At 38.9% G+C, this 510,970-nt stretch overlaps 3 protein-coding genes across 6 annotated transcripts; 1 reads left to right on the top strand and 2 right to left on the bottom strand.

Annotated features, from left to right (window-relative positions):
• The first annotated feature begins 26,088 nt into the window (after positions 1–26,088).
• LOC134537644 (probable aconitate hydratase, mitochondrial) lies at positions 26,089–54,105 on the top strand. The gene is made up of 15 exons (XM_063378310.1): positions 26,089–26,349; positions 33,037–33,191; positions 35,195–35,420; positions 37,153–37,278; positions 37,982–38,140; positions 38,968–39,118; positions 40,722–40,897; positions 41,392–41,521; positions 42,035–42,192; positions 44,283–44,541; positions 47,201–47,406; positions 48,940–49,037; positions 49,729–49,865; positions 50,427–50,638; positions 53,015–54,105. Exons 1-15 carry the CDS (start codon positions 26,317–26,319, stop codon positions 53,156–53,158), a joined length of 2,370 nt encoding a protein of 789 aa, XP_063234380.1. The 5' UTR covers positions 26,089–26,316; the 3' UTR covers positions 53,159–54,105.
• Positions 54,106–65,339: 11,234 nt separating this feature from the next.
• On the bottom strand, positions 65,340–85,451 carry LOC134537645 (N-acetylglucosaminyl-phosphatidylinositol de-N-acetylase). 4 transcript variants are annotated; one of them, XM_063378312.1, is made up of 3 exons: positions 85,382–85,451; positions 83,498–83,678; positions 65,340–75,788 (listed from the first exon to the last, which is right to left on the bottom strand). In XM_063378312.1, the coding sequence occupies exon 3, from the start codon at positions 75,752–75,754 to the stop codon at positions 74,876–74,878; it is 879 nt and encodes a 292-aa protein (XP_063234382.1). In that variant the 5' UTR covers positions 75,755–75,788; positions 83,498–83,678; positions 85,382–85,451; the 3' UTR covers positions 65,340–74,875. The 4 variants fall into 4 exon arrangements, with proteins under 4 accessions (XP_063234382.1, XP_063234383.1, XP_063234384.1 ...); XM_063378313.1 differs by having other exon boundaries at positions 85,377–85,438; XM_063378314.1 differs by lacking the exon at positions 85,382–85,451 and adding an exon at positions 85,327–85,348.
• A 12,232-nt stretch (positions 85,452–97,683) lies between these two features.
• On the bottom strand, positions 97,684–406,810 carry LOC134537643 (tyrosine-protein kinase transmembrane receptor Ror-like). Its single transcript, XM_063378309.1, has 17 exons — positions 406,472–406,810; positions 170,341–170,455; positions 124,873–124,916; positions 123,027–123,205; positions 122,034–122,175; positions 120,519–120,591; positions 116,663–116,867; positions 115,365–115,489; positions 114,056–114,339; positions 112,666–112,896; positions 111,762–111,907; positions 108,139–108,319; positions 105,038–105,249; positions 104,386–104,503; positions 102,762–102,897; positions 102,267–102,399; positions 97,684–101,989 (listed from the first exon to the last, which is right to left on the bottom strand). The coding sequence occupies exons 1-17, from the start codon at positions 406,575–406,577 to the stop codon at positions 101,642–101,644; spliced, it is 2,778 nt and encodes a 925-aa protein (XP_063234379.1). The 5' UTR covers positions 406,578–406,810; the 3' UTR covers positions 97,684–101,641.
• Between the last annotated feature and the right edge of the window lie 104,160 nt (positions 406,811–510,970).

Raw genomic sequence — 510,970 nt, 5'->3', positions numbered from 1 at the left:
TTTATACCTGATACTTAAAGAATCAAATAAATATGAATCATAGTGGTAGAACAAATTGATAAATAGTGATTAGCACAAATTTAAAGTAAAATCTTCACGGAGTAAATTCAATCCAATAATTGCAATAGTAAAATATTTAATTAGAGGTGTTTCTATTAAATATTATTGCAGGCATTGTACACTATTTAATACTTAAAACATTACAAATGTGAAATCTTTTAATCAAAATTCACACAGAAAGTTTGATGCGAAATATCTAATTTCTTTTTTATTTACATAAATGACACAACATTTACAAAATGTATAACTTTTAACATCTTAAAACATGGCTTTGTTTTGTGTTCACATACCGCACCGCCAATCAAGTTGGTTCTTAAAAAATTCATTGATAGTCACCCAAAATAATATCCTGCCTTTGCTGAGATATCGCATAGAGCTTACTTTTAATTTAAATATATCTAACACAGTTGTTTTAATTACTGTGATTTTTTAAGTCTTTATAACTATGTAGAAGAAACTGTTAAATAATTAATTATGTTTAGGTTGATAGTATGAGAATCAGCTGTTGTTTACCGTATAACTTGCTAACTGTTTGTTATTTTGAGTAGGCGGTTTACCACAAATTTTTAATGAATATATTATAGTTTTTATTGATGTTCGGTAAGTATATTGTAATATTTAAACCTTAAATTTGTGTCACATTGATAATTTTCATAGCAATGTTTAGGAAAACTTGCATTTGTTGTACTTACAGATGGGGACAGTGTTAAATTAGAACATTTCGAAGTTGGAATGGAATGTCGTTTCTGACTACCTGTATAACAATGCCTTCAAAATATTTCTGCAGAGTTACCGAACAACCTGTGCATGAATAATAACACTGTCAAAAGCACAGCACCACCTCAACATCGTATATATTTTTTTATATAAAACTCATTTTAAAATGCATTGGTCTATTAAAAGTATCGTGTAACCCCGCACCCCTATATTCCCGGCCATTGTTGTGCAGACGCGTCGCGTGAGCCAGAGCTGCGCATCACGTCAGGCTGTTTACACGCCGCGGCTCTGAAGAGGTAAACAACATTATGGGTGGCACGCGGTAACTTTCCAGCAGCCTGTCCTGGCTGCGTACGTTTGTCGCGAGAAGCGACAAGAGGCGTTGGCTGGCAACGCGGACCCGCCTATTTTTACCCGCTGGCCGTGCTCCAGGCATCTCCGATCCCCAACACGGCACGATGCACCGTGAGGATAAGGCAAGAAACCCAAGGCACATACCCTTATATTGACTGTGCAAGACGCAAAAATAAACGCAACGGAAGCATCGGCCCACTTTCAACTTCTTGTTTTTTTTTTGTTTGCATTTCCGCCTCCCATACTTGAAGAGAAATATTCCGAAAACTTGTAAAAACACAGACTTTATGTGCATAGAAGACCTACATACATAATGTGTTCACCCGATGTACTTTCACACTGTGAAAGTAAAGGGCATTTTAAAGTCAAAATATTGACTGACGTATTTTTGTTTTCACGATAAATATGAATCATCAAAATAATACCGGCGGAAGATATTTGTTTTTCAAATGTTTTATGAATTTATGTTATAGGATTGATGACGTCTTGCAGCTTGCGTGCTTTATGAACGATTGTGAGTTTTTTTGTTGCGTTGTTTAGTTCTATACGACGTGTTATCTTACGATTCAACGTGCTTCCCCGACAGCTTACCGTGAAGCACCTTATACTGACACTTTGCGCTCTGCATCTGATGGCCTTGAAGTCTTGAAGAGAAGTTGCTGTTGCTAGCGCACGCTAGCTATGATGTCACGAGGCAATTAGAGGCGGTAAAACACAACTAGGTACTACGTAGTGGTGGGCAGTGAAATCCATACCTGTTACTTTTTCACCGATATCAAAATTTCACGGGTATACCTGCGACCAGTTTCTACAAGTATCAGTGAAATTCGGTGAAATTGATTACCTACAGTAATACGACCACTAGCTTTTAGTGTCCACATAATCGTTGAATTAAGTTTCTGACGTTTTCAGTCTTAGTACAATCATTTTTTTATGTATATATTTTGAAGTAAAACTGTATGTGGAGTATACGAATTGCATACTTGTAATAATTACAGTAAAAAAAAAATCACCGTTCACCGAATGAAAGCCTAGCAGAATATCACGGAAGATAATGAATTCTCATAAATGTTTTAAAATTAATATGTGTTCGTTATATTATTGAACTGAAAGGACAGGGATATAAATATGGAATGAATATTATTAAAAATATTTTAAAAATAATTATTATGTAGTATTTTTCAATTTTAACTCGAAATAAACTCAAAACAAAATGAAAGGTTTCTGTGAAAAACATTGCATTTATTTAATTTCATCATTCACCGAGAGGCAGTGATTTCACTTATCCCCTTTATTTCACCATTTTTCGGTGCGAGGAAGCAGTTTACAATTACGAGCATTACTAGAGAGAGATTTCACCGTTCACCGTTTAATTTCACAGGAACCTAAATTTCACTGGAACCGATTTCACTGATACTCAAAAGTAAACAGGTATGCCCACCACTAGGTACTAGTACATCAAGGATTAGTGGTGAAAGAATTGACCCAGCATTTCATGGAGTAATTTCGGGGGGGGGGGGGGGGGGGAAAGAAAGTGAAACGGCTGGATCGGAGTTCATGAAATACGAGTCCAATATCCACCTCCGTGACTCTCTCTTCGTTCCATGAAACGGCACTCATTACAGGGCCTATTTTTTTTTACCTCTATAATTTTAACAACATAAAAATAAACTATTAAGTTACATAAACCTCGCCTATGTACGATAATCAGCACACACAGTAAGTACACTATTTTTATTTAATTTTTTTAATTACGAAGATAAGTAACTCAATTGATTATGCATTTGATTTTTTATCCATATCCCAGAACTCCAGCAGTTTGTAAGGGGTCTACGGAATGAAATGAATAAATAAATAAAAATAAATAAATAAATACACCAGTTAAGCTTTTTGATTTAAATTTTACTGAACTCCGTTGTTTTTTTTTTTTTTTTTTTTTACTTTTTGAACAGATTTAATTAATATCCTATTAGGTTTTGTTATTCACATTGCTTTGCTTTTAATAACTGGTTAAATATCTCATCTCCCAAATCAATAATTTTTGCTAGTTTGCTATATACTTTAATTCATTTGTACAAGATGATTGTGTTAAGAATTTTCTGGAATTGAATTCAAAACGGCTGATTTCAAAATGGCAGCTACTAATAAATAAGTTATTTAAATATTTAGTTTTCAGATAAAAATATAACACATTTTACCCGAGATGTCCAATTTCAGTCGGGGTTAGGGTTACCAGACGTCCGGCAAAAGGAGGACATGTCCTCCTTTTTATGTATTTTTTTTTGCCTCCGGCCGGATTTTCCTTAATGCTCCAAAATGTCCGCCTTTTTTATAAAGTGAGATAATTCCTGCAGTTACACTCTAAGTAAAGCGCGCGGTGCGCGCTAATGCGCTGTCCGCAGTGTCACCCCACTAGTAAGTAGTTCTATGACAGCTTGACAGGTAGCAGCACATGCAGAAGCACGTGTTTTTAATATGCTGTATATGCGTAGTTTGTTTGATTCTTTATACTGAAACTGTATTAAATGCCAAAACATTGTAAAATATCGTACTCCATTGTAATTAATTCACGGCTTTTTAAAAATATATATTGTCCTCCTTTTTAGTGAAATGTCCTCCTTTTGCGATGTGAATGTCCTCCTTTTTTGTTATCAGTGTCTGGTAACCCTAGTCGGGGTACCGTATTCCTAGGCTAGAGTTCAAGACGTAGGGCCTTTTATCGACTCGCTCCCTGTTCCCCAGCCTGAAAACTTCACCTTCGTTAAAAAATAAATAAAAGCTCATCCTTACGTCATAGACTTTGGAGTACTCGGAAACCATCCAGTAGAAAAAAAATATTATAAAAAGAACTTTTAAGAAATGGTCTTCGGGGTACTCGTTTCGAACCCATGGCACTCTGTTAGTGACTTTTTTGCATTAGCAACTATCCCAGTACACCGAAGATACAGTGGGGAAAAAACGCATGTGTTAGCAAAAAAAAAAGTGAATAAATCGGAGCCTTTGAGTTTGTACAATAAGCTCCGGGTAATTTCTTTGGAGCTCATAATTTATTAGTCATCCCGGACTACTGGCGAGGCACGTTCGTCTCGCCACGGCTGCAGTATGCGGCATCGCATTCAACAACGTGGAACTTCTACCCGGGGAATAAATCGCGCCTCTTCTCTTCTTTTCGCTTCGCGCCAGTGTGCGCATCAAACTGTTCACGATGCGCGCTCCTCTGCTCTCCTCGTTTCGCTTCGCCACGCCCATGCCTGCAGCGGACGTACAAGTATCCAGCAACATGGAACTTATACCCGCGCGGATTAAGTCGCAGGGCAGTCGAGAACAATGAAGGACCCGGGAGCAAATAATTTTGTCAGGCCCCCTCCCTATTACTTAACACGCAACTCTTCAAACACTCCACTATTAAAAAAAAAAAAAAAAATCAAAACATAGCAAAACTTTAAGAGATTAAAATGTTGTTTTAATAGAATAACAAAGTGATTTTTAATAGCTTTAAAAAAATTAAAATTTTCTCTCAAAACATCATTTTCAGCTGATTATACTTTGTACAAAAAAAATTGCAAAAATTTCCTTTTTAAAAAATTAACAATTTACGTAATGCTGAAAAACTTAAGTTATATCATACTTGAAATGTGTCTAATTTATTTACTTTTTCACGCTTTCATATCAGTGAACGTTTCTATAATAGAATTAATATTCAATGTCCTCTCAAGTCTTGATCCTAGAGTAAGTCTTAGTTGCCCCATTGTTATGTCTCAGCCAATTATTTATTCTGCTAAGCACACTGAAAGATCTTTCTGCTAGACCAATAAAAACAGGAAGTACGCAGAAAATGCGCGTAGCAATACACACATATTCGGGATTAAATTAACAATATTAAGTTCTGTTATCAATTTGTATAGGGATGTCACTAACACGGCCGTACTCGAGCTAGCATCTCAATTGTTTAATTTTGTTTAGACATGAGGTTTGTTTTACTTCTGCCAAAATCAGTTTGTGACTGGTCGTTATACTCATCAAGTCACGATATTTTCAGAGCAATCAGGTCATGCTCTCGATACTTCTCTTCCCTCGAAGAAGATGTGTTATCGCGCGATAGTCTACTTGTGTATTGTTGGTAATGTTCAGTGTAGTGTGATGTTTTAGGACAATGAATAACTTATCACATAACAATGATGATTGTGTACTGTTATCTTATGCTAGGAAAGGAAATAACACAGATCAGTAGTACTTCACTAGGCCGTTCAGCCATCTTGTTTATTTAGTGGCTTTCCCGCCTTTACATCCTTCCTCTCAAGCAGTCCCTTATATGACACAATACTCTTTACAATTAACCTGATACATTACTTAGCTTTACATCCTTCCTCTCAAGCAGTCCCTTATATGAGACAATACTCTTTACAATTAACCTGATACATTACTTGTCTGTCCAGACTGTTCTCTCCTTTCCAATGATTTTTACTCAAACAACTGGGTGGCTTCCTCTGTCTTTTTGATGTCCTTGCATCCATCTCCCTTAACTCTATCCCTCCATAATTATCCTCTAATAACCCCCTTGCATGATACTGTGAATTTCTGGGTGGCTCATATTTCTCATCCTGTAGCCCCTGCAAGTCATCCTCCCCAAATCCTCTAAACTCCTCTTCTCCTTCCCTCTCGTCCCTCCTGCTGGAGTTATCTTGCTCTTGTACTACGTCCCTATGATTTTCCTTGAACTCTATGTTCGACCCCCCTTCTCGTCCCTCTTGCTCTTGTACTACTTCCCTATGATTTTCCTTGAACTCTATGTTCGGCCCCTGATTTTCCTTTGAACTCTATGTTCGGCCCCTGATTAACCTTGCACTCTATGTTCGTCCCCCCTTCTCGTCCCTTCTCTGCCTGTGTAATTTTCCCTGGGAATGGTGCTGGCACTAAAAACCTTCTGTTTCTCCTATACTTTCGCTGGCCTAATTTCACTATGTAAGACCTGGGTTCCTGCCCCACTGCTTCAATTTCCCCATACTCTCTGCGATCCAAAACCCAAACCCTCTCTCCTACTACTAGGTCCGGTAATTTTCTAGCCTTGTGCCTGTGGTTATAACTGTCCGCCTGTTGGATTTGTCTCTGTTTTTGCTTCTGTACCACCTGCTCATGGTTGATCTGCCTAGATAGCTTAGATGGCATCATCGGAAGGGTAGATCGCAAGCGCCGTCCCATGAGTAATTCGCCTGGGCTGAATCCATTAGCTAATGGCGTTGTACGGTACGCCAACAGTGCCAAAGTAAGATCCTCATTCTTCTTGGCCACTTTCACCGCCGACTCCACTTCCCCATTAGACTGGTGATAGTGTGGAGATTATGTGATGATACTAAAGTTATATGAGGAGTTGAATTTTCTGAATTTCTCTGAGAGAAACTGTGATCCACTGTCCGCTCTAACGACGTTCGGGATACCAAACCTTGCAAAGACTTCCGCGAGACTCTTGATGACCAATTCATCCCCCAATGAAGACATAGGTATGATTTCAAAGTAACGCGAGTAGTAGTCAGTAACTATCATGTACCATTGCTGCTGCTTAAAGAAGTCAATCCCCACTTTCTCCCATGCCCTGGACGGAAACTGCTCCTGCAATAATGGTTCCCTTTGGTTCACCCTTTCCTCTATGCATCTAGGGCAACTTCTTATCAGTTCATCTAGCTGCGTGGACCATCCTATCCACCACACCGACATTTTGGCCCTTTCCAGACATTTTGTTATTCCCTGATGTCCTGCATGTATGAATTGTAAACATTTCTGCTGAAGAGGGAGTGGTATAACCAGACAGGTAACTTTCACTAATAACTCCTCTTCTACCGTAATCTCGTGCCTGAACTGATAATATGACCTCATTTCTTCCGATACTTCCCTCTTCTCCGGCCATCCTGTCTCAGCATATTGCCGTAGTTTTCTACAGGTGGGGTCCCGTCCCTGTTCTTGTCTGATAACCTGCAAAAATTCGACCTTTACCGGACACGCCTCTATCATGTACCTTACAAAAGCCTCTACCTCATGTGTCAGTTCTTGCTCTTGCTCCCTCTGGGATGAATTCCTCGGATTACGGGATAGGGAGTCAGCTACCAGTAATTTTTTTCCTGGCACATACTGGACTGTGTAGTCATACCGCATTAAGCGGATCCGAAAACGCTGCAATCTAAGTGACAACTCATCTAAGGGTTCCGTATGCAAGATTTGTAATAACGGCTTGTGGTCAGTTTCCAAAATAATGGGTATGCTTGTCAGGTACTGCCTGAACTTTCCCGCCCCCCAAGTGAAAGCTAGAGCCTCCTTTTCTATCTGCGAGTACCGTTTTTCTGTTGCTGTGAGTGTACGCGAACCACACTCTATAACCTGGCGTAAATCTCCCGATTGCTGAAGAACACAGCACCCCAGCCCAAAAGAGCTAGCATCTGCGCTCAAGATGATCTGCATGTTGAGATTAAAAAAGGCCAAGATGGGTGCATTGGAAAGCATTTGCTTGATTTTGCTAAATGACGTTTTCTGGGCTTCTTCCCACACAAAATCCACATCTTTTTTTAGAAGTACGAACAATGGCTCTAACACCTGCGATTTGTTTGAAAGAAACTGCGCTGAAAAATTTACTAGCCCTAAAAACTGCTGAAGTTCGCTCTTTGTAGTAGGTTGAGGGAAGTTACTTATGCCCTCGACTCTTTCCGAGTCTATTTGAATACCCTCTGCCGACAACAAAAATCCTAAATACTTTACCTTAGTGACCCCGAAACAACTCTTGCTGGTATTTAGCGTGATTCCTTCTGTCTCCAGCCTCCCCAAAACCTGTCTCAAAATGTTATCGTGTTCCCTTATAGTTGCCGCAAATACCAATATGTCGTCCATGTGAAAGACCACCCCAGCTATACCCTCTAACACCTGAGCAACTTTTAGAGAAAAGTTTTCCGGTGCACTTGTAAGCCCGAATGGGAGCCTCTTGAACATATACCTTCCGAATGGCGTGATGAAAGTTGTTAAAGGCTGACTTGCTTTGTCTAGCACCATTTGGTATAACCCGGAGTTGCAATCAATTTTTGAGAAAAACCTTGCCCCTTTGAGTTGTGCTAGCTTGATTTCTACCCCTGTTATTGGAAAATGAGGACGACTGACATATTTATTTAATTCTGAATAATCACTGCAAATGCGCACTGAGTCACCCTTGGGAACTACCACAATAGGAGCCACCCAATCAGTTGGCTCAGTTACTTGTTCTATGATGTCTAATTTAATCAGTCTGTCCAGCTCCTTTTTGAGTTTATCAAATAGGGGCAAAGCCACCACCCTTGGTAGTGACTGTACAAAAGGTTGAACATTCTTTTTTACTGCTAACTTCACTTCCCCCTTCATTTTCCCCAGTCCCTTGATCACTCCCGGAAACTCCCTAGACACCCGTATTTCAGTGTATACTGCTTTATCGGGTGCCGATATTTGTGATAACATGCATTGCTCACCCATGAACTGAACAATTTCAAGACTTATCAAAGACCTTCTTCCTAAGATAGGTGTTTTTAACCCCTCTATTACGTAAACCTCTGACATACATTTTTTACTGCTACATTGTAGTTCCAGAACCAACCACCCCAGAACCGACAACATACTGCCATCCGGTCCTGAAAGAGTTTTCGTGCACTGTTTCAGCCGTTTTCTGAACTCTTCTGGAACTGTTTCTGGAGGAACACGGGTTATGTCTTCCCCCATGTCAATTAGGAATTCTACTGTGGACTTAAAATTAGTGATGCTAACCGAGGCAGTCCACTTGTTGGTGCCCCCAGACCCAAGTACTAAACTACCCAAGAAACATTCTTTCTCCATTTCCGGTACTGTGCCTGTCTCTGACACCAGACACACTTGAGAACTGCCACCTGGCTTGCTTGCTTTACATACCACCGCCCAGTGACCGCCTTTATCACACTTAAAGCACTTGACATTTCTTGCTGGACACTTAGAACGCTCGTGGTCTTTCAAACCGAAAAACTGGCACTGACCTGAGGGCCGGATCTCACCCCTGGCTGTTGACTGACGCTTAAAGGAAATGAGCTGTTGATGTCTCTTGTCCACTTGGTGATGTCTATTGTCCACTTGAACTCGGTGAACCTCCCCACGACGATTCTGCTGTTCCTTGTATATCACCGCAGAATGGCTACTCTGCAGTTCCGCTTGCTTTGCTGCTAGAATCGCTTGCTCCAGTGTTAAATCTGGCCTCAGCTGTAACTGCTTACTTGTTTTGGTATCCGCCATACCCACGACTATTCTGTCCCTTATTAATTCTGGTTTCAAATGGCCATAGTTACAATTGTCTGCCAACTTGTGTAATGCGGTGATGAAATTTGCTACTGTCTCTCCTGGCATTTGTGACGTCGAATTGAACCGAAAACGCTCAAAGATAATGTTTCTCCGGGGATTAAAATACATTTCAAATGCCTTTAACACCTGATCATATGTTGTAGGTTGAGGTTGGAACTGCGCCCATATTTCCTCTGCTCGGTCACCCATGATGTAAAGCAACAGATCAATTTTTTCGTCATCCTTTTTTTTGACTATGGCCTGTCACCGACATGTATCTAGAAAATCTTCTCTCCCAAGCTTCCCACGCCGCAGGCACTGCAAAATCCAACGCTGGGGGTGGATGGAGGTTAGGCGTTCGCCCAGCCTGCTGGTCTCCCCCTTCTCTTTCCATTCTTTAAGGGTTCTCCACGATTCTGGTTGCTACAACGACGTGTTTCTTACTCGTCTTTAGGTCCGAAGAACTACCGCTGCCACCATGTACTGTTATCTTATGCTAGGAAAGGAAATAACACAGATCAGTAGTACTTCACTAGGCCGTTCAGCCATCTTGTTTATTTAGTGGCTTTCCCGCCTTTACATCCTTCCTCTCAAGCAGTCCCTTATATGACACAATACTCTTTACAATTAACCTGATACATTACTTAGCTTTACAGATTGTATGTTTATATATGACAATTTTTAATAGTGTATTTTTGTTATAATTTATTTAATTATTACAGATTATGTGAAGTATATAATAAATTTCGGTTTTTATAGAAAATCAAACTTAACAACCTAGTTTCTTGGACACAGTGTGGTCTCCGACAGGGTGGTGCAGAGACATAGCGGATGACTCTCGGGAGCATCGTTCTTAATTGCTGTTGCCTGGCACTGCCTCTCTCAGTAAGAGTACCCTCTCACAGGTAGTTGAGTTGTGGCCCTTTCAGCTCATGTAGCATACCAATAGATATCACCCATGCTGGAGAAACAATGCTATGCAGAATATCCTGAACCCTCACTGACCTAAGCATCGCAGGCCCATGGGTATGGCCTTAGATAGGCTAAACACTCTGTGGACACTCACTGGACAGGATCAAGCAGGGATGATCGGGGGTAAAAAGTACTCACACATCAGGTAATAGCCATGTCCGACTTTAATGCAGCAACCATGTGTACTTACAAGTACAGCTGCATAGTACTCCACAATCTCCTGATAAAATGGTAAGTTATATATTCATGATTCTACTTGCTCCGAGTTCCAAACATTGAGGCCTGCATGTGTCCATGTTGGTGAATTACTTTAAAGTACATACCGGAGTCGGCTGGTCCCATGTGCATGGTGCCTGCCCGCATGCCCTACAGTGCACGGTGTTGAGCTAAGGGAGGGAGGGGATTATACACCCTGGCTTAAAAAGCACACAGGAGCTCCAGAAATAATAAAATAGGTAAAAAATAATACTTAAGAACTTTGGTGTTTACTAATCACTTAAAGAAAGACAGTGACAGGAGCTTCGTGAAACTAGGACTAACCCCGCCAGTGGTTCACACAGCAATGGAGTAAGGGTTACAAGGATACGGCTTCTGCTCCGCGGGAGCAGCAGTTGCATCAATAATATCATTAAATTAAAGCTGAGATGCAGCCAGTTTGCATCTGGGTGGCTTTAAAAGCTATTTCAAAATTAACTTGTAATTGTATTCGAAAAAATCGTTCCTGCATACCAAATTTTCCGAGAATGGTCTCGTGTGCATTTCACCATTCTAGTCTGCCAAAACCAGGGCTTGGCAATCTAAACCAGGGTTGGACCTAAAGAAGTTACTAGTATTGAATTGCTGGAATTTTCTGGGAGGATGCCAGGCCAGCTCGAAGACTAATCGAATGCTTTTTCGCATGAATCAATGCCCCCCGAATGTCACAAGCCTCAAAGACTCAGGATTTAACTAATTACAGATGCCCAGTCCCTGACCAGCATAATGTTTTGATTTATGACTACTCTTAATTTGCCGTCGTCCGGGGTCTCGGGCTCGAGTCCCGGTGTGGCTCCTAGTGGGAAAAGGCGGTTCTTGCTACATATTGTCCGGGTGGGCGCCAGACTAGCTCGGTTCTAGTCGTGAGTTTGGGGTCGTGGATGTATGTGCCCCTGCGTGGCCCACTAGGGCCGGCGGCGGTGTTGCGTGAGATGATTTTAAATAAGAGACGTGGAGTTGAGGTGGTGGTGTCGTACCTTTTATTCATAGGAACGAGTCGTACACAATACAACACTCTACAGAGGTCCCCGGGGGGAGGGTTTACTCGTTATTCCGTAGCGCCGTATTGTTTGTGTTCCGCATTACGTGGCCTCGGACGCTGTTACGTCTCAGACGTCTCACTGAGTACGCAGGTAACGTAAGTTAGCAATACAAAGTACGGGACACAAAAGTACACTGAATTAAGGGGGTGCGCACAAGTTACGTGGCACTCGTTACTCGGGTAACGTAAGTTAGCAATACAAAATACGGGATACAAAAATACACTGAATTAAGGGGGCGGACGATTGGAGACGGCCAATCCCGTATGCAAATGTCTCGGCGCGGGTGTTGTGCCCACTGTGGTGAAACACGCACCACAATTAAGTTTGTCCAAGTTCCCTTGCGGGTTTGTGGTCAGCGCCGTGCGCGTGACCTTAAATATAGTTCTGTAAGTTGCGGGAGGCAGCCCGTGCCGTATACTGAAGAGCAGCCCCACTGACCAAGTGTGGTGCGGGTTGTCTTTAAATTGACGCGGCCGGATTAGGTCCTGGACCGAAAAGGGACCGGGTACTCACGGAGAGGTTAAGTAATAAAAGGGGTTCTGTTAATTAGTGACTATATTTACCGGACGTTACTTTCGATGTAGACAAAGGATGTTGCCTCTCCGTGGGACGTAGGCCTCTCTCGCGCCAGGCGTGACCTCATTACGCTAGACTCCAAACGGGTGTGTCTGGAAGAGATTTTATTGTCGCTAAAATCCTAATTTAATGTTTCAGGAGGAATGGGTACGGTTCTTTTCTTGTCTACTCAGGTTTCCGCGGTTTTGCCTTTAATTGCTGTTCGGCTCGCCTGACTCGGGTGGGCCATGGCCAGGGGTGTGTTCCGTTAGCGGGAGCGTATACTGGCGGGTGCAGGTCGGGCTCTGGGGTGGTCGTCGGCCAGACGACGTCAAATTAAGACTTGTAAATGACAGTAAAGGGTTTTTGATATATGCAGATTTATTGACATGTAATTTGCACTCTGAAAATGTGGCCCGTGCCAACAAGTTTTGTTTTTCTTTAAGAGACATTATATAATACACTAATTTTTGGTCCTAATGGCAGACTTAATAGGTGATCGATTGGAGATGGCCAACCCTCTAAGTTCAAATTTTAAATATGGATCGGGTTTGGATGTCAGAGCCATTAATAGTTATTTGCCTTTACTGATGCTGGCAGATATAAGCATGACTTGTTAATTAAAGCAGCTCTCAGGAGTTAACCAGTCCTGTAAACTGCTAATCTCACTGTGTGTTCACATGGCGAAGTCAAATTAACAAAGATCGGGTTAGGCCCCGTACGGTACTGCAAAATGACTCGGGGTCGTATGGGAAGTGATCAATAAAGATGGTTGGTGGATTCATTTAAAATATATTTACAAGAATTAAGTAAACAATGAACAAAGTTTAATGCACCCCATGGTAGAGTGCATCCTCACCCAGGTCACGACCTGATGAATTCTGCCGAAAGATAATGTCGTTAGGTAAGGGATACTGTCACCTCGGACCAAAATATACCCAAAAATAGTAAATAGAAACATCTCATATTGATGTCATACCTCCTATGATAGTGAATCCAGGTTTCCATTCCGCTATAGTACCAGTCTCCACTGGTGGAACACACAACCTTGCATTACGTTCGCTCGAGTCAAATTAGTGATTGTGTCCGCAACTAAGTATGCGCACCAGTTTATTTAATTCCCGCAAGAATTTATTTTAAGCCATAATATTCACAAAATAAAGTGTGTCTTTAAGTATGCGTGTGACCCCTTAAGAGTACTTGGTTTGCCGTCGTCCGGGGTCTCGGGCTCGAGTCCCGGTGTGGCTCCTAGTGGGAAAAGGCGGTTCTTGCTACGTATTGTCCGGGTGGGCGCCAGACTAGCTCGGTTCTAGTCGTGAGTTTGGGGGTCGTGGATGTATGTGCCCCTGCGTGGCCCACTAGGGCCGGCGGCGGTGTTGCGTGAGATGATTTTAAATAAGAGGCGTGGAGTTAAGGTGGTGGTGTCGTACCTTTTATTCATAGGAACGAGTCGTACACAATACAACACTCTACAGAGGTCCCCGGGGGGGGTTTACTCGTTATTCCGTGGCGCCGTATGGTTTGTGTTCCGCGTTACGTGGCCTCGGACGCTGCTACGTCTCATACGTCTCACTGGTTACACGGGTAACGTAATTTCGTAACACAAAGGCGGGACACAAAATACACTGAATTAAGGGGGTGCGCACAAGTTACGTGGCACTCGTTACTCGGGTAACGTAAGTTAGCAATACAAAGTACGGGACACAAAAATACACTGAATTAAGGGGGCGCGCACAAATTACGTGGCACTCGTTACTCGGGTAACGTAAGTTAGCAATACAAAGTACGAGACACAAAAATACACTGAATTAAGGGGGCGCGCACAAGTTACGTGGCACTCGTTACTCGGGTAACGTAAGTTAGCAATACAAAATACGGGATACAAAAATACACTGAATTAAGGGGGTGGACGATTGGAGACGGCCAATCCCGTATGCAAATGTCTCGGCGCGGGTGTTGTGCCCACTGTGGTGAAACACGCACCGCAATTAAGTTTGTCCAAGTTCCCTTGCGGGTTTGTGGTCAGCGCCGTGCGCGTGACCTTAAATAAAGTTCTGTAAGTTGCGGGAGGCGGCCCGTGCCGTATACTGAAGAGCAGCCCCGCTGACCAAGTGTGGTGCGGGGTGTCTTTAAATTGATGCGGCCGGATTAGGTCCTGGACCGAAAAAAGGGACCGGGTACTCACGGAGAGGTTAAGTAATAAAAGGGGTTCTGTTAATTAGTGACTATATTTACCGGACGTTACTTTCGATGTAGACAAAGGATGTTGCCTCTCCGTGGGACGTAGGTCCGCCCCGGTCCGTGAGCTGCGCTGAACTGCCGAACTGGCATGGCGTCCGAGGGAGGCTCGGCCTCTCTCGCGCCAGGCGTGACCTCATTACGCTAGACTCCAAACGGGTGTGTCTGGAAGAGATTTTATTGTCGCTAAAATCCTAATTTAATGTTTTAGGAGGAATGGGTACGGTTCTTCTCTTGTCTACTCAGGTTTCCGCGGCTTTGTCTTTGATTGCTGTTCGGGTCGCCTGACTCGGGTGGGCCATGGCCAGGGGTGTGTTCCGTTAGCGGGAGCGTATACTGGCGGGTGCAGGTCGGGCTCTGGGGTGGTCGTCGGCCAGACGACGTCAAACGCCCCCCCCCTGTGAAGCCCGACCTTGCGCCGCTTATGGTCCCGCTAACATGGGGCCACCCCTAGCTCCGGCCACTCCATCCCGGCGTGGTTCGCGGCTCAGCAGCTGGTTGGCTCCGCGTACTGGACCTGGTGATCAAGGCCGACTGGGCCAGCGTGCGCGCCGCCCCGGTTGCCGTCGTGGCAGGCGTGCCGGGGGCGGCGTCGTGGCGCCTGGGCGGGGTCAGCGGCTGATAGGGTCAGCGCACTGGACCTGGTGATTGTGGCCGACTGGGCCAACGTGCGCGCCGCCCCGGTTGCCGTCGTGGCAGGCGTGCCGGGGGCGGCGTCGTGGCGCCTGGGTGGGGTCAGCGGCTGATAGGGTCAGCGCACTGGACCTGGTGATTGTGGCCGACTGGGCCAACGTGCGCGCCGCCCCGGTTGCCGTCGTGGCAGGCGTGCCGGGGGCGGCGTCGTGGCGCCTGGGCGGGGTCAGCGGCTGATAGGGTCAGCGCACTGGACCTGGTGATTGTGGCCGACTGGGCCAACGTGCGCGCCGCTCCGGTTGCCGTCGTGGCAGGCGTGCCGGGGGCGGCGTCGTGGCGCCTGGGCGGGGTCAGCGGCTGATAGGGTCAGCGCACTGGACCTGGTGATTGTGGCCGACTGGGCCAACGTGCGCGCCGCCCCGGTTGCCGTCGTGGCAGGCGTGCCGGGGGCGGCGTCGTGGCGCCTGGGTGGGGTCAGCGGCTGATAGGGTCAGCGCACTGGACCTGGTGATTGTGGCCGACTGGGCCAACGTGCGCGCCGCCCCGGTTGCCGTCGTGGCAGGCGTGCCGGGGGCGGCGTCGTGGCGCCTGGGTGGGGTCAGCGGCTGATAGGGTCAGCGCACTGGACCTGGTGATTGTGGCCGACTGGGCCAACGTGCGCGCCGCTCCGGTTGCCGTCGTGGCAGGCGTGCCGGGGGCGGCGTCGTGGCGCCTGGGCGGGGTCAGCGGCTGATAGGGTCAGCGCACTGGACCTGGTGAACGTGGCCGACTGGGCCAGCGTGCGCGCCGCCCCGGTTGCCGTCGTGGCAGGCGTGCCGGGGGCGGCGTCGTGGCGCCTCCTAGCTCCGGCAACAGCTCCACCCGGGTGGCGCTCTCGGTGGCCGCAGTTGGTAGGGCCCGAGCACCTGTCCCGGGTCGTCCCACGCCGAACATCCGGGGGTCGACTCGTCGAGGTGGCCTTGCGGCTGACAGGCTCTGCGCCTCGTTCCCAGGTCGTAGTCGGCCAGGCGAACTGGAGGTCTGTGGGCCCGTCGGGGTCGTTCCGCGGGCTCGCTGGCGGGTTCGCTTGTCCCCAGTCGATGTCCCGGTCCGCGGAGGTCCTCCTTCGGCGGCGGTTGACAGTTCGTGGACTGGTACGGAGTCCGTTCCCGTTCGGGTATGGCGGCTGATGCTGAGGCGGCGATCTCCGGGTCGGTCTCTCCGGGTTGCGTGACGATCGGCGTTGGCCCGTCGTCGTTGCCCGCATCGGATTGACCTATGCTGTGCGACAGCTCGGCGATCTCCACGGCCTCTGCTTCATCGCCCCGTGGGTAGCATTGCGGTGGGGGGCTCTCGTACACCCCGCTTCCCTCCCAGGGTACCACTGCCGTCTCCGGTGCGTTCTCGTGGACTTCTTCTGGTTCGTCTGGCACGTCGTGGGCGGGGTCGCCCCCGGTGTCCCCCGTGGCCATGCTAAGGGCATAATCGTCGAGGTACGTGGGCGGGCGCCGCCACCGCCGTGGTCGTGGCCTCGCCTCGTCGTCTGACGCGGCCTCTGCGGGTGATGTCCCGGGCGTGTATGCGAGTTCGTCGCGGGGCCTGTTGGACGTGGTGTTCGTGAACACTAGGGTGCGGTATGGGCGCGGTTCGGGTCGGCTCCTAGCGGGGGTCGCTTCTGGCGAGTTGTCCTCTTCCTGGACGGCGTCGCTCTCCGGCGTACGGCGTCCGTTGTCGTCCGGAGTGGGGGGTCCTGCGTCCCCGTCTGGGTTCCTCTCCCCAGGCAGGGCGGTGAGCCGGATGTCGTCCCTGTGCACCTTTTTCAGGCGCCGTCCCTCCGTGCGGACTAAGTACGTCGTCCTGCCTAGTCGTCGCCGTACCGTGTATGGCCCGCCCCAGCGCGGGGCCAGGCCCGCGCAATAGTTGCGGGGTGCGGCTGAAAGTGGGTGTAGTCGCGCGAACACCTGATCGCCGACCTGCACGGCGGGTGGAGGGTGATCTGTGATTGGGGTGATCCGGTTGGCGTACCTCTCCTGCCTACGTCTTGCCTCGTCGTGCAGAGTCACCCGTCGTTCGTCGCGTTCCTCCGTCGTCTCGTCGGGGTGTGGAGCGCCGTGTGTGGCCCATTCTCCCGGTAAGGGCAGGTTGTGGCCCTGTATCATTTCGGCCGGTGTGCGGCCGGTTGCGGCGTTGGTGCGGCGTCGTACACAGAAGAGGGCGTCAGCCACGTGTAGGTCCCACTGCGTGTGGTCTGCCCCCAGCCGGATCCGGAGCTGTGCCTTCAGTTCCTGGTTCCGGCGCTCTGTCGGGTTCGCTCTCGGGTGGTAGGCGGGCGTCGTGTGGTGCTCGATCTGGTGTTCGTCGCACCAGCCCTTCCAATGTCGCCCCAGGAACTGACTGGCGTTGTCCGTCAACACCGACTGGGGGTATCCCCAACGGGACAGGAATTCCCTGGTCAGCAGGCTGATGATGGTAGGTGTGCGCACGTTCCCGCATGGATACGCCTCCGTCCACCGCGTGAAGAGGTCCGTCACGACGAGGAGGAAGCGTTTGCCGCGCGGCGTGCGGGGGTAGGGGCCCATTACGTCTAAGGCTATCGTTTGGAAGGCGGTGGTGGGTTCCCTGGGTCGCTGTTGCTCCTCGCCGTCACGCCGCCTCGCCTTCCTCGCCTGACAGACCTCGCATTCGCGCACGTACGTACGTACGTCGTACGTGACGCGGGGCCAGTGGTAGTGCCGGGTGACTTCTCGTCGTGTCTGATCGGTCCCCGGGTGTCCAGCGAGGTCGTGGTCGTGGAAGAACCGAAGGACCGCTTCTCGGGCTTCCGTCGGGACGTAGGTCCTCCAGTCTTCCTGGTGTCCGGGTGTGTGAGTCTGAATCAGGCCGTCTTGCATGCGCCACGCCTCGTGTCCGGCGGTCGCTTGCTGGCGGCGTCTTGCCGCGTCTATTGACGTTTCCTGTGCTCGACGTACCCGGTCCTGGACGTCGGCCACGGTGTTGGGTGGGTCTTCGTCCCCGTCCGCGTCGGCCGTGATTCGTGTGCATGCTGAGTCGTGCGATGCGTGTCCGTGTGGTGTGTCCGGGGGTAGAATCTCCTCCCAGTCGTCCTCGTCCGTCAGCTCTGTTCGGTCGTCGGGTTCCCGCGACAGTAAGTCGGGGAGCTGGTTCTCCGTGCCGGGAACGTGCTCGACGTCGAAGTCGAACGACTGGAGGAATAGCGCCCATCGTATGAGTTTGCCTTTCCGCCCCTGCATCGTACGCAGCCAGGTGAGGCAGCTGTTGTCCGTCCTCAGTGTGAAGCACTTCCCCTCCAGGTGGGGCCGGTACTTTTTCATGGCCCAGACTACGGCTAGGCACTCTTGCTCGTTGCTGTGATACCGGCGTTCGGCTGGTCCGAGCTTCGCGCTAGCGTAGTCGATGACCTCGCGGACCCCGTTCGGGTCCGTGTGAAAAAGCACCGCGCCCACACCGAGTGCGCTGGCGTCGGTCTGAAGGTAGAGGCGGCGTCCGGGGTCTACTCGTGTGAGGGTGTGACAGCGAGTGAAGGCGGCTTTTATTTCTTCGAAGGCGCGTTGCGCGGGTTCGCCCCAATGGTACCGTGCCCGTGGTGACAGGAGGTCGGTCAGTGGTGCGATGGTACGGGAGAAGTCGGGGATGTACCCCCTGAGCCAGTTCACCAGGCCGATAAACCGTTGGAGTTGCTTCCTCGTCCGCGGTGGTGCCGCTTCAGCGATCTTGCGCAAGTGAACGGGTTGGGGTCGGTTGCCAGCCGCGCTTACTAGGTGGCCCAGGAATTCGACCTCCTGGGTCCCGATATGACACTTGTGGTGTGCGGCCGTGAGATGGTGTGTGGCCAAGCGTTCTAGGACCAGCGCCAGGTGTCTGGCGTGGTCCTCCCACGTCTCGGAGAAGACGATCACGTCGTCGAGGTACGCGATCGCAAACTGGCCCAGGTACCCCTCCAACACTCGGGTCATCATTCCCTGGAACGTGGCCGGTGCGCACTTTAGCCCAAAAGGCATGGCGCGAAATTGAAACTTCCGCCCGTCTGGTATCGTGAACGCGGTTTTCCCCCTGTCTTCCGCCCGTATGGGCACTTGCCAGTACCCAGCCTTCAGGTCGAGCGTACTGAAGACTTTCGCGCGGCCGAGTCCGGCTACGGCGGCGTCGACGCTGATTTGAGGTGGGGGTGAGCTAATCGTGATCGCGTTTAGCGGCCGAAAATCGACGCAGAAGCGTAGCGAACCGTCTTTCTTTGGGGCTAATACGACGCAAGCATTGTAATGACTGTTGGACGGCTCGACTACCCCGTCGCGAAGCATGTCCGCCACTTGCTCCCGGATGGCCCTCTGTTCCCGGAACCCGTAGCCTCTCGGGGCCTCGTGTACTGGGTTGTCGTGGGTGGTCGGGATGTGGTGTTCGGTGATGGTGGTGCGTTTCAGTGGGTCGGCTACCGCGAAGACGTCCTGCCTTTCTGCCAACACGCGTTCCACTGCTGCTCGGTACTCGTGGGGGACGTTGTGGCGGAACTGGTCTAAGGTTACTTTCTCCCCCTGACTCTCGGGGGTAGTGCCTATGGCGTACACCGTGAGCCGCTCGCGGGTGCCAATGTAAACTCGTCTGGGTTTCATTTCGATCACCGCATCTTGTCTCGCTAACCATGGTTGGCCTAGTACTATCCCTTCGTGTAAGTCCTCCACCACTAGGGCGGTTACCGTGGTGACGTCGTCCCGAATGCGTACCTCGAGTTCGGCTTGCCCTACTGTCCTTCCCGGTTGCGTGCTGGTTGCTAACCGTAACTCGGCTTGGTGGGGCTGCAGCGCGCCGGGGGGTACCAGGTGGGGGGCCACGAACACGTGGCTCGCGCCCGTGTCTACCAGGGCCGCCGTGGGTTGCCCGTTGACTTCCACTGGGATACGGAGTAGGCCGTCGCGAGGGCGGACTAGCTGGTTTATCTGCGGTGTGGTTGCTTCCGCGGCGGGTGTGGGTTGGCTCGGGTTACTCGGAGGCGCGGGTTTTACCGCCGTGCCCCCGGATGGGCGTTTCCCGACGTGTTGGTGAAGGGTGGTGTTTGCCGGCGTGGGCAGTCGACATGCCAGTGGCGGGTACCTGCGGGGCAGCCCAACTGGCATCGCGGTAGTGGGGGTTCCTGCTGTGTCGATGACCCATCGGGCCTACCAGGTGGTGGTGCGTCCTCGATGGCTCGTCGCGGGCGGTCGGGTGGGTAGCCCCCTGCTTCCCTGTTCTGGACGCTGGCTATTCTCTGACCCATTGGGCGTCTGGCCAGGTCCCGGCCGGTGTTCGGGGGGTCGTAGTGTCGCAGTCCCCGGATGTTCCGTTCCGTGTCTATGGCTTGTCGGACGTAATCCTCGACTTCCTCTGCGCGGTGACACCGCATGAACGGTTGCAGTTCATTGTGTAGGAGGGTGGTAATGGTTGCGAGCGCGGTGGCTGGCGCGGCGCCGGGTGCTACTCGATTGAACAGTTGCATTTTCTTGGCCAGAAACTGCTCGACGGGTTCGCCGTCGCGTTGGCGTTCGCCATAGAACTGTGTCGTGCATTGGACCAGTGCGTGTTCCGTGTCAAATCGGCGGTTGAATGACGTGGCAAACTCCTCCCAGGGCATGCCGAAGCGTCCCCAGATGTTCCACCATTGGCGGGCGGTCCCCTTCAGCTGTTCGCTCGCTCGCCCCGACCATTCATCGGTCGGTATTCCGGACCGTGCCAGTCTAACCTCGCAGTGTGTTAGGAAGTCTCTGGGTACTTCGTGCCCTATTCCGCTGAACTCGGGTAGTGCTAACTTCCCTGTGTAGCACGGGTTGCGTGTATGCATCCCCATGTTTGGTCCGGTGATTGCGCTTGGTGGTGGGATGTATTTGGGTGCCAGATTGGTCCGGGCACTCGTGAGGCCCATAGTCGGTAGTATGCCTCCCAGTGTGACGTTAGCTTGTGCCTCCGTCTTAAGCGGTGCCCATGACCACGGTAATTGGGTGTGCGGCTCGCCGAGTAACGTCTCGCTCCAGGGCTTGCCCCAGGTCTGTTCGGTGACGTTGTCCCGGGTGTTCGCGCATTGGCATGTCCTGTACCACGGCAGTGATCCCGTCAATAGGTCTATTTCCCTTGGTAATAGGCAACGCGTGCACACGAGGTCTGTAGGTGGTGCCTGCATGTTGAGCTGTATGTTGTACGTTCAAGTTCGCCGTCTGTGACGGGCTGTTCGTAGTCTGGGCGCGTGTTGTAGCGCGCGGGTTTTAGATCGGCGGCGGGCAGGTGCCCGGACAGCCGCACAAAGAGGAGGCGAAAACGGTCCGCGTGGAGTGGGGGTATCGGGATGGTTGCCCGAAGCGGAGAGCGTGGAGCGGAGTGACGAGGTGGGGGTAGGTGCCCGGACAGCCGCACAAAGAGGAGGCGAAAACGGTCCGCGCGGAGTGGGGGTGGTGACGTCGCTCCGTTGCTCGCCTCGCCGTGATGACGTGCGGGGGTGGGGGTGGTTGGAATGTCCTTTGTCCGCTCGCCTCGTCGCGCCGGTCTGTCTGGCCTTCGACCCTTCCTGTGTCCAAAATGGCCGTTTCGTGTCTCCGCTGTCGCCTGTTGGTGAATTTATTTCGAAAATGTCCAGAAGTGAGAAAAAAAAATTTTTCACGTTATTTTCTGCCCCACGCAGCGGGCGCCAAATGCCGTCGTCCGGGGTCTCGGGCTCGAGTCCCGGTGTGGCTCCTAGTGGGAAAAGGCGGTTCTTGCTACGTATTGTCCGGGTGGGCGCCAGACTAGCTCGGTTCTAGTCGTGAGTTTGGGGGTCGTGGATGTATGTGCCCCTGCGTGGCCCACTAGGGCCGGCGGCGGTGTTGCGTGAGATGATTTTAAATAAGAGGCGTGGAGTTAAGGTGGTGGTGTCGTACCTTTTATTCATAGGAACGAGTCGTACACAATACAACACTCTACAGAGGTCCCCGGGGGGGGTTTACTCGTTATTCCGTGGCGCCGTATGGTTTGTGTTCCGCGTTACGTGGCCTCGGACGCTGCTACGTCTCATACGTCTCACTGGTTACACGGGTAACGTAATTTCGTAACACAAAGGCGGGACACAAAATACACTGAATTAAGGGGGTGCGCACAAGTTACGTGGCACTCGTTACTCGGGTAACGTAAGTTAGCAATACAAAGTACGGGACACAAAAATACACTGAATTAAGGGGGCGCGCACAAATTACGTGGCACTCGTTACTCGGGTAACGTAAGTTAGCAATACAAAGTACGAGACACAAAAATACACTGAATTAAGGGGGCGCGCACAAGTTACGTGGCACTCGTTACTCGGGTAACGTAAGTTAGCAATACAAAATACGGGATACAAAAATACACTGAATTAAGGGGGTGGACGATTGGAGACGGCCAATCCCGTATGCAAATGTCTCGGCGCGGGTGTTGTGCCCACTGTGGTGAAACACGCACCGCAATTAAGTTTGTCCAAGTTCCCTTGCGGGTTTGTGGTCAGCGCCGTGCGCGTGACCTTAAATAAAGTTCTGTAAGTTGCGGGAGGCGGCCCGTGCCGTATACTGAAGAGCAGCCCCGCTGACCAAGTGTGGTGCGGGGTGTCTTTAAATTGATGCGGCCGGATTAGGTCCTGGACCGAAAAAAGGGACCGGGTACTCACGGAGAGGTTAAGTAATAAAAGGGGTTCTGTTAATTAGTGACTATATTTACCGGACGTTACTTTCGATGTAGACAAAGGATGTTGCCTCTCCGTGGGACGTAGGTCCGCCCCGGTCCGTGAGCTGCGCTGAACTGCCGAACTGGCATGGCGTCCGAGGGAGGCTCGGCCTCTCTCGCGCCAGGCGTGACCTCATTACGCTAGACTCCAAACGGGTGTGTCTGGAAGAGATTTTATTGTCGCTAAAATCCTAATTTAATGTTTTAGGAGGAATGGGTACGGTTCTTCTCTTGTCTACTCAGGTTTCCGCGGCTTTGTCTTTGATTGCTGTTCGGGTCGCCTGACTCGGGTGGGCCATGGCCAGGGGTGTGTTCCGTTAGCGGGAGCGTATACTGGCGGGTGCAGGTCGGGCTCTGGGGTGGTCGTCGGCCAGACGACGTCAGGTTTGACGAATGATTTAATATCTATTGCGGCCCCAAGCCAGGTTTAATTCGTAGTGCTCACTGACTGTATTTAATAATGTATAAAAGTAGTCTGGCCCCAGGTAACGGAGTAGCCCACAAGCGACGAACAGTCTCTGGTTTTACTGGTGTTTTTCAAATAAAAAATTACGTACAGATAATATGCACATGTTTTGACCTTCGCTCAGTCGTTTCCCACATGGGTAATTTAACTTAGTAAATTTTAAGATGATTAGATGATAAGTGTTGACTTCGTACCGACCATGGCCGTTAAGCCCGTGCTCCGCACCGCCAGTATCGTATCCTGTTTTCGGAGCGCGCCCCTTGCTCAGCCGGAATGAGTCAGGCGAGCGCCTCGGGGGTGACCCCAATAGACGTAATGAACCTTAATGGTACGGAACCCCGGAGGCTCGAACCCATAATTCAATTAAGCGAAAAGCCATTAGTACGAAATTACTAATTACCCGACATGTAATAAGTGCATCGTAGCTACTCCGGGCGAGTACACCACGTACAGTGGCAGATCCAAAATTTTGGTTTGGGAGGGGCTTGACCCAGCTGAGGCTAGGTTTTATCAAGGCAAACACTAAAACAATAGTGGACCCAGATGCTTTTGGAGGGGGCTTCAGCCCCTTAGCCCCCCCTCTGGATCCGCTACTGACCACGTACGGAGCAGACAACAAACCTCATTAACAGTCACTGCGGCCACTGGCCTTAATTAAAATGCCCGTGACTATGATCAAGTCAGACTAGGAGAATCCCTCTAAAACAATTCGCAGTGGGACGATATGTTAGTAAATTTACAGTCGCCAACTTGATGTCACAATTTGAATAATTAAATAAATTAAAACCATTGTTAAGCCTTAAGCACCCAATTACCAGGTGCTACATTTTAATCAAGCACCTGGAGCATGTTTTTTACCCATAATGTAACCAATTAAATTATTATAAGTTTTTGGTGCCGACTCACAAAGAAGAGAAAGTTTCTCTTCCTTGCGAGGCGGCCATGTTCGGCAGTCTCAAACCACTCCGCGCCGGGAACAGACGTGTGTCCGTGGGCAGCATTCAAGTTTGTTTCATCGATTATTTTTATTCTGTACTACATTTTCAAATTTTAAATCCTTTTATTAATTCACCGCTGCCCACGTCGACTCGGCCCGTATTTTGCGGAACCGGGCCTATCCCGACTGTCTTCATCGTGATACCGCGCTGCGTATCGTATCACTAACTTAAGTGTTTCGCCGAACTTAGGAGCCCACTCATCGAGCCCCCCCTGCACCCGTTAACTTTCGGCACTGGCCGTCTCCAGCGAGCATCGACCCACGTCCCGCGAGACTGCCGCGGTAACCATTTCAGTGTCACGTAGTGTTGTGTTTTTTCTTGTTAATTGTGTAACCGCTAGACGTCGCCAAGTGTTGGTGAAAATTTTATTAGCGGGACTGAACCGTGGAGCGGACTCGTAGAGCGTACCGTGTACCCACGTGGACCCCCGGTGAAACCCCTAAATTAAATATATTCTCACCAACTCGTATACAATCATTTTCCGTAACCTCCCGTCCTCCACACGGCCGAGCGGCCTTCACAACCAAGGGAGAACCATTCAGGTTACATTCAAGCCGTGTACCTGCCGGGGCACGCGGGGGCAGAGTACCCACGACCCAACATCAACGGCCTAGCAGCCCACTAGCCTGGCGCTCCTCCGGACAGCAAGAGCATCGCGACGCCCGTAGCGCCCGTCAGGTACCTCCCGGACCTTTCACAGAGGTCGGGTGACGGCAGTGTTACGTAAAGTTGTCCCTCCCCTCTCCCACCTCTACCCTCTTGCGGTGGTCTTCAGGAGTTCGCGGTACAGGGTGGACGTGACAGTCACATGTGGAATCTGCAACACTTGCATTACTGAGTTCTGCGTGCTGGTAAATGTTATTAATCAACTGAAACCTTCGATACTTAATTCACCACGAATACCTTAACCAGTTTGTGGTGCAGATCGTGACCACGCCCTCCAAAACATTTGTTTTATTCGTTATTTCGCCGTCCTACCTACTTATGAATCAACTAACTATGCGAAGAAGGGAGCGCTCACGGATGTTGTTAGTTAGTAGGACCTTTATCAACGGTTGCAGCACTGGTGCCGGCGACCCACACCAACCCTTGGGTCAGAAGTGCGGGTTAACCTGGCATCCTCCTGAACCAATCTCTTATTTAAATTATTGTAAACTTCTACTGGTTCTCAGTCATGGGACCGCCGGTCGGTGGCAATATTAATATAATATTATATATCACACAATATTATATAAACATTGTTAAACTACATAATGGCTTTCAGCTCTTTACAATATTACTTTAAATAATTATTGTCATAAAGATTAAAAACAAACTTGTGTCATGCTCTAGATTTTTCCTCATAATTGGGTGGTTGCTGTTTTGGCGACTACAGGTGGACAGCAGGTGCATTTCTAGTAATGAGGCTGGCTACTACTGGGGTCAAAATCGGGCTTCCTGCACTATCAGGAGGTACAACATTAAGTTAATTGATAAAAACCATGTGTTTCAAACACAGGGTTCTAAATATGGAACATGTGATAGCAAAAGTGATTCCAAAAAACTGGATTATTACCGACAAACCAACTGGGATTATCTGTTTCTAATTTGGTGCTCATAGGAGCTTTGAAATGCTCTAGTAGGAACAAAAAATTATTTTAATTTAGGTGTAATAGTTGATGCCTCCTCTATTATTGGCTTAACTCCTGCATATTATAATCCTATTAATTGCTCCTCCAGAACTTATTTTTTTGTGTCAACTTTTTCTGGTGGTTTCCGAAAATAATATCCGTTACTTGTACTGACAGTATTTGAATTATTTAAATTACTTTTTTTTAACGAATTTTAATTAGATGTGTTTTTATAATGATAAACTGAATTTTGATTACTTATTAAAAATTAATAAAAACTAAAGTTTGGTAATGTATTTATTAGTATGTTTGGTTTATACAGCACTAGATAGCAGCAGATGGTCACTGGAACGGTATGTGATAAGATATGCTATGGATTTTAATGTGGAAACTGCTCGTCTCTCGGCCAGTTCGTAGCCATGGCGTACTGTATGCGAGTTTTGCATCGCCAGGTTAGTTATTTTTTTTCGCATGTAATTTACGGATACTATGCTTTAATATATCATTATGCTGTGATAAGCGTATTTTCGGTTATATATTACATATGCTTCTTGTTTGGTATAGTTATAAGTTATAATGATTATTAATTCTTGTGTGGTTGACCTATTTAAATCAAATAGAGGTCATTTATAATGGTTATTTTATTTTAAATCTAGATTTTAAATTTGATTTTCTTATGTTGTTGGGTAAGAGTCGAAATCCTCGGTCAGGTACCATATTTTCAGTAATGGTCTGTAACTACGCCGTACCGAATGTAAGTCCGAATGTGGGGGGCTTTAGTTTTTGAACTACAGAATTTTTTATTTTATCTTTAATTTTCTTGTGTATTCATCTTGCACCTTTTAGATCACTCTTTTCTGTGTTATTTACTGGGACACTAAATTGCTAAAATTATTCAAAGTTTTTAAAACTACTGATAATAAATAACTCGTCGGAAATATTTTAATATTTTGGTCTTAAGTAACCTAGCGTTTGTTCTGACAGTTTTGATGGTTAAGTCACACAGTTGGTAAGTTCATTGCATCTAGTAAATTCTTGAAGTTAAAATCGTAGGAAGGGAATTTTTGTTTACAATAGTTTTTCTGTTTTATATTAAATCTAGATTTCATATTTGATTTTCTTATGTTTCTGGGTAAGAGCCGAATTCTTCGGCCAGGTAGTGAAGATTTTCTCATGGGAAAAAAATTCTCATAAAATTGTTTTTCTAAGTTATGGTTTACCATGATATCTATAAACTGGTCACAGAACGGTAATATGTTTACATTTCGGTACCTGTCTGCCGATTCCTTAGTGCACTGAAACGTAACAAATGGCAACCAATGATATGGAGTTTATTGGTTACAAAAAATTATTTTATGGCGGGCAAATTGTAAGAGTAGTGACTTTTTGGCATGACAAATAATATAAATCCAAAGATTGGCTTTTTGAACTCTATGGATGTTTCTCTATTTACGGTCAAAACAGCATTTGAAAATTTCTACGGGATTCTGAGAAATTACCAAGTTCAATTGGGCAGCCTTTGCAATGACATGGCCACTGTGTTGTGCTTTAATAAAAGACAGCTTTATAATGTATGTTTTTAATGGCCTGGTTCAAACCTGTTGTTCACCCTAATTGTTTTACACCCTAGCTAATTTGTTTTATATTTCAAGTGAATATTGAAGAATATTATAAAATGTTCACTTGAAACAGATAACAAATTTTGTTGGAAAGTCTACTAGGGTGGAAATCAGTCGGTCCCAGCTGTAATGCACTGACATAAAAAATCAAGTTTTTTTTTTTACACTCGCAGCTACACTACACCCAGCAGCCACGTCACTGCACAGGCTACGTAATTGAACCAATAAACAGTAGTAAAAAGAGGAAGGTCTGGAGTGTTGAAAAACATTACTTTCGGAACTCTTATTTGTTTTGTATGGATAATTCATGTCTCTTTCTTATATAATAAAAGTATATCTCAAGTAATGAAAGAACACTTGATATTCTTGTGCTGGAAACAATTTTTAACAATTTTAAAATGTAAACAAACATGGCTAGCACTATGGCTCTGCTTCTATTGGTCACACGGAATCTGTACGGGTTCCCGTCCACATGTGTGTCCTTGTAAATACTTAAATGTCATTGTAGAATGGGCCTAAGGATTATTGTTGATAAGAGTAGCTTTTGTGTGTGTGTGGAGGGGGGGGGGAAATAGTATTTTTTGTGCTTTTGAGTTCTCATACGGTGCAGAAGTTAAAAAAAAGTATATGTGAACAAAGCTGAAACTGAGTAGAAAATTAAAATAACTATTACAGAAGTTGTGAGATTTAGTTTAAAAAAATATGTATAGTTTTTTTTTGCCAAAATTAAAGTATGCACATGTAAAAAATACTTAAAGTACTTTAAAAAGAAATATTGCAATCCTTATTTGAAATCTATTATGTTTAAAATAAATGCATTTAAATATTAGTACTAGTTTGGCTACATTTCATACAATCACAGGTCAGAAGTGCATTTTTGCAACTGCAGTTCACTTGTAAATCACCTGCAGTAACCTTAAATTGCATTTGCAAAGAAACATGGCAGGTGTTAGAGAGGGTGTTTTCTCTCTGTGCTTTCGTACTTGCGTGCTGTCTCCAATGAATTGAGGCAGGCGGAGGACAGAGTTTGTGTTAAGTTCATAAAAGTAACTCCCAATAAAGTCACAAATCTTTGAAGATGTCTGGAAACCTCTTTAAAAAAAGGGTCTACGCTACATTTATTTAAATCGAACTTTACATGAAAGTAAATGAAGCCGGTTAGTGTTGTGAAAGGGAAGTAAAGAAAGCTACCTTGCAATGCATTCTCTCGTCTCGCTCGAGTGTCTAGCTGAAAAGTAGTTTTTGTGCCATGGGTTCAGGTGAGTTCAGAGTGTGTGTTTAGCAAGCCCCAGGGATGGTTGTTTTTGGGCCGATACTAGGCCAGTAATTAGTACGTTCATTAAATTATGCATGCATTGGAAAATTTTGATTTAATTCAGTTTTTTGAACATTGCACTGTCGTCGTGTGGTCCGTAATACTTGTTTAGTTTCGTCATTGGTTCCGTTTGTACAACAGATGATTCAATCTTGTTTTCTGTGAATTTTTATTTTAATTTTTTTTTTACAAAATTTTTTCATGACAAACGGTGTAAAACTGCAATGGCTTATGCCAAAAAAAAAAACATTAAATCAGTAATTAGTAGTTAGGCATAGATAATGTTTTGTCACTAGGAGACCAGCAGGCGTAGAGTCCAGCATACCACGAGCCTCACCTATTCATGCGCCGGGTTGTAGGTACTCGTGACCGAGGTCCTGTGTTCGAATCTCTTGTCAGAGTAGTAGCACCCAGCGACCCGTCCATACACAGGGCAGAGCAGTGTTAAGATAATAAACTTCATTACTCAAATGACAAGTGCGAGAATCATGAACTCAGCCCAATCCAATCCGGAACCCCTCCCCTTCCAAATCCCAACTCCTACCCTAGTCCTTTCTTTCCAGTGGAAACATTGGTGGTGTCAGATAACGAAGAATGGCCCCGTTGCATTTGGTGCCATGATTCATGGTTATTGCACTCACATTCCAGAAGGTGTGGTGCAGATTTGCCTCTCGGTGTAATCGCCATGGTTTCCCTTTGGGGCTGTATTTAACTTTTAAGGGCTTTCCCTTTTTCATCACCTCAATGAACAATTAAGCCAAGTGTGATTTATACTTAGGACGAAGTATCTTAGTTCTTTACAATGCTAAGTTGTATTTAATGTTTCATTTGTGTAATTAAGTGCATGACTGTTGCAGAGTAAAAATGTGTCTTGCAGTCATTACCATGGTACGAGTTAAGGTAAATGTTGACCTTGTTTTATGGTCATTCATCCCTAAAACCAATGCCAACTAAAAAATTTATTTATATACACCAGGAATTTTATAAAAATAAATTTAATCTTTTTTTTTATTGATAAACTTATTACAAACAGGAAAATTCAAAGTCTTAAAGTAAAATAGCTCTGCTACTTTTCCATATTAGTAGCCACAGACTATTTTTTTTTTTTTTTTTTCAATGAAATTAATTTCAAGTAACCTTCGTGATAAAAATCATTGCCCAGCGATTTCTTGAGCAGAGGAAGTTCTTAACAGCCTGTTGCATCTATTTTGAAACACTAGTTAATTGTGCCCATTCATAGCACCCGACAGCACACATTTCCATTTGTGACCACATTTCCAGCACACAATATTTGAACCTCTTGAAATATTTGAGAATGTACAGGGTGTTTTATACATGAAGTTTCTTGAATGTTAAAAGAAAAAATAACCTTGTTCTACCTGGACATTTAGTAGGCTGAGTCAAAAGGTATACTTATAATACTGATTGTTCTCATGACCATAGTTCTTTTGAATTGAAACAGTTAATCCAGAGGTTGTACAAATGTTTTGGAAATCATCTAGCTTGGGATTAAAATCCTGCAAGAAATCTTACAAAAAAAAAAGACATGATGCATGTTAGATGAGAGTATGGGATTTTTTTTATTTTCACAATATTATTATTTTTAACACTTTTAGTAAAGTTGGCTTTAGAACATTTCAATTTTTGCTGTTATGTTAAAAAAAAGTGTTCTTTTTAAATTGGGAAACAATAAATTCAGATTTTTAAACATTGGCATTTTCTTTTAAATTTATTGTGGACATTACTTAGATTTGGAGCGATTGCTCCTCTGCAGAAATTAAGAACTACTCATAAGTGTCAAAGTTTTGTAGTTTGTGTTCACATAGTTCGGGAGATTACCTATTTCTCATTGTAGGTGGTAGCGAGATTGTACGTTAACCTTGAACACTGACCCTCACTTGTGAAACACTTGTCCCACGTAATCTTTTAAGTTCATATTACAAAAGGTAATAGTTACAGAATCTTTACTATTCCTTGATAAGATAATTTTAAAATAGCAAGTAATTCCTAACATTATAAACCATTTGCAAAGTGTAATGTGGAACAAACCTATAAATGTTAATCAGCCCATTTCATTTAAGTACAATTTCTTTTGACAGTTCTAGGAAAGTAATGCAACTACTACACACATATCCATTATAGATTTCCTGTCAACCTAAAAACCTTTGTAAAAGCTCTGTGTGTGGTTTTTTTTTCCACACACACAGGTTTGTAGCACATTTGTGTACACCTAAATAATACTTCCATCTTTGGTTAGATCAGATGTATTTTTATATTTTATTTTTAGATCAAATCTCATCTTTGATTTACAATTGAAAATTTGTGTTTTCAAAACTAAGTATTAATCTAATTTGTAAGTCTAAGCTTAGCTGTAAAAACCTAAGGCTGTGTAAGGGTGTGATTCACTTACTTCAGACAATTATGCCCATAAATGACTGGTTATACTAAGAAAGCAACATTATTAGGCAATATTTTTGTTGATAAAGAGGTAATGTGCGATTGTTTGAATATGTGCTACAATATCTACATACATCTTATTTTATTACAAAAGCAATATTTTTCATTAGTCTCTAGCCATACCTGTCAGTCCCTAGATGCCTAAATTTACAAAATCTTAAATTTTCTCATAAAAACTACATAAAGTGACTGGCCCGTTTAACTAAATGTAACAAATGTATCACCTATTATATACACTAATGGGGAAATCCAGTAGCATCTAAAATATAGTTAAGACAAATTATTTCCATATAAGTTACCCTAGTTTAATGGAATTACACATATATTATTATAATACAGACATGTTCATGTGTATATATATAAATTCAAACACATGCACACACACCAAGTTTTGAAATTATGGTTTTGGAGCCTATTAACATTGAAAATGGAAAGAAAAAATGAAGAAACATCCTTTAAGTCGTACCATAGTAACCATTACAATAGATCAGTCTTTGTTCAAAATCTATTTATTTAGGGATATGCTGGTCAGATTCTTAAACCCTCGGATATTATTGAATCTCTAGTATTTGGGTGATTTTAGATTGGAGAAACATTATTGAAGGAAAGGTAATGTAAGTTAAACAGAAAACTCATAAGTTTACTAGGCCTTTGTTGTTTTCTTTGTACCTATCCTATTACTTTTTCCAAGATATTGTACTTTTAACACACATTAATGTAAATATAATTATAATATTGAAAGATTATGGAAATTTAATTATTGAAGCAAAAAATGGTCCCACACCATAATATTTTTTTAAATTTCTTATACATTATTTTTGACCCTTTTGACCAGACCAGTACAAAATCTCTGAAAGTTTAGGGGCCAGGCACAATTTATAGAAGCCAATGATTAAGAATAAAAAAACTTCTTTGGGCAGTTCTACTCTAGATTTTATTTTAACATTGAAGTAACAAAATGTACCTATACACCAACTTGATGCGATATCAGTAATTGTTTTATCATCACAATTTAAATACTGTTACGGTTTCTCGGATGCAGACATTTCTGTTCTGCAAGTTTCTGTAACAACAAAATTGGCTGAGGTTTTCAAAACCATTGTATAGTTATATATATTGGTATTTTGGCTGAAGTTAAGTTACCAGCAAGGAAAAGCCAGGCCTATGAGTGACATGACACGCGGGATTTATAGAGCTGTGCTTTAGACCTATAATTGTATTCAAGAGGTGTATTTCAGTTGGTTCAAGATTCAGATACAAGAAAAATTGGGATTTGACCCATCGGCAAAAAAAAAAAAATTGGTTATCTGTAAAGTTGGTTTATGGACGATAGTTTAACGTGACGTCATAACAAAACATTTGATGAAATGATTGCATACTTTTATGAAATGATTGCATACTTTTATGAATAAAATTGAATCATTTTTATTTTAATAATAAAAGAATAAATACTTGAAATTATACTAGTAATCAGATTCATTTTCTTATGTACATTTGACGTAGAAATTATTTCATATTACACATTTATAAACAAAGTTTTAAGTTTTCACTTTTCACTTCTGTCGGTGCGGTGCAAGCGTACAATGAGTGTAACGTGACACAGCGTAATGGGACACAGCATAACGGAACAATGTGCGCAACGGGACACTTTCGTGCGTGCAGCCGGCGTTCATCGATTTATTAGACGTCACGTCAAAAAATGTGCATTATGAATGATTGTTGGACCGGAAGTGTTTGCTTGTGGGCAGGGCTCCTGGTTGCTGGCATGGGAGGTGCAGCAGAGGTGCTTCCATGTGTCGCCGCTCGCGGCCGCCGCCAGCAAGGTGGCGATGAGCAAGTTCGACTCCGCGGCGTACCTGCCCTACGAGAAGCTCCAGGGCAACCTGCAGGTCGTCAAGAAGAGGTGCGTGGATCGTCGGGTCGAGTCGCCGGAAGGGCTTTGCACCCGTGTACTTCAGGACGGCTAGGAACTGGGGAAACCTGGGAACATAGTTGGCAGATTTTCGGCACCAGGGATAAATCAGGACAATTTTTTAGGTGGTCGGGGAATTTTTTTAATAATGAGGGTACTGAAAATATAAGTTATTGTAGAGAATTTTTATTTGTACCGGTTCCCCATATATTTTCGTTCTGTCTTTACGATTTGTTACTTTGTAAGTCCTTTTTTTTTTGCTCATTATTATATCAGAACTCCAACCATGTGCATTGGCTTCGGTGCTATGGACAGCGGTGCGATAAAATAATTGATGGTTGCCTGTTGCAAAAGTGATGTGTGGCTATGCGTATGAGACATGATTTTGAATTTGAATTTGTGATAGTTATTTGTTACTAACTAGTGTTAGTAGTAAGGGAAAATTTTTTTCCCAAGCCTAGAAAAGTCGGGGAATTTTTGATCACAGATTTGTTAGCCGTCTGATGTAGCGCGGAGCCAAACTCCTTGGGAACTGGTCTTCATAGTTCGATGGAAACACTTTACTTGGAACAAACCAAATGGCAGGTGCAGCCCTATGGAACCAATTGTTGCATGTATATACGTATCACTCTATAAGCCCTACATGGTTAATGTATTTTTAACGGGTGTAGCTGTGAAGTAAAACTACTGTGCCCAAGGAGATTTATCAGCCTCATTGGCCACATCTCACAGATGTGTATTCCCTTCGTCTACTTTTCCTTTCATCCCATTTATGCTTACCTCTGGGCTGAGAGCTTGTATGTTGTGGAAAATTTCGCTAATTATGTAGAGGAACTCTTCACCATTCACTTGGGCTGGCTGAACGTAGTTCAGGGTTTCAAACTTCTTATTGAAAGATTTTTTTTTGTACAGGGTTTCAATGAAATAATTTCTTTCTGACGTATGTCCATTAGAGAAAGTGTACTTACACAATATCAACAACTTTGTTTATAAATTCTTCCCAGTTTTATTTGATTTGCTTGTTGATGCAGTTTGTAAATGAAGCTGTGTTTATGCTAATAAGACATGTTAGATTTTATTTTAATTGAACTATCTATCTACTCTTTTTAGTGCAAAGAAAGTAGGTAGATACTTTATTATGGTATAACAGTCTGTAACCTACAATTTTATTGAGATCTTTCATGGTGGTTAGTGGCAAGATATTATGGTGATTTGCAAATTTGCAAATGTTTTTCATTCACCATATAGCGATGAAATGCTGATTAATTAATGAAATATAACAATTCCGTAAAATTTTACTTAAATCGATTTAAATGCTTTCTTTCTTTAACATCCAAAATTGTGTCTTTTAACTAAGCTTGTATTTTATAAAATATTCTGACCAAGTGGATTCTTTAAAATTGATAGTTTATCTTTTGTACCTTTAGTTTTACCTTGAAATTTCTGGTATGTTCTATAAATTGAAACATAGTTTGGCCAATTAATATATTGTGCTAAATAAAATGTCTCTTAATCTATTATCATTTCAATTTTTTTTTTCCTGTATTGAGTAACATTTAAACATATTGTATGTTTAATATTGCACCAATTTCATAAAATAAAATTAAGCTGAATATAAAACCATAATCTTGTCTCTGGTGGCAGGGGCGCAACAACTAAATTTCCAAGGGGGGGGGGGGGGGCAATACACCTTTTTATAAAGAATCATCGATCCCCCCTAATGAAGCGGGGGGGTCCGGGGGTCCTCCCCTGGGAAAATTTGTATTTCAAGGTGGAAAATGGTGCTGTTTAAGCAGTTTTATTATCTAAAAATTGATTACACAGCACTTTCTTTGCCCCCGATTGCCTTCACGTCAAGGTTTCAGAGGAGGGGGGGGGGGGGCAAAATACCCTTCCACCCCCCCCCCCCCCCTTGTTGTTGCACCCCTGTCTGGCGGTGGTATCACAGCGCCATTGTAGCATCAGTCTCACAGTTGAGTCGTTCCCTCTCGCAGGTTGAATCGGCCCCTGACCTTGTCGGAGAAGATCCTGTACTCGCACATAGACGACCCAGCGAGGCAGGAGGTTGAAAGGGGCACGAGCTACCTGAGGCTGCGACCCGACCGGGTGGCCATGCAGGACGCCACCGCGCAGATGGCCATGCTGCAGTTCATCTCATCAGGTTTGCCACGTGTAGCAGTGCCTTCAACCATCCACTGTGACCATCTCATTGAAGCTCAGGTAGAGGACCTCCGCCACGCTTGGGAGCCACACCCAGTGTCTAGGAGCCTGTGTTCAAACCAAGCTAGTTAACCCTAATTTAGTTAACTTGAAATTAAAATGAATGTTACAATATTTTTTTTTAACCTTAATATTTGTGGACTAAATAAAAACATACTATTTCTAACTCATTAATTCATAACACTATACATGATGTCTTCAGGTCACAATTCGCAAAAAGTAACAAAATTGAACTAATCAAAGTCATGTAAAAGCCTCTAAGTAAACAGTAGTGGTGATAGAAAAAAAAAATAATTTGTAGCAGCTTTTTGTTGACTTGGTTTTTTTTTATGCCTCACTTCAAATTATCCCTGAAAATGTTTTAGCTCAATAATTGCAAAAAAAAATCATATTTTTGCAAATAGTATATCTTGGGCTCTATGCCTTCATAAATTACATACAAATACAGTATTGTATTTTCTGAGGAAACACTCATACTTATTCTTTTTTAACCCCATTCCCGATAACCTGGCATTTTCACAAACTCAGCCACCCTTCGGTCCACATTAGGCTGAGTTTTTGGGACTCTACAGTATTAACACATGTATAAAATTAATACTTAATTTTATAAAATATATAAATTTTAATTAATAAAGAAAATCAATAAATATTCTAAATGATTATTCTAATTTATTAATAGTAATTTATTAAATATTAATTTATAATGCATATAAATTATATACTGGAACATAACCTCACAGACACTCCCATGAAAACTGCCAGATGACTAAATGTTCCACAGACACTCCCTGCCAGCAACAATAGAAGCTTACAAGCAACCTGACATTGTTTTTCATACAGCAACATAACCTCACTTATATAAATATACTAGAAAAAGTTTATAAACACAATTTAATCACTAATTTCACAATAAATTAATGTTTTTAATTATATGGACCAGTATTCAATATAAATCACTAAAGTATATGATTTAAAAGCACTTACATATAATTTGTATTTGTAAGTTGTCTTTTTTCGTTCCCATAATTTTTTTATAACACACCTAAAGAAGTAAAACCTAACTTTACATAAATGCTCTTGAGAAATTTTATAAACATATTTTTTTTTACTAATATAAACAATAATTAAATCTTTTTATTTTTATGGACCAGTATTCAATATCAAACACTAAAGTATAAGATTTAAAAGAATGTATAAAATTTATATTTAGCATTTTTTTTTATGCTGGTGGAAATTGCGAGAACTTAGGTGTTTAGGTTTTTACACTCTTTATCAAATTAACAAAATAATAATTCATGCATGTTTATCTAGTTCATTGCTACTTTAATCTGTATGGTTGTTTTGTTCATTGCATGAATATATTTTAGTGTAATTTTCTGAATGTTCTTTGCAGCAACTGTCAAAAAAAAATTATCTTAAACAGTGTGTACTAACGTTTTAGATGTACTTACATGTCAAGTGAATTAAATAGTTTTTATGTTAAGTATTATTGATGCATGTATTATTTCTGTGGCTCAAAAACAAGTCCGTTAGAGACCCGAGGAATTCTTGTGTGTTTGTTTTTTTATTTGTATATTTTGCAGTTAATGAATGAATTGAAGGGGAATAACGAATCACAATGCATGTTAAAACATGTGTCTTCAGGTGATCTCAGTCATTGTTGTTGAATCCTAAAGGAGATGGTGGGGTACAGTGTGAGAACCGCAGCTGACAGACGTGGGGTTGTTGGCAGGTCGGCGGTGAAAAAGACTTGGCCCGGGCCAAGAGCATTAACGAGGAGGTGTACAAATTTCTGAGTTCTGCCGGTGCCAAGTATGGAGTCGGGTTCTGGAAGCCAGGATCTGGTATCATCCACCAAGTGAGTACCAATTTCATTAACCTTTTTTTTTTTTTTTAAGTTATCTTATAAATAGCGAAATTCTTTAAAATGGAAATTAAATTCTTGGGACAACAGCAGTGCTTTATTTTAGTGAAGTGCTGTCTCAACAACTAGGATCGACACCAGTGACTGAATAGCAGCATTAGACATTTTCGTAAACCTAAATAATTGGCTGTATAGATGCAAATGTGCATCCATGATATCTGTTCAATATTGCTCTATTGATAAATTGTAATGCTATAGCAAAACATTTGTGTGAAATGAAATTCATATTAAATTATTAAATTATCTTAATGTCAGAACTAAAATAAAAAAAAACTGAGCTTGTAACAACCCAGATTACAGCCTTCCCCATGCCATCCAGCAATAATAATTTGTTATAATTTGTTTTGGTCATATTTCAGGTTAGATTTAAAGCTGCTTGCGTTGAGATGTTTTTGGGTTCCTCTCCCCCCCTCCTCCCATAGTTTTTTACTGTCTGTTTCAATTTCAGTACATTTTCATATTTGGTTTTTCCTTTAAAACTGTATCAACATTTAGTGTGAAAACTTAAGCTGACAGACGTGGGGTCGTTGGCAGGTTGGCGGTGGAAAAAAAAGACTTGGCATGATGGTCCCGGATTTCGGAGACCTTTTCGCTGTGGCAGTGTACTATCAGCATCCGCACTGTTTGCCTTGTGCAGATCATCCTGGAGAACTACGCGTTCCCTGGCCTGCTGATGATCGGCACGGACTCGCACACGCCCAACGGCGGAGGGCTGGGCGGCCTCTGCATCGGGGTGGGCGGAGCCGACGCCGTGGACGTCATGGCGGACATTCCGTGGGAGCTCAAGTGCCCCAAGGCGAGCAGTTCGTTACTAGAGACCCGGAAAATTCGCGGGTTCATTTCGTGTTACGCTAAAATTCAAATAATTATACTACCTTAGTGCTGCTTCTGCCATCGGTTCACTGTTAATCTTGGAGGACTGAGGGCCAATTAGAGACCCATCACTCATAGAAGTGTCGAATCCCGGGGCCACCCAGTCAAGACCACTCGCAGGTCAGCAGCCAGTGAACAGTTGGCTTTTGCCCGAGTGTGTAGAGGATATTGGAGTCTATCCTGGAGGTCATTGAACCCGCAAATTTTCTGGGTCTCTATTTATTACTCAACCCAAAATACTTTTTTTTTTTTTTTTAAATTACGCTCAAACTTTTTTCTCAGCATTTTAAAATTCACGTGCATGAAAAATTAATTTTTCTGGTTGGATCATGGGCCTCTCACATATGAATTCTTGTTTATAAATTATTACTGTCCGAAGTGAATACAGGTGTGTACATTAAACACTTATTTAATTTTTTTTTGTGAAATAAATATTATAATATTAAATCCTCTTATCTGTTTTAAATTTACTCTTTTTTTTATTTTAATTTTAAATTTCATTAAAGTAATATGCAGCTACCAAAAATTGATAAATATTAAATTAATTTTGTAATACATGTTGAATAAAGCAGTGCAGAAATTAAAAACATTCAGCATATGCCTAATACTCTGAAAGTTATTGATAGACTAAAAATTTTGTTAATTTTTGGGTAATATGCTAGATTTTCATTACTTTGCTAATTTCTGTTTTGAAAAGTTGAGCAAGTTCAACACAATTCGAAGAAGAAATGAATTGATTGTGGTGATTAGGTGACTGGTGTGAAGCTGACTGGTGAGCTGAAAGGATGGACCTCGCCCAAGGACATCATCCTCAAGGTGGCTGGCATCCTCACCGTCAAGGGAGGCACGGGTGCCATTGTGGAGTACTTCGGCCCAGGCGTGGATTCCATTTCTTGCACAGGTACAGGGTTCACTGTTTCATCTTATACACACTTTTCTACATTTCTGGAAGTATTATTCTGATATACTAATTGTTTTAGTGTCGGTATTGGCCGATATTCTTAATTTTTCTGTAATGCCTTAAAATCGTTAATAGCGTTTCTTTAATTGGCTTGTTCAGTTACACAATTAGTAATTGCTTGAAAGTTTTGTTTGTCAAAGCCAGAATGCACAGATCACTTTTTTTTTGTCATCTACCTAGAAATTATTTTAAGTATGGAATCAGTTTTGTATTGGTATACAGACATGTTTAAAAAAAAAATTTATCGTAATTGGTTCACTACCAGTTTATATCAGATTGCCCATCACTGTAATGAATGTTACGCTCATAACCACTGGTTAAAGGGGGAATTTTTTCAATTGCTAGTTTTTCACTACTCGACTCGACTCAACATTAAAATATGCTACTCATACACCCCTATTTCTAGATTTCGAACAAGTACTGTAATGAAAAATAAAAAGAGGTGATGATTAAGATAAATTTTTTAACATATTGTTTTGTTGTTAATAGATTTAAACACCTACCTTTACTGTATTTATCCAAATAAAGGCCAACGTTTAGCCTAGCCGACATTGTGTGTCTTTACTCTGTAAAGGCACGCTGTTATTCTACATATTTCTCGCTAAAACTATCATGTTTTCACGGAATATTATCTTATTTTCGTTTACATGTTTAATGTGCTGACCAGCAGCTTCACACACATCATTTACCAGCTTAGGAGATTCTACACCTTCACCAGCAGGGAAGATGAAAAACTATTGTGAAACTACCCCAAGCAGAGGCAGCTAAAATCACACAAACTCGTGAATGCAAGCCAGGTAACATCTTGGTTTTATTACAGCTACTTTAACTACCTAAACATCACAAGAAATCACAGCCAGTCCCACGTTGTTTGTTAGAATCAGCCTTTTTTTTTTACAAGTGCATTAGACACACACACTCACACACACACAATGCCAGAGAAACCATATTTGTCATTTTCGGGTGATTCCACTTGGCAGACCAACTCAGGAGAGGTACTACAAAAGCATGTTGCGCTATATTAAGATTCCGGCTAATTTTGTTTCCCACTTCGTAGTCTATAACTGTGGCTTGAAAATAAAATAAAAACATTGGTCCGATCATCAAAACAAGATTGAATAAAGTGTTGCAAAATTGTCTGGTTAGTGATATTATAGCATTTTATAGTCAGTGTGTTCATAGCAATTATTCATGACTACATCGTTTAAATGATTTTCCATTATCTCTAAATGATTATAGTCATCCACACCATCTCTCTTTTGCACTAATTTTTTCTCTTTGTGCCTCATTCTCCCTTGCTCTCTTTCTCTCTTTCCCCCCCCCCCCCCCCCCCCCCCCCCCGCCCCCTTAAATGATAAAAGTCAGTTTTTTTTTAAACTGGCGTGATGTTTTACAAAAGGCTTTGTTAGTCACTCAAACTTATGAAAACAGCACCTGAAAAGCTCGCGTCAATACTGAATGGATCGGCTATGACTTTTACAGTCAAATTGGCAGTGGACTACAAAACCTAAGTTTCACTAATTTTTAGTTTGGTTTACCATAGGCATGGCGACAATTTGCAACATGGGTGCGGAAATTGGTGCAACCACGTCGGTTTTCCCTTACAATTCTCGTATGAAGAGCTACTTGAAAGTCACTGGGAGGGAAGATGTTGCAAATGCAGCTGACAAGTACAAAGATAGCTTGCTTACTGCAGATTCTGATGCGCCTTATGATCAGGTAAGCATTGTTTTTGCAATATTAGAATAAATTGAGAAGGAAATGTTTTTCTACAGCACAAAAAAATTTTATACTCATTGTTTACAAACTTAAAGTGTATGTAATAGGAGAATTTTATAGCTGTAATATGTGTCTACAGGTCATGAAAGTCACAAAACAGTAATGAAACTGAAGGACTGGTGACAAAAATGTGGGAGTCTCAAAACTTTATCTATGCCTCACTTTAGTTTATAGTTGCACATTAAATATAGATAAATAGTTGGAGACTGCCTTTTATCATAAACAATTGCACTGAGAAAATTAAGAAGAAAAGGTTTAGGTTCTGAATGAGTTTAGAAATCTGTTTACCAAAAATTTGTAGACAGCCTTTATAGTCTCTGGAGAGAACGCTTGTTGAACAGCTGAGTATTTATGGTACATGCAGTGACATTACATTACTATGCTTCAGTGGAATAACTGCAACATGGTAAAGTGGAGTGTTTTTTTTCCTGCAGGTGATAGAACTTGACCTGAGCACGTTAGAGCCTCACGTGAATGGCCCGTTCACCCCGGACCTGGCAAATCCCATTTCTAAATTGGGTCAGATCGCACGGGAAAAGGGATGGCCTCTTGACATCAAAGTTGGTGAGTTTCCACGTCTTCATTTTGTCACTAGTTTCTGTAAAAAAATTACTGATGTATCAAAAACATTTTACAACTTTAATATTTTTATCAACTATCTTACAATTTGTGCAGTGTTGTTAAATCTCACATAGTTTTGTTTCATCATTTTTTTATAATAATATTCACTCTTATTTACTAATACCAGTTATGATGCCTTCTTTTCAGTGGATGTTACTCCTACTAAAGGAGTGTCCCTAAAAATTTGAATTAATTAAAATGGAACTTCTGTCAGTTTGGTTAAAACAGTAATACTGCACATTATAGTCAACTCCCGATTATCAATGGTAATGAAAGAAATGGCAGAGGGCGCTGATTATTCAAAACAGTAAATAATAAATATATATTCTACTGTTACATGGGTTATGTGCAGTTTTAATGGATTACAGATGCTGTCATCGACTCCGTGAAAACTGATAGTTGAATGTAAAATTTTTAGCATAGTAATTACATTCTTAAGGTGTAATTCTTGAACAGGTCTTATTGGGAGCTGTACCAATTCAAGTTACGAGGATATGGGGCGGTGTGCGAGCATTGCGAAGCAGGCTTTGAAGCACGGCGTCAAGTCAAAGATAACATTCAATGTCACCCCGGGTTCGGAGCAAGTTCGCGCAACGATAGAAAGGGATGGCATTGTGAGTATACTCCACAAATTGCATTAATATATGTCTAAATTTTTGCATGTATGTATCTCAAAAAACAATCATGTTTAACATTAGTAGTTGCATTACAGAAGTGACCAGATGTTAGGAGTGTGCTATTCAACAATTTTGAATTTGAAAAAGTTTTTACTGGGCACAGCTTAAAATTTTAGTTCACTGTTGTGAACTTTTATTGTAGTAAAAGAAACTACATTTTGTATTGCTATATAGTAGTTTCATACCATACCTCCATTATTGTTGGTTTGGAATGTCTTGAAATTTGTGTTTAAAATTCTGTAAATTCAATGCTTTTATATTCCCTGTCAACAATTTTATAATCATACGTAGGGACCCTGAAAAATGGTAAATAAAAACTACCAATAGCGGTGCAAAAAAACTAGTGAAAGCGGTGTAAAAACCCCTGGTAAGAGCGGTATAAAAAAACCAGTAGAAGCTGTGTAAAAAGTCAAAATTTTTAATAAAGCGGTAAATAAAATTTGTTTCGCTTAACACGTAGTACATTTATGTAAGGGGGGGGGGGGGGGGGGAGGAGAGAATACAGGAAAAGTGAAAATAACTTAACTGTTAAATTTTAACTTTCATTATGAGATAATATTGAAAACATCTTGCTATTTTAAACACTTGAACATTTACACATTTAAAATTGTAATATTAATATAAACCCTTGTTGGGAAGTTGCAAAATTTGCACATCAATATTTGATTCTTTGCATCAAATACATAAAATCCGTCAGTTGCAAATTGATACAATTTTCGGCATGATTTAAATGCTTGTAACACGTTTAGATATGGCGAATTGCAATTGTATAACTGTTGTTTAAATTACATGCTTCATTCGAGGGCAAAGTACTAGCTAAATTACTGTTTCAGATAAATGTATGAATATATAAATTCAAGAGTAACACTTAAATCCACTTTTCAATCAAAAAAAATATATAAAAAGTGTGTATTCAACAATAAGCAGCATCAAAACAAACAAGCCCGGAGTTTCTGAGCCAAAGATAAATGTTTCTCCGAACGTCTCAGAGAAGACGAGATAAAGTGTGTAAGTTTTCTTCACAATACATGAAGGACGTCATTTTGTATGGAAGGATGCCATGTTGGTAAAATTATTGTTTTTTTTTTTTTTTTTTTTTTTTGTAAATTACCGTAATTCGGTATTGACTTCAGATATATTGTGAATGTTCTAGAAAATTAAGACTTTTTTCCGTATAAATGGGGTTTGAAAGAAAAAAGTAAAGATTCACAGCGAAAAATTAAAAAATTCAACATGGCGTTGCAATGATAAAGTGTTTATGTAATTTCTTTTCTATGGCTTGTTATGGCCGTTAGGAAACCCGTTGGCCAACGAAAAAAAACAAAACAGTTGTGTTATTGTTTGGTTAATAAACGTATTAAACCCGTTTCTTGAACCCGAGGGCGTTAAAATATGAAGTTACTTATATTATCAAATTATAAAGTGAAAAAATGATTTGCCTAGGCGTCGTTCTGTAAAATATTTTTGTGTAGTGTGGAGTTTTATCTTTGACTTGTAAACATATTCTTGCGCAAATCTTAAAAATAGTGATTTTAAATGGACTATTTCGTGCGAAATTTCGTGAAATAGAGGAATTTAGCCCTATTTCGCGCAAAGCGAGAAAAATGGCAAATTTCGTGAAATTTCGCTGAATTTCGCGACGCATAAACGGTTTGTAACACAATAAAAATAACATAAATTGTTGGTATGTTGACCCTATATGCTTGTATAAAAATTTCGTGAATAAACCATTCGCGAAATAAAAGGGTCCCTAATCATACGTGACCATTGTATTTAGGTATTTTAGAAGGTAGCTTTTAGATTAGTGTGTAACACTTGCAGATATTCGTAGTGTGTTAAAACATCTGACTTAAGATGTCTCTGAACAATTTATGTATTAATATATACATGCTCTTCAGTTGTTTGTATGGAGATTTTTTTGCAGAGTTTAGCTGAGGTTTGTGAATAAATTATTTTAAATATAATTTTTTTATAGCGTGTGGAAACCATAACTGAGCACCTGTATGCATATTTAATTTATTTGACAGGCTCAGACACTGCGCGAGTTCGGAGGAACTGTTTTAGCGAATGCCTGTGGGCCGTGCATCGGACAGTGGGACCGCAAAGACGTGAAGAAAGGGGAAAAGAATACGATCGTAACGTCGTACAACCGCAACTTCACAGGCCGCAACGACGCTAACCCGGCCACGCACTGCTTCGTGACCTCGCCTGAGCTGGTGACCGCATTATCCCTTGCAGGGTCCCTCGACTTTGATCCTTTGAAAGACAAGCTGAAGGGGTCTGATGGTGAGTGACTTAGGCATGTGCTTTGAGGTGTTTGTACTATTCTAAGTGATTTGATTGTGTAAGGATTGCTACAAGTGAAAAACCTCAATTTGTTCCTTTTTTTTTTCTGTTATCGTTTCAAAGCTTTAATACCCATACCATTGATAATTGTTTTTAAGCCAGTATCATGTACTGAGAAAGAAAATGCAGTAAGTGTAGATCAATTTTTACCAGCATTATTAATCACGTGTGGATGGGGAAAATCTGGAAAACTCAGGGGATTTAAAAGTTGTCTTAAAAACCTGGAAACACTGGGGAAATGGCACACTGGAAGCTGAAAAAAATTTAGTAATTTTTAATACTAGTGTAATCTAATGTCTTATAAATTTATCAGTGTTAATTATAAAGTTGTGTGTAGTTGAAAGCCTTCCTGTTTTCATAATTAATAAAATGTAAGAGAAGCATTCGGTGAATTCTGTATTGATTTAGGCTGATTAATTTAATTAAATGGACACAATTGATAATGTAAAAATTAGTGATGGGCCGAGACTCGAAAATTCGAGTCGAGTCGAGCGAGTAGCATCAGCTCGGCTCGGCTCGGCATTCGAGTTTATTTTACTCGACGGGGCGAAACTCGAAAGGAAATTGGATAAAACTCGATGATAAAATATAATAAAATTGAATTACAATTCTTAATATCTCCTTACGTGACTTCAGCCGACACTAAAAATACGTACGTAAGACCGAAACACGTACTTAAAAACAATGACGACAATCGGCCATATTATTTATATTTTAGTTTTACATATTGCCAACTTAACAGGTGTGACCACATAGCAAAGAAGACGAACACATTTTTAATAAACAAAACACAAATTAAATTTTATAATCTTAATATCGGCCCAAATATTACTTTTTTTTTAGTAAATCCGTGCTACAATCGTCGCAACGTTACAATAATAAATTAACGGTAGCGTTATATTTGTGTTACAGAGCGCATGTTTGCGACTGATACGCCACCAATCACGAAATGGCAGTTAAAAAAAACAACTGTGCTCCACTAATTTTAGGAAGTGTAGGGTGGCGAACATGAATTTTTTTTCCGTGTTTGTTTACACTATTACGTTCGGCGAGAGTGCATTTTGTATAATTGTTTGCTATCCAAATTAAGTGGCAAGTTAAAATTAATTATGAAGTATAAAGTATTTTATAAAGTGTAACTATTTAATACAAATACAAAAGCATGGATTGGTTGGAAGTGCCAGCTTGCGATTGGCCGGCAACGTAACGGCGTTAGTGTTGTAGCAATAATCTTTAAATGTATTATATTTGTTATGGGAACGTTTATTGTAATGTTGCGTTAATTGTAGCACGGCCTTACACTTCCCATAAGTGAAAGTTTTCAAAAATGTTCTAATGATTGTGTGAAACGTAACCTAACCTTCGCGCCAACAAGCCTAAATTATATTCATTTTTTTATTGACTCGTGAATGCTGCAGGCCGCAGCTAACTCGTTCGGTCCAAAATAAGGTAAATATGTAGTTGAGCGGTATTTGCGAAAAAAAATGTTAAAAACTTAAAATACTTTAATTATATGCTCTTTAAATTCCTCTTTTCATTAAAGCCGGCAGATATAAGAAATTCCAAATACTTTATGAGATATCGAATTTTTTAATTTTCATAGTTGGGCGATATTTGTTAAATAAAATTTAAAAATTCTGAAAATACTTTAATTATATGCTCTTTAAATTCCTCTTTTCATTAAAGCCGGCAGATATAAGAAATTCCAAATACTTAATGAGATATCGAATTTTTTAATTTTCATAGTTGGGCGATATTTGTTAAATAAAATTTAAAAATTCTGAAAATACTTTAATTATATGCTCTTAAAATTCCTCTTTTCATTAAAGCCGGCAGATATAAGAAATTCCAAATACTTTAGGAGATATCAAACTTTTTTAATTTTCATAGTTGGGCAATATTTGTTAAATAAAATTTAAAAATTCAAAAAATACTTTTTTCTATGCTCTATACCTCAATTATTGAATTGTATTATATCAGTTAAGAATTTATTCTAAATGAATTATTTGTATTAATACTTGTATTTTAAATATATTTGATTACGTGGGCCAGTCTAAGGACTCTTAGCAGTAAAGTGCAAATATTCAAGCTCAACTTAAGTGTCAAAAATTCAAATAAAAATTCAGACTCGAATCGACTCGACTTGAATTTATGATCTACAAACTCGACTCGAATCGACTCGAACTAATTATTGTATAATTCGACTCGACTCGACTTAAAAATTTGCAGGTTCGTACATCTCTAGTAAAAATAAGTTGCACAAATATTTCTAATCTAATTAGTTACATACATTTTGGTACTAATTCCATGCTACATAATTTTCATTCATTGAATTTAATGTATTAAAAGATAATGTTTTTGTAATTTAAGTTGAGTTTGATCAAATATGCCAATTCATTTCAATTTTTTGTTGCATTGCAGTGCTTTATGGTGTATTAACTTGCATTTCGGTGTTTATGGTATATTGTCATCCTCTTCGGTGTTTCAGTTTTATCGCAATTCACCATATAATCTTGTCTCTACTCATTAATTATCATTTACAAATGATCATTAAAAGTGAAAGTTTGCCAGTTAATCAGTCAGGTTTTATGTTTTCCAGGCAAGGAGTTTCTTCTCGATGACCCGTTCGGTGCTGAGCTGCCGGCCAAGGGGTTTGACCCCGGTGAAGACACGTACGAGGCTCCGCCCTCAGACGGCAGTAGCCTGAGTGTGGTTGTGGACCCCAACAGCCAGAGGCTACAGCTGCTCAAGCCGTTCGACCCCTGGGACGGCAAGGACCTCATTGACATGACCATCCTGATCAAGGTATCGTTACTGCCTCGGGAAACAGAGGGTACATAATATTTTTTTTCTTTTTAAAATAAAAATTAAAAAAAAAAGGCCTGCAAGTTTCAGAAATACAGTAAAACCCTCTTAATAAAAATTTTTAGGTAGTGACTTGGTAAAAAAAATTTTCAGGGATATTTCCTTAAGAGGGAAATGAGAAAAGTCAACTAAGGTCTTAAAAGAATGTGACACGCACTCAAAATTTAAGACCTCATTTGTAGCAAATGAAGGGATATGTCTGTTTAGTTTTCATTGTTATTCAAAACATCAAAACCTATTCATACAAAATTTATTTGGTGTAATTGTGGTTGAGTGGTTAGAACACTTGCCTCCCACCAAGGCAACCAGAGTTCGATTTTTGATGGGTTCAGACCCGGATTTTTGTGAGTGGGATAATGGTTGATGTAGCCATGGCCTGTGGGTTTTCTTGGGCTACTCAAGTTTTCTCACTTATTCATTCCGTCGCTGCTCCACGCCCCACCTCACCTCACACACACTCCAGGCTGACCAGAACGATAGATCTGTCCCTCAGGTAGGGCAGCTGGCTCCTGTGAATATCAGCCCCGTTCCATCCATGTAGAGCCTGCCTCAGGCGGGACACTACCTACATTTCGATTTTAATTTTTATCAATTTGAGTTCTTAACTAAGATTGATATTGCAATTATTTTTTCCCACGTTCATTTTGGATTTAAAAAAAGGTGGTAACAGCATAGAGATTTCCCATAAAACTTTTAGACTGCCTGCTGCATAAACTGAAGCAGAACTTAGTTTACAAACATCTGTCCCATGACTGCACATACTGAAGGCAGCACTACCATTACAAAAGGTTGAAAGATCTTTGTTAACAATAGATTGTCCCTTAGTTCAAGATATCGGCATACCTATGGCACTAGTAGATAGCAGCCATAATGACTGTGCATTTCAGACTTTTACACGGAAAATGTTGGTGCTTTGTAAACTTATAAGCAAGCGTATGTGGCCATATGGTGAAATTGAAGGGAGTGAAAAATATAATATTATAACGCTGTAAAATGTATAGTGCTAGATTTTCTTAGACTGTATTTACTTTAATGGAATTTTTTTTTTTTTTTTTGTGATCTAAGTATTGGTTATAATCACTGATATTTTACAAAGTTCTCAAATAACAAGCTCTAATAAATTTAATTTTTTCAAAAATATAGTTTTATATTTATTTTAACACTTAGAAAATATATGTTTAAAAACTGTAGCCTCCTGACAAGTTAATGTGGAATGTCTTTCAGGTAAATTAAAAAAGTTTTAATGTAACGTTTTATAAGCTCCCGCAGATGAATATTCATACTTCAATGAAATTAGTAGTAAACAACGAAGGAAAATGTAGGCTGTTGTACATTTTGTTCCTTGTAACCGTTTAAAGGTTAAAAAGAGGAAGGCAACTTCATACTAATGAATGTTTTTACTGGTAATTATGATATTGTCATGGTTTTTATTAACTTAGCAAAGTTTCTCATGTTTGTTTGCTGTGGTTTCAGGTGAAAGGAAAGTGCACCACCGACCACATTTCGGCCGCTGGTCCATGGCTTAAATACAGAGGTCATCTGGACAATATCTCAAATAATATGTTCATTGGGTAAGTGCCTGTACGTGGTATACAATATTTAATGTTGGACTCATAATTGTGGAATCAAAGGGGCTGAGTTATTCGTCTATAGCAAAACCTCTTAATTTTATGGAAACAGTTCTACCATTTTAAAGTATAATAATAATAATCAGTAGATTCAAAACTCATGAGCAGTCGAAAACATGATCTATGTACAGTATTCACCGAATGCAAGACAAGTATTTTTTCAAGCTTGCAACATGTAAATTCAAATTTGTCCGGCATTGGGGTTTAAAGACTAGATTTGTATTGTTAATATTTTTTTCCTGCTTGCACTTGAATTAATGCTAAGCTAAACTTTAACATAGGTTTGAAAACAATTAAATAAATGGTCATGGAATAGTAACAATACACCAATCCTGTATCAGCTGCAATGTTTGTTTTATCAAATTCCCATAGTTTATACCTTTCAAAATTATTTTCTTCTGAGAGTAAAATGTGTGCCTTGTTTTGTATTCAGGTCATCTTGCATTCAGGTAAATACGTATGGCATTTGAAACATACAACAAATAATCACTACTGCCTCATGAAACGGTACTGGGGTGGGTTATTGAAAAAATATATTGTTTATTTTCATGACCGTGAACTAAATATTTATGCTAGAAGTGAATCCATAAGTATCACTGGCGAGCGGTAACTCTGATGTAACTCTGTTTTGCAGTGCTGTAAATGAAGAAAATGGCGAGATGAACAAAGTGAAGAACCAGCTGACAGGAGAATGGGGACCTGTTCCTGATGTTGCTCGATCTTTGAAAGCAAAAGGTGTACAATGGTGTGTGGTTGGAGATGAAAACTATGGTGAGTCGGAAGAATTGTTAATTTAAGGCAAAATCTGTTTTTAAAAAAGTGCATTATTCACCATTTGGTTGTATTTTCAACAGTTGACATTGTAAAATGTTAAAAATTTCTCTTTGATGTTACGAGCATACTGGAGATTAAAGGAATTGACATAAACAATAGACGGGGAAAGGAAACAAGGGTATGGAAATAGTATTCTTTTGTTAGATAATGCTTAGGTGCAGAGGGTGAGTGGGGGGAGCCATAAAGGATGGAGAGGGGAAAGTCAACGGAAAGTCCATATCAGTGCAAGGGTACACATCAGAGCTGTGTTTCTTGCACGACAATAAGCTGAGACATGGTCCATAAAGACTTCACTTGTAGAAGATATAGTATGGTGCTATCCATGATCAAGGTCGAACCTTACAGCGAAAATGTTAGATTTTTTGGCCAAAATTATAGGTGCGACCCGTATGCAGGGAAGACTACTGCGGGTAAATACAGTATGTTGTGACTATTTCACTGCACTTTTAAATTATGTGTACTCAATGTGTTTTATTTGTGGGGTGTTTTCCCTTGCAGGTGAAGGAAGCAGTCGCGAGCACGCAGCGTTGGAGCCAAGGCACTTGGGCGGACGTGCGATCATCGTCAAATCATTCGCGCGCATTCACGAGACGAACTTGAAGAAGCAGGGACTCCTGCCACTCACATTCGCCAATCCCTCAGACTACGACAAGATCAAGCCTTCCGACAGAATATCGTTACTGGGACTGAAAAACCTTGCACCAGGAAAGGTGACCACTTACATACCTTAGTTTCCCCATTTATGATGTATCAATCACTTTACTAAAAGACACTAAAGTCCTAGACCAAGGTAGTGCAGTGTTGAGATGGATGGGCTAGGCAGCCAAAGTCTCATTCAGAGCTTTGAATGTTAATGCACCATTTACAAACTGCTCCTGATTTATTAAAGGTATCTCTTGACAAATAGCATTTAAGAGTCATTAGTCTTGCCTATACTAATTTTATTTTTAACATGTAAATTTTGAGCAACGAAAAAGGCACAAATGGGTATTTTCAGAGAGGTTGTCGAAGTGAAGGCTGCACACCTGTTTTGTGCCTTATGTAGAGGTTATAAGGCATGTGCTGTGCAGAAAATTATAGTTCTTATTGTTCATTTTGAACAATGTTAGCCCAGAGTTGCTAACCATTTACCTATTTCATCAGTAGTAGTACTTCAAAACAAAAATAAGTACAGTAGAACCCTGTTATAACGAATCTTAAGGGAGTAGTTTATATGTTCACTATAGAGGGGAAACTTTATATCTGGGAAAACTTTTATATTGGCAATACATACTCAAAAGCAAAATCTTAACTACACATAGGCCTAAGCCATGAAAAGAACGAATGAAAATACTCAAAACAACAGTTTTATGAGCAAATGCAGATAATATTTTTAATGAACTACACTTTCTATTACCTAATGGTTCTTGGAAATCGGCGTATTATCCTTTTTTCGGGCATTTAATACTCTGTGACGTTATCGCAGCTTGAGAAAGAAGATTGTTCAGCTTGTTTAATATTGTACTTAATGTGGATGTTGCAATTCCCAGTTCCTTTGCTATTAACACGTGCGGGACAGTGGGGTTGGAGTCTCCCTTTTCAATAATGTCCAGTTTATCTCGCACAGATAATGCCTTACGTTTTTTAACGCGTTTTTCACCGTTTTTATGTACGTATTTCTTATTGAAGCACATTTGCAGCTTAATAACACGTAATTATTTTTACCGTCAAAAGTAAATAAACGAAAAATAACGAGTCTGGTGCATCAAAGATTACAACGTATCATTTAGTATCGCAGTTGCTAAAGCTGGAACGAAATTTTCTCACTTTCTATGGAAAAATTTTGTCCACAGAGTTCTATCTAGTGGTAGTATTACGAACTTTACCCGATCAAAATGTCCGAAACGTGAACGATAAAAATGAGACGTTAAAATATTGAATTGGCTGCTATAATGTACATACGTATTTGTGTGGCGGTAATTTATTTATAATTTTGATAACATAATAAATGTACACGTGTTCGCCCATTCTTTAACTATTCAGGGAAAACTATTTTTTATTTTCACCAAACTGATCACCATTTTTGGCTACACGTAGTCTACCGAGGCCACTCGAATACAACTTGTTTATAATATGAACAGTGGACAATCGAGTAGCGTATTGCTGAGAAAAACTTCAATGTCATCCAGAAGAGACGTTTTTTGAAAAAACTTTTAATTATATGAAAATATTTGAGATAAATGTGCATTATGTCGGCAAAATTTGTTCGTGGTACACGGGAAAACGTATCAACATTGACAAAAGTTGTGCGCTATATCCAATAAATTAATACATAACCTCAAATCATTTTGACGGGACTGAGACGGAAATTCACAATAAACGGGAATTCATTATAGGCGGGTTCACTATAAACGGGTTCTACTGTATTTTTCAAAAAGTTTTAGTAGTGATAAAAATAAATTGCATTTTGCAACTTTAACTCAATAACTTAACAATACTATTTAATAAAATACTTCCTTCAATACTTCTAAAAAACACTAAATCCAGGTTTATTTAAAATTTACACTATTTTCACATATTTTCCTCTCATAAATACTGAATATGTCTACGTGAAAACAAGTAAATAGACTTTCAGCAAGTTGTTTGCAGTCATCTTTCCTGTCATGTTGAATACTAAAATTACAATTATGTACTTTACAATAGACTTAATTCTCAGACAGACTAACACTGTTGAGGCTTTTCCACAACTGAATATTCTTGTCAATGTTGCTTTAGAGTTCATTTCAAATGCTATCATGTGCTATTTAAAACCTACTCGTAACACAACAAATAATTCACAAGCAACTGAATTATTAACACAAATAGCAATGATCTACGATAATCTGTATAAACTACGGAAAATTCGTAGTGCTTGGCATCTTTGCTAGCAATTTCTTTCTGGAGGACTCTGGTTCAAATCTCTGTCATACCATTTTCATATTTTTGTTTTCTGTGCAAGTGCTGGGATAGTTTATTTTCTTGTACATTACTGCACGTGTTCTTAAAAGCGTCATCTCTTGTTTGAAATGAACGTGGAATGGAATACAGTTGATGTTGGTTTGTTGCAGCCTGTCGAAGCTAAAATCAAGCACGCGGATGGCTCCACAGAGACGGTACATCTCAACCACACGCTGAACGAGCAGCAGATTGAGTGGTTCAAGGCGGGTTCCGCTCTCAACAGAATGAAGCAGCTCGCGGCGGGTGGCAAGTAACCATCTGAAGGATTTGCATCAAGTGGAGAGTAGCTTTCCCAAAGAGGTATTGCCAGCATCAGCCCAGGACGAGAGCAGCTTATCACTTTCATAGAGATCTAGTCATCATCGAGGATAACATGTCTTTACATAGCGTTCATTTAAACTGTAATGTTTGAGAGTATCAGCTTAAATATGCTACCTGTGGTGTGTGCTACAAGTACAAAAAATGTGGAACTATGAAAATTGAATTAGCCTGTACAGTACATAGATGCTTTACACTTATTTTTTAGAATAATTACTGTTATATACCTTAGCCAAAACTGTTATGAATGATGCTAAGTATGTGAAGTAGATGTGGACATTTGGACTTGTATGTGCAGCTGTAAACATAGCATCGGGGTCCAGTGGGCTTTAAGACTGAATGTTATCGTCATTTTAGAAGAGTAAAAAAAATCACATTTTTAGTATTATATTCATGTTTTGTGTAAGTACTTATACTCACTCTTATCCATGCATTTGGACAGTTTACAGTATTATTTGGAAAAAGAAACAATAGTTGCTGAACTAGTTGAAATGTATCTTTGATCAGGATTTTGTTTTTGTAGAGTGCTTTTGTGATTTCTGACATTCTGTTTCAGTATTTGTACTGTGAATGGCGATAATATGCATGATATTTAATTGCTTCAATTATATTTGAGAGTTTTGAAATTTATTTGTTGTTAATAGGTTTTCAATTCCTTGCAAAATATTTACAATGGATTATTTTGCAGAGTATAAAGTGGACAAGTGATTACAGCTGCTGTACTGTGACTTATTTCAAATTTCTTCCCTTCAGACAGGGTTGGCTCATTTAAACCACAATGGTTAACACCATGGTTTAAATCAATTGGCTTTTATATTAAAATACAATTTTTTAAATGTATTTTTAAATAGAATATCTTAATAAATTTTAATGAAAGGTCTAATTCCACTCTAATAACACTATTTTCCTCATTAAGGTTTCTTGTGGTTTACGAGAACAAAAAATTATACAGTAATCAAGCTCTTATCATTTAAATTATCTTAATAAGTTGTAAATATACCCAGCTAAAATTAAATTCATTAGTGGCTTGTAGTCAAAAGTGTGAAAAGAGGAAACAAATAAATTTATTATTTAACCAAAATTGTGGGATATCCCAGGCTGCACTGTAAATCCCCCTTTCTGTGGCAAGCACCCATTCTCTGGAGAATCACCTTGTTTGTTTTTGCAACCCTGCCTTCAGATAAGATCTGTTTTGCATAATGCAAAGCTTAAGTTTAGCTGTTGACAGTTTAACACACATTATAGTTCGTATTTGTACCTTCAAGGATCCAGTCGGAACAAAAGTGTTACATGAGAATAATTTGTTATTGATCTAACCAGTTGGTTTGGGGAGTATTATTATTTCCTGAGGGGAGGAAGAAACATTGGTTATCTAAAGGATTTTTACATATGCTTATTTGTGTTTCTTAAATAGTTGAGTTAGCCGGTTGGTTAACTTCATCCACATGTCAAGATTTTATTTTAATGGGTAGTTTGTTATGTTTTGCTGTTAATCTTTCTCTTTATAGTTATTGGCCAATAGTGCTGTGGTGAAAGGTTTAGATTGGAGCTGGGCAGAACAACTGGGAACATGTCTTTCCCGAAACGTTGTTCAGGAAATTACTTTTTCTCAAATATTATTTTTTGTTAGTTAATGTATCCATAAGCCAAGCTTGTATACAAACTATTTTCAAAGAAAGCACTGCATTCTAACCTGATTCAATACATGCACATAATTGAAAATACAGTTCTAACTCAAACTATTAACGATGGCATATGTTCCGTGACTACGGAAGTTAAAGAATTCACCCGAAAATTGGTGAATTCTAGTAGCGCCCAGCACCAACTTGTGTCTAGGCGGCCATCTTAATTTTTACTGTCCTTTGTTGGACACACAAGCAAGGAGAAAGTTTTGTCCGCATCCAACCAACAACAAAAAGAAAAACACTGTTACATGTTCATGCTCCGAGAACAAGCAAATGAGAAATATATACAAATGGTCCTTTTTTAAAGTCACTGAACAGCATAAAAAATATTTAGAAGAACGATTGTGGAAATTCATTGAAAATAAAATATGTTTGTAATTTTGCTGAATAGATGACATGGTTGTCATACATAACTATAACGAGTGAAAAGTTAAGTGTAAATATGAGCTGCTGAATTGTCACTATTTTGCCAATTAGGCATCCTTTGAAATGTGAAAATATTTGAAATTTGTAACCTCATATAATTACCGATCCCATCTCATCTCTCGTGAGAAATGTTTTTTCCAAGCCAAAATTTTCTGTCCCGCCCAGCTCTACTCTACTCTAGTTTAAATTCTCTGATTTCTTTGTCTTTGTTGACCACTGTGTGTGTGGTTTTTTTTTTTTATTATTTGTTTAAATGATAGAGGTGGTGTTCACGTATCTAGTTTTTCGATACGATCTTTGGGTGATCATCATATCCAGGAAAGGTGGTTTTTCTTCTTTTATTCAAATTCCACAGAATGTTACACAGATACATAAATGTTTTTCTATCACCGTCCTGCACAAAAGGAAACCGTTGTAGCTACACTTGTCAAAAAAAATGAAAGAAATAGGTGAAGAGTCAAAATTAAGCTAAATACTTTTCAACATCTCCCTACAACACTACTGTTCAATGAATATATATACAGCAAGCCATAAGCCAATCCCACTACAAATTACAAAAAACTGATATTATAAATCTCTTGGCAGTCACATATTCAATTTGAAACCAAAATTACATACAAAATGAATGTGTGGTATTAACACAATACCGTATTTACTCGCATAATCGTCGCAGCAATTTTACCAAATTTTATGGGAAAAAAGTGAGGTGGGACCAATACGTCAGGAAAAATTAAAAAAAAAAAAAAAATTTGAAGTAAATTTTTTTAGTAAATCGCTTGCAAATGCTAAATTAAAGAAGTTAATATCTACGCACATGGTACCTATACGTAATATTTATTTACAATACACGCAAAATAAACAAAACGTTTGGTTACAAGAAGTTTGGCAAAATAAAAATATAGTATAAACACAAAATTGCGAAAAAAAATCAATTAAAATACATTTTTAAAACACATTCAGTCTCAACACTCACCAAAGTTTATCTATTCATTGTCTGAACTAGATTCTGATGCATCAGATTCATTTGCCGGGACGTCAACGTCATCTTAGTCGCCGCTGTCGTCACGTGTTATTCAAGTTGTCTTTTTTTTCGCCAGTCATGAACAAGTTTTTCACTTACTGAAAATTCTCTTTTCGCGGCCTGATTTCCGTGCTCTTCTGCAAATGCGATTACGCGCAACTTGAAAGTGGCAGTATACGAATTGTATTTACCCATATTTTTACCAAATGAACTTTCTCAAACTCTGCAATTACCGGTACTTTCCACTCCAATGCAAACGAGATAAAACAATGGCATCACAGCATCTTATCTTCTACACACAAATTCCTTCCTCCCACACGGCCAATTAGGACATGCCGCTCAAGGTTGGACCAATGATAAGCGCCACACACCACGTGAAAGAAGGCTGTTCCATTGTGTTTACGGCTGTTCCGATCACGCCACACGCCACATGCCACATGAAAGCAGGCTGTTCCTTTTTGTTTACGGCTGTTCCATTCGCGCGTTGTGCCTCGCGCCTCAGTCGCCGTCAATAAATAAGGGTGCGGCGAATATGAGGAGAATCTTAAATAACAAATTCATTACCTCAGACAATAGGTGTGACGATTAAGCGCTGGCGACTATTATTCGAGTAAATACAGTATTTAGAAAAATCCAAGCTGTGCTTATGCTTCTTTTATTCTTCTCTATTATTATTTCTAAATACAGTGAACTCTCGATATCTCGCACTTCGATATCCCGGACATCGGATAACTCGGACATCTGCAAAAGTGGGGTGAGCATCATGTGGTTATTTGCTAGCACAAGGTGCGAGAGACTTGGCAACAGTGCGTGGTGGGCGGATTGGGAGACGTGGTAACGGTGCGCGGCGCGCCGAGGTGGCTATTGTTATTGGGCACGAGCCTGTCACGCCGGCAGTTATTGATGCATTTGAGAACTAATGGGTAGTTGGAAAAAATAAATCGATACGTAGCAGTATCTTTTTTGTTTATGTTCAGTTAATTCTTAGCACATTATAATGGCGCCTAAACTAAAATGTGTATCTTTAATTATAGTGCAAAAGTTAAAATTTATTGAAAGGCTAGAATCTGGCGCGTCTGTGGCTAGTTTGTGCGTAGAATTTGGGATTGCTAAACAAACTGTTTCAGTTATAAATTGACATTACATACGCTCATAAAAACCTTTATCGGTATGTATTTTTTATCGGTACATATTTTGTATTATTATCTCCCATGTTTATTACCGCCGCCCCCTCCATTCCGTAAGAGACGTTGAGAAACAAACAACACGGGTCTCTGCAGCAGGCAATCAATGGATTCATTATTCAGCATATAGCACAGGCTTATCTTATCACCACGTCCCTTACGTTTTTTGTATTTAAGATGCGCAATGTAATACCACATCCAACCGTAGCCCTGATATAACTTGCTGTGTTGCCACTTCCCTCTTGCCATTTGTACTAACAGTACAGTATGTCCAGTTAGTTAAAACATATGGCTGTCTTATCACCCTTTATTTCCCTTCGGTATCTCGGACAAACGATAACTCGGACCACCTCTCACCCCTTTTAGTCCGAGATATCGAGAGTTCACTGTACTTACAATGCTATTAAAGTGTTTACTGTGCTATGTAGGAGTATTCCACAAATAATTAAATTTTTCATTGCCAATACATACTCGTGGCATGATAATTCACAAAACATAAAAAATAATAAAAATATGTATATGAAGCAGAAAAAGGTTTTTACAGGTGACAAATCTGTAGTTATTACAAATTATTTTAAAAATACCAATTTCTATTGAAATAAATTTCAGACTTAGAATTTTTTTTATGTAAATTCAGTGCCAGATAGGTTAATATTTGGCACTTCTTGGACTATTATGGTTCCACATATAGGTCATTTTATTTTTGCATAAATGTTTTTCAAACTTCTAAGTGTAGCACAAAATGTTTCACTGTATGATTTGGTTATTAGTTTGTGCATACCCTTGTCACTGCTGACCCATGAAGGTATTTGGTGTGGCAGCCATTAGGTTTTGGTTTTAAATTGCAGAAACTAGCCTAAAAATTCCAGAATGATCAGGATCTTCCAAAAGGTATGATATTATAAAATCCTCAAGAATGTTGAAAACCCAAAACATAAATACGGATTCTTCTGTAACATTCTTGAATCTGTTAATCCCGCTTACTTTGTTAAAAAGAAACTTTTGTAGAATTTTCAGGATTGTTAATGTAAAAAATATTCCAGAACTTTATAGAAAGTTTTAGAATTTTACAGAAGGTTTGAAAATATTCAAGAAAATGTTGGAATTTAAGCTATATTCTAAAATTATATTAAAATTGGTGAATGTATGATAAATTCACAGACTTGTTATAGAATTTTATGAAAACAATTTCATGAATATTCTAGAAAGTATGAGAATATTATAGAATGTTTTAAAAATTACATTAAAAAAAATTTGTGAATGTTCTAGAAAGTTAAAAAATATTATAGAATGTTCTAGAATTTTATGAAAAAATTGTGAATATTATAGAAAGTTCTAGAATTTTATTAATAAATGAGAAATATCTACAAACTTCATGAATATTATAGAATTTTATAAAAAAAAAATCGTGAATTTTTATGGGGAAAAAATCTTGAAAGTTCTAGATATTTATAAAACAAATTGAGAATGATCTATGAAGTTCAAGAATGTTATAGAAAGTTCTAGAATTTTATAAAAAAATCGAGTATGTTCTAGAAAGTTCAAGAATATAATAGAATGTTCTAGAATTTTATAAAAAAAATCGAGTATGTTCTAGAAAGTTCAAGAATATAATAGAATGTTCTAGAATTTTATAAAAAAAATTGAGAATGTTCTAGAAAGTTCAAGAATATTATAGAAAGTTCGAGAATTTTATTAAAAAAAATTGAGAATGTTCTAGAAAGTTCAAGAATATTATAGAAAGTTCTAGAATTTTATTAAAAAAAATTGAAAATGTTCTAGAAAGTATAAGAATATTATAGAAAGTTCTAGAATTTTATTAAAATTGAGAATGTTCTAGAAAGTTCAAGAATATTATAGAAAGTTCTAGAATTTTATAAAAAAAATGAGAATGTTCTAGAAAGTTCAAGAATATTATAGAAAGTTCTAGAATTTTTTAAAAAAATTGAGAATGTTCTAGAAAGTTCAAGAATATTATAGAAAGTTCCAGAATTTTATAAAAAAATGAGAAAGTTCAAGAATATTATAGAAAGTTCTAGAATTTTATTAAAAAATGAGAATGTTCTAGAAAGTTCAAGAATATTACAGAAAGTTCTAGAATTTTATAAAAAAATGAGAATGTTCTAGAAAGTTCGAGAATATGATAGAATGTTCTAGAATTTTATAAAAAAAATCGAGAACATTCTAGAAAGGTCGTGAATTTTATCAAAATTCGAGAATGTTCTAGAATGTTAAAGAATTTTTTTAAGTTCTCATTTTATAGGACTCTATGTTAGGATTTTACATAAAATCTAAAATGTAAGTACAGAATCTTCTGGGAAATTTTTGAATGATCATTTATCCATTTATGATTCTTTAGAAAATTGTTTAAAATTACACCAATTACTGATAATGGTAGAATAACCTGGAGATTGCCTGAGCAAAGCCACAGGTTATTAACCAGTACTCATTATAAATTTGTAATTTTGATCAAAATTAAAAAATATATATATACAGGGCTAGATTTTAAGGAATATTTTAACCTGCCCAACGGACAGGTGTAATCGAAAATTTGCCTGTCTGCCATCCAATTTGCCTGTCCACTGTTTTACCCAAATAAAAAAAATTTCAGAAGTCGCTGAAAAAGTGAGAAAAAAAGGATTTTTGCTATATTTTGCACCTATTTTTATCACACACTTAACATCCTTATTTAATCATAATTTTCAAACGAGTCACTGTCTGAGTCACTGCACGAATTACTTGGCTGATTCTGTCTTGAACATCTTCGATAAGGAGGCTGAAAGGGTCGACGTTTTCTCTGAACATTATGGTACCAGAGATTTATTGCTGGTGCTGGATCAAACTCACTTTCAGAAGGTGACTATTTGAACACGCATGAGGGCAGACAGTGTATTATCATTTAGACAGTTTCGCCATTTAACATTATATTCTGACTTGTCCTCGTCCGTTTTTCTTTTCTGGTAGTTTTGAAGCACCAGTAATGAATTTCCACATTGTGTAACGCAGTTAATTAAATACTTAAACAATCGCCGTGACAAGATAAACTGTAAAAGATTACCGTGTCCTCTGTAAACAAGTAATGTTTAATTTTTGATGCAACATTTGACAGGCGAATTATCAAGCAGTCGCAGTCACTGCGGCCACTGTCAGCTGCATCTGGAGTACGCCGTGAAATTATAACCACGCGAAAACGCTTTTCTGTTAACAAACTATGTTAAAGTAGAGCAAGGAATTAGTAAAGTCGCGATTTATAAAGACAATAAATTAAAAAAATTATATTTAACAGTAAATTACGTAATTGTTGGCTGCACTGCAACAAAATTAATTAAAAACATGGCTACAAAAACAAACATCATCGGTGTGAGACGTTTTGCATCTCTAGCATACGAATACGACTATGTTACGTGAATCATGACGTGAACGTAAGTTTTTAAGAATTATGATTCAGAAGATTTCAGCACGTTTTGTACATAACCTACTTTTTTTCCTGCGGTGTACAATAGCCAGAGTCGTCCGTCACAAAAGAGCAGCCATTATTGTTTATTTATAGATATTGTCAAAGACGTTTTATTTGCGGTCGTGGTCGCATAAATGTTATTAATCACTTCTGCTGCATTAGTGCGTGCAAATAACCTCGGCATCACAAGTTGCACCTGTCCACCGGACAGTTGCCTTTTTCATTTTGCCTGCCCGGACGAGATTTTGCCTGTCCCGGGCAGGCGGACAGGCGCTAAAATCGAGCCCTGTATATATATAATAAGTTCAGTGCTATGGCTGAGCAATTTCTTTCGTAGTTTATACCTGTAAAATGTTTTAATTAACAAGTGTAGATGTTGCACTTGATTGCAGAACTTAATACATACCTAGATAGATCACAGTGCTAACAAGATATATAACTTACTGAACAACTAGTTACAATATGCTGAAGGAAAAACAAAACTCTAAAACAAATTGAGCTGAAAACAAACTAATTTAAGTACATTATTGTAATATGAAGACTGGAGGAGATAAATTCTAAAGGCAAGCAGAACATCTGATGTATATAGGGGCGGGTGGGTGGGTGGGTGGGTGTGTGTGTGTGTGTGTATGTATAGATAGATAGATATATATATATATATATATCTCAGCCCCTTCTATAGTAAATCCTGCTAGGAACCACAAAAAAAAAAAAGTGAACCCCAACATTTATTTTTAATATACGTAGTTATTCACAAAATTTTAAACTCTTCGTAGAAAAACAAATTTCGGCACAAAATACAGCCGTTTCCACTAGTTGCTAAATGCAGTAACAAAGTATTTTGCTATATTGAAAATAGTAATTTTTCCTACTACATCACCAATCTATATTATTCATAATTTCATGCCATTTACAGTACTTTTAATATTTTAATGTATCTAACCTAACCACACATTATAAAAGTAAACTACCTTAAGTATCAAAATTCAGTCCTATAATTTATTTATGGGGGGGGGGGGGGGGGGGGCTAAATTAAAAAAAAATTAATATATCAAATATTACAATAATCTCCCAGCCATAGCATACCACTAAAGCAATGGGAAAAGTACCAACCCTTTATAAGTATTTAGAAATACAGCCACAGATTAATCAGGCTCATTATAAATAATAAAAAATACTTGGCAAGATTTTTGGTATTAGTCAGAGATTTACATCATCTAACCTTGGTATCAAGAAAATTCATACAAAAATACTAAACTGACAAAATTTAATGTAGAATGCTTTAAAATAAGGCCAAGCATGATAAGTATACACAAATTATGTTTTCAACAGACATAACCTCATATTTGAGACCAATAAGATGATGCTGGTAAATACAAAGTACTATTTTCTGATTACCTGGTTTACAGAAGACACAGGATGAAGGGTAACTACAAGAATACAGTAAACCCCTCTTAAGAAAATATCACTTTAGTAAATTTCCTGCATTGTAAGTTTGAACAATTTAGCACTTGACATAATATGAATAAAATATTATATAAATATTACTCTTTTATTTGGTTTTCCCTGTAAAAATGTATTTCTAAGTCCCTTTAGAGATTTCTTAATGGGGATTTACTGTATACAATCTGAATTATAATACCACAAACAGTGCACATTTCAAAAAATTTGAAACTAAAGCCAAAGGATATTTGCAGGGACAGGCTTCAGAGAAACTACAGAAACATTTTAACACACAAACCTCATCAATAGAAGATGGCTATAAGCCAAGTAAAACATGGGTAGGTACCACTTATGAAAAACAAAAATTGAAAACCAACAGAAAGCAAAAGAGAAGCCATATGGGGGTCTAACGTGAAACAGTTATCATTTGCGTAAATTGATACCAGACTATAAATAGTTAAGATATTGGTTTAACCATTATAGCTTGGAGTATAAAAATCACTACATTCTTAAAATCAATGCACTAGCCAACAGAAGTTAAGCATTGGCCAGCACATACTGCCACAATTTAAACCATTTGGACTCTTCAACTTAATTGCATCAAGCTTGAGCCACTTGGTTGCATGTTAGACTTGTTAAAAAATGGATAAAATTAGCCATCTTACTGCAATTACTATGTCCATATGTTTCAGGAATCAAATGGTTTACAGCTTAGTCCTAGCTCACCTTTTTAGAATAAAATTAAAAAAAAAAAAACTTTACATTTAGGTAATATGTAGTTACCAATATTGGCTTACTGCAGGACTAATTCACAACTGAGGCTTATACTCCTCATAATGAATAGCAGAACTGACTGAAATTTTACATCAAAAATGTAATTGATAGAAAGCTTACTAACATATTGCACTGAAAAAAATAAACTGCAATAGGAACTTTTTCTAAACTCAACTTTTTAGGAATTTACAAATAAGAAATCAATTTAACATTAAAGTTTCTTTGGATGAAAAATATTTTCTACCATATTTGCTAGGGGTGCACCAACCTGAATCTGCTAATATGGCCTTAGTTCGTGAATAATCAAACTAAAAAATACAGTTCCCCTTATAACTTTACAATTCATATTAAATCTACATGTTCAGAACAAATTGTAAAATACAACATTTTGAGCTTTCAATTCAAGCTAAACATGGTAAGATCCTAGTTCTTAAATAAGCAAGTAACTTTTCAAGTTCTATATAGTTCAACTTTAATTTGTTAACAGGTAAAAAAAAGGTACTGTACAATCAATAGCTGCATCCTGTAAATGGTATATTTTTATAACTCAAAATTTATATTTACTAGTACCTACCTATTTACTCAAAAGCTGACAGGATTTTCACTAAAACTAGTGTGCTTGTTTTTACCAGCCAATCGTGTTCTATTTCCACTTGCTATAACAGTATAATAGTATAATGTATAAGGTGGAAAAAAAAAATCAAGCATCACTTTGTGCATGGATTAAGCAATCATGGGCTAGCATCCTGCAGGCAAGTCACAGAAGCAGAGCGGGGGTTGAAGGTGGAGCAACAATCCAGCTCTTTTTTCCTCGACAAGGTCGAAGACATGTCCGCAGCAATGATTATTCCGCACAAGGGGAGTGCAATTTCAGTGCAGACATTGTGCGGCAGTACGGCTTATGCGAGCGAGTACTGTACTCCACTTGTTTTTGGATTCATTATAACAAGAACATGTTAGAAATGATACCAAACAAAGTGGATTATTCCTAAACTGTATTGCACATTTCCCCTTATGGAAACCAACATTTTTTGATCATTTGCACAAATCTCGCTGACAATATCACATACAAAACTTTATAAACAGCAATTAGCTTAAGCAAACAAAACCAAATTTTCTTGTAAAGCCTTTTAAAGAAAAATGTTTATGAATTTAATCAGAAAAAAAAAACTATCAATCACACAAAACCTGCATTAATTTTAAGTGGACAAACAACTTAAAAACTGATTCATACATTACATAGCTAGGATTGTGTGAATATTCAATAGTGCAATCACTATCAAAACTTTCAATTTAAATTAGAAATTCTGTTCAATGAATGGCAATGAACCAAAAGATTTCTGAGTGCTTAACAAATGGTATTAAGTTTAAATTTATTTATTGACCAAGTTTGGAGTGGAGTATTTTATTTTTCAATGGGAAAACATTTAAACCATCAATTGTTTTTTTTTTTTTTTTTTTTAAATCATATCTGTTCAGTCATACAGGATACCCTCAAATATAAGGCAATCTTGATTATTAAATGACTTTGAATGTAAAAAAACTGAGAAATTTTGATTGTATGATCAAATATAAAAGGTTAAATTAAATATAAGACATTTGAAAACTACTTCAAAATTAGCCAAAAAATAAATGAAAACTCATTTATGAAGTATTGTTCACTTTTAATTTCAATCTAGTTAATTTTCATATTTTATTTTTTTCATCCAACTCTTCATTATAAAGAAACATTCTATTTACTTAATAACTTGGTATAGTAAATTTCTTTAAGTCTTCGATTATTTCAACAAGTAAAATGGAATCTCAAGGTACCTGAAAAACCCATGGTCTTGGTACTTAATAATGAAAATACATACTTAGTCTTTACATATTAACAAAGTTTCTTTTTTTGTTTTGTTTTTGTCAAGGTTTTTATCCTTTGTTTCATTCTCATTTCACTAAAGAATTTCCATCAGTATCCACACAACCCTATGAATTACATTACAAAGTATTGTAGTCTCCTACAAAGAATGTCCAGGATCATTGCTCTGAACATCAACCCATTAACAAGAACACTGTATTTGCACGCAAATTCTAATTTTTTTCAAAACTTATCAAAAATTAATATGAAATATTGAAAAGTCATTATTTATTTTTAATTATTTTTTTTTTACAAATGGTACTGACAATCATGATACAACAAACTGTTTACTTTGAATAAATTCTTAATAGAGAAAGCTAGTACGTACAAATATTAACTAATACTTAGCATACTTACAACAGAAACTTGTAATAACTGTCCTACTCTCAGGCTCTTATACATGTCTGACATAATCAACTGATATGATGTAGATATTAAAGAATTCAGGTGATGCATTGTAGTTAGAAGACCCCAACACTGAAATACTCTGTGGCCAACATAATAAGTTTTTAAAGACAAGATTTTTTACATAGATGTTTTTGGAAGATTTTGATTAGCTACATAAATTAGCTACTCTAATTAGCTAAATAAACTTCCCAATAATAATCATGACATGCCACCCGACAAATTAAATTACATACATTTGAACCTTGTAATCTCAAATGTTCCAAACCTTTAACTAAATTCCAAATTGTCACTACTACGAAACACAATCAGTGCTGTGCCAACTGATTTTCATGAAATTAACCGGAATTTGCTAGCAGATATTGTACATACCTGGTACTGATAAAACTAGGTGTAAAATACCCAGCAATTTCAATGATTAATTTATATTAAGGCAGTACACTACGTATCAATAAACAAGCATAATGGTAAAACACATATGTTTACAGGCATTAATGAACATATGAAATGGCAATGCCCCATTTAACTTGAGAGTAAATTTATTTATATATTTACCAGTTCCTACCTATTTAAAAATATATATTTTTAAAAAGCTAAACATTCCAGAAGGCTTAGATCTAGTTTTCTTATACATGAAACAGTTTCTCTTCACCTGTAACATTGATTTTGCCCAAAACAAACTTTTTTTTAATTTTTGATATCAGTCTTAACTTACCCTATTAAGTATGTATTATCACATAAGCATCTTTGTACATTCTTTTCGAGTTAATATTTATTTTTCGAAGGTGAGCATTCGGGATCACAAGGTTCCTCTGCAAGATCACAAGCATATGTTTTTAGCTTTAGACACAGAAGTTACTGCACCACTTTGTGGCAAACTCAAGAACAAGAGAAACCGGGATAAAAAAAATTGTACATAAACATGGAGTTTACCAAAGTAAAGGGATTTCTGTGCATTTGAAAAACCACCTATTTCAATTTAACCAAACTCGAGCATTTCCAAGCACACACAAGATTGGTGAATACTGCTCACGAGTAAAAAAAAATTACCAAACTAATTCTTGAAACACTTGCATACAGCTCATACCAGTAATTACCGTACTGGTTATCACATACAGTACACACCATATACCCTGTAAAAAAAGTAGCAACATAGCAATGAAAATTTTGTCACTTTGGTAAAAATTGAAAGGTAGAGTTTAAAGCTGGAAAACTAGCTGGCCCACAATGCCAAAATTCACTATAGGTATAACTGCAAATGTTGAAAAAATGCTTTTACAGTACAGGCCAAATGTTTTGTGAGTTGTCAGCAAAATAGACTAACATACAATGAACTAAATTTTATCAGACATACTTTTAATAGATCCATTAATGTTGAAAGGAAACAGCTACTAAGTAAGCACACTGCATGTTTCACCAGCTTGATCTTCAAGAGAGAAATGTAACTGAGTTTGAATCAAATTATTTCACTAGTGAAAGTAAAAAAAAAACTTTTCCCTTGAGTGCAAGCATGACCTGACTTTCAAGTTATTGGTTTTAGTAAACATGTTTGATTAAAATATTTGTGGCCTAGTATTTGATCAAAACCTAAGGTAAAATGGGGTAAATTAAAAAAAATTTCATAAGTTACTTAAATTAATTTAAAATATCCCAAATGATGCTTATGCATATGGCAACTTTTTAACCAATTATTAATAATTACAAATTTAGAAATGTAAATTTCAATTATTTTTATCTGTAAAACATTTTGTTGTCTTAAATCTTTTTTTAGTGAAATTTTGCTTATATCAAGTTTTTAGTTGTTTAAGCATCAATTTCCACCAAACATTTAGAAATTAATCAAAATAAGGTTACAGCCATACCTCAAAGTTACCGCACTTGGCGTATATTGGAGGTCATTTTTATTTTAATCAATTTTTATTATTAAAACTAAAAAAAAGTAGATACTTTAGTGGACTCCCGTAGTATAAATATTTTTATAACAGGAAAAATCTCAATAGCACAAGCTAGATTTTTAAAAAAATTTTTGAATTTTCCACCAACTTACCCCATCTTATCATATAATATAGCCATTTTGACAGCAAAGTAAACATAGAAAACTGCTTCCACCAATATTTCTTTGCTATCCGGTAAATGTTTTAATACATATTTCACAATCAATAATCCAGTAGTAAAAAACTAAAAAAGTCTTCCAAAGAATATTTATAAAGTATATTACATATAAAAGTAACACATCCAACTATGATAGAACCAAATATTCATTATGTGGTTCAATATACGTAATATCAAGTATCACTTTCTATCACCTAATATCTGTAGTATAATTAAATTGATCAAACATAAAAATGTAACTAACACAAAATATTTGAGGAATTTGTGACATACACAGATACACAGAAAAATATAAGGTTTCATCATCAATATTAAAAAAATTTTCACACCATTGAGTTTACTTAAACAACAAAACATTGGATACACATTATTAAGAGCATTCTTAAGTTTCATTATAAAACCGTGTATAAGAAAACATTCTTTCCAAAACATTTTTATGTTTAAAAAAACATTCTTAAAACAATAATAAAAATATGTAAAATAGGTATACCAAACATTAAAAGTAAGAGTTTCAACTTAAAATCATATTTAAATAATTTTATACAAATTTGTCAGTGTAAAAGTTTATAACATATGTATGTATTTACCACATCTATGCACCAAAATAGCACTACACAAAATACTAATTAAATTATTTTCACAGCCCTGCGAATTAATAGTTTGTAACTAAAACAAATCTGTACAACATTTTTTTTTATTATTAGGTACAAATGCGACTCAAGTGATGCATGTAACAATATTTTAATATAGGAAGACAAGGGGCCATATCAACCAGATTATGTTTCAACCAAATGATCACACACATTGTTTGAACAAATTTACTCTTCATATTCACAACTATATCATTAAGACATTTTATGTTGATTTATATGACAAAAATGGACTCCCTTGTAACATCATCCGAGTGTAGGGTTGGACTTCAATTTACAGAACGTCAAAAATACTTTGTCCAATCAGATGTTTTACACTGAATAGGGGCATATATTTTTCAGGGGGGAAAAAAACCTAAAAACTCATTAGACTGAAACAAAGTATGCCGTGCCACTGATTTCTTCGTTATTGACCTTTGCCTGAAAGACAAGCCACAGTCTTATTTGATTGGGACGTTAAGGGAGTTTGCTTCTGTACAGAATTGCTGTGATTTGTGTGCCGACAGTGGACATGCTCCAGAAAGAAACTCAATCACGAAACACAGACGACTGTACAGTGTTTAAACACACAACTGGTATCAAAATCTTTTCCAGAAATATACATGGTGTTTAAAAAAAAATAGTTTTACCTGAATCACCATTGCATTTAGATTTAAATGAAGTTTTTGTCTTTGTCGAACATGAGTCTAAATAACAAGCAAGAGAGGGGGAAAAAAACAAAAAAAAAAAAACACATTTTTTCATGTAGGATGCAAACTTATGAATAAACAGAAAATGTAGCAATTATAATACCAACACAAAAAAATTGTGAACACCCTAAGTATATCTACAGCATGCAAGGTCCAGATCTATAAAACCCAATTAAAATTAAATGTGACAAAATTACTCCCAAAGTAATTACAAAAAAAAAAATCAACACTAAATAATACAAGCATAAAAAAATTAAAACTAAAGTGGAAGAAAATATTTTTGGGTCAATTTATAATTCTAAACTGTGCTGCTGTTTTTACGTTTTGTTTCACAGCTGAACAAATGAAATAGCTCTATGCCTGTTCAGTCAGGAATTAATTAATGCTTAACGTCAACTTAACATCAAGGTCACTAGAGACAATGAAAATGTGTTGAGATGATAATGGAGCACTGACAGAACGAATGGAGAAAACAGGAGTACCCAGAGAAAACCCACTAGCTCACCACAATGTTTGCCACAATTTTCACTATAAAAAAATCCAGGTTTGATCCTGCTGGAAATCGAACCACCTCTGTGAGGCAAGTGATCCGACCATTGACCAGTGGCGTAGCGTGCCATCTCGGCGCCTGGGGCGGGAAACCCATTTTGCCGCCCCCATTCTATAGGTGCTTAATTAAAATTAAATTTCACATGCAATGAGGTACCTTTTATTGAAGTTAAAATAGGATGAGCGGTTTTACAAGCGGATTCTACGGGCCTTATGAGCAGCGAAGTCAGAAATAACTTTGTCAAAATCAATATTAGCAGCCAATTCTTGTTCAATCGACAATATAGTCAAGTTTGATAGTCTAGCGGAGTTATGTTCTTATATATTTTTAATGCCTTTTTGGTAATTATATTTAATTTACGGAGCTCCGAAGTATATGATCAAATTATAATTTTTCGGGGGAATTGTTAAAGTATTTTTTTAGTATTATTATATAGCTATTTTTTATAAGTAGTAATAGGGTATGTATTTTATGATGGATGCACCGATTTGTGATGAAACGATTTTATGATATATATATATATATTAAATGTTGTCATATAAATTTTGCATCTTTTTAACTTGCTGCCTCCTCTCACTGTTCGCAACCTTATTAGTATTTTTTAAGCCTGCTATTAGTTTGGGTTTTAATATTTTTTTGGGTTTACCTGCGCTCGCGGTACGGGGCAATATATGAGTTTTACTGTGTCCCGGTTTGCGGAAGTTGTTTGGTTTGCCCTGGGTTAAGGTCAAACTTTACAGTACAATGCGTAGTACTAAGTTCAATGAGTGCGAAAGAGAGGCATCGACACGGGCCGACGCGTTAAACAAAATATTTTGTATGAGTAATTAACATAATAAGGAGTGCCGCTCAACTCGGCTCGCGCGCGCCGGGCGGCGCGGCGTGATGCGATGTTGCCGTTCCTATGTAAACAAACGTTATAAAGAGCTCTGTCAGTGATTTCGCAGTTTTTCTTTTAAATAAATATTAAAAAATAGTTGGTGCGCAAAATTTTAGATAAAAATGGAACATTATAGTGTGTCTGACACATGTAATGAATGAATCATAGATCAGATCTCAACCCGTTTCACCGGCGACCCGCCCCCGCGGGCTGCCGCCCGGGGCGGGCCGCCCCCTCCGCCCCACCCACGCTACGCCACTGCCATTGACTGCTAGGTTTTTCATTCATCCTCAGCAATGTAGAATGTTTATATCCTGATTTAAAACATTTTCCTAGACATACACCACTGCTGGTTTGTACTGTATGAGAGAAACCACAAGAATGGACTAGTAAAATAAACACACTAACACAAGGGAAAAACAAGCCTGAATCAGCTTATGTCAAATTTTAAATGCACAGACAGCATGGCGAATTCTGTGGAAGGAATTAGTCAGAATAAATATCACAGCACAGATGAACACAGTGGGCTGACAAAAATGAGAGTTACAAAAAGAATAGCAAATACATACAGAACCTTGGACAACACAATGTCAAACATTCTAATCCAACGATGATACAAAGCAGATAAATGCATTGACGACAACACAGTGACGCTAAGGCGAACCCAGCTACGAAACTAAACAGGTATTCTAGACAACACAAGACACAGACCTACACAGAAAGCTTCCTTAAAATAAAAAATAAAAATAAAAATAAAAAAAGGGTGTGACGTTTCGGGAAATGGCATCCATTCCCATCATCAGGCACAAACGGACTGTTAATATCTGTCCAGATTATCTGTTTTATTGTTTGTATTTTCTGATCTTGTTACAACTGTCTCGTTATTGCCAGCCCACTGTGTTTGTCTGTGCAGTGATACTTTTTTCCGACTTATTCCCTCCACGGAATTCTGTGTGCTGTCTATACATTTAACATTGGCTGGTATTGGCTTGATTTTCCTTTGTGTTTGTGTGTTCCTTTTTATTTTCCATCTTGTGGTTTCTCCTTGAGAAACAGTGAAAACCAGCAAAGATCTATGTCCATAAAAATGTTTTATATAAATTTTCTCCATTGCATAAATCATTCAAAGAACATTTTTTATCAGCCATTTGTTACAGTTACTCGTGTGTAGCAATGTAAAAATTAATTAAAATTTAAATTATAATTAAACTTCATCAATGACATTAAACTATCTTAACTGCCATAACACATTTCTGCGTATTCCTATGGTAACATTTGACAGATACAGCTTATTCAAAGAAGGAGGAAATAGTATTGTCAGCTGTGTTACACACATGCAAGATCCTATGTATTTGTGGCAAGAACACATGTCTTGTCAAGCACGTACTAGGGATGGGTCGGTACCGGTTCTCGGTTCTCAGCATTTTAACCGGCACCGAGAACCGCAGCTAAAATGTCGGTGCCGGTGCCGGTGCCGGTACCGGCAGTATAGCAAAACCCTTTACGAAAATAGTCCTTCACTACAACTTAACTGCAGCATGAAATGGCTCAACTCACGTCCAATCCACATATGAATTATATTTTTGGACTTCTGTGGAATAATATTCATCTCTAACTATAAAATAAATTACACGTGAAAATTTTTAATGTTCTCGTCACATCTGTAAACATAGTCCGTTATACAGTCAAAACATAACAGTTGAAGGTGCCATAGATATATGTAGTTCATAGATGTGTACAACTGTATAACGTGTCTCACCAGAGATGTAAAAACAGAAAGACGCCATGTTTGTTTCAATTTATTTTTAAAAATAGGTAGTTAATTTAGGGCCGGTCTTACCATCCCTTGGCAAGGTCCGGGTAAAATTTATCTCCTTGGCAAATGACAAAATGTGTCTTACCACCTATGAGTAGGCGTACCCGGTAGATAAATAATTGTCGATTTTACCGGGAGGTTGAAGCTCTGGGTAAATCGCTACCAGGCGGATAACTATATACTAATCTGTGCGCCACATCGTGGCATGTTTATTGCAATGTGTTGAATTGTGTTCATTTGACAAAACGTGGTGCATGGACTGTGATTTTCTTCCCTCGTTTATCTAATTGGCCGAAGCAGGGTTCGTCGATGTCGTCAATAATGTTGGTGAGATTTTTGGAGACGATGACGACGATGAAGAGATCATTGAAGTAATCAATGCTTTTGCAAGAGGTCCACGTATTTTTAGAGAAAGACCAGACCATTTGAACCAATGGAACAATAAAGAGTTTTCAGCGAGATTCAGGCTAAGTAAAGATACAGTTCTGCACTTGGAAGAGCTTGAACCACTGATTAGATCGCGAAGAGACAGGTGATTGCTTTTACCAAAAAAATGCATTTGTTTTTACATTACAAATGTATGCTTATGCTATATATTCTGTAAAATTGAATGAAACTGATAGGTTTATAGGTTATATCGGACCATAACTTGTGCATAATGTTTACATTGTCAACATTGTTTCAATAAAATACTCCTGCTTTTATTTTGTAAATTACATTCAGAATGTGCTTTATTTTGGCTGTTCTGAATTCTCAGAGTGCCTTTTTGTATTCCTACCCCAGTGTCCTAACCTACATGTAAACAACAGTTTGTCATCTTGTTGCTTTTATTTCCCCCAGAAATCATGCAGTCTCGCCACTGAACAAAGTGTTGCTGACACTGCTGTTTTATGCCCTGGGAACAATGCTATCCAGTGTTGGAGATTTTGTAGGTGTCAGTAAAGCAACAGCTTGTAGAATAATTAAACAAGTGACATTTGGAATTGCTTCATTGAGATCTGCATATATTAGGATGCCATCGACTGAGCAAGAAATAAGAAATGCTCAGACAAATTTATACGAAATGGCCCAGTTTCCAAAAGTAATTGGTGCTATTGATTGCACACATGTAAGACTTAAGACCCCAGGTGGGTATTTTTTAAAAATCATGTTTCATCACTATAATAGGGCATAAGTTTGCGTATACATGAGCTTTAGTTTTCTGCATGTTTTGCTGCCCCCCTTTGTTGCACTTGGTAAACAGAAACTATGGTCACAGTGTGAGTTACAGCTGTAGCCTTATTTGACAAGAATTGTTTTAAAGAGAAAGGAAATTCTAATTAAAACTATTGTAACCTCTTCTCCTTGACAAGTGTTTATTTATATTCCCAAATTACCGGGCGAATTTTCATCACAATGTAAATACACTAAGCCTTCGGTACTCTAATGTTTAGCAAGATAAAATAAAAAATCTGAGGGCCAATCACAATCATCGTTTCTTCAATATCTCTGTCAAAATTATACCAACCTAACACACATCCTCGCTATCCACAGGGCAAGTTCCAGTTAGCTACACGGAGGTGTAAATTGGATGGTAAGACAGGACCATCGGATAAAGGGTCCGGGTAGCTTATCCGCAGGGTAGCTACCTGGAAGTTTGCCCAGAAGATGGTAAGACCGGCCCTTAGTCATTGACACGTAAGTAAGGGTGTATAAAGAACAATTAAAAGTGCAAAATTCCACAGAATATTTGTTTAATAGAATTAATGATTGATTTAAAATTTCCGGATTAATTTTCAGCATTCTAAAATTTTATGCTTTTTGTGCAGTGCTTGTACTGTAAGTTCACTGCATCTGCAGCCATCTAGCATATTGGCTAGTAACTTTCTCTTGTAGGTAAATGGGATTGCTTTGAAGGGGGAAGGTTTTTTTATTATTATTATTTGTAAAGTGGTGTATGGATGTGTGCATGTATTTTACTATTGGCTGTTCACACAAAATGCTTGTGGACACTTCTAAAGTATAATTATTCTGGCCAAATAGAGCAAATTGTGTAAGAAATGGCATCAGAAGTGTGGCAGTAATTTACTGTTGACTGTGCAAACAAACTGAATTCAATGTAGGCAATAAGTTTGATGGACAATTTAATATTTTAATACTTTGAAAGTTCACCATCATTGTATTTATTTCCATTATTGTAACATTTTCTTTTCATTCCTATATTTTAAAGTAAGGTGTATGTAGATTTCTTGAGGTAATTACTAGATTGATATAGTAAATTTTAGTTTTATTAAGTGTTCTTTATATTATTTCGAATTAATTTTTTTATTAATACATATTACATTTTTAATAGGTTGTGTGTTTACAGTAGCTTGAAACAATGCTTTTTTGGTAGCCGAAGTAATAAATAGTTTATTACTTAAAACACCTCATAAATAATGTGTGAATAATATTTATGTTATTGTTTAAGTCAGAACCGAAAACCGATTTTTAAGAACCGGTACCGAACCGAGAACCGGGGAAAAAACAGGAATTGACTCATCACTAGTACGTACTAATTTACTTTGCTCATAAATTTATGAGAACAATAGTAACAAACTTTGTGATTCTACAACCATTCTAAAAACACTTCAACAACTACTTCACCCCCAAGTATGCAAAAACCAAAAGTACATACCAGCTTTAGTCATCCAGTTCTAGATCCAACTCCAGGTCGACACACTCTATTTCCCTGAGAGTGTTGACAAACGTGTAGCGTGAGAAGATCATGTACAGTTTCCTGAACCACACGTACTGCGAGCGGTGCGCGGCCATCGCTGCCTTGATGCTGGCCCGCTCGCGCAGGCTGTCCACGAACCAGAACGAGGACATGAGGAAGCTGATGGGGACGTCGAGCGGTCCGGAGTACTTCCTGAGGACGTTGATGGTCTCCAGGGTGTAGGCCTTGCAGTGGGACGGCAGCTTCTTCTCCATGCACAGGTACGCCACGGCGTAGAACACGGACGAGTGGTTCGAGTGCCGGCTGACCCCCAGCTTGTCGAAGGTCACGATGGTGTCCACGCCGAGCGACTCCGCGTGGTCCAGGATGAGCGCGGCGGCGACGTCCTCCCGCCACCGGACCCCCGGGTCGTCCGGGAGGTAGTCGTTGATGCAGAGCGTCACGTGGCTGTCCGGGATGCCCAGCACCTTGCAGCTGGCCCACAGCTCGCGACGCCTCTGCCGACCCAGGTTCCTGTAGTCCCCCTGGGACAGGCACAGCAGGAACAGCTGGCACTCCGCCCTCCGCGCTAGCTTCACGATCGTCGGCCCGAAGAACATGCACTCGTCGTCCGGGTGGGCGGTCACCAGCAGCACGCGCTTCACCGCCTTCAGGTGGCCGTACGCGGCCAGCGCTTTCAGGTAGGCGGTGGTGAAGTAGGCGGCCACGCACAAGGACAGGTAGATGCACGCTGCCACCAGCAGGTGCGAGCCTGTGTCTCTGGCGTAGTTCAGACTCTCCTCGACGAGCATGCTGCTCAGGATCTTCAGCTTCTCACAGTACACGGGGAACAGCTCGCACATGTTCGGAACAGCTGCCGCAATGCATCACTTTCACCTGGAAGAAGCACCACAAACTGACACCCTTCTTCAAGGACTGTAAAAAACAATACGTGGGTAAAATGAATAAAGTCACCAATAAATGGTTCAATCCATCCTTATAGATCCAAAATATAAACTTTCCTATCAGATGAATTTTTCCACACAACGTACTTTTCTCAGTTATTGAAAATTTTGTAATTTAGCCAAAAGAATAAACACTGACTTCCAAAATGAAAAGCACTTTTGGTAAATAGATTTCATCCGCATCCAAGTGTTACATGTTACCAATCTCGAACGTGAAATTAGCATAAAATGTACCTCAATATCCATTAAACTGAACACAAAGTACTACTTATACACTTCCTATTAATGTATCCATCTGTTTACAAGAAAGATTATCCAAGAATAAACCTACGATATTAAAATATTTTCTAGTCACTTGACTTTTTACCTTCATTTTAGAGCTAAGTGATATCTCAAATCTAAGCATAACAACCACATAATATTTGTTCGGGAGCCAAAACCTTTTATATTGTAAAACTAGCTGAAGTACCCACCATTGCTCAGGCAAAAAACAGGGTGAACAGGATTTTAAACAAAAATACATGTAAACAGTAATTGTGTTCTTTATTTTAACGTCAAGTGTGTAAAAATCCATCAAGAATCGCCCAATTTCTGATTCAAGGGGTAGAAAAAGGGAAAAGGGAGGGGGGAGGAGCCGGAGGATAGTATTATACCAAAATTTCATGTATTCAATTAAATTTTAGTTAAAATCAGATGCACGTCAAGTGTGCAAAATTTTATTCTGAAGGAAAATGGGTCTTTTTTTCCTTCATAATTTCATATTTTCAGTGAACTTTTTTTATTAGATCATGATGATAAATTCTTTTTTTATACCTGAACTGTTCAAAATTTCACCAAGAAGACACAAAAATCTGCTTTACGGGATAGAAAAGTGGAATGGGTTGTTATTTCTAAACTTCATATTTTCAGGAAAGGGTAGGTTTAACAATAGTTTTATTTTTATTTTTAACATTACATGTATTCAAATTTTTTTTTTATGGAAATTGGAAAGACCAGGGTTCGTACCCTCTTGGGCAATCAAAAATTAAGGTGTTTTTAAGGACCCTTTTAAGAATTTTAAGGATTTAAGATATACTTGAATACCTAAAAATATAATAAGTAAAATAAGGCATAATTTTTCAAGTCTCTAGTACATACCATACAAGTAAAATTACGAATTGCAATTTTAGGACCACAAAATCTCATATAAATAATTTGATGGGGGTAAATTTTAATTAAATGTAGATATTTTTTTTTTTACTTGAACATTGAATTTGCAAAATTTAATCAAGAAGTACCATAATACTCCTTTAAGAGGTAGTAAGAGGAATTAGGGGTAATTTCAGAAATCTTGTGTAGATAAGGGGATAGGAGAATTTATTTTAAATCAGACATAGTTATCTGTTGAACATAATTTTCTTATTTTGAATGTCATGAGTGCAAATTATCATCAAGTACCAAATTTCTTCTTTAAAGGGTGGGAAAGAGAGATGGGGTGGTTTCCCAACATTCCCTTTCTTTCTGAATCAGTTTAAGACAGTAATTTCCCCATTAATTTAAATGCAAAGTGTGCTAACTTTCATCACAAAATTTAAAAAAAAAAAAAAAAATCTTTTTTAGGAAAAAAAAATGGGGGGATGGGGTGTTTTTATTATTTAATGTAGACAGCGACCCAAATCTATTGTAGAAATCAATTATAGACAGTAATTTTCCCCTTACTTTGAATCCAATAGTACAAAATTGCATCTAGTAGTGTTAAAATTCTGTTTTAAGGAGTGGGAACAAGAAATAAGGATTTTTTTTTTTTCAAAATCTCACCAACACAGTGACTTCCCTCGTGTTTCAAAGGTCAAGGGTGCAAAATTTCATCAAGATCGGATGAATGGTTTAGAACGCATATTCGACAAACAAACAGTATTAAAATATTAACATCTTCTAAATATATAAAAATAAATGTTTTGTTTGTTTTTCCTGTAAGTGCTCCTGAACCATTCATCAGATTGAGAACATTAACAGATGCTTAAAACTAACTAGGAAAACTAAAACAAAACCATTTCTGGAATTTTTTTCTCTGAAGAGTAGCTACTCTGGAAAATGGCCTCCTATTTGTAATGTTTTAGCTTCCAACCCAAAACAGATAATTGATGCATGAATGTTAACCTAGTCACAAACAATTTTATTGCACTGCAAATGATATCAATTATTTTGTGAGTTTTCTCAACCACAGCTACTCTCTACACTCTTTACTAATATACATTGCATGCAATTTAAGTTTTTCATTTTAAAGTTTACAAGTATTTTTATAGGTCTTAAAAATTCACAATTACAAATTTTCAATGCAGTCCTTATGGGGTTAGAAATCTGTATGGAGCAAGGAGAAATTATTTTATACTACGTGGTATATTAATTTTTTTATTTAAATAATTTTTTTCTGCTTTTGTCTTGTGTGTGCATTGTCATCGTTTTCTGAACTATGTTTAAAGTCTCTAGCTTTTCGGGAAGTTAGTTTAAAATTGATTGAAAAATTTACCAAACAGACAAACAAACAGACAAACAAGAATGCAAGTTGATAAATTGTCGTAAAATAGTGTTCATGAACACTATTATTATACTTGTAATCATACTAAATTTAAAAAAAAATTTAATATTAAACTCAAATTATTATTTCACAGGAAAAACTATTTGTACTAGTCTGTAACCATTAAAAATCCCTTTCGAGAAAGCCTACAGGCGTAGGTAAATTTCAAAGTTCCTATTTTTTTTGGAAATATTTTGTAAACTTCTATAGACTCCTGGAACATTTTAAGAACTTAATGTAGCTGACATAACATCCTATATGTTCATCAATATTCAAAAATCATCAATCTAACATTTTCTCATATTCCATGCAGTGAAAATATTTTGAACAATTTTTAACTTAAGCTGGACTCCCAATCATCCGTTTCATCCGTCCGTCACCCGTCCGTCCGTCAATCACGTGACCTGCAGCTAATCAGATGGCCCGAAAAATTCCATCTGTACGTCCGTCAAAACCTTGCCAAGCTTTAGCTTTTGACGGACCAACGGATGGTCCACCGCCTTGTTAAGTTGATCGTCTTCAATACGACTTTCTGAAAACCGTGTTCGATTTTTTTAATTTCCAATATATAGAAGGCTGTGTCGTATTGACCTATTATTATTGTCATAATAACGGTAAAGATTGCTTATGAGAATGAGCTTTTCGGAAGAAATGCTAATAAATTACGTCCGGGAAAGGGAGCATTTGTATAATATATATAGCAAAGACTATCGGGATAAGCAACTGAGGGAAAAAGCCTGCATAAAAATAGCTTATTTCTGTTTCCTTTGACACAGTAATAAAAGAAGCATAATTTTGTTTATTGCTGGCATGACTAATGTTATTTTTAAGACGACACCCGTTTAATCCACTTGTTAAAGCACGGTTTCCGCCTGTCAACTTATTATCACATTCATAAAAACAAATTTAATTATCCCAAGTAAATTATTTTCACCAAAAGTTTACCTACAATTGAGAAAGTATGTGGCGGAAAGTTGTTGTACTGATATTTTAGAATAGTGACGGACGGACGGATGGCGGATGGTTGAGAGTCGGTAATAATTGCCGAGAGAAATAACGGACCGAAATTGACGGACGGACGGGTGACGGACAGATGAAATGGATGATTGGGAGTCCAGCTTTAATGCAACCAGCATTGAATGTCTTAACAAATTTCATAATATGCCTAGTAAGGTAGGCATGCAATTATTTTTGATCTTCAAACACTATTTTTCATCCCTTGACTAATATGTGGTAGTATAAATTTTTTTCAACAAAGCTTTAAGGTAATATTAAGATATTTATTAATAAATTCTGATGGATTTGATACTAAAAAAGTTACATTATTTTTTTTTTTAATTTCAACTCCTGAATTTTTCTAGCCAAAGGTTTTAGATAAAGGTTAGATGTTCTACATTAAATGATAATGGAAATTAAAGTAAATCTTAAAAAGAAAAAAGAATGACATTTTGTTTTTCTACCCTTGTTATTTTCACCCCTTGCAGTAATGGTTTGTATTATCAAAAAATGTTTCAGTCAAAAGTTTTAGTTAAAAATTATAAGATTAATACACAATCTGTACGAATTCGATGTTGTCTCTTCGAAAGAAGATATTTTTTTTTTTTGTCCTCCAACACTTGTTCATTCTACCCCTTGCAGTAATGGTTGGTCCTATAAAAAATTATTTTAGATGAAAGTTGTAGATAATAATTTAATGTTTTACAGTAAAAAAGAATGGATTTAACAGTGTACGTGCTAAGTAAATTACAACTTTTTTTAAATTCTACCGGTCTATTTTTTCAACTCCCTACAACAATGGTTTGTCTTATCAAAAATTGTTTCAAACAAAAGTTTTCGATAAAAATTATAAGATTTACAAATAATTTGAATCTATTTGTTAGTGTACCTACTAAGGGATTTAAGAATTTTTTAAATTCTACCCTCTATTTTTTTAACCCCTTGCAGCAATGGTTTGTCTAATCAAAAATTGTTTCAGACAAACATTATAATAAAAATTATAAGATTAATACACAACCTGTACAATTTTTTACTTTTTTGCATACAAAGGGAGTTATGATTTTTTTTCCAGCCAACCCTTGTTTTTTTAACCCCTTGCAGTAATGATTGGTCGTATCAAAAACCTATTCAGACAAAAGATTTTCGCATTACTCCTACAAGCTATAAAACATTCAAATGGATGTGATATTTTCCATATTACGAGAGTTAGAACAATTTTTCTGGTTTTTAAAAACATTCCCCATTTCCACTCCTTTGGTTGGATATTGTCCATTAATGAACTCAACCGAGAATTTTCACTATTAAATTTTATGTATTAGTTTGGAAGTGATTTGAGAAAAATTGCGACAGTTATCGTGTCCACAAAATTGTGATATATATATGTATAGATATATAGATATATAATTAGCCTATATATGTATAAACTTTTGAGTTGATGATGGTTTTGGGGTATATGAACCATGAAACGAAAAACTATGTAAAAATTTCCGGAATTTGCACCATGGTAACGGCTACAATAGGTAGTATTTCTTTGAAATCTATGTATCAACAAGGTAATCCATTAAATTATGTGCAATGCTTAAACAGACCCAACATTTTTAATATTAAATGATATAAAAATATATGTTGACTAACATGGTTGAATATGAAGGCATCTTTCAGTTACTTCTCCTCAGAAGTAAAAATTAAAAGTTTTCATATGATGCTCTTGAAGAAATACAAGAAAATTTATTTCCAAAATTCTCATTCCAAATATTCCTTCACAAATACAATGTTCCACATATATTTTTTTAAAAATTTTCATTATATTATAAAGTTGTATCTAAAACTTTTGTGCTCTACGGCATATATCTGGCAACCCAGCAAACCGAAACAAGGACAGCGCTAATGAAAAAAATTGTGCATTGAAAATTGTGCACTAAAACATTTTAAGAAATCGGAAAGGGTACCTTTCCAGTTTATTTTCTGCTGTGTCATTGTACAGAAAATCCTGAAAGGTACCCTTTCCGAGGGTATACCTTTCCAGTGCATATTTGCATTAAAACCGAAACATTTTAAAAAATCTGAAAGTGTACCTTTCCAGTTCCTACCCAGCTACACTACCGCCACCATAAGTCTGAAAGGTACCCTTTCCAAGGGGATACAATTCAGTCCCCCCCATAGGTTGGAAAGAGAGCGTAGATGTCCATTAAAATGCACACTGCAAACTCAGGATGAGACATACTATAACACTAGGACCAAGCAGTTATGAAATGTTAAGGCTGTTTGTCATTTTTATCAAATGTATTTCAAAATACCACTTTTTAGTTTCTACCATTCACAAACCATGTTACTACACTGCATTTACAAGATCTGCGGGAAACATTTCTTAGCTGCAATTATTTTTAAATACAAACAAGTAGATTGTGACTTCCCTGTCACATTTGTACGTTTTTCTGGATTTCTGATATCTTTTAATTTAAATTGAAAAATTTTAGGACCATAATTTTATTTCTGTAGGTCAAAAATTTTGTTATTGTTTCAGAGACTTTAAAATTAAGTAACTACGTTTGTTAATGACAGTTTGTAAATGACAAAAGTTTAAAGTTAGGGAGATTAATGTTGTTTCTGTTAATATTTTTGGTTTGTATAAAAGCAAATGTAATTTAAAATTTATTTGAGGTTTCATTTAAGTTTGCTATGAACTCTTGGCAATTTCGTAACGAAACTGAGTATGTACTTACACTTCTAGACTCGGTGGTGTGCCGAGTGTTTTCGCCAGAGCAGCAACAGTGGTGTAGAGATGTGTGGATGAACTAGCGCAGCCGCGACCAGAAAAGAATGTAGTAAGAGTCACCGCATCACGCAGATATGAGTGTGTGTGCCGGCACAAGATGCGGGAGTGGGCAGTCACCCTGCTTCGTTCGGATTGCAAACTGCAAAGTTTCCTGAGGCATGCTGGAGTGCAGAAGACATCGTTTCTTACATAAATTACGAAATTTTTTTATGGTTTACTTGACTTCCCAGTTCCACGGCAGAAGGAAGCAGCTTCACCGACAGTGGGTATAAAAGTAGTTTATGTGTAAATGGGTGCCGAGAGGGAATAGCCCCTGACATTTAGCGAGCTGGGTAGAAGAGGTGCTTGAAGGTATTTGTATTCATACACGAGGCCAACACAGCGATGAACAGCGATGCAGCTGCCCCTTTTGACTGTTGACTGCAGTGGTGAGCTGGGCAGTGCTAGCTGCGGGTAACGTGTGTACACCCCGTCCCAAGAAGCGATGTGTTCTCGTAATTTGGTTTACTAGTTTGATGAAACAGCCTTCGGACACACTACGATTATCACTGAAGTTGTTTAAGAAGTAAATTATTGCTCATTGATGATCCAGTATGTACAGAAGCTTCTACTAAAGGGTGTGCACAAGCAAGGCCAGTTGTACGCATGAGGATCAGATCATTAGGACATATAGTTTTATTTTCCCCTATAAAATTTCGTTGGTCGAGGAGGGAAATGACGAACAAGTTGCTATGAGTGTGTAACGAGCAAAGGGTGGATTTTCAGAAGTAGCTTTGTCAATTCAAGTAGGATTACTCGCAGTAAGTACCTACATTTTGGCAAGCGGAAACGAGCTCACTGTAGGGAGGAATAATTAAGGGGGAGATCTGGCGAGAATTATAAGACTATATTTGTAATTTAATGTTTTTATTACAGCCAGTTCAGTTTTTTTGCAAAAAAGCTACATTGGTCACAAAATAACCGGGGTAGCCTTTTATTGTGTTAGCAAGTTTTATAGTATTATTTATTCGATAATAATTGTACCAATAGCAAATACTTTTGCAATATTTGAGGAGTAGAAATAAATATTACTCTTTTGCACAAAGTTTATTATTTGTGGGCTGCGAGTTGGTAACAACCTATGTTATAGTTTGAGTTTAGTTGGAATGGACATCCTGCAAGACAAGATTTGTGGTTTAGTTTAACTCTTTTGATGTTGAGTTTAATTTTGGTAGGTTTAGTCTGGTTTACTATTGGCGGTGTGTCCGGATTGCATTTACTCATCTTGAGTAAGGTGAGGCATAGCAAGATAAGAACTAAGAGTGCTGCTTACCGGAGCCAAATCATCAATATAATTTATAATCAAACTGCTGGAAAAGAGAAGTTAAAGTAATGCTGTCTGCACATCAGCTGGCTACACATCAGCTGGCTTGTTTCAATCTTTTGCTTCTGCAGTTTGGGCATTTTACAGCTTCTTGCAGACTCCAAAATAACTCCAGTGCATTGCCATAAACCTGTAAAATGAGCACCACAATTTTAATGTCAAAATATACACAAACTGTTAGCTGTTAGGTATGTTAGGGCCACGATTATAGGTTAATTACGATAAAACCAAAATAACACCGAAATGCATGTCAATTGCACCAAATAACACCGAAATGCAAATTAATACACCATAAAGAACCCAAAAATAAATAAAATCATTAAATTAATCAGTATTTTAGCAAAACATAACTAAAATTACAATAGTTTAAATTCAATGAAATCAAATTCAATGAAAGTAATTTTTTCAACATGAAGTTTGTACCAAAATGTATCTAAATATACCTAGTATAAAAATATATTTTACTTTGTTTGAACTTGCATTTCTTATCAGTTATCATTTTTACATTTCTGATGTATTTTAACCACACACTTCAGATTTTATTTTATTCCGATTAGTTTTGCCTGAGACATACATATTACAAATTATTTTATTGTACAAATTATATCAGTTATGAATAAAATGAATTTATAAAAATAAAAACAGTAACACCAAAATATCATGTTTTAAAAAGAAATTGCCTTAATTATAAAACCATAAACTGCCTACCAGCCTCTCCATTACTTTCCCTATACAGGATGTTAGGCTGACTGGTCTGTTGTTCGCCGGGTTAGTCATATCCCTACCTACCTTGTAAATTGGTAACACTACCGCTTCTTTCCATAAATTTGGCAACTTCCCCTTCTCAAGGGATTGTTTGAACATCACCTTCTCACCCCCCAACATAAGGTAACTGTTCCCTATCCCGTCCAGCCCAGGTGCCTTCCTCCCCTTCAAACCACTAACCCCCTTCCTCAACTCTTCCAAACTTATCTCTAAAACTGTGTATTATACTGTGTTTTATACTTTCCAATACTCCCATACCTCTCCTCTTACAAACACAGATAGGTACTGTTCCTGAAGCAAATTTGCTCTGTACATTCTTGCCCCTCTCTTCCCCTGAGCACCGCTATTCCTTCCTCTTCCTTCACCCTTTGCAAATAGCTGTAAGTCTCCCCCCTTTCCTTTCCCCTTTTCTCCCATTAGCTTTTCCACGTATACATCCCTTGCCTCCCTTGTTTTCCTCCCCAGCTCCTTTCCCAACTCATTCTCTGCCTTTATTTCTCCCCCTCCTTTACTCCTGGCCCTTGCATGTAGCCTCCTACATTTTCTCTTTTAGGCCCTTATCTCCCTCCCATAGTAGGATCACCCCCTTTCCATACCTTCCTTCCAGGCACAATATGCTCCACCAAATAAACAAAACAGGTAAAAACAAATATAAATTGCTTATGCGCCATAAAACAAGAGAATCATCACGAACACTTAAAAAGCATGAAACAATGTATACTATGATCATACAACAGACTGCCCAAATTGGAAAAAGAAAATAATAAGCACTATTAACCATAAACAAAACTTTTTACTGAATTACACTACTCAATTAAATGTGCAATGTAAAACTGTTCAACCGATTATATTTCTAAATTCTCGGAAATAATTCACTCTCAAATTAAAACGCGGGGTTCTGTAAAAGAATACTTTTTTTAATGCAGCAGTTACAAATAGGGCTACCAGAAATTGTATCATTTACGAGTATATTCACAACTACTAAATTTAATAAATATAACCGTCCGACATACAATATGGAAACATTAAAATCACAACGGGGTAAAAAAAAAAAGGTACAAACATAACCTAAAGTTAGAGAGGTCCTTTCCTACGCCATCTTTCACGATACACATTGCTTGCAACGTTGCAACCAATAAACAGTCTACCAACTGAAAAATAATTTCATTCTTTAGGTTTTTTTTTTAAATCAGTCTGTGTTCCATTAACTTATCATTTACAGCTATACTGGGTCAATATTAATCCTTCCAGATGGGAATACAAGTTAACAAACTCTAAAATATAAGAAATTTGTTTCCGTTACGTTGATAATTCTTGCTCAAATTTAAGTTTGCAGTATTTTGACCGAAATAAAATAATAATAGGATTAAGGCCCGTCTACAATAGCAATGTCCTAAACTGTGTCCGGACACTCGTCGCTGATTGGTTCACGTGATCCTCTGACGTCATGCGTCAAGTGGGCGAAGGTCCGAACCTACCTTGTCCGAAGATATTCGTCAATTTGAACTTTTTGTCCCAACCTGTGTACTTCGGACACAGAAAATGAACAACACTCACGATATTTGAATTTTTCGGTTCCCGTTTGAAAACGTGGTGTTTGTTTTTGTTATTGAAGGAAATACTCCCACAACTTTCATAAGTTCAATCTCAAACTACAAAGCATCAAAACAATAAACAAAAACATTTGGTTTGGTACATTTACTGCGCTCTGGTAACAACTTTAGAAATCAATACATTCGGACATCGGACATCGCAATTGTGGACAGGGCAATTTTCGGTGAGACAATGTGACGTCACTCACATTCGGATAAGGACACGGACCACGCACAGGTTCGGACTATTGTAGACGGGCTCTTATACTTAGATTATGTTATGCTCATTTCGTTTAAAACGATTAAATCTTTGGTAAGTCTTTTGTAAAAGTACACACATCATCTAACTTAGACGTTACTAGTCTGCTCGTCATAATTTACTGCAGTTAATATGGGCACATATAATTTGCAAATGTTTTTTCGAATTACATAGAACTTAAAGCCTAATATTGGTAAACATGTAGTTGGGCGGTATTTGCGAGAAAAAAAAATGTTAAAAATCTGAAAATACTTTTATTCTATGCTCTTTAACTTCCTCTTTTCATTAAAAGCGGCGGAGGTTAGAAATTCCAAATACTTTAGGAGATATCGAATTTTTAAATTTCATCATATGTAGTTGAGCGGTATTTGCGAAAAAAAAAAAATGTTAAAAATCCGAAAATACCTTTAGCAGATGCTCTTCAACTTCCTCTTTTCATTAAAAGCGGCGGAGATAAAAAAATTCCAAATACTTAGGAGATATCGAATTTTTAAATTTCATCACAATTATACCAGTGCATTCATGTGGGTTTCCGCATTGTTTCTTGTTTACGAGTATCTATTTTTTTTATTGGATAATGATGTCACGTGATTGATCGTGATAGGCCAGAATTCAAATGAACCAATACGTGATTATTTAGTTAATTTATTGTTTTAAAACGGTGTTTAATTACCGCTTCCAACTTAGGCGAATTTTTAACGTTTCTAATTTTAAAGTCTTATTTTTTATTGTTGTGCAAGTAATAAGTAACAAAAAAATTTTACGTGAGTTGTTACTGTTCATCCTTTGTCCCGGTTTGTTAGGTCAGGTCAGTTACATTATAAATACTTTAAAACTAAAGAACCATTGAAATAATTTCATATTATTTTTAATGTTTAGTTTCAAAGTATTTATAATGTAACTGACCTGACCTAATCGACCATTTTCATTAATTAGGCATTCACAAACACACGGCAAAATAAAAAAAAATGGCGACGGTCGAATGAAAAACACAGGTCTTGTATGCAAAATAAGAACGGCGATATCTCCTAAAGTATTTGGAATTACTTATCTCCGCCGCTTTTAATGAAAAGAGGAAGTTGAAGAGCGTCTAATAAAGGTATTTTCGGATTTTTAATATTTTTTTTTTTTTCGCAAATACAGCTCAACCAAATACAGTAAATAGGAATACCGGACACTCGGTAGCCATATTGGAAACAACTGCGATCAGCGCTCCTATCGGGCAGTGTTGTGTGTAACGTTGTTAGCCCATTTTTTTACGTGTTTTGACGGTGATTATTTTGTGGTAAATAATTTATAACGCTCAATTGAGATGCTAGTATTAAGTGTTTTGTTAAAGTAGTAAATGAAAGTCACATAATTAAAGCAAAGAAGAAGCAAAACATGAAAGCCAAGAAAATAATGCACAAGTAATATTCAGGTCACACACTTTCCTGTAAGGAATACCACAGTATATTAGTTATGTTTTATTGTGTTATGTTAGGTCTCTGTAACATAGGAAATAGGCAATTTTAAACTAAAATCATCATCAGTCATCCTATACTGTTTCCAGCCTGTCTACGGGTCAGCTAAGTACAATGCCTCCATCATCCTCTGTCTTTCCACAATTCCTCATCCTTCAATTTATTCCAGTCTTCTCCTCTATCCTGCACTGCATTTAAAATATCTTTAAAGCAAAAGAGACACATCAGTTAGGCTAAGTAAAAAAATTATTATAAAAATTATAAGCTGGTTTATTTAAAGATCATCAACAAAGCCAAATTACTGAGGAATAACAAAATTATTAGTAATGCTTAAAATAAAAGTAAAGGTATATGGAATGTTGTAAATAGTACTATTGGTAAACTTGATGAAGGATTTGAAAATATAAACATAAATATAAACATAAAGATTTTTCCTGACTTATTCAGATGATGCCCATGAGCACTGTAAAGCTCCTTACCAAATTTACTAGTGTCAACAACAGTGACATTATAGTAATTTTTTACAGAGCATGCTTATTTTACTTTTTGTTGCTTCTACTTCTTTGTTGACACATGACCTTTACTACCAGCTGTTATTACAGCATTCTTTGAGCTAAAAATTATAGTTAGGTTAAGGTAGGTTGAATCACCTTCAGTAAAGTATTTTTACACTTTTATACTACTGATTTAACTGTTTTTACCCCAAAATTTTAATGATCTCATCAGCCCTCCCCACTATGACGAGTTCTGCTCTTGGAGTGCATAATTACAATACTGTTTGAGACAAACACTGTGTTTCTACTCGCTCATAAAGCACTCTCTTGCCCACTCTTGATGTCGCAGAAAGTCCTTTCTCCAGTCCCAGCTAAGAGAGAGTGCAATCCTGGTTTTTAACGAGAGTTTACACACTCTTGAAAGCTGCGACACGGCCAGGCCAAAGAACAGTCTATATAGGCCTACATACACATAAGTAAACAAAAATTTGGAAACAGAATAAACTTACTGCAAGCATATTTAATGTTAAGTAGCTTACAAAATACCTTTACGAAAATGTATAAAAAAAATATTTTAATGCATGTTTAGTCTGTTTTTATAACATCATGTTCACCCTAACCTAATTGGTACACAAATATGTCTTCATCACTTGGTTCTCTTTTAATTCGTTCCGAGGTCATGTTCGTTTCCATTTCTGTCCTCCAGCACTAGCAAGAGAGTACATAATAATTTCCAATATTTTCGCCTGTTCAGATCATGTCACAACAAAGATTATTTCTGCTTTTCCAATGACAACAAACATTTAGGACAGTATGTTCAATATTTGCCACAATGTCATCGCGTCAAATTTGTTTATTATGCACAACCAATATTACGCATTTCAATCTGACAGTTATTTTAACCAAACCACTGAAAAAATGACTGTAACGTTTGTAACAAACTCGTGTATGTCATTAGAAATACATTCATTTTTGAATTCCCGCCACTAGCATACAACACCTCACGCAAGAAAGCGCTAGCGTCGGTGGTTGCCAGGCTTTCCCATGTTAAACGACAGGAGTGTCCGGTATTCCTATTTACTGTATTTGGCTCAACTACATATTTACCGTTTCCAGACATTGTATTTTTTAAATAAATATTTTATTCAGAATAGTATTTTACTTTGGCTCGTGTAGTTATGTGTATGTATTTTTTACACTATCTTCTTGGGACCCAATACTGTGCGCTGTGCGCTATAATAAAAGAACTCGTCGACACACAAAACATGCTGTTTTAGAAGCGTTGCTAGGTTTAGAAGCGCTGGTAGGACCGCTTTCAGCAGGAAGGCTGCCGCAGTAGTTTCCTTTAGGAAGGGGGGTGGCATGGTACAAAGGTTCGAGGAGGGGATTGGCTGTAAAAATATGTGGTAGAAGCTACGAAGGTAACGCTTTCTTGCCAAACTGAAGCGTACATGGCCGAAGCAGACGGTGGAATTCTTCCGCCGACTGCTTCGGCTATGTCCGCTACAGTTCGGCACAGCAGGTGGCGAGGTGGCGTTCCAGGAATGGAATGATTGACGTGCCAGTTTCTTGGTACACGTACCAGTTAACAGAGTTTCTGATCACGTATGAAGATAATTTCTTTTGTGTTGGTACGATAAATACCAAGATTTAATTTTTGCTATTCTAGTACATTTTTATGAGGTTCTTCTCTTTATTTTAAGTACTTACTTTGCCATGTGTTGTCTGTTTATATATTTTGTACCAGATATAGATGATACTACACACCCACTTAGTATATAAATAATGTAGAGTAGGTATTTTATTATCAGAATAATGTAAGTAAAATTTATTATTTTTCAAAAATAATTTATAATTTAAAAAAATGTCAATTTTTCTACCTGTGGAATAGAATGTTCAGATAGCACCCTTTTGTACCTTGAAATCCATATTTTTCTAGGGGAGGGCCCCCGGCCCCCCCCCCCCCCACTCCCCCGGGCCATGTTTTGGGGTGAACGGAGTTGTTGCTTCCCCTCATATAAACCTCACGCCTCGCCACTGCACTCATACCTCAAATTCCATAAGGAATTGCCTTAAATATTTCACTTAATCATATTAGACAATATAATTTATCTGCCGTTGTGCGGGATGCTGTAAATGTGCTAAAACCATTGATTAATTGTAGACAAAACTTTCACATTGCCTTTATCGATGCCGTCCTTTCACATTCTTAAGTTCTTAACTTAAGTCATTTAAAATTTACGTTATTTCAAAAGCTGCTCTCTGATTGGCTGGCTGGTGCTGACAAACATTTACCAGGCGAAGCAGACCAGAAATCAAACATAAATATTAAATTACAAAAATCCTGAAAATAATTAATTTAAAAATAAATTTATTTGAAATTACAATAAGTAGTCGGTATTAAAGAGTTCGTTGTTGGAATAGTAACATTATCTCATTGACTCTCAGAGGTTAGACATTTGGATTGCTACAGAAGATTTGGAGTCATAGAGTTTGTAGTATCAAAGATATGTACACAATCTCGAAACTTAATAATGTAAGAATAAGTTATCAATATTTATGAAAACAAAATCAGTTTGGACGAGACAACTGTGTCGATTCAGCACAGTCTCGTCCATGAACGACAAAAAACCCCAATGAAGATTATGATCGAGTTCATTAAAGTTAACGAGCATTGATGGAATTAATGGGTGAGAACAATCCCCAACACAACACAATCCACATTTCCGGCGATCCTAGCTTGAACTCACTGAGAATCAAACCTGGGTCGCCACGTTGGCAGGCAAGTTGCCTGACCACTCAACGAACCATATAACATGATTTTAATCTATACCCCTCATCGGGGCATTATTTTAAGTCACTGTTCTTGTACCATCCACTGCATGCTGCAGCAGTCGAGCATGCTCCGTGACATCATTGCCAAATACATTTAATTTTATTTATTAACGTTATTTAATGTTTATGTTTAACATAGTAACACTTGTAGACTATTTTAGTAGCCGAACTTCAAAAATTCCCACCCATTCAATGTTCATTGTCTTTAATGACCTTGATCATCATCTTCATTGGTGTTTTTGTCATTATTGGATGAGACTGTCTTGTCCAAACTGTTCTCGTTTAAACATCTAAGATTTAGTAACACGCAAGCTCATGTGTTCTAATTTTGTTCATGTAGCAAATAAATTTATAATATAAAACCCAGAAACAAAATTTAACTTAGAATTCTTTAAAATAATGCTGAGTGTGATAAATAAACTTAAATAAAATAGTCGCTTTTGAAACACCGAAATTTCTGGATGCAATCACACATATACTTCCTGCGCCAAACGCTAGAATTCGCTGCCCGTCGTAAAATTTGCTTGCCACCATTAGACAGATATAGCAATTAGCAGCACAAAAAATATGGAACTCTTAAACTATTAGAAACAGCTTCAAAATAACACCAACTTTGTATCTGATTTTCTACAAGGAATTTTATTAAAATATTGCCTATCTTGTTAAAAATCACTAAACAGTTACCATAGTACTACGTATAAAGTTTCTGCACATGTTACAGTTTATACTTCTATGGCACTACTAAAATATTAACCTGAAACATTTTAAAACATATAACACTAAAAAAAGTTTGTATATTTGGGTTTGCTTAAATCACTTAAATCAGTCGGCAAATACTCCCTACAAACAAAACTTACCCTTTTTACTGATTCAAATTTATTATTATATTAGAAAAAATAAAAAAAAAATTCCGGTGATGAGATTTGAGCCTCAACCCTTGAGGTTACCAAGGTTACCCAGCATGCACTCTGACTGCTGTGTTATAGAGTTTGTAGAAATTTCCTGGGAAAATGTGTGTTATAATCATTGTAATGCTAGTTTTTTAGGCATTTTAAAACTTGTGATTACTCTTTACTATGACTATTTTAGTTTACCAAATATTTTCCAAGGTATTTTGAATGTCATAAAGTTTAATTTGGCACTCCAATACATTTGGTATGTTTATTAAAGTGACTATGCGCAGTTTTATGTTGCTAAACGTGGGTTTGCCATCTTTATGATATGTTTCCGTTCATTGACTTCCGTTCCATTTTCACAAAATTACTCCTACCAAGTGCAGTATACCGAGACACAAGATGTTTACACATAAAAAAATAGTAAATATATGTTAAGGGATTAAACACATTATATATCAAAATATTTTTTTTTTTTTTTTTTGCAAAATAACAGTAGCACCACACCAAACCAAAAGCAAGTTCTGTATTTTAACTGGTGTGAATGTAACCTTCAAGTTAACAAAGGTCTGTTAAAAGAGGGTACACACATTATTTTTGGTTGAGTTAAAAGTGATGTAGGTCTGCATGAGTAGTGGAAAACAATAAATCACGGTAGCTTAATTTAATTTAAGATTTTGAACAGTACATATATTGAGCCTGTGGTATTTATTCTCAGGTCTTCTTTTAGTTAAAATGATTATCCGTGTATCCTAGTGGAAAGAGGGACAAGAGAGTCACGATCTCGGCACAAATAACTCTTTGTGTGTGTTAGACACAACCTGCCGATGGGGCATAGTGGTCTCTTTCCTAATGAAGCTGAAATGGAAGTTAGAAAGAGTGTGCGCATGGGTTGCCCAAAATGTTCATCCCCTTAAAACAGCTTTTTTTATGGTGTTTTACACAGGAAGTCTATTTTATTTTCACAGCTGAAAGGTATGTTAAGATTTCTGTAGTACCATGGTACAGGGATTTTGTTTACAGTTCTTGATATTGGTTGATTTTCAGAGAATCAGCTATGAAACCGAGACTAACCCATCAATAATTTTTTTTTTCTTATCCAATATTAAGAACTGAAATGATTTTCACTTTAAGGACCATAGTTTTCAACAATTATGTCAGAACTTAGCATTACCCAGTAAAAAATATGTACAACCACTCTAATCTACCACAAATATTTCTCATCTGATGAAAGTTATTGATCTGTCTGTACACAGATACCTATTTAGCTGAAGTTTTGTAGGTTAATTTTCAATAACAAGAGGTTTGTTTATAAATACAACTATTTATTCATGTTTGCATACAATAATAGTTTGGTCTTAAATAGTACACTTTTCTCTTGTTTACATATGTTACATAAATTGTATTACATACAGCAATGCAAAAGAATCATTTGTACAACATAAAAATATACATCATTCATTACTTTGTGCTTGTAAATATAAACAGTAAACACACAGTCATTTTAAAAAGTATATAAAATGCTACTAACAAATTTTACATGGTTTATAAATTAATATTTCTTATATCAACACAGCATTTCTTCCTTGATGTGTATGTGCAACAGTTCCAGGATGTGCCCAACTGTGCAAAAGTTCACACACCAACTAACTTTGGTTCATAAAATATTCTCTTTCAGGATCAGTCATTATTCACAACACATCACTAAGCATAGCAAACTAGTAAACCTCTATCTGGAATAAACTAACTTTGGAAATACAAAATTTTTCCAACAGAATTTTTTTTCCATATATCTTGCATTTACATAAATATAGTAAGACTTCCAATAAAAGTTAAAGCATATATTTAAATTTCTTTTGTTTTAAAGGAAATAAATATTTACCCACTGCAGTGAAATGTCGTTAATCCCACATGTTCAATGCTGGATAAAACATTCTGCCGGATTATTAGTTGACCATTTATTTCGAACAGGAATACCAGTGAAAATGTGAAATTGAACTAGGCCTATGCAAAGCTTCGAACAAGTAAAACAGAAGCTCTTTTCAATATCCGTTTATTAACTTTGCCAGGAAATTTTCTATTTGTTTTATTTGAAGCTTTAGTTATAATGCAAAGCATCACATCTGATGTGAAGCTTTGACTTTAAGCTTAAAACATTGAAAGCCTAAGATTCGCCCATGAAATTTATTAGTTTTTTTGTGTTGTATATGTTTTGCTTGAATAAAGATGATTACGTACTTTGATTTTTTTTTTACTTCAGTCCTGAATTTTGTAAAGTAAGTGTAATACAGCTGTGCCGAAAACAGCATTCGCAATGAGATTCGACTTCGCGAACATTTTAAACATTCGTTTTGATATTCGCTTCACACCAAAATCTAGCCTAAATGGAACTTGCTAAAAAGAGGGACATGCTGTACTGAAATGAAAACGGACTGTAACTATAAACTCAGAGCGAACTATAAACGCAGGGAGTGTAGTAATGGGACCTGGCGGCCAATTTAAAGTCGGAATACACCCGGAAAAATCTGAGAGTGAGCAGCTCGATTGGTGACGGATCGCAGAATGAGCTCAACCCTAGAAGTGCAGACTAAACCTTTCACTGTAATAATACTTGTTATTGGCAGGAACAAGATTTTATGGTTTTATTTTTAGGATTCTAGGACAATTTCATTTTTAAAACAGGATATTTCAATGTTATTATTTTAATTTAATATATTTCTTAATACTTATTTTACCAGAATAGTCTCATTTTGATTGACACCTAATGCACTTATACAGTAAAATCGTTAATAATAACAACCATGTCTAGAACAGAACTACTCAGAAAAATTTTAAAAATCAGTGTTACGTGTTACTAATGTAAGACATGCAAATCAAACAATATAATCTTAATTTTTTTACAATCCAGTAAGGTCATACATTTTAGTACGAAATTAATGCTAACTAAATTACATTCAATGATATTACCATGATAAACCATAAAATTGTTGTAATTTGAGTTATTTTTTTTCAAAAGGCTGATAGATTTAATGTTTTTAGTTCAGTTTTGGTGCTAAATGGTATATTAACTTGCATTTCGGTGTTATATGTATGTTGTATCGAAATGCTTTGCGGTTTTATTTTGGTTTAATCAAAATTCACCACATACTCTTGTCCCTAGTTATAGTTACTGAAAAAAAAAATGACAAATTTTGTGTCAAATGGTCTTCCAGGTAGCAGCAATTGAGAAAATAATTTCCATAATTCATTAATGGCAAACTGTATTTGTGATTCAGTGGAGTAAGGGAAAATAATAAATAATATGCAAGATTAAATTTTTGAGGCCATATCATCGGAAAAAAAAATGTTTTTCATTAAATAGTGTTGAAAATATTTTTTATAAACTTCTGAATTTTTTTTTAAATACAGGTCCACTAAACATATTGCACCATAAAAATCAGTGTCCCATGCAATATTAGCAAATCCTTCAAATTTATTTTATGCATGACCAAATACACATTTGTGCACTAAATTATCGAATGCCATCAACAAATTATCTTACAATGAGAATACCTGTCTTTATTTACAAAAAATGCTTGCCTAGCTTTCAATTCAAATTTAATTCTTACGCATGGTTTTTCTTGCAACAAAATACACTTATAAGAACGGAATTAAAAATTTTCGGAGAGAAAAATATGAATAACTGAATATTCAGAATAACTCAAAGAAATTTCTTCAGGTAGAAAATAACACACACATTAAAATATTGTTCCGGGAATATAGAGTATACATCGGCTGACCACAATACTTAAGTAAATATTCTAGCTGCCATTAGTATATTAAATACATCAGTCAGTGAAAAACAAAATATGATTGGCGTTTTGAAGTCACTACTTAAAAATAATCAAAAACAGAAAGGCAATGACATGAATAATGGTGGTTTCAAACTTGCACACATCACAACTGCTCTACATTACCAGTTTTCCTCCGCTCCCCTTCATCTGCGTCAGCTGTCTATCGTAAGTATGTTTGCAGCTCAAATGCACTTCAAGGTAACCAAGCCCTATTTCACACGTTTGGTTTTGTAGGTCCGTCACATTGTTCCATTAGCAGTCGCACACAACTTGTAATATTTTTTTTTGGAATTTCTGTAAGTGATGCATTGTCCCACAACACGAAAACTAAACTAATGGACCAACAAACAGATTGTTTTGATATCAAAACTTATCTTTGATAGACACTACAATATTTTTAACTTTTTCCAGTTCCAAAACATGCCAACTTTACAAGTATTACAACACAACACAAGTTGAAACTTAACGGTAACTGGATGCTTTCCGTTGCCCGAAATGAGTCAAACATACAAGAAAAAAAATTACAAGCCAATTAAAAATGAATAAATAACCCACATGACAAAACAAACAACACAGATTTAGGAACTCAGAATCTAGCAGTCAAATAGTCATTGAAGAAAAGGCAGAGACAAACCGTTTTTGCCATTTGAGATTTTTGTTGACTCATGTTAGGCGATGGAAAACAAAAATTTTAATTCACACAGCAACAATATAAAAAAATGTAACAGTTTTGAACCAACCACTGTTAAACAATTGCTGTGAAGCTAGCAGGTAGACTGAAGAATGCTTTGGCGCAAGCATAAGAGGTTTGTGGAGAGAGAGAAATGGCAGCTGAAAGCTCAAATTGTGGCACGAAGTTTGAAGTCGCAAAATATATATATATATATATATATATATATATATATATATATATATATATATATATATATATATATGCATATATATGCCAGCAATTAATTTGTTTTCAAATTATTCAGAGAAGTTTCTGAAAGTTTCATATAAATGAAAATCCAGATAGTATTCAACATGTTTGGCTGTCATTGTTATCTAGGAAGAGGGTGCTTTCATTTCCAACAAATCCGGATAATGGATGTTAATAAAAAAAAACTAAAAAAAAAACACAACGTAATTACTACTACACTATGGCTGATAACAAGACTCTCATAAAAACCGCCTACTCAAATAAGGAATTATTGCAGCAAAAAAAAAAAAAAACAATGCCAAATTTATACTTAAATTTGACCTTATAAAGATTAGGTAGATACTTAACATCAAAATGAAAAGAAAAAACTTTGTTAACAATTAAAAATAAATTTCTCAACTGCTGTTTCAGTTTGTTAAATGCTATTTCAGTCATAGCACAGTTTTTAATTTTGTTATTGTATATGTACTACAATGACATTAAAATTTTGGCACTACTTTTTATTTTAGGCAGAAAGAAACTAAATTTTAAAACAGATTTTTGACAGTCAAATTTATTTTGAACCTGTTACAAATATCAAAATCATAGTATGGTATTTTTTGTGAATAAAATTTTCTTTAATATCACTAGACCATAATAACAAACACAAGCAATAAACAACTGACCACTGTACACTACTAACATTATTTTTTATAATTTTTATGTTCATAGAGATATACATTTTTTTGGGCATTCAAACAAATATTACCATCAAAATCAGTAACATTTACGACTAAACCTTTACCTTAACCATGTGGATGCACAGGTATCTTTCACAACTGTGTTCCACATCCTCAACACGTCATCACATTAGCAGTTATTTCCGATTCTAGGAACAAGACTTGTAAGCTACTCAATTATATCTGATGGCTGATATCTGATATCTGATATCTGATATGTCATGAATGGCACCATCACAAGCTATTTTATCCATGGTCATTGCACGTACCTACTTACAGTTTACCTTAAAGATATAAGTTTTAGTTTGAGATCTGATGATAGCTGATAGCCTTTTTGTAAACATAAGGAACACGCTTTACTTTTTCTTTTTTAAGTGATGTACTAAGACAAATTAATAATTTGAAAATCAATTAAATCTAAGAAATTTTTTTTGTAGGGTGCTTTCATAGAAAAATATTTTATGTTACAATTTTTTTCTGCACTAAAGAAATTTTTAGTTTGAATCTCGTAGATATTTCTTTTGACAAATTGTGAACCATTTACTTAATGTCCTTCGAAATGCAATGTAAGCATACAAAATGTTTTTGGTACAGTAGCAAAAGCACAATTTTTTTCCAACTCTGTTGGACCAGGTTTTGCTTGAATGTTTACAAAGCTGGTAAATAAAATGTTAAAAACCATTCAATGACTATTTTAAAATAAAATAAACAGTAATAATAAGTTTTTAAAAATTTTACCAGTATGGCATCCAGACTTATGTGTTATGCTGTACCCCATTCTTTTTAAATATGTATTTTTCAAGGCGATAATGTTTAAAATTAATTTTTACTGTATAAGTACTTCTTGGGAACACAAAGAACAGGTGTTAGATGACAAGTTTTTAAAGCATGGTTATTCTGTATAAACTATCTTATATTACTAACCTATATGAGAACATATATTTTGTTGCCAAAAATATCCTAATCATGGATGCAATGTGATAGCAAACCTTTTTTAAACATTAAACAATCAAGTGTATATATTTTTTTTGTATTCTCATTAAAATTATACTTACATTCAATAATCCGGTAAAATCACTAAACTGGAAAGGATGTGCTCATAAACGTGTCAGGTTAATGAGCCATTACTGTACTACTAATACCTAATCAATAAAAACAATAGCATTTGCATGCTTATTATGTAAACAATATTCTCGAGAGATTACAGAAAGTCTACAAATACACGGTAAACCAATTTCAGGACATTTTTCAGGAAAATTTAAAAAAAAATTTTAATTCAAGTTTAAAGTTATTTTTGGTTATACAACCAATATTAAAGCTGAGTAAATATAATACAAAATTGTCTTCTATTTGCAGGAACATACTAAATTTTTAAGTTAGAAAGCTAAAACCTTTTCACAGATAATTTAAACATGACTAAATAGACAGTCTCCAACTATTTATAATTAAAGTTTGACCATAAAATGAAGCGAGGTGTCAAATATCAAAATGCGAGTCAGCAAAAGGCAGCTGGAAATTAAGTTTCGTAACTTAAACCATCATTGTTGTTCATTTAGGGACATTTCCATGATTTTCTTGACAAGCTCTTAAGTTTCCTTACTTTTCCATAACTTTCCCAACATGCAGATACCTTGGATCAAGCAATTCCTGTGTTCAGTAGAAAATTTGCTAACCTGGACCTCTTTAACTCAGATGTCCGGATAAACTGGACCAATTTCGGGAAAAAAAAGTTATACAGACGATGAATTGCATTCTAAGTAGCTACATTACTCTAATTCACTTGCCAGAGGGCTAGTTCATTGCACTCATCACACCTGCCGTTGCTACGCAGCAAACTGGTGACCCAACCCTCCCCTGCCACGCACTTGACATTGACCTAAGACAACATTCCTCAGTTGAGCTGCAATCTCAGTAGTGTTTGCCAATCCTAAAATCCCACTCTCAGTTGGGAATAAAAAACCAAAAACCTCCCAGTCCAGCATACAAACTAGTAATAAAAACGAACTGTATATTTTTCCTGGCAACTGCATGGATATTAATGAAATTAATTTAATTTTTTTAATTCAGCCAGAGTGAAAACTCATTTCAATGTATCTGTAAAAAAAAAATTCATTTGGAATTTTAATGTGAGAAATTCTTTGAAGTGAGGTACTCTGTGGTGATTTCTCCATACTTATTTTTAATCTGACAAGCTATGCTCAGTCGGATACCAGCATGGATGCAGTTCAAAGAGCTTTCAAGAAGACTGCGAGTACTAGGAATAACTGAGAATTCAAGACACAAGAAATACTTACACAACTAAAACACACTTAGACAATGATTTAAAAAAAAAATACACATTTTGTATGCCTACAAAAAGCCATTAAGACAATACACTGATAATTTGACCAATGGGGAACATGCAAAATTTATTTTATTATGTTCAATTCTACTAGACTTGTTTGTTACTGATAATAATTATTTTCAAATTTTTAAGCTTGCAAATAAGTATTAAAAAAGAAAAACTTTTCTTTGAAATCCCAGCTATTACGCCTCACCTCAACACGGTGGCACTGCAACGTCACCAGAAGAAAGATGGCGCCTTCCTCTACCAGTATCGTCAGGTAGCCACGACAAGTGTGACAAAAAGCACAAGTCACAGTACAAAAAAAAAAAAAACTCAGCATCATTTATTAAAGCTATCTCGCAAAAGCCTTTAAAGTAATTTTTTTTTCCAGACAGCAATGCTGCAAAGTTTAGAAATCAGTGGGTGTACGAGTCAAAAGTGTATTTTCACAATGGTCAGGACATTATTGCTGTAAGTTAATACGTAGTTTGATTTAAGAATTTTGACAAAATTTGGCTGTTATTTCAAAATAAAAACTCTTAAACTGTGAAAATAAGAATATAATATCAAAGTGATCATCAGTAGGCTTAGGGCCTTTGATAAATCGGGCGGTACAGGCCTGGTCCTGACGACTATTAAGCCCTTGGAACACCTGCCAATGATCAGACCTGCAAGGTTAGCTCACCTTTGATTAAATATCATGCAAGTTTATAGACTATATATAAATCCCATGCAGTAAATATTCTGCAATTGAGATAGGAGCAAACACAAACAGTATATGTATTTTCCCCAAAAAAAAAAAAAAAAAAAAAAAAAAATTAGCTAGTGTCTGTGAAAATGGTTAAGTTGATTCCCAAATAATAAGAACCACGTTAGACTTTCAAAATTATTTCTTGCATAATATTTAAAGACTATAAATTAAAATAATTGCTAGGCAATAAAAGTATTTTCAAATACAAAAATCTTTTGGCCCCAGTTGAGGTTATCTATGATAGTATCCCAAGTTCAACATCTGCATTTCTAACCATTGTATGTAGTAACTGTTTAACAAACTATGCCATAAATGACTATGGAACATGCATACCTTTGCACATAGTTCTATGGCTTTAATAAACAGACTTGACACAGTAAGCGAAACCAATGCTCTGCGAGTGACTTTTGCCATTCGAAATCAAGCCTATCACAAAGAGTTCTAAGCCCGTTTGAAATTTCCAAAATCTTTAACAGGTATTTTTTTTGTAAAGACAAATATTAGGTCTCTGTGACATACACATATTTAAATGAACCCTATAATCGTAAATCATCATAGTGCTTTTAATTAAATACCTAACACATGCATGTTCCCCATGGTTTAATATTAAATAAATATAAATAAGGTAACAACAATATCAACAGTAGGGATCTTTCATTAATATTCAAATTTTACATCTCCTGCATAGAATCAGTTTTAAGTACCTAATAACACATTTACCAAACTTCCTCTCTCTCTCTCTTTTTTTTTTACTTTATAGCTGAAAATGCTTACCTTTATTTGATATATTTTTTACACAAAATGGTACAAAATTAAACTCCAGAAAGTCTTGAAAAAAACAAATTACTTTCTGCCGGTGCTTATACGTATTTCACTAACACACAATTTTTCCTCTCTACATACGTATAACGAATATCATAATCTAGCCACGGAAACATTAACAGAACATGTCGTCATCACCGTTGAACAGTTGTGAAGTGAACTTCTTGCAGTTCTGAAATCATCACTTGCAAACAGAGTAAAACCAGATAGCTGCAGAACGCACCGGAAATTAAAAAAAACACGACAAGCGAGATTACAACATGGACGATTTAAAAAAAATGACCGGGACGTCAGATACAAAAGAAGGATGTCCGCACCGCACATCACCGCGAGGGTGGCCCGACGACAAAGACGCTGGGCAACCGCCCGACGCGGTCCCACGGGGACACGCACAGGGCCCGGGCGGGCCGCCACTACGGTCACATGCCGGATATGGTGGTCTCGACGGCGGCGGAGGAGCCGTGGTAGGGCGGGGGCAGCCTCACGACCAGCTGGGCCGGCTGGCGGCCCGCCGAGTGCTGGCTCACCTGGGTCGACGCCGTGCGGTTGCTGTGCGAGCCCGTGCTGTGGCTGGCCGAGTCGGGCGGCGCGCCCAGCTGCCGCAGCCGGGGCACCATCTCGGGGAAGGGCGGGCGGCGCGAGGGCACCTGGGCCCAGCACTCCACCATCAGGGTGTACACCTGCGAGGGGCAGTCCTCGGGGCAGGGCAGCAGCTGCCGCCCCCGGATCATGTCGATCACCTCCTGGTTGCTGTAGCCGTAGTACGGCTGCAACCAAGGGGAGCAACACCTCTTACAACTTTACCCTCAAGAATTGTAAATCTAATCTGAAAATAACATAAACATCTAAACAAAAGATATTCTAACTTAAAACCTAAAGTTAGTTATTGGGCAGGAGTCAATTTTAACTTTTAAGGAATAACCTCTGCTGATCAACGAAGGTAGAATTTGACATGTATCTATTTATAAAAAAGAAAAAAAAATGCCAATTTTTAATAGACAAGCTTGAGAAAAAAATGCATACACTTCTATCAAAAATAATTACCTGCAGTCCATAGCTGTATATTTCCCACAAAACTACCCCGTAACTCCACACGTCAGAGTCTGTGGTGAACTTTCCGTAGAGAATCGACTCGGGAGGCATCCATCGCACTGGCAGTAGACTCTTTGATTGTACCCTGTAAGAAACAGCAATGCATGTGTAACACATTTCTTCACGATTTCAAACAAGGGGTGTACGATAACAAAAATTTTTTTTATTAATAATGCAGTTATGTTGATTAATTCATCCATGTTGATTGGTTTACGTATTAACATATCACTTTTAGGAAGATCCTGATTTCCAGAAGATTTGGAATTCAGTTTTTTTTTGTTGGAGATCTAAACATGTTCAGAAATCAAAGCCACTCCATTGAACTACCACAGCAGTGTAAAGCCAATATGGTTTTCTACCCCATCCCGATGCTCCAGATACATGTATACAGACAGTGAAATCTGATAAGTACTAAACAAATGTTTGTACAAAACCCAGTAAACAAACCTGTAATAGTCAGAAGAATAGACGTCTCTGGACAAGCCAAAGTCGGATATTTTGACAGTGAGGTTGTCCCCAACCAAACAGTTTCGAGCAGCCAAGTCCCGATGTACGTAATGATGGCCAGCCAGATATTCCATACCTAAGGATAAAAATTCCAGTTTATGGAGCTGAAAATTTTAATAGAACTACATAGCTGAAAGTAAAAATGCATGTCTTCATTTTCTATTTTTAAAAAAATTTGGCAGTCACACAAGATAACTTACTGTCCGAAATACATTCACAAATAATACCATTTTTACTAAACTCTAAAAAGTAATCAATTCTAAAAAGCATTTCTTTTACGATGCGTAGTTCGTAAACAAGAAAATGTTTACCTTCAAAAAAATTATACAATCCAATTAAAAATACAAATAAAGATATTTGAAATAGTTCAAAACACTTGAGCACTATTTTTTTTTTTGTATTTTAGTAGCCCTACAATGTTTACCAACAGGTTACGTGCATAGACTGTACATTTAGACCTAGCACTCGCTTGACTGCTTTGATATTAAGTAATGATGGGTTATTCTTCGTCAAGTAAAGTGATCTGCGTCTTTCTGAAATACACAGAAGCATCGCTTACACAGTGTTAAACCCGTGATTATTAGCATTTTACTTTCATGTAAAAGTTGATTAGCCACACTATTACTTGCGTCACTTACTGAATAACCATCTTAGTAAATAAACAGCTCTTGACAACAATGTTGTATGTGTTTGCAAAAGTATTAAGTCATCGATATTTTGAGCCGCACTTCATTTTTCTAATTCCAAAAACTCCAGATTTAGAACATAAATAATTCAGCAAATGTAAGATTCCAATGATTATAACACACATACACAACATTTTCTGAAATTAAAAAAGACAAATAAAATGTGTCTTAAAATCGAGTAAATTCAGTACATTAATCAATTTGGGAGTTATTGCTTAAGGGTGTATGTCCCATTCCAGGTCATTATTTAATTTTTGTTTGACACTGGTAAACTTATAGACTTTTTGAGATGTTGACTATCAACAAAATGAAAAAAATATAGGTACAGTGCATACTTTTTGCATAATTAGCTGGCAAAGTTGAATTTTTTAACATTTTTGTGCAGTATGGAGTAGAAGAATCAAATTACATAAATAAATAACTGAAAATTTTAGGTTTAAAGGAATGCTGTTGATTATCACGTAGTATAATAATAATAATTTTTTTTTTAAATTATTTAATTTTATTTTGTCTTTTAATCATAACAATTCAGATGATTTTAAAAGGCCACAAAATCAAATAATTTTTTTCTGGAATTAAAGCATATCACATTGCAGCCAGTAAAATTAACTTGAAACCTAAAAAGTTCTAGTTTTATATTTCAATTCATTCTCCTTATCAATACTGCACAAAAATGTTAAAAATGCAACTCTGTCAGCTAATTATGCAAAATATATGCAGTACATATTTTTCATTTTGTAAACATTCAGCCACTCAAAAATTGGCAATGAATTTGACCCATTACTAGTTTATAGCAATTTCTTTCTTTTTGAAATCTGTCATTCGACAAGATCGCTATTAGCGCAAAGCATCAGCTAGCAGCGAGTGCTGGTACTCACCTGTGGCAATTTGAAGGGCGATGTGTAGGAATTCTTGTTGCTCCAACACTTGCATGCTGGAGTCATCGTTGCACGCAGAGCGAGGCGAGTGAGTCATGAGGAACTCGTGCAAATCTCCCTGGCAACATCATCAAATATAATCATTAGCAACACAAACACTCATTCCTGTGTCTTTTTACACACTTTAATCTGATCAAAATTGTTCTACATTGTTCAGCAGAATAGCTTATACATAGGGCCATGCATATTTCGCGAAAAGATTCCGAGACTAGCTGAAAGTTAAAACACTGTAGCATCGTCTGTGTTTCGTAATTGGGTGAGTTTCTTTAAGGTACACGTCGGTTGTTACAACACCAATCACAGTAATTCCGTGCGGAAACAAACGGGTCCTGAGTGGCTGGTTCAAATAACGCAACGACTTCTCTCGCAGACGGCCGCCAGTCACAAGGAACAAACCGCTGGTGCGAGTATACCTGGTTGGAGTCTAATAGGCGCTCAGATTTATTCGCGAAAAATGCCTGCCCCTACTTATACAAAACAGTTCAATGCTAATGTATAAGGATAAAATATACGGTATTAAATTTTTTTTGCTAAATCCAATTTTTCAATAAGTTAAAATATTTCTGCAATTGAATATGTCCCGTGGAGGTACCTGCGTCATGTACTCGAACAGCATGCAGAGGGGCTCCCCCTTCATGACGACGCCAATCAGGCAGACGATGTTCGGGTGCCTGAGGTCCGTCATGAGCTCCACCTCGCGCCGGAAGTCCGCCTGCGTTTTGGGCGTGGCGTTCTCCTTCAAGGCCTTGATGGCCACCAGCATGGGACCCTCCGTGGTGTTCACCTGCCCCTTGTACACCTTGCCTGCGCGCGCACACAGCGTGAGTCACGGTTGTAATCCATTACATGAGACATGCAACCCTTTCAAATTAATACACAAGTACACAGTGCTTCCCAACGCAAAGGCAGAAAATTTTACTGTACAAAACAATCCACTTCAATTTCCCATCAGCAAGGCCGGTGTTTATGAACTACGCAAGACACAAAATGTTCAGCAACCACCTTATAATAGAGTACTGGTTTATAAACTACGAAAGGGGGGGATAATGAAATGCAAGTATTGTTCAACATCAAACTTTTTTTTTTGCATTTGGCCTTGTTTTTGACAGCCATATTTAAAAAGGAATGTTCCAAATACTTTTGAAGAGTCAGATGCCATGTGCGTATAAGGTCACAATGTGTTTTTTTTATATAATCATGTTTACACTTGTTTAACTTTCGAACAGTGACAAAAAAATAACACTTTTATATAAATTTTTTGACAAATTATTTGTTTTCAAGATAATGATAAATATGAATTAACAAAAGAAGCCCAGGGCAGCAATTGTTTTCTTAATGTTTTACAATTTTAAGTTACAGGGTTGGTGACATATTACGACTTACATACTTTATAAACGATTGAGATAAAAATCTCAATCGTTTATAAAATACGCATGTTGTGAAGATGCATTCCTTGCTGAGTTCATAAATCTGGTCTCAAGCACCAGCTGTAAAAGCGCGGGGGCGTTAATGACAACACTGGCTCATGCAACATAATCCTTATCGATTCTGCATGAAAGGCACCGAACCAACGTGCAGTCTTTGCACTTATAGTAAACCTGCATGGGACTTTTGAGCAATGACCCTTGAATTTTATTCTGCAATTTTAAGATACCTAAAAGGCTCATTGCACATACTTATCCTACTTAAAATACTTTTCACCAAACTTTTCGTACCTAAAACTGCAGATAAAAATAAAAAATCAGTCTTCCAAAAAAAAAAATCATATAATAAAATATGAAACCACGAAACAAAACCACTATAGAAAAGGGCAATGGCTCATAAATGCTATTCATGGTCAAGTCACCTTTAAATGTCAAATTAAAACCCGGAGCTTTGGATGCCAAATGGCCCAGCAAGGTATCCACTTTAAATGTTATTTAGCCCTAAGGCTCGTATAAGCCTAGTCAGGCACCTGTATTGATGCATCAGTCTTCCAGCAACACTGAAAACTAATAAAGTTCGAGTTGTGGGAATACTGCTAAAATAAAATGAGACAAAGAATTTTCATAAAAATGAAACAAATCATAAATTATTTATTGAAATTTGTCTCTCAATAAAAAATTCTCCTGATAAATATGAAGTATTTGTAATTTATTGTTTCTTTCATTTAAAGTGTGAAAAGACTAATTCTGTATGACAATTTTGAAAAATGTCAAAATGTATGTAGCAATTATGTGGCAGTTTATAAAGGATTTTTTTTTTACAAATATATAGCAATTTAAATTGGGAAAAAAATTTTTTTTAGAAAATTTACTAAAATAGCATTTGCTGGAAATTTGCAAAAAAAAAAAGCATCTAAAGTGTAAATTAGCATAAAATAGTATCTACAGCATGATCCTAATTTTTACAGATAATTTTAACATTAAAATAAGATTTCCTAGTTGATAGTTCTACATTTAAAGGTACCGTATTGGTCCGAAAATAGGCCGACCTTTTTTGCCAGTTTTGTCAACCTTGAAATCTAGAGTCGGCCTATAATGGGGCACTAGGCAAAATAGTATAATTAAACACATACATTTCAAGGAGAATCACTTATGGCATAAAAATGTTATCAGATATACAATTCATTGACCTAAAATTACGCAGTACTTACATGGAATTAGTAATTTTTCCAACTTAGAAATTTAGTATACACACTTAACTCCAATAACGTATCATATTTTAAGTTAAGTACACAGATGTGGTCAATTGTAGCACATAGCTTTTAAAAGCTCGGTCTGGTTATTTTTGAACTGTATTTAACAGGCTGCTGTAATTTTATTTGCTTGTAAAAAAACAGCAATTTTGCCGTAAGGTTATTTACCGTAGTATGCTTTATTTACTCTTCTACCACAGGAAAATCAAAATAGCTAAATGGCACCAGTGTTGGCAACTTGTAGTTGTGACACGAATAAACAAATACCGGTACATACCAACAGTAAAAAGAACAATAAAACCTATTTGCAATATTGGCTGTTTTATGGTTGATTCATACATGTTTTACATGAAACCATTTTGGGTTTTTTTACGTCAAAATTAAACGTACCGGTAAATGTTTTTACGTCACAATTTCTATGAACTTAGAAAATGTAGCCATTGCCGTATAAAATGTTGGCACCACTACAAAAGAAAGTGAAGATAAATGGAAACACAGCTCTGGATCCAGCTCTTTGAACATTGTGTAATTTGTAATTTCTATATTTTAATAATAGGCATATGCCTATGTAAATATGAACTCTCAAATATTTTGGTAAGTAAGAATAACACATTTTGTCAGTTCAATAAATACTAACTTAGTTGAAGTGTTACTGAGGTAATATACTGCTGATAATCATTTTAGTTATTTAAAATTTATTTTTCCCTGATTTTGAGTGTACTGTAGACAGGGTTGGCCTATTTTCGAGGTCGACCTATTTTCAGACCAATACGGTACTTAGAGAAATTTCCAAATAGGGTTTCTAAAGAAAGATAAATTTCTAAAATGAGACCATTTTAAGGCTCTGTCACACACATCTTTTTTTTTTCTTTTTTTTTTTTTTCGTTTTCTTGTCACTGCAAACTATTTGATGAAAATTTATTCTGATAACTACCTATCTCGCATTTTATTTCTCGTCAACATCTTCAACACCCGACAATAAGTACAAGAGAGTGAGCCTGGCAGGCGAGACTGACCGAAGGCGCCCTCGCCCAGCTCCTGCAGGAAGCGGACGGAGGCGAGGGGGAACTCCTGGGCCCGCACTGCGCCCCGCTCGCCCTTGAGGGGGCCGGAGCCGGGCAGCAGCGCGCTCATCTCCAGGTGCTGCGGCACTCCCTTGCAGGGAGACGCCGTGCGGGCGACCTTGAAGCCCGGCACCTGCGCAGCCAGACAGCCCTCCTCCGCCTCGGCCCACCTCGCAATAATCCACTTATAACTACAAAACAAAAACCATGATGGAACGGGGCCAACACTCATAAGCAGCCGGCTGCCCTACCAGAAGACGTAGCAGCCGGCTGCCCTACCAGAAGACGTAGCAGCCGGCTGCCCTACCAGAAGACGTAGCAGCCGGCTGCCCTACCAGAAGACGTAGCAGCCGGCTGCCCTACCAGAAGACATAGCAGCCGGCTACCCTACCAAAAGACGTAGTATCCGGCTGCCCTACCAGAAGACATAGCAGCCGGCTACCCTACCAAAAGACGTAGCATCCGGCTGCTCTACCAGAAGACGTAGCAGCCGGCTGCCCTACCAAAAGACGTAGCAGCCGACTGCCCTACCAAAAGACGTAGCATCCGGCTGCCCTACCAAAAGACGTAGCAGCCGACTGCCCTACCAAAAGACGTAGCATCCGGCTGCCCTACCAGAAGACGTAGCAGCCGGCTACCCTACCACAAGACATAGCAGCCGGCTGCCCTACCAGAAGAATAGACTTCTTGTTAAATGATTTAAACCCTACTATTTCCCTTAATAACAATTCTAAAGGAAAGTATCTGTTCTGTAAAAATTCAAAAATTTCTTTTTCAAGTTTTCTAATTATACTCATAAGAGGGCATTGCGATACTTCAAGCAGTTTATACTGATTTCACAGAGTAGCTAAACTAATCCACCCAGATGCATTAAATGTAGTTGTAAAATCACGAGAAAAGCAGGAACGTATACAGAATATCATTTCAGTGGAGGGGGGTGGAGGGGGAGGGTTCAGAACCACTTTGCCTGCCGTTTGCTTTCGAATTCTTTCCATTTAATATTAGTTTTTTTTTATTATTATTTTGGTGAAAATAGGGCAGGAAGGGGAGGAAGTGAAGAAATATACCACCCCCACTTCTTACCCTCTGCTGTGTAGGCCCCTACTGAAAGTTAAAAAAAGTTCCACATTTTAACACACTTTTAAACATTTAAAATAACGCTTTTTTCTTATTATAGTAGAGCTGGGCCGATGCCGATCCCCGATCGTAGTAATCGGCCGATTTTGTTATTTTGCCGATCATAATGATCGGCAAAACGTAGCCGATTATTTGAGCCGATCATTTGTCTCCTACTGCAAACTTATAACATTGAATAATTACCTATACCTAACAACTTTCCATGTTTGTTTACGGTACTTTTCGGGAAGAAAATTTGATTATTCATTGAAAAATAATAGGATTTAATAATTTAAAACTAACCACACACGAAAAAAAATATACCAATAAAGTAAACAAATACCGTAAGTTTTATAAACATTGAACAGTTACATACCTAAGTATCAATTTCCACGTATATTTACGGTACTTTCGGTAAAATAATTTTCCATTATACTATTTGCAAAGTTATTTATCATTTACGAACCGAAAACTATGTATTTGTTTACCATTTACGGTTAATATTACCGGAATGGCGAATGGCGACTGTTGTTTAGGTTGGTTATGTGACGCCAGAGATTAGAGTTACGTGCGTCGCGCGACGGAATTAGTACGGATTAATGGCGCTAGTAGTCTCAACAACTACTCTTCGGGAATTCATCTATTTAGTTTTTTCTCGCTAAATATGGCCTATTGAAAGTTTTGTTTAGAGAAATTAATATTCTTATCCTGTTTAGCGGGAAATAGAGCTTAACTTTCTTTTGTATAAAAACCTGGTTGATGAAAAGTTTTGTTTCCCACAGTAGAACATCGTTAATCCGTGACGCGCTAATACGGGAATCGGATAATACGGGAATCGGATAATCCGGGACGATTTAAAAGTGCAGAAAAAAAAGAGAAGCAAAATTGTCAGCGCTTAAAATTAACGTCACGCGGGCCGGGCCGGCAAACACTGCAACGCTGTTTGTACCGACCCTTTGTGTCGCCCCCCTTTCAGCTGTCACATTTGTCACTCTTTAAACGTGAGGGGGATGTCCTGACTTCTGCTTCCCGTTTTCCGTTTGTTTGAATGTTGTTTCACGTGCTGCAGAGTTACTTTCCGCCCGCCAACGCACGGCAGGCGCCTGGCTGGCATTCGGTTGATCGAAGGGGAGGAGGGGGGTGGGGAGCTACCCAAAATTTATGTGTACAAGGTCAGCACGATCTTATCTTTCTCTCTTCGGCTGTTGTAAATGACCGTGAACTAATGGCTAGGCAGTGCCGTATTTTTTTAAGCCGAGACAACAATTCGAAGGCGGCCCTTACCGTTAACCAATTATCCGGGTTTATTATTTTTTTTTTTACAGAATTTCAATTATCCGGGCATCGGCGGGTCCCAATGAACACATATAATTGGGAGTTTACTATTTTTATCCATCTGCTGCGAAGGCGCAGTAAGCCTCGGGAGATGTTACGTCACATGACCTTGGCCTTAACCCAGCTGCACGCTGGTGTCTGAGAAGCTTGACAAGACCTTCCGGGCTTACCTGTATAATCGCTAGTCCGTGAAATTTATGATGTGATTTTTAAGTAATCATGTCAATGAAAAGTAGTTTTGTCTGGGAATATTTCACCGTTTATAGTGATCAGTCAAAAGCAACATGTAATCAGAGGTACTTGAAAGGCTCTAATCGACTCAGAAGATCGGCAAGATCGGCAGCAGATGATCGGCATCGGCATCGGCATGATCGGCAAAATAGGTGATCGGCCCAGCTCTATATTATAGTGCTGTTAAGATTAGGAGTTAATATTCTAAGAATTAAAATCTCAAGGTAAATGATCATTAAAGTCGACACGCCCACACCAAGGTTAGTTTTGGCGTTCCTCCGGAGGCTACGCGACGAGCTAGGCCCCAGGAACCAAAACAAACCAAACTGGTGCCACACTCAAGACCCTGTGCGTATTTATATATAAAATTTGGAATGCGCTTCTCACGCAGAACACACAAGAAACATTAGCAACACCTGAAAACACCATTTGCGGAAAATTTATTTTCCATTTTGTTTTGGTAAAGCATGTATGTAAACGTCATCAGGGGTGTGCCTAAGGGGGGGGGGGGGGGGGTACGAGCGTGACCTGACCCCCCTCCCCCCCAGGGCTAAAAATATTTTAATATTAAATTAATAAAATGAAAAAAAAAATATTTAGTATGATATTAAAAAAAAATTCAATGACACAAGCATAAATGTTTAATTAAACAGTATTTTAAGATAGCCTAAATCAGCAATATTGAAAACGTATTTTTCAAAATTTTCCCGGGGGAGGACCCCCCGACCCCCCCTCCCCAACCAAGCTGGGGGGTATTCCATATCCCCCTGACCCCCCCCCCCCCCCCCCCGAGCAAAATCCTGGCATGCCACTGAACGTAACAACTACCATTTAGATATGAACGCAGATAAATCTGATGATTGATTTACAGTGACACAGACACGGTGGCGTACCTTGGCGCCGGCACCGTTGAGCTGGTGGGAGCGGGGACTGTCCCGGTTCTTGCGACGCCGAGCGCAGAACCAGCAGGTGAGGAGCACGAGCAGCAGCAGTCCCGCCGCCGCCGCGCACGCCGTCGTGTACAGCCACATGTTGTCCACTGGAACATGGTGCCGTGCACCTGCCATTCCGGCACCTCCGGGAGAACACCCACTGCACGCTGCTCGAGGGGCCAACCCGAGTTTCGCGACTCACAAGGCACCATTTCAGCATTACTTAGGGACTTTTTCCGTGGAGAGCTTTAGCCTGGCCTAGTCAGCCCGTCACGCCATCCTCACTCCCCCGTGCCGATGGCTGGGGGTACAATCCAGCGTCTGTGATAATCACCCCCGTTTGTCATCAATACTGACACAACCATTATAAAAAAAAACAGGGATGGAAAAATTCAAATTCTCAAATACCATCAAATCTTCAGTATAAGAAAAAATGTGATATTCAAGGAAAAAGCTTCAAAGAACGATATTTTGCGGAAGGGGAAATTCAGAAATTCAAACACTAGTACCCGTGCAGTTGTCAAAAACTACATTATTTAATCCTACAGAAGCTACCAAAATAAATGCTTTTCTCTGCCACCAATTACAATGCTCTGGGAATGTATATTTAAGACTTCAGGGAATATTTTTGAGGTGAAAAGTAATGGTTTATAGTTTATACTTGACATTGTAATTTTTTTTCTTTAAATTTTAAAAACCAAATTTTAATGGTTTTAATATTTCTTCCAAAAGACTGATATCTGTATTTTTCGCATATATTATTTTATTCCTGACCCTCGAAATTTTAATTTGGATTTGGATTTGAGGTACTCTTGTAAGAAGGATTAGAGAAAAAGTGGACTCAGCCCTAAACGTAAAGTCTCACCACACTGAGGGATCTCGCACAGCTCCTTCTCGCCACGCTTGTTGAAGCACCACGGCTTGGGGTCCGTCCCTCCCGGGTTCCTGCAGTAGTTGTGCCCTCCGCCGAGCTCCGGGTACTCGGAGGACTTGAAGCTGAACACCTTGTGGATCCACTGGTCGCACTCCTCGCCCGACACCGTCTTGTGCGCCGTGCCGCGGTAGCGCTCCCCGCGACCCCAGTAGCACACGTCGTCTGAGACAATGCGGCGGCCAATCAGCTTCGTGTCGCGACAACAATCGCTGCTCAAAACAAGCAAGGTTCTTACAGACATTCTAATATCGACATGAGTTAGGATTAAGAGTCAATCTTTCACACCATTGAGATATCTTGCTTGATACCTAGAGACAAGATTTTACGGTTTAATTTTTAATCAAATTTCATTTCCTTACAACAGGGAATATTTTCCCATTAAAATTCTTGGTGCTTTAATTTTGCAAAGCATTTTTTTTTAAAGCTCTGTTATTTTACTTGCTATATGATACCTACCTGACTGAATGCATAACCATACACATTTGATAAATGTAAACAATCTGTAGCCAGTATTTGTTTGGAGGATGGAGAAGGAGGGGGGGGGGGGGGGGGGAGAAATGGAGTGTGGAGAAGGTGGCTGCACTGGCTTGGGCTACAGTTTGGCAAAGTTCAGTCTTCCCCCTTATAAGCTATGAGATTAAATTTAGGTTTTAATTGTTTCACCATGACAAAAGATACACATGAAATATCACTAGTGGTGGATATATGAATATGAAGGCTACACATATAAGCTAACTATGTTTATGCCAATGTCAAACAGAACTGGTGACTTCTCCCCTTCCTATCCTTAACCGATGGATGGATACGCTGCAAACAGTACCTGATGTTTCGACACTGACGCACAGCTGCAAGGTTTTCGACACTAAGGGACAATAACGTAAATCACATATTCACGTTTAAGTTTATCCCTTGATTCTGATAGCATAATCTTGTATACATTTATCCCGTGCTGCACTAAGCTCGCTGTTTTAATTTAGTACACATAAAAATATCCTGGAAAAAAACCAAAACTTGTGGTATAACAATGAATTACAATTGCAAGTTAAATTCGAAAGAAAACATTTCCACAAGACCTGACATAATATGTTTTCATTGTGTTATTCCTAGTTTTTTTTTTTTTGGAATTTTTTAACGTACTGAATTAAAACAACAAGAATTATACACGACAAGATCATGCCATCAGGATCAAAAGATAAAATTGGATACGTTATGCGAAACATGTAACGTTATGAAACAGCGCTTACAGAACCGTCAAAAAACCGCTTGTGTTAGAACTTGACCAGACGAAATGCCACAGTTCGAAGCCCGCGGGCCGGCGCACCTGGCTGGACGAGCTCGAGGCGCGGGATGCCCAGCCGGATGCAGCCCAGGCTCTCGGGCGAGCCGACGGCGGGCAGCTCGCTGCAGTTGGGCAGCGCCAATTGCTGGCCGATGAGCGGGTGCCGGCGCGCTATGGCGTACTCCATGCGGCACATCTCGTTCTCCAGCGCCTCGCAGTCCTCGCGGCAGATGCGGCGCGGCCGGTCCGCGCCCGCCTGGCACAGCTGCAGCGTGGAGTAGCACAGCGACGGCACCGCGAAGCTCTCGCAGCTCTTCGACAGGTCCCTGCCGCGCACACACGCGATATTCATCGTTTGGCATGGCAACTGACACGGCATATGGGTTGTAGTTAGCCTGACACTGAAAAAAAGTAGGCCTAATCAATAAATAGGGAAACAATTTTATGGTTTTATTTTTAGGCGAATTTATATTTTACAACATGTGATTTCAGTGTTTTTTTTATAATTATGTTTATTCATAAAGAAATTTATGACACAAAGTTCAATTTTACTTATTTCAAAGGACAGTTTTGTTTTCACAGATGCACGATACACATTTTTACACTAATACAATTTTTAATGAGCATGTCTAACCACTCAGAAAAATAAAAATAAATTGGCAAATATTTTTAGGTTTGAAAAATGCAACAAAACAATAATTTAAAAATGAGTTACTAATTTAGTTACAAACTTCCTGCTAAATAAATTACATTAATTGAATTTACTACCTTTAAAAATATACATTTTATTTTTGATTTTAGTTATTTTTTATTTAACATGCTGATTATAATTTCATAATTTTGGTTGCACTTTGGTGCTGTATGGTATATTAACTTGCATTTGATGTTACATGGTGCATTGACACTCTTTTCTGTCTTATCTCAGTTGTAACACAATTAACCATATATAATTGTCCCTATTAATAAATTAACTTTGTTTCGTCACAGTTTGAAGAAATTCTATTCAAAATTCTTACAATAAGTAAAGCAATTTTTTTAAAAGTATATGCTTGTCCAAAATAAAAAATCGCAAAGAGAAAAAATTGTCTTTCTCCATCCTTTGCTTTGAAATATTTTTTTATCCCTAAAATTTTGTTACAATATATATATATATATATATATATATATATATATATATATATATATATATATATATATATATATATATGCACACGGAATAAAATTTTACAAAACACCAAACCAGGTGGATTTTAAAAACAATTTGAAATTTTTAAACTCAAACATAACGTGGTAAGACAACACGCCCCAGAAGTGACTGGAGAAACACAGTACAGTATGCTACGATACCAACTCCGAATGTGCGACGACCGTAAGAGCTGCTGTCAGTTTCTCTTCCAGCTGGCGTTGCGTCTGGGGCGGAGGGATGTAGACATTCTTATTGCCAATGAATTTGCTGCAAATGGATCCACGATACACCTGGAACCAATAAACTGTTAAGATTATACCCCACATTATTTCCGGCCATGCTTCTCCTATCCAGTTAAGAGTCTTCCATACTGTCTGCCATTATTTTACTTAAACATGAAATTAATTGGAGCATACAAAGTGAAAAATTTCTGAAATACTATTAGAAACATATTTAAATCAAGACATAGGTAATACCTTCATAAAACTTTATAAAGAAGCAGCCTGTTAGAAAAGCATACAACTGGGTGCATGTGGTGTAATATCTTAAGGGGTAGAAAAATATAGACACAGTAAAAAATAAAACTTTAACAAAAGCCAAAGTGGATGAGATTTGTAGGCAGAGTTAAACTGCTATTAAATGCTTAGTTATTTGCATTTAAAAGCACACACACTTAAGGAATAAAATTAAATATACCATGTATCAAAAGCAATACCCTAGAAAAATTAATCACTTTAAAGCTGCTAGATGAAACCAACATTAATAAGTATTTGCTATTACTATAACTCAAAGGGATTTTGTATTATTTCCCACTTACATAATGAAATAAAGGTATGCCTTCTAGTTGACTTAATAAACATAATTAGGTCGACCAGATATGCAAATCCAAAGCTACTATTTTATTTACCAGTAATGAGATCTTTGCATTGAAAAATCTGATTGTGTTTTAGACCAAAACACCGTGTTCAAGTTTACGAAAAATCTTTTTTCCAAAGGTAGGCTATGTACACCAATAGCTCATTCCACACTCGATTGGGCAGTAAGGAATGTGGTTTTGCTTCTCTAACGCTGAACATTGGTGTTTCATCTGGAAATAACCTATGTCAACATCAGCAGTATTCCGCCAACCAGAGGAGAAAGACGTTACGGTGTCTTCAAAATCAAAAATAATTGTGAACTACAACTGTCTCAACTAATCAGTAACAAGCTACAAATTAAATGTTGGTCATATGCTTTAGTGCACATAGTTTTTATCAACGTCTTAACTTTTGGGTTAAGACCGCATTTAAGGTAAAAATGATGAGACAGGTGTTGCAGCAATCTTCAAAGGCGATGAACAACTGAAGAAGGCTGTAACATGGCAAGCCGAAACATCGTCCTCGGACGTGGTCTTAACCCAAGAAGTTGCAACAAATAAGAGGTGCTGTTTTGCTCGGAGTATGTCGGGGAAGTTCCCCACTTGCCTGGCAGACGCCTTCCAATTCCGTGCCCTCGAACGGATCCCCCGCCAGCGAGGTGGACGAAGCCGGGTCTGTGGACGAGAGACCCGGCACTCCGGAGAGGTTCGGCTGGAAGGTGTGAGGCCCCACGGGCGGAGAGAGCACGGGCCCCAGCCCCCCGGTGCCCACGTGGGCGGGCGGGATCGGGACCCCCTTCCCTGGACCAACGCTGCAAGGACGGGACATGGGCAAAATTCCACGTTAAGATTGGTCCCACCACTCAGAAGGCTGTTCAATGACTACCTACGCATCATTAAAGTGCATTCCAGCTAACATGAACATGTCTGAATTCCTGTTTAGCATTTCATTTCAATTAATCAGGAATTTAATTAAACAACTTCTAGTGTACTGACAGTTGGAACAAATGGAGCGCAGGCTATGTTCAAGTTGAATTTGATGCAGTTGTCAGAAATGAATGAATGTCGGAAGTTCATTACAAAACGTTCAGATCAGCTAAAATGCACTAGAAGAGAGTGTGTACTATGCCCAAGATAACTCACAAGCTCAGTGGTTGTTGGAATTGATCTCCAAACAAGACCAAGTGTGGATTAGCCTACTACTTTACTATACATTAGTAAAATACAAGACAGTTCCCTCTATTTCTGCTAAATATACTGATCAAACATTCACCAACTCACACGTAACCTGAACTTACGTTACCTACACTCTAACAATAGAAAATACTTTTTGCCTGCCCACGTTTTAATATTAATTATTTAAATAATTATAAGTTATAATTTAATATAGAAAGTATTTTCAACATTTTTAATGAAACATAACTTACTGAAATTATTTCATAGTATTTTAAAATATTTAAAACTGAGCAATATTATTTTTTAATATTGGCAATATGCATTACTGAAGATGATATATGTAACCTGCCACAAATTTGAGTTCCCAAAAGTCATACCAATGGTCTGTGTATCCTTTCACTGTTGTTCTGTCAAAAGGCAGTGTTTGTAAAAAAACTTCATATGATTGTGAAAGTTCATAAACACTGAACACATCAAAGAAATGGGTACCACTGGTATTAATTTTGACAACTGTCAATTTTCAGAAAAGTTACATGGCACAGATTTTAGTGAAGTTACCCATAGGGCTTATAAGAAATCAAAATCTGGAAATTTTGATAAATGTTTAGCAAATGTTAATTTAAGTACATAATGTTTTCAATTACAGACCTCCATATGCAGCTTGCATTATTATAGGTAAGATTGAAAGTGATTTTGTGAATGAAACTAGGTTAATTTTGATGGGTTAGCACAATACAGAATAATTTCTGTCCACACCCTCCAAGTTAAATTAATAAGGGCATGTAAGAATATTTGGCAAACAGTTCTTGTAGAACAAGAATTCAAAATTTACACCCTCGCAACAACTGGTATAGGCCTACTTATACACCAGTATCACTAAAACTGTTTCCACAAAATTGCATATAATAAGAATACAAACCATTAAATGGCAAACTCATACCCAATAAATACATGAAGAGTAACAACTAATCAAAAATTGTTTCATATCCTTAAATTTGTGAAACCTGCAGTGAATGCAAAATTTACATTCCTTTTATCAAAAGTAAATAATTCAGCCAAAACCAGCTAAACCTTTAAAAAAATACACGGAAGAAGTCCGTGCAAATTAGATTAAGAAAAAAAAAAAACTACTGTGTAATTTAAAAGACAGGAAACCCATGCATGATTAACATCCAACAGCTCTATGTCGAAAAGACATTTTGTTAGTGTGAGATTTATTTGGACAACTACATTACTTGAAATACTTCCATCCTTCCTCGACACCCCTCTATAACCCTTCACAACAAATAATAAGTCTGTCTTATTTTATCAGTCATATCGTAGGCCTTCAATGTATTTTAGGTTATGTGTGTTTTCATTTCGACAATAAAATAAATAGGTTGGCGTATCGGAAGTGCTACCCTACTTAATTAACCTTAACAAAATTGCAATCGACCATTTTGAAGTCAGGTAAAGGCCCGATAATTTAATTTACCTGCTTGTTTCATTCACGTCCGTTTCCTGTCCGCGAATAAGTGACATTCGGAAAACGATCTGCAACACCACGACGAAATAAAGATGATTTGACATTTGGTCAATCCATTATTCAGCGGTATTTCTATTCACCACCCCGCCCACTCACACACACTAATTCACTTTATTTACGAATATTGACAACTCATTCGCGAGAAGCAACCACCCGAATCCATGGCGCGAACGGTGGACGGTAAAAGCCCCGAGAGCCTAGGCTGTATGGTGCTGCCGCCACACGAAGCGCAGCCTAACTATCTGTACGGCGGGTCCGGTGCATTCTCCGAACGCAACCGCGCGCAAAACTGTTTCCCAATGCACGTCTCCACAACAATAACTGCAGGCGCGTTAAATGTAAGGTGAAAGAAGCTGACACGAATCACAGAACTAAAGAATAAACATTTCAAACTACACCACTACAGAATAATACTGCTTCCGTAAGGATCTGAACCCAAAAATTTTAATCTCGCTCATTAAATTGCATTATTGACTCGCGAAACATAGTTACAGTCCTTTCAACGCATATATTTCTAATTACCTTAAATATAATTTAAATCTCAGATTTCTAACCACAATCGAAACTTAATCTCTTATGTCACATTCTGAGGCACCATCACAAGATGGAATTCGGCTTCGCATGTCATAAAATACGACTATGCTCCAAACTACTTGATACAACAGGCAACAGCATCACAACAATAGCCAAAACCACAAACGATAAACACGCCACATTTAACGGCGTTATCGATAAAGGCCTAGCATGTATGAAAACATTTCATTTCCCTGACCTTATCTACATAAGTTTTTTGAATGATTTTTAAATGGGGAAGCTTGATTTAAAATATTTTCATGAACATACGCCACTGCTGGTTTTAACTGTATGTCATTGAGAAATAATATGAATGAACAATAAGTATGAATACACAAACACACATAAAACCAGCCGAAATCAGTTTATGTCAACTGTTAAACACATAGAGATTTCCGTTGAAGGAATTAGTCGGGAAAAATATCACAGCACAGACACACAGTAGGCTGTCAACAATGATACAGTTGCAAAAAGAACGAAAAATACAAACTATCTTGGACAACCCAAGAACAAACAGGTGAACCCAGCGATGATAGAAAAAAATATATATAAATAACTTGCGATGAAACTAGTACTTTGGACAACCCAAAGATGATTGCACAGACAAATACAGTAGGTTTCCTAAGACAAACAACAAACTGATAAGTCTGTTTGTGCCAGAAACGTCGCAACTGTTTGTTCGTTTGTGCCGTCGTCGTTGTGTTTTCCAGAATATTGTTTAGTTTCATCGCTTTGTTATCCAGATTATCTGTCTTGTATCATCGTTGGTTTCGTCTGTTGTCGTTGTGTTCTCCAAGATTGTTGTTGGTCTGTATTTTTTTTTTGTTCTTGTTAAAACTGTTTCGTTTGCAGTCAGCCCACTGTTTGTCTGTGCTGTGATATATTTTTTTTTCGACTAATTCCTTCAACGGAATTCTATCTGAGCTGCCCGTGTTTTCAACATTTGACAACGGAAGATTTCGGCTGGTTTTGTGTGTGTTAATACGTTCATTCTCCTTGTTCATTCGTATGGTTTCTCTATGAGATACAGTTAGAACCAGGTATATGGCACATGTCCATGAAAATATTTTCAATCTAACCTATAGCCTATATTCGTAGATGTTATTCCAGGATCCCCCCGTTCCGACAGGCTACAACGACGTTCCCAAAGGGCCTCGCACTCCAAGTGTCAGTGGGGGCGGCGACTCACCCGTCCAACAAGCCGGGGAAGTTCGGGAATACCGGGGCGAAGCCTGGGATGTCCGCCGGCGCGCCGACACGACCTGGAGAAACCAAGTACAGAATGTCTCATAACTAGGGACCGGAAAAATTCGCGGGTTCAATGACCTGCAGGATTAACTCCATAGTTCTACGTACACTCGGTCAAATGTCACCCACTCATTGGCTGCTGTCTTGTGAGACGTTTCAACGTAGCAGCCTGTGATTCGATAAAGCTTTTGGTCGGGCGTTTCTAATTGGCCCAGAGTCATCCAGGTGAGTTGTGAGCCAATGGCAGAGGCAGCACTGAGGTATAACTATTTGTATTTTAGCCCATCGCGAAATGAATTCGCGAATTTTCCCGGTCTCTAGTCATAACTCGTCTCATACTTGACACCAGGACTTACTTTACACGCTATAGTAGAAAACCATTTAGGCCAACTCATATCTTACGCTAGGATAAATTATAACAAGAAAGTATTTTCAGCATTTGAAATTAAACCTGACTAAAGTTGTTTATAATACGCGTATTTGAACATAGTGATAACTGATCAATTAATTTTTTTTTAAATATTGGTAATATGCTACGCTGAAGAATATTGTCTCAAATTCTCAAAAGTATCTGCCAATGATGTGCGTATTCTACCGCTGATGTTCTGTCAACAGCGTTTGTAAATAACTTCAGGTGAATGTCAGTGGACGTCACCCAACAGCATATGTTGTTTTGGAATCGGGGGGGAAATGGCTTCCAAAGAACATGAAACACATTCGTACGGTGTATCAGTGACAAACATCTGTTGTTTTCTAGTAAGTATTTAAGTGGGGTTAAACATAACGTCATGCAGCGTCGTGGAGCAGTGGTTAAGACACTGGATTCTGATGCCAGAGGACACAGATTCGAATCCTGGTCCGGCTATTCTGATTTCTGTTTTCGCTGGTTTCACGAGATCACTTTCTATCCGGCTGTTATTATCGTCTCTGATGACCTAGTAGCTATCGACGAGACAAAAATTAATTACGTGCTATAATATTCACTATAGTCTGTCTCACATAAAGAACACATGGCGAACACTGTTGCCAGATTGAGACTACCTGGCATGTTAACATTAAAAGTACTATTTTATGTATCATCGTTAATCATAATGAGTTTTAAAATATATATATTATTTTTAAGCATGCAACTTCTCTAATTTATAAGCCCTTAAAATAGTGTCTACTGATAGTATTATTACAGTTGTAGTCAATCTGACAAAAAATAAACTAACGCTAAACATGAATTATTATTTTAAAGTCACTGTTAACAACAAGGCATGTATGTCATAAAAGTATGTGCTATGCTTAAAAGAGCCAAAAAAAAAATGTAAACAAATTGTTACCAAAAACTGTTGAAACCAAGATGGCGTCTTTCAATTACGTTCTCTTAGAAATAAAAAATATATATATCAGATGCTGCTCCTGATGTAATACATTAAGTTGAGGCCGAGGGACGGACTGTAGCTCGACTCACCCCAGCGGCTCATCTTGACCATGAGCACGGCGGAGGTCTCCGCCCTGTGCTGGCCGTTGCTGGCCTCGCACTTGTAGAAGCCCGTGTCGTGCGTGTCGAGGCGGCTCATGCGCAGTCGCGACCCCAGCACGCCCGGCTGGTCCTGCCACACGCATCCACTCACTACAGCAACTGTTCATTTCGCCACTTTTCCGGCGACTTCCGTGACAAGTCCTTCAGTTTCACTGCATATTTTTCGTAGGTGGTGCTGGTGGTTGGGGTGGGGGGGTAGTGGCAGTAGCGTAGCCAGGATTTGTGTATGGGGAGAGGGGGGTGGTGGTTAAGAAGCATGGGTCCCCCCCCCTATTAAAGCGGGGGGTCCGGGGATCCTTCCCCGGAAAAATTTGGATTTTAAGGTGTAAAATAGTGCTATTTGAGCAGTTTTCGGTACTTAACTTTAAATATTGTAATGGTAAAAATATTATTAATTTTTTAATAAAAAACTGTTTGAGTGATGAAGTAAGAAATTAATTAAAGATATTTTAATCAATCCAAGTGCCTTGTCCACGTCCACTCAAAATCATAAATCATGCTCGAAGCTCGACAGTACAAAAAAAAAACAATAAAAATGGTTGGGTTTCGGCAGAACTGGCCTATTCCTGAAAACAATTAGCTTTAGCTTGAAGAGGTACCCAGTCACCACCTGCTTATAATTACCGCGCTGGTTAAATACAACAGGTGTAAGATATTTGAAAGCTTGGGACCCGTCACGGCGTCACAACCTTATAGCTTCTGCTCGTGACAGGGGTAGGGTAAGGGAAGGAGAATCGGTAAGGGCTCGCTTACTCTTCCCCATCCAGTGCAGTGGCCGGTGGATAGCAGTAAGACACCCAGGCTTTCAGCTAACCTGCTTTCAGATAAGAAAAATAATGGTGGCTAAGGGGGGGGGGGTTAGAACCCCTAACCTCCCCCCCTGGCTACGCCCCTGGGTAGTGGTGCTTAGCGGTGATGTACCTGCGGCGTGTAGCGGCGCACTGCCAGCCGGCCGCGCTCCTCCTGCAAGGGCGCCTCGTTCTTGTACCAGCGCAGCCTGGTGGGCGGCGGGGAGCCCGCCACCTCGCAGCGCATCTTCACCGAGTCGCCCGCCTCCTTGGTCACGTTCTGCAGCGGCCGCACCCAGCGCAGCGCCGACCCTGCGGGCGTCTCGCGGGCTCAGCGCTGGTCCACATGGAGGGGGACGCACCACAACGCCGAAATGCCAAATTGACCACAACCGCCGACAGCTAGAAAACTGCTGTGTACCACAACGCCGATATACACAAACGCCGAAAAATGTCATTGCACGACTGCCACAAAGGCTAGGTTAGGTTAGACTAGGTTAGGTTAGGCTAGGATGGGATAGGATAGGTTAAGTTAGGTTATGTTATATTACGCTAGGTTAGGTTAGGTTAGGTTAGGTAAGGTTAGGTTCGATTGTGGTATTTCGGCGTTAAGGTACATTTAAGAAACACACACAAATTCATTCAGTTGTTATTTCAGGCGTTGTGGTACACATCAGTTTTCTAGCTGTCGGCGTTGTGGTCAATTTCGACATCCGGCGTTATGGTATTTCGGCGTTGTGGTAACGACCCCAGATGGACCAGGGGATCTCGCAAGGGCTCGAGGGCCATGGTTGTGGGTCACACTTCACGTAAAATTATGAAAATAGAACAGAGGTACCGGTGTGAAGTAATTTCCATAGTCTAGTTGAAATAAAGGTCTATTTCATTGCTAGGATTGCGGAGATTTTTTTTTATTTTTCGAAAATCTTTTTTCGGGCCGCAATAAGGTTCATTGCTGGACACCCATGACCTAGTCGTAGGCTTAAGGTGACGAGAGTTAATAACTACTTTACTTCTCGGCTTCAGGTTTTAAGCCCTTGAAGGTGTCTGCAGAAATTCACGCCGTAACGTCGGGCAATCAATCGCCAATGTGCCATACTCCACCGTCCTACTAATAAATTAATAATTCTTCCCCCCTCCATAAAATTCACGAAAACTGATTAAGATTTATACAGGAGTCCTCGCAAAATTTCCGGGAACTGAGTTCATCTGCACAAGAATAAAACCTTCATTATTTGAAATAATGCCGAGAATAATAAATATACGAAAATTGTGTTGTCAACTACATTTATTGACGCGAATCACACGTAGTTTACACACCCGCCGCTAGAATACGCTGCCAGAGCAGCTATGTCGACTATCGAATCATTCCATTTTAAACGATATAATTAAACGGTTCTAATAAAAGCGAAAAAGACTTGGAAAAAAAATACTAAACTCTGGCTTTGGATCTGTTTTTAGTCCAAGAATTTCATTAAAAATACTGTCAATCTTGTTAAAAATTCATCAAACAGTTAATACTATAAAGTTCCCCTTCGGATTTGTGAACTTTGGTTCGCGCTACGCGCCACAGATGGCAGCACCGTGGTTACACATTTCCGTTCCATGCGACTTCCGTCGCATTCACGAAATTACTCCTGCCAAATGCCGTACACTAAGATCTAAGATGTTATACATCAGAAATGGGTCCAATAGCCAGTGGAAAAACTGCTACCAAACGTATTTCGCCTCGTACTTGAGAAAGCTGTAAGCAGAAACGACTCCCGCTGAAATTTTGGTCGCGGGCCGCGGATGACTGAAGGCTAGAGGGCTGTGGACTGAGTTGTCGAGACAAAAGTCGTCTGTTTTTAGACAGACGTGAATGTTTTATGCTAAACGACGTTTTGTGTGTGTAGCGCAACACATTAAATATTAATTTTTTGGACAACAAAAACCAACACAAACGAAAATAAATCAAGCTTGAAGCACAATGTACCCACCTGCCTTGTCTGGCGAGAGCGTGGTAGCAGCATCTGTCTCCGTCCTGCCAACACACGAAACAAAAAATAAAAATAAATAAAGCACGTGCCCTAAGAACGTTTGAACATGTATTACAAAAAAAGAGGGGTGGGGGGAATGTCCTTTTTAAAGTTACACACAACCATGCGGTATTGTTCAGGGGTGACCATCTATGCATTTTTACTACGCAGACAGTGTGAAGCTTCCTTTTTGCCCAGTTGACGGTAGGGACTCCCAAAAATGGGGTGAAATGTATTGTTTCCTTTGTGGTAACAGGTTCAAAGGACTTGTATTTTATAGTAGCCACTGCACAAGAAAGATTATCTGTACTTTTACAAAATAAATCTTTTGGAAATCAGTTGCCAAGAAATAGTGTGTAATGCTACAAGAAATATATTGTAACTTTGTACAACGCATGCCTATGGTTATTTTTGCATAGGTATATGGACTACGTTTTTCGAGAAAATACTCAGAATTTCTAACGAAAATTGGCGCATAATTTTTAAACCACGGAAAAGATAATCGAATATTTAACAATGCGACACTATTTTATTTTAACATACATATTTATGTGAGCAGTTAATAGTGGAAACCTATTCAGGAAACGTTTTAAAAATAACAGTAAAAGCAGACAGACAAGAAAACCTAGACAACGCAGCAAATAAACGAAAACAAAGATGAAGATAAACATATATATATTATGGACAATACAACGACAAACCAACGAACACCATTTTTTTTTTTAAATCTAAATTCCTTCCACGGAATTCTGAGGGAGCTGAATTGTTGCCCCTTGGATGGGTAGCCCTTCAGGATTTTTCTGACAGTGGTTAGTTTAGGTTTAGGTTAGGTTAGGTTAGGTTAGGTTAGGTAAGGTTAGGTTAGGTTAGGTCACTTTACAAACTAACCACTGTCAGAAAAATCCTGAAGGGCTGCCCATCCAAGGGGCAACAATTCAGTCAAGCTTTCAAAAACACTACTGTTAGAAAAATCCTGATGGGCTGCCCATCCAAGGGGCAAGTTTTCAGGATTATTTAAACTCTTAAAGGAGCGTGTTTTCAGAAATTGGATGGGCTGCCCTTCCAGTCTCTGTACAAATAAACCACTGTCAGAAAAATCCTGAAGGGTTGCACTTCCAATGGGCAACAATTCAGTCGCCCCGGAATTCTTGTACTGCCTGATATTAAAGTTTGAATGTTTTCGTTTGTGCTGTCGTCGTTGTGTTGTCCACAATACCTGTTAGGTTCATTTTGAGTTTATCTGTTTGACATCAGCTGATTTAGGCTTGGTTTCTGTTGATTTACGTTTTAATTTTTATTTATTATTTTGCATTTATGAATTTTTCCACGACAAACAGTGCAAAACGGCAATGGCGTATGTCCAAGAAACTGTATTAAATCAAAATTTCCCATTGTATGAATCTTTTAAAGAACTAGAATGGGAACCGGCAGTTTTGGTTCCATTACCATGCTTGTAGCCCGCAGTGCTTTGCAGGATGCATAACCGTTTACATATGCGTGTTGCCCGCTGAAAGTTTTTATAAAGTTATTTATAATCTCAAACACTTAAAAAAAAAAACTTCACTTCCCAACCACGTCGTGCTACACTGTAATTTTTCTTGTTAATGGAACTGAAATTAACATGTAAAATGACAGATATTTGTAAATTTGTCATTTACATGTATCGCTACACGAAATGTTCGCATTCTATTGGGTTCGGATTCATGCCCGGGAATAGGGGCTTTATTTGTGTTGTCCCAGTCACTTCATTAGTTAAAGTTATTTGTAAACCGTTCCCTGAATAGCTTTGCAATATTAACTGCACACGTTCACAAACATAATGAAAAAAAATGTCAATTGTTGAATATTTGATTATCTTTCCCATGATAAAGAAAAGAACGCGTGTATCTTAATACACATGATGGACGTGAAACTTCTTGGAATTTCAAACCTCGACTATATAGTATCTCTTTGGCCAAGTATCTATTCCCTGTCCTTTTTCGCGACAGAATTGTTTCACAACATTGTTTCAACGAAAACGTTGGATTAAAATTCAGCCTCGAAATTTTACTCCCATCCCGACCAAAGAAGTCACTTCAAAAATTAGATTGAATTAAACATATTTAACCATTTTCGTTCGCGCGACATAACCATTCAGTATTGTTTTTTTAAAAAAAAAAAAGTGTTTCAAATATGTAAAACTAGCCACAGCAGTATGTTGTAAAAATTCAACAGTAGTTTTCTTGTAGTATTACAAATTATTTCTTGGCAACTGGTTTCCAAAAGGAATTGTTTGTTAAAGTAAAAAAAAAAAAATGTTTTCTGTGTAATATACTCTTGTGTCCTACAGCGCGCGGTTCGCTGTTTCCCCGAAAGACGAGTTGAAACAAAAGATAATAAACATGAAACTGCCGCTGCGGCGGTCGGTGAAACGCAGCACAGCGCGTCACAAACGTTGCCATGGAAACTATCCCCCGGGGCTGACGAGTGTTCCCCCGCGGGTTTTTAAGTGAAACTTATTTCCCACAGCGAGGAGCGTTTGGTCCAGGCGATGACTCGTCGCAGCGTATCGAAAAGTGCAAAGGTCAGGATCGGGACGCTGGAAGGCCCATGTTCAGGGCCGGATTTAGAGGTCTGGAGGCCTCGGGGCAACAGAGGAGCGGAGGCCCCCTGGCCTCAAATTATTTTCCAAATAAAATGAACAATTTTTTTTCAGTCGAGTTTTCCAATAAATAGTTTATCGTCAAATCAAGTAGATTCTCTTAGTATTTAAAAAAAAAAAATACATAAATATAATCGGAGACAAGAATTATATGAAATTAAATTTTAGTGTTAATGAATATTTCTGTTAATATTTAACAATAATATAATCATGTATGTACAAAGTACTGTAGGTAAAGGTAAAACAGCGAAAAAAGAATATCAAAGGATTTGTGGGGGCCCTCCGTTTGTGGAGGCCCCGGGGCTTTCGCCCCGGTTGCCCTCCCCTAAATCCCATGTTCGTATCATTACCATTCAAACTGTTGCAGAAATTCCACGAACATACAATAGAAAACATGCGAAACATATCGTCATCATTGTGAGATGATTTAGCTATCTTTTCGGAATATTGGCGTGCTTTTGCAAGTATTTAAAGTTTCCGTGGTGTTGCAGAATTTCCCGGGAGGTCCAGAAGTGTCCAGAATATTCCAAACCGAACACGAACTTCGAAATAAACCTGCTCCTGTTGGCTGAGCTGAAAAATGTTTTGAAATGAAACTTATTTTACAGTCAGTAGGTTTAAGTCTAGACGATGACATCACAGCGTGACGAAAAATGCAACGCTTTTGTTTTTGCGTTTTTCTGCTAAATTACCCTATTACTCAACTTACTTGTAATAAAAATATTAATTTTAGCAATAAAATGTCTTTTTATATTGTAAAAACCAATTTTCTAATTAATTTCTTTATAAATGTCAACTTTATGCAATTTTATTGAGGGATTAAGATACCGGGAAAAAAAAAACTGGAACTGGAATCGTTTTACTTCTTCTATTCTACTGCCAACCTAATTAAGAACCACAAATGTTTTTTGCTATATATGTAACTTTAAATATACCAAAATTGTATTAGGAAATCAACAAATCACACACCCTCCTCCCCCCCGAACCCTAATTCTGCATCCAACCTTGCCCCCTCCTATGATTCTTTGGGGGAGGGGGCAAGTCTTTGTAACTATCATCACTTGTGCGACTTTTTACATCCAAGATATTACGCTAAGCGAATGTGTGTTGAAAATATTTGTGGCAGAACAACAAAGTGATGTATACAGTTAAAAATGCTACAAAATAATCCTTAAAATAGTGATGCCAAAAAAAAAGATCAACATGGCGTGTGAACCGAGCTTTAAGAAGTAACTTGGCACAAAACACCACTATTTTCTCTACGAACAACAGAAGATTAAAAAAAAAAAAAAGTGTAGACATATTGTGGGGAAGTACTACTGTGTTCTTCATGCCAACGGATGCTGCCCCGTTTCGTGGGAGAAGCTGTAAACCTCCCTCCTCTTTGCCGATTCCACGTGCTGCTCCCACCCCCTTCACCCTTCTCCAACCCCCCCCCCCCTTCCTGTAGAAACCCCAACGCCCCTCCACTTCATGTCGGTCTTTTCCACTTTCTTTTGTGTCCGCTGCAGATATTCACAGTCCGGTGGAGCGGCATGCCGACCTCGTGCGAAGCTCCCCCTCCAACCCCCCCTGCCAACCCTCCCCACAGGCGCCGGACGGACGGAACTCCTGACCGGAAAGAGGGCAGGTTGGTCTGTCGAGCTCCGACGTGCTCACTTCCGGTTTGAACTATCGCAACACAGTGACATCTTTGAATGTATATATATATACTGTATAGAAGTCGCCAGCCCAAGTTAAAATTTCTAATACGGTTTGAGGTAGTTGGTTAATTCACCGCCGCAATCGCCACCATCTCTAGGGCATCGACTTGTGGTGGTCCCTAGCGGACAAGTGTCGAACTCTACAAACACCCCTTCCCCCTCCCGCTGAACGACCTTGAGCTGCAGTGAATGATGGATGGGGGGTGCGGGGAATGACAGCGGGCGACAGTGCTGCGCTCTAACGTGTAAATAACAACTAAGACGATACAGGATGTTACGGCAGCGCACTGCAGCGGTGAAGTTCCCAAGCTACTCACCATACGCTTCTGAAAAACGTAGAGTAAATCCTATCCACTCGCGACTTCTATACAGTATATATATTCAAAGGTGACATTCAACCTCTATATGCAAACATCTTAGCTCTCGGAGTGTGGCATCTGGTAGGAGAAATTTATTTCGTGAATGGAACGGTAGTCAAGTCGAATGAACGGAAACGTGTAAGCGCGGTGCCGAAGTCGTCAAGATGGCAGACCCACGTGCGGCAGCATAGAAACCCGTATATTGTCGCTTTCGTGAACATTAAGGGGAACACACCAAAAATGCATTGGTGTGCCAAATTAAACTTTATGATAGAGAAACTACTCTGGAATATATCTGGTAAACTAAAATAATCATAGTAATAAGTAGGGACCGGAAAAATTCGCGGGTTCAATGTCCTGTAGGATGAACTCCATAGTTATACGTACACTCGGTCAAATGTCACCCGCTCATTGGCTGCTGTTTTGTGAGACGTCCCAACGTAGCGGCCTGTGATTCGATAAAGCTTTGGTTGGGTGTTTCTCATTGGCCCAGAGTCATCCAGGTGAGTTGTGATCCAATAGCAGAGGCAGCACTGAGGTATAACTATTTGTATTTTAGCCTATCGCGAAATGAATTCGCGAATTTTTCCGGTCTCTAGTAATAAGTATTTAAAAATGTTTTAAAATACGTTCGAAAACTGGCATTACAGTGATTATAAATTGAAAAATCTCAACAGGCTCGGTAGCACAGCGATAGAGCGCGCGTTTTTAAACTCATCAATTTTTTTACGCGGTTCAAATCTTGTACTGGAAAAAAAATAATAACATAATAATATTAAGTAATAATAATTTTAAATCAGCTAAAAAAAGGTAAAAGTTTGTTTGTAGGAAGTATTTACACTCTGATTTAAGTCGTGTAAGCAAAAAAATATATACCTATACAAACATAAATGTTTCAGGTTATTATTTTAGTAATACCATAGAAGTATAACTTCTAACCTGTGCGGAAAGTTTATATGTATAGTTAACGGTTTAGTGAATTTTAATAAGATGGGCATTATTTTAATAAAATTCCTAATAGTAAATCAGGTCCAAAGCCGGGGTTTATGATTTTTTCATGTCTGTTTCGCTTTTATCGAAACCGTTTATAATAGTGTAAAATGTCCATATGTTTCATGCTGCTGTCTGCGCGTGATGGTGGCAAGAAACGTTTACGATTCAGTCAGCGGTTTTTAGTAGCGGGCGCATAATTTATGAATTTACTGATTTATGAAAGTGAGCAGTCACCTTCTTTTTTTTTTTTTTGCTCGCTAGTTCGCCATATTTCCGACGGAGCAAATATATCTCGGAAGTCGGAACAAAGCGTGGTTTGGTACGGGTTACCTGTAACTGCGAGGGACTCTTCGTTTGAGGTGCATTTTCCGTTGAACAGTCCGTACATTCGCAATGGAAATTATTGATATTTTGACCGACTGACTTTCATCAAATAATAAATTCGTTAAGTTGGTTAAGAGGAAATTATTTATGGCACCAAGGAAGAAAAAAAAAACGCTAACCATACAGATGTATAGCCATGGCACAGAGGAAGGCGGCACGGCAGTAGACCGAAATTCGTTTGAACGACATGCACTAGACCGAAAGTTATTTGGCCAAAACGTCGTTTGTACGACATTCACTATACTGAAAGTTATTTTGCCGAAAATTCATTTGAACGACAGGCACTAGGCCGAAAGTTATTTTGCCGAAAAGTCACTTGGCCGACTCGCTCAGCAGACTTCCCGGAACACTGACTGCTGCCCAGCGAGGACTGTGTCTCGACTGCACTCTGAGCTCGAGGAGGAGGACGCAGCCTTCGTCGCGAGCGCCGAGAACGCGGGAGTGAGTTACCGGCGGGCCCTGGGAGCGGATGTCGCTCGCGTCCCGAACAATTCACAGCCGCCGGAAAAAGAGTCCAGGGAGAGAATGCAGACGCGCCGGGAATGAGAGAACTCGAAACACAGAAAGAGAAAGAGAAAGAGAGAAAGAGAGAGAGAGAGGTCGGAACAAAACAGGCGGGGCGTTAAAAACAAAAGGACGGCGGCGCTTACACCGACTCAGTTGGGGGGACAGGCCTGCAGTAATCCGACCCAGGACCCGAGAGAGAGGCAGGTTTATTTCACGAAGAGGAGCTTCACCGCCCTTACAGCGACGTGCTTAGAATAATTCTATCTTGGTGAGGAGGGGCACGCTCACGCTCTGAAAATGAATCGGCGATTTAAATCAGTTAAATCATAGAATTTACAGAATTTAGGGGTAGGGGGGGGGATAGCAGATACATGAAAACAGAACGCGTACACCCAAAATAACACCTCCACAAATAAAAAAATTTTTATCAAATAATGTCAAATAACCAAATAATTATTTTAATATCTCAAAGTTTTCAGTTACGTTGTGAAAACAACGCATAGAGTTAAATTTCGTATAAAATCCATTGTTGTTTGATATGAGGCACTATTGTATTTTTTAAAAGTGCTACAGAACAACAATGCCGCATTATGCATTAAGGATCTATCACGCACGTCTGTCGGCAATAGCACGGTTGTTCGTCAACCCAAGACTGCCACATAGAGAAATGTTGCAGTTTTACATGGTTTAAAATGTTTCACAACATGCCACATCTACATGTGCCACATATTTATTTGTGGCCGTTTTACACTCTGACGATGATTTTATTGCATGCCACAATTTATGCTATTGTGGTTTTGCATTTGAATTGTTATGTATTCAACTCCCACAACAATGAAATCACAGCTTTCAACAACAAGCAAAAAAAAAAATAAAAATGTTGTCTGTACTTTAACGTGATACAAAAATATGCACAAGTACACAAAGTTTCAAGTTCTTACACTAAAAAAAAGTACTTCTAACTAGAAACTGGAATTTTCAAATGCCTTCATCTCAAAGCTAAGCTTTTGACTTGTGGCAGCATTGATTTAGGTGTGAGTACTGTGTTCGCTGAGAAACCTTTGCCCTCCTTGAATGTTTGGATGATTGTTACTCAATCAAGTTTTTTTTAAAATTATGAACGGATTTTGATGAGGTTTTTAACCGAGGAAGCCATTATTATATTGGATTACACATAGGCTACATAATATAGTAACACTGTTTTATCACTTGCTGTTTCCTCCATTTAAATGTGTTACATATATATTTTTTTTATTTAAAAAAAAATGTTACCCATGAACTTAGATATTGGCGAACTTTCATTTGAAATTTCACAAAATGAAATCTGGTATTCAAAATTTGTAATTCCCGCTCATCCGCGCCTATACTGCACCTATACAGCTGTAGCTGGTGCAGGTGTGGCAACCAGGCGCAGGTGCAGAAGATGCAGTTGCACCCGCCAGTAGAGCGATTAAGTTGCAGTTGCTCGCTGTACATCATCAGACGTCACAAAGGACATGGAATCATCGTACTTTTGTGACGTTGTGGAAGCAAAAATATGGAATCCGCATAATCGAGCCACTTTGCAGGCTTATCGCAAGAAAGCAGTTGGAACAAATTCTCTATTTCCGGTGGTTTTAGATTCTCTGGACATTACCAACCCCAAAATACACAAATTAAAGTAAACTTTTATATATTTATTTTTTTGGACCAGAGATATCAGTCAATTGCCCCGCTGTGTTAGACGCAGCGGCCGAGATTCAAGAATCATGTCAGCTCCCTCGCTCATTCCCCAGACGAAGAAGACCCGGCTAAGGAATGATCGTGACTACCAACTATGGCGATTGCCGAGACGGAGACTTAGTTTTTTGAGGTACATTCAGGCCCACCCGCTAGATAGAAGCAAATATTATATATAAGCACAGATACATTGATTGTGAGAAGTAATTCATCAGCTAACATCACGCAAAAACAAAACCAGTGAAAATTAATTTACGTTATTTTTGTAGCCACATATTTTGTGATGTGGCTGGCATACCTGAAATTTGGCATCTTCTTCTCATTTGTACAGAACATACTTTTTTATTTTATTTTACAGAACAGCAGTAAGTTTTTTTTTGTTTTTTATTTTATTTTATTTTTTTAAACTCCTGCCCGCGTGGCTTTTGCTAGTAGTTCATGGGCCCAACCTACAGATACCGTCACACGTCGCGCAAAACAATGGTTCCAGTTTCCACTGTTAAGAGTCGCACTTCTGTCTCCCTCCTTTTTCTATGCCACCTATCGTCGTCTATCGTCCGCGTCGTGATTCTTCCTCGTCGGCCTTGCCATCGGTCTCGCGTGAGTGATCGCGGGGGGGGGGGGGGGGGGGGTAATCCCCGACCGAACCACTGGGCGCAGTGTGTTCTTCCGCCGCACAAATTAGTCAGCCCTTCATTTTTTTTCTTCTTTCTTTCGCCGCGCCCACACCCCTCCACCAAACGACTCATCCTCATTTAACACCCTTCTCTGGCGGCCGCTTCTTGTGGCTCGAGTCTTAGAATCGGGAGGGGGTGTCGGGAGAGACACAGAGGGAGGGGGGAAGGGGGAATTTTATCTCGTCAGGGAGATAACATCTGCGGCTCTCCCCTCCGTGACGACGACTCTTCCAGAGACGTTTGAAGTCCCTGTCTGTGTTTTTTTTTTCCAGGACCACAGCCCTGGAACGCGCCAGTGATAAAATATTTAAAAAACACTTTCTGTGTGTGTGGGGGGGGGGGGGCAACTTTTAAAATCGTCGGAATGGCAAAAACGTCGCGCGGGAAGGGAATCTGACCAGTGGCGTACCCGGTAACCGTTCGAGGAAGGGGGCACAACAAAATTTTATTGCAGACACATCCTCCTTGACGATCACTGAGCTATAAGTAGAGACCCGGAAAATTCACGGATTCGTCTGACCTCAGGGTAGAATTCAAAATCATATATATATATATATATATCTTCAACCCATTTTTTTTCTTTCCCATTGGTTGATTTATTAGCGAGAACATGTTTATCCTTGTTAATTGGCACTACCTTGTTCGCTTACTTCCCTCCTAGCTAGGCGTCATTGGCTCACGGTCGTAGAAGGGCGTGTCCGAATAACTGCGGTCCAATCATGGACACTGTACGAGAGTGCGAAAGTTTGCATTCTAACGTCCGACTTAATGAAAGCGCGAAATTTCCGTATCATTAGCTATAAGTAGATGTTTCAAGCCTAAAACAGTCTGCAATTCATTGAATCTTCATCTAACTCTTAGTACTGGTATATACGTGGTGCATTATTTATATAACCCTTACTTTCTTCACCATTAAGCTACAAAACGCGAAGTGTTTCTTCTACAAAATAAATTATTTTGCAGCAATTGAAAGAAGAAACTTTATTTTTACGTTATGGTAAACTTTTTTTTTTTTTTTGCTTTCCAACCAATCACGCTCGACACATCGGTGAGGTCAGCGCGACAGCATTCGCCGGCTTTCCGATTCGAAAGATTTTCTATTTCAATTGCGTCGCGAGCCCAACTCTACTGAAACGAACGTTAGAATTTGGTTTCGAAATGATAATTGGACTGGTGGATTGGTAACACTGTAATTATTCCTGTATATTTTAAAGGTTTCGTTTACTTAATTTGCCCTGCGAAAATTAAATAAACATAGTACTCATCCCAAACATGTCGATTATAAAAAAAACGTTAACATTGAATCCTGTAGTAGGTTTGTTGCGTATGTATTAACAAAAAAAATGTATACATGCTTTTTTTTTTTTGCTTGGTTGAAAACCGCACGTTCACCATATCGCGATATTTTTTTCTGCCGGGTCGCGTACTTCGCGTTCACTCGCGTCGCGCTATAAATATTCCAGCATCGCGCTAATAATTAATTGGCTTTAAGTAGTGGCAGGCATTTTTAGCTATAGAAAAAAATTGAATGCACGTTATATTTGGCCGTCTATATATATATATATGTATATATATATATATATATATATATATATATATATATATATATATATATAGAGAGAGAGAGAGAGAGAGAGAGAGAGAGAGCCGTTGCGTTATTTGACCGAGCCACTCAGGACGCGTTTGCTTCCTCACTGAATTACTGTAATTAGTAGGGACCGTAAAAATTCGCGGTTTCAATGAACTCTAGGATGAACTTTATAGTTCTACGTACACTCGGTCAAATGTCACCCTCTCATTGGCTGCTGTCTTGTGAAGGTGTCCCAATGTAGCGGCCTGTGATTCGACACAGCTTCGGTTGAGAGTTTCTCACTGGCCCAGAGTCATCCAGGTGAGTTGTGAGCCAATAGCAGAGGCAGCACTGAGGTATAACTATATGAATTTTAGGCTGTCGTGAAATGAAACCCGCAAATTTTTCCGGTCTCTAGTAATTAATGTTCTGACAGATGAGACAAAGACGATGCTACAACCTTTGAACTTTCAGCTGATCTCTGAACCTTTTGGCGAATTATGCATGGCCCTGGCTAACGTAACCTAAGGATAGCACGCAACGCCAACCAACTTGGTCGAACGAATGAAATTATTCACTTTGAAAAAAATTATAATCTGCCTGCCCCACGATAACGTAATTATGCACCGGAAATATTACGTGTAATTTAATAGCAAATACATAGATATTTGAAGTATTTATTTAAGTCTGTGCCTATCCAAAAACACCTGTTTAATAAAAAAAATAGAAACGTCGACAGCTGAATTTATAGACTCGTGAGGTCTGTATGTGGTGTCAAAAGTTGTCTTGATTTTGTAACCAGTTACGGAAGATTTATTTATGAGCTTATTGACGAGGGACGGAAAGCGTTAAACAGTTAAACAGTTTTACAGTCATAACAATTGTTATTCGTTTACTATTTGAAATTTCCCTTCGTTAAGGCAGGGATCACATATTACAAGATGTTATGAGGTCAGTGTCTATTGAAAGAATTATTACTAGGGAAACAATTTTATGGTTTTAATTTTAGGAAAATTTCGTTTTTAAAACAGTATGTATCGGTGATAGGGTTTTTAATTTTACATATTGTCTTTATTCATAAAAAAAAAGTGTATTATTCAAGAAATATGGAACTAAAATATTTCTTTTACGTATTTCACAAAAAATAGTCTAAATTTGATTGATACTTGATGCATATATACAGTAAAGTCTTTAGTAATAATAATAATACTCATGTCTAGAACTTAATTACTCGGAAAAATAAAAAATAAAAATCGGCAAATTTTTGTGTTTGAAACATGTGCTGTCATTACTGAAAAAAGTTTTGCTAAAGTAAGTAAGAGATGAAAGATGAAAAATACAATGTTAATTTCTGTCCAATCAATTTTGTCATACAATCTGGTACACAATTCATGTTACGTAAATTACATTCAATGAATTAACCATGATGAAAAATTATTTTTGTTTTTGTAATTTGAGTTAAGTTTTCTCAAGTTGCTACTAGTTTCATGTTTTTAGTTACACTTCTGTGCTAATTAAACACTAAACAGCAATGACTTCAAATGAGAAATAATATGGAGCAGCCAGTCACTGATAATTAAAATATGCACTATGCTAATTATTATGACATAAAAACAGTTGAAACCAAGACGCCTGTCTTCGGTTACCATATCTCCCCTTAAAACGGATGATTTACGCTCGAAAAAAGTGAATGAACGATTTACAGAAGAAAAAACGAAGCAGCCAGAAACATGTTTTATGGCTAGGAACGAAGTCTTTTGTTGTAGTAATACTCGTGTTTACTGGAAGGTTTTTTTTCTTTTAGAGCTCTATTTATAGACCTCGGCTGTGGGCAGACAGCGCGATAACAACGGAACCTAAAAATATGCCGTGCTTGGGGGGGAGGGGGGGGGGGGGGGAAGAAGCGAAAGAAGACACTAAGACGGATTATGAACTGAATAATGAACAGACAAAACATCGCGAGTGAATCGCCGGCTCATGCACGATAAGAAATATAACAATGGTTTCACGCAACACTTCATAACTTCCGAAACGCCCCCAAGAAACAGAGCAGAATGAAAAGTGGAGGTTCGTGAACGAATGAGAGGATTAGGAATCACATTCAAATCATAAATATACAATTTTCTCCCGGAACCCAAATTTTCCGTTGTGAAAATGCAGCAAACACGCGAGCATGTTCCATGTCCTTGGGACCAACTTTTAAACTTGATTTACGAACATTTGATACACTTCTCGTGTTCTTATTATTACTTAAAATAAATTCGAAATTCAGGTCATATTGTTAGCTTTGCAAGGCATATTTTCATTAGATGACACTCCACTTAGGTTGCGTAGTTTTTGATTCATTGAGTTATTGTGTAGTACAAAAGATGAAAACTAAACAATTTTAAACTAAAACTTGGTGGATTTATAATATAATGTAGGTACATATCTTGCTATTGCAAACTTTAAAAATATTTTCCTGTTAACTGTAATTACATTAAATATACTAACATGTACAAAAAGCATTTCAATATTGTAATCAACAAACCTTTTCTACAAAACGTATATGAACGCTGCTTTAAATTAAAAATTACTAGTGTTAAAATGGCAAAAAAATATATATATATTTTTTGTATCAACCGAAAAAATAACAATAAAATGTTACGATGAATGGTGTAATGATAATTTTATTTTAATGGTTCCACCACATTTCGCAAAATAGATATAAAACGACAAAAACTGTTTTTCAGATTATCTCCTCATAATGAACCATTTGTTCAAAAGAGCGTGGTTTTTTTCAAACATGTTCTGTAAAAAAAAGTAGGCTCCGTTGGATGACGGTTATTTTGATTCAGGATATTCAAGAAATTAATGGGCAAGAAATTGTGAAGCATGTGTTAACTAATGCAATGTCATTTGCTTGGAATGTAGAAGGTAGAAAACTACGCGGGAAAATGCACTCTAAGTGGAGTCGGTAGGGAATGAAATCAATCCTAAATTTGAGGCAGATACACTTCCAAACGAGCATACACACAAACACACACACACATATGCGATAGAATATACTGTTGGGCTATTTCCCTTTATCTCAGAAAACGGTCGGTCATGTTTTTTATTAGTATACGCGGTTTCCTGTTCTTTCATGCAATGCAAACGTTAAAAATTATTTCCGATAGAGTTATTTTATGTGTAACCATATTAGCTATCGGTATCCGTCTTTGGTAGGAGAAACTCTGTGAAACTGGAATGGAAATCGATGAACGGAAACGTGTCATAGAGACGGCGGACCCACGTGCTGCTAATTGCTATCTGCGCGTGATAATGGCAAGGAATGTTTAAGATTCAGGCAGCGCATTCTAGCGGCGGGGGCAGAAAGTATGTGTGTGAATAGGGGTCGTTACCACAACGCCGAAATACCACAACGCCGAACGTACAATAACGCCGAATACCATAACGCCGAATGCCAAATTGACCGCAACGCCGAATGCTAGAAAACTGCTGTGTACCACAACGCCGAAATACAGTAACGCCGAAAAATGTTGCTGGGGGGAGTAGGGGGGGGGGGGCACAGGAGCAAAATGAAAAACAACTGAATGAATTTGTGTGCTAACCTTACCTAACCTAACCTTTGTGGCAGTCCTGCAATGACATTTTTCGGGGTTAATGTATTTCGGCGTTGTGGTACACAGCAGTTTTCTAGCTGTCGGCGTTGTAGTCAATTTGACATTCGGCGTTATTGTACGTTCAGCGTTGCGTTATTTCGGCGTTGTGGTGCGTCCCCTGTGAATAGCATCCCGAAATTTTGGTATTTGAAAAGCGATTGTTTTATTTATCAGTTTATTTATCACGCTCGGCATTATTTTAAAGAATTATACGCTAAATTTCGTGTCCGATTTTCATATCATAAGTATATTTGCAACATGAACAACATGAGAACACACGATTTTGCTCGTTAACGAGGTTAGACGTTTACACATCACTGGCTAGTACTGAAAGTCTCGCTCACAGTTTTAACAAGTATGTTATTCTATTGTAACAGTTTTTCCGAGGGAACGAGTCATTAATCTTCTAAAAAAACTGTCGACTCTTTCACCGCACAACGCTCTTCGTTAAAGACGGAATGGCAAACTCGGAAAATAAAGTTTTGGCGAAGGCAAAGGGGAGAGAGAAAGCGCTATCGAGACTAAACAGAAACTCGCCAGCTTTTCTGAAGTAACTTCATTTCAAATTAAGAACTTCATGAAAAGTTTTTAATACGCTGAGTGACATATTGTAATACGGATTAGGAATAAAGAACACGGGATGCATATTAATGCTGTGCTCGTACCTTTTACCAACTACATTTTTATGAACAAAGTTGAAAACTTCTGTGTTTTTTTTCAAGACTTTTTACATATTAAATAAAAATATATTAGCAGGCGTAGTGCATATACAATTTATTCATAAACACTAAGACCGATTTTCGCACTAACAACATTAGGAAGTCTACTCTATCCAAACATAAAAAATTACAATTAATTAAAATATTAGATGACTTTCCTTTGCTTTCGTTGTAGTTTCCCTAAAGTGATTTGATACAGAAAAGCAATTTTATTTAGTTTAATAAATTCTGAGTTGTTAATAAAATGCGATAAATTTACTGACTGGTAAGCTTGAATTACGAAATATTGATCACTTAAAATTTTGTAGAACCTATCATTACCTAATATAAGTTATGAGTTCAAAATTATGTTCACAGGTTGCTGGTCAGCTGTCTCGCGAGGATTACACTTAAAATAGTTATTTACTAAAACTACCAAGACACGTCAAATTCACCGCCAAAAATTTAATTGACTGAAATTAACGTATAAGAATTAAATTGTGAACCAATGTTGCACAGGTGGTGTGCACAGTAGTGTGCAAAGCTACCTGTAGGTACACTCGCGGTTCTTTTTGACGTGACGTCTAATAAATCGATGAACGCCGGCTGCAAGCACGAAAAAATGTGTCCCGTTACGCTGTGTCCGGTTACGCTCATTGTACGATTGCGCCGCACCGATAGAAGTGAAAACTTAAAACTATGTTTATAAATGTGTAATATGAAATAATTTCTACGTCAAATGTACGTAAGAAAATGAATCTGATTACTAGTATGATTTCAAGTATTTATTCCTTTATTATTAAAAAAATTAGCATCTGTCGGCGAATGCAGTAATAATAGGTTATGTTAGATAATTGATGACAGTTTATTTATATGAAAACTTGTTCATAATTATATTTAAACTTTATAGCTAAACGCCAGTTTTTAAAATTAATTACAAGTCATCTACACGTGAACTGTTTCGTCGACTGTTTATAAAGTGAAGTGAAAAGTTAATGTGGTTTTCATTGCTTATTACAACAAAAATTTCGGCAATAAAGGTTAATTATTCTTGCATTTTAAAAATCTGATTACTAGTATAATTTCAAGTATTTATTCTTTTATTATTAAAATAAAAATGATTCAATTTTATTCATAAAAGTATGCAATCATTTCATCAATGTTTTGTTATGACGTCACGTTAAACTATCGTCCGTAAGCAGACTCTACAGACAACCAATTTTTTTTATGTGTAAAAATCTTAGCTCTTTGTATACGGCATTTGGTAGGAGTAATTTCGTGAAACAACATAAATTAGTATATAGTCACTTTCGTAAACATTATGGGACATGCCAAACGTATTGATGTGCCGAATGAAACTTTATGATACCCTACATTATATTTGATAAATAAAATAGTCATAGTAAAAAGTAATCACAAAATTTAAAATACATAAGAAAACTGGAATTACACTGATTATAATACATATTCTTATTCAAAATCGCCAAGAGTCTTACTAGCACGGCGGTAGAAAGCGCTGTTGGTAACCTCCAGAAGCGTAGTTCAAGTCTCGTCAGTGGAAAATCTCTTATAACCTTTTTTTTAAATAAAATTATATTATAATAATGTTGAACCAGCTCAATGAGATTAAGGTTTGTTTGTAGGAAGTATTTACAGACTGATTTCAGCCGTTTAAGCATAAACAAATATACAAGCATATACTTAGCGTTATAACACGAGTTTAAAAATGTTTCATGTTGATATTTTAATAATTCCATAGAAGTATAACTTCTAAAGTGTGCGAAAACTGTATATAGTTAACTGTTTAGTGAGTCTGAACAAGATTGATGGTAATTTATTAAAATTCCTTATAGATAATCAGGTCCAAATCCGGAGTTTCCTCGGGGACGTTTCTAATAGATTATAATTTCCTGTTGTTTCATGCTGCTAATTGCTATTTTCGCGTGATGGGAGCAAGCAACGTTTACGATTCAGGCAGCGAATTCTAGCGGCCGGCGCAGAATGCAAGTGTTTGATTCGCGTCTAGAAATTTTGGTATGTACTTGAAAAGCGAATATTTTTTTGATCATTATATTCATCGTGCTTGACATTATTTTAAAGAAGTGTACTTTAAATTTCGTGTCCGAGGTTCGTATTATAAGTTTACATACAACATGAATAACATGAGAACACGTGAATTTACTCGTTACTGATATTTAGAGACATGTAAAATTCGCGATTTCAAATCCCTAAATGATAGACTCCACGATCCTCTATGCACTCGTGCAAATTACATCTGCTGATTGGTTACCGACTCGTAACACCTGTCGACTGGAATGATCGTGATTCGCTAATTCTTCTGTTATAGATATTCATTGGCCTAGAGTCCTTCAGATAAACTGTGGCCCAATCACTGAAGCAAAATAATGTCAAAAGTATTTGGACTCTATCCTATCGCCAAATGAATCCGCGAATTTTACAGGTCTCTACAGTGATATTAGATGTTTACACATTGCTGGCGAATATTGAAAGACTCGCTCACATTATATATATTTATTTTCAATCGTGAATCCAACTTAATTCCAAGAGAATTATTCGATTTTACAAGGAGGACATAGACTACTTTACTTCCGAGGCACGAAGCTGGTTCATCCTTTGAGGGTGAACCTTTATCACGTCAAAAGACGCTTTCATACACCTTATAAAAAAGGGTGGGGGAAAGGGGAAGTAACAGATTCTGACATGATGATAAGTTACTGATACCCAAGTTACAGACGTATTTTTCCGATCAACCCATTGTCGACTGCAAAGTGCAAGTCAAAAGACGGAGTTTAAAAAAAAAAGCTCTAACAGCCTTTTATTTTATTTCGCACGACGATGCTCCTATAGACGCCCAGGGAAGGAGAGAGAAAGAGAGAAAGAGAGAGAGAGAGAAAGAGAGAAAGAGAGAGAGCCCTAGAGCCGATATTGAATTCATCCTCCATTGTCGCGAACTCGACGCGTCCACAAAAGGGCTTTGGCATCTCGATGGAGGAGCTACAGTCGTTCGTTCATCCCTACTCCCCGATCATCGGGAAGAATTTATAAAAACGTCCATCAACACCAATATTATTTTTTCTTAACGAAAAAAAAGCTGTTCGTTATTTTTTTATTTCTTCAGTCCTTCATTCATCCCCCTCGAGAGGGGCGCATTATTGGATCAAGCTGGACGGGCGTGCACGAGGTGCGAAAGGGCCTTAATCCCCGCGCGATTAGTCACGCCCGGCGAACAATCGAGTCCAGGCGCGAGCACTCGAGACACTCTTTCCTACCACGCCCCCTTCCACGCCCCCTTCCACGCCCCCTTCCACGCCCCCTTCCACGCGTCCCATTCCACGCCCCACGCCCCTTCAACCGCGCACCGCGTCGAGAAGCCCGAGACTCACTCACCCCCGATCAGTTCCGAGCACATCCGAAGTTTGCCGCTAGCCCGCGAGACTTCGTACCGGTGTGGAAAAAAAAAGTGTGTGTGTTTACGTACGCGCGTTACAAGTTATACTTACTTGGCGTGCTGAAAAATAACTGACTTTAATTTTTCATGCAAATCATTAATATAACTAAAATAATAAAATGACAGGAGTGATATCATAAATACGATATCATAAATACGGTATGAATCCAATCAAGATAATTTTTTTTAAATATTTACTCAGTATTCAATATCAATATAAAAAGTGTGTACAAAATTAACTATTTAATTTAGTAAAATAATCTAGTTCAATTTTCATTAATAATTTAAATAAATAAGTATGCTAAATGTTTATTCTAATTTACTAAATATGTATTATTTATTAAGTACTGTTGTAATAATTTATGTTTCATAATGCAAATAAATTACACATACGGGAACATAAACACAGAAACACATGAAAGTGGCCAGGAGACTACTAAATCTTCCACGGACTACCAGTGACAAAGGAAACTTAAAAGCAACCTGACATCGTTTATATAACTTCGTTTATATCTATATATTTGAAAAAGTTTATAAATACAATTTATATCACTAAAATTCATAAGTATTATTTTTAATTATATGTAGCAGTATTCGATATCCATCAATAAAGTATATGATTTAAAAGCAGTTAAATAATTTTTATTTCTATTTAGCTTTTATATGTAGCCATTTTTTGTTTTTACTTCGTGAGAAAATTTCGTTGCATGGTGCACGCGCATCGTAAAAAATTAGCTCTCATCATTTTTCCATAACGCGGCTAAAGAAGTAGGCATATAACTTAAAAAAATTTTGTTTTGCGATTGTTCCTATATTTTCATTATTTTCGAGTCACTGACCTAACCCAACCAACATTTAATTTTAGTTACAATCACCTAGAGCGAAAGGTTACCCACCACGGAAAAAAAAATAAAGAACGAATTCTGCGATAATTTGATTTTATGTAACGGACCCAGCTTAACCTACATTTTAGTATGATGCAAAAAAAATACCACCCGAAGATGCACGAACGTGGATTATCCGGGCGTTTGACTCGAAATAAGTGAACATTAGGTTTTCCGCCCGCGCCCTCAAAGCTTCCACCTCCCCCTTCTCCCTCCCTCCGAGCAATTCACTTCCAGCTGTCACTGGCCATTTTCCAACGAGCTTAGCAGGCCCAACAAAAGAAGCGAGTGGACGTGCGGCGGTTGGAAGGGAACGTTCGAGTGTCTTCACGGGTTTTCTGTACGGTCCGCGACGACTGGAGGAGAATAATAGGAGAAAAAAAAATGTTGGGCGGTGGAGGGATATGAGTAAACAGCATAGGGTCTTCCCCTTAATCTCCCCACATCCTCTCAACGTGACTCATTTCACTGCGCGGCGCTGTTTACAATCTGTGTCTGGAAACCGAAGAGGGATTTAAGGGGACGGGAGAGAGAGAGAGAGAGAGAGAGAGAGAGAGAGAGAGAGAGAGAAAAGACGTGTTAATCGGCTTTTGTGGGGGAAAGACTTGTCTAGTCTTCGAACAGTGTTCTCTTCTGTGCCTTGCGGAGTACTTCTAAGACGATTTGGACGTTTAGCTGAGAACTATTCAAGAAACGGCATGATGGAACCCACAGACGATGCGTATGTCCTTGAAAGTCCAATATTAAAGTATTTATTAATTAGTAAAAAAAAAACACGAATAGGCTATGTTAAAAGGATTGTTGGCTGCAAGAGACGATAAGAGGAGAGTATCAAATGCTCTTTCAAGATCTTTCAAGTCAACCAATAAAGTTTTATGGGTATTTCAGGGTGACACATACAATGTTTAAATACATCCCACAGACACTTGTTTTCAAATACAAGACTAATCAATTTTTCTACCTCCATTGTTATGACAAACAACTGAATGCAAAAAATCAAACTGGTTTGAACGACCGACTAATACCGACGGGGTCGTCACCACAACGCCGAAATACCACAACGCCGAACGTACAATAACGCCAAATACCATAACGCCGAATGCCAAATTGACCGAAACACTGACAGCTAGAAAACTGCTGTGTACCACAATACCGAAATACAGTAACGCCGAAAAATTTTGCTGCGGGGAGGGGGGGCCACAGGAGCAAAATGAAAAACAACCTAACCTAACCTTTGTGGCAGTCCTGAAATGATATTTTTCGGGGTTAATGTATTTCGGCGTTGTGGTAAACAGCAGTTTTCTAGCTGTCGGCGTTGTAGTCAATTTGGCATTCGGCATTATGGTTTTCGGCGTTGTGGTGCGTCCCCATTCCTCCGACGTGTTCGCGCGTTAGCTGCAGAGGCGGTTGCAGGCAGCGTAAACACTTCCATTTCACTCGCGTCGTTTGATTGCTCTGGCGAACTCCGTCAGAACACGCATTCGCTGTAACCGTAGTCTAAGTGGCAACTGCACAGTTGAAGAGGGGAAAGAGGAGGGTCTGGGTAAAGGAATCAATTATCTCTCCCTCCTTTTACCCTTTTATTTCAACCTTATTCGTTCGCGGCCATTTTCTCACCCCATTTTAGGTGTACAGTTTCCAATTTCCAGTCGCGAAGTCGATAACCAGGGGACAGGCGATGCGAGGTCTGACGTGGAGCTCTCGGCTGGTGATTGGCCTGACGAATCAATAACGGCGGATCGCGGTTTACGAACGAATATCGCAGCGGCGCCGCCGTGACTGGGAACTGGCTTGAAGACTTCCTGGGCGTAGATCCTGGAGGGAGAGGCGCCTTCCCCCACCCCACATCAACCCAGGGGAAGTAAAAATACCCTCACTGTGGAAGCAATCGTAACTGTCGAACGGGGACGATAAACGCAATAACTAGAGACCGGAAAAATTAGCGAATTCATTTCGCGATAGGCTAAAATACAAATAGTTATACCTCAGTGCTGCCTCTGCTATTGGCTCACAACTAACCTGGATGACCTGGGCCAATGAGAAACGCCCAACCAAAGCTTCATCGAATCACAGGCTGCTACGCTGGGACGTCTCACAAGACAGCAGCCAATGAGTGGGTGGCATTTGACCGATTGTACGTAGAACTATGGAGTTCATCCTGGAGGTCATTGAACCCGCGAATTTTTCAGATACCTAGCAATAACACCGTCACGGAAATTTATTTTTTAAATAATAAAAGTTCTCCGCTTATTGACTAATGCCGGACAGTTCCAAGATTTCCGTGTGAAAAACCTGAAGTTGTTGTCACGTCAGTCCGATAGATGGTAGACGCTATTCCCAAAATGAACACTGTATCTGTTTTTACACCTATGGTACCAACATTATAACAACGAAAATAACTTCCTTTTTGTTTCTCTTACAATAACTTTCTTTCAATCATTATATGGTTTTATCGGAGAAAATAAACATCTTGAAAATGCGTTAATCATATTTGATACCAGATAATAAATAGTATAAATTAACTATTCATCTATAAAAATGTGTTTGTAGACACACCTCTTAGCGCTAGGTTATTTTTCACACTCCCGCCTGTGTTGTTAGCATAGAGCTGTCCGGTACTGTTTTATAACGGTATTTGATGTAGGCCTACACCGCCCAGTGAAAAGACTTGTATCCGTTAACCCGACGTACAAAACACTTGGGGCCACAGATTCAACCCCACCCCTAACCGATGAGAATCCTACATACATATTTGCGCCCTTGGCTGTGCAGAGACGTACGAGTATTTGGAACACCTTCTTAGCATGATCACTTCGCTTCGCGACTCAACCTACTGCACGACTGTGTTTGTAAACGTGCGTGTGAAAACATTTTTTTTTTAGATTAGCAATGGGTGATATTTTACCCGTGTATGCCTATACTCAATTTGTATTAAAAAAATACAGTAGTTTTTGTTTGTATTTTGCTATGTTCAACTCTTTCTCTTTAACAGTTAACTGCGTACTTCAGTTTGTTTTCTAGCAAGTAACCTATTTTATCGTAACTATAAACTATATATATGTTTGTTATGTTAAAATGTTTATTTTGAATAGCTAATGCGATGGTAGTTAATTTAGTAATTTAACTTCGCCATATGCAAAGACGTTAAAATAAATAAATTAAAAATTTCTGCATTTTTTGATGTGTAACATCTAAGCTCTCGGTATACAGCATTTAGCAGGCATAATTACGTGAATGGAACGGAAGTCACATGGAACGGAAAGGTGTAACCACGGAGCTGCCATTTATGGCTGATGGCGCGAACCATGTTCATAGATAAAGGAAAACTTAAAAATATTAACTGGTAAAATAATTTAAACAAGTTGGGCAATATTTATATAAAATTCCATGTCGAAATCATTAAAAAAAGCCGGGGTTTAGTATTTTTTAAAGTCTTTTTCGCTTTTATCGAAACCGTTTCATTATATCGTTTAACCTTTCGCTCTGCAAACTGAATGATTCAATAGTCAATGAAGCTGCTCCAGCAGCGAATTCTAGCGGCATGTGCGTAAACTACGTGTGATTCACGTTGAAAACACTATTTTCGTATACTCATCACGCTTAGAATTATTATTATTATTATTATTTTTTAAGTATTCCACATTTAATTTCGTGTCCAAGTTGCGTATTATGCCTATTTTCAACATTATAACAAATTAATTTTCTCGTTATCGAGGTTAGATGTTACACATCTTTGGCGAGTACTAAAAGATACTCTCACAATCTTTTTTTTTTGCATACCTGGTGACCCAGCCAATGCGGCGGTATAGATACTTTCAAGTGTCGACCAGCCTCCTATCGCAAGAGACCCTATCAACTGAGGCACTAATGAGTGAATGGGCTTAACGTCTAAACGAGGTCATTTCAGGCGATGAGGGTTGATGAGGTGGGAATAGAGCACTGAAAGCCCGGCCCAATAAGGCAATGGCTTCTCTTTCAGACGACCGCCAATCATTACAAGGAAGAAACTGCTGCCGCGGGTAAACCTTGTTTGCAGTCGAATGAGTCATCAGGTTTTTTTTATCTCCGCTAGGAATAAAATTTTACCTAATCACACCTGGCTGATATAGGCTGCGTTCTTGTAGTTTTAAATCACGGACTTCCAACTTGGATTTTTATACTTGAGCGGGTTGCTGTTGAAACTTAAAAACACACAAGACACAATTTTCTAAGTTATGCATGTTCTTAAGTTCGTGTATCTAAATTATTCAACTTCTAAGTTATGTGGTCCGTAGGCGTGTGTTTCTAAGTTACGTGTTTCTAAGTTGCGACAAGTCGCGTGTTTCTATTTCTAAGTTACGTTTCTAAGCTAAGTGGTTCGACGTTGTGTGTTTCTAAGTTATGATCGTTCTAACTTGTGACAGTTCTAAGTTATAGCGATTTTTTTTTCTCGAGAATTCGAAGTTATGACTGTCCTAAGTTGTGTGTTTTCAAGTTGTGTGTTGATCCCTACTTATGCCACTGTTTGAGCGTACTAGCGGAGGGAAACGGAACGACAGGGGAAGCACCACAACGCCGAAATACCACAACGCCGAAATGCCAAATTGACCACAACGCAGACAGCTATAAAAACTGCTGTGTACCACAACGTCGAAATACCACAACGGCGAAAAATGTCATTGCAGGACTGCCATAAAGGTTAGGTTAGGTTAGACTAGGTTAGGTTAGACTAGGTTAGGTTAGACTAGGTTAGGTTAGACTAGGTTAGGTTAGACTAGGTTAGGTTAGACTAGGTTAGGTTAGGCTAGGATAGGCTAGGTTAAGTTAAGTTAGGTTATATTACGCTAGGTTAGGTTAGGTAAGGTTAGGTTTGATTGTGGTATTTCGGCGTTAAGGTTCATTTAAGAAACACACACAAATTAATCCAGTTGTTATTTCGGCGTTGTGGTACACAGCAGTTTTCTAGCTGTCGGCGTTGTGGTCAATTTTGACATTCGGCGTTATGGTATTTCGGCGTTGTGGTGCACAGCAGTTTTCTAGCTGTCGGCGTTGTGGTCAATTTTGACATTCGGCGTTATGGTATTTCGGCGTTGTGGTACACAGCAGTTTTCTAGCTGTCGGCGTTGTGGTCAATTTTGACATTCGGCGTTATGGTATTTCGGCGTTGTGGTACACAGCAGTTTTCTAGCTGTCGGCGTTGTGGTCAATTTTGACATTCGGCGTTATGGTATTTCGGCGTTGTGGTGCACAGCAGTTTTCTAGCTGTCGGCGTTGTGGTCAATTTTGACATTCGGCGTTATGGTATTTCGGCGTTGTGGTGCGACCCGAGCGACCCGAGCGACAGACCCTTCACGCGCACGAGGCAGCCGAGGCGAGACTCCGTCCCTGCCGGCCTAATCACGGCCTCTTCTGCCCGTTACTCCCCCCTCTCCCCTGCTTCCCCGTTACGAGATTGCCGCCGGTAACAGAATTAGCGAGCCAATATTCCGCCGCCCGGCGGGAGTTTTGATTGGGTCGCCGGCCCCTGCACTCCATAAAGTCTCTTCCCCCCTCCCCCCCCCCCCATCACCCTCCCCCCACCACCCCGCCGTGCGGTAGTGGAGAGTGGCTGCGACATATCCCTTCCCGATGCGCGTACCCAACCCCGGCAATCAGCTCGACGATGATCAGAGATCGCGAATTCATCACGAGGAAAAAAAAATTCGTCTGCACGTTACTCATTTCGAATTTAGTTTTGACGCAGTTTAATGCATGTACACCTTCTCTTACACCGAACCACGAGACACAAACCACGTGAAATAAGTTATATCTAAAAATAAAAAATAAAAAGATAAAACTACATACTAACAAATTACAGCAATTACTGATGAATCGTCTAACAATTTAACATCCAAATTAGGTACTAACAATAAAACATATTAAATTTTGTATTAAATATTATTAAAAAAATATTATATAATCAAATGCAAAACTAAAACATATTAAATCTTGTTTTAAATACAAAATAGCACCTTCGGTACGATTTGTTTGTGCCAGCAACGTTTCCATCACATCACTGGCTGGATCCTGCGTCACAGAACGTCAGCGCAACGTTTGAAAAACAAATTATATTCGCCTCGACGAAAATATCTTCTTCCAACCAAAATTGTACGAATCAGTCACAGTTTTTTTTTATAGAACATGGATCATGGATCATCATCGCTATGCCAACACCTCCAGTCACTAGTCTTAATTTTTTTTTGTTCTGTCTGTCTGTTGCGATCAAGCACATTACAAATTATTAAAAAAAAAAAAAAAACCTCCCAGGGAAAATCAAATTAGCGAAATAATTGGAGAATAATTGTCGCGTTATTCAAATAAAAAAAGAAAACAGCTAACAACGGATTACCTGAAATCGGAATCAAGATACAGTTGATCTTCGAGGATAGTAATTTCGTGATTGCTTTCTGAAGAGTTATAACGTGAGGGTTTGGACAAAATAAAGCCTGGGCCAAGCCTTGGACATTGATGAAGATAGGGAATCTCGTCTTGCCATTATAAATTCAGAAAGCTGCGACCTCCCGCCAGCACTTTAGGCGGTTCTCACAAGTTCGCCTTGCAGAAGCGACTTACGGGAAAAGCTAGATGTTCTGAGACATGAAGTTGTCAAGATAAATAACGTATCATCGTCAGAAGACTTGACTTGACTAAGCCCATATCCCCAAGTAAGGGGATCTAGTGGTGGATTTTAATAAATAAAAAAAAAAGACATTTTTTGTTTCTGTCAACATCCGAGAAATAATTCAGTGAGTGGGCTGAAGAAAGATAAGTCAGTTTTGATTGCGCTTACGTTAAGCCACGAGCCAAAAAGCAATTTTGTTGTGGCTGTAAGTAATCTATTAATTTTTAGTTTCTTGAAACATGGGAACTGTAATACATTACATTCAATCCAATCAATCACTATTAAAAGCCCAATTTAGCACATTTTCTCAATAGGAACAAAACAATGCGTTTAAAAATAAATTTCTTATCCCACAATAAATAAATTAATTAATATTTATATGTGTTTTTGGTGTCAGGGTCGTGCGCAAGGGATAATGGAGGGAATGGAGAGATATACTTAAAAAAATCTATCATTCCCACAAAAAAAAAAAATTTGAAATCAAACAAAGCGCCCCACACACACATACAAATGCAATTTTGCCTATTATTGGTTCACGGAGTTGGCAGGAGAACTACAAATACGGTTTTTTATGTAAACCTGTGCAGTAACAAATCAGAGCTGCATGCAGCAGTATGAAATAGAAGTGCTTAATCTGTTTTAAAAGTTGCATGTGTTGCAGAAACCGTTATTTGGTTCCTGGAATAAGCGTGGAAGCGCTGTGGATGTAAAATGCAGCACACTGTTGCCAGATTGACTCTATCCGACTTGTTCACATTAAACATTATATGTTGTGTATCTTTGTTTTTTATAATAAGTTTATATAATTTATTTTACTATTTGTTGATTCTAAAGACAAAAATAAATGTATTTTGACAGTATTAGCCTATTACAATTTGTGATCATTCTCAAAGAAAAAAAAATTCACTGCTAACACACACAATTATTTCATAGGGGAAAAAAAAACTATTTGTAGTACGCTGTCACTATTAATAACAAGGTATTCCATTAAATTATGTGCTATGCTCAAAATAGTCTAACTTTATAGTATTAAATGATAGGCCTATAAAAAAATTGTTGATAAACACAGTTGAAACCAGCATGGCGTCTTTCAGTTACGTCTCCTTAGAACTAAAAATTGGAATATAAAATGTTGCTCTTGACAAATATAACAAGAAATATTTTTTTCCAAAACTATCATTTCAAATTTTCTTTTATAAAAAAGCTAATTTTTAGATACATTAAAAATTGTCATTACATTATAAAGATATGTCTACAAATATTTTTGCACCATAGCGTATTTGTGGCAATAGATCACACCGAAACAAAACAGCGCTGGTGGTAGAAATCATGCATCAGAAAGAGAAAGTAAATACCCATTAGAATTCACACTGCAAACAAAACAAACATCATAATAAGTAAAACAACAACAAAAATCAAACAAAAAACAAAAAAGACAAAATAGGCATGTAGGGATATATGCATAAGGGGGCTTTATAGTAATCATTAATTTGGTCTGAAAATTTATGTACAGAATTTTCGAAACCTTTACTACAACTCTATAAACGTGGACGAGAGAAAAGAGTTTATGCTGTAGACTTCAGCAAGTATGTGAATGTTTTGTTAATGTACCAAAAAAAGTTACAAAGTAGGTAAACTTATCACCGTAAATTTGGATAATTTATAACCAGCGTTCTCTTCGTAACTTTAAGTTTAAGATGGAATTTGTTTAACAGTGTGTTCACGTTCGCAGCATTTCTTTTCCTCGCAGGCTGAAACGGGAGAGGGAAAAAAAAAAGGCTCGTTCCGCGCTTGGCCGGGCCAATAGGAATGCAGCTGCTCCTGCTAGTCAGAAGAAGAAGACGGAAAAAAAAAACAAGCCGTGTTAAAAATATTCCTCCCAACCAAAGAGCGCAGGCGAAAAGTTACACAGTTTCGCAAACTAGCAAAAGATTTTCTTTATGAATCATCGTTTCTAATATAGTGAGGAGTGATTCTCATGGGTTGGAGAGGGGGGGAAAAAGGGGGGGGGGGAGAGTAAATAATAATATCAGCTGAAGTTTTCCACGTGCATAAAAAAAAGGAAGCAAAGAACGGTGTGCGTGAAACTTCACAGACGGGAGGGCTAGGAAATATGTACGGTACACAAATATTTGAAACACGTTTAAAAACGTATAGGTGAGTACAAGTATGCGAGCGGGTGAGAAATTGTGCAAGTAGGTAGGTTATCTCGAGTGCGGAAGTATGCGAATGAGCAAGGATACCGAATAGCGCAAGTATGCGAGTATAAAATAAAAGTACGCACTGGAGGTTCACAATTAATTGTAACAAACATGCAAAAGAGTCTTGTAGTTTTGTCTGACTGTGCTTCATTTACTTCTAGCGTTACATTTTTTTTCTATTTTCCGTTGCGCTTTTCCCGTTGACATCATACGCGCTGCTTATCCTACCGGCAGTAAAGAAGTTTCATTAAAAAAAAAAAAAAAAAAAACCGGTGGGTTTGAATAAACAGCGCTTGTAGCACTGTTGCGCGCGGGAGCCGGGAACCCCCGATGTATAATTCAGCTCCGTATTTATTTTCGGGCCGCGGTTATCGCGTGGCCGGGGCTGCGGTTGTTTTGTTTGCTGCCCATATGTGTTTTGACAGCTGATGGGGATGTTGATGGATGGGCCGGGGGTTATTCACGGGCTTGGCAGACGATCTCTCCCGCGGACCCTACGTGCGTGTGTGCGTGTGTGCGCGTCGTCTCCCTTCCGACCAAGGGCCCAAGGGCGGAGCCCAGACTGTCGGTGTCTCGCGTCACACGCCTCCAATCCTACAGTTCTCAGTGGTAGCAGCACTAGCTGTCTCCAGGGGGCAAACATTTTTATTTTACCCACAAATCGATATATTCAGCTATTCGATTCATCGTCTTAATTACACGGATGCTGATAAAACATCGATATATCTCGTTATCGAAATATCTAAACTGTTGACCTTATTTTACTTATCATCAAATTATTATTTTTTAAGTGAAACATTTTTGCTGAGGAGGCTACAATTTTCGAGCGTTACGAAAATTCCGATCGCACGATTGGTAATAGTTAGGTACGTGGTGGGGGAAACCGGTAAAGGAGGAGAGTGCTGCTTCAGCTGCAGCCAATCAGGAAACACGGCGCCCCTTTTCAGGCGAGAGTATTTCAAGGCAGCAGAATTTCCGAGAACTTCATAAGCTGACTGCTACCATGATGATGGTGACCACAAAAAAACGATCGAAACGTCGGTGAAATCTTCCCCCTCGACGGGGCTACAACCCAGAAGCCAAGCAACACCACGTGGAAAACAAGCTCATGAAGTCATAAAAAAAAAAATCACGGCATAGATGAACAAGGTGGGCAGAAAAATGAAGTGGTTGTGACAATAACAGAAAATTAAAAAAAAAAAAACAGTCAAAAACAACCTTGGGAGAAACAGCCATGCACAGGCGAACCCAGCGATGATAATATACAGATATTCCGGACATAACGAAGACGATGGCATAGACTGGGGTTCCTTAAGACAAAACAGTTGCGAAGGTTTCGGGAACTGACATGTGTACTCATCAGGCTAAATTGATGGCTAGGGGCATGCAAATTTAGCGAAAAGATTCCGAGACCAGCTGAAAGTTAAAACACTGTAGCATCGTCTGTGTTTCGTGATTGGGTGAGTTTCTTGCAGGCACAAGTCGATTGTTAAACCACCAATCACAGCTATTAAGTGTGGAAACAAACGCGTCCTGAGTGGCTCGGTCAGACAAGGCAACGACTTCTCTCGCAGACGTCCGCCAACCACAAGGAAGAAACCGCTGATGCGAGTATACCTTGTTGCAGTCTAGTAGGCGTTCCGATTTATTCGCGAAAAATGCCTGGCCCTACCTATTCTTTACCCAACACACTTGTTTTGTATAGTTGTGTGTTCTCGTCTCTACAATAAGTCTCGACAACAGTCGACCAGACGTAAAAAAACCGGAAAAAAAAATCAATGTTCACAATTCACGGTCCTAGGCACGGCACATTTTTTTTCTAACCAGTTTGTCAGGGGATACGACCCCCAGCCACCTCTCCGGCTGGCATTCAGTTACAACCCTTCCACCCCCTCCACCCCTTGCTGACACGAGTATCGGGTGTTCCCCGGAGAAGGGAGGCGGAACCCCACGATCCATCACGAGGACCCGAGGCCCAGTACGTAAATCGCCGTCGACGCTGGCGCCGACGACAACCCCCTATGCACACCGCGAACACGATCGCACGGGGTAAGCTGACCTCGCGCGCACGGCCGGAGAGGGGGGTTTGCCGCTCCGGGTAGAGGGGTGGAGGGGGGGGGGGAGAATGGACCAGGAAGAGGTCCATGGGAAGGTGGGGGGGGGATGGGGTGGAAGCCAGAAGATGATTGGTCGCAGCGGGCGCGATGTCGCCATCCATCACGCGCTGCCCCACCGGATTGAATTACGGCGAGGTTACCCCCCCTCCTCCCTAAGGCATGTCAGCCTCCCTAAAAAGGGCAGAAGACGGTACGTATGTACGTACCACGCACGTTGGTAGGGTGTGGGAAGAGCCATGCTCCGACACGCGATACGTCCTGGAAAACAACACCGCACCTATACATCGACACCTCCGGGTTGACCTCCCTGCAACTCTACACGCTTGTATTTGGATGGAGTTACTCTCATTAACATACCTTTGTGTTGTAGTTTCCGGACCTCTCAAAGAGAGCTGGTGCTATAAAAGAGGAGGAAATAAAATATAAGTACTCCTACAACTACAACTATGATCAAGTTTCCTGGATTATTATAAAAAAAAATTGGTTGTCTGTAAAGTCGGTTTACGGACGACTGTTTAACGTGACAACGTCATAACAAAACATTGATGAAATGATTGCATACTTTAATGAATAAAATTTAATCATTTTTATTCAATTATCACTATTTTGTATGGATACAAAGAAGGAGTGAAATGAAATCTACAATTTAATTGATATATTTACTTTTATTTGCACTCATTAATTCAAATATGTTTATTACTTTAACGAAGAGATTATTTTAACTATAAATTTTATACATGTTTGCTATTTAACTTCTTCCAATCTGTGTTATTCTGTTAAGGATAGGACGATGATAGGAAAAGTAAGAAACGAATGGGAGTGTTTCAAGTTTAATGTGCCTCGAAAAAGTCAAATCGATGGTTGTTCCAATGGAGTGGAAGAGAGATAGATGCGGCGCAAGCGTACAATAAGCGTAACGGGACACCATGTAACGGGACAATGTGCGTAACGGGACACTTTTTGTGCGTGCAGCCGGCGTTCATCGATTTATTAGACGTTGTCACGTCAAAAATTATCACAAAAAAAGAATATATTACGCATATATATGTGTAACGAAAAGTGAGATCGATGGCGGAATTGGGGAGGAGGAATATTGACCGCCCCACTCCTTACTTTCGGGCAAGCGTTAGTGAAGTGAAGCTGAGTGCTGCAATTTAGATAAGATGGAAGACATTTTTTCTGTTTAAAACTTCAGTTAAATTCATCTAGAATTGTGAAATATATATTTTTTTACACATTTCCAATATAGTGCAGTATGTTATTTGTGTGATTATTTGAATTTAAAAAAAAAGTCGTTTCATCACTTATGATCTATAGGATTTTAAATAATATTTCGCTGCTGATAGAGATTTGTTATCACATGCCAAACCTACAAGAGGACACGTTTGCAGAACGTCCTCTGCGACTCGGGTTGATTACCAGCTGCACGTTTCGTAGACAAGTTGGTATTTAGCATTTATTGTGTATTTTATTGTTTTGTTTTATCGAATGAAGATCTATTATAAACTAGTGTTTCAAATGTTTCTGCACCCTACAAATTTTCTATCCCTCTATCCGTAGAGTTTCACTTCTAACGCACGTGGCTGTCACGCGTACGTATGTAACGAATGACATACGCAGGACAAATCAATAATAGTGGTCGAACGTACGCAGGACAATACCAATTATAGTGATCGAACTTACGCATGACAACAATGATAATAGTGGTACGCAGGACAACACCAGTAATAGTGGTCGAACGTACGTGGGACAACACCGGTAATTGTGGTATAACGTACGCAGGACAACATCGATAATGGTGGTCGAACGTACGCAGGACAACTCCAAAAATAGTGGTCGGACATATGCAAGACAAAACCAATAATAGTGGTTGTACGTACGCTGGACAACACCACACCGATGACAGTGTTGCAGAATAGAAAAGGGAAGGCAACTAGGACGTCAACCTTGTTCTATACCAGGAACAGCGGTCGGCTGCCTCCGGAAACAAGGACAAGGGGAGAAGTTAGGCAGGAAAATGACGGTTCGGGGGTTAGAAAAGCGACCGGGAGTAGATTGGTGTGATCGCGGGGATAGCGAGCTATCGGGGTAAAGGGAGGGGGGAGGTGTGGGGATGTGGGATGGGGGTGGCTGGGATGTGATCCATCACGAGTTGTAGAACCCCGGCAAGCCCGGCTGCAATCCACTAACACACCCCTTCCTTTACCCGTGGGACATCTGACCCAGCCCCTCCGCAAACCGCCGATCAATCTACCCCTCGCGAGCACCCGGCTGAACGGCTGAGCGGCTCCTGAGGAACACCAGGGCCGCCGCACTAAGGTAATTGCCGCGGGAGGAGGGAAACACAGCTCGCGCTGAATCACCGCCCGGCCGGATCGCGAACGGCAAGACGCGATCTGGCAGCAGGAGTGGGAACTGTGTGGCCACAGCTGCTTGGCGTGCGCGCGCACTTTGACCGCCTCCGACGCGACGGTCGTCGCAGCAACTCACGCGCCCACAACTCAAAACGACCATCAATAATGCCACAAAGTGATCTGTCACCCAGGGGAAAAAAATTTTCAACAGAATTTCATATAAAATGCATTGTTATTTGACATGAATCACTTTTTTTTTTTTTTTTTTTTTTTTTTTTTTTTTTTTTTTTTTTTTTTTTAGGTTTAGCAGAACAATAATGCTATAGTCCGGCAACTTTGTTTTCGACCTGCGCAGACCCCAGTGTCAGGCGGCGGTCACGTGATCCTAGCGGTGTGGAGTGGAGTGGAGGGGATAAGTTGCCAGTTGTGCGCTGCCTGGATCCTGGATAGTACGCCGCTCCCGAGATAGTGCTTCGCAGGTCGGTTTACACGATGCGGTGTTGCGTTGGTGGGAATATCTTTCAGCCACATCGCGACGAGAGTGAAGTGTGTTCGTGTACGTTGTCCTTGAGGGATGATTGGCCCTCCCCTATCAGCAGACGATTCGGAGGGGAAGGAGGGGTGGGAGTCTGCGTGGAACGGAAATGTCCAAGGTCATTTACGAAGTTGCCGGGTTATACATTCTGTATTGTGGTTCTATTGCGCACAGTCTGTTGAACATAGGTCGCACATCAATCCAAGACTACCACACATCGAAATATGGAAGTTATTACATGGTTAAAAAAGTTTCACGACATATGCTACATACGGTGCACATATCTAATATTGTTACGAGACTGCTAGAGACGTGGCGCGCCAGTCAGCGGGACCCCGCTCCTGGAAAGGCTCGACGCAGGTAGCGCCGATCTCCCTCCCTCCTCCCTCGCCCATGTAACTACAAGAATATTGCATTAGCGGCAACTGTCTGACAATTTACCCCCCCCCCCCTATCCCCAAACCTTTTTTTTTTCTTCTCCCCAGCGCCTTCCCACTGAGTCCGAGTGCCTCTCTAGTGTCTCTATAGGGTTCAATCAGAAGGTTTCCAGATCCCTGTATCGTGAAGTGGCGTAATTAACCCGCCATTGTTCTCGCCAGCTTTGAGTGTTAAGTCGTTGAGACTTTGATGACACGACGGGAATTCAGAGGTATAAAAGGAGAGGCCGATCTGCGAGCTGGCGGTGAAGTGAATAGGAAGATCGACCCCTTGGCGAGCGATAGCGGGCGACGAGAGACGGGCTTCGTGTCACGGCGCGGTGGAAGAGAGAGAGAGAGAGAGAGAGAGTAGTGCGTAGCAGTGTGTTGGGACCGACGTGCGTAGCAAGAGACGACGCCACTCCAACGCATAAACTAGCGATCGAATGGTAATACGGGTGAAGAGAATGTGTGTGTGTGTGTGTGGGGGGGGGGGGGGCCTAAGGTACGTAGCATAGCATGCTACATGCTAGTTGTAACGGCCGGAAGGTGAGACGGCATAGAGAGGTATAAATGACTCAGCAGCGATGCAACGGAATTCTCGTAACGCTGCTTGTGTTTATTCTACTCCTGAGTTTTTGTAATGGTTAACGATTGACACTACAATATTTATTTTATTTTATTTAAACTATCTACAATTTATTTTTTCGTGTAAAAAAGAGTTATTGATTTGTGCAATTAACTGTAGAAGAACCATTCATTTGGGATTGAAAATGTAATCATTCATATCTATTACACCTAATAAGTAAGAAGTTTAACTTGTCGCCCGTGGCCTCCCCGCACAAACTTTTTTATTTAGCTTTTTAGGGATTTTGAAACATTTTTTTTTCTATAATCTCCGTGAAAACGGCTATTGCATTATTATTGATGATGCTTTTTTCATCTCCTGGCAACGACTGTTGCATTTTTGATGCTTAACTCTCTTTCGGATCTTAATCCAGTCTTTCTGTAATCATATTTGACAACATATTGACTAAGTACTGGTTGATGCAAGTTTGTAGGCTTTTGACATTTGCTGAATCCAAGACTACGTATTTCGTTTGTGTTTCTTCCGGTTATCTTATGCTGACAATTTATTTTTCATGAGTTGATTTTTAAAAAATATGGTTTTTGTGTCCACGCAGGGGCATTACCGGAAGTGTTCTGCGTGTAGATTGTTGTAGAGAAGCACGGGTGCATCAGCTAGTTAATAATAAATTATCTATGGAGATGGGTGTTTACTGCTGGGGTGGGTTAGTGATCAAAACTTCTTGGATATGTGTCCTCTCCTCATTGACTTAGCAATTATTAGTAACAGTGCACTCAATATCAAGCCACGAAAACATCAGAGCAGGCCTACATGCCTGTGTAAATCATGAATTATCATGTCACTTAGTTCTTGAGGTTGTTTTGGTATAATCATGTTACCTAGTAGGATTATCATTTATTGTAAGTAGTTTATCTCAGTCGATTCTGGTACAGGGTAGGCATGAAAGGTTCTCAGACTTCTCGTGTTCAGTGTTTGGTTTCTTACCCTGGCTCCGCCTTTCAGTGGGGGAGTATGTGCCACCAACTAGTATTTTTGGCAAAATTTTAAATTTGAATTTTTAAAAAAAGTCACTAGTCATTCTTTTGCTGCAAGAACTTAAACTTGTTTCTCATACACGCCCCTTCATACTTTAATTGGCCACTTTAAATGGCCGGATACTAAATATATTATTTTTTTTATCCTTGAAAGGGTAATTAGTACACTAGGTGACGAGCGACTGTTTGGGCTGACCCGGAGGGGGGGGGGGGGCCTTCGTGGCGGAGGAGAGGAACACCAGAAGCGAGTAGTGAGTGGTAAAAGAGTGTTCGGGAACAGTGGTGAGCGGGCAGAGTGAGCTACTGTCGAGTCAGACTCCAGTGACGTGTGTAAACAGTAGAGAAATAAGATAAGTTTTCACTCTGGACACACATTGGCCTGAGATTTAGTGTGAAGTATAGCAAGGTAGTGAAGTAAATATTGGTGATAAAATAGACGTGGAATTAAATGATTGGGCTAAAACCTATGTTCCCCCTCGTAAACATATGTAAATAAATAGTGCCGATATTGTCTTGGGTAAATTATAAGATGGAATGGAAAAGCACGACGAAAAAACTTCTTTTTGAAGTGGTAACAGTATTTTAACAAAATTCCTTGTCGAAAGTCAAGTCCAAAGCCGGGGTTTATCGCTTTTATCGGAGCCGTTTTCCTATACAGTTTAGAATTTAGGCCCGCAAATGGAATGATTCGATAGGTGACTTAACTACTGCGGTGAGTTTCTGTGGTAACAATTTTCGAGCGTTACGAAAATAACGATCGCATATGGGGAAATAGCTTCTATCACGCGTGCACTCCACGCGCACACACACACCAACAAACACACACACACACACATATATATATATATTAATTTCCTTTGACTGGAGAGGAAATGCAACAATTCTTCAGCTCGGACGCGGGTTCGTGACCAACGTACGAAGTGCGAGCGTTGTTCAACTCACAGCGGTCTCCTTAAACTGTATTCTCTCCAATGGCGAAGTTGCGATTGACTTTGAATTTGAAAGGCTTCCCTGCGCCGCGCACCAGAGGGACGACTAAATGAGCCCCGAGTTGAAGAACACCAAACAGTTAATTCCCCTTCAAAAGATTTCAATCACGGTGCCATTACTGGCAATCTGAAGGGGACAGCAGCGTCGGGCGAACCGGGCTGCAAGTTTAACGAACAATTTCCTTCTTGAGAGCAGTTTGAATTGTGAACACGATTATTTACAGCCTCACTAGAATAAATTCTAGCTGCCAGAAACCACTTCGTGCGTACAGATAATGTCTTTTAACGTTTAAAATGCTCATTTTTAAATTAAAACTAATAATAATAAACGTTTAACTTACATCTGGTGGCAAAAAGGACAATAAAAAATAAAATGAAACTCTTTGATAACTGGAGATCAGAAATGCATTAATTTTTGGGGGCTACACATATAATAGTACTGTTAACTCACACTAGTCTTTGTTGTAAATAGTTTAATATTTGATCTCTGCCATAACGAAGGGAAATGTTGAATATAAAATGATGCAAAAAACAACTGTTAAAACCCAAATGGCGTATTTCGACTACAATCGCTAAGAAGCTATTATTTCACATAACTATTCCAGGCATTCTAGCTTGGGGAGGAATGAACAAAACATGAATTAAACCACATATTACAATTCAGAAACTTATCATACGAGTCTTTTAAAAAAACATACATACCAATCCAAACAATGTTTAAACTTTAAAGAATTTTGTTATATTAAAAAAATTGTATATTAGAGCTGAAATAACGAGTATATATTGAAGGAAAAATCAGTTAAATTATGTGGATCATAATTATCCTACATGGCATAGACAGAACATCAATTCATCTACTTCATAAAACCAATTTACAGAGATCTTTAGAATTTTTGCTTCCAAAAGTTGCAATGTTTCTTCCTGAAAAATTGAAAACAAAAAAAAAAAACTTTCAAATTAATAAATATGTCAATCTTTGACTGAATAATTTAAATGATGAAGATATTTCTGTTATATTTAAGAAATGTATCATATATTGTATTGATTTGTGTACTTCTACTTTCATTTTTTGTCTTTTTATATATACATTTTTTTTTGCAATAATACTTTACTTTATTTTATACAATTTAATTGAAATTTTTAACTTTAAAAGTCATGAAAACTTTCTAAGATTTGTTAAGTTATTTTTATTTATTTATTTGTCGATTTACGATTTTTAATATGTTTAAATTAGTCAAAATACAGCTACTTGTTTAAAGTGACTAGATGCCCACACACACAAACTTTCTTTTGTGAATGCTACATTTTTACTGCTGGCCGATCAATTACTTCCCATAATATATATTTTTTTACATAAACGATTGAAGAATATTCAGTTATCGAACCAAAAGCGTTGATAAAATTAAATTTCAGAAATAAAATGCACTCGATCGAGACAGGGCCGTCATAGAAACTCCCCGTTAGCCGACTTAATGTAATAATTTGTCAAACCCGAAATAAAAAATAAGACTAAAAGTAACCATAACTGTAAATGTGATCTAGAATAAATCGCATAACTTGTAAGGATTACAATACATTTTACTAGCAAAAAAAAAGTATAATTTGTCATACTATTAGAGAAAACACAAGCATCTAAAAAAAAAGTGCGTATTTCAGATGTGCAACATCTAACCTCGGTAACGAGCAAATTCACGTGTTCTCATGCTGCAAATAATCTTATAATACGAAACTCACAAAATTTAACGTGTAATTTTTTAAATAATGCCGAGGGTGCCAAATATATACGCAAATTGTGTTTTCAACCTCATTTCTTGACGCGAATCACACGCCAGTTTCCGCACTCGCCGCTAGAATTAGTTGCCGCAGCAGTTACGTCAACTATAGAATCATTGCATTTGCAGGCTCCGATAAAAGCGACAAAGACTTGAAGAAATACCAAACCCTGGCTTTGGACTTGATTTTCGACAAGGAATGTTATTAAAATACTACCTGTTTTGTTAAAATTCATTACATTGTTCATACTATAAAGTTTCCCTTTGGCCTTGTGAACTTTGGGTTCGCGCCATCAGCCTCAGATGGCAGCACTGTGGTCACACATTTCCGTTCCATTCACGATATTTCTCCCACCAAATGTAGTATAGCGAGAGCTAAGATGTTACACATCAAAAATATTTCGGAACTCAAACGGGCCCTCCCCCGTCAACGGTTCCTCTCTGGACGGTCGTGGTCCATGCTACACGGTGATGTCTTTTGTGTATAAAACCACAAGGCATCCAGCAGGAAGCCGGGAAACCGCGCGCGAGCAGCAGTTGTATATTTCCAGCGTCGGGTAACACCACTCGCCGCGGAACATGACTCTGGTCGGCGTCCGTCATAAAACCAGGCGGTTCGTGGAAACGGCCGCACGGCCAGAAGAAGCCACAAGGGGGAGAATGATGATGAGGAGGAGAGGAAGTTGGAAAATCTATAACTTGTCTCAAGCGTCCGTCCGCCATTCGTCCGTCCGTCAACAAGCCGATCAACTCATACCGATCCGCACATCTGTATTTATAAATATTTTTTTTCTATTTAGATGCTGCCTACAACTATCAAGACTTAAATTTTTGAGAAAATTTTCTCTTGTTAAAGTTTACCAGTCTGACGATCATGTACGCTAAGCACTTACAAGTGATTAAACAAACTCTAAAATCTTTATTTAAATGTATATTTTCGAGTCACCATGCATTATTATTGTTACGAACGCGAGAGACCAGACCTCTATGCCAGGTTCGGAGCTGGCTGGCGGTCCTGCACGGCCACGTGGCCTCCACTGGCGTAAGGCGTGCCACGCGCGCCTGGCCGGATTACAAGGGTCGTCGCTACCTCCCCTACCCCCTTTACTACCCGTGCATCGTCCTTCCTCCATCGCTGAGCGGCCTTGGGAATTCCGCGGGCGCGCCGCGCGGAGTGGCGTGAATGAGCGCCGCCTTTCTCGATGTTCCGGGCGACGGCTCAACCCATGATGACGCGACTCGTCACAACCGCTCTCGTCGGTTCGAGAAGGGCTACCCAGGTACTTGAGCAACAACGCCGGCCTCCGCGGGAGTCCCGCGACGAGTTCCGCGAGTTACAAGAGTTCGGAGAGTTCTGCGAGTGAAGGGGAGTGCGACATCGGCGAAGAGGGCGAGAAACCTCCCCAGAGAGTGGCGTGACGCGGAGCGACGGGACCGCGAGAGTGAGACCGAGTGGCGCGAGGCTGTGTGTGTGAGGACAGGCGCGAGGTTAAGGGCGCGAAGGAGCGAATCACTGTCGAGCCTATCTCCAGTGAGGAGTGCAGACTGTGGAACATGACAGACGTTGAGTGACTTGCGATACAAACATTAAGTGCCAGTGATTGGTCATTTTTAATTAAAATTATTTATTAGTAGTCTAAATATTAATAATTAATCAAAGTGTAATCAAAATTAATTGGAAAACTTAATTGGGCTATCCCTTACGAACACAGTTCTCCCCATATAGGTCGTAACATTATTTACTTTTGTGTCTCAGACAATTTTTAGTTTACATAATAATAAATGTAATTTTAACAGGCCGGGAAATAACAATCTAGCAACAGTGTGTGCTGTGAACTGCAATCTAAACGCGAGACGGACTATAAGTCCACGTGGTTGCGCGAGAGAGAGATAGAAAGAGAAAGGGGGGAAGTGAGTGAGAGAGAGAGAGAGCAAGGGGCAAGTTGCCAAGCGTCGACAACTGTGGCGGACAGGGCGTCGGCAGGAGTTGGGAGCTAGCGACCAGCTCAGCAAGCTGTATCTGCCTCTCCGGAGTTCCGAGGGACCCGGGCCACCTTTCCACCGTTTCCCGCGAAGGGGGTTTCAGGAACAACCCCCCCCCCCCTCCCCAAGTTCCCGAGAGAAGGCGCGACACGTGCGCCTGACAGCGGCGAAGGCGCGCGAATTGTCTGCGCCGAGCAATCAGGTAACCTTATCAACCCCAACCGACCCGGCTGCCCTGTTCCACCCCCTCCCCCCGCCCAACTCCTTCTCACCCTCGTTGACGTGCTTCCTAACAGAGGCTCCCACACTCCCTCGAGAGTTGAACTGAGAGTTACCGCAATTTGCATCATCGCCGAACAAGTCCACGGAGCTGCGATCCCACCGACAGTAGCAGCTGTCTGGACAAACCTACTTCGTGTCAGGTGAATTATGAGTTACGAAACATCCTCAGGAAGCAGCATGCCGAGAATGCCAGCAGAAGCTATACATTACAAGACCAAGATTTCACGGCTTCGCAAAAACCTGAAAAAAAAATTTTCTTCCAAATTTAACAGTTATTAAAAGTAGCACCAGAAAGCCAAAAAACGTGATGTTTGTTTACAAACGCCGACTAACACGTGAAGCTGTTCACGAACACTGTTGATAGAATAACGGATGGTAGAATGACACGTATATCAACGGTAAAACTTTTTAGAACTGTCAAATTTGTAACAGGTTACATTGAACACTTTCTCAGAGTCCTTTGCATAAGTACCTACAGTACGGATAGTTCCATGGTGACCAGTAGCTCCGAAAATTTTGCAATATATTTCAAACACTGTCATTTTAGAACAAGTAATGTTTTTATGTATTTAACATATTAGATCATAGTGTACGGTATTTGGTAGGAGTAATTTCCAGAATGGATTGGAAGTCGCAAGGTGCGGAAATGTGTAACCACGGTGCTGCCATCTGTGGCGAATGGCGGGGACCAAAAGTTCACGAATCCAAAGGGAAACTTTATAAAGTATTGACTGTTTAATGGGCAGTATTTTAATAAAATTCTTTGCCGAAAATCAGGTCCAAAACTAGGGGTTGGTATTGTTCAAGTCTTTTTCGCTTTTATCGGAGCCGTTTCGTTATATGGTTTAAAATTTGTCTGCTAATCAAATGATTCGATAGACGCAGGGCCGCAACTAGAGTCTCTGGCATCCGGGGCATGAATGGGTTCATGCGCCCCCCCCCTCCTTCACTTTTTTTGCACATACCACACCAATAAAGCGGGGGGGTCTCCCACGGAAAAAAAATGGTGCTATGTTGAGACGTTATATTGTAAATCAGATTGGAGATTCCTGGCGTGCAAGTTAAAAAAAAAAACTTTTTACCAGTTACCAGTTTTATTAGGAAGGAATTACAATGCAAAAGCGATTTCGGCGCCTCCCCCACCCCCCCCCCCCGCCCACAGCTTTGCGCCCGGGGCGTATGCCCCGCTGGCTCCCCCCCTAGTTGCGGCCCTGGATAGACGACGTGGCTGCTCCGGAAGCGAATATAGCGGCGGGTGCGGAAACTACGTGTGATTCGGGTTCAGAAACGTAGTTGGAAACACAATTTACGTATTCTCATCACGCTCGGCATTATTTTAAAGAATTCTACGTTAAATTTTGTGTCCTATTTTCATATAATATGTTTATTTGCAACACGAGAACAAGTGAATTCGCTCATTACCGAGGTTAAATGTTACACATCTCTGGCGAGTACTGAAAGTCTCGTTCAATATTTTTTTTTTTTTTCATTTTCAAGCCTTCTACACTAAAAGGAAAAAAAAGCTCAACAAGACTTAACGAGTGCCTAGGTCAGCTGAAATACATAATATCTCGAATCACGGAGCCTACATCAGTTCCAAACAAGAAACAAGTAATTGAACCATCAGTCGAATCTCTCCATGGGCCAAGGCTTTGCTTCCAAGCCAAAATTGGCGTACCAGATAAGCATAACTATCTGGATCGCATACTTCCGTGACCAGAGTCATAACCAACATCTTGGCTTCTGGGTTGAAGTTACGTTCGTGGAAATGATAGATGAAGTGCCCGAACTGTTAATCGCCCTTGAAGATGGCTGCTACCAGGCATGCCAAAACGTTACACCATCATTTTCATGGATGTGGTCACAAACCAGAAGCTAAAAGTTAGTTAACTTTAACTATCCTGAACAATTTCACTCTAATATTATTTAGTGCATGATTGTCGGGGTTTATAAGAGAATCAATTAAGTTTGGAGATTGAAAGATCAACACCCCTCCCTACTCCAACACACACACACACATTCTTTTTCCATAACTCTGACAGGTTTCACACAAGCCTCGAAATTACTTTGCGTTGAGTTCGTTGTTCCTGGGAGACTTTTAACTATGATGGATGTGCCACCTTCAGCAAAGTAAATAACCGAGAAACGGGGCCGCTGTAAAACCCCCCCCCCCCAACCTCTTCATTTTACCTTCCCAAAAACTAGTTGGAATCGAGCCACGTGGCGTACTTTGAGGCACTGTCAACCACATCCTTGTCTGGTGATGGATCGAGGTGGACTCTCCATGTACCCTCCCCTTCCCACAACCTAAAAAAAAAATCCCACCCCCATTCCCCCCCCCCCCCAGATTATAGGTGTGCGATATAACTGAGTGAGGGATTTCGGCAAAACATCTCTTTCGCTGTTGGGCATCAAGTTTCCAAGACACTAACCTCGAACAGAGGTAAGAAGTTAAGAAATGTGTGTGTGTGTGCGCGCGCAAACTTAGCCAGAGAGAAAACATTCAATGAAAAGATGCCCAACGTGATTGGGCGATACAGAAGCCAATGGCAGAAAAGCCCTTCCCTGACTGGCTAACATCTGAGCAAGTGGCCTCTCATGATTAGCCGCGTGAGGAAGATTCCCGGCAGTATACGATGCATACGATATACATACATAGAGCCTTATCACCTCCTAGTTCAAGTTGATTTCTCAACCCTGAAAATGCTTGCTGCAATGCAGAGCAAAACTTACGTACAATCTATCACGTCAACGAGGCTCAACCTCGAAAGCCAAGATGATAGTTTATTAGGCAATGACCGCCAAAACCTGCAATCATCTTAATCCCTGCTAATAATTGTAAAATTAAACGAGAAAAAGAATCCCTTTGCAACCATCCCTTTCCTAATTTTTTTCTGGACATACGCCATTGCTGTTTGCACTGTACGTCTTAAGAAACCTCAATAAGAGACAAGAAAGATAAATACACAAACAAACAGAAAACAAGAAAAAATCAGGCAATGTCAAAAAAAACATAGCACAGAAAAATTCCGGAGAAGAAATTAGTAAAAACATTATTACAGCACAGACGGACACAACGGGAGAACACGACAAGACAGTAGTAACAAGAACAGTAAATAATATTACACAACTTAATGAAGAGTCTGAAGTCAAAAAGATAGTTTTTAGAACATGTGAAGTCATTGACATTTAGTACTGAATTAATTTTTGAGAATGATAAAAACTATAACTATAATGTAAATACACACTACGTTATGGCTTTAGAAAATCTCTGTTTTGTGTGATTTCTGCCTTAAAAAGGAGAATTTTCTATGTCAAACGTTAAAAAAATTGTTATGGTATAACAATGTATGTAAGCAATATTGTTATGTTACTCTCTCTCCCTCTTACTTGATTTTGGTCGCAGTCAGAATAAAGATGAATAGAATCAGGTGATAGTTGGGGAGACAAAGATTTTTTTCCATGTCGCTTCGAGTTTGTGTAAAACATGTTTACTCATCAGCAATTATCAAATGCATAAAAAGTTGTTTTCAATAAAAATAACCAAATGCTGATACTATCGTACTTTTTGGTTGTTGTTGCTGAAGGAATAAAATGCCTCTAAATGAGTAAATATTTAATCCTCAGTACCGTGTGTGATCACGCATTATTTGTCAACGCTTGAATCAGGACTTAACACGAAACGTTAAAATAAAAATCTGTCCTTGAGATGACCTTTGAAGACCTATAACAAGAGACCTGATAAACCAGCAAACACTTATTTCCCGGCACTTAAAAAGAGCTTTTATTTTTCTTTTCATTTTACTTTAACACGCACGTCCCATTTTCTCTCTAGCACTTGTTTCTGTGAGAAAAAATTACACCCTTTGTTCTTTCCACCGTGGCCCCGCGCTCTCAAAGGACACAAACCCCTTTCCGCATTTTCTCCGTCCCTTTCAAACAAATGGCTTCTTGTTACATCTACTTCCAATTCATTGCTCTCTGTCTCGGAGCGATCGCGGGCCCCATCTGTCTTGTTCTCCGTATCTCCCTTGTTTGTAGACGCCGTAAATTCCTCCGAGTGCTTCTTCACCCCTTCAATCTGACTCCCGACGCCACTTAGAAGCTAGGGGCACCCTGCTTTTCTTTCGTATCTACGCAACCCCCACCCCCCTTTTTTCCTCCTTATTCTTTTTCAATCACGTTAGAACCTAATTTATTTCTTAAACACTCGCACAGAAACTATTATCAAAACACGTTGGAATGACAATCGACGCGACGCGACATAAAAATATCGCATTACTGTAAACACGCGGTTTTAACCGTGTAACAAACCGAAACAGCTACGTATAAACTACATATACGATAACCGTCAATGTTTACAAGTTGGTTTTTATTTAACTTATTAGAGAGAGAAAAAAAAGATCCCAAGTTAATATTTATTCGGAAAAAAATTGTTGAGCGTATTAAAAAGATTTCACAAACGAATTTAGTAAAAATACCTTCAAAATTACACAACATATAATTGTATTAATAATGTACCAGTTTAATCATCATTTAAAAACCAAATTCTGACGCTCATCGCGTCCACGACGCGATTGAAACAAAATTAACTTTATAATTGGAAAGTCTGTCATTTCCGAAAAATTTGTCCCGAGGACTTTCAAAGATGTGTCGAACGTGGCTTATAAAAAATAATATGTGACAAGAGTTTTTCAGTATCTATTAGCTAGAGATGTGTAAACACGGTAAAAAGCAAATTCATATTTTGTCATGTGGCGGAAAAACACATTACGAAACTCTGACACGAAATTTATCATTTAATTATTTAAAATAATGCTGAGAGTGACAACCAGTTTCTAAAAAAAATGTAATAAATTGAAATAAACATTTAATTTATAGCAAAAAATATAAAAAAATGCGTAAATTCTTGTTAAGATTAAATAAATTATAAATACGCGATTATATTAAACAACATATATGATTATTGCTACTATTTTTTTTAGTATATCTGGATTATTTTGGCATGTGTATGTTTATTTATTTGGGCACAATACTCAGTGACACACACTTTCGATTTTGGCAATAGTAGCCTACTTCGCAATTAAGAACTGTATTCATAATTAATTTATTTTACTAGAATATACATTTGAAACTAAGTTTTGTTTCTAGCAACATAGCTTTGTAATGGTTCTTATTTAAATAATTTTATCTTTGTATTTCGGAGCAATTCACTTTTGTTGCTGCGAAAAAAACAGTTGAAACGATGCGGTGGGCCGACTGGACTTACCCATTCGCCCCGTCCTCGTAGTTGTCGCCGTAGTCATCGTAGCTGGCGTAGTCGTCGATGTTGGGCGCCGGCTCGGCCCCCGCCTGCTGCTGGTCCGCGCCGCCGCTCGACCACACTGCAACAGTCGCGGTCGACAGTCAGTGTCGACTATCGCAGTCGACCCATCAGGGTCGACAACCGTGATCTGCCTTCAGTATCGATATCGCACTATGTGGACAGCAACAGTCGCCAGTCACAGTCAAGTGTCGACGACCGTATTCAACAGTCATTGTCGACGACTATATTCAGCAGTCAGTGTCGACTATCGCATTCGACCATCAGAGTCGACAACCGTGAACTGCCTTCAGTATCGATATCGCACTATGTGGACATCAACAGTCGCCAGTCACAGTCATTGTCGACGACCGTATTCAACAGTCATTGTCGACGACCATATTCAGCAATCAGTGTCGACTATTGCAGTCGACCATCAGAGTCGAAAACCGTGATCTGCCTTCAGTATCGATATCGCACTATGTGGACAACAACAGTCGTCAGCCACAGTCAAGTGTCGACGACCGTACTCAACGGCCAGTTAGACCAAAAATGCACTCGACCATCATTGTCGACAACCGTTGTCGACGGTCAGTAACGATAACGCAGTTGACTATCAACGTCGATAACCGCAATTCGATAGTCGATGCAGACAACCGCAGTCAACAGTCAGGGTCAGTGGCGACTCCCGTAGTCGACACTCAATGTAACTGCCGAAAAAAAAATCTTTAACTCTTTTTAAATATTTTTTTTATATTCAGGTAAAGTCTGGATATGGTCTACACAGTAGTGTACCTGCAACTTTACATAACATACTTTGCAGCTAGCACGCCAGTCACCATCACCACGCCACGCCGTCTATATTTTGCTAAAGTTAAGCATGTGCAACACGTGAAATAAAAAAAATAAAAAAGCTATATCATGTACGTTAAATAGCAACAATCAAAAAAAGTCTTGACAGTAAACAAACAAAAAAAACTATTTGGTGTCCCAATATACCTAAGTAGCGTGAAGCGGTTTCGTAAAAGGTAATTCAAAAACACGTAATTCCCGTGGCGCGATGGTTGTGATACCTGGAAGCAGGGTGTCCACAAGGAAAAAAAAATATTTCGTACCAACTTAGGCGAGATAAAAGTACTAGATTTAAAAAAAAAATGTACTAAATTATAATTTGTTACGGTTTTTAACAATTTAGGAAGTTATTATGACATTGCAATGCTCGAACTTAAATATCACACCACACACACCTACATTCCATAGTTTTTTAAAAATAATTACGCTTAGTAATAAAACATATTGGAGTTACTATAATATGATTAATATTAAAGAAAAATGTACTAGACCTGAGCGTGAATGTACTTGACCACTAAAAAAGTACTGGATATAGTACGAAAGTACTAACTGTAGACACCCTGCCTGGAAGCCAAGCAACGAAGCGACCCCACGGCTCGTCGGAGCACGCGGGCCTGGGACTGCGAGGATGACATCGCCGGCCGCTTATCGGGCGGCGCATTCCTGCTTAGGCGGCGCTAACGAGGCAGCAACGCAACCAACCCCCCCTCCCTCCTTTTCCTTCCTTATTATCAAAGGAACGCGGCACTCTATCATGCCAGCACCTTCATCACATCACCCCCCCCCCTTCCCTTTTTTTCTCCCTCCTTCAGGGTTACAACCATCTCCAGGACCCACGGCCTGCCAGATAACAACCAGCCTTTTACCCAACACAATCGCTATCGCACCTTCAGCGGGATGAAGAGACTTTGTGGGCACTCTTACTAACTATATTCTACATTCTTCACAATCAATAATTGATTAAAATAGCGCCTATGTTGTTTAAAAGGTAAATGTTTTTATCTACTTTTTGACGTGACGTCTAATAAATCGATGAACGCCGGCTGCACGCACGAAAAAGGATGACTCATTGTCCCGTTACGCACTTGTCCCGTTACGCTTTGTCCCGTTACGCTTATTGTACGCTCTCGCCGCATCTATCTCTCTTCCACTCGATTGGAACAACCATCGATTTGACTTTTTCGAGGCACATTAAACTTGAAACACTCCCATTCGTTTCCTACTTTTCCCATCATCGTCCTATCCTTAACAGAATAACACAGATTGGAAGAAGTTAAATAGCAAACATGTATAAAAGTTATAGTTAAAATAATCTCTTCGTTAAAGTAATAAACATATTTGAATTAATGAGTGCCAATAAAAGTAAATTTATCAATTAAATTGTACATTTATTTCACTCCTTTGTATCCATACAAAATAGTGATAATTCAATAAAAATGATTCAATTTTATTCATAAAAGAATGCAATCATTTCATCAATGTTTTGTTATGACGTCACGTTAAAATATCGTCCGTAAACCGACTTTACAACCAATTTTTTTTCTCAGTGGATAATACAATAAGACGTCCACTTTTTTTGGTTACCAGATATGTTATTACAAGGCTATGTGAAGCATTAAAATAAATCGAACATTATGCAGAATATCATAATATGCCCTATCCATAAATACCATCATACCTAATGAGTATTTAAATGACCGTCACCGTCAGATAAAGAAGTAAGTACAGTCATAAGTTTTTTTTTCATGACTGAACAAGGTACCCAACTACATATTTTACTACATCCCTACTTCCCTACTAATATTATAGGTGTGAATTAAGTTTGTTTGTTACGCTTTCACGCGAAAACTACTTAACCGATCATCATGAAACTGTGTACACATTTTCTTGGAGGTATTAGAAGTAACATAGGATACTTTTTATTGAAAAAAATATTTTTTACGAAAAAAAAAAAAACAAATGTTTGTCAGAAAACCTCAAAATCTAGCTACTTTAACGCCATCTAGCAGAAGTTACAACCCTGAGTACTGTACTAACGTTGCACTGTATTATCGACGGTCAAAATTCAAAATTCAAAATTATTTATTTTTGTTACAGAGAAATATATTTTATTGATTCATTTATATTGTAATGATCTCTGATACTTAGTTAATGGCTTCAATGCGAGCGAAGCCGCGGGTAAAAGCTAGTAAAATATAAAATCAGTGCCTCAATAAACTTATTTAGATTTAAAATGCGTGTACGGTTCACAATAAGTCACTGACCGGTCACTTACAGATTTCATCTGTGGCGGGACAACAACTGTTTGTCATTAATATTACAGCTATCTTAATAATTTTATTTAAAACGTAGGGAATATGCCAGTGTGATGGACCAATGGTGTTACGTTATGTCTATATTGAATTATTATTTTTTTAAGATGATATTAACGTCCTTGCCTTATGCCGAATGGTTTACGAGCTGTCAATGTCTTAAATAAAACCATCATCGAGGTGGATTCAAATACTCGACCAGAATATTAATAGGGTGGTCATAGCCTGTGTCATGTAGAACCAACACATTCGGAAGTTTCCAGAAGCAGTACCAGCAGTGCCCATTTCCATGAGTGTCGTCTGCGGAACGACGCAGGATGATCACGTGAAGTTGTTTACAAACACGGTTTTCAAGAAAAAAACAGTAGCAGAAGGATATGTAGAACTTTGTTACTACTTAATAAAATGTCAAATTTGAGACAAGTTACATGAGCGTAGATCCGTGGCCCTCCCCCCCCCCCTATCACGGGTCTATCTTCCACCCTCCCTAGACATAGGGTTGGAGGCGAAGGATGGGATGATACAGGGGAAGGTTTTTTTTTTGCGGGGGGGGGGGGGGGGAGAGAGACGTCGCGTCGCCAAGTGTCGCCAGTTTGCACAAGGACGGTCCTGCATTCGACTCCCCTTCCCAACCCCCCGCGGGGAACAGGAGCAAACATCTCAACCCCTCGCAACCCTCCCCCCCCCCCCGGACTGTTTGCCCAGCTGCATGTGACCCACCCCCCTCCTTCTGCACGGCCGCGAGAGAGGGCTGACTCACCACCTCCTAGCACCAACCCCCCCCCCCCCCCTCAACACACACGCAACGCGAACTGGAAAACTGTCGCGACGAGACACACACACACACGCGCGCGCCCACACGACTGCCGCCGCGCGGGTAATGGGATCGAGATTGGCTGCGGGCCTAACGGGCCGGAACAACAGGATGTTGGGGAAAAGAGGAGGGAAGGGAGCGAAGGGGGTTGGCTAACGCAATCAACAGTTATGGAGTGCGATGGGGAGGTGCTGCCTTTTCGGGAGGCGGGCTCCCAGGGGGTGGCGACCCTCTTAAACACTCCCCGTGACACCCCCCCCCCCCCCTAACTCTACAATCCAACCCCCTGAAGTCCACCAACTGGGCGACAAGTGATTCACACCACGAGTACAATTCGGGGAAAAATTGGTGAAGGGGGGGGGGGGTTACAGTATGTCGATCACATTATGAAAACATCTGACACAAATACGACGACATATGGCACCTACATCTCACACTTTTTTTTAACCTATCGTAAATTACTTCAGCGATAAAATCAAAGTAAATCAAGAATACAGAATATTCTCATTTACATATAAATGTATGTATGTATATATATATATATATATATATATATATATATATATATATATATAAATTTCACTCAGTTTCCCGACCGCAGTCCCGTCTATTTTCCTTTATTTGCACCGCAATCAAACTATAATTTCTGCGTCCTATGCGCCGTGAAATTTTTTTTTTTGTAAATGTTACAGAAATATTCGTGTAAAATTACAGATACATTACATTTGTACAGTTAAATGAAAACAACTGTATTACTACAAAACCGTGTTCGCAGTAATACCGGGTTCGGATTCTTACCCGGGCATTTATTTATGATTTGTGTTGTCCCGGTACCTCCAATAGTTATTCAAAACCGTTCCCTGAATTGCTTCCCAGTATTACCTGCGCACAAAATAAGTATGACAAAACACAATAAAATCTAATTGTTAAATAGTCGATTATCTTTTCCATAGTTTACAAAAATTATGATTGAATGAAACATAAATTAATTTATAAAATCATGCGCCAATTTTTGTATTATCTGACTGGTTTCCAAACGACACTTTATGTAAAAGCACAGTTGAAATAATGTGTCATGGCGGACACAACTGGTGCTCTGTAGAGATTATAAAATCTCATATCGCTTTGTTTTATGTCTGAGATACAAAGCAGTAAGGTTTCGATACTTCATTTTTAGTCATTTTAATTTGTCCTATGGCAAATATCTACCGAACAGTCAATAATAAAATTATTCGTGCCATACGCAAACAAAACTGATTATTTTGACATTTCGAATCGGCAAGTTGTGAATTTATGGTGACCTGCGCAGACAATAAGAATGGGTCTATATCTTATCATTAAGCTGTGGTTAGGGGCAAGTACTTCTCGTGAAATATTCTGATCGCTCATTACACTGCAAAAAGGTGTATCTGTACTAGCGACAGTTCCTTTGTAATTGGCGGCCGACTACAAGAGAAGCCATTGTCACTTTTGACCAGACCAATCAGGACGAGGTTTTTTTCCGCACAAATTCTTGTGCTGACAGTAGACACGTGACTGACAGAAACTCAACCAATCACGAAACACAGACAACGCTTCAAGTTTTTTTAACACACAGTTAGTGTAGAAAATCTTTTCGCGAATAATTAGTGGCAGGCATTTTTCGCGAATAAATTTGAAAGCCTATTAGACTGCAACAAGGTATATCCTTAGCAGTGGGGTCTTCCTTGAGATTGGCGGCCGTCTGCGAACCTTGTCTGACCGAGCCACTTAGGACGCGTTTGCTTCCGCAATTAATTACTGTGATTGGTGCGCTGACAGTCGTCATGTACCTGGAATAAATTCACCAAATCATGAAACACAGACGATTCTACAGTGTTTTAACTCATAACTATTCTCGGAATCTTTTCGCAAAATATGCATGGCCCTACGAATAATATATGACCCTACTTGTCTCATTATAAAATTTTATACTGCAAAAAGTTTCATTTATATTTACTGCTGGGGAACAATATGATTTTTTTTAGTGCAACATCTTAGCTGTCGATATACAACATTTGGTAGGAGTAATTTAGTGAATGGAAATGAAGTCGCATGGAACGGAAACGTGTAACCATGATGCTACCACCTGTGGTGGATGACGCGAACCAAAGTTCACAAAGACAAAGGGAAACTTTATAGTATTAACTGTTTAATGACTTTTAACAAGATGGGCAGTATTTTAATTATATTCCTTGGCGAAAATAAGGTCCAAAGACATAGTTTAGTGTTTTCTATAGTCTTTTTTCGCTTTTATCAGAGCTGTTTTGGTATATAGTAGCTATAACATTTTGCTATGCAAATCGAATGATTCGATAGTCGACGTAACTGTTCCGGCAACTAATTTTAGCGACGGGTGCAAATACTACGTGTGATTCGCCACCACAAAATTTTGTTGAAGCACAATCTGCGTGTATTTATCACGCTCGGCAATATTTAAAAGAATTCTACGTTAAATTTCGTGTTAGAGTTTCGTATTATATATGTATTTGCACCACGAGAACACATGAATGTCCTCGTTTACGAGGTTAGATGTTACACATCTCTCACGACTACTGAAAGACTGACTAAAATGTTTTTATTTTCTTTTTTACGCATTTTCCAGACCCAAAATATTCCCCCAATACTTTTTTTTGTAGAACCACGAAGGTTTAGTTCGCATTCAACATTATCTCATGCTTCGTCTTTTGCGTCAAGACGTTCATACATTGAGAGTAAAAAAAAAATCACAAAAAATAAATTAATCTTGAATAAAAAGTAGAACTTCCGAAACATAAAGCGTGAACTGATTCCATTCGAAGGGGGAGGGGGGGGGGGGTGATGGAAATCCAATAATGTTGTCAGTCTTCACAACTGGAAAGGACGGCGAAGATACCTTTTTTTTTTTCTTTTCAGGGGAAAAAAATAATTAATTTAATTCATCTGCTATTGGTAAAAGTTCGTCATTTTGGAATTCCACGGCGGGAACGTGGAAAGGGACAGCAGTTACGTAATTAAGATTCGATTATGAAACGGAATTGGAAAAAAAATTCTACGGCGTCCCCTTCCGTCCTTTATTTTATTTTTTTTTCCACGGGTGGCATCGCTGTTAACATTCGCCGACCCCGGAGGGGGGCACGGCGCACACAATCGCCGCGTGAATCTCCCGTAATCAGATCTCCGCGGCGACGCGCGGGCAGGACAAAACAGGCAATTAGCACTCGACACAGAGAGAGAGAGAGAGAGAGAAAGCGGCCAGCGGGACGTAATTAAACCCGACGACGAGCGGCGGAGGGCTGGCTGAACTCTAGGGCGCTATTGAATCCGGGAAGATAAGGGGGGGGGGGGGGGAGGAAAGCAGCGACTCGTCGGTCTGTTCCCGTCGCTTGCTCTCTTGGCGCTCTGTGCTTCGCCCGGAGGTTCGGTCACGTGCGATCATCCGCGCGACAAAGATAAACAATAAAAAAATTAACGCGAGCGGAGCCTTTCAGTATCCACTCGCCAGTGACACGTAACATACAACCTCGGTAACGAGCAAATTCACGTGTTCTCATGTTGCAGATACACCTATATTACGAAACTCGAACACAAAATTTAACGTAAACAGTTCTTTAAAATAATGCCGAGTGTGATAAATATACGCAATTCCGGACGCGAATCACACGTAGTTTCCGCACCCGCCGCTAGAATTCTTTGCCGGAGCAGCTAAATAGACTTACGTATAGAATCATTCGATTTACAGAGCGAACTTTTAAGAAAATACTTTTAAAGTATCGCGTTGGCACTGAACATACGCTTGCAGGTTTTAGCAAAATCGACACGTCTGACAGAAATATGTTTATTTCAAATTTAATCAGTTGGAATAATTAACGGTGCGTGACCACATTTCAGAACTTACACCGGTCAATTAGGTAAAAAAAAAAAAACTTGACCATACACGAGTTATAGTTTTATCAGCAATCCATCATCTAACTGTCTTTCGAAAACAAAGTTCCGAAGATTTTTGCGGTATCATCGCACCCGCAACGCGATGGGAATATTAAATATTTATAATTGGAAATTCTGTCACGCCGACGTCACAGGTGTGTCGAATGTGATTGGTTACTAATAATTTTAATTTCATTAGATACTATTATGTGAGTTAATTCAAGTGCAAATTTATAAACACCACAACTTGACTTTTACGAACCAACATTTTATTGAATCTAATACACGATGATTTAGCTAGTCACATCTATTGGAAAAATATATTTAAATATTAAGTATTCTAGATTTGACATGTAACACCCGTCTGAAGAAAAGAGTTCGCTATCTTTTTTATATTCGGCGCAGGTTCTTGTTTCAGCTCTTGAGACTACAAGTCACAAAATAATTGGCAATATGTTAATCCTGCCATCTGGCGGAACGATAGAGAACTATGCGTGCAAAACCGCGCAGGACATTCAACAGTGCGCGGATGACCACAGACGAACTATACACCATCATCTGTTCGCAGATCCCAAAAAGAAAATACAATTTGTTCAGCAAATACGAAAAAAAAAACCTGACTTTCCCGGGTATGTTTTTATAATCTTTCGCCGACCGAAACACGTATAATTTCAAAAGAAAACAATAGAATTTTTTCGCTAGTTCCTAACACATTCAGGGTCACTAATGGATTCTTCTACATCGTGACAAAACCGTTTACACGGTAACAAAAAGTCTGGGAATTATGCACGAATTGATGTTGCTTACGTCACGTTCCAATACACCACTAGAGATGGGATAAAGCCTTACTTGCAATAAAATAAATACTGAACCCAAATACACTACGCATACCACAGATAACGGGTAGGCGATATAAGATATGAATTTGTTTAACCATTTAATTTAAATTCCCTGGTGCAACGTGTATTTATATGACTATTCCCCGAATTTTTTTAGAAATTCTAAATTACCTCTGAATATTCAAAGTATTCCCTGTTTTCTCTTAAGCTTTTCACCCATAAAATTATATATATACATATACACACCGAAGACATAAGACACTATGCCACAAAAATATATATATATATATTTCTTAAGAGCAGTTTAAAGAACTTTAAAAAACTTTATTTACTCTACTATTTTCTACCCAAAACATGTGATTTGTTGACATATTGTACATCTTAGTGTTGTATGCAACTATAAATAAAGTCAAACGGTTGTCAAGTTTGTGGTTAAAAGTGGACATAATGTCTTATGCCTCCGAAGTACGTATATGCATACATACATACCAACGTATGTCAAAACAACCACTCGTACGCCAGTCGGGATCGATTCCACGACCATCCGAATGAGAGTCGAGCATGCTACAGCACATGCTGATCAGTCGCGCCAGGTTCATGAGCACATCGCGTACGCACAAACCTGCTGCTAGCTGCGTGTGCAGCCGCCACCATGCAACTCCGTTCCCGATGTGATCGTTCCAGGACACGGAAATGGTTTTAGAACTGCGCCTACTGCATTACCCTGAACGGTTTTTAGACCCCTTGCTGTTTGCGGTGTGGCAGAGGGTTGTGTTACAGCAGATGAACGACGGAAACAAAGCAGAGCATTGAAAAAAATAATAATTAATAAGTTACCTATAGAATAAGTGATAAAAATGGGGGAGGGGTAAAGTTTCCCCACAGAAGTGAAGGCTCACCTAGTCTATATTTGAAATAGTGCTGGAATGAATAACTAAGGGACAGACACGTGAACAGCGAAATAGAGGATGAAAGCACAGCTTGCTATAACTATGCACCTACTATGAAGAAGCTAAGTGAAGTAGAGGAAGGAAAACCGAAGAGGGGTGTATAATGGACAGCGGCTGCAAAGCAGTTGGTACTTCGATTGAAGACTACAGATGAAGAAAAAAAAAGATGAGAAGAAAAAAAACGCGAACCCGTATTTCTAAGACGTGTTTCCTTCGACACATTGGGCTATTTTATTTTCAAGTCATAAATTCTTTACAACATTTTTATACATATTACTTGTGGCAAAATTTGTCAGTACCTATTTGTCCATTGCTAAAAAAAAAAAGTACATCCATGACCCTGCAGTATCAGTTTTAAATCAATTCTAAAAAAAAATGCAATTCGATTGGGGAAAAAAAATAATTGTGGTGAAGAGGAGGAGAGAAATAAAATAAGATAAACGGGATTCTGCCTGCTCAACACGCAATTCACGGGCTGGTAAATGTTTTCCCGAAGCGGACCTCGACAGATAGCCGCGCCTGCACTGCGTGCGAATGCAGCCCGACGTGCGTGCACTGCGGGCTGCGGCGCTGCAAGGCGCTCTTTCCCCATGCGGCGGCGGAAGCCATTTGCCTTGTTGCCCGCCCCGGGGGTGGCTTCCTTCCTCCCCCGGCGATCCGTGCTTTTCCCGGCATGAGGGGGCGAGCGGGTGGCGCTCACACAGGGCGGGCCCCCCAGCCGCGCCCGTTTGAGGGCCTAATGGAGCGAGCTGCGATGTGGCGCGACCTTTCAGCGAGCGCGCGCAGCGCCGGGCATAAAGAACCTCCCCCAACCCACTCCTTCCACTTCCCCGGGTCCACACATAACTTAACAAACACACGACTCAGGACAATCACAACTTAGAACTACCAAAAATAAAACTTTACATGAATTATAACTGTTAAAAGTTAAACCTTACATGAATTAGAACTGTCATAAGTTATGCCGATCACAACTTACGAACACACAACGACGAAAAACACACGAGTTAGAAACGACGTAACTTAAGGTGGGTTTACTACTGAAAGTTAAGAATTATGAATTAAGAATTCAGTCCTGTACTTAACATACGATTATATGTACACTGGTGGAATGGTTTATGATTTTCGTGTAAGAATCTTGACGCGTCGTGTGCGAATCGTATGTATGTTGACTTAAGACTTTACTGAGAGGATTATATTTTATTTATTTTTTCTTTAAGAACTAAGGGAAGTGCCAATAAGAGCCCAGTATAATGTATTGTTGGCGCGAAATAACTTTTCGTTGGGAAATCAAGTTATGATGTAGTACGAAAAGAGTATAAAATACGGAATTAATAGCACCATTTAAAAAAATTATAAAATACTTAGAAGAATTTTGCACGGAACATTAAAAAAATATATCTGACTGGAATATTTATTTTGTATTAAGATTTCGGAAATGATTATTCTGATGTGTTTCTGGATCGTTTTTTTTTTTTTGCTATTAAACAAGTATGTAAGTATATATTTACTAATTCATGTATATATTTTCTGAAGGTAAAGCCATTTTATGGTAGCTTGGAATAAATTATATTAGCATTTATATATTAAAGTTAAATATCTTCGATTCTCATTTGTGTACAGATTCTAGATTACCAGCTGAAAATTGTCACATTTTTTTAAGTTCAATCGTAGCCATGTGTCTGGTGTTTCAAGTAGGAACCTACACAACTAATTTCAAAATGGATGAAAAAAGGTTACACTGACCAAATTGACAATCGGAAACGATCTCAAACCGAAATGCGCTTCAAAATGCAGACGATCACCTAACTTGGAACTATCAGAAGTTAGAACATAGAGCAGGCATAACGTAGAGGAGGATTCCACGGCGTGTGTTTCAGAGCTACGACAGCACTTCGCGAGGCGCTACGTTCCGGCGGCCGGGGTCGTGCCGAGAGCGTAGAGCCTTCGGCGTAGAGACCCTCCCAGCGCCGCGCTCTCCCACCCCCCCCCCCCCCCCCTCGTCCCGCACACCCTGCTCCCCCCAGCCAGGCGGCCCAACGAGGCATGGGTCGCCTCGGGAAGGTCGCGCGCCCGATGTCGGCGAGCAGGGCCGTCCAAATACGTGTTTCCGTCCGCGAAATATAAAAAAAAAAAGACCCGGAAAAGTCAGGATTTTTTTTTTTTTCGTATTTGCTGGACACCCTGTCTTTTTCCTTTTGGGATCCGCGAACAGATGATGGTGTTAAGTTCGTCCGCGGTCATCCGTCCACTGTTGAATGTCCTGCGCGGTTCTGCCTCCACTCGGTCCCTCAAGTATAATCCCCAGGCTTTTTGCTACTGTGTAGACGGGTTTGTCACGATGTATAAGAATCCATTAGTGACCCTGAAAGGTATCAGGAGGTAGCGAGTTTTATGCCTGAGTTCACCCTGATCGTACGACGAAAAACAAAAGTTAATTGCTAGGAATACACTGGAAACATTACAAGGAGTTCGATATTCTTATACGGGCACTTACGCTTTATGTTGTCCCAATTCCTCCAATAGGTAAAAGTTATTTCTAAATTAAGCTGTGATAATATATCATAGAAAATGGAACATTCTTATATGAACTTTTGGGATGGAAAGAAGCAAGTTTCTCGGGGGGGGGGGGGGGGGGGAACTATCCTCACCGGTTCGCGGAAATACGTAGATTTTCCCACTCCGGGAATCGAACCCGAATCGCTTTCACCCCCCCCTACCCCCCACCCCGTGGAGGTAAGAGTATTACGTCACGCCGTCGCGTCGTGCGCACAGGGTCGAGAGACCGCGTCGCACGCTAGTCGAATGATCGCGTGGCGGCTCTATTCACTGCACACGTCATGGTACATCGTTAGGAGCACGCATCTTTCGCTAAAAGACCTGAATACTCATTAGACTCAAACAAGATATGCCCCACGCCAGCTGTTTCTTCGCTGCAATCTGCATTTTGCCGGAAATACAAGCCACAGTCTTATTTGATCAGGCCAATCACGAAATACAGACGATTCTACAGCAGTTTCTTTTAAAACAAAGAGAGGGGCTCGAAATCTTTTCGCGAAATATACAAGCACCTATAGATTTTCTGAACCAACAGTAAAATACATCCTTATTTGGGGGGGGGGGGGGTAATTTATAAATGACGAAAATTTTGAAAGTAGATAAATAATTAATGCTTAACATTCTATTAAGACTATAATAATAATGGCATTTGTTTTAATATGTTCTTCGAATGATTCTTTTAATGGGACAAAGATATGAATACACAAATAAGCATAAAAAACAAGCCAAAATTCAGCCAATGTCAAATGTTAAATGCGGAGGCAGCAAAGAGAATTCCGTGGAAGGAATACGTTAGAAAAATACCATAGCACAGAAGAACACAGTGAGTGGGCTGAGCACGATGAGACTGTTGCGACAAGAAAAGTAGATACATGCAGACAAAACATTGATTTAAATCATTCGCATTAATGCAAGTTCTGACACAGTTAACCCAAAATTTAACTTTAATTAATTACCTTTTCAAATAAATACACAGTTTTTAACTCATTTGACATGAACAACAATATTATGAGAGTGTAACGAATTAATTTTTGAAAAAAGAAAAAAAACACATAAAGAAGATGGATTTAAAGGTTTTAATAGTTTGGTTATTCAGATTTTTGAGTCTAAAATGAGTACATACCGACGTTCAATATGAATTTATTTGAAATTAAAAAAATATAAAAAGTAGACGTATTGACATGCAAATGGCAATAATTTTGACACTTTATTTTTTCAATACCGAAATAACGCCTGGCTGCATTAACTGGAGCGTACACTTCCATTTCCCGGCGCACCTGATGGCGGCAACACGAAACGAAGATCTGTATCGTTTGAAATTGTTCGAAGCGAGTTGGAGCTTTCATTTCCAGGACTAAATACAGTCCGAATGCACAACGAACACGCTATCTGCGATGCCGTTGTTTCTTATCAGCATCTCTATGCTACCAACAGTACGGTTTCCATACTGCACAGAAGTCGGTAGTTTTTTTTTAAACAAATGTATGTATCGTCAGTTCATGAGAGGTTTTTTTTAACGTTTTTATTATGCATAAACATGCATACACACACTCTAAAAACCGTTATTCAGATGTTTCCTACACTACGCATGACGTCATTACTGCTGCCATATAATACATCACATTTGTCGGCCTTTCTAAACTATAGCCTACACAACAAAAAACATTAAATGCCCCCAAAACTATTTTTTAAACCTTTAGTATTTTTTAAAAATGATAACAATACTATATACAGGTTGCGTCTGAATTCGACCAACAAACTTCAGGTCCATAACAGAAAAAAAGTGTGGAAAATATATACATGACTTACGATCTAAAGTGCTTTCCATGGCGGGATCTGAACAATTAACCTATTGAACAAAAAATCAAGAAAATATTTTAATGTTAAGTTCTAAAACCAACGCAAAATTTGTCTCTGTCATAAAATGAGATAAAATTTCCCATAAATGTATGTGATGCTGAAAAATAATGCTGCTTTTTAAAAGCTAATTTTAATCTGCATGCCATAACTAAAGAAAAATGTCCCCATACGTCATAACTCGTAAGGGGCCCGTCTAGTTAAGGATGTGTTTGTGTTAAGGGGCACTAATTGTTAAAGGAGAGATACCCATATCAAGAAAGTATTGTAAAAAAGGGGAGGGGGAAGAATTCGGATCGATACTTCCCAAATTTTCCCCCCTCTTCACTCTATTAAACAAATAATAAGTAAGAACATGGTCTCGGAACGAACTAATGTGAATTTTAACGTAGGGATGGGGAATATTTACTGTCGCGGTCGCGACTTGTTGACTGCAAGTCGCAGGGACCAGGCCACAACCTGCGACACGTCGCTCTCTCCTCGTGGAACGAGGCGTGTCGCGGGTGATGCTTGCACCGTGTTCACACATTTCCGTTCCATGCGACTTCCGTTACAGTCACGAAATTACTCCCACCAGATCCCGTACACCGATAACTAAGTTGTTCACACACCAACAAACTTTAAATAACTAATAACGAGCGACATTAATCAAAACCAGCACAGGACGCGTGCGTGAGTCATTATAAAAACGGAGATAAAAAAAATTACACCCATTTGTTAGAAATAATACCACTCGCGACGATTTATCCTCACAAAATTTCTATTTTTGTTAGCGCCCATGTCAGGGCATTGATTATTATTTATCCAGGCCCAAGCCAAATATCGTTAACACTAGCTGTCAAACCCAGCTACAACGCGAGCCCTATTGATGCGTTTGCTGTTGTTTTCAAAGCATCTAAATTGCTCTTGTCCGTGGAAAACGTACACGATGTACAGGCGTGGACGTTAAATATTAAAGAGAATCACGAGAAACGTGAGCTATAGCAGTTAAAACAACCAATGTGAATCGGCATCGGTTCATCAGCTCCTTTGTTTTACAGTAAGGAATATAAGCATACGTAGATAATGACTCGCAGTTCTACCAAAATCATAAAACAATATCCCAGGGAACAAGATGTTCCGGGTTTGAACTCCGAGCAGGGCATGGATGAATAAACCAGTCGGTTAGCTTTCCAAAACTAGGTAGGGGAAGTTCGTAAGTATACAATATCAAGATAATACGTGTTATCTCAGTACATTCCACATGACGAATTGCTGTCAGGTCTCACATACAGAAGTCTGATGTGTAGGCGTGCGATCTTAACTTCTTTTTTTTTTTCGTAACCATGCATTATAAATAACTAGCTGCAGTATCCTGCATTGCCCGGGCTGAACACAGTGTGAAGGGAACTGTTTTTCGCCGAAATAAGATGTAGACAGAAATTGTCTTCTTAATTTGAATGTCAATTTTCCATGGCGATCGGTTGAACGGCGTGTAAGTTAATGTGCAGCAGCGCCATCTAGCTGTGAGTTATATCAAAATTAGCATAAAAAAACATTTCCATGAAGAAACACTCAGAGGTGCCAACTTTCATGGTGATATAGGTCAAACGGTGTCGGAGTTTACCAACATACATTTTTATATGCATAGATAGATTAAATACAAACAAATGAGATTATTTAAACTTTTACAGATGCTGTTTTACGGGTATTCACGAGGGTTTTATCAAGCAAATTTCCCTTCAGTTGTAACGAATATAAATAACATCAAAGGCGTAACAAGAAGTACAGAAAAGGCAACTGAGGAAACAAAAAGGTCTCTAAGTTCAACGTTATTGCGAATACAATACAAATTCAATCAGGGATAATCACTAGTAGTAATAATGTTCTGGTATGCCACTTGTCATGATATTTTTTATCACCAACACTGGCAATAGCAAAAAGTGGTTTGCAAAAAAAAAAAAATAAAACCGCTGACAGAACGACAGCGGCAGAATAATAATTCGTATACCACGCGGCAATATCAAATTCGAGAGAAGTTACGCGACATAAGAGTGGATAAAAATAAGGAAAGAAGTTCAAATTACAATGTTTCTTTGTAGGGAAATATGGAATCCACAAAACAAGAGAGAGAAGGGAAAAAAAAAAAGCAAACAATATACGTTTCAGTGACTTCTCTGTCTTTTATGTGTGCTCTGTGCGGTCACCGCAAGACCCAAGAACCTTCAAAAAGCACGGCAGTGCGGAGTACTGGCGCGCAAATGTCTTGTCGGATCGTTGTGTTACGGTAACGGGGAGGGAGGGGGGAGGAGGAGTTAAGTAAGAGGGGGTGAAGAGGGGTTGGGGTGAAGGAGGGGCGAGACGTAGGTATCGTCTAGTCCTGCTTCTCACAGCCTCAAAAAGAGGGGGGGGGGGAAGTCGTCAGTCAATACAAACGCGCCCGACAGGTTTTCGAGGAAATCTGAATGGTCGATACGGTGGTAGCCCAGGCAACACCACATCAAACACCGACGTGGGGCACGCGCGAGTGCTTTTCTCCCACTTCACTTGCAGGGCGTCTTTGTGCGAGACCCCCCCACCAGGAGCGCTCCCGGCAACAATGCGGCCGGCGAGGGTCGCGTCTCCGGACCAGTTCGCCTTCCCTTTCCACTAACTTTCCGGAACATTCTGGGCGCTCACGTACAATATGGCATGCCTACGTCAGAAGTTCTTCCGTCGTCATCAGCGGCCGTCTGCTACAGAAGCCATTTATTTATTTGGCTACTACCATCATTTCTAGATTTAAAAAAATATAAAATCACAAACTTATTTTTTCTTTGTGGTAATAAAAACAGCTTCAGCATGTGTGGCGAAGGGGGAAAAAAGAAGGTTTTTTTTTAACCATACGCTTACTTCTTATACACAATGTCAGAATAATTGATTAGCTAATGAAACTCTTGCATATTATACACACGCGCGCGCTCTTTACTGGAATAGCTTTATCTGTGTCTTCATTTCAACAGCAATAAATATAATAATGACCGTCGGCTTGAATACTTGGCAGATTAATGAATTCCTGCATGTTCGCATCTTGAAGTTATGAAGTTTGAAGAGGTTCCTGCCATCTGATCCGCTGACGAAAGAAGACCATGCCACTTTTGCAGAAGCCCCGTGGTAAGCAAGCAGGCCTCTTGAAGTTCTGAAAGCTTTCCCGAAGCTACGACGCGCGCGACAACTTCAAACACGACGACAAACTTAGTCAACGAACAGTCAACGAACTTGGATCAGGCCACTAAGTAAAACACGCAGACTTTGCACTTTTAGCTTTTTACTTTAAAGTTTATTCGAGTAAACAAGTGTTCCGTGTAAGAGAAACTGTCTTCTTTTTTACAGTAAAATAATATTGCAGTTCATTTTGTTTTGTTCCGTAACCACATGTCCCCTTTCAATAATTAAAAATATTATCTACACACTAGAGGTCACACATAAAAACAGTATAGGTGAAAATATTACGCTAAAAGTAAAAAAAATTGTATTTATTTTTTATTGGGTTTGTTGGTGTCATCGATAGATACCAGAAAATCTCACCGATTCATTTGATGTCAGCTTACAATTCACAGTCCTAAGTATGCTCTACCCACATATACTTAGTACCTACTTTGCTACTGGTTGATTCCTTACTGCAGAACCTCCCATCCTTTTGAATGAGTCGATGTGATTCGGTAACTCTACACGGAAAAAATTTCTGTAATTTTACAATGATTCCTTTGGAAACCAGTTGCCCAAGAAATAAATTGTAATACTACAGGAAAGATGTTCTAAATCGGTACAAAACACGGCTACGGCTATTTTTGCACGTATGAAATACTTTTTCCGAGATAATACCAAGTATTCTTACGAAAATTGGCGCATGATTTTATATTTTAATTGAGGTTTCATTCAAGAACAATTTTTATAGACTATGGAAAAGATAATCGAATATTCACCAATTTTCTGGCGAGTACTGTAAGACTAGCACACTTTTTGTTTTTACAATACTCATTCCATGATTATATTTTTACTAAATATTACTAATGAGTTCCTTTAAAACTCTATAAAACCTTACTTCAAGCATTAACTGTTATACAGCTACGGTTTGTTTTGCTAAACAATACTGACCGCAACTTCAGAACAGTCATCCACTCCGTGTACTAACGCCGCCATGTTGTACGGGCGTTCTCGCAATATCGACGGTGAGGAGTCGAGCTCCAGTTATTTTTTTTTAATAATGGCCATCGTAAAACTAGTTTTCTAAGTCCATCCGTGACACAGAGAGGGCCTCTCTCTCACACGCACGAATGATTTGTGTCCTGGAGCGTGGCTAAATCCTTTTACGTCTGACCTTTGCCATAACGCGGGAATAAACATCATTTCTGGCTATAAAAAGGAACCCTAGTCGTGAAAATGATCCTCGGGGGGTCAGCATAAATATTTGAATGCCTAAAGTTATGGCTTTCAGGTAACGTAAAAAAAAAATAACCAACTTCACCTACGCACTCAAAATACGAATGGTAGTTTAGCAGTGCATGGCTAACGTACTCGCATTGCAACGAAGGAATTGTGAATGAAATAATTACATACTTCAACCTTAAATACTGAAGTTTTGTAAAAATTGCGCCTGAACAGTAAGTTACAACGCAAGAAAAGTTTGGTTAATTTTCTGAATATAAAATGAAAGTTTTTAATCAAAAAAAAACGTATGGAAAATTTACCATAAAACTATGGTACAGCACCTATGCATTTGAAGTTTTGCTAACCAAATATAAGGTAGGTATATTTCCCACACAATTGTATATGTTAAGAACTTCCATTAATTTTTACAGCACATGGCTATGTTTATTTTTGCATATATCAAATATGTTTTTTCGAGATAACATTCTGCATTTCTTAGGAAAATTGGCGCATAATTTTACATTTAATTTGATGTTTCATTCAATCATAATTTTTTTTTTAAACCATCAAATAAGATAACAAAATATTCAACAATTTCACTTTATTTTTGTATCATGCTTATTTTGTACTCAGTTAATACTAGAAAGCTATTCAGGGAACGGTTTGCAAATAACTTTAACTATTGGAGATACTGAGACAACACAAAGCATAAATGCCCGGGTAAGAATCCTAACACAGTATAACTACATACACTATTTTGTGGTGACACAGTTGTTTTCAAGCAAATGTACAAATTTACAAATATTCTGAAGTTAACATGAATATTTCTGTTGCACTTACAAAAACAATTTACAGCGCATTATTATGTTGGCATGATGATTAAGCTATTCAACTTGGCAATGATGGATGATGACCTTCCTGGTTTTCTAATATTCCACGCTTTTCCATTAAAGTATTAAAACACTTACTACTAATGAGCAATCAACCTTACTGGGCTGGGTTATTTATAATTAGGCCATTTGTGGCGTTCAAGTTATAAACCACAAAGGAACAAGCAATCTGTATACGAATTTGTAAACGCAGGAAACGGTCATCTGCTTAAATAAATGAGTCATTACTTATTTTATAATAAAAATTCGTACGTTGGAAGTTATGAAGGAGGTCATGTTTCAGGTATTTATTTATTTATTTATTTATTCGAAAAAAAAAACTGGCAACGAGTATCGGGATATGCAAATTGCGGTGAAATACTTTTGAGCTCTTGACAAGTCTACGTAAACCACATCAAACTACGACACTCGGAATAACGTGCACACAGCAACCGAACTGGAATCTGTTTGAAATGCCCATCAAGTGTTGCCCAAGCGATATCAAACTGCTGCAGCCAAACACAGTTTTCCCTCGAGTGTAAATCACCCTGCCGATGGAAGCACATCGACATAGGCCAGTTGCACCATTAGCGTTCAGGCGTGATCTACTGTCACAGGCTGGTTTGATCATCGCTCGACCACATATTCTGTAGCACCATTGTGTTATGAGCGCTGAACGAACGAATCTCGGAACGACACCGCGCGAGCAAATATGACCGGCATTTTCACGGACTTTATGCGCGTTAGTTTAATCTGACGTAAAAACAAGAGAATTATTTACCAAATTTCAGACCATATATGAAACACGTATCAAAAATTATACTTATTCTAGATTACAACCTCTTTTCACGCAAAATATTTTAAATGTTTGAAATGCTTGTTATTTTAGTTCAATGTTTTAATATTTTATGTCGTCATTATTACTATCCATATTAAATAAGAACTTTTTTTTTGTCAAAAGCTATTCATATTTCTGAATGCTTTGTTTTTGTATTACCCTTTAAATACCAGAAAGTGTTTTCAGTCGTTATTTAAATTCAAAAGATAACACAGACACTATATGTGCTGCTATCTTCTGGCGATCACATCAACCATTTGCTTGCCGTGTCACAATCGATTGCAGCGACTCATATCGTTCCAGACCGCCAGTAGAAATGCACGTAACACTACTTTGGCACTGCTGCTGCCTCTTGTCGCAGATTGGAAATGTATGAACTATAGTTCATGCGATCGTAGATCGAGCAGTCCCAGCACGTGTTGGCGCAACGTTTATATGAATGATCCATAGATCATTCTTGGGCTAAGATCACTGGATGGCGGATCGAAGAGCAGAATGATGAAACTGGCCATTAGAGGCGACGTCGGGGATAAAGGAGAGTTATTATCCACGCGTCTTTACCGACGCAGCAACAGCAGTAAAATATATAGTTAAGGTATTTAATCCGGCAAGTCGGGACCATGACCATTCCGGATTATCCATTTTTTCCGGATTTGAAATTTTGAAACTGAACTTAAAACGCCGGGATGCAGTAGGTAACGCTGAAGTCCACCCGAAAATATCTGAACGCGAGCGGCTCGACTGGTGCCGGATCACAGAATGTGCCGAACAGTAGATGTAGTTGTGTAAGAGAGGCGATATGATAAATGTGGCGTTCGCTGGTGCTTATAGCGTGGCATCGCCTCCACGCGCAAAGCTGTGGGGTAACTATGGGATTTGAGTGGTGATTGTATGTTATAGTAAAGGTGTTAATGCAAGTCTTTTGAGTGCTTCCAAAAATCAATAACAAATAAAAATTATTCTTAAAAAGCATGTTGGAGCCATTTTCACTTAAGAAAAAAGTTTAGAAATTAAATACGGAAACAGAACTACTCATCCACCCTCAGCCTGTTATTAAATGGTGTTCCCCCCCCCCCCCCCCCCGCAAACAGACACTGCTCGGATGTCTTGAGCAGTTTTCAAACGGTGTTTTTTTTTTTCCCCGTGAAGCTCCGCAGACTGTACGCGTGGCCAGATAGGCGAGGGCCTTGAAAGACCTTGTACCGTACTGCACCAGGCGTGTCGAACACATCCGTCCACGACACCCCAGCGACCCAGGGGGGGGGGGGGAGGGGAGGGGGGGTCGTCGGGCAGCAGCTCTCGGGAGCGCAAGACGCCGTGAATCACCGCGGTAACAATGACACGCCGGTGATGAGGCGGCACTCCACCTGACTAATGAGCAGTTGTTGTGCGTCGAGGGGGCTGACGGGGGGGGGGGGGAGGGGAAGGGCTGGGGGAGGTACGAACCCCAGCGATGAGGGGGTGGCACTGGGGAGGGGGGAGAGGATGGGCCAGTAACGGGCGAAGCGGGAAGAGACGCCGCCGAGTTAAGAACAAGGGAACCAATTACCGTCGGGCATAAAGACACAAGGTAAGAGGCGAACAAAACACAAATTAGAAATAATGAGCGGTGCGGAATATTCCGAGGAACAAATCCGTCTGAAATGAAGGGAGGGGGGGGGGGGATAGGAAGGTTGTACAGAAATCGATACCGGATAGGTGGAGACGAAGTCTGGGTAATGGAGGAAGGGATAGAGGGGAACAACACAAAAAAAAAACCTTTTGTGCTTTTACAAAACATTCCTTTGGAAACCACTTGCCAAGTAATAGTTTGTAACATTACAAGAAAAATATTGTAACTTTGTACAACACAGGGCTGTTGTTATTTTTGCGTATATGAAATAAGTTTTTCGGGATAATACTGAGTATTCCTTACAAAAATTGGCGCATAATTTTTTTAAATTTTAATTAATGTTTCATTAATTTTTCAAAACCACGGAAAAGATAATTGAATATTCAATACTTGGATATTATTTTGTTTTATTATGCTTGTTAATGTGCGCAGTTAATACTGGAAAGCTATTCAGGGTACGGTTACCAAAAATTTACTTTTGGAGGTACTGGGACAATAAATATCATAAATGTGCCGGGCAGGAATCTGAACCAAATATTACTGCGAACACTGTTTTGTAGTGATAATACATCTGTTTTCACTTAAATGTAAAAATTTACAAATACCTGTAATACTACATGAATATTTCTTTTCCAGTGTAGAAGACACCTTCCTATAATTGCATATTTGGTGGAGGCGCCGGGTATTTTACCTCGAAGCGACTGCCTCTTTGAACCAAACATTCGGGGCTGCGACAGCGACATATATTTGTCATTATATTTGCTTTAGAGCATTATGAAATCCCCACCCCATTGCAGGAGGCTTAATTAGGAAAGGCCAGAGACTTGCAATATTCGCGTTAGTATTTGGAGAGAGGCTGAAATACGTTCTCTTTGGATCACATGTAGTTGGATGCGACTCGAAGGACAAGCAACCAATAACAACGTCGTAAGATTCGAATGACCCAATCACGTGCCAGAAGGTCTGAAATGTGACGTTGTACAATAGACATAGACTTATCTGTGTACAAGTGAGGGTGTAGTTCAGCTCGGTATCAGAAAATAACGCGAATTATGCAAGTCTCTAGGAATGGCTAAAGATTTAATTTAAAAAATAGTCACTAGATACCTACCATTCCCCAAAGTGTAAACTAGTATAAAATAAAATAACACGAAAGTGACATTTAAACACGCTGACATTTAAACTGCAATTGCCTGAAATAATAAAAATACACACTCTTTCCACTAAAAAACTTTTCCACTTACATATACATACACATCACAGACAGAAAAAAAAATTTCTGATATTTTAAGTCACGCGAACTCAAATATAAATCAAGTAAAAATCATCTCAAGAAAGAAGTATAGGTAGTCCGGATGCCTTTGGCAGTTTGTCGCCAGGTTTTACAGTGTCAAGAGTGAGTGCATGTTCCATTATAATGCAAAGATGAATCTTACAGTAAATAAATTACAGCTCTAAACCTCTTTTTACGCGAGTTAAAGGAGCTAACAAGCATCAAAGCCTCATCAAGCACATGCTTGGCCTAAGCGAGAATACAACAAATTACTGAACCAGCACCAATTATACTGCAAATTAAATTATTTTTAAAAAATCAAGTCTTTAAGGGTAAAAGTAAAGCAATCACAATAAATAAAAGTATACGAATAAGTTAACACTGTAGATAAATATTAATCTTCACTAAAAAAAAAAAAAAAAAAAAACAATTTATCCTAGCTAATTGTTAGATATGGTCACCATAATGTACAATAATTATGCTGGCGAAAGCAATTTTACACAATTTCATAAAAAAAACTAAAACAAAAGGACATGCTTAAACGATGCTTCGGATTACGAATTGCGAGCCGTAGTCGAAATAAAAAAAAAGAAGCGACAAGTGCGTCGCGCAGTTAAATTAACATAATATATATTTTTGCACTTTAACAATTGAAAAAAAAATGCACTTTCTGAAAGGCTCCATCAGCAACTGCCTTTTTAACGCAAAAGATTATAAATGAACCTGCACACTCTCCTACAACAAGGAGGGGTGGGGGAGGCATACGGGCGATACGCCCCTCCCCCCCCCCCTCCTGACGGGACCAGCGGGGCGGAACCCTGTACTTTCACGACTGCACGCCATCGTCGACGTGAATGACTGCTGGGGAACTCCATCAATCAACCCCTGCCCGCATGTCGTCCGTGCGCTGAGACGTCTGCAGCGCGCTCTACGCGGCGCGACACTGGATATAATCGACTGGCTCGTGGGCGTGGCGTGGCCTGGCCATCACAGACGAGAATTTCTGAACTGGAATACTCATTTATAGGCATGCGGTAGTAATTACAATTAATCCCAAGAACCATATATATATATTTTTTTAAATTTCATTTGGATTATTTGCATGTCCGATTTTATGTTCCGACGTGCGTGAACTAACTCTAGTGTAAAGGGTTTATTTATTTATTTATTTAACTTTGTTTTTGTTGGTGACGACGTTAAGGCGTTCTCTTACCATTGACAACATTTTTTTAAAATTTAACTATCATTTCTTCAGCTATTCAAAATCAACAATTTAACATAAAATATGAAGTTGACGATAAAATAGGTAATATACTGGGAAATAAATCCAACCGAAACCAATTTTCATATTTCTCTCAAATCAAGACCTGCTGCAGTTTAACTAAGGATAAAACATCAATCGTTGGAATCCCGGGGGAAAAAAAATGGATTTGTGTATGTTTTTTTATTTTATTTTTGAGATTAGAATAAGTTCAGATTATAAGCCTACCGGAAGCATAAAGGAGGGGAAGTTAATTGGAACGGTAAATTAAACGAAATTCCATTTAATTAATAGGGTAAGGCTTATGAGCTGAACGCCACACAAGTAGGCCTACATCCCTCAAGGCCCTGCGAAATTGTCAAATTTTTGCGTTCAACTACATTGAGAACAAAGTTTGAGGGGTAGTAGTGAAAGAAATATGACGTTAAATTTTCTCGATAACCTCAAAAAAAATTTTAATCGTGCCACACTATCAAATTTTATTATAGTAACCGGACTATGTAGCTCAAACTTTTCAATTTTACTCTTAAAGTAGATATGTATTCTATAATTAAAATTAGAACTTGTGATATTTTGTTAAATTTTAAACCAACTGTGAATTTAAATCACATTAACAGTCGTTGATTAATAAAATGATTTAATGTGGTATATACAATTAAATAACATTATTTTTTAAGATAAATTACTTTACCTACAACATTTATTATTAACATTATTTTCGTTGTATTAATTATGTAACATACTATTAAATCCAACAATATTCTTCCAAAATTTTAAATATTCGTTGTGTCGGAAACTCAAGCCATTTCTATTTTCGCTGGGCACGATTATGATAGGCTGATTCCGCCAAAACATAGATACGTGTTTTAGAAACCCTCCCTATACAGAGTGATAGTGAATTCGGCCAACATACTTCGTATGCAGGTTCTTCACGACAAAATAAGTTGAAAACATTTATACAACTTGTGGTCTAAAGTGCTTCCCAAGGCATACATCTTTGAAGTGGGAGCCGAACAACATCTTTATTCTAAAAAAAATAAGTATTAAAGGCGGAATAAAGAGCGTCTCGTTTATGTCTGTTTGAACGAAATAATACATTTATTTGCCACATTATTTGTGTCGAGCTTACGTGCGCCAATGATTTTAACGAAATAATTTCAATACATATACAGAATTCGGGTGGTTGTAGAACTTCATTCAATGAAACGTATTCCAAGCGTTCAGTGTTCCATATGAAATTCTTGCTCTGTTATTTCAATAAAAATATTGTTGAGCTCAAACTTCAAATACGTATTTCAGCCTTATAAAGTCGGTACGTCGTACTTTTTTTTTTTAACTTATTTTGTCGTGATGAATCTGCAGATGAAGGTCGTCGGTCAAATTAAAGACTTATTTGTGGTAGATAATATTCGATGGGAACTGAAGCCATCCAACTCGTCAGGAAAAAAAAAAAATGGCTGAGAGCTTGTGTAGTTTTCGGTGTCAGCATAAGCGAGTTTTATTTATTAATTTAATTAATTTATTTATTTGTATTCCATTGAGCCTTCTTTTGGTAGAAACCATAAGGCTATGGAACATGTCATTTTACATATTTACAGTTATACATATACATAGAGTTGGTGCTACGGACAAACGCGCCGAGAGCGTCCTCTTCCAAGAAAGCTGATCCACATCGCGTGATGTGGGCGTGGTTAAAAAATAAAAAAAGAACGTAGAGTCCGATGTCGGATAGAAGCGCGCGCACAAAACTATACGTGCCGCATCGATTCCCGTTCCGTGGCCATTGTTGTGTCGTGAAGGATGACGACAGTCGACCCAACGCACGCATCGGGACGCGGTGTCGTCCTAATGGTTCCTGCCTCGTTGTGAGTTAGAGCGTTCACAATGCCTGTCGGGAGTAATGGTGCGTGGTTCACAGATGACGTCAAAAGGACGCCGAACTGTTGTCGGAACGCCCGTAGCCATCCAGATAATGGCGTCACTTATATGTATTTTTGTGTGTGGGTTTTGTGGCACTTTCACGATGGTAGATGTGAAATTATTGAGCCGAGCTAGCAAGAAAAAAAATCTTTATGGATATATCAGAGTCCCGATTATAGAAAATCTAGTCTGCTTTGTCGACAGAAAAAAAAAATGTTAGTGGCAGCCACGCGCGTTAGAAATGAAATTTCACACTGCAATAATAGTACACTTGAACTCTAAAAACAAAAAAACAAAAAGTGTTTATATATATATATATATATATATATATATCGTTACACTCATCACTGACTCACTGACTCTGTAACGCCAAAGAGATATGTATACCTTGGAGACAAGCGTATCATGAAGCACAAATATTGGCCTACTCCATAGATGTATATAAAATAGAACAAAAGGACGTTTAACAATAGAGTAACATTTGAAATACAGCTACATAAGTGTTCTACGCCTTAGTTATTAAATTAAAGTGTTTGTTATGTCAATCATTTTTCAATACGCGCTTTACGAATAACATTGTTATAATTACAAAAAAAAAAAAAAAAGGAGGGGGACCTTATATCTCCGAAACGAAACATGGTGATTTTTTGATAGAATTCTAAGTTTGTGTCACTGGGAATCTATTGATGATATTTTGAATTTTTTACTTTATTCCCTTTCGAATATCTTCGTTTTTAATATTTTAAATATGCTTATATCTTTGAAGTTTAAAATTTTATTAAAAATCCGTTGGAATTTTTTATTTATATATGTTTGTATTCCTAAAAGGATTTTTTTTTGCAAATTTGCTTTTTTGTAGCTACGCCCTTTTGAATTTTTAAATTAACCTTTATGAAACATGCGTAGTAGTTTTGATGTCGTACATTAATATTAGTGTGGCATAGACAAAGTAGATCGTTATTTGAGTGCCATCTAGGTGTTTCCCGCGGAGTAGACAAACTAGATTGTCATTTGAAACCTTCTAGGTTCGTCCTGCGATGTAGACAAAGTGGATAGTCTTTTGAGTGTCATCTAGGTTTGTCCCGCGGAGTAGAAAAAGTAGATGGTCATTTGCGTGCCATCTAGGTTCGTCCCGCAGAGTAGACAAAGTAGATAGTCTTTCAAGCGCCATCTAGGTTTTTCCCGCGGTGTAGATCAAGTAGATTGTTATTTGAGTGCCATCTAGGTTTGTCACGTGGAGTAGACAAAGTGGACAGTCTTTTGAGTGCCATCTAGGTTTGTCGCGCGGAGTAGACAATGTAGATTTTCTTTTGAGTGTTATCTAGGTTTGTCTCGCGGGGTAGACAAAGTAGATAGTCTCTCAAGTGCCTTCTAGGTTCGTCCCGCAGTGTAGGCAGAGGCCCAGCTGGGCCAACCGAGAGGAAGCGGTTGGTTGCTTTCGCCGCAAACAATAAATTAGCGCCTGCAGTAATCCGGCACGTAATGGAATCCTGGGGAGGCCTCTCGCAGCGCGGCGGGGAGGGGAGGAGAGGAACCCGTATAAATTAAATCGTTTTCGCCTTCTCCCGGAACAAGTCTTCCCGAGGCTCGGAGAAAAGGAGGCCTTGTTTCTGTCCCGGACAAGTGTCGGCAATATCAGGAAGAGAAAACTACCTCCTCCCTCCCAGCAGCCCCTGGCTCTCGGCGAATTCCTTTGTCTGCGTTTCAATTGTTTCCAGGCTTCCCGCGGCAGTCGACGTCGGCAAGCTATTCTCAGGAGATGGGACTCCGCCCGAGCCGCAACGTCGAGAGAAATGTTGCTATTGTCATTCCCGGGGAATTGTAACGTGAATTCTTCGATGGCAAAATGAGTATATATCGCTCTTATAAAATAATATTATGAGGCGAAATTAAATTGGAAGATATAAGAACTGAAATATACTATATTAGTTTCTTCCACGCTATTAAGGCCACAACGAATTCTACAGATTTTTCTTTCTTTTCTAAATTTTACTTCGTTGAAGCATATTATATCACTTAGTGTAATGAATGCCTGCAACTAAACTTGATTGGCTGCTACAAATAGTTTATCCCTGTGAACTCACTGGCGCTTAGTATTTTTATTTTTATTTTAGGAATGACTACAAATGTAAAAATAATGTCAAAAGATATTGTTTTGGAAATCGAAAATAATTATATTAATGTGTGATATCTGCCTAAAGAAAGCAAAATTTCAATATGAAATGGTTGATAAAAGGGTGTGTGTACTCATGTACGCGCGTTAGAAGTTATACTTATTTGGCGTAATGAAAAATTAAATTTTATGTTGTATTTAAATAATAGAAATTAAATAATAAGTAGACTGAAGAGATATTATAAATAAAGTTGGTAAGAGATAAATTACATCAATTAAATTTTTTTTAAATAAATAATTAGTGTTCAATATTAATAGAAACACGTTTATAAATCCATTATTTAATTTAGTAAAGTCATCGATTTAAAATTTAAATAATAATGAAAATAATATATATATGCTTAATATTTATTAAAATTTATTAATTTTAAAACTTAATCCAAAATCAAAAGTACTTTTTGGTCCTCAGCGAACTCTTGAATGCTTTTCGTAAGCAGAACCCACTCGGATATCTTAGGTAGTTATGAAATCGCGTTGTTTTTCCTGAAGATCTGCGCACCGTGTGTGTGCCCAGGTAGGCGGAGCCCTTAAGCCAGGCGAATCCGCGAAATTTCCGTGTGTCTATCCTTAGACTAGTACCTCCATGACGCCGACCTCGATGCAGTGTGTGATCCTCGGTGGCGGGAACTCACATCTGGGGCCAGGTTTGCGGCGGTGAACCACGCTCTGCTACCTCCTTCCCCCCACAATCCTGGGTCAAGGAAGTCCATCACGGCACCCGGCCTGCCGAAGCTGATAGGGGCGCAGGCGGACAAATGACCTCGGGGGGAGGCAGGACGTTGGATGGGAGTAGCGGGGTAGAGGGTGATACTTCTTCCTAACGACTCGGAGAGTGTCGGCAGCGCTCGGCCCCCGGCCGAACAACCCCCGTGCGACGGCGACGGGAAAAACGGGACGCAATAACCTAGCCCCGCACAAATCTCGCGCCGAAATGGGGAGAAACGGGACCACCAGTGCTTTCCCTACACCCCTCCCCCCCTCAGCCAACAATTCCCACACTTTTTTTTCTCTCTCTCGAAAGTCCAGGACTTTCGTTACCTCATTTCTCTTTCCATTTTTCAGCGCCCCCCCCCCCTCTTCCACCCCTCCCCAAAAAAATGTTTTCGACAGAAAAAAAATAATACGATAAACTATCATTCTAGCATGCCCTACACCGAGTAACATGAGTGGAGAAATGGGCACGACACAGTTTTACAAGGCAAGAGTTACAGAAACTTCAGTACCAGCAACAGAATGTTCAGAATACAGAACATCCTCAACCATAGAGTAATAATTGTACAAAGTGTTGCAAGAATAGTTGTTGCAATGCCAACAACCCATCATATTTCGATTAAGAAAATTGCATGTTTCATAGTAATCACACTCTTAGAAATTACAGTAAATTCGCGGACTTTTTGACGAAGAATTTAAACTCAAATAAAATATGTGTAGGGCTATTTCGTAATTTCAAATAACAGAATCTTCGTAAAAACTACGCCGTATTTCGACTTCCGAGCTGTGTGTTACAAATGTAAACACACACATTGACAAGATTAGAGTGTTCTTACTCTAGACTTAACAAGTTAAGATACCAAGTTTTTGAAGTTATACTTCTAATGCGACTTCCAACAAGGTTTCGTCAAACGTTTAACGCTCCTGGGAAGGGGGAATAGAGAGAGAGCGAGAGTGAATGCTATTGTAAGGAACTAAGTAGAGAGAAAGAAAAAAATAAAGATCCTGACAGTTTTTAGTGTTGCCATATTTGTTTCAATTTTCATTACCCTTTTTGAATATTACAATTTAAATTGCAGAAAAAAGTCATGTTTCATAGACACATAAATAGTGAGTGTGTGTCATTTCTCTATGTCCACGAGGTCTCGCCGCGTCAATTTTCTCCTTGGGGCGAACCCGTCCACTTGGTTAAATAAACAACTTTTATCGTTGAATGATTTCATGATTTATTTCATGAAAATTTGCTCTCATAAAAAAGTTAGTTTTATGGACATTCAATAGGTCTCTCTCTCTCTCTCTCTGAAAATCAATCTATGAATCGTTACAAATTTATTTACTTTTTTTTTTCTGGATTAATGTTAAAAGTAAGTAATCGCAGTGACGGTAAATTTACGAAGACCGCAGTAAATTTACGAAGATCCCTGGATAATTTGAAACCAACGTTCTTCGTAAACTGAGGGTGAAAATTTTTTAACAATACAATTGAATACTATCGCATATATGATGACGAAGTTTATTTCCGTCAAAAAACTGAAAACTAGTATTCTTTGACACAGAGATTAATTTTCTATTACAGTGAAAATGACGGAAATACTTATTTTTTTGTAAAATTTTCAGCTAACTGGGAGATAGCTATTTGAAAATAAAACCATAACAGATAAGGCCACGGTTTTTCTAAGAAAAAACATTACAAAAACTATGGTCACGAAATAGAATTTTGTTCAGTTTGAAGACAATTACTCGTAGGTTTTGCGCTCGAAACACAAAATGCTTGGAACCCTATATACGGTGGATTACGATATCACCGAAGTATAGCCGAAAAGAGGGTTAATACACTACATAACACCGAAATGCCAATAAAGTTATAAAAATTAATTAGCGTTTTTTAAATAAAAACTGAAAAAATCACAAAAACGTAATCTTTTAATGCAGTAATTCAATTCATGTAATTTATCCAGAGGAAAGTTTGTACCAAAATAAATGTCCAAGATGGGTTGACAATTTTTTTACTAATTTTTTTTATCTTGCAACTACCATTAGTAAATATTTTGTACATTATACAGTGTTGGTATATTTTTGAAAAATACGATTACTTGCAAATTTTTATTTTTATTGTTACAAATATACATGCTTATTACAAAATATGATAAAGTAGACTCGCCACCCATCAAGGTGATCGGTTCTTGATTCCGATCTGAGTCGAAACCGGATTTTTCGCAAGTGATAAACGTGGCAGGCGTTGCCGTATCCTGTAGGTTTACTCGGGGTACTCCTGCTTCCCCCACCAATTAATTCATTTCGTCGCCGCTCCACACCCAATTTCATCTCACCTCACCCTTTCTTCAGGCTGGCTGGAACTACAGGTCTGTTACTCGGGCAAGGCAGAGCCATTCAGTGGCGAATACAATATTTTTTCGGGAAGGGAGAGGTGGGATTTTGAAAAGAAAAAAAAAGTACAAAAAATTAAAAATATTAACACGTTTATTCAAGTTGTAGTTGTAGGCGCCGTGGCTTCTCACACAGTAACATAGTGTCTTCACTGATATTTTGAAATTATTATCATAATTTCGAGGGGGGTAGGGAGTTATATATATCCCACCTATTTTCCCCTTTCCCCTGCGTCACCCCACTGGAACACTCTGCCTCAGAAGGGAAACTACATGTATATTTTCATTCATTTATACTGTAAAAGTGTATCATATATCAGTCAAAATAAGTATCATGAAGTATCTTTAAGAATAAACCGAGTTCATTAAAAAAAAAACAATAACACCGCACTCTCCTGTTTTAAAAAACGAAATTAGCCTGAATATAAAAGCCATAAAATATTGTCTCTACCTTTAAAACTCTCTCAACAGTCTGTGAGTATTTTGCGACTCTGCATGAATAAACGATTGCACGCACAGGTTGTATCAAATTAAGAATATTCTGCAAGCGACTACTGACAAATAGGTTCCACGCCCTGGGCTTTATTAATAAACTGGGTGTTCATTTTACATACCCCGGGATTTGTTTGCACGCTGCACCGGTGATTAACGACGGGAGAAAGGAGAGAGAGAGAGAGAGAGAGAGAGAGAAAGGAGAGGCTCTTTTTAATAATTGTCCCGTAATACGTCATTCTTCCCGGAGAAGGACTTAAGTTAACAGTCGTTCCGGCGACATGGGAACTGTTAATCACCGCCAGGGCACTGCAAACACTAGGTATGACCGCGAAGCGACACTTCTGGTGTCGCGCGATAATCACGCGACCCTAGGCCAGCGCAGACGCATTACGCAGCGGCAAAAATAAACTCGTCACTGTCGAAGTGACTATCGCAACCAAGCTCCACAGAATTGCCAGGGCTTGTTTCTCAACGTCCATAGCCTCCACCGGTTCATTAACATCTTAGCTCTCGGTATACGGCATTTTGTGAATGGAACGGAAGTCGCCTGGAAACGGGAATGTGTAACAACCACGGTGCTGCCACCCTTGGCAGATGGCGAAAAACCAAAACTCACAAAGATAAAAAGAAACTAACAGTATTGAATGTTCAACTGATTTTAATAAGATTGATAGTGTTTTAATAATATAATTAGTTGAAAATCAGGTCCAAAGCCGGGATTTACACGTGATTTTAGTTCAATTTTTCTTTATCGAGATATTTCTTTCGTAACGACACTGGGTTGGTAATGTAAGCGTATGAAAGGTGCACTAAATTTCAAATATCTAATAGACGTTTACAAAACAATTGGTGGATATAGCCTTTTTCCTACAATCGTACAGAATGTGTAACTTTTGTCTAGTCGTTATAGATAGTGCTTTAAGATGCCCGCCTAGCGAGGGGTGCGTTTGTTATTTAGTTATGCGGAGTGATAAGTGTCGAGTTTGCTGGTGCATCCGGTATGGTATCGCCTCAAAGCGCAAGGCTCTGAACTGGCGTGCAGTTTTCACGTCACGCGATAAGGCAACTGTGTGATCTGAGTGGTGGCTATATCATGATATGGCGAAGAAATTAAGACAAATGTGTAATTCAAGTCTTTTATTACTTTCAAGAATCTCTACCGGGAGTTTCAAACCTCAATGTTATTCTGAAAACACACCATTTTCACTCACCAAAATATACAGTTCAAAAACAATGTACGGAAACAGAACTACCGTTCCAATCTCCAAATTTTCTTTAATTATTTTTGAAAGCAGACCCCGCGTAAAGGGGCGCAAATCTGTAGGATTTGAAGGGGAGGGGTAGGGAACCAAAGTTTTGCGCGTGGGAGAAAACTTTAATATATTAAAATATAGGTGCGGAAAGTTTTCTATAAAACATAGTTTTGACAACAAGCCCGTTGTTTGGTCTTGTAAATATTGTGTGTTAATTTAGTGTATAGCGTTAGAAACGTTTGAATTTTGAACTTCCCGCGCTGCTTGTTAGCAGCGCCAAGTTTTCAAGTAGGCTGCCTGCCAAGCTGGGTAGCCCTGCAGCTTCCGGCAACGAAGCAACAGTTGTTGTTCAACCATCATGGCGGTAAGCTGTGCTATCGTGCACTCTTGCTGCCAATCGAGTTGTTCGCGAGGGAATCCTTATTAATTGTTTCGTTTTATATGGATTTTACAGTCTCTTACGTCTCTAGACAAAACACCCTTTCACAGTCTCTCTTTAGTAAGCGCAAGCGGGCCTATTAACCTTCTTAAAAATCACTTATAATTAGATTCGTTAAAGACGTCCGGCAATATTATATTATTTTTCAGATCAGTTTCCAAGAGTACCGTCTCGTCGTAATTGGTTTGGCACGTAAGCGCAGCGGAGCAGCCGCGCTACGTGATAGATCGCGCACCTTGGCTCTCGCCGCCGGCGGGAAACAGGAAGGGGGGGGGGGAGGGAGGGAGGGGCGTCGACGGAGGTCGGGACGAGGCGTCCCTTGGGGACCGACGCCGACAGACTCACGAGCCCACCCTCGCCATCTGCGCGTCTTCGCCGCGACGCCAGGCGTCTGTCCGCGTCTCCTGTGCTCTGCTCGCGCCCTGAGGCTGTGTTAGCCTCGTGGGTGTTCCTCGGTGCGCTGCATCACGTCGAGAGCGCATTATACACACAAAAAAAAAACTTTTTTTATGTACTTATACAAAAAGATTCCTTTGGAAACCAGTTGCCAAGAAATTCTTATGTCGCTACCTGTTGAGTTTCGCATCTAACGAGCCATGTCCGACACTATTATTGCAGTTAGATTTTATATTTCTATGAATTGATTTTAAAAAACGTATTTTGAAATGCTTTATTAACACACAGAAATGTGTCCATAAATTATTTTCAAAAAGAATGTAATAACCAAGTGTGGTATCAGCTAGAATGTTTTCTATGGAAGCCATGATTAAAAAAAAAAGAACCAGAAACGGATCTTTGTAGAATTTGTTTAATCATATTATGAATAAATTTTAAAAAAAGTTTAAGAAACAGCTAAATTCACGATTTACAGAACAATTAGGGACTATGTACTACACAAAATGATTTAACTGTGAATGTATGCTTCGTTGGTTTTACACAGGGAGTTGCAATGTCTACATGATTATATGGTGTATGAAGCCTTTTTTTTCTCATTCAGCTGATTATCCCGCCATGTTGGGTAAACGCCTAAAACATTGGCTGAAGTGTGGTATTTGCATTGGTGAAACAGTTTTGAGGAACTATTTTTTAATGACAGTGACTGTTTTTAACGTTGGAAATATTAATACATACTTACTGCCAATCACCAGGCGTTATCAAGCACCATTCCCGCAATGTTTTGGATGGAACAGCATAGAGGTGGCGAGGTTGAAAAGTGAGACTTAAACTACATCACATCATGTCGTCTCCTGACAAATCATTACTACAAGGTTTCACACCATGTTCGTAACACTTGCACGTTATATATAGAAAACACACATATATACACCACTGAAATACTAAGTAGGGTCATTGCGGCGAAACAGTTTCGGCCACTTAAGCCCCAGCCCCGGTCGCTTCCCCTCATCAACCATGACAGCCTCGGAAATGGAAAACGCTACCGGAGGAGATTGCTCTGTCCTCGACTGCCCTTCCCTTCACTGGTGATGGTGCAGGCCCTTCCATTCGCACGGCTGTCGGACCGCCTGCAAGTGACGTCTGATGAAGGGGGAGGGGGAGGGGGGGTCAGAAGGGCGAGAGACAGCGATGGGGTCAAGGGTCGAGGAAGCCGGGGGGGGGAGGGGGGGCGGGGGGGGGGGAACCGCCCCGAAAAATGACTGTCAGCCGTCACTCGCTGGCCCGCATGCAGCCGCCAATCACGGGGGGACAAAGCCCACCCACCCCAATTGCACCAACCCCTCCTCCAACGAGCGAGCCAAATGCTGCTGGAAACTCCATACTCACTATATACAAAGTGACACAGAAAAACGAGAACTTTTGGCAATAAAAAAAATAAAAATAGAATACGTGCTTTTTGTTTACAATTTTTTTCTGACAAGTTTCAATATGTTCGAATTAATGACTTAACAGTAACGGATAAACCATCAAAAAGGTGCAGGCAGCAGATAGCGCCACAAACTCCTCAAAGGCCAACTGGATGCATGTAAGCAAGGACGCGACACGCGCAAAAGGCTCGTACTTTCGCGAAAGTCTGCATCGGCGATTCTGTAAGGATCCTTGAAACTGTTCTGAAGGTCAACAAAATGGCTGACGTACTTTAAAGGAGACTAGGCCTCTCCAGTCAACACTTGTGAACTGGTGTGATTAACTCGATAGTTATAGTCACAAGCGTGAAATAATGTTACTTCTTCCCGGCGCTTACCAACTAGAGCCCGTTAGTAAGTTGTTGCAACAAGGTATAGAAGGTCTGAGAGATATTATTTATTCCTTACACGCCAAAAATTGGAATAAACAGTTCAAAATTATAATCATAGCTATATTATGTAAAAATTCAAAATGGAGGGGCATAATCTTCCATAACATGCACTTTTTAAAGATATTTTTTAGTCTAAAGGGGAAGTATTAGGAAAAAGCATTTACGTCAATGGTAAAATACGTATACAAAAAATGTTAGTAACTTCCATTAATTATGTGTTTGTGAACACTACCACAAAAAGGTTTTTAGAATGTGTACTGATGAAGCCGAGGCCACACAGAAAGCTTTGCTATGTTCGCTGCGCCAGGCGGCCGGACAGAACAGTCTAGTTCACGATGTCCGGAGAGACGCTGCCGGCTCTCTTAGTGAAAGAAATGTATTAATAAATTTAATACAAAAACTAAATAATTTGAAGAATTTCACCGTTTTATGAAGCAGATGCTTGTGAGGAACGAAACCCGAAACCAAATTTAAGGATTATTTCAGGATGAATTCAACTCACTTTGATAGAATTCCCTTGGAATGAAATCCCAGGCATTGTCCTGCACATCCTGCCTTCTATATTATTCCCATAGATTTATTCGATAAACATGGATATGTTTCGAAATCTTTTAAATTATCTTTTTAGTCGACTTGAGGATTTAAAGCACAACACAGAGAGGAATTAAACTTCATAAAAAAAGCAAACGCAGAAGTCCAGCACAATTCCGGGCGAAAACAAATTGTTTTTGTTCATCTGCGCATGCGCGAAGTCAGCGACGGTTTTAGTAGAAAAGTAGCCGAGAACCAAACACCTGGTGACGTCACCAACATGGCGAACACAGCTGTGTGTGGCCAGTGACACATGGGATGCAGCTGGTCATATGTGTTGGCTATATTTTACCCGGGTAGCGAACATCGCGAACATAGCCGAGCACAGCGCCCTGCGTGGCCGTAGCTTTAACTCGTCCTTCCAGCACGAAATTTCACCCGCCTTATTTTTCAGTTAAGAAACTACGAGAGAGGAAAAAAAAAGTTGTGCGAGCGTTGGTCATGGCCTCTACTTCGCCCGTTTATTTTCTTTCCCCGGCTAACCCCAACTGGGTCTTAGTTCCCCCCCCCCCCCCCCCCCCCGTACATTACGGTCTGCGAGACACCAAAACTCCCGCAGATTCCCATCACCAGGAGCAAGATACGTGGGTTGGGGGGGGGGGGGGGGGGAGGGTTGGCGGTCCTTGAGGACCTCTCGTCGCCGTCTCTCCAGAATTACGCTCCTTCGCGGGCCTTGTTCTGCTCCCCCTTCCTCACTCCTCCAACCCTTCCTTATCCCTCAACCCCATACCCACTCGCGTTCCTTCCGCTGCTCTCCTCGTGCCGACCTACAGTCTGTGCCACGTAACTATAGGCTCACATCTGACGGCTCTCGAAAGTATCACCAGTACTACAACTGTCACTTGCAAAACATCACGTGATCTTGGTTTACAAACACTGCTAACTACATGAAGTTGATTGAAAACACATTTGGTAAAAAAAAAAACAGTGGCATAAGGATATATGTAGACCACTGGTACTACCAGGGGTGTCCATCCCCCTTACCAATTCAATGATGATGGCGCATTTCCCACTCCCCTTAACCCAACAGTCGTCCCCATCTAAAAAAACCTAGTACTTTGAATTTGATAGTGTCTAACCAGGTGGTCCGGGGATTTTACTCCGGGAAAATTTTTAAGTTGGTTTATCAAAAAACGCGTTTTAGTGCAAATATCACACTAAAATACTAAGCGAAATATTTCACTTTATGAGCAATTAATGTAAACTGATATTTTATTATTTTTTTTTATATTCCCACCCCCATAGTGTTTGAAATTACCCCCAAAAAACCCTTCTCAATGAAGGCAACACGCGCCATGCAACCCCCTTGTGGGCGGTTACGTACTATTTTCGAGAATCGACAAAGGCTATACCACCCCTATAACGTACCAGCAAAACGAGATTCTATACTATATATTTTTTTATGTTCGACAATAATTTTTTTTTTAATTTTATTGAATAGTTAATTACACCAGCACTATAAATCACTGTAAATTATCTAGCATGTTTCAGTGGGATTTACTAAATTTATGATTTGTCATCATGTTTATCATCATAATGGAAATTTAACAAACATTTCTAATCGGAAATCGGTTCCACCTGTGAATATTGTCGCGCTAGCGTCACAGATGTATCCAAGGAATATTGGTTAGAATAAGAAAAAATCCCTTCCGACACAGCCTACAGGCGTAGGTAGATTTCGAAGAACCTATTTCTTCTGGAAATATTTAGAAAACTTCTATAAACTTCTGGAACATTTAAAGAATATAATGTACATAACATATTTATGTTTTCCAATATTACAAAATTATCGATTAAATATTTGCATCATTTATCATGCAGCAAAAATATTTCGAATATTTTTAACTCAATGTATCCAGCACCGAATAGCATAGAACGAATTTCATATTATATGGCAACTAAGGTAATTTAATTTTTTTGACCTTGAAACGCTATTTTTCATCCCTTGCACTAATAACGTGTCCGTGTAAAAATTTCCTTTGCACCAAGTTTTAAGATAATATTAAAATGATTTAGAATAAATTCAAACAAAGTTTCGTTCTTCGTTACATTCTGGTGAGCCATCGACTTGACTTATCCCTCCGGCTGTAGAGGACTTTCACTTGAAAAATCATTGATGTGCAACATCTCAGCTCTCGGTGTACGGCAGTTGGTAGGAGTAATTTCGTAAATGGAACGGAAGCCGCAGGGAACGGAAATATGTAACCACGGTGCTGCCATCTGTTGCGGTTGGCTCAAACGCAAAGTTTACAAAACCAAAAATAAACTTTACAGTATTAAAATGTTTCATGAATTTTAACAAGATGGCCAGTATTAAAAAAAAATCCCTGTTAAAAATCAGGCACAAAGCAGGGGTTTAGTATTTTTCCAAGTTTTTTTTCTTTTATCGGAGCAGTTTTATTATTACAGTTTAAAAATTAGGTCTGCTAATAAAATGATTCGATAGTCAACGTAGCTACTCCGGCAGCGAATTCTAGCCGCTAGTACGTAAACTACGCGTGATTCGCGTCCAGCAATGTGGTTTTGAAAACACAGAATTTGTGTATATATTTATCACGGTCGGCGTTATTTTAAAGAATTTGTAAGTTACATTCCGTGTTCCGAGTTTCGTATTGTGTAAGCGTATTTTGCATTTTGCAACATGATAACACGCGAATTTGCTCGTTACCAAGGTTAGATGTCCCACATCACTGTCGAGCTCTGAAAAGACTCGCTCGCATATATATATATATATATATATATATATATATATATATATATATATATATATTTTATATATTCCGAGTCGCGCCCATAGCCACGCGACAGTCGCGTTTACGCGTTTACGGTGATTCCAGCATTAGAGCAACCGACGGCACATCGGGCGTCGTGGCCTGGCTGTACACACGGGCGTTGTTTACGCGCACGTTGTTTACACGGGCGACGGGCGCGTGGAAAGGCTTGGGGGGGGGGCGGTTGGAAAAAGGGAAGGGGGGGGTCACCACACCTTCACCCCTTGCCCCCGCCGCTAGGTGCGATAACTGATAAACCAGGGGAAGAGTAAACGGAACTTGTTGCCTCCCGGATCAGGGGCCTCGGCTTCCTGGCGGATAACCCTCTCCCTCCCCCCCCCCAAATCTACCCCTTCCCCCTTCGATTCAGGACGACGAGGCAGCCAGGAGGAAGAGTGGCCGAACTTCCCTTCAAGAGTTTATTTATTTTAGTAACCAAACTGAGCTTACTTTACTAACAGCCCTCGTACTATGATTTCAAATATTCCTACAGTGAAGTTCCTATGATGTTGGTCGCATGTTTTGTGAAAATCTTTTCGAAGAAAAACACAGAAAATGATTAGTTCCAGTTTCCAGCTAAGAGTTTTATAAACCAAAGAGTTATTTTTGTTTTTAAGTTACTGCCTTCAGGAAGTTGGATCAAACCCGAGCCGGCAGACTGCCAGTCGATGCGCATGACCACAGCGCCTCGCCGCTGACTAGAAAATTCATGAACAATATCCTTAAAACTTTATTTGAAAACCTTAAAAAAAAAAGCTTTTCCTCACTTCCTATGGCCCACTCTGGCAAGATACTTCAGGACGTTGCAAGGGGCACCTACCTGCTTCTACTCGCGCAGTTTAAGCCAAATCGGTGAGCCCCAACTCAGACCCTCCCCTTGGAAGTCCCGATAATACGCTATAAAAATTTTTTTGATGACATGTCATGGGAAATAATGCGCCGTCCAATGCGTGCGAATAATTTCATTCAAATAAATATTTCAACCAAAAATCTTATATTACTTAGAAAACTGCCTGACTTGTTTAGCTAAATATCTGCATTGTGACATGTTCATTGACAGATATATTCATACATACTAGGGGAAAAAAAACAGAATTTATCATTTATATCTCAGAAGGATCATTAAGCTTAAATAGCAGACATTACATATTTAAGTAAGTTGTAATGACACCGAAATGTATCGGTACCATTTGCAATGGAGCCATTCTTCGTTACCTGACCCCCACCAGTGTTTCCGCTGGAAGTACAATGTGTAGGGTAGGAGTCACTGGGGAATTGTTAGGGGTGGGTTTCGAGATTGGATTGGGCTGTGAGTTCGTGATTCTCACACCAGCCATTTGAGTGATGATTCAGTTTATTATCTTAACACTGCTCTGCCCTGTGTATGGACGGGTCGCTGGGTGCTACTACTCTGACAAGAGATTCGAACACAGGACCTCAGTCGCGAGTACCTACAACCCGGCGCATGAATAGGTGAGGCTCGTGGTCTGCCGGACTCCTAGCGACAGAAAATTATACCCACGTAACTACATCGGCCCGGAAAAAAAAAAAAAAAAACAACCCATCCCTGCTAAACGCACCGCTGTCAAAACCGAAACTACTCGTTCTACTCGTCAGCTAGACTCGCTGGGCGAGAGATAGTGTGCATTGCAAGACGGCGGTTCTCTTGTGATTTGGGGAAGGGGGGGAGGAGGGGTGGGAGGAAAGCGTCCTGGGTGCTCCATCGACAACTGCACACATTCCGACGGAAAAGCACAAAGAAAAAAATAGTACCTTTATATTCATGCATTACGAGTCACTTATTTACATTATTATGATAATTAAGTACAGGAAGTTGTATTCCCCCCTCTCCCCGATAAAGCAACCCACTCTTGAGAGTTGCACTATACGTTATTGTTACGCCCTGTCGTCCCCTCCTCGACTCGCCATACCGACTGAAAAAGGGTTTCACTTAAAAAAATAAAAAATAAAAAAATAAAAACCTGTACCGCACAACCAGGTGAGGTTGTATCGGATCCTTTTGGGCGGCTGTTGCCCCCAGTCCCCTCTGGAGCCCTCGGACCTCGGGCGGCGATTTACGACCCGCTGCGGCCGACACTTAGAAACTGTTAACACTACCTTTCCACCCCCCCCCCTCCACCCACACAAGGGCCATCCACGACCATTACCCCCGCCGGGCCATGGTGGCTGACGTCACGGCGAGCTGGATCTGCACCTCGGGACAGGTCAATTAACCGCCGCGGCGGGACTTCCCCGTCAGCGCCAAGAGCTGAGCCGGACACGACGATGACGACCCGTCTCGTCCTTCAGTCACGTGACCTGAAGCCAATCAGACGGCCCGGGATATTCCGTCCGTCCGTCAAAACCTCACCGAGTTTTTTTTACCTTTCGACGGAACGGATCGGATGGAATCATAACATCCCAAAAATGCCAGCAAGATACACCTACCTATCGCCGGCAACCTCTACTGTCTTAAGAATTTTTTTTTTTTTTTTAAAGTCTGTTTACTTGCGTAGCTGCTCCCATTGAAAGTTTTCGAACTTAACGTTCGAACACATTTTTTTCACAACTGGAAATATTTCCGTTAACTGAGTTTAACTTCCAGGGTCGTCAATCTAATATACAGCTGCAAGATACAATTTTCACAGCTATTTCAGCCTTCTGGTCAGTTGACAGCAGCGAATTGAAAAAAAAAAAAGTGTTTTGACGGATGTTCGGATCACTGTAATTCGCTCGGCCTGTTGGCGGACGGACGGACTCGACAATTCATGTCATTGTTTGGACAGAGTCCTCCGTGGTCGTGATGTATATATACCACGCCGCAAACACGTGGCCTGGGTCGTGTATCATGCAGGGACGCGTGTGAGAAGGGGGAGGGGGAAGTCTCGAAAATAAATTATGATGTCTTGGATTCGTAATGTTCATACAAGAATGAAATCTCGAACGATATATTACGGATATTGCTATATCAAACGATTTGTATTGATGTAAAAAAAATGATCACGATCAAAAATAAAGGATTTGCAAACAAATAAAAAGTATCGTTTATCTTGTGCGAAATTATTTATATAATATGAATGTAAGTGTGAGAAACTTCTTTACCCCTTCAGGTAAAGGCCTTCTTACGGAGGGAGTGAACCTATTATTCTTACTTTGAAAATGTTTTCTCAAAGTAATATTACATTTTTACAGGAACATGAAACATTATTTTGCCTCCTTAATTATTAAATCATAAAGAGTAACGTAATAACTGAAAGCTTTCAAGAATGATTTATTGAACGGAAAGACTGCACTCCAATGCAGTCTCTTGCACTAATCCAAAACCGTACCATAGTTATGGTACAGACTCTAATATGGAAGAAAACACGTTGTGCAACAGCACAAGTCCATTTTATAAAAAAAAGTATTTAGAGAAGAAAAAAGAATATTAAAAGCGAACTATTAAAGAAAAAGGTATTCTTGTTCATGTTAAAGAGGACGTAGAGCCTTTGTGACCGGATTAAGTTTTTTAATTACAGAGCCCTTAACATGGTGTATAAATAATCACATCTAGTCATAATACCAAGTTTAATGGTAAATAATTAAAAACAATATCAATAATTATTTTAATTTAATAGATTTAAAATTAAGTAATTATACAACAATAATTTTAAAACAAACAGCATAAAAAACAAACTCTTTCATGTGACACATAAGAAAACGAGAATCCGTTAATAGAAAAAAAAGAAGAAAAACAAGATACTTCTTCTGAAAATAATCAGAAAAACATTAAAAAAGAACATCATTCTTGACCCATTTATTGGATGGGGAGGAAGGATCTTGTTCACTCTATATTTTTGTGTACATTACAGCTGTGAAAACTGAGTACATAACAACAAAAAACTAATGATTACATCTCGAAAATAAAATAAAGGCGATTGGTTTGTATATGTACCGCAGTGTACTTTCTTTACATCCAACCCAAAACAATTAACAAAACGACACATTTAAAAATAAAAATAAACTCCTATATAGTCAGTTAAGCGGCAGAACCCATTTTGGTAACAATCTCCGAATCGTTTGAAACGATAAATTACTGCAGCCTTGTCAATTGGCACGTGAGTCAACCAGAAACACACACGCAATAAAAGAGCTCGTATTATTATTTTTTTTTTACCGCCGGGGGCTCTAAAATGTTTTTTCTTTTCTTTTTTCCACTCCCACGCTAATGTATTCCCGGCCAGTGCCATCGCGCGGCGGATTGCTGAACTACGTGGTCCCGTGCGTGAGACGCTGCTGCCAACCTCTGCGCGCTGCTAGAATATTCTCGACCCAGAGATGCAAAATAAATAAAATTATTTGGTTGCAGTATTGTAAAAGGTACTAAATCTTAACTCACAGTATGACAGAAAATATTGCTTTGTAACCAGTTTTGTAAAGCACAAAATCAGTGGCGGTCGGTAGATGTGTACGAGCAAGTATAATTTCCGGTCCGAGACTCATATTGTAAGTGTACTTGCAACATGAGAACGGAACGCATGCAATTGTCGAATTTTAGACGTTACACACATCTGGCGAGTGCTGAAAGACTAGCTCACTTCTTTTTTTTTTTGACGTGAATACGTCTTTAAAATTGCTTCCAGTAGTGGGAGACAATTCAAAAAACGAATGATAACAAAATCGGGGGATACAGTTTGGTTTGCAGCTGCATATCCATCATCTCCATCCAAAATTTAATTACGCAACTGGATAGCTAAAGGATCAAAGAATTCGTTACGCTAGGTGAGAACTGTGACGCATCGCGCGCGGTGGATGGGAGAAGCGCCGCCATTTTGAGATAATTTTGCTGCGTTTCGAGATTTCCATTTAGTATATCTTTTGACTCGGAGAAGCTACGACGTTCGTTTAAAGTTTCAGTCGTCAGCTCTCGTCAAAAATCTATCGATTGCAAATATAAAACATTAGTGCGAAATAGTTACAGTGAATATATATGGTGTTAAAATAAAATAAAAAAATAGCGTATTTTATATTTTGTATAGAAAATATTACCTGTTACGTACACGTATTCACGTACAACACACGGCCGTGTCCATGAAACATCTACACCCCAACAAGACACATCTACACCCCAATTTTCTTTCTCCTCAAATGTAAAGTGTCTCCAGGAAGGGGTAAAAAAAGTGTCCTGAGCCACGCACTCGACGAATAGAGTGGTCCGGACGAGAGGGCAATGCCGGGAAGGCTAATTGGCAGGGGGCGGCATCAGAAGCGGACAGCCGCCGCTGATAAACGGAGGGTGGTAAAGAGGTGGTGAGTTACGCGCAGCTTCGCTGTCCCTCGCTCGCATTAGCCGGCGCCCGCTCTTGATGGCCCGGGCTTCGAGCGTCGCGGCCGTTAAAACAAAAGTCCCCCGGGCGATAAGGCCGGCTCACAGCTCACTCTACTGAACGACTGGACCTCGACTGCTGTCTCCGCCCCCCCCCCCCCCCCGGGCCACACCAGGGCTGTTAGGGACGTCGCGTTATCGAGGTTGGCCACTCTGGAGCCTCCTGTGCCAGGCATCGTGGCGAGAGCTGCATCCTGTCTCACGCTCAGATTGTATACCATCGTTAATCACAATAAGTTTCAATGTATCTTTATTACACTATGTCTTAATTTTTCTAAGACCATAAAATAGTGTCCATTGACAGTAAAGGGCCTACATACAATAATGTCCCAGTTTCAATGGTATATTTAGTTTTGACTATTTACAATACATAATACATCAAATTAAAGACAAACTAATATAGTTGTTCTTACAAATGTTCAATATATATGGTTATACTTAAGTTATAGGCACACATCCAACCTAAAGTTCAATTCTTAATTCATGCTTTTTTTTCCCCGTATCTTTAATGTAGCCATCCTAACCAAATCAACCGTCCACGGTGTTTTAAAGTATTTATAATGTAGCTAACCTAACCTAATTGACCATTAGTATACTTTTATCAACACCTTTAGTTATAGGCACACATCCAACATAAAGTTCAATTCTTCCCACACTTTGGGTTAACACGTCCGAAGTAATGGAAGCAATAGCCTTTTCAATTGTGTGTCTCCACTCTGGTAAATCGTTAGTTAGTGGCGTAACGTAGAAGCTATCTTTTAAAAAATTAGCCTAGAGAAAAAAAAATTGCTTGGCGTTATGTCAGGTGAACGTAGAGGCCAGCGAAAAAAGGGCTCTGTCGTCTCGACCATTACGACCAATCCAACGGTCAGGGACTTTGACGTTCAACCACTCTCGCACAAAGAGAGTCCAATAGGGAATGCACGTGGAACTGAAATTACAGATTCACTCTAAGGCTACGGCCACACGTGCGTGTTTTCACGCTGCTGTTACATCGTGTTTTCACGCAGCGTGAGATCCTGAGCGACCGATGGCCACACGTGCGTGTTTTCACGCTGAAGCCTAGCGCGTGATTTCACGCAGAATGAATCCGCTACCCGGCCACATGAGCATTGCATTGTGAACTGGCACCCATCTATGCTGTGCAGGCTTGATTATGAATTCATTAAGCAAGAACACTGTTGTGGTTTTAAGTGTTGTGCTGTTGTTTCGTAGGCGTCGTCGTCGGCGGAAGCATTCAAGAAAATACTGTGTCCATACCATATTGAGTGAAAGTTCAACGAAAGGAAAATCTTTTGCTCATTCATAATAAACTAAAAGAAAATCCAGACAAGTTTTTTGAGTACTTCAGAATGTCCGTTAACTCATTTGAAATACTTTTGTCTATGGTGAAGGAAAATATATCAAAAAGTAACACAGCAATGAGAGAATGTGTTAGTGCTGAAGAAATACTCGCAGTGACATTAAGGTAAGTTTATTTTGCTCATGTTTTAATTTACTGTTTTTAAAAGTAATATGTTACGAAAATATAAGAAGGAGATATGAATACAAAGTCATTTAAGAAAATATTAATTGATTTGAAGTTATGTGACAAGGATCTTACATCTTACGTAAGGGTTAAATGTACTTATATCTGTGTGATTTTAAGTTGCATTCCTTTTAAAAAAATGCTTTTTAAAGTTTTTGATAATATAATTTTTCTAACTTATTTCATAAATTACTTCATAGTTATACTGAACTTTGTTGCAGGTACCTGGGCACTGGAAATTCCATACGTTCTCTTCACTTTGACTATCTTCTCGGACGTTCTACAATTGCTGACATTATTCAAGACACTTGCACTGCCATATGGGAAACATTGAATGAAATATACATGAAACCACCAACCGAAGAAGACTGGATGAACATCAGTGATCTATATGAAGGAAAAGCGAACTTCCCCCATTGCGTGGGTGCAATAGACGGTAAGCACGTAAGTATTATTAATCCGTGGAATTTATGTAGCGAATTTTTTAATTACAAGAAATATTTTTCTATTGTACTCATGGCTGTTGTTGTTGACAGTAATTACTGTTTCACATTCATTGACGTAGGATCGTTTGGTAATGAAGGCGATTCAAATATATTGAAAAGGACTGAACTGGGGAAAAAAATTTACAACCAAACTTTGAATTTGCCACAACCTATGCCTTTGAAAAACGATCCTTCTGGAATAGCACTTCCTTATGTATTAGTAGGCGATGAAGCTTTTGCAATAAGTGAATGTTTATTGAGACCTTATCCTGCAAAAAACCTTACGCCTACAAAAAAGGTTTTTAACTACAGGTTATCAAGAGCACGGCGTTATGTGGAATGTGCATTTGGCATTCTAGAAAATAAATGGCGAATTTTCCATCGCCCAATGTACGTCAGTGTATATGTGGCAGATATCATTATTCAAGCATGTTGCGTACTTCATTACTTCGTAAGAAAGCAAGATGGCTATAATTTCGACGACACACTGTCTTGTACACTGGAAAGCATTCCTGCATACGGAACGAGAGGAAATAATAGTGGAAAAGCTATTAGAGATCTTTTTGCTGATTACTTCAATTCTGAGAAAGGGTCAGTGCCATGGCAAAATTTTGTGAATATTCCTGAGTAAAGACAATGCTCACTTACAGTATGACTGATTTTTTTTGTGTGTAGCATTTTCAGGGGCTCAGATTGTATTAAATAACTAAATTATCCGTGAGGCTCCCAGGTCATAAATGAAAACTATATTTTTACTAAAAATACAGTCGAATAAAAGATTAATATGTTTTTAGTTATTGTAATGTGGTTTATTATATTTTGAATTATGCACGCAATCAATATTCAACTATTTATTGTAAATAATCATGTACTTGTATAGTTTGTAGATACATAAACTGACAATGGATATGATGTAAGAACTTCTAAAAAAAGATTTAATAAAAAAAGTTGATTCTTTGAATTTTTTGAAATTTATTTTCTGTTAATCCATAAAACTGGCTTTACACTTCATACTAAAATATTACAGTAAATTTAATGTCATACTAACCAATTTTTGCACCGAAAAATGTTCATGAAATAACTAAACAATAAGTGATATATATATATATATATATATATATATATATATATATATATCAGAACAGAACGCGGCGAGAATTCCCGCACGTGTGGCCGGTCATCCACTGAAACTTTGCGTGAAATCACGCCAACGAATTGGCCGCGGTGCATTTTCTTGCGGGCGACCTTGAAGACGCGCCTATCTGTCCTCTCCCCGGCGGGAATTCACGCTGCGTCTGGCCGGTCTCATTCTCCTTGCTGCGGTTCATATTTCTGGCGTGTTTTCACGCAGAATCTCTGCGTGAAAACACGCTCGTGTGGCCGTAGCCTTAGCAAATTGCAGCATACGGGAGTCGCCATTTTGCGTAGGTGTGCGCTGCAAGGGAGAAAAAAGAAACAAAGCAGTACTTGCGCATGGGCTTATCTAAAACTATTTGAGTTACTCTTTAATTGTGACCTTGAACGAGCAATCTACAACACTTACAGTTGATACTATTAAAATTTATAACCGGGACATTCTTTTATGGATATTTGTATTATTACAGCTAGAGAAATGAAGAAATAAATAACTTCTAAACACCAATAATTATTTTACAGGAGAAACTATTTGTAACAGTTAGTAAACTATTAACAACAAGGCATTCCATGAAAGTATCTGGAGTGCTGAAAAGAGCCAAACTTATTAAAATTAAATAATATGAAAAAAAAAATGTAGCAAAACCGGTTTAAAACAAGATGACGTCTTTCATTTACATATCAGAGATTAAAAAAAAAAAAGAAATAGCCAGTTGATGTTCTTGATGAAATACATCAGGAAAATGTATTTTCACAATTCTAATTCCAAATTTTACCTTACAAAATACAATTTTTTTCCGATACACAATAAAAAAAACATTTTGGGGTGTTTGTTTACACAAGGCCAAACGCAGTCTATTCGTATGAATTTGGGCAAAGTGCAATCAGATTCAACGAAGTCGGGCAAGATGCAGAAAAAAAAGGGTAACTCGTTTCGAGCAATCGGTGACTGTTCCGAATACCCTCGCACGGACCCACGGGAAGCCTTCTTTTCACAGACGAGAGAGCCAAAACCCGAAGTTCCCCGAAGTTCATGCTTTTTTTTCCCCCGTATCTTTAATGTAGCCATCCTAACCAAATCAACCGTCCACGATGTTTCAAAGTATTTATAATGTAGCTAACCTAACCTAATTGACCATTAGTATCCTTTTATCAACACCGCCATATTTATTTACAATGAACAAAAAAAAACCGAAGATGCACGATCGGGAATTTGGCTCTCTCGTCTGTGAAAAGAAGGCTTCCCCGGACCCACCCACAGCTGGGGCCATGCGGCCGATGGGGCTACACCCGCCTGGCAAGGAAGGGGCCTAAGGTAAAAAAAAAAAGGGTGGAAAAAAAAGGGGGGGGGGGAACTAACCGCAGAGCGCAGAAGCACCGCAACACAGTAAAATTATTTTTGTAGTGATGGGTCGAATACCAATTTTCTCAAATCCGAATCTCGAATTCGAATCCCAAAGAGTAAGTACCTCGAATATACCTCTCTAGAATCCGAATCTAGGTGTCTCGGGGGTCAATAATAAAATAATGTACAGTAAATAAAAAAAGAGACATTATTCATGGCGTTGAAACATTCTACACTTTTTTTAATGGTTGTTTCACAAACTAAGTTTCCCGAATCGATACACATTGTTATTTTATTTACAATTTTATATGTTAAAATTACCATATCCTGAGTCATGGTAACAGAATAGGAATAAAACAAATTGACATAAATAACTTCAGAAGTTTTCAGTGTTGAATTTTTAATTTACTTTATTTACTTTAATATTTTTCTTGGAGTCTTTTTCCTCGCATATCGAATCCTTCGAATGCTAAGGACCTGCTTGTATTTGAGGATTTGATTGGCCCATCCCTAATTTTTTTTGTTAATGGAACTGAAATAATCATTAAAATTTGCAGATATTTGTAAATTCGTACATTTACATGAAAGAAAAATATCGATCAAAAAAATGTTGGCAGCGATAATGGGATAAATGCCCGGTAATTTATGCTCTGTGTTGTCCCAGTACACACATTACTTTAAGTTATTTGTAAAAACGTTTCCTGGATAGTATTACACCATTAACTGCGAACGTTAATAAGCATAATAACAAATTCTAATATTTGAATATTCGATTATATTTTCCATGGCTAAACAAAATTAATGTTTGTATAAATCATCAATCAAAATTTTAAAAATATGCGCCAATCATCGTAAATGCGACAAGAAATATTAAGTATTGTGTCCAAAACGTTTTTTTTAAATACCGTTATGCTAAAATAGCCATAAAAATGTGTTGCACGAATAGTTTTTCTTATAGTATGTGTATGTGTGTGTGTGCGTGTGTGTGTGCGTGTGTGCGTGTGTGCGTGTGTGCGTGTGTGCGTGTGTGCGTGTGTGCTTGTGCGTGTGTATTGTTTGATCTTATTTCATTGTGGTATTACACAGAGTGAACATTAAAATTTAGTGGTCCGACGTTTCACAAAACGTCCGACCACTAAATGAGATTGCTCTTAGCAAGCACGCGGCCAATTTTACCAAGCCAAGTTGTCTTCTTAGTTTTGCCAAAATTCATCATGTACAATATGTGTTAGAAAATAAAAAAAATAGTTCTAATACTTAAAATTAATAATAGTTTGAGATGTAATGTAAGTGATAATAGTTACACGGAAATGTGTAACAACCACGGTGCTGCCATCTGTGGCGGAAGTAGAAAACAAGTAAAATAAATTTTTTTAGTGCAAGTAACATTCAGTACCTGAAAGAGCATTTTTTAAAAATGTATTTATTTTTTCCACGGGTTCGATTTAGCGTGTAGCAACTGGAAATAACTGGCTCACTGCACCCAATATAGTGCTTGTTCCCTCCCCCCCCCCTCACCCTTCGGGGCCCATCACATCGCAATCCCGGCTCTGCAGGGCGGAAGCAGGACTGATAGTCCCCTCGGGCCGAAGAGAGAGAGAGAGAGAGAGAGAGAGAGTGAGAGAGAGTGAGAGAGGGATGGAGACCCTGGGCCGATACAACCGGTGAAAGGAAGGGCGTCCGTCCTCATTAGTCGCCAGGTGAACGAGGAAAAAGAGGGGGTAGGGAAAGGCGCCGACTAGCCCTTCGTCACGATTCAGGGGGGGGGGGGGGTTGTTTCTACACGTTGCCGACGCTAGTAAAGCACCCTCCCTCGCGGTGTGTGTCCACCTGGGAAAATTGGTTTTGGGGTTGGGAAAGGGGGGGGGGGAAGTGAGAGAAACTTGGGTGTACGGAGGTAATTTACACACTTGGGGTTGTCCGCCTGAAGAGACTGCGATACCCGCAGTCAAGCACCTCTTCTCATTTACAACGTAGAGATATGTGAAATAAGCGTTATTACAATGTTTTTTTTCTTATTTTTTATTTTTAGTAAGTGCTGTTTTGAAATTCGGCCGATGATGTAGCTCTGCGTTCGGCATACCTCGCATGCGGGCTTTGTAACTACATCTGTTGGCAAGCCACAGACGCCATTACGGAAACATGCGAACGTGTTCACGTTCACTTGTGAGTGTTTAAATTGCCTCCACTGATCGAGAATCCCGCCAACTGTGAAACACGCGCTGCGATTCGTTTTCTTAAGAGTTAAAAGGCGTGAAAGCAGCAGAAATTTTTCATCATATCAGTGAAATTTATGGGGAGAACATTATGCCCGATGGAATGGTACGGAAATAGGTTAGAGGTTTTAAAGATGGCCGCACGGATGTTCATGACGAGAAATGAAGTGGGCGATCTTCTGTCATTACTGAAGATTTGGTGCAGAAAGTTGAAGAAGAAGTGAAAGAGAACTTAAGTTTTACGACTTTTAAATTAGGTGGCAGACTTCTATGAGGATGAGATTCAAAATCTGGTTGTACGATACGATAAGTGCCTTAATACTGGCGGTACTTATGTAGAAAAGTAGGTTAAGGTACAGGTTTTTAAGTAAAAATAAATTTGTTACGAAATGTCTTCTTGTTTTTTTATTTCTAAACGGTAATTAGTTTAAAAAAAAACACGACTCGTATTTCGGCGACAGTCTGGGTGCAAATGTATTGATTGCACTCTTGAAAAATCCATGTCATTATCAATGGGCAGAGCTACGATTTTTCCGCTGATTCATTTGTTAGCAAAGTAGATTCCAAGCAATATGCTTCTCGCTGATGGTTCCGACTACCGTTATCTTGACACGCCTTTGACAGCCCTGAGCAAGTTATCCAAAGTATGTGACCTTGTTTCCGACCAATTAGCATCCACATAATTATAATTAGTGATGGTTCAAATCCCATTTTTTTCTCGAATCCCAATCTCGAATTATAATCCTAATGAGTACTTCAAACATACTCCTCGAACACGAATCTAGGTCTCAAGGGTCCAAAAATAGAATAATGTACAAGAAATGGAAAAAAAATATTAACTATAGTGTTGAATGCGAAGAAATTATACATACGGGAACATAACCACACAAAATTTTCCCGTGCAAACGGCCAGGAGACTGCCAAACCTTCCACATACGCTCCCTGCCAGCGACAATGGAAGCTTGCAAACAACCTGACGCCGTTATACAAACGGGAACATAACCTCACTTATATAAATACACTTGAAAATAACTTTAAAAAGTTTATAGTAACCACAATTTCTGGCAATAATATTCACCAAAAAAAAGTTTCTAATGATATGGACCAATATACAACATCAATCACGCACATATATAATGTTTATTTGCACGCAGCTTTTTTTTTTTTTTCATCCTGTGAAAATTAAGTTGCACGGTGAGCGCGCGTCGTAATAATTCAATCTCATCCATTTTGTTTTTCACAACTAGTGCCTAAAGTAGCATAACTTCAAAAATTACAAGAAAGTGGGGTTTTCTTTCAATGGAAACTAGGCGGATGGACACGCGAGACGAGTGGATGCAGCAAGGACGCAGCAGCCGCCAGGACTCGGGAGGCATGAAGACGTGTCAAGTCTCCTGGCGAGGATGGGAGGGGGTCGAAGGGGGGAAGGTGGAAGAGGGGGGGTCACTTTCCAGGTAAAGACGCGGCCCATAAAAACTGCGAGAACGCCCGGACCGCACAAAGTATTTAGTTACCGTCTTTTTTTACGACTCGCAGACCACAAAGGTGCGTGGGTTGTTTCTTTTAAAGAGCTGGCTAGAAGGGGAGTAAAAAAAAATTGGGGGGGGGGGGGAGGACATTTTACGAGCACCCGTCGTAGCGTAAGGGTCCCGTGGACCAGCACATCGCCATATTGCGAGTGACCGAAAAAAAAAAAAAAAACAATCGCGGGTTCGGTGAGCTCTGTAGGATACACTCTCAAAACACTCTGCACGCTCGGGCAAACGTCACCTGCTCTTTGGCTGATGAAAACGTTTCAACATTCGATTCGATAACTTGCTTGGTTCGGAGTTTTTCACTGGCCCAGAGTATTCAATATTAACTTGAGCCAATAACAGAAGAAGCTTAAAGGTGTAAAGGTGTAAGTTATTATTTTTTTTTAATATACAAAATTTAGCGTATCGCAAAGTGAAACCGCGAATTTTTTTTTCCGGCGTCTACTGCTAAGAGACGAGCAAATTTTAAATGGTTATTTGGAGAGAAGTTAGAGTGAATACTACCATGCACTTGGACTGATATTTAAAATTGGATCATAGGTAGGTACCGGAAAAATCGCTGTGATTTATTTCGCGTTAGGCTAGAATCCAAACACATGTACCTTCGTTTTGCTTCTGTGATTGGCTCACAGTTTATATTAAGGTTTCTGAGCCAATAAAAAAAATAAACTATTTGGCAGATGAGCAATAAACATTTATAATTTAAAGAAAAGTGTAAATGGTGGCTATTAATAAAACCTTAGATACTTAACTAGCTTACCTTTCTGAGCTCTGTTTCCCCAGAACGTAACAATATGACTTAAACTGGTAAAAATATTCCTATTTTATTTTAAATCACTGTAAACATTTGGATAAAAAATACACCTTCAATGAGGAGCTTGTTATGTGACTACAAAGTTTTATAATTTTTTAAAACCCTTTTCCCATCGATCCTGAACGCACGAATTACGAGGCACTAATTATTAATGTAACTTAGTCGAGAGATTACATTGAGATTTCACTGTAATCGACGGGCGGAAACTAATAGATCTATTACATGGCAATCTCGATGAAGTTATTATAAGTAAGGTAATTAAAAATTAGTATTCGATGTAAATAAATGACGATGGTCAGTGAGATAAAACCAACAGGGGGAAGGCTAATGGCTGTTTGCCTGAGGCTATAACCTATTAATTTTTTTTCCTCTTACCCCTCCTCCCCCCTTTTCCTGTCCCAACATAGGGCAGCAGGCCACATTCCACAACAAAAATTTTCAAGAATTCTCTCAATACCGGGAGGATGGCTGAAAAAGGTAAAGTTGTCCATAAACCATCAATCATTACGTAATTAATTCCAATACCCATCAGGAAACGTTAACGACAAAAATTTTTGATAAAATTTATAAAGTTTTACGCACTCAGATGATAAAATGGTTGTCATCCGGAGATTGCGTGCAACTTGGTGTACGTTTACTCGGCATAGCTAATATAGTTTAAAGTGAATCGGTTTTAGGTAGCCATATTAAAAAAAAAATATATTTACTTGATTGAGAAAAAAGCGCTTGTAAAATTGTTCTCAGCTCGAATCGATCGCAATGCTTACGCTGCGTTTATCAGGACGTGTGTGTGACAGAATTGCCATTCCCTTGCACTGGTGTGTGCGACTAGAAAAAAAAGGGGGGGGGGGGTGAAACGGGCACAATCAAAGTTTAACCAAACATATTATATAATCGTGACATAAGTGACTTAGGCCTCGGAAGTACAGATAAAAGTATAACATGCAGATGCTTCTTAAGTTTCATTTATTATTTTTCAAGGTTAGAATCAGCGTATAGCGATTATAAAAACTGGCTCACTGCCCCCCCCCCCCCCCTCCTAACCTAGGGCGCCACAAGGAAACTTGTCGCATTCGCTCGCGAACACTCGTACATCTAGCAGTAGTTCCTCCCGCGCACCTGTGCCCTTCGTGTTCGTTTTTAAAGTCCAGGTCCTAAACCTCTATCTCTCGCCTTGCTATCCTGGCGGGAAGGGCTCCCTCCTCCACACAAATATCCCCTCCTTTGAGCACAGACACGAGGTCGGGGAGACCAGTCTTATAGGAGCTGCGAGCGAGGTGCAAGATTCTTTAACCCCACAGCCCCTACCAACCCCTAGTAGGGGGAAGGGACGCATCGAAAAGAAAGGGGGGGGGGAAGTGTCGCGAGAAATACAAGGGATTGAGCCCAGGGGGTATCGAAGGCGGCTAGATTCATGGCATGGGGGGGGGGGGAAGCTTGTGTGAGAGAGAGAGAGAGAGAGAGAGAGAGAGAGAGAGAGAAAGAGAGAGAGATCTCCGTGAATACGCCTTCCCCCTTTTCCCACACTATTTTTAGCCTTGGCGTCGCGGTTATTTGAAAACGGCGGAAGGGAGCAGGGGTATATGGAAAAGGGGAAAAAAAAAGGAAAAGGGAACAGGGGGAAAGGGGGGCTGTAGGCGCAGTAAAGCCACTTTTATACCTACCGAGGGAACGAAGGGCTTTGCTGCAGCGTCGAGCCGGCAATATGTCGCCATGCTTTGACAGAAAAAAAAAGTGTGTGTGTGTGTGTGTGGGGGGGGGGGGGGACTACTACCACCCCCCTCCCAACACGACAAATTCGATACAGATTACCCGCAACACGGATCACTGTGACGTCTCTTCAGATACCGCATCTTCCTCTTAACCCCCCCCCCCTTCCTGCTCAACCAACCAACTCACGCAATCCACCGTGAGTTTTATTTTCCTAACCTAACTAAAAACTAAGTGTATTTGGGAGAGAGGGTTCTAGGTAGGAAAGACCGAAAGCCTATACGCCTAATCATGCAGGGTTTTAGCATGCACCATGTGCCAGAGAGGGGATTGGCCAGCCATGGCAGCGATTGATGCCATGACTAACTTCCCTCATTCCTAACTCTAAGACTATAACTAGGTAAGCTGGGCCCAGGTAAAACCTGCACAGACACAGAGAAAACCCTGGGCTATTTCATGCGGGGTGCAAAAATCATGCATTAAGCAAGCAGGGTGGTTACAGGAACCAGAAGGAACTGTAGGCTATCCGGGAAACGCTGCAACGGTTCCTTACCACAGGCAATGACCCCAATTCCTTTCCCTATGTCCGTGTTCAGTTTCCTTGTGAGTTACCTTCTCGACCTAAACATCGAAAACTCGCACTCCTCAATACCTCCCTTGCATTCGTTGTTCTGCCACAAATATCATGGGTGTAAAAATTGGCGTAAGTGATGATGAATACGAAGACATGCGTGCCTTTTTTTACACCCATGATATTACACGAAGTGAATATCTGTCTAAAATATATGTTGTGGTAGAACAACAAATGCAAAGGAAATATCGAATTACAATTTTAGAAATATAGCCCTTAAATTAAAACAATGACAAAAAAAGGAGGGCGGGGGAATCAAAATTGCGTGAGCCGTAAGTTGGAGAACTGGGAGTAAATAAATTCAAAATATTCTGTAATATTTTGCAATGTTTTACAGCTGAATTTTATAAATTTGTGTAGTACACGCGTGAAAAAATAGACGTATAAACAATAATAGGCATGTTGTGGACCAACCTACATCAATTTTGTGCAATTTGAGATCTAAAGGGACTGACGGATAAAAACATAATTACGTGTATTTTCTTGCGTGTAACCTTCCAGCCTCCTTTGTATGTTCATTTCCATGCGCCATAAAACGAGGGACAGACAGAGACATTACGAAAAGCGACTGCCCTGAAAGGCCGACGCGTGACGCAAAAGAGAACAAAGAGAGAGAGAGAGCACGAATAAAAATATCCAGGGCGTATGTGTCGGCTTGGCACGCGGCGAGGAACCGCGGGTCATAAACGCCGCGACACGCGCACTTCGACCCCCGCCGGATGTCGAGTAAAAAAAAAACAACTTAAGTCCTCTCGCCACACACACACACACACACACACACACACACACACACACCCGCCCACCCGTCCACTGTTATCATGAACACGTAAACACATCAATCCAAAGTCATGGTCACGTACGTACACCCTTCTACCGCATTAGTGGTCGCGTACATCCATCTGCCGTAGTCATGCTCACATAGACCCGCCTACCGGGATGAAGGTCACATACACCCGTCTACCAAAGTCACGGTCACATAATATACACACGTCTACTGAAGTCATGGCCACATACGCCAGTCTTCCGGAGCCATGGTCACATACAACTGTCTACCAAAGTCACGGTTGTGAAAACATGTCTACCGGATTGATGGCCACGTACACCCGTCTACCAGAACCAAGGGCACACACATCCGTCTACCAAAGTCATGGTCACATACTACACACCCGTCTACTGAAGTCACGGCCATATACTATACACACGTCTATCGACGTCATGGTCACGTAAACACGTCTACGTGGAGCCATGATCACGTGGTCTACCAAAGTCTTGGTTATGTGCACAAGTCTATCGGATTAATAGTCACCCCCCCCCCCCCCAGTCTACAATCGTCATCAGGGTTCCCATAATCTTTCTTCTGCCCAGTTTCCTGATTTTTCCCTGATTTACATGCCGATTTTAACGTCTATATCATATGTCTATCTGGAAATAAAACAGATGTATTACAATACAGAATTTGCATAATTTTCATTATTTACATGATAAACACTACTAGTGCGAAAAAATATATATGTTTGGTCAAACTTTGATTGTGCATTTTTAAGACAATTTTTAAATCTTGAAAACACTGGAAAATGTTCAAAAACTGTTTGCAAAACCATAGCTATAAATAATTTGGTGAGTGAGTGACAAAATTCGTAGCGCTACGGCTCCCAGTCAGCAATGGTACTTTATAACTACGGAAAGGAAGACGGTGTTGAGCGCATATTAACAATACTTAAATTGAAAGTTAAATTACGTTAGTTGATCGCGAACTGGCGGTTCGGGGCCCTCACTACAGAAGGGATAGATAAACCCGTGGAATATTTCAAAATCGATCCGAGTGTTTCGGAGCCCGCCTACGGGAAGCAACTACTGAAACGAGAGGCAGCAGTGGCTGTCCACCTGCTGTGTCCCACCGACCAGCGGGCTGTCATTACGGGGGCTAATGCCCTCCCGCGGGGGCATGTATAAACCAATGCGGGGCAAGTCCCTCGACTGCGAGGGGGAAGGAGTCGCTCGCGTGCGGGGCAGACGCTGCCCCATGAAAGGATAATGGCATACCTCCCTCCCCCCCTCTCTTTCGAAGTGCTTGCTGGGAAGAGTTCTCGTCACGATATCCCCTCCGCACTCTGTGCGCCAGGCAGGGCCACGGGGAAAAAGTACCGATACATGTATATTTTAGTAGTTTTGGAATGTGAAGTTGTTCTTATTTCGATACCAATACTTGAGCAGTCGATACTTTTATCCTAGACACAATTTAATCGCTACTTTTTTTTGTAACCAATACCAACATTTTTATACTTGATAACTTTTTTTAAAGACTGTATCGAATGGTCATAGATAAAATTAATAAAAGTACCGACATATATATATATATATATATATATATATATATATATATATATATATATTAGTAGTTTTGGAATCGAAGTTGTTCTTATTTTGATACCTTTACTTGAGCAGCCGATACTTTTATCCTAGACACATTTTAATCGCTACTTTTTTTTTTGTATCCCATACCAAAATTTTTATACTTGATACCTTTACTTTTAAGACTGTATCGAATGGTCATAGATAAAATTAATAATTTTTTTAAATGTTTATTTTAGTACAGTGAGTCACAATTGTCCAGAATATGGCTGTGTGTGTCAGTTCAATAAGGGCTCAATTGCTAGAGATACGGAAATTTCGCGCAATCATTAAGGTCACAAGCTAGAATTCAAATCTACACATTCCCGCACTGCGTTCGTGATTGGACCGCCTTTATCTGTACACGTGACCGTGAGCCAACGATGCCCAGCTAGGAGAGAAGTGAGCGAATCATGTAGTGCCAATAACGAGGATAAAAATGTTCCCCGCTACGAAATGAGCCTGTGGGAACGCAAACATGGGTTGAGCGCATCTATGACTGAATTCTACCCTGAGACCAAAGGAATCCGCGTCATTCCCAGGTCTCTCTACCCATGATGCGCGACAGACACGGTAAAAAGACCTCACTCTTCCGGCTCTGGAAGCCGACTGACAAGTCACAACTTGTTCGAACTTGACACTAGCCACCTGAACGGATTAGGCTAACGGGCTTATTACTTCAAACTGATGTAGCATCAGCAGTTGCTGCTATGTACACTCATTCACCGTATGTCTTGATCACGCCTCGTGTAAGGCCCTGGGCCGACGAGTGCGGGAAGGGAGGAAAGCGAGAGGCGCGCTCACGTCCGTTCTACAATGGCGCGGAAACGGGGACGGATCACGTAAATGGAGACGGATCTCACGGAACCTTTCACTATCGCGTCTGCTGCTTCCGCAACGCACGGAAACGTAACAAATGGCAACCAACGAGATTGAATTTCAAGGTTAAGAGATCGTAACCCGGGAAGAATTTACATATATAACAAAAATAAACCATAATTTAATAATACAACGTTAGATAATCTTGTAATCGGAACAAATTTTACCGTATATAGAAAATAAAGAAACATGACTACTACCGCAGCCAAAGTACTCGGCTTCTATTGGTCTCACGGAGCAACGTAAATGGAAGAGCTCAGCATTGCCGAGTTAATACGTAAGTAAGAGGTCCGTCTCTGTGTCATTGTAGAACGGGCCTTAGAGGTCGTTTTCGGGTACGAGTGCGGTTGTTTCGGCCCCACGCCACCTGGCGGCTGCGGCAGAGGTGGGTGGTAGGGGGGCGAGAGACGCCAGAGCCATCTGTCGGCCGGGCGTCGCACCGCGAAGACACGCTGTTTGTTTGCGCGGCGCAGGGAAGCAGGCGATGAAACCCCTCCCTGCAGATATCCCCGTGGCCCTGCTCGGGCGGTGAGGGGTATTTATAGCGTCCTCCTTCCAACCCCCCCTCACCAATACAAGAGGACACGTGGTCCAGCCCGGAGCTACCCACCCACCAACCAGCTGCATTCTCCGGGCTTGGTCTCACGCGCCATCTTGGGTTATTTACCTTTTCTTGTCATACTATCAGTAACGTATACAGACATTTATTTGTTATTCGGGAGGGAATATATAAAAAAAAACTAAAATTTTTGTATTCAAAAAAACTATCCGCCGACAAAAACAGGTATGGAAATTATAATTATATTCCATTTTCAACTTTCTGTTCAAGAGCGTACGAAAAAATTAATTTGAGTGCGCGCGCGTGTGTGTGTGTGTGTGGGGGGGGGGGAGGGGGAGAGAAAAGAGAGAGAGAGAGAGTTAGGGAATAGAACCACTTATCCCGCTGTTTGCTTTCAAATTCTCTCTATTTGTATTTATCATGACAGCTTTCTTGTATTCTATTTCCCGTTAAAAATTTTTCTTCGAAGCTATGACAAAACCATTTTACTCAGCAAACGAAACGCACGGAGTGATGGTCCTGACGTCACACTCCGAGGCATGGTCAAGGACGAAATCCAGCGTCACGTGCCAAAAAATGTACATCTGCGCTCACAAACACTTGGCACACCGCCATTCTGCGCTCTGCACTCGAATACGATAACGCGCGAAGCTACCTTAGCTCGAGGTTTCTAGCCGCGGTCGAAGACGAATATTTCTCCGACGTTTCAGTCCACAATGCAGTCGCCATCATCAGGACAGCAGTCACCTACTGCAGTAGATTACCACTACAATGTCGACCGAAACGTCGGTGAAATATTTGCCAGAACCCTATAAGCCAAGAAACTTCAGACAATCGCCGAGAGAGCTCGTGGTTTGCTATATGGGGAATAGTTTTTGTCTAACTATTTCATTTAATAACATACATTACATGACATAATTTTCCTGATTAGTCGCTGATTTTTTCCAGTGATATCAAAGCTACCTGATAATTACCGGTTTTATCTCGGGTTTTTCCTGATGCTTGACTTATACTGTATGACTATATATATATATATATATATATATATATATATATATATATATATATATATATAACATACACACATACCTATTCGAGTATAATACGTTGTAAAACAAAAGAGTTCTCATTGGCGGAAACGCACTATAGTGGAACAGGTGTGTACACTATTAAATATTTTCACCGAAATTTTATGGAGAATTTTGGTTATTAATTACTCCAGGGATCTTCGTTATATCTTCGTAAATTTACGAGTACATACTTAGTTTACTTACTTTTATTATTAATCCATAAGAATTATCTTAGGAAACTATTCAAACATTCAAAAACTTTGTTCAGGTTACAGAAAAAACGCTGTTCTTCCTTTCACGTACCTGTTTACCCTGAATAGAACTGAATACGAATATCGGAAGTTGGAATTCATACTAGTTTCTACGAAAAGAACCAATTATTAGGTAGATTTCAAAGAAATGCTACTATCTCTTGTAGCCGTTACCATGGTGAGACTTCCGTAAAATATTAAGTATAGTTTTTCGTTTCATGGTCCGTTGACTTCAAACCATCGTCAATGAAAAGTTTATATATATATATATATATATATATATATATACACACACACACACACACCCACACACCCACCCACATATATATATATATATATAATCACAATTTTGTGGACACAATATCTGTCGCAATTTTTCACAAATCAATTCCAAACCGATACATAAAATCTAGTAGTGGAAAATCTCGGCGAGTTCGTTAATGAGCAATATCTGACCAAAGGGGTATAAATGGGGAAGGTTTTTTGAAAAACAGAAAAATCGCTGTCACTTCCATAGTATGGAAAATATCACATCCGTTTGAACGTGTTATAACTTGTAGGAGTAATATCAAAATCTTTTGTCTGAGTATGTTTTTATACGACTAACCATAACTGCAAGGGGGTGAAAAAACAAGGGTTGGAGGACAAAAAAAATAGCTCCCTTTGTAGGCACAACATCGATGTGTTCGGTTATTTTGTAAATCTTATAATTTTTACCTAAAACGTTTGTCTGAAACTGTTTTTGATCATGCAAACCATTAATGCAAGGGATGGAAATAACACGGGTAGAAAGACAAAATGTCATTAATTTTTTTTCAATAGATATACTATAAAATCCATTATAATTTATTGTAAAACGCCTAATCTTTATCTAAAACCTTTAGATGAAACAATTTTTGATTAATCGAAATATTACCGTAGGAACAAGGGTTGAAATTAAAAAAAAATCAAAACTTTCTTAGAGCCAAATTCGTCGGAAATTATTAATAACCATCTTAACGTTACCTCAAACCTTGTCAAAAAAAATATACGAACAAGTATTAGTGCAAGGGATGAAAAATAGTGTTTGAAGATCAAAACAAAAATAATTTCATAGGTACCTTAGTACGCATAATATAAAATTATTTAATAAATTCAATGTTAAAAAGTAAAAAAAACTTCAAAGTTAAAAACATTAAAAATATTTTCGCTGCATGGAATATCAGAAAATGTAAAATCGATCCTTTTTTTTTATATTGGCGAACTTGTAGAATGTTATGTTCAAGGAGTTTATAGAAGTTTCACAAATATTTCCAGATGAAATATGTAGGTACTTAGAAATCTACCTACGCCAGTAAGCTGTGCCGAAAAGGATTTTTTTAAAAATAACTTAGTACTCTTCGTCTGTTTGAGGTGCATTATTCGTTGGGAAGCCCGTGAATTTGCTGTAGTTTCTAACAGTGTACTGCCAGCCCTCCCCTCCTCACAAATCTTCCCCTCCGCGCTGCAGGCTCACACAGACGCCGCCAGCGCGGGAACTAATTACGGGACTAGCGACGCCGCGCCTAGCTACGGGGGGAGGGGTGGGGGTTGGCTCCACCTACAACAACCATGTGACGCGGAACTCTAGCTCGCTGCTGATAATACCGCTGATCCCTCGACAACACCGACTGGCAGCTCTTGGTAACAAACGTGTTGACAGCCGCAGCTCTGTTTAAGATTTTTTTTTGACGTACCCTATTGCTGGTTATACCGTATGTCACAAGAAACATCAATAAAGGGGGAAAAAACGTCACATGACTATTCATCCGCCCTCAGCGTATGCTTAAATGCTTTTCGTAAACAAAAAACCACACTGGTATTTTGGGAAGTTTTCAAACTACGTGTTTTTATTTTCTGAAGCTCTGCACACAGTATGTATACCTAGGGACTATTTTTTTTTTGTGGCGAAGTAAAACAATAATTCTTTACATTGTCAGAAGGATACGTAGTCAATCGGTACATATAAAACAAATTTTTGTAATTTTTTTTTTGGAAAAGATTCCTTTGGAAAAACAAAGTCGCCGAAGAAATAGTTTGTATTACTACAAGAAAGATATTGTGAATTTTGTACAACACATGGCTATAATTTTATTTGCATGTGTGAGATACAGAATATTTCTTACGAAAATTAGCGCACAATTTTATATTTTAATTCGTTTCATTCAAGTATAACTTTTCTTTTAGCCATGGAAAATAAAATCGAGTATTCAATAATCCAGGGAACGGTTTAAAAACTACTTTATTTATTGGAAGTACTGGGAAAACACAAATTATAAATGCCCGGGTAAGAATCCGAACCCACTGACACCGTGAACACTAATTTGTTGTGATAGAGTTGTTTCAATGTACATGTGCAAATGTTCAAATATCTGTAATTTCAGAAGTAGCTTGGCTTCTGGGTTGTAGCCGTGTCCTTGGCGAATAATTCACCGACGTTTCGGTCGAAATTGCAGTCCGCCATCATCAGGGAGAAGTTTACCTACTGATGATGGCGACTGCGATGTCGACCGAAACGTCTGTGAATTATTCGCCAAGAGGGCACGGCTACAACCCAGAAGCCAAGCTATTTCAGACAATGGCCGTGAAAGCCTGCGAACGCATTATCTGTAACTTCGCATGAATATTTCTGTTCCGTTAACGAACAAAAAAAAACTTTACGGTGTACTGTAATGTCGAGAACTGTGTGATTTATGATTTTTATATTTAAGATTAATATTGGAGTCTTGCCAAAATATTCAAGCAATAGGTTAGAAAAAAATTCAAATGTACATGCCACACGTAATTGCAATAAGTTCCATTTGCAATATAGGAGGACTGCTTCAGCTCAACAGTCAATCTATGCTAAAGGTCTCCAGGAATACAACAATTTGCTAGTTTACATTAGAGAATGTTCACATTTAAAAATGTTCAGGAAACACTTACGAAACTATTTGTTATGCATAGGGACCGGAAAAATTCGCGGATTCAATGACCTCTAGGATAGCCTCCATTTTCCTCTGCACTTCTCAAGTAAACACGCGTGTTCATTGGTTACTAAATTGTAAGTGGTCTCCACTGGGTAGCTTGTGATTCGACGCTTCTTTGGTCGATAGTCTCTCATTGGCCCAGAGATCTCCAGTTAAACTGCGAGCCAATAGCAGAACCAGCATAATTATACACATTTTTGAATTTCAGCCTATCACGAAATGAATCCGCGAGTTTTTCCGGTCTCTAGTTATGCAAAAGACAGCAATGACTTGAATACCAACTTATAAGTCGGATGGTGTATATATGTATACCAAGGTGATTTTTTTATGTATACGATATTATAATGTTGTCAGTATTGGATTTATGAAACCTATGTGTTATTTTTATGTGATTATGTTAGCCTCTGTGCTATTAACAACAAGAATAAAAAAAATTGAGACAAGCAACGTGACACACGCTTCACCGGTGCGTGCCGAGGACTGTTCAAACCATCCCCCCCCCCCTCTCCAGCCATCCTCTCCTGATCCACCCGCCAGCGACGTCAGTCAGGGGGAGGCTCTGGCATTCCTCGGCCGCCAGATCGATGCGCAATTACTGGCCGGCGGCCGTGATTGGCTGCCCGCCCCGCGACACCTGCTTTGACGGACCGACAGGGGGGTGGCGTGGAGGGGGAGGGGGCCACATCACGGGGCGCAATCCTCCGGGACCTTCGGAGCCGTTTCCCCGGGCGACCCGGCCACGCGTGAAGCTAGACGCGGGAGATTTTTTTTTTGACGTGACAACGTCTAACAAATCGATGAACGTCGGCTGCACGCACAAAAAAGTGTCCCGTTACGCACACTGTCCCGTTAAGCGGTGTCCCGTTACGCTCATTGTACGCTTGCGCCGCATCTATCTCTCTTCCGCTCGATTGGAACAACCATCGATTTGACTTTTTTCGAGGCACATTAAACTTGAAACACTCCCATTCGTTTCTTACTTTTCCTATCATCGTCCTATCCTTAACAGAATAACACGGATTGGAAGAAGTTAAATAGCAACATGTATAAAAGTTAGTTATAGTTAAAATAATCTGTTCGTTAAAGTAATAAACATATTTGAATTAATGAGTGCAAATAAAAGTAAATTTATCAATTAAATTGTAGATTTCATTTCACTCCTTCTTTGTATCCATACAAAATAGTGATAATTCAATAAAAATTATTCAATTTTATTCATAAAAGTATGCAATTATTTCATCAATGTTTTGTTATGACGTTGTCACGTTAAACTGTCGTCCGTAAACCGACTTTACAGAAAACCAATTTTTTTTTTCATGGTTTTATTTCTAAGCCAAATTTTAAAGCCAAGTGTAAAAAAAAATTCCAGGGCATGTTGCCCAAAAAGTATGCCCAAACTTTAGTGAAGTTATAAACAATGTTATAAAAAAGGGCGATTCGACAAAACACCAAATTATCACATTTTTTTAGACCTTTTAAAATTTTATAGCGTTTCCAAGTTTGAAATTACTATATTTCTATAAAACTTTTAAAATTATGTTATGATATTTCTTAATTTGTAGGATATTACATACAAATGCGATTTTCTACATACTTTAATTACAGCTAGCATCTTCAAATTTTGATCTTTTCAATGTTATTATGTCTGGCGAGTTTGAAGACTAGAATAATAGGGAAAAAAAACGAAGTTAAAAAAAAAGCACAATATTATCCACTGTACCAAATATGAAACTGTGAGGGAAACTGATCAGATTCCACAAAAATTATGTGCTCAAAATTGAAGATCTTGCTAAATCCGATTCGATGTTGGGCTCAGTATCTTCATACATCCAACAGATAAACAACAACGAACCACATATTAAGGTATGCGACAACTTTGTAGATTGATCACAATTTTGAATTTTGTTTGCTGAAAATTAATAGGTTTTTTGTTTTTTTTGTAATTTTCTTTTCAGTTACGGATCTACGCGTCTGCAAAATTCTAAGATCATCCATAAGTGGGTTAGAATTTGTATGAATATGCGAGTGTGTCGCATATGTAATATGCTTAAATATAATATGCATATATAATATGATTAAATTAAATTTTTAACTTAATTGTTGGCAACTGTTTTTCAAGGAATATTCATGTAAAAGTACAAAACAATTTTTACAATGTAATAATAAAAGAGTACGTACGTTATAAGTGAAACTTAAGAACGATTTTTTTTCAATAATTAACTTGATCGATGAAATTAAAGACTGACATTTCATAATATCGTAACAAACATGGTGACATAAAACCTGCAAAGAGTCTTACAATTAATGTCTGACTCTACTTTATTTTTTATTACACCTCTCGATCTCTCCACCATAAAGTTCCCCACTTCTAAGCGTTTCACTTTTTGTTACGCTCTGATGAGTCATCGCCTCGAATCACCATACCAGCTCTAATAAAGTTTCACTAAAAAGAAAATTAACAATAGTTTCCTAACGGAAGTACACACTCGGAAATTTAGTTGAACTGGTTTCAATTTTATTACGGCAGGAACACCTTCCATTCAGCTGCGCTGTGTCGAATAAATTCGTGGGGGGAATTAGCTTCAGTACCTGCAGCGAATGTACTCCCGCCGTAACTTCGACCTCAGCGCATCGGTGGGCAGTAAACTCGCTCTCCATAATTACCCTCCCTTGTACCGCAATTACCTTAACTGGAAATAAAAAACATTCCAGGGATAAAATCAACCACATGCAGATAACGGGGAAAAAAAAAATTCCGAAAGAAAACTGAATTGCTATAAAAATGCTTGGAAAATTTACAATTATGTTTTTCATATAATAATTAACATAAATCCGCATAATGTAGGAAATAAATATTCTTAAGTTGTTTTTGCAAGGCTATTATTATATAATCCATAATATATACAACACAACATTTAATTTGAAAAATAAGGATTAGTGTATGAAGTTCAAAATTGTTTCCACTTAAAACTGTAATGTCTACACCATAAATAAAGACGATGGCGCATTTGAAGAGGCAATGAAACGCAAGTGAATTAACATGCATTCGCATGGTGAAACCTACTTAAGATCACACATCTGATGGAACTTTATACGAAATAGAGCCCACGTGTATGCTCACAACAAATTTGATGTCGAACTTCCTCTAGATAAAACAACAACAAAAAATGCTCCAAACTAGTTATTTCACACGTAATTGTTCTCTTCTATGCATAACGGCTAGTTATACGTCGCATAGTTTAGGGCTAAAGGTAGCTGACTTACAAAGCTGAAATTGAAACTTGGGATACCTACTAAAATAATAGGTTAGGTACTCGATAAATCTATTGTAATCGTAATACTTTATCATTCGCGCACTTATGCGCGTATGCTTGTCTCACGATAACAGTTAATTACTCTAATCATAAACACAAATAATTCTGATGAATCAGATCGCTCTGTCCCCGCGTCATTAAATCCTAAGGAACGGTTTTTTTGACGTGACGTCTAATAAATCGATGAACGCCGACTACACGCATGAAAAAGGATGACTCATTGTCCAGTTGCACTTTGTCCCGTTACGCTCATTTCACGCTTGCGTCGCATCTATCTCTCTTCCACTCGATTGGAACAACCATCGATTTTACTTTTTCGAGGCACATTAAACTTGAAACACTCCCATTCGTTTCATAATTTTTCTATCATCGTCCTATCCTTAACAGAATAACACAGATTGGAAGAAGTTAAATAGCAAACATGTATAAAAGTTATAGTTAAAATAATATCTTCGTTAAAGTAATAAACATATTTGAATTAATGAGTGAAAATAAAATAAAATTTATCAATTAAATTGTACATTTCATTTCACTCCTTCTTTGAATCCATACAAAATAATGATAATTCAATAAAATGATTCCATTTTATTCATAAAAGTATGCAATCATTTCATCAATGTTTTATTATGACGTCACGTTAAACTATCGTCCGTAAACCGACTTTACAGAAAACCAATTTTTTTTTTTTTTTTTTACTTTTACAAGGAATTTCCTTGAAAATTCACTTGCCAACGATCTCACCTGGAAAACTGCAAGGCCGAGCTTTGTACCATTTAATTTTTTTGCAAAGCTCTGCCTTACAGATCTACAGTGAAATAACTGGCAACTGAATTTACAAAGTTTTTCCTTGTAAAAGTATTATTTATTTTTTCAATGAAACGTTAGTAAAGTGTTTTAACCTATATAAACCTATGTGTCGTAAAATTCAATGGCGCAGTTCTAAGGGACGTCACACCAAGCTTCGCAGTGCCGTCAACCATTGCGACAGAAGTTCTCGGCGCCATTGTCATGACGTGTTGTCGTGGACTGTACCCGCGCAAAGCCGTGTCCCTTGGGGGGGAGGCTCCAGGTAATGTCAGCTATAAATATGTATTAGGCCGCAGAAAGCTAATTTCGTATCGTTTACCGATTCCATTATGCAGCCCGTCTGTCGCAAGGGAAGCGGAGCCGATCCGCAGAGCGCCGCGCCTGAGCGTCATTTCATCGGATGTTCAGAGGCTGCAAAAACATTTGATCATAGCTCGGCATCCACAACACGTACCTACACAGTCATTTTTTTGTAAATGAAACAGAAATATTACTGTAAAAGTAAGATATTTGTAAAAAATTTTTTAACATTTACATGAAAATAACTGTATCACTACAAAAAAAATTGGTTGTCTGTAAAGTCGGTTTACGGACTATAGTTTAACGTGACAACATGATAACAAAACATTGATGAAATGATTGCATACTTTTAAGAATAAAATTGAATCATTTTTATTGAATTATCACTATTTTGTATGGATACAAAGAAGGAGTGAAATGAACTATACAATTTAATTGATAAATTTACTTTTATTTGCACTCATTAATTCAAATATGTTTATTACTTTAACGAAGAGATTATTTTAACTATAACTTTTATACATGTTTGCTATTTAACTTCTTCCAATCTGTGTTATTCTGTTAAGGATAGGACGATGATAGGAAAAGTAGGAAACGAATGGGAGTGTTTCAAGTTTAATGTGCCTCGAAAAAGTCAAATCGATGGTTGTTCCAATCGAGTTGAAGAGAGATAGATGCGGCGCAAGCGTACAATGAGCGTAACGAGACACATCATAACGGGACAATGTGCGTAACAGGACGCATTTTCGTACGTGCAGCCGGCGTTCATCGATTTATTAGACGTTGTCACGTCAAAAAGTGTTCGCGGTAATAATGGGTCGGGATTCCTACCCGGGTATTTATTTATGCTTTGTGTTGTACCAGTACTTCCAATAGTGAACGTTATTTGTAAATCGTTCCATGAATAGCTTTCCAGTATTAACGGCAAACATTAATAAGCACAAAATTAAGTCCAATTACTGAATATTGGATTATCTTTACCGCGCGATAAAAGAAATTATGCTTGGATGAAGCAGCAATTAAAATATAAAATTATGCGGAAATTTTCGTAAGAAATACTCAAATTATATCTCGAAAAGTTTTTTTAATATACATATGCAAAAATAACGTGATGTATAAAGTTACAATATCTTTGTAGTAGTATTAAAATCTGTTTCTTGGCAACTGGCTTCCAAAATAATCTTTTGTATAAGTACAGAAAATGATTTCCTGTGATAGAGCCAGGATTATTTTGCGGATTCGTTTTACTCCACACAGAACTCACCTTGGCTGTATATAATCAAAAGTTTTTTTTAGAATGCTCGCTGGTCGACAACATGGCAACATGGTCACGTCCTTTGGGGTTACACGTGATTGGATAACCAATTCTTCTCCTTGTTCTTAACTGGCCAACGCAACGGTCGTCAAGGGCCTGTCAAGAGCACATGTTCTTCAAGTCTTACTTTGCCGCCCGATGAACCTGACATATAACCATCACTCTAACAGCAAGGTATGCTTCATTCGCATGGCTTCAACAGAACATCAATTTGAATTTACCTTAATTTTCCAAGCACTGTGCTGTAAAAATGTTTTTTTTTAAATACTTTTAAAAGGAAAGTTTTTGGAAACTCAGCAGATTATCACTTGTAAGACGGCAAGGCAGAGCATAGTAGCCTATCATTTGGATTTTACAAAACTGTGTCTTGGAGATTTAGAAGTGATATCGTTGGCAAATGGGTTTCCAGGGATTTTCTTTGCAAAAGAACAAACCAATTTTACAGTGAGAAAAAAAAATAGTTATTGTATTGTAATTTGCAAATCACTCTTATTGACTCCTAAACCCAAGCATCCAGAAAGTTAAGTTTTACTCCTTCAATAATGAACTTAACCTAACTTGCATTTTAATTAAAGGAAAAAAATAATTATATTTGTTTAAGATAAGTTATCTCTTTGATAATTACTATCATGCAACGAAACTGCACAAAGAAATAAAGTCTAAAGCGCTGACAGTTTTACAATATAATATTTTGCGCGTTGCGTGCAAAGATGAAATGGGATATTAGCGTAAAAATTTTGGATCTAGAAAATTATTAGTTCTGAAAAAAATAAAAACATTCAATTTAAGCTGTGGCAGCAGTAATTATCAAGGTGTTTACACTAAATGTCTTTAAAAATTACTTTAGGGCTCTTTGGAGGAGATTAATTTGCCGAGCAGAACAAGTGATTTACCTTCAACTCGCAAACATTAAACATATTTCTTTAAAGATTGCCGCATACTATACTGCAGTAGTTCAAAATTGAAACCATATTATGATCGGTGAGCAGACGCATGCATTTTTTCGCGAAGAAATCTAAACGTTCGTTAGACTGCAAAAGAGTATGCCCGCGCCGGCGGTTCCTTCCTTGTGATTGGTGGCCGTCTGCAAGTGAAGCACTATTTGTCAGGACCACTGAGAGCGAGTTGGATGGCTGTGACTCGTGTGTCTGCAGTAGGCATGTACCCGAGAGTGTCTCAACCAATCACGAAGCACGGACAACGCACCAATGTTTTTTTTTTACCAAATCAGCTAGTCCCGAAATCTTATCGCGAAAAAAAAAAAAACGCATGCGCCTATCGAAGAGACTTAACAAGCTTTCCTACTTCACTGATTATAATGAAGTTGTGTTATTATTTTTAACAAACTACTCTAGCTATGTCATGAACAACTGTGCTAACTTTTTGTTTTGTTTTTATGAGACTAAGACAGTCTATTTGTCAGAATTGTATGTATTTATTTTACTAATATGGGCTAATATTTTATAGCTTACTTTATAAAGTATCCATATAAAAATATAAAAATCGTGCCTTGTAGTAAAAATAAATTTGTAAAATATTTTTAGAACAAACAACTACGCCTACTGCACGTCTTTGGAGTCAATGTCTGCAGTGTAAGCGAGTAAATAAACGTGAGGAAGTGAATTTGTAAACTTTTGTGTACTTGAAACAATTACAATTTGCAGGAGAAATCTTGATTTCGGAATTCAAATATAATGTAGAGTCTGAAACCTTTAAAGCTCTTTTTTTCTCTTCAAGAAATACAAATGTTTCAGGGCAACTGTCTCTGTCGGGTCGTCTGTTGCTGAATATATATATCCTCTTAAGCTTCGTAAACAAAACGCAAGAAAAAAATAGCGCTTGAAAATTTGAATACTTAAGTCCCAGTTTCTTTGGAAAGGAAAAAAAAAAAGATAGAGGCTATTCGAAAAGTGTTCTGACTCGCTTAATACGACGGAAGAAAATTACTTCTCTTTCCACCACAGGCTTTTCTTTTCACACTGTGAAAACAAGGAATTAACGAAGTACAAAAAAAAAAAAAGAGGGAAAGGGTGTGTGAGATGGGGATGATGAGATTGCACCTCAAGAATTGAAGTGAGGGTGAGAATCTTTTGACGGTGTTAACCGAACCGTAGAGGAACAAAACGTTGAGTGGGGGAGTGGCATTGCCACTCGAGGGAGCGGCGGAACGCAACCAACACGACACGACTGCTATGCGGGCGGCGGCGCTGCAGGCGCTTAGCAGTTCCCCCCTTTCCTCTCTCCAGTACGTGCACTTGTCACACTACGTGCTGATCACATTTTCGCGTCTGTATCACTCCGCGGCGCGGTGTTGGCGCACCACGGGGGCTGGCACACAGCGAGCGCGGAAGAAAGATTGAAGATGGAATTGAAAGAAGAAATATATATATAAAAAAAGGGGGAGCGTACATTCGCTGCGTTAAAAAAGATTTCCACCAGCCAGATCGCAATATATTGAATATTCACAAGGGCGTTATCCTTGTAAAATACAATTTTTTTGTGAACAAGCTTTTGAATAAATATTGATTTAATTAAATACAACCTTTATACCAAGTGTTCAACATTTGTTTTACTTTTAACAACCGGGAATATAATCAACTATTTAACTAATCAAGACGACCGTTAATTTAACTTATTTACTTATCGTCTTAATTGATGGCGAAATAAAACTGAAACGTATTTTTTTTACATTCGATCCCATTAAAATATTATCTACCATTATATTACGTATTAGAGAAAAACAAATAGACTAGATGAAAAAGAGGTAAGATTATAGAATAAAACATGAATGCTAATGAAATGTAAAACATTTTGAATATATACAATATTACTGATTGGTTGAGGCTTTAAACAACGCTAAGTCTTGTCTAAAAAGTACTTTAGAGTTACAGTTATTAAATCACAAAGCAAACTGCACAAACTTTTTGGTTTCCATAATAAAAAAAGTTGTATTGAACAAATAATTTTCCTTCCGAGACTACAAATTATTAACAGCCTAATACGTTATAGAGGATTTGGAAAGAAGGTTAAGGGAAATATATAGAAACCAAAACACGCCTAACAGGTTTCAAAAGTTTTTATTTAATAAATAAGTTTTATCGTTTAATGTTGAAAATTGGCCTTCTTTAATATCAAAAATATCACAAATTAAGGAATTTACATAGACTAAAACAATGTCTATTGATAGTATTACTACAGTTGAAGTCATTTCCAATAATGAATTTATTACTAAAAGCCAGGAACTTCACACGAGAAAAAAAAAATTGTAGCAACCAGTATTGTGAACTTCTGACACTCCATTAATCATATAGTACTATGATTTAACGAAACAAAATTTTAAACATTAATTGACAAAAATTCGTTATGGCGAAAAAAGTTTTTTTGGTTAATAGCTCTTCCTCTAAAGATATAAACTAAGGTTATGCGTTCCATGTTTTACACAAGGGACGGCATACTAAGATATAGATACTGCGCTAATAAATTCAGCCACGCTGTGCGATCTAACTACAGACCTTCTTCACAACAACGTGAAGCCTTTGCATCGTGAAGGGAGAAGTGATCACACTAACGTGATCCAATGCACAATTAATCATGAAATTTCTTTGCATACGCACTGTAAATTTTGCTTGTACATGCAACAGAAATATTCATGTAAACTTACACATGTATGTAAATTTTTTTACAATTACATTAAAACAATTGTATCGCTATAAAATAGTGTTCGCAGTAATACTAGGTTCTTCGGATTCTTGCTTGGGCATTTATGCTTTGTGTTGTCCCAGTACCTCCAATAGTTATAAGTTATTTTTTTAAACCTTTCCTGAATAGCTATCCAGTATTAACTGCACAAATAATAAGCATAATAAAACTAAATAAAATCAAATGATTGAATATTCAATTATCTTATATATGGTTTAAAATTATGTTTGAACGATAAATCAATTAAAATTAAAAATTACGAGCCAGTTTTGTAAAATATACTCAGTGTTATATCGAAAAACGTCATATATGAAAAAATAACCATAGGCATATGTTGTACAAATTTACACTACAATTCTTGTAATATTACAGATTGTTTCTTGGCAATTGTTTTCCAAAGAAATCTCTTGTACAAGTTCAAAATTCTACTTCTGTGTGGGTTATCCACGTCAACAATACAATCTCAATAGCCAGGGAAAAATCTCCTACTGACTGTAATAATGACTGTAGTATAAGAGACTGTTACCACGATCATGGCAAATGCAGTGTTGACCGAAAGTTTTAATAACTGACGCGGCTCATTTGGAAAACAAAACGGCGATAAAATACATTTCATCCCATTGAAACGAAGACGTAGGACGATTTAAATAATTGTATTTTGTCCACGGTTCCACTCTGCAAATCTCACGTAGCAATTTCTTCATCCAACGCCTTCGGTTCGAAAAGCGCTAATAACCATTAAATTTTTTTTAGAGCCAAAATTTTATACGGCCATAAAAGACAATGGTCTTCGCTCTCGGAACGTTAAAGCACGAAGCGCTACTTCCAGCAAATAAGGGCATGGCATCCAAGGAGGTTTTAGTACTGGGAGTGTTGGAAAATCGTCCGGAGGAAATACACGCAGCGAGAAGACGACCTGCTTTTGTTTCCACCAGCGAGGCTTACGGCAGCCTGCTTACGTCTAAAGCCCGTCTTTCCTGGGTCCAGACTGACGCACTTAGACAAAGACGAGGAGCGCAGGCCTTTATGTTGTCTCCGCGAATACTTACAAATAGACGCGGCGGCGTGTAAACTTTTGCAAGTACCGAGCACGGACGAGAATTTGCGTTTCAACTTTCCCCTTTCCCCCCTTGCCGTCATAAAAAAAAAGAAGACTTTAATCACTGCCGTCAGTGCGATGAAACGAGCGGAAATTTTCTTCAAACGAGTTGCTTTAGCCCCGCAAATAAACTTCGTCCCCTTACCAAGAGGGCGACGAGAGAAGCTTATTGCGATGTGCAGTGGATCGTGGGGTTTCTTTCATGTTCACCTTTCAGCACTCGCCGAACTAGCCCGGCGGCATCGGCGACAAAACTCTCCTAAGCACTAAAATACCTTTTATTGTGTAAAATTGGTATTTTTTTTTTTGCTAAAAGATGCGTAAAAATATTTAAAATTTGACTTATTATTCAACTGCAACAAATATGATACATTGTTTTTGCATATATATACAAATTAATGTATATGTATATATATGCATATATATACATATACATATGTATATGTATATATACATATTTACATATATATATGTATATATACATATATATGTATATATACATATATATGTATATACATATGTATATGTATATATACATATATATATATATATGTATATAAATATACACACATATGCACACACTTTTCCGAAAAGATTTAAGAACGGTTTTTTTTGCATAGGCAGACCGGAAGGAAATTATTAAACACATACACACTCATAGATATTACAAAAAAATTACGGAATTTTCAACGAAGGATTCACCTCAAATAAACGAGGATTTATACATTACTTAATATAAATGGATATTCGTAAAAATTATGCGTCGTATTTCGACTTCGGAGTTCCGATTTTAAGGAAAACACGCACGCAAAAAGAAGAAAACACGAGTGTTTTTTTGCAGGGGTCGTAATAGTTTTTGAAAGTTTTGATAAAATACCCAAGATTATTTTCGCGATCTCATGTTCCACGCACTCGAACCCAGTGCCTGTAAATTTACGAAGATAATGGAAAACTTACGAAGATCCCTGGAAAATTTTTTAGCCAGCAGAGATCTGGTCACCGGCTGGCGATTAGTTCGCCAGAACCACCATCCTGTGGTTTCTTCTCGTGGGGAGCTTCAGAGGGATAGGTGCATCGCAACCTCACTCACACGTTCGAAGAAACCCAGAACCAAACCAGTAGCTCGATCACTCATCCTTGTCACACATGTTACACGGGGTCTCTTTCAAAGGAGTGACAGTATATTCGTACACATACAAATGCTACGTATAAAAACCGATGTAGACATAATCAAACGGTCTTACATGGTAATTTTTTTCTTTTGTGAACGGAACAGAAGTATTCATGTAATATTACAGATATTTGTAAATTTTTACATTTACATGAAAAACAACTGTATCACGACAAAACAAGTGCTAGGAGTAATGCTAGATTCGGATTCTTACCCGGGCATTTATGCTTTGTGTTGTCCCAGTACCTTCAATAGTTAAACGTTATTTGTACACCGTTCCCTGAATATATTTCCAGTACTATTAACTGCGCACATTAATAAGAAATATAAAACAAAATAAAGTACAATAATGGACTATTCTATTATCAATTAAGATATAAAATTATACGCCAGTTTTCGTAAGAAATACTCAGTATTATCTTGAAAACCGTATTTCGAATATGCAAAAAAAAAAAAAAAACATAGCCACGCGTTATACGAATTTACAATATCTTTCTTGTAATAGTACAAATTATTTCTTGACAACTGGTTTCCAAAGGAATCTTTTGTAAAAGAACAGAAAATTATTTTTTTGTGTAGTTATTGATCAAAGTGTTAAGAAAGGCAACAACATTTTTGTAATACTAAAAAGCTAGAAACTTCCTAATAGAATGGCTTTTATAGCAAAAAAAAATTCTACGAAGAAATGACAATTTGCTAGCTAACAATCATGAGTAGAACATTTTATACATATTTTCAATTAAATGTTTCATTTTAATGACGATCGCATAGCAGTATATATAATTTTTACAGGACACTTGGCTGGAAGAAAAGAATAATCCACGAAAGTGATAGGTAGGGGCAGACATTTTTCGCGAAAAAATCTTAACTCCCATTAGACTGCAACACGGTATGCCCGCGCCAGCTGTTTCTTCCTCGTGATTGGCAGCCGTCTGGAGAGAGAGGCCATTACCTTATTTCACCGAGCCATGCAGGACGAGTTTGCTTCCGAACTTAATTGTTGTGATTGGTGCGCTGACAGTGGACATTGTACCTGAAATAAACTCATCCAATAAAGAAACATAGGTGATGCTACAGTGTTTTGACTCTCAGCTAATCTCTAAATCTTTTCGCGAAAACTACATGCCCTCTATACTAGTGATAGGTCATTCTCACCCGCAGGACAACGCCGGTAAAATAACTAGCTTGCGAAAAGCAAGACGTCTGGACACTGAAGGGCATCACCAAACACATTTTTTTTTAATTAACTTTGATAGACCTACAAATAATTACTTTACGTTTATGAATTTCTAGTGATGTGTCTGCGCTCTTTAGTCAGGCATTCCTCGGCTCGGCAACATTCGGTAATCCGGCAGCGATCAAGCCTCTCACGTTCGGATTTCTCTGTTCGGATTCGGGCTTTCTTTGAACTTGAGCACCAAGTCGCACCACTTCCCCGATCGCGTTTTTAGTCGCTCATTGCTGTCTTGCCACAGATCACCTTTTACCCTCAGACTTGTTTTAAACATGACAAAATGATCTTTCGATAGTTCGATCTGTTCTCGGCAGGATAACTGGTAAGAACCTTAGTAGGTAACTGCTCCCTGATGGCGACTGCAATGTCGACCGAAACGTCGATGAATTATTCGTCAAGGACACGGCTACAACCCATAAGCCAAGCTACTTCTGACAATGGCCGTGAAAGCCTGCGAATATTATTACCTAATGTTAATGTATATTTAGCTCGTACTAGCAAAAGTTAATAAAACTGATTTTTGTTCAATTTTTTTTAATTTGGTGTCCCCCCTGAAACTATATTTGCATTCGATAGTCCAGCACAGCCTTGGACCCCAACGTGCCAGATTTTCAAGGGCCCCCCCCCCCCCCCCCCACACACTTTTTTTTTTTTTTTTTTTTTTTTTTTTTTCGCGAAACGATTCATTGACCAGCTCTGTATTAAAAATTTGTGGCATTGTCTGAGTGTCGTGGACGGCTGAGTTTCTTTCTTGCTACACTCAGCACACCAACCACAGCCATCCAGTTGCGTCCTGAATGGCCCGACAGGGCAATAATGGCTTCTCTTGCAGACGGGCCGCCGATTATAAGGGAACAATCGCTGGCGCGGGAATAGCTTATTGTAGTCTGATGAGCGATCAGAATTTTTTTTTTTCGCGAAAAAATACGTGTAGAGAATACGTAAAGAGAATGGGAAAAAGTGTTTGTGAAATTATAAGTTTTCTTGCCATTTGTACTGGTCCGTGTTCGGGAAGGATTTTTACAATGGTTCTTGGTGACAACTATGTAATTTGACAGCCACTGGTGAATGTCTCGCAAATCCAGGCCGGCCGTGGTGGTGGAAGAGGGGGGGGGGCGGGTTCAAAAGCCGGTTTCGGAAATGTCGCAAGTCGAGACTCCCAGAGCGGGCGAGGCGGCAGCAGACGGCTTTCAGACTGCGACGGAGCCGGCTTCTAATAAGCAGCCAGCGGACCCCCCCCCCCCCTTCCCTTCCCGCCTCCTCGCGTCACCCCCCCCCCCCCATACACACAAGATCTGCTGAACGCTCCAGCACACTCGAATGGGTGGTACGGGAGGAGGGGAGACCGGAAATTAAAGATAAGTCGAGGGCTTGCTAGGAGGGTGGTCGCGGTTCCCGAGTGTTGTAGGAGAAGGGGGGAGGGGAAAGGGGGTGGATGAGTGGAAGAGGAGCGGGGGGGAGGATATTAAGAAACTGCCGGCAGTCTTGAGCAGGCAACACTGTTGTCGGCGGGTGTGAGGGAGGAGCTTCAACAATGGCATGACTGGGAGGGACAGAACTTGGGTTTGTTGTCCGTTGCCACACCCTCTCGCCCCCTCCCCCACATTTTTTTTTTTATTTTTCACTACTTTCAGGACCACGGAGATAAGAAGTTAGTGAACTCTCTGGTATGTTAATAACTGAAGTCGAAATGACAATAACCGTACCCAAATGGTTCATTTTTTTTTTTGTAATCAAGGGAATGCATTATTAATGTGTAACATCTTTGCTCTCGGAGTACGGCACGGAATAATTTCGTAAATGGGACGGAAGTCACATGGCACAGGAAACGTGTGACCGCGGTGCTGCCATCTGTGGCGGATCGCGTGAACCAAAGTGCACAAAGCTAAATGATAAATTTAGAGTGTTAAGTGTTTGGTAATTTATAACAATTGGGCCGTATTTTGATGATATTCCTCGTCGAAAAATCAGGTCTAAAGCAGGGGGTTTGTATTTTTTCAAGTCTATTTCGCTTTTACCGGAGCAGTTTAATTATACATATAGTTTAACCTTTCGCTTTGCAAATAGAAAAATTCGATAGTCATCTAAGCTGCTCCGGAAGCGCATTCTAACTGCGGATGCAGAAACTACGTTTGATTTGCGTTTAGACATGTAGTTGAAAACCCAATTTTCTTATATTTACGTATCACGCTCTGCACTTAAGAATTTTTTTTATATATTTCGGTGAATGTGGTATGCCATTTTTGGTGATGCAAAACGCTTGGACCAAACTTCACAGGAGGTGACTCATGTTGTGATTGATTACGTAACCGTCAAAATCCCTTGTTGTTGACGTAATGTTTTTTTTAATTTTTTTTAAAGAATTCCGTTTAAATTTCGTTTCCGAGTTTCGTATTATAAGTTTATTTGCGGCATGAGTAACTACCACTACAGCATGACCAATACATCAACAAGCACCCTTCCAACTTTAGACTAATTTTTAAAAACAATCGACTCTACATTATATATATATATATGTGTAGTGATACGGAAATTTCGCGCTTTCATTAAGTCGGACGTTAGAATGGAAACTTTCGCACTCTCGCACAGTGTCCACGATTGGACCGCAGTTATTCGGACACGCCCTTCTACGGCCGTGAGCCAATGACGCCCAGCTAGGAGGTAAGTAAGCGAACAAGGCAGTGACAATCAACAAGGATAAACATGTTCTCGCTAATAAATCCACCAATGGGGGAAAAAAATGTCTAACACACCTATGATTTTGAATTCTACCCTGAGGTCAGACGAATCCGTGAATTTTCCGGGTTTCTAACTATGTGGCACGTGCAAGAAATAAATTTTTTTTTTTTTCCAGGGATTTTTCAGGAATACATCAGCGGCAGTGTAAAAATCAAAAAAAGGAATAATGGACTGAGTATACTGAAAACAAAATTCGAGGAGTGACTTTCGGTAACAGCATGATATCAAATGAAGATGAAAGAATATATATTTATTTTTCTTATCTGCCGAACTTGTTTTCGTCACTGACGGCAAACTTCTGAAATTGCTCCAAACGTGACTCTGGTACGGCTGATTGGTTTCCATGATCTTTTTTTATTTTTGTACGAAGAAGGGGCCGGGAGAATATTTGAACAGATTTCATTCCCCCTCCCCCTTCCCAACTTTCTATTAGTTTTCCATTAATATCGTCAACGTTTGCTTTCCCCTTGGACTTCCGTCTCGGGATGAACTGTCTGCTTCTTGTCTCACGACTGACTGGTGTACGTATCGATCATGGGTTCGCCTGGCGTGCCACGACCAACATTTCAGCCAGAACCAAAGACGCAATTTTGGTTTCAGCCGTTTATAGCGTTACATTTTCAAAATTTATCCCTTGTGAATTAATTGGCGTTTCTTTACTGTTGAATTCATTTTTTTTGGGCATGACTGCAATTGTAAAATTACTTTCAATAGACATTTTGTTAATAAAATGTAATTAAACGATATACAATAAACATGCCTGAAAACTGCTGAAACCAATATGGATTATTTCACTGGAAAGAAAACAAAACACCAAGATGTTTTAAAACTATAATAAAATATAATTTGATTTTTGTCATTAAAATTTTCTTACATAATTTGGGGACAGATGTTAGAATTTAAACATAAAGATTGTTTTAAAAAATATTATAATTATAATTTTAGTTTACTTTAGACGTAAAATTTTTAAATATTATTTTATTCTTGTCATATTTGGGAAAATAAACTAAAAAAAAATATTGTTGTTATTAACTTTTTTGACAATTATGTGTTTGGCCGTGTGTTGGAATGTCACTGTACGTATATGTTAAATTGTATGTTTATTTTAACAGTTTTTCTTTGTAATTGTGTGTTGTGTATGTTATTGTATGACCCATATGTTTGATTTTTGTATCATTCTGTTAACAGATTTCAGCTGTTGGATGACACATAAAGTCAAACCAAATAAATAAATAAATAAAAATCTCTCCTCATTAAGAAACACGCCAAAGAGATATAAACCGAAATACGCCATCTTGGTTTCAAAAAAAATTATCGTAAATTTAAATAATCTTATATTTTATAATATCACACGGTATTAAATTATATTAAATTATAAAAAGCTCGCCAAATATGTATATTGTCGCGTAGCTCAAAATTATCATTAATTTATTTAATTAGTTTATTTGTTGAAAATACAATTTTAAATTCTTTTCGCTAGTTCGGGACTTGGTTTCCCTCACGCTAAGATGGGGTAACACCTTTGTTGGATTTGGGTTTGCGGGGGGGCTGGAAGAGTGCGAGTCTTGCACGTCTTTGTCTGGGAACGCAGGCGTGACCGCGTTTCAGCCAGGCCAGCTGACACGTTGTTTGCTGCAGTTCCAGAGAAACGCGGCGCAGACTTGTTTGTCGTTTTTTTTTGAGGCCAGCTGAGAGCGCAGATTGTGCGCAGTCGCCGTGCGCAGGCGAGTGTCGCAATCTAGCGGCCGGTTTTCTGACTACGTGGGCAACCTGGCGCGGCCGACCGCGCGGCCGGCTTGTTGTAATAACTTTACGTGTTTGTAAAACACAGGAAAACTTCCCGTCAGGATGTTTTCCCCGTAGGGGTTTTGCGGCCAAGAAAATAGCTTAAAAGAGATGTAAAATGTTTTCGCGGGGCGGTAATCCTGTGGAAGGCTGTCATGCTGCCCGGCCGCGCGGCGACTTGGTAATGGTTAGGTGAGTGCTATCGGAAATGGCGCCTGAGTGATGCCGGACTCTTAGCCTTCAGTGTTTCTTCGTAGTTAACTTTAAAAATTCTCGTTTGGTGTATTATTTGCTCTTATAAATAATTTGTTCTTAGAAACTTAGTGGTTTTAACGTGTAATACGTTGAGCACTACCGTTCCCTTTTTATTTTCAAGTATAACTCGGTAATTTGTTTGCATCACGATCCTTGTCTTTTCATGTAAATGATGACGTTATAAACTTAAACTAAATAATTTCTAAAATCCGTTTCAAGGTAGTGGATGTTCTTAATAAATTTTAAAAATGAAGTTGTGGAAGAGCTAATGAAGCTTGGTATCACTGGGTGGCCTGGAGGAAATTATTACGATTATGTTAATGTGTTAGTACTACTAAGAAAATCTTATATATGGTTTATTGTTTTTCTGTCGGAATATCTATAAGGCTGGTAGCGGACATGGAAGGTGCCTCATTATTTGTCAGCTTTATTTAATTGTTATAAATAAATGTGATTGTTCTATTGTTTTTAGGTTACTCTTATTTTTTTCTCAGTATCCTGATTTTCTATTCTTGTATAAGAATACACCTACTAAGATTCAATCCTCAGTGAGATGCTCTATGGCTAGTTAATGTTTTGAGTTTCTTATGTTCAGAGCTACATTTTTGAAGAATTGAACCCCCCCTCTGAAAGTGAGACGTGACAAATGGTGGAGGCGCCGGGTAGTAGGTATAAAGAATGTTGGGATACTGAAAAATAAATTAAGATAAGAGTGTTAGGTGTGGTCTAACATTTTGATTTATTTTAGTGAAGAAGAAGAGCATGCAGTGCAGCTGGTGTATTAAGATTGATGTGTTTATAGGATTAATTGTGTAATGATAATAAAATTTATTTTAGGTTATTTCAGGAAACCAGTGGGAGACCAGGGATGGCTGTATTTGTCTAACAATAATTAATTTAAGGTGAAATGTGAAATGTATGCTTAAGTTAAGGACTAATGAAAATAATTTAAGGTGGAGTCTATTAGGGATGGCTAGTAAATACACAATTGAAATATTGGATGACAAAGTAAAAAACCCTGAGAACAGTGATAGTAGTTCTTCGTCAGATGATGAATCATTGAAAGTGTTAAAAGATAAATTAAGCGACATAAAACCAGAATTGAAAGATCAGAATTTAAACATGGAGACAGGCAGGTGTTTTGTGGACCCGGGATATTTTTTTGGAAAGAGATGTGAGGAGGTTGAGGAATTTTTAAAACAGTTTCGCAGAGCAGCCAAGGTAAATGGGTGGAATGAGCAAAAATGTTTGTCATACTTGCCTACATTTTTGAGAGGGCCTGCTTTAAAATGGTATGACAGCTGTGAGAGCACATTGGAGAATTTAACTACATTTGAGGAATTAGCAAATAAATTAAGGGATGCGTTTGTGAGAGTGGGTCACATAGAGGACTTAGAGTTAAGATTGCAGGCGCGAGTACAAGCAGTAGATGAACCTTTCGAGTCATTTGTGTACGACATATTGAATCTTTGTAACCGACTTGATGCTAAGATGAATGAAGCTAGTAAGGTTAGATATGTATTGCGTGGGTTAAGGCCAGACATTGTAGAGAAAGTTATGCTTTTCCCAAACAATACTGTGGAACAGTTACTAGGTAATTTGAGGAATATTGAGGCAGGTCTGTATTACGCTAAAAATCATGAGAGGACACAGTGGGTAAATTCGAAACAGGAACAAGTACCTATCAGAAATCTTAAAGAAATTCAAACACCAGAAAGAGAATTGTCATCTATCAACACGAGAATTGAGGACAGTTTGATAGAGTTTAATAAACAATTAAAACAATTACGCGGGGAACTGGATACCATGAGATTACAGGCACAACCAAAGTCACAGTTTAGAAACTGGGGAGGAATTGAAAGTAACCATTTCCATTTGTGATGATCAGTAGTGAATGAATTTTGTTCAATGTAAAGCTTTACCTACGATTAGAAAAATTAGAATTTGATTAATGTTTATGTGAAGGGGCATGCGCCCATAAATAATTTTTATAGAACCAAATAACGATGGAGGGAGAATACCAGGTTCAATAAGGGGAATTATGACGTCAGGACTAATCATTGAGAAAGTGGGTGGGATCCTTTCCGTATTCCCATTTTCCACCATAACCCCCCCCCCTTGTGTTTTTATTATTCAAGAAGTGACATTGATAGTTTTCGTCAATCGAAGAGAATGACTTTTGAGGCGGACTTGTTAAGGGCAATTTCGAAAGGAGTGCTGTGGTGCAGCTCCATCCAGAACTCTTGTCCCTTCTCGAGTTGGGAGAAGGCGCGTCGTTAAGGGTCAGCCAGATACCACGTGGGCCAGTTGGGAGAAGAGGACCTGCTTCTACCCATTGCTGCGGGCTGGTGCCCGTATCGTCGAATCGTGTGGTGATGCACGATTACCAGGAGTATCAGCGGTTTGGGAGTGGCCATGTCCAAGGACAGTGATTACGCATCGTGATAGGGTGTGGCCCCCCAAACAACAAATTTATCGAGAAGACTAGAATTATCCATCGTTTGAAACTACTGACCTGACGTTCAAAACAAAGTGTATAGCAAGACAAGGCCAGTGTAGTTATAAACTTTCAACCTACACGTGGACACAGTCAAGTTTTTGTTGTAAATTTTCCTATTAGGTACCTTACCTTATCCTTCCTCTACGAAATGTGGGGGGTAGGCTTTTCTTCAAGATGTTGAATATTGCAGATGAGTTACGAGTTTAGTTTTTGAATAGTTACTTGTTTTAAGAATCTTTAAAAGTTATTTTTGTGTTGATACCTGGTATGACCCTCCTTGGTTAGTTGTGTTGATCTATGTTGATCTCATGAATACTTCTTGATAAACACATGAAAATACGTCATTAACTTAAGTAAGATAATTTAATTGTTTGATTTGTTCACTATTATTTTGATGTTTGAGAGTTTTTTTTTTAGTTGTTTGTAATTGTATGACTCCTGATGCTGCTCATGTATTTTGTGTAGGAATGGTGTCGTGTACCGTGGATGACGAGCAGTTGGGATGAACGACGTCGGGATGAACCGGCTGGGAGAGGCAGAAGTTGGAGTGGGGTGTGATTCTGCAGCTCACAGTTCCGCTGGCTGTTCCTGTCTCTGCCCTGAGTTGGTGCATCTCTTCGCCGTATCCCTCCTGGCTGCTTGCTGTCCCAAGCAGTGCTAACATGTGAAATTTTGTAAAACACATTTGTCCTCCGAGAGGAAATTGTCAATAAGTGCTAGTAGAACTTAGAGTTGGTATTTATACCTAAACAACAACCACTGTAATCACTAATTTAAATTTGTAACTGGATCACATAGAAATGATAGGGACAATTGGTTTTTTTTTTGAAGCAAACTTAAATATTCCCCAAGCATTGTTGTAAGCTTGTGGGGCACAAGCTCCTGCCGCCCGGGGTGATGTCGCGTAGCTCAAAATTATCATTAATTTATTTAATTAGTTTATTTGTTGAAAATACAATTTTAAATTCTTTTCGCTAGTTCGGGACTTGGTTTCCCTCACGCTAAGATGGGGTAACACCTTTGTTGGATTTGGGTTTGCGGGGGGGCTGGAAGAGTGCGAGTCTTGCACGTCTTTGTCTGGGAACGCAGGCGTGACCGCGTTTCAGCCAGGCCAGCTGACACGTTGTTTGCTGCAGTTCCAGAGAAACGCGGCGCAGACTTGTTTGTCGTTTTTTTTTGAGGCCAGCTGAGAGCGCAGATTGTGCGCAGTCGCCGTGCGCAGGCGAGTGTCGCAATCTAGCGGCCGGTTTTCTGACTACGTGGGCAACCTGGCGCGGCCGACCGCGCGGCCGGCTTGTTGTAATAACTTTACGTGTTTGTAAAACACAGGAAAACTTCCCGTCAGGATGTTTTCCCCGTAGGGGTTTTGCGGCCAAGAAAATAGCTTAAAAGAGATGTAAAATGTTTTCGCGGGGCGGTAATCCTGTGGAAGGCTGTCATGCTGCCCGGCCGCGCGGCGACTTGGTAATGGTTAGGTGAGTGCTATCGGAAATGGCGCCTGAGTGATGCCGGACTCTTAGCCTTCAGTGTTTCTTCGTAGTTAACTTTAAAAATTCTCGTTTGGTGTATTATTTGCTCTTATAAATAATTTGTTCTTAGAAACTTAGTGGTTTTAACGTGTAATACGTTGAGCACTACCGTTCCCTTTTTATTTTCAAGTATAACTCGGTAATTTGTTTGCATCACGATCCTTGTCTTTTCATGTAAATGATGACGTTATAAACTTAAACTAAATAATTTCTAAAATCCGTTTCAAGGTAGTGGATGTTCTTAATAAATTTTAAAAATGAAGTTGTGGAAGAGCTAATGAAGCTTGGTATCACTGGGTGGCCTGGAGGAAATTATTACGATTATGTTAATGTGTTAGTACTACTAAGAAAATCTTATATATGGTTTATTGTTTTTCTGTCGGAATATCTATAAGGCTGGTAGCGGACATGGAAGGTGCCTCATTATTTGTCAGCTTTATTTAATTGTTATAAATAAATGTGATTGTTCTATTGTTTTTAGGTTACTCTTATTTTTTTCTCAGTATCCTGATTTTCTATTCTTGTATAAGAATACACCTACTAAGATTCAATCCTCAGTGAGATGCTCTATGGCTAGTTAATGTTTTGAGTTTCTTATGTTCAGAGCTACATTTTTGAAGAATTGAACCCCCCCTCTGAAAGTGAGACGTGACAATATAATAACAAAAATCCACGAATGTACGTTCCAGGAAAATGGCAGATTTATAATGGCAAACGGCGAAATCGGTCATATTTCGTTTCATTAATCCATGTATGAACGAAGTGATTTAATTGGGAAATAAATTTTCAGCAAAATTCATATTGCAAAATGTTTTATGGCTGCCCATAAAACGGATCGTTATCAATAGTGAGATTTCTTAGTTAATAACCACGCCGATAAAAATACCTCGTTTAAAACAAACAAATATCTACTTGAGTTTTCTGTTAAATTAATATTACTGAGAGTTTTTTTTTACTTTTAAGCTTTTAAACATGATTTATTTAAATAATAACATGCAATAGCCAAGCGGTGTTTTTCCCCCTTCAGATTACAAGCCGAATTGCAAAGTGTAAATTGGCATGTACTGGCATACGTGGTACGTGAACCAATTTGAAGGCGTTCATCAAAAACTTGGGGCATGAAACAAAAATGTAATTTAAAATAACGTGTAAGAGCAAATTTTTCACCAGCTTTTAATGCGATGCATTTACATAACACGTTGGACATCTATTGAAGTGCCCTGCTATCTTGTTCGTTGCGCTGTCCCCGAACAGGAAGATTAGCTTGTGTGGGACTACATTCTACTTACACGGGGGAGGGAAATGTTAAAATAAGTGGTAAATCACAGCTTTAATAAGTAGGAGCAGGGCGGAAGAGAATGGTTCATTGCCGTCGCAAAAAAAAAAAAATATTTCGGGGGTAATTATCTGAAACTGGTCCTGCATAAATTAGGTTGGATACAAAAATAAACAAGGCCAGCAAAGCAACCAGTAGTTTTTTTTTAACACGAGATATCTAACCTGACTAGAACCTAGAAAATATTAAATAAATTATGCAGGTTATGTGCGATAAAGGGGAAAAAAAATTGTAGGTTAGGTATTACAAAGAACTACAACTTAAAATCCTCCTAACTAAGTCTTAAAAATTTCACCGCATTAATAACTGGAACAACACGAGTCTAATAGGCCCTGCGATCAAGACAGTTAAACAACTTCATGAAGTTTGGCAATGCAATTAGTTAAGATCTGTTCACAGTTTATATGATGGAAGCGACATATGGTCACAACGAGAATACGAATGAAAGAACATCATAAACTATTTACGAAGCTATTGAGAAACTACAAAATAATAGTGAAATAACACAGTCACCCTTTTACTTTTCAAGGTTACAATGTAATAAACACAGGATACAAAAACCTACGAATTTTAAGATTAATTATGGTACATACTAATTTTGTAGATTTATTATAATTTTTTTAGAAAGAACTTTACAGTGACCTGTAAGGGAGCAAAACATGAAATAAGTGTTTAATAGCTATAGGAGCGGAAATATCTTACAAACTGTTGAACGACAAGAAACCATTTCGTAAATTTAAGCAGACAGTATACATGCATACATGTAACAGATTTATTTGGAGGACGATAAAAAATATTTTATGGCGATAATCTTAAATGTGATATTAGGTAATATATGATAGAAAAGCGATACAACTGACAGACTGACAAAATCTTAGTGCAAAAATTTCGTAAACACTGCTGTCATATAAATTACCATCTTTTATGTTTTTAGAACTGCAACTATTTTGAGTATTTCTGCACAAAAATATTTTTTTTTTCTTGGAAGCTATAAAATAATTTTGTCGATTCTGACCCAAATAATATTTTATGTTGTTAACAAAATAATTTTATAGTGTCGACGAAATAGCCTGTTATGGCAGTGAAATTTCGTTGTCACTAATAAATGGTTCAGTTGATATAATACTATTTTCCTGTCACGAAAAAAATATTTGTTACAGTATATATTTACAAAAATATTCTTTAGCGGCCCTCTCAATCCAGTATATTTTTTTACAGTTCATTCGTGGGGGAAAAATACGTGTTTTCATCTAATAAATTCTGGAGAACGTTAGTAGATATTGTCAACTAATTTTTAAAAAAGTCGATTTTAGTAAACCCAGAGTAAAAATGTACTTTATAAATGTAATTTGAAATATTTTCAAATTTATTATTTTATAACTGTGAAGCAAAAGAGATTAAGTGATTCAGCAACAATTCATTTTAGTTTTATGCATGGAAAAACCCTTGATAACGGGTTTGCAAAAACATTTTCTAAGAACAATATATATATTTTTTCGCCCTTTTCTTTACTGTGGTGCAATGTCAACGCGAAGGACTATATTTGTAGACATGCATAGTTAGGAAGTTTGCTGTCTCTGATTTAGTCGCTCGGCACTGAAATCTAAATATTTTCCATGCATTTCAAAACAATGAAATTCCTCCCTGTCCTGTTTGCAAGGGGCCCTCGCTCGGGCCGCCGACACCGGGGGGTTGGCAAGCCTGCATAAGTAGGCGTCTCGCGGCCTGCGCTCGGAGGCCGCGCGCTGAGACGGAAGTTGGCGGAAGTGACACGTGACACGTGTCACCCGCAGCTTCCCCCGGGGACCCCGCATCCCCTCTCACCAACCCCCTTACCACACCCTTCCGCACCACGGGCGGCACAAGATGACGTGCAAGGGTAGCAGTAGCACAGAAAAGACTACAAGACAGCAACAAAAAAAACTGTACGTTTTACAACGTAATTATATATATATATATTCTGTAACGGTACACTGTTAAAAAATATTTCACTATAAATTAACAGGGAAAAAAAAGACTAGTTGCTTATAATTATCCAAAAATCTGCTTAAGTTTACGAAAAACTTTGTAAATTTTTTTGATGAAGTGAAATGTATTTAATCCGGAACTTTCAGGAGCACGTTAATGTTCGATAAGCCATTTTTTCGGCATTATCGAACCGTAATATAGTTCTAAAGGGAAAACAAAATAAAACATTAGTGTACAGATCAAAAACAGATGAGCGTTGGTCTTCTTTAAAACATCATTAGCTTACAGTATAATTTTTTTTGTGTAAATGGAACCTAAATGTTCATGTAAAATTACAGATGTTTGTAAATTTGTACATTTGCATGAAAACAACTGTCTCACTACAAAATAGTGTTCACAGTAATACGTTCGGGTTATGCTTTGTGTTGCCTCAGTGCCTCCAATATTTAAAGTTATTTGTAAACCGTAAAATCACATTATTAAATATTAGATTATCTTTTCCATGTTTTTTAAATAAAATATGCTTAAATGAAACTTAAATTAAATTTTAAAATTATGCCCCAATTTCCGTAAGAAATGGTCAGTATTATCTCGAAAAAACGTATTTGATACATTAAAAAATAACCCTAGCAATTTGTTGTACAAAGTTACAATATTTTTATTATAGTTTTACAAAATATTTATTGGCCACTGATATCCAAAGGAGTTTTTTTTTGTAAAAGTACAGAAAATAATTTTTTTGTATATTGTGGGTCAAACAAAACGCTTACTTTAACTACGTGTTAAAAACGTTAAAACGGGTTTGTAGCTTAACTTTTCCTTGAAGGTAAAAAAAAACACATCAACGATCATTTTAATTCTAGAACTCAAGTACATAAGAACATAAGAAGAGTCAAAACTTCTGGAGTAATCAAACTATTTGTATTATGTAATTTATCCTTTTTTAAGTGTAACTATAGATATACAAAAATGTTCACTAAAAATTAAAATAATTTAAAACCAAATAAAAACAAACCATGCTTATAGCAATTATTTAGGAGACTACAATCCTTGTTTGTTCGTATAAAGTGTTAGTTGTATGAATTCCATGGTAAAACATTGAGAGAAAAAAAGGAGTACAATGTTCTATTTGTCGATTAGCAATAAAAAAACTAGGTCAGTTAGATACAGAATAATTTCTTTGTAAAATTACAAGTTACCTCCCCCCCCCCCCCCCGGCTGAACAAGAGACAGATAAACAAAGACACAGACACCACTCCCGGTAAACAAGTTCTGAGGGGAGTCGGTGTTGGTGGTGGGGGGGGGGGGGGAGAGGAGAAGAGAAACAGAGTTTGCATATAAAATTGTTCATGGGGTTTTTACTTAACAAACGTACGCATGGCTAACTTTGTCGGAGATACAAAGCGCTCGAGGTGAAATTTTGTTGCGCGGAAATTCCACTGCGAATACAAACGACATACGGATAAGAAAACTTTTTTTTATGTTGGTACCACAGCAAATTTCTTTCAGTTCTCAAATTTGAGTTAGTTTTTTTTAATATGAATTACGTGGAGTACATTTATGTATTTATTATGAATTAATTTTACATGCCGAATACGTCTTTCTCTGCAATTTGCCTAGGGAATAACAACATTAATATTGCTTGTACAAAAGATTCAATATTTAAGTAAATCAGATATTCCTAAGATAAGAGCATACAACTGTTAATAATGGTTTTAACAAATACCTGAAAATAGAAAGGGAGTTTAGAAATTTTCATTTCAAGTACGTATCTGTACGTATCTATCAAGTACGTTCCCGACAGAATTTTTTTAAATGAAATTTTTGAGGTAATGTTTTAAAAAAGCAGTTTAAACTTCACTCGATGTCTTTGAAACCCATTATATGAAGTAGGATCTATCTAATATTTTTGTCCCGCATGCCGAGATTGATATATCAGTGTAGGAGTAGGAGCATCTGGTAATCACGGTTTCAGAACTAAAAACAAAATTTATTGTAAAATAATACACCCATAATATTTTTCTTTTTCAGGAAAATATAAAATCCTTGTGTAGTTTTACTTCTAAATTGATATAAAACAGAGTTTTACAAAAAAAAAATCATGAAAACTGAGCCATCATTGAGACATAGATCTACATCGAGCACACGCCTCGCCGCTTAGAAATGATACGTCGTTAATGAGTAGCGATATGCCAATTTCGTGCCTTTTTTTTTGCAGGAAGGTAAACTCCGTATCATTGTGTTTAATCAGGGTGGTGTAGTTTCTAGACTTTTTAGGCAAAAGGGTACCTATTGGTCAAAAAGTGTGTTTTTCAAGAGATATACTTTCTTCTTATTTTTATAATTACACTGTAATGTGTTTCGTACGTTTTGTGTACAGTATACTTGGAAAATATATTTATAAATTTTTAAATATTTTATTATATTTTTTTATGTAAAAGTGTCATTCCTTCATAATTACAACCCGTGTGTTTATGTATTCATTTCTTTTGAACTTTATTGAGGGTTTTTCTATGACAACCAGTGTAAACCAGCAATGGCGCATGGCCGTGGTGTTGTTTCAAGTGAAAGCAACGTGTTGCCCTTTACCGCGCGCACGAACAATGACATTTCAGGCCCATTACCGCCGTGTTTGCGACATGGAGGCGAGTCCGATTGTTCGAGCGGAGCGCGTTCCTAACGCCCGGCTCGCGTGCCTGCAGGTACTATCACAGGAGCCACTCCTCCTCCTCCTCTCCCCCCCCTCACCCCTCGTGCAATAGGGCGCGTACAGTACAAACAGCGCGTATGTCCTAATGACCGCCACTCGGCCAGCCCTTCATTAGTGTTGAGAGTAGTACAGTCGACGCGAGCCGTAGGGACACAACGGGCTGTTGGCTCAACCTTAGAAACACGCAACTTAGAATCACGCGACTTAGGAAACACGCATCTTAGGAACACACAACTTACATACACGCAACTTGGGAACACACAACTTACATACACGCAACTTAGACACACGCGACTTACATACACGCAACTTAGAAACACGCGACTTAGGGAACACACAACTTACATACACGCAACTTAGAAACACGCGACTTACGGAACACGCAACTTACATACACGCAACTTAGAATCACGCGACTTGGGAAACACGCAACTTAGGAACACACAACTTACATACACGCAACGTAGGAACACACAACTTACATACACGCAACTTAGACACACGCGACTTAGGGAACACACAACTTACATACACGCAACTTAGAAACACGCGACTTACGGAACACGCAACTTACGTACTACACGCAACTTAGAATCACGCGACTTAGGAAACACGCAACTCGGGAAATCGCATCATCCGTTTTTTTTTAATCCAATGCGGAGTGACTTGCCGAGATAGGCACGAGTGTCCTACGCTAGGTGCCGTACGGCGTTACGGCTTATGGTTCCAGCCAACCTCGTTGATTTAGTATCGAACGAGGTGATTTTTTTTGGAGGGGGGGGGGGGTGGTGAGGAGGAACGGGTGTTGGTGAAAAAAAAAGAAGCAAATCTGACGTGACAAGTGCACCTGCGTCGCTGGTTGAAACAGCAGAGGAAGTAGATTTTCAGGCGACTCAAAAAAATATATAATAAAACCATTACAGAGAACATAACATTTTGAGGATATAACGTACCTACACTCTAAATTCGAAACAGTTTAAACAGCTCCAAATAAGAGAAATTTGAATGCAAAATCATTAAAACTGCTCAATTTCAATCAGTGTATTTCAGCGACTACACATTCAGTGGTTTTCACTAATTTTCCAGTGAAATTCATTTACCTACAATTTATACAGATTTACTGTCTAATACGCACAGCGGCAACATTGGCTTACGATCACGGTACCATTAACATATACGCGTTTTTTTGTTAAAATGTAAACTAGTGATTTGACACAAAACATGTACCTATAAATTTAATAGTAATGAAATTTCAAACACTAAATGCGCAGAATCATCGACTCACAGAGTGCTGCAACTATAGAGGCTGGAAAACCTCGCAGGAACATTGGCCTTCAGGATGGACTTTATATTCCTGTGTATACGCGGATCGATGCCATCCATCCATCGGCTGATGTATTTTTCTAGAGTCTTGAGTGGGGTGCTCGCGATTCGGCTCTTCTCAGACGACAGGCTTGCTATTGGCGCAGAGGGTATCTGCAGGAGCTGTTGACCAATCGATGAAGCAACAAAAAAGTACAGGTATAAGAAGTTTAACCTGTCGAGAAAAAGAAAACAGCAAATTGTTCAGGTCCCTAGCTATGACAATATTTAGAATCCGAAGAACGCACCAAAACCTTATTGCACACTTTTTTTTTGCAGTTATTTTGCCAGATAAGCCGTTTAACGTTGGGGGTCGTGTTTATATATATTTTTTACTGTGTAGCTTGCGTTCTGGCATTTGCAAAGTCATGCAAAAGCCTTGTAATTTTCCGACACCAAGACGAACTGAACATTCTCGTGTGAAATCAGGACGATTGTAATTTGTAGATTGGCTGCCGCCACATCCTGGCCGAACATTTCTTGTAAGGTTGTTATCGGCTTCAAATCCTTTAGGGCGTGTCAGAAAACTATGGCCACGTATTTTTCGCGAAACGAAAAAAAAAATCCAGGCTGGCAGTGTGTTGAAACTTTGTGGCACCGTCTGTGTGTGTCGTGGTCGGCTGGGTTTGTTTCAGGTGCATTTACACTGTCAGCACGCCAGCCATATCCATCCAGTGCGGAAGCGAGTTGCTTCTTTTGCAGACGGCCGCCAATCACAAGAAAACAATTGCTGGTGCGGGCCCCACCTTATTTGCAGTCTGATGAGCGATCACGTTTTTTTTTTCGCGCATAAAATATTATTAGTATTAGTAGAGACCCGGAAAATTCGCGGGTTCAATGACCTCCAGGATAGACTCAAATATCCTCTACACACTCGGGCAAATGCCAACTGTTCATTGGCTGCTGACGTGTGAGTCGTCTCGACTGGGTGGCGTGTGATTCGACACTTCTATGAGTGAGGGTCTCTAATTAACAGATTAACAGTGAACCAATGACAGAAGCAGCACTAAGGTATAATTATTTGAATTTTAGCATAACACGAAATGAACCCGCGAATTTTCCGGGTCTCTAAGTATTAGTAACAAAACTGTCTGTATTACAATATGTTTAGTCGTATAAAACCAAAAAAAAAGACCACGCTTTACTAAAACTACGCATGAAATACTTAATAACCCAAACCAAAAATTCACTGACAAAACCCGTGCAAACGCGTATAGACACTTTTACGTGGAGCGCTTCTTCCTGGAAGTTCATTACTACTTATGAAAAGTAGGGTGGAAGACGGTACAAGATGAAAATTTTGAATTTTTAAACATTAGGTAGCTGCCTCCGCGCGAAGTAAGGCGGGCTAATAAACAGAACCGAGAGGGTCCTTCTTCCCGCCTGCTGACTCCGCGCCGCAATTTCCTTATCTGGGCGGCATGACGTCCGCTCGCGGTATTCTCGCGTGGCGTATCTACTCGCGACAAGACTCTATGGCGCTCGTGTTTCCTCGCCCCGTCCCGACAGCGCAATTGTCATCGACCGAGACCCTTTTTTTTTCCGGTTTATTAGAACACGAGATAAAACTTGACAATTTTAGACACAATCTAAGGTTAACACATAAAATAAAATTCTGCACTTTTCCAAAAAAAAATCATCTGTTCCTTCAGAAACCATTTGCCAATAAATAGTTTGTAATAGCTACTACACGAAATATGTCGTTACTTGGTACTACTTATGGACTACTTTTATTTTTGCACATATGAAAAACGTTTACCGAGAGAATTAGAGCATATATTTTTAAACCATGGGAAAAAAATCTAATATTTAACAATTTGAATTTATTTTGTCGTATCATGATTATTATGTGCGCAGTTAATACTGGAAAAATATTCAGGTTACGATTTAAAATAATTTTAACTATTGGACACAAAGTATGAATTCCCGGGTATGAATCCGAACCTAGTATAATTGCCAACACAATTGGTGGTGGTACAGTTGTTTCCAAGTAAATGTACAAATTTTAAAATATCTGTAATTTTAACCAAATATTTCTGTTCCATTCACAAAAAAAAAACTACATTTACATAGAAAACATTTTGCGGCATGATGGTCTGTAAAAATGCGTAAACTTGGAGTTTTAACTGCAAAAAAAATTTTGGCGTAATATTTTTCTTTCTTTCTGAATCGTTGGCACAAATGATGTGTTTAAAATATGAGATTGCAATGCAGCAAATAATTAAACATTTGAATAATTCGAGTCTTCGCTAAAAGTCTTTACGACTTTTTAAATTCAAACATTCTTCCTACACGTAAAAAAAATTACAAATTAACTTAGCAATTTTGATCACATATACATAATGTTTCTTATAGTTAGTGGGAAGTTATGACGCTGAAAAAAAATTCAAGATAAAGCAGAAGTTATTTCCGAGGTTAATATGAATGCCTCACCTTTGCTGCGAAGCCACGATAAATAGCTGACTCCTTCCAGAAGGCCCCTAACAAACAAAGCGGCCATTTTATTTATCCTTTTTTTTACGCATAGAGCCCGGCCTGCCCACCGCCGGAGTTCGGAAACAACTGCAATAACAGCTCCTGCGTGTTTCATAAAAACGAAAGGTACGGTCCTAATATTTCACCGCGAACGGGCTCCTTGCGATACGTCAAGCCGGTGTTAGAACGTGGCGTGGAAATGCGGCGCTCGGTATATCTTCAGCCGTAAAACTTAACGACGTCCACGTCATGTAGCTGTAGCAAACGACGACTGCGGATTACGAAGGTGTGTACCACAAGTCAATTTACGATCCGAAGTTTCTTGCCTTTTGGGTTCAAGCCACGTCTGTTTACCAACGATTTTGTCGGCATTACTGTCACATTCATGAGGGTAACATTATCCAACCCAGACCGCTTACCTTTAAATACGTTTGCCTGAGCGGCAAGTGTTTCCTGATTGGCCGCAGCTGTGGGCCAATCAGAGGCCATTTCTCCTTCCTGTTACCTGAGGTGGTCTGGCCAGTCGGAGATGGGCTTGTATGATTGGTTGGAGCAGCTGGCCAATCAGTGATCTCTTCTCTTCTGGTTGGCTGGAGAATCTGGCCAGTCAGAGGCGATCTGTCTTATGCTGAATAAACACACAATCGCGAAGCCTGCGAACCACATCACTTTATCTCCGTTCTAAGAAATACATGGTTACCATTAATGGTCAGACATCTGTTCTCCTTCCTGCGAATTACTACTTGGTCGCGATATTTCAGATGAGAATTTCGCGTAAGCAGGACGTTCCGTATTTGTTTAAATGTACACATGTACAACCACAAACTGCCAATAACCTGTACTCTGGTTTGCTTCAGAGAAGACAATATATTGTTAAGTGCATACTAATATTATATACAGTTTATCTGTTTTTAAAAATATACTGTGTTGCAGTACGATATAACATAGCTGTAACAAAAGCCGGACATAAAGATCGACAGATTTTCAATATGGCGGCCAAAATGGATGATAGCAGCTTGCTGACAACTGGTAGATGAAGAATTTAAGCCACTTTTAGGCCATATTCAATTAAATAAATATTTATTTATATTAAATTATTATTATTTTTTGCTTCGAGCAAGAATGCAAAAAACAAAGGACAGAAATTGATAGAATCAATCAGTAGAGTCCCGTGTATCCGCTGTGTTATCCAACAGCGGCAAAATATCGTCCAAGCGTTCACAATCTTTCCGTTAACTCGCGCGACCATTCACAGCTCCCGCCGTCCTGTCGTCTGCTCATTTCTCACGAGCGAGCAAAGGTCCGAGCCGGGTGTCCGGCCGAGGCTGCTGCGACGTGTTTGATCTCGTGGGAAGAGGGGGGGGGGGGGGTAAAACGTTCGACAAATACTTTTTTCCGGGAGGCGCGCGTTCGCCTCTCCTCGGCGTCCGAGGACCGTGGAGGCACTCATAACGTGCGCGACCGCCGCTCCCAGGTCCAGATCCGTCGCGGCTGCTGCGTTCCTCCACGGATTCACGCTACGCGCCGCCCGCCAGAGCGAACAAAAGTTTTTTTTGTAGTCGCTACACAGAAAAAAAAGGGGGGGGGTTGTCTGTAAAGTCGGTTTACGGACGATAATTTTACGTCGTAACGTCATAAGGTGTCAAGGTATTTCACAAAATACTGTAGCTTATCTCCTGTGGTTATTGGCTGAGGTCGGTGAGAGGTGTCGTCCCGCTCTTGACGGGGCCAATGAAAATGTGGTCACCGTACTGCTGCACCCTCACAATTTGCCATGACTCTTAGAAAAAGCTACTGTGTTTTGTGAAATACCTTGTAATGAAATGAAATCGCGAATTACAGGTGTCCCTAGTCATAAAAAACATTCATGAAAAATAAGCATACTTTTTAATTTTCAAATATTATTTTCAGTTTTTGCAAAATTTAATTTAAATAATTTGTTTAAATACAATCACGAACAATTAGTTAAAAAGGCAGCCTTAACCTGTTTTATATTATAGAAGATTTTCTCACACGGTGGTTGGCCGGTTATTGCACGCTCGGCTCAGGCGGAACGTGACAATTTTTCGTGCGTGCAGCTGGCGTTCATCGATTTATAAGACGTTATCACGTCAAAGAAATAAATTCTGTGCTTAAACGAAAAATTCCTTTGGAAACCAGTTGCCAAGAAATAGTTAGTAATACATTAGGGCCATGCATATTTCGCGAAAAGATTCCGATAGTAATAGTTATAAGTTAAAAACACTGTAGAATCATCTGTGTTTCGTGACTGGGTGAATTTATATCAGGTACATGTCGACTGTTGCGACACCAATCACAGTAATCTAGTGCTGAAGCAAACGCGTCCTGAGTGGCTCGGTCAGACAAGGCAACGACTTCTCTCGCAGACGGCCGCCAATAACTAGGAAGAAGCCGCTGCTGAGGATATACCTTGTTGCAGTCTAATAGGCGTTCAAATTTATTCGCGAGGAATGCCTGCCCCTAGTAATACTTCAAGAAATATATTGTAACTTTGTACAACACATGCCTACGGTCATTTTTTTGCATATATGAAACACGTTTTTCGAGATAATACTCAGTATTTATTATGAAAATTGGCACATAATTGTTTTACACCACGGAAAATATAATCCAATATTTAAGAAATATGACATTATTTTATCTTACCATGCTTATTTATGTCAGCAGTTAATTCTGGAAAGCTATATTGAGGGAAAGGTTTACAAGTAACTTGAACTATTGGAGGAAGTGGGACAAAACAAATCATAAATATGTGCCCGGGTGAGAATCCGAACCGCAGCATTACTGCGAACACTATTTCGTAGTGATGTAGTTGTTTTCGTGCGAATGTACAAATTATTTACAAACACATCTGTAGTTTAACATGAATTCTTTAAAACATTTTATGGCGCAAAAAACTGCTGAAACACGAATATGGAGTATCTCGGTTCCTAAACTGCGCGCCCCTTAATAGAAAAGAGGATCCTTGTGTGTATGTGTGCACACGCGGTGGAACGACTAGCGGAAGAAGACTGTGGAGGGATTGAAGAGGGGGGGGGGGGGGAAGGGTGTGACGTGTCCCGCTCGATATCCCATTATCGCAGGCCTGCCACGAGGCGTCCAGGTCAGCGAATCTCAGCCACGGCGGGCGCTTCAATTAAACTCCTGAGCCAATAGTCTGTAGTCTGCCTGCGCGTGAGAGCACTTCAAGCACAGGCAGGGCTGCGTGAACTACCTCGCTACGGAAAAAAAAATTGTTTGTCTGTAAAGTCGGTTTACGGACGATAGTTTAACGTGACAACGTCATAACAAAACATTGATGAAATGATTGCATACTTTTATGAATAAAATTGAATCATTTTTATTGAATTATCACTATTTTGTATGGATACAAAGAAGGAGTGAAATGAAATATACAATTTAATTGATAAATTTACTTTTATTTGCACTCATTAATTCAAATATGTTTATTACTTTAACGAAGAGATTATTTTAACTATAACTTTTATACATGTTTGCTATTTAACTTCTTCCAATCTGTGTTATTCTGTTAAGGATAGGACGATGATAGGAAAAGTAGGAAACGAATGGGAGTGTTTCAAGTTTAATGTGCCTCGAAAAAGTCAAATCGAATGTTGTTCCAATCGAGTGGAAGAGAGATAGATGCGGCGCAAGTGTACAATGAGCGTAACGGGACACAGCGTAACGGGACAATGTGCGTAACGGGGCAATGAGTCATCCTTTTTCGTGCGTGCAGCCGGCGTTCATCGATTTATTATACGTTGTCACGTCAAAAAAGTCCTTTTTCGTTCACTGGACCTTTCCTTTGTGCCCAACCGCCAGGCAATACTTATAGTATATGAATAATTAGAAAAGTATATAGATATATACATATACATATATCTTACTTTTGGCTAATTAATAAGTTTTAATCTCTTCTCAAACAGAATCAAGCGAGATTAAACAAAATTGATGAAGTAAATCAACTATTGAAATTAATTACGTGCACTTACTCAAAATAAAACTTTTAAAAAATATATATCAGAAACTACTTGCGATCAGGCAACATTCCAACGAATAGATACACACTACTTTTTTTTCCACGATAAAAATGATAATCCGGTACATTGAAATCGACATCTAAATGTATTCTCGTATGAAGGTTGGGTGGTTTCGCTAAGTAGGCTATATGTGTCATTGCACAAACAATAATTGCGCACTGCTTGCAAAGTGGCAAGATAAACTTTTGATAGAAATAGCTAACTATAGAAAGCTAAGGCAGGGGCAAAAATTCAATGAAATCCTTATTTCATTGTTGTGTCCATCGTACAGGATTTTTTTTAATGTTTATTATAGTCACAGCCCTGTTTGTCATAGAATTTTATCATCATTGTTATGTAAGATACATACCGATAAATTATTCACTGTAACTTTCTTGCATTTTATGTTTTGTCACAAATTTGTTCAGAGAATAATTAATTAGTTTTATCTGAAATTTACAAAGTCGCAAGGTTTCATCACGTACAAAACATTTTGAATCTTTTAGATAATTCTTAGTTAATATCTGGCGAAAAAAAAATGTTAGACTCTAATTTTTTTTTTTGTAAATAGAACATGTAAAACTAAAGATATTTGTAAGTTTGTACATTTACACGAAAACAACTGTATCACAACAAAATAGTGTTTGCAGTAATACTGGGTTCGGATTCTTACCCGGCCATTTATGCTTTGTGTTGTCCCAGTACCTCCAATAGTTAAAAGTTATTTGTAAACCGTTCCCTGGTAGCTTTCCAGTTTTAACAGCGCACATTAATAAGCAAGATAAAAAGGTACAATAATATTGAATATTCGATTTTCTTTTCCATGGTTTAAATTTTTTTTTCAAATTAACTTGAAATTAAAATAGCAAAATTTAGTACGAAATACTCAGTATTATCTCGAAAAAACGTAAAACGCAAAAAATAAGCTTAGTCATGTGTTGTACAAAGATGCAATATCTTTCTTGCAGCATTTACAAACTTTTTTTCTGAGCGACTGGTTTCCAAAAGAATTTGTTTTTGTAAAAATTTAGAAAAAAATTATAATAATTGGTTGTCTGTAAAGTCGGTTTACGGACGATAGTTTAACGTGACAACGTCATAACAAAACATTGATGAAATGATTGCATACTTTTATGAATAAAATTGAATCATTTTTATTGAATTATCACTATTTTGTATGGATTCGAAGAAGGAGTGAAATGAAATCTACAGTATAATTGATAAATTTACTTTTATATTTGCACTCATTAATTCAAATATGTTTGTTACTTTAACGAGGAGATTATTTTAACTATAACTTTCATACATGTTTGCCATTTAACTTCTTCCAATCTGTGTTATTCTGTTAAGGATTGGACGATGATAGGAAAAGTAGGAAACTAATGGGAGTGTTTCAAGGATGATGTGAAGGAAAATGGCTTACCCAACACCAAGATGCAGTCAAAAATGAAATATTTACGCCACGGACTCTGCAGCAATGCTAGGAGGAACGGGTTAGCAAAGAGCAATGAAAATGTTACATTGAAATGCATGAAAACAGAATCACGCCACGGACTCGGTCGCAATGCTAGGAGGTTCAGGTTAGCAAAGAGCAATATAAAATGAGCGTAACGGGACACAGAAAAATGGGACAATGTGCAGTAACGGGACACTTTATCGTGCGTGCAGCCGGCGTTCATCGATTTATTAGACGTGGTCACGTCAAAAAATATATTTAGTGTGTATCGTCCCGCCTCAGTAGCACAGACACAGACCTGACCAAGCGGACTCGCTGAGGTCGCGCTGACGCGCACACGGGAGGTTGTAAGGCGACGGGGACCCTAGGACGTCACGGCGGGTTCCTAACCACTTGGCCGCGAGTCCCGCCGGGGGGTCGAGGATCGAACCCACGAACACCGCCACCGGTAACCGCCCTGCGACCCCGTCGCGAGCGAGCGACCAACGGGGGAGCACTGGGAGCGCCCACGGTTCATCGGCACGTCAGAACGAAAAACCAAATTAAAACACGAGCGCCCGGCGACCGACCACTTAAAAAACGGCGTGTTCGGAAATAGCCCGCGCCATCCTCGTGGGACAAAGAACGTACGCCGCAGACGCGCGCTCCAAACATCCATCTTCATTACTGCCCGTCGCACGTTACATAATGAAAAAAAAAAAAGAAAAGAAAGAACCTACAAGAACTATTCTTGCTGCCCATTGAGCATGAAAAAAAGGGGTTAATGGGGGGGGGAGGGAGGGAGGGAGGGAGTTGGCGACTGAAGGGAGCCGAGCTCTGTTTAAAATTTCATTGGCATTTCCATCCACTTAGCGAGGCCGTGTCAAAATGTCAGCACGCGACGCCATCGCCGTCTTTTGTCCGCGCGGCGACAAGTTTGAAAGGACGATAGCAAGAGGAGAAGGAGGGAGGGTGGGGGGAAGCGGTCGACGCTGGCGCTGCGGCGGCGGCGGTCGGAAACTCTTCTGGAACACGCACCGAGGGGAAAATGATCGGGGAAAGAATTACGGCATACTTACAAAATCTTTTTGCTTTTAGTACGGAGGTGAGAAGGTAAGGACTTGACGGGTGCAGTCTTTGCCAAATCAATAATTGGATGTCAAAATGAGATCGATCCTTTTGGCCATGGATGGCGTGGGTGTCTGCTAATGAAGTTGAAGTCATATGAAATAAAATAAAAAATTGCATCTTTTGCTCATGAGAGTAGTACAACTATTTTTTTTGCCTGAAACAATTTTTTTTATATGACCAAGCATTTATGAAAGGTTTTTAAAAAATTAAAGGGTTGACTTACAAAACAAAATTATTACTACCTTAGTAGGTAATAGGCACTATCCGTTCAACGCTATAGTTCTTTAAAGTCAAAACTACACTAAATATTATCAGGTCGAAATAACTGTGGGACAGACGAAGACAATGGTTAAAGAAGGACAAGAGTGTTGTGAAGAAGAGAGAAGGGAAGAGAGTAAACAGTCAGCTTTCACTTGCTGGTCACTTCAACCATCTGTGAACAGCAAGCATGGTGGTCCCACAGTGATCCCCGTTTGGTAACAACGTGCTGTCACTTAGTCAGGAGACTGTGATTGACTGATTTATGTGTGTTGGTCGTTACCGACTGCGACCTTTATACTGCACTGTTCATCAAGACAGCCGACGAAGAATTCAAAGCACACAATTTGGACCCACGAATTTAACATCAATTATTTTGAACCTACTTTCCACTCTGAAAACAAAAACAAATGCATGCAATGACCTAAAAACTTATTTAATCACAAAAAACAACGAAAATATGACAAAGTCACTGAGAAACAAGAGAATAGTTCAGTACGCTGGTTACAGCAGTTAATTACTGATTTTTTTTCTGTCTTCACTTATCAGCTAAGCGGACTTATTTAATGTGATAAACGGAAGATATTTTTTTTTTAAATTTGGATCCTTACACACGAAAGCAATTACAAAAATATATTTTCATAATATATACGTCTTTATTCTGGTGGTCAAGCAGCATTAAATAAAACAGGAACAATATGGAGTAGTCAGGGAGTTTTGAGTTTCTGGAAAAATCATGGAACAATCGGGAAATTACCGTTTTTGTATATTTCTGGCCACCCTGATGTTTCTTATAGTTGTTTCTGTGGTAACAGTGGTGGACGCTTTGCGCTCATGTGGCGAGGGAAGTTGTTTTCTTTCACGATACCACTCAAGTCACCGAGCCACTGGCCTCGCTGAATGAAGCCTCTTTGAATAACAGTGCACGGTGGAACTCTTCCTTTTCCTTTTCTTTATAAATAATTATATCACCGAATCTAATAAAGCGTGAGATAATATATCGGTAGAGACATGAAAAATTCGCGGGTTCATTTCGCGATAGGCTAGAATCCAAATACATATTTGCCTTTCTTGCTGCTTCAGTGATTGGGCCACAGTTTATCTGAAGGACTCTGGACCAATTAAAAACGCTCGACAAAAGAAACAGCGAATCACAAGCATTCCAGTCAACAGGCGTCACGAGTCAGTAGCCAATCAGCAGGTGAAATCTGCACAAGTAGGCCTACATAGAGGATCATGGAGTCTATCCTAGAGGTCACTGACAACGCGAATTTTTCCGGTCCCTATATTTTGGGTACCAAAAATAAACACACAAAAACTACCAACCACAATTTTACAAATTTTTTTGTGCAAAATTTACACTCTTGGCATTCTTTTAATGAATTCTACTTTAAATTTCGTGTCCGATTTTCGCATTGTAAGTATATTTGCAACATGAGAACACATGAATTTGCTTGTTGCCGATGTTAGATGTTACGCATCTCGGGCGAGTACCTACAGAAAGACTCGCTCAATTTTATTTATTTTATTTGGAAGGCGGGAGTGTTAGGAAGGGCGAGAGGGCAACTCCGTCAGCCCCGACGGGGATAATGATTGGCTAGCCGGACGGAACAAGCTTGCTTACGAGTGTACACCGGAGGTGTGCAATTTGCGTTAATGCCTGCGCTGCCCGAAGAGGGACGTGTTTTTTTTTACGTTATGTTCCCGTGACGCGTTTTATTTCTTTTTTTTTTTTCCGGAGCAACGAGCTGGAACTTTACAACCCCATCACGCCACGCACTGCTGAAGGTAACGATAATAGACCAAGTCTTGCGGGTAGTCGATAAACGGAGTGGTGGGGTCCCCCAATCACCGGGGAATATTTAGTGGGCCACAAACGACGAGCGCGATCAGGTAGCTGCATTGTTAGAGAGTCGTGCCACTCCCACGCGTCACTTCCTGCCGACCTCCCCTCCTCCCCTCCTCCCGCGAACTAATGAGATCGCCCGGCCCTGCCCTTGGGACGCGCGCCCAGAAGGCGAGGCCACACAGAAGGCTGGGCCGAAACATTGTAACATGGGAACGGCATGGGAATCTCGTCAAAGAAATACGCGAGACAAGCCATGTCGGCGAACCTGGCGGCGTGACGTGTAACTGCGGTGTTGCACAGTCGCGTGAGAGTACTGGCATCCAGCGGCGTGGAGTGGAGTATAGCTAACACATATCCGTTATTTTACATGGACATTTATATTCCATTTACAAAAAAAAAAAAAACAGTGTAATAGCTGGTAAAGGGTAGCAATATTATATTTAGAGACAAAACATGAAGGAACAGAAAGACATAATCTTGGTTTCAATAGTTTTTTTCTTTACTATTTTTTTATTATTATATTAAAAGTTATGCCACATAAAAGGATAGTATAGTATTTAAATGAACGCCTGAAGTAAAAAGGGGCTAACTGTTAAAAAAATTTTCCCCTGTGAAGCCAATAGCGTTTAGAATTTTTTTTTTGGGAATGACTACAACTTGATCGCAGGATTTTATGGGCAAAGTGTTAAACTACTTCTTGGCTCCACTTGGGTTGTGACCGCGTCCGACACAATAATGAAGTGCCCGAAGTTTCGGCTTGCCATGTTGCAGCCGATCCCAAGGACGATGAATATCTGAAGGTCTCGTATTCTAACTAACTGAAACTAAGTGTGATTGGGACCTAAGTGCGTCTCTGGCCGAAGCCTATACGCCTAGTCTTTCTGGGATTAGCCATGCAGGGAGAGGGTCGCTTGATTCGTGTGCTAGGAGGGGATTGATTGGCCCGACATGACAAGGAATGGCGCCATGACTAACTCCCCTCACTCTCAACTCTACACTATCAATAGAAATAGGTTGGGCCCAGGTAAAACCTGCACAGACACAGGGAAAACCCTGGGCACTGCCATGCGGGTTGCAAATTTGCATGCATTAAGTGAAGAAGAATACAGGAGACAGAGGATGATCTGGATGAAAAGTTGGAAAGAGTAGATAGAGTATACCATGCATTGGAGGGGGGGGGGGGAGGTTGGGCACTTGGACTCGTGGCCACTTATACGAGGGCGTTTTTTTTTTTCAAACTCCGATGGGCTGCAAAAGAAGACAAATATAGGTACATAACATGATAATTTTATCACCAAACGTTCAGCAGGATCTTACATAATCGCCAAAACGATCGAGGCATTTGTCATATCGTAACACAAGCTTCTCGATGTCTTCTTCGAATAAGTTAGCCGGCAGTGAATAGATATATAGGGCCAGCGCCTGTACCCCCTCTCCCTCCGCCGCTGCTGTGAAGCGGGTGGACTAATCGCGCGGCGCACTGGCTCCCGCATCTAGACTTATCGCAAGAGATGCGAATAGTGGGGCAGAATGTGATGTTTATATATATATATATATATATATATATATAGAGAGAGAGAGAGAGAGAGAGGCAGAGGTCTGCTTCAGACGGCCAATCACGAGAGGCCTCTTCCTATTGGATCAGATGTCAGCCAATCAGGAAAATGGGTATTCTGCCCTTGGCTTCTCATGTTGAGCTAGCATTTTCTTTTTTTCATTTACAGATCAGATCCCGCATCGAATTATTAAATGCTTAGATCGGAGACATATTTTGTTTACTAATAGAAATAGTCATGCCTATGTATACGACATGTCAAGGCTGGAGTGTAAGTCATTCCAAGAAAATTTTATTATTTCCGACTGCCATTCAATACGAGATCAAGTGAATCAGGAGTTACAATAATAAAAATCACTCACCGCTTCGTATAATTTATTATTGCAAATAGAGAAAATATTACACGGACAACAAATATGATGACGTATTAGTCCTTCCACATTATTTGTGCTTTCACAGTATCATTTAAACTAACAGAATTTTAAAACGTTACGATAGCAAAGTCGATATGTTGAAAGTGGTTATCATTGTTTGGATCCCTTTACCACTCACGCAGTTTTTAAATTAGAAGGATGACTCATTATAAAACCATTTTCTCCTATCTTGAAAAAAAAAACAGGTTTGAAGCTACTTACGGCAGGCCCCTCCTCCGAATGTAACAAGTTAGATCCATTACTATCATTTAAAATAGCCAGTTTATCACAAAAAAAAATAAAGATAAGTGCACCGCTCGGTAAAGGACGCGTAAATTAAGAGAGGACGTAAAGTGAGCCTCATTACGAGAACTAAATATGCTCCCCGTTTCTACAGCAACGGAAGGAATAATGCGTAGGCGCGGAAGATAACAAGGTATCTTAATTAAACTAAGACTCAAGCAGCGGATGGAATATTTTAAGTAAATCAATTATGAGATTGAAATATAGGCTTATTATAATATTATGCTTGTTCTTATTTTTTAAAATAATTTTTGTTATAGTCTACACTCCAAAAAAATATTTTTTTTTCTGTATACTTTAACAGTGCATGGAAGTTACTGACCAGAAGTATATTTATGCCACTTCAGGGTATTACAATTTATTTTAAGAGAACTTACGTCATCGACTCCAAAAGTCTTAGATTCGAGCCTCTCCCTTCAGCTTCTTAGCAAAGAACTGTCGAGAACAGGCACTTCCATTTAACTGATTATTTTTGTCTTGTAACTTTAGTTACAAGAATAGTATAGTATGTCAGACAATATAATTAGTATATTAGAAAACGTTTGCGAGGTCACGTCTGTTTGTTGTACATGAACATATACACTATTACCTCACTGCTGTAGTGACACTTTTGTAGCGTAATAACTACTACAATGTGTAACTATACACAAATATAATATACCATACATTTACAGTGTACATAAAAAGTACTAAAACTGTTTTTAAGTTCAATGAATATTGTGCACTAAATTTTTTGCATAATCTATAATTACCTTATATAATTTATGGGTTGAAAAATATTGTTTACAGGTTGCCTGTAGTCTGAGAATAATACTTAAAATATATATGTAGATTCATCGTGAATTATCATTGGTTAAAATTAACGTATAAGAATTCAATTGTGAGCCGAATTCGCACAGGCAGTACACAAGGTTTTGTATGCATGGATTGCTATCCACTCGCTTGTTTATTTTTTTATCGTGAACATAGCTTAACAATGGCAAATAAGTTACGCAGGAGGAGAGGAAATAAAAGTTACAAGACAAAAAAAAAATCAGTCAAATGGAAGTGCTTGTTCTCGAGAATTCTTAGCTAGGAAGGCTGAAAGAGATAACTGTCAAGCGTAGCGACTCGTAATTTTACTTGAAACTTTTCGTTCCGCTGGAAGAATAAACTGAAAGATGTTAAACGATGCGGAAGGAAATACGTCAAGGGGAAGCGGGATATTTTGAGTTTTCCGCAAAAGCTAATTTCGTTGGCGTTCCTGGAAATGTTGGAAAATTTAACAAGAAATAGAATTATTTTGCACTCAATACTTAGACAAAATTCGTTAATGCCTAAAACAGCCATAATAAAGAAGCTCAGCACTTTCAAACTTCTTTCGATACAAGAATCGTTTTCTTTGCCCATAGATTCGAATTTACATTTGCATCGCGTCGCGGGTGTGACGTAACTTAAATAAGCTTTAAAATTATGATTTCGAAATGGTGGTTTGGACGATTCGTTGGTAGTGCTACATATTATAATTACTAAATTTATGAGGGATTTTTCCTAATGAATGTTAAATTCTAACGTAACGTAATTCTCCCACGAGTCTTAAAAAAATATAATTTCACTTTAATAGCTATCGTGTGCTCGGTAAGTATTTAATACTGAAAAACATTTTTTTTCTTGTAACGCAAGTAAAAAACAGTCACATGTTCACAAAAACACCGCATTTTGATTTGTCGCATCGCGCTCCCGTCGCGCTATTTGTAGAGACCGGAAAAATTCGCGGATTCATTTCACGATGTGCTACAATCCAAACAACTGTACATTTATATTGCTTCTGTGATTGGCTTACAGTTTATCTGAAGGACTTTTAGCCAATGGGAAACCATCAACCAAAAAAAAAAAGTATTGAATCGCAAGCGTCCCAGTTGACATGTGTCTTGAGTCTATAGCCAATGAGCAAGTGGCATTTGCCTGAGTATGTAGAGGGTTGTGGAGTCTATCCTAGAGGTAATCGAAAGCGTGAATTTTTCCAGTCTCTAGCTCTGTGTGATTACAGCATGGAGCCAGTTGGAACGGCGCGCTTTAGAGGGCCCGCGTGGTCAGGGGTGTGTTTGTGTTAGTGAGGCGGGATGATAAGAGCGATGCACGCTGGTGCTTCTAGCTCGACATATCCTGTAAGCTGGCGCGCAGTCTGAAACATTTAAAAGGCGCCGTCTGCCCGGGCAATCACACGGTGCACAGAGCTTCAGGAAAAAAAAAACAACGCGATTAAAAAACTATTCAAGATATCCTAGTGGGGACTGTTTACGATAAGCATTTAAGAATTCACCGAGAGCCGAAAAGTACTTTTGATTTCGGATTAAGTTTTAAAAAATGTATTTTATAAGAGTTAAAATGGCTAGAAATCGTGTAATCAAAGTAATTTTTTAGGCGTAAAACCACCGGTAGATTCTTCAAATCACTTTATTTCTCCGCCATGTGATACTACGGTCATTGTTAAAATTTTCACAGTTATCCTGTAACGACGAGAAGACTGTGTGAGCCAGAGTCACTTGAGTGTTTCAAGAATCTGTACCGGGTATTTTTTAAGCCTATAATTTATTCTGAAAACACGAGTTTTAGCAGTTTTACTCTTCTTAAAAATACAGTTTAAAATGTACGTACGGTAAGTAACAACCCATCCGATCTTAGCGCATTCTTAAATGCTTTGTGTAGACATACACCACCAGTTTTTAGTTCGCGAGGTTTTGCTGGAAGCTGTGTGCCCAGGTAAGCTGGGGCTTAAAGCCATTAACGGTAACGAGGCGACGGAGACGGAGCCGTTTACGTAAACGAAGGCGCCGCTCCAGCTGATTGACACGGCCAGCCGGCTGGGAGGAAGGAAGCCGCGGCCCGGAAATAAACGGAAAGAAGCGACAGAGCAGACCCAGCACAAGGAGGCAGAGTGAAGGGTCGGGGGAGGCGGAGAGGGAATCCTCTCTCTAACAAGCCACACACTGTCATCCAGCTGTCGCCCTTCAAGTCAAGAGTGTGTAGCCCGTTCGCCACTCATGTGTGAGCGCGAGCAGCAATCAGATACAATCACTGTTGACCTGTCGCCTCTAATAACTCTTCATCGCAACCCCTCCCCAAAAACAAAGTGGTGGCTCCAGGTCCCGGCAAACTGCCGCACCTTACAGAGCCCCGCGCCCAACAGATCCCCGCGCCCAACGGGGCGACTGAAATGCTGCCCCTTGGAAGGGCAGCCCTTCAGGATTTTTCTGACAGTAGTGTGTTTGAAAGGTTGTCTGAATTGTTGCCCCTTGGAAGGGCAGCCCTTTTGGATTTTTCTGGCAATGATTTGTTTGTACAGCGACTGGAAGGGCAGCACATCCAATTTCTGAAAACATGTGTTTTAAGTGTTTAAATAATCCTGAAAACTTACCCCTTGGAAGGGCAGCCCTTCAGGATTTTTCTGACAGTAGTGTTTTTGAAAGGTTGTCTGAATTGTTGCCCCTTGGAAGGGCAGCCCTTTTGGATTTTTCTGGCAATGATTTGTTTGTACAGCGACTGGAAGAGCAGCACATCCAATTTCTGAAAACATGTGTTTTAAGTGTTTAAATAATCCTGAAAACTTACCCCTTGGAAGGGCAGCCCTTCAGGATTTTTCTGACAGTAGTGTTTTTGAAAGGTTGTCTGAATTGTTGCCCCTTGGAAGGGCAGCCCTTTTGGATTTTTCTGGCAATGATTTGTTTGTACAGCGACTGGAAGGGCAGCACATCCAATTTCTGAAAACATGTGTTTTAAGTGTTTAAATAATCCTGAAAACTTACCCCTTGGAAGGGCAGCCCTTCAGGATTTTTCTGACAGTAGTGTTTTTGAAAGGTTGTCTGAATTGTTGCCCCTTGGAAGGGCAGCCCTTCAGGATTTTTCTGACATTGGTTAGTTTGTAAAGTGACCTAACCTAACCTAAACTAACCACTGTCAGAAAAATCCTGAAGGGCTGCCCATCCAAGGGGCAACAATTCAGCTCCTTCCACCCAACAGGGCCCCGCGCCCAACAGAGCTCCGCGCCCAACAGAGACCAACAGAGAGCCCGAATAAGAATTCAAACCCAGTATTACTGCGCACACTATTTTGTAGTGACAGTTGTTTCTATGTAAAAGTACCAATTAACAAATATTTTTTTACATGAATATTTCTGTTCCATTTACAAAAATACATTACAGACAATATCAGGTGACGACATACACGGAACAGGGATCCTGTGTGAAGGAATCGGCCGTTCCGTGCAGTGAAAAACTTCAACCAGCATTTGCCTGGAGTCAATTCGAGAAAACACGGATAATCTAAACCAGGATGACATGACACGGGATTCGAACCCGAGCCCTGTGTCTTGTGCTCGGCGACGACTCGATAAAGGCTAAGCTTTTTATAAGCAGGTTGCTCCAGAGGACATGCAAATGCCGTGAATTTCAGTAACTTTTTGTTTTCTGCACACGTGTCAAGAACACAAGGTAATTTGCTGAAAGATGAAAATCAAAATTCGTGATTTATATTTGTACATAAATTATGAAAAATTTTACATTTTTATCATGCCCCCTCCCCTTTTCCCCGTAAACAGACGTTTACTGTGTTCTTTCGTCATTTCAAATGCGAAAGATTTACAGAAGAACCGTTACAGGCGCACGAGAACGTTGGACTGTCTCCTTCCTTGGAAAATAAACGTGGCTAATTTATTATTCTGTTCTCATTCCTCCGGCCGCTAACGCCTTCCGAACATGCGAGACTGCCTTTCAACGCGACCGTTCGCGGAGATATTTCTCCCGACAAACCCTGCCGCGACATGCACATCGGGGAGACTGCTGTTTCGTACACGGGGCCCACCGCAGCTCAATCTCGGCACGAGGAACACGAGATTCACTGATCCCGAGTAAGTAATTCGTGTTCGTGCATCTTCGGATTTGTATAACGTAGGTTAGGGTGGTTGTGAAACGTAAATAAAATTCTATAAAAAAATTTTTTTCTCTCTCTCTCCGGAATGGTAGGTTTTTTTTTTTTTTTTTTTTTCGCAAGTCTAGTTGTTCGTAACTAAAATTAAAGTTTGGTTACGTTATGTCAGTTGCATAAATATGACTCCAAACGTTATTGAAATATTAAAACTTTCGTAAAAATAAAAAAAAGTTCTTTTTTTTTTAATAAGGTAGGTTTTGCTCTCGGCTAGGTGATCGCAACTAAAAAGAAAAATTGGTTCGATTGGCGAATTTTTTTTTTAATATCCAACGAGATGTATAGTTGAGTTAAAGAAATAATTTTGTCCAGCAAAAAAAAAAATACAACAAAATATTGGTTTCTATCAACTATAAATACTTATTTTACCAAATGAAAACACATATTTATTTAGCGTAGAAAAATCCCTCACTATCGTCGTACACATTTTAACTTTTATTTTAGATTACATACTAACTTTTAACATAAGTTTAAATATGACAATTTGAGTATTTATAATGATAAAAATAATCATATTTATAACAAATTATTTACGACTTGAAAATTAAAGAAAGGACACAAAAAATACGTGAGGCAGTCTTTCAGCGCCCGCCAGTGATGAGTAACAACATACTCGATAACGAGCAAATTCACGTGTTCCCGTGCAGTAAATACACTTATAATACAACATTACGACACTAAAAATTAACGTAGAACTCTAAAATAATGCCGAGCGCGGTAAATGAACGCAAATGGTGTTATCGACTACATTTCTTGGCGCGAATCACACGCAATTTTCACTCCCGCCGCAAGAATTCGCTGCCGGAACAGCCACGTCGGCTATCGAATCGTTCGACTTGCAGACCTAAATTTTAATCTGTATAATGAAAACGCTCCGATAAAAACGAGAAAGACTTAAAATTGTAACAAACCCCCGGCTTTTGACCTGATTTTCGACAAGGAATTTTAAATAAAATACTACCCAATTTTGTTAAAATTTACTGAACAGTTACTACTATAAAGTTTACCTTTTGTTTTTGTGAATACTGTTCGCGCCATCCGCCACAGATGGCAGCACCGTGGTTGTTACACATTTCCGTTCCTCGACTTCCGTCGCATCCGCAAAATTACTCCTAACCAGATGCCGTATACGGAGAGCTGTGATGTTACAACATTTAAAAATTCGTTCTCAAAATCTGTTAAATTAACTTAATATGCAAATATTAGGATATTTATTTACCACCATCTTAAAAGTCAAAATTCGTTAAAATCAACGGCGCCCATACCGATGGGCAACGTGCTAGCTTTCAAGCAAAGAAAAAAATTAGGTGTTCTTGAGCATTTTGGGCAAATTTTGAGTCCTTTAAGGCCATTTTTGGCTATTTTTTGTCATTTGTAATGATTTGCCCCCCTTCCCCTACAAATTCTGCCCCCCCCCTTACAAACGTTCATATGGGCGCCCTTGGTTAAAATATATAAAATCTTGCAAAATATAATTATTATTTTTAATTCTGACCGTAAAGTTGCACGAGCGAAACGGCTATGTTCGAGGACTGATCGGGTGTCAGTGAATCGTAGGCTTGGCCTGGGCTTGCTGACTCGAATTTAAGCATCGCCACGCTAATCTGATGTGAAACACAGCAGAGGGAGGAGAAAGATTTATTTCGGGAACTACCGTCTCCTCTGCCGACATTAATTCCGTCGTTACTCCATTATCGTTACCCACACAAGAGCAACAGTTCGTCTGGTTAACATAAAACTGGATAGTTTACGTCGACAGGATTTAATGTCATCGACCAAGTCACGAACCGAAGTAAAATAGCTACCGCATATTTATAACTTAAGAACATTTTTAATTTGTGAATGAGATACCAGCCATTGGATATTCATTTTTCTTGCTTCTTTTTTTAAAAAAAAGAGACATTCGTTTTTAGTCTGGGATTATAAATCTGGGTGACCTAAATTCACGTTCTCGCATATCATAGTTAATCAATGTTAGTTTAAAGTTTATGATACAACAGTTCTGACAAGTTCGTAGTGACATTTACACGCATGCATTCATGTTTTTTTTCCAGATGGTTTCTTGTATTGCTTATAAGAACTGACCGGGAATTCTGGAGGTTCATTCACAAGACAAAGCTCCAAACACTATAATATTTTTATGTTCGTGCGACGTTTTACATCGGGACACGGTTGCTGTTATGACACCCTCTAAGGTAGTTTAAAACTATAACAAACCAACAGCAAAAGAACAGTCGATCACACTAATGTTACTCAAAACTAAACTGTAATCGCTCGAGGACAAAAGCCAATGAAAAAAATTATCATTTATTCTGGCCTGCAGGTCGATTAACCAGTGAGATTTCAGGGTATGTATTTATAAAAATTGCATCATTATTCCAGACAGAAACAAGATTTTTTTTCTACTTAACTAGAACAATTACACTCACCATCTGCTGCTCAAATAACTTATAGTAAACCTTCTAAAGTGGCATTTCCGCATTTCCGTGGAATTTGATGACCAGTAAATAAATAATTGTGAATAGTTACGATTTCACTATTAACTTAAAAAATGATATCATCATAATACTTATTACAAGTGGTGGAACAGGTTCCGGAAGGACAGCCCAATTAATCAGCTACAGTTTTATTTATTAACTAATAATCACACCAATATAAATTGATCACACCTTCGTAAGTCCACTATTTACTCTTCACACGGGAGCTCGGCTCTACTGTGGTTCTCTCTACTGTTCGTCCCTTCCCGCGCATCTTGGTCCCAACACACTGCTTCTTACTGCTCTACCGTCCGCAAAGCACACAACACCGTCCCAAATGCTCCAAACTCCGCAATAAAATCTCGTCGCCCCGCTATCGCTCGCCAAAGGATCACTCGCTCTCTTAGGTCGTTTAGAGGGCTGGCAAGGCCACCAGCCTCGCGCACGCTCGGTGGAAAAAAAAGGGCGATGGGGGTCCGTCTTATATAACTGGTAAGTCCCGCCCTGGAAAAGGTCTCGTATCCCTCTGAAGTATCGCGTCTGTCTTAAACACCCGAAGCTTCGAGACGAATAGGTGTTCTAGTCAAGCCATTTCACGCGGACGGAGGGATCCGAGGACGTGCCGAACAATCGAGAGTAACGGACAGGCGCCGATGCTAATAGAATGGCCGTGTAGCGGAGTGACGAGCGCTACCTGTCTGCGGCCTCCCCCCTGGACCCCCGCGCCAACCGGCGCGCCGGGCTGACTGGCCGGCCTCGTAACACAGGCCTGTCTCGTCTCTAGCATCCTCGTAACACTAATAAAAGCACATGAACTCGCGGAGTTATATGTAATATTCACTCGTTAGCATGATATTTATATTATGAGATTGTGTTAACCTCACTTTGTTTTTAACTATTCTTCCTTTATTCAACGTAGCCTATATATATATATATATATATATATATATATAAAATTAACGCCATTTGAATTCGCACACTTCAGTAACGACCGTAAGTTTCCTTAAAAAAATTATATACATAAACGTATCACTTAAATCGAGCGGGAACTTCGCGTTTTGACAAGAAAAAAAAAGTGCTGGAAAAAATTACGCGCCTTAAAGCTGAGATGAACTTATCATCCCCATTGTTGGAGACCAGCATAATTCGCGTTATTTTTCTGGCGCCAGGATAGAATCTACAAATTTCTGTCGATATCATGTTTTTCATTGACTTCTGCCACATTTTATCTTCTCTCCGGGTCGTACATGACACAAGCAAATGTTTTCTTAGTATATTTTAATTTTTTTTTTGGCTTGCAGTCCTTCACGGCGTGTCGAATAACCCGTGATCCAATGACAAAGGACGTTCAAGTTTATGCACATTTGCATTTTAGACTGTCACCAAATTTAAAAAAAAAACCGAATTCTGCAAGTCTCTATTCATTAGGGGTAGGCATTTTTCGCAAAAAAGTATGAACGCCTAGTAGACTGCAACAATGTATGCCCGTACCAGAGGTTTCTTTTTTGTAATTGGAGGTAGTTTGCAAGAGAAGCAATTGCCTTATTTGATCGAACCACAAAGGACGCGTTTGCTTCCGCACTGAATTATTCAAATCGGTGTTCTAACAGGATACATGTGCCTGAAAGAAACTCACCCAATCACGAAACACAGACGAAAATTACAGTGTTTTATCTCTTAGCTATTCTCAAAATCATTTCGCAAAAAAAAAAAAAAGCCTCTACTATTCACTGAAAGCCACTTGGCGGGACCCAGACAGGCAGAAACTAAAGGAAAGGATCTGATTTTACGTCTCACATGCATGCACATAACATCTGAGGCCATATAGGTTCCGATGTATTTGGAAACCGACAAATTTCTTATAAATTAACGAGTCGTTCTCTGCCGAGGAAGGGGGGTTTGTAATCTCGCGACATTAGCAATAATGTCAACGATTATGTGGATTAATCAATGTATGTTACGTGTTAGTGCAGTGCCACAAATACGTCTAGCATTGAAGAGTTACAAGAATGGTGTACTGGTACAATTTTTCAGTACACTCGGGATATAACTGACACTACACAACATTACACTATAACTTCCAGTGTGGATTATTGAACTTTTAATTAAAATAAAATTATGACATCAAAACATACATCATATCTAACTTTAAGTACACAACTCCGTACATTTAACAATGGCATGTAGGTAATAATAATATACTAAAGAGAAAAATGTATGTTTAAAATAAAATTATTAAAATTATTACGTTTTAATAAGTATTTTCCAGTACTCAGTTGTCCTCTCACGTACACATACGTTAACGTACAATATTTAATAGTAACAATCACAAGAATTATGTAGCACAATGATGTTTACACTAAATTTATTATTACGCTTGATATTATTGATCACTTTAACATAAAATACTAGTTATTTCGGGTCAAAAAATTTATAGATTATTTGAGATTGAACTCGGCTTTAAATCTAACGGTATTCATGGAATCAGTCACAGGACTTATGGCTTATCACGAGTCATAAGGACTAGAAATATATATGCTGATTATTAAATATATTTGTTGATTACTATAAAAAAATCACGTTAACGTCTGTTTGTCGTAACTCTCTACTTCTGAAAATTTAATTACTGCACAAGTCAAAGGTTTCGATAGAATTTAACGTGCGAGATTCGAATTTTAAATTAGTTTTTTTTTACTTTATTACGTTTATTGTTGACATGGATTTTAATACCTCATTTTCAGGGATTAAAAAAAAAATGAAAATCGCGTTAACCCAGGAAGCTTTGGGGGCGATCCTAAACCTGATATCAGTGGAACATTCATTTGCCTTAATCACGTTAAAGCAGACAATGGAAATTAGGCAAATAAAACATGGCGTAATCTGATTAGTGCCCCCGAGCTTTGATATTTAATGTGTTTTTTACGTTGGTATTTACGAGAGAGGGGGAGAGGGGGGTAGGGGAGAGAGAAGCAGGGATAAAAAGTTACCAACCAACTCAGCTTTTTTTTCGTGTTACTGCGACGCTCGCAAACGGAATTCCGAACTCGCCACCCAAAGCCCCCTGGGGGATATTTTCTCCTGCAGCACAACCGCTCCAACCTGCGGTTGTGACTTTGATATGAACTGAGCATTCTTGAAGCACACTTCAAAATACGGTTGTCCACCACGCGCGCTGGAAGTAAAAGCTTCACACCTAAATAATCCACTCGACCGATAAAATCACCGTAGCACAAACCATTCGATAAGAAGCACGAATAACGCATGCAACAGGAATAGTAGATATAATATCACAGAATACTTGCAAGGTTCTTAAAACGGCCAAATATTGAAAAATAGGCGACTACTAGAACTATCCAGGCAGGTAGTAAAAATTTTAATACACAGGAAGCCTTAAATCCCTACTCAATAAAACAACTTACGACACATGGAAGTAATTATAAGATCATTTATTACGACATAAAATAATGAATTTAGGTGTATGAAAGTCGAGTACTTGTTTAAAACTTGCTCTTGGCCGAAATGTTCGTGGGTAAATAAAAAACTATCAAACTAAACATTAAAATGCACAGTGGAGGTTTACAGTAAACGGTAACAAACATGGCAACGAAGAATCTACAAAGAGTATTTACTTTTTTTTTTTCGTTATTCCCCTTTTCACTCTCCACCATCGAGGGGCACTAAGCGTTGCACTTCTCGTTACGCTCTGATCAATCGTAGCCTTGACTCTTACTTCACCGTCTGTAAAGATAAAGAAGTTTCACTTCAAAAATCCCATTCTCATAGTTCAACGTAGATTTATGAGGCTCGTTATTCACAGAGACAGCTTCGTGAAAGATAGGGGAAATTAATTCTAGGACAGAGCTATTCCATCACTGATAAATTTTAAAGGAAATATATATCCTTATAACTTATTTTGTAACTTTCAATTTTGCAGCGTGTTTTCTGGAAAGATTAATAACCAAACTAAGAAAGAAGTAAATTAATAAATTTAGCTATCAGAGAAGTAAGATATAGTGTCAATACGTGCTTTTTTCGTTTAAAATTTTATTCTTTAAAATTGGCATAGTGAGCCATAAAGTTACCATCCGGTATTTACCTTAATCTGAATAACTTTGCATGCAGAACCAGGTCACAGCGTTAATGCATAAATTAGGTGATAATATGTAAATAATTCGTCCCACAATAAAAAAAAAAAAACTTTTTTTTTGTTTATGAACATCGTCTGAATAATTGCGCACAAAAACATATTTATGTTAAAAAAAAATCTTCGCCGTTTTTTGAGCAGCACACCAACACAATTAATTGAGATTATCGGAACGTAAATATTTATGCATGAAGGCGAGGAAAAAAGACCGGCCAAAATCAATTTCATTTTCGCATGCGTCCCAAACGCCCGGGTACGGTAAAGCAATTAAGGTAATCCAGCAACCAAATGTCTGCGTACAAACGTTATTCTATCATGCACCGCAACATTCACGTTCGTTTTAACATTTCAACATTTACGTTCGTGGTTAATAAAACTTCACACGTAAATATATATTTTCAAATGTTTGCTAAACGCCTGATATACCTGTGTGCATGCATGGGCTTTTGACTATCTATTCTAAAATATGGTGAAACATAAATCGAGTGTTGAATTTATATATATGTATATGTATATGTATATATTGTGGCGCGAACGTGTCTCTGTCTATGACTATTACAACTGCGTTTGACACAGTTAACACGTCACAGTTACTTGTGTTTGAGTAATTACAGATGATAGTACGGTGTAGTGTATGTTAAGGGTAATGTATGTTAAATGGCTGGCAAAGTATGGTGGTTGGCTGTACTCGTGTACGATTAATACCAAAACTGATAAAATTTAATAATTAAAGCAATATCAAATGGTATTAATTGTATTGTAATATTATAATTGATATAATTTCAACACATAGATATGCACAACACTTAAACTTAAAATTATTGATCTGAATAAATTTGACTAGAAAGATTAGGTTCAGATTATCCTAACGTTGTACCAGCTTTTAAATAACCTACCAAATACAGATAGCCAGACATGAATGGATTTGGGTCCAGTTTCGATACTACACCGTCATTACTGAATTATCAAGGTTTGCAACTACCGGTACATACTAGCTCAATTTGTAGTAGGGCAGGTTCTTCGGCCATTCAGGACTGCTGGGTAGATCGGTGTATGGTCGCAGGAACTTGTAGAAAGGGACGCTGCAATAGAGTTCTAATCCACTACGACTGCCGTAGGCTACGACTCATTGACTGGATTGGCGACACCAAAATGGTCCTGAAAAACGTGGTACAAGGAAAGTTCTCACCACGAGATGGCAGGAATCAGATGTAGAAGTCGCGATGCTGGAGGCACTCGCGAAACGCCTCGTATGTCGTGTTAAGGCGTATACCCTGTATTCTGAGGTAGATGAACTCAGAATTCTCCTATCTGAATACTCCGTTTACACTATAGTATCTAACTATCGTAGCGGACACGATCTTCTTGTTTCCTTTGCGGGCACCAGGTTTTTGGCAACACATCGCAAGGGAAACGTCTTCTCTCGAACATGGCGTCCTAGAATCCTCCTCTATTCCTTCCTTTTCAACTTCAACTTCCCAGGAATTGTTGTAGCAACCAGCGAGCTCGCAACTAGCAGGAAGAAATACTCAGCAGTTGTAGTAAAATCCAATGTACGGTAATTAAACCTGTGTTTAACTCATGTAAAGCTTGCAGAAAAAGGAATAGGCGTCCAAAGAATAATTAAATGAAGACAATAAATTATTAAACTGCTGCAATTTCCAAAGACTAAACATACTGGCTGGCCTTATCTATCCATATTAGTGTGATTGCTGGTACAACTTATAATACAAATACATATTTAAATATAATAATTAATTTACAATAAACATGAGATAATGAAATCAACCTGTAAACGGTGGACTGTTTACAATATATACACATACACACAAATTGGTGTGAATTTTGAAGAAAGACCAAGATAACTATATCTCGTGATAAGTGAATTATAAGTTAAAAATTACAAAAGTGAAAATTAAATCAATTTACGAACGTCTACCCCGTTTTTCACAAAGAGACAGCTCAATCACTCCAACTCGGTTCACATCCAAACCAGCTAATGGGTTTAAACGTTTAACTAAAAAGCACGTGATTTCGTCATTAAAATATTAAAGTTGAGTAAGTATCATGGCTAACTCCTATTTATACTTATTTTAATGGCCGCGTATAATTTATAACTTTCAAATGAAATTTTCCCTGCGAATGTTAAAACCAACATGGCAGATTCCTAATTTCTTGTTTTTGATGTATTGAGTTTCGCTCGCATCAACCTACAAAGATAATATTTACGAAAAAGTCGTCATTTTATGTTTAAAAATTTGGTCATTCGATCTAAGTGTCAAAGAATGTCTAAAGTGTTGCATATGATATTCTTTATAGACTACTTTTTACTGAAACAGAAATGAAGATTTATTTTTATTAAAATTATTTTCTTGAGACCACGAAATATACGAAGTGAAATTTTTATACCTATGAAGAATTGTGAAGATCAAACAGTTGAGTTATTTTAATCAGACTGCTAAAATGACGAAATATTGTCTTCTGTTAAAAAAAATAAGACGTAAATTTTAAAAATGCTTTTGGTTAAACGTAATAAAAAAATTTGTATAGTGGCTCATTAATTTTTTCTCGTATTTTTTTTTTTAACTATCTTAACATTTTACGATTGACAAGCTACAGTTGGCCAGGATTATTTAATTGCCTAATAAACTAAGAGTAGCTAAATCTAGCGTAGGCTATCGATTGCAAAATTTTCAGGAACCTCAAAATTTACAAAAGGTTAGGTGCGTCAATTTATATAAATTTTAGTACGATGCACAACCAACATTTTTCAAATGATTTTAATTATATTACGTCTGTTCAGTATTATTTTTATAGACGGAATCTTTTCTACACAAAATTAGTTTGGGAAAAAAATTAAACATTATTTACCCACCCTAATATACGAAGCATCGAAAAAAAAACAGCAAGTAGGGGGGGGGGGAGGCTACGTTATTTTCAGGCATAACGACAGCAGTCACTATTAGGTCAGTCGTAACTCACTATCTTATATAATATTGTACTTTTCAGCGGGGAACGCTTGAAGGATCCACTTACAGTTGAAAGGCTGTAATATTTCTTTTTCTTTTTTTTACGGGTGCGATTGAACTCACGTCTACATGAGATGTCGCCGATACGTTTTTGTCATTCGGCAGACGATACTAGCCGCTCCATCTGCCGTCGCGTCGGAAGAACCTCTTTTAGGTCTGTTTCACAATGGCACGGAAACCGAGACGGATCTCACGAAATGTTTCACTATCGCATCTATGTTGCTTCCATAAATCACGGAAACGTAACAAGTGGCAACCAATGAGATTGTATGTCAAAGTTACGAAATATGAATTTTACTGAAGAAAAAAAAAATTACTGTTCGAGATTACAGCACGGGCAGTATTTACATATATGTTATAAATAAACCACGAAGTAATCACAGAACACTAGATAGGCAAGTACTTGAAACAAATTTTAACGTATTCAGAACATAAACAAACATGGCTAACCACCGCACGGCCTCTATCGGTCGCACGGAACAACGTAAACGGAAGAGCTTAGCGTTACCGAGTTAACCAGTGAGGGTCCGTCTCCGTTTACGTGATCCGTCTCCGTTTCCTTGTCACTGTGGAACAAGACGAAGGGAAAGGAAGAGTGAAGGGAAGAGGGGTTGACGGGGCCATCAGAAGATGATCGAGTCGGACATGTGTTTAATTTACTCGACAGTTGTTTATTGACGCCTTGTGGTCCGGGGCCCAATCGGACTATTATGTTCCCCCTCTCCCTTTAATATTATTCTCTAGCCTTTCAAGGCCAGGGGCCTGTTCCGCGCATATAAAGCGACGCATTGTTCAGCTGTTTATATTTTGTTTCCTTCAAATGACACAGATTTTATGACATTAAAAAAAAAATCTGTCGCATAGTTTAATAGATAGAGACCTGAAAAATTTGCGGATTCATTTCGTGTTATGCTAAAATTCAAATAAGTATACCTTAGTGCTGCTTATGTCATTGGTTCACTGCTAATCTGGAGGACTAAGGGCCAATTAGAGACCCTCGCTCAAAGAAGTGTCGAATCACAGACCACCCAGTTGAGACGACTCACAAGTCAGCAGCCAATGAACAGTTGGCATTTGCCCGAGTGTGTAGAGGATATTGGAGTCTATCCTGGAGGTAATTGAACTCGCGAATTTTTCCGGTCTCTATTAATAGACTGTCAAAGTCACAATTTTTTTATTCTTTCAACATTCTATGCCGAACTACAACTGGATTATAGAAGTTAAATTTTCCCTTGTTAAGATACGGGTAACGATATCAACTTTCAGCCCGACGCTCCAAAACTTTCAGTACGAACGCCTCGTTACCGTTTATCATGATCACTTGCGATTCCATTCCCCGGAATATGCAAAAAGCCGTCGACAATTGAACCCGTTAAATTTCTGCTCGTGTGACCACACCCGCCCACCCGGGCACACACGCGGTGTGCAGAGCTTCAGAAAAACAAAAACACGTGATTTGAAAACTACTCAAAATATCCGAGTGGGGTTTGAAACGGCCGGAAGGGGTGACTGCAGGGCAGAGGTAGAAATGACACAGTAGTGATGCTACGGAATTTTCGTAACGCTGCTTGTGATTGTCTGTTCCTCAGTTTTCTTAACGGCTAACCTTTGGTAGCCGTCTTTTATTTTATTTAAAGTATCTACGGTTTTTTTTTCGTGTGGAAAAGAGTTATTGATTTGTGCAATCAACTTAATGCCCCCACTATCAGGTCGGGTACAATAATTGATGCTGTATTTTCTAGGAAATTAGAACGTATTAAATTGCAAACGTTTGTTTCGTATGTTAGCAATCAGAAGGCAATTGTCACTATGATAAGACACTGATAATTCTGCGGATAATTATTCATAAAATATGAGAAACTAATTACCATAATGACTCATGTTTTCGTCAAATTAAATAACTAATTCCTTGTGAAATATACTTGAAAACATTAACTTTGATTTTTTTTTTTTTTTAGATCATACTCTCATCCTTACTATTGTATATCTTGGTCAATAAAACCAATACTAATAATTTATCTCTAGCTATAACTAAAAAGCAAGAAGTTTCACTTTTTTCGCGCATGGACTCCACACGCATACAATCATATAATTTGCATTTTAAAAAATTGATTGTAAAGTCGGTTTACGGACGATAGTTTAACGTGACAACGTCATAACAAAACATTGATGAAATGATTGCTTACTTTATGAATAAAATTGAATTATTTTAATTTTAATAATAACATAATAAATACTTGAAATTATACTAGTAATCAGATTTTTTTAAAATGCAAGAAAAATTAACCTTTATTGCCGAAATTTTAGTTGTAATAAGCAATGAAAACCACATTAACTTTTCACTTAACTTTATAAACAGTCGAGTGGAAGAGAGATAGATGCGGCGCAAGCGAACAATGAGCGTAACGGGACACAGCGTAACGGAACCATGTGCGTAAAGGGACTCTTTTTCGTGCGTGCAGCCGGCGTTCATCGATTTATTAGACGTCACGTCAAAAAGGAAGTTTGTAGCTACATGGAAGTTACCTACTTCCGAGGCACGTCTTGCAGCGACACACATTCCTTATAAAAATTTAGCGAAGACAAAAATAGTGCAGACACCTGACTTTCGGCTTTGATACATGAGGAACAGAAAATACAAGATGTTAAACAAGCTGTCGCTTTTTTTTTTCCCTCCAATATAAGTAGTTGTATGATCTGTTACGGCTCATCCCCAAATCTGACGGGCATGCGTGATGGAAATATTTTGGGTTTGTACAGTCTACGACTACCTACGCATGCGTGTGTAGCGACGAGAATTATTTATTCAGATACTTCCGTGTGTATTTCCACGCCTATCCCCGAACAGCTTGTCATCTCGTCGTAACCCGTGCCTCACGTGTTTTTATATTTTTTTTCCCCACTCCCTACGTGCCTTCGTCGTGAGGGGATTTAGTGTGCATGGGCGTGTGTGTGTGTGTGTCTAGAAGGAAGAATTGGGGGAGAGTGTCCTGCATCTGGGACGTAAATTACGGAAGACACCCTGTCACCAGCACGCCCGGACGAGGTTCCCCTGGGAGAACCATCCCCCCCTTCAACAAGCAACCCCCGACGCCGGTCTGTCGGAGATGGCGTCTGCGGCACGGAAACCCAGGGAGACGCACGACTCCCGATACAAACATTTACGTTTCGTCACCCGCCCGGGCTCACCCGAAGCTTCGTCCCCTACCCGTCGAAAAGTGCGTGTTTTCCCATCGGCCTCCTGGACTCATGTTTACACAAGGATCTAGGGTCCTCCCTGCGCTCCTAGATCCCGCTGCGCGGGGCATCGGCGCTGGTTTACGTCGGCACCCAGGGCTGCCAACAACACGGCGAGGAGTGGCGGGGACGGTTGTTGAAGGGGGGGGGGGCTGCCCCAACTGCCGCGAGGGGCGTGACGGACTGATGGCGTCCTCGGGAACACGTGTGCCCGGGGGTTTACTCCCTGATGTTCCCCTGTCTCACCGGTCCAACTTAATAGTCCCCTTGTCTCATCGGTCTGTCAAGATGCCATGGCTGGCCAATCCCAACATGACTAGGCGTATAGGCTTTGGCCTCAGACGCATCTAGGTCTCTCCCTAGCCCGGACCACTCCTAAAATTACTCTTAGTTTTTAGTTAGGTTAGGAAAAAAATCGGCAGTCATTGACAGCTAATTCTATGTTGGCCTTTATTTGTGTTGAAATGTTTATTCTCACGTTCCTGCCAAACAATAGTTTATATTTCCTCAGCACAGAAAAAAAAATTTTTTTCTTATACTTTTACAAAAGATCCTTTTGGAAATCCTTTGCCAAAAAATATTTGGTAATACTACAAGAAAGATAATTGTAATTTTGTTCAACACATGGCAATATTTTTGCATATATAAAATAATTTTTCCGAGATAATACTGAGTATTTATTACGGAAATTAGCGCACAATTATAATCGCTGTTTCATTCAAGAATAATGTTTTTTTTTCAAACCATGGAAAAGATAATCGAACATTCAAGAGATTGACTTTCAATTTGTTGTATCATGCTTACTATGCGCGCAGATAATACTGGAAAGCTATTCTGGGAACGGTTTACAAGTAACTTTAACTATCACAGGTACCGGGACAGAGCAAAGCATTAACGCCCGGGTATAAGAATCCGAACCCAGTATTAACTGCGAACACTATTTTATGGTGTGATGCAGTTGTTTTCGCGCGAATGTGCAACGTTGTCAAATATCTGTATTTCCATTTACAAAAAAAAAAAAAAAAAAAAACCTTTTCGTTGAGCGATTGCGAGAGGTACCTACCACCCGATAGTCCGGCCCCTGAAAAGTCCCAGACGTGCCGGACTACAGAAAGTGTTGAACGCTGCTAAATGCCGGTGACACCCCCCCCCCCCCCCCCGCTTGCCTTCAGTCCTTCAGGCGCGCCTCCATTCATCGCGATCCGTGGACACTGATGAAGAATGACTGGCGCAGAGGCCAGAGCCATCTGCTGAAGAAATAGTATTCTAAATATAAAGCTGATTGACACGATACGAAACGCGAGGACGCATCTAGTAGGACGGCGGATGAAAGATCGCTGCTGCGTAACACTCAAAGACTGTGTGCGATTTGGCATTGTCGGAAGGAATGAATGAAGGAAAAGAAGGCGATGAAAGATTGCTTGAAAAGTAAGAAGGCTGTTGACTGGAGATAAATAGTTAGTAAGACGACATACAAGACTGGAGATACATAATAACAAAAGAAAACTGTAATCGCAGAAAATCGATAAATACAATAAATCAGCCCCGAGTTGCTGCACGTTGCTCCAACTTTATTAATCTCTTTACCTACTCTCATTATACAATATTTCTTTATTTTTATCGAGAGCGTATACAGCCATGTCCAATACTAACACTATATTACAACAAAAAAACTCTCACCTCTGGACAGCAGAAACGTGTTTATTGACATTCAGAGAGAAAATAAACATCACTTAAAAATTTAATTTTGGAAAACATTGAGTTTCATATTAAATAAAAAAAACATAAACTAGCTATGTGTTAAAAAAATTGTATAATAAATGGTGTAAAAGAAGAAAACAGATAAATATTGTTACAATCAAGGGTGGGTTTTTTGTGTGATATAGTAGCAGCAATGGTAGCAGTCTGAGTAAAAGTTAAATCAGATTTTTTGAAAGTATTAAAATCTAATTAAGAAAGTTAAAAATAAATATTTGTTGTCAAAATATTTTTTTATAAAGTAAAACTGCAAGTAAAACTGTGTAAATTCTTTCATTTATTCCGTTAAGAAAAGCGTTATTAATATGATGGAACAAATATATTTCTAAAGTACCAGAACGATTTACTTGATAAGTAGTGTTCGCTATTTTCCTTGTGATGAAACAAAATAAAGTTCTGCTACTAGGTCCCAACAAATTATGTTAAAACTTAAAAACAATTATTTATTGTTCGTAAGAACAAATTATGTTATTTTTCCCCATTAATAAATTATGATATGCAGTCAACTCACCGAGCGATACGTTTTTTTCCAACTTAGGTTTGTGTAAAAATAAAAAACGTTCGCAGCCTTTCTAACGCATAGTTTATGGCAGGTTCAAGTGTAGCAGGGATATAAATTTGATATCTTTGGAATCTTGAATCTTTTTGAGGGTAATTATTATTTACAGCATACATAATAAGCTGAAATGGATGTTACCAATTTGGATTTTATTGAAATTACTGTCTCATACATGCAGCCAACACACATAAAGCTACAAGCATGAGTTTTATCGTGCGAAAAGCTGAAAGACACGCGATATTTATGACTTGCCACCAAGTACCTCTGTTTCCGTAACAAGTAAATGCCCACTCCGTAATCACGCAACTGGAGGTATATAAATCAGTAACAAATGCGGGAAATCCGTAATAGTTGGCAGCACTGCAGATGCTAACATTGCGAAAGCCTCGTGTGGGTATGTCATTGTTCGGCACTGATTCAGTGGTGGGTTTGCTTTTGGCTCAGAGCTCTCCGCATGTACTGTGGATCGATCGCAAATGCAGCAAACAGTTACGAGTGTTTGAATATTTTATTTTTATTTGCCTGTCACAAAATGAATACGTGAATTTTTCCTGTTTTTTTCTTCTTTCTCCTACACCAACAGTATAGTAGGGTATTGTGTGGTACCGAAATCTCCTTCCTAGAACCATACGCTTTTGCATTTTGTCGGTGCACTGTAATTTTTTTTTGTTTGTAAATGAAGCAGATATGTTAATGTAAACAGATATTTGAACATTTACATGGAAACCACTGTATCACTAAAAAAAAAAGTATTCGCAGTAACACTTGGTTCGGATTCTTACCCGAGCATTTATGCTTTGTGTTGTTCGAGTACCTACCTCCAATAGTTAAAAGTTATTTGTAAACCGATCCCTGAATAGTTTTCACATATCAACTGCGCACATTAATAGGCATAATAAAACATAATAAAGTATAACTATTTAATGTTTGATTATCTTTTCCATGTTTAAAAAAATGCTTAAATTAAACAACAATTAAAATATAAAATTATGCGCCGATTTTCGAAAACCGTATTTCATATATGAAATAATAACCATTCGACATGTGTTGTACAAAGTTACGATTTCTTTATCGTGTGTGTTGCAAACTATTTCTTGGCAGCTGGTTTCCAGAATAATCTTTTGTGAAAGTACTGAAACATTTTTTTCTTCTCCTCGGTGTGAAAGATTCTCTCGCTTTATTCCGTCTTCTCCCACACGCCTCGCTACACTCCGGTTAGTCGGAGTGACGGAGCTTCACCTTAACTTCCAGGCGTCTGCTTCAAATTACGGGCGGCCTCGCCTCGTTAATGTCGGCTCCGGTGTCAGGCCAGGGCAGCTCGTCGATTTTTCACTGCGTTATACCCGCCACGTCTTCACCAGCTCGCCCTACGTGCTTTTTTTCTTTCTTTTTTACATTCTCGCGACATCTTTTAGAGTGGGGCGCATGATCGGTGGAGTGCCGAAAGCGTGCCAGAATCGAAATACGCAGTCGTGTACCTGTTGAGACCTCTTGTTCTTCACTTTCGTACTTGACGCGTCCGAACGGGTTCAATGTTTGGCCTCTTTCAAACGATCACAGCCAGCCAACCAATTTTTTTTTTACAAAAATATTTTTTTCCCAAAAATATACCTTTTATTTGAAAAAAAAAAAACACTGTTTGAATAACGTATCAATGTTATACATAAAAATTCACCTTTGATAAAGCAGAAACTACACAGTAACATATTTTCTGACTCATGATAGTGTTTTTTCACATTCATTCTTCTGAATTAACTAACTAAACTATGAACCTCCAATGAGGAATCTATTCGTTGCAACCAATCAATGACAAATTGCCACTGATTAAAAAAAAACCTTCATAAGGCTCGGTCTCACTCAAAATGTTTAATTTTTTTTAAAATATAGGTATATTTTTTTAAAAAAATTTTTATTTAAGGGCTATTTATAAAATTTCAAACCCGATACCTCCTTTGCATTCGTTGTTCTCATAAAAAATATTGTCAACAAATATCCACTTATTGTAATATCATTAATGTAAAAAATAATTGCGCGACTTTATACACCCATGACATTACACTAGGGGAATATATGTTGTGTGTATATATATATATATATATATATATATATATATGTGTATATATATGTGTATATATATATATGTATATATATATATATATATATATATATATATATATATATATATATATATATATATGTATATATATATATGTATATATAATGCAGGACGTGGGACACATCCGTCCGGTCGAAGAGTTAGTTATAAATAGCGCTGAACGGTCAGCGAAGCGCGCGGACAAGGGCCGAGCCTATCAGGGCCGAGCTAGAGCGGCTCGGCGTATGGGGTCGCGCCGTCTGTCAAGCACCAAGCATCAAGCATCAAGCATCAAGCACGGAAGCCTCGCGGGGTCCCGGGGCGACACATCGCTACGCCCTGACTCACCGCACCAAGATAGCAGCTCCGACGACGCCCGGAGGGGTCAATCACTCCCGGAGCTGAGAATACTGTGGACTGTCCCTCTGTCCCTCGCCTGGATTGCATTTCTAGAGCGAACAGCGCCCGCACTCGGAGACAAGGGAGTCGCCAGCCGATGGCCTGGGGGGGGGGGGGGGCAAGTTGTGGGAAAAGTATGTTTTTTTTTTGCATTTGGCTACATTTTTTTTTAATCTCTAGGGCTCTGGGGGGGATGCAACTGCCCCCCCCCCCCCCACCCAACCTGGCGAAGCCCTTTCTCTGAGAGAACCTGGCTTCGTAACATTGTATAATGTTTCAGTATGTAATTTTTTTTTTTACTTTTTTTTAAATTTTTTCTAAGACCATAAAATCATGTTTCATCCCTAGTTTTATTACAATTACATACATTGTGAATGAAAAAAAAAATATCAATTCTAAACACAAGTTGTTATTTCACTGAATAAACTTTTAGTAGCAGTTATTAGTTATTAATAACAAGACATGCCATTAATTATGTCCCATCGTCGGACAAATCAAAAAAAAATTTATAAAATTAAAAAATTGATTCAATAAGGCTGAAACCAATATGGCGTCTGTCTGTTACATTTCCTTAGAAGTAATAATTTAATTATCCAGTATTTATCTTGATGAAATACAACAAAAATAATGTTTATTTTTTCCAAAATTATTATTTGAAATATTTTTTTTCCATTACATTTCAAAGTTTTGTCTAGAAATGTTGTACTCTGTGGGTATATCTGGCAACACAGCACGTCGAAACAAGGACAGCGCTAGTTGCAGAAATCGCGCATTGGGAAGAGAGAGTAAATGCCCATTAAACTGCACACTGCCAAGGCCGTAGCCAGGATTTTATGAAGGAGGAGGTCCAGTACAACCATTATATATACCTATATATATAATTTTTGTCTATAACAGAATTTTAAAAGAAAATTTACAGTCACGCTTAAATAAAAAATCTCCGGTAATAGCAAACTTTTAGAAATCCAACCTTTACAAGTAGAAATTTAAGTAATGATTTTGCTTGAAGAAACTGAACGTTTGAAATTTTGTTTTTTTTATCTAATCGTTTCAAGTATTTTGTCCATACGGGCTATCCAGAGGTCTTCATGAAGTCGCGTTTACCTTTCGTTAGTTAGGTACTACTGACATCATTCACTTTAAAGAAAAATAATTAACTAAACGTGATTCGCCATACTGATTTTTTAATAAAACCTTCAAACACTTGCCAAGTACGCAGCAAACGCAACCTAATTTCTTCATTGTGCCTGTTTATCCTGTATAAAACGAACACATAACTCGGCAGTCGGAATTAAGCGTTAGTTTATACCATGGCGGTATTGTGTTACGGAGTGATTGTGTGCAATATTTGCCATGTTAATAATTGCATTCAAAATGAGAACGTACTCCCCCGATTGCTGTTAAAGACAAAGTTTTGTTTCAAAAGAAATAAATCATACCGTTTTTGAAAACGTTTGTAAAGAAACTTGAGTTTGTACCCAGGGTCACCAAATGAGGATTAAAAAAAAACCAGCGCTACAATCCGGGAAATCCACCCTTGACAGACAGGGGTTGGTTTCTAGCTGTTTCGGATTCCAAGGGTAATCCCATGTGCTCAAAGAAGGATCATTTCCGGTTGGGGAGCGGTGACTTCCGTCGGCAGTCACACAAGTTTTTGGGTTTTTGTTCCGTGTCACCATCTTTCTTGTGACTGCTAGGCTCTCTGACGATGACATGGAGGTATTAGTCTATGGAGTAGGTGCTTCTTCTATATATGGTTAGCAAAAGAATTAAAAAAAAAAATTAAAACAAACACGTAGATTTGATGAAGCTAATTACATTACTTTGTTTGATAACTTACAAATAACTCACTAGGAAAAATCGTAAAATTTCCCTAATTGAGTATTCTTAAACAAAGATTTTAACAACACATCAGCAAGGAATTAGCGTCGGAACTTCATTATAAACAAAAAAAAATACTATCTCGATGAGAAAGGTGTGTTTGTGGTCGCTATAATTTTGACTTCAATTATTAACATTTAACATTTAAAAGTTGTAACACACCAAATCCCTAACTTATTTTCTTCATTGACGATTCCTAGGTTTGATACGTGTTTTTCCCCTCAAAGATTATTTATCCGTTTGGGATATCCATCCATCTAATGTTCAACTCATGTCAGGTTATGTAAAACGTCAGTTGAAGTTGAAGTGGTAATGCTAGGAGGAACGCGTTAGCAAAGAGAAATGAAAATTTTACACTGTAAGCGCATGAAAACAATATTCTGACAGCGTTACAGAGTCATCCAGTGAGTCAGTGATGAGCGTACTTATAGTACTTATAGTGGTATAGGATAATAATTACTGGCTCAGGTTCGTCCATAATGTGGACTGTTCTTCAAGTCGGTTTCGCTTTGCCAAATAAATCCTCTAAACCTCATGTTTCCGCCACTGGGGTGTGCCTAACATCCGACTGTCGGGAGATGAATGCTGGGCTTAAGGGCGGGTCCAGAGCAGGCGGTTGCTAATCCACTTCGCCCTAGACGCAGACGCCATCAGTCTCCGGGTCGCGGGAGAGAGCTTTGCGCCCGGGGCAAAACGGCTGGGAATTGGCTCCGAGGGGCGGTTTAGGGGACGGGGTTGCACCTCCCGTGGTAATTAACACCCACCTCCTCTTAAACACCCCCACCCCCCACCCCGTCTCTCCACCAATCAGGCCCTTCCTCTCTAAACTAAACAAATCGCCGAAGCAAATCGCAAGCTAAACAAAACGAAACTTGGGTTAAAGGCTGCGGAGAAGCGAAATTCGCGGCCTAGACGATAAACAATTGGTAGAGGAGGGGGAATGGAGGGAAAAGTGAATAGTTTAGGGTGGAGTGGGGAGAGGAGGGGGGGGGAGGATGAGAAAAACGGGAGCGGCGAAACTTTGACAATTAAGGGGCTCGTGGGTTGCGTGTTTGCAAAGTTGGGCCCTCCACCCCCCGGTTCAGCGGCGCGGGATCAAGGACTCGCCCTAATCGAGGGGGTAAGGAGTGGGGGGCTCGACGCCGGCCGACGCGCGGCTTCAGGACGAGTGCCCCCCCCCCCCGCCTCCCTCCGCGGCTCGTGTCTGGGAGGGGAACACCGCGAGACGGGACACAGCTGCAGTGCGCAGAAAAATAACTATTTTCTTTTGCTTTCACAAACTATTCCTTTGGAAACCAGTTGCTGAGAAGTAGTTTTGTAAACACGTACTACACGGAAGTTAACGTAATTTTGTACAACACACAGCTATGATTATTTTTTTTTTTTTAATATATGAAATACGTTTTACGAGATAACACTGAGTACGTCTTACGATAATTGGCACATATATATTTTTCTTTGTTAAAGCAAGGAAGAGTTAACCCAGTATTAAATAATTTGACTTTATTTTGTTTTATTATGCTTATCACGTGCGCAGTATAACTACCGGAGGTACTGGGACAACAGAAAGCATTATCTGCCCGGAAAAGAATCCGAAAACCAGTATTACCGCGAAACAATTTTTTGTAGTGATAGTGTTGTTATCTTGTAAACGTAAAAATTTGACATGAATATTTTGGTTCCGTTTATAAAAAAATATTTGGTTGTCTGTGAAGTCGGTTTACGGACGATAGTTTAACGTGACAACGTCATAACAAAACATTGATGAAATGATTGCATAAATTTATGAATAAATTTGAATAATTTTTATTTTAATAATAAAAGAATAAATACTTGAAATTATACTAGTAATCAGATATTTAAAATTCAAGAATAATTAACCTTCATTGCAAAAATTGTTGTTGTAATAAGCAATGAAAACCACATTAACTTTTCACTTCACTTTATAAACGGTCGAGTGGAAGAGAGATAGATGCGGCGCGAGCGTACAATGAGCGTAACGGGGCACAGCGTAACGGAAAAAATGTGCGTAACGGGACACTTTTTCGTGCGTGCAGCCGGCGTTCATCGATTTATTAGACGTAGTCACGTCAAAAATATTGCAGTGTTTGTTCAATTTTCGCAGAGAGAGCTTTTTTTTCCTTCTAAATGTGCCTCTCACGTCTCCAGCTGATGGGGTGGAAGTTCCCCGCGCGGTCAGCTGTGGAAGGACGACGGCTCTTCGAACCGGACTGCGCCGACCCAAGGACGCACAGCCCGCGGCAGGCTGGCCCACGAACAGGGCTGGGTCGCTCGCTACTCGTTCTAATGTAACTTGTCACGATCACAAGGCCACCAATCACTTCAACATTTCGCTGCTTCGAAAGCAACAAATCAACAATTACTCATAAGTAGAGACCTGCAAAATTCGCGGTTTCGATGGCCTTCAGGATAGACTGCACATACCCCTGTAACACTCGGGCAAATAACGCAAGTTCATTGGCTGCCGACTTGTAAGTCGTCTCAGCTGGTTTGTCTGTGATTCGATCCTTCTTTGGTTGAGGGTTTGTAACTAGTTGAGATTCGTCCAGATGAACAGTAAGCCAATAGAAAAATTATCTAAGAGGTATATGTGTTTGAATTCTAGCCTATCACCGAATGAACCCGCGAATTTTGCAGGTCTCTACTTATAAGATTACTTTTTATTTTTTGCAACAAAATTCCGTACTTACTGGTTGTTTTTTTTTTTTTACAATATAATGTAGGATTTGATAAATTCAATATATATTTTTTAAATCAAATTTACTGCATCGTTATGAGATAAGCTGACTTGATGTAAGTTTTTGGACATACGCCATTGCTAAGAACTTTTTCTGTTGAAGAAAAACTAATAAATAAAATAAATAAATAAAAATAAAAATACTCAAAAAAATATACAAAAAACACACAAAATTAAGCAAACAATTGCTGTTGTCAACAAGGATATGAACACCACAAAATATTCCGAAACAGGAATATGGTCAGCAAACAAAGAAAAAACAAAGAAAAATGTACTAAGAGAACGAAAAAATCCCCACAAATGATGACAACACAAAAATATTGAAACCCAAAATAATTCAGCACAACAGTTGAAGCGAGACAAAAAACATGACAAAACGAAAAAACAAACAAATACAATAGTTTTACCTAAACAGAAACAAGCGACGTTTCGGGAACTGCTATCTGCTCCCGTCCTCAGGCAGAGACGCACATGGCACGGAAACACAGGTGCGACTGTTTCCGTGCCATGTGCGTCTCTGCCTGAGGACGGGAGCAGATAGCAGTTCCCGAAACGTCGCTTGTTTCTGTTTAGGTAAAACTATTGTATTTGTTTGTTTTTTCGTTTTGTCATGTTTTTGTCTCGCTTCAACTGTTGTGCTGAATTATTTTGGGTTTCAATATTTTTGTGTTGTCATCATTTGTGGGGATTTTTTCGTTCTCTTAGTACATTTTTCTTTGTTTTTTCTTTGTTTGCTGACCATATTCCTGTTTCGGAATATTTTGTGGTGTTCATATCCTTGTTGACAACAGCAATTGTTTGCTTAATTTTGTGTGTTTTTTGTATATTTTTTTGAGTATTTTTATTTTTATTTATTTATTTTATTTATTAGTTTTTCTTCAACAGAAAAAGTTCTTAGCAATGGCGTATGTCCAAAAACTTACATCAAGTCATGCACTCCCATTGCACAAATCTTTTAAAGATAACATGAGATAAGCTATCTACTTGTTGTGGTGTAGCAGAAGTTGCTTGTGCTGTCGGAGACACAAACCGCTAGAACCAAAGAATCTTTCGACAGCCGCGCTGGCTGGCAAAGGCGTATTAAATTTGAAGGGGGGAAAAACATGCTTCTTGCTGTACGGTGGGTGGTCTCATGTTACTGGGACACACACAGGGCCTAAGTGCACAGAGGCCACCTGCATGGGGACTTTTACGGACAGACTTGAGATGACACCCTGGGTCCTGTTGCTGTCTGCAAGTAAGGTTGCATTCTGCCCCTGTGCCGACGGACTGTCGATATACAGTTTGTAGCACATACTGCTGCTGAAAACACACCGTTTCTTATCCCCTAATTATGTGTGTCGGACCCCCTTATTTTTGTTTGTCTGATCCCCTTATTATTTTAAGTGTATTATATACAATGCCGTCTTCACGAAAAAAAAAATTATCTTTATTTATTTTCACGCATAAATGGTCAAATTTCTGAACATTATGATTTTTAAAAAAGAAAGTAACATAAAACATATGAGAAAAACTTTGTAGCCAGAAGCATTCACTGGCCATTCAGATGGAAAATTTCAGGTCTGTAATCTCCCATGGCAACAGGCAAGTTCACAAAATGTAAAAGAAAAAAAGCGTGAGTTTGACAGCTAAATAATACACATTATAAAAACGCAACAGGTTGAATTTTTTATCAAAGCTCTATCAAAACGATGTCATTAAAATTTTCACACGTTGGACATTGAACAGATTTAACTTCAATTTTTAGTAACGAGCCGAAATATTTATAGCCGGATTAAAGAGGCGATGATGGGTGGAATTCCTACGTCAGTCTCCCCCTCCTTCTTTTTCGCATTACCAAAACCTACCTTACCTCGGGCGACGAGAAGAACAGGTTTGGTCTCGTGTTTGCACCTTAGCCCGGGTCGCTGTACTGCGACGTATATAGGTATAGTCTGTGTCATGTTCCTTGTCCCAAATTTTGAAGTTCTCAAAAGTAGTGTCAGTGGTCCCCACACTATTGACAGAACATCAGCAGCGAAAGAATACGCAGACCACTAGTGCTACTTTCGAGAAAAGTCAAATTGGAGACAAGATAAATATGACACGGATCTATAAGCGTACCTGAACCTTATTTTGCAGCGTGCATTTGAATGGGCATTTACTCTCTCTTTATGTCATTAGCGCTGTTCTTGTTTCAGTGTGCTCAGTTGTCAGATGTACACAAAGAACACAAAAGTTTTAGACATACATTTATAACTTTATTAATATTTTTAAACGTAGGTTAAAAGAACTTTAATCACATTTGGAATTATAATTTTGAAAATATTTTTTTCTTGTATTTCATCAAGCGCATTATCTGATAATACTAAATTCTATCTTCTAAGGAAACGTAAATTAAATACACCATATTGCTTTTAAGTATTAAAAATGTACGTTCTGTTTGACCATAGATAATGACTATGGAATGATTTTTTATTAATAATAACCAACTGCTACACATCGATTCTCCTGTAAATTAAAAATTTAGAGGTTTTTTTTGAAGTTATACTTTTTTAGGTGCGCTAGAAAAAAAATTGAGAGTGAATTTTACGATGCGCGCGCACCATGCAACGAAATTTTTACAGGATGAAAAAAAGCAACATACAAATAAAAATTATATATATATATGTGTGTGTATGTGTGCTTTTAAATCTTATACTTTAGTAATTGATAATGAATATTGGTCAATATCATTAAAAACATTTATTTATTGTGAATAATAGTGATAGAAATTGTGTTTATAAACTTCTTCAAGCGTATTTATATAAGTGAGGTTATCTTCCCGTATGTGTAATTTATTGGCATTATTAATTAAAATTTATCTAGATTATTTTACTAAATTAAATAATTAATTTATACACGTGTTTAAATTAATATTGAATACTGAGTATTTTGTACATTTTTTAATTTGATAAAATTTATACACTCTACCAACCCTATTTCTAATATCCTTCCAGCACTTTTATTATTTTATTTCTGTAAGTTATTTGTATGCAAAATTAAAGTTATTTTTTTTTTATTACGCCAAGTAAGTATAACTTCTGACGCACCTTTTTTTTTTCTTTCACAATGTACCTATACAACTGTAATAAAACTCTCGTAAGACCTCGTTTTATGGTTTTAGAAAAATAATCAAATAGGTAAAATTATTAGTATACTAAAACTTATCATCATTATCGATAGTATACAAAATAATATCAATGTTAACAAGCCGGGTCGTATCATTCTGGCCCCAGCGGGTGCCAGTTTCCCTGTACTGTAGACTATGCGTGGGACAGACTATAGGCTACACACAAGTCCGGCACATTGCACTGGCAATTTGGGGCCGCGTTCCGATTCATTCAGAGCTTGACAACTGCCCGTTACTGCGTGTTGCGGAGTTAGCTGTCGCTTTTTAAGGAAGGGGGAGGGGAGGCCAAGTACCTAGTGATCTACGGCAATAGCAAAAGGAGTCGATGTTTGTAAAGCAAAACTCAGGTTGAACTCTAGATTTTAAAACTTTAAATCGTCAACCGTATTTGTTCTTAGTTTAGATTAACTGGATTGAAAAAAAAAATCCGTCACTAATATGATTGTATCTTAGCTTCAATCATTTTTAATTGGCCTGAGTCGCTTAACAGTGCAGTACAGAGAGCGAAATAAATAAAAAATACATTATTTTAAATACAGGTTTGTCTAAACCCGCGAGACATTCTATTGACACCTATGACTAGAGATAGGAAAAAAAATCACGAATAATTTCGCAATAGCATAAAATGTAAATATTATATATTAAAATCTCAACGAAATAAGTATCGAATCGCAGGTTTGCCCAGTTGATACAACTCGCTAGTCGCCAGCCAACGAACAAGCGACACCTAACCGAGGATTGTGGAGTCTATCCTACACGTCACTGAAACCATGATAATCCTTCACAGTCCCTACTTATGGTGCCCAACTATATTTAAAAAAAATTTGAGTACGAATTATGTAATACAAAAGGCCAATAGACTTGGATATTTTAAAATTGGTACAGACTTACCCACTGATTCATTCGTGGACGATGTCATTTCTGATCAACTGCCTTTGCCGCCACCACATCGCAACCAACAAACAAGCGGATTGGTTGCCACGTGATGTGTACGTACCTGTGAACAAATTGGAAATTCAGCACAAACCCAAAGTTCAAGAGGCGAACATTATTATTATTTTTTTATTTATTTGGAGTTCATCTCCGTTCTGACAAACACTTCTGAAGTCATCCAACAATCAAATACAAAGCCAACACACTCCATCTGATGAACCATTTCTTTACTAGAGACAAGATTTTGTGGGTTTGTTTATGGATTAGTTTTTTTTGTAATGAAAGATTTTTGTGTTATTGTTAATTTTTATAAATGCTAATTATTTCATTAAGCTTGCGCAATATGGAAAATGTAACATTAAATATTTCACTTCGTATTAAAAAAAAAATAGTCATTTAAACAGTGGTGCAAACCACAATCTACATATAAAAAAAGAAATCACAAGTTGTTGTTTCAATTAAAATGAGATAGTAAGAAGTGCAATATCAGTTGGGGAACAAGGAACTAGTTTTTACGATCAACTTAGTCTAAATTATTTGTTACGAAATACATACTAAAGTAATAACTTTTATTAACAGGAAACCACGTTAATTATATCTATACTTAGTATGTCAAGACTTCCAAATTACTTTTACACCTGAAAATACAAATACTGTTGCAGCACTTAGTTGAATAAATCTGTAATTTATTCAACGCTAAATAAATGGTACAGTATTGATTACTATCTGGACCATTAGGTATATGTTGATAGTACAATTAAAAGATGTTTGTCACCGATTTCGTAATTGTGCTTGAAATTATATATGTCTCAACTTAATGCCTATGTTGATGCCTTTATTAATGACAGAATAATCTTGGTGTTACAAATAAGCCTCTTAATGGTCCTTAAATTTTTTTTTGTGTCGAAACCAAATATTTAGTGGGGGGAGCGGGGGGGGGGGGTCACTATTTGACAAAAAATATATATATTGACGAGCCATACTGAGCTGTTTCTTAAGTGTACAGTAAAAGTGTAAGCGTGAAAATTCATGACTATCGCACCGGTTGACGCATGTAACTAAACACTCTTGTCTCCAAGCCACGAGGGAGACTAGGAAAACCACGCCGTCATCCAACGTCAAAATAGCCCCACGACCAGCCAGCGAGAGAGACCGGCAGAAGAAGAGAGGGGATGGGTTACATTAGGGGGTGGGGATTGGGCATGTAAGGACCCGCATATGTTCTTTTCCTTACTTCAAGCTGACACATCCACTGCAAAATTACCCATGCGCATGCCTGTTTAACATACATACATAGGGCCATGCATATTTCGCGAAAAGATTCCGAGACTAGCTGTGTCTGTGTCTCGTGATTGGGTGAGTTTCTTTCAGGTCAATATCGATTGTTACAACGCCAGTCACAGTGAGTCAGTGCGGAAGCAAACACGTCCTGAGTGGCCCGGTCAAACAAGGCAACGACTTCTCTCGCAGACGGCCGCCAGTCACAAGGAAGAAACCGCTGCTGTGGATATACCTTGTTGCAGTCTAATAGGCGTTAGAATTTACCCGCGAAAAATACCTGCCCCTATACATACATACATTAGCTATATAATAGTATGTACGGCACTTTGAACAATGCTTCATTGGGATATGTTTAATCCAGCAACTGGTTTCATGTGTTCTGAACATGTTCCATTTGGGGTTTATTTCACATTCAAACTGAACAAATTTTGCAAGTACATAATATCTTATATTCTTGCTTAATGAATGGCTGGTTTAACTTTAACAAACCATGGCAAAACAAAAAAAGACGACAAATTGCGAGTTGTGCAGTAGCAGAAATATTGACAGGTACCTACATGAAATATACGAACCAATTCTTTCGGTGTTATTAAATTATAATGCGAATATGAGCGTGGTATGAAAGTTATGAGTGCATTTGAAGACCCATCCTGATAATTATATATATATATATATAAAAATAACAAACTCAGAATATCATAGAAAACAGGAACGCAATACCTCATTAAACTTTGTTTTACTTAGGAAAACTCGATTGGGCCACTGCTAGTAAATATGGCGAGTTTTTAAGTTTTACGATGTCGTTGTCCTCTTGAACTGTAAAACGGTTTATTGTTTTCTGACGGAAATAAGAGACCCTCGCGCAAGAGCTGCAAACAAGACTCGGTGGAGCGAAAACTAGATTTCCACAAATTGCGCGGATCTCCTCCATCCCCCTTCCACGGAAGACATGCAGATGGGAAGTTATTACATCAGGGCGTCATCACATCGCCCGAAGGGGTTGCTATTGGGGGGGGGGGGAGGTTGAGTTTAGAGGGTGCTCCGAGGGCCCTCAGGGCCGTGAGTCGAGGGGTGGTGAAGGGGGTGGCGGGGGGGGGGGGGGAAGAGAGGAGCGGAACATCCCCCCAGCAACCCCTCCAGGCTGATGGGCGGCAATTCCAATTATAAGCAAAAAGAGCGGAAAATGGATTCCGCCATTCGCCTCCCCCCTCTCTCTCCGCGTCGCGAGAGACGGAAAATCAGAAGTTTGTGACTTCCGCCCGTCGCCTCGCTTCGACATCTCCCCGGCCAATTTGACAATCCCCCCCCCCCCCCCTCCTTTTCTCTCTCTCCCTTTGCCACTCTCTCGTCTTGGAACCCTCTTCTATTCCACCGCCTCCGTTCTTTTGCCGCGCCAATCCGCGGGCAGGAACTCCACTCTCGGGACAACACCGTGGTATCTCTCTCTCTCTCCCCCCCAACCCCCTCCAAGGGGCTTCTTCTGCAAAGCCCTCAGGCGAAGAGTGGATGGTGTGACTGGCTCACTGCGTCTTGGAGAGAGGACGACCATGTCGCTGGCAGTAGTGGAATCTTTCTTCTCCCCTCCCCCCTACCCACCTTCTTTTTCTAACACTGCACACCCTCCGTATTGGCTTAGCTGGCGGACTTTTGCCCCCTTCAAGTTGGGAGGAACAGTCTCCGACGCCTCTGACGGTGCGTAGTCACCGCCGTGATGTTAATCGGCGGGCCCAGTGAGGAGTGCGCACTGTGGGACTTGACAAGACACTGAGTGTCTCGTGAATAGACATTTTTGAGTGCGAGCAATTGGTCATTAATAGAGACCAGGAAATTTCGCGAATTCGTCTGGCCTCAGGGTAGAATTCAAAGTCATAGGTGTGTTAAACCGATGTTTGCTTATCCATTGGTTGATTTCTTAGTGAGAACCGTTTTATACTTGTTAATTGGCACTGCTGATTCGGTTACTTCTCTCCTAGCTGGGCATCGTTGGCTCACTGTCGTAGAGGGGCGTGTCCAAATAACTGCTGTCCAATCATGAACACAGTGCGAGAGTGTGAAGGTTTGCATTCTAACTTGCGACTAAATGAATGCGCGAAATTTCCGTATCTCTAGTCATTAAGCATTTTAAGTAAGATTATTTATTGGTGATGTAAATATTAGCAATCAATAAAACTGTAATAAAACGTAATTGGGCTATTCTTTACGAACCCTGTTCTCTCCCCACATTATAAATCGTAAAAATATATAGGATATATATATATATATATATATATATATATATATATATATATATAGCTGTTATACTATTCACTACAAACATCCCACTTGTGAAATGTTAGGATCACCAGTATAAGTCCCACAATTGCTCACTAACACCCAGAGAAAAAATAAACGGGCACAGGTTTCAGAGCCTTGCTCACGGAGGTCTTGTTATTTCGCCCTACTATCGCAAATACGTTTTCAAATTCAATTAAAAGGGTTTACAGACCGTCGAAACATTGCTTCTGCGGAAGAATAATTAAATAGATGAAATTAAGCAACGCTTAAATAGTACTTATAAACGAGACAATCTTATCACCGCTTCGAACTCGAAATTTAATTTATTTAATTACATAATCGCATATTTTATTATTTTTTTGTGGGTGTCGTCATAGGCCTCTTATCAGGACCCAGGTTCCAATCCCTTGATTTATTAAACAAATAAAAATAAAAGTAATAATCAGTTTAACGCCTGCTTTTGTTTTCTTTTTCGGCACGAATTCTTGATAGTGATTCGTCAACGGATGTGCCACGTGTTCGTGGAACCGACAAAATAAATACTACCCATCCCTAATACGTGCCCTTTTAATAACTGAACCTTGATTTTTCCGATCGTAATATTTTTTTTCTGGACGTCGCGTCTGTGGCCTATTTGGGTGGAGACTTCTTTAAGAACTGCTCGAACCTGAAATTAAACTAACGACCGCAGGCGAGGCCTGACCGCGTGACCCCCTCCGCCACTGTTTATGAGCCACGCACAGCCGTAAATTATCACGCCTTGTGATTAGCGAGCTCGCGTTCCCAGGTAGTCGTTACGTTGTCGGTTGCAACACGACGAGCGTGGCTTACTCCGGACGGTTTCTGGGCGTGGATCTTACACGTCTGGAAACTCTCAGATTCACCGACCTCAAATCAGGTCAACACACACCCCCCCCCCCCTCACCACTTCTCAAACATATTTGAAGTTCATCGCTCGCTCTCGCAACTTAAGCTGTCAGAATTTAAAAAAAAAAAAAATCAACACGTTTTGTGATATTAATACATTTTCAAAACGTTATAGGTATTTCAAATGTCAAAATGTCAGTGACCTAACATAAAAAAAACGTTCCGTTTTTAAGTTACGATCATCTATACGAGCGAAAACCTACCCTACCTGGTTGGGGAAGGGGATAAAAAAGATGAATGCATTTTTTTTTAATAATTTTATTTATGTAACAGACCTAGACTAAACTATATTTTGATTTTACAACAGCAATACAAAGAAAATCTAAAAAAAAAATACGTGACTTCACGCTGCACGAGCGTCTGACTCGGGGTCAATGAATGGTAGATTTCCCCTCCGAGATCGTGCTTGGACAAAGCCCCCACCAACCTAACTTATTCCCCTCGTGCGATCCTAATTTTCGTAACGCTCGAAAAATTGTAGCCCCTCTCAACAAAGAAGTTACACTGCGGGACTGTTCCGCTGCTCGTTTTTCTCGGAGTGCTTCCGCGCCAGTGCGTCGGCGCGCCAGGAGCCTACTGCTCACGGGCCGCACGAACTGCTCGTCTGCATCTGCATTATTCATGAGACAGAGACGACGGAGACAGAGACGGAGAGACGAGACGCTCGGTGCTTTATCGGAGACACGCTTTGGAAGCGGCGCGGCATGCCAACGACGCCGTTACTCTCTGAAGGCGGCGCATCTGGCCCGTCCCTTCCCCCCCTCCGACGACGACCTGGAAACCGACGCCGATCGAGACCTGTTTGTTTGCCCGTAGCTCTCTCTATCTCTCTATCTCTCTCTCTCTCTCTCTCTCTCTCTCTCTCTCTCTCTCCCTCCCTCTCTCGCGGGTGCTTGGCTTCTGGAAGGAAAGCAGCGGAAAAGAATGCACGCTGTCAAAGAGGAGATAGAAAAGACCCAAATCAGTTAAATGTTCCTTTATCGCGTATCAAGGTTATATCAGAGATTTATTCATCATATTTTCAAAATCAAAAATATCTTGGCTATGGTACCTACAGTGTAGCGTTGCAAACACTTTCTACATACTTTTTTCTAATATTTTTCGTTCAAATACAGGATGTCCATAAAACAATGCACCATATTCAATTATCTTTATATATATATATTTCTTGTGTGCGTGTGTATGTCACTGAACTCCTCCTAGACGGCTGGATCGATTTTGATGAAATTTTTTGTGTGAGTTCACGGGGATTCGAGGATGGTTTAGATTCACAATTGGATATTTTATCTCGATTCTGAGTTAAGAAAAAACTAAAAAAACACGCTTTAAAAGCAAAAAAACTAAGCATTGTTGATAATTAGCCTCCATGGCAACGGGCTTTTGCATTGTTGTTGCCTTCTTCGTAAACATGGGAAAGGTTTTTGGTAACGGCAGTGGCGTGCCCAAGAGGAGGGGTATGCATAATGAAAAGATACAAAATGTCCAGCGTAGAAATACTTACCGCCATATGTACATTTGGGCAGGACAATGTCTGTCGGGTCCGCTAGAAAAATATATAGAGATATATATATATATGTAGAAAGATATATAGAGATAGAGATATAAATAGAAATATAGAGAGAGTTATAGATATACATAGAGAGATAGAGAATTAGAGAGATAAAGAGAGATGCTTAGTATACGTTTAAAAAATTGATTGAGGCATTGCAACGCATGCCGGGCACTATCTAGTATATTATAAATGTTTAATTTATACTATTTATACTATCATACATTAAACTGATAAGGAAAAATGTATGTCATTAATACTATTGAAAAAATACACTATTTTCTTTGTAAGTGGAACATAATTTTTTTAATGTAAAATTACAGATATGTGTTCATTTGTACATTTACGTAAAAACAACTGTATTGCTACAAAATAGTGTTCGCAGTAATATTTGGTTCGGGTTCTTACCGGGAATTTATGTTTTGTGTTGTCCCAGTAGCTCCAATAGTTCAAGTTATTTGTAAACCGTTTCCTGAATAGCTTTCCAGTATTAACTGCGTAGATGAATAAGCATAATATAACAAAATAAAGTCCATTTATTGGATATTTGATTATAATTTTCATGACTTAAAAAATTATGCTTGAATGAATCATCAATTAAAATATTAAATTATGGGACAATTTTCGTAAGAATTACTAGGTATTTTCTTGAAAAAAAGATATTTCATATATGCAAAAAACACTATAGCCGTGTGTTCTACAAAGTTAAAATTCTTGAAGTATTACAAGATGATTTTTGGCAGCTGGTTTCCAAAGAAATCTTTCGTACAAACTTTTTTTTTCTGTGCAGCTTCTTTCGGTTCCTTTCTTTTCCTCTTGACATTTGACATTTGACGCCTCAGCCGAAAGAAACTACAATCTGTGCCATGTAACTTGTCTCAAATTCGACAGTTCTCAGAAGTAGTAGCAATAATCTACGTATACTTCTGCTACTGTTGTTCTGTCAACAAGGTTCGTTTACAACTTCTGTGGTTGTCGGTGTTCTCAAACAAACATAATGTGTTGATTTGCAAGTGATATTTGGGGGAAAATGGTTTCATGGCACTACTTTTAAGAATGATAAAATTTGAGACAATTCACATCACGCAGACTATGGAGAAAGATTGACTGTGGAGAAGTGAAATCGTGCACGGGAACACAATCATGTTATCGCTAATACGAAGTCAAATTCTTTTTCTGTGAAAAAATTACTGACTTTCACAAATGAAACCCAGATTTTCTAAACCAGACATGTTCAAAAAAAAAAAATTATACACGAGTTGGAAATTGAATAGGCAAAAAATCATACCTACTATTCGACTACTAAATTTTTTATTCCAATGAAATGAATTAGTCATGTTTATAGTTAGTAAGTACCACAGGATATATTTTTTTTCTATTTTACTGCATAACTAGCTGAAACTACGAATGTGTTATGTGGTTTTCTTAACGACGGATAATAGCTACAAACAATTACGGATGTTATAAAATATAAAAACTCTAACATTTAAAACGAGTATAAAAGGTACGGTGAATCGCTAAAGCATAACACTTGATATTCAACTAGATAAAGGTATTGTGTGGGTCCTACATAAAAAAGACCGTAGTAATACCCACGTAAAAGATCGTGGAATACGAAATACTTTCAAAGAAACAAACAATAGTACACCGATAAATACTCAAGACACTTGCTGCTAACGTTGTCTCCAGTAAAACAGCACACTCGAAATAATAAAATGTTTTGTGTAATCAAAGAGCTGATAAAACACGCGCCACAGTGAAAAGAATAAATTATAAATGATAAATAAAAGATAAATACCAGTGGCGCCCAGCTTGGGATATAAAAATATAGAAATAAGTAGAGACCGGAAAAATTCGCGGATTCATTTCGTGATAGACTAGAATCCAAAAACGTTTGCCTCTTTACTGCATCAGTGTTTGGGCCACAGTTTATCTGAACGACACTTGGCCAATGAAAAACCTTTAACAAAAGAAGTATCGAATCACTAGCGTCACAGTTAACAGGTTACACGAGTCAGTAGCCAATGAACAGATGTTATTTTCCCGCGTGCATAGGTAGAGGATCATGGAGTCTATCCTACAGGTCACTGAATTCGCAAATTGTTCCGGTCTCTAGAAATAAGTCAAGAATAACGCCAGGAATAATGTTATACACTGATGCATTCAGGAAAAAAAAAACGAAACGTTTGCTGCAGCACTCGCTATGTTATCAACTTGGCGAACTACAAGCACAGAAACAGGCTCACGAAGAAGATGGTGGAGGGGGAGGGAGGAACGGGTGAAAGATATGGCTGGCACCCGCTCTGTAAACAAACTCTGCTATATCAAGGTGTTTAATGGCGTCTACGAGTCTGCTGAAGTGTTAATTAAAACACACCGATAAATTATTAAGAGCTATAATGTCAGCCGTACATTATTCCCAACTACAGACGCAAGTAATGAACTGCCGTAGGAGTTCCATTTTGACACGTTATTTTAGATTTGAAACATTTACAAATTTTTCAATTTTTAAAATTAACGTTTGTTTTTGTTCGTGTATTTCATGATAAATGCACGCACTTTTATTTTGTGCACCGAGATAATAAATAGCCTACATTAAAGTTGTGTTTCCCTTTGCACTGTAAAAACGTATCCTTCCAAATTGTATTAATTTCCATTAGACATTATAAACAATTTTAAGCTAAGGGCTTTTGTGTCCAAGGATAGCTTTCCGAGAAGACAAACAACAATTAAAATTTGTAAGCAAGCGCTTACAACGCATTTATTGGCTGAACATAAAAAAACCAATGCTAAATAAAATTAAAAATAAGTTGTTAGTAGTAATCTCTTACAGATAAATACGTCATATTTGGTTCCGTTCGTCATCACAAGAAAAATATCAAATGTTTCGGGTACCCAAATTATTTAAATAAATTCTCCAGCGCTCCTTCACATACATGGCATGTAAGATATGGAATGACCTACCAGGAGATATCCAAAATGTTTCATTTGTCTCATTCAGGGAAAAAACATATATGTAATTCTGTAATTACTACAAAACCTGTTAAATAAATGGATAAGTTAAAGTTATGTTCTGAAGTGTTTTCAAAACGTGTTTAAATTGTTTACTATTGCGTTATCAGTTTGAAATTAATATAAAATTTAATATTTTAGTTTTTTTTATGTAGCGATGTATTCATGATGCAAATATTCTGTTCTGTCACGTACCAACTATCGTAAATCAGCCAGGAATTGCATTTTGTCATAATAATTAGATAAATCTATGTAAATAATGATATAAATGTTAGTTCATTCAAAATATTAAATCTACGAGTTATTCACCGATTGCTGTAAAAAAAATGACACAACGCTCGCTGCATTCGAATACGCGCGTGTTTTTATACACCTATGTCACACCTGTGACAGGCAAAATGAAAGATAAAAATAGAGATATGTAAAAATATATATAAATGAATGTGTGTAATTTTTTTTTTTGTAAAAATAAAGATATAGATAGGAAGATATAGACATAGAGAGATAAAGGTAGAAAGAGGTGTAGAAAGATGGAGAGATGGAGATATACAGATATATTCGAGATAGAGCGAGGTGTATATATATATATATATATATATATATATATATATATATATATATATATGTGTGTGTGTGTGTGTGTATATATATATATAGCTATAGATACGGAGATACATTGAGTTATAGATAGAAACATAGATACATATATAGAACGATATTGAGAGGTATGGATACAGATATAGAGATATGTATAGATGAGATAGATATATAGAGAGATGTAGAGAGATTTTTATATATAGAGAGAAATATAGTGAGATTTATAGAGGGATATATACAGAGTTAGATAGATGGATAGATAGATAAAGAGAGATGCTTTGTACATGTGTACTTATTCAAACAAATAACAAACAAAAAAAATTGAAAGAAGCATAACAACACCTGCCGGGCATTAGCTAGTAAATAAATAAATTTAAAAAACTAAGAACTGCGAACGATAACTTCTTAACATTACGTTTACTTCACTCGATCTAAGTAGGAACCACCGCGTAAAACAACACAATGTAGCTTCGCTATTTTAAGGCGTGTGCGGCGAAGTTCACGTGCCCCAGCTCTTGAAATTGGGAAACGAAACAGAAGGTTGTCATCGGAGCCACCCCAGCCGACCGGCCAGGGATGAAAAATTAAGGGTGTGTGTCCCATCCCAGGTCATTATTTTACTTTTACGTTTAACAAGGTTAAACTTGTAGACTTTCTGAGTGGCTGAATTCCAACTATATATATATATGTATATATATAATACTTTTTTCCATAATAAGCTGGCATAGTTGAATATTAAAATTTTGGTGCAGTATGTTTAAGGAGAACCAAATGGAATAAATAACTGAAAATATGTGAGTTTAAAGGCAATGTTGGTTACTACTGCGTTATGGTTTAAATTTCTTTCAGAAAAACTTATTTTATTTAGTCTTTTAAAATAATTTAAAAAAATCTGAGGATTTTAAAAGGCTAGGTAAAATTAAATATATTTTTGAAAGAAACTAAAACATATGCAGCCGGTAAAATTGTCTTTAAACAGAAGAAGTTCCAGTTTTATATCCCATTTCATTTTCATTATCCATAAAATGAAACTCTGGCAGCCAATTTTGTAATATATATATATATATATATATATATATATACACACACACATACACATGCACATACATACATTTTGGGAAAGTTCAGCCACTCAAAAAGTCAGCAAGTTTAACCATGTGGAACGTAAATATAAAATAACGAGCTGGAACGGGACATACGCCCCTTAATACGGAAAGTTTCTCAGAATGTATTCTTTGCTCGAAAATCAAATTCGTCGAATTCGTGTCGCTTAGCTAAGCACGTCAACACAAATAAAAATAGCGTGGGCCAACTGGTTAGAAATTACAGTAAATTTACGGTCTTTTCAATGAAGAATTTAACTGGGTCTAGAAACTACGCCGTGTTCCGACATCCGAGCTGTTTTTTCATTTGTAAACAATGTAAACAAACACGTGCAGATAAGTAGAGTGCTTTTGCTGTGCACTCAACCAGTTTTTAGATGTTATGTTTACATATCCAAGATTATTATTGTGCATTCATGTTCAAAACAAAACAAAATCAATTCCTGTAAAATTTTTTTTCGAAGAAACCAGTAAGTTTACGAAGATCATCATTTCTCCATAAACTTAAGGTTAGACATTTTTTTAACAGTGTGGATAATCTGTTGTAACATTGTGGCCAACGTTTAAAACGTATTGCGTCATTTCTTCCGCTTCTGGGCGGTCAGCACGTTAAATTATACCCGGGCCATTTGTCCCCGACGATGCATTCAACAGAGACAGGCGGAGTTCTAAACAAAACTAAGTGCGATCACTTTATGTAAATTATCATTTCCATCAGGACATTTCTATGCAAGTACGCGAGTCCTACCACTTTTTCTACTGTTATGTATTTTAACTAAGAGAGTATTTCAAGGTTAAGATAATATAAAAAGCTTTCACGTTACAACGAAATGGACGCTGGATTAATATCTGTACGTCGGAGGTATACCACACCATGCCACAAAATTTTAACTAAATTTTTTTTTCTTCGGGAGAGCAAGTTTTCGATTTTGATTTTTACTTTACTTATTTTCAGGTTCCTTCGCTAGAAGTAATAATTGCTTTATGAAACTTTTAACACGTTATCCTTAAAATACCATATTAGAAAAAAAAATAATGTTTTCAGGATACTAGGATAATCTTTCCACAAATTCATTTTTTTGGGGGAAAAGTGTTTAAGGCCTTTGTATGTAAAAAACAATTGCACTTCGGACATTATGGTCTGAGTGTTTTATACAAATACATAGAGCGAAAAATGTACATCATGGACATGGTGACAACTACAAATAGTTCAAAACAAAAGGGACGTGGCGTTATTCACCTCCGAGGTACACACATACACACTAAAACACATATACATATCCGAGGTAGAGATAAATATATACCTTTTTTTTCTCCCTCTCCAAATAATCACAACAAAAAGCACCAGATAGACCTCCTTAAACGGGACATGGGTAATTACAATGACTAAACATTCCCCGAAGGTCCGCGGCCCTTTTTTTTTCCCTCACGGAGATAATTATTAAGAAATTCGTTATAAATAAGTAACAGTTTATCACGGGAGACGGAGACGAATGCGCCACGTACGCCGAGGAGAGACACATAAATTACTCAGCGCCCAGAGAGAAGAGGAGAGACGAGAGATGAGAGAGGAGAGGAGAGAAAGGGAACGAGGCGATGAATCAGTTTGAGAAATGCGGGACGAGGAGGACACACAAAAGCGGAGGAAAATGGGCGCACGGTAGATTTCCCACACAGCCGCCGGGAGAAGGCAGCAAGCAGGGGGAGTTGGGAAGGGGGGGGGGGAGGGTTAGGAAAATAAAACCGCGCAGGTCGGTTGGTCGCCAGACGGAAAGACAAAAAAAAAAAGGCTGGTGAATCTCTCAAGGTTGGTTCACTCTTGTTTACGCGTAGCCAAAGTAAAAAAAAAAAAAAAAGCGTGCGGTCGGAAAAAAATATAATAAAATCGTAATCAAAACTGAATGCGCAGAGAAGAACATTTTTCTGCACTTTTAAAACGATTCCTTTGGGAAAACTAGCTGCCAAGAAATATTTCTGTAATACTACAAGAAAGATATTGTAATTTTGTACAGAAACGTGGCTACAGTTATTTTTTTGCATTTATGAAATACTTTTATTTGAAATTGGCGCATAATTTTATGTTTTAATCGGTGTTCAATTCAAGCATTAAATTTTTTAGACAATGGGAAAAGATTTCTCAGACCAGCTGCGTGTTAAAACTTTGTGGCATTTGTTCTGTGTTTCGTGGTTGGCCATGGTTTATTTCAGGTGCATGCCTACTGTCGGCTCGCCAATCACAGACACCCAGTGCGGAAGCATAAGGCGACCTGAATGGCCCGGACAACTAGGGCAATTATTGGCTTCTCTTGCAGACGCCCGCCAATCACAAGGGAACAATCGCTAACGCGAGTCTACCTTACTGCAGCCTAACGAGCGACTGGAATATTTCACGAGAAGTATACTTGCCTCTGATTCATAGCCGTTCAGTATCTAATGTATAGAGACCGGAAAAATTTCGCGATTTCAAATCCCTAAAGGATAGACTCCACGATCCTCTATGCACTCGTGCAAATTACATCTGCTGATTTGGTTACCGACTCGTAACACCTTGTTGACTGCGGAATGATCGTGATTCGCTAATTCTTCTGTCAAAGATTTTTCATCGGCCCAGAGTCCCTTCAGATAAACTGTGGCCCAATCACTGAAGCAAAATAATGTCAAAAGTATTCGGACTCTATCCTATCGCGAAATGAATCCGCGAATCTTGCAGGTCTCTACTAATGTGAAATGCAAAACCGTGACCTGAAACGGGTTTTTTTCCCTCGTGAATCTGTCCTCACTCGAGCGCGGCTCCGAGCAAACACAACGTCGCCGAGGAACGCAAGAGGAGGAGAAGCACGAGGAGAGACGAGGGAAGAAGGAGATTGAGAAGAGATCAATTCCCGTCACCCGCAGCATCCTCGACAGCCTGGACCGCACCAAGTCGTCTCCTCTTACGGATTCGAAGTCGGCTTCGAAGAGCCGCGTCGCATGCCAATCAACTGCGTGGTACACTTCACATTATGTACTTTTTTTTTTAAAAAAACATGTGGGTCCTGAGCGTATAGTGTAAGTCTTGGTCGTGTATGCTTTCGTAGCCAGAGTCTATAAACACTTCTTGGATTTTTCTTTGAGCCCACGGACTAGGAAATAATTTTGTAGTGATGCGGTTGATTTCATATAAATTAACAAATTTATATGTATCTGTAATTTTACACTAATGCTTCGGTTCCATTAAAAAAAATACAGTTAAAAGAGAGAAAACCATTGATTAATGATATTTTTTAAAACTCGTAATTTCTTGTTACGTCCACACATTTGTATGGTACTTTTCCCGAACAATTTATTACGGTGTACAGTTGTCTGCTGTTCAAGCAATAACGTGAAAGATAATGGCAACAAATATTATCTGATCAAACCTACCTGAGCACATATCATGTCAACAAACCTTCAGGAAAAAAAAAAACAAGCTATTTAAAAACTTCTCAAGATATCTGAGTACGATGTGTTTACGTAAAGCATTTAAGAATACACTAAAAGCGCATGGGTAGTTTTGTTTCCGGATTTAGTTATTAAACTTTTTATTTATAAAGTAAACGTTATTACGAAATTTTTTTTTGCGAATAAAACACACGGTACGCATTTTTGAAAGCACTCAAGGGCTTTGCATTACACCTTTATCATTTTTCCGCCATATAATGTCATTGTTACCGCACAAATCCCATAGTCGCTTACGCACGACGAGAAGACTGCGCGCCGGTTCAGAGGCGACACCGCGCTAGAAGCACCAGCGAGCGACGCACTTATCATCCCGCCTCACGAACTCAGTGGGCAATTTTAATTAATGTATGATTGTGTTTTGTCTTATACGCAATTTATAGTGTAACCTTTTTTTTATTATTTCATGTTGAAGATATTTTCCTGTTAGAGCCATTGCTAGAGACCCGGAAAATTCGCGGGTTCAATGACCTCCAGGATAGACTCCAATATCCTCTACACACTCGGGCAAATGCCAACTGTTCATTGGCTGCTGACTTGTGAGTCGTCTCGACTGGGTGACCTGTGATTCGACACTTCTATGAGTGAGGGTCTCTAACTGGCCCTCAGTCCTCCAGATTAACAGCGAACCAATGACAGAAGCAGCACTAAGGTATACTTATTTGAATTTTAGCATATCACGAAATGAACTCGCGAATTTTCCGGGTCTCTAGCCATTGCTTAGCAACTGCTCTTTGTATTGATATACCTACGGACTACTTTTGTACGCGAGTGTACGTGCGCGCAAGGGAGTGACTGTACCGACGACAGCGGCGTGACGTCAGGAGGTGACGCGAGCTGAGACTCAAGACCGGGAATCCGAACTAGCGAGTTGGGTCCATTTGGGGGGGGGGGGGGGGGGGAGAGAGAGAAACACTAATTGACGAGACTGAGACCTAGTTTTTTTAAAAGTAGTTTTGGGCCCACCCGCTAGATAGTAGCTTTCATTATACATATACATATATACATATATATTTTAACATACCGGTAGCTACATTGAGTGTGAGAAGTAATGCGTAAGCTATTTTTCAGGCAAAACAACCGGTGAAAATCAATTCACTTCATTTCGATGTGACAAACCATAAATTTTTCATTTCACATCATTTATATAGAACATGATTTTTTTTTAATTAATGACCGCATTAAGTGTTTTTCGCAGAGCTTAAATATCTTTTACTAAGCAATTAGTCGTCAAGTAGTTACATTTCTCATTATAAACTTAACACTTTGGATTTAAACCTCCAGCCCGAGTTGCTTTGCTAGTACCCTATGTCATATGCCATATGTCGCGCAAAACATGGTTCCAGTTTCCACTGTATGAGTCGCACTTTTATATATATAGTACGAAATTTAAAGCTGATTCATTTCAAGCTATCAAGCTCTTAACTTCTAGCATTGCGCTTCATACATCTACGGTTTATTCTGCTAGGCAGTTGCTAACCAGACTGACTTTAAAATTGATATGGACAGCTTCTCCGTAGACTTATACCTTCATGTTCGTGTGTATTGTTTCTGAAAATTTTGGAATACGTGACTATTGATACTTGGTCGCTCTTTGTTAATATACTTGAAACCCGATGGAAATTTTTACAAATCAAACAACTCTCTATTTTCACTTCTTTACTCTTTGTCTAAACAAACAATATAGTTACGCTTTAATTTAAGGACAGAGTTCCTGCCTGTTCTGTGCAAACTTTTAAACTAATTAAAAAGTTGAAACTAAGGGATCAAACAGGCGACAGTTTTTTTTTTTGCGAACAGATCTTTTCCCCCTCTCCCGTTCGAAGTTTAAAATTCAAAATATTACATCGGGAAATTTCTGACGAGTAATATCAGTGTCGGGTTTAATATTTCAACTGGGTCTATGAGTGAGCACAATAAGGATATTAGCCATTTCTAATTATCATTTACATAATCAATGTGTGGAAGTAACATAGTTAATCTTGAAGACGCGGACTCGGTGAATATTTTAGAGATTTGGCTCTGTTCTCTTGTGGCCATATCACGTACCGAAAACCAGCAATACGCGCGCTTCAGATTACGATGGTTGTTTTATAAATAAATAAATAACAATTAAGAACAGCCAAAAATCACTTATACGTGCCTCACTTAATGGGCACGCATACGGTAAGCAGAGCTTCAGATAAAACCACACGACTTTTGAATCTAATAACTGAAAACATTAAAAAAATAATAATAAAAAAAGCATACTCCGAATCAGTGAAATTTGCCTTAAAAACTGCCAACACGACAGTTTCAACTGAATCTCACCGATTTCTCAATTTTTTTAAACACGATTTCAGATTCAGAGCATGGAGATAAGAAGTGCACAATTTTAAAGTTACATTTAATAAACAATGCTAATACTTGAAGTCTAATTTAGAACAACCCCTGACCCCCTATTAGCATAATGAATTTTAACGCTAATTTATTGCAGATGTGTAAAAACAACACAGCAAGATTCTTCCTAGCGGATTCTTTCACTGGAGGCGCCACCACCAAATAGTTTAAATATGTTTGGTCGCAGAATGGATATTGTAGAGTCAGGTGCTCTTGTCGTGTGGTTTTAACTCAACAAAAAAAAACGTCGCAGAAGGAAATTTTGGATTCGTTCTCTAGTGCAAGACCTGTCATCAAGAGGAGTTTTTTTTTTTTTTACTTACTATATCATCATCTTAGGGACAGTTCAGATTAATTTTACATTTTCTACTTCTCCCTGTCCGCGTACTCCTTTCGAAGACATGTCCCCACACTGCAGGCTTTCCCTGCATCTCTAAAATAAATCGTTCCGTGTCTAAATTTCGATCAGGCATATCTACACATCTGGTATTCTGGCCGCGTCGAAAGTCGTTAACGCGTGAACGGTCTCAATGCAGACAATGAACCGCCGCGCCACCAAGTCAGCCCCTCGGCCACCACTCAACTGGTCAAGGGCGTCGCCAGAGGGGGGGGGCAGGGGGGCAGTTGCCCCCCCCCCTCCTAGAGCACTAGAGATTCAAAAAAAATGTAGCCAAAGGCAAAAAAAATACATACTTTTCCCACAACTTTGCCTCCCCTCCCCCTAGGCCATCGGCTGGCGACGCCCTTGCAACTGGTGGCGCCACCACTCAACGCGTGTGAAACAGCCCGTCGGATTCAACGGAACGAGCCGGCCGCGTCAAGGAGGTGGCCTCGTGTGAAGCTGCCCTGACATCTCCGCGATTCGGACAAAAAAGGCGAGTTATTCCAAAGTCGTTAAAGGCGTGTGTCGGAGTGCGCAAAAGACCTTTTAATTCCTCGTAAGCAAGCTCGGGCTAACTGGAGGCTCTTTAACGCTCTCGTATTTTCACTCCCTCGCCGACGGGCATTATTAACGATATTTACTGTTCGGACGTGTAAAAATAAAAAAAAATAAAAAAACGTCGCATCCAATTCTTATCTGGGCTCTACCCCTATGCGTGACCAGGGAGGGAGGGAAGGGGGCTAATTCGCGCCACGGGGAAAAAGAGGGGGAGAGCGAGGCGTTTAAAACTGCGACGAAATCAGCTTATCGAGATTAGTTGTTGCGGGCTGCGGGGCTCGTAGGGGGCGGTGTGCGTGTGTGTGTTTGTGCGTGTGTGTGTCATACACGTGTCCGCAGACAGAGACGGCGAATACCTAGCTCTCACCCCCCCCCCCCCCAACTCGAGGGAGGACGTTGTAGGAAAAGTGTGTGTGAGGGAGATGCGGGGGGAATCACTAATCCCCGCTGATGAAGGGAGGTTATGGAGGGGGAAATTAGGGGTTGGGGGGGGGGGGGGGGCTGGCCCCGAGTTATTCAGCATTTAACATTCCTGGCCGCTGATGGACACGTGAATGGGGACCGACCGCAGCGCACCATGGGAAATGGAGGAGGAGGGGGTGAGGAAGGGTGCGATATCACAACCCGTCGTCACCCATTACCAACACACTCGCTCGCTGGCGGCAATTCTACCTGGACTACCGTCGGGTGAAAAAAAAAAATCATAAAATTTGTGATGCGATTAAAAAAAAAAATTGAGATAGTCTTTTGCACCAGATATTCCTCGTGGATACAGAAGGGGGAAAAAATTCCCTCGATTCGCATTAAACCATTAGGTGTTATTTTTGACGTGACAACGTCTAATAAATCGATGAACGCCGGCTGCACGCACGAAAAAGGATGACTCATTGTTCCGTTATGCACACTGTCCCGTTACGCTCATTGTACGCTTGCGCCGCATCTATCTCTCTTCCACTCGATTGGAACCGCCATCGATTTGACTTTTTCGAGGCACATTAAACTTGAAACACTCCCATTTGTTTCCTACTTTTCCTATCATCGTCCTATCCTTAACAGAATAACACAGATTGGAAGAAGTTAAAATATCAAACATGTATAAAAGTTATAGTTAAAATAATCTGTTCGTTAAAGTAACAAACATATTTGATTTAATGAGTGCAAATAAAAGTAAATTTATCAATTCAATTGTAGATTTCATTTCACTCCTTCTTTGTATTATATACAAAATAGTGATAATTCAATAAAAGTTATTCAATTTTATTCATAAAAGTATGCAATCATTTCATCAATGTTTTGTTATTACGTTGTCACGTTAAAGTATCGTCCGTAAACCGACTTTACAGACAACCAATTTTTTTTTGTGGATGGGGTTATTTGCGAATTGCAATGAACTTAATAAATATCGCAGGCTTTCGCTGCTACTGTCTGGATTTGCTTGGCTTCTGGGTTGTAGCCGCGTCGAAGGCGAAGATATCGCCGACGTTTTGGCCGAACTTGCATTCGCCATCATCAGGGCAGCAGTTGCCTATTGAGGTTCCTGGAAATTATCCTGTCCTACTCTCGTCTGAGAGGGGAGTGTCTCCTGATTGTTATAATCTGAAGGAAAAAAACCTACTAAAAATTCAATACTACGGTAGAGTGGTCATCAAAGTTCAGTTATTTTGCGGCTGTTTCCAAACAGTACGAAGACGTACTTTAATGAAACAGCTTTAAACAATTGATCCGTAACTATAAAGACTGCAATTAGTGAGAAATTCGTCGCGAAAAGACGTCCTTATTTTTCCGATGCTAACAACTTGGGAATTGTATTACATTTTCGGTAGTCATTTGTTTGTGACCACAGCATTTTCACAATCTATTCATAAGCAATTTTTGAAGTTACAATTCTTTAGACGTCTTATGAAAAGTTTGATGATGAGTGTATTTTTACGACGAGCGCACCCATGCAACGAAATTTTCACAGGATGAAAAAAGGCTATCTAAGAATACAAATTATATGTTTTTTTTTAAGTTATACTCTAGTGATTGATATTTGATACTGATCCATATCATTAAAAACAATATTTATTGTAAATATAAATGTATTATTGTGTGTATAAACTTTTCAGGTGTATTTATATAAGTAAGTATATGTTCCCGTATGTAGAATTTATTTGCATTACAAATTATGATATTCTTATTTAATAAATAATTAAAATGAACAAATTAGAATAAAATTTTAACACATTTATTGATTTTAATTACTAATCAACAACCATCTCGATTATTTTACTAAATTAAATAATTAATTCTATACATATGTTTATATTAATACTAAATAATGAGTATTTATTTGATTTGTAATTAGATTTCTTTTTACTTTACCAACTGTATTTATAATATCATAATTTCAGTCATCATAATTTATAATTTCAGTCCTTTTATTGTGTAGTATTAGAAGAAATCTACCAATTCTAGCTGTTAACATGGAGCGACTTCCAAAAAATTATTATATAATTTTTCGTTTCATGGTTCATTAACTCCAAAACCATTTTCAACACGACATTTTATAACACTTCCAAACTGACACATAAAACATAAACAGCCAATACATTATATTCCAGAAGATCTATGTTAATGACAAGAACTACATAGATTTACATTTAATGAAGTCTTTGGTTTAAAGACAAAAAGGTTTAGTTGAAATAAATGAAGTAGTTAAACATTACAAACATATATTTTATTCCAAAATATGATTATTCTCTCCTTGGTTCCGATCGTAAATTTTTTTTACGCAAAGTTACTAACATGAAAATGAGAAACTTACACACAATAATATCATAAGGACTTAATTACATGCAGAGATACCAACTTTCAGGCACATCCATCATTAATCACAATTATGTATAGAATAAAACACAATCAAGGAAACTAGATGAATTTTACTCCAAACACTATGCGGTATAAAATAATTAACACGCCTTCACAGTAATGAGCTAACCCTTAAATTAAATAGTTTAAAAAAAATTAAACAGACCTAAAAACGCTTAATATTTTCAAAGGGAAAACCTAAGATTAGTATTAAAAATTGTACTTTACAAAATAAGCTGAACAGGATTTCGCCCAAATTACTGTGCCATTGGAATGCAGCCAACCAGCTATATACACGTAATTTATCTTAAGAAACGTCGGTACACGCGATATTTGGACGCGTCATTAAGTTTTTTTGTGTTCAAGTAATAAATAATTTACGATCAGTAATTTCATAACTGGACGTCTAAATCAGTAAAAGTGTCGGAAAATTCGCAATACTTGGAACCACACTACACGTAGATATATATATTTTTTTTAATTTCCTTCTGAGAAGAGTTACTCTCTTTGGTTCGCATCATCCTGATCGCAGCAATTAAATCAAAAAACTACGCGGCCTATCGCTGTTATTCCGCTGCCGAGTTCATCGAGCGCATGGACCACGGATCTGCAACCGAACATTTTGCGCGTTAAACATTTCCCCCCCCCCCCCCCTTCCCGATTCCAGTCGTTTCTCCTCCGATGCACGGAGCGACCACAGCAGCGACGATTAAGGTCCGCCCGATGATTTCACGGATGAGGGAAGATAAATAAAAAGAACCGTCGGCAAAGACGTGGTTCCGGCCGATTGCACGCCGATGGTTCGCGCGCTGCTCTACAGGAGGGAAAAAAAAAAACACAGTGTTATTTGGTGGTGCACGCACGCAGCTTATCGTTAACCACACACTCCTCGGCGATTGACTCTGCTTGGCGAAGAGGAAGGACGAAGAGAGAAGCCTCCTCTCCCCCTCTCCACCCCTACCACCCTCACCCCACCCCTCGTCAGGCCACGGGGTGCGGCAGCGTGATTGCTTTGAATATATATACTGTATAGAAGTCGCGAGTGGATAGGATTTACTCTACGTTTTTCAGGAGCGTATGATGAGCAGCTTGGGAACTTCACCGCTGCAGTGCGCTGCCGTAACGCCCTGTATCGTCTTAGTTGTTATTTACACGTTAGAGTGCAGCACTGTCGCCCGCTGTCATTCCCCGCACCACCCCCACCCATCATTCACTGCAGCTCAAGATCGTTCAACGGGAGGGGGAAGGGGTGTTTGAAGAATTCGACACTTGTCCGCTAGGGACCACCACAAGTCGATGCCCTGGAGATGGTGGCGATTGCGGCGGTGAATTAACCAACTACCTCAAAACCGTATTAGAAATTTTAACCTGGGCTGGCGACTTCTATACAGTATATATATTCAAAGGTGATTGTCCGTCGGAAACACGCCCAGCCAAGTCGACGGACGTGTCTCCCCTACATCAATCTCCCGTATCCGCGACCCCGCCAAAGAAACAAATTTTAACAACACATTAGAAGTATCTCATTTTAATCTTTTTTCACAGACACACACACACACACACACCAGCTCTATTTTACAACACGAGGCAGAGGGCGACGTTTGGCGACCTTGGTTCGACGCTCAGTTATAGTCCATGGACCACGAGGCCCGCAACAGATAGTGGTGACAATGTAGTTTGCGACACACTTGTGTCGCGGTGCTGTCTGACCAAGCAAACATTCTTGGGCATCCCCTACATCAACCCCGCTGCCAAGTGATAGACGCGCCATGTAACGACCATCACCTGATGACCGCCAGACAACTTGACGGGGCTGACTTCGTCCAACAGCTCAACAGACCAATCGCCCAACGCGCACCAGAAAAAAAAAAGTGCTCCGGCCACGGAGCGCAGCCGTACCTATCCGAACAGCATCAGGGGTCTCCCGCCACACCACACACTGACACGCACAAGTCCCATCAATCAGGTACCATCCTCGTCACATGTCACAACCGAGCCACGTGACCGAACACTCCAGGCGGCCCGCGCGGTTCCGTTTCAAGTTCGGGCTCTCTGCTCATAACTTAATACGTCTAGTTTTATTATAACTGGATTTAGTTCAGATTATAAACATCAGACAGCGCAAGAACATACGTGTAACGAATTTAGTCATGGAAAAAAAATATATTAACAAAAACACGAACCTGTTCAGGTTCATCGTTGGCTTTTATCTTGTTTGACTTCAGCTGATTTAGGCTTGTTGTATACTCATATGGGTTTATGTTTTCATTTTTTTTTAATTCTTATTTTTGCATTCATGATAATTTTTTTTCGCCCCGTGACAAACGGTGCAAAACTGCAAAGGCGTTAAGTCCGAGAAATTGTTTTAAATTAATATTTCACATCGCGTGAATCACGACGTGTCGTGGTCGGGTGAACGATACCCGACTGTCGCGTGGTTGTCGTGGTTGTCGTGGGAGACGAGTGTCGACAGATTTCTCCAATAAATAATAAAGGCATATTTCTATTGCTTCGTTCCTATATGTAATCTCTGTTAGGGTATAATAGGAGATTTATCAATCTAGTAATAGTTTTATCTTCAAATCATATAATCTTCATATTAACTTATTTTCAAAAGGTTTATCGGGGTTAGTGAGAGATTATATTGACTTGTCCCCATAGTTAATGTTATATGCATATTATATATCTTCATGTAAGATTAATTTCCTCTATCCAAATAAATGTTAAAGTAAACAAAATAAATAATATTAAACAAAAATTTTCTTCTTTCTTCAGAATTTTCTGAATATATGCCATCACCAAAAATTATAATAAATATTTTCTTCACCTAAAAAGGGGTTTTAGACTATTATATTTATCACATCATGAAAGTGAACAAATTTTCCTTCTTTCTTCAAAAACCTTAAATATATTCCATAACCAGAACTAAATTTTCTTCATCTATATTTAGAGTTTATCTTTATAATGTTTATCACATAAATCAACTGGAGAGAAATTCTTCTAAAATTTTCTTACAGTCAATCTTCATCGCTGTCCGTTTCCACAGATGCATACCACGAGTGTCGACAGTCGGTTGTCGCCGGGGGAATACGTCGAAGGTATTGGGAGGACGTGCGAGTTATCGGAAGGGACCACATCTTGAGGTCACGTGTCGCCAGCGGTCTGTCAACAGTAGTCGGTAAACTGTAAACTCTTATCTTGTTTATCGTTGGGAAGAGCTGCCGTCGACGCCGGCTTTATGCCGGTTACCCAACATCTGTATTAGTGTGGAATTGGCCTTAGGCCCGTTCTACAATTGACACGGAAAAGGATCCACACGGAACAGAGTTTCTACAGTAGCACGCAGATGGAGACGCTAAGTTATTCCGTTTACGTCGTTCCGTGAGACCAATAGAAGCCGAGTACTTGGCTGCGGTGGTAGCCATGCTTGTTTATGTTCTGAATACGTTGAAAATGGTTTCGAGTACAAGAATATCTAGTGTTCTACATTAAAACTTTGTCTTTTAATTTTTATTATTATACGTGAATTCCGCCCTTGCTGTGGATGTCGAAGCATAATATACATGAAAATATTAAATTAATGTTTCGTAACTTTGAAATGCAATCTCGCTGGTTGCCCATTTGCTACGATTCCGTGCAGTGTGGATGCAGCAGACGCGATAGTGGAAGGTTCTGGGAGATCCGTCTCCTTTTACGTGATCCGGCTCTATTTCCAAGCCATCATGGAAAGGGCATAATAAATATTAGAAACACTTATTATTGCAGTCGTTACCACTGTACGACTTCCGGGAATTTTTTCCCCCCAGTTTTTTGTTGTTGTTTTGTTTCTTGGCCATCAAGACAATTCATTCACACACACACACACACACACACACACACATATATATATATATTAATTTACACGGTAAGTGTCCTAATTTTGCTCAAGTTAGTTCCTGACTCATACACAGAGTACAGAGAGGGAACATTTTGGTACCTCGGAACGCGCGTTGGAATCTGCGCTGAGCAATAACACGCGTTACCATGTGTACCAACGTTTCATGTGTACCAGGCCTTAGTGTCTCAAATCTTGGAATGAAAAAAATATATATATATATAATATTGACCAAACACCTAAATAAAGGGAGCACGTTGAAGTTTAAATGACTGCAAAAAAAATTAAAAATATGTAATTTATATGTTGGGTTGCTTGAATGACTGTAAATAAAATTGAAAAAAAAATTAGTTAAATCGCATGTAGGTTATATACAATTTAAAAAAAAAAAAATCCTAAGGGGATGAAAGTTTTATAATATATATTTTATAATATATATATTTTTAAGTAAATCAAGCGGGAGTTAAGCAACTGAGCACTAAAAACACACATAAAGAATTTCTATTTGATTTTTTACTTAGAACTGCTAAGGGGTTTAAGCAACATGCAAGCTTAGTTTAATAATAATAAATCATACATCCGAGTAGGTAAGTAATTGGTTTTTTATGAACCTATGAATAATAAACACAAATAACCACCAATGCCTGTTTACTACTTTCTGAAATTTTACCCATAAGTTACTGAAAAAGTTAAATGGGTTTTGTAATAAAAATAATAACTCCGAATATAATAAATCTGAAGTTAAGATTTGAATATAATAATACAATTACATATTACAACTACAAATTTATCACTGCCATTTCCGGAAATTACAACATTAAAGAAGCGAAAATGGGAGAAAGTTTGGTTTTGAAAAAGAAAATTCTTTATCTCCGAATCTTTTAAAAGGAAAGATAAAAAATTAGACATCATCTGAACGTATAAGAAATTAAGTAGTACATGATATTTGTTTTCTAACTTCAACCGATTTAAGGGTTAAATTTAGGGAAATTGTAGTTAGATAGTGAAAATAGCATAGCTCCGAAGCTTACCAATATATAAGTAAGATGATGGATGCGAAAAACAAATAAGCGCTACCAACTTCCTTTTATTCAATTATCTGCCCTAATTTGGGCTCAGAATGTTTTTTTCCATGATCAGCCACATGTTGCCTGCTCGCGGTTAATCGAGTGCTCAACCTTTACTAGTGCTTCGCTGAGCATAAAAAGTTTTTTTGTTATAGACTATAGAGTATCGAGCTGTACTGCATCCGGGCTAAGCCACCGGGTGAAAGCTATGAGCTGCAATCACGTGCCAACTATCACAAAAGTTTCACATCAAGCTTACCTGACTTAAGTATGTCCTGGTGTACTACTAATTTGCCTATTTTTTTAAAAATAAAATCTTCCTCTTAAATATTTGTCAGTAGCCGTACACACTCCGCTATAGATAATTTGGACCTCGCAATGTTAACCTGTGTGGAATTTGTTTATTTCATCATTATATCTGGAAACCTTGAGGTCTTTCACATGTGAATTTTTTTTAGCCGCGTTTTCCCAACTAGCCTGGCGGGTCATCGCTCAAACTCTAGTGGATTTTATATTGACCTAACTATGGACATTATTAACTATACTATGCATGTGTATATCATTTGCTTGGACAAAACAAAAGGTTACTTACTTACTTACTTACTTTAGTTATAAAAATACTGAGAGCCGTGAAGATATCGCCAGTCATGGCCGAGGAAAGACAGGCTACAATAAACATCGGTTAATGTAAAGTCGCAGCAGTCGGTTTTTTTTTAACCATGCTGTCACGGAATATTATCCATTCTCTCATTTAATCCACAACAGCTTTGCCGCAAGCTGGTAATAACGTCTGGATTTTAAATATCCGACTAGATGCTGTGCAAAGGCTCAACTCGTCTCACTAATACAGTCAGTATTATCCAGCCACAGTAACAACGGAAGAAGAGAACTTAATAATATTCAAATTTCACCATGACACTGCTTCTAAATAGAAAAATTAATTTAATTCTTCCTCAATGGACACGTTTTCCATTGTGCCCAGTTTTTATTTAACGAGTCAAAAGGCTCGACGAACAATGGGAAGCTGACACGACTATTCCCAGCAGTGTCAACTCGGGCTAGGAGGGGGAGGTAAGAGAGAGAAAGAGGTAGCCATGGGCGTTGCTCCGAAGGGAGGGGGGGGGGGGGGGCGTGCCCGGGCCCCCTGGAATTAAGAAGCCCCTCACTGGGGGTTCCCGCTTACGCTTGCGAAATAATTGCTGTTTTCTGCTTATTGCATGAATGTAGGCCAAACTTTGGGCAGTGTACAACATTCGAGAGCTTCGTCCAGAGATGACTCGTACCGTGCGGGACTCTCGCGAATCCTACAGATTTGCGCATCTGAGGAGAAAGAGAGAGAAAGGGAGTGAGTGTGTATGTGTGTGTGTGTGACAAGAGGAAGGCAATGGTCCCAAGTACAAGTAATGTTCAAAGTCCTATAGAAAGGTGTCTTTGAACGTTAGTATTTCTTCCGGGAATTTGTTTTTAAAAATATTAATGAAGTTAAAAAAAAATAAAAAAAAAAAATCCGCTGCATTTAAAGGAACAACGAAAATATGTTCATACTGTGGACAGTAGAAATATATATCATTATTATTTTCACCGTAGAAAGAACAATAGTAGAGCGTTAGATTACATTCCAAGCTGACAACAAACATTTATATATTATCTATTTTTATTAAACCGGAGGATTACAATTTAAGTGTATTAACTATCGCATAGTAGATATGAACATTCACAAGCGACATAAGTCGGAGATTACCATGCCTTTTATTAGATAGATTTTGAATAAATTCTACCTATTTTAGCCGTTACAATTAAGCGACTTCCGGAAAATGTTTATATAGTATTTCGTTTCATGGTTTCTATATATGTACGTATAACATTTTGGAGACACGATAACTATCATAATTTTGCACAAATCACTTTATAACTGATACATAAAAGACAGTAATGGAAAATCTCGGTCGAGTTCTTTAATGGGAAAAATCTGACTAATTTTAAAATTTTACTTTTATTAAGGTAGAGATAACAAATTAAGAGTTTTTCAAAAGACAATAGCAAAATGTCTATTGGAAGTATTTTTATTTAAAGTTGTAGTTATTAACAGAAATGAATTAAATACTAAACGCTAATGGCTTCACTAGAAAAGATATTTGTAGCAGATAGCATATTTTAGCTGCACGCATTCTACTAACTTGTAAACAATCCTTTAACGAAGACAAATTTTAAAAATTATACGACAGAAATTTTTAAAGCAGGAATTAAGATAGTCCATCACCTCTGTCCGGCCGTTCATCATAAATCCGTCCGAAAAATTCGGTCCGCCAAAAGCTTAGTGACATACTTTCGACGGACGGACGGACATATGAAATTATAACTTTGAAATGTCCGCAAGAGTTTCACGTGTCAAATATTTTTATATTCAAAGTTTTTGAAGCTTGTTTATTTACTTAGATGGTTACATAATGATTTTTTAAAATTATCTTTAAACATATTTTAAAAAAGTTTTTAAACAAAAATGGTCGGATTCATATAAGTGTAATTGATTACGCGCGGTAACTTAAATTTTTTAAATAAATACCCGAGTGAAAAAAAAATGTAATGAGTTATAAGTGCATAGCTTACATGATTTTTCAAACTAATGTAACTATACAAGATAAATTATCTCCAAAATTTTTATGTTTTCTCCACAGTTGGCAGCGTGTGTACGGAAAAAAAATACCATGACGGACGAAAGCAGTGTTGTAAATAGATCGACGGCGGACGGACGGGCGACGAATGGACGAGGCGGTATATTGCGATTCCGGATCAAGGCCCAAAAATATAAATACTGAAACAAAGTGAACGTGGTTTCTCAGCTCCCGGTTTATTTCCGTGAAGACGTTCGGCGTTTCACCCTCTTGAGCCACGGAGCGACGAGCGCGTGTTTTAATACCTCTCTTTGACTTCTAGTCGGCGGAACTAACCGCTCGAACATACGCTAACTTTCATTATACATTTATTTTTCCTTAGAAGTTTTTTTTTATATTGGCTTGAACATTTCAGTGCCAGGCATTGAACTTCAACTTCCCCTTCACAGCCAGTGTAGGGTGGGTGAAGAGGGGGGGGGGGGGAAATAAACGGTCGTGAACTGACGAGGTCGTGGCAGCCCGCGGAGAAGGAAACTGGATGCGGACTTGTTCCATGACCTCGCAGCTCCATCCCAGCGGGGGGAGAGGGGAAGGAGGAGGGGGAAAGTAGGGAGGGAGGGAGGGAGAGTATAGAGGGCAAGGGACCCCGGCAATCGAGCCGATAACCTCAAGGCGGTTAAAGGACAGCTTTGTCTGGCGGGACGGCCGCTGCTGTCGTTTAGCCCCCTGTAATTACTATCGCAACTACCCTTTATCCTCCTCTCCCCCCTTCCTCCCGAGGGGGGGGGGGAGGAGGAGGAAGGAGTGAGGGGGGTCCCTTGATTGCATCCGCGGGCCGCTCCTCCCGCGCCGCGTGTGTTCCTTGTCGTCGGTAATGAACGTCCCGGGGTTTAGCCTGTCGGGGACCTGCGGGGGCGCAGATCGCTCTCCGCGCGTACAGGGTGTGCTCGAACACGGAGCCCGCCTCCCGGCCGATCCAGGCGTGTCCGCGTAACCACGACTTCGACGTCTTCCTGGAGGCTTTTTTCATGTGCAACAACTTCGTTCTCGGCGATACGGCATTTGGCGGGAGTAATTTCGCGAGTGCGACGGAAGTCACGAAGGAACGGAAATGTGTAACAACCACGGTGCTGTGCCATCTGTGGCTGACGGCGCAAACCAAAATTCACAAAAAAAAAAGAAGATAAAACGTTATAGTATTAACTCTTTTGAGAATTTTAACGAGACAGGCATCATTTTAATTAAAATTCCTTGTCAAAAATCAGGCCGAAAACCGAGGTTTAGAATTTTTTTTGCCCTTTTATAGGAGCAATTTTATTACATAGTTTGAACTTTCGGTCTCAAATTTCAAATGATTCAATAGTCGACGTAGCTGCTCCGGCAGCGATTTATAGCGGTGGGTGCGGAAACTACGTGAGAATCGCGTCCAGAAGTGTAGTTGTGATTACAATTTGTGTTCATTTATCACACTTGGTAATATTTTAAAGAATTCTAAGTTAAATTTCGTGTACCCGAGTTCGTATTATTATAAGTGTGTTTGCAACATGAGAACACATGCATTTGTTCGGTATCGGGGTTAGTACTGACATACTCGCTCACTTTTTTTTTAAAATTGTGATAAGCCTCGATACCCACACAGAAAAAAAAAAAAGCATGGCCACCACGCGCGTTATAAGTGAAACTTCACACTTCAATAAATCACTTGGGTGATTAAAAAAAATTCAGAGATTCTCTTGAAAAATAAAACCAAACAAAAAAGTTCACAATTGAGGTTCACTCTGGAGGTTCACAATTGTAACAAACGTGGCGAATTAAAATCTGCAATGAGTCTTAACAGTTGTGAGACTGTCTACATATTTTAAAAAAACAATTTTGCTGCTACAAAATAATTTTGTTAATGCCGTCCCTACAAAATATTTCATTGGGACAGTAAATTAAATTTTTGATCGCAACAAAAATATTTATTAAGGGTGAGAACATTTTTTTGACACGGGTGAGCTACTTTGTGGACACTAAAATATTAGTTTATTGTCAACGAAAAAATATTTGATAATATCTAAACCGACAATTTTGTTTTATATTTGCCACAAAAATTATTTTATTATTTTTTTTGTGATACTTATGTACAACCGGTATCGTGTACTTGCCTTTAAGCAGCCCTTGTTTTAATTATTATTTTCTGTGATTCATTGACCCAAAAAAGGCGCTTGCATTAAATTTGATTTGCTCTGAACTTTGTTGCCCTAACGGCGTCTACCCTAGGATACGTTTGTTTTCAGGAAATTTTCTCTAGGGGTTCTTTTAAAACAAAGATGTTTGTGATTTGTGATCTCTGCGAAATTATTTCGTGGCCAACAACGTATTACGTTGTTGACACAAAACCTTAAATCTGTATTTCCTGTTTGGTGCGATCGCAATTTCTTTCCTCGAACGTGCATTAACACCAACAGGTTCGCAGTATTCTCAAAATTTTAAATTTCACTGTGTATGAACTAGCGGCAGTTAACGTGCTGCGAGCCACGAGGTTGCAAGGCATATAATATAGTCTGTCTCATATGTGTACTCTTCTCCAATTTTGCGGTTCTCAAAAGGAGTATCAAATAGTAAACATTTACTTAAACTGATAAACACTGATAAACCCCCACCAATAGCGTGCGCGGGGGAAGCGACAGAGGGGATATAACCCCCTTTCCCTGATTAGGAGAGCTGTTACACACCTGGACTGACATGCCGCAAAGGCAGTAATGCATGTCTAAACCCCTTGTTACTGACATAAGGTTTGTACGGGTTTTTTTAAATACAAAAAAAATTTCACGTAACTTTTTTTTTCATATCCCTTCACGAAATAAATTTTTGTATACACCACTGAACTACACACAGAATAAAATTCTCTGAAGATCCTCAAAAGATAATTTTGGAAACCAGTTGCCAAGAAATAGTTTGAAATACTACAATAAAGATACAGTAACTTTGTACAACACATGTCTATGGTTATTTTTTTTGCATATATGAAATACGTTTTTCGAGATAATACTGAGTATTTTTTTTTACGTAAATTGAATCATGATTTTATATTTTACTTGATGTTTCATGATGTGCGCGATTAACACTGGAAAGCTCTTCAGGGAGCGGTTTACACAAAAATTTCAAAGCATGAACGCCCGGGTAAGAATCCGAACCCAGTATTAATATTTTGTAGTGACAACGTTGTTTTCTTATAAATGTAAAAAAATGTACAAATAAGTGTAATTTGGCATGAATATTATTGTTCTATAAAAATGCAGAGGAGGGACGTGTTTACAGACACTATTATCTTTGAAAGATTTGTGCAATGGGAGTGTATGACTTGATGTAAGCTTTTGAACATACGCCATTGTTAAGCACATGTATGGCTGTAGAAGAAAACTACAAAAAACCCAAAATACAAAAAACACAAATTAAGCGAAAAATTGCTGTTGCCAACCGGATATATAAACACCACATAATATTCCATAACAGGAACATGGTCAACAAACATAACTTAGTCCATTTTTCTTTATTTTTCTTTGTTTGTTGACCATATTCCTGTTATGGAATATTATGTGGTGTTTATATCCGGTTGGCAACAGCAATTTTTTTTTTGCTTAATTTGTGTTTTTGTCTTTTGAGTTTTTTGTAGTTTTTCTTTTACAGGCATACACGTGCTTAGCAATGGCGTATGTCCAAAAGCTTACATCAAGTTTACAGACACTGTCGACAAGAACAGCAGCAGCAGCAGAAGGATACGTACAACCAACTATTGTCGCTACTGTTGAGAAGAGACGAGCTACGCGTCACGGACTGTACGCGACGGAGGCGACAGGCCTCTGCAGCTCGACATATCGGCCGGTCGCGCCGTCAGCTATCGCCTCGCCGCCCAGAGAGGGCATCAGAAATATGCGCATAATTCCGAGCCGCGGTCTTTTGCGAAGAGGGTGCGCGCGCGCGCAGGGCTATCGTCCCGACCTCGAAGCGGCAATTGGCAAGGGGGGGGGGGAGGGTGGAAAAGTGAGGGGGGGAGGTCGCTCAAGCCCTTTATTGCCCCGAGGAAGATGCCGACTGTTCGCCCTCCACGACTATAGAGATACCCAGCTCCCTTATCTCTCTCATCCACAACCCCCCACCGTTTCAAGCCGGACGGGGTTTGCGTGAGAAAGGGGGGATGGTGAATTAGTGGGGGGGAGGAGGGGAGATGTAATCCAACAAGTGCGTGTGAGCCACGCGCATATTAAACAGCCATCCGTCACGCCGGCCTTGACAGCTGATTTGCCCCGGCATCACCCCCTCCCCCTCCTTTTTTTCCCCCTACCTTCTCGTGGTTCGTAACCCCCTTACGCCCGACACCCCCCTTCCGCCTTGTCAAACAGTTCCCCCCATCCTTCACTCCCTTATTTCAGCTGAACCTAACACCCCCTCCTTACCCACTGTCATATTGCCCGGGCCAGAAATATGAAAACAATGGCGCCCGCAGCGCGCGCGCCTGGGGATGACGCGTCATTAGCATGAGTTCCCGGTAGAGGAATAAAAAGGGGGGAAAGTGGGCGAGAGACACTTGAAAAAAAATAAAAATAAAACCTTTTCCCGGCACTTTTCTGTCTGTTTCCTGGTCGCTGGGAAATGCGATCTCTTTACAGCCCCTCCATCGTTAATCGATATAAATAAAGATGTAAATTTTCGTTCGTTCAAAATCTTAAATATCCAAAAGTGCTTCATCCAAAACTTTGAAATTTTGATACAACGTTGCATTCGAATAAGCGCGGGTTTTTATATAAGTACCTATATGACACTTGTGGCAGGTAAAAATATATAGAGAGTAGTATAAAGATAGAAAGAGGTAGATATACAGATATATAGAAATAGAGCTAGGGATGTATAAATAGAGATGTATAGAGATACAGATAAGAGGATAGATTGAGATATTGATAGAAACAAAGATACATAGAGAGTTAAGAGATAGAGATATAGAGATTGCGTATAGAGAGTAATATATTAAGATTTATAGAAGGGAATATATAGAGATATAGAGATGTTTTGTATACGTGTACCTTCTTCAAACAAATTACAAAAAAAAAAAAAAATCAAAACAGGCATAGCAAATCATCCGGGTATTAGCTAGAATAATGATAATAATAATAATAAATTACACATTATTATTGTTGCGAATAAGGAATAGCAGTGTTCAAAAAGATTAGCCCAGCTCAACAAGTCTTTAGGCTCGGTCTCACGCAATGTTTATTGTTTCATTTTTCCTTCATTACTTTTCCCAAGAATATTTATAAACAGATATTTTGAACACTTATTTACTCATGCAAGATCATGGGTGAAAAAATTTGCAAAACTGATGATAATTACGATGAATTGCGCGCCTTTTTAAACCCATGACATTGTAATGTGAATATCCGTTGAAAATATTTATGACAGAACAACACATGCAAGGTAGGTAGGTATCGATATGAATGAACAAAAGTAACCCTTAAATAAATTTAATGAGGAAAAAACGAAAAAAAAAACAATATCACGTGTGAGAACGAGCCTTACGTCTTGTTTATTTACTAATATTTACCACCCTAAAGTTAAGCCATTGAAAAAGTCTACAAATTTGACAGTGTTTAACGCAAATCTGATATAATTACCTCAAACAATGCAAACCGATTAAAATGACAGTCATGACTAAACGGAAAAAAAAAATCGAAAATGGCGCGTTACACGAAGCCTAAATGACAAGGAGTATTTTGGATAAAGCCTCTGTCGTATAACTTGACTTAAATGTGAAAGTTCTCCATTTCTCTATTAAAAAAAAAAAAGTCCATCGCAAAGCATCACATAATGTTTGTTTACGAACACTGACAAACACATTAAGCTATTTACAATCACTGTTACAGAACAGTGGCAAAATTTTACACAAGTCACTTGACACCACGGAGATACTAGTCTTGGCAGCGTGTGTCCGTTCTGAAGTTGAATTTCAAACCGGTTAACAATTGGATAGCGAAAAAAAAAAAAATCGTAGCTGTTGAAAGGCTAAAAATATGCTATAGATTTGTTTAATAGCCTGGAAATGACTCGCTAGGAAAGAATCGTAAAAGGCGCCATCATGTAGTGAACATTGCTGAACAAACTGCAAGCTGCAAGAAATTAGCGTTCATCTTCATTATAACCAAATACGCGGAGGAGGAGGAATGTTCTAAAGAGTATACACACCAACTCCCTTACTTTTCACTTTCATGCTCAGCACGGACAATATTCAGTTGTGGTTGTGACGGTTAACTAATAACCGTTTTATTGATCCTGAGCGTGCGCTGTGCAGCGGTATTCGCCTTCTCTTCGGCAAGCGGTGGTCGGGGGGGGGGGGGGATGTGCAGCGACCCTCGAGGACGAATAACGCTGGGCGACCCTCCAGCTTACCCCTCACCATCCCCCGGGCCCTTATTTAACCTCGCGACGGTCATCCATCATCCCACGAAGCGCTGTCACCCTCGGGCCAGACGCCCCTGGATAACACACAGCCGCCGCCTTATGAACGCTCTCTCTCTCTCTCTCTCTCTCCCACCCCCCTCCTCACCCCTGATGTTGGTTATAAAGCCACGGAGGCGCCCCAGCCTTTACGGCGGGTGTTGCACAGCGCATGCGGGTTCCACCGCGCACTAATGTACGAACGCGATTAAGAAAATTCTAATTGTCAGCTAGTTTCTCATCAATGCAGGGTGAATCGCCCGCAATATATATATATATATATATATATATATATATATATTTCAGACTGAGACTGAATTTGTAGAAAATGTACTGTCGCCCAGGATACTATCGTGTCGTTGTATAGTCATGTTACAAAAGAATATTTTTTTTCCGCAGCGCGGCGCGATAAACAAGACGTATTTTCATTGATTAATTTACATCGACGCATCCATCCCACGAGTATTTCCCTGGTGTTGTACGTTTATATACTTTTATTCACACAAACACAAAAATTCGTTTTTTTTTTATCAATTTAAAATATATGACGTTTCATTTTATAAACGTCACACTTTCCAGTACTACTCAAAAACAAAAAGATCACTTTATTTTAATAAATTCTTTTAACACTAGAAAATTCACAAAAACATTAATCCGATTCATTTAAATTTTCTTTCTATTTGGAAAACCAGAAAATCATTTTTGGGTCAAAAATCCAAACTTCCTCGAAAACAGCAGAAAACTTTTTGAACTTACACAGAACATTTCATACCAGGACAGTAAAAACTTCTAAATTAATAATGAAAAATCAATAGATATTCTGAATATTTATTTTAAAATATTAATTCTAAATCTTTACTAAAGAATGTAATAATATTATAACGCAAATAAATTATAAATGCGGGAACATTACCTCACTTACATAAATACACTTGAAAATATCCTAGAAAAAGTTTATAAACACAATTCATATCATTAATATTAATATTCACAATAAATAAATGTTTTAAATTATATGGGTCAGTATTCAATATCAACAAATAAATTTCTGAACGCGGTTCACACGTAGTTCCGCACCCGCCGCTAGAATTCGAGCAGCTACGTAACTATCAAATCATTCGATTTGCAGAGAAAAATGTTTAAAGTATACAATGAAACGTCTACGATAAAAATGAAAGACTTGAAAAATACTAAATCCCTGCTTAGACCTGATTGTGGCCAACCTTTTATTAAAATACTGACCATCTTGTTAACATTCATTAAAAAGTTATATCTACATAGTTTCCGCACACGTTATATGGCTATAAATTATTAAGCATTACAGGATAGTTGTACAATTATAAAGTTTTATTTTTTATTACCTATGAAAATTTATTAAAATTCATTTCCTAACAAACGTAATTAGTTTCTATTACATTAAGTAAAAATAGATATAGGCCTACCTAGTATGAAATATTCGAATATACTAAGCTATGTATTTAAAATGTTATAGCTATGTGATAAACAAATATAATGTATTCATATATATTTGCTAAAGCACAAATTGTATAATGCAGTAATCAGCGATTAAAAAATGTAAATAAAAATTTCCAGCGCCGAGATTTAACCACGATCCCCTAGTTAATTAACCGCGTACTATAACTAATGCGCTACGAATCCTTATCAAATGGTTGTAAGGAGGATGTGTATTGTATATTGTTGTAATAACAGTGTTCTTAGTTTTTTTAAACATGAAATTACTCTTTACTATGACTATTTTAGTAAACCAAATATATTCAAGACTAGTTTCATTATCCTAAAGTTTCATTTGACACACCAATACTTTTGGTATGTTCCCTAATTTTTATTAAAGTGACTATATATGGGTTTATGTTCATACACGTAGGTCTGCCATCTTTCTGTAAAAATTTCCTTGCAAGGTGCGCGCGCATCGTAAAAATTCTCTGTCATAATTTTTCCATCACGCTCCTAAAAAAGTATAGTTTCAAAAAAACTCATGGTATTTTCTATATCATTAACAGAAAACTCAAGCTTTCAAGTTAGCGATGGAATTTTACACTGCAATCGTAACAATCGAACTTGGTGATTTTATTTTGCCTGCGCGTTCTTTGCGTTACAATACATTTTTTCTACTGGTTAATGTGTACAATAGGGCAAAAACTTTGAGAAAACCTAATACAAACATTCACCTAATTTATAGCTGTGGAACAATATAGTAGTAATCAAACACGAAAAATATTCTGAGTCATTTATTTTAAAACGTACAACAAAAAACCACCAGTAATATTAAACTTAAAAAAAATAATCGAACGTGTGTCCGCCACGCACGTTTGACGTTAAACTTCACATATAAGAGGAACATGAATTTTGAAGAGTTCTCTAATTTTTGAAATGTTTGAAATCATTCAAAATAATTTGAAAAATGTGTTAAAAATAGTAATTTATTTACTAGTGTCTGTCCAAGTCTTCAATGGAATCTAGGATTTAATAATGGAATCAATAACGGGACATATCAATATATCAATAATGGAATCAATAATGGAATGTATAAATATATATTAATAATGGAATCAATAATGGAATATACCAATAATGCAATCAATAATGATAGTTAAAATATTACAAATAAGCCTATTGGAAATATCTCTACAAACTGTAACAACCGTGTCCTACCTCAGAGTTGAGAGTTTTATAGTTGCGAAAGTATGCAAAACAGTATGCAAAATTATGCGAACGTATGCAGAAGTACGCATAAGAATATGCAGAAGTATGCGAAAGTATGATAAAGTTTGTAAAGGTTTGCAAAAGTAATGGAAAGTATACGAAACCATGCGCTGCTGCTGTGAAGATGTTTCAATTCAAAATTTTTTTTTTTTAAAACCCCGCGCTATCAAGAAATGTTCGTTACATACGTTAATTCCGTTACCTACTCTCTTCATTACCCTGTGATTCTGATATTATACACTTTTACGGCAGTTAAAAACTTCACTTCAAAAGACATTTAAATTCTCGCATTAAATTTGCTTTTTGTCAGTGTGAAATTTTTGTTCATGGCATGGCGTGATAACGATGAGATCGAAGATGATGTATGCTTCCCGCACGCCGCGACTGCACAGCGGGAAGCCTGCACTCAATGTCTGCAGGCGCCAGCAAGCTCAGCACGGTCAATTTTCTGCCCCTCCCAAACTACCCTATAAATATCTTGCTTGCTGAATGCATCCGATAAACTTGGTACCATTGTCTGTGTTTTCGTGGTTGGCTGAATTTATTACAGTTGCATGTCTACTGTCAGCACACAAATCACAGCCATCCAGTGCGGCAGCAACCACGTCCCGGCCAAAAAGGGCAACGGCTTCTCTTGCAGACGGCAGCCAATCACAAAGGAACAATCGCCAGCACGGCCATAACGTATTGCAGTCTAATGAACGTTAATTCATTTTGCAAAAAAATACATGCTCCTAGCTTTTTTCAGTTATTTTCATTGTGGCTATGAAGGTTATACCAGGGCCAGCCTAGTTAAAGTCGACAATGAATAACATCGGAATTAAAATGGCGGCACGATGAGATGAAGCAGACAAGACTCCACTGGTGGGAGGGAAACGGAAGTACGACGATCCTACACACTGCATCATGGAAACGTCCGCCACGTTACCAATTTAGAAAAATTCTTGGTTTTGCTTCGCTGGTAATCGAAAGTGGACACCCTTGGAGGGAGGCGAGTGGTCTGTAACTCTAAACTAAAATGACCACCAGGGGCGCAAACATGTAAGATTCGCAAGGGGGGTCGATCGTAAATTCACAGGGCGTCCCGCGGAAATTTACAAAAAAAAAAAAGATAGGGAGGCCCGAAAGTTTTACGCGTCGGGTTAACCGACATGTTATCTCCGGACACGGTGTTTGTATCTTATTTTGACCTAAATACGCTAAATAATAAAAAAATTTCAATATACAGGCATTTTCCCATAAAATATTGTTTTGACATTCTTATGTTTATCAACCCCTTTTCATAGTCACGCAATCGATAGCGGGCCTCCACAGTGAGTGGTTTCTTAATTCCAGGGAGACGCGAGCCCCTCCCCCCCCCCCCCCCCTTCGGTATCTACGCCAATAATGACCACTAACCTATAATTAAGATAGGGTAGTTAGTTGCTCATTGGTGTCATTCATGGCCGGACAATCCCCAATCGAAACGCAGTAGCTTGATGACTTTCCTAAACGGTTAAAGAAAACTCGTATGATTAGGCAAACAGGCTTACACAGAATTTGTTTTGTACTTTTACGAAATATTCAATTGGGAAACATTTGCCCAAAAAAAGTTTATAATATTACAACAAAAAATATATATTGTAAATTTATAAATTTGTACAGCACATTGCTATGTTATTCTTGTCGCGTTTGTGGAAATTTACGCATGATTTTTAATTTTAACTAACGTTTCATACAATCATAAATATTTTAAGTCGTGGAAAATATAATAGAATATTAAAAAAAAAATTACTTTGTTTAGTTTTATTATCTTTATTAATGTGCGCAGTTAATACTGAAAATATTCTCAGGTAACAGTTAAAAAAACACATTTAACAAATGTAGGTATTGTCATAACACAAGGAATAAATCCCCGAGCATGAATCCGATCCCAATATCATTGCGGAAAAATATTTTTGTAGCGATATACTTTGTTGCTTTCATGTAAATGTACAAATCTACAAATATTTGTGATTTAATAATAGTATTTATTTTCCGTTTACAAAATTTTTTTAACAGTGTATGCCTGAGACTCACTAACAAGGACTCCCTCCCACGCATCGCTGCACAATATAGAATTTTTTTTTCTTCAACTTTATGTTAAAACACCAGGACAAGCCAAGGCGCTCTTGAAATAACGCACGCCGCTTGTAAGCTGAGAGCAGCGGCGAGGTCGTCTTCCTAACCTCCCCTACCCCCTACCGCCACCAAAACACTACCCCGATGGGGGGGACCGGCGACATCTTAATGGAAATCAAGAAACCCTAAACCACCCCCATCCTTCCTTTCTCACTCTCCACCAGCCCCTCGGGGTCCCCTGAGAAGGCGTGAGGGGGTTGGAACAAACGACGGAGCTGCCGGGAAACTTGTAAGAGAGGAGGAGAAGGGGGGGGGGTGATGGTGGGGCGTGTGGCGTAACGGCCGCAACACCAGCACATCGCACACCTCGGTAACTTCGTGTCCTAGAGTAGTCCCGGGCATGCGCCACTCTGCAGTACCTCACCACGCGCACAAACAACTGCAGAAAGTTCTTTCCCCCCCCCCCCCCCCCTCCGGTTCAGCTTTTGAAATATCACTAATTTTGAATTAATTATATTTTCATTTATTCATGTAACAATGTTATAATTTATACGTTTTTTTTTTGTTTATACATAATATTGAATTTTAATAAATTGCTCTTTTTTTAACTTTCATCTTCATATAACTAATGTAAAGTTTCTTAGGTTATATTTCATATATTTATTTCTCAGTTATTGTACATTTAAAAATGTTTACAATCGTCAAAATACCGCATGTAATTTGAAGTGACTAGATGCACTCACATACAAGCTTGCTTTCGTGAGTGATAAATTTCCTGGTTATTTAAGTGAATATTGTTAACAAAGTGTAAAAAAAAAAAGGGAAATAAATGATATTATATTACTAGCGTCACCTCTCACGATTGAGGCCATAGCACTAATCGATAAAAGATTTCCAGATCAGCTGCTTCTCGAAACTTTGCAGCATTTGTCTGTGATCCGTGGTTGATTTGGTTTTATTACAGGTAAATTGTCTACCGTCAGCACACCAGACACAGCCATCCACTACGGAAGCAAACACCGTCCTGAATGGCCCGGTCAAACAGGGCAGTGGCTTCTGTTGCAGACCGCCGGCATATTACGAGGAAACAATCGCTGGCGAAGGCAAACCTTGTGGCAGTATCATCGGCGATCAGATTATTCCGCGAAAAAATACGTGCCCCTAAACACTACACATGTTAGAGACCTGCAAAATTCGCGGATTCATTGACCTCTAGGATAGACTCCACAGTCCTTTAAATACTCGCGGAAACAACACCTGTTCACTGGCTACTGACGCGTGAGACGTCCCAACTAGGCTGTCCGTAATTCGGCACTTTCTTGGTTTAGTGTTTCCCATTGGCTCACAGTTCAGCGGATACAATGTGGGCCAATCGCAGAAGCGGTACGAAGGTATAGTTGTTTTGATGCTAGCCTATCGCGAAATGAATCCGCGAATTTTGCATGTCTCTACACATGATGCATTTAGTCAGTCATCTTCTGTTCATTGGTTTCTGCCTTCTGTCCGGGGTTGTGTGAGACTGCGTCGTAAGAATAAAGTAATATTTTGATTTGTCTCTTGTCCTTCAGGACGTGTCATACTACTCTAGATCCAATGAGATCGTTATTAAAATATATTATACACTATAGGTAGGGACACCTGTATTTCGCGAATACATTTCGTGTCTAGGTACATCGCAAAACACCGTAGTTTTTTCTTGTAGTTATTGGTAGAGTCCCGGAAATTTCGCGGATTCCTCTGGCCTCAGGATAGAATTCAAAATTATAGGTGTGCTCGACCCATGTTTACTTTCCCATTGGTTGATTTCTTAGCGAGAACAGTTTTATCCTTGTTATTTGGCACTACCTGATTCGCTTACTTCTCCCCTAGCTGGACATCGTTGGCTCACGGTCGTAGAGGGGCGTGTCCAGATAACTGCGGTCCAATCATGGACACAGTGCGACAGTGTGGAGGTTTGCATTCTAGCTTGCGACTAAATGAATCCGCGAAAATTCCGTGGCTCTAGTTATTGGCTGTGGTCGGCGTGAGGTGTTTTCCCGCACTTGACGGGGCCAATGGGAATGTGGATACCGTACTGCTGCACGCACACGATTCGCCATTACTCTAAGAAAAAGCTACAGTGTTTTGTGACATACCTTGACACGAAATGTATTCGCGAAATACAGGTGTCCCTAACTATAGGATGACTTCAAATACAAGCGCGAATTTCGCATATATATCCCTCCCCTTTTTTCTTACTCTCTGTCTCTCTCTACGATTTAACTGTATTTCAACAGCCACGAAGATTTCCCGGACTAATTAGATAGCAAAGTAGACTTGAAGCTCATATATGCATCTGCTTTAGATTGACAACTGACCCACAGTTAGGTTGACATTGGCTGGACGACACCTAGCCGATACTGAGCAGGGATGAACAGTGTATGCGAATCATACGCAACCAGGTCTACTGACCTTGATTTCGGCCTATATGATAATTGAATCTATCCTGGAGGGTAAAGTAATACATCAAATAAAATTCATGATTAACCGTTAAACATATATAGTAATTTATGTTTCCTAGCTACAGCAGTCGGTGAATGCTTCGAACATGGAACCATTTCAAATTTTAAAACGCACACTTTGAACTAGTATAATTTACGGTAACCTACAAACTTGAAGTACGAAAGGCAATTAATTCCTTACTAAACATTATAATGAGATAAAAAATCTTCAGGCTATTCACCTCACGTATCATGCTGGTAAACATTAACTATACTAGCAGACAAGCCTAGACGAGTGGAAACATAGCTCTCAAATATGATGGTAAGGTAGACGAACATCTTATGAGCACACGGCCCTAATATTTATTTAGCGACAACGTTTCCGTATCTTATATCCGAAGAGAACACTCGTCTGATCATAGTGGAATATGTGTGGCACAATCCCTTGGAGTGTGATGCCATTATGTTGAGCGCCCACGGCTTTATCTCCACAAATAAATCCTACAGGGAAAGAAGGGAAAACCACTGATCTTAAGAAAATGCAGTAACAAAAAAATGGTATTTCCTATCCTGCTATAACTTCGCTTGATGAAAGTGGATGGTGAATGTTTTTGATGCGCCATCTGGCATATATATATAAATAAAATTTAAGCACATATTAATACAGAAAGGCAATGTGTGATTGGAATAATGATTTTATCAGGCACTCTTTCTTTACTTTTCTGTGTTTAAAGATAACATACTCTTACATAATTAATTAATAATTGCTGTTATTTATTTATTTAAAGCCACGATAGTGAAAATTTGTAATGGATGATCGAAAACAATGCTCGATGTTTTGGAAATGAATCAAAAGTGTAAATTAGTTTATATTTGCCTTAAAACTACTCTCAAAATGCAGTTTTGAACCAAAGGTGTGCAAATAAGAAATATTAAATTCCCTTAACTCTCTCACACATTATGGCCATATTTAATTTTCATGATAAGCATAAATACCTGTTCAACAAGCTATTGCAACATACATCTTTTTTACGGTAAACAGTCACAAAAAACTTAAAGAGTTCCAGTGCATAGAAGTACAATTTAGAAGAAAAAAATCGTTTAAGTACTAAGCCAGTAAACTGTGGAATGACACCATAAAATTTAAGCCAAAATAAAAATTTATTTGAGAGTATTGCATCGGAAGTGCGACGTAAATTAAACCTAGGTTAACCATCGTTATGTATAGATAGTGTGATATTTATTCTAAAGTTAGTATTTATAATATTCACTATTACGATTGAAAATGTTATATATAGATGTATGAAATACACGTTTTTAGCCAAAATATACGTAGATAAATTAAAAAAATAAATACATGAATTAAATATGTATTTTTATTAGCTAGAAAGTTTGTCTCTTTGTGCCCCATCATCACCGCGGATTGTTCCAAGTAACCATCCCCACATGAAGGCACTACACGCATGTCTGGCCTACTATCGCTACGCACTTTGCTATGTGCGTATTGTAGTGTTTGTGCTTCAACACCGGAAGCACCAAAGCGATGCTCGCATTCCAGGGGACTCCGGTCCGGCCATCCTGACTGCGATTTCCCATGCTTAATTAATCTGGTTACGTACTATAAAATTGTTGTCACGACTCCAAGATGGCGGACAAGACGTCATAATTCAAAATGGCGTTAAGTTCTCGCAAACAAAATGTCGGAATTAAGATGGCGGAAGGTTCTAGAAAACAAAATGGAAGAAAGTCGTCGAATCCAAGACGGCCCCGGAGTCAAGGTCATCTCAGAATTCAAGGTTAAGGTCATCCAAAATGTCCGCCGTGACGTCACAATCCCAGATGGCGGTCGGTCATTGACCTGCACCTCGTACCACAGCCTGAAGCCTGTCCTAGAAGGAACATTTACACACTACTATAGGTAGTTTTTGTTTTTACAATCACGAGTTTTTCCTTCCGAAACGAAAATTTACTGGGGAAAAAAATTTTTTTTCCGGGTATCATACATGACTGAAAATGTTATTTTGGACATACACCATTGCTGGTTACACTGTATGATATATAAAAAGAACCTCAATAACTGACAAAACAGATGGATATACAAAAAAAGATTAACATACAGACACAGAAAACAACTTCTGTCCTAGGAACACACTGCGTTCGTTATGTGCTGTCGTCGTAGTGATGTCAGGAATAACTCTTTTGTCACATCGCTGGGTTCGCCAGTGCATATTCTGTGTTGTCGTTGTTTTTTCCACATTATCTGTTTAGTATCATCGTTGGGTTCATCTGTTTGTCGCTGTTTTGTCCAAGGTCGTTTTTTCTTTATTTTCTGTCCTTGTTTGCAGCTGTCACGTCGTTGCTAGCCCACTGTGTCTGTCTGCGCTGTTTACGTTTTTAATTTTTTTGACAACGGCTGATCTATAGAATCATTTTTATCCGCTGTTTGCTTTAAAATAATATTCTTTTTTTTAGTGGAAATGATATATATTTTAGGATTTTGGGAGGGAGTGTTTCCCCTTCTTCTCCCTTGCATAACGGCGCTGCCTCTGACGTATCAGTATATTGCTGCAAGTAAAAAGGAACTATTTTTATGTTTAACTATGCACATGACATTCTTATTTTATTCATGTAAAAACCAAAATTTTACGAATTACAATTAATAATCGAAAGCAAAACTGATATAAGAACGTATCAATCGCGTTCAGTTCAGTATGCATCCACGATATTCTGCAAAAAAAAATCGTCTTGAACGTGATGTTAATATTATGTCATTTTCACAGGCTACGGGAATTTAGCCACTTATTCCACTAAGCTCCGTAAAAAGAATGCTTTTAATACTCTTCCTCTTCTCTTGGAAAGTCATTTTACGTCTGCCTCGTCCTCCGTTTAGGATTTTGGCGCGGGCTCCCACCCCTCCAGCACGTTAAAACCCATTTCTTCCCTTTTTAAAGAATAAAGAAATAAAAATCTTGTGAAAGTTCTTTTCTGAGGGGGGAGTTTTTCCGCCTTCGCTTGTTCGCCTTATCAATTAGGGTGACGCGGAATTCTCGCAGTGAATGTACCAAAAAGGTTGAAAATTTAGATTCATTTACCACGAGTCAGATGCCCTAATAATTCGCGTTCTTGCATCTTTTGTTAGGTGTGTTACATAAATAAAACTCTCACAAAAATTCGTTCTACCTATGTGAGTGTATAAATAAATATTTGGTTAAAAAGGTAGGTTTTTCTTTCATCTAAGTAATCGCAACTAAAATAAAAAATACTAATTCTAAAATTGTGCGAAGGTAGGTATCTCATAAATATTTTATTCCGTTTATTTCTGAAAAATGATGCTATGATTTTCTTTCCACGCCTTCAGTTAAGAACCTTAAAGGCTGGAAGATGTTGGGACGTGATGTTATATGTTAGGAGATTCAATAATGAGAAAAAAAATTTAATTCAAAATGTTATACTCAGAGGTTTATTCTTGCAAGGCGTTGTAACTGAAGGTGATTAAACTGGTCACACTTTTATTTTTATTTAGACACAAATTAAATAAATTTCAATAATAGGTGCTACAATTACTATGTTATGGATTTACATGCATTTTATTGCTAATTATTATGACTTCCACGCTACTAGCCTCTAATTCACACTGCATATTTTATGAAGACAATCTAAAAACTAGTGGTAAGTAAGTTTTATTACTCGTCGCTCCTAATTAGGCCTCTATCAAGTTTCATGAAATAAGCCCCTGGGGTGCAATCAGGCGTGTGTGTTAATGAGCTGAGAAGTGGGGCGCTACGCTACTACAGCCGCGCTACCCTAATACAAAAAAAAATACATTTTAAGGGGCGAAACGTAGGAACAGAACTACTTTTCCTGACCTCAACCAGTTCATGAATATATGGAGGGAGTATCGCGGAAGTTTGAATGTTAAATACCACATGTATTTAAGGCCTATAACCATGTGCGTAGAACACCCTACTCCTCCCCCCGGAAATTAAGAAGACCCTCACGGGGGTGATAAAACTAGTCCCACGGCTCTCCCACCCCCCTTGGCCTTTTCGGGAAACCAACACATTTTCACCTTTGCTGTAACACATTTTTTACCACAGGTGAATTTTTGAATAAATGCATACGTGAAGGTAGCAACAGCATGGTTGTTATTGTATGTCATAAAGTTGCAACATTTTTTTTTTTAATTCCATGCTCCTTCCTTCATTTTAGAGTGCAATGTTAAAATGTTATCGTTCAACTCGGGGAGTGGCCGGGTTTGCATGTTTGCACAGTAACAGGGTTGACCGAATCTCGATCATCTATTTTTTTTTTCTCCCGCGCGATGTTTCTCGACATGCAACCAGCGATTGCTCGGGTTCGATACCCCGAAAACTTAGTCAACCATCTGGTCTATCCGGAGGCACGCGTAAACAAGTCATCTAAACATAGCCCATGACCTCTGCATCTTATACGAGCAGGTGCTGGTACCGACACCCTCCGCGGGACTGTGGTTCTATCCCGGGCCTGGCAGTCGAACCACGAGGCAGTTCGCGGCACTCCCTGTGCCTTAAGGCCCCCGCCTACCCGGGCACACACACGGTGCGTAGAGATTAAGAGAAAAAAAACGCGATTTCAAAACTACTCAACATATCCGAGTGGGATCTGCTTACTAAAAGCATTTATGAGTTCGCTGAGGGCCGAAAAGTATATTTGATTTTGGATTTTCAGTTTTTAAACTGTATTTTTAGAAGAGTTAAAATGGCTAAAATGCATGTTTTCAGATTAATTTTTAGGCGTAAAACAACCGGTACAGATTCTTGACAGCACTTAAGGGACTTGCACTACACCTTTATCTGCATTTCTATGTCATATAATGTTACGGTCACAGTTCAAATTTCACAAGTTATCCTGTGACGACGAGAAGACTGCGCGCCAGCTTAGAAGCAACACAGCGCTAGACACACCAGCGAGCGTCGCGCCTATCATCCCGCCTCACTAACACACACACACCCCACTGACGAGGCGGGCTCCTTAAGGGCATATGACCCGTTCCAGGTCATGATTTTAGATTTATATTAATCACTGATCAACTTTTAGACATTTACAATCGTTTAACTTTCACGAAATGAAACATATATATAGTTGCATACTTTTTGCATAATTAACTGCCAAAGTTACATTTTTAACCTTTTTGGGTTGTACAAATAACGAGAATTTAATTTATTGCAGAACTGAAACTTTTTAGGATTAACTGCAATGCCACTGGCTACTTCAAGAAATGGTTTGCATTTCTATCACAAAAACTCATTTCATGTTTCTTGGCTGTCAAGATCATACAAATTTTGAGAATTTTGAAATGTCAGGTAAAATTAATTAATATTTTCTGAAAGCGAGCTGCAGGTGCCAGCATGCTTGGCGGTCGATCACAACAGGACACTGACGATTACTCTCCCGATGTCCTTGGCTCATGACGCATTCGCCCGTCTTCAATTACCTCGCAATCGACGAAACGTATGGAAGCGAGTGGGAAAATTTTTTATAAAAAAGCTGTAACCACATATTTACTTCCGGGAAATTTTCCTTTTTTTTTTTAAATTACGAGCACAGAATTAACTTATTTAAGGTAGGTCGATATGTTCTATACAATAATTTATTTTCTGCAGATTGGCAGAGCATTTGGTAGAGGGTAGCATGGTTCCTACCGAACTCTCAAATGTTAAGTGAGCCATTAGATGGTAAATAAAGATAAAATGTATTTTTTATTTGGTTCTGTTTGTATAAAAAGATTGATAACAATTATGTATGTGTTTGATACAAGAATATCTGCTTTGCAGGAAATATTCAGTTAAATTACCTGACAATTTTCCCAAAAAATACTTTTCCGGAAAAAATTACATTCCTGCAAAGGCGACATCCCCGGGGCCAAGGAATCAAGGTAAAAAAAAGGGGGAGAATGCTTGATTTCCGAAATATATATTTATGCTTGTGTTTACCCTGATAGTAAGGCAAATAGTATCACAACCTACTGCTAATAAATTCCATCGGAAAACTTATAACGTTTATTTTTTTCTTTCAGATCCCGTTTACAATTACGGCCACGGTATACTTTACAGTGTTCGGGTGATTATTATTTTAAGTATGGGTTTTAGAAAAATTGTAGGTACATTAGGTAATGGGTGGGGGAGGACTCTGCTCCTACCTATACGCGGGCCTCTTCCGGATGATTGCGACGCGTCTGGCATGACGGATCTGCGATCACCGGGAATGCCCCGCTCAGAAGTTGCTCCAAACACACACAACCTCCCTCCCTCCTCCCCTCCCCAGGAGATGCTTCGAGGATCCTGGTGTTTGTTCTCGGTCGCCGCGGAATATCGCTCTCAGACAAACACGAGCCGGGGGTACCGGAAAGGGAAGACGGATCACGACGTGTGTTGCGACTTGCCAGGGGGTTGTGGAGGAGGGTAGGGGGGTAAGTATAGGGATAACATAAAGGAAAGCAATCAGTTATCAACTTCCTCCGAACCCCCAGACGGAGGAGTGAGAGGTATATTTGCGTGGGGGGCCTGTTTGCCGAGCGATGTGGGGGGTTACCTTAGGGCTGCTCCTGTAGTGATGAAGGGGTGGGTGGGGGGTGGGAAGAGTAACTTACCAACGCATACCTCCTCCTTCCCCCTCCAAACATCGCGGCTTCCGAGTCACGTAGAGCAAGTAAATTTTTCTTCCCCAAAAATGTTTGCTTAAAATATTTGGCAAGCGTGACGTCTGGGCCAGTTCACGAGGAGGCTTCGGGAAGATCGACTGAACTCTCTCGACATCGCGGTACGTACATGGTGCGTGAATGAAAGAATAACATTTCTAAATGCTTGGGAGAAAAAAAAATCACCGTTAATGCTTTAAGAAAGATTTACTAAAAAAATATAGTGTTTGAAGACGCAAGAGCTGGGAATTGCCGTGCGGGTCTGTATCAGCATGCGTGTCGTTGTGGATGTTCAAGTTCCGTGGGATCCACCGTGTCACTGCAGGGATCTACAGGAAACCACAAAAACACAAGAGCGGGAATGACAACAGGCAATAACTTACATAGGTTCTCGTCGATCAGCCTAGAAGAAAAATTAAACAACAAAAAATAATATAACGAAACAAGACAAAAAAGAGCCAGTTGATATGCAAACATGATCACACGAACCCCAACAGAAGATATGGAAAAAAAAAAATACTTGTGAAGCTTGATTCAGTTTTTCCTCAAGACGATATATGTGTTAATGCACGCGGCGTTGTTTAAGCTACACGATAGTTATATTCTATCACATGGTGTATATTTTTCATTATTTTTTTCTGAGCACAACCATTGAATATATATAATGTATAGAAGTCGCGAGCCCAGGTTAAATTTTCTGTCCGGTTTCTTAGAAGAATTGTTGTAGTTCCAAGCTCCGCCGCTGCGATCGCTTTCATCGCTGGGTATCGGCCGTATACGCCCCTGGCGGTATTTGGCAGAACTAGGTTAACCAGCCCAGTCGTGACATCATCCTTCACCCCCCCCCCTCCACCACCCTAGAAAATCCCAGACCAGCGATTCAAATTACCCGGCAGGTCTTATCAGCATCGTTAGGCGACCTTGAAGAGGAGCTTCCCTTACCGTCGTTTGAGAATGATGAAATCCCAAAAGAAGCTAGCCACGGAAATCACTGAATGATGGGATTCTGTACCCGAGTGAAGTGAAAATTTGCTATTAAAACTTTGTATTGGGCCAATAGTCAGTGGTACGTTCAAAATATGGTTTTATTTTAAAAGTAAAATACTTATTTAAAATATATTTCGCGTTTGTACAAATTTACTTTTAGATATTGGCAAGGAAAATCAACATACCTTAAACAACCTTCTCTTATTCAACGTTATCTATTAAGTAGTAAAAGGGGTAGATATTATTTTAAAAAAAAAATGTAACCCACTAAATCAGTATTGGCAAGATATATATAAATTCAATATTAAAATATGCACATTAAAATTTTTTGTAATTAACTTTTTTCGGTAATAAAAATTCAGGATGATTTTGGTTTAATTGGTTTACGTATATTGCTATATTTTCTAAATCACATAGAAAAGGGAAAACAGTGCATCAGTAAAAATTCAAAAATTTAGTTTAAGTAATACTAGCCATACCAAAAGTTCAATATGCGAGATAAGAAATTTGGTAACTGCTCTACATTTCAAATAAAAATGCATTGGTTTCATGAATACTGAAATGTATGCGTAATAAGGCATATTATGTTATTTTACTAAGCATGACTATAACTAAAAAAATTACAGTAATTTAAAACGATGGCAGTCTTAACATACAATAAGTGCGCGAGTCTTAGTTTATTTTTTAATTGGCTTCTTTGTCAGATGGAAAAGAGTTAAGATTTCATCAAGGAAAAATATATTCTCAAAGTCACTAAGCGGGAGATGGAAAATAAGGTAGGTACTTAATTTTAAATAAAAGTTAAAATAGACTTACGCTAAACCAATTAAAAATAAGTCGAAAAATATTTTTATTTATTAAATATGTTCTATACTTGACAGTTCTTTGTGTATAATTCTTCAAAAATCTTTGAAATTTAATACATATTTTCTTAAAATGGTAGAATATCAGCAATACCCGGAAATTACGTGAGCAAAGCCACGGGTTATTAGATACACTTTTATTATAAAATAAAAACAATTATGCATTTGTAGTTCACGAATGTGATATTTTGTTTATTGCTTCACAACATTCATTTGCCAGTCTCAAATTTCATCGTACCACTTGTCAGAAATGTCACCAAAAATGAGAGATAGTTTTTTTTTTTACGAATTTCAATTACGAGGAAACCTTTCGCAAGACTTTTTTCTTCGCAGTAGTCACTGGGACACCATTAATTTAAATCCACTAAGATAATAAAATTGTATGTATAATGATTTGTTTTTGTATATTTATATAACTTCCCAACCAATTTTTAATGATTTTCATGTGAATAAACACTTGTAAAGCAATTTAATTAACTGTGTCATAATACTTCTGATTAGATGGAAATACAAACTTTTCATCAGTAATATACGATGATAAAAATATTTATTATTGCAAAATAATATTCACTGTTCAAATGCAAATTTAAATAGATTATTCGTACATGTTTCCTGCTAATTAATGGTTTAAAATAATAATTTTTTAGTATAAAATCATTTTTCTCTTTTGTTGAAATGGGTTGCTAAAATGAGGAATTATATGTCACTTACTAAGTCCGTGCACAGATTTACACAAAACAGCAATGTAAATAATCTTTTTTGGTAGTTTCTAATTTTGTGCCCTGGATAACATGAATTTGGTTTAATTCATACCAAAGTGAATTTTTTGAACAACTTAAATTGATGTCATAAATAAATATTTATTTTATATTAAAAATCCACAAACAGTTTTTAAAATATAATATTTATCACGCCAGATGGAATAATAAACAAAAAATAGCTCTTATATGTTGTCTGTGTTTAAAGAATTGTATTATATTTCATGGAAATAATATCTACCTTTCGGTTATTAAAATAAAATATATTTGTATTCAAAATACTTGCACATCGTTTTTACGAGCATAAAGGCCGGGATACATTTGCAATAGCACGCAAACAGCACACAGATAGCACACACGCACAGAGATAGCACAGAGCTTGATGCTACATTCACGCACAACACAACACAAAATAATACCGGAAGCATTCAAAAAAGTTTTTTAAACGTAAAACTCCCGTTCACAATTTTGGTCACTGAAGTTGGCATACGTGACGTTTGTTTAGATTCGTGTGTTGTTATTATGGTACGGTTTTCGTTAAACCCAGAAATATTTTAAATATTTCAAAGTTTACGTACAAAACACAATGAGCATTCAAAAATATATATCACTGTTTATTTCAAATCCGGCTTCTTTAACACATTCAGACACAGACTTCCAAGCATTTAATTTAGCTTCTTCATTTTTGTATCCTGCGGATCCCCTGTCATACAAAATATTTTTACTTTCTATTACAGCTATCAAAAAGCTATCAAATGTGCCTTCCATTTTTATGTTATCGCGTGTTTGAAAACAATAACAAACTACTCAAGTCAAGAGCACCAATACTTTCGTGACAATTGTTCTTTTATAAGCCCACTCGAGTAGTACTTAAACTGTTTGCTGATTGGCTACCACCATGGTCGCGCACAGAAAATAACCTAAAAGTTAAAAGTTAATGAACTTTCTGTGCGCCGATCCTGTGCTATTTTTCTGTGCGCGTGCTATTTGCCAATGTGGCAGCTCATATCTAATAGTGTATGTTGAACTTCTGTGCGTCTGTGCTATTTGCGTGCTATTGCGAATGTAGCCCGGGCTTAACTTGTGTATCTAACCTCAAAGCAAGGAATATAAAGAGTGGGAACTCAATGCTATAACAAACACTCTTATTTTCTTTGGAGATCCGGGAAATGTGCGTTATTTATAAGCAACTTAACATAGTAAATCGTTAACTTTTCAGATCTGTGTTGGCAAAATTGATTTTTTTTTTGTGGTCATTCGCTACTGGGAATATTCACCATATAACGTTTAAGATTATTTATTTTGAATTACGAAACAACCAAAACATTATGTAAAAATGCTTCATCTTATGTTAAAAAAAAATTATAAACTGCATAGCCACAAAGTATGACATCATACCATTAGTTTCAGTTACTAAAAACAACACGTGCACGCGTTTGAACAGTCATCGCAGCCATAGTTGTTTCATAGCTACCAAAATCATTCAACGTTGTCAAGAATTATTCCAAATTATGTTTTGCCATTTTACTCAATGCGCCACTCCGTTAACACAACATTTTATAAATTCTGAACTACGAATGTCAGTGGGAATGTACACTATACTGTACATTCCAATCTGATACGCTTTAAGAAATTTCTGTAGTTTTCTTATTATTAAAACTTAATTTTTTATGTTGGCATCTTTTAACCGCACTGTTTTTTTTTTGTTTTTTTTCTGTGGCCGTACTCCTCCAATTCAGTTGCGCCCGCCGGTATCTAAGCGCTCGGATTTCAACAAAAGGCACCGCCTCTCGATAGAGTGAAACAGAGAATTACGCGCACGACCTTGAAAAAAGCGACGCTACAGCGCTCTGGCGTGGAAGCTGGTAACTACGAGTACCCTCTTGTGGAAAGAAGAGCTGTCTAGCGGCGGAGCTAACAACTACCTCAGTTTTGGATCCGAAAATTGGAATAATAAATCCTATCCCCTCGCGACTTCTATAAGTTATATATATTCAATGGCACAACAAACCATATTATTAAGAGGCCGTGTCACAAATTTGCGCTCCTATCTATATCAATGTTATTTTAAAAGGCAGTTTTTCTCAAAGTCTATAAGAGGTAGGGGCCGGAAATTTTGCCTACTGAAAGTATACAATACATTTAACATAACCGCTTTTTTTAAATTTATTTATCATATCATATATTATTTCTGTGATGAAAATAATATTATCAATATTTTGATTTGTCCAGATACATTGAAATTTTGCTTATATTTATAATTATTTAGCAAAAACTGAAAACGCCATTGAAATGTATTGCATATTACCTTCCGATCAGTGTCTTCATGATCATGATGGGTTTATAAACCTGGGTGTAATCAAGTCTTTAACTATTACATGACAACATTTATACTTAATAATTTGGAGATATGCCTTTTCTATCCTCAGCCCCTGAGCTTTTACTATCTGGTCTGGCGACCGACCTGACACTCTTCAACCACCCCAGGGGTCTCCGATTACACATCTTATCAAAAAAAAAAAAGCTGTTCGTTCATTTGTTTTTGTGTTCGAGCGAAGGTTTACTTCTCCATTAGTGCCACAGAATTCACACATTTATGCCAAGGGAATATTCCGCTGATGTGACGCCATACGAATGTATTATTCGCGACCATACAACTTTTTTGTTTGTCATCGGGAAAATGACGCCGCAGTTTGATTTTTTGTGGTGATATAAAATAAATTTTCTTGGAATGTTCATTTTAAATTGAGCATTTTTAAATGTCAGCGTAGAATATGCTTATCTGCCCATTTTGTTTCTTTCCATAATAATGAGTAAAGTTAACATTGTCATAGACATTTTATTATATTCGTTTGCCGTCCAAGTACAAATGTCACACTATATCGCACGTAATTATATTTTTTTACTAATTTGTTAGTTGTCATTTTATTTAAGTTATAAATAACATTAATAAAAATTATTACTTAATAGTCCAGAATAGAGATTGAGTTATTATTCATTTAATAGGGGTTTAAAATATGGTACTACATACATATTTATATTATCTTGTCTTCTTTGTAACTTTACTGGAAGAATGGCATTTGGTATGTATGTTAACTCACAATGAAAATACTTCAGAAGTACTCAATTAACAGTGAACAACCTAGGGCCTATACTAATTTCATTATGTTCATGAAATATAATTGATATTACTAATAATGAACTGTATGTGTTTTGCGTAGAGATATCGTACGAACTGTATGTGGTACAGACCAACATTAGCTAAGACTCTGTAAATAAGTAATTTCAGTTAATGTGTAGAGAATATTAAAAGTTAGAAATAATGATATATATAAAACAATGCAGAGTTATCAGCATAAAAATAGAAGTTGTTTTTACGTAGCGCCTACTGGAATGTATATTTTGTGTTGAATTATGTGGTATGATTAGTATTCTCTTATTGTAAGTGTGTTTTGTTAAAATCTTATAAAACATCACTTACTGTTGAAGGATTTTCATTTTTTTTGTGATGATCTTACTTAAACAAGTTTTAATTATATTACACATGTATATTTTAAAAGCATTTTAATGTATACTTATAGAATTGTAATAGGCTTTATACGGACTCTCACGATGCATGTGAGCATCTATAATTAATAGAGACCGGAAAAATTCGCGGATTCATTCGGCGATAGGCTAGAAGTCAAATACATATACCTTTTAGATGATTTTGCTATTGGCTTACTGTTCATCTGGACGAATCTCAACCAATTATAAAACACCAACCAAAGAAGGATCGAATCACAGACAAACAAGCTGAGACGACTAACAAGTCAGCAGCAAATGAACTGCCGTTATTTGCCCGAGTGTACAGGGGAATGTGCAGTCTATCCTGAAGGCCGTCGAAACCGCGAATTTTTCCGGTCCCTAATCTACATCAATATTATGGCCGTTTCACAAGATCAAATATTTATTGAATTCAATCTGTTGCATTCATTGTACATGATTTTCGATATGTACATTGAATTCAATACAAATTGAAGATGTTACTCAACTAAGCTTATTCTTATTAACTTATAAGTATTTTGTTTGTTCAGTACATAAAAGTAAAAGATTCGTTATTATTTAAATAATGAGCATCTTTAAGCAATAACGTTTTCAAAATATTTACATAAACATAATGGAATATATTTTTTAAATACTTTATATCTACGATCACATCAACGGCAGTATTATGTAATGAATGAGGTAATGAAATATCTTGAAAGGATATTTTCTTCTCTGTAAAGTAAATTTGTAATGCAGCCCTCTTAATGTTAGTCTTGTGAGTTATTTCGTCTTCTAATATGCTACAGCAATGTATAAAATTAAGTTTTGTTAGTGTTTTAGTCTTGTGTAATGTTAAAGTGTAATGTGATAAATTCAATAATTTTTTTGTAAGTTCGTATTCATAAAGGTAGGCTACATATCGTATTAAGATAAATAGTATAATATTTGTAGATTTAAATTCTTTGAAACAACGTCGATAAGATGTTCACCTACCTCTGTTAAACTGTATGATGGTGCATTGTAAAAAATTAGGTAGTCTGACTTAAGTGAGATTGTATTTAGATTGTGTGTGATGCATATGCAATATCTAAGCATATGCATTTATGTTATTATCCTTTTAAAACGTTACATGATGAATTTCGTATACTTTTTAATGTCAACTAACATTATTTATCACGGACTATTACATCCATATAAAGAATAATTACCACATGTTTGAAGATTAATTGTATTCCGATACGTTTAAAGTATTAAAATTTTTAGATTCGACTCATACCATAGTTGTATAAGTGAGGTTTCTTGATTCTGAATCCCTGCATCCGCAATTTCCTAGTGAGCCGCCGGTCAGATTGTCATCCTCTCAGATTGTCGAGGAACCAGATACATTTTTCGTCGAGTAAACTCGAGCTGTCAACCTTCCCACTAATCCTGTGATAAGGGTATAGTAGCTTTATCACGCGCTGCGGCTACAGTTCCTTCGGTTGAAAAAGCCACTAAATCTCACTGTTAAAAGAGAGAACTTCTAGAGCAGAATATTGGAAATAAACATTTACTGACACGGCCTCTTAAGGTGAACTGTTAAAAAAACTACGTTCAAAAGTATTCCGGTTCTGCACTTGCAAATTACTCATAGCTAGAGACCTGCAAAATTCGCAGTTTCATTCGGTGATAGGCTAGAATTCAAACACACAAACCTCTTAGATAATTTTGCTATTGGCTTACTGTTCATCTGGACGAACATCAACCAGTTATAAACCCTCAACCAAAGAAGGGATCGAATCACAGACAAACCAGCCGAGACGACTTACATACAAGTCGGCAGCCAATGAACTTGCGTTATTTGCCCGAGTGTACAGGGGTATGTGCAGTCTATCCTGAAGGCCATCGATACCGCGAATTTTGAAGGTCTCTACTCATGGCACAAAAAAGAAATTTGATTGGTATTTAAATTCAAAACAGTTCCAACCGCTCCCTCGAATTATATTCCATTAGCTGGCGTTTTCAGATGTAACCCGGGATATCCTTGTAGGCGAAAAAACATTATTGTTATATTGGGGGGGGGGGGGAAAGGGGGGGGAATTGGAGGTCTTGAACGGGAAGGCCTACTTCACTTCAGCTCCCTACGGACACAAGTGCCGCTACTCGAGAGGCCAGCAGGATATTGCCCTCTTTAAGCGATATCCGGATAATCTCGCACGGCCCATTACGGAATGAGAAACGGCTGGTCGCCCTCCTATAAACTTTCCTTCCTTCTTCCATTTCCCCCCCGGCGTTCGTAGTTCGGCGAGATGCCGCGCGCTGCACAACCCTTGTCGGGAGAACTTACCGAGTTCCGGGTTCAGCCAACAGATGGCAGCACTGCCACCGAGCCTGCGGACGGGAGGGCACCAGCGGTCGAGGAAAAAAAAAAAAAACAATTGTATCACATGCAGCCGGAATTAAAAATAGTCTGTTAGTCCTTCTGCCGCCGAGCCAAAGAGTATATAAAGGATAAGAGTTTTAACTCAATGTTATCAGGCTCATTTGTTTGCCAAACATACCCGAAGTACGGACCCCAATTGTGCCAACTGCTAAACACACTAAATAAATAAAATTTGATTTGTAATCGCTGCCACCATCATGATAAAATTATTTATTAAATTATATTAAAATACAATAATTAAACAAGTTGTACACGTTTTAATTAATATTACACCATTTGCTTACTTTCTGTAGTACATTTTTATTTAAATAATGGTCATTTTTTTATATTACAACGTTTGCAGCATGTTAGACCGAATCCTCGGAATTATTCGGTAAGGAATTCGTTGCCCTATTCGAGTTGGAGGGGCCTGCGCCGAGCTATTTACAACACTCGTCCGCAAATAATATTTTCCCTTATAAATGCTGCTAGCTGTTGAGAAAACTTAAATTTTGAAGAACATTTCACTAGTGTTATTAGATTAGTTTGACAATCATGTAAGCTATAACTAATTAATAACTCAGTAATTTTATTCAGAGCTATCATGCGTGATTAATTACACTTCTGTGAATAGGGCGATCTTTGTTTCAAAACTAAACCTTTTAAAACGTGTCCAATCACAATTAAAAATAATTATGTAAACATCTAAAGAATTGAACGAACTTCAAAAAGTTTAATAAAATAACATTTGTCACGCAAAACCCTTGCAGACATCTGGAGGTTATAGTTTCATCCGTCTGTCCGACAAAAGTTAAAGTAGGCCTATGAAGTTACCAAACGGACTGACTGATGGAATTTTTTCGGGCCATACGATTGGCTGCAGGTCACGTGATTGACGAACGGATGTCGGACGGACTGAGAGGCTGAGTTTACTATGAAAAAAATAACGTAAGCGAGTGCACGAGTGCGCGGCAGACCATACACACGACTTGTGCGAGATCAGTTCACAATAAACTGAACTTTGATCTCCCACGATAGCTGACCCACAACGTCGAAAACCTGATAAAAATTATCATTCCTATATAAAAAAAAAGGAAAATTTAAAAGCAAACAGCAGGCGAAGTGGTTCCGTTCCCCATTCTCCGAAATTAAATTCTGCGTACGTTCCTTCCTGCCCAAATATCAAAAAATGGGGAGGGGTTATTACTGCCTCCACATTCTCGCCGCGCGTGGCGCTCCAACGTACCTGCCGCCGGAAAAAAAAAACTGTCCAGGAAAGTGTATGTTCCTCGGCCCCATCTCGCACTATAGGGCACCCGCGCTCTTCCCAGCCCCGTCGGCTGTTCGCGTCGTCGCTCCGAATAAGCGACGATGGCTGCACCTCCCTACACCAACTAACACTGCACCACGGTCCACACAAACCATCAGTAGCGTAGCCAGGATTTGTGTATAGGGGGGGGGGGGGGTTAAGAAGCATGGTCCGTCCCCCCTCCTATTTAAGTGGGGGGTGGGGGTGGGGGGTCCTCCCCCGGAAAAATTTGGATTTTAAGGTGTAAAATAGTTCTATTTGAGCAGTTTTCGGTACTTAACTTTAAATATTGTAATGATAAAAATACTAATTTTTTAATAAAAAAAATTGTTTGAGTGATGAAGTAATAAATTAATTAAAGATATTTTAATAAATTCAAGTGCCTTGTCCACGTCCACTCAAAATCATAATTCATGCTCGAAGCTCGACAGTACAAAAAAAAAAAAAAGGAATAAAAATGGTTGGGTTTCGGCAGAACTGGCCTATTTCTAGAAACAATTAGCTTTAGCTTGAAGAGTTACCTAGTCACCACCTGCTTACAATTACCGCGCTGGTTAAATACAATAGGTGTAAGATATTTGAAAACTTTGGACCCGTCACGGCGTCACAACCTTATAGCTTCTGCTCGCGACAGGGTTAGGGAAAGGGCAGGAGAACCGGTAGGGCTCACTTACTCTTCCTCTCCAGTGCAGTGGCCGGTGATAGCAGTAAGACACCCAGGCTTTTAGCTAACCTGCTTTCAGATGAGAAAAAAATGGGGGCTAAAGGGGGGGGGGTTAGAACCCCTAAAACCCCCCTGGCTACGCCCCTGCAAACCATTGTTAAAGATACTAAACGAAATCGCGACGACCTCTCGCGGACAGTGTTCCAGAACCAAATAACCAGTGGAAGACATTTTTTTTTAGTAGGCTCTTGATTACTTCTGATCCGTGCATTTCTGATACGTAGCCTACCAGAAAATTGACACAGATGAAATATTAAAGAGTTGTTGCCAGGAAGGTATAAACTTACTACTCTCTCCTACATTGACCACTGGCGATAAAAACCTGTGTTCCGACTCGGATGTTGATTCCGAACCCCGATGTTGAATCTGAAGATTTCAATTTATATTTTTTTTTGTGAAAAATACATTTTATTCTAACTAAAAATACTATTATAGACTATTGAAATAACATTTGATGTGACTAATTAAAACGAAAGTTCCAAAAAAATTGGCTATGTTAGAATATTTCTTTTAATAATTCATGAATTTAATCAAATATTTTTTTTTTTTTGTATTTCAAATGTTAAGTTTTGCTCTAATAACTGAAATTTGCGCGAGGCTAGAAACGGTTTCCAACACATTCTAGCGGACGATTCGCAACCATCGATACAATTTTTACCGCAAAAATATACCAGAGATAGCAGCACCACCGCACAAAAATAGACAGCCTTTCTAATTTTCTCAAGTACTTTTAAGGTTGCAGTTATTTCGTGTTATGGCCATTAAAGTGTACAAAATGTATTCCAGGATAGTTTCGCCATCATTAAATTTCATTTGGCACACCAAAACGCTTGGCCCATCGACTAAATACGGCTTAATGGCGCCAGACGTGGGTCATCAGCCATCTGGACGAAATCAACGAATGCGCGGAATATGGGCGACAGAACGGCAACGGAAAGGACATAAATAATACCATGCCTAAAAATAAGGAACTGGCCGTGTCCTATCCATGACCCCCCACATTCGATTACATTATAATTGCATGGTTATTTCTTACCTACGCTCTTTTTTTTACAATGTTACTTAACCTCAAAACAGGGTATACTTATGGTTACTATTTGTTCTCTAAATATTTAGTCAAAATCTGCTTATATCATGCTTAATTTTTAATATTCCACTATTTGATGTAATTGCAGAAAAGTGGTTAAGTGTAAGAAAAAGCGTACCGCCTTAACTTCGCCACCAATAAAGACGATAAATAAAATAAATAAATACATTTTATGAGTCCAAACTAAGCTTTATTAATAAAATATCCATTACTTTTTTTTTCTAGTTTGTAAAAAAAAATGATGATGGTTAAACATTGAAAAATAAACGGGGCCGGGCCCTGGACCCAGGGGTCCACACCCAGTCCCACCCTTGTGGGGGGCAATGGTCCTATCGAGCACTAGGAATACGTTCAGGGCACAGGTTGGACATCGACACCTAAACCCTCAACTCCACGGTTCCTGAACGACACGACGTGATCATGTGGCGAACACTCGAGGTATTCCTCGGGGGGGGGGGGGGGAAGCCTTCTTTTCACAGACGAGAGAGCCAAACGCGCGATCGTGCATCTTCGGTGATTTTTTTTGGTTCATTGTAAATCAATATGGCGGTGTTGATAAAAGGATACTAATGGTCAATTATGTTAGGTTAGCTACATTATAAATACTTTAAAACATTGTGGACGGTTGATTTGGTTAGGATAGCTACATTAAAGATACGGAAAAAAAAAATGAACTTCGGGGAACTTCGGGTTTTGGCTCTCTCGTCTGTGAAAAGAAGGCTTCCCTTCCTCTGGAGGTGAAGGACCTCGGTAAGCCACGCGAGTCACCGGGGGCTTTGAATATACATACTGTATAGAAGTCGCCAGCCCAGGTTAAAATTTCCAATACGGTTTTGAGGTAGTTGGTTAATTCACCGCCGCAATCGCCACCATCTCTAGGGCATCGACTTGTGGTGGTCCCTAGCGGACAAGTGTCGAACTCTTCAAACACCCCCCTTCCCCATCCTGTTGAACGACCTTGAGCTGCAGTGAATGCTAGATGGAGGGGGTGGGGGTGTGCGGGGAATGACAGCGGGCGACAGTGCTGCGCTCTAACGTGTAAATAACAACTAAGACGATACAGGGCGTTACGGCAGCGCACTGCAGCGGTGAAGTTCCCAAGCTGCTCATCATACGCTCCTGAAAAACGTAGAGTAAATCCTATCCACTCGCGACTTCTATACAGTATATATATTCAAAGCCGGGGGGGGGGGGGGGGGGCCTGTGTGCGCGTACATTACGGCCCGCGCCGGCGAGAGAGCAACGTCTCGGGCAACTGGCTGGTTGGATGTTCGGAGCGCCGGGAGATCGGTCCTCTTCCTCGTTCGACACGCTCGGGTAGCCCGTACAAGGAGGATGCTGCGTATGAAAAGGGAGTCTGAGGAGGAGGAGGAGGAGTGACAAGAGACAGAGATTACACAGCTTGGGGGTCTATACACGTCTCAACACCACACCACGTCAATGAATTCCCCCCCTTTCCCAACCCCCTCATCCTCTTCCTCTTCGAGTCCAGCAATTTTCATCGCGTCCAGCTCCGAGCCTTTTCCCCCATCACTTAGCTTCACGTCTCGCGGGGGGCTGTCAGGAGGCGCTGTGGCATCGCAGATAATGCCGAGCGCCGCACGAGTCTTATCCGTCTGTTTGCATCGGGTGATAAATGACTCTCGTCATTCCCGCTGCTACCGGCTCCGAACATATCGCAGCGGACTCCAGAAACATTTTCTTTTTAATTGGTGTCCGCGAGCCTGGAATGCAAGAAGGGTGCAGGGAGGAATGAAAAAAAAAATTGTTTCGCCCATAATTAGACCTCACCTCAGGAGAGATAGCAACCAAAAAGACATCTTGGTTTCAAACATATATATATATATATATATATATATATAATTAAGTCATAACAATGTTCTACCGTTTAATCTTCGAAGTTTGTCCTCGTTAAAGCATAGTATATAATAATTCAGTGGAATGCCTGAAATTAATAGTGAGCTGCTGCTACAGATGGTTTTACCTTGCAAAGTTACTGGTGTTAGGATTGGATTCATTTTTGAGGAATGACTAAAACTGTAATAGTAGGTACTGTGAAACAACACTACGTTATGGTTTAGGAAAATTTCTCAATGCGTTATCGCTGTCTTAAAGAAGGAATTTTCAATGTTAAACGTTAAAAAATTTGTTATTGGAATAAAAAAATTTGAAAATAATATGGTGTTTTTCAATTCCTATCTCTTTAATGTCATTTGTAACTTCACTGCGCTCGGAAACTACACATTCAGAAATGTGGCGTTTGCTATCTAGATAAAGAATGATAAAAAAACTGACTGCGGGATTATTTGCAAAGTGAAACTACCATTATTATATAGCGACAATGGAATCTTACAAGCAACGTGATATCGTAGCACATACGAGAACATAACCTCACTTAGGTACATAAATACACTCGAAAATACGTTTGAAAAAGTTAATAAACACTATAGCTATCATTGATATTCATAATGAATACATGTTTCTAATTATATGGACCATAATGCAATATCAATCACTAAAGTAAGTGATTTAAACGCATATATAACTTTTATTTATATAAAGCTTTTTTGTATTTTGCCTTATTTCGTCCTGTGGAATTTTCGTTGCATGGTGCCCGTGCATCATAAAAAATGACTCATATTGTCTTCCATTACGCGCCTTAAAAAGTATAACTTAAAAAACTTTATAATTCAAAAATCTTTGACGTCCGACATTTTGTGTCGCGCGTGATTGGCTATTGTGATTCCAGTACCGGGCCCTACGCCCTCGCCCGGGTCATCCAATTTGAGGGGGGGGGGGGGGGGGGAAGCGACGGCGCACGGCGATGCGAAGGGTTGCTGTCATGACTTATAAACACATAAGACAGAATTTTTGAAGTTATGTAAATTATGTTAAAGTATGTTCTAAATTACATGTTTTAAAGTTACGACGATACTAAGTTGTTTGGTTCGGCGTTGTGTGTTTCTAAGTTATGACAGTTAGGATGTTTTTTTTTTTAAGTTAAGTGGTTCGCCGTCGTGTTTCTAAGTTAAGGCAGTTCTAAAACGTACGTTTTTTAAGTTATGATAGTTATAAGTTATAAGTTCGTAAGTTACGAGACTTCTAAGTTGAGTTTCTAGGTTACAGGTTTCTACGATGATGGTTCTGACCGATGAGAGTGCTAAGTAACGTGGATTTTTTCGATGCTTCCAAGACGTGTGTTTGTAAGTGTTGCGTGGATGGCCGACGAGGAGAGGTCGCGGGCACAGCGGTGCGATGACGTCAGCGGCCGGCCGCGACGGTTCGCGGACCTGTCGGCCCCCCCCCCCCCTTACAGGCCTTCGAGGGGCCGGATGAAAGTTCAGCTTGCGGCACACTACACGTTGTTGTTGTTGTGCAACGTCTCCCCGGCCGGCGCCGGCTACGCGCTGAACCCCCGTGTCCGCTGTCGGGCGCGCGACGACCACCTGTTCCTTACCGCCGGCGTATCTGCCTCCCCCGCCGAGATGCACGCTGTTTCCTGCGCCTCTCCGTTCCTCCTCCTCCACGGGCTCGAGGGGGTGGCGTCTTTTCCCTTCCAGGCCGTTCCATCTGCATCCGAAGACACGTGAGCTTACCATACCCTGAACGTGTGGTTAAGCTGTGCCTGCATTCCAGCGGACATCATACTTCATGGCCATGAAATAAATACATTTCATTTTTATTGGTTATTATAAAATAATTAAACATTATTATTATAACTATAGCGTAAGATTGTTTAAACACAAAAAAATAAAAAAATTTGGTTACTGTCAAAATTAAAAAATATATATCTCTTTCTAATTGAAAAAGGTTAAAACTACTATATTTTAATAACTACGAAAACCTAGTTGACCTTTTATACCCATTATATAAGTGGATATAGGTTGAAAAGTTAAATTGTGACATAACAAATAGCTTTTAAATAAAAATACGAAGAAAAAATGTCGCATGAGTCCGAGCTTTAATGTAACCAACCCAGCATTTGTCTGTCAGTGGTTACAGTGACTTAATACTTTGCAACATCGCTCTATCTTCTCTGCAAGTTAATCCGATATCTAGCGACGGAAGTCAAGGAACGGAAATGTCTAACAACAGTGCTGCCATCTGTGGCGTATGGCGCGAACCAAGGTTCACAAAGACAAAAAATAAATTTTATTGTAGTATTAAATGTTTAATAAATTTTAACAAGATGGGCAGTATAATAATAAAATTCCTTGACAAAATTCAGGTCCAAAGCCGGGGTTTAGTTGTTTTTTTTTTTTCGTGTAATTATATCTATAGTTTAAAATTACCACCTGCTAATGGAACGATTCAACAGTCGACATAGCTGCTACGGCAACGAATTCTAGCGACGGGTGCGGAAACTACGTGTGATTCGTGTCCACAAATGTAGTTGATTTTAAATTAAGTATTGTGCAATCATTGCTTTGAACTGCGCGTAATATGTGCGTTATTCTTCCAAATAAAATATGAGACGTCACTGGTTTACTATATTAATAATTTCAGTGAGTTCTGTATCCTAGGTTTGTATACCAACCAGTACAGCGATAATTCTAATGATTAGCGAATTGTAGAGGAAATAAAGGCTAATAATACTAAACGTGGAAGGTTGTTTCAGTTATGTCAGCTCAGTAATAAAAAATCACGTATGAAGTACATATTTAAAGAGTACAATTAAGGGGCCCGCCTCGTCAGGGGTGTATGTGTGTTAGTGAGGCGGGATGATAAGCGCGACTCTCGCTGGTATTTCTAGAGCGGTGTCGCCTCTAAGCGCAAGGCTCTGAACTGCCACGCAGTCTTCTCGTCGTCACAGGATAACTGAAATTTGACCGGTGACCATAACATTATAAGGCTGGGAAATTATTATAAAGAGGTAATGCAAGTCCCTTGAGTGCTTTCAAGAATCTGTACTGGTAGTTTTACGCCTAAAAAGGAGTCAGAAAACGTGCGTCTCGGCAATTTTAATTCTTCTAAAACTACAGCTTAAAAACTTAATCCGAAATCAAAAGTACTTTTCGGCCTTTCGTAAGCAGACCCCACTCGGATATCTTGAGTAGTTATGAAATCGCGTTGTTTTCCCTGAAGCTCTGCACACCGCATCTGTCCGGGTAGGCGAAGCCCTTAGTGTAGCTGGCTCGTCCTAACCAACATTTCATTTTGATTATTATTATTATTATTATTATTTCAGAAGCAACTTATCTGCAGGACTACCAATAAATCCACCTCGGGATCAACCCTACAGTCCAGGGTAAATCGTTCTCTCGACTTCGATACGCTCCGCCGTCAGGCAGGACTTCGTAGTTAACAACACTCGTCAAATAAATTAGGTTAATTAAAAATAATAATAATAACCCCGTGGGCGGGCGCTATACGACGTCATCCACCGGAAAAAAAAAAGAGTAGGGAGGGGGTAGAAAAGTCACCTCAGCACAGAATGCCGCGCGGCAGACACAACAGCCGCGATTCATTTCCCCTTCTATCGGAGAGACCTCCCCCCCCCCCCCCCTTCAGAGGCCTGGCCACCTGGTGCCGCCGGCAACACGGGTGGCGCGCCTGTTATCAGCAGCAGTCGTTCCGATAAGCGACACCAGATGGAGGGGCGAAGGCGGATGTACGGACAAGGGAAAATGAAAAGGGAGGGGGTAAGGCAGCCGCACGTATATCCACGTGTGCGGTCCGAGACACCGCCTTCCCTTCCCCCACCCTTCACTTACGCCCACGTCAAAAGTCCCCGGAGAGGAGTGGAGGAGAGACGAGCCACGCATCCCGTCGACCCACGCCGCGAGAGAGGCTCCACGAGAAAAAAAAAAGTCGTCGTGTAATCCCCGCACGGGGAAATTAATTACGCAGCTAATATGGCGACCGCCCGGTCGTCTGCAAGTTAACCTTTTCAGCCTTGCGCGACGCGATCACGTCTTGCTGTCTCGAAGGTTGAACGGCACACTGTGAATTAAATAGTCATAGTTACGGCTTCGGTTTCACACGCCATTTTTTCGTTGTTTCATTTTCTTACCAATATTACCATTGCATGTTGCAATGTAAATATTATTTTTTCTTTGTAATTGGAACAGACATATTCATGTAAAATTACACACATTGGTGAATTTCTACATGTACGTGAAAACAACTGTATCGCTACAAAATAGCGTTTGCAGTAATACTGGGTTCGGATCCTTGCCCGGGAATTTTTTCTTTGCGTTGTCCCAGTACCTACAATAGTTAAAGTTATTTTTATAAACGGCTCCCTGAATAGCTTTCAAGTTAACTGTGTACATTAATATATATATATATATATATATATATATATATATATATATATACACACACACACACACTTATTAAATATTCGGTTATCTTTTCACTAGTTTAAAAAAAATACTTGAATGAAATATAAAATCAAAGTATAAAATAATGCGCTTTTACCTGAGAAATACTCAGTATTACCATTTCATCTATGCAAAAACAACCAAAGCCATGTGTTGTACTACGATACAATATATTTCTTGCAGTAACTTTTACAAACTATTTCTTGGCAACTGGTTTCCAAAGGAATCTTTTGTAAAAGTACAGAATTTTTTATCTGTTCATGGTCGCACCATTACAGAACTTGTTCTGAGATTCCGTGAGGGAATCGAAATCAGGATAGCCAGTTAGGGCTTCAGACCGGGGTCTACTGTGATGCGAGTCCCACTAAACACAACCGATGGTATAACACTTGTGAACCGCCCTTTTCCAAGGAACGCCGTCAGTTACGCCCTTCGACTGTCCTTGTCCTAGCTCCGGCTGGGATCAGGGTATAAGATCACAAGAATGTGGTTTGCGAGATCAGACAAATTACCCGCAAACAACAATTATTGAATTTAATAGACGCTGCTCGTAAAGCTTTGTGCGGAGGTTCAAATTTCTGTTGAATTTCAGCATAGCATCCTACTCGTTTACCATTATTAGCATTTCTATCGTGAATCAGAGAATTTTGACAGTCAATCAAACTATTATCGTGTCGTCCGAAGGCCGATGGAAATCCCGAGGTCGGCGTTTGCTCTCCAGGCCCCAGAAGTGCATCAAGTACCAGACTGTGCCGTGACTTTTCGGAGGTCGGACGCGTCAGCGCGCCTTCGAGGCAGTATCGGAGTCTCCCGTCTATCCTCCGCACATAGTTCCTAGAGGAGAGCCCGTGCAGTGGCTCCTGAGCTCTCCTGGTCCACCAATCAGCACTCATGTAGATAATCCTAAGGGCCTTCCCCCCCCCCCCCACACACACACAGCCAGATTTCATGTTTGTGGGCAGAGTTTTATCGTCATCTCTTTGAATTTTTATACATGTTACAGTCATGCACAGAGACCTGCAAAATTCGCGGATTCATTCGGTGATAGGCTAGAATTCAAACACATATACCTCCTACATAATTTTGCTATTGGCTCACTGTTCATCTGGACGAATCTCTCAACCAGTTATAAACCCTCAACCAAAGAAGGATCGAATCGCAGACAAACCAGCTGAGACGACTTACAAGTCGGCAGCCAATGAACTTGCGTTATTTGCCCCGAGTGTACAGGGGTATGTGCAGTCTATCCTGAAGGCCAACGAAACCGCGAATTTTGCAGGTCTCTAGAATTATGCACTGTTACATGAAGTTCTTGGATCGGAATCAACTTCCGTTATGTTATTTTGGAAAAAATGGTTTGAAGCTTATAACTGGACTATCCTTGAAATGCAGCGTCCCCGTTGACCAGAAGGAAAGATAACAAGGGCTGTGACTGCTGGCTCCGGCGTGGCTGGCCCTACAACCCTAGAGTGAAGCCCAGCAGGACGTCCTTGAACAATGGATACTTATCCCGCCCCTGCCTCTTTAGAAGGGTTACGATCGGCCAACCTACAGCGCAGAGTTTTAAATTCTGAATATTTAAATATTTAATATATTATATATTAAATCATTATATGATATATAATATATATTTTATATATATTATATAAAATAAAATATTATGTATAAAATATTTAGTATATTAAATTTTGAGTATTTAACACGATACATTTGATTAAAACATTCATGATGAATTCACTGATAGGCCCTAACTTAAATACGTTTATAACAACAAATGATATAAATGAAATATGCTTATTACACGCTTAATAAAAATCCAAGGATAGAAGCTATTAACACTTGTTATTCGATACACTACTACAAATAAATAAATGAAGCGTCCTAAAACATCATCCAAAAAATAATAATAATAATTAAAAAACCACGTAGTTTTCAGCTACGAAAGTCAAGTCAGGGATGTATCCGGTGAGGCGGGATGAAAAGCGCGATGCTCGCCGGTAGGTATTTCTAGAACAGCTGTGAGATTAGAGAAGGTAACCACAACATTATATGGCGGAAAAATTAAGATAAAGTTGTAATTAAGTCCCTTAAAGTGCTTTCAAGAATTTGTACCGGATGTTTTATGAATAAAAATTACTCTCAAAACACGCCTTCAAGGCATTTTTGACTCTTCTGAATACAGTGTAAAAACTTTATCCGGAATCAAAACTACCTACTTTTCGACCCTCGGCGAACTCTTGAACGATTTTCGCAAACAGATCCCACTCGGATATCTTGAGTGGTTTTAGTGTCGCGTTGTTTTTTTTTTTTCCTGAAGGTCTGCGCACCGTTTGTGTGTGTGTGTGTGTGTGTGTGTGTGTGTGTGTACGGGCAGACGGCGCCCTTCAACGAATGGCTTCGACCGTCTGCCAGTTATTTCCGCCGAGGGAGATAACCCCAGGGGCGCGGCGCGGCGAAGCATATACCGATCCCTTCGCACGTTCCCTTTTGTCGCCCCGAGGCATTGTTCCCCCCTCCCCTCTTCCCCCCCACCGACGACAATCCTGCAGTCTCTAGGCACACCTCCTTTCGGCCCGGCAGCACCAAAGCCGAAACAGACGCCCTATAGCTGTCCTATAGCTGTGGGCATTGAAACAAGCGTTCTCTCTGTCTGCCCGATTTCTGTCATTAGCGCTGTCCTTGTTTCGACGTGTTCCGTTGCAAGATATACGCCATAGAGCATAATAGTTTTAGACACACCTTTATAGTGTGGCACACCTCCTTTCGGCCCGGCAGCACCAAAGCCGAAAGAGACGCCCTATAGCTGCCCTATAGCTGTGGGCATTGAAACAAGCGTTCTCTCTGTCTGCCCGATTTGTGTCATTAGCGCTGTCCTTGTTTCGACGTGTTCCGTTGCAAGATATACGCCATAGAGCATAATAGTTTTAGACACACCTTTATAGTGTAATGAAAAGAAAATGCGTGCGTGTTACTTATGTACGCGCGTTAGAAGTTACACTTAACTTGGCCCAAAGAATAACTAACTTTAATTGTGCGTGCGAATAATTAATAGAAAATAAAATAATAAAAGGACTGGAATTATATTGGAAAATACTGTTGATAAAGTATAAATTCAATAAATTCACAAAATTTAAATAAATACTCAGTATTCAATATTAATACAATCAATTGTATAAATAGAATTATTGTGTATTATAAATTTGTATTTATATTGAAAATCTATGAATTTGCGGAATGTTTTTTTCCTTCTTTTTTATTAAATACTATTGTAAAAAATTATAATTTATAATGCAAATAAATTATACATACAGGAACATAACTTCACAAACACTGCCATGAAATTGGCCAGGGACTACTAAACCTTCCATAGAGATACACTGCCAGCGACAATGGAAGCTTACGAGCAACCTGACAACGTTATAGATACGGGAATATAACTTCACTTACATAAATACACTTGAAAAATTTTATAAACATAATTTCTATCATTTATATTAACATTAAATACATGGTTTTAATTATGCAGAGCAGTATAAAATATTAATATCTAAAGTAGAAGATTTAAAATCATATATATGATTTAAAATCATATATATAATATTTATTTGTATGTAGCCTTTTTTCATGGAAATTTCACCTCATTACATGGTGCGCGCGCATTGAAAAAATTTACTCTCATCATTTTTTTTTCATAACGCGCCTAAAGAAGAATAATGACAAAATTTTTTAATGTACTGTAAATTGTATTTTTTTTAATATTTGAAATGAGAATTTTGAAAATACGTTTTCTTGGTGTCTTTTATCAAGTGCATCATCTGATAATATTCTAATTTTACTTCTAAGGGTACGTAACTGAAAGAAGCCATCTTTGTTTCAACCGTTTGTACATAATTTATTATTAACAATTTTGGCTCAGTTTGAGTTATAGCACATAATTGTTCCGGCTGCTACAAATAGTTTCTCTTGTGAAATAACAATTGGTTTTTAGCACTGAATTATAGTTTGTTTTTTTTTTTCTTTCAGAATGACTACAACTGTAATAATACAGCCAATAGACACTGTTTCATGCACTTAAAAAAATCAACAAATATCCAAATTAAAAATAATAATAAAACATTGTATACCTAATAAACTATGGTATACAATGCAAGCTTTTCAATGTTAAAATGCTGGGAAGTATCATCTGGTAACAGTGGCACCATATACTGTGAACTGCAATCTAAAAGTGGGACAGACTATAGCAAGATGCAAGGTTCCTCGAGGATTCAACAACAGTAGAACAGAACCTGACAGAATGTCACATTTGTGTTTACAACTGTATTTCACAACAAGGTTTTACTATGGATATTTAAAGAAATGTGACGTGTAGATTCCTACACCACAGTTGAACAGATAACCTCAAACATGTTTTAAATCCTTTTTTCGTTATCAATGTGTATTATTAGACTGAGCTAGCCGAAACTTTTCAAATTAAAATTTATTTCAAAATGTCACGAATTTCATGTAATTCTTAACTTTCAAAAGACCGTGTCTTTAAATATTACAACAGTAAAATGAACATCAAGCGAAATTAAAGAATTATAAACACATCAATAACTTTTATCCCGGTTAATATCTTTACGAATGATTATTAATATTAACATTATTCTTCATTTGTAACCTCTTTAAACTCCCATTTATCTAAAGCCCGCCATTACTGTTTTCGGTGGGCACGAATCTGATTCGCTGATTCCGTCAAACATATAATAAAAAATTAGAACCAATTTTTACATACAAATTTTCCTCTTGGATACTCAAGTCGTCCAACTAATTAAAACAAACGTGGCTGCAATGGTGACATTTTCGGTGTCATGACCTTCCAACATAATTGGAAGCGCGTGGTTGACAGTGTGACAGGGAACTAAGCATGACTCAACAAACTGTAAGGCCTCTAACGAATAAACCACATGTTAACTTTCCATCTTAGCTCGGGCCGCGCGTAGGTGCTAACGAGTGGATGCCTCTTTTTTGAGTCTGCGAGTGACGCGAACCACGACTCCTACTGGCTCTTACCAGTTCTTTTCCATAAGGTACGGTTTACCCTAGAAAAAAAATTGTCAGGAATTGAGTTAAGCTTATGTTTATGTTAACGCACAGGGGAAAAAAATTGTGTGTCCTTTCACAAAAAATTCCCTTGGAAACCAGTGCCAGAAAATAGTTTGTAATACTACAAGAAAGATTATGTAACTTCGTTCAACATATGGCTATGGTTATTTTTGCATTTATAAAATAAGTTTTTCGTGATAATACTGAGTAATTCTTATGTAAATTGGACCATAATTTTATATTTTATGTTTAATTAAAATATAAATTTAATTCACGGAAAAGCTAAGAGAATATACAAAGATTTGACTTTATTTTGTTGTATCATGCTTATTATGTTCGCAGTAAATACTGGAAAACTATTCAGGGAACGTTTCACAAATAACTTCAACTGTTGGAGGTACTGGGACAAACACAAAGCATAAATTCCCGGGAAATAATCTGAACCCAGTGTTACTGCGAATACTATTTTGTAGTGATACAGTTGCTTTCACGCAAACGTAAAAATTTACAAATATTTGTAATTTTACATGAATATTTCTGTTCCATTTATATATATAGTGTGTCAGCAGGAATTGCCAAGGGCATGTTTAACTGATTACGCGTACAAACACATTGCAAAAAAATAACGTCTGTAGGAATATTTTGATCGTAAAATCATTTTTATAATATCGTCACTATCAAAGCTAAGGGTCAGGCTGATCTACAGCATCTGCATTAAAAGATACTTATTGAAAAAAGATACAGTGTGTGTCATGTAACTTGTTTCACATTTGACAGTTCTAAATATGACCAGAAGTACCGATTCACAAACGCCACTACTTGTAAACAAAACGTGAGGTGTGCTCACAAACCTTGAACACTACGTAAAGTTTTTTTTTTTTTTAGAAACAACGTTGACAAAACAACAATGGCAGAAGGATGCGTGTAGTCCATTAGCACTACTTTGGAGAGAAATATCAATTTTAAGACAAGGTTACAGGATACAACTTAAGTATTTTTTTTAAATGACATCTTAACAGGTTAATTCCTCGTTTAAAATTCCGTATAATTTATTGTGATTTTCTTACAGTGCACGTCGTTCGTTCACACCGAATCTGCAGGCACTGGTTTAGCGCAAAATTAACTTCTTTTTTTTTGCGAACTATCCCGGGCTGCGGAGGCGAGACGCGGTGAAACGCTCCCAAGACAAGCTCCGCCGCCGGCACGGAGGTCTCGTGCGCAGGGCTGGGATGACCGCAGCACAAGGAGTGACCTTGCACGGCAACTGCATGTCGTGGAGGAAGAGAAGGGGGAGGGGATGACCCACGCGGCGATAATGACGAGGGGAGGGGGGGAGGGAGCATGAGCATGCACACATGCTCCCTCTGTGCACGTGTGGTTTTTGTCGCGGCTCCAGCCACGGTCCTTGGAGAAGAGTTGTGAAGGGAAGGGAAGGAGATCGCCGGGGCTGGAAGAAGAGGAGGAGATGAGGAAGGGTGAGTGATAAGCGACTGGCACGCTGGTCTCTCTCTCTCTCTTTCTCTCTCTGTCTGTCTCTCCTCCGACAAACAGACGCCATTTGTCAGGAGATGACAGCAGAAATAAATTACGAGTGACAAGAGGGCCTTTTTAGACCCCGGCGCGCGCGCGCGACTCCAGAATATGATCCCCCTCCGTCGGCCGAGAGACCAGTGCCTACTAACCACGCTCTCTCTCTCTCTCTCTCTCTCTTTGATAATAAGTTTTCCATAAATAAACCTCTCCCCTCCCCTCCTTAACGAAACAAGCACACGAGGCTGGGAGGGGGTAGGAGGCAGGAGGCCATAGGGTGCAACGGCTCCTTTCAAGCTTTCACATTCTCTCCCTTTTTCCAAACGCTATGGTGACTGTAACACAATAACTCGGCCAGTATTTACTCGCGAAGAAAACACCCTCGGCTAGGGTTGTCACATGCGACCAACAGATGGCAGCAGCAGCACCCGGTACTTGAAATTGTTAGAGGGGGAAAAAAAGGAAGGGGGGGTTTGTTTTAAATCCGATGAACATTCGCGCTCAAGTGACAATGCTGCGATCAAGGTTAAATTTTCTGCGCGGTACAACTGGTTGGTCCGGTACAACTGATTCACCGCGAAAAAAAAAATGTGTTGTGGTAAAGATATCGTTCCGTAAGACAAACTCTTAGAACTGTTTTGGCTGGAATATAATAATTTTTGAAATGATGTAGTAACGACATCGTCGCGGACAATCTGTAATGCATAAGTAGCGGCACGTACGGTTCGCGAAAAAATTTCGAGACCAGCTAAGTAGTTTTGTTTCCGAATTAAGTTTTTAACTGTATTTTTAAAAGAATTTAAATGGCTGAAAGACGTGTTTTCAGACTAAATTTTAGACATAAAACAAGTGGTAGGCCGACAGATTCTTGAAAGCAACTAAGGGATTTGCATTACACCTTTACCTTCATTTCTATGTCATGTAATGTTACGGTCACCGCTCAATTTCTTAGTTGTCCTATGGAGAAAATTACTTATCGGTAAGGGTAGGAATTTTTGGTGAAAAAAAAAATTGAACGCCTATTAGACTGCAACAAGGTATATACGCTTCCGCGGTTTCTTCCTTGTGATTGGCGGCCGTCTGCGAGAGAAGTCGTTGCCTTATTTGACCGATCCACTCAGGACGCGTTTGCTTCCGCAATGAATTACTGTGTTTGTTGTTGAACACTCGACATGAATCTGAGAAACTTACCTAATCGCATAACATAGACGAAGCTACAATGTTTTAACTTTCATTTAGTCTTGTAACTCATAAATTGGTTTTCGTAAATAGACCCCAAATTGCGTTGTTTCTTCTGAAGCTCTGCGCACCGTGTGTGTGTCTATAGAGCATCCCACTCTTAGATTGCAGTGTGGAAGTAAATGGGCGCATTCTCTCTCTCTCTAACACACGCCGATTGCCGTTAGCACTGTCCTTGTTTCTTCGTGCGTTGTTGCCAAATATCAAACGAAATTTTAATTTTTAATTTTTGGACCAAGATTTTTTTCATATTGTATAGAATCAAAATACGCATCAGGCAATGCTTATTTTGAATACTTAACAATATTATAAGTGTCCGAAAAAATTAAAAAAACATAACTTATTCGCTGCGAACTGTTTTGAAGTATTCCGATAAGTTTCACATCAAAAAAAGAAAACCTACATGTGTATTTCATTCAGATTTTTTTTATTAGTAAATGAATGCCTTAGGACGCCACCGAACAAATTTTAAGACAAAAACTGTACAAGTTTCACTTAAATAATTTTTTAAATATATTGAAATGCATTTTCTCACAAACTGACACATCAAAAAGTTGACCCGCGGAAAAAAATTTTTCTATTAAAGATAGATGGGGGACGAAAGCGAGAATAATTTTCACAATGAATTGAATTAGTTTTTTAAAGCAGCTCCATCTCAATTGCTTCTACAGTTTCCGTGGAAATAGCTGTTAAAGATGTGTCTTATCAGCACAAGAGCGCGCGCTGCCGTCGTAAGAGGAAACAGGGTCGTGTGTTTAGATAAGTGGGGTTCTGTCCTACAAGCAATTTCAAATACATTGCTTCCTTAGTCAACAAAAAATATTATAATCGATTCTTGAACATAATATGTAAAATGTATGAAATAAATTCGAAGGAATTTAATAGCGATCATGGTACAAAATTTTGAATTATTTTTCTATCCTTCTCACCAAGCATCTTATCAAACATTGTTTTAGACAAAGTTTTGGAAAATAATTATGATAGTATTACAAACAATTTAAACAGATTTGATAAGGTGTCTACTAAGGCAGTTACGTTTTTTTGTCCGGTGAAAATTTTTTTCGAACCCATGCAGTTATGGCTGGTCGTATCAAAAATGTATTTAGAAAACATTTTTCGGCATTAGGTAATCCGAGTTATCATACTTTAAAACGGATTCGATATTATTCATATTATGGGAGTCGTTGCGATTTTCCTGTTTTTCAAAAAATCTTCCCCATTTCGAACCAATTGTTCGAATTTTTCCCATAACTTACTCGACCGAGAATTTCCATTACCGTATTTTATTTATCATTTTGGACATGACTTGTCCAAAAATACGGCATTTATCGGGCCCATGAAAATGTGATAAATATATAATTATATATATATAATTATTTACATATATATATATGTGGGATTTTTAGAACAGAAAAGAAAACTATAAGAAAATTTCGTCTACAATAGGTAGTTTTTATTTGAAATTTACATAAAAGTGGCATTATTACAAATGTATATGTGTAATAGTATAAAATATTATAAATTACGATATGATTTCTTAAAAAGGTTCTTGTTCGATCCAAATTCCAAAGACACGCATTTCCTGAAATTCGTATTGTGTTAGAGATTTGGTTACAGCGCGCGCCATAAGCCGTGTACTGCAATCTAAGAGTGGGACGGGCTATAGGTAGGTACATCGGCGAGATACACACCACACAACTGACCTTTGGCCCGTCTGCGGACACTAAGGCTCGGTTCACAATTAAAAATAACTAGAGACTCGAAAATTTCGCGGATTCGAGTTGTGTCAATAGAATTCTAAGTATAGACGTACTCAACCCATGTTTGCTTTTCCACTGGTTGATTACTTGGTGCGAATATTTTTGTTCTTGTTAATCGACAATACCTGATTCGATTATTAGCATCTAGCTACACATCGTTGGCTCACGGTCGTAGAGGGGCGTGTCCAAATATATATGGTCCAATCATAAACACAATGCGACAGTGTGAATGTTTACAGTCTAACTTGTAACTAAATGAATGCGCTTAGTTTCCGTATCTCTGAAAATAACAGTAACAGTTGGTCATGCGCACAAAATTTGACCGCCTTTGATTTCTAACCTTCGGATTCACAAAAGCGCACAAAACGATCGTGCGCATAGGACAGAAATAATATTTTTTTTAAAAAAGGGCGCATGACGCAACAGCCAATGAGAGACGGAAAAGTTGCCTTTTTGGCAGGACTTGAAAACTTTTTATTCATAGGTATCAAATGATATTGTGGCAATAAACTATATATTACAATGCTAAAGTAATTCCTGCTTTAAAAATAAATTACTGCAATGACTTCACTAGAGATAAACGAAAATTTAAAACAAAATAAGTTTTGAAGTTAGAACTGTTGGTAAGAATGTTGCATAACCCAAATTTATTTATAATTTAAAAAAAAAACTGTGTTGACAACCTGATGATCAGATGTTACGGGATGGTCATTTGGTAGTCAATATAGTACTTTACTAACATCACCAACAGATTTCGGATACATCGCAAAATTCTGTTGGCTAAAATTGACAGTACGATTTTGCACAGGTCGTGTGCACAGTCATGCACACGGTCTACTTTTTTTTGGTTTTGTGAACCCAGCTTTAAAATCGGAGCTGCGGATGTATCTGGCCGTTGTTGCCGAAAGGGGGAAAAAAAAAGGGGGGGGGGTTGTCTCGCCGACAATAATTCAGATGTCGCACTCTTTTCGAAGCTGGCTGAAAGGCCTTCCTTGTCCATCCATATTATACAGTTAATGGCTTGAGAGGGAAAAGCTGGCTTTATGTACCGGGAACATGAAAGGCTTCTATTGATTTATCTTTTTTTTGTTCTTCAATTTTGAACGAACCTCCAAAAATTTTAAAACTAACGGAAAAGCACTTTTTTTTTTTTGTTAAACTGCCTAACACTTTTCAGTACACTCGCGTTCTAAAGAAAGTATGAGACTTTGTCATTCAGTAATGTGTAGGGGCATGCAGATTTCGCGAAAAGATTTTGAGCCTAGATAAAAGTTAAGACACTGAATCATCGTCTGTGTTTCGTGATTGGGTGAGTTTCTCCCAGGTACATATCGATTGTTACAACACCAATCACAGTAATTCAGTGCGGAAGTAAACGCTTCGTGAGTGGCCCCGTCAAACGAGGCAACGACTTTTCTCGCAGACGGCCGCCAGTCACAAGGAAGGAACCACCAGGTTGCGGGTATACCTATAGTTGCAGACTAATAAGTGTTCAGATCTTTTCGCGAAAAATGCCTGCCCCTAGTAATGTGGTTTGACTGACCAGCCACGGAAGTACAAATTGCGTAGGTCTATGCAGGATTAGTAATAAGTCTCCATGCAAACGGTGAGGAGCTGTGATTTATGTTTATTTTATTCTCACAAACAATGGTGTCATATGAACTACACGAAGTGATGTCAAAACGTTCTTCCTTCGTTAGTGGTTTCTCTTTTCAATTGGTTCACCTTCCTGAAAACGGATAAGAAGGAATTAGTCACCAATTTCACCATTCTCATGCAATTAAGGACGCTAACCTTTTCTCGGTATATTACATCACCGGGATATACTCCACCGTCTACTCGGAAGAATGCTAAAGCTGGAGTCACTGGTGCGCTTCTCCCTCTGCGGATAAAACTTCGAACGCGCTTTTTTTGTCTTAATATTCTTTCGACAGCTTTTCTTAAGAGTGTGCACGACGCAGGTCTTTCGAGAATGCCCTAGGTAAATCCATCGAAACGGAACAAGAAGAAAACACCCGAGTAGAAACTGGCGACCGCTCCGGTTCAACCACATAGCGTGGGGCCTAACTCTTCCATTGACTGCCGCTTGCGTTGGGAGCCATATCCTTCCTCGACTCCACAGCTCTGCCTACACCTATACCTAGATACAGGGACGAAACAAGAAGGGGGGGGAGGTCAGACAGAGATTTTTCCCCCGACGCCGCATTTGGGGGAGGGGGCCGCTAACTGGCAGAATAATTTCTACTATATATATTTATTTACTTGAATATCGTAGTGTAAGAACACAAAAAAAAAGTTGGAGGGCAAAAAAAATGAATTATTTGTATTGGAAGATTCATATATGTCAGCCATTTAATTTTTTTTTTTCGCGTACCATCTAACTTGCGATTGTACGGTGGTACATGGCAATGAATTATGGTGCAAATACCTTATATATTGCACGTCTGGCAACACTGCTGTGGGAACCACGGAGGGAAATCCCCGCCCGACCTTTTAAAGTCGCGACAGTTCTCACCCCCCGCCCCCTCAACCACCAGGCGCCGCGAGTCTGAGCTATCTTCAGCTGATCACAACAACCACCCAGTAGGGTCATTCGCCCGGTGAATATATTTTCATGTTTGCAGTATATCTGCTCTGTCAGTTGAGTCATTTTTGCTGTTTGCAATTATACAATCCTCGTCAATTGTTTCAATTATGGACAATCGTTTGTTAATCACAAAACGTGTGGGGAAAAAAAACCGTCTGGTGCAGAATTCAGAAGAAGATCTAAAGAACGAGAAAAATTAACTCGCCAGTCTTCGTCCTTGTTATCATCTTGCTTCAATGACAAAGCACGAAGTGCAAGAGGAGAAACGGTGAGAGTACCAAAAGGTTCTGGGCATTACGCGAAGCTGAAACACCAAACGGAGGGACTTGTCAGACTGACTAAAATCCCACAACACTAGGGCGAAGAACAAAAACCTTATGCCGCGCTGCGCCGCGCTGACCGAGTGCGGTCTGCACCCCTCCTTCCTCCAGCTCTCTCTCTCTCTCTCTCTCTCTCTCTCTCTCTCTCTCTCTCTCTCTCTCTCTCTCTCTCTCTCTCCCTCTCCCAGGGCTTTGTGCCTTTCAACAACAGCCGTCATTCAAGACTCGGCAACCACTGCCCGGCCACAAGACTTCAAATTTCCTTCTCTCTCCCGTGCATTATAATAACATCTCTGCGTGAACGAGACCGAAAGCCGCGGCAAAGGAACTGTGTAGCAGCTAGCACCGCCCTTGACGGGGAACAATTAGTTCGCATTTTTTTTTTCGCCGCGAACAAAAGACGCTCTCGCGGAGCGGAAGTGCTATGGAAATTGTTTACCTCGCGAAAGGAGTTTCCGCGCGCCGATCATAATATACCGCGCGGCTTATATGCGCTCCCTCCACCCCTTCCCCCCTTCAAACATACCTCTTCATCACCAGTCCCCTTGACAGATTCGAGAAGGGGAAGAAGGTGTGTTCCAAGAAAGTCGTGCAGTGCGCAGACGTCTCGTTTTAATAGTGGCTTCAAGACCACGCGATAATACCTCTCTCTCTCTCTCTCTCTCTCTCTCTCTCTCTCTCTCTCTCTGGAGCCTATGGACTGAAATGCATTTCTCTCCAATTCCCCCCCCCCCATAACACACAAATTCTTATTCTTCAAATCCCTTTTTACATCGTCTTCTATACCTGAATTTTTGCTCAGCACGACTTCGGTGAAACCTCTTGAACGCGATCCGTTCACGAATGGATGTGGCAGAGATTTAAAATCTGCGGTTACACGACTCTTGCTTTTAAAAAAAATTGCACTATTGTATGCTTCGGATGAAAAAAAAGGGGGGATGAAATCAGTCCAACTGAAATTTAATGGATTGGCATCTGCAAAAAAAAAAGCATCATCCTGAGAAAATAGTCATTTCAAAGTACTGTAGCAACTTGGGGAAATAATTGCTTTGGTTGAAATTGTATCCAAAAGAGTATAAAATTCGAATAGCTTCGTCTTCTTCATTTCCGAGCTAGCGAGTCCAAGAGAGCTGCAAAAACAGATGTAGGAACGTCTGCGGGGAAAAAAAAGAGAACTACGCGCATTGGAATGTAATACTAAGGTAAACTTAAGTTGTTAAAAATAACTTCTGCAAAAATTAATTTCCTACTTGTGACACTGCTTCCAGACAATAAATAAAATTAAGGTTACAGGAGAATACAAGGAGCGTTTAGATAAAAACAAAAATAAAATATATGTGGAGTGGGGAAAGTATAAAATATAAAAACTCGCTGAAAAATGTAAATATTTTGGAGCCAGAGATGGCATAGTGGTACAGCAATCACTCGCGCACCAGAATACCCGGGTTTGAATCCCGGTTCGCCTATCCTAATTTCTGTTCTCCGCGGGTCCTCGTAATCACTGGCAATATCCTTGGCTGCACGTTGTACATTACCGTCTCCTATGACTGGGGGGGGGGGGGGGGCAGGCATTTTGTTATTGCGAATAAAAAAATTTGAACCGCCCACTAGACTTCACCGTGGTTATGCCCGTGCCAGAGGTTTCTTCCTTGTAAATGGCGGCCGTCTGCAAAGAGAAACAGAATTGCCTTCTTTGGCAGGACCATTCAGGACACTTCCGCACTGAGTTAATTGTGACTGGTGTGCTGACAGTAGATGCAGGCATTCCTGAAAGATATTTGACCAAATCACGAAACACAGGCGATGCTACAGGGTTTTAACTCTCAGCTAATCTCGAAATCTTTTCGCGAAAATTACGTGGCCCCCTCCGATGACACAAATCGACAGGACGTAAACCCCGATAATTTTTTTTTTGCAAATGGAACAGAAATAATCGTGTAAAATTACGGATATTTGTAAATTCGATTATTTACACTAAACGACTGTACCACTACAAAAAAAAAAACATTTTGGCAGCAATTCTGGGTTCGGATTCTTGCACGGGAATTAATGCCCTGTGTTGCCCTGAATAGTTTTCCAGTAATAACTGCGGATTTTAATAAGCATAATAAAACAAATTAAAGTCAAATTATTGAATATTCGATTATCCTTTATCTTGTGCGCCAATTTTCGTAACCGCAACGAAATAAAAATAAAGTACCTATTGTTAAAAAAAACGTATTTCATATATATGCAAAAATAACCATAGTACAAATGTATGATGTGTTTTTTTTGTGGTGTTATATATTTCTTTACAACTTTTTTCCAGAGAAATCTTGCGTAAATGTACAAAAAATTTGTTCTGTGCATAGAATAATTTTATATAACCTAGTTTAGTATATCAACCTATATTAAATTGTGTAGATTTATGGTGGTATTAGGGAGAAACGAAAAAAATTCTTCGGAAAAAAAATGTGATTACTAGGGACCGTAAAATTTTGCGGGTTCAATAACCTGCAGGATGAACTCCATAGTTCTTCGTACACTCGGTCAAATGCCACCCACTCATTGGCTGCTGTCTCGTGAGAAGTCCCAACGTAGCAGCCTGTGATTCGATTAAGCTTTGGTTGGGTGTTTCTCATTGGCCCAGAGTCATCCAGGTGAGTTGTGAGCCAATAGCAGAGGCAGCGCTGAGGTATAACTATTTGTATTTTAGCCTATCGCGAAATGAATTCGCGTTTCTTTCCGGTCTCTAGTGATTACCTACAATTTGACCGAGGATTATCCGGACGGACAATTGGCCCACTCGCATCTATCTCCAGCCGAGAGGCGAGGCAGCCTCGTGGCGCCTAGGGAGATGGCGCTGGGGCGCTTGTGAAATTTCCGCGACGCACGTCGACTAAGGCCGCGCGAGAAGTAATCAAACCTGTTTTAAACGGATCCGACCCGCTCAGCAAACAAAAAAAAAATCCGTAAGTAGAAGGGAGGGGCATCACTAGCTCTCACAGCGCTTTGGCGTTCACACAAATCCACGACAGGATTAGAGTTGGTTTTCCACCATGCAATAATTATTTTTTTTTGTAAATGGAACGGGAAAATTCATCTAAAATTTACATATATTTGTAAATTTGTCTTTTTTTACGTTAAAACAACCATAGCCCCACAAAAAAAATTAATGCTGGCAGTAATACTGGGTTCGGATTATTGCACGGGCATAAATGTGTTTTACGTTCACCCAGTACCTCCAACAGTTAAAAAGTTATTTGTGAAACGTTCCCTGTTTAGCTTTCTAGTATTAACTGCCCACATTAATAAGCACAATAAAAAATCAAGTCCATTTTTTAAAATGTTCTATTATCTTAAAATGTATGCTTAAATTAAAAATAAATTAAAATATAATGTAACACCCCATATCATCTCAAAAAGAAACGTTATTTTATAAATGCAAAAAAATATTAATAGCCATGTGTTGTACAAATGTACAATATGGTTTTTGTATTACACACTATTTCTTGGCAACCGGTTTCCCAAATACTCTCTTGTAAAGGTACAGAAAATGTGTTTTCTGTGTAACAGTAAATAACGCGATTGTTGAAGGCCTCTGACTTTTGACACACTCTGGAGGATAGCAACCAAGAGAAATAAATTAAAATTCAAGTCGTCCAATGACATGTAATATACGAAGGTATAATGTGGCCACAGCCAACGAAAAATATCCACCTACTTATTCAGCCATGAGTGCATGGGGGGTTTAAAGAGGCACTAGAAAATAACGTGAATATTGTCTACAAAAGTTTCCATTTCATTAATTACACTCTGGCTACATTTGTAATTGTTAGTGCAACTGATTGAAAATTAGTTAAATTTAATTCAAATCACTGTATACTGTCGATAAAAACCTGTACGTCCAAAGAATCGTAATAAATCAAACACTCTCAATCAGAAAACGAACACAATCTATGAGAACAGAACTGGAGATTTTAAATAAAACGTTTAATTGAACTTTAAAAGTCTTCCAAGCTCTTGGAAATCGTTGTCAGGAATGTAGGCATCCTCATTCTCGGGGCAAGCATGTAAATGAACATCATATAAATATTTATAACCGATTATAAATCAGGACTTTCCACTGTCCCTGATTTTCTTACACAAAAAAAAATGTGCTTCGTGAGACAGCGTCTGTGTTTCAGATTAGAACAAAATGTTTTAATTCACAATTCCACTTCCAAAAATAAAATATACACATCGCGGCTGCTTGGCGTAAGATATCACAAACATAGAAAACATATGGAAACAACGCACAAAGAATTCTGCACGAGGATAAAAGCAGGTATGATAAGTATTAATAGAAAATACACAAAATAAAGGGAATTTTTATATCACTTATTTATTATTGTATTTGGAAATTTTAATTCAGTGTCAATGACAATTTTAAGGCCATTTAGTATTCCCCGCTCCGGAATAAACAAAATAATAGGCTATAAAACAGAGTTTGAAATCAATAATTCTTGCGCAGTAACTAAAAACTAAAAATATTATCTCTAAAGTCAAACATTCATTGACATTTTTCAGCACAGACACCCAGGCTGGCTGTAAAGAAAAAAGAAACTTTCTCGCAAGAAAATCATCTTTAATTAATTTTGAAAACCGTTAGCGATTTAGTAGTTGTTTTTCTAGAACCAGGCCACCAACATTCAAGAAATCAAATACGTTTATAGCAACTCTCCGCATAGAATCTCCGGGTCAAAAACAGCTTGTGCCCGCATCTTAAACTAGTTCAGGTTTGTCTGGAATATACTAATTAAAAACCTACTCCATTCATGTGACAATTATGTTGCTGTGACAGTTTCTGGATTTCACTAAGTGTTCATAACTATTCATTAAGTATATATTAAATATTCACAAACGAAAGAAAAAGGACAGTGTCTGCGGTTACAAGCAAACAACTTTGGACTATACACATATACATAAACTAATTTATTATTTACTTTGTAAAATATAATTATAGCACGATTTTATCAGTTGTACACTAAAAAGTTCAAAAATTATAGGTTTTCAGTAACGGACATCGTTAAAGCAAATCGAATGAGCCCGGACAGGAGGGGTTTACTAGTAACTATCGAATAGTTTCAATATTCACCTCCATCACCCGATCATTTCGATGGTACCAAATTATTGTCTTGTCATCCGGATAAAATTTACTTGCAAATTTTCAAATCGATACAATTTGAAGTAGGTTAAAAAATCAAATTCCAAGATTTGTTTAAATAGTTTGTCAGTAACAAGTGAAGCTAATAGAAGTAAGTTAAAATACAGACCAAAAAAAAAATAGTCTTACGAACGCACAGAAACTTGACGACAGAACGGAGGCAACATAGCAAATTTTCGGTAATTGAGATCATTACGTACGACATGATTCTACAAGGTTTTTGTGCCCAAATTTTTTTTATAATTTGTCAATTAAACATATCAAAGCAATCATAGAAAGAATATACATTTTAAGTATACGTATTTAAACGATTTTTAATTCCTCTGTTGTTTCGGCGGACCCGTGTGTTTCCTTCGAAGATAAAACCCGGACCTACGGGACCACTTCGGTAGAGAGTCGATCGAGAGATCACAAAGGTAGCAGTTATGATAATAAGAGGGCGGGGGGATAAGGAGGGGAAGGGGGGGAGGAGGTGCCGTGGGACAATGGGCCCGTCGCCAGCTGCATTTTGCCCAGCCCTGGACGGGTTTGGAAAAATAAAAAAAAAGGAAAGGGGGCTGGGGAGACACACAAAAACACTCCTCCCACCAACCAGGCCGCTTCTTCGCGCGGAGACGGGATCAGATGAAGACATCGTGTCGGGGGAGCTGTTTCTGGGGGCTAGGGAAGTCGTGGTTCTGGCGGGCCCGGGGTCCTAAAACACCGCCTGCCATTTCACACAGCGAAGAGACAAGCCACAGCAGACACCGTACAGCCGGTGCCCAGTGAACTGCAGGCGTGCGTTACGTTGTTTTAGATTATTAATATATACATATTTCCTTTAGGCTAAAGCTCAGTCTGATGAACATAAAATACAACAAAAACCTAATTTAGCAGAGAACAACACTTCGAATGTATGTATATATTTTTTGACGTGACTACGTCTAATAAATCGATGAACGCCGGCTGCACGCACGAAAAAGTGTCCCGTTACGCTCATTGTTCCGTTACGATGTGTCCCGTTACGCTCATTGTTCCGTTACGCTGTCGGCGAATGCAGTAATAATAGGTTATGTTACAATTGATTAAAAAATTATGGTGATTCATATTGATGATAGATATTTGACTATAGTTTACTTATATGAAAACTTGTTCATAATTATATTTAAACTTTATAGCTAAACGCCAGTTTTTAAAATTAATTACAAGTCATCTACACGTGAACTGTTTCGTCGACTGTTTATAAAGTGAAGTGAAAAGTTAATCTGGTTTTCATTGCTTATTACAACAACAATTTCGGCAATAAAGGTTAATATTATTCTTGCATTTTAAAAATCTGATTACTAGTATAATTTCAAGTATTTATTCTTTTATTATTAAAATAAAAATGATTCAATTTTATTCATAAAAGTATGCAATCATTTCATCAATGTTTTGTTATGACGTTGTCACGTTAAACTATCGTCCGTAAACCGACTTTACAGACAACCAATTTTTTCATAAAACGTCACGTCGAATAACTTTTTTCTTCTTGATAAGCTCCCAACCCAACACATAACCCAACACATTTATTTCATAAACCAGAGTGCGATCACGTTCTTCATTACCAGTTCACAGGGCACTGATTCTCTCCGAGTTTTCAACGGTTGAATAGGCTATAATTCGGACAGCTCCCAAAAATTTGGCGAGAATAAAACGGTGTTGTTGTCAATTTATTGGAGAACACATTGTTTAGCATTATCATTGCATTTAATTTAAATAGACCTAAAAATGACACCAACATAACCTCTAACTATGGATGATAAAATTACTTCTAGGTGCAAAAATTTTTGTCGATATTATAACGTCAAGTGACAAAATGCTAATTTTCAGTGCTTCAAATATAATCGAAGTGCAAAATGCAGATCACCACCTAATGGCTATTTATTTTAAAATATCATTGTATAGAGATACTTCTTTCCGCTAATTTTTTTTTGTACTTCTTGTCTGTATTGTTAGAATAGAACAGTCCAGTTATTAGTTGTAGACCAAATGCATTTATTATGCAATTAAAAAATTCAATGAAACTTTACTGCAGTTACTATAAAAATCCACCACGTTGATTTCTTTTAATAGAGCCCTAAACGTTTTACTCGGCAAAGTTAAAACCAAGAATTTTTTAAATTAACAATTTTGATAAATCGATACACGAAACCTTAAGTCAAAGTTGAGCTATCACAAATATTATCCGTAGAAATTTAATAATTACTTTGGTGATATCAGACAACGAAAGTTAAACAGAAATACCATTGAATATATATTCAATGGAAATACAGAGCGAATTCGATCGCCAATCGTAAACGTTACTTTTAAGAGTGGTATATAGGGAAGCGGCTACTCAGAATCCGGCGCGAGCAGCACAAAATACCTCTAGCCTGGGCGGAGTTTAGCCTTGGAGGAGTGGCCTACTAGGAGCGCGTCCTGGCGAAATGATGTCGGTGGAGGGGATAGACTCGGTTTACCCTCCCTCACTCCGTGGTCATTCCCTCCTCATGACGGCGCGGTACGGGTCGGGATGTCTCGACAGCATTGCTACCTGCCTGCCTGCCTTCCCCGTAGGAGCGGAGCGCCGCGCGAGCTAACAGTGGCTACACACGTTTCATTCAACTCAAATGTCAAATAACGCGAAAAGTATGTTTATCGTAATGGTAGCATATTTTTTACGCGTGTTTAGTAGTTCATAAGTAAAAAAAAAGATAAAATGCATTACTTTGTTTTTGCTAAAAACACAAACTTTTACATGAAATGGGAAAAGTGACATTACATCGTAATTTTCGAAGTCACGTGGATATTAAACGTTACATATCCTCCAAGAAACATTAACTTACCTTATTCTGCAAACAAATCTTGCCGAAGTTAAATATATTTCCCGAATCGATGTTATGTATTTTTTATAACTCGCATCTGTCAATGATAGTTGTAAAAGCGTTTCGAAATACATACATCTTATGTATTATTTAAAAAAAAAAGTGTTCGTGACTTTATAAGATGGAAAAATCTCCTTTATAATTGTTTCACTTGTGTCATGGCAATGAGTTATCATGCAGGTAGCATATATACTTTATTTGGACGTGGTAGAAAAAGGCACTATACAAGAAATCGTTACATAATTACACATTAAAAAACATGTATTTATTTCACATGTAATTCATACATTTTGTTTCACACCAATAGACAATGTTCATTATGTTATAAAAGACAAAGAAATTTAAAAAGAGCACTATAAATTAAACCAACGTGCGCACGATTTACTTCCAAGAAAGACAAATTAAAAAAAAACTGTACGGTATAATAGACATTTCAAACACAAATATTTTTACATCACAAATTTTTTTTCAAAACTGTTTGCAGAAAAGTCCAACAATCTTAAAAGTATGTAGATGGCCTTTAGAGAGGTACTTAAGAGAAACAAATGCTTAAATAGAAATAATTTTACAAATCCGATACAGTAAACGACAACAGATTATTTAAACAAGTTTAGTAGAAATACACACAAATTGGTTTTACCTGTGACGCACAAAAAATGTACATAAGCTTTATATTTTTAACTAGACAGGCATTTATACTATTTGATTTAATGCACACACACTTTTAAAACAACAAAACACAGAATTTAATTTTGCTTACCACTGAAGCAAAATATTTTTATGGTCGCTATTATACATTATTTAACGAAATTTATTTCGTTTCTCCTTTTTGTTAGGACTTACAAGACAAGAAGTTTATGCATACCGAACACTCTTTTTAGGAAATTCTCTTGTTTCTCATTTACAAATTTTACAAATTTCTCAATTGGCTGCCAAATGAATTATTTCCTTCAAACTAAGTAACAGTTACGACCACCTCAGTATTTATTCAGCTAAACAAGCAATGTCTTCTATAATTTTGAAGCACCATTGCTCACTTGAGCATTTAACCATTCTGGAAAGATTAACTCAGCTTTAAAACTTACATTATAGGTAAGACATTTTATTTTTTTACATGTCCAAAATAATTACGGTAATGATTCTATAGGTAGGCACTGAACGTGACCACACGGCCTATACTTTCTTATGCACATGTAGGTGCTGGCATACTAAAAATGAAGGTTCATGGAAACAATGAGCAAGAATAATTTCCAGTATGAAAGGTGACAGTTTATGAAGCTAAGTGAGCAGGCGACTTAGATTGATAAATCAAACAGGTCACTATAAAAATTAGTTTGAATGATTATCCAAGACCAACATTTTCTTGAAAGTTCTGCAAAAGCTTGAAAAATGTTCACGTTTAATGTAATCAGGGTGTAATATTCGGTTTTGTTTCGGACTATCTTCGTTTTCCCATGCATTTTATCTTATGGCTTCTGATAGCCTCTGTTATGTGCGGTGGATCCCGAATTTCCATATTTCTTGTGTGTCTAGGATCAACTAATTCCGGAAGAACGCATAGTGTGTAAAATAAAACGAGTTTTGGCTCCATTTTTTTCTTTCCAGAATGTGTCGTCTCTGAAAATTTCCAATAGGTACTTTTAATTTCTTTTGGCTCGAAGTACAGATGCCTAACTAGCAAATATCCCTTCTGGTTATGTGAAGCTGATTCTGGACTTGATAGAAATATTCATGATCTTTTTTAAATGAAATGACAGTAGGACTTTCTTCAGAATATTTCAAATACTTTATTTTGCCTTCTCGCATGGCTTCATTTATGTCCATTCCATATGCCGAAGCAGGACACTTAATTTCTACGAGACGGCCTTCGCCAACAAGGACATCGGATGTTGCGGCAAGAAATGGGTGTTCTTGGTCAATAAAAAGACCAGCTTTACTTATATTAATTTTTTCCTGGTCTTCTAGCTGTTTGATAACTATTTCTTCGGACTGCCTGCCATGTTGTACTGATGGAACATTAAGTATGTCATGAGAGTATATTATGGCTCTTACTAGGTTCTAGCAGGTTGTTGTTGGCTTCAAATAGGTTCAAACGTTTTATTACAAAAATTCTAAATCAGCGATAAATGTTTGTTCTAAATACCTCTCTTTCCTGTTGAATACTGCTCATTTCATACGTCATTTTATTAAGTTTTCAACGATGTTGTTTTCTATGATGATGGTGTCAGACACTTCCGTGGACCAATGAAAAACACCGGCTTCCGTTTCCAGCAGTTGGATTGGTGGCTGAAGTTTGGCGTACGATTTGGTGACTGTCCTGCAAAGATTAAAACAAAATATATTTGTGACATGTCGAGTATCAAAATTCCAAAAGTAACGAAATTTCCTATTTTGGCTCTAATATTTGAGTACAATTTTATAGTTGTGTGTTCCGCTCAAAATGTTGATGAATTTCTCTTTAAAGGTAGTGACATATTCAGTTAATTCTATAATCCTGCCTATAAACACTACCACTGTTCGCAAACTAATCAGTAAGTGTGGGATATGATGTAAGAGAGTTTTATTGTACACTAATATGACAAGTCTAATTCCAGAATGTAAGTACAGCACGAGATACGGGCATACACATGCATGCACGTACAAACTTGCATAGAAACAAGTAACATTCAAAAACAAGAAATGCCTACGTGGAACAATAATAATTTATGTCATCATATATTTACTGAATGTTTTGTTTGCAGGAGAGCCATATTGTATATCGTCCTTTACTAGAAAGCCTACAAGGGGAAAATTTTTCGCACTCAATATTTTTTATAAGGAAACATGGAAAATCACCCAATGACGCAGTTGAATATTACAACATACAGCAGTAAGGATTCCTGGCATTTTTCCAGCCAAGCGGCTACCACAAGTAACCATAATTTGTTGATAGTCGAACGCATTTGTAAACTGAGACACGCTCAAACAAGGGAAATGAGGTGGGGGATGAAGAAACTGTCTTTTGGAACCGAACACAGTGAGTCATCAATAGCTTGCCTTCCATTCTCGCAATTATTCCCCCACCCTCATAACTTCGCCCATACTGATTTATTTAATTATCTTTCGGCTTGTTTTATAATAGCACTAGTATTTTTCACATCACATGGACTTTTCTAGGACTGGATTAATGCCCTATTAGTTCACTTTTTAAAATTACTAATTGAAATTGATAATCGATGACGTATGTATGGTCGTCAAGCCATAATAACTTCCAATGACTTACATACAAAAGTAATAACGAGTATCTAACTTTTCTTTAATCTGTCCGTAACACTAGGCGTATATATATTATTTTCCTAAAACAAATCCATAGAAGTTAATTACTGGACTGAAAATTATTTATATGAAAAATTTAAGCCTTTCATTAGACTCCGAACGTAATAAAATGCTAATTCTAAATGTTATCGTTAAATACAGTTCGCAGTTTGTGTAGTATAAAGCACTGGCTACTTACTCCTCATCAGGATTCAGAACCATATTTTCATTCTCTGCGTTGCTTTATCTTGGTAAAGAAAAATGAGCCGTCAAGTTAGCCGTTTGGGGATCAGTTACTGTGCTGCACCATATTCTTCAACTCTTCGGATTTTTCTAAAAAATTTAATGCATTGTACAAACTAATTTGTAACATATGTTTCTTAAAATAGTTTTTAGCCGGGTTTGGAATTCTCCGGTGTTCTTTTACATAAATAAAAGAAAAATTAATATCGGTATCGCTATATCTTACCTTTGTTTCTGGTACTCCATCAGAGCTGTTGCTCTTCTTTTCTTCCGTTTCGCACTTAAATAAAGTCGCCCTAACTTACCGATTCGTTTGTCTTGCTTTTTTTTCATGCGTACCGACTAACAGATAATTGCGTCTTTTTTATATTATGCGAAAGCTCACAAACAGCATTAACGAACCATTGAACGAATCAACAGACTTAAAAATCTTGTACAATGTAGGTTGCTACCGAGTGAAGATTCTTTTCAAGCTACTCGCCATGATAGTCCAGGAAAGATATGAAAAAAACATGGACAAATTGCAAGAAAAGTTTTTTTTACATCAAAATTCACAGAAAAATTCGTAGAATAACATATCCAAAATCCACCGAAATCCACTTTCTTTTGGTAACTTTTTTCCGGGTTTTGTTCCGGAAAAACGCGAAATAAAATAATAACTCAAAAACGGTGCATCTGACGACAAAACCTGTAGAGACAAAAATTAAAGAACATTATCTTTTCCATAACATATCCAAAGTTCAAGAAAATCATCTTATAAATTCTGCTTCGTTTTCCGGGATTAGTCCCGGAAAAAATATTAAAAATGAAATAAATCGAAAATTGTGCACTTTACAGTATAATGGGTTAGGAAAAAGATAAAGTAAACAATGTTTTTCATAATATATGAGAATTTAACACAGATCAACATTTAATTTTTTTTTTGTTTTCCAGGAAATGTCCCGGAAAAAATTTATCGAAAGAAAAAAAAACGGAAACCGTGCACCGTACTTCAAAATAAATCGTGAATTAAATTAAGGGCAACAAAATTGCATTATATAATTGACCTTTATCAAAATGTGCTTAAAATTTATGTACTATTGTCCTGGTATATGTAGTTACTATTTATACGATTGAATTCCCATTCCCTTGTACTGAGTGATTTTATGTATCCATGTGTTATAACTCTGCAAACGATAAAATATATAAAATTAAATTAAATATGTCATTGACGGAGGATATTTACTTCATCAGTTACCTTGGTCCCATACTGCAACATACAACGAGATCGCTCAGCTGTACGTGAGTTTCATCTTGAAAAATTATGGATTAGCAACTACTGTATTTGATGGATATGGGAAAACTCACAGTACTAAAGACACAGCACATATTAGAAGAGCAAGAGGTAATGCATCACCTGTAGTTGAATTCACAGGAGAAATGCAGCTATCACTCCGTAAAGATATGTTTTTTTTTTGAACGAGCGAAATAAAGGACAATTTTTAAGGTTATTAGCAATACATGTACGCGAAGAAAATGTCCTGTTGTCGAAGCACCAGGTGATGCAGATATTTACATTGTCCAAGAAGCTTTAAATGTGCAAAAGAACAATTGACAATAGTTATAGGAACAGACACAGATTTACTTGTCCTTTTACTCTAATATTTTGGCTCACAATCACATAACTGTTTGTGTTTAAAAAGTGAACAAAGGCAGAAGAAAACATATCACATTAAGGAGCTAAAGCTGAAGCTCGGTGATGAAATTTGTAGTAATATTCTTTTCTGTCATGCATTCATGGGATGTGACACGACATCACACATCTATGGTATAAAGGGGAAAATATTGGATCTTCTCCAGAATGACAGTGCCTTCAGGCAACTTGCGAAAGTATTTTCAGATAGCATTCCCAGTGTGTCAAAAGAAGACACTGTAAAATCGGCAGAACAGCTGTAGTACGCCTGTACAATGGGTCAAGAAGTGACACTTTCGACACTTTGCGTTGTAAAGTGTTAAGTGAGAATGCAGCTACTAGTTCTAAATGTGTACAACCAGAACAGTTACCTCCAACTAGTGCTTCAGCTCGTTTCCATTTCTTAAGGGTTTTCTATCAGATACAAGAATGGAAGGGAATTAAGATGAATCCAGAAGAATGGGGATGGAGACAATTTGCCAATTTCGACAGACAAGCCAACAGTTATGGAATGCCTTTTGAAGGTAATCAGGTGCACTTGCAACGAAGATGGTTGCGGTGCATCCAACTGCAGTTGTAGGAAACACGGCATCCCATGTTCTTCGGCTTGTGGAAACTGTCATGGATCAACCTGTAAAAACCGGCGCGAATTACCTCCCGAGGACTGCAATTACTGTGACGGCTTTTTAGGTAGGGTGTTCCTACATATCCATGCAAATTAGCCTGTTTTCCTAACCAAATACAATGATATTTAATGCTGTGACCTTATACTTGTAATATACCATTTTGTTCAGAAAAATATAATCTTTTCCAATATAGATTCAAATTTTCATTTTTCTCATCGAATAACTAGAAAATTATCAACAAATTGCTTGTTTTTACCATTTTTTAAATATATTTTGCGTCACGATTTCCAAAATATAAAACTATATTGGAAAAACTGCATTACTTTTCTCGTCAGATTAATAATCTGGAAGCTGTAGCTATCATAATTCTCGAGAAAATAGGCTAGTAGTGGACGCATGTATAACTGGTTTTAAAAATGGGTATATAACGCTCTTAAACAGGATGATTCTATTAAATAACATTTCGAGCTGATATGCAGGTTATTTTCCGAATTTTTGGATCAGTTTAACATTAATAGAAATATAAAATCACGCTGATGTTTGTTTAGGTAACCTATATTTTAAATTAAAGTACTTATGTATGTTACCTAATGCATATTTATTCAGTATTGTGTGTTACAGAGTGCATCCCAATGTGTGTATATTTTTCTATTTCTTCTCGATACAGGTCACTGGAAATCTTGTGTAAATTTAATTGTATGATATGTTTTGTGAGAATGGACGTGTCAAATTTTTCTTTCAAACAATAAGCAGTTGAAATGAGTCTGATTTTTTTTTGGTAGATTTCAAAAACGTTTTAACACATCACTAACTGAAAAAGGAATATAATTTAAGTGACTTTAAAATACTTGTATATTATGGAAATTAAATATAGTTCGGATCCGACAATTTTACATGGGATACAATGCTTTCTGTTATTTTGCCTACATATTCAATACTTTTTCCGTGGCCGATCACAAAATAAAATCTATATACCAGATTTCAGTGAATTTAGGATCTGGTATAGGAAATCTTGTGTGCTTCTGTTTGTCCCACCGAAACTTTTTCAATACGATGTTCCGTTTTCGTTTTATTGAATTTTTAAAGATTTTCCAGGACGAGTCACAAAAAAAACTATATACATATGTAAATATATATTTATATATATGAGCAGATTTTGTTGAAATGAAATTATATTTAATACAAAAAAGTCTTTAATTTTAGTCACGAATTTCTTTGACGTACGATACGTTTTCGTTTTGTCCTTTTTTTTTTCAGGAAATTTTCTGGAAAACCAAAAACCTATTTTGTGTTGATTTTTGTGAATTTGCAATATACTATGAAAATCGTTGTTTACTTTAACTTTGTCCTGAAACATGCTGTAAAATGCGCCATTTTCAATTTATTTCAATATTTTAGGTTTTTCCGTGACGAATTCCAGAAAACAAAACAGTAGTTATTAATGAATGTTTGTAAAATTTTGATATGTTATGGTAAATTTGGCTCTCTTTAATTTTAGTGTCTATACCTTTCTTCGTAGAACGCACCGTTTTACAGTTATTAATTTATTCCGCATTTTTCCGGGACAAATCCCGGGAAAAACGTTACCAAAATAAAGTGGATTTCGGTGGATTTTGGATATGTTATTCTACAAATTTGTCTGCAAATTTTGATATAGTAAAACCTTTTCTCGCAATTTGTCCATAAATCGACCCCTTTTTCTCATAAAATGCCTGGACTATGAATCCTTTAGAGAAATGGTGTTGCTGTGTAGCGGGAGGAGGAAGAAGGGAGGAGGAGGTTTATCACCGTTACAGATCAGCACTTCCCCTACCGCGGGCGACGTTGAGGCGTGTCAGTGTCATCCCCACCCTGCTCGTCTTCCCGGAGCTTGGCGTCAACTTTCCCGTCGAGCAGCACAAGGCAGACACTAAAAATGCCAAATTAGCCAGTTTTCCTAACCAAATACACAGATATTTAATGCTGTGACCTTATACTTTTAATATACCATTTTATTCAGAAAAATATAATCTTTTCCAATATAGATTCAAATTTTCATTTTTCTCATCGAATAACTAGAAATTCGTCAACGAATTTCTTGTTTTTACCATTTTTTTAAATATATTTTGCGTCACGATTTCCAAAATATAAAACTATATTGGAAAAACTGCATTACTTTTCTCGTCAGATTAATAATCTGAAAGCTGTAGCTATCATAATTCTCGAGAAAATAGGCTAGTAGTGGACGCATGTATAACTGGTTTTAAAAAGGGGTATATACCACTCTTTAACTGTGATGTATGTGGTTGAAGTCAAACACAGAACAGTAAAGCCACGTGAAAAAGATTCAAACTGTGTGAAAATCCAGCAAATTATTCATAACCATCATTTATAACAAAAGCCTTCATTTCAAGCTAAGTGTCAGAAAAGTACTGGTCCACCTACAAAGACTAAACTATTATTAAGTAACCTACAAACCGATATAATTTCAACCTATAATCTATAACAAAAGGATTTTGTCTTGGTATTCCCGTAAAAATAGCAGAGCGAAAAAAAATCATTTTAAAGCAATGTATACAAACTATTCGATGAACTTTAGAAGAGACATAAACATTTCTGGTAGACTGTTTAATGGCATACATCATTGTACACTGTATGTTATATATGAGCCAGACGATGAAAATAGCGTAAAAGAATAATTATCTACGCTCTAAAGACAACTTTTATCGTTCCTGCAGTATTTTATTCTTCAATTGTAACCACGTGCGACAGATCTTCTCTTGTTATTGAGGTATTTTAAAACGCAAATTATTATCTTTAACGTTACAATCATGCCCTCAATATATTTGGCATTAGATCACGCGTTTCTTGATTTAAAAATATCCACACAAACAACTAACTTGGTACTGTCGCCGATTCATTGTGAAGCTAACATCGTGCAACGTGTTCCTATTTGACCAAACTCGTGAGATTTTGCGTTTAAGCGTTTATTTCAAAGCTCGGCATTTATTTATTTGCTCATTCAATTCGTTGTCTTCGTATTGAAGAAATTTTGTATAACTAATAGCCTTGTCCTTTATTTTTGTGCAATCTTGTACGTATAAAATGATGCTGAGATGACAATAGAGCGACGCTAAAGATGCGCTGTAAAAGCAAACTATCGCGTTATGCGAAAATGCTGTTTTTCACCCGCACAACAAAGATGAACACTTGGGGAAAAAAAAATTTCGTTCCACTACGTACGTATCAAACATGCGACAGCCATCCATGCTTGCAGGTTTTTATTAATCCGACATGTTTGAAGAAAACATGCTAAGGCTCCCGCTTACATACAGTGCGTAAAACTTCAGGAAAAACATCGCGATTGGAAAACTACTCAACATATCCGAGTGAGGTCTGTTTATTTAAAAACAGTTAAGATTTCGCTTAATATTTCAAGTATTTTTGTTTCCGAATTAAGTTTTTTAATCTATATTTTTAGAAGAGTTAAAATGGCTAAAGACGCGTTTTCAGTGTTTTTTTTTTTTTATCCAAACGGTGCAGTTTCTTAGAGAAGTGCTTAAGGGACTTGCATTACACCTTTATCTTTAGTTCTCGGCCATATAATGTTACAGTCACCGCTCAAAATTTCTTAGTTGTCCTATGCACGACGTGAAGACTGCGCACCGGTTCAGGGTCTTGCCATTAGAGGCGATATGGCGCTAGAAACACCAGGTAGTGTCGCACTTATGAAATCGCCTCACTAACACAAATACACCCCTGATTAGGCGGGTCCCTTAAGTAGAAATGTAATATTCAGTTAGAAATATCACTGTGAGTTAAGAATATCAGAGCTTGCACAGATAAATTTAGTAAACATAACCTTGAAAATACACGAATAATAATTGTATCACCAATCCACCAGTCCAATCATCTTTTGAAAACAAAGTTCTGACCCTCTTAAAAGTCCATCGCGCTACTGTGATGCCACATTTGGGTGACGTATCAATAATCGTAGATGGGCCTTAACGTTTCGACATGAGTCAAAAGCAAGGCGCGTGGCAGAGACGGCCCTAGACTTTGCACTTTTACGGAAGCCCTGTCCTGGGAAAATTTTGTAAACTTAACTCCTCCAAAAAAAAAAAAAAAAATTTCAAGCCGACCAATTTCGACGTCAGTTTTGTAATTTACCTAAATAAATGTTGATATTATTTCCTAGTAAATTATCTTCGGGTCAGTTTTATAAACGCTTACAATGAAATTTTCCTGTGGAATCGCGTAATTATACGTGGCCATAAAATATTTGAAAGTTTTCCTGATCACGAAATCATGAACTGAAATTTGTATTCACCAACACTTTAAATTTGCAAGCTAACAGAAGTTTAATTTTCCTTTTTCCTTCATTGTATATCTTTTAAAACGCACAAAAGACGAACAAGTAAAAAAAAAAAAAAAAAGCACGTGTAAATCGGTACAGGTGTTAGAAGTGAAAGTTATTTCGCAATTCGAAAATCGACTATATACGTATCTCTTTGGCCAAGTACCAATTCTCTATCCTTTTCCCGTCAGAAAAGGTGTCACATTTTTCAGGGGCGGAGGAACCGGGGGGGACATGGGGGACGTGTCCCCCTGAACTTTTCGGGTGGAGGGGACTGTCCCCCCCCCCCCCAACTTTCTAGACCGTGATATTTTTATTTTATAATATTATTCTGCCCAACTTTATTTGCAATTTCTTCACTCATCAAATTTTATCTTAAAGGAAACAATAATAATTTTAACATCGATGTATCCAACGGTTAGATACAAAAACTGCTTAAAAAGCGCAATTTTTGCACTTTTAAAATCAAACATTTTTCCGGTGGAGGACCCCCGGACCCCCCCCCCCCCCCCCCGTCTTAGTAAGAGGGGAAAAGGGTTTACATGACATCAAAATCATTATTTGTCCCCCCCCCCCCCCAACTTTATGAACACAGCTACGCCAATGATTTTTTTTCTCACGGAAAACATTGCATTGGATTTTCCGACCATGAAATTTGTACTCTGATCGCGTTCCAAAGAAGGTTCGCTTCGATGAAACACGAAACACGTGTGCGCGAGGCCGTGGGAGATTGTCCGGCCTGACCCACTCACCGTGCTCGTCGATGATGGGGACTCCGCCGAACACCTGCGGGCTCGATCCCCGGATGCAGCACGCGGCCAGCAGGAGACACCACGCCGGCGACAGCGCCGTGTCCATCTTCCCACTCCCCCCTCTTTGGGAATCAAGTCAACGGACGCGGAGAATCTGCTGCTGTTGCTGTCGCCGGACCATCGCCGCAGTCACGGAAAAGCCCTTCCTATCCCCCGTCACAAATTCACCGCCATTCGACCCACACAACCTGTCCGCCTCTTCAAGCGCACGCAGTCGCGCCAACAACGAACAGAGCCGCGCGCGTCGCCGACACTCCGCACCGCATTCCAAGCGCGACTGACCCGCTCGCCCGTCGCGTAGGGACGACAATAACCGAAGCCGCGGTGGAGAGGGAGAAGCCGAAGATGGCCGACAACCACCGAGCGCGCGCTCGGCTACCAGCGGGAGGGCGTGGAGGGGGGAAGCAGGCGCGGCAGTACGCGCGCGCGGAAGATCTCAGGAAAGCAAACAACGCAACTGCGCGACCGCTCAGACTCTCGGACAGCGCACGTAGAAATAAAAGCGTCGCGAAGCGGAGGAGGAAGGGGAGAGTAAAAAAAAAAAACGGAGAGGTTGCGTGCGAAGCGATAGGCAAACGAGCATCTAACTGTCAGTCCAAATATTTGCCCACAACTCTTGCACGCGCGGGGGTTTGGGAAAATTGAATTAAAATGTAATATCTGCGGGGGCCGCTTCGGCGAACAGACAGAGAGAGAAAGAGAGAGTGTGTGTGTATTTGTGTGTGAGAGAGAGAGAGAAAGAGAGAGGTGTGCGAGTGTCAACAGATGATTCAACCGGCCGCCCGAGTATCCTCAACACTCAAAACAGAAGGCCGTATGCCCACTTTCAACCACCTTCCCCCACTTTCCCCACTCACCAGAGGTCCCCCCCCTTGCCCCCTGTTAGTAATGTTGGACGCGGGAACGGCGGCGACAAATAATCCCGCGATGCGCTACGATATTACTGTTCGAGTGGTTCGTGAAAAAGAGGGGGGAGGGGTGGTGAAATGGGGCGCACCATCAAAACAGGCTCGAGCACGTCTCGCCGGATTGTAAGATTTAAGAACACATCCTCTCCCCCCCCCCCCCAACTCACCCACCAAACCAAACTACACTCGTCCCCCCCCCCCCCCCTCAACAAGCTTCCTACCTCACCTACCAGTGTCTCCTCTGTGCAAATGGTGCAACTGAACGGACGCCTCGTATAACACACGACAGAATTTTCTAGGTTATGTATGTTTAATCCTTCCAGCATACTCGTCAGCTGAAGTTGACAATTTATACCTTAATGATACATGGGTCATGGTGTAGCATACATTCTAGTCGATATCATGCTTTAGAGCTGTGAAAAAAAAATTATATTAAGTTATATGTCATACTATAAAACTTACTGATGTGTGTATAATAATTATAGCTATTAGACTATTACTACATATATAAAAAGTAGTTTAGTAAAAATACAATCATATCTTAGGAAATGACAAAGTGTGAATGAAAGGGTTAAAGTTATGCAGTTCTAACTCGTGATAGTTCTAAGTTATGTTTTTCTAATTTTTTATAGCTCTTTGTTGTGGTTGTGGGTTATAAGCTATGGCAGCTCTAAGTTATGATTTTATGAGTTTTTTTTTTCTAAGTTGTGTCGTTCGGCATTGTGTGTGTCTAGAGATCCGTAAATTTTTCGTATTCGAGTTGTGTCAGAATAGAATTCTAAGCCTAGATGTACTCAACCAATGTTTTCTTTTCAATTGGTTGATTACCTAATGAGAATATTTTTGTTCTTGTTAATCGACAATACCTGATTCGCTTATTAGCTTCTAGCTAGACATCGTTGGCTCACGGTCGTAGCGCGAAATTTCCGTATCTCTGTGTGTGTCTAAGTTACGGGTTTTACGTTATAACTAGAGACCGGAAAAATTGGCGGGTTCAATGACCTCCAGGATAGACTCCGATATCCGCTACACACTCGGGAAAATGCCAACTGTTCATTGGCTGTTGACTTGTGAGTCGTCTCGACTGGGTGGCCTGTGATTCGACACTTCTTTGAGTGAGGGTCTCTAATTGGCCCTCAGTCCTCCAGATTAACAGTGAACCAATGACAGAAGCAGCACTAAGGTATAATTATTTGAATTTTAGCATAACACGAAATGAACCCGCGAATTTTTCAGGTCTCTAGTTATAACAGTTCTAAGTCAATAAACCTTGTCTGGCTTGCTAAAGACAACGGCAAAACCAAACGGTTGAAAGTTTATCACGAGGGTCGAAGACACGAAAAAATTTACTTCGAGAAAAAATATGTTAGTTTGTTGTACGCATTTCAGTCACTGGCATATGTAATTTACTTGTTGGAATTGGAAGATTAGGGAGCGGTTGCAAGGGACTTTGAACTACTATAGGTAAACATGTTTAACTTCTGCGTGCGGTTACACACTGTCTGAACATGTCTCGTTCGAGGCCAATTCTCATTCAACCTAAACCGGTTGGCTAAGTAGTTCAGAACATATCTTCTGCATAAGCCTCAGCTTGGCCGTCGATTGTTGAGAGTATAAACAGTCCTTTGCGAAAAACGCATGATTGAGAATGTGCCTGGCACGTGTTCGTGTAGTATTTTACCGATTGCAGCAAAAAGGTTTAACAGGTAAATATTGATGCTGACGGTAATTTTCTAACAGAGGTACACTTGCTCATATAAATAGGAACAACAACACATTCATTCGATGACATTAGACAAATTTGTTTTTGGAGTTGAATACATTTTATACCAACTGCTGTGTAACCGTAATCTTTCTCGTCTGTAAGCACGTTTACTTAAAACCTGTTCACCTGAAGTCTTTTGGCGTTCCGTATAACCGCGCTCCTAGGCCAGGTTTATATCTACGCAATGGACGCAACTACGCGACGACGCAATAAGCAAAAACGCAAGAAAATCAGGGTGTTTTATAAAGCATGTAAGTCGAAAGACGTCACCAAACCTACAAGTTAAAATTGTAAATTAGTAAAAAATGGAATTTATGTCCTGGGCTTCTTTTGTTTATTCAGGTTTATCATGAAAAAAAAATTACAAACAAATTTATATTAAAAAGTTATTTTTAGTTTGATAAGTAAAGAAAATAATTTAAAAAAAATTATGGGATTCCATTTACATAATTTCTGTATCTTTAAAAGTTTTCGGAACACTCCACTTCAAATATGGAAGGCGGTAAAACGCAAGGTAAAACGCAAGAATTTGAAAGTTGAGCGGATCTTGCATTGCGTTTTTTTTTTTTTGCGTGTGGCGTAGTTTATAAAAGAATATTCGGAATCATTATTGTTGAACTTTTTGTGCCTTGTGTTTCTTGCATAGTTTATAAACCCGGCATTTACATGTAAATGTTTTTTTTTAATTTTATTTTTAACTGAAACAGAAAATTCATGTAAAATTACAGATATTTTGTAAATGTGTAAATGAAAACAACTGTATAACTACAAAATAGTGTTAGCAGCAATACCTTGTTCTGATTCTTATCCAGGCATTTATGCTTTGTGTTGTCCCGGTACCACCAATAGTTAAAATTATTTGTAAACCCTTCCCTGAATAGCTTTCCGGTATTAACTGCGCACATAATAAGCACGAAACAACAAAATAAACTCAAATGGTTGAATATTCTATTATCTTTAACATGGTTCAAAAACATTATGATTGAATGAAATAACAATAAAACTGTATCTGCCTGTTTGTCCGTTTGTTTGTTCGAGAGTCACAGAAAAACTACTGTACAGATTTTGATGAAAATTGTTGTGTTTAAAAGCTTATTTTTTAAATTTAAAAGCTGGTTTATATTTTATCTCACTACAATGACGTGAGTTGGAGACAATACATAAAAACCACATGTTTGCATAGATAATTCCTATCCTTCTCCTTGGCGAGACCCGTCCGCTTAGTGAAGCTCGCGGCGGCTAGCGAACTAACGGCGCTAATGCCTAACAGTTTAGTTTTGAATCTCCTCAATAGATGGCTTTGCCTGAAATTTGAAACGCGTTATTGCTTCGTCCGTCCGTCTCGTCTTTGTTTGATCTAACATCACGCAAAAACTACTGGACCGATTTGTATGAAACATGTTGTGTTTAAAAGCATATGATTAGACTTAAAAAGTTGAATATATTTTAGCTCTTCGGAACACGAATTCACCTTTTTAGTTAAAAGTTTATTTATTTAAAAGTAAAAAAAATAGTTTTTTTACAAATTCAGAATAGTGTTTTTAATAATTTTATGTGCAAAAGCACAATTTAAAAGTATTTTTAACATGGTAAAGTAATTTTAACATGTTGAGATGACAACTAACAATTTTTTTTGCAAAACATCTCGACCCCGGAGAAACCCCCGGATGGCATCCGCATGGAAGTCACCCTAGAAGGTTTTTTTTTTTGTTTCCACCCACCGTCTCTTTGGTATCCTGGCCTGTTCCAAGGGATTGCGTTCCTAGCAGAAAAAGTGCCGCCATCTGAGACGATCCGCCTTGGTGGAGCCGGGGCGCGAACCCGGGTCCTACAAGTCACAAGGCAGGCGCTCTACCCCAGAGCCAGAGTGGTAGAGCGACGCAGTGTTGCAGCATCACCAGCAGTATCCTGATGTTACCAACGAGCGAAGCAGCGGGTTATGAGCTAGTTTAAAATATAAAATTAAGCGTTAAATTTTTTTGTTAAGAAATACTCAGTGTGCGAAAATAACCATGCCGTGTGTTATACAAAGTTACAACATATTTCTTGTAGCATTACAACTGGTTTTCAAAGGAATCTTTCGTGAAAATAACATTTTTTTTTTGTGTGTAGGTTTCTCCTGGGTGCAGTCCGTGATACCCGAAGGGAACACTTGACTGCGTGCGACCCGCGCCTCTTAATTAATTACTCTCGGCCCGGTCGTCGCCGCGACAGTGTTATCTGCGCCGGCTCCACCTGTCCGCGCGCCAGCTTGAGGAATCACGCGTGACGAGCGGGAAGACGTTGATGGACGGCATCGATCCGCGCTGCCCATTAGCTCCCACTCGAACACCATCGATAAAAGCGCCAGGTGAGTGGCTTGTCGTCCGAGAATTTGAAAAAGGGAGAGAGACAGACACGCCCACGATGTGATCAGCTAAAGATTGTTTACAACAGGCCGACACTTTGGTTAGAAAGTTATCCCTTCCCCCTTCTCACCCCCTTCCCACACACAGCTAATTTATGAAATATTTAAAAAAAATTCTTGAGGCTATAATCTCTTAGTACGACACAATAGACGAACCAGCGTAGCACTTATCATCCCACTTCACTCACACAAATAACCTTTCGACCAACCACGCTAGCTTTATATTTGTTTGCAAACCTGTCGCATTAAAACATCTTTATTTTTTGACTCAATTAATTCAAACGTTTAAAAAAAATTTTTTACAATCATACAAGGCATTTAATTTAATATTTTAACATATCTACATATATTAATTAGCATAAAACAATAAATGTAACTTGAAAAGACACGAATACACTTTTCATGACACTTCAAAGGTTTTGTAATATTCACGTTTGACAGCAAAACCTTTACCCAAGCATGTTTGTCATTCATAAAAAGTTGTATCTCCCATGTGCATTACGCCATTTTAAAGATTCGTTTCGTCGGAAATGTTTGCAATTTCAGATTTTGTTGGGCACAAGTATGTTTATCTGATTCTGCCAAAGAGCCAAAAAAGTTTAGAACTAATTTTTTTACAAAGTTTTACACTAAATGTTTGACGGAAACAAAAACCGCCAAAATTTTGAAACAAACATGGCAGCACTAGTGACATCAGTGCCGACATAACCCGCCCACTTTATTTGAACAACTTTATTGTAAGAAATTGGAAGCGAGAGTTAAACAGTGTGACCGGCCTTTATAGAAAATATACAATACCACTTTCCCAAAAATACACGAGAATAGGCTATGTGGAATGTTTATTGTTTGAAGCTCGTTATAGGCGCCATATTCATACTTGATTCGAACCACACAGAAATATACGTTTACTATTGGTTAGAGGACTTTCTGGTGTGTATCGAATAAACAATTGACCAATCACTCAAGGAAAATAAACATTTTCATATTCGAAGAGCAACCTGGATGGAACTTCTATCACCCAGTCAATTATAATTCTGATATTAAATAGTTTATCGTACCTAAGTAGTAGTGACTATGAACAGAGGAAAGCTTTCGTAACTAATTTCTGTGGCTCTCGTGTGCAATATGTTAAAAATCATCACAGAAAATAAAGGCACGATACTAATTCCTACAGTCTATTCTATGCAATCCATATAATTTCGTAAATTTTAACAGGAATACAAAAACTAAATTACAAAAGACCAGGGACTGAAAAAAAATCGCGGTGTTAGTGACCTCTATGATAAACTCCACAGCCATCTACATACTCCGGCAAATGTTTCTTGTTCATCCGCGCCGTGTTGAATACGTATTTTTCTCGTCATTCCTTTCATTTAAGGGCTAAAATTACAATTTTAAAACACTTCCCTTACATTTGTGGTTCTGTAAAAAGTATTTTCAACATAAACCAAATTCAATATAGGCTAACAAGTGAACAAATTCGTGCAAGTGATAATAATTAGTAATTGCGAAACATTTCACGACTTTTTACACACATTATATATATTTATACTTAGTAATATCTTTTGAAAACATTTGTTACAGAACCCCAAGCATCGTGTTGAAATTTGAGATGTAACTTATAAATTATAGAAATGACGAAAGAAAGAAAATCAACATGGCCTCTCAGACCGAGTAGCAGGTGATTCGACACTAACTTCATTGAAATTATTTCATTGGCCCAGAGTTCTCCAAGTAAATCAAGAGCCAATCCCAGAAGCAAAAATTTTAAGCTGTCACGAATTGAATCCTTGAATTATTCCATTTCTCTACAGGTGACGCGAGCTATAGTCCAAAAATTTTTTCCAGCCGAAGACAGTCTGACGTTACGTTAGTGCAACTCTGTAAAGAATAGTCAAATGCCCGCCCCTTTTTTCCAAATCCTGTAATATTCCCTCTTCTTTTTTTCACCATTTTTCCCCTTACACTTTTTTTTTTTTTTTAATTCCGCTTTGTGTTTTCACTCCTCGCTGGCCCAGAACTGCGGGGTTGAATCGCGATCGATGCGGGGAGGCCGAGAGCTGCGGGTGTCGCGACACGGTGTCATCACGCGTGTATAACACGGCACGCACTTGCGCGCCCGCCAACTGCCGCCTCTCCGACAAGCCCCTCGTGTGGCGGAAGTAATGCGTGCGGGCGCCACACACAAACGTGCTCCACCGACCAGCGCGACGCCCTGCACAAACGTGCTGCACCGGCCGGCACTGGCACCACACACAAACGTGCTCCACCGACCAGCGTGACGCCCTGAACAAATGTGTTGCACCGGCCAACACTGGCACCACACACAAACGTGCTCCACCGACCAGCGCGACGCCCTGAACAAACGTGCTTGCACCGGCCGCCACTGGCACCACACACAAACGTGCTCCACCGACCAGCGCGGCGCCTTGCACAAACTTGCTGCACCGTCCGGCACTGGCACCACACACATACGTGCTCCACCGACCAGCGCGACCCCCTGAACAAACGTGCTTGCACCGGCCGCCACTGTCACCACACACAAACGTGCTCCACCGACCAGCGCGGCGCCTTGCACAAACTTGCTGCACCGTCCGGCACTGGCACCACACACAAACGTGCTCCACCGACCAGCGCGACGCCCTGCACAAACGTGCTTGCACCGGCCGCCACTGACACCACACACAAACGTGCTCCACCGACCAGCGCGGCGCCCTGCACAAATGTGCTGCACCGGCCGGCACTGGCACCACACACAAACGTGCTCCACCGACCAGCGCGGCGCCCTGCACAAACGTGCTGCACCGGCCGGCACTGGCACCACACACAAACGTGCTCCACCGACCAGCGCGACTCCCTGCACAAACGTGCTGCACCGGCCGGCACTGGCACCACACACAAACGTGCCCCACCGACCAGCGCGACGCCCTGAACATATGTGCTGCAACGGATGACACTGGCACCACACACAAACGTTTTCCGCCGGCCAGTGCGACGCCACACACAAACGTGCTCCACCAGCCAGTTCGGCGAGACATGATGGACGGCGTTCAATGGAATTGACTGAAAGTTAAAAGAGTCCCAGTCATTTCGTATTTTTTTTTTAACTAGTAGGCTGGACTCAAAAGTTTTGCTACAAGCAGTTCGGAAATGGTAAACTACTCAATGACTATTACCATTGACTACGCCGCCATACTATTCGACTTGAACCAAACTGAATTCACAAATATGTTGTAAAGATACTTAAATTTTTACCATTAGCTTGATGCTTTTCAGGACTTTTTTTTTGTTATGTGACACACAATTTTCTCAGTAAAATGATCTACCTACCCTAAAATATGAGTGTTTAAAAAAAATAGTATTCATTACAATAGTTATAATTATAGATAAGGAAATTTTGCTTATTAATTTAGTTGCAAGTTAGAATTTTAAACATTCACATTCTCGCACTGTATTCATGATTGGACCTCGGTTATTTGGACACGCCCCTCTTCAACCCTGAGCCAACGATACCCTGAGAATCAGGTAGTGCCAATTAACATGGATAAAAATGGGCACGCAAACATAGGTTAAGCCCATCTACGACTTTGACTATGAGATGACAAAGTTGTGTCTTAATATTGGACAGTGAACAAGTTTTTTATTCTTGTAAGTATTTACACTTATTAATATTCACGTCAGAATTGAATCGGTCGAATTCAGACTCACCCTGTGAAATTTATTGGTGTCCATTGAATCCTCTTTCGTGTAGGTCTATACTTATACGTAAAGGATGAATCGTCACGTGTTGCAGACGCGTTGGCGACCACGCCCACCAACCAAAACAAGTCACCCATGAGAAGATACCACGCGTGGAGGAAAATTGTAGGAAATGAAGACTGGCCTGCTTTCAGCCGAGGGAAAAAAAACGTGACGAATACAACACACAGAACGTAACAATGTTCTGTGACCAATTCCCATTGTGACAGTCATTAGCGAAGTAATTATATGTAACAACAGCTCTGTCTGTAGCAGTAATACATTTCGCGCGGATAAATTAGTTGGCTGACGAAGTAACTGCGTAAATTCAATGATTGGACGCGCTTTCAAAGACTTCAATACTAAAAATAAAAAAAATTAAAAAAAAAGTGTCCGCCCAAATACGTGTTCGATACCAATGGATGAGGTTTTGGTATCAGCCAATGGCCACTCGAAAAAGGCTTGATTATGAATAGAACAGTATGGCGGATTAATACATCATTTCTTCGTCTTATTAAATGTTTTTTTTTTGGTGTGTCTAGTGTAATTTTGGCTGTGTTGGTATCATTGGTGTAGTATGTTTGTTTTTTACGTAATTTGAATTATTTAAAATCTAAGTGTTGATGTGAGCTGGTATTAATAACAATTATAAATGGATGTTATGTTTATGTTTAAAGGTAGAATTTTTTATAATTACACTGTACATATTTTTTGTACTTCTTACAAGGATGGTCCTTGGAAACTCAGTTGCCGACGATATCGCCTTTGTATAATTGTCAATGGTACAAAGCTCTGAACCTGATTTTTGACACGGAATTTTATTAAATTACTGCCCGTATTGTTAAAATACACTAAACAATTAATACTCTAAAGTTTCCTTTTGGCTTTGTGAACTTTGGTCCGCGCCATCCGCTACAGATGGCAGCACCGTGGTTGCACACTTCCGTTCCATGTGACTTCCGTTCCATTCACGATAATTATTATCCTGAAAAATGGCATATGCCGAGAGATAAGATGTTACTCATCACATGTTCAGAGAACATACATAAAATATATTGGTAATCGAAGTGTGACGAGTTTGAGATGTTAACGTAGTCGCATGTAGGTGTGCTGTAAGGTACCGTGTTGCTGTTTACTAATAGTATCTACATTCCGGTAGCAGCAAACAACTTTCACAGCGACAAATTAGTCCAATTATTTAACAGCCGAGCCGGGCTCGAAAATGCTTAATCCCACGCGACGTTGATGAATGTGTTTGCCAAATGGCGCAAGATCCGTCTGAAGGCAATATTTAACGGAGGCAATAAATCGCAACACTGTAACGTGCGAGAGCTAATAAGTACGGGAATTACAACAAATATCAGTTATGAATGTATGCTTCGTAACCAAACATTGTAAGTATCTTTCCCGTGCGAACATATGCCTGCAAGTCCTCAATTACGTTTAAATTAATGAAATTTTCGGGCGTTTCGGTATTTCGTAATAAAATTATTCGCGGTATTTTTCGATCACACGTCGTATGCAGTGTTACTTACCCGTGCCGCATCATCGTACCCGCGGGGAAAAAAATTCTAATTGCCGAGACTAAGTCCTACTTTTTTGAAGTAGTTTTGGACCCACCTGCTAGGCATATATTGCAAACATAGCTACATTGATTGTGAGAAGTAATGCATCAGCTATAATCATTCAAAAAAACCAGGAAAAATTATTTCACTTTTTTTTGTAGTCACATATTTTGTGGTGTCGCATTCCAGAAATTTTTGCAACTCCTATTCATTTATATAGAACAAGACTGACTTTTTTTTATACAACAAACCGGCATTAAGGTTTTTTTTCGCACAGTTTAAATAGAAACAATTAGTCGTCAAGTAGATAAATTAAAATTATTAACCTAAAACCTCTATTCCGCGTTTTGTTTTTTACTGGTAGTTATGGGTGCGCTCGAAAGATAGCGTCACATGTCGCGCGGAATATGGTTTCAGTTTCCGCTGTAACAGCCGCACTTCTACATCTCCCTCCTTGTTCTATGATCGTGCCGTGGGCGGCGGTGTACACGATGATGGGAGGAAGAGGGGGGTGGGGCAGAGAGGAGGAGGAGGAGGAGGAGGAGGGGGTGAGAAGGTTTCGCGGACCCTCCGCAAGGGCGCGACAGCTGCGCCGGATCGCGGTTACGCGGCGCTTGTGATCGCAATCACGTCACGCCTCGACACGCGAAGCGCACACACGCGCACACACACGCGCGCACACACACACACGTGCACACGTGCTCACATGTTTGTGCACTTACCGAGTTAGCGCCCGGGAAGGGAAGGGGAACGTTGAAGAGGTTGTGGAAGGGGGGATGGAAGAGGGAGAGATTGCTGAGCATCACGTGCTACACACACACTGTCACGCTTTCAACAACTCCGAACAATTTTTTTTTTTTTTCGGGAAAAGGCTGACACAAGATAGTTATTAATAGAGACCGGAAAAATTCGCGGGTTCAATGACCTCCAGGATAGACTCCAATATCCTCTACACACTCGGGCAAATGCCAACTGTTCATTGGCTGCTGACTTGTGAGTCGTCTCGACTGGGTGGCCTGTGATTCGACACTTCTATGAGTGAGGGTCTCTAATTGGCCCTCAGTCCTCCAGATTAACAGTGAACCAATGACAGAAGCAGCACTACGGTATAATTATTTGAAATTTAGTATAACACGAAATGAACCCGCGAATTGTTCAGGTCTCTAGTTATTAAGTAAGGACTGAAAATAAATACTGTTTAATTTTTTTTTCTACTTCGCGTTTCTCAGGGGATCTTCACGCTATACATTAAAAAATCTCCAATCTCAAACCCTCCCTTTTTTTTTTCCTTTCCGGGTGCCTGGGCATCGAGGTTTCCTCTTTCCACCCATCCCCCCCCCCCCCCCCCCCCTGACTCACCCACTCCATGACCATGAAGTCTAGTAGGTAGTAAAATAATTTGCAGAATTTTCACGGCTCTAAATATGTATATGACAATGGACCGATGAACAAGCGACGCCAATCGTATTCAGCTGAAGTTCGGAGAACCTAACCTGGCGAAAGAAAACGACGCGAGTTTCACAGTTTCTATATACTAGGCGGACCTTCACACGGGCAAGTAGACACGCCCACTGACGTCACGTCCGCTACGCCCTTCACCGCAATCAGCAGGAACGGCGGGGGTTTTAGCACCGGGGGGGGGGGGGGGGGGGTAGGAGAGGGAGGACGAACCCCTACAAGGCGACGTGGCACCATTAGATTGCTGCGACAGGGGCGAGGCGAGGGTAGGGGAGAATATTTGCGACGACGTGAAGTCTTCACGAAACAAGGAGGCGCGGTTCGCGTAGCACAAGGGAGTTTACGACCCGCTTTAGAGTCACGAACACACACCGGAATAAAAGACAAAATATATACATTCAGTTGAGAAGTAGAGACCAGGAAAATTTCACGGATTCTTTTTTTGGTGGCAAGGTAGGCTTCGAACATTTATGCCTTCGCTTTTTTTTTTAATGAATTTGATCAAAATCGTTTATATTTAGAGCCACGGAAATTTCGCGGATTCATTTAGTCGCAAGCTAGAATGCAAACCTCCACACTGTCGCACTGTGTTCATGATTGGACCGCAGTTATCTGGACACGCCCCTCTACGACCGTGAGCCAACGACGTCCAGCTAGGAGAGAAGTAAGCGAATCAGGTAGTGCCAAATAACCAGGATAAAAATGTTCTCGCTAAGAAATCAACCAATGGGAAAGTAAACATGGGTCGAGCACACCTATAACTTTGAATTCTATCCTGAGGCCAGAGGAATCCGCGAAATTTCCGGGACTCTATTTATATTCACTCCTCTCAACGACTCTGCCCCAGTCAACTACCAGTTGGCAGAAGAGTCACCGAATCGCATCGACCCCACACAAAAGGAGAGGATCTGCAATAAGAAATCAACCAATATGACGGCAGATCACTGCTAATTTTATCTTAACCCCTCCTCCCCCCCACAAAAATTTAAATTTTATGATCTTTACTTAGAATCAAGACTAAATGTATGCGTATCAAAGAAAACTAGGAAATTCTCACGCAGATTGGATTAAAATGAACTCGGAGAGTTTGCTAACAGCTCTAAAAAATTGTGAAAGGTGACATTTTCCCACGTATGCAGAGGACTGTGAAGTCTGTCCTAGATATCAGTACATCAACGACTTTTTTTTCTCCAGTCCTTATCGTTAGAGACTGGAAATATTTGCGGTCCCAGTGACCTCTATTCGGGACCTCTATAATGTTGCTTGTTCATTGGTTGCCAAAACGCAAAGCGTCTCTCACCCGGGTAGCCTGTGATTCGACACTTCTTCGAATGAGCGTTTCTCTTTGGTCCAAAGTACTCTGTACAAACTGAGAACCAATGGTAGCAGCAAACAGCAGCAAGTCTGTATCAGGAAATAACTAAAAAAAAAACATATATTAAAACACTTTTATTTCTCTACAGGTATTTTCAAGACGTTTATAGAATAAAATTACACAAGTATATTACATCTGCATTTTTTTACATACCTAATTTATTTTTCATATTAGGATTATCTGACAAGAATTAACTTTTTTTAGCACAGGTCCCAAATTTAAAAAAAAAATAGCGTCTAATTAAAGCAAAATCCAGCTGCTGTATGAGCATATAGAATTGCGCCTCCTTACTGAGTATAGACTATAGACTGGAGAATACATGATGTCGGAGAACGTTAATTGAAACGCTTAGAAATTAGTTGGGACGTTGTTTAGTCTACACGGGGACAGTTGAAGGGCGGACGACCTTGTACGCTTAAGGGGTTGGAGAGGAAAGGGAGTCAGATGATCGTAAGCAACGGTCGGTGAACGATACAGAAGAGTGGAAAAGCTTGTCCGAACGAAACCCGGCCTGCAAAGCTGAACGGAGGTGAAAAACTTGTTTTCCTTTCCTCTCCTTCCGCGATCCCCCAATCGCTAGGAGCGCGACACGAATAAACAATTTGATGGCCCGTGAAGCGCTAAGTGTCTTACTGGACGTCCGGTCCAGACGAAGGCGCTGATTGGCTGTAAAGCCCAGACGAACATTTACGCGTGGGGTGGAAGCCATTCAACATAGAATAACCACACATACTGATACCAGTGGGGAATACCGGGTTTGAAGGATTGCCCAATTGGTTTTAATCTACGTCTGTTTGTTTACTTACATAAACACAAGTGTTTCCTTCACTTTAACACTCAACTGAAATCTTAATCCCAAGTTAAATGTACGGACATATATTGTTAAAAAAATACAGTAAATTTACGAATTTTTCAACGAAGAATTCACCTCGAATAAATGCATTCCAGAAAACTGTAATTTCATAAAACTACATCTTCGTAAAAAAAAAAAAAAAACTAAGCCATATTTAAAATTATAAATTCTGTTTTACGGTATAAATCGGGTGAACGCACACGTAGAAGAAATAAATGTTTTCGCATGAGTCCTAACCAATTTTTGTATGTTTTTCTTCACAAAGATTATTATTGTAGACTCCATATTCGCAGCAAATGAACTTTGTTCCAGTAATTTTACGAATTTACCGGATGGCTAAAATTGGTGTGCTGACAAGTAGACATGTTCGTAAAAAAACCTGGCAACCACGTAACACAGACAAGGCTAAAAAAAAAAAAAAAAAAAAAGGCAACAAACTGCTGGTCTGGAAATCGTATCGCGGAAAGTACATGGTCCCGTTGATTGGTAGGCGCAGGTGAATTTTCCGTGAAAGAAAATCCGGGTGATCAGTAGACCCGCCAGCGGTTCGTCCCTTGCAATTGGCGGCCGTCTGCAAGAGAGAAGCCGTTTCCTTATTTGGTCAGAAGCCATTCAGGACGCGTTTGCTTCCGCTCTGAACAGCCGACTGTAGACGTTCAGAAGTGAGATACCCAACCAGTAGGGCCATGCATATTTCGCGAAAAGATTCCGAGAATAGTTATGAGTAAAAAAAACCGTAGAATCGTCCGTTTTTCGTGACTGGGTGAATTTCTTTCAGGTACAAGTCAACAGTTACAACACCAATCGCAGTAATCTAGTGAAGAAGCAAACGCGTCCTGAGTGGCTCGGTCGGACAAGGCAACGACTTCTCTCGCAGACGGCCGCCAGTCACGAGGAAGAAACCGCTGCTGAGGGTATACCTTGTTGCAGTGTAATAGGCGTTCCGATTTATTCGCGAAAAATTCCTGCCCCTACCAACCAGTCACGAAACACAAGATGATGCTGCTGCTTTTAGCTATATATATATATATATATATATATATATATATATATATGGACTACGACTATGGCGGGCAGCGGGTAGACGTGTATAAGTTCGCTCCTGCTTTCTGTAGCTCCTGCAGGTGTAATTTTCGGTGTATATCTGTGTAACTTGCGTTAGCAATAGGGAAGCTGTCGTGGTGTTGAACTGCATAAAAAAGAATTGTCTAGTTCAAGCACAATAACCGTATTTTAAAATAATTTGCGTTTGTCTTTGTGCGTATCGTTTAGAACAGTGCCATGGCTGCCAAACAAGTTGAGATGCGCCAGCTTGAGCATTTAGTGCAAGAACGCGTCAAGGAACTACTTTGCTCGAAGGACATTGTGAGTGCTATTGTTGAGGCTGTAACCTCCGCTGTCTCTGAGGCTGTTATGCGTGAACTAAAGGACACGATATCCTTCAACGTAGAAGAAACAAGCAAACTGCGAGGCGAAATTCAGAAGATGGAAGGGTCGTTGAAGAATGCAAAGCGTGACCTGTTCCTGGCCCAGGACGAGCTGGAGCAGTACCAGCGGCGATCAAGTCTGCGAGTGTTTGGAGTGGCGGAGCACGAGCGAGAGAACACTGACGCCCTGGTTCTGGACGTGCTTCACAACAGGCTGCAGCTCCCGCACATCACCGTCGATGACATCGACCGCAGCCATCGGGTCGGTGCAAAGAAGAATGGTAAACCTCGTCCTATAATTGTAAAATTCGTCTCTTATCGACGGCGTAGTGAGGTGTTTCGCGCGAAGCGTCAGCTCGCGAAAACAGGAATCACCATACGCGAGGACCTGACCTCGGAGCGCCTCGCCCTGCTGAATGCTGCTGTTGCGAAGTACGGTCTGAAAAATGTGTGGACTGCCGACTGCAAAGTGGTTGTCAACACTGGAACACGCCGGCTTTACATTACAAAATCAGAGGAACTACAGATTGCGGAGTGAAATTCACTTCCCCACAACATTAAATAATATCTTTAACATACTTCATAAGTTTGTGTATCTTAGTTCTAATTTTTGTTATGTGGATCATGTATTTTCTCCTTTTGTTTTTTGCGTGTGCTTGTGTGTGTGACCTGTCGTGGAAGTCTATGCGTGGGGTGATCATGGTGAGTAGTTGGTTTCATATTGAACTTCTAGTGTCATGTCAGCAGCATTAGATTCACCCGTAACCTTGTCCGCCTGGTCTCGTACCCTTGGTCGCATAGAGCCTCTTTCCCCGGAGACGTCTACCGTCCCTTGGCCGTCCCCTGCTGTGACCCCTGTCCCTACTACCCCTCTGCAGCCCACGCTTTCTACCAGCGGTCAACTCAGGCTCCAAGCGAACCGTTTCCCGCGCGCTTTACACGTTAGTCACGTTAACGCACAGTCCCTCCTTGGACACATCGACGAGTTCCGAGATATTTTCTCCTCTTTGTCATTCCACGCTATTCTAGTGTCTGAGACATGGCTAGTCCCATCCCTTGCAGATAGCCTTGTCTCTCTCCATGGATATGAGCTAATTAGAAATGACAGAACTTACAAACGTGGTGGAGGAGTGGCCATATTTGTACGTAATGACATTAAAACTAAAATTGTCTCAACCTCCCTACCCGAGAGTCTGCCTGGGCCCGAGTACCTGTTCCTGGAGGCTATTGTCAACAGCCAGAGAGTGTTATTAGGAGTAGTTTACAAGCCCCCTAAAATTAACTATGGTGATGAACTTGAAACAGCTATTATGTCAGCTGTCTCGATGTATGAACATGTCATAATTTTGGGTGATTTTAACACTAATATTCTTAATGAAACGAGTCATACGCGCTATCTGAGAAATATGCTCGCTTCTTCTAACCTTAGCATCTGCCAACTTTTGCCTACTCATCATACTGAAAAAACTAGCACGTGGATTGATTTAATCATAGCATCTAACTTAGAAAGAGTTCTGAACCATGGACAACTTGCAGCGCCTGGTCTCTCCCACCATGACCTCATTTTTGTAACATATTCCTTAAAAGTCCCCAAGTTCTCCCCCAGGATCGTAACTTACAGGAGCTTAAGAAACATCAATACTGACAAAGTTATAGATGAGGCTGCAAACGCTCCGTGGCATAACATTCTGTTATGCAGTACTATTGACGGAAAAGTTAACACTTTTAATGAGATAGTTACCTATATTTTTGACCAACATGCTCCTGTCGTTCGTAAGCGTATAACGCGCCCCCCCTCTCCGTGGATGACACCTGTCATCCGTAAATTAATGGCAAAACGAGACCATGCGTTTCGAATTTTCAAAACAGAAAGAAAACACAACTCGTCTCTTAAAGGTGAAATGTTTGAAATTTACAGAAAACTCAGGAACCAGTGTACTCAAGCTGTCAGAACAGCCAAACGAAAACATTTGTACGGTCTCTACGAGTTTCGTTCTGAGCCTAAGAAATTGTGGGCTAGTCTTAGAACAGCGGGTATTAACTCATCACAGAAAGATTCTGATCTTAAAAATCATAATTTAACAGCAAACCAGTTAAATTCATTTTTCGTTAGCCAGCATACAGATACGTCAATCCCGTCCACAACCAAATCGTCTGACACATTCGTACCTAACAACTCTGAGTATTCTGAAGATAAGTTTTTCTTCTCTCCTGTGTCATGTCTAGATGTCGCGAAAGCCTTGCGTCGCATCAAAAGCAATGCAATTGGTAACGACCAAATATCAATTAAAATGCTGGAAATTATTTTACCTTTTGTAGTCCCTGCATTAGAACATATTTTTAACGTATCCCTTACAATAGGTAAATACCCGACACAGTGGAAGTATTCACACATAAAGCCCATACCAAAAATTAAGTCTCCTGAGACAGCTAAAGATTTTCGCCCTATAAGCATCTTGCCAACTGTCTCCAAAGCCTTTGAACATCTGGTGCACAAACAAACCTATGCTTACCTGTTACAGAGAAATTTTTTAGATACCTTCCAATCAGGATTTAGACCCGGCCACAGTACCACTACTGCCCTCATTAATGTTACTGATAGCATACGTCATGCTATTGATAGGCGTGAAATAACGATCCTAACGTTGCTTGACTTTAGTAAAGCATTTGATTCAGTAGATCACAATCTTATTGTACGAAAAATGTCAATTCAATATAATTTTTCTCATAGTGTTTGTACATGGTTCAATTCCTACCTAGGTGGTCGTTACCAACGTGTCGTTCTCAATACCGAAGTATCCACGTGGCTCCCAATAGTAGCAGGTGTCCCTCAGGGTTCAATTCTTGGGCCACTTTTATTTACTATATTCATAAATGATCTACCTAAATGCTTAAAACATTGCCAATACCACATGTATGCCGATGATGTGCAAATATATATTCACGCAAAAGCAACCAATATCAATCAGTCAATTTGTTCTGTCAATGATGATCTCGATTCTGTCTCTAAGTGGGCAAAAGTTAATAAACTCAGGCTGAATGCAAATAAAACCCAAGCAATATTAATTGGTTCTCCTCAAAAGCTCACTGAATTAATTCCTAACAAATACTGTAACTTAACGCTCCAAGGAGTTGATATTCAGTTCTCTAACGTCGTAAGAAATCTGGGAGTCCTGATAAACACAACCTTAACCTGGAGGGAGCAGATAATGCAAATTTGTAAGAAGGTACATTTTTCCCTTCACTGCTTACGACGGTTAAAAAATTTGCTTCCACTTAGTATTAAAACCATGCTTGTTCAAACATTAATTATGCCCCACTTTGATTACTGCGATGTCCTCTTTCCTGATCTAACTGATAAACTAGCTAAGCGACTACAGAAGCTCCAAAACTGCTGCGTAAGATACATTTTTAACCTTAAATTACGTGATCATCTAACCCAATACTACCAGCAGTTAAAATGGCTCACTCTCGCACAAAGACGCAAAATGCACATACTTATCCTTGCTTATAAGGTGCTGCAGCAGGTATCACCTCATTATATGTCAGCCGGTATTAATTACCTACATAGTTACCATAGCCATGACACGCGATCCACACGCAACCCAATGCTATCTATCCCAGTGCACTCATCCAAATGTCTGTCGGGATCTTTTGCAACCGTGAGTAGCAGGCTCTGGAATAAATTAGACCAAGCGACAAGGCAAACAAAAAATCTAGCATCCTTTAAGTACAGGCTGAAAAAACATCTTTGTAACAACTGCTTACCATGACCACTTCACTGCTACCCTACTGCTTGATTCTGTGTGTGAATGTGCGAGTGACTGGTTTTAATGTAGTAGCACCTAATGTTTTTTTTTCTTTCTTTTTTTCGGTTTTGATACTTTTTGCTGTATGTTTAATTATTTTCCTTTTTATGTATGTCTATGCTTAGTCTTTAATTACTTTATAATTAGTTATGGTTGAATATTTTGTAATAGTTAATATTTGAACATTAAGTTAAAATTTTAATTTGTTCTCTTAATATTTAGTCTATATCATGCTTAGTTTTTAATATTCAAATCTTTGATGTAATTGCAGAAAAGTGGTTAAGTGTAAGAGAAGGCGTAACGCCTTAACTTCGCCACCAATAAAGACGATAAACAAACAAACAAACAAACAAACAAACAAATAAAACATAAGAATTAAAAAAATCAAAACTACCCCAAAACTTTCCCGGTAAAAACACAATTACACTGGACTAACAGGCTAATATGATATAAATATGTTTTAATATCTTGAAAATAACATTAAATCATGTACTGTACTCGAAAACACTAAAAATTGTTTATATTAAATAGAAAAAGAAAAAAAATATTGACAAAGTCATTTGAAACCAAGATGCCAAATTTCATTTCTGTATCTATGCAAGCAAAAATTAAATGATGCATTACGTGAAATTTAAAATTTATGAAAAAAAAAATTGTTTTCCATTTTCCATGATTTCATTATCTTACAGAAACGTACTTTTTTTTCCCTGAAACATTTAAAAGTTGTGCATAAAACCTTTTTGCTATATCTGGCAACAGTGCACACCGAAACAAGGACAGTGAGGGTGAATGCCCATTGACACTGCACAATGCGAACTAAGGATACTAAGGATGAGACACACTGCACCAGCTTCAAGCGCGCGGTCGTAGGAGACAGGTAGCCGGTCGCGATAAACAAAACAAAAAACGAATTTATATCGATATCTCGCGGCAGCATCGCGAGACCGCGCGAGCGGATAAATCATTGGCCGTGGTGGGTGGGAGGCCGGTGGTTGGTTCACACCAGGCGATATCCGCGGCCCATAAATAACAATAAAGAAGCTGCCGCGTGTCACTGCCTGAGGGGGTGGGGGGGGGGGGTTACTGGGCGGGGTGAAGTAGGGGTGTGTGTTGGTTAAGGGAGGGGAGCAGAGAAGCAAACACACTCCTCCCCCCCTCTCTCCATCACGCAAACCGCACACACAGCGGCGACCTCAGACAAAGGAGGGGCGTCCCTCCAGAAATGTCACAACTTTCCCCTGGAGCTCTCTTTCTCCCGGTCGCTTCATTTGGGGAATATTGTGCGCGGCCTTTTAAAAGGAGACGCCACCTTCCCCCCCACTCCCCCCTTGAAGGAAACCCCACGCAGCCGTGCGACTTCGGCCCATTGTGCGGCGACTTCACCCTCTAGCGCTCCTAAATCTTGTTACGTGCGCGCGCGGCGGACTCTATCGTCCGGCCTGAAAACATCAGCCACGCACCTTACAGTGCGAGGCTCGAACAATGTTTTTAACGGTGGTGAGTAGCAAATTATTGTTTTCACAATTTTCACGTGAAACATTTTAGCTCTCGGTATTCGCAGGGGCAGGCATTTTTCGCGAATAAATCTGAACGCCTATTAGTCTACAACAAGGTTTATCTTCAGCAGCGGTTTCTTCCTTGTGATTGGCGGCCGTCTGCGAGAGAAGTCGTTGCCTTGTCTGACCGAGCCACTCAGGACGCGTTTGCTTCCGCGCTAGCTTACTGTTATTGGTGTTGTAACTGTTGATATGTACCTGAAATAAATTCACCCAGTCACGATACACAGACGATTCTACTGTGTTTTAACTTATAACTATTCTCGGAATCTTTTCGCGAAATTTGCATGGCCCTAGGTATTCGGCAATTTGATGGGAGCAATTCCGTGAATGGAACGAAAGTCTCATGGAACGGAAATGTGTAACCACGGTGCTTCCATCTGTGGCGGATGACACAAACCAAAGTTCACGCAGCCAAAGGAAAACTTTATAGTATCAAATGGTTAAATCAATTTTAACAAGATGGTCAGTATTTTAATAAAGTTCCTTGTCGAAAATCAGGCGCAAAACCGGGGTTTAATATTTCTTTTAAAAGTTTTTATCGCTTTCATAGGAGCTGTTTAATAAACTAGTTTAAAATTTATATCCGCTGATCAAATGATTGAATAGCTAACGTAGCTGTTCCGACAGTTGATTTTAGCGACGGGTGTGGTAACTATGTGTGATTCGCTTCAAGAAATTGAATTGAAAACTAAATTTGCGCATATGTATCACGCTTGGAATTATTTTAAAGAATCCCGCTTTGAATTTCGTGTCCGAGCTTCGTATTATAAATTTATTTGCAATATGAAAACACATGAATTTGTTCGTAACCGAGGTCAAATGTTACACATCTCGCGAGTACTGAAAGAGACGCTGAAATTATTTTTTTTAAATGTTATTTTAATTTCATAAGACATTAATTTTTTTGTGTTGTCTACACTATCGGTTTAGTTTCATTGTTGGGTTCATCTGTGTGATGTAAAAATCAAAAATAGAGTTTGTAACTTATAAAAATGTGTTTTTTCCTTCTTTTTTTTCGGCCAACCTAGATAAATTTTTTTATTTTGTCTGGCCCTCCCCTTCAAAAGTTCGCCCATGTCTGCGCTAGACCGAAAGGCACTAGGCAGAAATCACTAGTCCGAAAGTCACGTGTAGCTAGTTTTGAATAAAGAATCTCGTTAGCGACTACACGTCGTGTAGTAAAAGCGGTTGGTTTGGTTTCGCGTGGGTTTGCTGCCTCCGCGAGATCGTTTCTGCGCGGAGCGCGTGTCGACGAGAACGATGAATTATGAAGACATGTAAATGTCTGCTGTGATTGCATTCCGAGAGTAATGGCCGTCGCGTGGTTCACCGTTCCTCTCGTGTTCACTGGGAACACGTAGTTGCTTGCTTCTAAAGATTCAACACATGCTTAAGTAAAATTAACGACAGTCATAAATTCGAACTACAAAAAAATGCAGAACACTTCATAGTAAAACACAACCTTGTATTTTCGAACTTCCCTTAGGGGAAGTTAGTTTTAAGTTTAAATTCGGTTAGCTTTAGGTGAAGATAAGTTAGGTAAGCTGTAGGTCTGGATAGGTTTGATTTGGTTGAGTTTGTTTACGTTTTGATAGGTTCGGTTGGGTTAAGTGAGGTTAGTTTACATTACATTTTCTTCTCACATGTTCTCAATCCATCTAAACTCTTCTCATCTCTTCTAATCTCACCTTTTATTTCATCATCAATTTCATCTCTATTTATTTTCTTATATTTTTCAATTTTTTCTCTTCTCGTCCCTTTTCCTCTCTCTCTTATTTGTTTTTTTCTGTCTAATATAACCTATGTTGTCCTTTTTTTAATTATTTATTTTTTCTTATTTTTCTTCTTTTCCTTTCTTCTGTTCTATTTTTCTAAATATCATTTTTTTTTATTGTAGCTGTGTAGCTTCTTTTCAATTCTTATATTTTCTCTTTCTTATATCCTCTCGTCCTTTTTCCTTTCTTGTATTTTCTTCCTCTTAACTTTTCGTCTCCTTTCTTCACGTTTCTATTTCTATTTTCTTGTCAGTAATTTTCTTCTTTTTTCTTTCTTTTATTATCTTCTCTTTTCTCGTCTCTTATTCTCTTCTCTTGGTTTTCTAGCTTGCACTTCTATCAACTTTTTACTTTTCTCTCTTATTCTCTTCCCATTTCTCTCATCTCTTTTTCTCTCTCATCTAATTAAATTCTAATTTTCTATTTTATTCTTTATGGTTTTCTTCTGTTCTCTTCTTTCTTCTCGTCTGATCCTGTCTTATCTTGTCTTGCCTAGTCTTGACTCTTTTATTTCTAATCTTCTCTTCTGTGCACCTTTATTCTCTTTAATTTATTTTCTGTTTTTTACTTGTCTCAGAGCTGAAGAACACTTTTAACCAATCATAAACGAACAGAACAAAGTTAACACCTGGACACAAACTGTACAGGTGTCCCCTATAAAGGTCCCTTCTTGCAAGTGTCAGTTTTGAGTACTCACGAGTACTGTTCCTCGGGCACAAATACGGTGTGCAAAGCCTCAGACGAAAAAAAATAATCACGCGAATTAAAAACTGCTATAGATACCCGATTGGTGTCTCTTCACGAAAATAAATTAAGAATACGCTGGCGGTATGTGAGTAGCTCAAAATTCAGTTTTTTAAACTGTATTTTTAGACGAGTGAACTATGAATTTTTCCCCCCACAAAACGCCCGTTGCTGGTTCTCGAAAGCACTCAAGGGCCAGGCATTATAATATATATATATTTTTTAATTTATTATCACGTTACACGATGCTCAAAATCTCATAGTTATACCCTGTGCACGACGATAGGACCGCGCGCCGGCCAACAGCCTCGCGCATAGAGGCGACTCCGCGCTGGAAGCACCAGCGAGCGTCGCACTTACAATCACGCCGCCTCGCCGACACAGATATGTACACACCCCTTGAGGGTAGATGCAAACAATTTCTGTATCCCGGGCGAGGAGGGCCTCTCCTTGCAAATGTCCGTCGGGTGAGATGGTCGGGCGTCCTGGTGCCCCGGTCATTCGGTGGAGGAAGGGGGGGGGGGTTAGGAATTCCTTTTTTTTACGTCCTCCGCGGGACCCGGTGAAATATACTGGCCGCATTGCTGCCGTCGGGCGAGGTCACGATAGATTCCGCGGGCGGCGATAAAAATATATATGTATATACACACACAACCTATCTCTCTTTCTCTCTCTCTCTCTCTCGCACGTTGCTGCAAGTGGTAGTCAGTAAGAACGCAGGCTCGATCTCAGCCCGACACGAGACCGATCTTCGACCAAAATTGCCACCCGCAGCTGTACTTTCAAGTTTTATTGATCACCCACTAGGATATATATATATATTTTTTTTTTGCTATCACCGTCCTGTTGGCAGTGCACGTTCGCGATACACACCACAACGGCTTTTATTGGACGCAATTTGTTTTTACAAGTGATAAAAAATTAAAATAGTGGTTCGTAAATTTAAATTCCCTGCTCTGCATCACGGAACGAGTGTGACGCAAATGGTACCTTAAAGCCAATGGACTCTCGGATTCCAGAGGACCACGGGTTCGAATCCTGGTACGAATATGTTTATTTCGGCTTACAATGGGGTTCTTATTCCCCCGAAAACTATCCAAGAAAATTCTAAGACGGTTCCTTTGAACCAATGACATGGACAATTCTACAGGAAGTGTTAATTTGAGTGTAGCCATATATATATATATATATATATATAGACACACATAATATATGCATAATTTATCATTAGAGACCGGAAAAATTCGTGAATTCATTTCGCGATAGGCTAAAATACAAATAGTTATACCTCAGTGCTGCCTCTGCTATTGGCTCACAACTCACCTGGATGACTCTGGGCCAATGAGAAACACGCAACCAAAGCTTTATCGAATCACAGGCTGCTACGTTGGGACGTCTCACAATACAGCAGCCAATGAGTGGGTGACATTTTACCGAGTGTACGTAGAACTATGGAGTTCATCCTGCAGGTCATTGAACCCGCGAATTTTTCCGGTACCTATTTATCATTTTGTGAACAATGAGGTCATCAAATATGGACGGAATCGTCCGTGGGACTATATACGAGGTGTGATAAAAAAAATTACGGTGAATAATTTTATTACTAACAAAGTATTGAGCTTACAACAAAATTTAACTAATCTCCTTCAAAGTACTCTCTTTGGCTAGTGATGCGCTCTTATCCCAATGTTGATTCCATGATTGGAAGCATTTCTGGAAGGCCTTCAGCTGTTCTCAAAGTCGGGAATTGTGTCAAAACGTTTTCTTTTTAGCACCTCCTGTTTATCTGGTCTCCGTTTCGCAAACAAAACTCAAATGTAATATGTAAACGTGTTGTTCGAAATTAATGAATACAGATACGGAAATTTCACGCATTAATTCAGTCGCAAGTAAAGATGCAAGCCTTCTAACTCTCTCGCACTGTGTTCACGATTGGACCGCAGTTATTCGGACACGCCCTCTCTAAACCGTGAGCCAATGACACCCGCAGCTGGCAGAGAAGTGAAGGAATCAGGCAGTGCCAATTGACAAGGATTAAAAATGTTCTCGATAAGAAATTATCAACCAGTGGGAAAGCAAACACGAGTTGTGCACCGGTATGACTTTGAATTCTACCCTGAGAGCAGACGAATCCGCGAAATTCCTCGGGTCTCTCTCTACCCATGATGCACGAGAGACACGGTGAACACGACCTCACTCTTCCGGCACTGGAAGCCGACTGACAAGTCACAACTTGTTCGAACTTTACACGGACTATCTCAAACGGATCAGGCTATCGGGCTTATTACTTCAAATAAATGTAGCTTCAGCAGTTGCTGCTATATATATTCATCCACTGTATTTTTGTCACATCTCTGTATATATATATATATATATATATATATATATATATATATATATATATATATATATATATATACACACACACACACACACACACTTAACTGTGAATGGCATGACTAGAGACCAGAAAAATTCGCGGGTTTAATGACCTGTAGGATGAACTCCATAGTTCTATGTACACTCGGTCAAATGTCACCCACTCATTGGCTGCTGTCTTGTGAAACGTCCCAGCCTAGCAGCCTGTGATTCTTATAAAGCTTTGGTTGGGTGTTTCTCATTGGCCCAGAGTCATCCAGGTGAGTTGTGAGCCAATAGAAGAGGCAGCACTGAGGTATAACTATTTGTATTTTATCCTATCGCGAAATGAACTCGCGAATTTTTCCGGTCTCTACCCATGATGCGGGACAGACACGGTAAACACGACCTCACTCTTCTGGCTCTGGAAGCCGACTGACAAGTCACAACTTGTTCAAACTTGACACGGACTCTCTCAACGGATCAGGCCACCGGGCTTATTACTTCAAATAGATGTAGCTTCAGCAGTTGCTGCTATATATATTCATTCACTGTATTTTTTGTCACACCTCTGTATGTATATATATATATACATATATACACATGCACACTTAACTGTGAATGGCATGACGCATGAGTTGCTTCCTCACACTTGACTGGGACAATGATAATGCGTAGGGCCATGCACATTTCGCGAAAAGATTCTAAGAGTAGCTGAAAGTTAAAACACTTTAGCATCGTCTGTGTTTCGTGATTGGGTGAAATTTCTTTCAGGCACATGTCTACTGCTACAACACCAATCACAGTAATCCAGTGCGGAAGCAAACGCGTCCTGAGTGGATCGGTGAAATAAGGCAACGACATCTCTCGCAGACGGCCGCCAATCACAAGGAATATACCGCTGATGCGGGTGTATATTGTTGCAGTCTAATAGGCGTTCAGATCTTTTCGCGACAAATGCCTGCCCCTAATTAATGCGGCTTATTGAGAAACTGAACGCTTAGGAACCGCTTGAAAATAATTACGCCATGTTAAAAATAGTTCTACCAACCCCAGAAGTAAGGAAAAGCTACAGTGTTTTGAAAAATAGCCTGGCACGAAAATATTTCGCTAAACACGTGGGTCCCCTAGCCATCAGAGACACCGCTTAATCAAACAATACAGACAGAATAAAAAGCGTTTAATGGTGTCTTAAGAGTCGAAGAGTCATGATGATATGCTGAAGACGGAAACCGGAAGCACCCCGATTAAAATCACACCTTCTCGAGGCGACGTCCGCCACATTTACCCACTTGCGAAAAAGAAAATGAAGTCTTGAATTTGGGGGTTAACGAACCCTTATTGTCTCGGTGGGAGAAATATTACCACTCTTATTTTTTTTCTAAGAATAATATTTGCATCGTTGGTAGCCATTAACCCAACCCCTTTAAATGACTTATTATTTACGAGGTTTTTTTCTTTTGACAATATTTAGTGACTAAGTGACAGTTGTGACAAGTTAAGTCACAAATTCCACAACCATGCCTTACCCGGGACTCGAATCCAGAACCCTATAGTAACCAAATATTAGAATGAAGTATATTTCAATGATTTTATTTTACAAATGCATAATAGAACGTTTTAAAAAGTTAATATTCGCTTAAAATTGGAATATATTTTACTTTATAAGATTTGGTTCCTATTATTGTTTTCGTATGTGATTTTAATAATTTTACAGCCAACGGTTTTACATATTTGTTATTTTTTTGTTCCAATACATTTTTTTATTCAAAACCCGTTTAAAACTATACACTGAATCGTCTATTTCTGTACATTCAGGTCTACGTAATGAAAATATCTAGCCGACAAAACCAACCCCGTCGAATTCTGCCAAGTCGTTTAGATATCATTATAGCTTTTATATTCTCGTCATTCACGCACGATGCAACCTTTTCAATCCTCTTAACCACTGCACAACCTCTATTTTTAATATTTTTTTGTGGCGAATCGAAACGGTTAAGGAAATACGCCCACGCCTCATGTCCTCATGTCCCGGGACTCGAAACCGAAACGATCTCGCACCGAGAACCAGCGTGCTTCGGAACTGTCTCTCTCTTTCTCTCTCTCTCTCTCTCTCTCTCTCTCTCTCTCTCTCTCTCTCCCTCGGGCCACTGAGAGTGATGGTTCCTCGTTGCACCGCCTGGTCAGGGGTGGCGTGTGTGTGCTAGCCAGGGGCGTAGCCAGGGGGGGGGGGGTTAGGGGTTCAAACCCCCCCCCCCCTTAGCACCAAATCTTTAATTAATTTCCTATTCATCACTCAGAAAATTTCATATTAAAATTAATAAAAATTTTACCATTACAATATTTAAATTTAAGAACCTAAAACTGCTAAAATAGCACTATTTTACACCTTAAAATCCAATTTTTTTTACTTTAATACGGGGGGGGGGGGGGGCATGCTTTTAACACCCCCATACACAAATCCTGGCTACGCCACTGGTGCTAGCGCGGTCTTCTAGTCGTCCATCAGGGCCGGTGTGAGATCCTAGCGGTGACCACATCATCACATGGCAGGGAGGAATGGAGTCTCAAAAGGTGTGTTTTTTGAGTGCTTTAAAGAATCTGTACTGGGCGTTTTAAAGCCTGAAAAATGTCATCCCCGAACACACGCAGTTTTTAGCCAATTTCAAATGCTCTCCGTGAACACACACACACTCGGGATGTGTTTGTCGAACAGTTTTCAAACCGCGTTATTTCCTCTGAAGCTCTGCACGCCGGATGTGTGTCACGGTAGGGTGAAGGGTGTTTGGAGGAGGGTGAAGGAGTGGAAGAGAGAGAGAGAGAGAGAGAGAGAGAGACGTAGTTATTCACAACGCGCCCGCACGGACCGAAGCGGTAAAGCAGTAGTGAGTGTGTAATCGGCATCACGTCGCGTCTCTTCCTCGTCGAACCCGCGAGGCGTGGTCGCGAAAACGGAACAGGTTCCGCCACCTTAATCAAGTAGAGCTTTCCCCCCCCCCCCCCTACTTATTCCCCGTACCTACCCTCCCTTCCCCCCCCCCCCTCGATCCCCGCAGCTGACGGGGACTCGACCGGACACAGCCACGTGGGCGAACTGTCACGCGAGCCTCTGACAGGCAGTCCCAGCTTTGAATATATATACTGTATAGAAGTCGCCAGCCCAGGTTAAAATTTCTAATACGGTTTTGAGGTAGTTGGTTAATTCACCGCCGCAATCGCCACCATCTCTAGGGCATCGACTTGTGGTGGTCCCTAGCGGACAAGTGTCGAACTCTTCAAACACCCCTTCCCCCTCCCGTTGAACGACCTTGAGCCGCAGTGAATGATAGGTGGGGGGTGCGGGGAATGACAGCGGGCGACAGTATTGCGCTCTAACGTGTAAATAACAACTAAGGCGATACAGGGCGTTATGGCAGCGAACTGCAGCGGTGAAGTTCCCAAGCTGCTCATCATACGCTTCTGAAAAACGTAGAGTAAATCCTATCCACTCGCGACTTCTATACAGTATATATATTCAAAGGTCCCAGCCAGCTAGAACACTCCTAAACTCTTCTTGTGAAGTTCATCTCCAGTCGAAATAGCACCAAGAAAGCAACCGCATTGTTTCGCATGTGAACCGGCTCGCAATATAATTAATTATGCTGGCAAATATTGCTTCTCAGTTAAAAAACCATAAAAAATAAAATTTGCTTGCATATAATTCGATGTACTTCGTGGTTAGCTGCTGGGTGAAGATGATTACTAGAGACCGGAAAAATTCGCGGATTCATTTCACGACATGATAGAATCCAAACAACTATACCTTTATATTGCTTCTCTGATTGGCTCACGGTTTATCTGAAGGACTTTGAGCCAATGAAAAAACTTTCACCAAAAAAAGTATCGAATCGCAAGCGTCCTAGTTGACACGTGACACGAGTCGGTAACCAATCAGCAGGTGGCATTTGCCTGAGTATGTAGGGGATTGTGGAGTCTATACTAGAGGTCATCCAAAGCGCGACTTTTTCCAGTCTCTAATGATTACACATCTTCAGTTGTAGTTTACACATCAAATTATTTTACAAAAAAAAGATACCAAAATTACTAAAAATATTTCTTTAAATGAAATTTTTTTAACTTTCAAATTGGTGGCAATAGCTAAAAAATTGCAGTAATTATCATTATCGCCATCACTGCAGCTCATACTATCTTAACTGGTGGTTGTTGCACTTTCTTCTGTGCTGGCGGCAACATATTCCCGGCGAACAAACGACTTGCAACTCATCGATTTGCAAGTTACAAATGTGTTATTTATAAAAAAATTGCAACGTTGTAAAATTTAAGACAATTTTCGACATGCAGGATAAAAAAATTTTTTTTAATGGTATACAGTACATATTTTGTTTTCTTGCCAATTTTTGATGTCCGTATACAAGTATGGTGTGCATTTTTATTTATAAATTTAGGAAAATACTAACCGACTTATATTCGAGAATATATGGAATTTTATATATGTATATGTATATGTATATATATATATATATATATATGGAAAGTCCGAAAATATCTCTGTCTATTATTACAGTCTAGTAGGTGTTCCGATTTTATCCCGAAAAATCAATGCCTTTAACCATACTACAATGTATGAGAAGAACTGTTTACAGCCTGATGGTTAGACACCCAGAAATGTCGCGGATTCGTCTGTCCTCAGAATAGAATTCAAAGTCGCAGATGTGTTCAACTCATGTTTGCTTTCACATTGCTTGATTTCCAGGCGAGAACACTTTTATCCTTGTTAATTGGCACTACCTGATTAGTTCTCTGCTAGCTGAGAATCGTTGGTCGGCGGTCGTAGAAGGGGCGTGTCCGAATAACTGCTGTCCAATCATGAATGTAGTGCGACAGTATCAAGGTTTACTTTCTAACGCGCGACTAAATGAATACGAGAAATTACCTTTTCTTTACTGATGGTAATTATTTTTAAGTCGTGAAATGATTGTGTTTATGTAAGAGATGAATATGAATGCACCTTTCGTCAAATCCGAAAATTGGATTCGATTCTTAAAAGATTTCCCGGAATCCCAATGTAGATCACAATTGTCAAGAATAAAATAATATGAGTCAAAATCAAAATTTAAGTGTTTTTGCTACAAAAAAATAAATAAATAAAGCAAATAATTTTTTTTAACAAAAATCATATCCACGCGTGTAATACAAAAAAAAATTTGTCAATAATTTTCCTTGAAAAGTTAAACATTCCTAGACATTCCTTTGGCAGGTAGTATCTGAAGAGATAAAACATAGTAGTCCACGTCAACTACACATGTGATAGTTTTTGGATTTCTAAATTTCCCTTTATGAAATATATTTTCTGGAAAGTTTTATTTTTATCTAATGTCACATACTTTGAATACTAAATATCTGATGGTACCTAATTTAAGGACTCGAGGATTTTGCACGAAGTCGATTCCAAAACGCTCATCCTAGCTGGACTGCTAAGGTACGTAGTGACGAGGGTGTGTGGGTGGTGGATGGGGTGGGGGTAAGGTGGTGGAGGGGATACGTGAGGTCACGAGCCATGGGCGGGGACTGCAAGGTCACAAGACCAGCCCAGCATCCTAATCAGGCGAAAAGTTGCCCCTGGTCCCATAATTCAAAACACCGCCTCTCCGTTTGTGAATTCACACCCTCGGTTTCACGCGTCTCCTCTTTCTTCCGAACCTCACTTCCAGAATTATAATTATTAATATTACGTTACATACATATTACTAGAGACCTGAAAAATTCGCGGGTTCATTTCGTGTTATGCTAAAATTCAAATAATTATACCTTAGTGCTTCTTCTGTCATTGGTTCACTGTTAATCTGGAGGACTGAGGACTAATTAGAGACCCTCCCTCATAGAAGTGTCGAATCACAGGCCACCCAGTCGAGACGACTCACAAGTCAGCAGCCAATGAACAGTTGGCATTTGCCCGAGTTTGTAGAGGATATTGGAGTCTATCCTGGAGGTCATTGAACTCGCGAATTTTTCCGGTCTCTACATATTACGTTACATAAGTACAGTAACTATTACTTCGCTGATGCATTCAATGTGTTTTTGGACGTGATAACGTCTTATAAATCGATGAACGCCGGCTGCACGCACGAAAAAGCATGACTCATCGTCACGTTCCGCCTGAACCGAGCGTGCAAGAACCGGCCAACCACCGTGCGAGAAAATCTTCTATAATATCAAACAGGTTGAGGCGGGCTTTTTAACTATTTTTTGTGATTATAATTAAACAAATTATTTAAATTAAATTCGCAAAAACTGTAAATAATATTTGAAAATTAAAAAAGTATGCCATTTTTCATCAATGTTTTCTTATGACGTTATCACGTAAAATTATCGTCCGTAAACCGACATTACAGACAACCCCCCCCCCTTTTTTTTTGAAAATTAAACAGACATATTTGTGTAAAATTACATATATTGATAAATTTGTACATCTACATGAAAACAACTGTATCACTACAAAATAGTGTTCGTAGTAATACTGGACTCGGATTCTCAACCCGGGAATTTATGCTTGATGTTGTCCTAGTACCTGCAATGGTAAACATTCTTGTAAACCGTTCCCTGAATAGCTTTCCAGTATAAACCGCGCATGCAATAGACAATTTGTGCATAAATAGTTCACCAACAGTTTTATTGCACTGCAAATGATATGAATTGTTGTGTGAGTTTTCTTAAAGACAGTTACTCCTTACTATTCTCGACCGCACGTGCCCCAGTTTTTCGTTTTAAATCTTACAAGTTGATGCATAGATGTTAAAAATTAAAATCACAAATTTTTAGGAAACATTTTAAGGGGTTATGAAACTGTATGGGATTATAAATCATTACGGTTCTAGGAGAAATTATTTTATACTTTTTAGTCCGTTTTAAAAACGTTTTTTAATGTAGGTATGTTTTTTGGTAATTAATATTAAGTAATTTATCTATATTTACATTTGATGAATACATTTTTAATAAATCCATTGTTACAGATAATGATGTTCAGAAAAACTTTTAGCACAAAGATAGTTTACAAACCATTGTAATTCTTCGTAATAATTACGATTGCAAGAAAAATTTTTTACGTGTTTTAGTTATTTAAGAACTATCACAGACATAAAAAAAAGCGGAACGAGTTTATTTCGCTAATAAGTCCCAATAAGAAATGGCATGTTGTAAACGCGGGAAATCATCATAACTAGCTATGGTATGTTTGTACATATACGGAAATTTAGTGTATTCGTTTAGCCGCACGTTAGAATGTAAACCTTGATACTCTCAACCTGTGTTCATGATTAGACCGCAGTTATTTGACAACGCCCCTCTACGACCGTGAGCCAACGACGCCCAGCTAGGAGGAAACAGGTAGTGCCGATTAACAAGGATAAATATGTTCTCGCTAAGAAATCAACCAATGGGAAAGAAAACATGGGTTTAGCACACCTGTTACTTTGAATTCTATCCTGAGACCAGACTAATTTGCGAAATTCCCAGGTTTTTATTCACAGGAAGTTTACCTTAAATGATTTCCACATATAATTTTATAGGTTGATAACTTTCATTAAATGTCAGGGTAAATTCCTCCCCCCCCCCCCAAAAAAAAAATAAGTATAGCAGGCTGTCGCGTCCAACGTCTGAGGGTTCTCTAATTGTGGAGGTTTCGGTCAAAATTTCAGTCGCTATCATCAGTACGAAGGCGACTGCAATGTCAACCATTGAAACTTTTTACTTTTTGACGCGGCTAAAACCCACAAGCCAAGATATCTCGTTATCAATTTTTTTTTAATTGTTCGACAGTGTTGCCAATTTTTTTTTTTTTTTTGGTTCGTTCAAATCGATCGGCGCGCGGGGAAACCGACCAATTACGTAGTTCATCCCACCTCTCTCCCCCTCCCCCTCGTCGCACCGGTGTCTGGGTAAAAGGTCACCGCGGGGCGGGAGCTCGGCTTCGACCCTCCAGCTGACCTCTGACCCGGCGCGCGCCGTCTGGTGCCCTCGGCCGGCGCCACAGGCCGCATCGCCGCCCGCCGCGCCGGTCTCTGCAGCGACGGCGCAGAAGAACACTCGTGCTTGTAACCTTCCTGGTGGCAGACATTCAGGGCAATGTAGCGAATAAGCATCTCGTAGATACCTGCAAAATTCGCGGATTCATTTCGTGATATGCTACAATTCAAATAATTATACCTTAGCACTGCTTCTACCACTGGTTCACTGTTAATCTGGAGGACTGAGGGCCAATTAGAGACCCTCGCTCAAAGAAGTGTCGAATCACAGGCCACCCAGTCGAGACGACTCACAAGTCAGCAGCTAATGAACAGGTGGCATTTGCCCGAGTGTGTAGAGTGTAGTTGAGTCTATCCTGGAGGTCATTGAATCCGCGAATTTGCAGGTCTCTAAGCACCGCCTTGCTGGGATATGACCGTAACCTAACTCGCGGGCCGTATTTCAGAACGTGTCCAAACCCAATTACATGTCAGGTACCGAAAGAGCAATCGTTTTAATAAACTGTGCCCTGCACGAAACTATAAACTGATTCCAACGCATCCCAACGGACGTTTGGCCAACATCGATACAATTTTTTTTTACTCCAAAAATCCTACAGATAGCAGCACTATCGCGTGAAATAAATTGTGTGATTTTAATTTTCTTAAGTACGTTTAAAGTTGCGATCGTTCGTTCTTATCATCATTAAAGCTTACAAAATGTATTCCAGGATAGTTCCGTTGTCACAAAGTTTCATTTGGCACACCAACACGCTTGGTACGTCCCCCGATGATCACAAAAATGACTATACATGTAGGGATTATCCTATGCATTTCTCAAGTAAACAAGCGTGTTCATTGGGTACTAAATTGTGAGGCGTCTCCACTGGGTAGCTTGTGATTCGATGCCTCTTTGGTCGATGGTCTCTCATTGGCCCAGAGAGCTCCAGTTAAACAGCGAGCCAATAGCATAACCAGCAGAATTGTACACATGTTTGAATTTCAGCCTATCACGAAATGAATCCGCGAATTTTTCCGGTCTCTATACATGAGTTAATGGCGTCAGATGCGGTTCAGCCATCTGGACGAAATCAACGAAGAAGTGAGCTCTGCGCATGCGCGGAATTTGGCCAACAGAACGGCAACGGATGAGACACAAAAATGCGTTGCCTAAAAATAAGGGGCTGGCCGTGTCCTCACGATAGGGGCATGTTTTTTTCGTGAAAAGATTTCGAGACTAGCTGAGAGTCAAAACACTGTAGCATCGTCTATGTTTCTTTATTGGGTGAGTTTCTTTCAGTTACGATGTCCACTGTCAGCACACCAATCACAACAATTATGCTCGGAAACAAACGCGTCCTGGGTGGGCTCGGTCAGACAAGGCAACGACTTCTCTCGCAGACGGCCACCAGTCACAAGGAAGATACCACTGGTGAGGGTATACCTTGTTGCAGTCTAATAGGCGTTCAAATTTATTCGCAAAAAATGCCTGCCCTTACCTATCGAGCACTAGGGGATACGGTTAGGGTACAGGTGTAGCATATTCAACACCTAAACCTTTTTTTTTGTGTCTTGGAATACTGGCCAAAAGATTTGTTTGCCTCGACAATGGACTTCTTCTATGATTAAAATAAATATGCAGAATGATTCATAGGGATCGGAAAAATTCGCGGGTTCAATGACCTGTAGGATGAACTCCATAGTTCTACGTACACTCGGTCAAATGTGACCCACTCATTGGCTGCTGTCTTGTGAGACGTCCTAACGTAGCAGCCTGTGGTTCGATAAAGCGTTGGTTGGGTGTTTCTCATTGGCCCAGAGTCATCCAGGTGAGTTGTAAGCCAATAACAGAGGCAGCACTGAGGTATAACTATTTGTATTTTAGCCTATCGAGAAATGAATTCGCGAATTTTTCCGGTCTCTAATGATTAGAGACATGTAAAATTCGCGGATTCATTTCGCGATAGGCTAGCATCAAAACAACTATACCTTCGTACCGCTTAAGCGATTGGCCCACATTTTATCCGGGGATCTGTGACCCAATGGGAAACACTAAACCAATAAAGAGCCGAATTACGAACAGCCTAGTTGAGACGTCTCACGCGTCAGTAGCCAATGAACAGGTGTCATTTCCGCGAGTATTTAAAGGACTGTGGAGTCTATCCTAGAGGTCAATGAATCCGCGAATTTTGCAGGTCTCTACTAATGATTCAGAATTCATCCAGCGAACTTCGGCTGCAGGTTCATCACGAATACCCACACACACAAACACACACCTATTCTAATAATAGCCTAAAGTGATTGTCAAGGATGGTACACGCTTTTGAATTTGGTACTTAACAATTGATAGTTTTTAGCTAAACAAAGCTATACAATTACCGTAAACGTTTTCTTTGCTGTCGTAAAATTTCACTGACCTGATTGGGGGCAACACATTATTTACAGTACATATTTCTAATGTCACTCAGCCTGAACTTCAAAGACGTGTACCAGACTTGGGAAGCGCATTCGACCACAAGTCACTTATTTTTTTCGTGATGAACATGCAGCCGAATATTGTCGGTTGAATTCAGACTTTTCTAATAGTGTCGATTCATACTAAAATTCCGTTCTAGAAAGGAATATTTAAGTAAAAAAAAAAACTGTATTTTTTAAGTTACTCTATAAAATAAAACATTATAATATTCTCCAAAATAAAAACTACAATGCCTGTATGCACTACATTTTTTTTTGTGATTCTCACTAGTTTTCATATTTTCTTATTAGCAATGAATAGTTCATAGCTGTTGTGTCCATTTTATTGCCTGCTCAATGGTGTCCCGTGTTGCATTCGTTTCTTAATTCACTGACTTAATTCCTTTCTCTTTAACAATAACCATGTTTGTCTTATTTCTTGTGTGTGGTACTGTACTTAAGTATTTAATTTCTCAGTCTTGGTTTTCTGCGACCGACCAAAGCTTTCCGTTATTCCTCAGTGTGTCAAATACGAAAAAATGATTTAGCTAAACATTACTTAATCAAGCAGGTTTTCTTTACGAACTAAAAACTTCCCAGAAAAGGATTTAAAAATTATTTTTTGGGATATAAAAAGTCTTTTATCGGGTGATATGTTAAAAAAATAGAAATACAAACATATATTTTGTTACAATGAAATATTATTATTATTGTGTTCTCTCAGCGAACTACGCCAAACAGCGGGAGTGCTGGGGCGAGATATCTCGCCTCCAACAACAGGCACAGAAGTGGCGTATAACAAGCCGTGAAAAGCCGTAAGCCGTTTATTACCGACATATAGTAGAAGGCTGCGAGGTATGTAGCAGAGATCCTGGTACCCCGCTAAACCCCTCCACCCCCTTCGTCAACCAACAGTCAGTGCGTGCTCAGGGAGAAAACATCTCAGACCACCGCAGCTGACCGATAAAAGGCCTCGCACCCTCGCGTAGCAAAGAGGCAATAACCTCCCCCATCGGAATAACCTCCTCCTCCCCCTCTAACCCCAGCACAAAGCACTTCATGTTTATACCGCGCAGATAAAAAAAGAAATATTAAAACCCGTTGCGCGCCATATTGTATTAGGGCCGCATTAACCCCTCTTTCTCTCTCTCTCTTTTTCCCCCTTCCTTCCCTTGCAGCAGCTCCTTCCCCTGGTGTAAATATATCTGGCCAAGGAGATATCGAGGTTTCTGCGGTGCGTATCTGCGGCAGAGAGGGTCGTGGCTGTTTGCGGAGGGGGGTAGGGGTGGGGGTTGCGGTTCCAATATCCTTGCCCGTGGCGATTGCTGGCTGCGAGGTGTGTGCGGTGCGCGCGTGGTCAGCTCGTTCTGCCAGCTTCCACCCCTTCCAGCGCATTTGAGTCATGATTCCCCGAGTGGTTCCAGAGCAAGAATCACGGTAAGATACGATACGTTCTTCCAGGGCCTTCGAGAAGGAAAAGGAGGGGGAGGGAGGAGAGAGAGAGAGAGAGAGAGAGAGAGAGAGATATCCCTGTTAGTTGAACCAAAAATTTCGCGGTTTTAGAGACCTCTAAGATAGACGAACGATGGGTTGTTTCATAGTTTCAGTAAAATAATTAATTACTCCCATAAGAGTTTACAAAATCGATTGAAATTATTTTGAAACTATGTATTTTGAGTTTTAAAAAAATGGCCACTTTATAGAGAAATTACCATCCTATAATTATGGTATGAATAGTTTAAATGGTAGTCTCTTTGAAAATAGTAGAAATTTAAAAAGTTATCTTTTAAAAATAAAAACTGTATCGATAACATTAATGAATAATTAAAAAAGATAATGTTTTAATGGCTCTCCTAGATTTTAATATATATTTAATTTTTATCGCTCTTAAACACTATTTCCCTCCTCCCACTCTTAGGCCGTTATTCCGCAAAAATAAGGGTTTACGTGTTAAATATGCTACACCTGTACCCTTGCCGCATTCCTAGTGCACGATAGGACACGGCCAGTTCCTTATTTTCAGGGAATGGATGTCTGTGTCCTATCCGTTGCCGATCTGTTGCCCGAATTCCGTGCACGCACGGTAGAGCTCACTTTTTCGTTGATTTCGTCCAGATGGCGGACCGGCGTCTGGAGCCATTAAATCGAATATATTTAATTTCGTGAATATCGGGGGCTAACGTAACTATCCTGTAATTAATTGTATACACTTTGATGGTCATAACAAGAAATAATCGCAACTTAAAAAGCACTTAAGAAAATTAGAAAGGCGGTTCCAATTTTGTGCGATTGTGCTGCCATCTATAGGATTTTTGCCGTAACAATTGTAGCGAAACGTCCGCTAGAATGCGTTGAAACAAGTTTCTAGCCTCGAGCAGGGCACAGTTTATTAAAACTGTTGGCGATTTGTTTCGCTCACTGGGATCCTGTTTGCACACGTTCTGGAACACGTTACGTTACGAACGTCTTGGAGTAGGTACCGCCCTTTAAAAGTGTTCGTAGTTAGTCAGCTACTCCGTTCAGAAGTAGGATTTTTTTTTCTAGACTTGCCTTGATTTCTTCCAAGCATGGGTGGAGTAGCGCCCTTGAAAATAGCAGAACAGCATATACTTTGAATAAAGGACGTCGACGGGGGAAAGGAAAAAAACACGGGCGCGGATGCGCGTGGAGCGATACGGGTGATTAAAGCCAGGCAGGCCCGTGTGTTTACCCCGGGCCGGTGGGATGAAAAAAAAACATTCTGCGATCATTTGCATGCATCTGCATGAATTTAGAAGCAGCGGCGCGCGGCAGAAGGCGGGCAACTTGACGAGGTCCAACCGGAGCCAGTTTGTGCTGAACACCGCCTGCCCACACTTCGCGGTCAATTATCTTCTTTTTTTTTTGTAAACTGAACTGAAATAATTACGTAACATGAGAGATATTTGTAAATCTGTTCATTTGCACGGAAGCAACTGTACCGCTACAAAAAATTGTTCGCAGTAGGTAATGTTGATTCAGGCTGAACCTACATCAGCTAAAATAATACATTTTGTAAGCCGTTGCCTGAACAGCTTACCAGTATCGACTGCGCTCATTAAAAATCATAATAAGTCCAAATAAAAGTCCAGTTTTTGACTGTTCGACTATCTTTTCTATGGTTTTGATAAAAAAAATTTATTCTTGTATATAAAAAAATCAGGCCTATTACAAGCACGACAAGAAATTTTCGGTACTGTTCCAAAAAACGTATTTCATGTGTTGTACAAAATTAAAATATTTTCCTTTCAGTATTACAAACGATTTATCGACAACTGGTTTCCAAAGAAATCTTTTGTAAAACTACAAAAAAAATGTAAAATTTCAGTGCTCTCTCGCACGCCACTTCCACTTTCCTTCACCCCTACATCCCTCCGATTCCCCCTCCCCCTCTTACCAACCACCAACCCCCGCACAGGCGACGCTAAATATTTACCCCTTACCATTCCCCGCACACATTATGTAATCGAAAACCACTTTACACTGTTTATCAAGTAACACACACACACACGCGGCATAACAAAGCCACCGGAAGTTAATGTTTCACGCTCGTTGACGAACGAGATCTTGTTAGTCACCCCTCCCCCACGTTCAAAAACCACAGGCCCCCTTCTTTTTATTTCTTTCTTTGTCACTTCTCGGGTTCACATTCAAAGATGTGGAAGTGAGCTACGTAAACGGTGAGGGATGTTTGTAAATCCTGAACGGCTCCATCTCCCCTCCCCTCCCCTCCCCTCCCCTCCCCACCATACCACCTTTCGAGACGACTATAGACTCGCATGTATATAAACACGCGGCCCGGCGCCAGTTTGTGATATTACACCTTTGTGGGGCGTCTGTTGTGCTGCAAGGCCGGTCTCGTATCGGCAGCTCTGTTCCTTCACAGAATATATATATATATATATATATATATAAATGTATATATATATGTATATATATATATGTATATATATATGTGTATGTGTGTGCTATTACAAAAGATTCCTTTAGAAACCAGTTGCCAAGAAGAAAAAAAATTGCAATACATACTACCCGAAAGATATTTGTAACTTTGTGCAACACATACAGTGGTCAGGTACAGATGGCGACTGCAATTTCGATCGAAACGTCGGTGAATTATTCGCCAAGGACACGGCTACAACCCAGAAGCCAAGCTACTTCAACTTTCAGCTAGTCTCGGAATATTTTCCGACTCTTCTCATACCTGATGTTTTGTCACGCCGTACGCCGGGATCGAACCAAAGACCCCCGCTTTGCCGCGGGAGTGCAGACGCGGTCGTCAGAGATATTTGAAAAAAAAAAACCACTACACAAAGTTTTTGCGCGCAGGCTCTGTTGTTTCTTGTAGTATTACAGTTTTTTGTTTGAACTTTATGGCGTTCACAGACGTCATCACGTGTGGGTTTAGACTGATAATCTTTAGTTTTTTTGTGGATGGTTTTAGTTACTTAAAACAATTATTACAAAAACTTTTTTTCTTTTCAGTTTTAATCCACAGGCTATAGAACACAAATTTGAATAAATAAAGTCAAGACGGAACTTTTTATACTGACGTTTTGGAAATAACATCAACTTTTTCGCACAGATTTTTCGCGCCATTTTAAATTAAAATGACTAAATCCTTACGTAAACTGGAAGCCTGAATAGTAATTGAAGTGGGGAAGATAGAATGGCAGGGGGCCGCACAGAAAAGAGGGAACAGACTGAGAGATTAGGGAATTATGATCGTGCCGCAATGGGTGAGATCCCAGGGGAGAGGGGTGTCTCAGGGGTAATAAAGAGTAGTAAAAGGGGGGGGGGGAGGGGGAGGGTTGTAGCTGTTCCAGCTCAGCGTGGCAAAGTAACTGGCGAGATAAAATTATCTTTACAATGTTTAATATCGGCCTTGGGAGTTGTTCCTGTGCGTGTTTAACATGTTTTAAATTACTTGAAGATAAACAGTACTGAAATTTCGCTCGGTTCCCTCAGTAACTCATCGTTAGTAACTAATAAATTTAAAGCCACTAACAGAAGACTATTAAACATGAAAACAATTAATTTTTAAGTATTAAAAGGTAGAAATACTTGCAAAATAATAATTTCATTAAATATTAATAATGATCTAGATGTTACGGCTTACAAAAATTTACATCAAAAATATCCTGCTTATGATTGTGGTAGCGAGAACATGAGAAAATATGTTAGCAATATCCGCATGGTACTAAGAAGCCTAAATTTCTAACGATAAAGTTAACGTAACACTGCACACATTACAGCAAATGAACTCCCTCAAACCTGTTTACACGATAAAAAATTTTTTTGTACTTTTATGTGGAAAATATTTGGAACCTCAGTTGCCAACGATATGACTTCTTTTTTTTTTAAACAGCGAGGTAGAGCTTTGTACCAAATTAAAATTTTTGCAAAGCTGTGCCTTGCAGTTTTTAAATTTGATACAGTTGGCAACTGATTTTCCAAAGGATTTTCCTTGTAAAAGTACAAACAAAACCTTTATTCACTATACATAAGCTCATAGTTGTGTAACACCGCGTGAGGCAGAACGGGCATGAAGAAAACTCGCGGAGGTTTGTATAGTGTTCGTCCGTGATTATTTAAGTACTATTTCATGCTTATGTTTTGTAATTGCTTTTCACTAGATAACTCTGCTTTTTGGTTAGCTGTGCTGTTAGCATGTCTATCCAGTCTCGAGGAGATTCGGGCATGCACTCCGCCAACAATCGATTTTAATCGCTTTAGATATTATAACTACAGATATGTTTTTGAATTGCCGAAATAGTTAAATTTGCACAATGTTTTGTGCTTATAACGACACCACAACAGAACAAACCCAGAGTTTCGCGGGTAATGCTTGGCGGCTTTCAAAAAGGACCCAGACTGTTCGTATTCTTACAATAATTTATTTCCAGTGTCATAACTTCTTTGATTTTATGTTATATAAATAAAAAATCATCCCAATTTTCACTCCCTTAAGAGAGTAATTTCGTTAACATATTATGCCTATGTGTTAACCCAGATATGGGCTACCTCAGCTTTAAATTTGAACAAAATCCGTTCGGTATTAAAGATGTGATTGAGTAACAAACATTCAAACCTTCACATACATACCTACACACACATATATAAATACACACACACATTCAGGCCAATTAATAAGGTTTTGAATAAAAAAATTAAATAAAGTCTTTTTGAGTTATAGGCAGTTTTTAAAGTTTTAAAGTCCCCACCCTGCACCAAATTATTAGATACTATGACTACAGAGATTTTCTTTGCGCAATAATGAATAAACTTACTGTTGATAGGGATTTAAAATAAAATCAAACATACTCTTTTTTTTTTCGTTCTTTGTATCGTATGTATGTATTATTTTTAATACTCTTAATTGTTTCTACAACTCACGCGCGTCGCGCACCATTGTGCAGTAAGCCTTCCAAGTCACCTGTTTGAAACTCACTTTACGCCTTCAGTTAGTCTCATTTCTGTCGCTTGGACGGACCAGCTCTGCGACGACGGAAGAAGAATGAAAGAAGACTTCCTCGCCGGAGAAGAAACTCCCGGCCGCCGGCTTGAAAAAGGGGAAGAAGGTGTCGGTCGTAAAGCACAGAGGCACCTCGGCTGTGATTGGGTTACCCAATTATACGTGTTTGTTTTCGTCCCGGTGTTTAAGGGAGGTGCTTAAATGCTTTTTTTTAATGCCCTCCACTCAATGTCCTGAGAGACTTTCACGGCGACGGGGGAGAAGCAACATCGCCGACACTATCATAAAACTACTACAGCCCCGAGGGACTGGTGATGTTGGATAGCGACAGGCCTAGGTGACGCAGAGGTTTTTTAACAGCTTGTCTGTTTTAGAGTAGGTATATATTCCCACCTCGTCTAGGAAAAGTGTTTGGGCTCAGCCTCCACTGGAGATTTCTAGTCGCGGCGACAAAAAAAAACTACCGTATAAACTCTTGTAGGTGCATACACTGCGATAGATGAATCGTTCAATTTTTTTAATAAAAAGTTTCCCAATGGTTGTCATTGAAAATACTTGTGCGATCGCTCTTTTTTTTCTTCGAGCGAGAAGCAAACGACGCAAACAAAACCTTACTGGGTACGTCCAACGACAAGTCTAAGAATATTAAAGGGCAATTTTACAAGCTGTTTGAAAATTTATGCAAGCCCCATGAGATGATTTTTTTTCTTTTCAGTATTGTCGGATGTCAAAAAGTAGTTTTGACGAAATGCTGAGAATAATTGGTCATCAATAACGTATAATGATACAATTATAATGATACATTAACTTCAGTCCACATTTTTTCTTTTAATTTGCGATCACTGTTTTCTATATATAGCTTTATTTTAATATTAACAACACAGTTAATGCATTTGTAATTTTTTGTGTATAGAAAGTTAGCAGATATTTTTCGTAATTTTACACATACAAATAATGACTAGGTATTAATTTTAGCTTCTGTGACCTTTGGAAATACAATTTTATTTATAGATTATAGTTAGCCCTAAAGGATTTCTCCCTGATGGTTAACCTGTCCACGTTTACCGTATTTACGCAACTGTTAGATGGAAAAAGTTTGAACAAAGCATGGAGGTATTAGCATTATTTATTTATTTTTGTTTATCTCAGCAACATTTGGCGTACACTGAGCCAGATCCTAACATAAGTTATGTAATTCAAACAACACAAAACAATTACATACTAACAAACTACAACAAGCATTACTGTTGAATCATTCATGGCTACCTTATAACATTTAAGTTTAGTACTTACTTTGACCTTAAAAGATTTTAATAAGTTTGGTTTAAGGTACGCGCGCACTAGGGCGTCGCGTCAAGGAAGGACGGACGGGCGGTACGGACGGAAATTGTTTCGGACGGTACAGTGTCGCCCGAGCCACTGCAATGGACAGTGACGAAGAACTTGTAGTTGTTAGTACAATATTAGTGGAAGTGGAAGAGAAACGTAAACGGCGAATAAAGCGTAAATTCTGGATCCATAACATAAACCGGAAGAGATTCCAATTCACCGAATCCCATACATTATTTCCTGATTTGTTGGAAGATGATGTGAAATTTTCCGCATATTACCGAATGACCCATGAAAAGTTTGAAGCTCTCCTAATTATTGTAATAAGGAGAATTGACGCGAAATAAAACTAATTTTATAAGTCCAATTGGCGGTACCGGCCGTCCTGTCCTGTCCTGCACGTGCGACTGCTAAGAATTGCCGATGCCTCGTCGGGACGGATAGTACGGCACGCACCGCACTGTCTTTTAATTCCCACTCGTGAACTTTCTGTCGGACGGCCGAAGCTACCGATCGTCCGTTCCCGGCCGTCCCGCCGTGGTGCGCGCACTTCTATTACTCTACACGTTATACATTTTTGTATTTTTCTGTGACGGCCGTCTGTCCTTGCCGTGACGCCCTAGTGCGCGCGTACCTTTACCAATATAAAATTTAAAAAAAAAAGGATAGATGGTAATATTACAAGAAACTTTGTAGGGGCAGGCATTTTTATGCGAATAAATCTGAACGCCTATTAGACTGCAATAAGGTATGCCCTCTCAGTAGCGGTTTCTTCCTTGTGATTGGCCGCCGTCTGCGAGAGAAGTCGTTGCCTTGTTTGACCGAGCCACTCAGGACGCGTTTGATTCTTCACTAGATTACTGTTTTTGGTGTTGTAACAGTCGACATGTAACTGAAAAAAAATTCACCCAGTCACGAAATCCATTAACTTATAAATAGTCTCGAAATCTTTTCGCGAAATATGCATAACCCTAATTATTAGGTATAGGTATTTTTATAAATATTTTTTTAAACTAGCTCCTAATTTCAAACTTGTCTTCGTTAATTTAATTAATAGAGACCGGAAAAATCCACGGATTCATTTCACGATATGATAGAAGCCAAACAACTGTACCTTTATATTGCTTATCTGATTGGCTCACAGTTTATCTGAAGGACATTGAGCCAATGAAAAACCTTCAATCAAAAAAGTATCGAATCGCAAGCGTCCCAGTTGACAGGTGTCACGAGTCAGTAGCCAATGAGCAGGTGGCATTTACCCGAGCGTGTAGGGGATTGTCGAGTCCAACCTAGAGATCATCCAAAGCGCGAATTTTTCCAGCCTCTATTAATTAAGTACAACTTCTTACGCCCGTACATAAGTAAGACGTGTATTTTTTCATCTTTTTTTTTTTCGAGAGCTAAATCTCTTGGAATAAAATGGAATCTCCAGTGCCTAATCTCCTTCTAGCTCAAGCCGCCTCCCTCCGCCCCAGGAGTTGCGTACGCAGAACCGACGAACATCTGGTGCAGTCTGAGCTGCGCTCCTCTATCGGCTCTTCGGAAAGACGAGGAAGGAAGACATTGCCGGGTTGGCTTGTGGGAGGAAGGAAGGGAGTGAAGGAAGGAAGGGAGGGAAGGGGGTAAGAATAAACGCCGCTGAACCGTCGGGCGCAGCCGCCGCGCCGCTCGGTGCTGCTTCCTGGCGGCCGTAGCTGGCATCTCGGACTCTGGCAAGGCGCGGCGCGCGTTACAGGGCTGTAAAAACCCGGCGGCGGGGAAGCAAGAACGGATATATATATATTTTTTTGGAAACTCACCGGGTGCGTAAAGCAGTTTTTCCCACAACTTCCGCCCGAGTCTTGGTTCGCAATGGGTGCCCCCGACCCGCCGCTCGCCTCACAACTGTCTTAATAGGACGCGGAACGAGTCACACAAACAATTTTGTTTAGAAAAAAAAAAGAAAAAAAGAGGCGTAGAAACGGTCTGCGAAAGTATCAGGGAGGAAAATACACAGCCTTACATACAGGAAATGTTTGGTGAATAACTACAGAGAAAAAGAAATAAAAAAAGGACAAATGTGTAAAATTTCCAAAAATAAATGCATTAAAAGGGCGCTGTGCTGATTACTAATAAAAAAAAAATTGAAGTGAACGTGAACGTTTAATTCCTTACCCAAACAAACACGTGTTCTGGTGAAGAAGGGCGATTATTTAGGGGATTCGATGGACGTCATAGTTTACTTTAAGCACAGACACTTAACGTTTATCTTACTTTACGTCTGCTCTACGTTGATGGTTTGACTCAAGTTATCTTGGCTCGCTCTTGACGACCCAGGGCCAGTTTCAAACAGTGGGGGGGGGGGGGGGGGGGGGGGTGGAAGTCGGCACCCAATCACGTGAAACCCGACGAACCCGACGTCCCCTTATTACCAGGGACTGGAACAATTCGCGTTTCCGATTACCTTCAGGGTGGACTACACAGTTTTTCTGCATATAGTCAGGCAAATAATGCCAGTCCGTTTGGTGCTGACTTGAGGGTGGTCTCAAACTGATTTGCCTGCGATTCGATGATTCTTTGGTTAACGGATTCTCGCTGGCCCAGAATAGTCCAAATGAACAGTGAGACAATAGCGAAACCAGCTTAAAGGTACATTTATTATAAGTTTGGCCTTTCACGAAATTAATCTGCGAAATTTTCCGGTCTCTTCTTGTTATCAACCCACAGACATTAAAAAAAAAAAAAAATTGAATATGTGTAGAAACAAGGTCATCCAGAAACATATAAAAATATTCGTTGGATTTTTAAGTGTGAAAGTAAGAGGTTCACCTAAATGTCACAGCGAGCAGACAACATACGTGTGGTGAGGCATAAAAGATTCCCTATCCAAAGTCACGGAGTTGCCTCGTGCGTATTTTGTCGTAAAAAAGGTAATATAATCTGTCTCGTAAATATATTCGTAGTTATTTATGGCTGGAAGCCTACATCCTTGATGCACCCTCGAAATAAGGGCGATATTTTAGGGGTAATAAGGAATTCCAGGACAGTAGAGAGATACTGCAGTCGCGATTCTGTTGTAAGGCGAAGTGATAAGGTGTCATTTACATAAATTATTACGCGCATACTTGACCTTACGACACAACGACGCAAACATCCATGAATACGTTTTCTTTGGAATGTAATGCGGCGACTATACAAATTTTGTTAAATTTTACAAACGGTAGGCTATGTGTCAAAATATTTTATCCGTGAACAAATAAATAAATTAAATAAAAACATAAACTGAAGCATTAAATATTATGTGAATTGCATTCAAATAACCAACTATCTAAAAAAAAACATATTACAGAACACAACTTTAACTTTTATTTGAACTGATTATGCAGTACAGACGAAATGAGTGCACGCCAAAAAATACATGATAATGATGACTCCGATTAACGCGTCACTGTCAATCTCAGTGCTTCTTTACGGTTGTGGAACTGAAGATTGCGTCGGTCAGGTATACGAGACTCCCAGGTTGTTGGGGGTCGAAAATGGCGTTGCGCTACAGAAAAGTGGGCTCTGCATACTTTAGCCAAGCGCCTCCCCGCAGAAACGTTAACCCTATGGATAGGGGGTCATGAATAAATACGATAGCTCATTAGACTGCAATTAAAGCGTGTCTGCGACAGCGATTGTTCCCTTGTGATTGGCGGTCGTCTGCAAGAGAAGCCATTGCCTATAGTTGTCTGGGCCATTTCGGGACGCGTTTGCTTTCCGCACTGGGTGTCTGTGATTGGTGCGCTGACAGTAGACATGTACCCAGAAAGAAACCCAGCCAACCACGAAACACAGACAATGCTACAAAGTTTTAACACGAAAAATACAAGCCCCTACACATGAGGGCCCCCTGGTAGATCCGGGGGATGGTGGAAGAGGTAGTCAGCCCCCTCCCCCCAACCCAGAATCAAAAAGTCCCTCTCTTAGAGGGCCTAATTGCTAGAGACCGGAAAAATTCGCGGATTCATTTCGTGATAGGCTGAAATTCAAACATGTGTACGATTCTGCTGGTTCTGCTATTGGCTCGCAGTTTAACTGGAGCTCGCTGGGCCAGTGAGAGACTATCGACCAAAGAAGCGTCGAATCACAAGCTACCCAGTGGAGACGCCTCAAAATTTAGTACCCAGTGAACGCGCTTGTTTACTTGAGAAATGCAGAGGATAATGGAGGCTATCCTAGAGGTCATTGAATCCGCGAATTTTTCCGGTCCCTACTGATTGCGTGTGCAAATTCGTGACTGTGTAAAATGGGAATGATAAACGTGATCCTGCGAACCACCACACTTCCCCCTCCCCCCAACCCAACAAACCGGTGAACACTACAGATTTTCGCCCATGGTCCTACACATACATAGACCTCAAAATACTCTGTAGGTGGTTCACCGGTTCAGGATCCTTCATATAAACTCTGCTCCAATTCCCAGAAAACAGCGCAAAGATAGACGTGTACGATTTCTATCCTGTCGATAAATTAAAGCTGCAATTTATTTTTCTTTCTGTTCTGTATGTTCGCGACTGCGTCGATGGCTATCCCGCTCGCACCGAAAGGCACGAGCTAATAAAAGACTTTGTCACATCAGCGAATCGTACACTGTAAAAAATAAATTGCGCAGTTTTTTTACACAAAATGTATGGCGTAGGAGATTCTCCATCGATGTTAGTGTAATTGCACACCTATTTGTGTTATTTTTACTTGAACACAAGAGAGAGAAAAATACACCAATACGTGTAGTTGTGAGATTACACTAACATTGATGCAGACCATGCTGCCACATATATTTAATGAAAATTACAATTTATATGGTTTAGTAATCATGTAATAGCCGTTGGTGAATTTTTTATTTCGTCTTACATAAATTTACCACAACTGTCAGTAATTTTTACTACATCATTTACTAAATGTACACTAAAACTGAACATGTTAATCTGTCATAGTTACAAACATATTTTACTTTTTAGTAGCTTTCAACTATTACTGAAATATGTGTACTGTAGATTGTATTTTTTATATCAATTTTCAATTATCAAAACGATTTAGGCCCTTAATCTGAGTGACCTAGCAGAGGATCGAACCCACAATCTTCTGATTATCAGTCAAGCATCTTAAACTCACGACCAACGTGCACAATATAATAATAAAGAAATGGGAATAGGACATTTGTAAATTAATGTAAATTAACTGGGCTTGTGTCGGTATGAATAGTAAATTATAGTAAAATAATTGTAAATTTATGTGACAAATTTTATATACTTTTACAATTAACTTTAGTGTGTATATACAATTACAGTGTTCTGACAAAAAATAGACGTTCTTTAATTTAACCCTTGTATGTGTAATTCACAAGTACATCAATATGTGTTAGGTATTTAACAAATAAGTTATTAAAATAAAATTATTACATTCGTGTATTTTTTTTTTTACCTAAGCGTGTAGCACAATTTGGTTATCTAGACACAATAGTGTAAAATGCCACGAACTGTACTTTCTCCAAAAATTTACAGTACAAAAAATTTACAAATTATATATATATAATTTTACGAAGTATTTTTACAGCGTGGATGTAAAACTGTTCTAAACTTTACTGAAGTAATTCGAAATACCGGGGAAACAAGACATGGTGACCGGAATAGGATTCGAACCCCGACTTCTGCAGAAAGTGAACCCCGTGTCGTCCCGTGAGACACTCGTCCGTATTTGCGTCCTGCAAAAAGCTCTATGCCAATAATAAAATCGTAACAAACAAAACAAAATTTTAACCAAGTCTTTCAGTACTCACCAGAGATGTGTAGCATCTGACCTCGGTAACGATCAAATTTATGTGTTCTCATGCTGCAAGTACACTTATGATACGAAACTCGGGCACGAAATTACAACTTAGAATTCTTTGGAATAATAATACACGCAAACTGTGTTTTTAACTAAACATCTGGACGCGAATCACACGTAATTTCCGCACCCATCTCTAAAACTCGTTGCATCAGAGCAATCGAATCATTCCAATTGCAGATCGAAATTTTAAACTATTTGATAAAATGGTTCCGATAAAAACGAAAAAGACATGAAAAATACTGAACCCTGGCTTTGGACCTGATTTTCGACAAGGAATTTTATTGAAATACTGCCCAGTTTGTTAAAATTAATTCGACGGGTAATACTATAAATTTTCCCATTGGCGTTTGTGAACTTAGATTTGCACCATTCGCCACAGATGCAGGAGCACCGTGGTCACATATTTCCGTTACAAGCTACTTCCGTTCAATTCACGAAATCACTCCTATCAAATGCCTAATACCGAGAGCTAAGATGTTACACATAAAAAAAATTACAAGAATCACATTCCTTGTGGTCGCTTTTGTGTGTATGCGATTTTTAAACTCGGTAGATATTTACTTAATATTTTCTAATGCCGGTAAAACGTCGCGTACGGCAAGAGCAAAGATAATTATTACTTGCCGTTACCTTTAACAGCTAGAAAATAACTTTTGGTAAATATTTGTAGTGAAAATTTGCAAGCCAATAACAAATGCAAAATGTATAGAAAACATAAATTCCCAATTAATAGTGATGAGAAAAAAAAAATAACCAATATTTTTTCCCCTAACCGAAGAGTATTTTATAAAAGGGGTCTGGGTTAGGGAGGGACCAAGATGCGTCCCAGGCCGAAGCCTACAAGCCTAGTCATGCAGGGATTATCCATGCAGGGAAGGGACACATGCATCGTGTGCCATGACTAACTCCCCTCACTCTAGGATAAACTACTAGATAAGTTGGGCCCATGTAAAAACCTGCATAGACACAGGGAAAACCCTGGGCACAGTTATGCGGGGAGCAAGTGGCAGAGGAGGGTCCAGGAAGAAGAGTTGGACAGAGTTAGAAAGTGGGGTTGGACACATGGACTCGTGGTCCGCTCAGAGAATAGAGAAATTTACAGATGGAGCATAAACACAGTTTGTAGATATCTCTGCTGAAGCCAGGGGACGTAAGGGGGAAGCAGGTCGCCTACCGTATTGTGACATGAAGAAAATTGCATTTTCTCGTAAGTGACGTATGCATGGTGGTGGAACAGTGCGTGAATATTAAAAAAAATAAAGACCGTTGACTCGATGAAAAATGATTGTGTGCAAGAGTATGTAGTGAACTACATTTCTGTATACTATATAAACAAATGGCCGCCATCTTCTTACGTGAACAAACCGGCCACAGTGCTCAGAGCTTTATGCTCCATCTGTAACTTTCTCTAATCTCTGGGTCCGCTTTGCTTTTTTTCTTTTTTTTAAATTCAGGACTGTAATTTGAAGCCAGGTGGGCGAACGTCCCCTGGTAGCAGCGGCGGCGGGCGAAGACGAGGCCACACCTAGCCGTGCGACAGTCGCGCACGGGAGAGAGAACATGCGCGAGCGCAGAGGCGCGAGCAGGGTGTCCACATTTCGTATACTAGATCTAGTACTTTTATAACTTTTTTTAGTGGTCTAGTACAGATCTAGTACATTTTTCTTTAATATAATAATATTATAGTAACTCCAATATCTTTTATTACTAAGCGTAATTATTAAAAAAAAAAAACTATGGAATGTATGTGTGTGTGGTGATATTTAAGTTCGAGCATTGCAACTTCCTAAATTGTTAAAAACCGTAACAAATTATAATATTTAGTACTTTTTTTTTCAATTCTAGTACTTTTTTTCTCGCCTAAGTTGGTACGAAATATTTTTTTTCCCCTTGTGGACACCCTGGGCGCGAGGAGTCGCCGACGGCGCGGGGTTAACGTCGCGTGACCCGAACCACGCGGTGCGACTGCGGCGCCCGCGACTCACAAAGCGGAGAGAAAAGGGAAGGACGCCATAAAAAAAAAATTATATATGTATTAGTACGTGTGCGGCTCTCCGGAAAGGAGTCAAGACATCGCATGGAAAGTTTTTTCCGTGAGTACTCTTACAAAAAAAAAAAAACAGACGAACGCAGTCATGCTTGATAAAGCTTCCTCTTGTGCGCGGTGTGTGCGCGCGCGTGTCTCAGTTCCCCGCGGACGGGGGAGGGGAAAGCTGTCACTCAAGTGTTGGCATCAACTGGCGGGGCCGCGCCAGTGTAAAGAGAAGCGTGCGGGAGCGGGAGGAAGTCAGTTGCTTTGCGTCGGGCGCGGAACTGAGGATGACGCAACATCGCGCCATCCACGGAGGATATCGAAAACGGTTACGAGAGTATGGAGTGAATTGAGAAGGCAGAAAGGAAATCTTCTGCCGTGCCTGCAAACTAGTCGTTGACCCGTTCGTCCGACCAATCGGCATCAGGATGTTAGGTAGATTAAAAGTGACCTCCCCCCCCCCCCCCCTTTTTACAATTTAATTCAATGGAATAATTTTAATACAGCGGCCATTTTTTTTTTAGTTTTTGAAGAACTTTGTTCGATTAAACAGCATCTAGACGCTTATGCCATTTTATATACTTTATCTAATTTTGGCTATAAACCAATTGTTCATCTCTAATTTCAAAATTATTTTGATGTATTTTTTTTTTTGGACATACGCCAATACTGGTTGCGCTGTACGTCATAAATAAACCTCAATAACACACTAAAAATGACAACGCATACAAACAGAAAATAAGCCGATATCAGGCGATGTCAAAATGTACATATGCATAGCCTGCACCCAGAATTCCGTGGAATATCTCAGCACGGACACGGACAGTGGGCCGATAACGACGAGGCAGTTGCAACAAGAAACAGTAAATAAAGACAAAAAACGGACCTAGGACAACACAGCGACAAACAGGCGAACGCCAACGATGATATTAAACAGACAATCTGGAAAAAAAAAACCCAACGACAACAGAGAGGAGCAAAGACGAACCCATCAGCGACATGACTAAACAAAGGCGACAGCACAGACCAACACAGTTAAGTAGGCTACCTAAGACACAATAGTTGCGACGTTTCGGGAACGGAGATCTGTTCCTGTCATCAGACAAGAACAAAAAATAAAGTCTTTTAAAATCAATGTTCCTCATTACAAGAAACATTCAAAGAACGTCTCAACTTTGAAGGTGTATTTGCCTTAATGAAGCGGGATGACAAAAACGTCGCTCACCGGTTTTTCTTGCGAGGTACTCAGAAAAACATTTTCTGTACTTTTGCAAAAGATTCCTTTGGGAACCAGTTGCCAAGAAATAGTTTGTAATATTACAAGAAATATATTGTAACTTTGTACAACACATTACTATGGTTATTTGTGCATTGATGAACTAAGTTTTCCGAGATAATACTCTGTATTTTTTTACAAAAATTGGCGCATAATTTTATATTTTAATTGATGTTTCATTCAAGCGTACTTAAAAAAAAACATTAGATTTTATTTGGTTGTATCGCGCTTATTATACGCGTCATTAATACTGGAAAGCTGTTCAGGAAAAGGTTTACAAATAACTTTAACTAGTTGCGGTACTGGGAAAAAACAAAGTATAAAAATGCCCGGGTAAGAATTCGAACCCAGTATGACTGCAAACACAATTTTATTGTGCTACTTTTTTTTAATGGTAATGTACAAATAATATCTGTAATTTTACATGGATATTTCTGTTCCATTTACAAAACAAAAAATACAGTGTATCGCCTCTAAGCGCAAGGCTCTAATAATTTATCTGATATATGCAATTAAATTCAGCTAAAAAATAAAAGGTGTGGTCCAGCCTTGTAAAGCAATTTAGACAACAATTCGAGTTATTTGTTCTCAACTTATTTTTTTTTCGTGATGAATCTGCAGCGGAATGAAGTTAGTCGGTAGGATTCAGACTCACCCTGTAGTAGTTGACTGGCGTGAGGCGCAACAGCATTACAGACCCATCAACGCATGTCGACGCACCGAGACGCTTAAAAAAATACGTCGCACACAAAGAACTTCTTTGACGCCCGCAGGAGCGGTTAATGTTTGGCGAAAAGCGACTAGTTGATGGCGCGCGGCTCGCTTTGGCGGACACCGCCTGAAACCAGCAGCCGGCCTTTGAGACCCGCCGGCGTCGGCCGCCGGCCGAGACCAAGCAGCGGAGGCGCTTTTTGTCGGCGGAACTACTTTACGGCCGGCGCGGATGAGCCGAGGCCTGGCGTCGACCGAGAACGACGAGAGTGCAGTGCCGAGACGGCAGAGTGGGTGCAACGAGAATGAGGGGTGATGCTCGGTGGCTTGGGGGGACGCACCGCAACGCCGAAATACCACAACGCCGAACGTACAATAACGCTGAAAAACCATAACGCCGAATGCCAAATTGACTACAACGCCGACAGCTAGAAAACTGCTGTGTACCACAACGCCGAATTACCACAACGCCGAAATACATTAACGCCGAAAAATGTCATTGCAGGACTGCCACAAAGGTTAGGTTAGGTAAGGTTAGGTTAGGTTAATTTAGGCTAGGTTAGGTTAGGTTAGGTTGTGGTACATTTTTCGGCGTTACTGTATTTCGGCGTTGTGGTACACAGCAGTTTTCTAGCTGTCGGCGTTGCGGTAAATTTGGCATTCGGCATTATGGTATTCGGCGTTATTGTACGTTCGGCGTTGTGGTAACGACCCCTCAGTTGCATACTTGCACACTTACTTACTTGCTCTCTCGCATAATTGCGCACTCACATACTTCTGCATTCACATATTTTCTCACTCTTTAAAACTGGCTCACTCACATAATGCACACTCGCATACATGCATCTCTTGCATACTTGCTCACTCACATAATTGCGCACTGAACATATTTGCTCTCACCCGGAAACTTGCTTACTCGCATACTTGCGCACTCGCGTTCTTGCACACATTATTATTAGGAACACCTGTATTTCGCGAATACATTTCGTGTCAAGGTATGTCACAAAACACTGTAGCTTTTTCTTAGAGTAATGGCGAATCGTGTGCATGCAGCAGTACGGTATCCACATTCCCATTGGCCCCGTCAAGTGCGGGAAAACACCTCTCGCCGACCACAGCCAATAACTACAAGAAAAAAACTACGGTGTTTTTCGATGTACCTAGACACGAAATGTATTCGCGAAATACAGGTGTCCCTAATTAATATCCGTTCTTGTACCTCCTTGCGTGAATGTTCACTTCTGACGGACAAATTATGCAGTGTTTTTCGGTGCTAGGACTCTGCTCCACCGTTGAAGATGACTGGCTGATCAACCGAGAGGCTGGTGCCGCTGGAATTATGACCTTGGCGTGCCTCCTGGGGAAACCTAGGCGGGATGACACCGCAATGGTCCACCATCGTCTTCCGCAGTACGGCGTTGGTCCTGAACCCGAAGAGGAATATGTTCAAACAAGAAAACTAACCCTGGAGCTGGGCTGAGTATCGAACATGGAACCTGCGGTCCAACATCCCTTAGCTCTAGCTACGTTTTATTTAATGCCTGAATCATCGGCAGGGGCTGGAAAAAAAAAACTGCAGGTTCAATGACCACTGGGATAGAACCACTGTATTTTTTACTCTTGGAAAATATTTCGCATGTTCATTGGTTGCTGACCCGTGAGACACGCAAACTGGCGAGTGTGTGATTGATCTTCGGTTGAAGGTATCTCACTTGCCCTGAGTCATTCGGATTATCAGCGAACCAATAGAAGAGGCAGCAAAAAATGTATACATGTTGGAATGTTACCCTATCCAGAAATTAATCCGTGGATTTTTCCTGGCTCTACTTATTCGTCATTCGTAATTTTTCGGTTACCAACGAGCCATGATTTTTAATTTCCTTGACATCTTCTTAGTCCATGATGTTTAGACAGTTTTTGTTTTTTTGTTTTAGACAAATAAAAATTTTCACCCATGCATATATGAACTACGGTTTTCGAGATAATACTCAGTATTTACAACTTTAACTATTGGAAGTACTGTGACTTCTGGGTAAGAATCCGAACTCAGTATTTCTGCGGACACCTATTTTGTAGTAATACAGTTGTTTTCATGTAAATGCACAACTTTACAAATATCAGTAATTTTGCACTGAATATTTCTGTTCCATCTACAAGGAAAATTAAAAGTGTACAAAAGAAAGGAGGTGGTTGCAAAAACAAAGATTGTCCTTGAAATAATTATAAAATTGTGGTCTCAAATAAATAAAATTAATAATCTTTTACAACTTCTGATGAAGGAAAAGTTTAACACGTGTGTTCGTTAAAGTCAGTCTTTATATAAACATGACTATACACTAACAAAAACACCGAGCTCAGGAGGAGCTATCACCCCCAACGCTTGTATTCATTAATAATTTACTAGTATTTGAAGGATTAGTCAACTGTAAACGATGTTCACTTGAGTTCGTAAGTTAGTAAACTCTTTACCCGTAAACTTACCTCCGGATTTATCTCCTAGCATTAAATTTCTGACAATTTGTGACCAGTACTCTTCGTAAATTTACAGCGGTTGGTATTTTCGTTTTATTTTTACTGCGTGGGCACTTGCCGCGCACGAAAAAAAAATCGATACCCCGGTAACTTTGTCGACGGAACGAGGACCTAAAATTTTATTGATGCGAGGTAATGCTGCCGATTTGCGAGCTGTTTAGGTCTGGCTCAACTCGATTCTTCAGTGCCATAAAAAAAAAAGTTTACAGTCTCAAGGTTGTCACGTGGTCACTTGTTTATCGTCGCTGTTTATCGTCGCTGTTTATCACGCGTCCGTGTTCCCGGCGTGAGTCGTAAGCTAGGAGGTTGGTTTTATGGAAATAATAATAATAATAAGGTCCGTCGAAATTCCGGTCTCAGCTTTTACGTCGCCATTACACGCAAGACCCCACGAGAAATCTAAGTATCAATTACAGCTTTGTTTTTTTTTTTAAAGGCGCAGTATCCTAGTGACCATCTGCAGTCACCAGTGACTTTACAAGCGAAGCCATCCTCTCGTATCGCTTTTTTTTTCCCCCTTACGCGATGTTCTGAGCGAAAGAGGTTTTAAAACATGGATCAGGGGTTGTAAAAAGAAAAAAAAATAATAAAAAATATATTCTCACACAAATCTTGTGGTCCGACCTATTCACGTAGTGATAATAACTAAGGGCTAGATATTAAGATATTAAGAAGATCCAAGTTCGACCAGCGTTTGCACACTATATATATATATATATATATATATATATATATATATATATATATATATATATATATTCGGACGTTTACAAAAGATTCCCCTGGAAACCAATTGCCAAGAAATAATTTGTAATACTCCGATACATATATTATAACTTTGTACAACACATGGCTATGGTTATTTTTGCTTATATGAAATACTTTTTTGTGGAGATAATACTGAGAATTTCTTAACGAAAATTGGCGCATGATTTTTTTTAATACCATAGAAAAAATGATTTAATTTTCAAAAGTAAACTTTATTTAGTTTTGTTGCGCTTGTTTATGTGCGCAAAGTCGTGAGTCGAACGATACTCGCCCTGCTCTATCGCGATTTGCGTAGATAATAAACCGGTAATAACTGAAAAGTGATTTATGAAGATTTTGCGTCTCGCGTTCCTTGCGCAGTTTATAAACCCGGCCTGAACAGCATTCCTCCAGGCATTGTGGGAAGGGTTACCCCCCCTCTACCGCGCTGTCCGACCAACTCTCATCCCATAAGTCAGAGCAGGGACTCGTTCCTCCCCCCCCCCCTTCTCCGTGGAGAGAACCCACGCCTGAAGGCGGAGGAAACCCCACACTCGCCCGCGACAGATATCACACACCCTGACCCCCCCACCCCACTCACCCTCATCCCCCTACCTAACACCGTGGACGCAGGGCTCTGCCGTCCTTCACCCGGCGACATAGCCAAGCTGCCGAGCGTCCGGCAAAGGTCAAGGTCACGGGCGAAATGGGATCCACACGTAACTTAGAAACACACAACTTAGAACAGTTATAACTAGAGACCTGAAAAATTCGCGGATTCGTTTCATGTTTTGATAAAATTCAAATAATTTTACCTAAGTGCTGCTTCTGCCATTGGTTCACTGTTAATCTGGAGGACTGAGGGCCTCATTCATAGAAGTGTCGAATCACAGGCCATCCAGTCGAGACGACTCACAAGTCAGCAGCCAATGAACAGTTGGCATTTGCCCGAGTGTGCAGAGGATATTGGTGTCTATCCTGAAGGTCATTGACCTCGCGAATTTTTCCGGTCATTAGTTATAACTTACAATCATCGAAATAATCCACACAACTTAAGAACTGTCGTGACTTGGAAACATACATATATAACTTAGAAACACGCCAATGCCGAACCACACAACTTAGTAAACGGCGAAACTTATAACAGTTAAACTTAGAAACTCACAACTAAAACTGTCATTAACTTAGAAACACATAGCTTTGGAACACTCAACTACCGAACCTCATAATAAATTAGAAAAGTCATAAATTAGAAACATGCAACACTGAAAAAGACATAACTTAGAAAATTGTATATTTAGTGTTTCTAAGTGATGTGTTTTAAATTTAGATGTTTCTAAGTGATGACAGCACGCCGGGCGAAACCTGCCGTCTTGCTCTCCGCGGGGAACCCTACTTCTGTCTGGGACACGCGTGGAACCTGCTGGGTGTGTCACGAAATCTGAAAGTGGCCAGACGAAAACCTGGAAATGCAAGGGAAAGCTTTGATAAGTCAAGAAAAACAATCACTTGATTAATAATTTTCAATCTACAATATATATACATAGCTAAATAAAATATACCTTCTGTAAATGATAAACGCAATCGGGAATTTTGATTTAATACAATTTTTTTGGACATAACGCCATTACTGTTTGTCATGAAAAAAACTTCAAGAAATAAAAATGATAACATAAATTCACAGAGAACAAGTCTAAATCAGCTGATGTCTAACAGATGGACCTAACCATTAAAATAAACAGGCATTAAGGACAGTACAATGACGACAACAAAGAGGAACACATTCAAACTTTAAATATCTCTGACAGCACAAGAATTCCGTAGAAGGAATTTAGTCAACAATTTAACAGCACAGACGAACACAATGGGTAAACAACGACGGATTTTTTTCCTAATCGTAATCATAAGACGTGTTATTTTCTTTATCTTTATTATTATCGTGTTGAACGTACAGCCGAAGTTTGTTTATGAAATTACGACTCACGTGTACACTTGGTATCCCATAACACGCTCACTACTTATTTATCTCTGTATAATGGTTTATGAAATAATTTTAAACAATTTATTTTCCTGTTTTACTTAAAATATAATGAGAACCTACGCAGTGGACAGGCATAGTTAAGATTAAAAAAAAGTTCACTAGTACATCTATCATTTCAAGGAAAAATTTTAAATTTATGAGTAAAAAAAAATTATTAAGCGGAACAATAGCAGGCAAAATGTAAACGCACAATACTGCAAAGCTGTGACATCATCAACCCCCTACCCCCAGGGTGGATGTTAATGGATACGCGATGTCATAAGCACCCTCTTCCGTGTAGTGGCAACCTACGTGTCGAAGGGGGAGCTCAGAAGAGGGGGCGGGTCCCCAGGAGTGGCCGGCACCCCCTGAAAGGGGGAAGAAATGAGATGAAAGCCATTATCGGCTATGGTCGCGCAATTTCCGTGTGAACCGCTGGATTCCCACGACTTCCCGCTTCACCCTTCGTGTCGAGTGCGCGTCGCTTGCCGCCGAAAGCGTTTATCCTTTACATAAAGCGCTTTATTGGAAAACTATTCAAACATACGTTGGAAAGTTTAAAAAAAAAAAATCAATTTTTTTTTCTCTCTAGAAAACATACTCTCCTTCAGAATAACCATCTAGAGAAATTTCACGGGTTGAAATCGTTAAAAAAATATATAAAAAAAAAGTTTTTATTAATATTTCCCAGGGCCTTCACATCTAATGAGTTTTCCTGAATCCACTGGGAATAAAATACAAATTTAAAAAAATCTTAAACAGGAATAATTAATAGTTATATTCTACTTATTCACTTGTTAAAATAAAGACTGAATCTTTCAAGACATAATTTAACTTTAATGTAATGAACACCAATATTAAAATTATTCTCTAAAATTTCTGAAACTACTTGAGCTCACCTCTATTTTTTACAACTCTACTCGACTAAAAAAAAATTATCAAGTGTTAAAAAAATGAGCACAGTTAACAATGGACGATTGTGATTGACATGGATGTGCAGTGCTTTCAGCCATTTTGATTGCAAAATCCATAATCTGGGTTTAATTCGTTTTCGAACACGGAAAAAAAATTACATGAAGTTATTCTGACAGTTACCAACTTGTGTGAGAAGGATCGTGGGTTCTGAAACAACTCTTGGCATCACTCAACTCACGAACCCTGAGTCACTATCAAGCGAGCTTTACGGCTCTCTGTAATTACTAGAGGCAGCAAAAATTAACATCTTGCTGTAGATGCTATTTTTTTTTTTCTAATTTACACTTTATATGCTATTTCTGCTAATTTTCGAAATATATGCTTTTTTTTTTAAAGCTGAATTAGTTTAAAATTTCATTCACTTGCATAAATATCCTTCATAAGATGTATATTTTCATGGTTTTAAACATTACTGTACAAAACTTAAATTCTTACACTTAGAAAGAATTAACTTAATTTTTTTAATTTATGTTTGCCACTTAATACTTACCAGCCATTGGGTTAATACCCAAAAATAAAACTCGTCCACCATCTTTTCCACAGATTTTGCTGTAGCGGGAGTGTGTTAGTATGTAAATACTAAGTTTTAAATAAGTTTCATTTAAAATTCTGATTTCACAATAATAGATACTAATGTATGAAATAATAGATGTTAATTTTGGGAGAAAAAAAATAGATGCTAATTTTCCAGCCCCTAGTAATAATGGTTACCCCGTCTGAGCGTTCCTGTGCAACCTAAAACATTATTCCACTTCATAGCTTGCCAAGTACATATTTTAGCCGCTTGTATTGCCGTGCCACTGACCAGTGATGTCATGCGTACAGAAATGTTCATGTAAAATTACAGATATTTGTATATTTGTACATTTACAATTCTTACCCGGGCATTTATGCTTTGTGTTGTCCTAGTACCTTCAATAGTTCCAGTTATTTGTAAACCGTTCCATGATAGCTTTCCAGTATTAACTGCGCACACTAACAAGCACGATAAAACCAAATAAAGAAAAATTATTGAATATTTAATTATCTTTTCCAATGGTATGAAAAGCATTTATGAATGACTGACACATAAATTAAAATATAAACGTGATAAATACTCAGTATTATATTTAAAAAAAAAAACGTATTTCATATAGCCGTATGTTTTACAAAGTTTCAATATTTTTCTTGTGGTATTACGAACTATTTCTTGGCAACTGGTTCCCGAAGAAATCTTTTTGAAAGTACAGAACAATTTTATTTTTGTAGCCTCGCGCCCCAGGGAGACACGAGACGACACCCGCGCGCGAGGCTACAGCGCGGCGCGCAGGAATGCGTGTGTTTACCGTGCGTGTCGCGGCTACTTAATGGTTATTTTATTCAGGGGGACACATGCAGGCGACCGCGGCACAAAACCCAAGGCAGATGCTACGAAATACATCCTCACACACACACACACACACACATATGTATTTTTTACTCTCCCCAACGTGGCTGCAATACAAAACCAAAACTTATTTAGAGTTGTTCCCCATCCCTTTCGCCAACCCCCAAGAATTACTCTTATTTTATTTTAATTTTTTTTTTCTTCTCTCCGGCGCGGTACGCGACATGTTAACCGCCAGCGCTAATAAACACACACCTCTTCTCCATGTTTCCAGTATCCTAGGAGAATCTTGAGTTATGCCGCCCCAACATGCGTCCCATATCTTCCCCTGCCACCCCCCTAACCCCCTTTTCCTTTTCATTTTTCCTTCCAGTTACGTGACACTTTATTTTTTTTTTAAATTGTTTTATTTACCTCCTCGTATAATCCTGATTTTTCGCTCCTGCTGCGCCTAGCGCACAGACCATCCAATATTTTCGTAAGGCAAATTTGTAGTCAAGGTTTTTTTTTTTTAATTTTAATTTGAATGTGGTAAATGTCGTCGTTTTCTAGTCGCCCAATTACGTAGTCCTTATTTATGCCAGGGGTAAGATGTTCCTGTATGACTTTGCTCACCATTCTACTCTCTAGTTCAAATGTTATACACTTCTTCTCCGGGACACAGAGTCACTAACTGTAGCCACGACTTCATTTGCGTGTATGGAATTATTCAAACAGGTTATTTAAATAGAAAAGTTTTAAAAAAAATTATTGTTAGTTAATTTTTACACTAAAGTCAAAATTACAATAAGGGCCCCCGCATCTCTGGACACAGAGTTTCAGATGAAAACACGTGTTTTAAAAAACTTCTAAAGAATCCAAGTGGTGTCTGTTTACGGAAGGCATTTAAGAATGCGCTAAGGGTGGATGAGTAGTTCTGTTTCCTTATTCAGTTTTTAAACTGATTTATAAGAGCGAAAATGGCTAAAACGTTTTCAGGGTAGTTTTTAGGCATGACATGCCAGGTATATATTATTGAAAGCACTCAAGGGCCTTGCATTACACTTGTATCTTCCATTTCTCTGCCATGTAATGTTATGGTTAGGCTACCACTCAAATTACTACATAGATTTCATGTGCACGACGAGAAGGCTGCGCACCATTCCACCCACAGTCTTGGCCTTGGAGGCGATTTTGCGCTTGAAGCACAAGCGAACATCCCGCTTACTAACACAAATACACCCCTGACTAGGCGGGCCCCTTAAAGCTTCTCCGTGAACTACATACATGTTTGATTTCACGCTCAGGAGCAAGCGAAAAACTATTTAGTGGAGTCACTCATTCGAAAACATGCCACATGTACCTGATCATTCACCTACTTACTGCCAAGTTGACGAAAACTCAACTAATTTTAAAAACAACTTAAAAACCTAATCCTAAAAAAAATGACTTTTCATAATGACACAAGTTATTGCACGGGATTTATTTATCAGCATTACAAATTAGTAATTTGTTACTTTTTAATGTTGCCTGAGATTTATTTACTAAAAAAAAAACAAATCAAACAACATGAAAAAAATAAAATTAGAAGTATTAATACCTACTTCCTATTGGATTTAAGGATATAATTATTATAATATATTTGGAATCATTTGAGACACAACAATATTTAAAGACCACATTAATCCTGAGGTACCATCTAAAAAGTTACTCAGTTAAATCATTTCGTACAGACATACATTTTTTACGTTATATTTGGTTTAGGAATATAATTTTTTAACAGGAAAAATGTTTTTAATACGTTTTATTGATTCCAAATTCACGGATAGACACTTAGATTTTATTTATTTATAGAGTGTAGAGTATTTTTTTAAAATTATTTAAAATTGTGAGGTATAAAGCACAGCAGATTCTTTATTTAAGGATACATGCAAATAATTTACTGTAGCATACAAATAAATATGACTATTTATTTTAGCACTAAGCAATGATGCTTAATGAAAGCTTCATAGATCAAGAAGCATACAGATACTGAAAGAAAACTTAGTCGAAATCACCACTGCATTTTCAAAATGTAAACAACTGCCAGCTTTGGTGGTTTTTCTGGGGATTCTCTTGTTACGATATCACTTCCGTTTCACATTTAGTCACTCACAGAGCGCGGGCTTTGCCGCCTTTTCCCTCACTGTGGTCCAATAACTACCCTTCGAGCTGCAATTCAACAACCGTCACTTCTTTGCCCCAGGGAATTTACAACTCACTGCAGTAATTCAAGCGTTTTGTAACAATTATCATTCTCTTCCTGTTAAACTAGGAAACAAAAATACACAAATACACCCCTGGCTAGGCGGGCCCCTTAAAGCTTCTCCGTGAACTACATACATGTTTGATTTTACGCTCAGGAGCAAGCGATAACTATTTATTGGAGTCACTCACTCGAAAACATGCCACATGTACCTGATCATTCACCTTCTTACTGCCAAGTTGACGAAAACTCAACTAATTTTAAAAACAACTTAAAAACCTAATCCTAAAAAAATGACTTTTCATAATGACACAAGTTATTGCACGGGTATATATAATTATTCAAGTGAAAAAAAGGGGAAATATTAAGAACGACGCGTCTCATAAGTTTGAACAAAATCATGAAACCTAGTTTACAAATCACTTGGGCAAACTATTATGCCATTTAAAGGGGATGGGTACGAACATAAGGACGCCATCTTGATAAATTATTGAAAATTTTCCTTTGCCATCTTGCAATTTCAAATATGTTGATACCGCTTGCAATAAGGCTTCCGTGCCAAATATTTTTGTTGAACACGGCACGGGATTTAGGTTTGGCTGCTTGTTGAAGTTAGCACTTTGTGAACTCGTGTGATTATCATCAAAGTTGTAATCGCCCGCGTGAAGCAATAAACTATTTTCTTGCAGCGCTTACAGACTAGAGCCTGTTAGGAAATGTGTGGTTGCAACAAGGTATATAATGTCTAGGGAGGCATGACATATGCCTTGACATGCCAACAAAATTGGGATAAATAGTTAAAAATTAGAATCATTGCAAAAAGATGGAAAAATCCAAGATGGTGGGGCATAATGCCTCTTAAGGCAGGGATCCACACATTGGGAGAGTTTCAAAGATCATCATTTTATGACTATTGACAGTATTATTATAGTTGTCTTTTTATCCAAAATTGACAGTTCAGGAAAAGACAAGAAAAAGTATTTGTAGCAGCAGGTCATTTTTAAATTCAAGCATTCCTTTAAATTAAATATTATGTTTTAGTCAATATAAATTTTTATAATTGCTACGTCCTGAGAAACTGTTGAAAAAAATATGGCGTCTTTTGGGTCCTATCTCTTTCTCTTAACTGACAAATATAAGTATTCCGTATTAAAATCACAACATTCTCTCAGTTCAGTTCTTTGAGTTCAAAGCACAAGAATCTGGATGGGAAATACTCGTGAAGGTGCTCAAGCTGCTGGTCGTAGACTTGGTGGGGGAACTAAACCTCTTGACGAAGGAGGGTATAAGCGTCGGACGTGCGGTATTATCCATCCAGTCCTGTGGCTTCTCTTCCACTACTGGGCTTCTCACGCTTCGTCCGCGTGTGGAGAACACCTTTGGAAAACATAGCCTTTTTGCGTTAGCTTTTCATGTGAAAAAAAAAGTTTTTTTGACGTGACAACGTCTAATAAATCGATGAACGCCGGCTGCACGCACGAAAAAGGATGACTCATTGTCCCGTTACGCACATTGTCCCGTTACGCTCATTGTACGTTTGCGCCGCATCTATCTCTCTTCCACTCGATTGGAACAACCATCGATTTGACTTTTTCGAGGCACATTAAACTTGAAACACTCCCTTTCGTTTCCTACTTTTACTATCATCGTCCTATCCTTAACAGAATAACACAGATTGGAAGAAGTTAAATAGCAAACATGTATAAAAGTTATAGTTAAAATAATCTGTTCGTTAAAGAAATAACCATATTTGAATTAATGAGTGCACATACAAGTAAATTTATCAATTAAATTGTAGATTTCATTTCACTCCTTCTTTGTATCCATACAAAACAGTGATGATTCAATTTTATTCATAAAAGTATGCAATAATTAAATCAATGTTTTGTTATGACGTTGTCACGTTAAACTATCGTCCGTAAACCGACTTTACAGACAACAAATTTTTTTTTTAATAAGTAACGTTTTGATATTCGGCCGCTGCAGCGCTATGGTCGGCATATGCCAGCCACAAACGCCATCACAGAAACGTTCTACGGTGTTTACGCTTGTATTTGAAGTGCCTCCGCCGACTGTGAAACAAGCGCTGTGATTAGTTTTCACAGTGTCAAAGGCGTGAAAGCATCTGAAATTCATCGTCAGACCAGTGAACTGTATAGAGAGAACATTACGACTGATGGGATGCCACGGAAATGGGTTAGAGCTTTTAAAGATGGCTGCAATAATGTTCAATAAAAGGAACGCAATGGGAGACCTTCTGTCATCACTGAATATTTGGCGCAGATAGTTTTACGAAAAAGTGAAAGAGAGACAGCCGTTTTACGGTTTCATCGTTATCTGATGCGTTTCCTCAAGTCTCAATAGTTGTTAAATCAGGCTTCAGACTTTTATAAGGATGGGATTCAAAACTGGTTGTACGATACAAGAAGTTCCTTAATATTTGTGGAAATTATGTATAAAAATAGATTAAGGTACAGGGTTTCATGTAAAAATAAAATTGTTAAGAAAAGTCTACATGTTTTATATTTCAAAACTGTACTTACTTAAAAAGCACGCCTCGTATATTTTTATAAGATTTGTTTGGCCGTATTCGATTTGATATAATATTTTATAAATATTTTAATTTTAAAATTGCAAGCTCGAGGTCAACACTTTTAAATTAAAGTATATACTACATTATTTACTGCTTTGCATGAATATTGCTACTTATTAACATGAAAATTGCAAATTATTATATTAAATCAGTTGCTGTATTTTGGACACTTTTAACTAACAAAAAAAAAACATACAATCACAACTCTCATTTGCGGGATGATATAAAAATACCTTTTGGTACAGCCTACAGGCGTAGGTAGATGTCAAAGTACCTAACTTAATTTGGAAATGTTCTGGAAACATCTATACATTTCTGAACATTTAAAAAACTTAATGCACATAACATCATAAATGTTCTTCAATATCTAAAATGATCAATTAAACCATTTTTAATATTCAGTAAGGCGAAAATGTTTCAAATGCTTTTAACTCAATGCATCCAGCATTGAATATCTTAGAAAGATATTTCATATTATGCCTACTTAAGAAGTAGTGAATTTTTTTTTAAACTTTAAAACACTATTTAACACTACTATAAAATTTTGCATTGGACCAAGGCTTAGGATAATATTGACATGGTTTAAAATAAATTCGAACAAATTTTATAGAAAGGAAATTTGAATATTTTTTTAATTACACTACCACTTCATTTTCTGTCTAATAGTTTGTTTCAGCCAAAGGTTATAGATAATATTTAGAACCTTGACAATAAATTACCCTTGCAGTAATGGCTGATTACATAAACATTTACTTCAGATAAAAGTTTTAGACCAAAATTAAGAAGTTAAATTAACAAGATCGGATTCAATAAGTACATGGTACGGAAGTGTTATTTAATTTTTATTACAAACCCCTGTTTTTTTAACCCCATGCAGTAATGTTCATCTTATAAAAATAGTTTTAAACCATAATTTAAGATAATTCTTAGAAGATTTATAATTAATTTTTATAGATTCTATAGTATAAATACTACTGGCGTTATGCATTTTTCTGTTCTTAAACCCCTGTTTATTCCACCCTTCGCAGCAGAGGTAGGTTGTATCAAAAAATGTTTTAGACAAAAAGAACAGATTCTATATGTGTGTGTATATATATATATATATATATATATATATATATAAACCTTTGAGTAGACGATGGTTTTGGGGTGAAAGAAAAAGAAAAAATATATACATATGTTCCGGATTTCACACCATGGTCACGGCTACAATAGGTAGCCTTTCTTCGAAATCCTCCTAAAAAAAAACTTGCAATATAACATATACACAATTTAAGTGACAATAGAAAGAAAACGGAGTTTTTTTATTTTTTATTTTTATTCCTTTCCTTGCCAGTCATAACGACATAATAAATCAGCAACAAATAAATTGATTCACAATTCATATAGTCAACAACAAATATTCAAAGACGGATAAAAAAACTTCTTCTGATTGCAACTTTACTCTAGGTAAGAAAGATTTCTGAGAAAAACTTTGAGGAAAAAATTTGTTCCGAAACACGAGTCTGCTCCCCCTCTCCCCCGGCATATAGATCTTTCCACAACCGGCTCTCCACGAGTTTCTGAGCCCGAGCGCAACACCCCGCATCAAAACTTTGAAAAGTGGACAGTTGCCGATTCCAGTGGAGAGAACGCGACGCGTTTCGCATCTCCGCCGCCCGATGGCTCTGGCGTCGAGGATGCGCGCGAGCGTGCCGGGTTGCCGTGGTTGCCTGCAGTTCACAGGGATGAAAGCCCGGTAGCCTACAACTCATGTAGTTTCGGTTCCCTACCACGTTCGTGCAACTTCGGATTTCTCTCAAAAATTGAAATTAAAAAAATCGAAGGGTTAGGTTAGGTTAGGTTAGGTCAGTCACAACATGCTTATTTTCATTGGAAACTTCTGATTTAGCGGCTGAAGTGGCGTTAATACCAAAACGCAAAACTTCGGAAATCTTCGGAAATTCTTGCAGGGAACCGAAACTACGTGAGTTGTAGGCTTCCCGATGAAAGCCCGCTACCACAAACCCGAACAGTTCCGAAGTTTACCGAAGTTAAAGTTTAGGTTAGGTTAGGTTCTTTCAGTGTAATGTATAATGGTGTTTCTTTTTCTTTTTCTGGAGAATAAGTTAGGTTAAGTTAGGGTTAACGTAACTAAAATGAAATGACGTGTCGGTTAGGTTAGGTTAGCGTTATTTAAAATACTTTATGACTGTAAAAAATATTTTAAAAAAATTTTCACGAGCAATCAGCAAACCTCGGAGAAATTCGGAACTATTCGGGTGTGTCTCTCATCCCTGTGAAAAGAAATAGTCTAGATTTAAGAGTGAGGGGAGTTAGTCATAGCGCCAATCGCTGCCATGGCTGGCCAATCCCCTCCTAGCACATGATGCATGCGACCCTCTCCCTGCATGGCTAATCCCAGCATGACTAAGGCGTGATAGGCTTCGGCCTGAGACGCACCTAGGTCCCTCCCTAACCCGGACCCCTCCAAAATACACTTAGTTTTAGTTAGGTTAGGAAAAAAAATTGTGAAAAGTAGGTTTCCCGTTCTTCAAGACACCACGAGGCGGATATGCCTTCGCGCAAGCAGTGTGGGAGTTGGATCTCTGCCGACGTTAATTAACTATCGTTCACAAAATATTATTTAGTCATCACAGCATTTAGATTTTTTTATACGTAAGAGCATAAATATTTTATTGCTGCCAAAGGAATTTAAATGCCTAAAATTGTGCTGCCACTTATATTTTCAAAATTATTACAGCCAAGTTAAAAATAAAATTAAAAAATTATCGATTTTTAACATGAAAGAGCAGGATGAACATAACATTAGAGTTTAAAAGGAAGAGCAGTTTATTGCGATAAGTGTCGTAAAAAAGTCAAAGAATCGCTGAAGCTGTCTAATAAATTTATTCTCGCGGGTCTGCGCCTTTCTTAGGCGATGTAGACCGTGCACTAAGGCCGATGGCGAACAGTTTGAACATTTACTTTAATTTAAATAAATGCGCTAGGTTTGATTCAGAATTTCACTGTCTGTCTCACTATAACTCATTATAACAACTTTATTGTATTCGAAAACCAAATTTTCCAGCGCATTAATGTTTAAATTGGTAGTTTATTGATAAAACACATGCATTCATTTTCACTCATTCCTTCGCAATTCACCGCTTGGCGCGAAGGGGCGGAAAACATGATTGATTTACGTGCCGGCGGTGTCTTAAACTCTTTATTTATTGGTTAGCCTGGAGAATGTAAAATATTTTCTTGTACGCACATGCTTTTCTATGAACAATAATACATAAACGAATATGAGAGAAAAAATCACTTCAAACTACCTTAGTCTTCTAACTTTTAAATACTCTTATCCCATGTGCATAATATTTTATAAGAGGGGAAAAAAGGTGCAAAACCAATTTCACGCTGCTAAAATACTAAAAGTTACGCCGATAAATTTAATTTTTATCTTTACTTACGGGTAGGCAGCGAGTGGCCCCTGCGTGCATTGCGGGTTGCATAACCATCAAACATAGCGTCGACAACGAACCGTGGCAAGTGTCTCAAAAATAAAACATATCTTATAAATTGTGTGTAATTTAACTTAAACAAATTAATTACAGTTTACAACACTGAACATCGTTATGTAAAATATGACGTATAGTTTTATATTCAGATAGGTACCTAACTATTAATTTATCTTCCTTACTTATTTTCTATATTTCTTGAGATGAATAGCTATAAAAAAGAAATGAATATACTTTAAAACATCTACTAAAATCGTTGAACGATTAGTTGTAGTTAATGCTGACAATTTGGTAGTTTTTCATTTTGTGGCATCTATGCGCATCTCTCTAGATATCTGCTAGGACTGACAAAAATATATGCCTTTAAGTTCGTAACAAATTTACAATTTTGACTTGCTTGGAATGAAAGGATTTTTATTAATAATTAAATGTGGTTATATCAATAATTTCTTTAAATCACGTGCAAAAATAGAAATCCTATAGGTATATAGTTACACTCATCACTGACTCATTGACTCTAATGCAAAGAGATATGTATATCTTGGAGACAAGCGTACCATGAGGCAAAAATATTAGCCTACTTCATATACATATATAAAATATAAATGAAAATGTAACAATAGAGTAACATTTTAAAAATAGCTACATAAGTGTAACATGCTTATAACTATGCTTATAATTACTAAAAAGACATATCTCAGGAAGTTTAGCTCTAAACGAAAAAAAGGTGAAAATGGTTCCCTTTTTGGAAAAAGTAATAAAATATTAGTTCGAGTCCTAGCAACCTGTTGACGATATTTTGAATTTTGTACTTTTGCCCTTTCGAAAAGTTTTGTTTTATTTTTTAAATATACTTGTATCATTATACTTTAAAAATTATTAAAAATCCTTTGGTAGTTTTGTCTTTTATGTATGTATATGTGTGTGTGTTTGTATGCCCAATATTCTTTTTTGCGGATCTTCTATTTTGTAGTTACGCCCTTTTAAATTTTTATAATACCCATATTCTTCTTTTTAGTCACTAATTTCTTGCTGCTAAAATTATCGGTCAATAGCACAGATCAAAGTGTTTGTTATTTTCATCATTTGTTAACACCGCCTTAGGCGCCTTAGAACTAACTACACTTAAAATTACTAAAAAAAGCTTATATCTCAGAAAGTTTAGCTCTAAAACGATGGAAAATTTTCCCTTTTGGGAAACACAAGTTTGCGTCATTGGGACTCTTTTAATGATATTTTTAATTGTGTATTTATACATTTTCGAAAATCTTTTGTTTTAATCTTTATAAGAATACAATTTTAATAAAAACCATTGGTATTTTTGTATTTTATGTATATCATATATGTTTTTATACCCAAAAGTATTTGTTTTAGCAGATTGGTATTTTTTTGCAGTTACGTTTTTATTTTATTTTTTATATTATAAAAATTAAATTTTTGATAGAAAAAGGTTTGTGTATATTATAATAAAGTGTGTGACATATTCATCATTTTTTTTTCAACGGGCGCCTTGTACCATCCTACACAGTATCAAATATTCGAAGCTAAATAATTCACGATATTATTCTCCCCCCCCTTATAAGGAACGGTCAAGACAACATTCAGCCCATGAGCGACGAGAAGCTCATAAACGTGTCGGGGTCATCGTCGTCGACTCCTGCCTCCCCTCGCGCTCAAGGAGGGTGGACCAGGAGGGGGGGAGGAGGAGGTCGCTCTCCCATTGGCCTGCTCGCCGAGGAGGGGAGGTGAAGAGGTTCGTTAGCGGCTCGTTACCCGGGTCTTGTCCTCCCGCGGACACGTCGAGCGTCCTCAGGGTGTCGGCGTCGCTCGCTCGCTCGCTCTGGCCTCTTAAAGCCTGTCCCACACGTTACCCCTTTCCCTTAAGCCCGCCCCACGCGATTACCCATTTACTCAGGAGATTTTCATATTTATTTTCTATTAGAGCGCCTGATTCCGCGTAGATATAACATTTCAGCCCTCTTCCAACGGGTTTGGCTCTTTTTTTTTTTTTCCGTACACGAAAAAAAAAGCCATAGAACGTGTTCTGTTTTTCTGCTCTACCAACGAGCCGAAGTCGTCAAGATGGCAATCCCACGTGAAGCAACATAAACCCGTATATATTGACCTTCGTAAAACATTAAGTAACATAAAAAAAGTATTGGTATTCCAAATGCAACATTATGATAGTAAAACTAGCCTGGAATATTAATATAGTCGTAGAAAGAAGTAATCACAAGTCTTAAAATAGTAAGAAAAACGGGCATTACATTTAATAATACTCAGAGGCTAGATGAATGGTTCGGTTTCCGTATTTAATTATGAAACTGTATTTTTAAGAAGAGAGAAAATTGCTAAGGCGCCAGTTTTTTTAGAATAATCTGTAGGCGTGAAACATCCGGTACAGATTCTTGAAAGCACTCAAGCGACTTGCATTACACATTTATCTTCACTTCCACGCCATGTAATCTTATATTACCGCTCAAAATTCATAGTTGTCCTTTGCACGACGAGAATACTGCGCGCCAGTCGACAGCCTTGCTCTTAGAGGCGACACCAAATTAGAAGGGGCGACTGAATTGTTGCCCATTGGAAGGGCAGCCCTTCAGGATTTTTCTGACAGTGGTTTATTTGTACAGAGACTGGAAGGGCAGCCCATCCAATTTCTGAAAACACGCTCCTTTAAGAGTTTAAATAATCCTGAAAACTTGCCCCTTGGATGGGCAGCCCATCAGGATTTTTCTAACAGTGGTGTTTTTGAAAGGTTGTCTGAATTGTTGCCCCTTGGATGGGCAGCCCATCAGGATTTTTCTGACAGTGGTGTTTTTGAAAGCTTATCTGAATTGTTGCCCCTTGGATGGGCAGCCCTTCAGGATATTTCTGACAGTGGTTAGTTTGTAAAGTGACCTAACCTAACCTAACCTAACCTAACCTAACCTAACCTAACCTAACCTAAACTTACCACTATCAGAAAAATCCAGAAGGGCTGCCCATCCAAGGGGCAAGTTTTCAGGATTATTTAAACACTTAAAGAAACATGTTTTCAGAAATTGGATGGGCTGCCCTTCCAGTCGCTGTACAAACAAACCATTGCCAGAAAAATCCTGAAGTGCTACCCATCCAAGGGGCAACAATTCAGCTTTCCCGCTAGAAGCGCCCAGGAGCGCCGCACTAATACACCCCTGAGTAGGCGGGTCCTTCTAGGCTTCTCAATCATGTTTTCGGTCGATTATTCTTATATCCTGGAATAATCAGACGTTATTTCCATAAAAAAAAAAGCAGAGGACAAAATTTTTTCTATTCCCCCCTCTCCCTCCCTCATAAATGAAATTCCGTCACGGTCCATTAGTATGATATGATAGAAATACGTTAAACACATCGGTTTGAATTCCAGCCAGTTTCGATGTGCATCCGCGAAATTTTCCTCCGGTTCGTAATAACGAAATCAGCGTATCTAACCCAGTGGCGTAGCCAGAATTTGTGTATGGGGGGTGTTAAGAAGCATGCGCCCCCCCCCCTGTATTAAAGCGGGTGGTCCGGGGGTCTTCCCCCGAGGAAAATTTGGATTTTAAGGTGTAAAATAGTGCTATTTTAGCAGTTTTCGGTTCTTAAATTTAAATATTGTAATGGTAAAATTTTTATTAATTTTAATATGAAATTTGTTTGAGTGATGAATAAGAAATTAATTAAAGAATTGGTGCTAAGGGGGGGGATTTGAACCCCTAAAACTCCCCCCCTGGCTACGCCCCTGATCTAACCCCACCCATTCCCGTTGACAGACAGCTCGCGCGCCGACGCGTCGGAGATCCACGAAGGACTTCCAACTCCGTCACGGACAGACATGTCCGAACCCCGGAGCAAACTGATGGGGAGGGGGGGGGGGGGGGTCTCGGCTCTGAGGGCCGTCGACCTCGAGCTGATGTTTACGTCTCCCAGCTGGCGTGTTGGTGCTTGTGCGCGTCCTACGCGGTGATTTAGGTTAATTAAGCGGGCGGTGCGCCCCATTCCTCCCCCTCCCCTTACCAGTTGTAATTAAGGCGCATTGGGCACTAACTTGAAAGAAGAAGAAAAAAACTCTCAAAGGAAAGGGCCACCTAGGCAGTTAATTACGTATTGCCACGTTCGTATTTGTTTTTACCCGGAGCAGAGGCGAGTTCAAAACGAGCCCTACGCCGTCGCGGGACACACACGGGCGAAATGTGCCACGAGTCGACAGTTTAGCCACAAAAATTAAATGAAAGATTCTCGAGGATAATTTGTAATTACCTATACCTGCGAGATTCGAGTTAGATACTGATAACATGACACAGGAAAAAAAAATTTCTGTTCTTTACAAAAAGTTTATTTTTGGGAAAACCAGTTGCCAATAAAAGATATTGTGACTTTGCACAACACATGGCTATGGTTATATTTGCACATACAAATTTTGTTTTTTCAAACTGAGTATTTCTTAAGAAATCTGGCACATAATTTTATATTTTAAGAGATGTTTCATTCAAACATATAATTTTTTTAAACCATGGAAAATGTAATCGAATATTCAATTATTTGACTTAATTTTATTATGCTTATTTATGGTTATATACTGGAAAATATATTCCGGGAACGGTTTACAAATAACTTATAACTGCTGGAGGTACTGGGACAACACACAGCATAAATTCCCGGGTAAGAATCCGAACCCAGTATATATAGTTAGAAAAATATTAAAGCAAGATGATACAGACCATTTTTTCTGTTATGTTACCCATATGTTTCGTGATTTTTAAGACTTTTCACGTCAAAACGATATGACAATGGCTAGCCGGGATTTGAACCAGTGTTCTCTGGGATACTAATCTAGTGTCTTACGACTCGGTCCATAAACTTCGATAGTGTATCTTTTCTCATCTTCAGATTGCCTTGTAGTGATTCCTTATGCTACAGGCGTGAGTGTTATTGTATAACAGTACAAATACATAGTTTCAGACTATAATACTCCATTTAGGCTATCATCACATGTATTGAAAAATTATGGACATCTAATATTATAAGTACAACTATCAAACATTACGGTCTCCTAAATTTTAATTCACGTCTTTTGAGTATATCCTGTATTAGTGCGTGTAACTACATGTGATTTTGTTTACACATTTACCATTGAGTGTAGACAGTATTTGTGGAAGGGGAGGGCAGAAAGAAGCCAGTCCCTCCACCGGAAACACTTCTACAAAGATAATGCTTGAAAATACATGTTTAGGTTAGTTGACGATCCCTTAAGTACTTTTTGAAATTCCTGCCATTGTAATTTTTGTAAAATATAAATCTTTGTCTAAATAAATCAGACAACCCTACTTCCCCCTCCCCTTTTTTTTACTACGCACTTGACACTTATTGTTACAGAAACAGGTTCCTCTTATGAATAAGCTTCTCTGCACTTATACCTGTGCCTTTTTAACAGAAGTGTAAACAAATATTAAAAAAAAAAAACACAAATCTGTTTAAAGAAAGTCAGTATCTATGTGAATATCAACAAATTCAGTATAGTTCATTAAATAAAATTTCCACTGACAAACAACATTTTAAATAATAGGTAAATTAATGCAAGATGTAGTTTCGGACAAACGCCATTACTAATTAAAGTGTATGTCATGACAAGCATTAGTCTGTTTGTGCCTTAAGATCTGTTTCCTGAAACGTCGCAAATGTACTCTTAGGAATCATATCCTGTGCTAGTCTGCGCTATCATCGTTGTGGTTGTCATAATATCTGTTTTTTTTCGCTCAACTTGCTTATGGTGTTTGTCGGTGCTGTCATCACTGTTTCTTCACATCGCTGGGTTAACCTGTGCATCTCTGAGTAGCCTTTGTTTTTTTTTTTTTTTTTTTTTTTAAATTTTTATCTGTTAAGTTTCATCGTTAATTTATTCTGTTTTCCGTTGTGCACCGTAAATTTTATTTGTAAATGGAACAGAAATATTCATGTAACCTTAACTATTTGTTTTTGCTCATTTACATGAAAATAACTGTATCACTACAAAATAGTGTTACCATTTATGCTTCGTGTTGCCCCAGTACCTCCAATATTTAGTTATTTGCAAACAGTTGTTTGAATAGCTTTCCAGGGATTAGCTGTGCATGTTAAGCACGGTAAAACAAAAGAAAGCTAAAAGTTATATAAAAAACTTAACTTTTCTGTGGCTTTAAAACAAAATAAATAAAATGTTTATACATTATCTTAGTGCTTGTAAGCACAAGCATATTTTAACTAAACACACTCTTTTAATATCTAACATTTATTTCAAAATAACTTTCCCATCAACAGTGCAAGCTCTTACATATGTTTTTACTAGTCTATATTTCTATATAATTATTGTAGAGCGGGATTGTAAGTTTGTTTGCAGGAAAGTAACTAAAAAATTGCCAGACTAGTTATACAAATTATATTTCACTGTTATGAAATTATATAATTCATGCTGAACGAACAACATAAGAACACATAAATTAGTTCGTTACCGAGGTTAGATGTTACTGCATGTACTACACACGAAACTACAGTAAACTCGTGGAATAACATCATGTCAGTGTTAAGAAGACTGCCAGTATCCGCTCTACCACTCTGGTTCTGGGGTAGAGCGCCTGCCTTGTGACTTGTAGGACCCGGGTTCGCGCCCCGGCTCCTCCAAGGCGGATTGCCCAGACAAAATGGTGGCATTTTCTCTGGTAGGAATACAATCCCTTGTAACAAGTCAGGCTACCAAAGAAACGGTGGGTGGAACAGAAAAAAACCTTCCAGGTGGCTTCCAAATGGGGAGCCCGTTTCTTTTCTTGGGCTCCCCATGCGGTGGCCATTCCGGGGGTTTCTCCGGGGGAACGGAGTTTTGCAAAAATATTTGTTGTAGTTTTGTACCGTTTTAGTTTTTAGTAACTGTAGCATTATCATTCCAACATGTTATAAATAAAGCTCAAACAAACATTTAAAAAAATTTTGCTTTTGTACAAAAATATTTTAATTAAGTGTGCATCAGTCAGTAAGTGGTTGTGTGTTCAACCATTATCGGTATATATTTTCTTGAAGTATTACTGACGGTTAAATTCTAACCAGAAACCTTTGTTTTGTAGTATTTTAGCAGTTTTTTACGAAAAAATATTTATAGGCACATCGTATAGGAATATCGTCTTTAACACACGCTTTTTTATTTATATATATATGTGTGTGTACCAGTATAAATCCAGATGTAAATAAAATATTCTATTTATTTCAACATGAGCAAAGCCTTTGATACTTTCCAACATAATCTTATGATTAAAAAATTGTCAATTTTAGGCCTCGTCAAGCAATGAGTGGTATATATATCTTACAAATAGACGCTTTTCAGTCAAATTTGCAAATGCAATTTCATGGTATTAGGTGTTCCGCAAAGTAGTAGTTTATCTCAACTACTCTTTAATATTTAATAAATTATATTCCAACTGTAATCAGAATTGATCAAGAAAAGATGCAGATGAAAAAAAAAAAATTATTGGGAAATATGTTTGTGAAACTATTCAGCAAGATATTTCAGCTGTCCGGATCTGATTTTCAAGTTAACAAACGATAGAATTTATTGTATAACCTTTAGTAAAAAAAACTAATTTAGTTAATCTTAATTATCACATATTAAGTAATGACATTAAACGCGGTGTCCTCTTTTAAGACCTTCGAGTTATATTGGATGCCAAGCTTTTTTTCACCAACATGTAGATAATACTATTAGTAACACATGAAGATCTTTAGGCCTTTCTCTGCATCAAAAGATTTTAATTAGAAAATAATTGAAAGTATGCAGAAAAAGGTCTTTAAATTAATATTTAAAAATTTCAAGCATTTAAATTATTTGGAATATGGTACATTCCTATATAACCTATCTGCATTTTCTATCTATTAGACGTTCGATCAGTGATAAACATTGGATTACCATTTTTGTTGGTTCAGACATAATGACTCGGTTTGGATTAAGAATTCCAACTTGCAATTACAGAATTAGTAACACTTTTAAAACCATTAGTAACTATAAAATGTGTAAGCAATTATAACTCATTTTGAATAATCTACAAAAATTAATTGGTAAAACTTTTGTAATCTACATACTTATTTTGTATACAACATTTTAGTTTCGGTTTAAGATTTTTGTGAAAACCAAAGTAACCAATTTCTTAACTGAACTTAATCAATCTTTATCTATCTGTGTGTTGTGTTGTTTCATGTCGCATTGATGTGTATCAGTGTATATCTTGTGTTGATGTGTTTTTATTGTTATTTTATGTCATAATTCGTTTATAGATGCTGTAAGGCACAAAAACTGAATTTAAATTAAATATTTGCGTTGGATTTGCACTCATTAAATAATGTTCTACAATTACTTCCATTATTCCAGTGTGCAAAAATGTAAATTCTATGAAGCTCGTTACATTACAATTTTAGGAGTAAGGCCGTTTTCCTCATTCCGTAGAATGTATAAGAAAATTTGGCAGAATGGAATACTAGGTACCACATGTATTTTTTTTATTAATCGTCGTAATAAGAATAATCTATATAACATCCGCGATCTGGATAATATTTGTTATTGCAACTATCTGTACTCTTTAAACTTAATCTGAGAAACAGCTAGAGGGTTGTCAGCGCTACCTACCGAGTATTATATACACTACTTCGAGGACAATGCTGCTGTACTCATTCCATAGAGGGTGTAAGAAAATATGGCAGAATTCCGATTCGTCCTTTGGACTTATGGCAGATTTCCGTTATGGTACTTTTCCGCCATTTTCGAAGAGGCCAGGCGTAGTCTTCCGATTTGGTAGTCTTCCGTCGCCCCGTGTGTTGGTGCTAAGTACAATATATCTCTTGTGGTATTACAGACTATTTCTGGGCAACTGGATTCCGAAAGGAATCTTTTTGACGTGAAAACGTCTAATAAATCGATGAACGCCGGCTGCACGCACGAATAAGTGTCCCGTTACGCACATTGTCCCGTTACGCTGTGTCCCGTTACGCTCATTGTTCCGTTACGCTGTGTCCCATTACGCTCATTGAACGCTTGCGCCGCATCTATCTCTCTTCCACTCGATAGCAACAACCATCGATTTGACTTTTTCGAGGCACATTAAATTTTTAACACTCCCATTCGTTTCCTACTTTTACTATCATTGTCATATCCCTAACAGAATAACACAGATTGGAAGAAGTTAAATAGCAAACATGTATAAAAGTTATAGTTAAAATAATCCCTTCGTTAAAGTAATAAACATATTTGAATTAATGAGTGCAAATAAAAGTAAAATTAACAATTAAATTGTAGATTTCATGTCACTCCTTTGTATCCATACAAAATAGTGATAATTCAATAAAAATGATTAAATTTTATTTATAAAAGTATGCAATAATTTCATCAATGTTTTGTTATGACGCTGTCACGTTAAACTATCGTCCGTAAACCGACTTTACAGACAACCAATTTTTTACTACATTTTATTTATTTTAGTACATTTGGGTACTCAACATTTTATTTCTATTGTATCGAGTGATTTTGTTTGATGTATTAGGTTTCCGACTCATTTCGGTATATGTGGATTTTTTGTGAAAGTACGGAATATTATTTTCGGTGTCAGAGTGCCAGAGTGTAGTGAGGAGGGTGTGGGAGGGGGTAAAACAGAGGCACTTCCGCCTGGTGTTCTCCACTCATTAGCAACCTGTGATGTTTACCGCTGGCGGTGCCCTCATTCCTCATCATTCTCACTTTTATCTTCTCACGTACGTACATTTGTGTTCAACTACATACCTGAACGCGGATAGTTTTCTGCGCCCGCCGCTAGAATTCACTCCCGGAGCAGCTACGTCGACTATCGAATCATTCGATTTGCAGACCGAAATTTTAAACTATATAACTAAACGGCTCCGATGAAAGCGAAAAAAAAAAAACTTTTAAAATAAGTATATCCCGGCCTTGGTCTTGATTTTCATCATGACAGTTTATTTACCGACTACCTTGTTAAAATTCATATCAGTTATTTATATAAAATTTCTCTTTTTGTATTTGTGCATTTGGTTCGCGCAATCAGCCACAGATGACAGCACCTTGGTTGTTACAAATTTCCGTTCCTTGACTTCCGCCGCATTCACGAAATTACTCCCACCAAATGCCGTATCCCGAGAGCAAAGATGTTACTCATAAAATATAAATAATGCAGTAAAAAATTTTCATGAATAATAAGTAGGGGCAAGTAGTTTTCGCGAAAAGAATTCGAGAATAACTGCAAGTCAAAAACACTGTAGCATAGTCTGTGTTTCGTGGTTTGTCGAGTTACTTTCAGGCACATGTATATTGTCGGCACGCGATTCACAGACATTCTGTGCGGAAACGAACACCATATAAGACAATGGCTTCGCTTGCAGACGGCCGTCATTTACAAGGAAGAAAACCGCTGGCTCGGGTATATATTATTGCAGTCTGATGAGCGTTCATATTTCCGTACTTACAAGTAGAGATGAAGATTTATATACAAACAAATGTGGGAATAGTTTTCGGAAACTCAAGCGTATCTACTAATGAGGATAATCTGATGGCAAACTTAATTATGTCATACATACATTCAATAGAACTAAAAATTATATAAATATGCCCTTAGTTATAAGGATTTAGGGCGTGAACTATGTAATGACAAGACACCGTAAAACTCCTCGGATTTATTTCGCTATCGGCTAGAATTAAAATACGCACACATTGAAGCTGATTTTGCTATTGGCTCGGAGTTAATCTGGACGACTCTGGGCCAATGAATGAACCTTCAAACCAAAGAAGCATCGAATCACAGGCAAACCAGTTGAGACGACTCACAAGTCAGTAAGCCAACGAACCGGTGTTATCTTTCAGGGCGTACTGAGGACTGTGTGGCGCATGCCTCGAAGGTCTTCGAAAACTAACGAATGTTTCCAAGTCCCTTGCAATGACATTTAAATGAATTCGCGCGTCGCAGTTTCTGACGGAGAGTTGAGAATCGCAGTTGACCAAACGCTGGGAGGTGCGGGTTTTTTTTTTTTTTCTTGTCTGACCGCGAGCCAAAACAAGTGAAACACCGAAGGCGTAGTTTGTTTGAATTCATTCCCCGGGAACACCTTGCGCGCCGCTGGATTCTGGTCGTACGACCGCCCCGGCGCGGTGCTGCGGCGTAACTCCGCGATGCTGATCGTAAAGCTCTCCTCGCCACACAAAAACAGACACACACACATACACACACGCCGATAAATATTTTGCGAAGCTTCCCCCGCCGAAACATCACGAGCAGTCGTATTTTCAATTTGTTGCCTCACGTGAAATAATTAAACACGAACGAAGGTAAATACGTGAGTGGTTATAAATGTTTAAATGTTAATTTAAAAAAAAGTTTTCCTACTTTTATATCACGTGTCTAGTGTGGTAAAGTTCTAATTTTCTGGTAATTTATTCAACTTTACTCAGCCTTATAACCTAACTCACGAATTTTGGAATATTAAAGTGCTTGGTAAATTTTTTAATACATGTATCTGAAAGTAATTTAAACATATCACGCAATAGCCAGTAGCAGTGCTTTTAAAACTTAAAAGTTACACTTTTTCATTGCATTGGATTCTCATAATCGTTACTGCGCGAAAACGCTAAGAAAATGCAAACTTAGCAGCTAATTATGTAAAAGTAAAACGTATTATATATATATATAGTTAAAGTCAAGCAAATCAAAAGTCTACAAGTTTAACCGTGCTCAACGTAAAAATAAAATAATAAACTGGAACGGAATACACACCCTTAATAATTTGCTATAGTTCCTTGTTTAAGCTATTAATAAGATTTTTGTCATAATCAGGAATAAAGCTCAAGCTTTAATTTTTGGATGAGGATGAGTAAACAACTTGACTATAAAATCTTTCAATATTCACAAAAGCTGCAGCTGAAATAGTAGCCTCAAATATTAAAATATAAAAATATTTAACTTCAAAATTCAATATCAATTGTGTCACCAAATACTTTTTATACAACAGAACAAAGATTTTAAAAAATTAACTTCAAAGATAACATCACAACGTTTACAATCAATCCGTTTGCCTCCAATGTATCCAGAATATAGCATGAATTAAAATTCGAAATCAATAAATAACTTTAAGATGGCTAGGCATAAAACTTTAACTCTGAAAATAATTTTCCCAATAGAGAAAACCGCATGCGATTCCAGGTGCTTAACACAACGACGATTTCTCGCCTTTTTCGCGTTATTTTTTGATACCTTGCTAAATTCAACGTATGTACTTGTTCACAAACAAGTAATTGTATTTTGGTCATTTTGCTGTCTTCTTTTAACTTCTGTACGGATCATGAATTCGGCTGCGTCATAAGCGCATACAGTGGTGAGTGAGCAACATTATTATTATTTTTTTATGTTCTATTTGAATGTAACGTCACTTTTGGCCGTAACGTGAAACGAGACCTTGTGACGAAGCACTGAGGGAATGTGTGGATGGGCAAGACGGGAGCACTCAGATAAAACCCACCGGCCAAATGAAAAATCCACTACGCTTCTCACAATGAAAAAATCCTGGAATTGACTAGGCCGGGTATCCAATTAATATGTGTTTTTTTAAAGGGTTCGATTTGACCTTTTACCACCATGCCACCCTTCACCCTTTATCCACAGATGTCCGCTGTTTGTAAAAAAAAAAGTGTTCACCAGTTTTTCCTTCTTGTATATGTCTAGATATTTATCTTCCATTTTGTTTGAGATCATTATTTATCGGTTACTGTCCCCCCTCCCCCTCATGAACAAGCTTTCTTTCAACATATGCTTTAATCTCAATTAGTAATCCCTTCCTTCTCGTAATATTTCCCATCATGTTAGCGTTTCTTACTGGAATCGCCTGCAGAATGCTTATTATTGATTTTTTTTTATAAACATACACCGACTATTCTCAGGATCTCTTCGGTTGTTCCTCAATTGTCTACTTGGTACATGTATCATATTATTAGCTATTAAATCCCGTTCTCCCTCGTGATGATGAGTTGCTGCATTTTCTTGAAATAATTTGTTTAACTGAAATTCCTGAGGGTGATTCACTACATATACGTTACAAAGTACGTTTTATTGCACAGTTTTACATTATATATATGATATATGAGAGACATTTGGCTTATATATTTAAGCCAAACGCCACAATCACTGTCCAGTCACGAAATACCAAGATACAAAAGTCCTAGAGTGCTGAAATCTGGTGTGCTTAAAGTAATTTAAAAAAAAAAAGTTATTTTATTTATGAATTTATACTTCTTTAGCCACTTTATGAAAAATAAAATTATGATAGTGAATTTTTACGATTAGCACGCACCTTGCCTCGAAATTTTCACAGGATAAAAAAAAGGGTCCATACAAATAAAAATGTCACATATGCTGTTGAATCATATATAAACTTTAGTGATTGATATTGAATACTGGTCCACATAAAAAAAAACATTTATTTATCGTGAATGCTAGTGATATAAATTGTGTTTATAAACTTTCTTAATGGTATTTCGAAACGAGGTTATGTTCGCATAAGTTCTATAATTTATTTGTATTGTAAATTAGTATATTATCATATAATAAATCAGTAAAATTAATACGTTAGAATAAAAATTTGTTTTTCATTATTAGTTAAAACGTGTAGAGATTATTTTACTTCATTAAACAGTTAGTTTTATACACGTGTTTGTACTAACATTGAATACTGGGTATATATATATTTTTTTAATTTATACTTTACCAACCGTATTGATAATATCACTCCAGTGCTTTTATTATTTTATTTTTATTAATTATTTGCATGCAAAATTAAATTTGGTTGGTTTTATTACGCCAAGCAAGGATAAGTACACGCACCCATATTTGTTATTCTAGAAAAGTGTCTCTCCTTGAGGATCCCCCGAACAGACCCCAACACGTCTGGCGGCGGCTATGGCCGTCGGGGTCGCGGAACGCCGCTATTTATAAACGTTGCGAATGTCGGGCGCCGCGACAGGTGCGCGCTTGGCGCACGGCGGAACTAAAAACAGCCACTCGACATCTGTTCCCTAAATTATCGGGCGTGTTTTGAAGTGAACGCTGTCACCTGCTTTGGAGGCCCTGAGCACACGGGTAGATGAAAACACGTATCGAAGAATCCATATGTAAACAAAAATGTAAATGTTCGTTCAAAATCTTGAATCTCCGAAAGTTCTACACCGATTTTTTTGAAATTCTGGTACAACGTTGCATTCGAATACAAGCGTGGTTTTATATACCTATGTCACATATGTGACGGGTAAAAATAAAAATAAAAATATAGATATTTTTATATATAAATGAATGTTTGTGTTCGTCTTCTAGTTTGTAAAGATAAAGAATAAATAGGAATATATATACATAGAGAGATAGAGACGTGTAGAGATATATAGAAAGAGGGAGATGTATAGAGATCTAGAGAGACAGAGCGAGGGATACATATAGAGAGATGTAGAGAGATATATTAGATTGAGATACAGATAGAAACACAGATACATAGAGGTAGAGAGATATATTGAGATATATAGATGTATTAGAGAGATAAAGAAATAGAGATAAATATAGTGATCTTTATATACATATACAAAGAGATAGAGAGATGCTTTGTATATGTGTACCTACTTCAAACAAATTACAAAAAAAAAATGAAAGCGATATAGAAACGCATGCCGGGCATTAGCTAATTTTAAATACTTTTTTAGACATACGCTAATGGAGGTAAGAATTGTCTGGAGACGTAGTTGAAGTCGCTTTTTTAACATCGCCATCGTCATACTGTCACTCCCAAAATATTGCGGAAATGGTACTTGATCAAGTCTGATAATGGTCAGAAAGTATGAATTATAATCTCCGGTGTAAAAATCGAAGTCACTTCCATAAAATGCAGTCATTTAAAACTGTTTCCACAACGAAAACACTGTTAGAAATTACAGTAAATTTACGGAATTTTCCAACGGAGAGTTCACCTGAAATAAACGATCAGTTCTTCGTAATTTAAAATACCTGAGTCTTCGTAGAAATCATGCAGTATTTTGACTTACGAGTTGTATGTTTCGTTATTAACGAATTTTGACAAAAGAAGAGGGTTCTTACTGTACACTCCGCCAGTTTTAGAATGTTTTGCTAATATACCAAGAATATTATTTTGGATTCGTGTTCAAAGTAAGTTAACTCATTGTCCGAAAATTTATGAAGATAGCCGGAAATTTACGAAAATTTCTGGATAATTTGTGATCAGCGCTCTTTGTTAATTGGAGGTGAAATTTTTAACAGTGAACATACACTTCAGCCAATTTTTTGGGTGTCCAACCAACATGACGCAGACCATGTGTTGAAAAAAACAATCACAACATTTCCAACCTGTGAACTGTGAATAAGGAATATTTGTTATACGTTACTTAAGAACGTTTTACGTTTGCTGTTTAAGTTATACTGATTAAGTAGTTGTGAAATTAGACCTATATTTTAACTGCCTCAATGACTAAGAAATCATTTACAAATACTGTAATGAGCTGGTTAAGTGAAAACATTTCAGAATGTCTTGAAATCATTTTTATGTATGTTTACCAAGGGAATAGCCTATTTCAGATATTATTTATCTTCTTAATTTGAATGCTTGCTTGTCCGTAAACATAATAGCGAGGTCAATGCAGACGGCAAAACACAACGCCAAAGTAGAGCGACAATGTGAAAGGAATTAGCCGTGACCTACAGTACGGAACCATCCTACCAATTTTCTAGAAAAAAATCGGTGGAGCTGTATCGAAACTCACGGCCGTTGGTTTCACGTGAAACTTCTATGTCAGCGAGTCGCTTTTAGTGTAATGGTTTAAAATGAAAACAATAAAAACGAGAAAATGACTGCATACTAAAAAATTTAATTCAAAATAGACACTAAATTGTAGCTTACTATACATTTCAAGTAATATTCTACGAAAATACTGTTTAACATTGCCCTGTGATATAATCAATGTGATACCGAAGGCATACTATAGAAATTAATGTTTTTTGGTGAACGTACAATCTGTATTGCTCAGTGTTGTCAGTTCTCTATACTAAACAGAAATTTTTTTCCGAACCTAAATTAAAACTAATTGTATTTGGGTAGGTCTAGGCAAAGAAGACTTAAGTGCGTCTCAGGCCGAAGCCCTTATATTTAGGAAAATGTTAAAGCAAGATGATACAGACCTTTTCGCTGTAATTTTTTAGACGTTAAAGTCAAAATGATATGGCAATTACCAGTCGGGATTTTAACCTATGTTCTCTAGAATACGAACATAGTGTCTTACGACTCGGTCCATAAACGTCGATAATGAATCTTTTCTAATTTTCAGAATGCTTTGTAGTGATTCCTTATGCTACAGGCATGAGTGTACGATTATTGCATAACATTACAAATACATAGTTTCAGACTATAGTACTCCATGTAGGCTATCAACACATGTCTTGAAAAATTATTGACATCTAATATTATAAGTACAACTATAAAAAATTACGGTCTCCAAAATTTTAATTCACGTCTTTTGAGTATATCCTGTACTAGTGCGTGTAACTACATGTGATTTTGTTTACACATTTACCATGGGTGTAGACAATATTTGTGGAAGGGGAGGGCAGAAGCCAGTCCCTCCTCCGGAAAATCTTCTACAAAGATAATGCTTGAAAATACATTTTTAGGTTAGTTGACGATCCCTTAAGTACTTTTTGAAATTCCTGCCATTGTAATTTTTGTAAAATAAAATTCTTTGTCTAAATAAATCTTCCCCCCTATCCCCTCCCCTTTTTTTACTACGCACTTGACACTTATTGTTACAGAAACAGGTTCCACTTTTGAATAAACTTTTCTGCCTGTTAACAGAAGTGTAAACAAATATACACATTAAACAAACAAAACACAAATCGGTTTAAAGAAAGTCAGCATCTATGTGAATATCAACAAATTCAGTGTAGTTCATTAAATAAAATTTCCACTGACAAACATCATTTTAAATACAACGTAAATTAATTCTAGATGTAGTTTCGGACATACACCATTACTCATTAAACTGAATGACATGACAAACATCAGTCTGTTTGTGCCTTAAGAAGGGAATAGATCTCTTTCCAGAAACGTCGCAACTGTTCTCTTAGGAATCATATACTGTGTTAGTCTGCGCTATCATCGTTGTGGTTTTCAAAATATCTGTTTATTTCGCTCAACTGTTGCTTACGGTGTTCGTCTTTGCTGTCTACACTGTTTATTGACTTCGCTGGGTTCACCTGTGCGTCTCTGTATAGCCGTTGTTTTTTTTTTTTTCAATTTTTATCTGTTAAGTTTCATCGTTGATTTATTCTGTTTGTCGTTGTAAACCGTAAATTTTTTTTGTAAATGGAAAACAAATATTCATGTAAACTTAAATTTTTGTTAATTTGAACATTTACATGAAAATAACTGTATCACTACAAAATAGTGTTAATATTTTTGCTTCGTGTTCCCCAGTACCTGCAATATTTAGTTGTTTGAATAGCTTCCCAGTATTATCTGCGGAAGATAAGCACGGTAAAACAGAAGAAAGCCAAAAGTTACATAAAAAAGTTAACTTTTTCTGTGGATTTAAAACCAAATAAATAAAATGTTTATACAATAACTTCATGCTTGTAAGCACACACATATTTTAACTGAACACACTCTTTTAAGATCTAACATTTATTTCAAAACAACTTTACTATCGACATATGTTTTCACTAGTCTATATTTCTATATAATTATTTTACATCGGGAAAGTAAGTTTGTTTGCAGGAAATTATCTAAAAAAATTGCCAGGCTTGTAATACAAATTATATTTCACTGTTATGAAATTACATAATTCATGCTGAACGAACAACATAAGAACACATAAATTTGTTCGTTACCGAGGTTAGATGTTACTGCACGTGTTAAGGACACACGAAAATACACTAACTGGTGGAATAACATCATGTCAGTGTTAAGAAGACTGCGGATAGTCGCTCTACCACTCTGGTTCTGGGGTAGAGCGCCTGCCTTGTGACTTGTAGGACCCGGGTTCGCGCCCCGGCTCCTCCAAGGCGGATTGCCCAGACAAAATGGTGGCATTTTCTCTGGTAGGAATACAATCCCTTGTAACAAGTCAGGCTACCAAAGAAACGGTGGGTGGAACAGAAAAAAACCTTCCAGGTGGCTTCCAAATGGGGAGCCCGTTTCTTTTCTTGGGCTCCCCATGCGGTGGCCATTCCGGGGGTTTCTCCGGGGGAACGGAGTTTTGCAAAAATATTTTTTGTAGTTTTGTAGCGTTTTAGTTTTTAGTAAATGTAGCATTATCATTCCAACATGTTATAAATAAAGCTCAAACAAACATTTAAAAAAAATTTGCTTTTGTACAAAAATATTTTATTTAATTAAGTGTGCATCAGTCAGTGAGTGGTTGTGTGTTCAACCATTTATTATTCAACCAAGTATTATTGACGGTTAAATTCTAGTCAGAAACCTTTGTTTTGTAGTATTTTAGCAGTTTTTTATGAAAAACTATTTATAGGCACATCAATTTTATTCCTAAAAATATTATTTCTGAAAACCACATAGTTTTCAATCAGAAATATCGTCTTTAACACACGATTTTTTATTTATATATATATATATATGTGTACCAGTATAAATCCAGATGTAAATAAAATATTCTATTTATTTCAACATGAGCAAAGCCTTTGATACTTTCCAACATAATCTTATTATTAAAAAAATTTCCATTTTAGGCCTCGTCAAGCAATGCTTGGTATATATGTTTTAATTATCTTACAAATAGACGCTTTTCAGTCAAACTTGCAAATGAAATTTCATGGTATTAGGTTTTCCGCAGTTAACAAACGTCTCTGAATTACGATAGTCAAAAAATTCGTTGTCTGTAAAGTCGGTTTACGGACGATAGTTTAACGTGACAACGTCATAACAAAACATTGATGAAATTATTGCATACTTTTATTAATAAAATTGAATCATTTTTATTTTAATAATAAAAGAATAAATACTTGAAATTATACTAGTAATCAGATTTTTAAAATGCAAGAATAAGCAATGAAAACCACATTAACTTTTCACTTCACTTTATAAACAGTCGACGAAACAGTTCACGTGTAGATGTAAGTTGTGTGCTGCCGCTGTGCTTCTGCTCGGACGCATAGGCCAATCGAGTGGAAGAGAGATAGATGCGGCGCAAGCGTACAATGAGCGTAACGGGACACAGCGTAACGGATCAATGTGTGTAACGGGACATTTTTTTCGTGCGTGCAGCCGGCGTTCATCAATTAATTAGACGTTGTCTCGTCAAAAAAAATTTCACCCGGTTACTATGTAATCATGCAGATGTAGTCAACCCCTGTCTACGCAATTCCTGGTTTATAATGGTCATAATAGAAATACCTCAGGAATTGAAAACAAAGAACAATTTACCCAATGCAAGAATCATTAAAAGAACGTATGTACAGAAGAAATGGCGTTTGATCTTTGTATATCTTAACAATTATAACTAGTCAGCTTGAATTACGTGGAGTTCAACTATTTTGTATACTACTGTGTGTTGCTTATGAAAATCTTATGTTGATTGTGGCAGGGCTTTGAAGTCCTGTTCTACCATGACATGGAAACACAAAAACGGAAACGGATCTGGATCCGCGAGGTATTTACAATTCACTATCCGTTCATCGCTTCCACAATGTATGAGAACATAACAGATGGCAACCAATGAGATATTACTTGATGAACACGATGTTTTTTTTAAGTAGTTTATTTATTCGTCTACATTAATGTTAACCTTTTCAAAATAGTCCCCATTAACTGTTATAAAATCATGCCAGCGCTTCTTCCGATCCCCGCAACACTTACTGAACTCGATCTTTGTGATCGCGTTTAGCTTTTAACTTCTGTAAGGGTTATGAATGTGGCTGAGTCAAACTACCAATGGCCCAACAAAAGTTTCATTTAAGTGTATAATTCTGTCTCAGAATAATAAAACGAATTATGCAGGTCTCGTAATAAGCAACTGATGAAGTCTCAAAGCGATTGTTTGAGTAATTTAGTTTATCGGATTACACAAAGTGAGTAATGAATGAGCAGTAACTTTACTAGTTATGAAAATAAAAATAACCTGCTTTATAGATGGTACGAATGAGTATAACCACAAACACATTTTTTTTTTCCCGCTCGGGACCACAACTCTGTGTACCTATATATAGTTGTTGTTTCTTTGTCTCGCGATCAACAAGTTGCGGTTGATCTACAGGCAGCTAGCCGAGCAGTAAACGAAGCGTTCGTGAACAGAAACGGACACTTTTCATCTCCATGTTGATGGGCTGACAACGTTCCCTCAGCTACGGGAGGCCAAAGCAGTAAGGAGGGGGTGGGGGTAAATAAAAAAAGCAGCAAGGCTCGCATTCCTCTAGTATAAACTTGGATCGCGACGAGAGAAACTAACCTCCCATCCTCTTACAGGCACTGATGACGTCATGACCGAGTACGCTACTGCTTTCCCAGGCAGCCTGTGGCAAAGCCTGGGGCGGTATCCTTGATCTATGGCTATAGCGAGATGGTACCACGATGGTTCGCAGTTACCTACCGCTATTTGGATGTCAAATTACTACATAAATCTCAGTCATGAATCAGAGAATGTAAATTTCCCAAAAAAAAAAAATTAAATTATTCCTTTATCCGGCCGAGAATCGAACCCGGGACTGTAGACTCAACGCTCTCCTTTTTTTAAAAAAAAAAAAAAAAAAAAAAAAGAATTCTGCGTTATATATCTGTGTCTGAGTTTCGTATTATAAGTGTATATGTACCATGAGAACACACAAACTTGCTTGTTACCGAGGTTAGATGTACACATCACTGGCGAATACTGAAAGACTCGGTCTCATTTTAGTCTTCTTCGAGACAACAAATCATTTTGCCTGACATTAATTTGGCACGCCTGTCCACTCATGAGTGGAATGCTGGCGCCACTTCGGGAGCAAAAATATTTCGTGGGTTGGCATCTTACCAACCGTAATGATGCGGGATATCTGGTGACCCTCCTAAAGGTGGCTCACCTGGACGTATGGGCACCGTACTCATCTTGTCTCGCGTTGGGTTTTACGTAGTCACCATTATTTCGCTTTTTCATTCCACTCCAGATTAGACTCTACTTGCCTGTACACAGTCAAACCTTTTTAGAGTGCACATTGGTCGATGCCATGATTGAAAAAACACTTCTTCTTGTTTACTGGCTCAGGGTCGTCCAGGCGTGTCCAAGAGCACTGTAGTCCAATCATCAACGTGAATCAGATGTATATCAGCTTTAAGTCTGCTTTGCTACGCAATGAATCCACAAAATAACAGTGGCTACCGTTATGTGTATTTGATAACAAAAAACAGCATGGGAAAAGTTACCAGAAAAAAAACCCCTTGTCAATCCAAGCAAATATATTATTTTGTAAAATTATAGTTTCTAAATTAATGTTAAATATAAAAACTATAAAATTTAAAATTATTGGTTCCAATATGCATTCATATATATCCTTTAATTATCATTACTAAACTAACTTACTTTCAATGCCTTCGCTAGCGTATTAACTGTAACAGTGTAAGAAAATATTGTAATAAAATTAAAAAAAAATCCTTATGTAAATCAAAATACACAGCAAAATATCAAGTCTCTAAAAGGTTTCAATCATTTACAGGGTTGGAATTTCGAAAGTAGTAATGTGTATAATGCCTGTATTTTTAATGTTGATTGCGTGTGTTAGATTCTTATTTGCCGTTTTGGTATATTATGAGATACTTTAACATTGATAAAATCTCACTAACCGCCTTTCCATTCCATATGGGGTGAAATAAAAAACAACTTTATTTTCCAAACAGTATTCTGAAGTGTTGTAACCCCCTCCTTCCAAAAATGTATTTTACGACAGCAACCAATTTTACTGAGGTTGTAGAAATATCTTCAAATAAACATTATCCACACAGAAAAAAAACACATTATGCACTTTTGCAAAGGATTCCTTTGGAAACAGTTTGTAATACTTCAAGAAAGATATTGTAACTTTGTACAACACATGGCTATGGTTATTTTTGAATAAATGAAATTCGTTTTTCCGAGATAATATTGAGAATTTCTTAAGACAATGGACGCATAATTTAATATTTTAATTGATATCTCATTCAGCTTATTTTTTTAAACTATGTATGGAAAAGATAATCAAATATTTTAGTAATTGGACTATTTTGTTTTAATATGCTTATTAATGTGCGCAGTTAATACTTGAAAACTATTCAGGGAACGGTTTACAAGTAACTTTAACTATTGGAGGTGCCCAGGTAATAATCCGAACCCAGTATTACTGCGAACACTATTTTATAGAGACACGTGTTTTTTTTAAATGTCAACAAATATTTGAAATTTTACATGAAAATATCTGGTCCAATTATAAAAAGAAATTACAGTCCAGACGCTTAATGTTTTCTCTTAAATAATTACTTCAGTATGTAAAAATAAAAAAAAAGGTGTTTCAGAAACAACTTTAAAAACTTATATGTTGTATGCATACTTATATTTTTGTGATGAACCAGGCGGCCTACGTTCGTCGGTGGAATTCCTACTCGACTTGTACTAATACTGCGCAGCAAAAGAGGCGCTACGTCGTATTTCTTCGAGGTTCCTCAAACAGCGAAGTGTTCGTCGGTCACGAGTCATGATTTAGCTTCGAACTGACGTCGCGCGGAGGGTAGGTGGCGGGTGGGGGGGGGGGGGGGGGGTTTGGGGGGGGGGGGGGAGGGATGCTGTAGCAGTAAACCGACTAGTAGTTTACAAATGCTATTTACCGCAAGGGCTTGGTCGGTAAGGGGAAGTGGAAAAAAAAAACTCCCGCAAGCCACAAACGAAAACGATTGGTTCCGCAAACCCCAACCTCTTGCGTGACGAAACGACCTCCTTCCCAATCCTCCCCCTCTCCAAGGCACCGATGGCGCAAATGCGTCACGCCCGTTCACGCGCAAATGGCGCATGCGCAGAGCGACTCGTCGTTAAGGCTTGTTTTCCTTAGCGACGGGCTTCATCCGTCGCGTAGAACGGAAGACAGCTACAAAAAAAAAAAAAAAGACGTCGGGCAGAGCGGAACGTAATGCGCTGCGTGTAATGTTTTCATTTCTTAAATTTACATGATGACATCTGTATCACTATAAAAAAAATAGTTTCCGCAGTAATACTAGGTTCATATTCTTACCCGGGCTTTTTATGCTTTGTGTTGTCCTGGTACAAGTATTACCGCGAACGATGATTTTTTTGTAGTGATTAAGTTGCGTTCATGGAAATGCAAAAAAAAATTACAAATATGTGTAATTTTTACATTAAAATTTCGGTATTTATTCACCAAAAAAATACATTGCAAGTATGTATATATATATTTTTTTTATTTATGGGGTTTTGAAATGTTTTGCATTAAGTAATAGGTTCGGAGCCAGAAAAATGTTTCTTTGTAAACCCCCCCCCCTCCTCCCACAACATACACAAACACGCACGCACACGATCTAACGGCCCCGGCAACAGTGAAGCGACAGACACGGGACGCTTGCCAAGGTCGATCGGCCGGTCTCAAAGGAGCAGGGGTGAGTGGGAGGGAATTATTATCAATCAAGGGCTCTCCAAGGCTGGGCGCCACGCACGTTCGCAGACGCCGTCCGTCGCCTTCCGCTGGGCCGGAAACGGAACAGCGCCCGGCCTTGTCTCTCTTTCTCCCCGCCCCCCCCCCCCCCATACCGCTGAGCAAACAGTTTACCGTCCGCAAATATCCGCAGACCGCTGGGCACGCCTGTCGTGAATGTACTTCTATTTCTGGACTGCGACAAGTGGTCCCCCTTGTTCCGGTGACAACGAGCGTACGGAGAATTTAATTTTCCAGGGGGGGGGGGGGGGGGGAGTGGAATAGAAACTCTTTGCCTTCTGTTTTTGCTTTCAGATTATTTCCTTTTGTTAGTTGGGAATGAATTTTAATTTTTTTTTTTTTTTTTAGGATTTCTTCAGGGGAGGGACAGGCATTATCTCCCCATCTTCCGCCCCTCTGCATGCCCCCCCCCCCACCCTTGGGGGAGGGGTTCCTAAAGAATAATTATAAAAAAAAAACCTCTCTGACTCAATAACCTCTACGACAGACTTCGTGTAAAAGTCTCCTCCTCTTCAGTGGCCGCTGAATGGTGAGACGCATGATCTGGATAGCCTCTGATTGAATAATTATTTGCTAAACCGTTTCTCATTGGCACGTAGTTATTCAGGCAACCCCGTGAAACAATAGCGGACGCAACGTAAATATTTAAAATTTTTATCCTATCGCTAATGAATCCACGAATTTTTCGGGTCACTAGGGACACCAGAGTATGCACAAAATAATAAAAGAAATTATAATTTTTGGGACGACTTTTTTTCAAGACATTTCATTTCTGGTAAACGTTATATGAAATAATCACACAAGGCATTTTAACATTATTGCTACATCTAATACAACAGTTACCAATATCATATTCATCACCTTTCATCGTTATCTTCTAAAACATCTACATATTCATTATCCACGTCATCATTGTTCATAATCGTCATATCATAATTCTTCATCATCAAAATACTCTACCTCATATAATTCTCCATCCATCATTTTTTTATCATCTTCAACATCATCGTATCATCATTACTCTTCGTCCATATATACTTCAACGTAGTGTTCATCCTCATATCATTCTTCACCATCACTATCTTCTTCATCGTCGGGTCGTTACCACAACGCCAAAATACCACAACACCGAACGTACAATAACGCCGAATACCATAACGCCGAATACCAAAGTGACCGCAACGCCGACAGCTAGAAAAATGCTGTGTACCACAACGCCGAAAAATGTTGCTGCGGGGAAGGGGGGGGGGGGGGCACAGGAGCATAATGAAAAACAACTGAATGAATTTGTGTGCTAACCTTACCTAACCTAACCTTTGTGGCAGTCCTGCAACGACATTTTTCGGCGTTAATGTATTTCGGAGCGTTGTGGTACACAGCAGTTTTTCTAGCTGTCGGCGTTGTAGTCAATTTGGCATTTGGCGTTATGGTTTTCGCGGCGTTATTGTACGTTCGGCGTTGTGGTGCGTCCCCCTATCTTCTTCATCGTCACGCCCGGTCGAGACCTGCCCTGGTGCGTCGGGCGCGGTTCAGGTTTCCGCGCGTGCGTGAAGCGACGTGCGCGGTAAACACGTCTCTCGCTGTAAGCGCTGTTTACCGACGCGGCGCTCCGAAGGGCGGAGTTCGCAGCGACGAGCGCCGGAAGCGGGCGCCTTAATTTAAGAGCTGCCCGCCGTCCACTAACTCAGCGGCTTGATTGTTTCCCCAGGCCGGCAGGGGCGAGTGGAGGAGACTCAGAAGGGCGCTCCCCTCCCCTCCTCCTCCTCCTGCCACCACCCTTCACGACGTTCCTAAACTCCCGCCTCCCACCTTTGAGATTCTTGCGGGAAAAAAAAAAAACGTGACTCACCGGTACACATTTCTTACAGTCTGCGCCTTGGTTACGTGGCCCATATTTGACAGTTGTTCTCAAATGGGTAACCTCATCATTGCTCATCCAGTTGTATTTTAACACGAAGTATCAAAATATAGAAAAGGAATTGGATTTCTTTTATGCAAAGCTGTATATGTAATTACCATAATACTTTTTATTATACTTTTATATTTTATATTTAATTTTAATTATAATTTTTATTACCTATACTTTTTATCTAACAAACAAAAAAAATACAGTTACATTGATTTAGGAGATTAAGCTAGTCCTCTCTTGGGAGCAAGGAACAAACGACGTCGATTCGTCCATGAAGAAGACTGTCATTTAGTGTAGCGTGCTCACGAGTCGCAAATCCTTACTAATATTATAAATGCGAAAGTAACTCTGTCTGTCTGTCTGTCTGTCTGTCTGTTTGTTACCTTTTCCCCGCTGAACGGTTGAACGGATCGTAATGAAATTTGGCAAGGAGATAGATTATATCCTGGGGATGGGCATAGGCTATCTTTTGTCTAAAAAAAAAAAAAATTTAAACATGTTAAAAAAAATATGTCTTAATTTTATGTAATGTGTGTCATAGATTTACAAACTGTTAGTGTCATTCCTCTATGTCTGCCGAGCAATAGCTTTCAAGCTATTACGTTACGTTTTGCTATTGTAAGGAACTATAAGTAGAGAGTAAGAAAAAAATAAAGATATTGACAGTTTGTAGTGTCGCCATATTTGTTTCAATTTTCAATACCGTTTTTTAAATTGCAGAAAAAAGTCATGTTTCATAGACACATAAATAGTGAGTGTGTGTCATTTCTCTATGTCCACGAGGTCTCGCCGCGTCAATTTTCTCCTTGGGGCGAACCCGTCCGCTTCATTAAATAAACAGCTTTTATCGTTGAATGATTTCATGATTTTTTCATGAAAATCTGCTCTCATAAGAAAGTTAGTTTTATGGACATTCAATAGGTCTCTCTCTCTCTCTCTCTGAAAATCAATCTATGAATCGTTACAAATTTATTTCCTTTATTTTTATTTTGATTTAATACAATATGATTTCACTAAAAATCAATTTCTACCCCTTCCTATTTTCATTTCCACATTACGAAGTTTCACTTCTTCCGCGCGGAGGGATTCCACGCAATATTTTTGCATGCAATTAAAAACTATTTTTTAATGATTCCAAAGAAGTATAACTTCTCATGCGCGTACCGAAGTACACGCACCCATTTTTTTAATTTAATTTCTTCTATATATATTTTTTCTCCCTACCTAGGGCACTCATAATTCTTTTAAATTTCATGTGTATGTTTTCAATGTCATTCGAGTTGTACAATTTTTTTTGTCAAATTGGTCATTATTTATACTTTGTTTCATTTTGGAAACATACGTATTTTAGGTATTATGACAAATAAAAAAAACTAGTTTCACTAACATTCTTAGGTTTTTATTGTGTTGATAGTTTCAAGTTTAATATTATGTAGGTACATAAATTCTTAAAATTATAAATTTCTTCGAAATTTATTCATAGGTTGGTAGGGCTTACTTATTTTTTCTATTGTCAATATTGTTACCTACTTATTTGCAAGGAGTTTGGTTTAGTGTTTATAATTTATCTGCTGAGCGTCAAGAGTCTTAGGGCTGCTGAGACCGAAGACCAGAAATATTTATCAAATATGTAATATATTGTTGAAAAATTTGAATTTTACTATTTCAGGAAAGTTGATTTTTTTTAATTAGAATAGTTACGTATAATTGCCATCTTCCTTTATTTCATATTAAACATTATGTTTGGTTGAGTGTGAGATAATTTTATTTATGTATGTTTTAATTTTATTTAATTTCTTATATATATATTTTACCTACCTACTTCTATTAAATTTCAGGCGGATTTTAACATTGTCATTCCAGTTGTATAAATTTTTTGTCAAATTAGTTGTTATTTATACTTTTTGTTTCATTTTGGACTATGTTTTTTTTTTTTTTTTACTAATTCAAAGGTTTGTGGTGTGTACAGGGAGTGATGTCTCTATTAATTTCTATACTCCTTTGGATAAGCGGAATATTGCCACCACAGTTTTACATATAAACAAATCCTACAAATGTTTTAAAAATTATGACAAATAAAAAATAGATTCACAAACAACCTAAGCTTTTTTTGTGCGTATAGTTTGATGTTTAATATTATGTATGTACGTAAATTCTTAAACATACAGTTATTTATTAATTTATTTAGATAATTATTCATAGGTAGGTACTAAGCTTTCTATTTGTCAATATTGTTATTATGGTAGATAGGAGAACAGTAAATGCCTACATTCTTATATTCCTTTATATCTCTTTCGATTTGGAGTGTTTCCGAGCCATTCGGAATCCTCAACATCACCCCCGTCCCCCCCACCAGGTGCTTAAAGCCCCAAAATTTCGAAAGTTTAAAAAATTTTAAAAATCTATCTCTTTCGATTTTAAGTGTTTTCGAGCCATTCAGGGTCCTCGAACCCCCCGCCCCCCTCTGGGAACAAAGCCCCAAAATTTCGACAATTTCAGGAATTTCAAATATCTATTCTTTCGAGATGGAGTGTTCCAAACCATTCGAGGTCCTGAACATCCACTTTCCGCAAAAGTGAAAGCCCCAAAACTTCGAAATATAAGAATATATATAATTGGATGTTGGCATGTATGACGTCGATAAACTCTTACACCGTTTGACCGATCGCCATGAAAGTTGGCACATCGAAGTGTTTTTACCATGGAGAAGGTTTTTATGCTAACCATTTTTTTTTGTAACTCGCCGCTAGATGGCGCTGTAGCGCATCAACTTCTAAACCTTTCAACCGATCGCCATGGGTAAACAGAAAACCATAGGTCACAGATACACAAACAGTAATTATGTGTCATTTCTTAATGTCCACCACACTGGACATATCGCTATCCATTGTGCTGTAACTCGCGGACAATATATCACCCGGTGTTCAGCCCGGGCAAAGCCGGCTACTGCAGCTAGTTGATAATAAATTGATAATAATGGTTCCTGGGGAGAAAATGTTCTGTGTAACATTATCCAATCTTATTTTTAACGTTAGCAAAAATTTAAATGAAGTAAGCAGTTGAATGTGTCTATGATTTGAAACTATACAACTAAGAAAAAAATATTTTGGATGAATTATAAAGATTTGATATAAATTGGATACGCAAAAAGGAACGATTGTCTTAAAATGTTCAGAAGTACCTACTTACCAACTGTCACTTTATGTGCTTAGGTACTGTCGGAGCGTTTTCAACCTTAGCCAAAATTCACAGGTTTGTTTATTAGCGGACCATCGGAAGTCTACGTTACTGATGGGTTTGGTTACTCATACCTCGTAAACCAACGAGAGAACTGTCCTGATATCCATTCTCAATTCATTTTTTACCTTTGAAAGATTTGTGCAATGGGAGCTATAGCAGTTCCCGAAACGACGCTGGTTTCTGTTTTAGAAAACTGTTGTGTTTGTTTCGTCTTTTTCGTTTTGTCGTGTTTTTTCTCGTTTTGACTGTTTTACTGAATTTTGTTTGGTTCAATATTTTTGTGCTGTCATCATTTGTGGGTTTTCTTTTTTCGTTCTCTTCTGTTTTTGGAAAACTATTGTGTTTGTTTCGTCTTTTCGTTTTGCTGTGTTTTTGTCTCGTTTCAACTGTTGTGCTGAATTTTTTGGGTTCGGTATTTTTGTGCTGTCATCATTTGTGGGTTTTTTTTCGTTTTGTTAGTCCATTTTTCTTTGTTTTTCTCTGTTTGTTGACCATATTCCTGTTGTGGAGTATTGTGTGGTGTTTATATCCTGACAACAGCAATTTTTTTGCTTAATTTGTGTTTTTGTTATTTTTTTTTTTTAGTTTTCTTCTACAGACATACATGTGCATAGCAATGGCGTATGTCCATAAGCTTACATCAAGTCATTTTTTACCCTGCTCCTGCGAACAGAGGGCTCCGGCCTGTGACGCAACACTCGCGCCGCTACGTCCACGGTTTACGCGCCGGGAGGCCTCGCTGTTTGTTGGCGCGATCTCGAGACCGCGCGCCAAGAGAAATACCGCAGTTCACGGTCCGCAGTCGCGGAGTGGCCCCTGCGAGGAACCAGCGACCGAGGTCTCTCGGGGCAGCGGCAACAGCCCTGCTCGCCCGGCCGCGGCACGGCGCGGGCGGGAAACGAAAGTGAACACTAACTATGTCATGGAGGTAAAACGGGTCGTTACCTCAAAGCCGAATGTCAAAATTGACCACAACGCCGACAGCTAGAAAACTGCTGTGTACCACAACGCCGAAATAACAACTGAATGAATTTGTGTGTGTTTCTTAAATGTACCTTAACGCCGAAATACCACACTCAAAACTAACCTTACCTAACCTAACCTAACCAAGTATAACCTAACCTAGTCTAACCTAACCTAGACTAACCTAACCTAGTTTAACCTAACCTAACCTTTGTGGCAGTCCTGCAATGACATTTTTCGGCGTTAGTATATTTCGGCGTTGTGGTAATTCGGCGTTGTGGTACACAGCAGTTTTCTATCTGTCGGCGTTGTGGTCAATTTGGCATTTCGGCGTTGTGGTGCGTCCCCAGGTAAAACGTTAGACGATCTTTCGCCGTGTAAACAATTGAAGTCACGACGAGAACGACTTCCTCCGCCCCATCTGCCATCTGTATACCTATAATAGTGAAACAAATTTTTTGACGTGAAACGTCTTTGAAGTCACACCCGAAACATAACGGGTACCTGAACATAAATTTGTACCGTCACGAAAATCTGTATCGTCTTGCCTTTAATAATTCTCTATTAGTCTTATAGTCGTAAGTGCGATGTCATTATCGGACGCATGCATACGGCCTCGTGTTTGCGTCGTGGCCGGGCGGTGGTAGGAGGAAGGTGGAAGGGGGGGGGGGGGAGCAACCAGCGCTCTCGCTCCTTTCTACTCAGCGCAGTTCACGACTCAGACGTGATGGCTTGGTGAATCGCGTGCTTATGTATAGAGTTTATTTATATCGATCGATTCAAGCCAAAATTAGTGTATTCTGGTCAATATTTAAAACGTAAAAATGTCAAGTTAGTATATAAAAATGTATTAAAATACAATATGTGAGACTCAGCTCGTGCAAGAGCCAGCCGGAAATATAAATCACGTCTATCGTTGGAAAGGGGAGGCAATGCGCCGAGCGAGCGAGACTGTCCTCTGGAGCTTCGCACAGCCGCCGCGGCGCGCGCGGTGATCGACGCCGACTCAGCCAGCACCTCCACCGCTGCACCAGTGGACATGTCGAGTAAAGACAGCGCCCACACGTCTGTCGAAGACGTCTCCCAACTCTGAGGGATATGATCTTCAGTCGAAGCTTTGAATATATATACTGTATAGAAGTCGCCAGCCCAGGTTAAAATTTCTAATACGGTTCTGAGGTAGTTGGTTAATTCACCGCCGCAATCGTCACCATCTCTAGGGCATCGACTTGTGGTGGTCCCTAGCGGGCAAGTGTCGAACTCTTACAACACCCCTTCCCCGCCCTCTCTCAAACATGCGTTGTCCTCCAACCACCCTTTACCACAGCTCTCATCCTTTTGTGACGCACAAACTCCCGTTGAACGACCTTGAGCTGCAGTGAATGTTGGATGGGGGTGCGGGGAATGACAGCGGGCGACAGTGCTGCGCTCTAACGTGTGAATAACAACCTAAGACGATACAGGGCGTTACGGCAGCGCCCTGCAGCGGTGAAGTTCCCAAGCTGCTCATCATACGCTCCTGAAAAACGTAGAGTAAATCCTATCCACTCGCGACTTCTATACAGTATATATGTTCAAAGGTCGAAGTGAAGTGATGCAGGATCATTGGCGTGCTCAGCCGCCGTACTCTTCAAAAACAGTTTTCGAAATCCAATCCGTTTGGTCTTGTCTTGCTGCGTGTTTGTGATCGACTTCGATTCGACAGAGATCTTAAGAAGGCGAGAGCTCGCAACATTCCATTCTTACAGACTGAATTCCCCGGGTGGAAATATAGTTACCCCGTTGACTTCATGAAGAATGAATTCGGCCACAGAACCGGCAACACTGGGTAATACCACCATAGATTGTACGTTCACCATACACATTAATGTTGACATTATGCCTTGTGTATCTTATTTATCACATCACAGGCCGATGTTAAACAAAATTGTCGTTGAATTTTAATCGATAAAAATATTGATGTACCATTCAGTGTCTGTTTTGTATTAAAAGTTTTAGTACGCAGTCTATTTCTCGTTTTCATTTCAATACATTACACTAAGAGCTTCGCGCTTACAGAGACGTTTCACGTTAAACCAACGGCCGCATGTCCCGACACGGCCCCGTCAAATTATTGGTTAAAATTAAGCTTAACGCTTATTCCTAGCTAAATGTGTTATTGGCATCTTTGTTTCAAATACTCATTTCGTGATGGCACTTTTACTATTCTTACTAACAAATTCATTTCAAGCTCTTGAACACTAGTATTAGCCTTTGAACAGCTGCGGTTTGTTATGCTAACCAATTTATATCATCACAGTGACTTCCATAGAGCGAAAATTTTAAAATCTATATCTGAGCCTCCTGTCTTCCCAAATTCAGATACGGTAGTCAAACGAGAAAAGCATTACACATCTGGAGGGGAGCTGTCCCATGAAATAAAGAAGTTCTTACTCAGTAACTTTTTTTTGTAATTGTATAAGAAATATTCATATAAAATTGCATGCAAAATAAAGTCTATCTATTGAATATTCTATTATATTTTCCATGGTTTAAAAAAATATGCTTAGATGAAAAATCAACTAAAATATAAAACCAAGCGTCAATTTTCATAAGGAATACTCATTATTATTCTCGAAAAAACGTACTTCATATACGCAAAAAATAACCATAGCCATGTAATGTACAAAGTTACAATATCTTCCTTGTATAACAAGTATTACAAACTATTTCTTGGAAACTGGTTTCCAAAGGAATCTCTTGGAAATGTAATTTTTTTTTCTGTTTACGAAATTGTTATGGCGTAAAAAAATGTTGAAACCAATATGGGGTCTTTCGCCTGATATCACGAGTGGGTAATGGACCCGTTCTCCTTTGCCGTGGAGTCCTGGAGTGTCTGAGGGCAGAGGGAGCGACAGAGAGAGAGAGAGAGAGAGAGAGTGGACGAGTGGTCCTGCGCAGCATCACCGGGAGTGCGTCTCGAATGGATGACACCTCGTCATCGGCCACCTAAACTGCCAACACCTCATCTCGCCGGTCTTCCCTTCTCCCTCTTGCCCTCTCGCAAACACGCCCGCCTCTACCTCACTCACACACTATCTCTCTCTCGCTCTCTCGGGCCGCGGCGATCGCCACAGCCGGGGCCCGGGGCTATATTTAGGCCCCCCCCCCCCCCGCGCGTGCACTGTTTGGCGATCAGAAAGCGGGTCTGGCCATCAGGCCGGCCAACTGTTACAAGGGAAAAGAACACCAGTCAAACCCTCTCCCCTCCCGGAAGTTTCACAGGAAATCGGCGTCACCACGAAATTGGAAAGCATCTTACTTGAACTGAATTGCGCACAAATGTCGTGTTTTGAAAGTATTTTTGTCGATATTTCCTATGAGGCAGGAATTCAATTCTAGGGAAATATATTTCTGTTTACATAATTTTTTTTTTTTTTTGCCTGATTACATCAAATTATACGCACGAAGGTAAGATACGGTGACATTACTTCCCATATTTTCTACCATAAAATCTAGGATGACATGAAATGTTCAGTCTTGCAATTAGTACTACTTTCACTACAAGTTCGTCGATCGGATCTGTGAGTTTAGTTGTTTAAACAATCCTGAGAGTGCTTTGACATCAATCCACGCAGACTGTTGACCACCTAGTGATCGAACCATCGGACTAAAAGGAGATCTCATTTTTCGTTCGTCACAGTGCTGGATGTGAAAAACCAATGCCTGCTCTATCTCTTCTGTAATTGGTCTGGTTTCTGTTTACTGGTACCAATAATGTTTCCCATGTAGAACTTACCGTTACCCTGACCTCAAAGAGTGTCCAAAGTGTCTTATGAACAATACATTTTTTCTATGCATCTTCATCGTGGTATCCTGGTATCCTGAACCTACCAAACAAAATTTTGGTATTATTCCTCCCTGTAGTCCATGCTCCCCAGGGTCTCTGATTTTACGTTCTTTGAATGATTCTTTAAATGGGGAAGATTAATTTAAAACATTTTTATGGACCTACACCATTGCTGGATTTTACTGTGTGCCATAGAGAATCCACATTGGACAAGAAAAATTAATACACAAACACACCTAATACCTCCACTAGTGAAATTTATTCGTAAACCGTTCCCTGAAGGCTTTCCAGTATTAACTTCGCACATTAATAAGTATAATAAAACTAAATAAAATCAAATTAATAAATATTCGATTTTTTCCGTGGTTTAAAATAATTTTGCTTGAATGAAATATCAATTAAAATTTTAAAATTATGCGCCAATTTCCGTAGAAAATACTCAGTTTCATCTCGAAAAACCGTATTTCATATATGAAAAATTAACCGTAGGCATGTGTTGTACAAAGTTACAATATATTTCTTGTAGTAGGTATTACAAATTATTTCTTGGCAATTGGTTTCCAAAAGAATGTTTTGTACAAGTACAGAAATTTATTTTTGTGCAATAGTACAGTCCCCCACCCGAGTTTAACTTCTTCGAACTATAACAGGTTGGGTGTTTCATAGTGTTGTACCATTATCTCTGTTTCTAGGACTTACAACAGCCCCGAATCGTCCCAGTTGAGAGACTTCTTTCAATCGCAAAGCCCGTTTACAAGCTAGAAACCTGTCGCAGACGAAGGTACAAGGTTATCACAAAGCGATGTCCTGTTGTTAGAAGGCATATATCGTTGGGTAGGGGGATGCATTTTTCGTGTTACGTTTTCCACACTCTAGCTGTGTGGTAAAACGTTTTTTTTTTTCGTTTCGTGATTTGT

Source organism: Bacillus rossius, chromosome 12 (assembly GCF_032445375.1).
Source record: "Bacillus rossius redtenbacheri isolate Brsri chromosome 12, Brsri_v3, whole genome shotgun sequence".
Taxonomy (NCBI): Eukaryota; Metazoa; Arthropoda; class Insecta; order Phasmatodea; family Bacillidae; genus Bacillus; species Bacillus rossius.
Note: the sequence above shows the minus strand (reverse complement) of the source record. Positions and strands in the feature narration are given on the sequence as shown.

Bases quoted from the DNA above. Each gene is read 5' to 3' on its own strand.
- LOC134537644 (XM_063378310.1), top strand. From the start codon at position 26,317: ATGGCGTACTGTATGCGAGTTTTGCATCGCCAG. The intron at 39,119-40,721 runs GTACAGGGTTCA...GGTTTACCATAG, and splicing joins GGATTCCATTTCTTGCACAG to GCATGGCGACAATTTGCAAC. The intron at 42,193-44,282 runs GTGAGTATACTC...TTTATTTGACAG, and splicing joins CGATAGAAAGGGATGGCATT to GCTCAGACACTGCGCGAGTT.
- LOC134537645 (XM_063378312.1), bottom strand. From the start codon at position 75,754: ATGTGCGAGCTGTTCCCCGTGTACTGTGAGAAGCTGAAGATCCTGAGC.
- LOC134537643 (XM_063378309.1), bottom strand. From the start codon at position 406,577: ATGGACACGGCGCTGTCGCCGGCGTGGTGTCTCCTGCTGGCCGCGTGC. The intron at 111,908-112,665 runs GTGAGACTTTAC...ACCATGTTCCAG, and splicing joins GTGCGAGATCCCTCAGTGTG to TGGACAACATGTGGCTGTAC. The intron at 102,400-102,761 runs GTTTGTTTACTG...TGTTTCTTACAG, and splicing joins TATTCTTCTGACTATTACAG to GGTACAATCAAAGAGTCTAC.